At 36.8% G+C, this 576716-nt stretch overlaps 3 protein-coding genes and 1 long non-coding RNA gene across 6 annotated transcripts; 1 reads left to right on the top strand and 3 right to left on the bottom strand.

Moving 5' to 3' along the window:
* The first annotated feature begins 41109 nt into the window (after window positions 1-41109).
* Window positions 41110-465679, top strand: ANO3 (anoctamin 3). 2 transcript variants are annotated; one of them, XM_045484806.1, is made up of 28 exons: window positions 41110-41639; window positions 165932-166006; window positions 271816-272010; window positions 273226-273297; window positions 287994-288112; window positions 332206-332364; window positions 346212-346312; window positions 354865-354909; window positions 359967-360098; window positions 362473-362579; window positions 365264-365319; window positions 369078-369199; window positions 373139-373273; window positions 380769-380865; window positions 387390-387450; window positions 417938-418020; window positions 418445-418585; window positions 419089-419253; window positions 431571-431607; window positions 434964-435075; window positions 436059-436116; window positions 441522-441619; window positions 444203-444336; window positions 445232-445384; window positions 448616-448763; window positions 452828-452908; window positions 453085-453190; window positions 458382-465679. In XM_045484806.1, exons 1-28 carry the CDS (start codon window positions 41486-41488, stop codon window positions 458562-458564), a joined length of 3129 nt encoding a protein of 1042 aa, XP_045340762.1. In that variant the 5' UTR covers window positions 41110-41485; the 3' UTR covers window positions 458565-465679. The 2 variants fall into 2 exon arrangements, with proteins under 2 accessions (XP_045340762.1, XP_045340763.1); XM_045484807.1 differs by lacking the exons at window positions 41110-41639; window positions 165932-166006 and adding an exon at window positions 188711-188924.
* LOC123601509 lies at window positions 148335-165923 on the bottom strand. The gene is made up of 4 exons (XR_006714141.1): window positions 165632-165923; window positions 164952-165035; window positions 163803-163934; window positions 148335-149018 (listed from the first exon to the last, which is right to left on the bottom strand). It is a non-coding gene; the product is annotated as an uncharacterized LOC123601509 (long non-coding RNA).
* MUC15 (mucin 15, cell surface associated) lies at window positions 386707-400817 on the bottom strand. 2 transcript variants are annotated; one of them, XM_045484808.1, is made up of 5 exons: window positions 400575-400817; window positions 397411-398392; window positions 393101-393831; window positions 390921-391070; window positions 386707-388818 (listed from the first exon to the last, which is right to left on the bottom strand). In XM_045484808.1, the coding sequence occupies exons 2-5, from the start codon at window positions 397428-397430 to the stop codon at window positions 388658-388660; spliced, it is 1062 nt and encodes a 353-aa protein (XP_045340764.1). In that variant the 5' UTR covers window positions 397431-398392; window positions 400575-400817; the 3' UTR covers window positions 386707-388657. The 2 variants fall into 2 exon arrangements, with proteins under 2 accessions (XP_045340764.1, XP_045340766.1); XM_045484810.1 differs by lacking the exon at window positions 397411-398392 and having other exon boundaries at window positions 400575-400816.
* A 3978-nt stretch (window positions 465680-469657) lies between the features above and the next one.
* On the bottom strand, window positions 469658-518211 carry SLC5A12 (solute carrier family 5 member 12). The gene is made up of 15 exons (XM_045484811.1): window positions 517528-518211; window positions 507904-507969; window positions 506679-506730; window positions 505543-505610; window positions 500754-500908; window positions 500495-500635; window positions 494762-494891; window positions 493439-493527; window positions 488676-488788; window positions 484436-484503; window positions 479106-479192; window positions 476243-476409; window positions 474546-474649; window positions 472089-472216; window positions 469658-470191 (listed from the first exon to the last, which is right to left on the bottom strand). The coding sequence occupies exons 1-15, from the start codon at window positions 517864-517866 to the stop codon at window positions 470039-470041; spliced, it is 1860 nt and encodes a 619-aa protein (XP_045340767.1). The 5' UTR covers window positions 517867-518211; the 3' UTR covers window positions 469658-470038.
* Between the last annotated feature and the right edge of the window lie 58505 nt (window positions 518212-576716).

Below are 576716 nucleotides of genomic sequence, written 5' to 3' on the forward strand. Positions count from 1 at the left end.
AGAATAAAAACACTCACTCTTTCACCATTAGGTATAATGTTATCCATAAGTTTTCTTTGAGTGCCATTTTCTCAGGTTGAGAAACTTTTTATTTGCTGGCAATTTTTATTACCCCTTGAACTGAAGCCAAGAGATGAAAAAAAGGGGAAAAAGGGAATTAAGAATTGTGGAACTGAAGCTTTTTTCTTTGTGGTTGCAGTTACTATAGTTTCTAAACAATCATCTCAAATAATCTGGCAAAAGTATATGTTTTAAGTTGTCATTTCCCTATTTAAAATCCTTCTAATCATGTCCCACCACCTCCAGGTTAAAATTCAGCTCATTAGGCATGGCTCTCTTGGCCTCTGCCTTCAGCTTCAGCTTCCCATTCCTCCCCATATCCTGTATGCTCTCCTATACTCTCAGTGTTTGAGCTATGTGTATTTTCTAGAGCATACAATAACTGTCCTACCTCTATTTTGTAGCTCCCGTTCCTTTTGTCTGGAATGCCTTTTCCGTTTGTACTGGGAGGAGGGGACTTCCACTCACTTAATTTGAACTGCCTCCATAAACCAGTCTCAAATCTCTCACACCTCATTATATAAACAGTTGTGTCAGAGCATAATGTATAATGACTATTTACTCTTGTTCTCTTGCTTGACTTCCTCACTGACTATGAGCTTCTTAAAGGCATGGTGCTATGTTTGTATCCTGAAGGCATAATTTACTAGTGTGTAACCAGTTGCATGTTACTAACAATTTCAAAGGAATTCTTGAAAGAGGCAGTTTGCTTGGATTGGCCAAGTGTCAAGTGTCTTGACAAAAACAAATATTTTGGGTTGGTTTATCCTGGTATCTATATATGATAATACTTGAATGCATTCTTAACTGTGGAATTTATGGGTAGAAATTTGTTATGAATGATTAATTTTGGAACGAGAATACATTTTTACAATACATCATTAAAAATAGAGTGGATAGGGAATATGAAAGAAGTTCCATCTCTTTCTCTCAAATGATTAAGTAGGTGAAAGAAATAATTGCTAAATAACATTTAGTTTTGAATACATTTATAAAGTTGTTCAGCTATATGAATTCCAAGAATAAATTTAATCAGTCCTTATTCATAGTTGGAGGGTATATTCTTCCATCTTTCAAGCATCAGCAGGATGTTGACTTTATTCTCCTTCCTATTTTCCCTGCCATTTGCACTGAAGAAAACACTTTTTTTACTCTGTCTTAAGTCAAGAACAGTGTGGGTGTTAATCTATGCTGGATGATTGTCTAGGGACAAATCAATTTGTAGGTGTATGCAAGGCAGTGGAAATTGAGAGATTTCTGCTCTTGTTTCAAGATGTCAAACAAGATGTGACCTATCATGACTGCCTAGACACAATTGGCAAATAAAAGCATAAAGGGAGACTGAAATATGTCTTTGATGAATGTGTCAGGTTTGAGGAGTGAGTTTTCGGGCATACAAAATATAGTCACTGTTTCCTTGAGAGATGTGCTCCATATGAACCTGCTTAAATTTCAGCGGTGAAGTTTCACCTGGGCTTGTAATTCTGTCCTATTTGGGGCCAGTTTGTCCTGCCCCACTAGGGAGATAAGGATACATCTCTTGTTCTTGGCACATCTGTGACACATCTCCTATAGCAACGATTTGTACATTTGAGAGTCTCATGGGACCTATAGTCCAATTAGACTATAGCTAACAGAGTTTTTTTGTCACATAATATTTGGCTTCTTTTCAGAAAGGACCGCTCCAGAGTATGGCAGACTTCATCCTCAATACTGCCACTTTATCGTAATGAGAGGCAAGGGTCTGTTGTCTGGCAAGCCCATGGCAGAACATTGCAGTGATGAGATGTTCTGTTGATGGTATCAAATGTTTGTGTGATGTTAAGGTTCCCATGAGCACTTGCAAAGTCCCAGAAAAATGTCTATGATATCATTCAGATTGCCATGACACAAATCATATATTTTACTCATTGTGTTCTCATATTCTCAATTTTCCCTTTTAAATTAGAATCAGGCAATATTGGCAAATTTGTAATAAAATGAGGCTATAAATAGAAATACCTGAACAAAGTTGTTTGTTTTGTGTCTTGTTTTGTTTTTCCTTTCGTGTCTTATATTTTTCTTAAATGGTAATTAGAATTAAAGGCTATATGCTAAGTCATTAAGAAACATCAGGTATTAGAAAACGAAAAATATGTATTTATAAGATTCTGTATTTAAATCTGTATTATAAGATTCCAAAGTTTAAATACTTAGATAGTCATATCAGTTTAAATCTAATGATAAAATATACATATTTACAAAATTTTGGAAAGAAAACAAAAGAATGTAGAAGTGGAATGTAGTGTCAATGTATAGATGACCAAAACACTAATAATTCTTTCTCATTAAAGGAATCATCTCTAGTATTAAGAACATTGCTTTTCTTAAGGGACTTGGCTGGCTCAGTAGGTATAGATAGCATTTAACTCTTGATCTTGGGGTTGTGAATTTGAGCCCCACGTTGATGTAGAGATTACTTAAAAATAAAATCTAAAAAAAAGTAAAAAAAAAAAGAAAAAGAAAAGAAAAAAACACACTGGTTTTCTTGACTTTCTAGACTTGAAGGCCAGGAAAATAGTAACTATTTTCTACTATTAAATAGTAGAAAATAGCTACTATTTAAATATGGGAAACCTAGAGGTGGGATAGCATTTGACTTCATTGCTTAGAATTAACCACTTAGATAATTTATGATTTGCTGTCTTTATTTTAGTTATCTAATAGCTTCAGTGTTTATCCAAATCTGTTGTCAGGATTCTAAACTCTGTGAGTTATGACTTCAGGTGTTTGTCTTTAATGAAACAAGGGCAACGATACTGGCTCAACATTGCCTAATCATCAGGAAATCAGGAAAACATTAGCTGTTCAATAAATATTTTTAATACTGGATCAGAAACTGATTTTACTACAGTCAAACTCTGGAGGGCAGTATTTATCAACATTTTATCCAAAATGAGACAGAATTAACTAAAAGGTGGTTTTCTAAACCCCACTGTAGAGCTTCTAAACCAAAAGTTCTGATGGAATGGGGTGAGAGACAGGAAATAAGTATTTTTAACTACTCAAGAAAATTTTCACACTAAATGTTTTGAGAAACATAAATCAGAACTGTATTATATTAAGTAAGTAATGCAGGTTATTCTGGAATTTCACCTTAAACTTTAGTAATGCCAGATCTTAATTTGTCCCCAAATCAGATCAATTCCATCACTTCAAAGTTACCGATATTGACTTCCTTATCAACAGCATACTGTTACTCATATTTACCTTATTATTAAGTGACTAGATCTGTAGTATTTATTTATTTTTTATTTTTTTATAAATAAAATAATAAGGGGAGAGGGGCATATGGAGAAAGAGAGAGAATCCCAAGCAGGCTTCACACTCTGCCGAGCCCGACGTGGGGCTTGATCCCATGACCCTGGGATCATGACCTGAGCCAAAATCAAGAGTCAGAAGCTCAACCAACTGAACCACCCAGGCACCCCTATAGTATTCAATATAGTAGCCACTAGGCTATTGAGTCCTTGAACTAATGTGACTGAAAAACTCAAATTTTATTTTATTTTGTTTAAGTTAGTTTAATTACAGTTTTATAAATGAATACTTAATGTGTGTATTAGGAAACTTTTAACTGTGTTTGAACGAAAGTGGAAATATGAATTTACTTTTTTAACTGATAATTTTATGAAATCTCAATATAAGTAAAGTATTTCTGATAGAAATTTAGCATCCAAACTGACATATGTAAGATAAAATATGTAACAGGTCTCAAAGATGTAGTATGAAAAGAAGGAATGCAAAATATCTCAATAATTTAATGATATTGATGCGTGAAAATAATAACTTGTATATATTAAGTAAAATATATTTTTAAATCGACTTTACCAGTTTCTTTTAAAATTTTTAATGTGGCTACTAGAAAAAGTTTGAATGGCATGAATGACTCTCATATTTCTGTTGGAGAGCACTGTCCTAGAGTGAAGAAACAGATATCAGTAACTGAGAGCAATACCTTCCCTATTAGTGAAAGCACTATGCTTTCAGAAAAGCCTAGAAGATGAGGAGTAATAAAAGGAAGAGCTGGAAGGCAACATGGACTGGTAGGCAGGAAAGCTAAAATTATAGAAATGGGACGATTCACCAACTTCACATTTTAACCTAATAATGAAGTAAACAGAAATACTAGTATCCGATTTGTTTTGCTAACTATTCCTTAAGAACTTTTGCTCAGTATGCAGGATTCTTATTATTTTCTTTCCCACGCAAGACTGGCACCCAAGAATAATAATCAGGGAATCAGGAGTACATAAGTGAGAACAATTTTTTTTATATAGTAAGATATAGGCAATGTTCCATTCATTCAATTTCATAATTAATATTGTCATTAAAAATTGTTCTTAAGATGTAATATCCTCGTAATTCTTCTTCAATTTTATATAACAGTCATGTAAGGAGGACAAACTGAGGGATGCTAAAAAGTTGACAGGAGAGCCAATGAACCAGAAGAGACAGTAAACCAATCTAAATATGTGTTAAAATCAAGAAAAGCCCCTTTCTCTTCGTATTCCATTCTCTCCCTTCTCTTTTTTACTATTTTTGTGTTTTTTTTTTTAAATATTTTTAATGTTTATTTATTTTTGAGAGAGACAGAGCATGAGTGGGGAGAGGGGAGAGAGAGAGGGAGACACAGAATCTGAAGCAGGCTCCAGGCTCTGAGTTGTCAGCACAGAGCTCGATGTGGGGCTTGAACCCATGAACCATAAGATCATGACCTGAGCTGAATTTGGATGCCTAACTGACTGAGCCACCCCGGCACCCTCTTTTTTTTTTTTTTACTATATCTATTTCTTCCTTTCTATTTCTAAGCAATCTAGTCTTAAAACCATTAGGTAGGGCTAAACAAGGTAGTAGTCTGCACTAAATGGAAGAGCCATGATAGATGAAAGTGGACGTCAAAACCTGGGGAAGGGGCAGGCTGAGGAAAACATTCACATAGAATAAAAATGGGAGTGAGGAATAGAAGTCCCAGCAAAGTGCGAAGGGCAGTCCAGTATGAAATATTGGACCTAAGTGAGGTAAGACTGGTATCCACATGGGGATGGAACAGGCAACCCTCTGCAGAGTACCAGAGCGCAGAGTAGGTAAAAAGTCTTCTGTGCTGTGAAATGATTTGGTACAGAGTCTGGAGCCTGAGCAGAAGGAGGAGCATTCTACACAGGTGGGGGGTGGTTGAGGCTAGTCACAGCGTGTCGCAGATGAAGTAGGGTGGAAAGAACACAGACACAGGAAAGGGAATGTGGTGGCTATGGGGATATTAGTTAAATAAATATGTGAATTGTAATGGATGCCAGTTATCAGAGAATGGAGTGATAAGCAGAGAGGAGAGGAAAAGAATAAAGGAGAATGATGTTTAATTGAATTTGAAATTATTAATGAAGACTGAGATCTTATATAAATCTGCCTCTCAGGTTTTGGCTTTATACACCATTCTCCTCCCCCAAGAAACTAGAGATTGTTAGAGAAATGACTAAATGCAAGGATAGAGCAACCAAGCTTGAGGATGAGTCTGGCACCACTTATAACAAAAAAGAAGTATTCAAAATATAATGTCTTCAGGACCCAGAAGCCAGCTTGTTCTGGGACAATTTAAGCATATAATGGAATATGATCCATTGAATGAAATGGAGAAGCAATAGCTCCAGAAAATAAAGATAGGGCGTACATTTAAAGTTTGGCAAGCGACAGAGTATTGATGTCACTTCAAAACAACTCCACACAAAATACAAATTTTGTGTTAAATTACAAATTTAACAAAGGGCAAAATAATAGTATTTTTGAGACTAGATGCCTGGTAGTTATCACCCTTATAAAGATATCAAACATCATTATTAATCAAACAAATTAAATTCTTGTGCCCATTATAGGCTACAATGAGAGTGACATAGTGTCACTTCTGCAATAACCAGCCAAAGAAGCATGACCTGAGGAAACATTAGATAAAATCAGCTGAGGAACATTCTATGAAGCAGTTGGTCTCTAACCTTCCAAAGTTTCAAGATCATGAAAGTTAAGGGAAGACTATGGAACTGTTCCATTTTGAAGATAACTGAAGAAACATGACAAGTAAGTGCATTGTGTGTTTTGAAAATATATTTCTGTGATCTAAAGGACACGTTGGGGCCAATGTTCACATTAATTTGGGTCTGAGGATTAGATTGGTGAGACTCACTATTAATTTCCTGATTCTAGTGTTATGTCATTATGTCATTATGTAAAAAGTCTAAAGTACTAAGGTATATGGGGATGATGGGGCATCATGTTCTCAACTTGTTGTAAATAGTTCATGAAAAATAGGTTATTGTTTTTTACTATTTTGTAACTTTTTATGCATTTTAGAACGTTTTCATATAGGATTTAAAAAAAAAACTCAAGAGGATAAAGTATGCTTTTAAAAATCTCTGATCCATTAGATGAATGGTTTTCAAATATTTCCCTTCTAGCTTCTAGTTGTTTTGGTTTTTCCACTAAGTAGGAGCCAAGCTCATAAGCCAAGAGAGGATGGGTAAGGGATTTTGGAAGTTTGAAAAGAAAAGAGAAATTTGAAGTATCTATCTCAGAAAACATGAAAGAGAATAGGCTAGGGATTTGTAGTGTGACACTGGACAACATTAAGGGCCCATTTGAGGGTGGAAGTCACAAATTTAAGGTGAGGACAGAATTTTTTGTTCTGTTATATTCGCCTGCAAAGGTGTAGGCTAGAGTAGGAAGAATGTTTGCCTTAATTTGAATTTTGGCTTTTCCAGGGGAGTGTGAGAAAAGAAGAGAAAGAAAAGACAGTTAAGGATATGTGCAAGAGACTTATAATGATTGTGGGAATATAAGCTGCTGTCGGTTATAAACATGATGTACATTATTGAAGAAGAATGTGTTCTTTTCCTGACTTAGCCTTATTAAAGCAAGTGTTCCTGAAATCCTTCCACTCCTAATTGGAGCAAAATATAGCCTGTGTTTTTTAAAAGATGGAGTGCCATATCCTCCTTGTATTACTCTAGGTATGTTTCTATCACTAATGTTACAGCATTATTCCATAATTATCACTTGGGTGTTTCTCTCCCAACAGCACTGAGAGGTTCTAAAGGATGAGAGTCTTTTTATTTCTTTAAAGTGCTCAGCACAGGGGCGTCTGGGTGGCTCGGTCGGTTAAGCGTCCAACTCTTGGTTTCAGCTCAGGTCATGATCTCACAGTTCGTGAGTTTAAGTCCAGTTTCGGGCTCCGCACTGACAGTGCAGAACCTGCTTGGGATTCTCTCTCTTTCCTTCTCTCTCCACCTCTCCCCCACTTGTGTGCTCTCTCTTTCTCCCTCTCTCTCTCTGTCTCTCAAAATAAATAAACTTAAAAAAATAAAATAAAGTGCACAGCACAGAGCCTGATACATAGTTAACTACCCTATCAGTCTATTAAGAAATTATTTATTTTTTTGGAACAAAATCACCATCTTAGCAAACAGAATATTGTCAATGTAGACTTTAAAGGTGTCATTGTATCTTAGTAATTATTAACATAAATATAATTACTTTCTGGTCTTTGGACTCTAAACTAGATATAATTAAGTATAAAATGGTGTCTTCCCTGAAGGTACTCAATTTTCACATCTTTGCTTTAGTCTCTGTCTACATATTTTAAATGTTCAGTTATCTTTAACTCCATTTTATTTGTTTCAAGGGAAAAAATTCATATTTGCATAAGAGAGGAAGGTGTTTATTTCAAAAGCATAGAGAAGTTTCCTAGGACCCAAATACAAAAAGTAACAAAAGGTTAGACTTCTTGAGACCTGAAAAGTTATCAGGAACATAGACCTGGTCTCCATCTCTTAGGGTCAGATGTTACTTTCTGCCCCTCTTTTTATTTTCTTCTCTCTCTACATAGCTTTCATCTGATCCCTCAACTCGAACAGGTTTCACCATGACCAGCCTTGGCACATTTCTGTGTAAAGTCATTTGTTTTAAATCCACCAGCTAACTGACAAGATCTCTGTATGCCAGTACTAAAAGGCAGACAGTCTTTTCTCAACAGGCCTGCCTATGGATGGGCTACTTCTTTGATCATTTGTCCTTTCCTGGTTCAATCAGTTGTGGTAACAAGATAGGTCAGTGATTTCACCCGGAGGGAACCTGTGGACAGGTCTATCTATCAGTGGCCTCTCAAACAGAAAAGCAGGTTAACTGAGAACATATCAGATAAGGGACGGGCTATAAGAATTGAACCTAACACAACTGTGAAAGAAATAACATACAGAAAGGAGAGTCAGAGGATCAGAGAAAAGTCACTCTCACCCTCCAGAAGAATTTCCAGCATTATATTTCAGAGTATCATGGAAATGCCATTTTGGTCCTAGTGATCTGGGGAAGAACATCTATAAAAGGAATCTCTATCAGAAGCACGTTTCCTTAAATTTTGTGTTAGTGTTTTGCTCCTGATAATATATTTACTAACTTTTGTGATTTGGCCTGACATGTCTCCCAATAAGGATGCTAACTTGACAAACTTAATGTTAAAATTCACAAATGATCCCATTTGCCCCAGTTAACATCTAGAAGCTGCATTATATTTAAGTCTAAGGTCCTCCATGGTTTGTGTTTACATGACTTTCATCCCTGAAATTAGGAAATTAGGAAAATAGGAATCTATCAAAACTATGAGGGTTTTGCAATATTAAAGGAGATTGATATCCTGCATTATGGAGTTTGAGAATATCTATAGGCAGGTGCGTGGAGTCTCTGGAGATTAATAGTTGTTGGTAGGCCTACGATTGTCCCTGAGGAATGTGCTGGATATTAAGTGAAATTTGTTTTGTTTTTTTCAAAACAAGATCTTCATGAGTAGTAAGTTTTCTAAAGTGTATGTGAAAAAATGTTATGGGGGATGAGAGTTTAGCTATAAATATTTAAGATTGGACTTAAAAGTTTTTCAACAAGAGAACACAGAAAACCAAAAAAGGAAAAGAAATCAATTAAATTTTATTGCTACTTATAAAGTTTTAGAAAGCAAATTGAAGTGTTGGGTAAGGGGGAGAAAGTCCTTAAAGGTTAAGTGTCCTCCTCCTAGCCCCATAAGCACTGAATTTGCTATATCTGAAAAGGGGAAAGGGAGGCACCTGGGTGGCTTAATCGACTGAACTTCCTACTTCAGTTCAGGTCATGATCTCGTGGTTCACAAGTTCGAGCCCCATATCAGTCTCTATGCTGACAGCTTAGAGCCTGGAGACTGCTTTGGATTCTGTGTCTCCCTCTCTCTCTGCCTCTCCCCTGCTCATACTCAGTCTCTTTTCTGTCTCTCTCTCTCTCAAAAATAAATTTAAAAACATAAAAAAAGAAAGAAGAAAGAAAGAAAGAAAAGAAAGAAAGAAAGAAAGAAAGAAAGAAAGAAAGAAAGAAAGAAGGAAAGAAAGAAAGAAAGAAAGAAAGAAAGAAAGAAAGAAAGAAAGAAAGAAAGAAAGAAAGAAAGAAAGAAAGAAAAGGGGAAGGTGGAATTAGACAACAGATATTTGGCAGATTGGCACTCTGTAGTAAGAAGAAATACTTCTTTTAGCACAAGGAAGTAAGGCCCTGGAATAAGCAGTCTTTGTTTCTGATACTACAATATTTCCTAAAAATCTTTTCAGAGATTTGAGAAGGTTGTTTTCTAATCCCATTGCACATATACCTAGGTCAAGTCCTGTAACAGATAGTTTATAAGTAGCTCATTTCTTTGCCATTTTCAATTTACTTTTCAGGAATAGGAATTGAAAGCAGAAATGTACTTCTGGTGCATGCTTAGGTTCAGTACTGAGTATAAACTAGAAGAAAAAGAGAATCACATGAATGATGTCTCTGTTTAGTCAAGAGTGCTTTTGGATATGCATAATCAAGCCTATGGCTATAAAATGTGAAAGTGTCTGAGAAAACATGTTAACTTAAATGTTAAATAAAAAATAGAGCACTGATTAAAGTTAGCAATATTCATCATACCAAGGCGCTGTTCTAAATAATACGAATTCATGATAGCCGCACTTTCGGTTTCATGGAGGAAGACTTTATTAATTATAAGGGAAAGGGGATATAAGGAATTAAACAATTATAGTAAACATGAAGAGGGAGAGAAGTACAGGGAAGAAGAAAGAAGGCTTAATATATTAAATCAGGTACTCACACATCCATCCATCTGCCTGGGGAAGCCCCAAGGTGAACAGACTGGTTGGAGTCCCGAATGAGGGTCCTGGGTAGAATGTCCTCCCCTCAGGTGAGACTTCCAACTAGCTATTCCTGCCAAGGCAATATATGTATTACCTATGTGTGACTTAAGGTTAGTCATTAAGTTTGCCTAAGTGCAGTCCCAAGCGAGCTGTTTGTTTTTTGTTTTTGTTTTTTCTGTTTCTCTTATCGTATCTCACAATCTTAGGAGCATGGATATCTGCATATTCCTCTTCCCTCCCTGACCCATTCCAGGGGGCCAGCCTGGTCTGGCTCAAAGGATGAGGCACATTAATCCCTTTTGGCATCAGGAACAGAAAGGTCCGTTTTGATTCCAAGGCCAGATATGGAATACAAACCAAGCCCCCATGATTGTGTATATGTGGCTCTGGGTAAAAATGCATAACTCACACAATTTCTATACAGAACAGGAGCCTATGTGGGCTGAAGAATATATCTGTAAAAGTCTATCATATTCCCTAGATATATGCCATGTAAGTACAACCTGCCAGAAACTGGCATCAAAGGAAAAGTACATGGTTGCCTAAAAAATGGCTCTTATGTCATAATATGACATTACCTTAACTTGTAGTATTTGAAATTACCTGTCAGCTGTAACAAATTATTGCCCAGCCAATGGTGGGTTTCCTACTCTTAGAGAGACTCTTAGTCACGACCATTCCAGATCATGGACACTTTTCTCAGGACAATCATCTGCCTCACGCCTACTTTCACTCTCCTGCAGAATCCTTGTCAACCAACATCTCCTGAGGTCTCACTTTTATCCCAGCCCTTCAGTCCTTCTCCTGACCTGCTTGATGATGGCTTAGATCTGTCAATAGCTGCATCATCTAAGTGGAGACTCATCAGCTAGTGTTGATGTTTCGAGAGTATTCCTGGACATCATTTCTCCTCTCAGATTGCTAGTAATATTGACTATAACTTTATCTACATGGAAATGATTTTAAACTGGAAAATACATTCCATCAATCCCAAACTAAATGTGCCTTCTGATTTCAACTTTTCTTACATCAGATTACCACAATGCCAATAGTCACTCTAAAGCAACTGACAGGTTGGGAAATAGGATGAAGTAGAGGTAGAAATTAAAAAAAAAAAAAAAAAAAAAAAAACATTTTTTAAGTGATTGTGGTTAAACTTTCTTATTTTGCTAAATTTCTTAGAAACATATAATGATATGAATTAATGTCCTTTTGAAGGGGTATTATGTAATTGAAGGATCTTGGATCTTTAATTCCACTAGCTTTCCACTATATCTGCCTGTGACCATAACCCCAGCACCTAGAGTTTATGGCACATAGTAGGTCCCTAAAAATTACCTGTTAAATGCATAGATTAATATATTAAAATGCAGAAAAAAGAAGTGTTAAGATTGAGTATCTGAATAACTGCTGCTGGCATCCAGGTCCCCTTCCTCTGAAGATAGAGATCTCATCTGGTCTTCTATCTTGTCCCCACCACCTTCTGATGAACTTCAGAAGAATTGTTTTCTTCTTCCAGTATGATTATCCCTGAGCAGGGTGGCCTGGGTAGCTCAGTGAGTTAAGTGGTTAAGTGTCTGACTTCCACCCAGGTCATGATGTTGCAGTTGATGAGTTTGTTCCCCATATCAGGCTCTGTCCTGACAGCTCTGAGCCAGGAGACTGCTTGGGATTCTGTGTCTGAGAGACTAAGAGAAAAATTACCAGGTGTACCCACAACTGCAAAGAAAAGACCCCGCCCCCCCCCCCCTCGTCATTCCCGGAACCAGCCAGGGCCTGCCCGGTTGTGGTCTGACCTAAAGGCGAGAACCAATCAGGTTCTGCTGAGTGGTTTGACCTAAAGGCGGGAACCAATCAAGTTCTGCTGAGTGTTCAAATTTAAATGTCAACCAATAACAGCTCTGTAACCGTGAAAATCCCTAACTTGTTTGTGCCTGTCTATAAAAGAAGCTGTAAGATCCTAGCTCGGGGCCTCTTAGAGTCACTGGCAACGAGTGCGTGGAGGTCCGGGTTCGAACCTGCAATAAACGACCCTTGCCCCTTGGCTTGGACTCTGGACTCTGGTGGTTTGTTTTCGGGGGTCTCTCGAGTCGGGACATATCATGTCTCCATTTCTCTATGCTATTCCCAGCTCCCACTCTGTCTCTCTCAAAAATAAACGTTAAAAAAAAAAAAAAAAAAAGACTATCCCTGAGCATGTCTAGACTCCTAATGTAGGCCCTAATATTCTAGAGATATCTGATCTCATAATCACCATCATGGCCATCACCTGCATCTTCACCATCTCTAGCCTCACAATTCGGCTAATAATAGACAAAATTCCTCTTATTATCATGCCAAGCAACTTGGGGTCACAAGTCTCTCATTCCAAAACAGGATGTAGTTTACTTTTTTTCATGTAAAAAGACCCATTTAAAGTATTTCCTTTAGTCATTACATACACAAAGGAGCAATCCCTCTGGTGCCAGTACCCTCCTCTAGCAAAGGGCTAGACTTCACCTGGTAGAGAGAGTAGGAAAACAACAAAAGAACTTTAAAATGTCAGAAATAGTAGCTACCAGTTTCAAAGTATCCCACTCCTCAGTGATAAAAGATGAAGTGAGATGGGTGTCCAAAGGAAACTGCAAATGGTGGTGGAGTCAGAGAAGAGGGAATCTAATTGCACTTGTTGGAATCAGAAATCTGGTGATTGGAGCTGCAGCTACAAGTGTAGGCCTCCATAAATGAATGGAAGAAAACAGTGGAAAGAAAGACTGAAGCCACATCCCCAAGGTTTCACATATCACTCTAACAAAATTTGCCTATGTGGGAGAGGAAAAGTTATTTTCCCTCGACCCTCCTCGATTCTAGACTAAGACTTTCCTGTAATTAATTGATAAGAGTTTCTAGAGCTTTAATCATCTCCCTTCTCCTAGTACAAAGAGGGAGATGCTGGCTTTGATCAAAAAGGGATCAGTGGAGTAGGTACTTGATTGAACATGTTAGCACTGATGTTATTAGATGGAAACAGATCATGCCCATGTTCACGTGAACTTCCACTTTTGGTACTCTCTCAAAACTTATTCTTACATTTCTACCTTGCCCAGTAATACTTCTGAGAGTCTCTTTGGCTTGTTTTTGCCATTTCAAGTAGAGTACAGTTCTTAGAATCAAGGAACCATAACTAGTAGGCATCAAGGCACAGCACAGGAGTTTAACTTGGTTTAGTTTGCCATCATAAATTTTTTTTTAAAACAGCCAATTTTATTTTCAAATGAACATGTGTAATATTATCATACGTAAATTTGAATAAAATGTACAGCCTTGAAAAAGAGTCATGGAGATTAGCGATTTTATTTAGTGACAGTTGAAGGTCACAGAATGCCCAGTTAAATTATAATAAAGTTTGTCTACTCAGAATCTTGATAGATAGCTCTGGGAACTTAGAATTTTCCTGGGAAAAAAATTATTTTTCTCTTTTTCAAAGAATAGAAAGCAAAAGCCAGTAAACATTTAGGCCTTCTGCCAAAGGAAAATTATCTATGCCTAGAATGGACAAATTCCCAGCACATGAAGATTTTTTTTCTTCATTTCCATGGCATAGTCACGTCTTATTCCAAGAGTTTCTGGCAGTTGCTTGAAAATTGTTGGACCACTGAGCATGTCATTAAAACCACCTTCTTCCTTAAAAACAATGGGACATCAAAGTCTTGATTCCTGTTGTGCCCATGTAGAAAAATTTCTCATGACATCCAAAGGCTAAGGATAATTATTAAAAAAATAGGATAAAATAAATGAATACCTATTGCATTGTTGCTGATGTGAGATAGGGAGTGTGCTTAGTGATTCACATTCTCACTACTTGAGACAATCTATTGAGTATATATTACTGTCTTGACTCTGTAAATGAGGGAATTGCATCATAGAAGTTATGAAATTTATCCAAAGTTATAAAGTTACTAAGTGGGGCAAACCTTTGGATTTGTGTCAGTACTTTGATGAGGGAGCGTGGGGCAAGCTGAGGGCAAAATACAAGCTGGCACCACCACCCCCCCCCCCCAGGTGGAACATGTGTGATATTCCTTGGACACTCCTGGCTACCCAAGAACAAAGGAAAGGGGTTTAAGTGCTTGCCATGGTAATACGGGAAACTAAGGCAAATGAAAAATTAAATTCCCTTACTGCCTACAAACCATTGGCAAGTCCTTGAAACCAGCAGACTGACTTCCCTCTAGGAGCTTAGTTGCCTCCATGATGACACTTTGCTAGGGACAAAAGAGAAAGCTTTAACATTATCCCAACCTCGAGGATACTGTAAGTCTACTTCCGTTATCTCAACTGCCCCAAGATACATGGTGCAATCATATTCCAAGCTTATGGCCCCCTGATATGATCTGAGGGGGTCTCATGACTGAGGTTTTATTAAAGGGTAATAAATGGTGTTTCCCTGGCAATAGCTAGCTCTCAAGGTCCTGGAAACTTTGCTTCCAAAATTCCTTGGAGACTTACTCTATCCCTGACCCCCTCCCAACCTGAGGGTATATAATGAGTTACCTGTTAGAACCCCATGAAGCTCTTCCTACCTGTGGGTTGTGTCCCCATGCTTTAATACAATCACCATTTTTGCACCAAAGATGTCTTCAAGAATTCTTTTCTTGGCCATCGGCTCCATACCACCCCACCATCACTCCAAAACTTCGTCAGTATTGTATAGTATTAATGTTTCTACTATAGGGACACAGTTTGGAAATTAATTGAATTAAATATCGAGTACTTCCCAAGATGGAACTTTAAAGTTAAATATTGCAATAGAAAGAAGAGACTTTACAATATGTCAGCTCTCTAGTCTGCTAAAAGGTAGATGAAATAGCATAGTTTTGTTCAGATCAATATCTCCATTGAAGTCTGCTTACCTTATGACATTTCTCAGAATCAGTTGGCTTTATAGTGACTTCAAGAGTGTATTCTGACTTCTACCAATGCTCATTGTTTTCACCAACGGTGCACTAGTCTAAGCCACTATCTATGCCTGTAACACTGCAAATGCCTCCTGAAATGGCATTTTCAACTTCCATCCTAGCCCCTCTACAGTTTCCCAAAAGCAGCAAGGGCAAGATTTTTTAAATGTAAATCTAAATCATATTGTATCCTGCTAAGGATCCTCCAGAATTGTTCTGCCAAACTTTGTTTTGACGTTTGGCTCTCTCCCTGGCCTCATTCCTCACTCCTCTTCCTATCCTTTATTGTGTGACAACTGTACTGGTCCTGCTGAAATTCAAATCAGGCAAAGTTCACTTTTGCCTCAGACCAGTTTGGTGTTTTGTTGTGTTTTGTTTTGTTTTTCCTTTCTGGAATGCTTTCTCCTTGATTTGGACTTCTTTTTCATGTAGGTCTCTACAGAAAGCCTGTCTGTGATTATTCTATGGGGAAAAAAGCACACCTGAGTCTGAGTCTCTGTCTCTCGTCTCTGCTTGATTTATCTTTACAGCTCTTGTTACTGTTTGAAATTGCATTATACACCTATTTAATGCCTGCCTTTCCAGCAGGATGTGAGCTTTATAAATATATATCTGTTTTGTTTACTGCTGTATCCTCAGTGTCTACAACAGTGTCAGGCACTGTTAATAAATATTTCTTTCTTGTGTGAATAAATGAGTGGATGAACGAAAGAGAGGAATCCTATCACCACATTCCTCATTTGATTTCATAAGCATTCTGAACATTACAGAGAATATTGTAGGGATCATTTTATATCCATTTGCTGTTATGTAACAGCCATGTGCTTTAATTCAAGAGACTTGGCAAATTGAGGACTTAACGTATGTATTCATTTTGATGGTTGAGAGAAGAGACTCACTGTCCCTCTGTTGCCCCTGAGGAAACCATGGGAGGCTGGGAGACTGCCCGCAGTGACTGGAAAGAAGGAAGCCTAAGAGAACCACAGAGAAACATAGCAAAAACCTGATGTCACTAAGCCTCACTATAACTAGTGAACCAACCCACCTACCTCTGCTTTTTATTTTTTTTTTCAATATATGAAATTTATTGTCAAATTGTTTCCATACAACACCCAGTGCTCATCCCAAAAGGTGCCCTCCTCAATACCTCTGCTTTTTAGATACATTTATAATTTTTGAGTACTAAGACCATTGGGATTTTTAGTATTTGGAATCAAAAGCATCTTAGCTAATACAAGTTCCCCAGAACTCTCTTTACTGTTACCTGCACATATTAGATTTTTAAGAAAAGGAATAAACAGTGATTAGACTGTATCTTCATCAAAGTTCTCTTTAAAAAAAATTTTTTTTAATGTTTTTATTTATTTTTGAGAGAGAAAGCAAGTAGGAGAGGGGCGGAGAGAGACAGGGAGATAGACACAGAATATAAAGCAGGCTCCAGTCTCTCAGCTGTCAGCACAGAGCTTGATGTGGGGCTCGAACTCATGAGCCCTGAGATCGTGACCTGAGCTGAAGTCAGATGCTCTACCAACTGAACTACCCAAGCTCCCCAAAGTAACTTTTTTTTAAAAGTATTTGTGGACTCATTGAGAAACTAGATCATTGGCTGGATTTTTACTGACATTGTTTTTACACTTTTGTTTTTTCTGTTTGTTGCATATATTTTTAGTTTGTTTCAAGGAATTCCAGTTCTAAGAGATTTTGCTATCTTTGAAGTGTGATTGTCAACACATACTAACTTGATCTCTTGGTTTTGTGAGAAATAAGATTGGTATTTCCAAAATAAACATAAATCCAACTGGTTTTTAAAAAAATAAACAGCATAAGCTATAATAGCAAGCAAAATTTAGACATTGTAATACAAGTAAGAAGGTGAAACAAATACATAAATAAATACAATGAGTATCTTGAGCGACCATATGCAAAACAATTATATATAAGTATATATATATATATATATATGTCATATATTATTTATATATAGAATAACAAGAGATATTCATGTGAAGTTAATGTCAAATCAGCTTTCTCATTGGCTTAAATTATCTCTGAACTTCAAACAAGCTATATTGTACAATTTTAGGAAAAAGAGGAAAGGAAGATTTATTCTTATAGAAAAATGGCATAAGTAAGAGCAACATAAAACATAAAAATAAGGCAAATAATATGTGTAGGGAGTAAAAGAGAAAAAAAATCCCATTTAAGACTATGTAGTGCAAGAGTTGTTGATGGTATTATATTTATACTCATATGCTTGATGAGTGCAAAGGAAAGGTGCATACGTTGTCATCCTCTTGAAGTCTTCCCTAACAAAGGTCATGGACTGGCCCAGGGAGTGATTCTATTTTGATGCTAGACTCTCCCTTTCATGAAAGTTTGATGCTATTTTGGTAGTTCATGCTAATATTAATCAGCCTGAACTTTTGAAAACAATTATAATGAAAACACATTTTTGTGAGTGATATCCTCCTACAAGTTATTGGTTGTGATATTGGTGACAGCCTTTGTAAATGAATTTAGCTTTTCTCACATAGTGTTCCTCGGTACACTGAATTTCCCAAAATGCTAGTAACAACAACAACAATGCATATGTTAGAGAAATACTAAACTAGTATTAATCCAAATCTTTTCTGAAAAACATATCAGAGATTTTAAAACTCTAATGGGCATTATATATGTCCTTGAGGTGCTTATTTTCAAATTTATGGACACACTTTTAACATCTGAGGAAATTAGTATCCTGAGGAACACAGTTTGGAATTTGCTTCTGTAAATATTTTAAAACAATAGGGGATAGATGGACCATTCTAGGGCATTTTCATCATTTTTTAAAAACCAGTACACCCTCTGAACTTGAGGACACTACTCTCTCTTCTCCTCTCTTTTTCCTCCTATGCCAATGACATTTGAAATCCATTTTCACGCCAGCATCTGTGATTGAGCATTAATATGTTTATGGCAATTTAGGAAATCCCGTTTGTCCTTATAAATATGCGGAGCCTTCTTTTAAAAGACCTTTAAATTATCTTTTTTACTAAAATTGAACCTTAGAACCTTTATGCAGTTCAGTATGTCACCAGCCAATATTTGTTGAGTGCCATGAAGGTTCAAGGGAAAACAAAAATTTATGAGACGGAGTATAAACTGTAAGTCTCTTGATAAAGATGACTGTTGGAGGTAGTCTTAGACCTGGCATACCTGACCATAGCTAGTGTTTTTATTTCTTAATTGACCAACACCCTAGATGATTTTAGTCTTCCAAGACCTCCGATTGGGTTACATAAACTTCCTAGCATGCATCACAGTGGTTTCAAGGTAATTTAAGAAATAAAGACATGCTGGTCAGGACCAGTAAAAATAAAGACTTGGGATAGAAACAAATAATGACATGAACTGGAATTGTATACTACCAAAGTGCTAACAAATTCTGTATTGCTTTGCTTATCTGAAGGGCTGAGCTGAGTGGTTCTGAAGGACTCTTTCAACCAAATACTTAAAAGAAAAGTGACAAATATTTACATGTTCTTTGCCGAAAAATATTAACACAAAATAGTAATTATTTGAAAAAAATGGAAATAGTCAATAAATGTGATTGCCAAAACTTTTCAATTGTTTTAATCCTTTTCAGGTGAATGAAGCAACTGATTCCTGTCTTAATGTGGGGCTGTAGCAAATTTCACTCAAAAAGTCCTCCAGCTGTTCATAGATCCTTTTATTTATTTGTAAGTCTGGGTTTACCTGGTAATAGCTGAGAAAGTGCTGAAGTTCATTGTGCATAGGATTTGGTGTCACTCACAATATCTTGAAGAACAGAGAAAACTTGTATTTTCTATCTGCCTAATCTTGCCTGTTCCCTGATGTTTGGCTAACTCTCCCTGATACCCCCAATTCCCTCACATCCTCCTTCATTCTCTCCTCTCCATTTATTTTCTCACCCACTTCACATCAGAATATTTTGCATTATCTCATAATTAGTTCTTAATTGTTACTGGCATTGCCAAGAGTAGACATCTACAAGGAAAACATAAATCTCTCTTCTTAATATTGATTGCCTCTCCTACACAGCATAATTCCGATGTGTGCAAATTCTAGAAGGCCTCTTTCCCATGAACCAAGACAAAGTGGGGAAAAGAAACACAGATCTCTATTTGGGCGAAGAGCCTTCTAATATACACTTTTATCATCTTCCTTAGTAACTGAACTCAACTGAATGATCTATCTGTTTTAGTCATTTCCTTTTAGCTTCTGTGGCTATGCAACTAAGTTTTGGTGAATGAAATGAGAATTGAATTGCTAAAAGGGATTTAGGGTTCATTCTTTGGAGAAGAGGGAGGCTACTCACATTAATCTTTATTGTGAAGTGATGCTGATGTTAAGATGTTATGGCCAGGGCTGCAGTGGTCATCTTAAATAGGTGGGGAATCTTGAGGATAAAAACAACCAATTGTTGTCCAGAAAGATAGAAGTAGTTGAGGTTCTTCAGGATTTAATGAAGCATTAGATTAAAACCAGGACTGCCTGCCTTTTGACCTATCTTATGCAAGAGAAAAAAAAAATGACTATTTAAAGGGGGTCTTCTTTACTAGAAGCCAAGTACTTATCCGATGCAAATATTTTACTACATGTTTACTTAGCATCCACTCTGCCCTCAGAACTGTACTGTTATGTTTTTTAACTATTTTGATAGTACCTCACATTAAGAATTTGATTTACATAATAACCCAGTATTCATGCATATATTTCTTCTTATATGTAATGGAAAAATATTTTCACAAACAATATTTTATTGCTAATGTCCATGTATGTTCACTATATCCAATATCTCTATTTTAATGTATATGATATTTGAAAATAGATTTGGGTTAATCATGCCAAGAGGAACATAAAGGGAATACAGAGGGGGAAAGATGTTAATGCTGATTTAAGCAAAGAAATGTATGCTACGTGTAGAAAGAATAGTAAAGAATCAAACAATATAATAATTGCTACATGCGTGGCAGGGTATTAGGTGATTTGCATAACTTGAGCTCATTTGATTTTTGTAGAAAATGCTGTGCATTAAAAGTTTTACGATTTATTTAGTGGACAGTTACAATTCTTTGAAGCAAAGGAACTTTCTCTAAATCATGTAGTTAATGGGTGCTAGAGCCAGGATTCATTCTTAGATTTGTCTGCCAAGTACATTACTTTATTCGATTCTTCTAGAATTCAATATGTGAGGTTTCTTACTCTGATTTTTTTAAATTGTAACAGTGCTTATTAGCTTGTTCCATTTTCACTTAAATGCTGCCTTTAGAATTTTGAGGACTTAGGAAAAAAGAGTAACTAAGATCAAGGAAAAATATTTTATTAATTTCTGCTGAAAAACGCTTCCGAAATAAGGTCATTGATGGGCTAATTCACAAACTATCCTTGTTCAGTGGATTCACTTTATGTCTTAGGAAGAACCATGTTGTCTCTTGCATGTTTCTGAGCATTGCTGTGGGATTTCATTGATCAGAACTTCATTTTATTTCTCTCCCTTGTTCTTCACATGATCCTTCTGGAAGTCATGAGTATTAAGTGCCAAGTCAATTGTTGTTGAATCAGGCACTGGAGTCATGAGGCATTCTAAATACAGCTGCTACCTTGTGCAAATTATTTAACTTCAGTTTACTTGCCTGTGAGATTGTGATATACATGCACACCCCACAGTAGTGGTTTTAGGATGATATATGTAAAGCAGCAAGCATGGCATGAACATCGACAGTGTGACATGTACAGGCTCCAGGGCACACAGATCCAGTTTCATATACTGGCTCCTTCATTATTATCTGAGTAAACTGGTAAAGTTGCTTAACTTCTCTGAGCCTCTCTTTTCTCTGTAAACATTAAAAATACAACTTTTGTGGGGCGCCTGGGTGGCGCAGTCGGTTAAGCGTCCGACTTCAGCCAGGTCACGATCTCGCGGTCCGTGAGTTCGAGCCCCGCGTCAGGCTCTGGGCTGATGGCTCAGAGCCTGGAGCCTGTTTCCGATTCTGTGTCTCCCTCTCTCTCTGCCCCTCCCCCGTTCATGCTCTGTCTCTCTCTGTCCCAAAAATAAATAAACGTTGAAAAAAAAAATTTTTTTTAAAAAATACAACTTTTGTGATAGCTGTGAAATTATTAAATAATTCGTTTGAAATGCTTATAAGACATGTTACATCGAAGCACGCAGATGTCAGCACTTGTCATCATTCCTCAATGGATTAATAATGAGTTCATATATGAAATAGACACTCCCAAATTTTTGCAAACAGGTTTTTAGACCCCTTCAGGGAAAACCTATCCAATTAGTGCCGTAAAACTTCCATTTGGAAGAATTATCAAACTCTACATAACAATATAAATACCACTTACATAATCCTATAGTGCTAGTTCTGGGAGAATTTGAGTGACTTCCAAGAAAAAAAGTGGATTAAAAATGATGAAAGATTAAAGCATGTATAAACTTTTGAAGTACATTTCCTGTTCTGATACTTGAATAATTAGAAAACGTATTCAGCATTAAACTGAATACAGAAGTTTTCCCACCATTTGACTTAATGTGATTTAGGTCATAAACTGATTCTTTATTAAATTGGAAACAAAGTTGAAAAATTCCATCTGGGACATAAAGTATTCTTTATTTGGAGATTCCTTCTTATGAAGTTTTTAATATATTATAAGTCACTTTAATTAAATCTTTGTAAAGATTAGATTATTTTTTTTAAACTGCCACTGCTTTAAAAGAATGTTGCTCAAGATTAATCTGCATTTCTGTAGGACATGCACAGACACATGAACAATAAATAAACATTAGGATCTGGAAGTGTTTTGAAACACCACAGACCTAGTTAATACAGTCTGTTGCTTTCCCAATTTAACAGATATTCTATCTGATTAATTCTGTTACCTAAAAGCCACTGAATAGTTCTGTTTTTGAGGCACATTTTATCTACATTTCTCATCTGGATTAGTCCTTTTGTACTGGTACCTTATGTTCAATCTATAACCAGTGGTGTTGTAATTGGCAAGATTGCAATTCATTGTGAGATGTAGAAAAACTTCAAAAAGGGCTCGCAAGGCTTATGTGCAAAGAGTCCTCTTGTCATTCATTGTATTTGCCGTAGGCCTAGGAAGTGAGACAGTCTCAGCAACTTTGCAAAGCAACTTCTGACCTGACTGAGATTTAAGACACGGATGATTGGTCAATGTTTACTCTATAGAGCATATTTGATGTTGGTGAGGTAGTTTTCCATAAATCCAAAAGGAATCAGTCAGCATTTCCACACAACTATATACCTATATTCTACATCAAATTTCCTTTTGTAACTGGTTGGTGGAAATCCACTCATTCCTTTCTTTCATTATTTGATCTAATTGATCTAAAAGCATTAGCTAATTAATGCTCAGAGCTGTCATTTTGAAATAACTAATAGCATTATTATTTGCATGTATTGTAAAATCATATTTATGCAACTAGATTTTATACAGTATTGGAAATGACTGCTAATAACTCCAAAATTACCTTTCTGTTTCCAATTTAAAACAATACCCAAAATATTATTACTCTGAAAGTACTAGGTTAATCAATAAATATAAATTAATCATTAATAAATTTTCTACCAATATATCTTATTTTGGAGTCCAGAAATTGAGAGCTCTGACTGGAGTCACATGAAATTTAAAACAAGCAAAAATACTCTTTGCATAATCCATTAGTATTTTAAGGCTTCATTTTAGAGATATTGATTAGAAAATTCTTTGCAAAAATACATAGTTGACTGTATTTTGTTTCTCATTTTGAGAGCAGTTTAAAGAGTTGTGCATGCCTGACTATGAGTATGTTCTGACCTTTTCATGCCACATTGTATATCCTACTTATGTTCCATTTAAAGCATTTGATTAAATTTGAGTAAGTTAATAACTGTTGGTGTTTCTTTCTATCGTGCTCTCATCCTTCCATACCCATTACCACTATTTCCTCTACTTTTATCTAAAGCACAAATTTATTGAACCTAGGCTAAGGACCAGTAGCATGTTTGATTCAGAAAGTACAAACATGAAGATGAAGTGGCCTCTGTTCAAGTCCTTCACAGACCAGCAACAAAGATTACACAAATATTAGTAACATCAGGGACGCGTGACAGGTTCTGTGGTGGAGGTATAATCATGAGTGAGTGTGACAGAGAGATAATCATCTCTGCCTAATGAACAGAGGAAGGCATCTCAGATGCTGTAATTTTTAAAAATCTTTTTAATGTTTATTTATTTATTTTGAGGGGAGGGGAGCAAGGGGAAGAGAGAGAGAGAGGGAGAGGGAGGAAGAATCCCAAGCAGGATCCACACTGTCAGCACCCCCCTCCCCCCATGGGGAGCTCTGTCTCACAAACCGTGAGATCGTGACCTGAGCCAAAATCAAGACTCAGACACTTAACCAACTGAGCCTCCCAAGTGCCCCATCAGATGCTGTAATATTTTTTAAAGGGTCTTAAATTGAGCCAGATTTTTATGAACAGGGAAGAAAGATAGGACTTCTCAGATACATATGTGCTCTGGAATGGAAAAATGCAACAGGTTTTTAAGACCTGATATAACATTTAGGGCTATGGTATCGTAGTACACTGCTGTATAAAACTGTAGATCCTGAATCAGTGTGAGAACTTTACTCTGGTTAAGGGGTTTGAATAACTTCCTCCTCCTACTTTTTCTAAGAAAGTGCTTGGCTGAAGGAATGACAATGGGCCAGTGAAGGTCAAAGAAGAGATTAAGTTTCATCTGCAATGTTCTTTGATTTCCAATGGAAATTACTTACCATTTGATAATAACTATTACTATGAATCCTTTTTTCAAAATCATGCATTTAAAACAAATCTCTGAAGGCAGTTGTGTCAAAATAGTAAAGGTTGTTTGTTGATTCTGAAAGGTAAGAATATGAACATTTAACATGTTTCTTCCTTGAACTATTTTTTAATATTTTATAAATCATCTAAAATGTAAGAGAATGTTTACTTACAAAGAGAGATTTTATAATTGGAAATGTGAATGACATATTGATGAAATAAAGCAAAAGGGAAGCAATACCATGTAGGAGGTGAAAGCAGTGATACAAGTAAGAGGCCGTGTGCTTCTGGTGAGAGCAGTGACAGGAGACTGTGTTTACACACTCAATGTTGTGTCACACAAGAGGAGCGTCCTGCACAATGCAGTCTTCTCCATCACAGTGTGTGGGAGTATTTCTTCATGTAACTAGAGATGTTTTTGTATTGAGATTTGTAGTTAAGGGGTCAGTCAGTGTGACTCTTGATTTCCGCTCAGGGTGTTGGGATTGAGCCCCACCTCAGGTTCCGTGTTGAGTGTGGAGCCTGCTTGAGATTCTCCCTCTCCCTCTGCCCCTCTCCTCCACTTGTACTGTCTCTCTCTAGTATCTAAAATTAAAATAAATAAAAAAGAGTTGTCGTTAAATTTGTTACAGTGTTTAAATGAGATCAATAGTGGAAAATAATCATGTGTAACATAAGATAATTTTCAGTTAATTTCTGGATTTTTGTATGAACCAATCTAATACTTTCTCTGAACTCTCTCTGTCTGCCTAAAGACAGATTCTCCAGAAGAAATTCAATTGTCTTAAGTCCCCTTCCTGGACATTTCATCAACCAGGGAAGATTGATCCTTGTTACACCACACCCAGACAGACTTCCTACTCTCCCCTAAGAGACCTGCACCCTTCCCTCCCTTTCCCTGTTAAGATGGCATTTATACCTGAATTCTAACCCACCTTGAGGAATTATTCATTTTTCTCTGCATATCTCCCATGTATACATGAATTATACATGATAATAACTTCTGTCTCTTTTTCTGTTATTCATCTGTTTATTATGACAGGGGTCTCAGCTAAGAACTCAGGAGAGAGAGAAAATTATTTTTGCTTCCTTACACACTCAATCCATGTAATGATCATGGTAGAAAAAGAATATTACTCTCATTGAATAGGTGATGGTGATAAGTACTCAGTACCACTCCCCAAGATTTAAATCTAGGAGATGTCAAAGAGCAGATTTTAATCTAAATGTGTGTGACTCTAAATCCTATAATCGAAGTGAAGTTATTTTAATTTATTTCTCAAAGATTTTTCAATCTTTGATATGTCCAGACCCATTTTATAAAGCATATATTGTTTTCAATTTTTTAAGGAGTTTATACTCATATTGGAAGAAGTAGTCATTATTTTATACAGTTACGAAACAGAAACACAATGTGTGTTATATTTTATATAAATACAATAAATACTTATGATGAGCTGAAACCATTTATGTGGGCCCTGTGGTAGATTGGGTGCATGCAAAACTAACAGAAAGTTTGTTTTTGGATAGTTCTCTCAGTCCATTCAGGCTGCTATAACATAATACCAGGGACCTTGTGGCTTATAAGCATAAAAAAATTATTTCTCACAGTTCTGGAAACTGAAAGTTCAAGATCAGGGATCCCACATAGTCAGGTGAGAGCCTTCTTTGTGGTCCCATACTTCTCCTATCCTCACGTGGTGAAAGGGACTGGGGACTTCTCTGTAGCTAAACCATTAGTAAGGAGCTAAACCATTCATAAGGCTCCACCTTCATGACTTAAATACTTTCCAAAGGCCCCACCTTCTAATACCATCACTTTTGGGGGCTAGGATTTCAACATAGGAATGTTCAGGGGATACCAATATTCATACCATAACAATAAGGAATAAATGTTGGACTTAACATGCCCAAAATTGAACTTTATCCTAACATTTAACCTCACAATTATTTTAAATTAACTGTCTATAAACGTCAGTTTCTACATCTTCAAAATGGGGGGTAACAACACCCACTTCACTGTGTCATTGAGAGGGTTGCATAGGAAAATGCATGGGAAAGCAAGAAGCAGATTCATAGTCTAAATACAAAAGGCATTAATATAGGCAATGAAATCTGCATTTTATTTGAATGCCAAATTCCAGTCATGTTAAAGTAGATAAAACCTTTAACCCACTATCAAAAGCTTTCAAAAAGAAAACATTGAAACTATTTGTTTTTGAATTTTAAAATTCTTCATTGAATTTTATGACTCATCAATCTTGCAGATGTTTGTTTGTACAGTTCACTGATGTTCAAGAGATAGCAAAGCTCTGAAGTAAGATTTCTAAAGTTTGGAAAGAAACAGAACCCTAACTTTATCCAATAGAAACCTAGAAATAAAACAAGAGAACAGAAAAGTCATTATTTCCAGAATAGAAAACAGCCATAAGATTCACACAAACAAACTGTATTTCAAATATTAAATCCAATAATTTTAACTGGGCTATATTCTTGGAAACTAGTGGTTGATTTTCCAATAAGAGGAACAAGAGACTCTATTCCATGTTAATTAGTAGTTTAAAAGTGAGTTCTTTGATATTTACTATATGCTATCACCTTAATATTTGTTAACACATTTAGTTCTCATAACAACCCTAGGGGACAGTTGTTTTGAATTTACAGATGAGGGATCCTAAACCCAGAAGGTTAAGTGACTTGCCAAAGGTAGACATGCAACATTAGACAAAGACACTCTGATTCCCTTGGCCTTGTTCTTAGCTATGGAGTTTACAAGATGCTATTTGTGATACTATCTCCTAGGTTACATTCTAGGGACATAGAAGAACCTCTCTGAACCCACTGTCCTCGAACAGACAAACACACACCCTATTCACAGACTTTTTCTCTTTGCCTAGAAGCCTCTTGTTCCAGATAATTCACAAAACACATTCCTTTTTTCCTTTTATTTTCCACACATACAACACCTTCCCAGTGCACTTTCTTGACCACCCTTTTGTGTGCTATCTTTCTACCTAACATGTGAGGTTTTTAAAAATAATGCTTGTTGTTCTTCATTTCACATTCTAGATTTGTCACTTTTATTCTATCCTACCCACTATTTTGAAAAGCAATACTTAAAGTAGTGACTAGCGTATTGCAGGCACTTAATAAACTTGTGCTGAATGAATAGGTAGTTTTGAGCTCGATGTTAGACTAGCAGCTTTGAATATATTATCTCATTTTCTCTTAAAATATCCTTCTAGTCATGGGTATCATTATTCTACTTTTCACACATGGGGAAACAGATTCAAATATGTCAAATAAATTTAACAGATGTACATGAGTACTAAATATCTGAAACAGGATTAATCCAGGTCTATATAATTTTAAAGTTCTGACTTTTTCCATTACTTTGCTGCCTTTGTGATTGTTCTGGATGAAAAGTCAGGAAAATGATTTTATCTCTGTTGCAAATCATTATTTTATAGCATGATAACATGTTTTAGTATAAGATATCTATTAAACTAAGTCTAGTTTTTACACGGGTGTTTCTTCAGACCATTACAATTAAAGCTCTGATTGTTTTTTCTAATATTACTTTCATCTATCTTAGTAACTCTACTGAGATATGCAATTTAAGGTCTTCATTAAAAAATAATGTGCAATTTCTTGAACATAGTGATTTTAGGAGGTACATTTATCCTTAACCCTGTGAACCCCAGGGCCAAGTCAGGATTGTAAGGCTTTTTTATAACCCAGAATTCAGAGTCTACTCCACAAGTGGCTATGGTTATCTTTGCCCAATTCCAAGAAAAATGAATTGTTTCCTTCTCCTTTGTCTTTGCAAATTTATGTTATGAAACCTTTATGTTCTTATGAAATATAATGATATTGTCCTGGGATTTCTTTATAAGTGCTGTACTGCTTGGCTTTAACCCCCCCCCCTTTTTTTTTTTTTAGGAACACCCGAATAATCATCTTCCCTGCATTAGAATGCCCCTTTGGTTTCAGACAACAGTCATGTGATGTGGTAAGTGCAGAGGTGGTTTCACAAAAAGGATTTTTGTGGGTATAGTTCATAGGAGATGGAATGTTCAGCTAATGCACTCAGATAACTTTTCCATTATTTGCAATAAAACTTGTGCTAAATTGAATATTTCCAACCCTACATAGAGTTTTAAACATATATTAGCGTGTGAGAGTGATTCCCATAAGTTAATCTTGAGCAGCTCCTTTGAGAAAGTTAGGAAGCAAATACCCAGGGCTTTTGAAATATGCATTATCTATATGAATAGTAAATGTAATGAAATTAGAACCCTTTTCCCTCTATCAGTAGTTGTTGGTATTGGATGAAAATATATTTGGATGTGTGATCAATTTGACTGATTGAAGCATTTTGAGCAACTTTGATATATAAGGTATTGTATAAAATGATATCTGGAAGGTATTCTATCTAGGTTCAACTAATCAATCAATACATTTAGGATCAAAAGCCTTTTAAGATAAGATAACATTCAATAAAGTTAAAGTTGGCTGCCAAGCAAAAGAGATCTTTTAATCCTGTCACTGATGTTTTTCCCCCACTGAAAGCCTTAGGATTCAGGCTGGAGTTTGTCTTGCCTTGGTTTTCTTTTTCATAACTCCTTTTGGAAGTTTAAGCAAGTCAACTAATTTCACTGAAAAGTTGGATTCTATGATCTCTAAATTGCTTTAAAACTTGAAGTGGATTTTTGGAGATAACCAGTATAAATTTTTTAGAGTTTTGTGCCAGAGCATCGTGAATAACTGAAGGTCTTGTGGGTAATAGCTAATCCACTGATGCAGAAATGTGACTTATTACTGAAATTGACAAATGGCTATTGAAATATGCAGCTCCTGCAGCTCAAGAATCTCTGCTTCCGTAAATCTAAGGTGTGGCCATAGAAAATTCTAACACTTTCCGGATAAGTCCAATAGACAGCAGCTGTGAGAAAACTGAGGTTAAGTAAGTCATTTTCTCAATAATTAGAAGTTAGTTTTGGTTAAATTTTGAAAGAAAAGGAAGTACATCTGTAAAATAATGACAGTTCCTTGCTTTCTTGTGTCATTTCTACCTTATAGAGGAAGATAAAAATTTGTTGGTTATCTTTTGAAGGGATATGTTCCTTTTCTAAAATTGAGTGAGACCTATATGCCCACCGGGAGACTGACATTTAATCATAGGCTTATAAAATGCTCTCTCCCCCTCCCCATCTTCCTGCCCCCACTACTGGGCTCTCCTGATGTAATATAGGTTTATACCTAAAAGATGTGCAGTATGGGAGCTCTATTTATTCAGAAATTCTTAGGAAATCCAAAGACACACAGGGAGATAAAATCAAGGAACAGAGTAAATCAAAGCCCCTGGCACCAACAGGTACAGCAAACATTAAATGCAGACCAACTTCTATTACCAATTTTGTCTGAATTTCAACGAAACTTTAAAAGCATGCTAAACATCAAGAGAAAAGTCATATGATGAAACAAGGTGAGGGGGCCTGGGTGGCTCAGTTGGTTGAGCATCCAACTTTTGATTTCAGCTCAGGTCATGATCCCAGGGTCATGACTTAGAGCCCCTTATTGGGCTCCATGCTGGGCATAGAGTCTGCTGAAGATTCTCTCTCTCTCTCTCTCTCTCTCTCTCTCTCTCTCTCTCTCTCCTCTCTTTCCTCTCTCTCCTTTCTCTCCCTGTCCCCCTCTCCCCCCCGCCCCTCCCCTACTCATGTGCGCACATGAGTGTACATTCTCTCTCTCTCTCTCAAATAAAAAATAAAAATAAAAAAGAAGAAACAAAGGGACTATCAGAAACAGGCTCAGATACACTATTGGAGTGAGAGGGCTTAGATAAGCCAGTGAAGAAAGCTAGAATGATACATGTCCTAATGGGTTAGAGCTGGGAGACAGTACCATGAACTCATATTGGGCTTCATATAGATTGATATAGTTACATATAAAATATTTATAAACTTATGTTGTTGTTATCAACACATATATTTCTTTGCTCTGTCAGCTGATATGGCCTAAAGGAAATGACACTGAAGTAGCAATAATATATTGAGTGCCATATTTTGGTTTCCAATACCATTCTCCAGCAAAGAAAACCAGGTCTCCACAGAGGAACAGCTGATATAAGAGTGGGGCAGAGAATATATAAGATGATTCTCAAGTATCTAATAGTGCCAGAAAGTAAGTACTCAACACACACACACACACACACACACACACACACACACACAGATACATACTTTGATAGGGGAATGTAAGAAAATCAGGGGAACCAACCAAAGGACAAATGTCCTTTTGTAAAAAGTGGTCAAAGCCAGAACAATTTCAGCAAGAAAAGAAGAAAAGTAGTAGTAGATTATAACTCACAGTATTAAATAAATATCTGTGAATCCATATTGTTATACATAAATGATTGAATAAATCAATAAATGAGTGGAAAAAACAACTCTCTTGTGCAAAAGAATTCCAGACAAATATTTATATATTCTGCTGTCAAGGAGGGAAAGCATAACTCTTCACTCCTAAAGCATGTGCTGTACATTGTGACTTCCTTCCAAAGAGTACAGTATTGTGAGAGAAGAAAAATAGGAACTTTACAGTAAGGAAACCTGATGAACATTACACAGCCAGGTAATTAAGGTCAACGTCAGCAGTGATAAGTTTCATAGATACTATATACCTTTTGTCTGATGGGATAAAATCACTTTCCTTTGTGATCTTGCTCTCCCATAACCTATAAGCTCAGTCTAATTATGAGAAGAACATCAAGCAAATTACAACAAAAGACATCCTACATTATACCTGATCCTTACAACTTTCAATGTCACTGAAAAGTAAGAAAATCTAAAACTGTGACCTTCCATTAATAATAAGTGTCAATATTGATTTGTTCATTGTAACAAATGTGCCATACTAATGTAAGTTAATACGAGAAACTGGTTGCAGGGTATATATAATGCTCTGAGATATCTTGTCTAGTTTTCTGTAAATATTACACCGTCCAAAGTTAAAGTCTTTTTTTTTTTTTTTTAAGTGAGTCAAGATTGAAAGAAGATCTCAGTGGAAGCCAGAATAAAATTTCAGATATTGTAAATGCAGGCCACACAGTATTCAAAAACAAGCCAGAATTATGGTAGCTATGTTTAAGAAATGTGTTCTGAGAAGCTCAGATGCCATAAATAACAATCAGTCTGCTCTAAGCTCTGTGTTAGGCATGTTTATGCAGAATATATTATTAAATTAGTAAGATTTAGCAACCATAGACACCTCAGGTTATCTAGATGAATTGAAGAGGTGGGAAGGAAATAGCAGATCAACCAGACTCGCTGAAAACAGTGACATGGTTGGAAAAAGAAGTAGGTAGAAATCATTTCTTCAAGGGTAGAAAAGAAGAGATTGACCTGAAATCTGCTTCTAAAGCTCCAAAAGGCATAAATATTTGATTTTAATGGCATTTCAGTGACTTTTAACACATAGGTAGGTAGCTCTTTGAATTCAAGTCAATGCTTCAGATTCAAGACAACAAGGATGCTGGTGGAAGGGCAGTGGCCAGGGGAATGCTTCCAAATCCACAGGGTACCCCCAAGGACCACATGGTAATAACTGTTTTGGAGAAAGAGTGATGTTTGACTTCACTTTGAAAAGGTTTTAGGCATTGGTTCCGAATCCTGCCCATTTTTCCAATAAAATACATTGTCACAGGCACGTATGAAGGTATTTGAATTGAAAATGTGCCCTAAAGAAGTTTTAGAAACACTGAATAATTTTTGATTAACAATAAGCATGAATTCCATTGAAATCTCATGTAAACAGAATACAAGATTTTCCTGAGAAAAGATTATGCAGAATAAGACAAATTACCAATATCCACATCCATATTATTTCTTTTCTCTAAATCTCCAAGTAGTTTAGCACAGGGCCTGACATGATAATTTTGAATGGATGAAATAATTTGATCACCATCATTAATAAATCAAATTCTTTTTGTTAATGAAATTTACTTGAAGAACAATATACTTTGTAAGATTTAAATTTATAAATTCCTGCAGGTTAATACTACTTTTGATGAAATGAAAGAATTAATTGGTACACTGTGGGTCACAGAGAAACTTAGAACCAAAACTCAATTTTGAGTCTGTCCTGAAGGTCCAAGGATGTGTATGATATTTTTTTACAAAAATTATTAGTTGTCACAGAAATAAGTATTGTGGGAAAGAGTACAATTTAATCAAACACCTTCAACAGTGGGTTCCGGGAACAGTTCTGATTTATGTTTGGTATCATGGCTTATCACTCGGCTTAGCATTTGCCCAGGATTTTCATTTGTTAACAATGAATATTAATAATTAGCATTAATATTTGTATTTGAACACTCCCAGAAGTGTTTGGTTAACTTTCACACTATGTTTCCATCTGCTGCCATGGTCTCATCTAATAGTGTGAGATCATGTGTATTGAACAGTTTCCTTACATGGGTAAAGCTGGAAACCTGATTCTATAGGAGAGTGTTTGCTAATAAAATGGATTTGCCCCAGATCAAGCAGCTTGGGCAACACACTCCCTCCCACAGCAATCATGAGTGGTGGTTGGAGAAATATTCTTGGCTGCTATCCCTGGCAGCCATTTTTGTGAACAAGTGTTGTGGCCTACAAAAACCCATAATAAAAAAATATTAAAGCGAGTTATTCAGATAGAAGAATCTGAAAGAAGTCCTGGAAAACTATGAAATTGAAAAAAGAAATGAAGAGCAAAGGGTAAATATTTCAGTAAATTTAAGTGAATCCATAACAATATTTTTCTTGTAGGGACTACACATATGTGTAGGATTAGAGTTATAACCCCAAAAGGTAGGAGACACATGAAAGGAGTTAAAAAGTTCTAAGGTCTGTGCATTTGTTAAAGATGTGGCAAAGTTGCCTATTTATGAAACTCAAATAAGTAGGCTGTATGATGGTAGTCATTAAGCAAAAATTAAGTACATAATAGCATTATAAGAAAATAGGAATAACTTAAAAACAAAGCAAAACAAAATAGTTGATATGTTCTAAAAGGTGAAGGAAATTGAAAAGAAGGTAGATTAAAACTCAAATGTATCAGTAACTACATTTGATATAAATGCATTAAGCCCAATTAAAGCACAAAGACTGTCAATGAGATTTTTTAAATCTCATTATGTTCTCCTTAGATGAGTCAGAACTGTAACATAATAATGCAAAAAGCTTAAAAATAAAGAGATAGGAAAATGTTATACCATACAAATATTAACAAAAATCAGCCTGGTGTGGCTAAATTGCTATCAGATAAAATAGACTATAAGTCAATCAATATTGATAGACATAAGGGAGAGTATTTTAATTGTTTAAAAGATTGAATGCACTATGCAGTGTTATAACTTTGCGTACATCCCCAATAACACAACTTTAAATTATATAAAGCACAAGTAACAAAAATGCATTTCACATTTCATTGTAAGATTTTCACAGAACTTCCTCATTGTGAAATATGAAGATAAATAACACCAAGTATATAGAAAGTTTAGACAATATGGTAAACAAATGGACTTGTTGACCTATAAATGCACTCAAGGTCTTATGCTGGACCATAAGTAAGTTTCAACAAAAGTCTAAAAATGTGAATCATATTAAGTAAGTATGGTTCCTGACCATGATAGAACTCAACTTTATCAATAAAAGTAAGCCATAAAGAGAAGGAAGAAAGGAAGGAAAGAAGGAAGGAAGGAAGGGAGGGAGGGAGGGAGGGAGGGAGGAAGGAAGGAAGGAAGGAAGGAAGGAAGGAAGGAAGGAAGGAAGGAAGGAAGAAAAGAAGGAAGACAGGAAGACAGGAAGGGAGGAAGTAAGGGAGGGAGGGAAGAAGATTCCCCAAATTTGTGAATTTAAGTACTAAGTAAATCAAAGAAGAAACATAATGCCCATTAGAAAATAATTTCAAATGAATAAAAATGATAATATTGCTGATAATAACAAATTATATCAAAAAATGTCAGATATTATTAAATCTATATTTAGAGGGAAATAAGTCACTTACAATTTATACTTTAGAAAAAAGATTGAAAATCAGTGATCTGGGAAACCTCGTGGCTTAATCGGTTAAGCATCCAACTCTTTTTTTTTTAATATAATTTATTTTCAAATTGGCTAACATACAGTGTGTAAATTGTGCTCTTGGTTTTTGGGGTAGATTCCTGTGGTTCATCACTTACATACAACACCTAGTGCTCACCCAACAAGAAGCATCCGACTCTTGATTTTGGCTTTGTGGTTTGTAGCTTCAAGCCCCACGTTGAGCTCTGTGCTGACAACACAGATCCTGCCTAGGATTCTCTTTCTCCCTCTCTTTCTGCCTGCTTGTTCTCTCTCTCAAAAATGAATGTTAAAAAAAAGAAAAGAAAAAAAATGATATGATCTATGTATACCTCTGTGGCATACAAAATTTTTAGCAATGTATTTCTGAGTTATTTTTTCTCACCTATATATATATATATATATATATATATATATATATATATATATTCTGTTTTGAATTCCTTATTCTGATTCTTGTGTTTGTTTTATCCCCTGGATGCTTTCAGATATAACACTCAAGTTACATAATTTTTGTCTTTCTTTTTTTATACTGATTTACTGTTGCTGCATTTTTGAATTATGAACACATGATCACTTTTAATCATATCCCCATAAACTTTGCTTTATATTCTTCTGTCATTTGATATTGAAGCCAGTAAGTCCTCCTCTGTCAAATTTGCACCATATCCTTTTCATCACTTCCAAGTTTATCTTGAAATTTGTTAGAGATTATCTTTGGAATTTAGATCACATCAAGATATGTTTGGTATCAAGGTATGTACCTTTCTTCAATATTGGTGCATTTGCCTGGCATTAATATGATCTTTGAATTTGAAGAATAAATACTTTCTTCCATACAAAAACCTATTTATTTTTATTTTCTTATATTTTTATCATAAATTCCATTTTTCTTTGAGTTTCTGTTTTATACATATTACATTTTTATCCTGTTATAATTTCCAACTTTTATATTTTTGCTTTATATTCAACATAATTCTTTATTTTAATTTTTATTTGATTAATGTGTTTTTAACAGTGATTTACTTGTTATCCAATACTTCTGCTAAGTTGACTTTTTTAAGTGTGTTTTGTTCTTATTTTCAACAACTTTTTCTTTTACTCTGCTCCTGTTTCCTAGTGGCTTATTTTTATTGTAGGAATATAATATTTTCTCAAATCTTACTGAAAGTAGGGGGTAAAATTATTTTCTTCTGTTTTTTGTGTCTACTATGATATGGCAAAGTTCTTTTGATGTGGTTGTTCAGCTCGGTTCTTTAAATTGTTTCCCTTCCAATATCTTTTCTTTCTCTCAAATCATCATAATTCCAAGTTCAAGCAAAGCAAAATGACTCCTGGGTTGGCAGGCTATGGCCTACATTATATTCAGTGCTCGATCTGTGCCAATTGCTGCTCCTAGAGAATCTATAATTGGGATATTGTTAAAATAGCCAAACTCCTATGACTTACTTACTGATTTGGCTTCCTCTTTCACCACTGTTGAATGGAATTTGGTGTAACTGTTAATGGGATTTAGGAAAGGAAATTTTGAGAAGGCTGGTACTAAAATTTCACTACTATGAAGAAAAGAATGACTTGTCTCACTTTCTTGGGGCCCTCTGCAGTTAGCTGGGGAATGCTGCCTTCTCTGTCTCGTCCTGATATCCAATTAAGAAATGACCGTGCACTGGGGGAGCCTGGGTGGCTCAGTTGGTTAAGGGTCCAACTTCAGCTCAGGTCATGATCTCACAGTTTGTGGGTTTGAGCCCCATGTTGGGCTCTGTGCTCACAACCTGGAGCCTGATTCATGTTCTGTGTCCCCCTGTCTCTCTGCTCCTTACCTACTCATGCTCTGTCTCTGTTTCTCTCTGTCTCTCAAAAATAAATATTGAAAAAGAGGGAGGAAAAAAAAAAAAAACAAGAAATGGCCATGCACTGATCTCTTGCTTCCTTAATGCACACTTGGAATGAAATGATGTTTATAGACAAAGAAACTTCTATTTGCTTCAGTCTCTAGTACTGTGATCTGGGAAGGGGGCAGGGTCTTGTCCTACCTCATACTCCTATTGTTCTGAGTAAAACTCTTCAGTTACACCCAGGCAACTTCTTTGCCTTCATGGAATTGCCCATTACTCAATCTGTTCAGCCATTACCTCCACCATATATTCCAGGATTTCCTCAAATTTTCTTATAGTTTACTCTTTTGCTATTGGTAGATTTTTAAAATTAATTCAGTTAGTTCAATAATTTTCTATGGTAATTTATTCAGTTAGTTCAATGGCTACCTCAATAGAAGGGATAATGAGTAAACTTGTTGCCTCAAAGAGTCATTCTGAAACCAGAAAAATAATAAAAGCACGGCTAGCGAATTGCTTCACACAATGTTTGAAAGAGCAGAGCATCTGAGATAACAAAAATCTATTGTCTGACATTGCTAACAATTGTTTATTTACGAACTTGAAAATATATTGAAAACTGTAAAAAAAACAAGCTTCTTATACTTTTTTTAAAAATGTGGTTTTATGATGCAGTTAAAATTACAATTATTCACAATAAGTTTAGCCATTTTTTTTTCAACGTTTATTTATTTTGGGGACAGAGAGAGACAGAGCATGAACGGGGGAGGGGCAGAGAGAGAGGGAGACACAGAATCAGAAACAGGCTCCAGGCTCTGAGCCATCAGCCCAGAGCCCGACTCGGGGCTCAAACTCACGGACCGCAAGATCGTGACCTGGCTGAAGTCGGACGCTTAACCGACTGCGCCACCCAGGCGCCCCAAGTTTAGCCATTTTTAAGATAAAATAGTTTGGCCTATTAAGAGAATCCGAGATAAATTATACCAAAATTAAGTATAGCTGAGAACAAGGTTTGCAAATACAGTTAGTGCTTTGAAATGAATGAAGGACCAAAGATCTGAAATTTACTGTAACCACTAGTAAGTGAGTAGTTACTATAGCAACTGAGACAAACTGATCCAGATTGAGAGAAAAAATATTTGCAGCTAGACCAATCAAAAAAGAATGAGTTTTCTGTGTGGCATTTCCTGCCATCTCCTGTTTGTGCTCTAAGGGGGTAGGGGGGTGGGGAGAAGGACATGCTCTAGGTTTTAGGAAGATAATATGAGTAAAAGGTGTACATGGATATTTTCTAAGATTTATGGAAAACTGTTACACATAAAAGTATTAGCTAAGATATCATGGAAAACACTTCACTAAAAACTTGAAGCTTATAATGAAGTTAAGATAATACCTCCATCTCACACAATGCTATATGCCAATTATATCTCAGTAAAATTTGTGGAGAGGGGAGGGAATAAAGTGCTTATAGACAAAAAAAATAGAAAGACTTGGAGTCTACACACGCTGGGTAGAACTTAAGAGTTTCCGACCAAAGGCTCAGGAATAGGAAACTGCTGAGCTGTCCAATTCTTGAGTATTCACATTAACTTAAGGTTCTTTATTACCAACATTTCTGGAGGCCTCAGGAGATGTTTTTACCTAGGTCACTAGTGGAAAAGGACAATGAAGTGAGTTTATTGACAAAGTCTGATTATCTATGTTACACAAAGAAGTAAAACTTTATTTTTTTACATACTAGAGAACAGTAATTTCCAGTGTATGAATATATGTCATATCAAGTTACTATATGGGGTTTACAAATCCACCTGTGTATTTACAGATGTCTTACAGCAAATCAGTAACATTTCTCACACATACATGAATGACTTTTCAAAGGTATGTAGATATAGTTAATAACATATTTTAATGCTAGTGAATTTCAAGTAGTTTTATATGCTCATATATATCATATATCAATATGTCATACATCGATATGCAAAATACAACAGTATGAATACAAAGGGATGGGGTAACTATTTATATATGTTTATATATAATTAGATTCTCTTTTAGTTCAAGATGTCATACCCAAAAACTAAGGACTACTGATAGCGAGAATGAGATTATACTGTAACCTCAGATATCATCCCCTCAGGGTCTTACTGGAAATCATTAATGAGGTGATTTTACTGCAGCTCTCATGCCTAATCACATTTCCATGTAACCACACCCTTCAAATCATTGCTTGAAAGAGGAAACACTTTGGGATTTGGTCAAACTTATCAAAAGTATAGAGGGTAGAAATTATCTAGTACTTAAACATACTTGAGCAGCTCTTAGTTCAAACCATTTAGACTCTGTCTTTCAGAAAGTACCCTCCTACCAAATACCGAAGAGATATTTCAACTAAGAATGATAAAGCCCATCTTCCATAATTTTGGAATCTACTTTTTTTTCTTTAAGTTGTATATACACTTTTTTTTTTTTTTACCCTTTATTAATTTCCTTGTGTTTGCTTTTCTTTTTCCTATCAGCCATCTTTTCCTCAACTCATCTTCTCACTACTGGCCAACATGTTCTTTTCTAGAAGCTTTAACACAGACTCCATAGGTAGTAGGGAGACAAGTAAGAATCTTTATTACTATGAAAGCACTTTTTCAGGGATTCAAAATATGTACTGATACTTTCATATTTATTTTAAGCAATGATAGTATTTTGCTGATATTGTTTGTAACGTTGATTATGCTTTTACCCTCTTATAATTACCAATAAAGCTGGTCATATTTACCATTTTTAGTCAGATTTTTCATGACTGTTCCAGAATGGGCTTGAATACCATATTTTGTTTGTTGTTCATGCTGTGAGAATGACAGTCATTCCCAGGCCATGAGCAATAGTTTTTAAAGGTACATGGAACAGAGACACCAATTTCTTTCCTTGTTTGTTCAATTATAATGATAAGTAAGACATGCCACTTTTTGTCCAGAATACTTTTTATATTGTAATAACAATGAATTTACAAACCTCTTATATATATTTTACTTTTTCAAAGAGTGGACAAAGAAGGTAACATTGTTTCAAATATGCCATTCTTCAGGTGTAGTACATCTATTGCCATAACTAATACTATGGTAATATTAAAATCCCAGTCAATCACAGCTCTCTTTCCCACCGAGACCAGATTCAGCCCAAATTCTTTTCATTGAACCTATATTAACATTGTCGTGTCTAAATTAATACCTAATACAGGGTCAGTAAATAGTCACTTGAATGAGGAAATAAATTAATGCACAAATAAGGGATGAAAACAGACCATCAAAGAACTAATCAGAACTTCATCTAGTTTGACTCCCTAAACTGAAGGATGACTTTTGTTAAACAACTCCTTGACAGGCTGTCATCGTGGTGGTGGTCATCATGGGATTCATGGACTCAAGGACATAAGATGAGTAAAAGTGAGATCCTAAATTAAATTTTCTAAGGTGACCAACACAAGCTTCTGCCCAGCTGAGAGGGATAAGATGTTTTACTTCTTAAAGAGTACAACAGTGTCAGCCTCCTCAATCCCTACCTTTTTAGCATTTGCTCTTCCTGATCACCTGCTCATATTATGATATCGATCTTATGTTTCTCAAGCTGTATATTTTATTTGACCATAATTTTTAAACATATTCTTTCCTATACTTTATTGAAATTAATTGCATATAACATTCTGTAAGTTTAAGGTGTATATTGTGATCATTTGATAATGCATATGTGTATATATATGCATTGTGTAAGTTCACGGTGTATAATGTGATTATTTGATACATGCATATGTTGCATAATGATTACCACAATAAGGCCCATTAACACATACTTCACCTCACAGTTATCCTATTCTTTCTTTTTTTTTTTTTTTTGGTGGTGAGAACATTTAAAATGTACTCTCTTAGCAACTTTCGAGTATACAATACAGTATTGTTAACTATAGTCACCCTGCCATATATTAGATTCCTGTATTTTACCTACCTTATAACTGGAAGTTTGTACCTTTTGACCAACATCTCCCATTTCTCCCACCCCAGCCCCTGGCAACCACCAGTCTACTCTCTGTTTCCACAAGTTCAGCTTTTCTGGATTCCATATATACATGAGATCATGCAGTATTTGTCTTTTCTTTGACTTATCTCACTTAGCATAGCACCCTCAAGTTTCTTCTATGTCACAAGTGGTAGGGTTTCCTTTTTTTATGGCTGAAAATACCCTACTGTATATCACATTTTCTTTATCATTCACCCTGTCAATATCATTCTTTATCATGTTAATAAACACTTAGATAGCTTCCATGCCTTGAGTATTGTGAATAATGCTCCAGTGAACAAAGGGTGCAGATATCTCTTTGAGACAGTGATTTCATTTCATTTTGATATATATCCGGAAGTGGGAATGCTGGATCATATGGTAGTTTTATTTTAATTCTTTGAAGAACATCCTTAGTGTTTATAGTGGCTGTGCCAATTTACATTCCCACCAACAGTGTGTAAGTGTCCCTTTTTTTCCACATCTCTGCCGATCCTTGTTATTTCTTGTCTTTTTGATGATAGCCATTCTAACCGGTATGAGGTGATCTTTCATTTGGTTTTGATTTGCATTTCCATGATGATCAGTCCTTTTCATGTACCTAATGGACATTTGTATGTCTTATTTGGAAAATGAAAAGGTTGCTTGCCCATTTAAAATAATTGAATTATTATTATTATTATTATTATTATTATTATTATTGGTACTGAGTTGTATGAGTCCCTTATAATTTTTGAATATTTGGATATCAGATAATTTATTTGCAAACATTTTCTTCCATTCTATAGGTTCTCTTTTCATTTTCTTGATTGTTTCTTTGCTGTGCAGAAGCTTTTTAGTTTAATTTACCTGTTAATCTCCACAATCATAGTCATCTTTCAACAAGCATCGGAACTGTAGTCTCACAACCCTGACCCTGGAAATATCACTTAGGATTAATTTCCTTCCAAATTAAAACATTCCTCTGATGAACTGCCCAGTGGAAAAAAAGTTTCATTCTCTTACACTCCTTAACCCCACCCAGCTGATCTTTTGTATACAGAAATGTGAGTGAGAACTTCCAATACGTTACTGAAAGCATCTCTCTGCAGCCTTGCCTATGTCTTCACTTAGCCCATCTTAGTTTTCCCTGAAGCCTCTCTGAGATGGAATTAGTGCTGCTATCATTTTAAGGCAGCAAGACATCTTCCAGAAGAACAACTCTAAATTCCATCCATCCTATTGAAGTCAATTGCCTAGCAAAGGCATGAATACAGAAAACTTAGAGACTCAGCTCTGCATGTTTTATCTCTTTTGGATTTCCAAGTGAGAATGAATAATCACCGGAAAGTCTGGAGTTACTACTGATTATAATACAGTGATTTTTTTTTTTCTGTCTCCTATGATCTTTAAAACTTCAGTTAGTGTGAACTTTGACTTACATAGCTCTTTAAGAATTTTGCAATGTCAACTGTGAAGTTTGAACTGGATTATCTTTCTCCTGAAGGCTTCAGACATGAGCATGCTTCCAACCCAGAATTTACTTTAACCTGTTTGACTGAACTCTCTGAGGATTCTAGTCAATTCGAACTTCAACACTCCAATTCTGTCCCCACTGGTAAGCTAAACTTTAGATTTTTTTGAGTATCTTATATTACATCTGTATTTTTTTAATGTCAGATATGTAACAAATAAATCTTGATGGTGCCTATTTTGTGGTGGTAAAACTGATCCCAATTTTAGTTTCTTCAGTTGTTTTTCCTCAAAATACATAAATAGTTTTCTACAAAAAGAACAGAAGGTTATCCCACTAGAGTAAAATGTCAGGAAACAAGTTTATTACGGACACAGGAAAATGTTAATAGTGAAGTAGATTTTATTTTTTTGAATGTTCAAGCCTATCTTAGTTTTCTTTGGGATGATTGATGAAATCAGGGATTGTATCTGTAAACTGCAGAAAAAAAGTCCTGCCATCTTTCATTCATCTCTTTTATTTCTTTTTCCTTTTATATAATTATATGAAGGACAATATGTGCTCTTTACCTTCTCATTAAGAGTAAGAGAACATTCCTTTTACTTACGTTATTTTGTGACCTGATTTCGATTCTATAGGAGCTGACAATGTTGATAGAATTCAATGTAAAAAATTTCTTTTTTGTTATCTATGGGTGGATAACTTATCCAGCATCCAACAGTTTTCATTTTTTTTTTTTTTGCACTGCAGTTTTCAGGAAATAGTACTATACACTAATATTCTGCATACATTAAAAAATTCTGTGGGTTTGGTTTACAGTGAACAGCTATGAGATGTCAATAATTAATTAAGTGTTCTTTGTAGAAAAGAATCATATAATAAATAAATATTTTAAATGTTCTTCTAAAGGAAATTCCCTTTTGAGTTAGTTGTTTATCTCTCCTCACAAAAAAGACAGTGTAATGACAAAAGTAAAAGTTAAACAAAGTTTTCATAGTTCTGGATGTTATAGGACGTTAATCTTTGTCCAAAGGCTGAGTGGGGGGATCCTTGTAGAAATAACAAATTCCATTTTGCAACCAGAGGATTCTTCTAAGAAAATGTGGCATATTTATTTATTTGAGATGTTTGAAAAGAAGTTTTATGTGACTCCCAACCAGTTGCTGATTTGTTGTTCACGAATTCTTTTGTGTTATACGACTTGTTTTATAGTATAAGCTGTTCTATAATCAGGAGATATAATAATTTTTTAAATTTTTCTTTCATCCATAGTATTATTTCTCTTTCTTAGATTGAAAGTCCTACTTGTATTGAACCTACAATTTCATAAATAGAAAAAATCAGTTTTTTCCCAATGAACATAACTTTTTGTACAGTGGACTTAGGAAAAAGAAGTTCATAAGTAAAGTACTTACCAGTTTAATCATGGTTTAAATACCCATCGTATTTTCACCATTTTTTTGTCTTCTAGTCATCTTTGTTGTAGTTGGCACATCTGTTCAATAGATTCAACTGTTGTCTTTATGCAGCTGACAAACGCAGCTGTAGCCTAGGTATAAACTCCTCCCCAGGACCTGGAAGACACTTTCACCTCAATTTCCTTGGCAGTGCCTCAAATTCAACACAAAGAAGCTAAACTCCCTTAAAAATGCCTCATCATTCTTACATTCTTATTTTTGTCAATAACCCCTAAGTCAGCTGAAACATTCCTTAGCGTTGCAATATAAAGTAAGCACTTGTTTCTATGCGTGTTAGTTTAATACTTGTCTTCTTTACCTCTTTGTCTACCACTATGGCACCAGTACTCAACAGGGTGCCTGGCTTCCTTATATCTTGACTCACTGGTTGCCTGGCCGAGGGACTGAAAGATTGGCCCTCTTGATTGCCCAAGTGCATACACCTTATAGTCTTTTAACTGATCTCACCTTCAAACAAGACTTTCCAAAACAAGTCTCTTGCCCATTGAAAGCCACACAGTCCTCCCTAAGCACAAATCTGACCTATTCCCACTTGTGTTTGGGATTTCTGTAAGTCAGTGTAACCTGTGTTATAAACCTGGTGCTCTAGAATCTAAATCTTTTTTTTTTTTCCAACTTTGTCAGCTTCATGTAACTACCTACATCCTACAAGAATGATTTACACTTTCCAATTACTGTTCATGTTTTTCTTCCAAAATAATTTCCAATAATTATTTCTCCTTCCTCTATTTATTAAGATCTCACTGAGAAAAAAAAAAATCATCTTCCCAAATGCTTATGGTTAACTTTTTATATAAAGGGATATTTTCTGTCAATTTCTTTTAAAAGTTTGTTTTATATATGAAAATGTTCACATTCTATTTTTATTGTTGTTGTAAATACACGTGTCCATGGCTTCTCTTATATTAGATTATGTTTCTTAAAGGTAATTCCCTTTTCACAATTGTTTGTGCTTATGCATAATGCACATGTCACAAATATGATGAACTAAATGACCAAATAGTAAAGTGTAGTTTATCTTTTAATGTATTTTCTGTCATAGGGAGTACTTGTTTAAGTCAAGTTATACATGGATTTTGTCTGCCAACATCCTGGGTGGAAATTACCACACAATTTTTGCTTGATGAAACCATTGCACAGAATAGTATCAATGTGGAATTTGTCCTTCACTTAAAGCGTTTATGGAGCATTGAGTCAAGTTGTATTCATTCATTTAAAATATACTAATTGAATATTCATGACTGAGAGTTAATGCTTGAGGTGTCTACATGAAAATGAGATAACAGTGGAAGTAGGAAAGAATTCTGTCTTTTTATCTCAGTGGACTGACAGTATGTTTTCAACATACATAAGCATGTATAAAGCTATCATGGGAAAATAAAATATAACAGGTGAATGTTAATCCATAGAAAGTTGAGCATTTATGTGTAAAGAGAAATATGTTCCATTGTCAATAAAAACAGTATTTATACCTTTCACTTATATGATTACTTAAAGATAATACCTACAAAATCTGAATTGTTCTTGTAAGACATTCATGAGTTAGAGTTCATTTATCTTGACCTTTATTAAATGGGAGAATCCAAAGCCCAGAAAAGTAATGTAACTGGACCTAAGCCATTCACATATGTAGTGTGTGTTGTGTGTGTGTGTGTGTGTGTGTGTGTGTGTGTGTGTGTGAATGGGTGGTGGCAGAGGCAGACGGAAGTTGAGGAGCTCTTAATCTGTTTTCTGCCTGTAAGAGTTTAGTGTTCTTTCTTTTTGCTCAACACTGCATGGAAATTATGATTAAAAACAGTCCCATGAAAGAAAAATTCTTCTTTATGTTTCAGAAATGAATTTCATCAGTAATCAGTAATGAAGATACAAATGTCATCCCTGGATTCTGGAATGTGTTTTAAGGCTATGAACATTTCATCATTATGATCATTATCATCAGATGTATATATACATACTTATGTATATATATAAAATGTTACTTTATCATACTGGACGTTATATGACTACCAATTGGACATACCTGTTTTAATTTTTTTTTATCCTTGTAAAACAGGTATGTCCCGGGGCGCCTGGGTGGCGCAGTCGGTTAAGCATCCGACTTCAGCCAGGTCACGATCTCGCAGTCCGTGAGTTCGAGCCCCGCGTCAGGCTCTGGGCTGATGGCTCAGAGCCTGGAGCCTGTTTCCGATTCTGTGTCTCCCTCTCTCTCTGCCCCTCCCCCGTTCATGCTCTGTCTCTCTCTGTCCCAAAAAAAATAAATAAACGTTGAAAAAAAAAACAAAAAAAAAAAACAAAAAAAAAAAACAGGTATGTCCCACTGGTAGTCATATAACGTCCAGTATGATAAAGTAACATTTTAACCAATATGTGATCCTGAATTCACTTAGCCATTAATTCACTGTTAAAAATTTCTGATGGTCAGAAATCTTTCAGCCATAGTGGATATTCTAATTTTTTTCTATAGTTTCATAACACAGTCTAACATATTTGAGAATGTATGTGATTCAACTTTTAAAAAGTTTGCTGTGGCGCCTGTGTGGCTCAGTTGGTTAAGTGTCTGACTTCAGCTCAGATCATGATTTTGTGGTTCATGAGTTCGACCCCCGCATTGGACTCTGTGCTGACAACTCAGACCTGGAGGCTGCTTCAGATTCTGTCTCTGTCTCTCTCTGCCCCCGCCCCCCAGCCCCAACTCACATACTGCCTCTCTCTCAAATGTAAATAAACATTACAAAGCAATTTAAAAAAATAAAAAGTTTGATAATTTCATTTAATCTAGAATTTTGTATGTTTATTAGATTCTAAAACCCTCTTACATAGAACATTTCCTAACATCCTGTGAGACCTGCTTTGGCTATTTGGTATTAAAGAAATGAATTCCGTAACGCTAGTGAAGGAATTGGAGAACGCTAAAAATTTAGTCGAGATGAGGTCCCGCTCAGTCACAAACAAGGAGTGCCACTTCGGGTAAGGTTTTAACATCCTTCCTGGATGATTTTTCTAATCTGGACAATGTCTAGAATACATTAGTTGATTTTAAAGGCCACTGATGACTAAAAAAAAGGTTAATGAAGATAATTAGATTTAGAGCATTTCCAATGAACGTCATTAAGCTAAAGACAAGAATATAAAGAGTAAAGACAAAGCCTCTGTTTACATATAATTTAAAACAATGATAATTAAAGTCAACATATGCAAAGAATTTCTAATATATGGAGTTCTTTTACATTGACTTTTTATGACCATTATGTAGATCAAATCATTTTTTACTCCCATTTTTATAAATGAAGAAACTGCACATCAGTGATATTTTACAGTAAAATTTCAGTAAGTGATAAACCAAGAACTTGGACCCAGACTTTGTCCAATTCCAAATATTACTGCCACTACATGAATACAAGCCCGAGTACCAGTATCACTCCTTACCCTGCTACTATGACAATAATGAAGATAACAAAAACAGCATTTACCATTTTACTGACAATACCAAATACTTGAATCCTAAACTCATTTTACTCTTCTAATAATATTTTGAAGCATGAAGAAGTCAAATGTTATTATAATTGTCCATCGTATTTCAAGTATAGATTTATACATCACTAATTTACACACTAACTTGGTATTTTCAATTTAGAATGGTTGAGTTGAAATCTTTGTAAGAAAAGACATTTCAATAACTTACAAACCAGGTAAGACTACTTAGTCTATAGAAAAGTAAGTGTTAACATGCTGATTTTAAATAATGACTATATTAATTTTGAATGAGTCCTATATAGTTGGTGAGTCATTTTCAGAATGGTTTCATAGTATTAATCATCTTTTCCTATCTATATTAGAAAACATATTGAAATCAAATAGTTCCTAAAAAACTAACCCTAACTTTTGAGCAATTGTCATTAAATACTAGAAATTGACCCATGTTTGCTATATTTAAAACCTGCTTTTAAATCATTTCCATAAAAATTTCCTTCTATAAATTCTTATCTTAAAAACAATTCCAGGGGCACCTGAGTGGCTCAGTCGACTAAGCTTCTGACTCTTGATTTCCATTCAGGTGATGAACTGAATCCTGAAATCGAGCCCTGCATCAAGTCTGTGCCCTGAGCATGGAGCCTATCTGAGTTTATCTCTCTCCCTCTTTCTCTGCCCCTCCATGCTTGCATGCTCCCTCTCTCTCAAAATAAATAAACATTAAAAAATTTCCAAATCTTAGCAAAGTGCTGGTGTATTATAGATTGAAAACATTTTGAGCCAAATAAGAAACCTCTCTGTTGTCCTTTATTTATAGCTGAAGATCAACTTGAAATGATCTACCCAGAGTCACACAGTAACTAGTAACCCAAAATTAAGATAAGAAGCTGGTTTTCATGATGTTTTGTTCATTATATTTGATACTAAAATAAATATCTTTCCTCAAAGATTTCTTGGTATCGTATCTTCCTGATAACAGATGAAAATACTACTTGGCCAAGGTATAACAGTCGTGACAATGAACTGTTGTGCTATACTAAAAATAACAATTTGGGGGTGCCTGGGTGGCTCAGTTGGTTAAGTGTCCAACTTTGGCTCAGGTCATGGTCTCATGGTTTGTGGGTTCGAGCCCCATGTTGGGCTCATAAAGCCTGGAGCCTGCTTCGGATTCTGTGTCTCCCTCTCTCCCTGCCCCTCCCCTGCTCATGCTCTGTCTGTCTCGGTCTCTCAAAAATAAATAAACATTTTTTTTAAAAAATAGCAATTTTTAAGGTCTCATATGATCTCAAATACTATATTTTCCAAAAAGTGTTACACTATCCAGAGTAGCCAGAGGAGTCAACATAAACATTTGTAAACATTACATATCCCCATCAATCCACATGATCACACACATAGAGTCAGTCATTGCATTCCTTTGAGCATTTAACTATATTTATCTTCCTGGATATGTCTTGGAACCTAGAATCGACCAACCACTCTGCTGAAATTCTAGCTGTACTAAGGTTAGCATAAAAATTAAAAAAAAGTCATCATCATGGGTGATTTGGGCTTTATGAAGTGGGCTTTGTGAAAGTTATTTCTTTGTCTCAGGAAAGAAGAACATTACTTCTAAACATATGTAAGCAAATCCAAAGAATAGATTGTATTCTATGATCTTGGGAGAGAGGATGAGCATCTAGCTAATTGTAGCTAATTGAAGACCATCTCTGACCACAAAATAAAAGACCATTATGTAAAAGGATTTTTGTTCAGTTAGAAGGAATTAGAGGTCCTAACTTCTTGAGATGCTTAGAACTATGACCAGTTGCCACATGATTAATGATAGTTATTATGCTACCATCATATTTATATTTATTAGATGTCTACTTTGTACTCAGCTCTCTGCCAGCTGTGAGAAATGTGAAGTATTTGGAAGTTCCAATGCATGCTCTAAATGCTCTAAGGCTAGTCATGAAAAAAACCCATCTGTGTGATTGAAATAGGTGACTATCTCATCCTGTCCATTTCATTCAGGACAGGAACATATCAGCTGGAGAATAGTGCTTTAGCAGGTTGGTTCCCAAAGTCCAGACATAGCCTATGGAACATTTGCATTAGAATCCCAGGATACTTGCACATTTGAGGATTTTAGGGTTCCCTCCAAGACTCTTTATATGTAAATTCTATGCATAAAATCCAGGAACCTAGATTTTAGAAATTCTTCATATTATATACATACACACTAAAGTTTGAAAATCAGTGCTTTTGTCAAGGGTCATGATTGGTTGATCAGCAAGGGCTTCCTACAATTATCTACATTATGGCACTTTTTCCAGATAATTTATGATCATAGCAATCTATAAATAACTATAGCTTTTTTTTGTCACCATGCTTTTATAGTAAGAGTGTTAATCCATTGATATACTTGACAGAGTGTTTTCCTATTTTTTTTACATTTACATATTACCCTCAGATGAATTCAGATCAAAATTTTCCAAAAGCCCTACCTCTCATCCCTTACATAAAACATTAATTTTCCCTGTGTCAGATGCCTCAGTATCCATTTCTGTGGCATTGATATCAATGTTAAATGTTTATTTTCTTCATTTAATCTTTCATTTGTTTTGCTGTTTGATATTGAGTATAGCTTTCGGCTTTCAGTGCAGTTTTATCAAATCGAGAATAAACTCCCACAGGATAAAAGATATTTTCTACTTCTCTTCTGTTCCCTAAAGAGAGACCAGCAGAGAGCTCCATAAACACAGGAGCAGAATTGCTTGTTTCTAATATGACTTTACCAAGATGGACCAATTGATAGAAACCTGCACTTCCTTTGTGGAATTTTTTAATATAACTCTGATCTCTTTAATGGCTCTGCCTAGGGGCCTTCAACTCATTCCGTCTTAAGAAGAGCAATCTAGGTTCATATAATATGCATACTTTGGCTGCTGTGGTAAAATGAAAAGTTAATGCTAATGTGATGTTGTAAAATGAAATAACCCCAACAACCATCATTTCGTTAAATGCCTGCTGAAAATATTCTACTAGGAATGGAGTACATCTATTATAATTCAAAATGATAAATTTAAAAGTGGCTTTTCTGATAACATACAAGGTGCCATAATGGAAGTATTGATAAGAGGCCATTGCCTACTGCATAACCCCTGGTGGAGTTCACTAAGCTAGACAGAGATAGAGATAGATACAAATATATACATATCTCTTCTCAAAAGTCTCCTGGTATTATGTCTTCCTGTAAGCAGATGAAAAAATTTTACTGTGGTTTTTGGAATAGGCCTCAGTACCTCGGTTTATATAACACTTCATACAGAAAATCAAAGATTGTAGTGAAATGTTTATGATGAGATTTGCAGGTTGGCATGGTGAAATACAGCCAATCTTTATTCATAAAGCTCTTTCTGGCAAGTGGTTGACAAAGGGTTCCCTATAAAGTAGTGGGTGGCTTCTCATCTTAAAGTATAAAATCAGGTATGCTACTGATATTTTATAACCAATTATAGAAAATGTACTTTACTTAACTTGCAAGTATTATTCTCTTTAAAGTACCATAGATTCTAGAGTCTACAAATCATTACATCAGCTTGATAAAGTTTTAGACTAAGTTTTCAGGAAAAAAAAAATCATAGAACATTCTGATTATCAGGCATGAAATGAGAGAAATAGCTGCAACTGACTTGAGTCCTGTTGCTCCTGCTGAGATTATAAAGCTTTCACCTCTGCTCTGACCCCGGAGTAGACTGAAAATTGCTGAGTAAACAGGAAAGAGACACAGTGATACCCCTCTATCCCAATCCTATGCCCTGATTGGTTTCTTCTTGAGTCACTGCTGAACTTCCACTCTGGAGTGTGATGAATGCCACAGGAGATACATTGGCAAAAGAATAGGCAATGGGCAGATCCAAAACAAGAAAGCCACTCTGGACTTGTGTCCTCGTTTGAAAAACAAGGGACTTGGAGAGTACCTTCTCTGAACCTCTTTTAAAGATTCTCTGATTTAATTTTATAAGCATTTGATTTAAGGGAAAAAAAATAAGGTTCTATCAGGAGGGTCCAACAAGTTCCGCAAGTCACCATAAATTCTGATTGTTTTACTGCTTAATATAAATTTGCACACTGGGGAAATTCGTCATTGGCTTCCTATCTCCAGCATCCTGTGGCTGTGTGTGGTGTCACCCATTACTGTTGGGCTTTCTCAAAGCTCACTGTGCTGCATGACATAGGGATACTTTTCATGTCTTCCAAAATGTTGGAAAAACCATTGCTTGTCCCTTGAGTCAGCTGTGGTAGATCCTATTATTGAAAGTGGTGTTTTGCCTATTTTTAGATGACCAATGAACCACCTACATTTCCCATGTTTGTATCTTACTTTCACATTCTCAAGTTTCAGCTTTCATTTTGCCCATCCTTTGCTTTTCCCTGGTCTATAATTTGAGTTCTCAAAAGCTAAATATACTTGTTTATGTTCTCCAAAAATTCTATACAGAAAGTTCTGGTTCTAATTTATGAGTAGAATATATATAGACTACAAATATAATCTTATATTTAATATTCTCACATTTGACTTGTTATAAGTTACTTCAAAACCCTGGGTATTTATTTTTATAATTTTTTGAGCTACACATTTTAACTGAACACTGACTGGTTGGTATAGAAGGAGTTGTCTACCTAAGAATAGACCCTGTAAAATAATCCAGTATCGTCACATAAATTAAAATTGTTATTCTACATAAACAACAATAGAGAGGTAATTGCTTAGACCCTAGTCAAGCTAGAGTTCAGAGGTTGTTCTTATACTTAAGAGTTGTGTGATTTGTGTTGTTCTGATTTCTTTGACTCAGAAAACAGTGAATCTCTCTATGTTTCTATTTCCTTACATATAATAAGGGTGTACAAATCTCCACCTCACAAAGTAGTTAAGAATGTTAAATTAAATAGCAACAACAGTAAAATATTTAGCCTGTAACTAATAAGTATCTAGGAAATGCTGTTATTCTGAGTATATTATGTACAGTAGATTATATATTAGAATGGTATTCTAGAATGTGGTATTTGACCATATTCTGTGAGTTATAGTCCATCTAAGGCAAATTGCAGAATCTATGTAGGGCAAACTGAACTGCTCAAATTCAAGTATAGTTGTCCACAGGAACATATGACTATGCAGAAAATAAATGTTACAAACTTCAGGAGCATTTATTTTATTCGATAAGTTATCCCATTAACGTTTAATATTTTAAAAAGGAGGGTTTGGTAGGAAGTAGAATAAATGCCTAGATTAGTTTTTATAATAAAATGCCAGACTTCAAAGAAAATTCTTGTTAACCTGGAGATATCTGTGGGCTTTCACTTTTCTCTAACAAGAGAGACATTTCTGGAGGAAAGTTTCTGAGGCCCTGGAAAAAACAAAAACAAAAACAGGTGTTGGTTTCATGAGAACCATGGTTTCATTTGGCTTCTGGTTAGTGATTTCCCATGATGCCAGTGGGTGCTCATGGCATTTGATGAGCAATAATTTGTCCTCGATCCAGTGAGTTAGTTTAGTACTGACATCACAAAACAGTGTTCTCTTCTCAGGGTGCAATTGGGAATTTTACTTTACTTCATTGAGTTTTGGGAAAGGGAGATTTTATGTGCTGGAAATTAAACTTCTGTATTTTGTTCCCACTCTAGATAAAAGTAGGCAGAAGAATGTCTTCCCTGTGTTCATCTTTAAGAGATTATCTAGTCTTTTCAAAGTGAGATGCCTTATCTGAACATTGGATAGTGCATTAAACAAGGAGGCAGAGATATGGGAGACAATCATGCATTATCTAGATTAACTTGACTTAACTTGTAGATAGGAAGAGCTAGATTCACAAGCTTCTCTTATATGAGAAAATGAGAGCAAGGCTAAGAAAGTATGATGAATAGGTTGGCTAAGATTACACAGATAATTAGATAAAGAGGTCAGTCTGTAATTTTCTGTATCCTGTATTGTCAGGCCTTCAAGTGTCTTCTAACTCCCAGGGGTTATCATGTAAGAGATGGCATGGGCTTTGCCATAGGACAGCTCTGGCTATGACTCAAACACATAGACTTTAGAACTTGTGAAAGTTACTTAATATTTCTTTGCCTATTCTTAATGGGATATTCACTTTACAGAATTGACTATGGGATTGAGACAATGTATGAAAAAAAAAAAATGCCTCGTACAGGGACAGGGCTTAGAATACATATTTAATGCATATGAGATATTTCCCCATTTCCCGTTTCCAGTGTTTTGCCTATCTGTATTACCCCCTTGTGTCTTCTCAACTCAAAAATTGAAGTGTTCTACAAATACGCATATCACTATGAGTTTTCTAATGAATTCTTGCAAATGCGCAATTTTTAGGTAAGACTTTCCTGAGAGTGACTTATGATTAATTTCAAGAAGATAAAGACCTGGGAGTATTGGTCTAAACATCTCTGGTAATTTAAGAATCCTGATCTCATCATTTGTTGGTTTATTTTTCTTTATCATTGAAGAAATTATCATTTCCTTCTATCTGTTTTCTTCAGAGATCTTATCTGATGCCACAGTAGTTAAACACTATCCAGTGTTTCATAGGTCTTCTTTTCCACTGAATATTTGGCTCTCGCCAGCCATATTTCAGAATTTAGGCTCTATTTCCAAGGTAACAATGTAGAAAAGTCTCAAAGCAAAAGCATTTAAAGAAATGGTCAGTTCTATAGCAGTCAAGAGCATGGAGTTTGGCAATCACTTGACTGACACATATAAATGCTACATATTTCATAATTTCTGGTGACCACACAATAACCACAGAGAGCTTGGTCAGTTTTTCCATCTTATTTTGCCTTGGAAGCCAAATGAAACTGTTCTCAACAGTTTATCTCATATCCTTATTATAGTCATCCTTTAAATGATGAGCTGTTATAAAGTTCTATTAGCTCAATAGAATACATATGCAGACTCTTTTAAATTTGAATTGAAAGGGGCATTTCATTGCCGACAAATGATGAAGAGAATAAATGGAATTAATGGAAGTTCAAATGTATACATTGTTTATTACCTATGGATCAACAATATAATGTAAGACCTACTAAAATGCAAGACACTGTACAAGGTTAGAAATTAATTAAAAAGAGACTAAAACATGGTGTCTGCTCCTAGTGTTAGAGAAGACATTCACTAATTACATTAATACTTACTGAATAACCATATAAACAATGTACCAAGCACACATATATACAAAATACAATTTTTGTACCATGCATACATTGTACTTTGATACACAGCCATTAATATGTCTACATGTGTGGGAGTGGCTGGTATCAACCCTATTTTACCTGACATCCCAGACCCCAGTGGCATCTCTTGCCCCATTCTCATCCTTAAGTGTCCAGCAATAGTTAGGGTCATTCTTTCAGCCTTAGACTTATGTTCTCATCTACCATGAATGTGGTCACTATTAGTATCTTCAGTGATCGAAGAAGGAATAGGCAGCCATGGACAAAAGAAGAGCCTGCATGGAGAATTGTGCAATATAGTCCGTGTGTAAATATGTCCATGTCCATTTAATTTTAGTCTTTAATTTCTTGAAAGTTAAGCTAAGGAAGAGTCTTCTCCAGGGCTTATATTCTATGCTTCTATGTCATAATATTCTTTGTTAGTCTTCCCCTACTGTTTCTTTCTAATGCACACCCTCATGGGTCCTGACTTGGCCACCATTTTAATCCTCCTCCCCCACAAATATCACATTATGTTCTGCATCATTGGCCCCCATGTCATCTCACTCAACCCACCTCGTGGAGCTGCATAACTACAGCGTTTCTAATGCAGAGTACCTTCACCAGAATAGGGGAGGCATTGCAAATGATTGGGAATGAGCACTCCCTTCCACCTCCCAGGTCCAGTAGGGCAAGAGGTAGAAGCAATGTTTATTGTTTGTTTTTTTTTTTTCTTCTAGTGTAAGTGGCAGGTGTTAGAGAACAGAAAAAAATTTTGGATGGTTCTGGAAAGTCAAATTGGAATTTTAATAGCAGTCACATGATGAATTAATTAAATATTCCTAAGCTATCCTGGAAAACTATCACACTGTATTATACCATTTTTTAGGGTTAGGGTTTTCTGTCTTTCATGCAGTGAACTTTAGAATTTAACTCTCGGAGCACACAGAAGTTGCTTCTAAGTTGGAACTGATCACTCAGGGGGAAAAATGAGGTAACTATTCATTATAGTGTGTGCCAAAGGAAAAATCAATGATAAGGAATATGTGTTTTGAACTTTCAGAAAAATAGATCAATATGGCCCAAAGAGAATAGAAAAGGAAAGAAATTTTAAAAAGGGACAGACTGTTTAAAAGAAAGAAAGAGGGCATTCCTAGGAAATGAAATGACATAAATTGACCACAGAATATGTTATCATAAAATATCCATTTGTGTGTCTATGTATGCATATGTTTGTTAGTTTATATTTGGCCACCGTTGCATACATTCCTCTTTCTTCTAACATGAATGTTCAGGACTTTTCTTGAAGAATCAACCCCTTTCCTACTCTTTGATGAAATAGTTTGTACCCCTAATTTAAGCTGTATCTGAGGTTAGATTTCTTTCCAATTATTTCAGTTATTGGGCCAATGAATTCTCTATGGGATATTGCTAATTTCATTTGACTCTTCTATCAACTACAGTAGAAAGAGTTCTCAATAGTGATATGGTGATAAATTTCTAGTTTGGGAGAGGAAAGTGAGAAGGAAAGGTCTGCTTAGCTAGAGTGAAAGATTCATGATGTAGGATAGTGAAAGGTAAGTTCAGTATGAAAAGAATAGTAGACCTCAATTGCTAAATTAATAGTGTTGACCAGAACAGTTGACAGACACCTTACTATTTCTAGGAGACCCATTTTAGCTTTCCTCATTTTTTAAAGTCAAGGCCTTGGTAACATTAGGCTGGAGCCATAGCCAAACCATCATTCTTAACTCAAGAAAGTCTAACAAACTGTGGCCTTAACCTCTGTTCTCAAGGTTCCTGGCTCTATACCCTTTTGGAGCTAAAATAGATAAAAACTAAGACTCATATAGAAGTTTAATGTGTCCCCAAGGCAACACTGAGATTTTCTCTTCCTCCCACTAAGAAAAAAATTTATTTAATTTGTAGGGGGAGGAGGAGGAAGTGGCTAATCTTAGGCTGTTTACAGAAACTCCTCCAGGGGTCCCAGATTGGCCTAGCCTGTCTGATTTGTTCTATTTCAGGGTGGAATCCATGTGGGTCCTTCATGTTCCTGTTTTTCATTTCATGCAGGGATAGGACCTAGGCATAAATTTATACTTGTACAACCACTGAGAGATGTCACATTTAACCATCTGGTTAGAAACTGGGCTAAAGATTCTTCTAACCTCTGAGAAGCTGTGGCTGCAGAAGTTGTTGATTTTAGTGACTTACTCTGTCTCTATATATTCAGGTTACCATAGGGGGCAAATGTCAGTGGATTTTATCTTCCTTATGTGAAGAAACTGTTGTGTTTTTTTTGTTTTGTTTTGTTTTGTTTTGTTTTGTTTTGTTTGTTTTTTTTTCAGAGGGTGGTTTTAGGACTAACTACATAAGGCCTGTCTTGGCAGTTGTGGTGTGTGACAATTGCAGCAATATACATTTTCCCGTCTTTATGGAAACTGTTAGCCTAGTTTCTTTTAGGAAACCTTCCGTTGTCACATTCTAATCATGATGTTGGTGGATAAAAGCAAATTCTCTGAGAGTTTGACTTATGACCATAGAGTATCCTACTAATTTGGAAGAGAGACTAAGCTTGGGGTGCCTGGGTGGCTCAGCGGGTTAAGCATCTGACTCTTGGTTTCGGCTCAAGTCATGATCTCACAGTTTGTGAGATTGAGCCCCTTGTTAGGCTTGTGATGACAACACGGAGCCTGATTGGGATTCTCTCTCACTCTCTCTCTCTCAGTAAAATAAACATTTTAAAAAAATAGAAGAGAGACTAAGCTTATCCAATCAGAGTGGACCTTAGGACTTTAATGAGGAATGCTGAACTTGCCTTCTGAACTTGGGGAAAGGGTATGAGGCTGTAACTGAGACTTGAAGCAAACATGTGGCAAGAGCCTGGTGTTGTCAGGGACTATCAGTGGAGACTGATGACAGAAAACCTAGAGGAAGCAGAGCCAAGAGATTGGAATTACTGCAGTCTTTGAGTACGAATCAGGCTCTAACTGAAGCTAATCTGAACCTGGAACTCAGACAAATTAAGTCCATTATGCTTTCCCAAATCAGCTTATATCAAGATTTATGTAGCTATTTATGGGGCATCTGGGCGGCTCAGTTGGTTAAGCATCCGACTTCAGCTCAGGTCATGATCTCGAGGTCCATGAGTTTGCACCCCATGTTGGGCTCTGTGCTGACAGCTCAGAGCCTGGAGCCTGCTTTGGATTCTGTGTCTCCCTCCCTCTCTGCTCCTACCCCGCTCATGCTCTATCTCTCAAAAATAAGTAAACATTGAAATATCTTTCCTACTTAAAAAAAAAAGAAAAAGATTTATTTAGCTGTTTATAGTTTGGTGCTATAGGAAATATTTCCTCCCTTTGTCTCTTCCCTTGGAAAGCTCTTTCCTTTTCCTCAAAATTTCTCTCAAGTATTCCTCAAGTATTTCTTCCTCTTTAAAGCTTTTTTTTTCTTTTTTTTTTTTTTGTCACAGTGTGGTAATTTGTTATTCTGTTATAATCTGTATCATGTAACAGAGTGATATGCTTATTTATCTGTATCTCTCATATTGTAAATTACTGTAATTCATTTCATAATACTTAGCACCCATTCTGTGCTACATTGTGTTAAGCTTTGGGGATTTGGGACCGAACAAGACAAATGGTTTGTGCTCTGTGTGAGGGCCATTTCAGTTCTTATATACCACAGACACTTGCTAAATACTGATTTAGTGCAAAATTCAAAACATGTTCATCTCTGAACATTTTTTGACTAACACCACTCCACAAAGATCTTACATCTTAAAAAAATTTTTTAATGTTTATTTATTTTTGACAGAGAGAGAGAGATAGAGCATGAGCAGGGGAGGGGCAGAGAGAGAGGGAGACACAGAATCCAAAGCAGGCTCCAGGCTCTGAGCTGTCAGCACAGAGCCCGATGTGGGGCTCTAACTCACAGACCGCGAGATCATGACCTGAGCCGAAGTTGGACGCTCAACCGACTGAGCCACCCAGGCTCCCCAGATCTTAAATCTTTATTGAATATCCACCTTTGCCTTAATTTATTTCTTAACATTTTGAGAGCTGATGCTTGGCATTCATAAGCCATATGTCTCACATCTTCAAAGAGTTCCCAAATCAAAACTGCAGAAATATTTACCAAAGCAGATAAAATGCCCTCTGAATCACAATGTCACTAAAAGTTACATTTATAACACCATGTAGATGCAGTCCATGCTTTACAGCCTTTTAAATTTCACTATCATTTTGTTGTCTGTATTGTAAAAAATATTACAGTGACTAGAGAACTAATTGAAACCATGTAAAAAATACCTTTTCTTCTTTCCATACACACCAGACTACAGATTATGTTCAAGTGATAGATCAAACTGAATTTGACAATTCACATATAAAAGTATCTAAAATTATTATGCCCAGGCTAAGAACCAAAGATGTATCATATGTATTGGGTTTATTTTTATTTTTTTCTTTAAACTCAGTATCTTAAGTTGGACTTCTATCCTGCCTTGTGCCAGGGCCCATTTTTCCAAAGAAATGTTTGCATGTGTGACTTTCCAAGAGCTGTTTACTTAAATGATGAATGGAGAAAAAATGAGAAGAGAAAAATATCATGAGTTCATGCTGGCTTTTATCTAAAGCTAAGTGACTCATACTATTCAAATTTGTAAGTTAACAAATCACAAGTGAATTATATTGCGGATTTTCAAAGTTGTCAAGAATATAGAAACTATGAATATCAAGTTCTGAATGCCATAATGGTGGAATAGTAAAAATTTCATTCAATTAACCTCTAAGTTACTTAAAGGGATAATGTTTTGCATATTCAAGTTATGTAAATAAAACATTATCTCTGTGTCTGTTTCTCATGTATAGAATTGGTATATGACGTTTTTTTTTAATATTGTCCTTCAAAACCTTGCACGTCTCAACATACAGTTTATCAAATAACAGCTTAATCACTAGTTATACCAGTAATTATAGGTGGAACAGTCTCATTTATGCTCATAGTCTGTTGCGACCTTTGCATTCATTGAAAAAAAGTCATTTAGAATTTGGGATGCAGAGATGTTGGAATAGAATGAAGCAAACTGATCCCCTGGAGGTTGGGTTCAAGATACTAGCTTCCTTAGTTTTAACCTAACTACTCATATAATTGGTTCGATCTATGGTAAAACAATCAGCAACTAAAATTTCTTAGAAGTATTTTATCCAGAATTTCTAACTGACCTCAAATAGTCTCCTAAGTAATAGGGGCGCCTGGGTGGCTCAGTGGGTTGAGTGACCAACTTTGGCTCAGGTCATGATCTCATGGTTTACGAGTTTCAGCCCCACATGGGGCTCTGTGCTGCCAGCTCAGAGTCTGGAAGCCTGCTTCCAGACTCTTTGTCTCCCTCTCTCTCTGCCCCTTCCCCACGTGTGCTCTGTTTCTCTCTCTCTCTCAAAAATAAATAAACATTGATAGTCTCTTAAATTATATTTATTTTCAGAATGACATTATTTCTTTTATTTTAAAAAAGCACTTTTTAGAATCTTATTTATGGATCTTGATCAATGCAACATATCACGCACTTTTAGTAGGAAGACACACACTTAAATCTTCTGTTAAAATGAAGCATGATTAGTGCTATAGTAAATTTATGAATAATGTGTTATGGAAACACAGTGATGGGAGTGACAAGTTCTAACAGAGGTGGAAAGAAAGCTACAGAGAAAATAGCTTAATGGAGGAGACATTTGCACAAACTCCGCATGAATAAGATTTTCCCATAAAGTTGAAGTATGAAAAGAAAATGTAGTCCCAGTAAAGGGAACATCATGGTCAACTACAGAAAAGCATGAGAAAGCAATTTACAGTTGAGAAATTAAAATCAGTCTTTAAAGCCATACCCAAAACCACTGGAGATATTTAATAATTCCTCTGAATTTTAGAATGTTTTTCATGTATTTGGTAGAATGGTTTTTTTCTTTGTTTGTTTTTTAATGAGTTTCTTAGGCCAACCCCTTTTATCAAATTCTGTGTTCTTAAATGCAGGGGCCATTTCTAATTTATCTAGCAAAACATACAGCCCTTGGCAGCCTTTCAGCATAGTTGTCAAGTGAATAGTAATGTAGCTGGACTATGACTTGTGTGAGACAGAGATTGGAAGATAAGGAGGTTAAATTGGGCCAATTTGCAATGGGATTTGAATGTCAAAACAAGCACTTTAGCCTTTATTCTTTCAGTGAAGACAAACCACCAAGCGTGTGTGTGACATGATCCAAGCTATGCTATTGATAGTTCCCAAAGAAGAGAGGATATTTTCTTTGTTCTCAGAATGAAGTTAATTGTTTTAATAAAAATATTTTAGCTTGTTCACACACATCTTGGGTTTTTGTTTTGTTTTGTTTAATAATTAGTAGGCTCCAGAATAGATACTGATTTGTGACTAAGAAGTCATTATCTGAACATACACCAAAATAAACCAACAACAATTTGGTGTAGGGTTAACTTCAGCAGGTACAGATACTCCCAAGGAAAGGCTCCTTATTCTAGAAACTTCCTCTGAAAACCTGAAGAGTTTACTGCCTTGACTACCAAGTTGTTTTGAATATGCTAGTCTTCAAGTATAAGAGCCAGTCATTTCCATAGGCCTTAAATTGTATGTCATTTTTTTCAAGTAAAATGGCAGTTACATCAAAGTTACCAATCCATGCCCAAGAAACCATTGTCTAAGACCCACACTAAAGCTTAAGCTTCATATTTGTCCTCTGCTAGTAATTTTTACTCCTTCTCACGTTAAAGGAGAACCCAAAACCTTTTAAGAAAAATGGAGTTGCGAGGCACCTGGGTGGCTCAGTCGGTTAAGCGGCAGACTTCGGCTCAGGTCATGATCTCGTGGTTCGTGAGTTCGAGCCCCGTGTCGGGCTCTGGGCTGACAGCTCAGAGCCTTGAGCCTGTTTCAGATTCTGTGTCTCCCTCTCTCTGACCCTCCCCTGTTCATGCTCTGTCTCTCCCTGTCTCAAAAATAAATAAAACATTAAAAAAAAAAAAAATGGAGTTGTGTCCATATGCACAAAGGGCAAAGAAAGCAAGAAACATTGATATGTAGTAATAGTATATTGTTGTCGTTTTCAAATTACAATTCAAGTTTTATGGTTGGGTTTTCTATTGGATATATCGTAGAAATTTAATCTTAAGCTATTTCTGATGGAGATGAAGAAATTATCAAACATGATTTCATTGTACATTTGGAAATTTGATTTAATTGTTATTTGCAGCTATTTTAATATAGATTGATATGGCTGTAATACTCTTATAATTTTTAAATTACTAACTTGAGCTTCTAGTTTATATTACTTGAATCTTCTGTAGATATGGATCATACAGCTTATAGACAAAGGTCACCTCTCCCTGATTTCTTCACATGATAACATGATTCAGTCAATTCCACACATAAATATTATACTATTAAAAATACTACAGGGGCGCCTGGGTGGCGCAGTCGGTTAAGCGTCCGACTTCAGCCAGGTCACGATCTCGCGGTCCGTGAGTTCGAGCCCCGCATCAGGCTCTGGGCTGATGGCTCAGAGCCTGGAGCCTGTTTCCGATTCTGTGTCTCCCTCTCTCTCTGCCCCTCCCCCGTTCATGCTCTGTCTCTCTCTGTCCCAAAAATAAATAAACGTTGAAAAAAAAAAAATTAAAAAAAAAAATACTACATAGTTAGAATTCTTCTTAAAAAATCAGAAATCTGGTCTGTGTTACAAACCTGGCCTTTGTTTCTGAGTTAACTCTTTATTCCCATTTTCCCTATTTCTACAAAAATAATATCAACACTGCTTCCTTCCTGGGTAGTATCAGAAAAACTTAGCTTATGTTGTAACATAAGCAAACACAACCCCAAGGAAGAGGCAAGGTGGTATGTAGAGGACATCAGCATAATTATTATTTGACAAATGAAAATGATTTTCTGCTCTTGGTACAAAGCTATTTCCTAGGCTGAAAAGATAAATGTGTACAAGGACAGATTAATCAGAATATTCTCAATCAAAATGCTCTAGCTCAAGGTTAGTAAGTTATTTATTCTCATTTACGGAATAGTTGTACTGAGGTTTTGACATGTTAGGGCACTATGTTCATTGAAACATTAGGTTATCTTCATGAGGTCCCAATAGTTAATTTTTGCTTTTAATTCCCTTGCCTTTGGGGATGTATCAAGTAAGAAATTGCTGCGGCTGAGGTCAGGGGGTTTTTTCCTGCTTTCTCCTCTAGGGTTTGGATGGTTTCCTGTCTCACATTCAGGTCCTTCATCCATTTTGAGTTTATTTTTGTGAATGGTGTAAGAAAGTGGTCTAGTTTCATTCTTCTGCATGTTGTTGTCCAGTTCTCCCACCACCATTTGTTAAAGAGACTGTCTTTTTTCCATTGGATATTCTTTCCTGCTTTCTCAAAGATTAGTTGGCCATACTTTTGTGGGTCCAATTCTGGAGTCTCTATTCTATTCTGCACTGCAAAAGAAACAATCAACAAAACTAAAAGGCAACCAACGGAATGGGAAAAGATATTTGCAAATGACATATCAGACAAAGGACTTGTATCCAAAATCTGTAAAGAACTCACCAAACTCCACACCTGAAAAATAAATAATCCAGTGAAGAAATGGGCAGAAAACATGAATAGACACTTCTCTAAAGAAGACAACCAGATGGCCAACAGGCACACGAAAAGATGCTCAGCGTCACTCCTCATCAGGGAAATACAAATCAAAACCACACTGAGATATCACCTCATGCAAGTCAGAGAGGCTAAAATGAACAAATCAGGAGACTATAGATGCTGGAGAGGATGTGGAGAAACGGGAACCCTCTTGCACTGTTGGTGGGAATGCAAACTAGTGCAGCCGCTCTGGAAAACAGTGTGGAGGTTCCTCAAAAAATTAAAAATAGATCTACCTTATGACCCAGCAATAACACTGCTAGGGATCTACCCAAGGGGTACAGGAGTGCTGATGCATAGGGGCACTTGTACCCCAATGTTTATAGCAGCACTCTCAACAATAGCCAAATTATGGAAAGAGCCTAAATGTCCATCAACTGATGAATGGATAAAGAAATTGTGGTTTATATACACAATGGAATACCACATGGCAATGAGAAAGAATGAAATATGGCCTTTTGTTGCAATGTGGATGGAACTGGAGAGTGTTAATGGTAAGTGAAATAAGTCATACAGAGAAAGACTGATACCATATGTTTTCACTCTTATATGGGTCCTGAGAAACTTAACAGAAAACCATGGGGGAGGGGAAGTGAAAAAAAAATTAGAGAGGGAGGGAGCCAAATCATAAGACTCTTAAAAACTGAGAATAAACTGAGGGTTGATGGGGTGTGGGGTGGGAGGGAGGGAAAAGTGGGTGATGGGCATTGAGAAGGGCACCTGTTGGGAGCAGCACTGGGTATTGTATGGAAACTAATTTGACAATAAATTTCATATTAAGATAAGATAAGATAAGATAAGATAAGATAAATTGAAATTAAATGAAATTATATAAAATAAAATAAAATAAAATAAAAACAACTGTTAAAAATCTCAAGAAAAAAAAAAGAAACATTAAGTTAGGCACCAAGCACACAAATGAGCATACAGGAAAGGAACATTTTAGGATGATGCTGTATTTTGGCTTGGCTAATTTAAAAACTTCTATCTCACTTAATTGTGTTTAACTTTTTTTAATTATGTTTAATTTCTAAAATAAAATCTAATTAATATGAAATGTAGTATGCAGAGAAATCATCTTACAAGGATTAAGGGTTTTAAAAAATTAAAGCTTATTTTAAAACATAAATGGCTTGCAGTAGGTCAGATTTTTAAATGTATAGATAATATTCTAAGGTATTGTTTTTTTCTTTCCCCCATAACCTTTAGAAGTTTGAAAGAAAAAGCTCAGCAATACTTCTGTAGGCTAGTTGCTTCATTAAGTATTAAGATGTGGGTTTAAATCCACATACCTCTTTTTACCAAGCATCTTGCATGAACCAGTGCCTTTAACTTCTCTGTTCCTTCCGAGTTCTTCGTCTTTAATAATAATAATAACAATAGTAATTCATTAAGTCCTTACTCAGTACTAGGTACTTTTCCACATGTTTTTCTTAATTTAATTTATTTAATCCTCATGATGGTTCAGTAAAGAAGTTACTATGATTACAGAGAAGAAACTGAAGCACAGACATGTTAGGTCGTCCCACACCACATGGTTTGTAAGTGGTATGGCAGGGTGGGCTACAATTAATTTGCTAATAATACGTACACTAGATTTCAGCCATGTCAGTAAAAATGTGGAACTAGTAAAAATGACCTTAGGACACTATTTTTATCAATATACTCTGTAATAGGTCAATATTGATATCTCTGAGCTAATTACGTCAAAATCTCTTCATATTGTATGTATGATTAAAGACATAATATCAAGGCTTTTACACTTCATTTGCTGAGCACTGAGAATAGAAGCTCCCCACAGAGAGCCACAATTCCACAGATCATTTAATTGCAAACAATTTAGTGATATGTGAAATATTACAATGTCAAAACTAGGGGCGCCTGGGTGGCGCAGTCGGTTAAGCATCCGACTTCAGCCAGGTCACGATCTCGCGGTCCGTGAGTTCGAGCCCCGCGTCGGGCTCTGGGCTGATGGCTCGGAGCCTGGAGCCTGTTTCCGATTCTGTGTCTCCCTCTCTCTCTGCACCTCCCCCATTCATGCTCTGTCTCTCTCTGTCCCAAAAATAAATAAACGTTGAAAAAAAAAATGTCAAAACTAAAAATACTTCCATATGTTTTAAAAGTGTATTAGCCCTCATTGAAGGAAAAAAATAGGGCCTAAGGTATCCAAAGTACCTTTTAAAAGATTATTTTGATTAATATTTTTAAAGTTTTATATAAATATTTATTGAATTTTGTGCATACACACATATATAGTTTATATATATATAAATATATATATGAATATATATGTATTTTAATAAAACAAAAACAGTTCATATGTTTTTTGGTTTTTTTGTTTTTTTTTTTCTTGGATCCAAGCAACCTTGGGTAGAGCCATATTGAAATACCATGGCCAGAACAAGAAGGGCATCAAGGTTGTCTTCTGTCTTGTACTTTCAGTTTTCTGGTTCATTAAATTCGTTTCATTTTATAACATCTAAAGAATATGTGAGAGGGGCACCTGGCTGACTCAGTAGAGCATACAACTCTTGATCCTGGGGTTTTGAGTTTGAGTCACATGTTGGGTGGAGGTAGAGATTACTTAAAAATAAAATCTTTAAAAAAATAAAGAAAGAATATGGGGCGCCTGGGTGGCGCAGTCGGTTAAGCGTCCGACTTCAGCCAGGTCACGATCTCGCGGTCCGTGAGTTCGAGCCCCGCGTCGGGCTCTGGGCTGATGGCTCAGAGCCTGGAGCCTGTTTCCGATTCTGTGTCTCCCTCTCTCTCTGCCCCTCCCCCGTTCATGCTCTGTCTCTCTCTGTCCCAAAAATAAATAAACGTTGAAAAAAAAAATAAATAAAAATAAATAAAGAAAGAATATGTGAGATCTTGAAGTATTCTAACCTTTTGCTTCAATATAATGGGAATAACTTTGATCTCACAAGGGTGGTATGATCATTAAGTGAGCTGATATGAAAATGTTGCGTAAACTATGAAAACAATAAATGCATAATACATAATAAACTGATGTGTTTTAATAGTAGTAATTATAATAATAGTAATAATCATAAAATTTAATGAGAGCCAACACCAGATGCAAGACTTCTGGTGTTGCCTTATCACAACTTGGAGAGCAAATTCAGCTTTAGTACACCAATGGATTATTTTCACATTTTATAGAGAAATTATTATGTTCTCTTTTTTTTAAGTTTATTTATTTTGAGAGAAAGTGCACACACGTGAGTGGGAGAGGGGCAGAAAGAAGGAGAAAGAGAATCCCAAACAGGCTCCACATTCAGCATGGGACCTGACGTGGGATGAAGTCATGACCTGAGCTGATACCAAGAGCTGGATGCTTAACCAATAGAGCCACCCAGGCGCCCCGAGAAGTTACCATATTTTTGATAAAGTCATGAGCTGACTTTACAAGTCAAGTGGGAAATGTGCCTGATGCAAACAAAAAAGACAGACAGACAAACCGAGTTTGCAGTGGGCCTTGTAATGAGTGAATTGGACTAAAAATATTCTTTAGAAGTCTAAGGCAAAAAGGCATTATCAACTGGACTAGACAGTTCAGGAGTTTCCCATACCAAGGGCACCTAAAGTCCAAATACCCTTTCTCATTAATGGTTTTCAAGCATTTCTGCATTTGTCAAGAGAGGGAATCAGTCTTCAGGTATTAAAATGTCCCTTATATGAATCCATTGTGTTCATACTTCCCAACCACTGAACAATGGCACAGTATTCTAACAGAGTCTTAACTCAGGGGCCACCTTACCATGAATAGCTTTCTTTATTGGAGCAGGGAAAGCAGAAGTACACCCCTGCTGACCAAACCAATACACATGCAGTCAGAAATTACCTAGAAACAAACACTGAAAAGAACAGCAGGAATGTCAGAAGCAAAATGTTAAGTCGTGTGCACAAAGGTTAAGTACATAGGGGCGCCTGGGTGGCGCAGTCGGTTAAGCGTCTGACTTCAGCCAGGTCACGATCTCGCGGTCCGTGAGTTCGAGCCCCGCGTCGGGCTCTGGGCTGATGGCTCAGAGCCTGGAGCCTGTTTCTGATTCTGTGTCTCCCTCTCTCTCTGCCCCTCCCCCACTCATGCTCTGTCTCTCTCTGTCCCAAAAATAAATAAACGTTGAAAAAAAAAAAATTAAAAAAAAAAAAGGTTAAGTACATATGCCTTTCTGTTGAAATTGGGAAAAAATAATTCTGCATTCCCTGAAGAGATCATTGGCTTCTGGAAAGTATTAAACTTTTAGATTCCAATTACAACTTGAGCCCTCTTTTCTAAGGCCTAATGTATGAACAATCATACAAAGTTCATTATAATATAATCTCTGTAAGATTGGGTGTCATAGTTAAAGCAGTAACTTTTAGGGGAGGTAGATTTCTTTTCTACTTACTTTCTGCAGTTGAGAGTTGAGGACCCTGTTTATCAAGCAACTATCCACCTACTTCTTAATTTGATATGAGTTGATTAAGTCCTACAAACATTTTTGTCTGAATAATATTAATTTATCCTATGTGAATATGATGATAGCTAATAAATAAATAAGTCTAATAAATGAATTCATAAACCATTGCTTCAACCAATAAATAATAGCTTTCTCTTGATTAGAAAGAGTGAATTTATTGATGTTGGTTTTATATATTCCTCATCTCTGTTGAATATAAATCTTCTCCCTGTGACCAAACATGCTGGTCTGATGCACTTCTAATCTTCCATCATTGCCCCTTGATAATTTCTCTCTTGGAAAAAAACAAATCTCTGCTATATTCTGGATAGTCTGAAAGTTAAGTAAGTCTTGGATCAGGAAGAAAGAATATACCTTTATAAGTCTTGTGTGTTCTTGGAGTAGCAGCAGCTAAGGACATGAGTATTGTGTTACATTCTGGCTCAGAATTATTGGCAGGAATTGTAAACGGCAAGTACACGAATGTTGCCACTTCATTTACTTTTTTTTGTCATATTAGGCATCTTTCATATATGTGTGCATGCCCACACACATATGTATCTACTCCTGTATTATGATATAAACTAGAAAAAAATTCCATCTTAATTCAAATTAAAGCCTTCAAATATATGTAGCTGCACAAATTTCCCCAAATCAATATTTTGATGTTTTTTTTCCCTAGATTCACATCTATCACCATTCAACCATTTTCCAATACTTCTGGGAATATCAGAAATATATACTAAGCCTTTTTATATTAATCAGCATAATTTACTGGGTGTTATGAAATATACAATTCCACCTTCTTTTATGCAACCAAGTTTTTACACTTGGTAAAATACACTATTTATACTATTAATAAATAATTATTTAACCAAGTTTTCAATAGCTGCAATTGGATATTTCTCATGGACACTGTTTATACAAATATGGTCATCTGAGTAAACTTTGCACTTTTTTTAAATTTATTTATTTTGAGAGAGAGAGAGAGAGAATGAGTGGGGAGGGGCAGAGAGAGAGGGAGAGAGAGAATCCCAAGCAGGCTCCATGCTGTCAGTGCACAGAGCCCAATGTGGGGCTTGATCTCACGAACCATGAGGTAATGACATGAACCGAAAACAAGAGTTGGATGCTTAACTGACTGAGCCACCCAGGTGCTCCAAACTTTACACTTTTATTCAACATGTGATAAAAATAAGTTTCTTACTTCCTCCATAATATGCCCATTTATTCAAAATATCTTTTGAGCATCTGTATGTAAAGTACCATGAAAAATCCACATTCATAAGTCAGAAGAAAAGTTCACCTATGTTACTGTGGTTTGAAGAAATATGAGGTAAAAAGTGAGAAGAGTTGGATTTTGAAGAAAAGTTAAAAGTTTACAAAAGAGGGAAAAGGGGAGGAAGAGCAAAAACAGGCAATGGGGAAATGTGTCTGAAATGTCTGCTGTATCTAGATCAAATCAACACTATTTTCATGTAATAAAAAGTTTTCCTACAAAACAGGAAGTGGATCTCTGTGGTAACTCAAATCACAGATTTGCTGATTCTGTCAGTAAGAACACTTTCAAGTATTATCCTGATGAATCTCCTTTAAGTCTGTCTAATTACAGCCTATCATTCACTTGGTGGTAACTCTCCTTTCCTAGATGAGCATGTGGCCAATGAGAACCTTGCTTAGGATTTTGCAGGAACTATAAGGAAAAAGACTAATTCTGAAATTGTAAGAGCTAACAATATCAGCCTGGAAGTATCAGGTGTATGGAAAACAGTCTTAAAAGTATTCTTCTCTTATACTAATGAAGCTAATCTCAAGATGAACTTTAGAAAAATTCAAGTTTTCTGCTTTTTTATAAGTGAAATGATATAATTTGATTGATGTATAAATTAATAAAGGTGAGATGAAAATGTTTGTATACCTGAAATGTGTGAAAGAAAGGTCTATTTCAAAGAATCAGTCTTTATTCATTTGAATTTACATCTATCTCTTTCTTCAAAGTACATTACATTTAAATATTTTGTGATTTGATTTCTATTTGAACTGCAGTTTTAATTAGATTTTTTGAATCCAGATTGTAATTTAGTTTATCCATATATGGCTTTTAAAAAGAAACTAATTTTAGGTATTTGTTCTGAACATTAGTTTTAATTTTCAAAGCTTTTTATAATAAAAGAGTTTTGAAAGAGTAATTTTCATGTATACCACCTTTTGTGTTACACCAGCACACTGATTTCCAAACAAACATTTGTCCCATGAAATAAAAATATACTATGCTAGTATTGTAAATTGGCAAAATAAATCCAAGTTACAAACATCACTTATGTCTAACCCATATAAATATGTATGTGTATTTATGAATATAAATAACAAAAATGCATTTTTTCTGGCTACTTGGAGGTTATGGGGCTAAGTGGTGGTAGTTGTGAGATAGGCTGGCACATTCCAGCTTTAATGAGCTTACAACTCTCACGGTCATTATCTGCTTCCAATAGAGAACTGTTCACTCAAGAGTTAGTCTTGGATTCTGGCAAAAGTATTCCACATTATAACAATTACCTCCGCCTGGATTTTCACTACTGTTCACTATCAGTACTTGGGCATGCACAACTCAATCCACAGCCACAATCTCAGAAATAGTTGGAATCTTCTTTATATTCCATCTTGTACTCAATTTCTTCTTTTCCTTCCCCATCTTAACATAATATTTTAAAATAAAGTTTTTAGAACAGATTTAGGTTAAACATTCCATGCCCATGGATTGGAAGAAAAAATATCATTAAAATGTTTATACTACCCAAAGCAATCTACACATTTAATGCAATCCCTATCAAAATGCCACCAGCATTTTTCACAGAACTAAAACAAACAATCCTAAAATTTGTATGGAACCACAAAAGACCCTGAATAGCCAAAGCAATCTTGAAAAAGAAAGCAAAGCTGGAGGCATCACAATTCCAGGCTTCAAGTTACATTACAAAGCTGTAGTGATCAAGACAATATGGTACTGGCACAAAAACAGGCACATAAATCTATTTAAACAGAATAGAAAACAAATATATACAAATTAATGTGCAAAGCTCTTAATACAAATAGGAATAGAGCTTCAGACTATTAATATATACATATTTTTTTTTCTTTAAGAAAAAGGTATGGGGGCATCTGGGTGGCTCAGTTGGTTGAGTGTCCAACTTCGGCTCAGGTCATGATCTCACACTTTGTGGGTTCGAGCCCCACGTCGAGCTCTGTGCTGACAGCTCAGAGCCTGATGCTTGCTTCGGATTCTGTGGCTCCCTCTTTCTCTGCCCCTGCCCTGCTCAAACTCTGTCTCTCTAAAAAATAAACATTAAAAATTTTTTAAAAATTAAAAAAGTATGTAGGGGCACCTGGGTGCCTCAGTTGTTTAAGCATCCAACTCTTGACTTTGGCTCAGGTCATGATCTCCCAGTTCTAGGGTTCAAGCCCTGCATTGGGCTATGCGCTGACCATGTGGAGCCTGCTTGGGACCCTCTCTCTCTGTGTCTCTGCCCCTTCCCTGCTCATGCTCTCACTCTTTCTCTCTCTCAAAATAAATAAATAAACTTAAAAAAAAACTTAAAAAAGAAAAAGGTATGTAAACATATAACCTTAGAACATGGCACGTACATATTTTTATAATTGAAAGGAGAGCGGGGAGAGCTGGTGTCCTGCTAAGTGATGGTTTTAACATGACTTTAATAGGATACCAAGTGGTCACATTAAATTTAAACTCTTGTGTGTCTGCCACCTGCTAGATCAGGGTTCCTCATTTTTGGCACTCTTGACATTTTGGCCAGAGAATTCTTTGTGGTCAGTAGTTGCCTTGCTCATTACTGAATACGTAATAGCATCTCTGGCCTCAACACACTATAAGCTAGTAGAACCCCTACCCGTTATGACAGACAAAAATCTCTAGGCATTGCCAGATATCACATAGGGACAAAATTGCCCCCAGTTGAGAACTGAAGCACACATTTGCTTTTCCAAAAGATGTTTAAACCCATGGGAAAAAGATATGGTGAGATGGAGAACTTTAAGTAAATACGAGTTCGAAGTTTGGGCAGAACTTCAAAGAATTGCATTAAAGTTTTTGTGTTATCTGAGCCTGCTTAATCATTCCATTTTGGACTTGGTGTTTGTTTTATTTGAGTAGAAATCTTCAGTAAATAGCAGTGCAAAAGGGAATCATATCTTGTTTTTATTATGGTAAAATAAATAAAGCTCTTTTCCTTGAGATCTCTTAGGTTTTTTTTTTCCATGAATCCATTCTCTGAGATATGATATTGCTAAATATTTAACCAGAAATGCACAAAAGGTAACACTCATTCAAAGCATCCAACCAGATACCCAGAAGTCCAAGAGGAAAACTTCAGTGCTAACATCCATCTCTGTTTGCTTATAACTTAAAGCTGCTGCTGTTCTTTTGGGTTGTGTTTTTATCATAAATATGAAAAGGCATGTCCTCTTTGTAGTGAAATTAAAAATACCCATTTAGTCAGGCCAAGCAAAGTTTTTTATTTAGGAGGACCTTCTAACTCTGCACAACATTTTGCATGTTGTAGGCACTGAGCTACAATAGAATAACTCCACTTTATTTAAGAATGAGTAAGAAGCAGGAAAAAGTCTCAGAGAAAATTAAAATGAAAAGTATTCCTGGCTGGAAAGTAAGGGATGGTCCAGGATTTGTGGAGCCTGAAGCCTATGTAATTAATAAGGCCCCTTTCAAGAAATAACAATACAAATTTATATATAAAATAGAAAGGGAACATTAGGAGTGAGAAAAGTAAATTACTACAATTACATTTTCTTTTCAATACTGATAAATTGTACAAAAGCACAAACTTACAAAAAATAAATAACATGTTATTTTTATTAGTTAACTACCTGAAACCCTCTGTCATGTTTTTTCCCTATAATTTTTGGCTTCATGCAATCTTCATATTGCATTGATTTTATAGTAACTTTTTCTATAGCAAGAATAAGAGTTTACATATTATCTCTTCCATTGTGCTTGGTTGAACTGCCTTATTCTCATGTAAAAGTTATTTTTAGCTACACAATAATTTTTGGTAATGCCACGTAAGCATTTACTTTTGGTAATGTCATGTAACGCTAAGTTTGGAAATCTCTCTCTCAATTTTCTTATTTATGATCTACAAGATTTGGAACGATTTCTCAGACATGTTTCTGGTGTGGTACATTTCAAATTTTGTTTCTTCTTTAAGTTCAAGGTTCTGGAGTGACACATCCATTTCAGAATCACAACCATTTCCTCACACCTTTATGTCATGGTGTCATGTGTGTTCACCCAGCAGATGGTAGGAATATGCCTAGAAGCTATCTTTACTCTGGGACCACCAGTAGTAACTTACTTCTGCATACACATGTGGCTGATAAACCCATAATTATAGCAAAATTTTTAATTAACACTAAATCAAAGATATCTGCGTTCCCACTTCAACTACTCCTATTAGGTCACAGAAATATTTATGGTCACTTCCAGGCCCCACTTGATAAAAAGTGTCAAGTATGACACAGAGACAATAGTTCTCATATGTTATGACTTTTGCAAATTTTGCCAAAAAATGATCATGGGAACGTATTAAAGGTGAGGCACCCTCAATTTTGGATTTCATTAACTTCATTATATGCTTGGGAATATCTTCAATAGAAGAGATGCACCATGTTATTTATCGTTACACACGAGCTATGTCGTTATTTGGACTACTTTGCATCTTGATTTTCCTTTAAATTGTTTATACCTGGTGGCACAGGCATGGACGTATCATGACTGAGTAAGAAATAGGCTGGGGATTGTGTTTGTTCTTGGATTTTTTTTTCTAGTAAAGCAGTAAGTTTGGCAGTCATGTTTCTTTTTTTTTAGTTTTTTTATATTAAATATAATTTATTGTCAAATTGGTTTCCATAAAACACTCAGTGCTCATCCCAACAGTGCCCTCCTCAGTGTCCATCACCCACATTCCCCTCTCTCCTAACCCCCATCCACCCTCAGTTTGTTCTCAGTATTTAAGAGTCTCTTATGGTTTGCCTCCTTCCTTCTCTGTAACTTTTTTTCCCCTTCTCCTCCCCCATGGTCTTCTGTTAAGTTTCTCAGGATCCACATATGAGTGAAAACATATGGTATCTGTCTTTCTCTGCCTGACTTATTTCACTTGGCATAATACCCTCCAGTCCCATCCACTTTGTTACAAATGGCCAGATTTCATGGCAGTCATGGATTTAAATTCCAGCTGTATATTTACTGTGTGACCTTAGAAACGTTGCATCACTTCTATATGCTCTATTCCCTCATCTTCTGTTTAAAGAAGACGATGCCTCCTCACATAATTGCATAAGATGCTAGATGTAAAGCACTTAACAGACTACCTGGAACAAAGTAGTATTCTGCAAGTAGGGGGTGGAGAGCCTTTATGTTTCAGTATTGTGTTGGTTCTCTGTGACTGCACACATCATATAATCCTAGCCTTGGACGCAGGAGACCATTCAGGTATACTTCCCCCAATGTTGGAAGCCAATATTTAGCTTTCCTGCTAACTCAGCCTTTTCTTCAGCACTTCCTGGATTTCCCAGTTCTGTGCCTTCGTCCTAGTCTTTCACATTGATGCCATGCACATTCTGTAGCCAGTCCATTTATAAGCAAAATCCTGAGACATCTTCCTGAACCATTCTAAGCTTTTATTCATCACTAATTTCCAACTGACCATGTAAATTATTGTTTGTATTGTTTACTCCTGGGCTTGCATTTAATTTTTAGGCTTGAAAATTGACTTGACTTCACCGCTCTGATCTTCAAAATTCTTTCTATATGATGTAGATTATAATGTGGCATTTACCCTGTGACTTTCTTCTTCCCACCCCTGGTCATCTCATTTCATCACGTCCCTCCCAACCAATGTGATCATTTCTTTTCTTTTCTTCTTTTTTTTTTTTTTAGAGAGAGAGAGAGAGAGAGAGCACACAGAGGGGAGAGATAGAGAGAAAGGGGGAGAGAAGTAATCCCAAGCAGGTTCTGAGCTGTCAGCATGCAGGGCTCAATCCCACAAACTATGAGATCATGACCACAGCCAAAACCAAGAGTCAGGTGCTTAACCGAGTGAGCCACCCAGGCACCCCTGGTCATTCTTGACAGCGTCCTCAAGCCCACTGGATACTGCCACATTGGGCTGATATCTTCAGTGGAAATTTTAAGTGACTGCTAGATCCCCAAACTTTTATCTATACTTTAAGAGGCAACACCATGCACTCTCATATTTTGCTACCATTACACATAAGCCAGCAGTGACCTAACGGGCTGGGCAAAGTCATATGAGGTCAGGTTTGGGGAAATATTGATGGTAACATCAACCCAAAGTTCTTCTGTTCTTGTGCTGGTAAAGAAAATTTCCAAAGTTCAGTAAGCAAATTCCTGGTTGATGTTGCCATAAATGCTTCTCAGTCCAGAAATAGATTTGTAAATTCATTCATTAATTTACCTATTTATTTACTCACCCATAAAATACTTTTAAAGCCCTGCTGTATGTACCAGCCGTAGTGTAAATCTATGGAAATTAAGAGAATAAAGAACCTTCACCAATGTTTATGGCCATGGCATGCAGTCATGTCAAACTCTGTCAATTCTACTTTGGAATGATTTTGTATACTGCCTACTTCTCTCTATTGTCATTGAAATAACTATATTTTTTATAGGTTGGAACCTTCTAACCCCCAGTTCATTTTCAAGCCTTCTAAGTGGTCTTTCTGTTTCTATTTGTTTTCCTGTTCAAGTCATTCAACACGGGTGGTCAAAATGTTCTTTTTGAAAAGCATATCTGATGATGTTCCTCCCTTGCCACAGCCCTTTCAAAAGTCTTCCGTTGTCCTCAGGACGGAAATTAGAATCTTGAATCTTCTTATCTGCTTCTTTTTCTTGCCTTATTTCTTGCTGTTTCTCCCCATTCATATTCTGCATTGTATACCTATGCATGTATACTGGCTTATCATTTGGTTTGTTTCTTTGATTGCCTTCTGCTCTTTTCCATTCTGTATACTATTCGTGAGGTTTGGGACACTTGTCCCACCTTTTCCATGCCACCATTTTAATTAGCACATAGCCATTGCTCCATTTACTTTTAAGAGTCACTTTCTCAGGGCAGCCTCATTAATCAGGTGCCATCCACAAATTACACTACCACTTCCTGTGCTTCTAATATTGTAATAAAATCATGTCTGGATTACTTTGTCTTTCCCACCAGACTCTAAGTTTCCTAAGGATACAGTCTGTAGCTTGATCACAAATGAACTCTTGGTACCTCACGGATTGCATGCAGTGGGCACTCTGAAATGCTTTTTGAATGATAATGGCGAATGAATGAATAGCTACTACTCTCTAAGGCCCTTAGTCCAATGAGGTGATCAGAGAAATAAAAAAAATCAATGAGAATCAGATGTGATTAAGCACTGGAGAGGGACATATACAGAACCTCATGGAAACACATGCAATTGAATCATCCCCTGGAGAGTTAGGAGAAGATTTCAAGAAAGGTGATGTCTTAGTGAACAGGAGCAGGGATGAGCCTGCAAGGAAGAGGGCTAGGTATTCCCAGTGGAAGGCACAACACATGATAAATAAGGGAGAAGGCACAGAAGAAAACATTGTATTCAAGGCACAGAAAATAATGCTCTACATCTGGGGGGTGTAGTGCACACGGGACAATAGCTGTCAATAAAGCAGGAGAGGTAGGTAGGAACCAGATCTCCAGGGACCTTGCATTTATAAGACTGAGTTACTTGTAAATTAATAGAAGCTATTGGTTGGTTTCAAGCAGAGGAATGGCAAATCCAGTTTCTTATATGCTGTACCTATTTCTCATTTAATGGCTCAGATGCCCCAAGGAGGAGCAGTGTTTGCTAATAGGTATAACCCCAACCAGTCTCTTTCAATCTTTTAATAAAATGATGCAAAAGTGTTACCCTATTGCACTTTCCTTTTTTGATATCAGACACTTCTTGACCAGGTGGAGTTTTTAAGTCACATGGGCAAAGCTGCCAGATTACATTTCGATAAAAGGCAAAAGAAATAGCATGGCATATCTTAGTTCAGTTAAAATATATATTTTGCTGACCTTAAATATTGATGTACAAAAATTCACGCTAAACTCTAGAAAAAATATCATGACAATTTATATTACTGAAAAGTTTTACTATTGACTCATGCATTGGCTGTATTTCATTTTATGGCTCCAATGATTTTCATCAGACACCTGCCTCTATTTAGAAGCATATTCCTTTGAGTAACTGCTTTAGAATATGGAAGTCATGGCTGGATCATCTATGCACTACTGCCATCTGCTGGTCATGATTAACACATGTTTATAAATGATTGATAAATAGCATGAAATTAAATCCTTTTGTGGAAAACAGAAGTGAAGGAATCAGTGATTCATCTCTATAGTCAATATTGAGAAGTTCCTTCCCCTTGTATCTTAAATAAGATCTCAACATTCATTTGTATATCCTGAGCTATAGAATGAAGATAGATTCTTTATTTGCCTGATTCCACTTGTTTGCTTCTGGCAAACGATCTATCTTCAATCTTGCCACTCTTCCTGATACCGTATACTCCTTCTCAGCAAAGCAGCTTAAACTGCCAGCTCCAGTTGTGTGTGACAGTGAGTGGACAAATGCTTTGCTATTGGTGTATACAATAACGAACAATTTTAACAGAATGTTTATTTCTTTTCCTACTGCTTAAACAAATGAAGTAGTGGTCAGTTTTGTTGATAACTCAGACCTAAGAAATAGGAAAACTGGCCAAGAGCTTAAAATTGTAAGCCTACCTATAAAATGTCATATTTCTGACTTCAACACAGGTAAGAGGTTCCCTGAGGGACACATGGATTGTTCCAGTAGCACAGACACAATGTGTCCTCATCTATGGAGATCCCAGATGTTTAGAAACAAATCTAAGCTTGAGATGTTGTGGTTTGGATCTTGGCTTAGCTCATGCTTTTGTACAATTCTAAAGTAACCCAGCTCATTGTGGTGAGAGATGTCAAATGCAATACTCAGTTCTTGTGGTTTTGTGACCTATACTTTTCAAATGCTTGATCTGTTCACACTAGCAGTACAGTCCTTTCTATCAGTCTGCATCTCAGTTTACCCCTTGTGAAAGCTTTAAAATTGGACTACCACATGATGCTAGAGTGCTGTCTGTGCTCCTTCTAATACAAGGATAAAGTACTCACTGCCACGGGGTAACAAGTAGTCTAGCACTAAAGCCCAATATGATTTTCTGCTTTCTCATCCTATTCCTGGCATCGATTGTCACAAGTTAGGTCCTATGGTAGGCAATCCCTGAGATGGAGAGAGGTTTAAGATATTTATTAAGCCTTTATTAAAGAATGCCATGGAAGCGAGGCAGAGGAAATAGGATTGAGCAGAGGGAGAATGGCTGGGGCCTTATGCCTGTACTATAATGACTTTCAGTCATTGGCGGTAGACCAGCCAAGGAAGGGCATGCTCTTGGATAAAGCAGTGGTTCTCTGCAACTAAGACAATCCCAGAAGGACTAAAAGGTGAAGGGAGATATGGTAGTGAATCTTTTGCCAAAAGAATATGTGTATTTTCAAATAGGTTGAGTCTGTGTTCAGAAATTGAATTAATAACTTAAAGATTTTGATCAAGAAAAAACAATCAAGATCAGCATCTTGTGGCAAAAACTGCTATTTCTAGGTCAAAGTCTTGTGGGCCCTCAAGTTATTTGTATTGTACTACATCCCACAGCAATACTTTTAGGCTCTTATATCTTAGATAAAGAGAACTTTTTTTCCCTGCATAAATAAGGGCCACCATATTGGCTTCAGGAAAGAATTTGTCTGAGATTCCTGATCTGTCAATCCAACTGGCATTAACTTTCTCAATCTAGAATTCTCAGTTTTGGTGAGATTCAAAAATATAGTGCCTTTAAATGTACAACACAATTATCCAATATAATAATTACTGTCAAAAGTATATAAAGCTTTGGGGCACCTGGGTAGCTCAGTTGGTTAAGCACCCAGCTCTTGGTTTCAGTTCAGGTCATGATCTCACAGTTTTGTGGGTTCAAGCCCCGCATTGGGCTCTGTGCAAACAGTGCAGAGCCTGCTTGAGATTCTCTCTCTCTCTCTCTCTCTCTCTCTCTCTCTCTTTCTCTCTCTCTCTCTCTTTCTCTCCCCCACTCATGCTGTCTCTGTCTGTCTCAAAATAAATAAATCAACTTAAAAAAAAAGTATGTAAAGCTTTGAGTCATAATCATGGTGTGAAGCCTAGATCTGCCAGTTACTTTCTCCATGACCTTGAATAAACCATTGGACTTCAAGCCATTTACTTCAGTATATGCCGTTTTGTTAACTCAGTGTATTGATACCTACCTCCTCCCTTTGAATATAAAATAGGAAAATGGATGTAAAGCAACTTTGCCAAAGGTAAAGTGTGACATAAATGCCATGAGTAGCTTCTTAGCTCTGGGCATGAAGCTCCCTCTTATATCTCGATACATACATCCTAAAGTTAGTTTCCTTTCCTTAGAGTGCACTGTTCTGTGTGTGTATATTTTAAAAAGGCTAACTTATCTCTCCCATTTTTTGTTGTGCTTACTTATCTTATCCTAAAAATTTCTATCACCTACTTCTAGATGGTGGATGTCCCTCATCTCTTTTCAATTTTTTAATGTTTTTATTTATTTTTTCAACGTTTTTTTTTTTTGGGGGGGGGACAGAGAGAGACAGAGCATGAACGGGGGAGGGGCAGAGAGAGAGGGAGACACAAAATCGGAAACAGGCTCCAGGCTCTGTTTTTATTTATTTTTGAGAGCAAGAGAGACAGAGCATGAGTGGGGGAGAGGCAGAGACGCGTGCGCACACACACACACACACACACACACACACACACACACAGAATCTGAAACAGGCTCCAGGCTCTGAGCTGTCAGCACAGAGCCTGATGTGGGGCTTGAACTCACAGACCACGAGATCATGACCTGAGCTGAAGTCAGATGCTTAACTGACTGAGCCACCCAGGTACCCCCCTTATCTCTTTTCAAAACTGACACAGAGCCTCTCCTCTTCACCAGTCTATGCTAGGTGCTAATCTGAGAAATGTTTCTTCTTCATGGGCATATTTCCTTTGTCCACAGCATATGGTTTTATTGTTACTTAAGTTCGGGACCCTCTACATCTATAAGGGGTTAATTTTAAAAAATAATGTGTGTATACAACTATGGGGTATTTCAGTTGTTATATTGCTAATGCATGCATCTGAAAGATCAGTATACAAATAAAACTAGAATTAAGAACATGAGTAAAAGAGGAACAATTATTAGAGATTTCTTGTTCATTTTCACCCTTTTATTTGTCTGTAGTAGAATCATTGCTGCTTTCTGATCCTTTATTCTTAGCCTCGTTCTGTTTCAGGATCAGAGCTTCCTCTCTTTGTCCTGGGATCCATGCCATGCAAGGGAAGGTTGGCCACCCTGAGATGAAAATAAACTGGCACAGATGGGCTACTTGGCTAAAAGCCTCCTGAAAATATGGCTTTTTAGACACATAAACTTTAAGTGAGGAAAATCATAGAAGTGGATAGTTCAACAAAATAGGTTAATCTATTTGCAACCCATTGTCTTTGAACAGAGAGCAGAGGAGGAAATGGACATAGATAGGAATGTTTTAATAGTGAGAAGTGGCAGAGAGATAAGAAGGGACATTATAGAAGATTGGAAGGTAGAGGGTCTTCAATGGAGAATACTTGTCAGTGAGGACAAGTCCATATTTCTACAAAAGAGGCTATAAATTACCTTGACCAGAAGGAAAAAGTAAAGAGCAGATGGATCTAAAAACCGTTTCTTTCTCTCATCTAGAATAGATTTTTTTTGATTTCCTACTTCATTGGTGAGTTTAATTTTGAAATAAGGTAATTCTATAATGTCATTCTTTTTTTTTAATTTTTTTGAATATTTATTTTTGAGAGAGGGAGAGAGACAGAGCATGAGTGGGGGAGGGGCCGAGAGCCAGGAGACACAGAATCCGAAGCAGGCTCCAGGCTCTGAGCTGTCAGCACAAAGCCTGATGCGGGGCTTGAACTCACAGACCGTGAAATCATGACCTGAGCTGAAGTTGGACACTTAACTGACTGAGCCACCCAGGTGCCCCTATAATGTCATTCTTATTAAAGATCTGTCTTTTCATAAAAATATTTCTGTGTTTTCTCCAGAGTTTTCTGTTTATATTTATCAGAGTAGATGACTGTCATGGACAAGATCATCTGGGGTTAAATCTGAGGCCTATCCTAAGGAATTCTGGCCTTTGATCAGGGCTTTGGGTTTTGTCAGGGCCTTTTGGAGAATGTGTTCTAATCTGCTAAGACTGTTCAAGCTCTGTGAGAATCATACTTAAATGAAGAAAATGCAGACAATTCAATAATGACCCATCATTGCTTTGCATTTGTTATGCATATGTGTTTTGATGGAACTTCGGAAAAAGAACTCACAGCCTAGGATCTCTGAGAAGGTGCCATGTCCAACTTTGTCTTGACATACCGAACAACAGTAGTGAGCCAGTCGTCTTTAATTAGTGGCATTAATGCTCAAAAATAGACAAGTAATAAGCTATGCTTATCAAGACAAGGGCAAGAGAGTGTTATGAATCAGAATTAAACCCCTGGGGCTTCTTCTCATAATCCGTATATCTTTTGGAAAGCTGCTTAAATTCTCTATGCCTTGATTTCCTCCTGAATAAAATGAGAATAATAAGTCTTGACTTATAAACTTACACTGAACATGGATTGGGGCTATGAATGTAAGATACTTGGCATAGTTCTTGACAGATAGTAGTCAATAAATATTATTATTATTATTAATTATTATTATTATATAATTATAACATTTGGAGTCAAACAGTTCTTAAAGTATTATTCTATATCTTCTAATGTGCAGGAATTCAGACAACTTATAAATCTTTGAGTTAATTTTTACTTAAGGCACCTGATGCAGAAACTGGCAAGTAGTAAAACACTTTATACATATTTGTTCCTTTCCATTTGAAGATAGCTTTGTCAAGTAAACCTCCTTTGAAAAGGGAACAACTCCCCCCTCCCCACCTCATAATATAATATAGCCCCTCTAATAAAGATGCCCCAATTTTTCTTCTAAGGAACCATTCCTATTAAAGTTCTGTATGGTCTGGTTGAAGATGGTCATATTTGGCATAAGATTTGTCACGTTGGTTGGTCCAGGGATGCAAATGTAACTTAATTTGAACCTGTGAGTGTAGATGTCCTTCCAAAGAATGGAGAAGGAGGGGGCGCCTGGATGGCTTAGTCGGTTGAGCGTCAGACTTCGACTCAGGTCATGATCTAGTAGTTCGTGAGTTCGAGCCCCGCGTCGGGCTGACAGCGTGGAGCCTGAAGCCTGCTTTGGATTCTGTGTCTCCCTCTCTCTCTGCCCATTCCCCGCTCATACTCTGTCTCTCTCTGTCTCTCAAACATAAATAAACGTTAAAAAAAAAAAAAAAGAATGTAGAAGGAGAAGGTAAAATCTGGTCATATGCACTCCTAGATCTGCCAGGGACATAAGTGCTCCTTCTGTAGAGAGAGCTTGCTAAGCTAAAAAAAGAAGAGAATAGAGTGAAGAGGAGAAAAAGTGAACTGATAATATCATTGGAGGCCCTTGACCCAGGTGTTCTTGAAAAAACTCTTAGCCCTTGACTTCTTCATTATATGAGCCAATAATTTCCTTTCTTGCCTATGCCAGTTTCAATCTGGTTTCTGTCTTTGCAGCAACAATCCTTAACAATAAGGAAAGTTTGTGGAAAGTTTGATCAGTATTATAGTTGCCTTCATAAAGAAGGCATCTCCAATTTCAGGATATATTGTGGCTAGTATTGCATGTTCTTTTTTTCTCACATTTCTAAAATATGACAGAGATTAAGTTAGTGCTGCATGTGGTACCTATATTGTTTTTATTAAATACGTACCTATGTCACCTATGCTGCTTTCTATTTTTCACTCAATTTGAATATTTGGGCCAAGATTGCCATGTAGAATATTGCTTTCAGGCAATAGTAGGCTCCAAATATACTATCAAATATACTATTCTAGAAATTATGGAATAGATAGAATCTGAGACCAAATTAAATGCTTGATGTACATAATTTTTAAACCAACTGAAACACACAGCCAGAAGCAATAAGGCAAACATAGTGAGCATACACAGGCTCTGCTTTATTAATAGCCAACATGCTTCACAGGTGATTTACAGACATATGAACTTTACTTAGCACATTCCTTCAGTTTCTCCTTTATGTCTTAGAAGGTATTTAAGGAAGTTACAGACATGATGTCCCTTTACTTCTATATAAAGGAGTGCGTATTTTGTTCTTATGTATAGCCATAGCATAATGATCAAAATCAGGAAATTAATGTAGATATAATCCCATTACTAAATTATATCATATATATAATTATATATATATACATATTCATGTATATTTGTGTGTGTGTATATATATGTATGTGTATATGTATATGTAACAGCTTGAAATTTTTAAAACAATAAAACATTTTTTTAAAAGAAATATATATGCCTTCCTCATACCTGTGAGATTTGATTGTGTGAAATAACAAACTCAGGTGTCTGGAAAATCTTCAATTATCAAGTAAGTATTAGGTTCATTGATTCTATGATTCTTATGGAGTCAAAAATAGGGATACATATAGGTCCAAAATTTTGGGAAAATAATATTTTTGGTCAAAACTCAGTTATTCATAAATTTTAAGTATCAGAGATTCTTTCTCTTATTCTGGCCCCTTCTCCATCATGATTCCATGTATAGAATGATTAAGATTTTGAAGTCTGACAAAACTGGGTAAAATTCCAGAGTTTTCATTTATGTCATAATAATAGTTTGCTTACCATCTTTAAAATCTGGGTTTTTTTCATTCTATGTAATTGGTTCTAATTATATTTCTTATTATTGTTAGGATTAAATAGAATTACCTATGAAATCTTTACATAGAGCATCTGGAATAGGGTAAGCTTAAATTGTATTTTTCCTTTTCCTAAAATAGATTGGGTAGATGAGGTTTGATTAAATTTTGATTTTTTAAAAAATTTTGCTTGCTTTCTTTTTGTCAATGAGTTTCATACTTTAAATTACATTTATATCTTTTGTCAAAATATGTTTTCTGTTGCAACACATTGTATATAATTTTACTTCAAGATTTTACAAATGAACCAAAACTGACAAAATCATAGTACATAAATCTTAAGAAAATACTATTTTTAAATGATTCTAAAATATATCTGAAGATATTTTTCTTTTTCTAAAAGAGCATGAGTCATAGATGAAGGACAAACAAAACTGTATTTGGCTCTGGCCTTACAATGAGGGTGAAGAGCTTTATTCTTTACATCTTTCAGTGTAGGTGCAGAGTTCTATAATGGACATTTATTCTCTTTGAAAACTAAAAATAATTAATAACAGAAAAGCTACATATGCCCAAATGCGGGTATCAGAGGTTAGATGCCAGTTTTTAATTCTAACAAATACTCTGCAGTTTATAACTTAGCAAATTGCATGTCGGTCTTTAACCTTTATTTATACATTCTACTATGCTTCAATGAAAGTGTTTATGAATGTAGGGGCGCCTGGGTGGCTCAGTTGGTTAAGCATCCAACTTCAGCTCAGGTCATGATCTCATGGGTTCTTGAGCTTGAGCCCCACGTTGGGTTCTGTGCTGACAGCTCAGAGCCTGGAGCCTGCTTCAGATTTGTCTCCCTGTCTCTCTGTCCCTCTCCTGCTTGTGCTCTGTCTCTGTCTCTCAGAAAATGAATAAAAATTTTAAAATTTTAAAAAAAGAAAGTGTTTATGAATGTCATAAGTTAGTGTGAAATTTAAGAGCTGCACTGATTCTAAAATAAAAAGTCCTCTTGTATGAATATGGCAAACAATAACTGGACTGTTTACAAGGACTGTTAGATAAACTGTGTAGGAATTTTATAAACCAAGTTTTTGAAGTTTAAACAGTTTAATGAATCTCTTTATGAAAATATAAATCTCCATCCCTACTCCCATCTTGTGTGTGTGTGTGTGTGTGTGTGTGTGTGTGTGTGTGCGTGTGCGTGTGCGTGTGCGCGCGCGCTTGTATATAACACAGAATTAAACTTACAGGAAGTTTAATTATTCAACTTAATTACATTGGTGTGTCCATTTAGCTTGTGGAAATCAAAGAAAGGAAACTTGCTCATTTATTTCTTTTGTCAGCATGATTTCCGTAAGAACGGTTTCTGCAGGAATCTATCTTAAATATAAAGGTAAAAACTGGCTAATTTGTATTTACTGAGTGTGACATACATTTTTTTCAATATGTCCGAAATTTGGTATTGCATTCAGTGGTCTTAATTTAGCATTGTAGATTCAAGCTGAAAAGACATAAGGATGTAATCTGGTTTAACATTAATAGTCTCTAAGATTTGCATCCTCAAAATATTTTACTTAATGTTTCAGCCATTAAAAACAATTACATATCCATTGATTTACTTACTACCCATTCATTCAATGCTTATTGAGTGTCAGGAAATATTCTAGGCTCCATATAATTGAACAAAACAAGCAATGATTCTGCACTGGTGTTGATTACATTCTAAAGTAGGAGAAATCCATCCATTTTATATATATATATATATATATATATATATATATATATACACACACACATATATATATATATATACACACATATATATATATGTGAAAATTATATAGCATTTTAGAAGGTGATAGATATTGTTTGTAAAATACAATGTAGAGCAGAGGTAGGAGGTTTGGGGGTCTTTATGTTATTACAGATTATTATGAACATCACCTGTTGCCCAGAAATTCATTATGTTCAGGTACTATTTAACCCTTATTCTATTTTTGGCCAGTTATTTCAAATATTATCCAAGATGTGGAAAATCCAAATCCAAAGTTCTACTAACCAGAGATAACTTCTCTTAGCATTTCATGGAATATTGTCAATTTTTGTCCAGAATTTTTTCAATATTTATATTAATTATAATTTGGATTAAAAGTCATTTATGGGTTTATGTTCAGGTTTTTGAATGTGAAATTTCTTTACATAATAAAAATTATATTATACATTCATAAATTCATCAAGACATTATTAAACTGTTTACGTGATAATGCATTGCTACTTTCAGCAGAAAAATAATACCCCAAACACATTGTTATTAGAATAAAGAGCCTCCATATTCGTGTGGTCACAAGTTGGTGACCTCCCATTTATGCTAATTAGAGCTCTATTTTATTGCAGCAAGAAACAGGCTAATTTGCATCTTCATTTACATTCAACCCTCTGAAAATGAGTCATGACTTGTGACTCAGAGTTTTCTATTGCTTGTTGCAAAAGCAGTATGGTCCCTTCACAGCTTTCTTCTGGCTGTCCTCTCTGCCTGGAACCCTCTTTCCCTAGATTAGCTCCAGTTGCCCCTTCTCACAGCCGAGGTCTCAACTAATAGTCATCCCATCAAAGAGACTTTCCTCCATGTTATTAGAGCAACCTTCCCTTTGGTCACATTCTCTCGTATTGTCCAGTTCATTTTTCTCAGTTGTAAAGTTGATTTCTTTATTTTGTCCCCTTGTTTATTGTCACCTTGGCCTCCTACATTGGCTCCCTGAGTGCCCAGCCCCTGTCTGACTTGGTCTCCAATATAGCCTTCGTCTCAGCTGAGTCTCTGGCACATATCAAGTAATCAAGAAATGTTTGTTGAGCGAAGAATGAAAAATGACGAGCACCCTAAAGTTTTCATAGTTAAAAAATTCCAAGCCGTTAATTTTTCTCCTTAATTTAGTAGTCTCACTGTACTTCTTTTCATTGCCAGATTAACTGCGAAATTAAATTGATACATCATGAAGAAAAAATGCATTTACAATAAAGTAGTATATTATAGTGTAGTATAGTATGGCAAGTTTAATATAGTGGTTAAAATTACAGACTGTGGAGCCAGATCACCAGGGCTGAAGTTCTGACTTAGCTACTTACTTGAGCACATTACTTCACTTTTTGCCTTTTTGTTTGTAAAATCAAGATAATAATAGTGCCTACCTCATACAGTTTTTGTGAGGACTAAATGAATTTATTCCCCTGCAGTGTTTATGATAATTCATAGTACATAAGAAACATTTGAAAATTTTGGCCATCATCATCGTCATCATCATCATCATCATCATTATGTGACTATACTTCTCATTCTTGTGATGACCCCTGTGCATAAAATAAAAAAGCACAGGGGTTCCTGGGTGGCTCATTCGGTTAAGTGTCCAATTCAGCTCAGGTCATGATCTCACAGTTTGTGAGTTTGAGCCCAGCATTGGGCTATGTGCTGACAGTTCAGAGCCTGGAGCCTGCTTCAGATACTGTGTCTCCCTCTCTCTCTGCCCTTCCCCTGCTCACGCTGTCTCTCTGTCTCTCAAAAATAAATAAACATTAAAATGTTTTTTTTTAATGAAATAAAAAAGCACAGGGATGATCCCCACATATCTGGTAAAATTGTGCATAAAAATTCAGGTTGGAACACTGTTCACATCTTTAATCATACCAGTGCTTCCCTTGATAGTATAACTGTTTTCAGAAACCCATTTTCAGTGCTATTATAGAGAAATGAAACACTGGGCTATTTCAAAGATGCTAAGTATATGAGTGCTGAAAACTACTTGCTGGAAATTATATAAAGCGCCAACATAGCACCTTGCCCCCATGTTCCTCTGCTTTGTGGGAATCTTTTTTATTGAAATTGGTCCCCAGAAATATGAAATATTGGAATCAAACTTTGCTAAAATGAATTCTTTAGATATACTCTCTTTTTTTATTTCCAATGCCTGGGTAAATGGTGTGAGTCACATTTCTTCTGTGTGATGGCAACTTAATAATTCCCTTGACCCAAACTTAAGCTACTGCCACACTGTGAAAAGAGACATCTTATTACACTTGAATATCCTGTGTGAGATTCCTCAGGCTTACAAACGTGAAGTTATGTCTTAAACACAAAGACCAGATTCAACACCGTAAGGAGAATTGGAAGACCCAGAAAAAATACTGCAAAACATTGGTATGTTCCCCCAGAACTGAGGTAACCTGATGCTTCACATGGGCAACAGTGACTTTGGCAACTAACATTTCAATTTGTTTTCATTTTTATTTATCGAATTATCATTATTATTTAATCATGTAAGATTTGTATTTATTTTTTTTCTAAGTTTTTATTTAAATTCCAGTTGTTAACACACAGTGTAGTATTAGTTTCAGGTGTAGAATTTAGTTATTCATCACTCATCACAACAAGTGTCCTCCTTAATACCCATCACCCATAAGCCCATCTTCCATCCCACCTCCCTCCAGCAACCTTCAGTCTATTTTATGGTTTGCCTCTCTCTTTTTTTCCCCCCTAGGTTCATCTGTTTTGTTTCTTAAATTCTACATATGAATGAAGTCATATAATATTTGTCTTACTCTGACTGACTTATTTCCCTCAGCATAATACTCTTAGCCCCATCCACATTGTTACAATCCTAGAGGAGCACAAAGGCAGTAACCTCTTTGGAATAGGCCATAGCAACACTTTACTAGGTATGTCTCCTGAGGCAAGGGGAACAAAAGCAAAAATAAACTATTGGGATTTCATCAAGATAAAAAGCTTCTGCACAGTGGGGAAGTAATAAACAAAACAAAAAGGCAACTGAATAGGAGAAGATACTTGCAAATTACATATCTGATAAAGGGTTAGTATCCAAAATCTATAAAGAACTTATCAAACTTAACACTCCAAATAAAATAATCCAGTTAAAAAATGGTTAGCAGACATGAATAGACATTTTTCCAAGAAGACATCCAGATGGCTAACAGACACATGAATAGATGTTCGACATCGCTCATCATTAGGGAAATACAAATCAAAGCTCAATGGGATCACCTCATACCTGTCAGAATGGCTGAAATCAACAATACAAGAAACAACAGATGTTGGCGAGGATACAGAGAAAAGGGAACCCTCTTACAATGTTGGCGGGAATGTAGACTGGTGCACTTACTCTGGAAAACAGTATGGAGGTTCCACAAAAAGTCATTTTTTTTTAATTTCATGTGTATGTATAAATAAAATTTCTTGCACAAGATAGCTTATATTGAAGTTTATGCTTCATGCTAATAATGGACATTCCTGAAATACAATTGTTGAAAGTTCTGGATTTAGATGGAAAATTAACCCCAGTGCCATAGGTCTTAAAAAAGGCTCCTTGCCTCAAAATATAGCCCCTGATTTAGTCTGGGGTCTTAAGCTTCGCCACAGAATTCTCACTTTCTTACTCTAAAACTCTTAACACACCTAGCTGACAAATATATAGCATAATAACTCTGCACACATTAATATTCTCCTCATAATTTTTTCCTCATTTATACCCACATATATTCCTGCCTTTAAAGAAATTACTCTTTAGTAAGAAACATGTAGACCAATAACTTTCTTCAAACGATAAATGGCAATATAGTAGCAAGTAATAGATGGTATTTGCAAAGCATTACAGAAACTAATATAGTACCATATAAAGTTTACTTAAGTTAATAATTCCTATAATCATGTCAGGTAATACTAATAATCTCAATTTTACAGTGAAGGGAATTGAGGCACAAGGGGTTTGAATCGCTTAACTAAGGTTATTCAGAAAGCAAGTGGTGGAGCTGGAATTCTAACCCGGGTAGTATCTTGACTCCAGGGCCCAAACTTTCAACTACTTTACTAATATAAAGGGTCGAATATAATTCTGTGAGGACAAAGATAAGTAAGATGCACTTAAGCTTTTGGGTGAGATGCAGAATAGAGAGCTTTCAAGGAGAATGAGAAAAGATATGACATTTGAAATGAATTTTGAAGGATGCATAGTTTTCCAAGCACATGGTCAAAGGATGGATATTTCAGGGAAGGAGCAAAAGCAAAGAAAGAGGGATTGATGGTAATTGAAACTGTTGTAAACATTTATTTGCCTCATGAATAATGGTCAACTAAACTAGCCTTGAAAGGCCAAAGCAGGTTTTTGCCTGCTTTCTTCTCAAGACACTTCCCTTAACCTAAGTGTCTAGTCCTGTTTTTTTACCATTGTCTTCTGCTTTTTACTTTACATATTGTAATGTGTGTCGCTTCTTTTTTGTTTTTGTTTTTGTTTTTAAAGTGGTGAGGACAGATTTTGTTTGGTAATCCTATTGCAATAGAGAAAAGAGTCCAGTGTGAATCAAAGTCAATGTTGATGGGTACCGCAGTGTTTTATTTATTTATTTATTTATTTATTTATTTATTTATTTTTAATTTTTTAAAATTTACATCCAAATTAGTTAGCATATAGTGCAACAATAATTTCAGGAGTAGATTCCTTAGTGCCCCTTACCCATTTAGCCCACCCCCCCTCCTTAATCCCTCCCGTAACCCTCTGTTTGTTCTCCGTATTTATGAGTCTCTTCTGTTTTGTCCCCCTCCCTGTTTTTATATTATTTTTGTTTCCCTTCCCTTATGTTCATCTGTTTTGTCTCTTAAAGTCCTCATATGAGTGAAGTTGTATGATTTTTCCCTTTCTCTGACTGATTAATTTCACTTAGCATAATACCCTCCAGTTCCATCCACAAATGGATGCAAATGGCAAGATTACATTCTTTTTGATTGTTGAGTAATACTCCATTGTGTGTATATACCACATCTTCTTTATCCATTCATCCATCGATGGACATTTGGGCTCTTTCCATACTTTGGCTATTGTTGATAGTGCTATCAACATGGGGGTGCATGTTTCCCTTCAAAACAGCACACCTATATCCCTTGGATAAATGCCTAGTAGTACAATTGCTGGGTGGTAGGGTAGTTCTGTTTTTAGTTTTTTGAGGAACCTCCATACTGTTTTCCAGAGTGGCTGCGCCAGTTTACATTCCCACCAACAATGCAAAAGAGATCCTCTTTTTCTGCATCCTCGCCAACATCTGTTGTTGCCTGAGTTGTTAATGTTAGCCATTCTGACAGGTGTAAGGAGGTATCTCATTGTGGTTTTGATTTGTATTTCCCTGATGATGAGTGATGTTGAGTACTTTTTCATGTGTCAGTTGGCCATCTGGATGTCTTCTTTGGAGAATTGTCTATTCATGTCTTTTGCCCATTTCTTCACTGGATTCTTTGTTTTGTGGGTGTTGAGTTTGATAAGTTCTTTATAGATTTTGATACTAACCCTTTATCTGATATGTCATTTGCAAACATCTTTTCCCATTCTGTCATTTGCCTTTTAGTTTTGTTGATTGTTTCCCTCGCTCTGCAGAAGCTTTTTATTTTGATGAGGTCCCAGTAGTTCATTTTTGCTTTTGTTTCCCTTGCCTCTGGAAATGTGTTGCATAAGAAGTTGCTGTAGGCAAGATGAAAGAGGTTTTTGCCTGCTTTCTTCTCAAGGATTTTGATGGCTTACTGTCTTACATTGAGGTCTTTCATCCATTTTGAGTTTATTTTTGTGTATGGTGTAAGAAATTGGTCCAGGTTCATTCTTCTGCATGTCGCTGTCCAGTTTTCCCAGCACCACTTGCTGAAGAGACTGTCTTTATTCCATTGGATATTCTTTACTGCTTTGTCAAACATTAGTTGGCCATATGTTTGTGGGTCCATTTCTGAGTTCTCTATTCTGTTCCATTGATCTGAGTATCTGTTCTTATGCCAGTAGAATATTGTCTTGATGATTACAGCTTTGTAGTATAGCTTAGCTTGAAGTCTGGGATTGTGATGCCTCCTGCTTTGGTTTTCTTTTTCAAGATTGCTTTGGTTCCATACAAATTTTAGGATTATTTGTTCTAGCTCTGTGAAGAATGCTGGTGTTATTTTGATAGGGATTGCATTCAATATGTAGATTGCTTTGGGTAGTATCGACATTTTAACAATATTTGTTCTTCCTATCCAGGAGCATGGAATCTTTTTCCATTTTTTTGTGTCTTCAATTTCTTTCATAAGCTATCTATAGTTTTCAGCGTATAGATTTTTCACCTCTTTGGTTAGATTTATTCCTAGATATTTTATGTTTTTTTGTGCAACTGTAAACGGGATTGATTCCTGGATTTCTCTTTCTGTCACTTCATTGTTGGTGTATAGGAATGCAATCAATTTCTGTGCATTGATTTTATATCCTACTACTTTGCTGAATTCATGAATCAATTCTAGCACTTTTTTGGTGGAATCTTTTGGGTTTTCCATATAGAGTATCATGTCATCTGGGAAGAGTGCAAGTTTGACCTCCTCCTGGCTGATTTGAATGCCTTTTATTTCTTTGTGTTGTCTGACTGCAGAGGCTAAGACTTTGAATACTATGTTGAATAACAGTGGCGAGAGTGGACATTCCTGTCTTGTTCCTGACCTTAGGGGGAAGCTCTCAGTTTTTCCCCATTGAGGATGATATTAGCATTGAGTCATTCATATATGGCTTTTATGATCTCGAGGTATGATCCTTCTATCCCTACTTTCTTGAGGGTTTTTATCAAGAAAGGATGTTGTATTTTCTCAAATGCTTTCTTTGCATCTATTGAGAGGATCTTATGGTTCTTGTCCTTTCTTTTATTGATGTGATGGGTCACATTGATTGTTTTGCAGATATTGAACCAGCCCTGCATCCCAGGTATAAATCCCACTTGGTCGTGGTAAATAATTTTTTTAATGTATTTTTGGATCTGGTTGGCTAATATCTTGTTGAGGATTTTTGCATCCATGTTCATCAGGGAAATCGGTCTATAGCTCTCCTTTTTAGTGGGGTCTCTGTCTGCTTTTGGAATCAAGGTAAAGCTGGCTTCATGGAAAGACTTTGGAAGTTTTCCTTCCATCTGTTTTTTGGAACAGCTTCAAGAGAATAGGTGTTAACTTTTCCTTCAATGTTTGGTAGAATTCCCCTGGAAAGCCATTTGGCCCTAGACTCTTGTTTTTTGGCAGATTTTTGATTACTAATTCTATTTCCTTACTGGTTATGGGTCTGTTCAAATTTTCTATTTCTTCCTGTTTCAGTTTTGGTAGTGTATATGTTTCTAGGAATTTGTACATTTCTTCCAGATTGCCCATTTTATTGGCATATGATTGCTCATAATATTCCCTTATTATTGTTTTTATTTCTGCTGTGTTGGTTGTGATCTCTCCTCTTTCATTCTTGATTGCATTTATTTGGGTCCTTTCCTTTTTCTTTTTGATCCAACTGGCTAGTGGTTTATCAATTTTATTAATTCTTCCAGAGAACCAGATTTTAGTTTCATTGATCTGTTCTACTGTTTTTTGTTTTTTTTTTTTTTTTTTTTTTTTTTTTTGGTTTCGATAGCATTAATTTCTGCTCTAATCTTCATTATTTCCTGTCTTCTGCTGGTTTTGGGTTTTATTTGCTGTTCTTTTTCCAGATCCTTAAGGCGTAAGGTAAGGTTGTATGTCTGAGATCTTTCTTCCTTCTTTAGGAAGACCTGGATTGCTATATACTTTTCTCTTATGACTGCCTTTGCTGTGTCCCAGAGGTTTTGGTTTGTGGTGTTATCATTTTCATTGACTTACATATACTTCTTAATTTCCTCTTTAACTTCTTGGTTAGCCCATTCATTCTTTAGGAGGATGTTCTTCAGTCTCCAAGTATTTGTTACCGTTCCAAATTTTTCCTTGTGGTTGATTTCGAGGTTCATAGCGTTGTGGTCTGAAAATATGCACGGTATGATATCGATCTTTTTGTAGTTGCTTAGGGCTGATTTGTGTCCAGTATATGGTGTATTCTGGAGAACGTTCCATGTGCACTGGAGAAGAATGTGTATTCTGCTGCTTCAGGATGAAATGTTCCGAATATATCTGTTAAGTCCATCTGGTCCAGTGTGTCATTGAAAGCCGTTGTTTCCTTGTTGATTTTTTGATTGGATGATCTGTCCATTGCTGTGAGTAGGGTGTTGAAGTCTCCTATTATTATGGTATTACTATCAATGAGTTTCTTTATGTTTTTGATTCATTGATTTGTATATTTGGTTGCTCCACATTTGGAGCATAAATGTTTACAATTGTTAGGTCTTCTTGGTGGATAAAACCCCTTGATTATGATATAATGCCCTTCTGCATCTCTTGATACAGTCCTTATTTTAAAGTCTAGATTGTCAGATGTAAGTATGGCTACTCCGGTTTTCTTTTGTTGACCATTAGCATGATAGATGGTTCTTCATCCCCTTGTTTTCAATCTGAAGGTGTATTTAGGTCTAAAGTGGGTCTCTTGTAAATAGCATGAAGATGGATCTTGTTTTCTTATCCATTCTGTTACCCTATGCCTTTTGATTGGAGCACTGAGTCCATTGATGTTTAGAGTGAGTACTGAAAGATAGGAATTTATTGCCATTATGATGCTTGTAGAGTTGGAGTTTCTGGTGGTGTTCTCTGGTCCTTTCTAATCATTGTTACTTTTGGTGTGTGTGTGTGTGTATGTTACTTTTGGTGTGTGTGTGTGTGTGTGTGTGTGATAGATAGATAGATAGATATAGATATAGATAGATACATAGATATACATTTTTTTTTCATTTTTTTCTCCCCTCAAGAGAGTCCCCCTTAAAATTTCTTGCAGGGCTGGTTTAGTGGTCACCAACTCCTTTAATTTTTGTTTGTCTGGGAATCTTTTTACCTCTCCTTCTATTTTGAATGACAGCTTTGCTGGATAAAGAATTCTTGGCTGCATATTTTTCTGATTCAGCACACTGAATATATCCTGCCATTCCTTTCTGGCCTGCCAAGTTTCTGTGGATAGTTCTGCTGCAAACCTGATCTGTCTTCCCTTGTAGGTTAGGGACTTTTTTTCCCTTGCTGCTTTCATGATTCTCTCCTTGCCTTAGTATTTTGTGAATTTGACTATGATATACCTTGCTGATGGTTGGTTTTTGTTGAATCTAATGGGGGTCCTCTGTGCTTCCTGGATTTTGATATCTGTGTCTTTCCCCAGGTTAGAAAGTTTTCTGCTATGATTTGCTCACATAACCCTTCTACCCCAATTTCTCTCTCTTCCTCTTCTGGGACCCCTATGATTCTGATGTTGTTCCTTTTTAATGAGTCACTGATTTCTCTAATTCTTAAATCATGCTCTTTTGCCTCAATCTCCCTCTTTTTTTCTGCTTCATTATTCTCTGTAAGTTTGTCCTCTGTATCGCTGATTCTCTGTTCTGACTCATCCATCCTTGCTGCAGCTGCATCTGTCCGTGATTGCAGCTCAGTTATAGCATTTTAATTTCATTATGACTATTTTTTACTTCTTTTATCTCTGCAGAAAGGGATTCTAATCTGTTTTCGACTCCAGCTAGTATTCTTATTATCGTGATTCTAAATTCTGGTTCAGACATCTTGCGTGTATGTGGGTTGGTTAAACCCCTGGCTGTGATTTCTTCGTGCTCTTTCTTTTGTGGTGAATTCCTTCGTTTTGTCATTTTGAAGGGAGAAAAAGAGTTAAATAGGTAGAAAAATTAAAATATAAAAAATTTAAAATTAAAAAAATATTAAAATTAAAAACACACATACAAAAATTGAATAAATAATGCTAGATCCTAGGTGTGTTCTGGTCTGGGTGTTGAAAGTGGTTTGACATATTAGAGAAAAAAAAGGGGGGGGCGATCATTTGAGAATTTGAAAAAATGAATACACTGAAGTAGACTAACATGAGATGATGGGAGTAAAATAGAATTTGAAAAAATTACACAAAAGTGAGGAATATAGTAGAAAAAAATTAAAGAAAAATATTTTTAATAAAAGTTAAAAATAAAAATGATTTTTTTCTCTTTCTGTATTCAAGAAAAAGAAAAGAAACGAAAAAGAGAAAAAAGAAATTTAAAAAAAGAAATCGTTTGAAAATTTGAAAAAATGAATACACTGTAGTAGACTAAAATAACATGATGGAAGTAAAATAGAATTTGAAAAAATTTACATAAAAGCAATAAATATAGTAAAAAAATTAAGGTAAATATTTTTAATAACATTTGAAAGTAAAAAGTCTTTCTTTCTGCATTGAAGAAAAAGAAATGAAAAAAAAGAAAAAAAAGGAAATTGTTTGAAAATTTGGAAAAGTGAATACACCGAAGTAAACTAAAATAAAATGATGGAAGTAAAGTAGAATTTGAAAAAATTTACACAAAAGTAAAAAGTATAGTAAAAAAATTAAAGAGAAGTATTTTTAATAGAAATTGAAAATAAAAATGAAGTTTTTCTCTTCTGTATTCAAGAAAAAGAAAAGAAGTAAAAAAGAGAAAGAAAAAAAAGAAAGAAATTTGAATAGATGGACCTGCTAACAGATTGAAATAGGACTGAAATTTCTTTGTTTTCCCTTAGGAGTCAGACTATGAAGCACTTTATATTCCATAAACTAAGTAGGTGATGAGCCTTGTGTTCTTGAAGAACGAGGTTGGCCCAGTTGGGCGGAGCTCAGTGTAACGGCTCTGTTCTCCACTAGATGGCACTGCTTGCCTACTGGGGTGGAGTGCTGTGGCACTGGTAGGTATATATGCGCATGTGCGGGAGCGGTGAAAATGGCATCACCTAGGTACCCAGTCTCTAGTATCAGAACTCTATTCTCCCAGATCAGCAATTGCACACCCATCTTCTGTCTTCAGCTTTCATCCACTCCCTGCTTTTTCACTGTCTGTGACCAGGCCCCAGCCAGTACCTCTCTTCCGAGTTTTGTCTCAGATGCAGCTGTTTTCCCCGGCCCCTTACTTCTGAAGGACTGTGGCTTTGACACGTTCCACCCCTCTGCGGGAGGGTCTCACCGAGCAATGGCTGAATATTGGCTGCACCCAGGAATGCTTGCTGGACCCTGATGCTCTCGGTGCCCCAAGACTGCAGCCAGGTGCCAGCCCACCCCAGAAAAAGTTCGCGAGATAGTGTAGCAGCAACTTTTCAGGGATTATGGAAAATCACAACACACATCTGGCACCAGGCTTCATCCTTAAGTACCTGTTCCAGCACCAGCAAATGTAGCTGTTCTCTGGGGTGTTCTGGAACCAATGGCTTCAACAGTCTCTACCAAATTTCCTTCCAGCAGTGGAACCGCTTCTCCATGTGGCCCGAGAACCTCCTGCACCCCACTCTGTTCCTGGGGATTCGCTCTTCCCACCAGAGCACTGCCAGGTATCGAGCTGCGGAGTTGCAGCCTTTGTGCTCCCCTTGTTTACAGTCTTAATGGAATTTAAACCCTCTCCTTTCTCCCTTTTTAGTTTAGTCCCTGTGGCTGTTTCCAGTTTTCCACTTTCTCTCCAGCTGGTTTTGAGGAAGGGTGTTTTTCCCGTATTCTACCCCCCTGCCCCCCGTCTCCCCCCCCATTTCTGTCCTCTCTCTGCCCACAAAAGCACCTCCGTTCCCATGGCCTCTTGCTCTCCAAGTTCACCTCTCCATGCCACATAACCTGCTGAATTCTGTGGTTCAGGTTGTGCAGATTGTTGTGTTAATCCTCCAGTCAGTGTTCTAGGTGTGCAGGATGGTTTAGTGTTGGTCTGGCTGCATTTCATGGACACGAGACACACAAAAAATGTCCATGCTGTTCCGCCATCTTCATGTGTTGCTTCTTCTACCATCGTCATGCTTTCCTACCTCTATTTCTCCGTTCATATTATTCCATCCACATGCATCTACTCTGTAGGTCTCCACCTGTTAATCTTTTACTTAATCTCCAAGGCCTCATTTAGATATACCTTCCCCTTCATAAAACATTTCCCTCCAGGGCAGAATTTTCCATTTTGCTTCCTATCTTGTTCCATAGCACTTACTCTCTCTACACTTTTCCAAGTTGCTCATCACTTCACCCACACAGTTTACCTCTTTATGTATTTGTGAATTTCATTCATCCATTAATAATTAGCTAGCTAGTTAACAATCATTTATCTATACCAATAATCTACCAAAAAGTTTTAATGTAAAGTTGCATAATAGCAGTTAAAATCTTGGGCTTTGTGGTCTAACACAGCAGGATGGGATTACTATTTCTGAGTTTATAGAGCATCTAGCAAGTTGGTTAAACCATCTGAAGCTGTATTTCCTCATGCTAGAAGTGGACATAGAGTATGTCCCTCAGAGCACTATTGGGAAGATTAAATCTAATGGTAAATGTAAAGTGCTTAGGTGAGTACAAGCAATAAAGAAATGATAGCTATGACCATTACTATTGTTGAGATAAGCAGAATATTCCTAGGAACAGCCCTTTAATAATCACAGATGAATAATACAGCAGCATTTCTTGATTTAAAAAAAAAATTTTAACATTTATTTATTTTTGAGAGAGAGACAGATCATGAGTGGGAAAGGGGCAGAGAGAGGGAGACACAGAATCCGAAGCAGGATCTAGGATCTGAGCTGTCAGCACAGAGCCTGATGAGGGGCTCAAATCCACGAACCGTGAGATCATGACCTGAGCTGAAGTCGGACGCTTAACCGACTGAGCCACCCAGGCGCCCAGCATTTCTCGATTTTTAGTGTTTATTCTTATTGTATATAATCATCACCCCATGAGGTTGTTAAAAGGTAGACTGTGTAACTTTACTCCCAGATACTCTTGATGCCCTAAATTCTGGATTGGGGCAAGAATCTCCATTTTTCAGATAGCCTGAGTGACTCTACTTCACATGATCTGGGAAGTGTATTTTGAAGACCTTGAAGAAATGCCAAGGGAGAGACAAATCTCTGAGGGTGGCTACAGCAATCCACAATGTAAACAAAATTTTCTGATGTTTGTTATGTACATTAGACAGTGAGAATCCCCACAAACTGAATTGTCAGACTGTATCCTCCAGTACATGGAAAAGAAAAGGATACCAGGATTCCAGGGTCCAAAAGGCCTGAGAACCATTCCAGAAGCTCTTCTGTTATTCTTTTCACTTTATTTCATTTTTTAAAAATGCAATGATATTCACTGTGTAGCACAACAAACACCTCCATACATCACCAAGCTGCATTGATAATTAACATTTTTGCCATATTTCCTTTTTATTTATTTTGCTGAAAATTAAAGTGCAAGTTTCAGTAATCATATCAATTCTAAATATTTCTGCTTATAGAAAACATCATTCTTTTATGTAACTTAAATACAAATGTTACAGTCAAGAAATGTAACATTATTAATGCTTCACATTCATTTTTCCCAGCTGTCCCAATAATATCTTTCACAGCCTTTTTTTTTAATCCTACACAAAATCAAGATGATACATTGCACATAGTTTTTAGGTTTATTTACAAATCCCAAAGTCAGCAGAATTAAGGAAAAGAAAAGATGAAAGAAGAAATAAATGAAAAAAAAAAAAGATTGATGAAACCAGGGGCCCATTCTTTGAAAAGGAGCAAAATTGATAAACCTTTAGCCAGACTCATCAAGAAATAAAGACAGAGAACTCAAATAAAATTAGAAATGAAGAAGGACAAGTAATAAGCAACACCATAGACAAAGTATTATTATATTAAAAATTATATACCAACAAACTGGACAACGTAGAAGAAATGGATAAAGTCCTAGAGACATAATCTTCCAAAACTGAATCAAGAAGGAATAAAAAATTTGAACGGACCAATTCTAAGTAATGAAATTGGGATCAGTAATCAAAGGAACTCCTAACAAATAAAAGTTCAGGACTAGATGGGTTCACAAGTGAATTATACCAAACATTTAAAAGAAAAGTTATTACCTATTCTTAAACTATTCCAAAATATAGAGGAAGGAAAACTACCAAATTCATTCTATAAGGCCAGCATTACCTTGATATCCAAACCAGATACAGACTACAAGAAAGAAAGAAAGAAAGAAAGAAAGAAAGAAAGAAAGAAAGAAAGAAAGACCACAGGCCAATATATCTGATGAACACAGATACAAAAATCCTCAAAAAAATTTTAACAAACTAAATTCAATAATACATTAAAAAATCATTCACCGTAATCAAGTAGGATTTATTCCAGGGGTGCAAAGGTGGTTCAATATTTGCAAATCAATCAATATGATACATCACATTAGCAAGAGAAAGGATAAACACCATATGATCACCTCAATAGATGCAGAAAAAGCATTTGACAAAATACAACATCTGTTTTTGATAAAAAATAAAGTGGGTTTAGAGAGAACATACATCAACACAATAAAGGCTACATATGAAAAACTTACATCATACTAATTTCAGACTCAGTGGTGGAAAACAGAGTATTTCCAATCAGGAATGAGACAAGGATGTCCACTGTTACCAATTTTATTTAACACTACTGGAAGTCCTAACTGCAGCAACAGACAAGATATAAAAAGCACCCAAATGAGTAAGGAAGAAGTATGCAGGTGACATGGTATATATAGAAAACTCTAAAAAGACTCCACCAAAGAACCAATTAAAACTAATAAATGAATTCAGTAAGTAAGGGATGCAAAATTAATACACAGAAATATGTTGCATTTCTATACACTAATAACAAAGTAGCAGAAGGATAAGTTAAGAAAACAATTCCATTGACAATTGCACCAAAAATAATAAAATACCTAGTGATAAACTTAACCAAGGAGGTGAAAGACCTGAACTCTATAAGCTATAAAACACTGATGAAAGAAATTGAAGATGACACAAACACAAACAAATGGAAAGCTATTTCATGCTCATGGATTGGAAGAACAAACATTGTTAAAATGCCCATACTACCCACAGAGTAAAGCAATCTACAGATTCAGTGCCATCCATAGCAAAATACTAACAGCATTTTTTGCGGAACTAGAACAAATACTAAAATGTGTGGAACTACAAAAGACCCCCAATAGCCAAAGCAATCTGGAGAAAGAAGAACAAAGCTGAAGGCATCATGATCCCAGAGTTCAAGATATACTACAAAGCTGTAGTAATCAAGAGAGTATAATACTGGCACAAAAAATTGACACATAGGTCAATAGTTTTCTTTAAGTTTTTTTAATGATTATTTTTGAAAGAGAGAGGGACAGAGTGCAAGCAGGGTAGAGGCAGACACAGAATCTGAACCAGGCTCCAGGCTCTGAGCTGTCAGCATAGAGTCCCACGTGGGGCTCGAACCCACGAACTGTGAGATCATGACCTGAGCCGAAGTCGAACACAACCAACTGAGCCACCCCAGCGCCCCTCAATAGACTACTTTAATATCAAGATTCTCTTACTGTGTATGTCTTTAATTACACTGACGTTTTTTATGATTTCAAATAATTTATCTTGCAGAAATTCCTCAAATAGAATTTTTTTCTATTATTTTATCTTTAAAAAGTTAAATATAATTTTCAAGAAAATTATAAATATAAGGTGTCTTTATTATGGCATTATATCAGGAGGCATATGATATAAATTGGTCCCACTTTGATGTTGTAAATTATTATCATCATGTGAAGGTGGTGTTCACATGACTTCTTGATTGTAGAAGTGCCTTTCCCCTTTTGTAATTAATAAGTAATCTGTGGGATGATTTGTGAAGTTTGCATAAATATTCTCTTCCACAATGTTTACCCAATACTGTAGAATCTTTTGGTTACTCTTGCCTGAATCAATTATTACAACACTGGTTGCATAATGACTTTTTAAATTTTATCATCCCTTATTTCTTAGACGGCATTCTTCTGTAAAGTAGAGCTTTTTCATCTCTCCCTTGCCACCACATTTTGTTATTATCACCTGAGACTCATGGGTTTTTTTCTTTTATTAAAACACACACGCACATACACACACACACACACATACACACCCACACTTTAATATACACACTGATCATAATAATAATGCAGCTCAGTGAACTTTCACAAACTGAACACACTGGTGTAATCAACTCCCAGGTTAAGAATAAAACATTATAGCACATTCCAGCTCCCTGCAATAGTTATATGTCAAGGGTAACCATTATTCTGAAATCTAGCAGTGTTTACTAGTTTCTCCTATTTTTTGTATTTGAGATAAATAGAATTATATAATATATAGTATTTTTTTGTATCTGACTACTTGAAGCACCATATTTTTTTTTCAATTGCACCTGTATTGTTATATAGAATAATAGATAATTCATTTTCTTACTTTTTAGTATAGCCTCATGTGAATATATCACAGTTTATATATCCAATCCATTGTGAATGGACATTTGGATAGTTTGAAGACCAACATATAAGTATTCTTCTGAACATTCTAGCATACATGTCTTCTGGTGAATTTATAAATGCATGTGGGTTTTTTTGTTCTTATTTTCATTGTTCTTTTTAAATTCAATGGAATATAATCCACTGCTGTCATAATTCCATTTGATGATCAAATTTCCCAAATTTCACCTGTTGTTTCAAGTGGGCTTCTGGGTCCATTAACAAGTTCCATTAGTTTTTCTGTACTCTTTTACTATCTGACACATATGATGGCTTAGGTTTGCCTTAAATTTTCCCAGATGTAGAGCTAGAATCAGTCAGTTTTCCTGAGAGAGCTGGTCTTTTTAGTGAGTATTGCTATTTAGAAAGGAAGCTCCAAGAACTAGATGTGTTGCTTTTAGGATTCAATGTTGTTAGGCCTTTTTAGTGGTCAGTGCAAGGAAAATATATTTTAATATATCTAATGAAATTGCCCGGATATTTACAATTTCAGTCCAATGCCATATTTTCCTCTCTTTCACTCAGTCTATGTATCTATCTCCTGTCCCTCAGGGAGATCTTTGGATCACACAATTATTTTTTGTATTTGCTCAGTGCTATAGCACACCGAACACTACATTCAGGACTACCATACCTACAAACCAACCATTAATATTCAAGATTTCTTTACTTTTTTTTGTATAGGTCGAGTGTACAGTTTGAATATTTGGGTCAAATGTATTATTTTTTCTGCCTCCTCTCCAACTACAGTGTGCTTATGTTATCAATTTGATATGCATTTAATATTAATCATATGTGATCTTATTCAGTTTTATTATTTCCCTTTATCCTTGCTGATCAAATATTATACTTTGCATATATAAAATGCTAATATGATTAAAAATTCAAAAATATATTTAGCAAAGTCACATTCATTTCGCTATTCCTTCTACTCTGTCCCTGCTATGTAGACACTCACTTTGATTAAATTCTTAATTATTGTTACTGTGTTATTTTTACAAAAATATGATCACATATGTATATATTTTCTTAGTTCTCTATTATTTCATAAAACAAGAGTAGCATACAGTATATGCTCTTGAGCGTATTGCTTTTTCTAAGTAATAGTATATCCTGGAAATCACTCCATATCATTTCATAAATACTATTCTCTTTCTTTTCATAGCTGTGTACTAACACTCTTTCATTGTGATAATGCATCATAATTTATCAAAATTTCTTTACATATGAGAAAAAGGTGAAAGGATGTTCCCAATGTTTTGTTTTTATAAAGAATGTCAAATGAATAATTGTGTATATTTGGTTGTGTATGTGGTATTTTGGAAGATGACTTTTCAGTGTTGATTCCTAGAAGTAGTATGCTGAGTCAACCAGTATATACTGTGGAAAGTTAAGTTTGCTTGTTTTGGTTGTTGTTTTATTCTTATTATCAATATCCACTTTCGTGGGTGGTAACATATCATATTTATTTTTTTTATTTTTTTAATTTTCTAATGTTTATTCTTGAGAGAGAGAAAGAGAGAGAGAGCAGGGGAGGGTCAGAGAGAGAGGGAGACACAGAATCTGAAGCAGGCTCCAGGCTCTGAGCTGTCAGCACAGAGCAAAATGCAGAGCTCGAACTTACTAACCATGAGATCATGGCCTGAGCTGAAGTTGGTCGCTTAACCAACTGAGCCACCTAGGTACCCCAACATGTCATATTTCTATCAGCAGTGTAGACAGAGCCTGTTACTTCACAGACTTATACACAGAATGTGCCAAATTTTTAAAAATTTTCACCAATCTGATAAATGAAAAATGGTATCTGAGTGTAGTTTTAGTATACAGTTTTATTTTTAATGAATGAAAACTAAACGTTTTGTCCAATAGTAGGGCCAGCTGTATAATTCTGATACTATCCATGTCCTTTGTCTATTTTTTTCTTGACTTTTTGGTATTTATTTCCTTGATTGATTGATTGATAAGTTTTAGTTTTAGAAAGAGACAGAGCAACGGAGAGGGGCAGAAGGGGAGAGGAAGGGAGGGAGCAAGTGAGGGAGGAAGAGAGAGAGAGAGAGAGAAAGAGAGAATTCCAAGCAAGCTCCATGCTGAGCCCTCAATGCAGGACTTGATCCCAAGATCTTGGGATCATGACCTGAGCCGTAACAAGAGTCAGACTCTCAACTGACTGACCCACCTAGGCACCCCTATTTCCTTGATTTTCAGAGTCCTTTACATACTAGAGATACTGTCCGTTTTCTGTGATACATTGAAAATATTTTCTTGAAGTTTTTTTTAAATTTTTTTGATTTTCCTTGTGCTTTTATTTTCTTTATGTAGCCAAATTTACTAATAATGTCTTCTAATGTATCAGAATTTTTGACTCAGCTAAAAAAGCCTTTCCTCACACTGAGGTAAAAAGATGAGTATACTTACTTCTAGTATTATGTTTTGTTTTGTTTTGTTTACTTTTAAATCTTTGGTTTATTTGAAGTTTATTTTCTATGTATAGTATGAGGTAGTGATATAGTGCTGTCTTCTTTTTCCAGCAGTGAACCAGTTGTCCACCTATATATTTTAATTTCATTCTTCCCCAGTAATTTGAATGCCACTTTTATCAGATACTAAATCTTTATATGTACATTGTCTATTTCTAAAATTTCTTTGACTTTACTGAGCTATGTATTCATATACCAGTGCCAAAAGGGGAATACACTTATCAATCATTCAGTGACTGAGAATTGTAAACACTTTTGGTTTTGTTGGTTAGTGAAACCAAGAAACAGGCCATTGGGAGTTGAAGGGAACATCATTTGCAGAAACTGTTACATCAACTCAGTTAATGCTGGATCCTTTTTCAGTTACCATCTTTGGTGTTATCTATTTGAAGAGATGAGAGTATTATTGAAAATCCAGATGTTTTATTTAGTTTAGAACTCCAGTCACAAGATTTATGAGAAAGGATTTAAAATTTACATCTTACAAGCTCTTCTCTATCAAGTTAGGTTTTTTTTCTTCAAATGAGAAGGTTATTATATATGACTCTGATACTGGCTTTAATTTTTGTTTACTCAAATGACAACGAAATATAGAAACTGAATGAAAGATATGAAAGGTAGCAAAAGAGAAAGGCCTTCAAAAAGGCTTTTTAATAATATGTTCTTGAAATCAATTAGTGGAGCTAAACTGGATTATGTATGCCCATATTATTCACTTAGACATTATTATCTGTTGAAATGACTTTTTGAAGCTCTGAAGTTTTAATTCCTTTATCATATTCTTTATTCCATGGAATGCACCATTCTTTTGTATTGCCTTTAGATTACTGTGCTTCTATATCAGAACTATAGCTTAAGCAAAGATAGAATATTAACCATAAGTTATATTTGCCTAGGTCTTCAAAATATTCTGGAATGGAGGCTAATTACCTAGTTTTGTCACTGGGGCATATGGATACTGACGACCATATTTGAGCAGGATCCACTTAATCCAGACATTGTCTGATAACACTGTGTACCTGCAGAGTTTTGTTTACATAGGACTTTGTCAAGACAACAAAGGATTACTTATAAAAACTGAATTCAAGTTATAGAATGACAATTGAACACATTTTACTATGTAATTAACATAGGAGATAATATATATAAGACATTGACAAGGATACAGTGATATTCTGATATTAATTATTGATTGCTATGCAAAGCAATAGGTCAAAGGCCTTAGCCAACATTGGCTAAGGAATGAATTTTGTGTTCTGATTTTTATCACTTCTTGAATAGTGCAATTCTGTGCCTTTTCCTGACAGCTCATGTTGATTGTGCTAAACTAATTCATGCCTTTGTTTTTTAATGTTTATTTATTTTGAGAGAAAGAGAGAGAGAGAGAGCAGGCGAGAGGCAGAGAGAGGAAGAGAAAGAATCCCAAGCAGGCCCCACACTGTCAGCACAGAGCCCGATGCAGGGCTTGAACTCACAAATCCATGAGATCATGACCTGAGCTTAAATCAGTAGTCGGGCTCTTAACTGACTGAGCCACCCATGTGCCCCTATTTTTTTTAAGGGCTAATTAAAAAGGAAATACAAATATTTTGAGCATTGCTATATCTTTAAGTATATATTTTACATCACATTTAATATACTGAATATAAGCTGTTTCTGTTTATGAATTCATGCAAAAGTATATTAAATAATCCTTGTTCACTGTTTCTTATAAAAATAATTTCCATCTAATATAGACTAAACTGCTGCAATACAAAGCCAAAAATCTTACTAACTTAACATAGATAATGTGCCTTTTGTTTTCCCCATGCAAAGTCCTCTGTAGTTTTCTTCCCAGCATCTTTTCAGAGACCTAGATTTCTGCATCTGAGAGCTTTGTTCTCTCAACATGTGGCCTCCACGCTCACAGCGGGAGAAGGAAGACAGAACATGGAGAACAAACATCTGCTGTTTCCTCTGACTAGAAGTGGCCCGTGTCACTGTCACTTGTACTTACAGTGCACTGACCAGAACTATTCACTTGTCCCCAACCTAACTACAATCTAACTATGAGGGAAATGTTCGGAAGCACAGGCTAGCAGGTGGAGTATTTGCAGGGAAACAGTGTCTCTGTCACTTGCTTTTGGAAAAACCTTGCTCATAAACCTAGGGAAAGCTTCCTTTGCTGTTTATGTGTGTTTGAAGTTTTCTTTCTCCTTCAATTCTGAGCACTTCATCTTTTCTGCTTGGCTGAGTCTGTGTTCCACCCATTTGTGTTGGTGAATATATAGAAAAATAGCGAAAGGGTGCAATCTGTGCTTTGTCTGGAGGACAGTTTGATTGTATTCTGAGCTGAAGAGGCTCATGATGGGCATCGATCTTGATGCCATGACACTCTCTGTGTGACATGTTAAGCCACCCCTGGGTCAAAACACTTCATGGATTCCTGTTTAATCTTTTCATCATTAAACAGTTAGACTTCCAAGGGATACTATTTTCCAGTGTTTGTACCACGTCAGGCTTACATGTGCTGTCAGTGAGCTAACTTTATGCAAAACTTTCTGTTGGATTTATCACTGCCATCCTTCATTATTGAAACAGTTTACCACCTCAACGATAGGGCTGAGGCACAGAATTCATAATCAGGAGAACTAAATTATCTTTTTAGTTCTGCCACTAGCTAGTTGTTTTCCTTTCTGGGCATTTCACTTAACTTCTCCAGGCATTAGTCTCTTAATCTGTTAAATGAAGGTGCCTTTATAGGAATCCCTTTCCAAATTTTAAACACACAACACACCCACATGCGTACATGCACACACAGACACACCCTGGTTTGTTTTTGTTTTTGTTTTTTTTTCAAATTAAATATGTCCTAGAATCCCTAAATATAAACAAAAGAATTAAAATTCTCTAAATGAAAAGGAGGTACAGGAAGGGAACAGGAGGTCTACCTTTGTACTCTGGGTCAAAATCTGAGGCACAACTATCCAATTCCGGATCTTCAATTTAGATCTTCTAGATATACTGAATTCTAGAGCAGTCTTTGAAATCTACTAAATCAGATGTTTTCGGGAATTTTTTAGCTCCCAAGTTCTATGGGTTTATAATTCAAAAGGAAGAATGAAGTTAGTTCTGTTTGTTTGTGTTTTTTTCTCTATAGATCAAAGTTAATAAATCATTGAAAATACGAAGCAAACATGAATTGAGTTTCCCATCAATGCCCCAGTGTTTCCCGGCATTTATCTAACATTCAAAATAAAAGGCAGCAAAGAGTGATATTTTAAGTCAGTGACTACTGCCATGTATATTCAATGCATAAAATGTTTACAAGTATTACATGGTTTATATTTTTTTTCCCCTAGAGAAAAGGATGTGTCCTAAACTTTTATATCAAAGATTTAAATACACAAGTAGAGGTATTTTCTTATGCAAAACTATAAGGTGTTTTGCTTTTATAAAACTAAATTTCACTTTAGTCTTACTTGAGGAAAAACTCAGAAAATCACAGTATTTAATACACATTTTAAAAATGGTATTTTTTTTTAGTGACTGAGTCAGTCTGATTCTGAATTATAAAATACACTAAAGCATCATGAGAAAAGCTATTCTGGAAATACTGACATTCTAGCAAAGCCATGGATTACTGAATCCTCATAGAAAATATCTCTTACTCTAGATAGTTTTCCCCCTCATTTCTGAACTAAAAGTTCAGAGTCTGTTGTTAACTAAGGCCAATGAGGAACCTGAAGACAAACATGGAATTGTGTTTTTTGTTTTTCTATTTAGATTATTTGAGCAGTTTTTAAACTCTTCCATGGAATACTGATTCCATCACCCCCTTTAGAAAAGTGAGTCAATGCAGTAAATGACATGGCCCACCTGGTGTTACTCACACAGACATTTGAACACTTCCCACACATAAACCCCTAATTATATGTGTCAGACAGATACACATATGCATTTATACACATTCCATGCCTGTTATTCTTTCTTCACCACTCACCCAGTGAACCACATTTCGTTCAAGATAAAATTTCTTTTGATATTTTCATGCTATTTCTGAGGTCTGAACAAAATTCACATCTAAGGTAGGATGTTAGGATGCTAGTGCCCTGGTAAATGATTTAAATAATCCACCTTAAAGGCTCATGTCACTGACCTTAAAAGAAACACTTGGGGGGCGCCTGGGTGGCGCAGTCGGTTGAGCGTCCGACTTCAGCCAGGTCATGATCTCGCTGTCCGTGAGTTCGAGCCCCGCGTCGGGCTCTGGGCTGATGGCTCAGAGCCTGGAGCCTGCTTCCGATTCTGTATCTCCCTCTCTCTCTGACCCTCCCCCGTTCATGCTCTGTCTCTCTCTGTCTCAAAAATAAATAAAAACGTTAAAAAAAAAAAAAAAAGAAACACTTGGGTAATATGGTAATGAGAGTATCCCTTGTTAAAGTTTAGTTAAAATTTCAGATTCCATGTAGGCCAATGAGACTTGGATGGCAGCCATCCTGTCTGCCATATATATATATATATATGGTATAATTTTGTATATATATACATATATATATGTATATATATACACATATATATACATTGTATATATATATATATATATACACACATATATACATATATATACACATATATATGTGTATATATATATGTAACATATAAAAAATAAAGGGAAACGGAGGAAACTTATTGGACACATTTTTGACAATTTGCAATGGGAGAATGCTTTACTTTGAAATAACCTTAAAAAAGCGACTAGTAAGATTTTTCTTTGAAGATGAAGAAACTGAAATTAAGAGGTAATGAGAGTCTTATCCAAGTCTGAACATCCAATCAATGGTAAAAATGGGATATGAGGCCAGACCATCCAATTGCTAGTCCACTTTGCTATCCCACTATGTGTTTGCCATCTTTGAAAGCAAATCTTATGGTTAGAGATGAGTCCATATCATTCCTTAATGCCACTAGGGAATGGCATGGACTCATCTTACCTGGGTGTCATGGACAAAGCCTCTGACACAAACCACTCATTTCTTTTTTCTATCTGTTCTATTGGACACTGAGTAGATCATATAGGGACCAGGTTGGTAGTTTGAGAAAAATACCAGAAAATATGTTCAACGTTAACATACAATGCTAACCAAGACATCTGCATACTGTAAGTTCATTCTAGAAGGAATTACCAACACCAAGACTGTGCTTTATATTGTGGATTCAGCCATTTGGAAATAAATTTAACATGCTAGGCTTTCAACTTTTGCAAGGCTGGAGTGTTTTCTTTCAAGGCTATTAATTTATGAGCCCTTACCAAGTTTTATCTTTCACTAAAAGCAAAGGTTGTAGTTGCCCCAATTCAGTCTGTTTCTTTGTATCAGAGAGCCTAAATAGTTAAGATCTATTATATTGCTGCACCTCCTGTCTAACTAGAATGACTTTGAATGGAGAAAAGATAAAGGAACATACAAAAGGATCAAAGCAAGACTGTAAATAAACTATCTGGACCAGATAACCTATCTTTAAAATAAACTGTCTTTAAATTTATAACAAATGAAATTACAATCTCTAAGTTCTACAAATTATCACCAATGTTGCCATTATTTTAGGAAGTTATTATTTAGCACATGTGAAGAAAATATGCATATTCTGAACATTCATTTATTTCTGAGGCTTGGAGTTAGTTTTATTGGCGGCTGACAATACTCAAAATTCTGTTTACTATTATGTATTATGTTATGCTATTTTGAAACTCTCTAACCTTTAAATAACAAATTGAGGCTAGACTTTTTAAAAATACTTATTTTGAGAGAAAGTGTGCAAGTGCATGTGAGTGGGGAAGAGGCAAAGACAGCAGGAGACAGGATCCAAAGTAGGCTCTGTGCTGACCAAGAGTCTGATGCAGGTCTCAAACTCACAAACTGAACCTTGAGATCATGACCTGAACTGAAGTCAGACACTTAGCCAACTGAGTCACCCAGGCACCCATGGATTTGTTTTTTGAATGATTTTTTATAAGGAACACATATCAAGCAAAGATTTAATATTAAGAAGATTTAATAAAAAAATCATCATTATAAATAACAAGGTTTCTATATCCAATTGAATGCTGTGGGGTAACAGATTACATAAAGCTCAGCACATTGTTACTAAATATTTTGTTGGAAGGTGTTGTTATGGTCTAGGCATTCCTGCACAGCACTCTCAAAGTGTTTTTATCTCATTTCGTTCTCAACACAACCATTTGAGATCAGCTTCAATATTCCAATTTTATAGATGAAGCAACAAGGTCCTCAAGGTGAAAGAAGTTACCCAAATTGAGTGATAGATTCAGAATTCAAATTCAAGCCCACAGGAAAGCCCTGCTGTGGTCAGTCCTTTGAGTTTTTTCCTTGTCATCATGTGTTTAGTCATGTTGATTATTACCCTCCATGAGGAAATGATCCGACAGCTGGGTTAGTTTTTCATTTCTTCCAAATATCTTACAGAGGCTAATTAGGAAAGCTGCTGAAGTGTTTGTGGGAGAATTAGAGTAAGTACTTTTTAACCTTATCCTCAGGCAACAAAGGCATCTTGTTCTTCTAATTTTATTTTGTATCCCTCTGTCTGACATTTTCACGTGGTTAACACTATTACAGAGACAGTGGGTGTTATGTGGAGGATGGCCTATGCGTTTAGATAGACTTAAATTCCCATGCCACTATTTTTACTAGTGGAATATTTGATAAGCTACTCCAACAACTCAGGTGTGTTTTTTGTTGTTTTTTTTTTTTTTGGATCATTGCTAGGATTTTAAATTTGCACCGTTGATAGAATTTTGTGGGTACATGTTAATACGGCCCATTTATTGCTTTAGGTTAGATCTGTTAGTTATTTACCTTACTTTAGGTTTTTCATAAATTTTCAGACTATCGTCTTTATTTTGATTCTTATTAACAAGAATTGGACCACACAGTTGAGAGGAGGTCAAAGATATAAAAGATAAGAGAGGATTTTGGTGTCTTATGTACATCAAACATTAGCAAACTATATGGAAACTGTAAGAGATGTCTCCTGCTAAAATCAGTGTTCAATCCTGATGTTTGACACTTTTACCCTACCCTTCAGGAAACTAATCTGCTTATATATCTCTATGAGATTTTAAAAAATTCAGTTGCATTTTCAGGTGCCATCTGAATTTTATAAATAGGATGATAAATTATGTTACAAATGGTTTGATCTCTCTAATTCCATGGATTATACCAGCTATGTTTAGCTGATGGAGTAACACTTCCCAGTGGTATTACTAGGAGGTGGGTTAAGAAGAGGGGTCTCCTAACTGTCACAAACTGAGAAGCTTTTTTTACCTAGCTTTGCCCATGAACCAGAATCTTTAGGAGTCTCAAAGCCAGTTCCATTCATGGTGGTAAACCTCAAAATGTCACCAGGGAACCTGTGAGTTGAAGTTATGCTAGTAGTGAAGACTACCACGCTGATGGATGGATGCGTCAGAAGTAGGATTTACAGGGCTTTGGGATCCAAGCTCAAATGGTTTTAGATTTTTTTTAAAGGGGTACAGATTGGGGATGGGAGGATTGATATCGGCTGAGGATTGGAGGTCACAGCAAAGAAAGGGCCATGAAATAAGTTGTGATCAATGAACTGTTGTTGGTAATCAAACTGTTTGCCCAAGTGAGCAGACTGGTCATTCAGATAAATTGTTAAGAAGGAAATTCTTAGAAACCAACAGTGAAGTTATTCATTAGTTTGCAGATTTATCTTACCGAAGCTAGGGTTTCCTGGAACAAACAACTAAGTCATGATGACATAGGTGCTCTACAGTTGTTTCTGGGTTATAACAAAAATGCTCTCAATTCTCAGCAAAGTCACACCAGATGTCAGGGGAGAGCCCAGCATTCTCAGAACCTATTCAATACCTCAGAGACTTGACTAGAGAAGACCAGTCAAGAGACAATAGACCTCAGTAACCTTATACTAGGCTTCTGGAATGATCTTTATGTGAGTGGATGACAAATTATAAGAGAATTAGAAAAGTACCTATGGGGAGAGAGGTGTTTGAGAGGCTGGAGACCATGAGGAAGCAGGGTAAACATAGGAAGAATTCATTACACATGGAGACAAATGAATGGGCACTATTTTCTGCACTCTGCTAATAGAGTAGGGAAAAAAGGCTAACTTCTTTGAATCCAGGTTACTAAATGTTTTTTTAGCAAATGTTTTAGTGCTTCAAAATCATACTATATGAAACCGTATTATGTATTGAAACTTAGTCTCAAAGAGCTCTGGATGGATTTTGGATAAACCTGGAATTCCCACTCTTAGTTGTTGAATGGATCAATAAAACACCATGATATACAAGAGATCCATCCAAGTGCCTGGTATATTGCCTTTCTTTAGTTTTTAGAGTTCTTCTACAAGTATAAAGATTATAAAGTATAAAAATTAAAATTATATAAATTGTTATAAAGATTACATCTTTGCTTACCTTTATGATCTTATTTGACTTCTAGACATATCATGAAATGGTGGATAAAAACTTGAAATGTTTGCTCATTTATTAAGACAAATGTTGATTTCACCATGTACTAAGTGTACAAGTTTGATTGGGTTATTTTACTCTATCAAGCCTTCTCATTACATAAGCAATATACTTATTACTTCTGTGAGTCTCTTATTCTGTAAAATGAAGATGATAAATGTTATTGAATGAGTCACAGGAGATAATGTATGTTAAAACAACTAACACCACCGTTCCTGTTACAAACTAGGCACTCGGGTTTTTGTTCCTTGTTTTTTTCTCATCTACCACAGTTTTTCAGGGTACAGCTAAAACAGGTGTGAGTTATCTGTTTTTATCTCATGCTAACTAAATAGTTCATTTGGAGGTGCCTGGGTGGCTCAGTTGGTTAAGCATCTGACTCCTGATTTTGGCTCAGATCATGATCTGGCGGTTCGTGGGTTAGAGCCCCAAGTCGGGCTGACAGTATGGGGCCTGCTTGCAAATCTGTCTCCCTCTCTCTCTTTCTGCCCCTTCCTTGCTCATGCTCTCTCTCTCTCTCTTTCTCTCTCTCTATCTAATGAAGATTAGATAGTATTTATGTGAAAGTGGTTTGTAAACTGCACAATATTTCCATTCTGGTACTCTTCCATTAATGACTAAATATTATTGAGGACTTCTAGCTATCACTCTCTCCATTCACCTCCCTTTCTGACTCTGTTGTTATCCCTCAAGGTCCATATAAAATTCTTAAGCTTTGAACAGATTTAATTATCACAGAACCAAGTCCTGTGGACAGAGGAATACCACATATTGACCTTAGACCTGGGTTACTTGGATTTTATTGTGGCAAGACTAGACAATCAAGATCCAATTTTTGTTCAATCAAGATTTCATTTTAAGGTGAGTGCAACCAAAGCTTCATTTAAGTCTCACTGTGGAGGATCAAAGAGACAGATGTTGTCAAGAGAACCATGATGTCCATAGTTGGTATTCGCTGAAAAATGTCTCTGTTTATATTTAACTTATTGACACCATTTCTCATTCTATAAAGAACTTGAGCCATCTTACAAGGGGGATTTTGAAGTTTTTGTTGATCTTTCTTTCCTTGGGCACTGATTCCAAATGTATGTTGGTTATAGGTTAAGATGTATAGGCTTAATTTCAATCCAATGTTTAATCTTGAATCTTAATGCTACTGTTAAGATTCAGAATTGATAGTAATGGAGATCAGAAATGAGTATGATTATGGAGTAGGAGTAAAGCCATTCCAAAGTGATCTATTAAAAAATAAACTGACATACAGAGAATCCAACAGAGAATAAACAGTATGAAAAGATGGGTTAAAGAGAAAAGAAGCAGTTATGACTAAGCAAATAACTCAACTATAAGGGCTGTAAAACCTACAGAGCAGCTATAATCCAGCTTCAAGTTTGGCTCTGAGTTTCCTGGAGGAAATCTAAAAGACTATTAAATCAGTTATTTCAATTTCATTTTCAGAAAGTTAACATTTTTTATTTCTAAGTATCCTTACACATAGCTGCACAGTGATGAACACAAGGTAGATATTTCACAAACATGTGCTGAATGGTTGACTGATGTAACTGCTTAGCAAATGAATAGTGAGTATACATATATTACATTTTTTAGAACAAGAATGTTAAGTGAAACATCTTTTTGAAAGTTGACTGTCCTGATACACATACAAGGCAATCAAAGACTATTACACTATTTTAGTTGGATCATCCCTAATCCAATCAGTAAATTAAAAAGGTTGGACTTTGGAGGAAACAGTGGATTTTTACAGGTATTTTTGGTCCCTCCAAAGTCCAACCTTTTTAATTTACTGATTGGATTAGGGATGATCCAAATAAAATAGTTAATACTAGAGAAAAAGTTGGATAAACTGTTCACATATCTTTTTTTTCATGTTTTCTGTGAAAAATAAATCCAAGAAATATCAACAAATACCAGCCCTGTAAGGACAGAGACAGATGTAATGTGTATTTTCAATAAAAGAGTACCCATTTCTGTGAAGATTTAAGACTGTGTCAGTATCACAATATATTCGAATAGAATTTCCTTACTAATGTTACATTTTACAGAGTAAAAATAGATTTATTCTAGCTTTTACAAAAGTATGTAATGCATTAACTAAGCTTTTATGAGTTTTGTTTTGTTTGTTTTACTTTTTAACTAATGTCTCAATAGTGTAATAGTTTCCTCCATCAAGATGTGCCTAGTTTCTGTACCTTACAATTCTAAAATCAATCATATGCTGAAAGATTTTCTGCTCACGATAAGAAACATATTGAGAGAGACTCCAAAATATTGTGCCTCAGTTTCAAAATCACCATTGTATTGCTTTGACTAACATCCCGTTTTCCTTGCCTGTCCTTGTTCCCCTGATTTATGTAGATTTCCTTCTGATTGTTTATACCTCCCATCTTGCACTACCCACCAGTAGTAGCAGCTTCCTTTGTTTATTTGACTTATGGCTCACCATGCTGACCACGTGACTAAGCATCTCACTTTATTCCACAACTGATAGCTGCCAGGGTACCATCAAAACAAAATGGCCATTTAGAGCATCTGAAGCTTTACTTCCTCAGAAACTCAATAGAAACATTGATGTGTCAAAAGAAGAGTGGATTTCTTTCTGGAAAAATTAAGAATAATGGTTTAGCTCCATACAAGGAGAACATTTAATCAAATAGGTTTTACATATAGCTGTATTCAGAAATGTTTAGATTAGGAGTCAACAGTGTTTATAGATTTTGGAATAATGTATGCTTTATGAACTTTCATAATGCTGACCATGAGCACAGGCTGTACTGGGATGGTCACTGTGAGGTATTTGAGATTATGTAGTTTTAAATCAAATGTTCAAATCTAAGGGCCAGCATTATTTTATTGCCCATCAGGGCAGGTGCTCCAAATCTAGAGTGCTCTAGATAAGAAGGACAAGTGTTCATGGCTTATGCTTGCCTGAAGCAAAACTACAAGAATGGTTTTCTTTATTAACTCCAAACTTCTTACAGTTGTGTGAAAATACTACATTTTCCCCCACTTGTATTTATGCATGTACTCTTCTGTCTGATTGAAGCACTTCCCTGCACTCTCAACATCCTTCTTCAGCCAGCTAAATTTCATTAAGAAAAATCAAGTGACACATTTGACTTCTATTCTGTCTAGTGTGCTATTCCTCTGAGGCCCAATAATCCATGTGCTTATCTTTATCAGCCTTTAGGAATATGTATTAAAATTGATGGTGTATATTCAGCTTCTATTAGGCTGAGCACTATGAGGCTGACAGGGGTTGGTATTTTATTATATTTTCTTTTCTTGAGTGACACAGTACTTGAAATCTAATAGGCACTCATTGATTGCTTACTGCATACATAAGCAATGGAATGAATGAGGTCTGTGGACTGTCTTATTTCCATCTGCAGTGTGATTTTCTTCCATCTTGTTGCCCATGTTCCTCATTCAACACAAAACTTTCTCTCAGCCAGCCCTTCCTAACCTCCTGCTCCCTCCATTGTTCCCTCTTTAACTCCTGCCCCCACATTTACTCTCCAATATCCAAAATGTAAATCTGTACACATAAAAATTATTTGAATTTTCACTTTTTAAGATGCTGTTAAAATTTGTAATTGTGTTCAAATTCATCTCCCTCATTCTGCTCTGAGACATATTAAACAAGATCTCTTGCCCTCAGGCTTCTGCAGACACTGGCTGCACACTAGAGAGCAGAAGGGAAGAAACCAGGGAATATATCCCATCTTTCTCTGTACGGGCTGCATCCTTTTCTTATTTTTAATACTTAGAATAGTTTTTGTTCTCCTGCTTGGATCTTGACTAATGAATTGGCGGAAAGTGGCCAAATTTTCTTGGTATGTATATATGTGTGTGTGTGTTTGTGTGTATATATACATATATATGTACATATACATATATACATATACATATACATATGTATACATATATGTACATATACATATATGTACATATATGTACATATGTGCATATACATATATATGTACATATATATATATACTCAAACACACACACATACACACACACACATATATATATAATTCTATATACATATATATACAATTTTTTAATTACAATGAAAAGTTCATGTTTTCTGAATGACCATAGAGACTCTGCATATTTAATTCACATCATAGTGATTTCATTGATGTGATTTTAGGCCTTTCTTTTTTCTACTGGAAGCTCTATAGAAAACTGAAATAATAGCAAATGCAAATGAATATAACAAATCGCCCCATGATTATCATTTGATACTTACAACGACTAATATTACTTCTTACCTGGTCAAAGGCCTAAATTCAGCCAGGACAAAGTATTACTTCATGATTCCAGAATCTCAGGTTTATTTTGCTGAAAGTAAACCAATCATATTTAGTTCTATATAAAATTAACCACTTTCATTAAAAAGACTGAAATTAAATATTCTTGATGCTTTCTGTGAAATATTGGACAATATATACTTTTTCAATTACATGTTGGGGGGGGTAATATGGGCTGAAGTAATAAAAATATATTTCCTGGAAGATTCCACCAGTTACTCAAAGAAAAAATATATAGTCCAGTAGGTCTTGTAATATTTCCAAGAAATTCAACGAGAATATTTGGCTCTGTCTTAACCAGGAGCCCAATTTACCCAGTAATCTTAATTAAATGAATCAAATGATTATGAAGTTTATCGAGTGTCCTCGCATGGAAAAGGTAGCAATAATACTTTCAAACCAAGAGCCTAGGTAAAGAGTTGGCACCAAAGGTGATACCAAGACTCAGAAGAAATGAATTAATTGGACCAACTGCTCTAATTCTGTTGATATAGTGCAAAATGAAAGGACCTTTGATACTTTTTGTGTGAGAATCGTTAACTTTACACCAGTAGAGGAGGGACACTTGTACTATTGTCCATTGTATTAGTATACTAGAGCTACCATAACAGAGCACCACAAACTGTCTGGCTTTAAACAACAGAAATTTATGGGGCACCTGGGTGGCTCAGTCGGTTAAGTGGCCGACTTCGGCTCAGGTCGTGATTCGCGGTCCGTGAGTTTGAGCCCTGCCTCGGGCTCTGTGCTGACAGCTCAGAGCCTGGAGCCCGTTTCGGATGCTGTGTCTCCCTCTCTCTCTGACCCTCCCCCGTTCATGCTCTGTCTCTCTCTGTCTCAAAAATAAACATTAAACAACAGAAATTTGTTTTCTTACAATTCTGGTGGCTACAAATCCGAGGTTTATGTGTCAGCAGGGTTGGTTTATTTTTTTTTTTTAAGTTTTTTATGTTTATTTATTTATGAGACAGAGAGAGACAGAGCATGAGCAGGGGAGGGGCAGAGAGAGACAGAATCAGAAGCAGGCTCCAGGCTCTGAGCTGTCAGCACAGAGCCTGTCGCGGGGCTGGAACTCACAAACCGTGAGATCATGACCTGAGCCGAAGTTGGTCGCTCAACCGACTGAGCCACCCAGGCACCCCAGGGTTGGTTTCTTTTGAGTGTTTTTCTCAATGGGTTGTAGCTGGACACAGTCCTCCCTCTGAGTCTGTGTCCTAATTTTCTCTCCCCGTAAGGACAATAGGTTGGATTAGAGCCCACACTAATTACTTCATTTTAATACAATAACATCTTTAAAAACCCTATTTCCATTCTGAAGTATTGGAGGTAAGGACTTCAACATATGAATTTTGGGAGACACCTATTTTAGCCTATAAAACATATAGTAATTGAATTTTGTTTTTGGAGATAAAAAATATATTGGACTTGGTGGTTTTGGTACTATGATGAAATAAAGAGAGAAGGAACTGGAGACAATCTCTTAAAAAACAGAAAATAAAAAAAAAAAAAGAAAAAGAAAAAGAATTGCTTCTCGCTATGCCACACTCAAACACATACCAGTGTGACATTCTTTTCTACATATGTATACATTTTCTGTCATTGGTAATCATTTCTCCATTTCTTACATGACTATTTCCTAGACATCCTTCTAGAATTAACTTTAGCACCATTCTCTGTAGGAAATCTTGCTCTCTCCCACTTTTATTGATTGAATTCAATGGTCTTTCCAAGCAGTTAATAGTTAATTCAAACAACAAGTAGTTAACTCAAACAACAGATGTAAATATTTCAAAGAACAGAGAATTAAGCGGTAAGTATTAGTAAAAGACTTTCTGTATGAAGTACAAGTTTAGCGTGGATCAGAACCACTTTCCCATTTATGTACCAAAATTTGCAATAGTTCAAACTAAATTTACCTGGGATTTTCCCAAGACTCTACAAAGCCACCAAGAGAGTATGCATGAATAATTGAGATAACACTCTAGAATCCTAAATTCATAATGTTACCTAGAATATGCCAGAAATTCATCACTAGTAATTTGTCTTACATAGCAAGTATTTCATTCTATACAAAATTCATATTCAGAGATACTTATATTTTCACATGAATATTAAAGGCAGCAGATTTAAAAATATTATTTTTCCATGCTCTCAGTTTCCTTTATTTCATTCATCCTTGGTTCAGCAAGTAAATTTGCAGAAATTTCTTTGCTCATGTTTTTGTAAATGACTTTAAAAACATCACCATCAGCTAAGAGAGTATAAAACATTTACTGGGTACAATTGCAATCATTTCCATAATGTTTCCCTCTTTATTTGAAAGTAAAGACCAGGAATCTCTTTTCAAATTCAGCAGTGCATAGGTTTGCTGAATTGTGCAGATAGACACCAGTTAACTTTGCCAAATATCTTGCCCTTTTCGTGGTCTACAAAATAATCTTACTGCTCCTCTTCACACACTTTTCCTTCTTCTGGGTCCACTGGGCAAAAATTCTGAGATAAAAAAGCTTCTGCTTACTCTAATGCACTCTACACAATACAGCAACTTCCTTTCGACTCTATTGGTTCTTTCTGTCTGTTTTCTTAGCATATACACCTTGTATGTTTTATGAAGATGAAAAATTAGTAAAGAAACTGTTTTGGAACTTTAAAAGAAATACATGAATAACTACCAGCAAAATTAAACAACACAATACTAACAGCATAAAGAGGTATCACTGTGGAGAAAGAACAGACCTAGATTCTACGGTAAATATACTGGTCTGGAAAGGAATATGAGAAAATCAACATTTATGGAATATTTACTAATGTGCCACATGTTGCTACAAAAATATAAATAAATAAGGAGTCTATAATTTTATGGATTTGGTTCAAGATCATAGGCAATGGGAAAACCATAGAGCTAAGATTGAAACCAGATATATCTGATCTCAAGCAAAACCCAATTTTGTTTTGTTTTGTTTTGTTTTTCTTTCAGTTTCTGTTCTACTAGTTTTGAGAGTATAAATATTAAGATTCTGGTTGTTTCAAGTCTGTAAAGTGGAGGTGACATTATCTACCCATGTAATTGTGTTTCAAAACCTGCAAGAATGGTGCCAAGCATATAACCCAAATAATCATTCGTGCATTTGTTCCCTCAGAAACCACTGGCTTAGCAGGTTCTTCTTAAGCAAAGGCAGAAAAGCCGCAAATAAGGATTCCAAAGGGCCACTTTCACATGTCAAATTGTTTCTACTGAAGTGTTAAACCAAAGGGGTCAGCCTTGACATATTTATATCATCCTGGTATATTGGCTTTTAAAAATATCATCTAAATTAAAAAGAGGTTGCTAGAACTAATAATCTGAGGGTCACGTTTGCTGTCTCCGTTGACTGCCAAAGAAGTGATGAATCTCCTAGTTCCAGATCAGTGCAACCACTAACACTGAGTTATATTAAGTTGAGCATATTCCTTTCCTAAATGATTTCATTGACAGCATGGTTCTTTCTGTAGTCCTAGTCATCACGGTAGAATGGACCTGGACGGGAGTAAGAGTAAGTCACTCCAAGAATGTGATGTGGACACAACTGAAATGATGATGATGACCTGGTCAAAACATCTCAATATAACTAAATATGCATAAATATGATATTTCCCACAGAGTCTTGGGAAAGCTTCCCTAATTCATGAACATTCAGTAAGTAGTTTGGACACTACTCATAAACCTATGTGTAATCTTACAGGTCCAACCATAGGCAATTTCCAAAGGGAAACTGCCATTTATGCACAGGAATTTAGTGCACAGCCAATGCACTGCAGTTGGTGAAGAGAGAGTCTGTCAAGGACTTAGCTTTGATTTACGCTTTCCCCCATGTGGTCCCCATCCCCCAAGGTAGCCATGATCTTTTATGTAATCTGCATCCCTAGAATGGGCACCTCCATTGGAGGCCTCTTTCTTGGGGACTTTTGGCAGAGATCTTTCTCAGGCACTTTTGCCACAGGAGTGCACTTTTGCACTTTTGGAGAGCTGGACAGGGGGATTGGGGGCACGTTTTATCCACCGTGGCTCAGTACTCAGTAGTTGTCCACTCCCCACCCTTTCTCCTCTTCTCTGTCTCTGGTGGCTCTCTCCATAGTGCAAACCCCACAGCACTATTCCATGGGGGAAAAGAGAGAACAGCGGGAAGCCAGTGCTTTCTCCAGTTTAGCTTATACTAGTTTTCTTATACTGTTGCAGTAAGTGATTGAAGCCTTGACTGTTACTTTCCTTTTGGCTTGTTGTCTTAAATGGCTACTTGAAACACTGTTAGCTCAGCTCTCTCCAGCTCATCTCTGGGACCTAACAGTCATTGTTCATTTCCATACTGCATGGAAGCCTGAGGTGTTGTCCAGAGCAGTAGCAGAATCTGGAGTCAGACAATTGGATTCAAATTTGTACTCTGCCACTTTTTAGTGTTTGACAGTTATTATAGGCTGAAAGGTGTCCCCCCAAATTCATATGTTGAAGTCCTAACACCCCGTACTTTAGAATGTGACCATATTAGGAGATGAAGTTTGGTTTTTTTGTTTTTTGTTTTTGGGTTTTTTTGGTTTTGTTTTGTTTTTTTATTATTGAGAGACACAGAGAGAGAGAGAGACACAGCATGAGCATGGGAGGAGCAGAGACAGGAGGAGACACACAATCTGAAGCAGGCTCCAGGCTCTGAGCTGGACACAGAGCCTAACATGGGGCTCGAACTCACAAACTGCGAGATCATGACCTGAGCCAAAGTTGGCCGCTTAACCAACTGAGCCACCCAGGCAACCCTTAGGAAATGAAGTTTTTAAAGAGGTACTTAAGTTAAAATAAAGTCATTAGAGTGGACCCTAATCCAATATGAATACTGTCCTAGTAAGAAGAGATTAGGACACACACACACACACACACACACACAGAAGAGCATGTAAAAACACAGAGAGAAGATGGCCATCTACGAGCCAAGGAGACAAATGCTCAGAAGAAGTCAACCCTGTCAACATCTCATCTTGAATTTGTAGCCTCTAGAACTGTGAGAAACTAAATTTCTGTGGTTTAAACAGAAATTTACATTGTTATGGTTGCCCCAGAAAATTAATATAGCAGTGATCATGCTACTTTTCTTGGCCACAATTTTCTCATGTAGATTATCTTATGAATAAATTAGTAATTGATTCACACCACCATTAAAAAAATAAGACAATCCAAGCAAAGACTATTGTAAATACTCAAGAAATATCAGCTTTTGAGTTATCGGGAAGATGGCGGCGTAGGAAGATGCTGGGCTCACCTTGTCCTGCTGATCACTAAGATTCCACCCATATCTGCCTAAATAACCCAGAAAACCACCAGAAGACTTGCAGAATGGACTCTCCAGAACCAAGCATAGACAGGAGGCCCACGGAAGAGGGTAGGAAGGGCGGAGAGGCAGTGCACACTACATGGACTGGCAGGAGGGAGCCGGGGCAGTGGAGGGGCAGCCCACCCGTCAAGGCAGAGCCCCCAAGTCTGACATGCAAAAGCGGAGGTGCTGGACGGAGTGAGTTCTGACAGCCAGTGGGACTTAACATCTGGAATGTTATAAGTCAGCAGCTCTGCTCGGAGAGTGGGAGGGCAAGAGGACACTGGGAGGGAGAGTTGTTGAGCCCCGGAAGACAGAGCTCAGCTCGGCAGAGAACAAAGGTGCTGGCCAGCGACATCTCCCTCGCCCATCCCCCAGCCAAAATCCCAAAGGGAACCAGTTTCTGTCACTGGACTTGCTTGCACCACACAAACACCCAATGCTGTGCTTCTGTGGATCTGTCCCTCCGATGGGTCTGCCTGCCTGCCTCCCTCCCGGTGCTGCAAGGCCCCTCCCGCAGGGGACCATGACAGCAAAGTGACTTAAGCCTGCCCCTCCCTCCCCTGTGCACCTTGTGGATCCACCCCAGCTAATACGCCAGATCCTATCAAAGCAGCACCACAAGTCTGGCAGTGTGCAAGTAGCCCAGACAGGGGCCACACCACTCCACGGTGAGTCCTGCCCCTGGGAGAGGGGAAGATAAGGTACAACCAGTCTCACTGTGGCCCCAGCGGTGGGCTGGGGGCAGACATCAGGTCTGACTGCAGCCCCGCCCACCAACCCAAGTTATTCAAGACAGCACAGGGGAAGCGCCCTGCAGTTCCACACCACTCCAGGGACTATCCAAAATGACAAAACTGAAGAATTCCTGTCAAAAGAAACTCCAGGAAATAGCAACAGCTAACGAACTGATCAAAAACGATGTAAACAATATAACACAACGTGAATTTAGAATAATAGTCATAAAATTAATCATTAGGCTTGAAAACAGTATAGAGGACAGCAGAGAATCTATTACTACAGAGATCAAGGGACTAAGGAACAGCCAGGAGGAGCTAAAAAATGCTATTAATGAGCTGCAAAATAAAATAGAGGCGATGACAGCTCGGATTGAAGAGGCAGAGGAGAGAATAGGTGAACTAGAGATTAAAATTATGGAAAAAGAAGAAGCTGAGAAAAAGAGAGATAAAAAAATCCAGGAGTATGGGGGGGGGGGGATTACAGAACTAAGTGATGCACTAAAGAGAAATGATCTATGCATAATTGGTATTCCAGAGGAGGAAGAGAGAGGGAAAAGTGCTGAAGGTGTACTTGAAGAAATAATAGCTGAGAACTTCCCTGATCTGGGGAAGGAAAAAGGCATCCAAGGCATCCAAGAGGCACAGAGAACTCCCTTCAGGCATAACTTGAATCGATCTTCTGCACAACATATCATAGTGAAACTGGCAAAATACAAGGATAAAGAGAAAATTCTGAAAGTAGTGAGGGATAAACGTGCTCTAACATATAAAGGGAGACCGATAAGACTCGTGACAGATCTCTCTACTGAAACTTGGCAGGTCAGAAATGAATGGCAGGAAATCTTCAATGTGATGAACAGAAAAAATATGCAGCCGAGAATCCTTTACCTAGCAAGTCTGTCATTTAGAATAGAAGGAGAGATAAAGGTCTTCCCAAACAAACAAAAACTGAAGGAATTCATCACCACTAAACCAGCCCTACAAGAGATCCTAAGGGGATCCTTTGAGACAAAATACCAGAGACATTGCTACAAGCATAAAACCTACAGACATCACAATGACTCTACCCGTATCTTTCTATAATAACACTGAATGTAAATGGACTAAATGCACCAACCAAAAGACATAAGGTATCAGAATGGATAAAAAAACAAGACCCATCTATTTGCTGTCTACAAGAGACTCATTTTAGACCTCAGGACACCTTCAGATTGAAAGTGAGGGGATGGCGAACTATCTATCATGCTACTGGAAGTCAAAAGAAACCTGGAATAGGCATACTTATATCAGACAAACTAGACTTTAAATTAAAGGCTGTAACAAGAGATGAAGAAGGGCATTATATAATAATCACAGGGTCTATCCATCAGGAAGAGCTAACAATTACAAATGTCTATGCACCAAATATGGGAGCCCCCAAATATATAAAACAATTAATCACAAACATAAGCAACCTTATTGATAAGAATGTGGTAATTGCAGGAGACTTTAATACCTCACTTACAGCAATGGATAGATCATGTAGACACAGGATCAGTAAAGAAACAAGGGCCCTGAATGATACATTGGATCAGATGGACTTGACAGGTATATTTAGAACTCTGCATCCCAAAGCAACAGAATATACTTTCTTCTCGAGTGCACATGGAACATTCTCCAAGATAGATCTCATACTGGGTCACAAAACAGCCCTTCATAAGTATACAAGAATTGAGATCATACCATGCACACTTTCAGACCACAATGCTATGAAACTTGAAATCAACCACAGGAAAAAGTCTGGAAAACCTCCAAAAGCATGGAGGTTAAAGAACACCCTACTAACGAATGAGTGGGTCAACCAGGCAATTAAAGAAGAAATTAAAAAATATGTGGAAACAAATGAAAATGAAAATACAACAATCCAAATGCTTTGGGATGCAGCGAAGGCAGTCCTGAGAGGAAAATACATTGCAATCCAGGCCTATCTCAAGAAACAAGAAAAATCCCAAATACAAAATCTAACAGCACACCTAAAGGAAATAGAAGCAGAACAGCAAAGGCAGCCTAAACCCAGCAGAAGAAGAGAAATAATAAAGATCAGAGCAGAAATAAACAATATAGAATCTAAAAGAACTGTAGAGCAGATCAATGAAACCAACAGTTGGTTTTTTTTTTTTTTTTTTTTTTTGAAAAAATAAACAAAATTGATAAACCTCTAGCCAGGCTTCTCAAGAAGAAAAGGGAGATGACCCAAATAGATAAAATCATGAATGAAAATGGAATTATTACAACCAATCCCTCAGAAATACAAGCAATTATCAGGGAATACTATGAAAAATGATATGCCAACAAACTGGACAACCTGGAAGAAATGGACAAATTCCTAAGCACCCACATACTTCCAGAACTCAAACAGGAAGAAATAGAAAACTTAAACAGACCCATAACCAGCAAAGAAATTGAATCAGTCATCAAAAATCTCCCAACAAGTATGAGTCCAGGACCAGATGGCTTCCCAGGGGAATTCTACCAGACATTTAAAGCAGAGATAATACCTATCCTTCTCAAGTTGTTCCAAAAAATAGAAAGGGAAGGAAAACTTCCAGACTCATTCTATGAAGCCAGCATTAGTTTGTTTCCTAAACCAGACAAAGACCCAGCAAAGGAAGAGAATTACAGGCCAATATCCCTGATGAATATGGATGCAAAACTTCTCAATAAGATACTAGCAAATTGAATTCAACAGCATATAAAAAGAATTATTCACCATGATCAAGTGGGATTCATTCCTGTGCTGTAGGGCTGGTTCAACATTTGCAAATCAACCAATGTGATACATCACATTAATAAAAGAAAAGATAAGAACCATAGGATCCCATCAATCGATGCAGAAAAAAGAATTTGACAAAATTCAGCATCCTTTCTTAATAAAAACCCTCGAGAAAGTCGGGATAGAAGGAAATAACATCATAAAAGCCATTTATGAAAAGACCACAGCTAATATCATCCTCAATGGGGAAAAGCTGAGAGCTTTCCCCCTGAGATCAGGAACATGACAGGGATGTCCACTCTCATTACTGTTGTTTAACATAGTGTTGGAAGTGCTAGCTTCAGCAATCAGACAACAAAAGGAAAGGAATCAAAATTGGCATCAACAAAGGCATCAAAATTGGCAAAGATGAATTCAAGCTTTCACTTTTTGCAGATGACATGATATTATACATGGAAAACCCAATAGACTCCACTGAAAGTCTGCTAGAACTGATACATGAATTCAACAAAGTCGCAGGATACAAAATTGATGTACAGCAATCAGTTGCATTCTTATACACTAATAATGAAGCAACAGAAAAACAAAAAAAGAAACTGATCCCATTCACGATTGCACCAAGAAGCATAAAATACCTAGGAATAAACCTAACCAAAGATGTAAAAGATCTGTATGCTGAAAACTATAGAAAGCTTATGAAGGAAATTGAAGAAGATATAAAGAAATGGAAAAACATTCTGTGCTCATGGATTGAAGAGCAAATATTGTTAAAATGTCAATACTACCCAAAGCCATCTACACATTCAATGCAATCCCAATCAAAATCGCACCAGCCTTCTTGAAGCTAGAACAAGCAATCCTAAAATGTGTATGGAACCACAAAAGTCCCCAAATAGCCAAAGTAATATTGAAGAAGACCAAAGTGGGAGGCATCACAATCCCAGACTTTAGCCTCTACTACAAAGCTGTAATCATCAAGACAGCATGGTATTGGCACAAAAACAGACACATAGACCAATGGAATAGAATAGAGACTCCAGAATTGGACCCACAAACATATGGCCAACTAATCTTTGACAAAGCAGGAAAGAATATCCAATGGAAAAATGTCTCTTTAACAAATGGTGCTGGGAGAACTGGACAGCAACATGCAGAAAGATGAAACTAGACCACTTTCTTATACCATTCACAAAAATAAACTCAAAATGGATAAAGGACCTGAATGTGAGACAGGAAACCATCAAAACCTTAGAGGAGAGAACAAAAAAAAAACCTCTCTGACCTCAGCCGTAGCAATTTCTTACCTGACACATCCCCACAGGCAAGGGAATTAAAAGCAAAAATGAACTATTGGAACCTCGTAAAGATAAAAAGCTTCTGCACTGCAAAGGAAACAATCAACAAAACTAAAAGGCAACCAACCGAATGGGAAAAGATATTTGCAAATGACATATCGGACAAAGGGCTAGTATCCAAAATCTATAAAGAGCTCACCAAACTCCACACCCGAAAAACAAATAATACAGTGAATAAGTAGGCAGAAAACATGAATAGACACTTCTCTAAAGAAGACATCCAGATGGCCAACAGGCACATGAAAAGATGCTCAACATCACTCCTCATCAGGGAAATACAAATCAAAACCACACTCAGATATCACCTCACGCCAGTCAGAGTGGCTAAAATGAACAAATCAGGAGACTATAGATGTTGGCGAGGATGTGGAGAAACGGGAACCCTCTTGTTCTGTTGGTGGGAATGCAAATTGGTGCAGCTGCTCTGGAAAACAGTGTGGAGGTTCCTCAGAAAATTAAAAATAGACCTACCCTATGACCCAGCAATAGCACTGCTAGGAATTTACCCAAGGGGTACAGGAGTGCTGATGCATAGGGGCACTTGTACCCCAATGTTTATAGCAGCACTCTCAACAATAGCCAAATTATGGAAAGAGCCTAAATGTCCATCAACTGATGAATGGGTAAAGAAATTGTGGTTTATATACACAATGGAATACCACATGGCAATGAGAAAGAATGAAATATGGCCTTTTGTTGCAACATGGATGGAACTGGAGAGTGTTATGCTAAGTGAAATAAGTAATACACAGAAAACCAGATACCATATGTTTTCACTCTTATATGGATTCTGAGAAACTTAACAGAAGACCATGGGGGAGGGGAAGGAAAAAAAAAAAAAGGTTAGAGAGGAAGGGAGCCAAAACATACGAGACTCTTAAAAACTGAGGGTTGATGGGGGGGCGGTGAGAGGGAGGGGAAGGTGGGTGATGGGCATTGAGGAGGGCACCTGTTGGGATGAGCACTGGGTGTTGTATGGAAACCAATTTGATGATAAATTTCATATTAAAAAAAAAAAAGAAATATCAGCTTTTACATTCCTTTGTTTTAGCTTTGAAATACATTCCCTTCATTTCTGCCATGAGAAGCTTCCCTGTTTTAAGACCTTTCACCTCATGTTCTGCACATACTGGAAGGTTGATCTTTGATCAGATCCCTTACCTATGCCAAATGATTAAATGTCCATAGGACATATTTAAACTTATTGATGTGCTCTAAAGACAATCTGCTAAAATGGTGCCATTTTATTTTATTTTTCCAACTAGATCATCTATTAGCCAGCCCCAATTTTCCATTTCAGTTACAGTGGTGTACTCTTCCCAGAATCTATGATATTTTAGCATTTGTTTTTGCACATACTTTTGCTCTATCCTTGAAATGTTCTCCTCTTTTTTTTTCTTTTCTCAAGCCTTCTCATTTTTTTAGTGCTTAAGTTGAAGAAGATGTTCTTAGCAGCCACACTCCTAGCAGTCTCAAAGCAAGCAAGGAATAGGAGTTAGGAAATGAGGTCATTTAGAGACACGTCCCAAACCTGTTCATTCAGCAAGCAGTTATTGGGATTGCTCCATCTGATAATAATTGAGCTAGATTTGGATACAGGACATGAGAAAAGTATAGACATGTCTGTCCTCCAAGAATTCATAGTCTGGCAGAGGAGACCACTACACAGCACACAATTAAATATCCTATGCGATATCTGAAAGGATGTTTTGTACAGATAGAGGGATATATGCAAATAGAAGGGCAGAGCCAACTTTTAGTAGGTGAGAGCATTTGAGCTGAATCATGAAAGATCTAGAAACATAAGCTAGGAGAAAAAAAAAGAGAGAATATGCTGAAAAAGAGACATGTTCAGGGATCTGCCAGCAGTTCAACACAACTGATGTATCTAAGGAGAGCAATAGGAGACAGGAGGGAGAAAGGGACAAGAGAAAAGCTTAGATGTGAGAGACATTTGGATAAATAGAAGTCACGTAAGCCAGCCTTTGTGGCCAACATGTGGCCACATGCCACATGTGGCCTTTTCCCTATCTCTTGTCTGGTCTGAAACAAAAGCATGTGAGCCAGCCTTTGTGGCCAACATGTGGCCGCAGCCAACATGTGGCCTTTTCCCTATCTCTTGTCTGGTCTGAAACAAAAGCATATTATGATCAGTATATTTGCACCTGTTTGCAAATGGCTGATAGTTACAGATAGTCTTGATATAGGACATATTATTTTTGTGTCTAAAAATCCTCTAATGGGCGAAAATCACAACCAAAAGGATAATCATAAAGATTTAAGAATTTCAATTACATAATGTGATTTGGTCTTCTCCTTTTTCCCTCTTTCCATGCTCTTTCCAGGTCTTTCCTTTTCCATGCTCTTTCTACCAATTTTTTAAACCTCTTCATTGTTTGCCATCCTTTCTTTAATTTCTTGTGTAATCAATAAATCAGAGGTATATCATTACCACTTGAAGAAAGAAATTTTAGAAGATCTTTATGAATGTTATAAACTAAAAGATAAGTTTTAAATGCCATTTTGAGGGGTGTCTGGGTGGCTCAGTGGTTTAAATGTCCGATTTCAGCTCAGGTCATGATCTCGTAGTTAGTGAGTTAGATCCCTGCATTGGGCTCTGTGCTGACAGCTCAGAGCCTGGAGCCTGCTTCAGATTCTGGGTCTCCCTCACTCTCTGCCCCTCCCCCACTTGTTCTCTCTGTCTCTCTCTCAAAAGTAAATAAAAACATTTAAAAAATTGAAATGCAATTTTGAGATTTTGCTATACAATTTTATGTTGTTCTTTTCTAAAATTATTTAAGATAATTATTTTTTCACTCTAAGGCAGTAATTTATATCTATGACAATTTCTGGATAATACTTAAGTGTGAACTTATATGTTTTAAAAACTCTGGATTAATAAGAAAGGGTGAATGACAATATTAAATACTAAGCCTTTTGAGCATTTGTAACTTTTTCTCATTTAAATCTATAAAATCCTGAAAGGTAGGGATTAAGTTCATTGTATAAATGAAGAAACTAACCATCAGAGCTATTAAATAATTGACCATTGCTTCATTGTTTTATGTTACAAAATGTCAGTGTTACCTCAACCATTTCTATTGACAAATTCCACTGTGTTTCCCTTAAACTAAGGCTAATTAAAAAGTGCTGGTTGGAGAGCCAAGGATGATAAACTTTATAATGGACTAGCTTATACCTGAAATAATCACAATGACAATCATAAAACCCTTTCCAAGTTTTAATTAAGTAGCATTCTTGTGAAACTGATAGTTTTCATTGCTTGGACTTACTCAGACTCATTTGATTTCATGTTTGTCTTTTTTGTTTTGCTTTTTTTATTTTTGTCTTTGAAATGACACTGGACTGAATCCAGAATAAAGAACAGTTCAGTAAGGGAAGAAAATCATTTTCTGTGTAGAATCTACCAATTCATGATGATGAGCTTCATAAACAACCACTGAAAATGTTATTTTCAGATTCATCATGATACAAATGGCGAAACAGAGGCACAAAAGGTTAATTAATAAATGTATGTGAATGGTAATTAGTAAACGTACTGGTGGGAATCAAATCCATTTGATACAATATCAAACATTCTTATTTGCCCAAATCACCATACTTTTACAACCACAGTATTATAAAAATAATCTTATCTTAAATGATACTAAGAGAAAATTTGTGACTCATATTCTCTTAGACGCTTTAGTGTATTTTTCTGGTCAGGCTATGATTTTTGCTGAATAAATTCTAAAAATAGACCCCCCCCAAAAGAAAATATATATGACTTTACAGTGAACCCCACAGACCAGCATATGAACATAGTCATATGAATTGCTAAGATCTGTTCTGCACAAAGATTTCATATTAGCTAAGAAAATGTTCTAAAAAATATATCTAAAATAAAACTGAACTGTACCAGACAACCATCATTATCAGGCTCTTCCCACAATATCTTTTACTAAAATATAAGTCTTGAGAATATGTGTCTTTTACTTTCATTCTTTCATTTTTCTTTACAGGCAGACTTTTCATCTTCTTTTCTTTTTTCTTTTCTACTTTTTTTCTTTTCCTTTTCTTTCCTTTCCTTTTCTTTTCTTTTTTTTCTTTTAATTCCAGTATAGTTAACATACAGTGTTTTATCAGTTTCAGGTGTACAATATAGTGATTCAACAATTCTATACATTACTCAGTGCTCATCACAGTAAGTTTACTCTTAACCCCCTTCACCTATTTCCCATCTTCCCCTTCACCTCCCCTCTCCTAACTATCAATTTGTTTTCTGCAGTTAAGAGTATGTTTTTTGGTTTGTCTCTCTCTCTCTTTTTCTTATTTGTTCACTCTTTTTGTTTCTTAAATTTCACATATAAGTGAAATCATATGGTATTTGTCTTTCTCTGAATGACTTGTTTCACTTAGCATTATATTCTCTAGCTCCATCCATGTTTTTGTAAATGGCAAGATTTCATTCTTTTTTATAGCTAAGTAAGATTCCATTGTATATATATGCCAATATACATAAGTAATATTCCATTGTATAAATATGCATCTTCTTTATCCATTCATCTATCAGTGGACAGTTCGGTTGCTTCCATAATTTGGCTATTGTAAATAATGCTGGAATAAACACGGGAGTGTATATATTTTTTTTTTCAAATTAGTGTTTTTCTGTTATTTGGGTAAATACCCAGTAGTGGAATTACTGGATCAATAGTAATTCTTTTTTTTTTTTTTGAGGAACTCCGTACTGTTTTCCATACTGGCTGCACCAGTTTGAATTTCCACAAATTTGTGCATGAGGATTCATTTTTCTCCAAATACTCACAACATTTGTTGTTGCTGTGCTTTTGATTTTAGCCATTTTGACAGGTGTGAATTGATATCTCATTGTGGTTTTGATTTACATTTCTCCAGTGATTAGTGATGCTGAGCATCTTTTCATGTGTCTGTTGTATATATTAATTATGTGTTTTTATGACAAGAAGAGGAATAAAGGCACATATATACATACATACTTCAGATTGTAACAAAAAAAGAAAAGGCTAGCTGAACATGCATAATATATCTTTAGTCCTGTAAAGATTTTCATGGATTTTGGAGGAAGTTGTTGTAAGTCATCTGATTTTTAAGGGTTAACTTTTTGTGTTTTGTTTTATTTACATTTTTGTGGGGCTGACGAATATTATATATTTGAAAAAACAGAAATATGGATTTGATCTCTAAGCTGACATATTTAAATGCATGCTGCTCAAATGAAATACAATTTACCAAAAAAAAAAATGTTTTCTTTATTTAACAGGAATGGCCAAATCTACTAAAAAGAAGAGAAAATATGCCATATTTCAATTTTATGGTACAGTATTTCTTGACTGTGCTCTGACTAGAGTAAAATATGATTCTTTAGAGATGCCTAAAAAAAATCTACAATTTTTTTTCAGGATTTTTATTCACTTTATTTTTGGTAAAGATGAAATGATTGACCTTCGTTTGACTTTCAATGCCGAGACCCATAATTTATAAAGTCCTACAAACAGATCTGTAAACCATAGAAATCCATTAAAAATACATTTGAAATGGATTTCTTTCAAGGGAAACATTAGGAACTCTCCCTTACTTCCTGTCTTGGAACAGAAGTAGGACTTAATATTTTTTCTCTAAAGTCATATTGTAAATCAGAGGTCAGATTTTTTCCCCAATATAACTTTGGAGGTCAGGTCTCATGATATTGGATAATGTTCTAGAATGGCAGATTTCAATTTGATATGGGGGAGGGGGCTTTCTGACATCTAATCCAATACTTGAGGATTAAGAAATAATGAGGGAATTGATACATGAAATTATAATAAACCTTTAAACACTTCCCGTCTCCTCTCCTTCTTAGCTAAATAACTTTAGGACTAAATAAATCTTGCTTTTAATTCTGGTTTTGTTGCTTTCTAAATGCATGACTGTGGATGAGTGGGTTAACCTCTCAGAGGCTGTGTTCTCTGTAATTTGTAAATGGGAGCAACAATGTTTTCTTCGGTGGCTTGGGGGAGAGTGAAATACAATAACATACATGCAGTGTTTAACACTGTTTGTGACCAAATACAGGTGCTCTGCACAAACAGTTGCCTGATTTATAAGTGTGTGTTTGTGTGTGAGCAAACAAGTGACCCTCACGTAGCTGCATTTAAAAGCCTGATCCAACAAAAGCACCTAACACAGGTATTATGCATGTACCCCAAATGATGCCACACTTCTTTGCCCTCAAATACTGCTAATGAAAAGAACTGTCCAAGGATATTGCCAACCATGTGGACGCCTAGGCCGACCTCAGAAATTTTGATTAGGAAGATCAGGGAAGGAATCTAGGAATTAAAATTTTAGCAACTCTCCCTAGGTGAATCTGAGAAAAGTGGTCTGTCAAGAAACTCTGGCTTCACTTTTACAGGTGAACTTGATATTTGTGTAACGTTGAGCTCTTTCCAAAAATAATGCAAGGTTTTCATCTGAAATGAGGGTGTCTGCATACAGACTATTTTAGTGTGGTCATGCTTATTATATTCGAAGAGGGATCAGTTTCCCAATGAATAAGATCCCATAAAATGGATATCCCTTCAGGGGTCGTGTTTTAGAAATATTTATTTTTATAGATATATAAATATATCATAATATATAGATATATAAATATATTATTTTATACTTATAGTCTATTTAGTAATAGACTGGCCATTATTTTCAGTTAGAACAGCACTTTCCACTCTGTTCTATTTGTTAGGATTGCATCTGGTTAGAACACGTTTTCAGTAGCCAATTTAGTATGTTTGAAGCGTGTCCCACCTCTCTCCTGTAAAGATAAAATTGGTTAACCTGGCTTCCCACCCCTTTCCTTCTTGTAGAGGTCATCCCCATCAAAATGACACTCTTCTCCTCTCTGGGTTTCATTACCTTTGGGCTTTGATGGGCATAATTGGTCACCGTGGCTTCAAAGTGACTTAACTGATATTTCATATCTGTCACTTGATTGACCTCTCCTTTTACAGCAATGGGCTCTCGCTAACCTCTGCTGAGGTCGCCTTTGCTGCTCAATCATGCTCTGAATGGAAGCAGCCCTGTGCTAGCTGGTCCCAACACGAAGTAAGCTTGCCCTCTAGTGGCCACCGGTTATATTGCACTGCAGGGGTTTTGTTTCTGCCTTTGCTGGGGGTTGGGGAGGCCTGGAGGCCAATTTAAGCCAGAAATCAATTCATCCACAGAAAAAATAGGTATCTTTCAATTTCACCAAATAATAATGTTCTTAGTGTGAGGATTTTTCTCATAGTATTATTTTGGATGAGCTGACATGAATAGCCTTTCAATAAAACTAAGCAGTTATTAAGGAATGCGTTAAGAGTATGTATGTTTACTAAAAAGCTATTCTCCATCATATAAATGGAGGAACGAGCATCTGGCAAGGAGAAGGAACTCCCCGTGCTATGTCTAGACTTTAATGTAAATTTCTACCATAAAATGTCTTACTATGGCTGATATTAAGTAATACATTTTGACTCCCAAGATGTTTTAATTCTCATCATCTCCCTGCTCTTAACAATCTTTCATTGGATCCTTATTGCCAATAAGTTAAAATATAAACTTATTAGAAGAAGATAAATAAGGCTTTCACAATTTGGGCCAAAGCAGTCTTTTTAATCTTTTGCTACTCCTTCATTTCAGATCCTGAGATTCTAACCAAATCAAACTACATGTACAAATTACGTCCAATCATACTTCTGCCCTTTTTCCCCCATGTTGTTGCTTCTACTTTATATACCTTTATTCCCTTCTTCCTTCTTTTCCTCCTTCAGAGACTTCTATAAATCCAGAATCTCTTTATTACCTATCTATCATCTATCTATCTATCTATCTATCTATCTATCTATCCATCTAGAGAGCATGAGCAGGAAAGGTGCAGAAGGAGAGAGAGAGATAATCCCAAACAGGCCCCACGCTTAACACAGAGCCCAACATGGGGCTCAATCCCATGATTGTGAGATCATGACCTGAGCCCAAATCAAGAGCTTAACCTACTGAGCCTCCAAGTGCGCCCAGAATCCCTTCTTTGTGATGTAGATGTTATCTTCTCTGTAAAGGTTTCCTGATTTTTCCTTCTCCCTGATTATACCTTGAATATTGTACTGCATCATCACTGAATGTACTAGAGTGAGTTTTTGAGGGTCTTAAAACCTGGGAGTGTGCCTGTGATCTAAACTGTACTTAGGTAAAACACTCATCAATAAAAAATTGATTTAATATGTAAATAAGCTCTACTGTGTATCTAATTATAAACTGGTGGACATACTCTGAACTTAATTCTACCAATGGCTTTCTTTCTAAGACATTGTTGGTGGTGTTTGTCATTTTTTCAGCTCAGTGTCCATTCCCCACCATTGTAGTAACGACTCTCGGATTCTCTTTCCAGTGATGTTGACTCCATCTAGTCCTGCTTCCATTCAGGAGCATATGATTTAGATCTGACTAATGAGAGCAACACATTCTTCTGGCTTGGTGACTGACTCAAAGATGGACAATATTGGGATCTTTGCTAATTCTCATGGAAAAGAGACTCATACTTTTCTACTATGAATCTTGAAAAATGTGAGGAATGGAAATTCTACCACTATCTTTCTACCATATGAAGCCACCATTATGATAATAGAGCACAGAGACAGAAAATTGGGGGGTTGATGATATGGCTGAGAATATAAATTAAGTCAAGACTCAATAAAGTGTATTTTGGAATGTGATCCAGTTAAGATTGAGTTTTTTGTCTTTATGGAGCCTAAACAGTCATAACTGATCACATATATTTTATTATTTATCCTTACTCAGACCTCTTTATTCTTACTTAACTCAGCTCAAGCAGCAAGAAAACAAGCATCCATCAACAAATAGTTCCCAATTATTTGGCATAAAAATACGATGGTTGGTTTGGACCCCAAAGGTACGAATTCTTAGATATTGCACTTTGCATCTGTGTCTCAGTGTTCCCAGTGCTTTAAACTCCAATTACCCAAAGCAGTAATTTTATGGTTATCATGCTCTTTATTATCTGTCTTCCCTGTGTAATTCCCTACTTCTCTGTTAATGTTCTCTGCACCTTCCAAGCAACTTACTTACATTTGAAATTTTGTTTCAGTGTTCTTCTGTATGAAGCCAAACTAAGACTAAGCCTGTGTGTGTGTGTGTGTGTGTGTGTGTGTGTGTGTGTGTGTGAGAGAGAGAGAGAGAGAGAGGTGTATACTGTATCCTGGGATTTGTATATTAGGACCCTTTTATAACACAAGTCGCTAGGTAGACATCTTTAGTTTCATACATGTATAATCTACTTCTTAGAAATCGCATGGCCTCCATGGACTAGTTTAGAGAAACTCTAGTGTTCTGGAAACAGATAGCTTTGTGTGTAGGATGGAGGATGGTGGGAGAAATTGGAGGTAAAAGGAATGTCTTGTGACCATCATAGCAATGCAGGAGAGAGAAAATAAATGCTTCATCCATTGAGTCTCTAAGCCTTTCTTCGTATGGTCTAGTGGTGAGAGATATCATGCCTGGAAGCAGAGAATTTACAGTTGCTTCACAATTTTGCCTAAGTCAGGTTTTTATAATTTTTATGATTATTATTTTATAACAATGAAAGTAATCTTGTGACACAACCAGTGCATATAAATGGATATCTTACCAGACAGCTGCTGCCTCTGTGAATTGTTTTTTGATGGTGGTGGTTTTTGTGGGTTTTTTTGTTCTAAGTCGTGGAATGAAAAGTTGTCATATAGATACGTAACTGTATGGAACTTTGCAAATCATATATCTGAAAAGGATTTCACATCTGGAATATACAAAAAACTTTCCTACAATGTGACAACCAAAAGGCAAAAAACCCAATTTTTAGTTTAAAAATGGGCAAAGGATTTGAATGGAAATTCTTCAAAAAGGATATACAATGTTCAATAAGCACATGAAAAATACTCAGTATTATTAGTCTGTTTGCTGTGTTTGAGTTCTGAGTCAAGTCAAATCATGGCAGCCTTGCAACTGGGGTCTTTCTTCCAGAGAGCCACCCAACAGGCCAGATGATGACAACTGTCTGGAAATATGCCTTTGAAAGGGCTCAAACCCCTTTCTGCTTCCTCCAGTGGCTGCCAGGTTGTTGATTTTCACCATGGTTGTGGACTGTTGTAGTTTAAGGTTAACATGGAGGTGGAGAATGGGATGAGAATAGAGTAAGTCAAAACATTGCAAAGTTTGATATTGGTGAGATTCAGCGATTTTTCTCAAATAAAGCCTCCTTGAATTGCTGTTAATCTTTGGTTTATTTCCAAACTTCTGCAAAAGTTAATTCCGACAATGTTTTCCAGTTTTCTTGTTGCTTCTATGAAGGAGAGATTTGGGGGGGGGGATGGGTATCTTTACTCCATCCCCCACTGTTACTTCTTATAGAACTATCGTATGCTATCAGAGTCAGGAAGCTACATTGGTACAGTGTGTGTGTGCATTCTAGGTCACATTGTCATATGTGCAAAGTTGTGTAACCACTAACCACTACTGAAATCAAGATACAGAACTATTATGTCATCACCAAAGTTTCTCTTATGCTACCTCTTTATGCTCACATCCACCCCAACCCCCTCTCTTCCACCATTTTTAAACTCCATGAACCATTTGTCCACATTGCCCAGGAATTGTGTTTCTTTGCTACACTCAAGTATTGGTAAGGAGTATGACAGGCCTCTCCACAAATGCAATAATAGATACTAGAGTATAGCAACTGGGCCGCCAGTCATTCATGCTCCCTGGAGTCAGAATGGCTCATTTTCTTGGCTGCCGAAATCAGTAAGAACATCTGTCATTGTTTTATCCCTAGCAGTCGGTACATAGCAGTAATAATACTTCACTATGTATCAAATACTGAAGTACTCTTCATACAGTGACTCAGTTTTTTTTTTAATGTTTCTTTATTTATTTTGAGAGAGAATGAGACAGTGCATGTGAACAGGGGTGGGGCAGAGAGAGGGATAGAATCCCAGGCAGGCTCCGCACTGTCAGCACAGAGCCCAGTGTGGGGCTCAGTCCCACAAACTGTGAGATCAGGACCTGATCCAAGCTCCAGAGTCAGAGGCACAACTGACTGAGCCACCCCTCACTTAATTCTTATTGTAATCCTTTGAAATTATTAAAATTAGTATCTTTATCTAAGAAATAAAGATATAAAAGGCAAAGTAACAGTTATTAACTAAGACTGTCCAAAGCGTACCTCTGATCACTAAAAAAGACTTATTCCTCTTCACACTTACCTCCAAAAGATTATGGAAAACTTTCCTTTCAGAAACTAAAATTTTGCAAAGATATTCCAATCTGGAGTCATTAGGTGGAGAAACCTTTTTTTTTTTTTTTTTTTTTTTTAATCCCACTCAAGGAATTAAGGGTCACCAAAAACATGTACATGAGATTTCATCAAAATGTGTTGTCAGGAGAGCATGAAACATTTTTGTTTATCAAAAGGATGTGCAGAATTGGAAAGCCCAAGGACTTGGTTATGTGCTGATAAGTTCCTGAAAATACTGTTTGAAGAGACCTCTGCTTGCCCTTTGTCCTTCTATGGCCCCTGTTACAACTAGAGCGAGATAGTCTTTATAGTCTTGAGGGCAAGGTCTTCCTTAAGATCCTTGTCTCTTTTGGAAGATGCGTCCCCCAGCCCAGCTCACATGGGTCTTAAAACACATAGCTCATCAATAATAGAACCACCTAGATTAGCCATATCTGTATATCCTCCTATGCTAAAGAAAAAAAATGTGGAAACCATTATTCTGTACCTACACACTGTCTAATCTGTTTCAGAATTCATATTAGCAGCAGGGAGCTGTGAAGCAGGGCTAAGGGTGGCATTATTTTGGCTGTCAATGGAACTCTTTTTTTCCCTGAATTTGACTTTGCTGTGATATGATCAGCCCAAATTGCTGGGTGTTACACAAAAAATTTCTGAAACTCCTTGTTTTCAACTGAAAATATAGTTGAAAAGACTGTTCATGTGATAATGGAGTGAGACCCAGGAGTCAGTCTGAACTGTGCTTTTCCTCAGAAAATAGGTTCCTGGGTTTTTGTTCTTTTTTCTTTAGTAGATTCTCTGATGTCTGTGTCTGTGTCTATCTTTTTTTGTTGATTGTTGGGAAACGCAGGGACAAATTTATTGCTGACTTCTAATAACGTTAGAGGACGCTAGGGGTGCCTGGGGGCTCAGTAGGTTAAACGTCCAACTTCAGCTCAGGTCATGATCTCACCGTTGGTGAGTTTGAGCCCTGTGTCAGGCTCTGTGCTGACAGCTTAGGGCCTGGAACCTGCTTCAAATTCTGTGTCTCCCTCTCTTTCTCTGCCCCTTCCCAGCTCATGCTCTGTCTCTCTCTCTTTCAAAAATAAACATTAAAAAAAATTTTTTTTTTAAATTAGAGGACTCTATAGCCAGCATTCTGAATATTAATTTCACTTTTGAATTCATCCTTTCCCTGTAATATTTTTCTTGTATTCCATTTCTTCTCTACTTTTAAAACCTTAACATGTATATTTATTCCTTTCTTTAAAAAGATTACTTTTTTTAATTAAGAAATTTGTTATTTTTAGCATTATGTAGGTCACTTTGTGGCATTAAAAAAAAAGTCGATTAACATGACTAGATAAAGTTGAAAACAGAAGAATATATCTCCAGTCTATCCACTTAAAAAATAATACTATGGGGTCACCTGGGTGGCTCAGTCAGTTACGTGGTGGACTTTGGCTCAGGTCATGATCTAATGGCTCATGGGTTCGGCCCTGTGTCAGGCTCTGTGCTGAGGGTGCAGAGCCTGCTTGAGATTCTCACTCTGTTGTCTTTCTCTCTGCCCCTCCCCTACTGGTGCCTTCTCTGTCAAAATAAAAACGTTAATTTTTAAAAAATGAATAAAAATTAATTAAAAAACAAAGACAATTCTTATGTATCACTTCAACCATGCATCAGAGGAAAATTCAGGTTTCATGAAGCCCCACTAGTCTTTAATTTGGAGGGACTTTTGAAAAAGAATACAATGTTACAAGTATAGAACTGGAAAGTAAATGAGAAAATAAATCAAAAGCACATTATAACTTTTTAAAAGGTCACAGAACCCACACACATCACAAAAGCCAGAAAAATAACATATATCCTAAGTCACCACCTGTCACAACTCTATAATCACTTTTCTTGCATTTTGACTCCACACTCTTTGAATATTTTTAATGCATTTTTATAACATTCTCTACAGAAGAAAATTTGAAAGGCAACTAACTCCTTGCTTCCTCCAAATGGTTGACTAAATGTTTTGAATTATGATGTTTGTAAAATTTTTGTTTGTTTCAGTGTCATGTCACTGCATTTTCCCATGTAAGAAACGATGCTTTTCATGCACCAGTCTGTTAGTATAATTTTATCTTAAAAAATTTTGTTTAAGTATATATGACAATGTGAGCATAAATGTGGGATCCATTTCTTGGTCTTAGAAGTGCCAGGGAAAACAAGGGATCTTGGCACTTAAGATTTATTAACTTCACTGTAAATCCGTTCTGTAAGTAAGGACAGAAGCACTGTGCCTTTACTCAATTGCTTAAAGCATTTAACAATTAGTTCAGTCTAAAAAAGAAAAAAAAGTAAATGCTCTTCAAAATGAGAACAGCCCAATGACTTCCTGGAAAGAGAAAATAATTGGCATTTAGAGAGGGCCTACTTGGTCTGACCTATGCTGAGTAATTTTATAAAAATGATATCATCTACAAATCTGTTCAATAAACTCTCAGAAGCACCAATTGTCTAGCATACTAGGAATCTCATTGGCAACGAGGCAGACCTGGTACCTTAACTTCTAATGGGGGAAGACAGATAACGAACAATTGAACAGATAACTATAGATTGTGATGAGTGCTCTTCTGAAGGAAACAAATAGGGTGCTGTGAGAAAGAAAATGGAGAGATTGGGATGCCAACTTTAGCTATAGACAATTTCCACAGTGCTATTTAAGCTGAGACTGCAAGGTGAAATGGAACAAGATACAAGAAAAATGAGAAAACTGTGGCCAGAGGGTGGGATCAGTTTGTGCAAAGACCATGAGACTGTGACCCACCTGGGACAATGTAGAGAAAAGCTCTGTGCTGAACTGAGGGGATAGGTGGATGGTTTGATGTAACATAGGTGGCACAGGCCTCAGATCATGCAGTTCTGGAGGCCAGGGCAAGGAGGAGTGTAAGTGCAGCCAGTGGTGAGCATTTAAGGGCTGGTTCTCAGGTTGACATGACACAGCCTCCATTCAGTCTCCTGTGTGCAGTATGGAGCATACGAAGACATTGCAGCGAAATGGGGAAGGAAGTCAGGAGGCTGTTCTGACAGTAAGGGTCAGAGGGCATGGTGGCTTGCACCAGGTAATAGGTTGCAGATGGAGGGGAGTGACTTAAATGGTAATTGCTGATGAGCAGAATGAGGCAAAGTACAGGAAAAAGAGGATTCTAATTTGATTCCCTGGTGTCACATATTTTTACTGATGTGGAGAAAGACTGGGGAGAAACAGATTTCATGTAATCCTTAAAGCAACCCTACAAGGTGACTGTTTTCATACTCACTCTATGTATATGAAAGTGGGTAATAAGAGGACTTTAACTGCCCTCCTCTCCTTCGGTTCAGAAATAGAAAAATATATATCAAAAATTTCCTGGACTTATTGCCCTAATAAATGCACATATGGAATACTGGTCTTCCTTGCTCCCACTAAGTTTTTGAATTTGGGGCCTAGTTGGTCTGCAGGTATGGTTAGCATTCAAGAGCCTCTGTCGGCAAGCCTGAATTCAGAGCTATTCTGTTAGAATCATCTTGCCTTCAGAATTTCCACTAGAGGGAGCCAGCACAATGTGTTTTGTTTTCGCTTCACTGCGTTGTTTTTGGTAACTGTCGTAAATTTAGTACCTACTGGCTGCCCATAGACTTAATCTTAACAAAGTTCACTTTGTTATCTTTTAGAAAACCATATGCATATTTCGCACAAGATCCTAGAGTCTTCATACAAAGCCTTTTGGAAGGACAAAATGTAGGAAGTTAAGGAAACGTAGGAAATAGGAAAAAAAGAAACTTGTTTTTTAAGCTACTTTTTTGTTGCTGTTATTTAAAGGTTTATTTACTTTTGAGACACAGCACAAGCAGGGGAAGGGCAGAAAGAAAGGAAGACACAGAACCCAAAGCAGGCTTCAGGCTCTGACCTGTCAACACAGAGTCAGGTGCAGGACTAGAACTCATTGACTGTGAGATCCGGACCTGAGCCAAAGTTGGACACTTAACTGACTCAGCCCCCCAAGTGCCCCAAAAAGAAACTCTTATTTGTATTATCGGCAACAAAATATCTGATTTAAACTGTCGTGGAGGAAAAATCTGAAAATATTTTAGTAAATAAGGCATATAAGATTATGTAAAATTTAATAGAAATCATTGTTATTACCTTAAAATGTATAAAATTATATTTGTTCTTTCTTATTCACTGTGCTGTCTTTATTTTTATTTTAGATGAATATATAATAAATACTTTTGAACAATAAAATTTACTTTTTAGCACGGCCCCCAAATCTGTTTTTCCTGTCATGTCATGCATTACTGAATCTAAAATCTTTGTGCTCTAGGGAGTTTTTGGAACACTTGTGTCATGGAGGGTAAATATTTCCAATTTATACATAACACAAAATAAGCACAAACATCATAATAATAATAATAATAATAATAATAATAATAGTAATGTAACCATTTGGGTGTCAGTTGAGCACTTTACTATAGAAACTTATTTAATCATTTCCATTAAATCTAAAGTGTTGGTTTCAGATCCACTGCAAGACAGGGGAACCTGTCCTTTCCCTTTGTCATGTGCTCAATTATGAAATGTTGCATGGGGACATTGGCAGCAACATAGCAGCAGTCCATGGAAAGATATGAGTGATAAAGGCATCATTCAAAGTGGAGTCTCTAATGGGCTAGTAGACGAATGCCCATCCAATGAAGCATGTGTTTCTAATTTGGGATTGCCTTCCTCTCAGGGATCTGACACATAAGGTGTTATGAGTTCTGAAAGGCTTGGATTTCATTTGCTGCCTCCTGACAACCAGATACAGTGGCAGATACCATGTTATGAATCCATACTGTTCTATCCTAACAGATGGCCATTAGCTCAGCCTGCTGGGGAATCAACCTTTTGTTGTCTATCTGAAAATAAGCAAGTCAGCTCTTCACATCCTGAAATTACAATGAGAGAAATAGCCCAGGGAGTTCTGAATACAACATGTGACAATAAAATCTGGGGAAGAGAACTTTCTTAACCACAAAAAGATGTGTATTCGATATAGCTTAGTATTTTTGTATTCAGAGCACGTGAAAGAAATAACTATATTTTGACCAAAGGCCTGGGACGTCTAAAGATTTAGCTGGCTGGTTCTGCATTCTGGCTACACATTGAAATCATTTAGGGAAATAATCTGTTAATGATCTCCAATGCTCAAACCACACTTCATCTCCATTAAATCAGAACTGCTAAGATTGAAATCCAGGCATAAGTTATTGTTTTAAGGTTTCCAGGTTTCTCCCTTGTACAGCCAATTCTGAAAATCATTGGTGTTTCCCAAACCTTATGTTATAGGTATCACCTTAGGACTTTGTTAAAATACAGAATGTGATTCAGTATCTCTGGAGTAAAGCCTGAAATTCCGGGAAGTTGGTGATATTGCTGTTAACACAACACTCTGTATAGTAAAGATACCAGACAATGTGGGTGGGTTTTCCTGTCCATGATAAATATAGGTCCCAGAACTCTTTCTGCTCATTTGGTGATATTAATTGTTGCTTGATCATGCAGAAGCTCTTGGACTGTTAACATAACCTTCAGCTTATCTTATGAGAGTCTGTAGCTTTCTTCCAGAATCTACTAAGACTTTTTGCTTTGATTATTCTCCTTTGGGGAAACCTGGACAAACAGATGTAGATTTTTAGCAGAAAAGAATTTATAAAAAATGAACTGTACATGAATGAATGGAAACACAATGCCTTTGCTTTTATATTCCCCACCTGATTACTGCATCATTAGTATAACATGTAAAATTAGATCTGTGGATTTTTGAGATGTGTTTTCACTGATTCAGAAATAGAGGCACAGAGAAGTTAAGCAATTTATCCAAAGTCACAATGTTAATAATTGGCGAAATCAGGATTTAAACCTAGGCAGTAGGTGCTTCTAAGCTTTTGTTCCTAAACACTATTGTTTACAGCTTTGCAATAAACCTGACAGGAACCAGTTGATAGATAAGCCTTGAAAATGTAAGTGACTTACTCAAATATCAAAAAATGATCAATGGCCAGGGATGGGTTGAAACTCATTTATTTTCTCTCAATTACGAAAAGAAAGTCCAAGTGTCTACTTGGATGCTGAATCCGAAGGAGAATTTTGTCAAATAGAAAATGCTAATTTCTGAGGAGTCCTGAGGACCCTCTGTGGATTCAATTTCCCTTCCATCTTCTTCTCCATATATATTTTGATCTGTTCACACCACAGAGAATAGACTAATGTTGTCATAAAATTAATCAGGTGATTGTGGAAGGCAGAGAGTAAGCCTCCTTCCTGCTGAAAATATTTATGTCTCAGGCCAGGAGGCTAAAAGCCCAGGAGGGAAGGGGATGAAGGCAGAGGAGGCTGAAGAGAAGGGCCCTGGCAACACTCTACCTGTCACAGGAAGGTGAAACTGCCTGAGGGGAAACCATCAGCTTGCCTTCTTCCTAATTTGCTTTCAAGATAAAGAAGTGGGAGTTTACTTCGCAGCTGTTATTGCTGACATTTGAGAGGGTGGTTGTTCAGAAAGGCACAAATGGACTGTATGTCAGCAGGCAGTAAAGCAGGGTTTTTTTCACTATTTAAAAAAAGAATGTTCCAAGAAAGTGCCTACAGGAGAAAACATAAACTTAGAGTCTTAAACTCTCATCTTTTCTGTGAGGGGGTATGAAAAGGACCCCTAGCTATATTTATTTATCTAGTTAGCTAGCTGTCTAAGAGCTTGTCATTCTAGCCTGGGTAATAATGAACACAAAAGAGAGTGGATGAATTGGCAGACTTTCCCCAGTCTCTGTCTTCCTTCCAAATATCAGATCAATTTCATTGGCCTTTGTGTGCCTAGAGCAATAAGGAAAACATCTAAAGCAGACCAGTATTGCCCTCTTTAAGCTGTACCATGGCCCAGAAAGCAGAAGATAGGAAGAGAGGGGAATATCTTCTTTCTAACTGGATACACTAAATTAGTCAACATGGGTGTTTCTAAATTAAAGAATATTTAATTAAACGGTGCCATGGATCTCATATGCAATATATATTTGCCTGCAAACAGCCTCTTAGGATACTGCAGTAGGTGGGTTAAGCCCAATATCCAGCCCTCAAGTTGATTATAAGTGAACACAATCTGTGTTTCTTTCTGATAGATTTCAGTCCAGAGTTTGTGTCTGATCCCTGTGAAAAGTAAGATAGGAAACAGAAAAATCAAATAAAGTAATAAAGTCACCATTGTGGGTATCTGTAGCTTGGTCCTGCTCTGAATCCCAGGTGATTTAGAAATGACATAGTCCACATGCCTCACCCACCCCAAGGGCACCTCAAGGGCAAAGGACCTGGGCTATCTATCTACTACAACCCATTAATCATCAGTTGAGAGATGTTCCCAGGGATGCTAATTCCCTAGAACTCCTAGTCTGCCTTTCACAGGAACAGAATAGGCACAGATGGTGAGAGGAACCCTTCAGGCAGAGAGACACAGATGCTGGCAGCAAAATTCAGGAAGACATGCACAAAAATGGCAAGGACAGGGCACTGCTACAGCAGTCTTCAGAGGTTATACGTTCTAGGAATGCCAAATTCAACTATTATAACATTATTTGCAAACACATCTAATACTCAAGCGAAATCGTTTGCTTCCAAAATATGATAAAGGTGCATTTTCACACTAACATATTAACACCAACTCTGTTGCTGGCATGCTGGCCTGGTAATAGACACTGGAAATAGAACAAGGAAAGCAACACACCATGAAGCAGCATAGAATACAGAGGAACAATTAAATACAGTTAGAGAAAAAAAGGCCTGTGCTCCGTCATGTCCTTTTTACTAGATTTATAACCCTGTGCATGTCTTTTTCATGTGTGTACATGTATAAAGATATACATTTATCATGTTCAAGTTACTGCTAAAGTAATTGTACCCAGTGGTTTCCATCTAGATCAGAAATGCCCCCTCTGTCTTCTTCTTCACTGGTAAGCCCTCCTAAAGACTCAGATTTTTCTCATTCAGCTGGGCTATGTTCTGCTTATTAAAACTTTGTTGTGACAATTTTCCATAGCCTTATTAAATGACTATATTTCATTTCTGTCCAAATGTATGTATAGCCTTTATTACAGATCAACTGCTTTCTTTACTGAAGATAAAGAATTCTCCCAAAACAAGTTTATCATTTAAATGATTTATCTAGGGGCGCCTGGGTGGCGCAGTCGGTTAAGCGCCCGACTTCAGCCAGGCAGGTCACGATCTCGCGGTCCGTGAGTTCGAGCCCCGCGTCAGGCTCCGGGCTGATGGCTCAGAGCCTGGAGCCTGTTTCCGATTCTGTGTCTCCCTCTCTCTCTGCCCCTCCCCCGTTCATACTCTGTCTCTCTCTGTCCCAAAAATAAATAAACGTTGAAAAAAAAAAATAAAGATAAATGATTTATCTAGGGCTTTTCACTTGTGCTATGAAGCAAAGCATTGAAAGAAATACAAATCGAAAAAAGATATGCTTATAGTTGGCCCAATGAATAACAAACTTTAGTAATAATTCACAATTTTGAAAAATAGCCTCAGGAATGGAAAATTAGATAGAATGATTAAGAAAAAAATAGTGAGATAAAATTTTAGTTGTCAAAGTATTTCTCACAGAAAGACATTCACTTGATGCATTAATATTGGCCAGTGTATTTGAGTGATAAGTGTTTAGCTATAAAAAAAAAACAAAACAAAAAAATCTAATTTTCTTGAGAATGCATTTTATTTTTTATATTACAGTGATCATTGAATGTATACTTAAATTTTAATGTGATCTTCAAAAGTTGAAAGGTTTTTTTACATGCACAGCTACACAAATCAAAAATTATCAGACAGAATTTCTCAGTTTAAAGTTTAAGAAATATGATCGTTGACTCTAAAGATCCAAAGCATTTACTGAGCTAAAACATCAGGCAGAGGCATGGATTCTTGGTCTCGAGAATAAGAAATGAGCTCTAAAAAATTACCTAAAATAGAGTCACATTCCAATCCCCACTTGACAGCTCTAATGAATTTTGCCTTTCTCCAGGCAGAAAAATAATATATCGTACATTAAATCATGCTAATTCCAGCTTGAGAATAAACGAATGACCTGTTAGGTCATATTGCTTTCCAATAGGTCCAAATTAGGTTTAGGTTCTATGGTGTGACATTTTGCACCGAGAGATTGGGAAGCAACTGGGGAATGGATCTCCTGTCCTGATCTACACTTAAGGTGTATCATGTGCCCATTTTTATACACAGAGCTGGCCCAAGGTAGAAGGATAGAGTTAGAGAATAAGTGGAAGCCCATCTTCCCTGAACTCCCAATTCTGTCTCTCTCTCACTTCCTCCATTTTGTATGCCTTTTTTTCTCAACATAATCACAGTATGTGCTCATTGTACAAAATTTTCTAAATGCAAAAATACATCATGAAAAACAACCCAAAGTAACCATAACTCAGACACCCCAGAATCACCATTAATATTTTAAGGTATATCCTTACATTGATTTTTTTTTCTGTATAATTGTGTGGTTAGAAATATATCTTTGAGCTCCTAACTATTGCTTTTACTGGGTTAATTCCAAAGGATCATTTCTCAGAAAAAAAACCTGAAAGTGTATAAATAAGGAATGACATTTTAGCGGTAGGTTTTGGCTAATGACAAGGAGGTGGATGCCTCCTTCACCAAAGCAAAGAGCTAGCCTTATTTATATAAATAGGACATTAAAGCCTCATTTCATGAACCCATCCTACTGCCTGTTTTATTTTACTCTTTTTATGAGTAATTTGATGACAAGTTTTTTTTTCATCATGAATGTGTACCCACTAAAATATTTTGATTTTCTTATACGTCTGATTGTTGCTTGGGGGTTATGACTCAGGACTAACAGTTTGCATGAAAGAACAAATCTCAATTATCACATTTCAGAATTTATTGACCTTGGTTCTTCATGACAGACAAATTTAATCAGTTAATGACTAACATGCATTTCTGACATACAGAGAAATCTAAGGTATGGCTGTGAAATACCAACGATGACTCATGATTATCTTCAAAGCTAACTCACGTTTTTTTTTTTTTTTCATCCTGGAATTCAAGGCCCTACCCGATATGGTTGAAATTTCCATTTTTAAATTTGTCGTTAGGATTTTTTTCACGATATAAAATATGATATTTCTGAAAGAACACAAGGTTTATAATTAGCTCTGATTTCAACTTCTTACCAGAATCTGTTTTCTCTGTCATCTTGTCAATTATTTATTTTTGTTAAAATTCTAATAATACCTACTTCACTGAGTTCTTGTAAATATTAAATAAAATGAGGTACAGGATGTGAAATACACAGCAAGGTAACTAGCATGAAGGAACACACTCAAGAATGTTATTTCCATTCTCTTTCCTTTGATGAGACTTAGCCTCCAGCCAAACGAAATTATATGTTGGCTTCCATGCCTGTCTACCCACCTCCCTCCCCAAAGAATTTTCTCATGTAGTCCTCTCTATTTAACTTTCACAGTTGAGACCTTTTTATCTTAGAGATATGAATCAAAACATCTTCTTCACAAAATATTTGCTTACCTTGCTCTTCTAAAAATTAATATCTTTTCTGAAATTGCATCAAAATGCTTTATCTATACTTCTCTTTCAGTCATTATTACTTCTTTCCTTACAGTATAATGTTGTGTAGACACAGACAAGCTCCAAGTTATTTAAAAGAATGAATTCTAGAGGATAAGGCATGCTTTCATCCCATTCTGTCACTAATCTGTTGTGTTACTGTGAAGTGTTCAACCTTATTGTACCTCAGTTACCTCTTTTTTTAAAGTAGTGGTAATTATAATACCCATTTTCAAGATTGGTGTGAGTACAGTAGCTGACACTAAGGATCTAACTAATGATGGTGATGATAATGAGCTTTGTGAGGGCAAGTCTAATTTTATGCAACTTGGGAAACTCCACAAAGACTAGCACTTAATCAGGGCTAATTAAATGAGGAAATGAATAATATGTGTGTTGGGACATAATAATGGGAAACAGGTAGCATGATGCTGTGTCCTGTTGGCATAGTTCCACCGTGTTCTGATACTCGCAACATCATGGGTTATCCTGTTGTTTATTTCTTAGTATCTTTGACATGTCTTCCTTTGCCAAGATGTCGACCTTTGTTACACATTTCCAGTAGCTGTTTGTAGGAATAATTAACACAGTATTATCATGCCATGTATGTATGTTAACTTGAAAATTTAATACCCATTGCACTAAGATGTTACACACTATAGCACGCTCTCAATCACATAAGTAAATACGTCTATTGACATTTTTGTTCTTTCTACTCTCTAGTTCTTACTTGCCTCATAACTAGCACCTAGAAACATATGAGGAGTAGTTAGATCTTAAAATGCTATGTAAAGAAAGTCCCTGGGTGAATATTAAGAAAAATGCACACTTTTCACTACTGTGACATGTGAGAAAGAAGAGAGAGAAATGTACAGAACAAGGTGGTATGATGTCAGGATTCAGACTGTCTTCTTTTCTGGCAGGAACCTAAGTAGGAAGGTAGTTTAAATATCTATAAAGGTTGGGAGAGTCTGAGAATATTTGTGTGCTATTGGTGGACATACACAAGCATTGACTGAGGATTCTAGGGACTTCTACAAAAGTCTATGCTCTGATGTTGTGCTTACACATACAATACAGGGCTGAAAAAGAGGTGGACATATATAGATGGACCTGAAGAAGTGTTCCATATCCTGTGGTCTGTGAATGCTATGCAATGGATTTAAAACCTTCTTCATGGCTTTGGTGAAGTGACATGGAGATTTGGGGAGTTATGGTAAACCTCAAATGCCTTAGAAGTCATACGATGCCTTCTTTTAAAACTCAAGAATGTAAATCTGCTCCTTTCTGTTCCCTAATTGCTAGGGAAACAATACTTATTTTATGGGCAAAGATGTTTGGAAATCAGAGTGTCTTTGTCTATTGCCCTTGCCTTGATGCTACTCATATTTCACAAGCCTAGTTGTACTTAAGAATTATTGTACAGGTTTATAAAATCAAAACTATGTATAAATACACAGAGGTGTTTTCCAGGTCAGTTTGGTCTAGTATGATTTGTTTACAGTGATCAGAGGAAATGTGTCCTCCTAACATTTTGCTGATAAACAATTTAAAGCAGGAACTTGAAATCATTAGGGGTCCCCAGCCCTTTTGAAAACTTGATGAAAATTAGGGATCAACTCCCCAGAAACAAATGCATATACACTCGTACACAAAAGTCCTGAATATAATTTAAGAGATTAAGAAAATCCCCAAAGCCCAATCATGTACCTTAAATTAAAATAAATCCTGCTTTAAAATTTAGTGCAGGGCTTAACACAGTTTACCTTGGAAGTGTGAGCTATTTTATATTCATTAAATTCCAAAACCTTTGGCACCAACATTTGTAAGAAAGAAAAAAATAAATTAAGAATTATCTTAAACAGTAAGAATGAAGTCAATCATCTCCACAGCCCTTATATCACCACACAACACTTCTTTATTTGTGTCAATGAACAAACGTATCCCCATTAACCCATATTATGAAATGGAGCTGTGGATTCCAAGAGTGAGTTACTTTTGAATTCTTGCATGACTTTTTGCTAGCTATTCAGTTCAAAACATTTTAAAAATGTTACAAAGACTATAAATTTAGTAGCATATATCTTCTTTACATAAGGATGACAAAGCAGGTGAAAGTTTGTTCTGAATTTTATCAAAATGGGTTTTCACCAGAGAGGAATGTATTGCTTCAAATGTTACACGTTAGATTATATCTCTTATCTTAAAAAATAAATGCATTTTCAAGAAGATTTTAAATAATGCCTTCTGTGGTTCAAGTTCATTGGTTAGGGCAGAAACTGCTGGTAGTTAGGTAGGGCAGAAACTATTAGCTGCCCATTCAAGAGCATTCTCCCTTTCGTACTTGCTCACAAGACATTTTTCTTCAGGAGTGAGGAGCATAGTGCTCAGGGAAAGTGGGGTTGTCTCCTACAATCCAGGACGTGAAACATGATTGGTTTGCAGCAATTCAAGATAATACCTAACCTTTAAATTGGAAAACTAAAGTGACTGATGAGACTACTCTGAGATACTGTTCTGAAACTCATCCTGTCATCCCGTCATTTGAATGTCCATTTTGTTTATCCTGAGTGATTTTTTCCCCCCACTACCTGGCTCAACTGTTATTCCCAGTAAATGGATCCAGGTTTTACATTGCTAGGAAACTATGATATCTACGTCTCTGTGGTTTCTGGATTTTGGGGGGAATGGGGGGTTGTTGTTTTTGCTTTTGGTAGAACCAGCTTCGGTCTAGAGCAGATCCAAGGATTCCATTTCTTTATTTTTGTTTGTTTGTTTCTGTTGTTCTTGTTTTTCACTCTTTTGCTTTGTAATAGAAGAAATCCAGTGTGGGTGGCTAGAGGCTGTTTTATAGGAATATATTCAGATAGAATTTAAAGATTATTATGCTGGGATTTAAATATTCTTGCTACTTTATGTTGCCAACATTTGTGATTGCAATTCAGTGTGAGAGTCCCTGTGTGTTTGTTGGAGACCACAGGAAGATGGCACATTTTGGAGAGTTGGGGGATGTAAAGGGGATGTAGAAATTGAAAGAACAGGAGTGGAATGTGGGCTCTGTGCAAATAAAATGTTTTTAAAGGACTGCTGTCCACAGTTTTGGTAATTATGGTTTATAATCTTTTCTTGGGAGTCAGAGACTTTATATAACATGATCTCACTGAATTCTCAGTGAAAGTACTATTTTACGGGCACCTGCGTGGCTCATTTGGTTAAGCAGCTGCCTCTTGATTTCTGCTCAAGTCATGATCCCAGGGGTCATGGGATTGAGTCCCTTGGCTGGCTCCATGCTGAGCATGGAGGCTGTTCAAGATTCTCTCTCTCTCTTCTCTCTCTTCCTCTGCCACCCCCCTGCTCTCTCTTTCTCTCTCTCTCTCAAAAAAAAAAAAAGAAAAAAGAAAAAAAAATCACACTTCTAGTTATTATTCTTGTTATTGTAATTATCATTACCTCTCTCCAAGTGGGGAAACAGAAGGCTCAGTAGAGTAAGCAGCTTTCCCAGAGTCACACAACAAAACTGAGAACCAAAATTTAGACCCTGTTCTCTGATTTCACCACCTACACAATGCCTTTGCCCCTTCCTGAAAAAGAATGACTATGACTTACACTTTGATTTATAATTCTCTCTGAAACTTTTAAAAACTGAAAAATAACTCATACTTTTATTTTTCTTTTCTTCCTCTTCTTCTTCTTCTTTTTCTTCTTCTTCTTTTTTTCTTTTTTTTTTTTTTGCATATCTTTAAGAGGCAGAAATATATCTGAGGCAACGGATGTAGATGTCACCAATTGACAGCCTGTTACTTCTGTCATTTCTCTAACACATTTTTTTATAACCCCCTTGTGATAAAGCCTTTGTTTTTCCCTTAGCAACAATAAAACTCTTTTGAGCCAAGAAATTAATAGAGATAGTAAGACTAGTAAAAGGCATTAAATGTATTTCATCACACTTAAAGGTATATATAGCAAAAAAAGTTATCAATATTTCTTTAAAAGGTCATGTAAAAGATATGTAATTCTATACAAAGTCTAGACGTAAAATAGATCATCAACTCGTATTTCCATCAGATATTAGATCAGATTGAAATTTTCAAAACTACCTTTAGCATATCTGTGGGTTTCGTTCTTACAGATGTTATTGTTTGGAAATGAGTCTGACAAAACAGTGCCCAAGGGGCACTTTGAGCCAAATTTCTCCCTGTTCCTACCTTCACCTATGCTTCCACTATGTTCGTCCTGGGATTTTTTTTCTCCTCCCCCTCAATCTGTAGAACTCTTACACTACAGAGCTGACTCTCTACATCATTCTGTTTTTATGTACTAACCTGTACATTCTCTTGGGATAAGCATACTTCAATGCTAACTGGAAAACAGATGGTGAAAACAGCTACTTAAATAGTACCACTAATGCTGTTCCTTGTCTAAACGTGTGTGTTTAATAAAGAAAAGAAAATGAATTAGTTTAATATTCTCTGTAATAATGTGATGGTGGGTAGCAAGGTTGGGTTTTTGTTGTCGTCCTTATATTGATAACTGCTCTTTTGTGCAATGATTTATATGTAAAAATGTTCTTAGTACCTAAGGAAAATAAACTCTCATTACATGAATGAGTTTATTGAAACTGCCTTAGGCAAGTAAGCAGTTTCTTTATAAGTCCCTGAATGTAAACATCTCTAAAATAAGAAATGAGAAAATGTCCACATGACGTGCCAGGGCTGGTCCTGGCCTTAGATTAATTGACCTTCGCCTTAATGCTTTGGGGAGTGAGGAATATTAAGCAACATATTTAAATCATTGAAATTCAAATTATGTTTTTGTGTGTTGTTTTGTTTTTACTAGTCTGAAAGGGAGAGAAAAATTTTAATATGCTCTCAAGGTAGAGTCCTGCCAGTTACGCACACGGATTGCATTCCTCCTTAAACCAGAGATTAATTTTCTATGAGACTTGAAGTGTTTACTGGGGTTAAGGGTTAGGAGAAGAGAAAGGGTCAATCATTCTTGCTGTTTTTGTGTTAGTGGCAGAAAATCATCCCACAAATAAAAAAGTTGTAGATGTGGGTGCCTGACTGGCTTAGTCAGAAAAGCGTGTGACTCTTGATCTCAGGGTCATGAATTTGAGCCCCATGTCCGGTGTAAAGATCACTAAAAATAAGTAAACAAATAAACTTTAAAAAAGTCATAGATGCTTCTATTATATTTCACTGCAGTGAGTTATTATCACTGATGAATAATAACAAAGGCACTGATTCGGCAAGCCCTCCTATTCCAAAGCTAATAAGGCCTAAAGGATTAAAAAAGGTTTGCATAATTTACATATGAGCGATGGAGCCAGATTTTACTGTGAACAACATTATTAGTTTATAAGTCATGTAAATTTGGGTTTGCACTGAATGTCAGGACCTGGAAGCTAGAATGTTTTTAAAGATCATCCAGAATTCCTGTTACTCACGAATCCTCTCTAGGATTAGTACAATTAATAATTGTTCAAATATATTTGGGTATCTCTGGAGACAGGGAGCCACAACCAAAGAATATCATTCCGTATTGGATAACTCTTAAAATTATGTTGGTCCAAATACTTATAAGTTATGCTTTCAGGGTTAATTGATGAATTATTTCCTGTAATGTAAAGATAGTACTCACTGGCTGCTTATGTGCTTATATCCCCGGTTGCCTGAACTATTCCACATGTGTATATGTGTAATTTCTTTGTACCTCCTAGTATTTCAGCATTCCCTTTTGATACCTATAGATACCTTTGCATATCCTTTTGTTACCTTGTTGACATCTATGAGGATAATTTTAAATTTTGCTTTATAAAGAACTGGTTTTCAGTAGTAAGTATTTCTGTCAATATCAGAAATAACCAGTGAGTGTCACTGTTCTAACACAGACAGATACTCATGGGTTTGTTGTCATAAAATGATCAACAACATCTTGCAGAAGCCATAAAAAATTGTAATTATTCAGAACACAGGCAGTGGGCTGGATGAATCAAGGGTCCTCTTATTCCACCCACATCAGCTACTATAGAAATTTTGGACAGATTTACTGGTGCCTTTTTTTTTTCACTAGTCTACTTCAGTGTTGCAAGAAGAGAATTTATTTTGCTTTCTCTTCAAAATAAAAGACTGTCCATTTTTTTTCCCCCTAAAATGTTCTTTCTACTACTCAACCATTTATTTTCTGTAAATAACTTTCTCCTAATTTCTGGTACATATTGTTATTTCTGACTTGATTTCAATTATTTACTCAATTGATTATTGATATAAAGGGGAAGACAGTAATTCTGAGGATTCATTTGTACTAGGTTTCCTTCTAGGCATTTCATGTATACCTTTTCTTCTAACTCCACAGTGAGGAAGTCCTTATTCATGCTATTGTATAGATCAGGGAAAAGAGACTGAGATACGTTAAATAACCTGACTCAGGGTGACATAGTAGTACATCTGACATTAGAAGCAAAGATTGTCTGACACCAGAGCCCAATACTTTCCATTACATCCTCCTGCCCTCAGACTATACCTGCAAAAATGGGATGCTTAGAAACTACTATCTGAATTGTTGTGAACATGTTTGGATTTTGATGAGCTCCATAGATAGCATCTCTTTCCCATTGCCTGAATTCTGAACCAATTGATAAATAGAGCACTAGAGACTGACGGATATCAAAAGGTCGGCTGTATAATTGATGAAAGCTAGGGCAATGAGACTTTGATGTGTGGCCAAATGAGCTTTCCCAACTTCCTCTCCTTCTGAATCTGAGACCTGCCCATCAACTAGGTGACCCAGCCAGGAAACCTGAAGCAACTCCCATAGTGTCAGACCCCTTATATTGTGGCAGGAGAAAGGGGAACAGCCCAAAATGGAGAAGAAGGAAAAAAGTTTTCCCATACTTGAAAATGACAAAACACCCTGATAAACTAGGTTTTTCCCCAAAGAAGAAAAGCTAGCAGTATACTCTACTGAAGTTCCTCCACGTAGGGATTATTTTATTAATATGCAATTTTATAATGCAGATTATCAACAGATACAGAGAATGGTGAAAAGGAGTACTCAGCTCCTTCTTGCCCTGAATCCAGGATTTTTTTTTCTTTAAAGAGTTCAAATTTACTATTGGTAACAATAAAAAGATGTTTTAAAGACTATCAGCATTGTATTGCCAACAGACAGGTAATACATTTACAAAACATTTATAGAATTTTATATACAAACAATGAATTTAGGAAATAAAGTAAATTAAGACACTACTAATACAGGAGGAAACCAAAAGAATTATCAGTACTGAGAAAAAAGTGAAATGAAAGCAGCATTTTTAAGAGTGCAGGGTACTTAAAGTAGAGACATATACCACAAACTCATAATCAAGTTATGTATGCCCCATAATTCCCTTACAAGGATAATCAGGTGTTTATCCTGTAAGCATTTGTGCAGTGATGAACTCTTAAGTTTTTAAACTCTTAAAGATGCATTTAAAAAGGGATGTGAAAAAGCTACTCCCTGAAACAGATGTTTTTTATATCTGCAATGGCAAGCAAGATTATTTCAGGCATTCTAGGGCTGGTTATCATCTAATAATTATAAGGACTTGAATTTTTACACTTAGTGAAATGGTAATTCACTGAATGAAGGGTTTCAAGCAAAAGAGTCATTTCATTTTTAATTCATCTGCCTCATGTGTCTTCACTCTCAATCCCAAACCTACGTTCATGGTGGGCAGTAGAGACACCACTTAAGAAACTCGCAGCAGTGGAGAGGGTGAGAAGATATGGATAGGTTCTGGATATACAGGTACTTAGAAAGTGGATTTAATGAGGGTTATGAAAGAAAAGTATCAAGATTTTGGTCTCTAAGATTTCCCCCATCGATTGAGATGGGAAAACTATGGTTGAGTTGGGTCTGGGAACGAATATCAGAAGATTCATAAGAATGTTGAGTTTGGACACAATTCTTTCAGACCTAATAGAAATGTAAAGACAGATGTGATATAAATGCCTGGAGTTAGGGAGAGATATCTGGATGGGAGATATGCATTTACGAGGTATGAGCATATAGATAATATTTAAAATTATAAGACAGGTTAGATCACCAAGGATAGAGAATAAAGAAGGGAAGGGTCCAAAGCCTGAGTCATAGACCTTTCCAAAGTTAAAAGGTCAAAGGATGAGAGGAACATACAACAGAAACTAAGAGGGAGCATCTATCTAGAGAGTTGGCGAAGAGCGAAGGAACTGTAACACCTTGGAAGCCAAGTGAGGATAGTGTATCAAGGAAGAAAACATAAGCAATTATGTCAAATGTCCCTAATGCAGCCAATAAGATGAAGATTAGGACTGACTTTTGACTTTGGCAGTAAAGAGACCATCAGTGACCCTATTACAAGTCTTAGTGGATGTATGGGGCAAAACAAATGAACAAAGAAAACCACAAAACTTGTGGAAGATTTAAGAAGAGCAATTAGTAATGTGACTATTGACTGTACTTTTGTGGAATTTTGGAGCAAAAGGAAACAAATAAATTGAGAAAAAAAGACATCAGGAGAACTGGAGCCAAAAGAGGTTGCTTTTTTTTCTTTCTTCTTTCCAATTTTTTAGGGATTAATGCTTTCATGGTGATGGAAGTTTGGACTTGATTCTGTAAGGAATCTTTCTATTCAAAAGCATGAGGGAATTATTGGGCTGGAGTAGGTGAATAAGCAGAGGAGATGGGTTTAGCTGGGAATGCAGTTAGTTTATGTAGAGTATCAGGCAGGAAGTCAGGATATATGGGTACAGATGCCAGTATGTGGGTGGAAGCTGTGGAAGTTTTCTATAGATTGCTTCAATCTCAGTGAAATAGGAAGCAAAATTATCAGCTGAGAGTGTAGAGTGGGGAGGAGGTGGGTGTTAGAAGACAGAATTTGAAATAAGGGAATAAAATATAAAATAGTCTTCTAGGTGAGTAGGAAAACAAGATGACCAGGGAAAGATATTGACTGCTGGTCATCATAAAGGACCCACTTAAGGTTATGAATATAAATTTGAGAGTGATAAGTCTACCTGTTGGCACATTTTTTCTTCTAATTGTGGTTTAACTTCAGGTGTACATGTGCAATTATTATGCCTTGGACACACACACACCTCCCATTTAAAAATAATTATTTTGTATCTTTCTTATTCTATTCAAAAGCGTATTTTTGCGGTGCCTGGGTGGTTCAGTTGGTTGAGGTCATGACTTCAGTTCAGGTCATGATCTCACAGTTTGTGGTTCAAGCCCCACGTTGGACTCTTTGCTGACAGCTCAGAGCCCGGAGCCTCCTTCAGATTCTGTGTCTCCCTCACTCTCTGCCCCTCCTCCGCTCGTGCTCTGTCTCTCTTTGTCTCAAAAATAAATAAACATTGGGGCGCCTGGGTGGCGCAGTCGGTTAAGCGTCCGACTTCAGCCAGGTCACGATCTCGCGGTTTGGGAGTTCGAGCCCCGCGTTGGGCTCTGGGCTGATGGCTCAGAGCCTGGAGCCTGTTTCCGATTCTGTGTCTCCCTCTCTCTCTGCCCCTCCCCCGTTCATGCTCTGTCTCTCTCTGTCCCAAAAATAAATATAAAAAAAAAAACGTTGAAAAAAAATTTTTTTAAAAAATAAACATTAAAAAAAGTTAACAAAAAGGCATGTTTTTAAATAATATACATTTTCATGTTATAGCTTGTCTGAGATGGTATTTTAAAACATAATACAAATGCCTGATAAAATGTCTCTTAGACAATTGCTAATGTTTTTCCTCCTTTTGTTTTTTTTCCCTCTTGACAGTGAATCTGATTTTAAAAACAAAAAGCACCCACTTCAACTAACATAAGCATTGAAAACTATTTTAAAGATCAGTTTCCTTCCCCTCATTACAGATTAGGAAACCAAAGCCCACGGGAGAGGAATGATACACAAAATTCCATTTACTTCTACATATACATACATACATATATACATACACACACACACACACACACACGCACACACAAAATTTTCCAACCAAACCTCACTTTTTTTTTAGAGCTTTGTCATGGATCCAACTCTGCCTTATGTTATGATGTGGCCAGGGGGTATTACTTATTCAGATTTTGGCAGTCATATAGGAGCAAGCTGCTGGAGCTTTCATTATAGATATTCTTCTGCAGAACAGGTGTGTAGAAAAAAGTCTATGCTAATTCCCAGCAGATGCTCAACCTGTGTTGTCCCATATATGCACCAGCTCAGCTGAAGCAGAAGTAACCTATCCCTGCATAATATCACTCACATTACTAAGAAAATGGCACTGCTGTTGCCTGGTTACCTCTTCATTTTCTTAATTGCCTCTTCATAATGTGAGTTTCATAAGCTATAGCAACCCCATGGAAAAACCAGAATTACAGAGAATTTCCACTGTCATCAGCTTTCCAATTTCCATTTGGAATTAAAAATCTAAATACCTTGACCTGTCTCTGCCATAGCTTTAGAACCTTGGTTAAGTAACTGAACTTTCTAGGACACTAGTTTCCTAACCTATTAAATGAGTAAAATGGACCTGGTCAGTGGTTGAAGTACTTTTAAAGTAGCTACACTCAGGCTGTGTGAGATGTGAAAGTGAAGTAGAGGTTTTATTTAAACCAGAGCTAAAGTAGCTCAATTGTGTACTCTCTGAACACCCTCCCACCTTCCTAGATTTCCTTGAGAAGCTACACAGAACCTAAGAGCTCCAAGGATCGTGGTTTTAAAACTGCTAGATGACAGGATCCAAATTTCTTTTGGCTCTGTCATTCTATAAGCCTTTGATGCTATGCCAGAGGGGTGTATGTGTGTGCATGTGTGCGTGTGTGTGTGTGTGTGTGTGTGTGTGTGTGTGTGTGTGTGAGAGAGAGAGAGAGAGAGAGAGAGAGAGAGAGATGAATGAATGATTCAGGTAAAATATGCTTATGCATCTATTGTTGCACAGATAAATACCTTGATACCATAGAGCATTGACTGTTTTATTTTTTCCCCAATGACGTAGTTTCAAAGGAAAAGAAGTAGGCTCAAAGTGAAATCAATATAGACCTTTGCCTTCTCATCTCATTTTTAAGCCCTATCATATAAATAAACCTGCATCTGTTAGAAGAATTATTACGGTTAAAGGCGGTAGAGAATAATTAATATCAAAAATTTCAAAGTGGGAAAGAGACTGGTGATTCAGCCCTGCTAAGCTCCAGGTACTGGTCAGAGGCTGTATAGGCAGCTGCCAGGATCCAGCCAAACTGCCAGCCGTCATGTGGTATCTGTCTTACACAATTCCTTATACATGAACTGAATGTTAGCTCAATTTTTGGAGAAGTGAGGGAAAAAGGCCCCTTCATACAGAAGTGGCTAATGTAGAAGAGTTCACTAAAAAAAAAAAAAAAAAATGACACAAGTCAGAATACCTTTGATATTCTAATGAATAAACTGAAGTCTTTCAGTACTATTTTCAGGCGCACCTGGGTGGCTCAGCCGGCTAAGTGTCGGACTTGGGCTCAGGCCATGAGCTCATGGTTCATGAGTTTGAGCCCTGCATCAGACTCAGCTGACAGCTCAGAGCCTGGAGCCTGCTTCAGATTCCGTGTCTTCCTCTCTCTCTACCCCTCCCCCATTCACACTCTGTCTCTCTCTCAAAAATAAATAAACATTGAAAAAAAACTTAAAAAAATAAATACTATTTTCACAAATTTCTTTATATTTATCTCACTACAGAAGTAAAATAAATAATTACAACAGCTAGAATGTATTTAAAATTCAGTGAAGAAAGTTATTATTATTTGGATGTTAGCATTTTTAATATTCTAAAATATTTATTTTCAGCTTTTACGTAGCTGTAGATATGTATGAAAGAGATTATAATGCCATGAGAAAAAATTGTTACCACCAGCAATATATAAAAGTAGCTTGATCAAACTCTCACAAATCTTAATTATTATCTGTTTTTAGCTCTGCTAATATGATGCCATATTATTGTTTTCATGTCATTGATTATTAGTGACGATTAATATTCTTTAGTATTTACATATTTTTAATATTTTTTTAAATTTTAAGTTGTTTTATAGAATAGAACAAGCTTTCCATTTCATTTCTTTAAGCGACTTAAAGGTATCACTTGCAACAATAGCCAGTGTAGATTAACATTTATGTAATGTTTAGTGTTAAGGATTCATATGTAATATAAAAGTCCCCAAAGAGGAGCATTACCTCTTTGCCCATTAGATTCATGTTAATTATTCTATTATTTGAAATTAATATTCTCAAATTGCAGGCTGTTCCTATAAAATTTTATAATAATGAAAGGTACATTCCCCCATTAAATCTCTAAGACACTCACCGCAGATAACTACTATTACAACTTAATGTATACATTACTCTATGGTCTTGCTAATTTATATAGTACAGGTAAATACATATTAGAGGATGGGTTGCAACCAGGGAGGTCATAGTATAATAATTTTTGAAACTTGATTTTTCACTTAAGAATATAGAATAATATATTTTTATATCAGTCCATGTAGATCCACCTCATTCATTTTCTTTAAGATTTTATTTTTAAGTAATCTCTACACCCAGTGTGGGACTTGAACTCGCAACTCTGAGATCAAGAGTCACATGCTCTACCATCTGAGCCAGCCTGGCACCCCATCTCATCCATTTTAATGACCTTTTCATAGGATTGTAAAATGTAGACATACAAATGTGTTTTATGATTTGTTTCCCAACTTTAGGCATAGTAAAGCAATAAACATTATTGTGCATCTATATTTAGGCTCTGTGTGTGTTTCAGGAAGAGAGACTCTCAGGAGTAGAACTGTTCCATTAAAGTGTATGTGCATTTTCAGTTTGTAAGTCACTGCCAAACTGCCCCGGTGAATGGGACTTGCCAGTTTAAAGTCTTATCAAGACTATATGGCAGCACCCATTTCTCTACATGTTGCCAACCCTGGCTATTATGAATGTTTTTAGAAATGTTGGCAATCTAATCACATTTTGTTTTAATTCTTACTCTTTAATTGTTCCTAAGTTTTCACACTCTTTTACAAGAACAATCTCCATATATGTGTTAAGGAATGACTGCAGTTTATTTAAAAAAATAATTTTTTTAATGTTTATTTATTTTTGAGACAGAGAGATACAGAGTATGAATGGGGGAGGGTCAGAGAGAGGGAGACACAGAATCTGAAACAGGCTCCAGGCTCTGAGCTGTCAGCACAGAGCCCAACACGGGGCTCAAACTCACGGACCGCGAGATCATGACCTGAGCTGAAGTTAGATGTTTAACCAAGTGAGCCACCCAGGCACCCCTGGAATGACTGCAGTTTAAAGCATATCTTGATTTCCTCTTCCATTCACTTGTTAATATTGGATTTCTAGAAACTTTCATGAGTAATGTCTAATTTTATTGGATGATAGTCAGAGAATGTGCTCAGAAATAACTTTTTTGGCTCCCTAAAAGAGAAACCCTATGGCTGTGCCTTCCTGGCAGCCTGGGCTGCGGGCTGGGGGATGTATTGCCATTTGGGTAATTGCTGAGGTGTAGAGTTGCTAACCGAACAACATGAACGGAAGACCCACTTTTGAGTAGTTGTTTCACGATTGCTTCAAAAACCTTTATCATCCCTACGTGGCATTCATATTTCTGTATAATAATTCCACATACACTACTGTCTTTGAGCTAAACAACCAGCTAATCTTTTTTCCCCACCTCCTAAAAGCTTTCCTGCCTTAGAAGCAGAACTTTTGCCTTCCTATGTTTCATAAAGTTTGTATTTATTTTCCACATGACGCGTATCTATATTTGTCTTTAGGGCTTCCACAAATTTATTCTAGAAAATCTATTTCCTTTCAATCAGATGATTAAATTCACTGTTTTCCCTAGATCATACTATATATCCCATACCTATATCCATGTCTATATTACAACTATGTGCAAAGTCAGGTTGCAGAGGGTTTGATAAGAAACATGTTTTAACCCTAGTTTAATAATTTGGAAACTACTTTTTAATAAGAGAATAGGGACTTTAGATCACCCAGTTCCATCCCCTCATTTTACAAAGACATAAATTAAGGAAAAGGGAACTTCCCAAGGTTATCCACTTAGTTGGTCATGACTCACTTTCATTCTGAACTAATGAACTAATGAGCATTATTTCTTTGAAAAGAAAAATTCACACAAACACCTTTGATCCTAATCAAGAAGAACAGGTGTAGGTTAACTTGCTTCAGCATTTATAGCGTGTAATTCATTCTGGTTTAGAGATCATCATTCATTGAATCAGTAAGTGTTTGCAAGCAACATTGATGAGTCTCAGCTTTTGCATTTGAATGACTTCTCACGTTGGCTGCCCTTCCTTTCCAGATTATATGCAATTCCTCTGATGATATTGGTGTCCAGATTTGTCAGTTTATTTAAGCTACTTAACCAGATTAGTTTAGGCTTTTCCATTGTGTAGGACTACAGACCTAATTTTTGCCTTAGTCATAAATCTTCTTAACAGAGGGCTTTCACAGCAATAGCAATTTTGATTTCCAATATTTAACAAGTAGTCTGAACTTACTTAAAAACCAAAATTTTAATGAAATGTTTTAACTCACTGTTGTGTTTCTGAAGATGAATTAGTCTAATGTGAAATTCTTCTTTCAACATTCTTTACTGAGCTTTCTCTAATTTTCATACAAGATTTAAATATTCAGCCAGATATACATACTGACATAGAAACTAGTATTTTGAACTTGATAAACATAGACATAGAGGACAGCCTTTCCAACTACATTTAGGATATAGAGTTCTCCCAAGATAAACACTATAGTATTTTCAGTTCTTTGCTTTTTGTTTTTTGGGTTTTTTTTGTTTGTTTGTTTTTTCCAAATACTCCACTTCATGTCTTCTTTGGTTTCCTTTCTTTCTTCTGCAACCAGCTCTTGTCATTGGTCAGGAATCTTCTTGGCCCCCTGTACTTTTTTCTTCCCATTTTCTTTTCCAAGGGTTTACTCCTTATGTAGATTCAGCCCTCACCTTTTTGTGCATAACATCTCGGTCTATGTCTCCTACTCCTATCTCCCCCTCAGGCTCATGAGCCCGTGTACTGAATTATCCCAAATTCAACCCAAAGTAAGTAAGTCTGAAACTGAGCCTATCATATCTCATACCTACTTGACCTTCCTCCCTGTTTAGCCTGTGGAAAACATGTGTCAGGTCTCTGGAACTTAAAATATTAACATGAACTATCATTTTATTTCTGTCTCTCCCCTTTTTCAAATTCACCAGCCAACTATGGTTTTCTGATGTATCTTTTGTAATGTTGCTCATATATTTGAGTTTCTACTGCTACAACCTTGATTGGAGTTTCAACCTACCTTTAAGAGTTCCCAGGTGATCTTGGAAACTTTTCCATAATCTTCTGCCCACAATTGCCAGATTAATCTTCCTATAACTTGCTTTCAGTAATTAGGACCTCTCTTCAGTTTCCTTCAGATGCAGTTAATGATCTAGTGAAAAAGACAAGATTTTTCAGTTTTGTTGACTATTGCATGATTGAATTGGACTACATGTTTCTTGGCTTCCTTATGTCATTCTCTGCATCTATTGGTCTGAGTTACACAAACAGGCCTCTCACAAAGCCTTGGCTATTTTACTTCCACACTATCCTTCATTATTTCTCACATTGAATTAACCTTGTAATCTTCTTGGTCTACCCAAATTCTTCAAATTCATACTCTTCAAATTCAGCTTAAATCCTATCATTACCTGAAAATGTTGTTTAAAATTACTATTGCAATTCTGAAAAAAAAATCTAGTCTTTGCCTCCTCAAAACCATTTTATCTGTTTTGTCATATTCATAGCATGACTGGAACATCTAAACAGGCTTCTATATAAGTGCTAGGTAAGAAACCTGGGCTTAAGTCTCAGCTCTGTGACTTCCAAGCTGCATATTTCCTACAAGCCCATAATACAACACACACTGAGTCTCAGTTTGTTCATCTGTGAAGTTGGGTTAGATTAAATAGTCTTCAAATCTCTTTCAATCTCATGATCCATAAACTGATATTTAAAGGCATTTTGTGCAACACAGTATAAAATATACTCTACTTTTATGAAATAAACTCTACTATTATAAAACAGACTCTATTACATATTTATCTGGTGATCATTAAATTTCTCAAGCCCCTGCCTTTATAAGAATATTCACACTCCAGAATCAAAATAATAGACAAACTATAGAATTGTTTTATTTCTGTTATTGTAAGAAACCAATTTATTTAGTTGACCTGCTACTAAAATATGAGGCTTCCTACTAAATAGATTCTGATACCAATTCTAGTGTGTGGGGGAGTTCCCATACCAACAAGCAATTCTTGGGATACGAGCTGAGTGTCATAAAACTCAATTCAATTATAACTCTATTTACCTGGAGATAGCATTGGATTCCACAGGTTATAAGCTCAGTCCTGTAAGACTCCTCTCCCCCCACCTCCAGATGCCAGTCCTAAACCCAGGTTATCACCTGTGCTTCTGATGGGCCGGATACAAATTTGAGATTCCAGCAGCGCCCTTCTTGGACTTCATACAGATAAACATGAAGGAATTACTGTAATTATAGGCAGAAGAAGCTGTTGGTTGCTACCACTTATTGAATGCTTACTATGAACTAGGACCGAAGCCAGAACTTAACATCACAAATGTTAATTTATAAGCATAGACTTTAATGTTTACAACAACATTCCAAGGTAGTTATTATTATTCCTATTTTGCAGAAGAAAAAAAAATTAGGTTAGAGATCTTAATCTCCCCACAGTCACATAGCAACAGTAGATGATAGCAACATCTACTATATTTTATTAGGTATCTTTTGAGGCTTAGAAACATTTCTGGAGAAAGGCTTATTTAAAGGGAATGATTATTTCTAAATGGAGGTGTCACTTAGAAAAGTGCCTGTCAAGGTAGCCTTAGAGCTGAGTCTTCTTTTAAAAGAAGAGTAGACTTTCCCTCATTCTCATGGGTGGAGAAGGCATTTTAGGCACAGAGAAAGGATTGACCAAAATTCCAGAGTCAAAGAAGTAGAGGTCATGTTCAGGGAATTCTGCTGATTTGTCATGGCTGAACAGAAGAGCAGAGGGTGAACAAAGAGAAAGATACAGCCTTTGAGTTTGGGTGGGCAGGATATTAGAAGAGTGCATTACTCACCCCGGGAAAAAGTAATTGGAAGGTCTAGCCATTCTAAGCTTTTTCAAAGTCGACAGCTAAATCCCAGCTTGCATAACAGCACACAGACCTACCCACCTGCTTAGTTTCTAATGCAATTTACTGAAAAGTTGTGTCTTCCTACACACTTCTTTATAACTAATTTGACCTATACCAGATAGCAGTTTTACAGCAGCTATAGTCAACATGAAAAGCTCTTTTTTCATGATAATTTTCTATTCTCTTTCTGGTCTACTGAGTTTCTAAGCAAAATTTTTCTTGTTCCTTTGTTCCCTCTCACAGGCTTGCGAAAGTTGTGCTCATCTCATTGTGAGCTAGAGAAGAGTGTGTGGGCTGCCAAAGGCAAACACAGTGAAGGTGAGTTATGAGGGTGGAGTTTCAGGTGCTCTCACCAACTTTGCTCTTCAGTATAATGGTGTAGCAACTGCAGAGTCTTTGTGTGGAGTGAAAGTTTAACACTAATGTGCAGGATCACATTCATGTGATTAATGATCAATGTGACACTTTAGCTTATCATGCAGTTTGCAAAGCACATTCGCACCTGTAATTTACTTAGTTTTATCCCAAGCTGCTGGTGAAATTGCATTTACTTATAAATGTCTTATGCAAGATCTTACATACAAAAACATTTTTGAAGAAATGTATTCCCATTATAAAGTAGTATCTTGGTAGTCTTAGTAAGTATTAATAAATTGATCAGCTAAAGGCCACTGCACAAACCATTTGATATACACTTAATTATAACTTGGTTTTTTTAAAGCTTTTTTAAAGTTTCTTTATTTTGAGAGAAAGAGTGAAAGAATCCCAGCAGGCTCCACACTGTCAGCGCAGAGCTCAATGTGGGGTTCTAACTCACAAACTGTGAGATCATGACCTGAGCCGAAACCAAAGGTTGGACGCTTAACCAACTGAGCCACCCAGGTGCCCCAACATTTACTTACTTATAATTTTAACATAAGATGTTTAATGTAGATTTTATATGGTTAATTTTTATATGTAGGCAGTCCTTGAATTATGGTGGTTTAACTTACAATTTTCCATTTCACGATTGTGCAAAAGTGGTAAGAATTTAGGAGAAACTGTACTTTGAATTTTGATCTTTTCCAGGCCAGTGATATGTAAACCATACTCCCTCATGATCCTGGGCAGTAGAAGCCACAGCTCCCAACCAGCCAGCCACCCCATCACGAGGGCAAACAACCAATGTACTTAGAATCATCCTGTACCCATACAACCATTCTGTTTTTCACTTTCAGGAGAGTATTCAGTAAATTACATGAGATCATCAAAACTTTATTATAAAATAAGCTTTGTGTTAGATGATTTCACCCAACTCTAAGTGTTCTGAGCACATTTAAGGTAGGGGAGGCTAAGCTATGATGTTCAGTAGGTTAGATGTACTACATGCATTTTTAACTAAAGATATTTTCAACTTACGATGGGTTTATTGGGACATAACCCAATGAACATATCTACATAAAACAACAAACTGCTCTAAAAACCTTAAAAGTTAAAAGTTAACAATAAACCAACACATAATAGGTAAAAGCAGAAAAATGCAAACTATATTTAGCAATCAACTTTTTTTCCTGAGATCCAATCATAAAGAGAAAGAACAAGGCTATTAGTTAACCAACTGATTGGTTACTGATTAATGAAGTTAATTAAATTGTTGTGGTTAGAAAATAGATCACCCAGAAAGTAGATAATCAAACAAGAAAATATGAAAACAGAGAGACAAACATTGGTAATACTTGTTACTCTTTTTTTAATTTATTTTTTTCTTAAAAATTTTTTTTGATGTTTATTTATTTTTGAGATTCAGAGAGACAGAGTATGGGGCGAGGGGGCAAAGAGGGGGAGAGAGAGAGGGAGACACAGAATCTGAAGCAGGCTCCAGGCTCTAGGCTGTCAGCACAGAGCCCAGCGCAGGGCTCAAACTCATGAACCGTGAGGTCATGACCTGCGCCAAAGTCGGACACTTAACCGACTGAGCCACCGAGGCACCTCTAGAGAACTCTTAATGGGAGAATTTACTCTGACCCAAGATATCCCACTGTCTCAACACCATATGGAGATGGGTATATTGAGCTACCATAGCCTAGTGCTATTAACCTTTCAAATTGTATAACTCACTTTCCTTGTCTTGATTCCAGGCTTTACAGAAATCTTTGCATTAGAATCAATTTTCCAGTGTGTGTGTTTTGGGTAATGTTTGCTGAATATATGCCATAATTTCCAGTATCCAAAGCAATACTATTTTCCATGACATAACAATAATTTTATTAGTATTGTCTTGGTATCATTTTACTCCAGGGTTTGTACCCTTTGACCAACATCTCCCTATTCCTCTATCTCCATGTCCTGGTAACCATCATTCTACTTGGTTTGTAAGAGTTCAACTTTTTTAGATTCCACATGTAAGTAGGAACTTACAATAATGTCTTTCTCTGACTCATTTCACTTAGCCCTCACATTGTCACAAGGGGCAAGGTTTTCTTTTCTTTTCCCCATTTGAATAATTTCCACTGTGTGTGTGTGTGTGTGTGTGTGTGTGTGTGTGTGTTTATCCATTGACAGACAACTTAGGTAGTTTCCATGTCTTGGCTATTGTGAATAATCTTTCAATGAACATACAGGGTGCAGATATTTCTTTGATGTCCTGTTTTCATTGCCTTTTTTTTTTCGTTTCTTTGGATATATACCCAGCAGAAGAGTAGCTAGATCGTATGGTAGTTTGATTTTTAATTTTTTGAGGAAGCTCCACACTATTTTCATAGTGGCTGTGTCCATTTACATTTCCACCGACAGTTCACAAGGTGAACAGTTCCCTTTACTCCACAGCCTTCCCAACATTTATTAATTCTTGTCTTTTTGATAATAGCCATTCTAATGGCTATGAGGTGATATCTCATTGTGGTTTCAACTTGGATTTCCTTAATTAGTGATGATGAGCATCTTTTCATGCACTCGGCCATTTGTGTGTCTTCTTTAGAAAATGTCTATTCAAGTCCTTTATCCAGTTTTTAATCAATTTTTTTTGCTTTTGAGTTGTAGGAATTTCTTATACATATTGAAAACTGCAAACTCTATAGATAGTTTGAAAATATTCCCTTCACTTCTGTTGGTTTCCTTTTTTTGCTGATTGTTTCTTGGCTGTACAGATGCTTTTTGGCTTGATTTAGTCATACTTATTTATTTTTGCTATTGTTGCTGGCACTTTTTGTGATTTTTTTTGTCATATCCAAAAAACTGTTGTCAAGACCAAAGTCAAGGAGCATCATCTTCATGTTTTCTTCTAGTAGTTTTATACTTGTGGATCTTCCATTTACATCTTTAATCCATTTTGAGTCAATTTTTGTGAGTGGTGTAAAAAAGGGGTCCAATTTTCCCTATTCTACATGTGATTATCCAATTTTCCCAACACTGTATTGGTATTATTAATATATCCTGAAAACTTGGTTGCCATGACTCCACCTTTGAAAGATGTTCTGCGTCCTTCTGTCAAAATCAGAATTCTGAGACGATAACGAAAAATCAATTTCTTACTACATATAAGTAAAGACCACCTTAGGATGCCTCTCAGCTATCAGTACACCAGCTTTTCTCTGATATAAAGTTTGTTTATATGTTTAGTATGTTTAGTACTTCACATCACTCACAATTTTGCCCCTAAATAGCTTTCTTGTATTAAGTAACACACACAGGAAATTATCTGAAGTTTCCGCATACCCCCCAAAAGGCAGGGTATGAAGCTGGCAAGGGTAATGGTGAATTAATGAAGAACCACATGACTAAAAACAGGCTTTTGGATAATGTCAAGCGACAATTAGAGTATTAGCAGAAACTGGTATTTATCAAGTTATTCTATGTGCCAAGGACCGTGTTAAACTCTGTGTGGGTCGACTCCTCTTGGCAACTCTATGAAGCCAGGGTTATAAGCAACTACAGATCAGGCGAGGATCAGACATGTGGAGTAACTTGTCTGTGGTCTAGCTACTTCTTCCCTCACACAGGGGCCTGAACTAGGACTTGAACCAGGTCTGTCTCCTAAAAAGACAGAGCCCTTGACCCTTTCCGGACATTGGTGTAATCCTACAAATATGTGACACACAAAATTTCCAACTGTGGAAATTAGAATTAGATGTGTTTCTGGAAAAGGAATATTGTTAGTTTTGTCTTCAAACCTGTGTAAGAGATGGTATTCTTACATAATAAGTTACCAAAATCCTCTGTTTGGATAAATACATGACTAAAGAGGAGAAGTATAATTTACAAGGCAACTCTAAGTGGACTTTTGAAAAATTCCACAATTCCACAGTTCTTATTTTTATCACAAGTGAGTAATTTGTCACATTTAAACTCACCGGTGATGTTAGATGATATGCCCTTTCTATCCTAGTAAATGCAAATTTCATAGAGAGTTTCCATTTGTCATCAACAAATTGACATCCTGGGTCCAACCTGTTTTTTTTGTTTTGTTTTGTTTTTTTGCTTTTGTTTGTTGTTGTTGTTGTTGTTGTTGTTGTTGTTATCAAGGCCTAGGCTTCCCAGGCCTACCTGCTCTGGAACTAGGTGACCACAAACCAGACTTATCAGAGAACACCCCTTGTCTCCTTTCCGAAGGAGAGGAAACAATCCTCCCTACTCATTTTTGTATATTCCTTAGTGTCAAGTCAGGGTATTTATTAGTTTGTTTTTTCTTGGGAGTGAGAGGCAAGTTTTGTCACATATAGCTTGTTTTGTTTCAAATTACCTTATTTAGGTATGATTGACATGCAAAAGCTGCATTTAATTAATGTACACAACTTGATGAATTTGGAAATAAGTATCCACCTGTGAAATCATCACCACCATCAATGCCATAAACATGTCCACCACTTCCAAAATTATCCTTCTGCCCCCTTTATTTTTTTTCTTTTTTGCAGCAAGTAGAATGGTGGTTACCAGGGGCTGGAGGGAGGGGAAAATGAAAAAGTGCTAGTCAAAATGTACAAAACTTCAATTATGCAAGTTGATTAGATTCTGGAGATGTATTTATGGTCAGGTTAATAATACTGTATTGTACACTTAAAATTTTGCTAACAAGATAGATTTTATGTTATGTGCATTTGTTTATATCAAGAGACTTTGTTACAATTCCATTGTTCCTGTTAGTCTATCCAAACTCCTTATAGTCAGTCTCCTTGATAGTTCTATGTCTACATAGGGTTTGTTAACTCATCCTGTGATTCTGTCTTCAAAATATTTGCATATCTCAACTGCTTATCGCCTTCACTGGTACCACTGTGGTCTGAAATCCCATCACCTCCCCCACCGGAAAATTGAAATACTTTCTAACCAGTGTCCACTCTAGTCTTTCCTCCCTCCTCCACCTCTCACACATCTCTTCTTGACAGAGTAGCTAGGACAATTACTTTACAACCTAAATCAGATAATACCACTCCCGTTTTCAAAAACCTCCAAAAGCTTTTATGTCATCCAGACCTTACTTAAAATGAGCTGCCACGCCCAGTTACCACCCCTGCTTTCAGTTCCTACTGATGATCTCATAGGGCACAGGGCCCCCCTGTGGTTCCTCTCACCTCTGGGCTGTGGCATTGTTGTGGTTTCTGTCTGGAATACTATTGCCCCTGATGTGTGCATGGCTTATTACTGCTTCACCTCTTTCAGGACTTTGCCCAAACATCATTTCCTCAGCAGGATGCTGAGTGGCCCTTCCCTGGCCATCATACTTAAAATTGCATTCTTCTCTCCCACCCCAAGGCACTTATTTTTCTTCACAGGACTTATCTGATATGCTGTCTTTTGTTATTTTCATAATATCTCTTCTTCCATCAGATTGTACACTACATAGGAGAAGAAATTTTCCTTTCTTTTTTCTGTTTCGATCACTATCATCAGTGCCTAGAATAGTGCCTGATTAAATGGTAGGTTCTCAAAAATATTGTTGATGAAATGAACTACACAGTAATCTATCTTTAAAAAAGTGGTATTGGTAAAAGTTTATTTAGTACTATATTAATTTATCTGGAGTGGATTTTAACATTAATATGAGATCCTTAGATAACAATCTCTGCTTTTCTTATATGTGTCCTGAAGGTCATCATTAGCCAAGCCCTGACGTGTGTGTGTGTGTGTGTGTGTGTGTGTGTGTGTGTGTGTAATTTCCCTAGTGTAAAGCAGAGCACTGCTTCCCACATTAAAGACTGATAGTCTTCCTGTCTTAAAGCCAAATTACTTACTGTAGGGAGATTCACATGATTCTTCTGGCATAAAGGTCCAGATGTTCCCCTTAATTTATTGAAGGCTTTCCTCTTAACACAGCTCTTATTCTCCTGGACATGGTAGATTATTAAATATCATAGGAATATAATTAAATTCCATTTTCTTAGCAAATTCTGTTTTACATTAATTCCAAATTATTGATGCAGAATATAATTTAATCTTCAGTTACAACCCAAAAATTGTTGGTCCTATTTGCCATTTTATTCCTAAATAACATTCTAGAAAACCCCAATCTTAACACCTACCCATTCTATTCTGCAAAGAAAAAGCAAAAGCCAGCAGATCTGTAAAAAAATATGTGCGGTGGAGTGACCTTCCTTTATTAGGATGGGTGTTCATTCACTCATTCATCATAGCATTGTAGTAGATCTCCTTTGCAACAGACACTGAACTAGGTGAGAAAGTACATGAGGAAAACTGAAAAGAACATTAGATTCAGAATTAGGAGAACCAAGTCAGACTGGAGCATATGATAGCAGTGTGACCTGAGCAAATAATCATATTTTTAATGAAGAAAATGCAGGTACTAATACACATTTCACAAGCTTAGATTTTGTATGAGTACTGAAAGAATTATACTTTGTAAAATAATTTGTAAAATGCTATATGAATATAAGCATTTTCATTATCATGTTATAATAAAAATTGTATTTTTATATAAAATTAAATATCATACATCATTTCATAACGTAATAAAAAAAGAAGTATAAAAGAAAAGAAGAGGTTGAGAGAAAGGGAATGTGAACGCAAGGGACCTCTTCTCAACTTAAAAAATTCAAGAGGAGAAGAATATATAAATGTTAATAATTAAAAACAACATCTGCCTGTCCATCAAAAGATAGAAATGTAGTTTGCGGGTCCACAGTCAAAAGTTTAATTTCAATGTGGCAAATTCCATAAGGCCTTATCAGCAGAGTAGCATTTGAGCAACGTCTTGTAATGGAAGTAGCTCACTGGCAGGTCATTTGTCCCCTATTATAAGATGGCTTAGTTGGTGATTATTGTACTAATACAGCATGGCGGTCAACTACATGAGCCTTAGAGTCAGATTTTTTTTTCCAAACCTTAGTTATGCATTTCCCTACCTAGCTGAAGGATTTTGAGTATATTACTTACTCCCTCTGTTCCTCAATTTCCTCATTAATAAATTTGAGATAATAGTACTGACCTCATAAGGCTAGTATGAGAATTAAGATAAGTGCTTCGCATACTAAGTTCACACTAAATGTTAATTGCTGTTATTCTACTTGTTAATGCTATTATTATTGTAAGTGAGGCAGCACACAAAATTCCTGTTGCCAGAAATGGATTTTTAGGAAAGAGTGCAAAGAAATGAGGTGACCCCTTGATCATCTTGGTATAAGTGAGAGTAGCAAGTTGGCCTCCTCTTTGCTTTTTTTTTTTAATGGCTATTTATTTATTTATTTTTGAGAGAGAGAGAGTGCGAGCAAGCGGGAGAGGGTCAGAGAGAGAGAGAGAGAAAGAGAATCCCAAGCAGGCTCTGCACTGTCTGTCACACAGAGCCCAACCTGGGGCTCAAACTCATGAACCGTGAGATCATGACCTGAGCTGAAATCATGAGTTGGAGCTTAACCGAATGAGCCACCCAGATGCCCCTTCCTCTCTTTGTTTTTGTCTACTTCTGTATATTAGTGTCTCTACCTTACAAAGCTCATATTGTCCACGGCCCCTCGCTGCAGTCCCATCTGGTGCTCAAAGATTTTGGCTATTTGTCTCTGTAGGACTCCAGAATTCAGGAATCAGGGAACATAAGACATAAGTTAAATAAGTGATAAACCGATACAAGTCATATTAGTAATGATTTAATGTTTTTTTCTCCATTTTTAACAAGAGATGTTCAGTAAATATCTTAAGAAGCAAAAAATAAACACTTTACCTGGGTATTCTAGTCACCTCCCAAGCCAAAAATGATGCCTTATAAATACACACCAATCATCATCATCATCAAGCCATTTAACAGTGTTATTATTTTTAATTTATAACTCACTGTCACTTATTACTGGTTTTAATCCCGACAGTTTTACAAGTTAAATAAGTATTATTTTTTTAATTTATATGTAATTTTTGTGTCCTTTTAATAAATTCTAGGCAGGTCTATGAGTATGTTATTTGAAAAAAAAAAAAAAGCCAGGTATAGACGATCACAGCTTCCTGTGGTATTCAGATGATGAGCAGTCCATGTAGTTATCAGTCTATAGACATCTCAGCATTTTATATTATTTCCAATCTTATTATCCATCAGTCCATAAACATCCATTTCACATGGCCAGAGTCTGCTCTTTTTCTAGTCCTCATCCTTTTCCTTTCCAAAATCTGAGTTTTTCTAGCTCTCTGCTCTTGCTCCCAGCACCACTCTGAAAGGCTTTGTAGCAAGCTGCTGGAACGAGGTCCACATGAAGCTTGGAACGTCTAAAAATCTTTCAGAGTCTAGGAAGGACAAAGGGATGAGTTAGGAAGGCAGTCCACAATATCCCAACGGGAATGGTAAATGGAACCTTAACTTCCTGAAAAGTGTGACGAGTTAGTGAATTAGAGAGGAGGCATTGACTATTCAGTTCCACTTGACCTTTGACAAGTGTAACAAAGTATTAGTTAAATTAATACTAGGTAAGCCTGATAAAAGGACCTCAAGGCCAGATTTGTCCCTTGTTTGTAAACCTGAAACCTCTGCTTTATAAGCTTCAGAAGTTTAAGAAGGGAGGGGGCGCCTGGGTGGCTCAGTCAATTAAGCGTCTGACTCCTGCTCAGGTCATAACTTCACAGTTCGCAAGTTCAAGCCCCACATCGGGCTCTATGCTGACAGCTCAGACCCTGAATTCTAGATTCTGGATTCTATGTCTCCCCCTCTCTCTGTCCTTCCACTTCTCTCTGCCCCTCCCCTCCCTCTGCCCCTCCCCTGCTTGGGCTCTGTCTCTCTCTCTCAAAAATAAATCAACATTAAAAAAAAAAAGAAGTTTGAGAAGGTACAAGATAAATGAAGCATAGTCCTGCTAATATTGACTGTCCTTCATCAAGTGACTGATGAGTTACGCCATAGTCTGTCTCTTAATTCTGTTTTACTAACGGCCTATCATCTCCATTTATGGCAGGGGTGAGAGTAGAAAGGGTGAATAAAGAATGAGGTGATCTCCTGCTCTTCACAATGAGTGGCCTATGGTCCAAATATTTATTCTAGATGGGCTCACCATAGTTTCTGGTTTGTCAGACAGTCCTTACTTGTAACTGTTGTCCATCCAATGTAATCATAGTGACCCCTTTCATACTCAAAAGTATCCGAGTTAGGGAAATAATTTTCTGATGACATTAGTGCTGGTTAACACAAATGTCATAGCTATTGACAGACCAAAACTGCATGGGTGCAGAAAGACAAGTAAATAATTGCTAAGTACTATATGAGATAAAACTGTTATAGTGTCCAGACTCAGAGCCAGATAGGCTGACTCTAGTCAGAACTCTACACAATGCAGGCTGTTTTAAAGTTTTACGTTAAACATAAGATACCTATCTTACAGGTATCAGAACTAAATCTAAGGGAAACAAAATATACTCAGGCACATCCCTTAGGAAGTAACAGAGCATAAATTTTAACTGAGATCTTCTGAGGTCAAGGCTGCATACTTTCCTAAGTGTCTCCTTGTTTGGAAACCAAATACTAAGAATTACGCTAAACATAACAGTCATAACACTAAAGGTACAATTTGGTGATGCATCTCTTAAGAGAAGTAGAAACTGAGAATAAGACTAATCGTTAGGGACGTGACTAACTGGCACAAAAGAATCAGAACAATTCATGATTCTATATAATTAAGTTCTCAATTATTTAGTAAGGATGAACAAGTTCAGAAGAGACTTCATGTGGGCTGGTCTATTCAGGGAAGAGGTGCCATTGGGCCTGGGAGAACTTGGATGATGAACAGCAAGAAGAGAACATTCCCCAAAGAGGAAACAAAGGGCTGTTTTCGTGAGGCAGATCAAGCACTACATTCTGACCCAAACAGAGTTTGTGCTGGGAAATCCAGAGAAATCTGATGGATAAAATAGGTCGGGCTAGATAATGAGAATGTCTTTAGTGTTTAATTTTGTTTTACCCATGCATATACATAACTTTACATAAATGCATACATGTGGTTATTCACATGCTTTTGGATGTATAGTTGTTTTCCTTTTTCTCTCTTTTGGCTTCCTTCTCAGTCTCTCTTCTTCCGTCCAGTTGTATTAACCTACCTACCCATATTAACAACCCAGCATGTAGCTTTCTCTATATTTTCTCCCTGTCCAACTAATCAGATAGATACCCTACTAGGATAAATCATAATCTGCCATATTGGTGGGTATGAGTTTTGTTTCCAGTGTTTTGCTACCAAGACCAATGGTACAATAAACAACCCTGACATATGGGTCATTATTTATGGCTGCTTTATTTGAATGGGATAGACTTCTAAGAGATGGGTTATTGGTTAAAATAGGCTCTAATGCTTCACAATTCCAAAGCAATGTATGAAAGAATGCTTTTCCCAACATCCCTATAAAAATAGATACCATGGCTCCTTTCCATTTTTGCTAATGTGAAGAGCTTAAAAATATACCTCGCTATTTTAACTTCTATTTCCCTGACTACCAGAGAATTTTTTTTGTTTTAAATTATGATTTTTTTAGATTAGAATCTTACAATGTGGTCTGTAAATACTCTGCATTTTAATTTTTTTTTTAATGTTTATTTATTTTTGAAAGAGGGAGAGAGAGACAGAAAGCGAGCAAGGGGGAGGGGCAGAAAGAGGAGACACAGAATCAAGAGCAGGCTCCAGGCTCTGGGCTGACAGAACAGAGCCCACACGGGCTCGAACCCACAAACCACGAGATCATGACCTGAGCTGAAGTCGGACACTTAACTGACTGAGCCACCCAGGCACCCCAATACTCTGCATTATTTTTTTTCTGTCTTGCTTTACTTTTCCTTCATTTTTTTCTTTTTATCAACCAGGGTTCAATCAGCAAAGCAGAATGAGAAATACTTTAAGTATTATGGAATAAGGATTTATTATAGGAGTGAGAACTTACCCAACCGTAGGAGTTTTGTGGAGAATAGTCCAAAAAGGGATGTTAGAGAATCAGAGAAAAGCAACTAGCCAGTTCTTTTGAACACTTGCTGTGGCAAACAAACCAGAGTTTGCCAGGGAATCTAGAGTGGGTCCGTGACGGAGCATTGGTGGAGCAGCCTATGGAAAGACTATCACCTCTGCACCTGCTGGTGGCATGGTATTTCCATAGAGCAAAAAAGAGCTGGACATGGTACTGGGAAAAATAGGGACCTTCTAGAATCTGTCTGCTCCTGTGTCATTGTCTCATTGTTTGCAAGCACAGTGACCTTCAGAGCAAGTGGCTGCTGCTTTCCTTTAAGTTTACTAGGCTTGGGGCGCCTGAGTGGCTTGGTCGGTTAAGCGTCGGACTTCGGCTCAGGTCATGATCTCACGGTTCGTGAGTTCAAGCCCCGCCGTGAGTTCAAGCCCCGCGTCGGGCTCTGTGCTGACAGCTCAGAGCCTGGAGCCTGTTTCAGATTCTGTGTCTCCCTCTCTCTCTGCCCCTCCCCTGTTCATGCTCTGTCTCTCTCTGTCTCAAAAATAAATAAACGTTAAAAAAAAAAATTTAAGTTTACTAGGCTTGCACAGATTACTTTTTGATCAGCTTTAGCCTGGAACCATATTGGGAAGGCAATTCTGGAGAACACGGTTGTAGTTTAGTGAAGTTGACACAAAAGGAACATAACAAAGCACAAGACCAATTTTTGTGAATGTCCACAAAATACAAAGATAAGTGTTATAAGTGTGATCTTATAAACTTCTGTTAAATGAAGTTCATTGTAGTAAGTCAATCTAGATCTTTAGTTGTTTACTTTGGTCTATTATACTAAATTTTTTGAGAAATATTTATTGTCTTCCATTACATTTGCAGTTTTATCAATTTGTCCATCTAATTGTTTTGCTTTTATATTAATGACTGTACAGTTTGGCGCATAAGGTATAGGACTTATATCTTCTTTATAAATTATACCTTTAGCTTTATGTAATGTGCCTCTTTAACATTTTATTCCGTATAATGTGAAATTCCATCTTGACTGATAATATTGCTAGACTTGCTTACTTTTTTATTTGCATTTACCTGAAATCATTTTGACCACCACTTTATTAGTTTCCATTAAATATATAAATATATATATATACATATATATATATATATTTTTTTTTTTTTTTTTTTTTGCACAGAGTGCTTATCTTGATTTTAATCCAATTTAAGTCACTGTCTTTTAGTGGACTCTTTTTAGAGTCCTTATATTTGGAATATTGGCCGACATGCTTGATTTTATTCATTTCATCTTATTTTAAATGTATAATTTGTCTTCACTGTTGAGTACACATTTTCCTTTTCCTTATTTTTCCTGGTTTGATCAAGGTGCAATATATTTCATTTGTTTTCTCCTTGGAAAGTTCATTGTTCTTTCCCCATTCATTAAATATTATTTTTTATTTTCCTTGTTCTCATAATCAAATGAGTTAAACAAAATTATTTTTCTATTAATATTCATGTTTTCATTTGCCTCTTGTTTGGCCCCCTCCCCAATAAAAGAAGGTGTTAAGACTATATTAAACTTCTATTTTTCCTCTCTAATTCTCCTTTCCTTAGACTTCTGTAGCATTCTTATTTAGCCCAACTACCTGGATTTGTTAAAATTAATAATCAGAATTTATTCTATAGTGTTTTCTTTTTAATAGCTTTTTGTAGTTCTTATGTTAAGTATCCCTGGAGTGTGTATTATTATCCACTTGAATTTAATTAGGTAAATAAAGATTAGATACAATTATATTTTACTCTTATTTTATCTTGAGGTCCCTTTTCTTTTTTTTTTATTTAAAATTTTTTTTTTTCAACGTTTATTTATTTTTGGGACAGAGAGAGACAGAGCATGAACGGGGGAGGGGCAGAGAGAGAGGGAGACACAGAATCGGAAACAGGCTCCAGGCTCCAAGCCATCAGCCCAGAGCCTGACGCGGGGCTCGAACTCACGGACCGCAAGATCGTGACCTGGCTGAAGTCGGACGCTTAACCAACTGCGCCACCCAGGCGCCCCTTGAGGTCCCTTTTCTAATTCATTTTTTAAAGTAGAATCCTTAAGTATTTATTCAAATAGACTCTGTAAGGTATACATTCCTCAAATTATTGAAGATTTTCAAGTGTCTTCCTGTACTTGAGAATAATTATATCTTGTGTAGGTATGTGATTTTGAGATGAAGTCATTTATATCATCAACCTGAAGAAGCTTTTCTAACTTCCAGCATTGCATATGAAAAAGTATAATGTCAGTCTCTTTTCTGTTTTCCTTAATCAATATTTTACTGATTCCTAGGTGACAAAAGCTTATTTGAAGATTGGAAAATATAGTCATGATAGTTAAAAGGCAAACTTTCCTAAAAGTCACCGGAAGAAAATTCTTGTTTTTATTGTGTAAAATGTGTTGCTGTAGTGTTTTTTTTTTTTCTTGTTCCCCCCCTCCCCCACAAAGTGTTCAACCACTCTTTTACAGTAAAACGCCACAACCAGGGGAGACTTGGAACTTCAAACGTTTAGAGCTTATATTACCATTTGCTATCTATTCTTAAAGAAATTACAAAGAGGGGCACCTGGGTGGCTCAGTTGGTTGAGCATCTGACTTTGGCTCAGGTCATGATCTTGCGGTCAGTGGGTTCGAGCCCAGCGTCGGGCTCTGAGCTGTCAGCACGGAGCCTGGAGCCTGTTTCAGATTCTGTGTCTCCCTCTCTCTCTCACCCTCCCCCATTCATGCTGTCTCTCCCTGTCTCAAAAATAAATAAACGTTAAAAAAAAATTAAAAGAAAAAGAAATTACAAAGATGTACTGTTTTTCTGGTACAAAGCTTACAACGACTAAAAAAAAAAAAAATATATATATATATATATATATATATATATATATATATATATATATCTATCTATCTCCTGGCTGAATTTGGCACATAGATTCCAGTATATATTTGTTAAATGTACTAAAAATAAAATAGGTAGTTTTATTCTAATATTTGTAGAAATTATAGGAAGGGAGGAAGAAGAACTTTATTTGATATAAAGTATGATTTACTAAATATTTTTCAAAGTAATATGATGTGATCATCTACTCAGTAATGCTAACATAAATTATTTAGATTAATGAATACAAGGGCTATAATTGACACATTGTTAATACATAAATGCTTTCAAGTTGCCAATATTTATTTTTTAAGTAAATTCAATGCTGTCACATTAAATAATTAATTCAGTAACATTTTCATCCTATTAGTTTTATTTTTTTGCAAACTGTCTCTTCATCATATCATTATTTTAGACCCCACTCAAGTTCATATTGCCACAAGGTTTCTACTTGTAGATTTCAATTAGTGAAGATTTTCTGTACTATTTCTACTATTTTCCTTTGGAGAGGAAAGAGGAATAATCCTAGTCAAACCAGCCACAAGGATTATATTTCTGAAGTCAGAGCATGTGAAATTCTCTTCCAACTGAAAAGAATCCTAGAATACGAGAGGCAGAAGAGACCTTAGAGAGCATCAAATCCATCAACCTTATCATAGATGGGAGACCTTGAACCAAGAAGGCTAAGTGATTTGTACACTGTTAGATGGCATGCTAGTTTACACATCAGGACAAGACTCCCAAAGCAATGCCTTCCCTTCCACATTTCTCTGCTACGTCAGAAAGGGGACCTTCATGCCAAGTGCTGATTTTCTGTTTTCAATTTTAAATCTGTGCTACTATTGGATTAAAATGGCATAACCACATTTTCTGCCCAGACTATTTTCTTCAATTATTTTAATGTTTATTTGTTTTTGAGAGAGAGACAGAGACAGAGTGCAAGCAGGGGAGGGGCAGAAAGAGAGGGAGATACAGAATCCAAAACAGGCTCCAGGCTCTGAGCTGTCAGTACAGAGCCTGACATGGGGCCCAAACCCACTATCCATGAGGTCATGACCTGAGCCGAAGTTGGGTGTCCAACTGACCTAGCCACCCCGGTGTCACCTGCCCAGACTATTTTTAAATACTGTTGTCATTTTGTATTTTTTGCACTTATTTTTCTAACATAAGTCATATGCATTTGTTGGTTAAGGTGGCTGCTTAACTTACTATCCAAAACAGGACACGTTTTAAAGTTTGAGGCCATTGATAATTACACTGTGACAAAAAGCAACCCAGAACATAATGTCACTCTAGGGATAAATGGAGAATAAAGGTAAAATATCAATAAGCAAAATGAAAAAAAAATAATTACTTCACCCCCTATCTTCTTTATGTAGACTCTGCTTTGTTTTGAGTTTTATTATCATAGATCTGTGCATATAATTTTTTTGCAAAAATTGACCTCGCACTGCAATATTCTTTGGCAATTTGTTATTTTTTTCAATTTTTTTAATGCTTATTTATTTTTGAGAAAGAGAGAGATAGAGAGAGACACACAGAGAGAGAGAGAGAGACAGAGCATGAGTGGGGGAGGGGCAGAGAGAGGGAGACATAGAATCCAAAGCAGGCTCCAGACTCCGAGCTGTCAGCACAGAGCCTGATTCAGGACTCAAACTCACAAACTCGGAGATCATGACCTGAGCTGAAGTCGGATGCTTAACCAACTGAGCCACCTAAGTGCCTCTGCAGTTTGTTATTAATAAGTGACATATTGAGGTGCCTGAGTGGCTCAGCTCGTTGAGCTTCCAATTCTTGATTTTGGCTCAAGTTATGATCCCAGTGTCATGGGATCAAGTCCCACATCAGGCTCTGTGCTGGATGTGGAGCCTGCTTAAGATTTTCTCTCTGCCCCTCCCCCCCATACAACAAAAAAAAAAACACAAAAAACAATAAATCAGGAAACTTTTTCCAGTAAATAAATATTCATGCACACTATCTCTTTAAAGGATTTCTTAATATTGCATTGTTAATGTCTTTGGGGGAATGTCAAGCCAGCAGATACAATCTTTGCTCCTGCTGGACTGCTTATGTTCAAATAGAGATCACAGAGTATTCACAACCAGTCACTCCAGCCTCCCAGGGCCACAAATACATTTTCTCTGAAAAGAAAATAGGTAACTACAGAAGCTACTTTCGTTTCCACCTCCTACTGGCAAACACCCCAACAACCAGTATAGCACAGGCGTAAGTCAGCAGAAGCATCAAGCTATCAGAATAGACACTAGCCATAGACTAGCACTTCCACATCCAGAACTTCAGCTGAGTTTTCATGGAAAACTTGCTGTTTTCAAAAGCATGGAAATTCACCAAAATGTGGTAGAGTGGTCCAGATGATCAGAGTATCAGTTTAAGAAGTTATGAAGATGAACAGATGTAGAAAATAAATCAATAGTTATTATAATCCTAGATTTTCTAAACAAAGCAAAATTAGTCTTTATGAAATTATCTGCCTGGAGTAAATAAAATCACAGAGCAATATAAAGCCATAGTCTTACATGCTAATTTTGAAAGGCAATTAATACACTGGACTGATATTTGAATATCTTATTATTAGACTCTTAGCAAACAAGAGAAAAGTTTGTGCCTACTTTCAAAAGCATGCATATATAATGCACAATACAAACATGGTAAAATGCCATGAAATGATGTTAGTCATATTCTATAGGAATTATAGGAGATTAAATTCACATCTAACTTGCTTTATAGTGGGTGGATGTGAAAAAAGGAAGGCTTCATCGTGGAAATGGCATTGCTTTGGGGACTTAAAGGAGAGTAGGGGTTGAGAAAACTTGAATAGGATGGGAGTTTTAGGATGAGCATTTCAAATGCAGAAAACAGCAGCAGCAAAAGAAGAGAGGCCTATGAGGAAGAAAACCATTGGAGGAACAAAACGGAGTGTAAGAGAGTCTTAGAAACAAGATTAGAGTGTGTTGAGGGCAGATCATGGGGCTTCTTGAAAGTAGAACAATAAACATGGTCTCTATTCTATAGGCATCCTGAGTGATGATAAGTTTTCCACAGAGACATAATATTATAAAATGTTTATTCCACCATCAACTACTTTTTTCCACGCATCTTAATGCTGTCTTCTTAAGCAAATCATTTTGTGTCCCTGTCTTTTCAAAATACTACGTGATAATGGGGTGCCTGGGTGGCTCAGTCAGTTAAGCACCCTACTCTTGATTTCAGTTCTGGTAATGATCTCATGTGCCGGAGTCCAGCTCCAGCGGGTTCAGGGGTTCCTGAAGCATAAACGGCGTCAGTGAAAAAGTGAAAAAAAGTAAAATAAAACAAAAATAAAAATGGACACAGACAACAGCAGTGCGTTGATTTGGCCGATTTATTGTAGCAAATGTGGCGTTATATCTGCTAGTGATTTCCTTGGCATCTATGTTTTTCTAACATTACCTAATTTTAAAAATGTTTCGATGTGTAATCAACCTTTAAGAAATAACGTGGCGATTTTCTTGTAATGTTCCCTCATGATTATTGATTAATTTCTTACATTATTCCATTATGCATCTGCATTTATCTATAATCTATAAAGCATTTGCTTTGCTGTTTTCATGAAAGGTCATCTATCTCTCAACACCTCAGGTGGAACAGTTATAGGGACATGACCTCCTAACCACATGAGGCCAGAAGAACAATGTGTTTGCCTCGGTCCGAGGTGCCAGGAAGGGGCTGGAAGGGCCTTAGAAACCCATGCCTCACACATTCTCAGAGAGACAATGCACCTAGGGACTAATGAACCATTCTGTACCTTCAATCATCATCATCTGGAATGCCTCCGAGGGGCCAGGCGGGCCTAGCGGTTGAAGTCGCCTGTGCCCAGAGATACACTGCTTAGTTGCCAGAGTGAGGCTTTCAAATCCATGTTTCTCCTTTGTCGGCCTCTTTGCTGGCAAACGCATGAGGCTATCCTTCCTGTAAGTAGAGGAGTCTCCATAGGGGATGGCAAGGGCTAAATGTAAGGCCGCACAATTTCTTGCGGAACCTTATTTTCTTTCCTAATGGTTCTTTTCCCAGGGGGCCTGTCGAGGGCAGTTCCCCAACAGACAATACCCCAGGTACTTTTATTAAGGTCAAATTACCTAGAGGCGGGAGTACAAGAAGCTTCTCTGTCCGTGGGCCGCCTTGCAGTCACCAATCCGTCCACAGCCCGGGCCCTGCCACTCAGGCTGTGATAGCTCGGCTTCCAGCACTCGTGGATCGTGGGATTTGAGCCGGGTGTGGGGCTCTGTGCAGACAGCATGGAGCCTGCTTGGAATTCTCTTTCTCAACCTCTGTCTCTGACCCTCCCCCAATAGTGCTCACTCTCTCACTCTCTCTCAACAAAATAAGCATTAAAAAAAGTAAAAACAACAAAATACTGTGTGATAAGAGCACCTCAGGCTGGGTTCGGATTAGGTGGAAGCTGCTGATTTTCCTCCATTGCTTTCTCTTCGGCACTTACATCCCTTAGGACCTGTCATTCCTGAATGCATCTCTGAGCATCTAGCCTGGCTGTCAGAAGGACTCACCTGTTCTTTTACTGTCACGTGTGGTCAGCTACACTAGGCTTTGGGGGAAACAACCGTTAAATTGTACTCCACCCTTCACGTATCCAGCACTGGGTTTTCTGAAAAGCTTGTTTGTGCTTCTAATAGAGTATGGATAGCAACTCGCACCAAGAAAGTAGTTCATATATTAAATATAAATATATATAAGCATAAAATATATAAATGATTTTAATATAATTCCCCTTGGTTTTGCATAAGGAAGAAGACAGCTACTCAAGCCACTAAAGCAGCATTTTTCTTGAAGTCATTTTAAAATTTTAAATTAATTGCTTTCGTTTCTTATTCATTAGTAAGTATTCATTCAGCTTGTGTGAAAGGAACTATACTGGTCTCTGAAGAAACAGTCAACATTCAGTCCACTCTCAGGGAGATCAGAGTCTCTCTATAATAATGTCTCTGGGGGAGCTCTCCCCTTCTGTCTTCCTTACTCTTCTCAAATAAACCCATTACCAATGTGACTTGGTTATTTCATTTTGCCTTTTATTTTGTTTAAATGCTTATTTATTTTGAGAGAGAGAGAAAAAGAGCACATGCATGTAGGGGAAGGGCAGAGAGAGAGGTAGAGAGAGCATCCCAAGCAGGCTCTGAACTGTCAGCACAGAGTTGAATGTGGGGCCTCTATGTCATGAACCATGAGATCATGACCTGAGCTGAAACCAAGAGTTGGACACTTAACCAAATGAGCCACCCAGTCGCTCATCGTTTTGCCTTTTAATACCTTAAATAATTGGGTTTTCTATAGAGGGAATGACTGAAAAGAGAATTGCTTTATTTCAGTTACCATTTAGGTAATGAGAGCAGAATTGGCAACCCAATTTCAATTAAGTCATTTATTCAAGACCCAAAGAGGTAATGACAGAAGTCTCACATTTCCTGTGATAGAGCACAAAACAGGGAAGCTAACGATTGGCTGAGCTGAGTGTTCATATTTCGAAGTTCAAAGGAATAAAAAACCTCCCAGTGATGTAAAAACAGAGTTTCCTACCTCTTCTGGGAGGCAAAAGTTAGCATGTGGTCTGATAAATTAATTACCTAAGGAGGACATGAGACAGGTGGTGAGCTGTGGGAGGGTGAATGCAGCAGAGACCTGAGCAAGAAAACAAAACAAAACAAAAGTCCAAGACTGAAAAAGAAAAATTACTTTGTAGCATAATAGATAGGGAGAGAGTTTAAGAATATATGTATAAAATCCATATCAAATCAGTATATATCATTTGTAAAAAGTAGAACATGACAAAAATTATGGAGGTATAAAAAAAAATCAGCTTTAATCCCTATTTGCAAAATTACTTATTTAGAAATTTTGGTATGCTTCTTTCCAGTCTTTTTTTTTTCCCATTTTGCAAAACAAAGTCAAGATCATATAACATATGATAATTGTGTTTCATCAGTGAACATTATATAAAATATTCTCTCATCTTTAAAATTTGAAGAAAGAAATTTAAAACCAAAAATAGTAAAAAAAATTAAAAAAAATCAGTTTAGCCATCTTTGATGAAGCTATTATATATTCATTCCTAACCTTTCCACAATGGAAATGTCAGATTCAAAAATTTCCTCTTATCAGTTCATAGGAAGATTTATTTTTTTAGGAAGGTCTTTGTTCAAACCCCCTGCCCTTGTCACTTTCAACACACACACGCACATACACATACAGCCTTTCCTTCTCTTTGCATTGCCTTTCCTGTAAAGCAGATGGTGCTTGAAATTTTCTAGGGTCCTTACGAAAGCTGTTCCTCTAGCAACCTTCCTTAAAAGACTGATTTTAAAACAAGCAAAGATGTTCTTTGAATTCCCTGCTAGCCAATCTGTCAGTCCAGCCTAAAATATTTCTAATTAAAAGTAATCAACTTTATGAGAAGATAATTTAACCATAGTTGGCACTGCTGAGGTGAGGGTGCGATGGTGTTAGAAATACCAAATCACGGTTTTTTATAATTAATTTCTAATGATGTTCTAATTCTTAACTCATTCCTGGCTCCAGTGCCCACATCTTCGCCTCCAGCTGAATTGTGGTTGGAGAAAATTAGACATCAGCAAAAGAAGAGGCTCTGGGAAATTGAAGATGTCCTTCTGCCTGGAAGTGTAGAGTAGAACCATAGGCTTTTACTTCTTTCAATTGTCCTTCCCAATTATGAATTGAATTAATGTTCATATTTCCACAATATTTCTGATTCTAAACTTAGTGATTTAAAGGGGTTTTTAAAAGAAGATCAGGGGGCCCCTGGGTGGCCCAGTCAGGTAAGCATCCAAATCTTGATTTCGGCTCAGATCATGATCTGGTGTTTTCATGGGTTCAGGCCCCGGGTCAGGCTCTGCGCTGGCAATGGAGCCTGCATGGGATGCTCCGTCTCCCTGTATCTCTGTCCCTACCCCACTCGTGCCGTCTCTGTCTCTCTCAGAATAAATGAATAAACTTACGAAAATAAAATAAAAAGAAGATCAGATCTTCAGGGGTAATAATTATAATAGTATCTGGTATTTACTGAGCTTTACCTTCCTGCCATGAACTCGTCTTTAAATATATTATTTAATTTAATCCTCACCTAAGAGATTGGGTGGTATTAGAATTCAATGAGTTGGATTGTAATTGGAATGACCTATGAGTTGAGCTACATTAGAATTTTAACTGCAGATGAACAAAATATAACAAAAACACCCTCAGGAATTCATTTATTGTCTTGGGTTTCAGTGCTCTTTTGTATAAAATAGCTGTAAAATGAGGCTTTGTGGAGACAGTCTCTGAGGTTTGTTCTGAATCTTCAGTTCAAGATAAAACTCACACTAAGTTAATTCTTTATAACCAAGTATTTCTTCAGTGCCTGCATACTTAGTTTTTACTGAATGTTCAACATCTTCTTTCTGGAAACACTGGTATCCTTCATTAAAGACAGCTGCAAATTCTTTGGTAGGTCTTTCACTGGGAGTGGAATCCAATTTCTCTCTTCTCCAGGCTTAGCCATTGAAAACTCAAGAGGACTCTAGGCAGAACCACCAGGCTGAGCCTAGCCAACCTATGAAATGTCATGAGAGATCATAGTTTCGGAGTGTTTTTTTTAATGCAGTCATATTTAACTAGAACATCTGCTTGTTCAAAGCTACATTCCCTTTACTGCCCTTGTATTATGCACCACAGGTGAAATCAAAAAGTGTATGATAGTAGCTCAACCTGTGTGAGGTTTTGAACATCTTGAAACAACTGTTTTCTCTTTATCATCTGCCTTTACTTGTATTCCTCAACTGACTGAGCTGGTCTCACAAACCTTCAAAATTCGGGAAAGCATATACTCTTTGCTCTTGTTCAATAAGGTTACATCTTCCACGAGGAGCTAAAAGGTTTGAATCAGGCAGCAGGAAAAGGAAGGTAAAAGGAAGAGAGACAGAAGAATGTGTTGAACTGGCTCCTGATTCTATTTTGGCCAGTGTGGTTTGGCCCTCCCATAGTTACTTCACCTCTTTGATATCAGGTGTCTTTCTCTCTCAACATAAGGTGATGGTTATTTATGATTTTGAGAATTCTTTGTTGTTTTGGACCTTAGTTTCTTTTACAATATTAAAATAATATTCTATATACCTTATAAGGCTTTTGCTAGGATTACTTTAGGTATCGTGGAGAGTGTTTTTGCAGCACCTGTTACTGATGAATGGCCCCATGCCATTATTATAGCATTCAGTGCCTCAAAGGCTGAAGTACAAGAGGATAACTCACATGCAGTGGTGTTCTAGACATTTAACATAGCTTATCTGATAAAACCATTCTACTGGCTAAGTGGAAGTTATCCATATTTCCTGTATGCAACTTTAAGAGGAAAAGACAAAAACGTCTCTGCATCTGCTGTTGCATTCCTCTCAGGGGAGAAATAGATCAGCTTGGCCCTTCTGCAAGTGCCAGTGTTTACAGACCAACTTTTAGTGAATTAAAACCGTACCCCGATATAATAATTCGCCTCAAACTTGAAAAAGAGGTAATTACTTAGTGGCTCCAGAGATTTGTTCGGATTTATTTATAGTCGCTAAGAAAAGTCCTCCTCTCCCTCTCCCAGCAAACCCAACACAGCGCCCACCCACACTGCGGCACTGGACGCTCCGGGGATGCGAGGTTAATTCCCGGAGTAGCCGCTAAGGGGAGCTGGACGCTGGACCGCCCTCCGACGTTGCCATAACAACGGTGGGCGCGCAGCCTTAGGAGCTAAGTGCCGGCTAAAGCAGGTGTCGGATTGCAGCGCGCTCTCGGAGGCTCAGGGATTGTGTGGAGCCCGGGAGCCTGTCAAACAGTCTGGTTACTATTCCTCCGCCTCCCTCTAGGACAGCTTCCGAACCCAGCTGGGACGCACAGAGTGAAAATGGTCCACCATTCAGGCTCGATTCAGTCCTTTAAACAGCAAAAAGGTCAGTTGGAATCTTGGTCCCCCCTTCCTAAGGGCGTCACATCCCCCTCTGCATGCCCTTGCAGTTGTGTAGGAGCATCCTTTCCAGGCTAATGCGACGCAGAGGTGGAGAACTCTGTGAAGTTAAAAAAAAAAAATGTTCTTTTTCTTTTCTTCTTCTTCTTTTTTTTTAATGCTTCTTCACTCTGCATCCAAGATGAGTCTGATTTCTGAGCCTCCGCACGGTCCCTGGGTGAAGCAGAATTCGTCATTTCTGGGACTTGATTTAATTTATTATCTCTGCTAAGACTGCTTCATTGCATTGCAGTAAACCAGCTTAGTAGGGGTTGTCTTATTAACCCAATAGTGCTTTGAGTTTTGAAGACAGAAATTCTGGACCATGTTTGCCCCAGTCTGTGATTCAAATGGTTAAGAAGCTTCACATGAGCAAATCTCTTGTTTGAGATGCTTTTACCCGATCCTAGATAAATGAATTTTAGGAGAGTTCCAGAAGTTGGCCTGTTGAAAGGGCTCTGAAACTTTCTTGGAAAACTTAATTTTTCCTGTGCCCTATGCTTGATTCTGGGTTTCAAGCTTTTGTTATTGTTGGTAGGTTCCTCTTCTAGGGGCTTTGTATTATCTCTCTTAGCTTCTCCTTCAAGTTTCCCCCTGGATGCCATGGTATGAGTCTATATATTCATAGTCAAATTAAGAAATATTCCAAGTTATTCTCACTCTTTGGTCCTTATTCCTTACCTTGTTGAAAAGTATTTTTATAGAGCATGTTTATTTTTAGGCATATCCCCAGTTTTTTGGAGTTTGTCCAGAAACATATATTAAACAACAATGCCATTTTATTGACTTAATAATGGTAATGGTAATTATGCTATAGTTGACCATACGATACCTAAGATATATGAATTCTGGAATGGTAAATTGGCTCATTCAAAGTGAAGTTAATATTTACTTAAATATTCCTACCTTCCCCCCATGTTATCTATACTCTATCTATCTATCTATCTATCTATCATCTATCTATCTACAGTCAACAGTTGTTTCTATGTAGATCTTAAAGCAAAAACTGGATGGACATACCAGGGACAATTTAGTAGGGATTCCTTCATTAGTCAGAATATGGGACTGAATGAGCTTCAAATTCCATAATTTTGTACTCTGTTAGAAGTCCAAGTTCTCTTGGTTCTTAAAAAATATGTTGAAATGGGAGTGGGATGAGAGACTGTCCAGTTAGACCAAAATTTCACCTAGTGTGCGATTCCATGTCAAATCTAAGTGTTCCAAAGAAAATTACATTGCTTTAAGAAGTCATGTTCTCTTTAATCATTGTTTTAAACACATGTGCCCTTTCAGAATGAAGACAAAGATTATAGGAACTTTGCCCCAGCTTCATACAATTAATATTTCCCTCTGATACACGGCTATAGGTGACTCATTTCTGGAACTTGGAACCTTGAAATGGTCCTCACACAACTTATTATGTATGGATATATATTTTGCTTTTAAAAGCAAACAATTGCCAATTTAAGGACCACCTGTCATTGCTCAAAGTGAGTTATAAAAATTATGCAAATCCTAGTTCTTCATATTGTCCAAAAACATTTGGTTTCCTTTATGATGCATTATGAGACATTTATTTTCAAGTCTTACTTGTCGGCCCAAAAGGCAACTTTAGTAGAAGGATAAATATGGAGAGGAGGAGGGAATAGGAAAAGAAGCAGTAATAAAGTGCTTCTGGTTAATTGCTTCTTAACCCTGAATGGGCATTCCAAAAAGACATACCAAACTGATGATTAGCTATTTTAATTCCTCAAAGCAGCAGCAAAATAATATTCTAGATGCTTTCTGACCCAGGAAGCATGAGACAAAAAGCTTTCAGGGGTGTTTTCACCATAACATTAACCAGAAAACTTAACATTAAAATAGAGAATATTCTGTACTGGAACTTGGGAGTTCTAAATAGTAAGCTCACCTTCATAACTAGCTTAAAAACCTTGAGCAAAGTGTTTAATTTCCTTGGACTTAGCTTGATTGAAAAGATTGAACCCCTGACCCCTATGCCTTTTCTATTTCTCTCTGTTCCTTAGGGAAGGATGGGAGCAATGTGAAAGCAGAGATAATTTCTTTCTGGGCCAAAGAGGAAAGCCCTGCATTTAGTTCGCTTTTAAGAAATAATGTAGTTGAGTAAACCAGTTTATGGGGATTACTTTTAATCAAGTCAGATTAATATCTGTTTTTGATTTTGATTTCAATATTATAATACCTAGAAAGAGCCTGAATATTCAGAAAACACCCCTTTTGTAAGACTTTAAAAATGTTTACCATCACTTGAAAAACAGATACCCTCTATATTTAAAGTCTCAGCAGGTGTGGAGATTTTCCCTTATATGAGAACTCTGGGGCAATCAATTCCTGATCCAAATTTCCTCACTGATATTATTCAGCGTTTTGCAACAAATCAATATAGATGCCAGAATCGTTATCTGTAAAGTGAATTACTGTACATAAAACCAAATTTCTCCATTAATTTAATCTATGATCTTTGTTTTCATCCCTGGATTTTAATTCTACATATGCTGCTTACAAGTTTTATTCTGTAATATATCTAATCTTCAGTTACTGTGTCTATGAATTGAAGATAATATCGACATTGCAGGGTCGTAATGTACTTAGCAGTTCATCTGGCACAAATTGGAGCTCATAAATATAGTGAATAATTAATAATAATAATATGATAGTCACTCTTCTTCCCAGACTCATCTGGCTTTTGTTGACTATTTAGGAGTAAAAAACACCCTCAGCACTTCCCTCTTAAGTTTTTGACCTTTATTTTACTTTGTCTTACTTACTTTTGTCATTTTGGGGTATTCTTTTTGGGGGGGTATTCTTAAGGAAAATTAGACTCCAGACCTTCTAAAGATTTCTGACAATCGTCTTGAGTTACAACCACAAACTACCCAACTCATATACCCATTCCTCCAGAAAACCTCTCAAAAATTCCCATAGAGTAATTTTAGATATTCATTTCATAATTTCAAAATGTTACTGCAAATAAATTGTACTTATTCACTCTCCACTCAACCCCTATATACCAGGCTCTTGCTGTGTGCCCGGCATGGTGCTTAGCAATGGCATCATCAAGAACACTTTCATTCTCGGGGTGCCTGGGTGGCTCAGTCAGTTGAGCGTCCAACTTTGGCTCAGGTCATGACCTCACAGTTTGTGGGTTCGAGCCCTGTGTCAGGCTCCACAGTATGCAGAGCCTACTTAGGATTCTCTCCCTCTCTTTCTGCCCCTCCCTGACTCATGCTTTCTCTCTTTCTCAAAATAAATAAATAAACTTGAAAAAAAAAGATTTTCAGTCTTGAAACTATTATTGCAAACAGATTTTTCAGAGAACTTTGTATAGTAGGAAGTCTGAGAGGTTCACTAAATACAATCTTTATGCAAATTATAGGCAACTCTGCATTTTTCTAGGAAGATGTTTTGTTTCTTGGCAATGTCAGCTAAATTTTGTTTTCCAAAGAAGAGCCCAACATATATTTTTAATTTTTTTTAATATTTAAAAATTTTTATTCCACTCTAATTAGATTGTTTTATTAAGAGGCTTAATAAATTAGTAAGTAAAATGTGAGATGCCTGGGGGCAGAGTATTCCACCGTTTCTTTATTTCTGAAGTCTCAAGGGTAAATTGGGGTGTATTATGCTTACAGAGAACTGGGAGTGTGCATTTGCCTTTGCCTTAGCACATATTGGAGGAACACATTAGCTGGCAAATCAGCAATGATATCTGGTCAAAGTCCAACTGTGCTTCCCAGCCTGGCTTGCTCTGTTCACTTGATTGAGGATGGATTCATGTATCACGCAAAAGTGGGCAAGAAAAGGACAATGTGAGTTCTGGCTTCTGGTGGCTGTTATTTACCAATACAACCAGTAAGACTTTCAGGGAAACCATAGGTCACATCAAACACAGACTGTCCCTAAAAGGCTTGGGCTTAATGGGATTTGCTGAAGCTGTTAAGTGATTCATCATTATTCTCAGGGACATTTGGTTAAACATGAAAAGAATGTTTTTAATAATTCCATGGAATCAAACACTTCCTACTCAAAAAGTGGTTTAATAATAATAATCTGTACACTTATAGGGGAATTCACAGATCACAAAGCCCTTATATTTTCCTTTTCTAAAAATAACTTACTTGCTATTGCAGGTGCCCACCTGTAAAGCCTCTTAGCAGCCATCCTGATTTGTGTCCAGTTCTTAGTTTACAGTACCCTGCAGGGACAATATTGCGGGAAATATCTAGTTTCAGAATCCCAGATGTCCACTATTTAAGCCTCATTTTCCTGTCACTAATATATTTAGGATCTAGAACTTCCCTATACTCATCCCCTGGCGAAACCAGAAAAAAAAAAATGCGAAGCCATTTATATACTGACAGAAATGCATTCACACAGGTATACTGACTCTCCCTGGTATTTTGACAGTTGATTCTTTTTTCTTTTTATTAGTCTTTTTTAATGTTTGTTTGTTTGTTTATTTGTTTTAAGAGAGAAAGAGAAAGAACAAACAGGGGAGGGGCAGATAAAGAGAGGGAGGCAAAGAATCCAAAGCAGGCTACAGGCTCCGAGCTGCAGAGCCCGACTTGGGGCTCAAACCCATGAACTGTGAGATCATGACCTGAGCCAAAGTCAGATGCTTAACTGACTAAGACACCCAGGCACCCCGACAGTTGATTCTTTTACTTATGACTACAGAGAAAGCATTGTCTCTCATTAAAATAATTCCTGCTACATAGGAGAAAAAAGTTGATAGACGATATTTTAGGGACAGAAATTATACTTCTCTCAGGCTGATACTGAATATCAACCTGATCATCACAAAGGATGGACATCTAATCTAATTGTGAGACCCTGAGATCTTCTACTCTGTCCCTTAATGTTCACCCTTCTCTTTATTTATTTCCTCAGTAGATATCTTACATATATACAACTCTAGCTTCCCAATGATAATCTCCTAGAGAGGGAGAGCCAAGCTATGAAAAGAATGTGGATAGTTCAACCCAAATAGAAAACACATGTGTCCGGGACCATTTCTTTAAAAATCCTGCATACCTCAAATGGCTCAGAAGCATTACTTCAAAGTGAGAACACTGAGGTTTAAAATGATGACTTTAACAAAAATACTATAGAGTTTGTGATAATACATGTCCTCTATTTAGGAATGAAGAGAAGTGATAAGATTTAAAAGAATTTCCATCTAGAGTAATTATAAGATAAAAGTATAAGTGTTTCAAACTTATCTAGAAGTTCAGTTATCCAAAACATCACATTTGTTAAGGATTCTAATGAGCTAAAGTCTTGGGGTGACTGGTGAGAGAATTGAGGTTTAGGTGTTATATGCATTAACTCTTAATAAGTGGTAGAACTAGGGTTTGAACCTCCCTGACTCCAAAGTCCACATTTTTCTAAATATAATTTATTGTTAAGTTAGCTAACATACAGTGTTTACAGTGTGCTCTTGGCTTCGGGAGTAGATTCCCATGATTCATCACTTACATACAATACCCAGTGCTCATCCCAACAATGTCCATCACCCATTTTCTCCTCTCCCCATCCCCCCATCAACCCTCAGTTTGTTTTCTGTATTTAAGAGTCTCTTATGGTTTCACTCCCTCTCAGTTTGTAACTATTTTTTTTTCCTTCCCTTCACCCATGGTCTTCTGTTAAGTTTCTCAAACTCCACATAAGAGTGAAAACATATGATCTCTGACTGACTTATTTCACTTAGCATAATACCCTCCAGTTCCATCCGTGTTGTTGCAAATGACAAGATTTCATTCTTTTTCATTGCCAAGTAGTATTCCACTATATATGTAAACGACATCTTTTTTATCCATTCATCAGTTGATGAATATTTGGGCTCTTTCCATAATTTGGCTATTGTTGATAATGCTGCTATAAACATTGGGGTACATGTGCCCCTATGAATTAGCACTCCTATATACTTTGGATAAATTCCTAGTAGTGCTATTGTTGGGTTGTAGGGTAATTATATTTTTAATTTTTTGAGGAACCTCCACACTGTTTTCCAGAGTGGCTGCACCAGTTTTAATTCCCATCAATAGTGCAAGAGGGTTCCCCTTTCTCCACATCCTTGCCAACATCTGTTGTTTCCTGAGTTGTTAATTTTAGCCACTCTGACCAATGTGAGGTGGTATCTCAATGTGATTTTGATTTGTATTTCCCTCATGATGAGCGATGTTGAGCATCTTTTCATGTGTCTGTTGGCCAGCTGGTTGTTTTCTTTGGAAAAGTGTCTATTCATGTATTCTGCCTATTTCTTCACTGGATCATTTGTTTTTTGGGTGTTGAGTTTGGTAAGTTCTTTATAGATTTGGGATACTAACCCTTTATCCGATATGTCATTTGCAAATATCTTCTCCCATTCTGTCATTTGCCTTTTAGTTTTGTTGATTGTTTCCTTGGCTGTGCAGAAGCTTTTTATCTTGATGAGGTCCCAATAGTTCATTTTGGCTTTTATTTCCCTTGCCTTCAGAGACATGTCAAGTAAGAAGTTGTTGCAGCTGAGGTCAAAGAGGTTGTTGCCTGTTTTCTCCAAGGATTTTGATGGTTTCCTGTCTCACATATAGGTCTTTCATCTATTTGAGTTTATTTTTGTGTATGCTGTAAGAAAGTGGTCCAGTTTCATCATTCTGCATGTTGCTATCCAGATATCCCAGCACCATTTGCTAAAGAGACTGTCTTTTTTCCATTGGATACTGTTTCCTGCTTTGTCAAAGATTAGTTTGACCATACTGCATACATTGTGGGTCCAGTTCTGGGTTCTCTCTTCTGTTCCATTGGTCTATATGTCTGTTATTTGTGCTTATACCATACTGTCTTGATGATTATGGCTTTGTAATACAGACTAAAGTCTGGGATTGTGATGCCTCCAGCTTTGGTTTTCTTTTTCAACATTACTTTGGCTATTTGGGATCTTTTGTGGTTTCATACAAATTTTATGATTGTTTGTTCTCATTCTGAGAAGAATGTTCTTGCTATTTTGATTGGGATTGCATTGAATGTATAGAGTGCTTTGGGTAGTATCGACATTTTAACAATATTTGTTCTTCCAATCCATGAGCATGGAATGTTTTTCCATTTCTTTGTGTCTTCTTCAATTTCTTTCATAAGTTTTCTGTAGTTTTCAGCATACAGTTCTTTTACCTCTTTGGTTAGATTTATTCCTAGGTGTTTTATGGTTGTTGGTGCAACTGTAAATGGGATCACTTCCTTGATAGCTCTTTCTGTTGCTTTATTATTGGTGTGGAGAAATGCAACTGATTTCTGTACATTTGTATCCTGCAACATTGCTGAATTCATGTATCAGTTCTAACAATTTGTTGGTGTAGTCTTTCAGGTTTTCCATGTAGAGATCATGTCATCTGAGAAAAGTGAAGGTTTGGCTTCTTCTTTGCCAATTTGGATACCTTTTATTTCATTTTGTTGTCTGATTGCTGAGGCTAGGACTTCCAACACTGTTAAACAACAGTGGTGAAAGTCAAAGTCCACATTCTAATTGTTCTGCATCCCATAAGGAAGACTACTGGCTGCAAGCTCTTTGGAGGACTATTGTCCTCAGCAGCTGGGAGTCATCTCATTCCCATTTGATTTCCACCATAGCTGTTTGTAGCTTGTCCCCTTGTTCTACCTCTTCTCTGTAAAACTATCAGAGTTCAAGGTAGATTTCTGAGCTAGATCATGGGTAAATCACTGTCCATTCTGTGGCCTTAGGAAAATGAATAATCTCCATTTTACCTTCTGACTCTGCCATTCATCAGAAGTTGCAGAAGTGTGAAATCCTATTCTAAACCTAGCAGGCAACCTGTCTGTCCAACCTGTCTGTCCCCTTAGTCACTGCCTTTCCTGCTGAGTTGCATTGCAAAGCAACAATTACTTTAAGTTCTGGTTGGTTTCAACTCAACAGGCATGTAAGAAACCAGCACCAGCTGCAGGATCCTGGTTCACCAAAACATGAGTCCCTATATTCACAACTTCACTGTAACTGAGACACAGTTGGCCTTGGAGGAGAGGACTTCCACGTGCATGAAATTGGGTGGATGTGAAACTGTTTTGCAAATGCATTGTATTAGTCTCAGTGCACTTTTTATCATAACATTTCTAGAAAGTTAGTAGGCTGACCAAAAGACATCTCTCAAAATAACTCCCGAAAGTGTATATATTTTATTTGGCTTTGGAGCACTATTAAAAGCAATTTAGGTGGAGGGAGAGGGGTTGGGCGGCTTTGCAAATACACACACAAGTCCAGTTTAAACCCAGTTTCCATCCCTCAGTGGTATCTTGAGCAATTTCTTTGCTGTATTTCTCTGCTTTAGCTCATTTCTCTGAATTCTAAGACCTACGTTTTAAAGATTTAAATAATCACCTGAAGTTCTTGTTAAATGCAAATTACTCACTCCCTCCAGATTTACAGTCTCATCTCATTCTGGGGAGGAGACTAAGAATCTATGTTTTTAGCCAACATGCATCCTGCAGGATTCTAACAACTGAGCTCATTGGGAGGCAGTTTTATAAAATAAAATAAAAATATAAGCAGTGATTGAGATAATGAATTTCAGTATGTGGACTATAGCAAGTTGTAAATAGGGCTTAACTATTATTATTAGTGGCAAACTACACAGATCCTAGATATACTTAGCTGATGATACATGCATTTAGTCTTAATGAAAATATAACTTTAGCGTGTTTCTAATATTAATTATAACCCCCTAATCCTTTGTTTTTAAGGTATGATGAAGCTCCTAATGGAAGTTAACTACCTTGTCTCATTTATGGACACTCCAATAAATGAGTTAGGAGACTTATAGAGAAGAGCTCTCAGACATTGTCTTTAGTTGTTCTGTCTTGACCCTTGTAAATACCTTAAATGCTATCAATTCTTTATATTTGCTATAGGTATTTTAGGTCCTATTTATTACTATATAATTTTTTTGAAAAATAAGGGAGGTTTAGTGAATACCCTCTCATTATGAAATATCTCAAAATGGTGTCTTAAAAATACAATAATACATGGTAAAAGTTCATAGTTCTTGATTTATGTATAGGGAAGATGTGTGTTAGGTTTGTAGTGTTTTAATTGTTTTATAATTCACTGTCATAATTTAAAGTCATAGTGAGACACACACTTTGTGAAATAAAAATATGGAATCACAGAATTGGGTTTGAATCTTAAGACTGTTCACATAGTGATCGTGGGCAAACTAATTTCAATGTGTTTCAATTTCCTTATGTACGAACCCAAAATATTAAGTGCCATTATTTAAATGCTTATTCTTTGCCAGATACTATTTAAAGTGTTTTGTTTGGGGGCACCTGGGTGGCTCGGTTGGTTAAGCATCTGACTCTTGATTTAGGCTCAGGTCATAATATTCGTAAAGACAAGTTTCTGTTATTGTAATTTCATAGATGAGGAAGCGGAAGGAGAAAAGCTAGCTGGTGTTCAAGGTCACACAGTAGGAGTAGTAGAGCTAAGATAGCTATTTGGCAGGTAGGAATGTCATGAGGATTAGCAATTCTGCATGGTTAGTTCCTCCTACGGGGGTTGCTATATAGTAGGCTCAATACTTGGTGACTAATGTTTTTATAAAACACAAGTAGCTCCCTACCCTAACTTCAGATGAGTGAAATTAAGGACTGTCCATTATCCAGCACAAGGTTTTTGTTCCTTACCTACATAATCTCCACTATCTACTTGGTTGTACCAATAGTTCTCAATTCATTTTTCAAATAATTCTCCCAAAGTTTAGATGAATGTAAAGATTCAAGTTCTTTTTCCTTTTAGGTAAAGTGAGTTTAATTCACTAACATTAGCTCAATTTAGACCTATTCAAAAGATATCAAAGCATATTTTAGCTGTGAACCGATGGATATTACAGACACAGCTGTACACTTACAGCCAATCATACACTTCTAGTCTACTTGCCTAAAACGACCTTGACTACAGACTGAATATAGCAACACAAGATGGCCCCAGACTAACAATGAGAGAGATAAGTGGTCAAGAACTTGAGTGGAAGAGTCAAGCAGCTTGAATTCAAATGATGCTTCTTATGATTTGTACGTATGATTTTTGCCATAATTTTTACTTCTCTAAATTTCCCATTTTCTCCTATATAAATTAGGACTGGTCGTGTTGTTTAGAGGAGTACTTGCTATAGTGTATACTAAAAAACAAACAAACAAAAAAAGATAAGACATATACCAATCTGCCTCCCTCCTTTTTTGCTACTTTTTCTGATCCTAAGGAGTTCTAAGACATTCCAATACAATTTATGCATGTGATATCAGTGTTCCTACTAAACATAAGACAGGAAAAGTCAAATTTAACACCCTTTCCTTACAGTTCAGTACTTAGGTGGATTTCTTTTGAATCATGTTATATCTATACATTCAACATAACAAGGGCATAAATTTAGAAAAATGAATTATCAAATTCACATAATTGTTAGTCTCTGAATTTGCATTTGCTCCTGACATAGCATTAGCAATTTTTTATTGTTTATGTTATTATGCTTATAAAATTATAGATATTCATGACAACTGAAAATAATTTTTTTGATGTTTATTTTTGAGAGAGAAAGAGAGAGAGAAAGAGACAGAGCATGAGTGGGGGATGGACAGAGAGAGGAAAGGGAGACACAGAATCCAAAGCAGGCTCCAGGCTCTGAGCTGTCAGCACAGAGCCTGATGCGGGGCTCAGACCCATGAACCGTAAGATCATGACCTGAGCCGAAGTTGGACGCTTAACCAACTGAGCCAACCAGTCACCCCTAAAAAGAATTTTATTTAGATGTAGTTCAAATTGCATCTTTCTATCCACCATATTTTACATATTATGAAATATACTATGGCCTGCTATAATAAGAAAGAAGCAGCTTTAAGATGTTAGTCACTGAAAGCAATAAGAAAATTGAGGATAAAACAGTAAATTCCTATTTCCTTACTGAGGAAAATACTGTCTTTTAAAATACTGTCTTTGATGGGGCACCTGGGTGGCTCGGTTGGTTAAGTGTCCGATTTTGGCTCAGGTCATGATCTCACAGTTCGTGGGTTCGAGCCCGCATCAGGCTCTGTGCTGACACCTCAGAGCCTGGAGCCTGCTTTGGAATCTGTCTCTCTCTCTCTCTCTCTCTCTCTCTGCTCCTCCCCTGCTCATGCTCTGTCTCTCTTTCTCTCAAAATTGAATAAACATTAAAAAATATTACTATCTTTGGAAAAATAAATAAGTAAATAAATAATATAATACTCTCCTTGGTATAATGCCTCCTTTAGACCACTTATACTTTGAATGATGCTTTTCTGTTTCTAGCACATTGCTCCAAGACAAGTGAGTCGGTGGTATATACCACATTGAACAGCTTGCAATTAGTCATAACTCTTCCCAGATGTGAAGAAATCACCCACTCAGAGGCACTTATACCCATTTAGACAACAGTACTCTAGAATTTAAATCACACATAGCAGTTACGTTAGCATATGGTCCATATAAAATCATGTTTTGCAAAACTTAATTTATATACTCAAAAAACACTATATAATATAGCCGAACAATGAACGCATGTATGAGAATATTCTATCTAAATGTAATGTTTTAGATGTAATTCTTATAATTTTCCTCATATAATCGGAGTCCTCTGTGGTGCTTGAGAACCACATTGTCTTTAAGAATGTCGTGATTTGATATCAAAAAGTAAAAAAGGGATGGGGAGTTTCTGAACTTTGCTTCAGACCTAGTCTTGGGAAAAACAACAACAACAAGAACAACAAGAACAACAACAACACCTTTTGTAGTCAGTCACAAATGTGGCAGTCAAGGCTTTTTTGAAATTATACGATATTCCTTTCTTCAGCCAAGTTAAAAATCCTTGATGTGAATGATACTCAACAGATATAAACCTTCATATATTTGAATTTTATTTCTGCCAAGAATATTTTGTCATATTTAAATCTATTTAACTTCTCAGTAAAGGAAAAGATGTTATCCTGTGTTTATTGAGCACTTAAAGATACCTGTCTGAAAGCATGAAGGATTTGTAATTGAACTTCCTGTGTTTGGCTCATCACTGTGTGCTTGATATGCATTAACCCGTCTAATTCTCTTGAAAACCCACCAAAGAAGGTACTATCCACTCTATTCTATGGGTAAGGAAATGAGGCCTAGCGTGACAAGTAGTTTACTTAACAGTGTAAGATGAGCATTTCGTAGTGTAAAACAGGTGTTTAACTTAGCTGGAATTTGAGCCAGCAGTGTGGCTGCATTACTTGTTCTCTTAAGAGTATAGAAGTTTTATCAAAGTAGCTGAAAAGAGTTGATAATAGTTCAGAGCCTGTTGTGTGTCCATCCATGTGCTAGTCACTGCATATATGTTATATCACATAATTCTTATATTAATGCTTTGAGGCAGAAGTCTGTTTCACAGGAAAGGAACAGACTGAGAAGGAAGTCGCACATGGCCACACAGCTAATATGTGGCAAACATAAGATTAAATCCCATGGACTTGCTGGTGTACCACGAGATACATTAGATTTAGGAAGAGTAGTTCTGTTTCTGCCATTAGTTACCCTGAAAAAAAATTGGATTAGGAAAAACAGCATATTGATGAATAGTTACAATGAACATTTCAGGGTATGATCTCTGTCTGTCATGAAAAGTGGAAGGATTATGGCCTCTTATGAAATTCATTCAGTTACAAGATACAATAGGCATATCAACTAAGAATCTTTCAGAATTTCTGTTACAGCTTATTTCTCACTTTCTATAGGATGGTGACAATCTGTGAAGATTTTCTTACTGTCTCAGAAAGACTCCCTTCCATTCTCATGCTATTCTAAACCACCTTCTGCAAGAATACGCAGTTCCCTTCAGTGTATTCTCCACCCTACCCTCTCGAATCTAAACTTAACCGTTTGTTGTTATTTCACTTGGATGTGAATGTTGGGTGCTAAGCTTGTCTGTCCTGGAATGGGAAATGACACGGGACCAGGAATCATGGTGCCTAAGCCCGATGACTATGTGTTTCTGAAAATACTTACTGAACATCTACTATGTTCCAGACACTATGCTTAACGTTGAAAATATGACATTCAATACAATTTGACATCTGCTGAGGAAACTCGGCTGAAGTTTATGTTCCTTTCCATTGATGCCTCTATGTTGAAGCACTGTGAGTATCTCTTAGCCATTTTTATTGAAGAAATAACTGGCTGTCATCAGTTTGGACACTCGCTTTAATCATGAAAGTGTTCTGATGGTCAAGGAATCTCTTAAAATTTTGAAAGCAAGCAAAAGAGCTTTAAGAACAGCTATAGTCAGCCTTGTCCTTGGAATAAACACCTGGGAGCTGATCCAGCATTGAAATCCAAAAGCACTGCCTATATTAATGTTTTGGAAATATTTGTAATAAAATTTCCCAGTATCTAATTTTTATAAGGAGGTAATATAAGATGGTAGTTGCATACAGAAGCTTCAGATTCTTGCACTGTCAATGTGCAAATGCAGTATTGACATCATAGAGCAGAGGAGGCAAATATCTGTGTTCTAAATGATCATTTCCCCTCTTTCATCCAAGTCAAAGCCTGACTTGAAAATATTTCTTTACCGAGTTTCTTTACATTTCTTTACATTTCTCACAGAGTTCATGTGGAAATGAAATCTTTTTGTCAACCTTGTTATGGAATCAGGAATTCAGCTCTACCTTATCTATGGTGAGAGCAAGTCAGTGTCCCTTCTTTTACACTCTCCTGCTAGAATTTGGAGTGCCCTAATCAATCTCTTAAGAACAAAGTGCCACGTTTTTCTACTTTTTGATACTACTTGTGGGAGAAAGGAAGTAAAGACAAAGGGGGAAAAAAGAGGAATCAGAGCAAAACAAAAAGGTTTGGGATTGCACTTTATGATGGAATGATGAAATAATTCAGGTATTTCTCACATTATATCTTGAAAGTCTAGGTATTGTTCGGTTTACTTAAAAATGAGTGGGTTGAACAACATCTTATACAATACCATGTGTTCCCCAGGGAGCAAAAAATGGGTCCTGAGCCAAAAGATCCTAGTTATGATTGATCAACAGCCTCTCTGGCCCTGCTCACCAAGTATTATTTTCAGAGATGAAAAAGAAAGGTGTAAATGTTCTCCCAGTTCAATAATATTCCCCTCAAAAAACATCACTTATTTCATTTTTAATCCCATCTCTTCCCTATATTAACATGTGGCTTGCAACATAATTTACTCTTTTCTTTTCTGCTCTTCTCAAAGCATTCCTGATTCTGAAACCAACAGGAATCCCATATCACCACTTAAGTACATTCTGCCTTACTTTACCAGTGTACTATGATATTAACAAATAATTAATCATGATTTAGGGTAATCATAATATACTGATTTTTTTTTTTTTTTTTTTTTTTGGTCAAAGAGAAAGTCGTTCTCAGGTATAAAATTAGTTTGGTTTTTATTTATTTATTTTTAACATTTATTCATCTTAGAGAGACAGAGTGTGAGTGGAGGAGGGATAGATAGAGAGGGAGACACAGAATCTGAAGCAGGCTCCAGCACTGAGCTGTCAGCACAGAGCCCGATGCGGGGCTCGAACTCACAGACCATGAGATCATGACCTGAGCTGATGTCAGACGCTTAACCGACTGAGCCACCCAGGCACCCCAGTATGGGTTTGATACATTAAACTGCTAATACCATGAAAGGCATAGGACATTCCTTCAAGAATGCCACACTCTTGGTAGCCTAGCTTGAGAATCTAAAAGGATTTATTGTATAATGTATTGATGGAACTCTTCCCATGTTCTATATTCTGAAGTTTATAGGGATTACAGGGGCGCCTGGGTGGCTCAGTCGGTTAAGTGTCAGACTTCGGCTCAGGTCATGATCTCACAGTTCGTTGGTTCAAGCCCCTCAACGGGCTCTGTGCTGACAGCTCGGAGCCTGGAGCCTGCTTCAGAGTCTGTGTCTCCCTCTCTCTCTGCCCGTCCCCTGTTCACTCTCTGTCTCTCTGAAAAGTAAACATTAAAAAAAATTTTTTTTAAGTAATTTAAGGATTACAAAGATGGCCAATTCATACCTGTCTTTAAGAGGGCCACAGTAATGGGAATAATGGACATTAAACTTTTGACCTAACTTCGATTTATCATATATATTTATGATTAACTTCTCTGAGTTCCTGAAGACCAGGTTTTGAATGAATCTCAAATTAGAACGAAATCTCTCATTTACTCGTATTTTAGTTGACTTAGTGAATTTTACCACACACCGTGGAAATATAAGGGATTTAGGGAAAAAATCAGAAGGGGACTTTATTCTCTAAGATCTGACATCCTAACAAGGAGAGAGCTGGGCAAAGGGAAGTCACAGCAGAGTGTGAGAATGTGGATGACATGCCCACTAGGGACGTGGAAATGGGAGAGGAAGAACTCTAGCCTAAGATGACAAGATGGGTTTTCAGGACAAGTGTATGGTTGCTCTTGTGATATTATTGGGGGTTTGCTTCTTTCACTTCATCTCACAACTTGTTACTAAGGAGGGCCCATGATTGGTAAGTAAGTACAGAGGTTTACGAGACTCTCTGAAAGGAAATCATGAGCTTATTATTATAGCGATTCTTGTGTTAATAAGAGATGTTGGGTTTTGTTTTATGTTTATTTATTTTTGAGAGAGAGAGATAAATAGAGCATGAGTGGAGGAGGGGCAGAGAGAGAGAAAAACAGACAGAGCTTAAGCAGGCTCCAGGCTCTGTGCTGTCAGTACAGAGCTCGACTCAGGGATTGGACTCATGAACTGTGAGATCATGACCTGAGCCAAAGTCGGATGCTTAACCGACTGAGCCACCCAGGTGCCCCAGAGATATTGTTTAGTTGATTGACTTAGACACATTATAATCACTCCCAACTCAGGGAATTTATTTTGATTCATAGCATGCACTTAATTCTAAATCTGTGTATTGTTTTAGTACCAACTACGAAATTACTTTAACGTACTTAGAGTTTGATCCTTAAAGTTGAGCTTTAAAACCACATTAAAATTAGGGGCATCTGGTTGACTCAGTCAGTAGAATATGTGACTCTTGATATTGGGGTTGTAAGTTTGAGCCCTATATTGGGTAGAGAGATTACTTAAAAATGAAATCTTCAAAAAAAACTACAATGAAAATTTAAAATCAAAGTTTAGATATTCCTTCTGTGACCTACTTAGATTAAAATAAAAAATGGTAATACATATATAGTTCTAATAATGTCTTAAATTTGTAGGACTGTTTATAGTATATAGCATAAAAATACGATAGAAGAATCATGAAATACACACATCTCAAATACATGGAATCATTGTTGTTTTTGACAAGCATTTCCTAGTTTTCCCTAGTAACTGGTACTGGTCAGTAAGAACCCCTCCTTACTGATATAAGCCATGTTGAGGAATGAGAATTTTTAAAGAAATGACTAAGCCAGTAAAGAAAGAATCTTTCTTAGTTTTGGGGGGAGCCCTGACAGTAGCAGAAACCCATAATTAAGCATAATGACTTCCTTTCTTACTAGAGCAGAGATATGTATTCTGGTAATGCCCACTTTACCTTAGAATGTCATTAACTGAAAGAAGAAAGAGAGAAAGAGAGAAAGAGAGAGAGAAAGAAAAGGAGAATGAAAACGAGAGAAGGGGTAGCAGGGGAAAAGCAATAACAGGCAGACAGACCTGAGAGGAGAAACCCCCAAAAGCAACCCAAAATGTAGAAGCCAGTTCACTGCTGATACCAAGTACCCAATTTTCAAACTTCCTTAGAAGGGCTGCTGTTGAGAGTAAGAGCATGTCCATTCTTCTTTGGGAGCTGTGAGTGAGATTGATCAGCAGAACATGACCCATCAGTATTGGGGTGGTGTACCACGTCCTGCAGAAGTGCGGACCTTTCACCTTCTTGTCTAGGACCTGTTACCAACTCTAGCTTCTGCCCAAGTTTGAGTAGGCTGCTTAGCAGGAAATGTATCTGTGCAGTTTATTTGCTCATGACCTAAATTTAAAAATGTTTTCTAGACCTCTCTGACCTCAGCCGTAGCAATCTCTTACTCGACACATCCCCAAAGGCAAGGGAATTAAAAGCAAACGTGAATTACTGGGACCTTATGAAGATAAAAAGCTTCTGCACAGCAAAGGAAACAACCAACAAAACTAAAAGGCAACCAACGGAATGGGAAAAGATATTTGCAAATGACATATCAGACAAAGGGTTAGTATCCAAAATCTATAAAGAGCTCACCAAACTCCACACCCGAAAAACAAATAACCCAGTGAAGAAATGGGCAGAAAACATGAATAGACACTTCTCTAAAGAAGACATCCGGATGGCCAACAGGCACATGAAAAGATGTTCAGCGTCGCTCCTTATCAGGGAAATACAAATCAAAACCACACTCAGGTATCACCTCACGCCAGAGTGGCCAAAATGAACAAATCAGGAGACTATAGATGCTGGAGAGGATGTGGAGAAACGGGAACCCTCTTGCACTGTTGGTGGGAATGCGAATTGGTGCAGCCGCTCTGGAAAGCAGTGTGGAGGTTCCTCAGAAAATTAAAAATAGACCTACCCTATGACCCAGCAATAGCACTGCTAGGAATTTATCCAAGGGATACAGGAGTACTGATGCATAGGGGCACTTGTACCCCAATGTTCATAGCAGCACTCTCAACAATAGCCAAATTATGGAAAGAGCCTAAATGTCCATCAACTGATGAATGGATAAAGAAATTGTGGTTTATATACACAATGGAATACTACGTGGCAATGAGAAAAAATGAAATATGGCCTTTTGTAGCAACGTGGATGGAACTGGAGAGTGTGATGCTAAGTGAAATAAGCCATACAGAGAAAGACAGATACCAAATGGTTTCACTCTTATGTGGAGCCTGAGAAACTTCACAGGAACCCATGGGGGAGGGGGAGGAAAAAAGAGAAAAAAAAAAAAAAAGAGGTTAAAGTGGGAGAGAGCCAAAGCATAAGAGACTGTTAAAAACTGAGAACAAACTGAGGGTTGATGGGGGGTGGGAGGGAGGAGAGGGTGGGTAATGGGTATTGAGGAGGGCACCTTTTGGGATGAGCACTGGGTGTTGTATGGAAACCAATTTGACAATAAATTTCATATATTAAAAAATAAATAAATAAATAAATAAAATAAAAATGTTTTCTAATATTCACATAGCATGATCATGGTAGAAAGTATGAAAAAATATTAATTTTAATAATTATGCCTGTGAAAACATTCTATAATTTTAAAATATTTAGATTCTGATTTTCTAGTTTTATCACTATTTAGCTTTGTTTATTCATCGTTTTCCAGGTTATCATTACTTTGGCTTGATTTTGTGTGTAGGTGCAACCAAAGTTTTACAAGTTTCACATTTTGGGGTCATATGTATATTTTGATTAATTTCCCAGTTGAAAAGAGCACAACTTTGTGATATTTTTTAAATAGAAAATACAGGTATATCTGATGGAATGCCTTCTCTTGAAACCTTCATATGTGAATGAAAACTTTTTGACTAGAGGATACTTAACACAGGAATAGTTTCCCCTAAATATGATAATTTTGAGCTGCAGAATGCAGCCCAGAGAAGTTACTGTAGCAATGCTATAATTATTATTTCATATTCTTTTATTCTTGCCTCTTTACTCAACCATCACAATTGATTCTATAATCTCAGGGGTATATACACATTCCAAATCAATTTATCTTCTCTCTCTCTCTCTTTTTTTTTTAATTTTCATTTCTCCCCCCTACATTCTGGTAGTGCTGCTTAAGATTGTCTTTCTTACCGATGACTCAATCTTTCCATGGGTAGATTTTGTTCTTTTATATCTTCAAAAGGCATCTTTAATGTCAGCCAACAAATTATTAACCCTAAATTTTGTCTTAATTTACCCACTCTGTTTTCATTTTGATGTGTTGTGAACTAATTTTTTTGAGGAATCATTTTTATTTAAAGGGAAATTGTAGATTCTGTCTATATGTCCCTTGCTTATTGTAGCATATCTTATTCAAAGTTTTTCTCTTCTGCAACCTTTGAGACATATTATTTCTTCTTGTATTGAAAAAAAAGACAGACATTTCAGTAGTCCTATGACTTAATTTCGAATCCTCATCCTTGAGGAAAGAGAGGGATCTATATAGCCAGATGTTTGAACCAAAGCAGTTTGAAAGGATTCTCCTAATCTCTGCTAGTTTACCACCCTCCAATTAGATGTTAAGGTGGATGACTGCTTTCTGTTCCTTTCCAATTCGGTGAGCTTGAATCCTGAGATCACTGGAAGTGGGTCTTTGGACAGGCTCTATAGGTGCTCATTTTTAAAAGTGTTTATTCTGGGGTGCCTGGGTGACTCAGTCAGTTAAGCCTCCGACTTCAGCTCTGGTCATGATCTCATGGTTCATGGGTTCGAGCCCCATGTTGGGCTGTGTGCTGACAGCTCAGAGCTTGGAGCCTGCTTCAGATTCTGTGTCTCCCTCTCTCTCTGCCCTTCCCCTGCTCTCTTTCTCTTTCTCCCTTTCAAAAATAAATAAACATTTTTTTAAAAATGGAAAAGTGTTTATTCAGTCACCTATACCTCTGGGCACATTTACTAATGAAAATTTCTTTTTGGCCTGGTTTCTACTTAAGACACATTGTGTTTCTGTCTAATTCATTTGTTTCTGTTTCCTCCTATATCAAGAAAACCCAAGGAGGTTTCTCCCAAGGAGAGAACCCAATGGAAAACTTCACTTCCAGTTGTTTTTCTGTTTGGGATGGACACACTTGCCCTGGGCTAGCTTTTCATCTGTTAATACCTAGAGATGAGGGATACAGTCTCCTAATCTGCCTGCCCAGACAAGAGATAATGGTGAACTCAAACCAGAATTCCTTCAACTTTCATGTTGCAAAACAGCACCAAAGATGACTAGATTATTTAACCTGGCTTTGTCTATTCTATAATTATTCCCTAGTTTCCAGCATTGAGGTAGGAATGAAGATTCATTCATTTACTTTTTTTGTGCTCTCTTCCTTTTCATTTCTTTGGCCATTGGGTTGGGGTGCGGATGTGGTTTGGAGAGAGGGAATTAGATACTTATCTTTAACAAGCAAACTCCCCAGAATTCTCTTAGGAATTTAATTGAAAACTTTACCAATATATGGATTATATTTGTCAATTTGCCCTTTTTTTTTCATTTTCTTTAATGTTCCCTGGATGTTGTTTACTATTTTCTTTGCTTTTTGTCTTTGATATATTAAATTTAAGTTTGCTAGTTTTCAACTTCAGTGATTTGGAAGGTGTATATTCTGTTTGAAATTCCCCTAATGGTCTGGACTGTGCCTGCTGTTCAGTAAACATTAGATCATTCACATGTTCTCCACTTCATTACCTTGATTACATTTGCCCATCCAAGAATTTTTTTTTCTGTAAATTGGAAACTGTTCCAGTTTTAAAATTTCTTCATAATGAAACCTGTCTACTTTCCCTACTTCCTTGAACATAATCACAATGAATTCTAATTTTCTGTTTAATCACTGGCCCTACCACCCACCAATAAACTATAATCTGTTGAGAATAGGTTCTTATTAACTTTTTATCACCAAACTTGAAATTTCCTAACACACAATAGATACTTTTAATTCTATTTTTGAAAAATTGCTATGCAAGGGTAATGAAATTGAGACCTCTATTAAAAACTTTTAGTATTTTTTTCTTTTGCTACCCTAAAGCATATTTTTCTGAAAATAAATGATTCAACATATGAATAGAGGCTCAAACAGATCTCCACTAATTAGGAGGTATTGCTAAGACAACCATTGCTGATTTCTCATTAAGCCCTTGTTATAAAATTAAAGTATATATATATATGCATGGTTTAAAAAACAGCAAAATAGTGACAGAAGTTTCCAGAAACAAACAAAATAGTAATATCCTGTCCCACCCCTCTGAACTCCCCAGGCTCTCTTCCCAGAAATAAACTTTTTAGCTTTACTACTTACTAATGTTTGTTCTGGGACTTCTATGATTTTATTACTTGTTAAATTAAAATATCTATTGATTTTCTGTTGAGTTAGTGGAAATTTAACTTTTCTTTCTACCACTCCGTCACCTCTGCCATCCCTGCTTCCTTATTGTCCCACTAAAGCAGTACCGATTTTGATGAAATCAATGGTGAATGTATGTATTATTTTCACTTTAAAATTGTTTAGTGCTAGTCAGGTGGTAGTAGTATACTAAGATTAATATCCTTTCAGGTAAGATTTCTTATTTTTCTCAAAAGACTTGTTTTTACCTTTGCTATATTTTCATTGTAACTCTTCCATCATTTTTTAATGTTCAAAATAATGTGTCACACCCCTAGCAGACATTTTTTTCTTATGCTGAAACACATGAAATTATAACTTGTTTTCCTTAAGATGTTCCTTCATCTTACCTGTCTCCTGCTCCCATGAGAAATTTTTAAATTTCAGGATTAAATTTCAGGATTGTCATACTGGGACTTCTCTTTCTGGTTTTCTTCTGTTAGATCTCCTGTTCCAATTAAAAAATGGACAGAGGAGGGGTGCCTGGGTGGCTCGGTCGGTTAGGCGTCTGACTTCAGCTCAAGTCATGATCTCACTGTTCCTGAGTTCGAGCCCTGCGTCAGGCTCTGTGCTGGCAGCTCAGAGCCTGCAGCCTGCTTCGGATTCTGTGTCTCCCTCTCTCTCTGCCCCTCCCTCACTCGTGCTCTCTCTCTCTCTCTCTCTCTCTGTCTGTAGAAAATAAACATTCAAAAATGTTTTAAAAAAACGGACAGAGGGATTGAAGAGACCTTTTCTAAAATTGACATACAGATGACCAACAGGTACTTGAAAAGGTGCTAATATCACTAATCAAAGGGAAATACAAATCAAAGCCACAGTGAGATATCATTTCACACCCATGAGATGGCTACTGTCAAAAAGATGAGAAATGAGTAGCGCTGGCAAGGATGTGAAGAAAAAAGAACCCGTGAGCACTGCTGGTAGGAATGTAAAGTGATGCAGCCACTATGGAAAAGAGTATGGGCGTTCCTCAAAAAGTTAAAAATAGAACTACCACATGACCCAACAATTCCACCTCCTGGGGATTTATTCAAAGAAAACAAAAACACACACTGGAAAACATGTTTGTATCCCATTTCTATTGCCACATTATTTACATATAGCCAAGGCATGGAAGCAATTTAAGAGTCCATTAGTGGTCGAATGAATAAAATGTGGTATATATACAATGGAATATTATTCAGCTAAAAGAAATATTGCCATTTGCAACAGCGTGGATGGACCTGGAAGCCATTATACTAAGTGAAATAAGTCAGACAAAGACAGATACCACACAATCTCACTTATATGTGTACTTTAAACAAATGGAGCTCACAGATACAGAGAAGGGATTGGTTGTTTCCAGATGCAGGGGTGGGGTGGGTGGGCAAAATGGGCAAAGGAGGTCAAAAGGTACAAACTTCCAGTTATAAAGGAAATCAGTCATGGGGATTCAATGTACAGCATGGTGACTACAGTTGATAATCATATACTGTGTATTTGAAAGTTAGTAAGAGAACAGATCTTAAAAGTTCTCATCACAAGAAAAATTTCATAACTATATATTACGACATATGTTAACTACACTTATTGTAATCATTTTGCAATATGTACAAATATTGAATCATTATGTTGTACCTCTGAAACTAGTATGTCATGTGTCAATTATACCACAATAAAAAGACAGATTCCTGCATTAGTTGTGTAAATGCAACTTTACCCCTAAATTTCATCCTGTTAAGCTTCATACTCAGGATGTGACTGCATTTTATACTTGTTTACCAAAAGCCAGAAAAGGCCAGTTTAATTTAATCTGAAGTCTGGTTTAACCATATTGGAGGTCAGTGCTTACACCGTCGATAATGAAAAGCTGCTGTTTAAAATGAGAAGTATCCAGATTCTTAATGAATGTTTAAGAGTTCCATCATCCTGGGGCACCTGAGTGGCTCAGTCCATTAAGCGTTCGACTCTTGGTTTCAGCTCAGATCATGATTTCATGATTCGTGAGCTCGAGCCCTGCATCGGCCTCTGCACTGAGCGTGCAGAGCCTGCTTGGGATTCTCTCTCTCCATCTGTGTGCCCCTCCCCTGCCTGTGGTCTTCTCCCTTTCAAAATAAATAAACTTAAAAAAAAAAAAAAAAGAGTTCCACCATCAAGGGGAAAAAAGGCCCCTGGGTGATTTTGCAAGCATTTTGTAATTGCAGAAGTTTAGGATTATTAGATTTATTTTTCATTTCAAATACCTGATGACATTTTGTTGTTCCACACTTTGTCCTATATGTTTTGAAGAGACCTATTTTTATAGTAATATTTATAATGAAATATTATTGCATTTGACCCAGAAATGTGACTTAAATGGCCATTTACAGTTTAACTGTTGGTATGATTCTAATGATTTTGTTGAGCTGTTTTTGTTCATGCTTCTCCTTTCTGAGCGCCAGGCAAAAAGAATAGAGAACATTTGCAATAAACATATTTATTCTGAAGGGAGAGTGCAGGGATGGTAATTAGGCCTCCAGTGTCAGCTGCCAACTTTGTTGCTGACTGATGATTTAGAAGGTAATATTTCTGAAAATACTGTTCCAACTACTTTAAGGGTGTGCTAGGTAGTACAGTGGGAACCACTTACAAAACTGTCAGTAAATATTCATCTTTAGTCCTTTGGCAATCTGATTTCTTTTTTCAATAGCCCTCTATTTCTTTAATGTTTTCATCTCCTCGTCATGACTAGTTTATCTTCTGGCTCTGCCTGTGAGTAGTGAACTGTGTCAGATTTTTGTAAAATACGTTTTCTTTCTTTTTTTTAAATAATGTTTATTTATTTTTGAGAGAGAGAGAGAGAGACAGAGGGTGAGCAAGGGAGGGGCAGAGAGAGAGAGACAGAGACAGAGACAGAATCCGAAGCAGGCTCCAGGCTCTGAGCTGTCAGCACAGAGCCTGAAGCGGGGCTTGAACTCACAAACCGTGAGGTCATGACCTGAACTGACCTTGGACGTTCAACCCACTGAGCCACCCAGGTGCCCCTTTCTCTCTCCTTTCTATCACTATTAGAATTTAGCTAAATACTTGCTGCTTATTTTCTTTTACTTGGTGCCTGATTCAGAGAGTCAGGAGAGTTGATGGAATTGTACATCACTATCTCCCTTGACCCCTCCTCCAAATAGGAGTTTTTAATATGAGGATGGCGATTAAATGTAACTCAGATATTGCAGCTTCTCTCACTGATGCTCATGGATCTTGAGTCAAATCACAGACTTACATCATTCTTAAAATGGTGCTCCAGAATTCCACAATCAATCATTATCATTTTACTATATTTACTTAGAAACAAAATAATAATGATAAGCACTTTTAGTGCCTACTGAATGTTAAATAGTCTGCTTGGGGTTCTGTGTAGATTGGTCTCTAATTTTCACAGTAACTATACAGGGTAGATTGTGTTTTTCCATCATTCAGTTATGAAAATTAAAGGTCTGAAGGTTTAAGTAACTTAAATTCAGATTGTTCTTTGTGAGCTCTAAAACAGCTATACCTTACCTAGAAATTGCTCTTGTTTCATTCAGCAAGCCAATGTATCTTAAAGGAATGACCGATGGCAAGCAGCTACTGATTTTTTACTTTCTATAATTTATTTATTTTTTATAATTTACATCCAAGTTAGTACATGATGCAACAATGACTTCAGGAGTAGATTCCTTAATGCCCCTTACCCATTTAGCCCATCCCCCCTCCCACAACCCTTCCAGAAACCCTCTGTTTGTTCTCCTTATTTAAGAGTCTCTTATGTTTTGTCCCCCTCCCTGTTTTTATATTATTTTTGCTTCCCTTCCCTTATATTCATCTGTTTTGTATCTTAAAGTCCTCATATGAGTGAAGTCATAATGATATTTGTCTTTCTCTGACTGACTAATTTCACTTAGCATAATACCCTCTAGTTCCATCCATTGTAGTTGCAAATGGGGAAAACTGAGATCTTCCCCCCTAAGGTCAGGAACAAGACAAGGATGTCCACTCTTGCCACTGTTATTCAACATAGTATTGGAAGTCTTAGCCTCAGCAATCAGACAACACAAAGAAATAAAAAGCATCCAAATAGGCCAGGAGGAGGTCAAACTTTCACTCTTCACAGATGAGCAGCTACCTATTTTTAAGCACATGGCCTTGAAGCAATTCTGAACTCACTCTAGCTAGGACTGACTCTAACCAGAGGGATTTCACCACCAATTTCAAGTATGTAAACAAAGTGTGCCTCAGATGATCTGATCATCTCCTGAATTAATTTGATCTTTGGGGGAAGGAATTACCTTTCTGTGAATTCCACTATAATATTACACTGTTTTTCTCCAGATATTAAGACTGTTTCATATTTTGTTCATTGCTATAGTTCTGAATTAACTTGCATAATTTTGCTTGCTAGTCTTTCCCATGAGGGAAGCTGTCACATGCATCCTGTTTATAATTTTATTCCCATCTGTGGTGCTTTACACATAGGATATGTTCAATAAATATTTCTTAATGACTAGCTAAACTCATGACCTAGAATCTTCCCTCAAGACTCTCTCCCCTCAGTTGGTGGGACTAAAGTATTCATGTATCAATCAAGAAGAAACGATATAACTGAATGTTTGTCCTACAGTGAGTAATGTAATCTGTGAAATGTATTTATCAAGAGAATGGGAAATTTTGGGGAGTTGGAATAATCAGGAATGTCATCATTTCCATTAAATTTAAATTTGTGAATATCTTAAAGACAGAGTTCTCCCATCAGCCAGATGAGGAAGCTATGATCTATACGGAGATTAAATAACCACCCCTAAATCATCCAGCTAGATAACGGCAGAACATAAACTCATCAGGCAATCCATGGGCAATTATTAATCGATGCCCCACTTTTAGGGTCTCTATTAAACAAGGTTCTGTTTAGCACTACCATAAAATAGCACAGACTGGATGGCTTAAAAAAAGAAATTGATTTCTCAAAGTTCTAGAGTCTGGAAGTCCAAGATCGAAGTGTTGTACGTTTGGTCTCTCCTCAGGCCTTTCTTGTTGGCTTGCCCATAGTCATCTTCTTGCTGTGTTCTCATGTGTCCTCTTTCTCTGTGTACAGGCATCCTTAGCGTCTCTTCCTCTTCAGTATAAGGACACTAGTCCTATTAGATTAGTGCCCTGTCCATATGAACTGACTTAATCATAATTACCACGTTAAGGTCCTGTCTCCACATATTATCCCATTGGAAGTTAGAATTTCCTAACTGAATTAAGTGCGGGACACAATCCAGTTCATAAGAGGGTCCAAAGCTGTGCTTTCTGAGAATGTGTCTTTGGACTGTTTTCATAATCTTGAGGCAACCTACACACTGTTTCTTAATGGATCTCTCTTTTCTTCAAGTCTCCTGTCAGCCTCAGTTCTTATTGAAAACTGTGTTTTCTCTATGTTCCCAAATATAGCTTTTAGAAAAAGAGAGAGGAAACCAATTGGCCTAACTCATCTCTCCAAAAGAAGAGGATACTATACATCTCTGCTTTAGACTCTGGGTCTAGAGTTCTTTTTTGTCTAGCAAGAAAGCGGGACGCAGGATTAAAATGCGAGAGATGGCTAATGTCCGGGGGAAGACAAGAACTCCGATTAAGGGTCCTTGCTCTGTTTTTCTTAGGATCAAAAAGTACAAGAAAGAGGGATACCTGGGTGGCTCAGTCAGTTGAATATCGAAAAAAAAAAGTTTAAGGGCCTACTTTTGGTCTATTCAGCCATGACTAGGACAGCCCTTAAAATATTGTCTTTCTAGTAGGGGTTAGCGCATATTAATTTGCAGTGTTACTTAAGTGAAGGGATAGGCTATTAGAAACTGTAGCTAACATCTGTAGAACAGATATTTTAACAACATCAAAAGCAAAAAGAGCTCAGTTTTAACGTTACAGTAAATATTGCTGTGAGTCCACATAGCTCTAAGGTGCTTGGTTCCAAATCCAATAAGCTGAGATAACGTTTTAATTTCATTTCTGTTTCCATGCAGAATGGGTCTTTTAGAAAATGTAGTCGCATCTCTGTAAGTCTGGGACGTGTTTGTTTTGAAATTCTGAATTCTATAAGTATTAAATTCTACCTGAGTAGACAAAAAAATCCTGGGGACAAAGAACCCTTGTCTAAAAGTGCTGAGAGAACTCTGCCTCATCACGATGAATACAAATATTAATGACAGCACTGTGTAGCTTATAGAATGAGCCAGAAGAATCTATGAATTGTGAATTTCCTTTAGTAATTAAAAGTGAGCTCTAACATCAGATTCTGAATAATATGTGTATCACAGTTTATGTCAACAATCTCAATATGAATGAACCCCTATTTTAAAATTATACATTTCCTGGAAAGAAAATTGGCAAAATTCAATTTCCTTTATTCTTCCCTGATTTTGTATGATATAGTACCTTTGACCAGTGCCATGTGTGAAGAACTGACAGAAAGCAAAAAGAGGAAGGGGGCAAAGAGGGAGAAGAAAAGGGGGAGAGGAAAAAAGGGCTCCTTTTGAAGAACTTGCTTTTTTTTCTGATACTTTACGTTCAAAAAAGCACAAAGATCTGTAGTTCTGGCATAATTCACTCCTCCCCCCAACTTACAGGGCCCATTTCAGAGAGCAAAATAAGGACTCCTATATTTTTCTTTTCTCAATCAGTTAAAAAGGACCCTAAAGTAACACATCTTCTCAAATGAAACAAATCTGTGTATGTTGTGCACACGCATGTGCCGAAAGCGTGGAGGTGAGTAGTGGGAGAGTGAAGATGAGACAAGAGGCAGAAGATGAATTGTGAAATGCTATCAGATTTCAGAAGGGAATCCTGGACATCTTTCAGAATCTGTGCTGTCTGGAAACATTTAAATGTCAAAGAAATGATACCATTTCTCTTTGATATTTCTAATTTTCAGTCCCTTCCTCCTGTTTCACATCCCCCTCCTTCTCTAAATGTTTTGTCTGTTTCAATTTGAGAGCTCTAAGCCTAACAGGTCTAACAAAGCTGATTCTGTCACACTTTGCTTTTTAAAAAAATTTTTTTTAATGTTTTATTTATTTTTGAGACAGAGAGAGACAGAGCGTGAGCAGGAGAAGGGCAGAGAGAGAGGGAGACACAGAATCCGAAGCAGGCTCCAGGCTCTGAGCTGTCAGCACAGAGCCCGACGCGGGGCTCAAACTCACAAACCGCGAGATCACGACCTGAGCCGAAGTCGGACGCTCCACCGACTAAGCCACCCAGACACCCCATACTTTGCTTTTTTAAATAGGAAGCAACAACACATTGTCAGTTACCATTTTTTATTTTTTATTTTTTATTTTATTTTTTATTTTTTTTTAATTTTTTTTTTCAACGTTTATTTATTTTTGGGACAGAGAGAGACAGAGCATGAATGGGGGAGGGGCAGAGAGAGAGGGAGACACAGAATCGGAAACAGGCTCCAGGCTCTGAGCCATCAGCCCAGAGCCCGACGCGGGGCGGGGCTCGAACTCACGGACCGCGAGATCGTGACCTGGCTGAAGTCGGACGCTTAACCGACTGCGCCACCCAGGCGCCCCACCATTTTTTAAATAAACTTTTGTTCTAGTGTCCTTGGCAACCCTGCAGGATACACCTTTAATTGTAGCTCTTTTTTCCCATTGTGTCTGACTTTGTTTCTTAATCCCAAATTACATACATACTCAACACAGTACCTGCTCGTAACTTTATCTTCATTTTTCTCTTCATCCCCATATAAAGAACATCTTCTTCCATGTTCCCTTCAAACCGTATTGACTACTCTCTTGCGTACTGTTGTTTTCTAAAATTGAAATCTTCCTAGTTCCCACTGAACCATCGTGTGGGAGTTCATTCTTGGATACTCAAAAGAATTCAGTTTGAACATCCAGGGTTCTGCCTCCTGGCACCCTGCTGGTTACCAAGAGAGAAAATGGGATCCAGCAAGTGAACACCTTCTCATCTTTTCTCTCCCTCTATATACTCAGACAGCTCTTTGATATAAGGATACAATCTGTTCTCAGATGAAAATTAAGTTGCCCTTTTTAGAAAAGCATATGCTCTATGAGTGTCCAAAACTCTTAAAAATGGATTGCTGGCCTTTTGTCTTCTTCTTGATGAACAGTCAGTCATTCAGACCTGGAAAAATTGGACTTAATATTTTTTTTATAAAAGAAGTTACTGCACATTTATAAAGGGTAATGAGTAAATTGAATTTCCTTTTAATTTAATTACCAATCTTTAACAGTGCTTTTATACTATTTTAGTATTTTTTTATTGGATACTGATTGATTTCACAATACACCAGACACTGTCCTAAGTCCAGCAGTAAACAAAACAAAAATTCGGATTCTCAGGGAGTTAATATTCTGTTTGTAGAGAGAGAGAGTAGAAGTAAGGAAAACGCATAATATGTCAAACAAATGGTGACCAGTGCCAAAGAGATAAAAATTAAAGCAGGAAAAGGATCCATGAAATGGAGGAGTAATAGTCAAAATTAAAAAAAAAAATTCTTTATTTATTATTTACTTTTGAGAGAGAGAGAGAGACAGCGAACAGGAGAGGGGCAGAGAGAGACACACACACAGAATCCAAAGCAGGCTCCAGGTTCTGAGCTGTCAGCACAGAGCCCGGTGCGGGGCTCAAACCCACAAACTGTGAGATTGTGACCTGAGCCAAAGTCAGACGCTTAACCGACTGAGCCACCCAGGTGCCCCATACTCAAAATTTTAGATTGAGTGGTTGCTGAGCATTTTTTATAAAAGATTTGTTTTTGAATATGTTGCTTTATAGAAGGAGGAATAGTAAAAGATTATAGAGTATTTGGAAAATTTTTAAATGTGATAAGAATATGAAGGATAACAAAGCATAGACTACCACCTAGAAATTATAAGTTTTATCCTACTGGTTTATTTCCTTCCAGTTGTTTTTCTAAGCCTAAGGATTTATACATACAAATGTGCGCATACATTTATATTTGCATACATGTATATAAACACAGACACATAGCGTAAGGGTTTTTTGAAAAGTCACTTCTATTCACTGTTGGCGGTTATAGAGTATATTGGTAAGAACTTGGATACTAGGACCAAATTGTTTTGGCACAAAACTGTTCTGCTACTAATTTTGTGTTCTTGGACAAGTTATATATGTATGCTGGTAAACCAAATCTGTAAAATGGAATAATAATGGCACCTGGCTCACAGTGTCACAAGGACTAAAGAAGTTTTAAGAACAAACAGGTGTATATGCACATATAAGACTTCTACACCTACCCCAGCAAAGTATATGAGTGGTATCAATTTTACATGGTTCTTAGATCTTATTTGCTTTCAGGTTCATGGCTGCGTCATGGGTATTTGTGTTTGCCAGATCTTATAGACCTAGGTAAATTAAAGAGCATTGAATAAGGATATATGGTCGAAGGTCTAAAGACTCATATTTCTTTTAGGCTCGTCTGTTTCTGGAATCAGTAGTTCATTTTCGTGAGAGGAAAGGGCTCCTTCATCAAACAGTTACTCTTTCTCATTTCTATTTCTGTTTGAGTGGCAAAAAAGCCATTTATGGCATCAACTCTTATTTGATAGGATAAACATCACATTTAGAAGTTGAAATATATTAAACATTCATGATTTGCTATGGCAGTGGCAAAGCAAGATGTTTTTCAGTCCCTCATAGGAGGTATTACAAGTGAAAGGATCCACAACTTGGATGTACAGATCATTTTAATGCTTTTGTCAGTTTCTGGAATCAGTCTTTATAACTGATCCCTTAAAGATCAAGAAACCTGGTCTTTAGGAAGAAATAAATCAAATTTCAATGGAAACAAAAAAGGTGAGTAATGATCTCTTTTTTTCCATTTCAAATTATATAATTTATTCAGGTTGACCTTTGAAATTAAATATTGTATCAAGATTTTGATAATAAAAATGATATATTCCTATTCCTTGAGAGTATAAAGAACTCTTTTTACTCATGTGCCATATAGTTAGACACAAGTGCAGACATTTATCTGCAAATAAGTTATTAATAAGTATTTGGTGTTTGGTGGAAAAATTAATGTTAAAAACATGAATGAGTGAGTGGGTTATTGCTGGCTGCAACACTTAAAGTAACAAAACTACAGGAAATTTAGTATTTCCCCCCCCCCCTTTTTGTGTGGCTCAAGCACGGTGGTAAATACTTTAGAGGGTACAGAATAAGACATGCTTTTATGCTCGAGTAGTTTGTGGTTTTGTTTTTGAATAGAGAAAGGGGAGAACAGTAGAGGTGCATAAAGCAGTGAGAGAAAAATTCATCAGGAGAATTATAGGAGAGCTCTTATCACAGGACAAAGAGTAGCAGAAACATTATTTTCAGCCAGGGAGGATGTTATCTCCAAAACAGCCAACAAAACCCCATGAGTATTGAGTCAGAAGCTCAAAAATTTATTTTGAAAGTGTGCATTCTCGGAAGTACATAATCATGTAACCAAAATGCAAAGAGTAGCATTGCATTAATGATGGTAAAGAGAACAGCGCCTAGAAGACTTTATAGAGGCCACTTGACTTTGAGGTAATTGAATTCAAGCACCACTTTGAATGTCAAAGAGCATGTATTTGATTTCCAAATGATAAGATTTCATTATAGGCACATGAACGGACGAGTGAGATCATTGTAATAGATCCATGAGCCTCCTAACCTCGGCCTCCACTCACTCCTCATGCTGCCCTTTGTAAAACTACACTCTGTTCTTAGTCATAGGCGCGCAAACAAATCCAGCCTCCATATCCATTAATAAGAGGTGTATTAACGATTGAAAAGACATGGGGAAAAGTAGTCACATCACAGATAAAAGAACTTTAGATTCTACATTAAATATCTGATCATGCCCTTTAAGCATATCACACTTTAATTTTTCACCCTTATCCTGAATGACCCATTTATCCCACTCAGCAAAATAAAACTCAGCAGTTGGTTAAAGGGAGACCATGTAAACATACCCCTTGAGGGTCTCAGTCTTTGTCATAGACTCTGGGTCTACAGTTCTCTTTTGTCTAGCAAGAGAGCGGGACACAGGATGAAAAGTGAGAGATGGCTAATGTCTGGGAAAAGACAAGAGCCCCGAATTTTTATTAGGATCAGAAGGCTTACAAACATGGTGATGGACATGCACAAAGAGACAATGAATCTGTGAACATTAACTTGTAACTTGTGGACGTGAGCAAAAGGGGGTCTTAAAGATATTCGGGGTTAGAGGTTTGGGTTAATAAAAAACAAAATCTGGGCACTGGGCGGTAGGGCAGAAGGTTGTTTACAGCAGACATGAGACACCACCTCTGTTTATCTTAACTAGCCTTGGGGATGAGACAAGTAGGACAAATAACCTCAGAGTTAACAAGCCACTTTTCTTTTGTTAATCATCTTCATTCTGGGCTGCTACACCTGCAGCGCAGTGGTCTATAGCCCAATTTACCTGCTTACTTAACTTGGTCCTTCCTTCCTGTGAAAGAAGCTTTCTGCTATAGTACTAAATTGTGGTGGGGGGGGCACTTTCACCCTGAATACCTAATCTTGTTTATTTCGTATACCTATGTTCTATATTGGTGCCTTTGCACCTCCCTATTCTGGGGCCTTTGCCCCTCCCTCTCTATTCTGGGGCTCTGCACCCCCTCTCTGTTCTGGGGGCCTAAGCCCCCTTCTGTATCCTTATTCACCTAATCTTGTTTACCTAAACTTGGCTGTGAGCATCCTATAACTTTGTACTTCTTTATGCCTTGTTAACCCATTGGTGTATGCCCACGGGATTCCTAAGCTTATTCCCCACAAGTCTTTATTTACATAAGGATTTTTCCTCAAAACTTATTTACCCAGCAAAAGTAGGTCTCAACGTAGAGAAAGAATCTATGATTAAGAGTTGGAAAAAAGTAGTGCTATTCTAAGAAAATAAGCCTGACATCAGTACATTATTTAAAATGGAGGGATATATTGGAATGTGCTAGAAAAAACAATAACTATTGATTGTCAGCTATGATTTAGAACTTAATAGTAACTCTCTGGTAAAATGAAGAATGAGTATTTTATTTCTAGAAATATAGAGTGGATTTATATGTAAACCTTTTTTCTTCCCTTGGAAAAATACCCTTGACAGCAAGAAAAATCATGATTGTATTCATTGTTTTCAAATTGCATTTTCAGAAGATCGTATTGCCGTTTCTATTGATTAACGTATTCATTCTGTCCTGCCATAATATCTGAACTCTAGCCAATAGATACTAATTCAGCACATATATCATACACACACACATTCAATATGTGCAGAGAGCTTTCTGTGCTCAGCAGCTTCATCAGAAGTGAGATGGTAAAAACCATACAACACTTCAGTTTGTATTTCCCAAGTGAGAAGTTCCAACACAGTAATTTGGGCTGTACTGCTACTGTAATAATGATGGCATCCATACAATCAACATGCAACCTTATGGTTTTCAAAGCAACATTCTCTTCATCACCAGTGGCCGATCAGAGACCTTCCCTCTCCACTTTGCTAGGATTTCCAGAGATTAGAAATTAATTGATAAGAACATCCTCTAACACCTCACACTTGGCTCCTCTCCTCTTGTCTCTCATGTACCCACTCTGATAATCTCAGATAAAAATAAGCATGAACTCCTACTTTAAGAAAATTTGATAAAAATTGTATCATTTCCTAAAGCTAGATACCTAAGGAGAAACAGTTCCAGAGACAGGTTGGTTAGTCCCCAAATGCTTTTCTACTGTAGAATTAGTCATCATATCTCAGAAGTAACATGAATATTCTCTCAAAGCCCACTTCTGTCTAGTAGCAAGCTCACAGCAGTTATGAACCTAGCCTTGTAAACCCTAGTTTTTCTAGCTCCTTGAGGATCTCCAAAAATGGCACTGCTTATATAATTAGAAGTGTGTGTTACCCAAGCTGGAGACTGCCCTCCTTGGTTATGAGAACACTGGCATTATTTGAGAAGTTGAAGAAATGCAACCCCTCACCCTATTTTTTTATTGCTAATAGTTTTACTGCAATGGTGAATCCTTATGGGGAAATCGCATATATCCTAATCTATAGGACTTCGGTGAATATATATCTGACTTGATATATCCATAAATGGCATTTTTACTGTGATCTTTAGTGTTAAGTTTTAAAAATGTATTCATTCAGAGACTGCAGCACTTTTAGACGAAGACCACACTTTCCAAAGTGTGGTCCTGGGAATTCTAATAAATTGAAGAAAATAAGAAAAGAGGTTAATGATCAAATGAGGTAGGAATTTATTACTTAGTATTTACTGTCCTGTAATCACATCTGAGGTGGATAGTAATAAAAATTAGCACATTGAAGACACAAATAAGTTTTACCAAGCTCCTGGCCAAACAGATTTTAAACAAACTTGTTTTCAACCAAGTTATACTAACATACTGTAAAAGAATTCCACAAAACATGCCTTGAGAATTTTTAACCGAAGAATGGGTCATGAAAACCACATATTCTATCATGTTTAACTGTGACTAGAGCTGTGAGAATCTTTACTTATTTCTGCTTTGGATGATAGAGTGGATATTCTACAATGCATGTCAGAATGTTTCTGCCACTTTAACTCAGGTTACCATAGTGGGTTGTTTTAGGAAATTACAGCAATTTATATAATGAGTTACCCCCATCCTAAATGACTATGAAATTATGACATCTAACATGTCAAACAGTATTTTCACACAATTACTTTAGGTTGCCCTTAAAGCACTGCATTGAAAAAAGAAACCTAAAGCAAGTGGTAAGATTCAGCCTGAACCAAGAGAGAAAAAGAATTATTCAGACTCCTGATTAAATATGTGCACTGACTAAAATTTGCTTATTTCAAATCTCACCAAAACTACTAGGGTGTTTGTCTTTCTCTGATTGATTTGTTTCCCTGAGAATAATACTATCTAGTTCCATCCATGTCATTAGAAATGGCAAGGTTTTAATCTTTTTATGGCTGAGTGTATATGTGTGTATATATATATATATATGGAATATATATGGAATACATATATATGGAATATATATGAAAAAATTTGATGTATACACAAATTTTTTTCTTCTAAGTTTTTCTTTAAATTCCAGTTAACATGGAGTGTAATAATAGTCTCAGGTATAGAATTTAGTCAGAGAAAGACAAATACCATACAATTTTCACTCATAGGTGGAATTTAAGAAACTAAACAAAAAAGCAAATGGAAAAAAAAAGAGGCAAACCAGGAAACAGACTCTTGACTATACAGAACAATCTGATGGTTACCAGAGGGAGGTGGGTTAAGCAGGTGATGGGGAACAAGGAGGGCACTTGTCATGATGGGCATCAGCTGATGTGTGGAAGTGTTGAATCACTATACTGTACACCAGAATCTAATATTATATGTTAACTAACTGGAATTAAAGTAAAAAAATTTTTAAAGAAAAAAAAAAAAAAAACTAAGAGGGCACCTGGTTGGCCTACTTGGTTAAGCATCCGACTTCGGCTCAGGTCATGATTTCGCAGTCCATGGGTGCGAGCCCTGTGTCAGGTTCTGTGCTGACAGCTCAGAGCCTGGAACCTGCTTCGGATTCTGTGTCTTCCTCTCTCTCTGCCCCTCCCCCACTCGTGCTCTGTCTCTCTCCATCTCTCAAAAACGAATAAACGTTAAAAAAATAAAACGACTAAGGATGTGGAAGTAAAGGATTAGAAGTAATAAAATGCAACAGAGTAACAACAATAGCTAACCCTTATATAGGGCATACTTTGTGCCAGGTGTTGTTCTCAGTGCTTTACAATAACAATTGTCAATAGATGCCCTCAGAATCTGCAAAAGGCAGAGAAACAAGTAATAGTTAACTTTAGACATGAGGTAGTTGAAAGCTGTGTGTCTGGAGAAGCCAACAAGAATCATGCCTATCTGCTTCTAGAACTTAGAAAACGTCAGGGATTGTAAACACCAACTCTGACTGGGATACATGGGTAGAGTTTAGAGAGGATTAACTGAAAATCTTTTAAAAAGAACACTCCAATGCATCCAAATACTCAGGCACAATTCCCAGTTTCTGTTGATGTTCTTTTACCCCTGTTCTCTTGCAACTAGTTTATCACTCAGTTCCTCAGTTCTACCCCCAAAATATGCCGTTATTCCTTGTTAATCTGATTCCAACACCATCATTTCTCACCTAGATTAATGCAGTAGCCTCCTCATTGGCCTCTTTCTATTCTTACTTCTTACACTCCATTTTTCCTAAGTGTGGTAGCATTGAGAGTCCCTTTCAAAAAACATCAAAACTAGGTAAACGCAATGGGCCTCATTCTCCGAACTTCTTTCATTGGACATTTGGCTTCTTCTGTGAACATCTCCCCTGGGAATTCCACCTTGCCTGATGTTATTCTCTAATAATTCTACCTTGTTTGGGGTGCCTTGGTGGCTCAGTCAGTTAAGCGTCTGACTTCGGCTCAGGTCATGATCTCACGGTTTGTGAGTTCGAGCCCCACGTCGGGCTCTGTGCTGACAGCTCAAATCCTGGAGCCTGCTTCGGGTTCTGTGTCTCCCTCTCTCTCTGCCTCTCCCCCACTTGTGCTCTGTCTGTCTCTATCTCTCTCTCAAATATAAATAAAATGTAAAAAAAATTTTTTTAAACAATTCTATCTTGTTTAATCATGTTCTTCCTTCTCTGGTCTCTTAACCCTTGTATAGTTAGTCTTGAATGTATGTTTTTCTCAAGCTGTTTAATGCATTTAAATTTTCTTTCTTTCTTTCTTTCTTTCTTTCTTTCTTTCTTTCTTTCTTTCTTTCTTTTTTTAATACCTGCTTAAATCCTACTTACTCTACAAAACTTTTCATTCGTGGTACTGGCACTTTTAATTTAGAATTATATAACATATGATACATATGTTATACTTAGGGGATCCTGGGTGGCTCAGTCAGTTAAGCTTCTGATTCTTGATTCTGGCTCAGGTCATGATCTCATGGTTGGTGAGATGGAACCCTGTGTTGGGCTCGGCACTCACAGCACAGAGCCTGCTTGGGATTCTCTCTGTCTCTGTCTCTGTCTCTCTCTTTCTAAAGATCTTTATTTTAGTCACAGGTTTCAGGGATTAGGGTGTGGACATCTTTGGGAAAGGGGTGTTATTCTGCCCCTCCTAGAGGAGAACTGGAAACATCAATATGAACATATCAAAGTTCATACATACACCATTATGTTCTTCCCGGTCTGGTCTCCAAAATCCCCTTCCCCCTGTATGCTTAGTCCTGAATACCTGCTTTTTTTCTCAAGTTGTTTAGTGCATTTGAAGTGTCTGTTTAAAAAAAACTGTCTAAATCCTATTTATTTTTCAAAAATGTCCATTGTGATAGTTATTTTTAACTTAAAATCATGTAACGCTTGATACATGGAGAGTAATGAAAAGAATATTTAAGCTATGACATATGTACTTACATGTATATGTATGTGTTTGTGTGTATATGTGTGGGGATGTATGTAATTTCTTCACTTTTTGTGCTGGGTAAACCTAGAAGCTAAGGTGCCCGGTGGCAACAAACACAAGTGCCCGGTTCTTGATTTTAAAGACCATCCTCCAGTAAAAGAACCAGGATCCTGTAGAAATGCTTAGACTAGGGCAGGGGAAAGACATGGTAAGTCTGGAAAAGCTTGTGCTAGAAAATAAGAATGTTCTCAAAGAATATGAGGACATGTAAAAATGACACAGGCCAAATCTGGGGTAATTTTAGCATTAAAATAAATAACGATGATAATGGATTTAACTTATTGAATAAAATAAGAATCTACGATTCCATATTTATATACATAAGTATGAATAAATATATACATAAGTTGGGGGTGAGGCAAGGCTTTCCCTTACATTATAAAGCAGAATTAAGAATGCAGAAGGGATGATAGAGATAGGTCACCTTTTAGTAATCATCATATTGCTGGTCAGTTCAGGTGGAATATTCAGTAGAGGCTTAGGCTGGTGGGAGGAAGTGTGATGAAGAATATAATTTGCCATAATCTGACATTATCTTTCCAAAAAATACTAATCAATTACAAAGGAGATATGGTGGCTTGATTGTTTGGAGAAACCTGGCTGATACTAACCTGACCAAGTGATCTGCATTCGCGTCACAGTGGTGCAACTGAGTTGACATCCTGAACCTACTGACTCAATGCTCTGAGAAGAGTGTATTTTTGTGGTATTTTTGCCAGGAATTTCTTACAAGAAAACACCAGACAGATTCAGGTTGAGGTTCATTCTACAGAATATAAAGGTTATAATCTTTAAAACTCAAAGACTTGAGAAATATTCCAGAATGGAAGGCACCAACAAGACAACTAAATATGTATTGCTGGATACTATCCTGGACCAAAAGGAAAAAAGAAACATTGTTGAGGTAATTAGTAGCATTTTAATCACATCTGTGGACCATACAGGAGTATCTTATCAATGCTGATTTCCTGAGTTGGAATATTGAATGGTGTATGTAGAAAAGCGTCTGATATGTTTTAGAGAGGAGGTGATGCACTCAAGTATGTAGGAATGGTGAGGCAGCATGACAGTAGCTCTCAGAAAGTTTTGAAAAGTTCTCATAATAATTTGTGTTGGGGATAGAGAGGAAAAGGGAAGGAGAGAATGGAAAGTGATGGATGAATTGGTCCAAAGTGGTAAGGATGCAGGTGATCAGAGTTGAATCTGAGAACTTCCAGTTCTTTTTTTTCCGTATCTCTTAACCTCTCTCTCATTACATCTCTTTTCCATTTTGCCCTACATTCTGTGTAATTTATTTGTTTAAATCCAGTACTTTAGTTCTTTCTTTAGCTATATCCAATCAACTATGTAACTTCATTGAGTTTTATATTTTAATTTTTATATTTTTTATTTCTAAAATTTCTTATGGAATTTCTTAAATCGAAAGTTTTATGAATACTCTTTGCTTGTTCATCTTTTTGAGTCTATATTTTATTTTTAAACATTTTGTTCTTAGTTACTTTATGTTCTTTATGTTATTCCAGTATCTGAAATCCTTAAGGATCTAAACCTGTTTTTATTTGTCCTGATTTTCATTAGTAGAGGTTCATTTCCTTTTCTCTTCGGGCAATCTTTGTTGTGTCTTACATTTGGGAGATCTTATTTGATAGGAGTGCCATGAAGGCTTAAACCAGGAATGCATTTGTGTTTTTCTTTTGTTGGGACCCTGGGGGCTATGTGCCTGGAACCACTTTTCCCTGCTTTAACTGCCTAAGCTTAATGTGGAAATTGTAACTTCAGGTCCTCACTTTGGAGTGGCCAAAGGTCTAGACTCCTGGGTAACACAGGCTTTCATGTTCTTACCACTCACTATCTCTGGTTATTTCAAATTGTGGTTAGTTCTTTGTTTAGTTGTTGTTCGATGTGTTTTGTTTTGCTATTTTTTTAGCTTTAGAAAGTTTTATTACTTCCTACAAACCAAGAAATACATTACAATATGTTTTAACCAGAATCTTCTAGCAGAAGAACCCTTCAAAATGTCAAGAATTTATTTATGCAAAAAGAGGAAAATTGAGTATATAATGTTTTAATGGTCTTCCTAAAATTGTCTATAAATAACACCAATGTTGTATATTCCTTATTATGTTGGCATTAGCACAGAGTTCCACAAAAAATAGTTGATAGTAAAGTGAGTAACTAATGAATTAATGAAGGTCTATTTGAAATCTCATCACAATAGCCTTTAATGTATCTAATAGTGGCTAAAATTTACTAAGCATTTAAATATGACAAGCAGTGTTCCAAGTCCATGACATGTAATATCTCATTTAAGCCCTTGTAATGTATGTATGACTACTTACTAACCATTTCCTCATTTTATGAGTGAGGAAACAGACTGAAACAGCTAAATGAATTGCTTAACATCAAACCTTATATGTGGTCCCATTATGGCCAATTTTTTTTGTCTACTGGTCACAGAGCCACGTGAAGGCACTGCTGATGTCCTGCTTTGAGAGAAAGCTGACATCTACACAAAGATGTATTATGTAAGATAAATAAATAGATAACTAAATAAATGTGTACACACGTGTATACACACGCACACACCCTATACACACATCTTTCTACATAACCTTCTTTCTTAGATTTTTCTAGTAGGATTCTGCCATGTAGACTTTGCTCAAATAGAGTAGTGTTGGGCATTCTGTACCCTGTTAGCACTTGAAAGAAATATTGAGGGAACATTTTATACTTGAGAAAAGCTAAAATTTTGAGGCAAACCTAGAGAAGTCCCTGTCTTCAGAATGCAAAATTTAGTGCTTAGAGGTAAGGCCCCCCCATATTTCTTCCTAAGCAATGAATCCTTAGGACAACTTTGTTTGATATGTTAAATTAATTTATAAACTGGAATATTTTTAATTTTTTTCTATCTCCATAGCAATAAGATCAAGCCAATGTCAGAAAGATATTAGCAGCTACTCCAAATATGATTTTTCTCCCTCTCTTTGTTAGTGAAAAAAATATAGAAACATAATGGTACAGCACCGAATAAGAACATATATTAAGACTGCCGAGGTTTAAGTCTTAGCTCTACAACTCATTCTGTGGTCTTAGACTAACTTAACCTCTCACTGCCTCAGTTTCCTCACAAACATGTTGTGATTATTATCAGTACCTATCTTATAAGGATTTTATGAAGTTTAAAGGCCAGTGAATATAACTGACTGACTGACTGAATGAATGAATGAATGACTTAAGGGTCTGATACATAAGTATCAGAATGGATGTGGTTTTATTGTATTCCTCCAACCTTAGCCAAGCTGACCTGCTCATTTTCAAATGGGTACTCTTTGCAAATTGATAGCTATAAATACCATTCTTTAGAGACCTTATAAACTTTGATTAACATTTGAAAAGGATTTTCTGATTCCTATGAAAAGTCTACTTTACAATTATGAATATGTATTAGGTACCACATGTTTGCTAATTTTGTCTAAAAGTTGAATATCTCAAGTTACGTTTTATAGTGCTTTATCTTCTCATTATACATACTGAAAAGGTATTATTTTCTTCTTGAATAAAAAGCTATGAGGAATATTGAAATTCTAATTTTGTATGTACTCTGCAAAATTCTAGAATTTAAAAGAGGTTTATAATAAACGTAATGTATTTTTGAAATATTGTAATTAAAAGGCACTGTACATCCATGATGCCTAACTCAAGAAGTACGTACTAAGCTGTCTTTAGAAGTTCAGTAAGTGTGTACTAGTCTGAATTGCGAAGTAACGTTTGAAAGCAGATATGAAAGTTTAGTAAGAAGGAAAACAAAGAGGGCAATCAATAATTAACCACTTACTATTTCCTACCTTAAGATGGTTTTGTCTTTTACAAGTGTCTTCAAAGTGTTAGAATCTGTAGGATATGACTTTGTGGTTGGCAGAGAATAATGTATCAAATTCTTGGAATATCACCAGTAGTGTCTGTCAGGCTTTTTTTAGTGAAGCTGTTAGAAATACGGACTCAGATTACAACTCAAGCATTTCTATTGGATGCATGGTCAAGTCTCAGTAATTCAAAAAAGGATTATTTCTGGACAGTGTTGTGTACAGTGCAAATTATAGGTTGGAGAGAGTAGACACAGAGAGGTAAGAGACACATTTAGCAGGTGATTACCATAAGGTTAAAAAAAAAAAAAAAAAAAAGCACCGATGAGAAAAGAAAGAGACCTCAAAGCCTACTGCAAAACCCCCTTTGTCTTGATTTTTGTAGGAATTGGCATTATGCTGTTACAGATTGAGGCAGGGGAGAGACTGAATTAATTGAAAAGATTATATAACATAATCATTTCTTAAACTTTGAAACGATTTGATTATTTGGGCCTGGGCTTCTGTAGGCTTTATTGCTCATTAGCTGAATAATGTTGGATAATGACCCTCCCTCATACTTAAAATAGGAATAACGATACTCCTATTATGAAATCTTAAAGGGTGTGAAACTGCTTTGTGAATTCTAAAACTACACAGGTAAAATGAAGGAATCCAATATCCATCACTATCTTTCATGGATTGTGAAAATTTGCCTAGGGATAACACTGAAAGTACTTGAAACTTATTTTCTTCATTAATTTCTCCCTTTAGTTATTTCATTAGGATTAATTCCTAGGAATGAAATCGCCCATGAAGATAAACATCATTATGCTCTTACTATGTATTGCTGTATTATTTTCCATAGTGATTAAACCAGGTTTTGAATCTAGAAGTAGTATATAATTTTACCAGTTTCTCAGCTACCTCAACTGACCTGGGTTTTAGTGTTTATGTTTCTCCAATTTTATGATTATTAGAGTCCCCAGTGTGGTTTTAATTTATATGCTTTGGTTGAACAATATTTATAGTTGTTTTTATTTTATTTTTTTTATTTGAGAGCACAAGCGAGGGAGAAGGGCAGAGGGACAGAGAGAGAGAATCTTAGGCGGGCCCCATGCTTAGTGTGGAGCCAGGTACTGGGCTTGATCCCATAACCCTGGGATCATGAACTTGAGTCAAAATCAAGAGTCAGACACTCAACTGACAGAGCCACCAAGGCATACCATACAATTAATTTTTAAACTATATGTATTTTCTGTCCAGTTGCTTTTCATTTTTTAATTTACTAAATACCTTGATATTCTTCATGGACACTAATAAACAAAACATCTACTAAGTTAATTATTTGCATTAATGTTTTATTAATTATTAAAATTTATCATATTTGATAATTAACTTTTTATTAATTAACAATGAAGGACTTACATTGATAAATAAGATAATAAAAATTGACATTTTTCCAATCACATTTAATATTGATATCAGGGCACATGGATGGCTCAGTCGGTTAAGTGTCCAACTTCAGCCCAGGTCATGATCTTATTGTTCATGAGTTTGAGCCCCAGTTTGGGCTCTGTGATGACCACTCAGAGCCTGGAGCCTGTTTCAGATTCTGTGTCTCCCTGTCTCTCTGCCCCTCTCCCACTCATGCTCTCTCTCTCTTTCTCATAAATAAATAAACATTAAAAAATTAGTATTAATATGTTCCTAGTCTATTTTCTTTTTAATTTGTTACTTTTATGTATATTAATTTATATATATATGCTTATGTATAATTTTACACACATGTATATAATTTTCCTTGGTAATTTTTGTCTTCTGTTTCAAAGTTGGATATATTTCTTCAAAATATACTTATTTTGAAATGTGGTGGGAAAAGTTAGGTTCTGAACTGACTGACTCCCCTCCTCCCTGATCTCTCACCTTCCTAAAATTCTGTTACTTGCTCTTTCCTAGTTCTCTTTCTTATAATCTGACTCCCTTTCTCCTTACCTTTTTCCCTTCTTCTCATCCTTCCTTCTTTGTCTCCTTTTTGTCCATAAATATGAGTCATTATCTTGAGTAATTTCTCAACTTCCCTCCCTGTATTATGTTCCTAAAGGACTCATCTCCTCATACTGTACCTCTTTCCAATTTTTTTTAAATAACTGAGGTACAGGTACAAGACGTGGTACTGAGTGTTTCATGTATATTATTATGTGTCACCATTAAAACAACTCAGTAGGTTGTTCATACCTGTGCTTTTACACATAAAATTGTAACTCCTGAATCTAAGTGATTTGTCCAATAATACAAGGCTCATAAATGATGAAGCCTAGAAAGATTCCTAGTGTTTGTTAAACTTTAAAGCCCTGTCTTAACTTTGATGCTGTATTGCCTCAGTCATCTAGGTTCCCCATTACTCTCAAACTCTGGTCATTCTCTATCCCCTCTCTCTATCCCTTCCTCTCTTTCTCTCTGCAGTGTCTTTCAATCCATCCCTTCCTTCTCATTCCTCATTGCATAAATTTCACTAACAGCTCACTGTATCTTTGACCAGTGCATATGCTACTCTCTACCAACCACCATCCATCCTTCATATATATATATATATATATATATATACACACACACACACACACACACACATATATATACACATATATATACATACATAGATATACACACATATATATGTGTGTGTGTATATATGTCCTTCTATATACCTTCATATATATATATATATATATATATATATCCTTCTATATACCTTCCTTCATGTATATTTGTGTATATATATGTAAATATGTATCCTTCTATATATATATACACACACATATATATCCATATATATATATAGAGAGAGAGAGAGAGAGAGAATATTCTAATATTCTTGGTATGATATTTGACCGTTACTGATAACCAAATTTTCCAGTACCTCATCATTCACTTCCTTTGGGAATATACTGTGAACTAAAAGATTTGTGATTTCATGAAAATTAACCTCTACCTTTTAGTTCCTATGCAATTGTTCCATCTGTACCAATCACTAATAACCTATAATTACTTTGGTGGATCCTGTATTTCTGAGAATGCACTTTTATCCTCCCCACTTTCTTTCCTTCTTTCTTTCTTCTTTCTTATTGGTGCTAGACCACTGTTTCAGGTCTTCTGTTGTGGAGGATAATCTGACTTTGCAAACAGTGGCATGGGGGTGGACAACAGAGAGCTTTAGTTTGTTGGTTCCCTGTTTATTTACATTCTAGATAGTTTTCTAGTTAATAGGGGTCAAAATTTAGCCATTTCTGGTAGTCTCTTTATGCCATGAGTCTCCTCTCATTTTTAAGACTCAATTCAGGGAAGCTTCCAAACAAAAAGATCGATGCATATACCCAGTTACACATTTTTTTTTCCTGCTTCTGAATTATTTATCTGCTTTTGCAGTTATAAGCTTGTTGCCTGTGCATGGACTTTGTAAGAATCTGGCCTTTTTAGTCAGGAAATTATAATACTTAAAAAGTAGTTAAGCACATGGAAGTGCTAAAAAATAAAAAGTGATACGGGGCTGGGCTCTGGCCAGGTCTTCATAACACACTAGCTGTTAGGCCTGTAGGAGTTCTAAGCCTTAAAAGCTTCTGTGTCCTCCTCCATGTGGTGGGGTATTATATTTGCTCGCCTGTGAACTTCTCACAATACGATTTGAAGCAAGAAAAGCATTCATTGTGAGCTATTGTTCAACTGAATAGGAAAAAAAAAGTTCTTTGTGATATGACTGTGTTCATTACAAAGAAAGGAAAGTTTCCCCTTGATGGTTTCAGAGGTGAAACTAGACAGAGGAAAATAGGTTTGGAAAGAGATTCATTGGCCATGTAGAGGTAACGGATCATCTACATTTATTGTTGGAGCTGATAAAAATTCAGTCAGACTTCCATCTCATGGGTTCTAAATCAGAATTTTGAGAGGTGAATATGGGAATACTTTTATTAACTGCCTTTCTCCCTGCCCCCGACACACACACACACACACAATACACACACTCATAGGCATTTTTGCACATGCTGCAATTTAAGAACTAATGATAGAGGCAAAAAAAGTAGGAGATTAAGGGATGAATCTTCAGGGAAGATTAAGGGATGAATTTTGGAAATATCTACATTTATAGGAGAGAAAAATGAAGAGATGGGAAATTTAAACTCAAACAAAAACAAAATGAAGACACATAAACATTAGAAAAATTAGTATCATTTAAACCAGAGGAGAAAATTTTCACCTAAAGAAGACACATACATTGCTATGTTATGCTGTATTAGTCAGGGCTCTCCAGAACAACAGCAACAAAAAAATAGGCTATATTTTAATAATTTATGCACTTGGCACATTTGATTTTATTTTTGATTTTCTTCAACTTTACATTACAGTTGTGCCTACCAAGAGTTGGATAATCAGTCCCCCTAATGGGATTTGGAATTGTTAAGCATATAAATTAGGGCATCCTGATTATTTATGACTTAATTACTTGTAGTCAATCTTGTTATATTAAAAAGTTACACTCAACTAAAGTAACCACTGTCTTTCTTTTGTAAAAAGGTAATTTAACTGGCTTTCCCTACAATTGCCATCCATGCAGTGCAAAAGTATTGGCATATATTGGTTCATGCAGTGACAGAGGCTCAAAAATCCCATTATCTGCCATATGCAAGATGGAGACCCAGGAAAGTGGTATAGGTCAAAGAAATGAGGGCAAAAGAAGGGGACCAATTTTACAGATTCCAGTCCTAGTCTGAATACCTAAAAACCAAGAGTAGAGTACAGAGGAAGACTGATGTCTCTGCTAAGCAGTCAGGCAGAGAACCAGCAAATCCTTTCTTCCTCCATCATTTTTACTATTTAACTCTTTTTTTCTTAATGTTTATTTTTGAGACAGAGAGAGAGAGAGAGAGAGAGAGAGAGAGAGAGAGAGAGAGAGAGGATGAGTGGAGGTGGAGCAGAGAGAGAGGGAGACACAGGATCCAAAGCAGGCTCTAGGCCCTGAGCTGTCAATACACAGCCTGATGCGGGGCTGAAACTCAGGAACCATGAGATCATGACCTGAGCTGAAGTCAGACACTTAACTCACTGAGCCACCCAGGTGCCCCTTTTTAATTTTTTATTTAGGCCTTAAACACATTGAATGATACCCACCCATGCTAGTGAAGACAATCTACTTTACTCAGTCTACTGATTCAAATGCTGATCTCTTCCAGAAACACCCTTAGAGACCCATCCAGAATAATGTTTAACCAAATACCTGAGCAACCTATGATCCTGTTAAGTTGACACACAAAAGTAGCTATTACAATCAGTAAATAAATAACAACAACATTGAGAAGATAACAGGTTTAGAAATTAGGAGGTCATTGGGGATATCCAGAAGGAAACTCTAGTCTTATTTGCAACAGAATTTAGGAGAGAGGTATAGGGAATTAGGTGTGAGGGCCAGAGGCCTGGAAGTTGAAGACTGAAACAAGATGTTTAGAAATTTGTAGTAAAGAAATAATGATAGACACAGATTCTAGCTCTGTTGTTAATATGCAGAAAAGTCCTTGGAAAGATTTCAACTGCATGATTTCAAATGTACCTTCTAAATCTAAAAAATCTATGGATGCATATAGGGCAACTAAGTACATGTGTCCTTCTAAGATTCAACCAGACCTCTTTATTCCTTCTGGTACCAATCACATGTACTTCATTTCATTGCTTTGTGAGTCCATGCCTTTTCCTGCTTATATTCTACACAATCTTCATCTTTTAGAACATTTTTTAATGTTTATTTATTTTTGAGAGTGAGAGAGACAAAGCATGAGAAGGGAAGGGGCAGAGAGAGAGGGAAACACAGAATCTGAAGCAGGCTCCAGGCTCTGAGCGGTCAGCACAGAGCCCAACACAGGGCTTGAACTCATGAACCACAAGATCATGACCTGAGCCGAAGTCAGACGCTTAACTGACTAAGCCACCCAGGCACCCCTACACAATCTTCATCTTTATCATCCCTCCAGCATCCATCACAGCACCAAACACTTCCCTGTGTACCTTGTGGCACTCAGTGAATGCAGGTTGAGCCCTTTCCCCAGTATTTCCTTCTCAAAAGACTCATAAACCCAAGAGCACTGCAGCGTGCCCTCTTTGAGAAAGGAAGAGATAGAGGGAAAGAAAAAAAGAAATCAATATCTGACCATAGAGGAAAGAGGCCAAGAAATCAGTATAAAAGATTCATCAGGCATAATACAATGAAGAGCCCCATGCTCCACCCCCCAGTGGATGGGGACCCTTGACCTTGTCTAGATTCCACCTTTTTAACAGTTTTAATGGATACTATTAATCAAAATTAAATTTCTATATCTCCAGTAGCAGTTGACATTTGTTGCCTTAATAATCAGAAGGCTTTAGATATTAAAAAGCAAATGTAAGACTGAATTTTGTTAATATGCTAACAAATATATCAGTCTAAAATAAAACAATATAATTTGGGAATTGCTATTGCCATAAAAAGATCTTTTTTTAAGTTTATTTATTTATTTTTGAAAGACAGAGAGCACAAGCAGGAGAGGGATCTGGGTGGGGTGGTGGGGTGTGGGAAGCAGGAATCCCAAGCAAGCTCCACAATGTCAGTGTGAAGCTTAATGCGGGGCTCGATTAATGAACTGTGAGATCATGACCTGAGCTGAAATCAAGAGTCAGATGCTTAACTGACTGAGCCACCCAGATGCTCCCCCAAAAGATCTTTTCTAAAAACCTCAAACAAATAAATGGTTAATGTGTATACTAGTAAATGTTTTGTTTTGTTTTTTTTTTTTTTAATGCTTTGGTAGAAATATAACATTATTTTTAGATAATTTAGATAAAACCTTTTGCCTGGAAACACAGTGAATTTACTTTTAAAATAATCTGCTAACAATATCCACTTGATTTGTAAAAGCATTTTAACATTTGTTTAAGTGACCTTTCTAAGTAATGGCATGTTTTGATCAACTTGATAAAAATAGCTGATTTAGCTTTTAGGATACCAAAAGTTAATTTTAACTGGTGAAATTTCACTAAGGATCTTCTGTAAGTCACCTGCTTTTATTTATTTTCCCAAACCACTTGCATAGTCTATCGTTTTTAATACTTAGGTAAAATTCTAATATTTTCTAATTTGTGATAAAATATTTTCTACAGTAATTGCTAGATCTAGTTACTCATAGCTTGAAAAAAACTTAGCTAAATAAGAATTAGAAAAGTCATAAAATCAGGGAACTTTTGAGATTATCTGTTTTTGACATTATTGTACTCATAGGGAGACAGACTCAGAGAAGTTATAATGCTTGTTTGGATCATAACAGAGACTAGAACCCAGACCTTCCCACTCATAATTCCTTTTGTTTATGATTATCTAATACCCATAAAGACCATTCTGTAGATATTTCATTATATATTATGTATCCTTACATACTATGTTACTTCCTAAAAGATCTATTTCTGAGAAATGAGTTTTCTTTCTAGCTGATTTCAAATGATAAGTATTTTGTATATTATAAATAGGTTTAGAAGTCAGAAAATCCACAACAATTTTACAGAGTTAGAATGTTAATCAATGATATTTTGGCCAAATTGACAAACTAGTCAAAGCTCTGAATGTCCTAAAACAGTACTGACTGAGGCACCTGGGTGGCTCAGTCATTAAGCGTCCAACTTCAGATAATCTGGTGTTTCCTGAGTTCAAGCCCCATTATCAGGTTCTGCAGGGACAGAACGGAGCCTGCTCTGGATTCTCTGTCTTCCTCTCTCTCTCTGGCCCTCCCTAGCTTGCATGTGCTCTCTCTTGCTCTCTCTTTCTCAAAAATAAATAAACATTAAAAAAAAATGAAAATAAAAAACCCAGTACTGATTAATGTCTTTAGTAATAGAAGCTGGATTGAAAAAATTTTAATTAATTTCTGTATATTTTTGCAATTTTCTACAATTATCAATCTCATAGATAGTAATCAATAAATAAGCAAGCATACACCAAATACTATTTCTCCAGAGTCCTTTCATAGCTTCCCAAGGCTCCTCGAAACAACATCATATTATAGGAAAACTCCTATGGAATCTGAGGCCAGTCTGCAAACTTGGATAAACTCAATGTTAAAATTTAGTGTTTAGCCTGTGTGTGTGTGTGTGTGTGTGTGTGTGTGTGTGTGTGTGTGTGTTACTCACAACAAACTTGTATAGAAAAATATTGTTGGGGCGCCTGGGTGGCTCAGTCGGTTAAGCGTCCGACTTCAGCTCAGGTCACCATCTCACAGTCTGGGAGTTCGAGCCCCACGTCGGGCTCTGGGCTGATGGCTCAGACCCTGGAGCCTGCTTCCGATTCTGTGTCTCCCTCTCTCTCTGCCCCTCCCCCGTTCATGCTCTGTCTCTCTCTGTCTCTGTCTCAAAAATAAATAAACATTAAAAAAAATTAAAAAAAAAAGAAAAATATTGTTGCCCATTCTTTGCCCATGATAAACCTAAGGCTTGGGGGTCTGTTTGCTCATGGCAGCACCAGGTGCATCACCGGGCCCCTTTTCTGGTGACATTTCCCTCAAGTCCTTAGAGAATTCTTTCTCTAGCCTCAAATTCCCTTAAGCCTGTACCTGTCTGTACACTTCTCATACTTCATTGCAATTATTTGAAACTGTTCATTTCTCCCCTTAGACTGTGTATTTCTCAAGTATAAGAACCAAGTCCTATTTCATGGGTGTCCTCCTACACCTGACATGGTATCCTCAACTGTAGAGCAGGTATCAGTACATTGTGTGAAGGAGAAGATCAGTTTTCCTCTAGCCCTTCTATGTGGACTTAAATTTATTTCCATAATAATATTAATAACATAATAGTATATTATGTCCACGTATTGTGTTTTCATTCCACACCAAACACTTGGCTGAGCACTTAAAATGGATTCTTTTAAAAAGGGATTATCTTATTTATTTCTCACAACGACCCATACTAAAGGCACTGTTTTAGTATACTTGTTCAGTTGGCTTTTTCCTTTCCCCTGGGGATAGGAGACCCCTGGTACAGAACTTCAAGTTTCTCATTCTCCTCAGTTTATAGGACTTTAGGTGCAGCTGTTTATCATCATTTACTTACAGGTAAAGAATTTGCATTATGCTGCCTCAATCTCAGCAAAAGGACTGAGGAAGTTTCCAATAAGTGCACAGTTCAGATTGTTTAGTTCAATCAATTAAGTCAGACAAAAATACCAAAGATCAAAGACAGAGGACTATGGGCATTGTTTAGAAAGACCTGGGCCCCAATCTTGAATATCTGTGACCTTAAACAAGATATGTACTTACTCTGAACCTCAATTTCCTCAGTGGTGAAAACGATGCTAAATTTTTTCCCCTAAGAGATGTGATGAATTAGATCTAGCACCACAGGAGAGGTTTTATAATTTTGCATCTGGTCTCATAAAATGTCATTTTTTTTTTAGCCCATTTCCCTTTTGTACCAAAAACAAACAAACAAACAAACAAACAGAATTATCTGGAAGTTTTTCTAAAAAACAAAATATCAAAGTAGCCTAGGATCCCAAGATTTCTCTAAAAGTTTTTCCCCCCATAAAAACAGAGCTGAAGTTCTTTGACACAAACAGAACACATATTTGAAAGAATGCCACTATATTTTTATAACTTTTGAGAAGGGATGAAGACATAGTTGACAGAGGTGAAGATGTTTTCTTTCTCTAGTCCCTTATATACTGTGGCACATTCAACCTCTCTTACATTCTCCATTCCATGGTTTCTTTCAGCTCGAAAATGGTGAAGAAAACCTGTTCTCTTTGATTCTTCTCAATCACTATGAGGATGGATGAAAAAAGCCCTTGAAAATAAAAGGTGCCACACAAGAGTATTGTATTACATAAGAGACGTGTGATTAAAATCTGCAGAGCTAAATAAATATTTAGGAAAAGAACACTCTAAAAATATCCTGGTGCAATGCCAAGTGGCAGTCCGATTTGCAATCCACTAAGGAAGAATGTACCCAGAATCACACTCCATTCAAGGTTCTGGGCACGCTGGACTTGGAGGAAGCCAGATAGCAGAAGTGATTTTTAAAGCACTTAGAAGGAATTTTTGCCGGAAATAATGAACTCTCGGCCAGCATGTGATCGAGAGGAAAGGGCTTTGTGACTTTTCCAAAGACTTCTATGAATATAGTGTTACCTTTGGAGAGGAATGGGAGGAAAAACTGAGAAGAGGTAAAAAGTAGATTTCATGTGTATGGGCAATGTTTTATGACTTCACAAGCATGACCCAAAGTAAATTTAACAAAAAGTTAATATTTGTCAATTATATTGATATGCCCCGATTCAAGAGACCCCCCGAAAACAAACCACCAGAGTCCAGAGTCAAAGCCAAGCGGCTAGGGTCTTTTATTGCAGGTTCGAACCCGGTCCTCCGCGCACTCGTTGCCGGTGACGCTAAGAGGCCCCGAGTAAGGATCTTACAGCTTCTTTTATAGCCCACACAAACAAGTTAGGGACCTTTTTTAGGGGTTACAGAGCTGTTGTTGGTTAACATTTAAATTTGAACGCTCAGCAGAACTCGATTGGTTCCCGCCTTTATTTTAAACCATTCAGCAGAACTTGATTGGTTCCCGCCTTTATGTCAGACTACAACCGGGCACGCCCTGGCTGGTTTTGGGAATGGGGGAACGGGGAGGGGGGGGGGAGTCTTTTCTTTGCAGTTGTGAGTACACCTGGTAATTTTTCTCTTAGTCTCTCAATATGTCACTACATAGATGTTCACTATGTGCTATACTCTGTTTCTTTTGTGTATCCAAGATAATTAACAATTTTAAATTGATTTTCCATCAGGATCATGTGGCATACTACAGCATGGATAATGATGATTAGGACTAACTCCATGAAAGTAACTGTATAAGACATGAGGGAATGTAAGCAATGCTTTCACAGTCTGGTAGAGGTAGGGCTTCCTCATAGAGCCATGCAGGATGTGTCCTGCAAAAACCAAGGGGTGCTATTCATGTAGATTATCATGGGACTTGTGTCCCCTGGTATTGTCCCATTCATCAACCCTTGGAAGGAAAGGTGAAATGAAGAATAGAAGGAAGCAAAGTGCCATTTAGAAACTGAGATGAACTTAGTGGGCAGGACCAGTTTCCTGAATGTTTTGACTTTCAAATCAGTCTAGAAAGGTAACTAGAATCTGGGTAGACAGATAACTAGAATTTGGAGTACAGAGGGAGACAGACTTTCCAGGCAGATGTAATAATAAAGGCAAAGTCTTACAGTTGAGACCATAGGTTATTTATACATTCCTCCAGCTCTTAATTTGTCCAATACACTTTGTTACCTGCAAGAACTCAAAATCTCAGGAGAGGGGTGTCTGGGTGGCTCAGTTGGTTAAGAGTCGACTTCGACTCAGGTCATGATCTCGCAGTTCTTGAGTTTGAGCCCTGCATCAGGCTCTGTGCTGACAGCTCAGAGCTTGGCACCTGCTTCAGATTCTGTGTCTCCCTATCTCTCTGCCCCTTCCCCACTAGCTCGCTGTGTCTCTCTCTCAAAAACATGAATAAACATTAAAACAAAAATTTTTTAAAATCTCAGGAGATAAAATTGTGCTGACTCACTTTTTGTTCTCCTCCAGAGCCCAATTTTACCTTCTCTGTCCACCAGTCTCTTTCTGTGCATTTCACTGAGCACTGTTTAAAAAACATTTTTTTAATGTTTATTTATTTTTGAGAGACTTAAAGAGACAGAGCATGAGCAGGGGAGAGGCAGAAACAGAGACACAGAAGCCAAAGCAGGCTCCAGGCTCTAATTTGTCAGCACAGAGTCCAACACGGGGCTCAAACCTCCAAACCGTGAGTTCCTGACCTGAGCTGAAGTTGGCCGCTTAACCTGCTGAGCTACCCAGGTGCTCCTCATTGAGCACTTTTGCACTAAAGTCTAAGAATATTAGGTCTTACTTCTCTCAGGGCCCTTTGGTTTACAAAACAGGACTCTGCAGAGGGATGGTGCTTTCAGTGATAGAGCAACCTCCCCAGAAAAACCATTCTAAAACAATGCTTCCCCTTATTTGAGAGGTTTCAGTTATCCCCCATCAACTACAGAAAGTCTTTAAAATGCAAACTCCATAGCATGACTTTCAGACTCCTACTGATCTTCACCATTTCATCAAATTCTGTCCCATTGTCCATGTGCTACAGCTACTTTTAGTGCCTGCACTTTCTTCCTCTCCTGCTGGGTGTGGGTGGGAGCCCAGGCCTTCTATGCAAATAGGCCTCAATTACAGGCATCACCATTTACCACAGTTTTAATCTGGGCAAGTTTTTCCTCAGGGAGCTTTGGCTCTTTCTTTGCAAATGAGACAAAAGTATTTAAGGTTAAGGGTGATTGGTATATTTAAATGAAATAAATGTAAAGTGCTTAGAAGATTGTCTAGAGATACCAAACTCTCAATATATTTAGTTCCTTTTTTTCTCATTCATCTTTGCAGAGTCCTTTGCTCTTGTTGAGTTTTGAATAAGTCCTTCCCTTTCTCCTTACCCCCAGTGCCCCAGCCACACCATTTTTAAAAGATTTAATGTAACATTGTATCTAGCCCTTATCACATTGGAAAGTAAGCACCTTCCCCCCTCTTTATTCTGTGTTTCTTCTCTATACAGTATCAACTGCTTTCCTTGGATTTGAGAGAACATTATATTGGGTTCTAGACCTAAATTGTTCATTTTATAGTCTGCAAAGGCTAAACTCAATAAAACACACAGTATTTAGGAAAGTTTAAAAAAAAATACATTGGATCCTGCCAACCAAATATAGATTACTGAAATTATTTCTTTATTTGTGTCATTATTGCCACATTAACACCACTGTATTAAGTAAGGCCTCTGTACCCACAAGTAGTGATTCTGCAAAGCACAGATTGTTTTCCCTTTGTGCTTCTAATCTGGGCATTAACCCAAACATTTGAGGAAACTTAATATGTGAGGTCATTAGGAGAAGTGGTTTCTGTTATTACTGGTTATGAGCTTAGAGTGGATTGCTGGGGCATTTTCATAATCAAATCCGAATGCTGAGGAAGCACTCAACTGATCACGTATGCCAACACAGGCATAAGGCAGCTTGCATGTGTGCGGGACTGAAAAAAATCATAGCATATGAAAGGGAGATATCATCTTGGACATCTCCCAAATTTTATTTATTTTCTTGTTTATGGAAAATATAATATAAAGCAATATTGAAAACCATTTTGAAATACAAGTCACTTGTAACAAATTATAGCGCATTTGTTTTGCATATCACCTTCTGGTCCTTGACCATACATATACATATTTCATAGTTTCAAACATAAACATAGTACATCTGCCATTTGGCATGTTGCTTTTTATTCCATGCTTTCTTTTTAGTATTTTTCTTTTCTTTTTTTCATATACAGCAAAACCTTGGTTTGCAAACATAGTTCATTCCAGAAAAAATGCTTGTAATCCAAAGCACTTATATATCAAAGTGAATTTCCCCATAAGAAATAATGGACATTCAGGTGATTTGTTCCCCAACCCAAAAATATTCATATAAAAATGTATATAATACTGTAATATAATACTATATATATATATATATATATATACATATATATATATATATATATATATATATATATATATATTAACCTGCACTTACCTTTGAAAACCTTAATGGCTGGTGTGAGGGAGAAAAGAAAGGAGGGTTATTGTTTAGGACAACTTTCAGTATCACTAACGGATGTGGACTACAGTACAATATTAATAAACTCTTGTCATATACTGCATTTAATGTAAATTGCAATAAGGCAGCAGAGGAAAGGGTCTATATCTGCAGGCAGCCTGACCTAGAATGAAGCAAATCATTCCTAAGCTTACTCTTGTATGGAAAAGCAAAGGACCGTCCATAGGTGCTTTGAAGTGACAAAAAATACACCAGTGCCAGTTGTGGGCATCTTCCAACATTCTGAAAAATCACCGATTTCTGCCAAACACCGTGGCCTGAGACCAAGCATCCAAGCATGGGGACAATCACCCACAGTCCCGCAGCGAGAGAGAGAGACAGAGAGAAAGAGAGACAGAGACAGAGAGAGAGAAGCACTGGCTTGTGATCATGTGACATTCAACATCACTTACTACTTGTAATACAAGACATCCCTCATTTATCAAGTAAAGTTATTAGAAATGTTTGCTTGTCTTGTGGCGCACTCACAGAACAAGTTACTCGCAATCCAAGGTTTTACTCTACTTGCTTTCAGTCAGAGAATATTCTAGGTGCTGGAGATACAGTGGTGAACAAAGCATTCAGGGTAAATGCAAATTACCTATACACACATATAATATGTATGTGTATATTAATCAATTAAAGAAAACAGGCTTTCAATTAGTAAGGAGGAAATGGGTAATATTTTTCAAAAGGTAATTAATAGTATTTCCCATAGCTTTCCTCTCTGCCACAAACAAGAATACCTTTTTTTTACTGTGCACACATACTAACAATGCTTTCACCTCACAGCCCAGAAAGAGAGAAAATACAAAGTTGCCACCATGAACTATTTTCATCCAAAAGTCAGGTCAACTCTGGATAGTGTTGCTATTTTCTTTAGAAAGAAAATTGTTAAATGTTTTTCTGGCAAAAAAATAAGGCATCAACCTTTAGATGCCCGTTATAGGATGGCACAGAAGGAACAGGATATCTGCAAAAAAAAAAAAAAATCCTATTCCCAAAAGGTAGACTGGGAAATCAAAAACACAGCAGTCGCTGAGACTTAACATAGATCATATCCCTGTCAATGGGAAGATATGGATTCTTGGTCATGGAAGTAGAGTGAGTTCTCAGCTCAGCCAATCATGGGGCAGCCCTTGATTCTGTTCTCTAAAACAATTTGCTTGGTTTATTGTCTTCCATTGTCCTGGTACTGCCTTCCAGGAGTCTCCCCTATTATTCTCTTTCATGGCTTTATCTGAGGTGGACAATTAGGAGAAGACCTTTCTAGAGAAAACACATGGTTAGGAATCCACTTCCTGGTGTCTACATTCAGAAATACATGCATGACCTAATAGCTGAACAGTTAGAGGGTTTTGTGAAATAGATGTTAGTGTTTTTAGCATTAGTTTCCTTGTAATTTAATGTGCTACTGCTCATTTGGTTCCTGCCAGTCTTGTGCACTAATAGCAACAACCAGATGTTTTCAGGTCTTATATAACATGAGATTTCCTCATTTTAGCCAGATTTTCTTACATTTTGTGAACTTTATTGCTAAATTTTCTACTTCTCTGGCTCTTTTCCTACTACCTTTAGTGTGAAATGGAAAATTATGTTTTCCAGCTCTATAAGACTCCAAAACATCTATTTTTATTGTATGTCACAAAACACTTCCCTGAGAAAGCTATATTTTACTCCATTCTTGATTTTTTTTGATGAGTCATTTTTATCTAAATTTTGTCTTTTCTTGGACAACTACTACAAAATAGTAATCAGTCCTGATATGGAAGCATTCTAATTCCTATTGTTATTTTAAAAAGTTTTTTTAATGTTATTTATTTTTGAGAGAGAGACAGAGCAAGAGCAGGGGAGGGGCAGAGAGAGAGGGAGACACAGAATCCGAAGCAGGCTCCAGGCTCTGAGCTGTCAGCACAGAACGCAATGTGTAGGTTCCTGAACCTACAAGCTGTGAGATCATGACCTGGGCAGAAGTCGGACCCTTAACCACTGAGCCACCCAGATGCCCCCTCTATTTCCTATTTTTAAAAAAAAAATTCCCCTAATATTATACACTCAAAGAACAGACAAAAATTAAGTAACTGTTTTACAATCTCATAACAAGGGCTATCCTCTCCTAGGCCTGAAATTGGCTTATCAGTGCCCTATGTTCCATGTTGGAGTTTGGCACACTTTTTTCTGTGAAAGGCCCTGTAGTAAATACTTTGGGTTTTGCTGGCCACGTGGTGTCTGTTGCAACCACTCAGTTCTGACACTGTAACACGAAAGACCTGTGGTCAATATGTGAACAAGTAGACATAGCTGTAAAACAGTAAATTTATTCACAAAAATAAATGCCAGGTTGGATTTGACTTGCAGACCATACTTTATTGACTCCCTACTCTAGCTCCTTCACTCATTTGATTCCACATTTTAGTCTGTTATTTTCAACTCCTTGCTGTTCCTAAATAAATTCTGATTTGACAGTAACAGAAAACCTAATTCAGAACAATTTGAACAAAGAGGAACATTTATTTTCTCACATAACCAGCAATTCCAAAGTAGGCTCCTTCAGGATTGTTTAATGCACCAACGCTGTCAATCAGGATCCGGGTTATATACCTCTGTCTGCCCTACCATCTCCAGAGTCTTGTTCTCATCCCCAGGCTAGTGTACCTCGTAATCGCAAAATAGCTGCAGCTATCCCTGCAGTTATACACACACACACACACACACACAACATCCCACTGCAAAAAGTCTTATATCTCCTTTCACAATGACAAAATTTCCCTGTATGTCCTCATTTGCATACTTCCTTTCACTTTCTTTTGACATAAATGGGGTCACATGCTCACTTGTAAGAAATCACAGTTACAAGAAATGGTATTATCACCACTGGCGTCGACTTCTCAGGATTTATCCTCAGCTGAGGGGTAGAGTCACCTTTTTTAAATGGGTGGAAATCTGAACAAAATCCGGGTCCTGATTACCGTGACACAGGAAATGGGTTTTTGGGCAAAAGACCAATAGTGTGAAAACATACTTACAGCTGTTTGTGACTTATTTCCTTTGTAAAATATATCAAAAGGGAAATCATCCAATATTGTTCATATCTTTGTCATTCATGCTTACATTTTATCCCCAAAAGTTGGAAAGGATGTACTTGGATGACTTATGCAATAATCCTTCCAATATTTCTACTAAATAATTTTAATTTTTTAGTTTTATGATCTTTTATTATGGAAAATTCCAAATAATACAAAAGTAGAAGGAATTGTACGTTGGATACCTATGTATATACACTCAGCTTCGACATTATCAACCAACCTCTAGTCGAACATATTCTATCTATATACCCTTATTGGATTCTACCATCCACTAGATCAGTTTTCATCAAATGCCATATATCATGTTTTATTTAGTAAATGTTTCAGTGTGTACCTCTAGAATTTAAGAAATTTTTAAGACCAAAACCAAAATATCATTTTCATATTAAAAAAATACTATCCTTTAATATCGGGATGCTAATACCCAGTCCTTGTGTATATTTCATGAATTATCTCAAATTTATTTTTGTAGTTGTTCAAGTCAGAATCTAAAAAGACTCATACATTGGAATTGTCTTGTATGTTTCTCAGATTTCTGTTAATGCATTGGGTCTTCACCCTCTCATTTTGTCTCTTGGGTTATTTGATGGACAACTGAAATTTTTGTCTTTCAGATTTACCTATATTCTAGATTTTGCTGTTTACATTCCCTTGGTGTGAACATGTGTCTTGGCTTCTTGTATTTTATGTAAGATTTAGAGGCATGATCAGGAAGTTAGATTTAGAAACATGATCAGATTCAGATTGAATTTTTGTCAAGAGTATCTCATAATTGGTGTTGTACGTTTATATTAGGAAGTACATAATACCTGGTTTCTTCTCTGTCTCCCCATAATAATAGCAGCCGTGGGTGATCATTGTCTAGATTTAGTATTTTACTAAGACAGTATTTTATTCTAAAGATGTAGAAATCGAGGTCTGGTTAGGTTCATTATACATGGTCACAGAGGAAGCGTGGCAGTTCATCAGCAAATCCTTTTGGATTTAACTTCAAAATGCAGCCTGAATGGGAACTTGTTACACTTTCTGCCTCCCTAGCACGTTAATGCAACATCTGTTTTCTGTCACTGAGACTGCTTCTGTAACACCTTAACTGTCCACCCTCAAGCCTTACTTCCTCTAGCCTGTTTTCCACATAACAGAGCAAGCCTTCAAAATAGCTATTAAACCAAGTCCCTGTTTTTAACCTTCTACTGATTTCTTTTTTTTTTTTTTTCAACGTTTATTTATTTTTGGGACAACCTTCTACTGATTTCTAATCTCACTTGGAACAAAAGGCAAACTCCTTAGCAAGGTTTACAGGCTCCTACAGTATATGTCTCCAGGCTTTGCCTTTGCCTTATGTTCTTCACTCTTCTGCTCACTGTTTTGTAGCTCCAGAGGCTTTTTTGCTCTTCCTGGAATGTTTCAAGCACTTTCTAACCCAAGACCTGCACTGGTTTTGCAGTCGGCCTGGGATGCCCTTACCCCAGGTGTTTTCATACTTCATCCCCATTTCATCTTGATTTTTGTTCATCCTTGACCTCCTCGGATTGAACTTTTGTGATGGCTCCATTAAAAACCGTCCTGCCCATCATTCTCTGTTCTCATATCTTGTCTTTGGTTTCTTTTCTCAGCTCCTTATGAATACCTAACATTACACACTTTTACTGACGGTCTTTCCCACTTCTGAACAATCTGAGGAGGGATTTTGTCTGTGTTGTTCACCCTTCTAATATGATAGGATTAAAACAATGCCTATCCTATAGTAGATGCTCAGTAAGGTAAACGTTTGAATGAAAGGGTGAATGAAGGAATCAGAGTAAGAGCTACAATGAGTAAGTCCCAGTCTTCATCAGCCCTTGTCCATGGGATGCTATGTGGTAAGCTTGAGTTTCATTTTGTTAAACTCAATATGCAAGAATCCTGGGCTTACATGCCTTATGAGGCCAGTTAAGTGTTGTATTGCCTAGTCACTTTGGAAAACTGCTTCCCAAGACAAATTTGCTCCCTGTTTGATCTGTAGAACGACTGCTTCCCTTAGGGACTAAACCTTTCTCTACATTTGATTCTATTTAAGGAAGAAAAAAATAATTAAAGAGCAAGTATGTTGCGATGATTAGAATTTATGGAACCAAAGTTCCTCGACTGTTTCTGAGTCTTGATAGTCTGGCAAGTGCTAATAGCTGTATAGCTGGAGCACCTGTTATTGTTATTCAACCACAAGTTTGTTTCGGTTTGCTCTTCCTGGTGACACTTCCAGTTTAGCAAGGGATTGGAGGGCGGTCATTTATGGAAAACAATAGTTATAATAATATAGCCATTATCAGTGTTATGGTGAAAAAGCTACATGGGGAAATATAACAATGATTTTACAGAAATACCTCAAAAGATGAGATATTTAAAGGAAAACCATAAAATTCCATGGCTTATAAAGTAGAATTAAGTTTTAAAATCACATTGGCAATTCTTGGTAGATTTGCTAATAGCCAGTGGCTAATTTGAATAATAAGCAATAACGTGTGTGTGCCTGCGGGGGGAGAGACTGAAAGTCATTATATGGCAGTGCCTAATGTACAGTGTTTGCCTCATAGCGAGCATTCAAATGATGTTAGTTTCTTCTTCCTCTCATAGATACTATATAGTTTTTTTTTACTCTTTCCATGGGAAAATAATAATCCACAAAGTGAAAAAAGAGAATAATTTAATTGAATAAAATGTTATTTGCTTTATATTGTATCACCTGCTATCAACAAAATCCCGACGCTTGTAACAATCTATTTCTAGAATTCTTCGCTATCACATTTGGATGATGTCACAATACTGCTTAAATCTTTTATGAGTTTGTCACCAGTTCTGTTCTTGGGGTTATTTTCTTCAAGGTTCCGTTAAGGAAATTAGAAAGGAAGTCTTCTTACTGATAAAGAAATTATAAATGGATGTACGTTCTTTGGTTCTTTACATTTTTGGGTGTTGTTATATTTGCTGACAAAACCTAATAAGCAAACATGATTGAAAAACCATCGAGAAGACATTAAATCTCAGGATATTAATGGCCAAATCTCCACATACTCTTTATAGGCCAATTTATTAGATGACGAAGACAGCGTGTGGCCACCCTCTACACATGCCATGCATCTGAGCTAATGATGGAGACCAAATGATCCTCACACAGGTTTTTTTTTTTTTTTTTAGTTTTTATTTAAATTCTAGTTAGTGAACATACACTGTAATATTAATTTCAGGTGTACGATTTAGTGATTCAACACCTCCTTTTTTGTGTTAATTTCTTTTTAATGTTTATTTTTGAGAGAGAGAGAGAGAGAGAGAGAGAGAGAGAGAAAGCACAAGCAGGGCAGGCACAGAGAGAGACACACAGAATCCGAAGCATACTCCAGGCTCTGAGCTGTCAGCACAGAGCCCGACGCAGGGCTCAAACTCATGAACCATGAGATCATGACCTGAGCCAAAGTCAGACGCTTAACCAACTGAGCCACCCAGACACCCCAATTTAACGCATCCATACAACACCCAGTGCTCATCATAGCAAGTGCACTCATTAATCCTTATCACCTATTTAACCTATTCCCCACCTACCTCCTCTCTTATAACCATCAGTGTGTTCTCTATAGTTCAGTGTTTCCTGGTTTGCCTCATTCTCTTTCTTTTCCCCTGTGCTCATTAGTTTTGTTCCTTAAATTTCACATATGAGTGAAATCATATGGTATTTGTCTTTCTTAAGTTTTGAGACAAATCCTAGCATTGGTAAAAACTACTTTTTCAATTTTGAGCAAATTTTTCATTTTTCATCTCTGATTATCAATTTCTTTATTGATTAATTGTACAGTCACATTATATCAGTAGTTTTAAATTTTTGGAACATGAGTGTGTGTGTTAAAAATTCAGATTCTAGACTCCTTTCTGAGAGACATAGTTGTCCTGGAGAAGTGTTAAGGAATCTGCATTACAATATACTCTGCAACTGACCTTGAACCTCATATTTAAATTCCATAGACTGGGGTGCCTGGGTGGCTCAGTTGGTTGAGCATCTGACTCTTGGTTTCAGCTCAGGTCATGATTTCATGGTTTGTGAGTTCACGCTCCACATCGGGCTCTGCGCTGTCAGTCCAGAGCCTGCTTGGGATTTCTCTTTCCCTCTCTCTCTGCCTCTCTCAAAATAAATAAATAAACTTAAAAAATAAAATAAAATAAAATAAAATAAAATAAAATAAAATAAAATAAAATAAATTGCACAGCCTATCTATAGGGTATCCACTCACTCTTCAATTTCTGAAAAATTTTTTTTCATTTTCTTCTAAATGCTGTGTTTGACAATGGAATACTACGTGGCAATGAGAAAGAATGAAATATGACCTTTTGTAGCAACGTGGATGCAACTGGAGAGTGTGATGCTAAGTGAAATAAGCCATACAGAGAAAGACAGATACCATATGGTTTCACTCCTATGTGGATCTTGAGAAACTTAACAGAAACCCATGGGGGAGGGGAAGGAAAAAAAAAAAAAAGAGGTTAGAGTGGGAGAGAGCCAAAGCATAAGAGACTGTTAAAAACTGAGACAAACTAAGGGTTGATGGGGGGTGGGAGGGAGGGGAGGGTGGGTGATGGGTATTGAGGAGGGCACCTTTTGGGATGAGCACTGGGTGTTGTATGGAAACCAATTTGACAATAAATTTCATATATTGAAAAAAAATAAAATAAATGCTGTGTTTGAAAGTGACATTTTTGCATTCTAAACTTTGATGGCATATCTAATAAGTAGGATCAAACATAGCATACACCTAGCCGCTATGTTTCATCTGTCAGGGCCTTTGCTGATAGACCTTTGAATGCAACTTTTAACAGGGAATTCTTGTGAGAATTCCACAGGAATCCCATTTTATTTTTGATAGAATTTTCTCAGCAAATCACAAGATTCTTAGAAAACTTTGTTTTGTGTAGTTAGTGCTTTGCCTGAATTAGACAGAGAAAGAAAGATTTGGGGTCTATATGGACCTAGTAATCACAGTGGCAAAATATGACTGGCTATGTGGACCTATGGTTAACTTTCGGGGGTACTTTCTGCAGGAGATAAAACATTAAGACAGCCTAGTGTAAAATGGCCAGGAATCTATGGTAGTGTGTGTGTGTGTGTGTGTGTATTGGGGTGAGAAGTTGGTGTTGGTGGTTTGGTGGCAGGTATGTGTGTGTGGCTGACATAGTCTTTAATGTCAATTTCCTTAGTTGTTATAGTCATACAAAATATGCTTACTGTTTCCCTTCAAATTTGTGATCTACTACAAAGATTATTATGTTTGTTTTATAGAAATCAAGACCTGGTTTAATTTTCTCATATACTAGGAAATATAAGATTAACTCATTTCTTTTTATCAGAATGATTAATTTCCATAGAACTATATGTGTAATATACATGTGATATACATATATACATAATATATATATATATATATATATATATATATATATGAATTAGAAAAAAGTTTATATGAGTCCAAAGTCCAGCATTATGTGTTGATCAGGAAAAACAAAGCAAACATTTCTGTAATTAAGTGTTCCAATTAATTCTCTGGATACATAATGAACTTATCTAACCCTATGCCTTTGTTCATTTCTTCTGTTTTTGTACACCCAGCTTTGCCCTATGAAAATCACATGCATCCTTCAATACGTAACTCAAACAACACCTTTTTTTTCCTTTTACTACCGTTGCTATCTCTCTGCTTCTATGCTGTTGGATCATACTCTATTGCTGACAGAATGTTTTTTCATAATTAGTATTAAATGAATATTTTTCAGTCAAGCTCCATGACCTGTGAATTCTAACCTCCTAAGCTTCTCGCGAATCTGTTTATTATTCTTTTGTCCCACAGCTACAACCATGGTTGAAGGCCACCAATACGTTGTCCTGTGGATAACTGAAGCAGCCTATTCTCTTATTGCCATGACTTTACTCATATCCTACTCACATCCATTCTACATGCTGAGAAGACAAATTAGACTGTGTCACTCTACAGTTTAAAAGCTTTCAGTGGCTCCCCCCATTGCCTTAAGATAAAGTCTAAACTCCTCAACAGGCCCCGCCAGGCCATTCAAGAGCTGATCCCTGCTATCCTCCAGTAGCCCCTTTTCTTCCCCCTCCCCATTCTGTATCACTTTCTACTCTGTTTTCCAGTAATACCAAACTTTTCCCTCACCTCCAGGTGTTTCTATGTGTTGGTACTTCTCTCTAGAAAGCTCCACTCTCCCATCTTATCTAATTCTTATCTATTCTTCAAGTACAGTTTAGAAATCTTTTGGTCTGGAAGGCTGTCCCTGCTCCCCACTCCCACTGTAAGTTCTGGTAAGAAGCCCCTCCTACACGTTGCAGGGGCTTTGGGCACTTCCTCTACCAGAGCATTCCTCACACTCTAGCAACTGTAAGTTCTTGTACATGGCAGGGCGTTCTTTTGCCTAAGTCATCATTTCTCCCTAGATCTGACACTACATGTGGCATGTAGTTCAACAGACATGGAAGTACTGAAATGAAATGTACTTGGTGCATGTTTTTCTTGGAAAATAAAAGAAAGAAGATGCTTTTGTCCTAGAGTCAGCTAACAAAGCCTTAAAGAATGCACATAAAATTGTTTATCCACTGGCAGTTTGTAACACTGGATTTCCATTCCCCATATCTACCATCTATTTTTTAATGACCTGACATTTGAGGGACAGCAGTTACATGAATTCATGCCAGTACATTAAATCTGTTATATATATTCACTACATATATATATATATATATATATATATATATATATATATATATGCTAAGAAATTTGCTGTGAAATAACGTGTTCTCTCTCATCTTCATGACAATAGAAATTACCCTGAAAGCAATGAATATCATGTATTTTTCCCACAGCAGATTATTTCCCTCTAATCATCTTTCTGTTTGTGCCTTGGCAGGGGTATTAAATTGTGTATGAGTAGGATGGCAGTTTAAGTGATGTGCTGCCCTCCTCTTGCTTCTAGCAAAATGATGTAGTAATAGGGATGATATGATACCCTTAGAAGCCAGGCAGCCATATGGCTGATTGTTAATGTGATTGAGTAATTAAATGACTATGTCTCCGTGATAGGGATCAATGCCATAATAATTTTCTACATGGCTGTAAACCTTCTGATCCCGAGTTCTTTTTCTTGTTCCTGCCACATTCAGTATTTTCATGAATTGCTCGAATGAATCGTAAAGAAAAAATGCTTTTGACATTTATACAGGTAAATAAATCTTAAAGGGCTAGTATTCAGTATTCAGGTATCACTCAATATTCACTGAATAAATGTGTATCCAGGACTTATCAGGTATTCTTATTGAGTGCTTATTAGGTGCCAGGCATTGCTGTGGCCTTAGTGGTAGTCTCACAGTGTAGCTGTGAACAAGCCATACTTCTTCCCTGCTGGAGCCTTAACATATAGCAGCTATTCAGACAAAAATCAAATGATTGCAGGGAGAATTATTTCATTACAATGGAATTGCATGTCTACATGTGGTAAGGTCATAAGCAGGGAAACCTCATTTAATTGAGCTGAGATTAGAAAATATGTCCTAAATAGCTGCAGGTAATCTCTTTCCTTTATAATATCAAGAGCTGGTAAAATGGGCAGACTGTAACACAATGGAACTGAACACAGGTTATTAGGTGATTCCGAGTTGAAACTGAAGTCATCACCTTTATGACAATTGAAGGGAGATGCTGTGGCTTGGCAATATCCCACAAACCAGTTGTAGAAACAAGGTCTTTAGAGAAGAAAGGACTTAAAGGGAAAGTAAGAGATGTGTGCAAATATTTGAAGAGCTGTCATATGGAAGAAAGACTGCATGTAGTTTTCAATTTTCGGAAGGGCAGGACAAGGACCAATGTTGGGCACCATAGGAAGGCAAATTTCTGTTCTACAACAAGAATTTTTTAACAGCTGGAACGGTCTGAATGCAGAACAGACTGCCCCGGGGGGAGCCACCGACAGTTTCAAAGCAGGGAATGACATAATCTAAGCAGAAGTGCTGAGTCTAGTGTTAACAGAAGAATCAGTAGAAATCTCCATTGTTTGGAGGATGGCGCTCCATGTATGAAGGGTGCTGCTGGTTGTCAGAGCAGTTTTGTCTTTCTGTCCTGGGACCTGAGATTCCTGAATCTCTGACAGGATTTGTCGAGTTCCAGGATAAATCTATTGGCTTAAATTACAACATTTTTTTTGAGTAGAATAAAGAGAAAAGTCTTTAACTTTGATAGAAATAGAGGCATCCATTTGTAGAACTTGACAGATGGAAAACCAACTCAGATTTATCCAAAGATTGAAATATTTCATTCTTTCATTCAGTCGTTTGCTCACTCTGCAAAATATACAGAGTATGGTGTCCCATGGTTTGGAAGATATAAAGATAAATTAGTTGCTGATCTTGACTGCAAGTAGTTTACAGTCTAAGAGAGAATACTGATATAAATAAATAAGTGTACTCCAGATAAGGAGACATTTATTTTAATAAAGATGTTAAGACTAATTAGATTAGCTAGAGTTGAGCATTTTGCCAGTGTGAGAAAAACATTTATCATTTACACTGTTTGCAGTAATTATCGTAAATTAAACTAATATTCCTTTCAGAGCTATGCCAATCAGAGTGTGAATATTAGGTTGTATAGAAGTGGACTTTGTAAAAAAGAAGTTATCACAGGGGCGCCTGGGTTGCTCAGTCAGTTAAGCGTCTGATTTTGGCTCAGGTCATGATCTCATGGTTCGTGGATTTGAGCTCTGAATCGGGCTTTGTGCTGACAGCTCAGAACTTGGAGTCTGCCTTGGATTCTGTCTCCCTCTCTCTGCCCCTCCCCTGCTCACACTCTGTCTCTCTCTCAAAAATAAATAACATTAATTTTTTTTTAAAAAGAGTTATCACAGATTTTCAAAAACAAACTGATCATGCTAATACAATTTTGCATTTCACCAAGTACTGTCTTTTAATGATTCAAGTCAAAACACTCAGGGATGTGTTCACCAACTTTAGCCAGTATGATCTCCGTGTGACATGCTGGCAGGTTTCTATGCACTTAATGGATACTTGTCTACTCATCTCACTTCCTTCTTATCATCTCTGTTCATTTGTTCAATCCAAGAAATTTGCACCTATTTTTGCCTTTCTCATATTCTCCATTATTTGGGTCTTAACAAATTCTGTATTATAGGTATAATTAGTTGTATCATTGTTTTAACACATTGTTTGCATTTGAAGATTGCATTTAGACTTGTCCTTCCTCCCACATAGAGTCTAAGATTAAATGTTATAACCGCATATCTTCTACTCTCCTTCTGATATTTCAAGATAGGGCCAGTGAAGTGGATACTTCTCCATTTATGCGGTTGATCCTGAAAATTAAAGGCATATTAATTGGAAAATTAATGACATAAAATCAAGCTTATGTCTGTTAATTTCAACGTGATCTCCAACAACAAATATATCCAACTTATATACTGATCATTTCTTAAATTAAGCACATTATAGTTTAAAATTTTTAAATATTTATAGAGGGAAAAGAGAGCCCTTGTGAAAATCCCATAGGATTTGGGAAAATACAAATTCTGGATTTGAATATCAGTTTAATTATTTATATGAACTCAAGCAATTTAATTAGGCCATCTGGCTGTATATTTTCAGCCACTAGTTATATGAGTTATATGAACATTTTATAGGATCCGAAATATTATATATAAATGGTTTAGCACCATGTCTGGCATATAAAAAGCCCTTAATAAGTGTAATCATTATTATAATAATATATACTAAACTAAAACAAGAAAGTCCAAATAAAGAATTTGTTTTATAAGTAAATACTAACTCATGAAAATCATTAAAATCGTACATGAGTATCAATCTCTGTGTGTATACATTCTTAATAAATAACATACTTAATCTCTTATAACTGTGGTAGAATGAAGCAATATTGTTATTGATTTAATACTCTTATAGTTGTTTTAGGATTTTTAGCCTGTGAAGGTATATTTTAAGGTCATGGTTGGCCCCTGATGTGCTGAAATCCACACAATACTTCAAATTGTCCCACCAGTGTAAACCACTGAGCAAGTTACTAGAAGGGAAATGAACAAGGATCTGTGATCCCTGTCCTCAAGGGGCTAAGTCCAATGGTAGAGATAGAACTTACTAAGAAAAATTATAATTCAAATAAAAATGATCATTATTAGTTAAGCAGACTAGGTGCTATTAAAATTCAAAAGAAGGAAATTTTCTCTTAAGGGCAGAATAAGGAAAGATTGTACGAGGGTATGGATATGTGTGGATGCATTACTGAATATATTATTGAGTATTATTGAATATTGAGTATATTGAGTAAAGTATAGAGAAGGTAAATCATACAGAACCACATTTCTCTTAGTCCTCTTTACTTTGAATTAATTACCTGTTCCCATTTCATTCCTTATTAACCTCTAAAATCACAAATGGAGTCAGAAAAATCTCCATGTGTTTCTGGAAATGCATGTTCTAGACAATCACCATTGTTGCAGAATCCAGGGATCCTTCCTAAAGAGATTCACAAGACTCTTTAGGAATATTTTATACGTGTGCCTTACAACGGGAAGGGAGAGACCACCCTTACTTCACCCTATAATCCCATGGCAGCCGTGAATTCTATTTACTCAGCAGTGCTGAGCCTTGCCTTGGCATTAAGTTGCCATGATGTTCATAAAAGCAGGGGGAGGAAATGAAGAGATAGCCATGCCTGGCTTAATCACACATATTTTCAAATTGTCATCCTGGCATCTCTGAATGCCTTTCCCATAGGTGCTTAAGAAATTACTTCATTTATTTTTTTTTTTAACCAGAGATAATGATTAGATTGTCTGTATTATGAATTGTTTTAAATCCCTAAATGAGAGTATTGCCATACAGTTTGGGAAAACTGGTTTCTGAACATTCCTTAAATACATTTCCCTGAAATTGTCTAATTTTTTCAATTTCAGTATAATTACTCTCTCATATTTGTAGAAAAATCTTATTATTTTAACTTGTATATATATTATATATAAATATAAATTTCAGTCTGATTTAATATTCCAGAGAACCAGTTTAAAGTTTTATTTAAAATTTATTTAATACGAAATAAACTCCTTACTTTAAGGTTGTACCTTATCCCCAAAGCACTAATGTCATAAACTGTATTTATGTACTGTTTTCATTGATTTCGTCTTTAAGTTTTCTTATTTTTTTTTCAAAATCAAACAAAGGGATTGGATTGGTGGAGAGAATTTACACACATTGGCTCGTAGCCAAGTCTATAAAAATATGCTGCTAAGTTTATAGCCTCCTTGCATTTATTGGCAGCTCCACAGTGATGGATTTAAGAAATTAAAAAGAGGTTAAATAAAGTACAGATAAGAATAACTAGAATACAATTTGAACTAAATAAAGGCCTTAAGACTTCTCTTAGAAACAGAATGACAAAATTTAACTACTGAAAACCATAGAATATTACAATTTTGGAATTGGAATTGTCCAGAATTTGGAAGTTAATCCACATACAATATTGGAGAAATCCCATGATTTGGGATTTGTTTTTTTTTTTTTTTTTTTTTTTTTTAATAAAAAACATGCAGTACTTTTCTCAGAATTGTCTATGATCTGGCCAATTTGTTTGTTTTTATTTGGAGAAAAGTGCTTATGGTTCAGAGGAGTGACAATTTTTTTTTAATCTATCATAAAACCTCATCCCCACCTTCAGCATACACACTTGTGGCCTTAGGTCTACCTAGAATTTCTTTACAAACTCCTGAATATACCTAGATCTGCCCTAAGGCCACTGTACCCATTGACATGTGGGAAAATGCCATATGACAGACCTGTTAGGAATTTCAGAGGGCAGTATTCCCTTTTGAATTAGAGCCCTATCTAAATTTATTCATTTACATAACAGAGTGTATGCAGAAAGTCTTGTCAAGCCCAACTGAAGGTGCTATGTTCAGTGTCAGTGCTGTGGCCTAAACTGAGTTAGGAACCTAGCCAGGTTCCAGGGCCATCTGTTTGCCCACTGCTGCCTCTTTGACTGCAAAGGGCTTGTAATCCAGTCAAGAGTTAAAAAGAAAGAAAGTAACCTGAAAATGCATATCCCAATCAGGAACTGTGCAGGCAGATTTTGCTAAGAGACCCAAAACAGCCAGTGGGCTCCTGCCTTTTGTATCTGACTTTGCATTTCTTTTCCATTGTTCTCATTGCAAAAAGTAGCACTTCTTTATGCATCAGTCCATTTTTCTTTTTAAGGATTAGAAAATTTTCTGGACCAGGGGCATCTGGGTGGCTCAGATTCTTGATTTCAGCTCAGGTCACGGTCTCAGGGTCATGGGATTGAGCCCTGCATCAAGCTTCTTACTGAGCATGGAGCCTGCTTGGGATATTCTGTCTCTCTCTCTCTCTCTCTCTCTCTCTCTCTCTCTCTCTCTCCCTCTCTCCCTCTCTCCCTCTATCCCTCTCCTTTTCACTCTCTCTCTCTCCCTGTCCCTCTCCCTTTTTCTCTCTCTCTGTAAAATAAGAATTAAAAAAAAAAAAAAAAAAAGAATTCCAGACCATTTCTTTGTTCTTTTGGGTGTCACTTTGGAAAAGACTTATCAAGAACTTATCAGTGTTTTTTTTTTTTTGAAAAACCTGTGAAATAAATCCAGGCACATATTTTCTTTCCCTTTATCTTTGAACTGGGCACTAAATCTGCACAATATGAAAAATTTTGAAAACGTTCTTTTCTATAATGTCAGTCTGTCAATTTAAATACATTCTGTATCATAGTGACAAGAGCAGAACATTTATATTCAGACAGCTTTTAAAAGAAAATTAGGAGGCAACGAAACTCATTTGAAGTTTTTGACATTAGATTTTGACTGAAGTAAACGGAATATTCTTTTTTTTTTTTTACTGTTTTTAGCTTAGATATAATGACTAAAGTGTTCAGCATTGATTTTGTATAGATTGGAAATTATTTTCTTATTAACTATTCCATTTTACATAACAGGTGGTGTAGCTCTAAATACTTTAATGATACTCTTGATATATAAGTATCTATATATGATAAGATCATCCACACTCTAGTCTCCTTCTCTACCCTAAATAAAATAACATTTATGAAAACAGTTGTCTGTTGTCCCTTAGACTTTATTTGAATGTTGGTATTTCTATTCAGTAAGTATGTTTCAATAATTCTGTGTAACTAGACAAAAAAAAAATGGGAAACCAGGATTCCTGGGGATTTGTAATCCAGTCAAATTGTAATTATTTTTTGTGTTAAGACAAAGACTTAGCTGAAACCCAGGGTAATTATTTTCAAATCTTACAATAGATCCATGTGAAAGATATGCAGAGAGGATACAAGATACATTCAGGAAAAATCACTTTTTTTTTTTCCTAACTGGGACCTTGGCCTCAAAATTCTACATGAAATTGCTGACTCTGCTAAACTGGGCTCTGTTTTAAGATATTAAATAACAAATAGCAGATCGAGTGGCCTCCTAGGTGTGTTTCTTCTTGGCCTATAGCTAATTATAAACTTAATATTACATTCTTTCAAAGCCTTGATAAACACAAGGAAATATTGAAGGAAAATTAAAACATACCTAAAGTGTAATCTCAACTGGTTAAACCATCATCCAGAAGATTAGCTGCATAAGCTCTAGTTATACTGTTCTTGTTTCACTTTTATAAGCCCCAACACATGAAAGAGAGATAGGCAAGTCCAAGAGAGTCTGGCCACGGCAGCCTTTTTGTTGGTGTACCTATTGGCTTTACTGTCAACAACAAAAATTTCCATACCTTGGCAGTGGACTATAAGAAGGGAGAAGCTTTGTGGTTGCCCTAGAGCCCATCAATAGTATTTCTTCTTGAATGTATGAAAGGTGGTACTACAGTGAGAGGTACATAGCTTGGGGATCCTATGGACTTGAGTTCAGATCGTAGGTTTGGCAATTATGGGGTGAATGTCTCTAATTAATTTTTGTTTTCTCACTCTTGAGTATTTATAATGAAAGCTTTCTTTCAGTTTTATTTGAGAATTAAATATAACAACTATCACAGAGGTATGCAGGGCTGGTTCAACACCAAAAAAATCCATCAGTATAATTTGCCACACTAACAGATTTGATAGGAAAACTACCTGATATATCAATAGACATAGACAAAAGAATCCAACATCTGTCATTCGAAAAGTGTCAGCAACCCAGGAATACAAAGAAACTTCCTCCATTTGATACAGGGCATTTATAAAGAACTTAACCTTTAACATCATACTTAATCATGAAAGATTGCTTTCCCACTAAGATCAGTAATTAGACAAGGTTGTCTACTTCCACCGTTCCTACACAGTATTGCATTGGAAGTCCTAGAGAATAAAACAAGGATAGAAGAAGAAAAGGTATCCAATTGGAAAATAAGAAGTTATACTACCCTTATTTGCAGACAACATGCTTGTCTACATAGAGAATTCCAAGGAATGATTCAGGGAATTGAATTTCTAGGTAAACATCTGGCCATAAAGAAAAAAAAAATTTTCTTGAAGCTAATAAGTAAGTTTCCAAGTTGACAGAATACAGTGTGAATACACAAAAATTATTGCATTTCTTTACATAAACAATGCACAATTGAAAACTAGAAAATTGAAATTTAAAGGAATATATGAACTTTTTCAAAAGCTCCAACAAAATGACACAGCTAGCTATAAATCTAATAAAATATGTGCATTATTTGTATGAAGAAAACTGCAAAAATATGATTCCACTGGGTTCATGGATTGGAAAACTTGATACAGTTAAGATGTTAATTCTCCTCAAAGTGATATATAGATTCAATTCAATCTCAATTATAATGTCAACAATTATAGAGAAACCAATTATAGATAAGCTGATCCTGAAGTGTATAAGGTAAGGGGCACCTGGGTGGCTCAGTCAGTTAAGCGTGAGATTAATACTTTTGGCTCAGGTCATGATCTCCTGGTTCATGAGTTCAAGCCCCGCCGGATATTACTTATCCTTTATCTTTTAAAATGGACTTTTTAAAAAACCATAATACTAACAGCAAAAATTTTCTCATCCTAAACTTCTTGAAAAAATATCCAGAATCAATACCATTTTTCTGTTTTCTTTTCTAGTAGAAGTTAGTTTTTTTTCCCATTCTTAAGCTTTTGAAATGAGCTTTCAATTATAAAATATCAAACTATGTTCAAGAGAAGACATGGAAATTGCCAGCCTTTGGCACACTATGGTGAAACCCATAAGTAAACACAACAGTAACAGGTGGCAAAAAGTGGGAAGTTCTGTGTTTACAAATGTTCATGGCAGGCTAAAAATATAGAACAGGTTGTGCCCTGATGCAGTACCGGTTAGACTAGTCACACTTGTGTTTAGGTTCAGAGTCTACACATCAGTTGCTTCTAGTTGACTTAACTGGTTTTACCAATAAGTCTTGGTTGCAACACATTGAATTAGATTTTTAGGTTTTCAAAATGCCATCATAGACTTGTGAGATGTGGTAGGAGTCTTCAGATCCTTCCCACTTCAAGAATCAGGTGTAATCCAGGTTTCTTTGCTGGGTCCATGCACTTGGGCAAAATCCAAATGCCATCTTTGAGCTCTTCACAGTGGAACAGTTTGTCCTGTGATAGTGTAAACATTAGAACTTTGCAGCTTGTCAGAAGTACTATAAAACTTCAAATTTTATATCCTAATCCAAACCCAAGAATTTGTTTTCATTTGGAATTGCCTTGCATGAAGCAGGCAAGAATGATCAGGAGTTCTGTCTTACTCCTTTCCACACACACAAAATGATGGGGAGAATCTCAGCTAAAGGTTTATCTCATGCTTCTTTTTTTATTTTTATTTTTTATCTTTTTCCACCGTGCATCCGAAAGAAATCCCTTTGCATCATAGCACGTTTCCTTAATACCAGCAATCTCTTACTCTCAGCTTCAATTACTGCCAAAATCTGTTTGAGTACTAAAAGGGAAGCAAGGAAATTAATGGCCACTGAGGAGGGAGTAGTAGGATTTGGAATAGCTCAAATCATATGTGGATCATTGTTTTTGTAATAATAATGTTCATATTTATGTCACTACCATATAAACATATAATTTAAAGAAGAAACTCATTTGTATTCCAAAAAGCATCATAGGTAATAGGTTGTATGAACATTCAAGATTCAGAACACTGTTTCATGAAGAGCAAATGCCTCTTGATGTCCCCTTGATATTTTATTTATTTGTTTGTTTATTTATTTATTTATTTATTTATTTTTATATTTAAATTTTAATTAGTTAACAGTGCAATATTGGTTACAGGAGTAGAATTCAGTGATTTATCACTTACATACAGCACCCAGTGCTCATCACAAGTGCTCTCTTTAATACCCATCACCCATCTACTCCCTGTCACCTCCTTCCATCAATCCTGTTTGTTCTGTATCATTAAGAGTCTCTTATGGTTTGTTTACCTCTCCTCTTTTTCCTCCTTCCCATATGTTCATCTGTTTTGTTTCTTAAATTCTACATATGAGTGAAATCTTACAGTATTTGTCTTTCTCTGATTGACTTATTTCACTTAGCATAATACATTCTGGCTCTATGCAAGTCATGGAAAATGGCAAGATTTCATTCTTTTTGATAGCTGAGTAATATTCCAGTGTGTGTGTGTGTGTGTGTGTGTGTCTATTTATCAGTCCGTGGACATTTGGGCTCTCTCTATAGTTTGGCTATTGTTGATAATGTTACTATAAACATTAGGGTGCATGTACCCCTTCAAATCTGTATTTCAATCTCTGTGGGGACAAGGAGTTTTATCTCTGTAACCTATGGTCTAGAAAGAATATCTAGAATCTATTAGAGTAAATACTTGTCAAATGAAGATATTAATTGGTAAACTCAATTAATAGAGCCTCATTTGAGTCTTACAAGTATTTATTTGCGTACTATGCAAATATACATAATTTATGTAATTATACATAATTATACGTAATATAATTATATGTAATTATACGTAATATGCAGACCCAGTGCCACGTGCTAGCACTGTGGCTGTGAACAAGGTAAACATGGTCCTTGCCCTCATGGAACTTACTGTACAGCTAGAAAGACTGTATGTTAAATAATAGTCCAATATATAAATGCAAATGTGAGTTCTATTAAAGCAAAGTATTTATTTCTAAGAGGACATACAGCAAAGAAAATGAACTTATTTGGGGTGGGCTGTGTGACTTGGAAATTAGAAATAACACAGATAAAGATAAAATGAGACCTCTCATTTCAACCTTTGGGGCTTTGAAAATGTATTTCACCAGTTTAAAAACCCCTTCATAACTTAGTGCCTTTCTTAGAGTATTCTGTCTTGCATTAGATTTATTGGAGACCTTTACTTATTCACCCTAATACCTAATATGTTTTAATTGAATGAGAAAAATTTTGATTTTGCTAATAACTCTTGTTTCAAGGCTGAGTATGCATAGTTTACTTTTGTCTCCTGCACAGTCTTGCACTTAACCAGCCAGTCAAAAGTACAATAAAATCAACAGTGTCCTTTTCCATGTTTACTTGTAAACATCTTAGAATACTTGCAACCAACCTTATAATTTTATTCTCTAATGGTAAATGTAATGTTGCTTTCTGTCCCCAAAGGTTATGCTGAAAGTTCCCCCCAAGTTCTACATCGTATGTGTGTAGTGAATAATCTTGGTTCATCCCTCTAAATCCATCCTGCACCATATTCTACCTTGTTCTGTTCCCCAGAGAGCAGATATCTGTGGACTACAACAAACAAGAGTTTGCATGACCTCTAACTACTATTTAGATTTGACTAGTTGGGAAGCATCAGCAGCAGATTAGAAATTGACAAAAGAGAGGTTGGGGTATTTTGTTTCCCTGGCTCGCTCCATGCCCTTCTGTGGTTTTACAGTGGCTGCGTTCTGCTCTCTCATCACCTAGGTTCTGCAGGATTTCCTCTCCTCCAGGTATAATCATCTCTAGGTTCTTATGTCGGTTCCCTCTCCCTGGTCTGCAGCTCCAAGGATAATAAAGGTTTTTGGCCCTTGTTAGCTGTAGGGAACTTCATCAACATTTATTGGTTTCTCTTAGACCTGCCCACACCTTTCTAAATAATCCCTTTATTAAACTTGTTTCACTTACTCTCAGTTAGCCATCCTATTCTACTAGGACTCTGCTACAAGAGATATACTTTTCCTTGTTTGAAGTGAGAGTAAAACTGAAAAATGAAAGAAGAGCAAACTATTGTAAAAGAAGTTTCTGGGTAAACAAAGAAATTGCATGTTTAATTGCAAAGAGCAGAGACCTTGAAGTTAGATGGACCCTGTTTGTTCCAGGCTCCAACACTTCCTACGTGTGGGACTAGACACCAGTTACCTAAATCCTTTGATTCTCACATTTAAAATGGGGATGGAAAGTCTTAACAGGACTAGTATGAGAATTACTGATAACATACAGGACGCTCCTGGCACTTCGTAGGCACTCAGTAAATGGTGCTTTTATACCAGCAATAACTTCCAGCAAAAAGAGCACACGCAAGCAACAAATCAGAGATGTTTCTTTAAACACAACAGAGCTACAGTGATTTTGACACAGAAGAGAAGAAGAAAATTCTGTCTATATTTCTATTTTTCCTCAATGCTTATTATTTAAATAAATGTGCTTTCCTATAATCTACTATTATAGGAGAGTGTGTTTGAATTTTATAGAATCAAATGGCATCCTGAGACAACACCCATTCTTGGACCATCAATTTTAAAATATTTCTGAGGAAGGTGTAAAGTTTTCCTAAACCACATAATGCATCTTGAGATTAGAACAAGAGTCAGACAACTACATTTGTTATTTTTTCAATCTCTCTCTTATGGACATTATGTAAAGCCCATTAGGTCATATTATCATTTTATTTTACTACAAGTCTTCCAGAATTCTTCTAACCATTTACTTGGTAGAAATTTCAGAGTTCATTCTATTAAAGAATAAATATATTTTTTCACACGAGTCTTAGGATGAGTTAGTTTTCTTGAAGAAAAATTTTACCAAAAGAGTACATCTTTTGAAAATGTGTATTTTACACTAAGAAAATCAACCATTTTTTTCTTTACTCTCCAATTGTCCCTTTGAAGTTTTCTAAGGATCTGTTTCTTCCAATTAAAACTCTATATCAACTCAAAGCCCATTGAATTAAATGGTATCTGAATGGCAACTCTTCTTCCTTTGGTGTCAGACATTTTAGGAGACTTCATTTCTAGAAGATATCTTATTCGCAATTATATCTCTTGGACCTTTGGGTATGCACAAGTAAAATGTTATTTCAGTAGATTCCTTTAAGTATGTCAGTATTTACGAAGTGCTTTTAGAACAATTGGAAGTAGCTAATTGTTGCTTTAGAAAAATCCGTTCTATAGAAAATGACACATGGACTGCAGTTGACAAATTTATCCTTGACCTCAGGAGCTGCATATGCTTACCAAAATTGGCATGTTACTGTGGTCTCTTCTCTGGTTATTAGTTTTAAATAATATTGAATCAATATTATTCGAGGGTATCAGGTAAAGCCACACAAGGAAAGAAATGGAACTTTGGGGCACGGAAGAAAAATGTTCTGAATGCTATGGGGGTAGCTGATGTTAATCATTCCGTGTGAAGAACAGATGCTGTTAGTTATGCCAAGCAGAATATGATGATATTTAATATGGAATTTTGAAAAGAAACTTTGTACTCTTTAGAATTCTAGGATATCAGACTTAGAGCTTAGACTATATTGGTTTCTAGCAAAGACTATCTGTATAATAGCTTTGGAAACCCTCAACAGCTGAGGAAATGAGAAAGCACTGCACGAAGACCCATAGGAAGGAAAAGGAAGAGCTGTATGTAGGAAGGACCTTCATTTCATATTCAACATTATTTTCTCAATTTTTGTTGAGTGTTGCGTTTGATAAATATTTTCAGCAATCGTGTTTTATATGGGGAGGTTTCTATCTTACATGCATAGTCCTTTGAAGAAAATGTGTTAAACCCAAGAATTACAAATAAAGATGGAGAAGTAGGAGTAGGAATACGCCAAAAATAATCCAGTCGGATTACCTTCATAGGCAAGACTTCGCTGGCATTACCACCTGTATTAGGAGTTTCTCTTGGGTGGTTTTATAATGCCCTGTGTATATTTTATATTCTCTTTTTAGTATAAAAACTGTTTTTGTGTTTGTGCTTCCCCTCTGAGTAAGCACCATGTTACACTCAACACGGGGTCAAAGTCTGGCCTAGAGACAGCACTCAAGAATTGTTTGAAATCACTACATAAATGATAAAAAACTAAATGAATAAAAATCAGTCTTAAAAATAATAATTGATACTTACTTTGTGTAAATCAGTTACACACATTGTTAACTCAGAGCAGATTATATATTATTCATATCTATTCTTTTATAGATCAGCACAAGAAATACAGTTTAGATACATGGTGGGTAGGCATTTCCTGTTGATATGTACCAAGCAGCACATGTTCATTTTTTCATCAAATTATATTCCACAGTTTGTTAAGATTGTGGATATAGAATTATAGGTTCTGAGCTATAGGTTCAAGCTCAGTTGGCTTTAACTCTGTGGTTTCTACATTCCAAGCTCTCTGCTAAAAGCGTGTGTGATATTTATACCAAGGGAAGCCATGGTAATGAACCATCCAGGATTGGGGTTCAAGAGAAGCCATAGAGCATTCTGAAAAGATCCCGGGCTCTGAAATCCAGAAGCTATAACTTTCACATTCAGTTCTGCCAGTTGCTAGTTTTATGAACTGGAGGAAGTAAATACCTTAACCTCTCCCAATTTCCTTCCCATCTAGCGTGGGCAGTGTTTAAAAATCTTTTGTAAATTTTGACAAATGCAATTATTCAAGAAAAGACCACAAGACATAAATTTGTAAAAAAAAAAAAAAAAAGGGCAAATAAATATATAAATAAATAAAATAATACCCCAAAGAGCAGTAGCTAATTTTTATGCCTCATCTAGACTCACCTAGACTCCAGCAATAGTTCCTTTATGCCTGTCTGTCTCAGTGTGCCACAAACAGATTTTTTTCCAGTTCTGTAAATACATTGCAATCTTCCTACCTCATGACTTTCATACATGTTATTATCTTCCTGTAAAAGCACCTTCCACAAACACACATGCACACACACAGACATCAATGCAAACATACATAAACACTTTTCTATATGTTAGGTTCTTCTTCACGTTTTTGGCCTAACGTGTCACTTCTTCAGAGAAAATGTCCCTGACCACTTCTTAAAGGAAGTCTCCTTTATTATTATCATTATATAACTAACTACCTCTGGGCAGCTCACTTGGTTGAGCATCTGACTCTTGATTTTGGCTCAGGTCTTGATCTCACAGTTCCTAGGATTGAGCCCTGTGCCTGGCTCTGTGCTCTCAGCATGGAGCCTGCTTGGGATTCTCTCCCTCCTTCTCTCTCTGCTCCTTTCTTGATCTCTCTCTCTCCTTCTCTCTCTCTCTGTCTCTCAAAATGAATGAATGAATGAATGAATGAATAAATAAATAAATAAATAAATAAATAAATAAATAAATAAAATAGCGATACCTGTATTTTCATAGCATTTCAGACAATTTATGTGTATATACTTATTTATTTTGGTTTGGTCGGTGTCTGATTCTCAACTAGAATACAAGTCCCGTGAAGGCAGAAATTCTAAGTCTACCTTGGTCACCAGTGTATACCGAGGGCCAGCAGAGTGCCTGCAGAGAGCAAAGGCCCATTTCATATCTGTGAATGACTAGGTGCATACTGGAATGAATGAAATGACAGAACACACTGGCAGCATCAGTGAGCATAATTAAGTTGGTCTCACTCCATGCCAGTTTATGAAGTAATGTCTACTAAGTCAATAGTCATCTTTCATCTAAAGAACTGTTGAAACTTTCCCTCGTGTTTGAATATGGTAAGAAAGGGAAATGCAGAAGTTGTTGCTTTTTGAAGCTAGATGCTGGGGTCAGTGGATTAAAGTGAATAGTATTTTATAGATTCCCACCCAGGCCATTTCTCGGGGGCCCAGGGGACATGTCTCTCTCAGTTCAACATCCTTACCATCAACTGTTACGGTCTTTCATCTATGCACCTTCTCTCTTCCCCATCCCTTCCACAAATATTTATTCTTTTACTCATATGTTCTGCTAGAGTAAAAGGTTATTCTCAACCAGGCCCCAGAAACTGAAACAGTGTCCTACATTGGTGTTTCTTAAAAAAATATATCAGATCACATTACAAAAGACTAATAGACATAAAAACTTACTAGGACAGGTTTGCCCTATGTTATTCCTTGGATGTAGTGTAAAAAACACTGGTTGGTCCTTAAGAATTGTCTAGTGTTTTTGCAGGATTTCACTATGCTTTCTGTGGACCTTGGGGAATTCCTGTTCCAGAGAATCTTTTCTCTTCTCTTGTCTTCTCTTGTCTTCTCTCCTCTCCTCTCCTTTCCTCCCTTCCCTTTTCTTTTCTTCTCTTTTCTTTTAATTTTTGAGAGAGAGGGAAAGAAGGATAGGGCATGAGCGGGGGAGGGGCACAGGGAGACAGAGAACGCCAAGCAGGCTGCACACTCAGCATGCAGCCCAACACGGGATTCCATCCCATAACCCTAGGATCATGACCTGAGCTGAGACCAAGTCTGCCGCTCAACTGACTGACCCACCTAGGCAGCCCTTTAAGAAGGTATTTTCTTTTCATGTCATGACAAGGTCCCAGAAAATCAAGAGACAGGGTGTTCTGTTTCCAGTCAATTCACAGTTCTTCCTTGTGTCCCCTTCAAGGTCACATTCTATGTGCACACTGAGACTTAATGTGAAAACAGATACATATTTTTATAATACTGAAAGATAAAATCCCCACACCCAGGTTTATCTGAATTTCATCCGTTCAACCATGTCTTATTTCTGTAGAACCTCTGTAAAAATTGCCTTGTTATTTCTATCTCAGTTTTCTCATTTGTCTCAACAACAGTACATACTGGTACCTCTACGTGTCTTCATTTGAATCCATTCTTTGAAGAGCTACTTAGAAATTTGGAGTTTATTTGTGAACTGACTACAAAATTGAGTAGCTAAACAATTATTGGCCTGAGAAATTTCAGGGGAATTTAGTTCAATTTGCTTGTATGTTAAATATGATAATTAGTGAAAATGTACCTTTCCTTTTCTTCACCCCTTGCCCACACCTATTATGACCCAGATTTTACTCAGTCTCAAAATTGAATTTAAGATGAGTAACATTCATTAACTGAACGTTCTGTGTACTAATGCATTTGCATTAGCCTTTTCAGTTTTCAATCACTACATTAGAAATTCACATTAATACAGAGATTCAGCATATGGGCAGGTGAATTGGGAGGCTGGTAGAAACAGATGTGCTTACAGCTATGTTGTTTATGTGTTTTAACCTCTACGGGAATGGACTTTGCTAAATGTTCTTTACATTTCAATGTTGTGAATTTGGAGGTGGATAGATGATGTTCAGGAGTTTTGAACTAATTTGTAGACACACCTTGATGTGGTTTTAGCTTGGAATATGAACACCTTTCTCCTCATTTATCTGTGTGACATAAGTTCATATTGCTTTTCCTTTCTAAGTCTCAATTCCCCATCACCAAAGAAATAACAATACCTGGGGGTGCCTGGGTGGCTCAGTTAGTTAGGCATCTGAATGTATCTCCACTCAGGTCTTGAGCTCATGGTTTGTGAGTTCAAGCACTGCATTGGGCTTTGTGCTGGTGGCATGGAGCCTGCTTCAGATTCTCTCTCTCCCTCCGTCTGTCCCCTCTCCCCCCCCCCAGGTCTCTCTCTCTCTCTCTCTCTCTCTCTCAAAATAAATAAATAAACTTAAAAAAAGAAATAATAACACCTGATCTGTAAGATTATTAGAAAATCAAATGTAGTATGTATATGTTTAAGGGAGAATAGGGTATAAAAAGAAGGGCTCAGTTTAGTAAATAGTAATTTGAATGTTTATGTACTAGGTTTATTTACTTGCTACTTGGAAATTTAAATGGTTAGGTTTGTTTGTTTGTTTTTTTGTTTTACAGAAGCTTTAAAAAATGATAAAAGGTCAGGGGCACCTGGGTGGCCCAGTCAGTTAAGCATCTGACTTCGGCTCAGGTCATGATCTCATGGTTTCTGGGTTCATGCCCTGCAGCAGTCTCTGTGCTGACAGTCAGCCTGGAGCCTGCTTTGGATCCTGTGTCTCCTCTCTCTGCCCATCTCCTCCTTGCACTCTGTCTCTGTCGCTCTAAAATAAATAAACTTAAGAAAAATTAAATAAAAAAATGATAAAAGTTCAGCTGAAATCTGTTTATTTCTCAGAACTGTTTGACAAATTTCTCACTTTCCCTGACGAAATATAAACAAAATGAACTCAATTAGTTCTAGTCCCTATGTGTTGCTTTTCAAGAGTACTTTCCTGAAACAGTCATCACAAGAATTAAAATGTATTTTTTGCCTTTTGCTGATTATTTCTCACTTCTAAAACTCGCCATTTTGAATTTGCAGGTATGAATATAAGCAAGAGTGAGATAACAAAAGAAACTTCGTTAAAACCGTCCCGGAGATCCCTGCCTTGCCTTGCCCAGAGCTATGCCTACTCAAAGAGTTTGAGCCAATCCACCTCTCTCTTCCAGTCAACGGAGAGTGAATCTCAGGCTCCCACTTCTGTGACCTTAATCTCCGCTGACAAAGCAGAGCAAGGTGAGCACCTATCCTGTTCTTTTGTTCAACTTGCAGAGTAAGTGTTTTCAAGCCATTCCTTCTTTCCTTCATCCATTCTACTAGTATTTATTAGAGCTTTTTTGCAAGAAGGCTGGCACAGAAACAACAGTACACTAGTTAATGGGAGGCCAGTGGTTGGCCAGATGTGTTTTTGCTTCTTCCTTGCCTTGAAAGTAGCCAACCGTATGGGAACCTGGACCTAATATTTTCTGTTTGCAGGAGCAGACAGACCATCTACCTGAATTGCTAGGTCATTATCATTTCTGGTGAGAATTTGTAACCAGTTACTGAGTAGAATATGTCAGCAATAATAAAATCAGTTTCCTAAAAAGAAAGACTAAAAACTTTATATAATATTGACAGTAAAGCAATGAAGATTTGGCTGCGGGAAGATATGGTTGGACAAGTGTTAGCAATCAGATGTTGGCACTGAAGTCATAGATATTAAAAGGGCTGAAATACAGGGAAGTGCCAGCTAAATTCTGCATTAATGAGACTCTGTGGCCATCCTGGTCACCCTTCTCCACACATCTGCCAATCTGAGACACCATTATGCTTTGAGACAGTTCCTTTTCACAAAAGCCAAGAGTCAAAGTACAACCAAGCCCCCTGTCATTCAGTGGATGAAGTATGTTTTTATTTTCCCATCCCATACTTTTGTCTCATGAGAATGCATTCCTTTGTGATTCTTTGGGGTTATTTCTTCCTCTGGATAACTTGAAAATACCAAGATTCTCTTTTCAATAATATTGTGAAATCACTACCAATTATAAGTAGCTTACATCCATGTCCAATAACTACTTTTGTAGTAGCTAATTACTCAAGAAAATGAAGGTATTAAAATATAATAGAGATATATCTATTATTGAGATGTTTCTCAATAATATTTTCAATATTCTCAATATTCAATATTCTCAATATTCAATATTTTCAATATTCTCAATAATTATTGAGAAATATCTCAATAATAGATATAATATATAGATATATAATATATAGATAATATAATATATCTCTATATTGAGATATTTCTCTTATTGAGTGAAATTTTAATTAACCAATTTCAACTCATTAACTTAAAAAAGTTTCTTTATGTTTGGTTATCATTTGGACATCAGCCACCATGGTCATTTTTCTAAATGTTAATGTTTCTATTTCCCAAAACAATGAATGTCTTTTTTTTTCTTTTCCCAGTTAATGCTGAGGAGGATAATAAAGACTCTGTGCTCAAATGCTCTTTCGCTGACCTCAGTGACTTTTGCTTGGGTAAGTTGATTTCTAGTATTTCCTACTCCTTTATCCCCTCTCCAAAGGTAAGCTGCCTTCTTCAAATCTAGAACATTATTTTTAAAGAAAAAGATGCATGCTTGGTCTTTAGTATTTGATGGGTGAGTATAACAATCTAAGGTGAAAAAATGAGTAAGCTATTTCAGGTACAGTTTGAAATTCAAGTAGTAGAAGAAGATTCGTAATGAATAATTCTCATAACCCAGAATTTTTTGACACTTTCTTTCAATTCTCTGTGAATAAGCACATTAATACCGTTATTTCTAGATTGTTTCAAATTTCAGCAGTATCTGTTAATCCCCTGTTGTGTCAGATGAAGATTTTGCATAACCTTTCAAATTGTCATAGTTATATTGCCATTTAAAATTTTAGATCTCTGCTGATTAAATTTGTAGCTTTAAATAGTATATTTATACCTTTATATCGTGTTCTCTCACATTTTAATGATATCTCTTGTCTCTTGGCAAATAATGCTTTGGCAGTTCCAAGTTGTTATGACCTCTGTGCCACTCTTGAGTATCCCTAGAGTCAAGGTCGAATTGTTTCCCCTTTCCAGCCCTCCATCTATTACTCAAAATCATGCCACATTAAACTTTCTTCTTTGTACCACAAACTTTAGTTAGTTTTATTTTCCTAGATTCTGGTTTTTTTTTCTTCTTGGGAGGAGAAAATACCTCATCTTCTAAATATTCCCATATGTTCCAGATTCTTATTTTTATATCTTTATCTCATTCTTCTTCTTTAAAAAGTTCTTGGTGTTCACTGGCTTCTCATTGAATTATTGGATTCAGTCCAGTTTCTAATTTCCCACATACTCTTCTTTCTTACTTTTCAATCTCATTTTTTTGAGTATATCTTCAAGCAATTACCTCTGCAGGCTCATGTGAGATGCAAACTTTCTAAGTTATTGTATGTCTGAAGTGACTTCCGTTCACTCTTAAATTTCATTTTATTTTCATAGTTATAAAGTTCTAGGCTAAAAATCACTTTCCTCAAGGTTCCTGGGTGGCTCAATGGGTCAAGCGATGATTTCATGATCTCACAGATCTGGAAGTCAAGTCCCACAATGAGCTCTTCACTAACAGTGTGGAGCCTGCTTGGGATTCTCTTTACCCACCTCTTAAAATAAATAAATAAATAACCATTAAAAAATCATTTTCCTCAAAATCTGGAGACTGATTCACTGCCATCTAGCATCCATTGTTACTGCTAAAACCTCAATTGCTGTCTGATTGTTGTTCGTCAGTGATTTTTTTTCTTCTCTCTGTGCATTTTTACTATATTTTTGTGTGTTACAAAATTATACAACATAATGTTTTGGTGTGGGTACATGTATGTGTGTGCATTTGTTTTCATCCAATGGTTTTAATTTCTGCCTCTGCCTCAGTTGTGGAAGATTTCCTGCACTTTCCAAATGACTTTTCATTTCTGTGTGTGTGTGTGTGTGTGTGTGTGTGTGTGTGTGTGTGTGTGTTGGGGGAAGGGTGAGGTCATATATGTATATTTGATTTCCAAGAGTTTTTTTTGTTTTCAGAATGTAGCTTTTTCAGAGCATTTTATTGTATTTCATGAACACAACATCTCTAATCTCTCTAATTACACTTGTGATTATCTTAAGTTTTCCTTTGATTTTTAAGGTTAAGTCTACTGTGGCTGAGATCCATTTTTCTGACTACTTAAATTAGTCATTCTCTTTTAGGCTGTAGAATTTCCAAGAGTTTCTGGTGATCTTTGTTCATTTGTTTACATTTACGAATAAAAGAACACTGGCAACTGTTGCAACTTTTTGAAAGTTATTTATTATCATGTTAATGAAGTCTCCAGAGCAAGGGATAGTCAATGTACTTGAAAGCTCATTCGACCATCTTGATCTTTGTTTCTTTGCTAACAAGTTGATGATGAACAGCTCTTTAAGGATGAGCCAAAGAATGAAACCTATAGAGCACTTATCTTAGAGACTCAGTACAGTTTTACATTTAAAAATCTATCCCCCCCCCAAAAAAAAATAGTATCATAAATGAAAAAAAAAAAAACATTTTTCCTCACAGCTTTCTTGATAAGAATTAGGAATGGAAGAAAATTGGCTATTCTGGTAATTGTACTATTGAACATTTCATGACATGTTGCTGAGTGGGGGAAAATAGCTGAAATATAAATATAGACTTTCTCTCATTTTAGTTAAAAGCGTATTGGAAAATAGCTAGACAGAAATATACCAATATGCCAGCTAAGAGTGCATGTCTCCATACAGTAAGATTATTTATGCTTGTTTCTTTCCTCTTGCTGCCTATATTGTCTTGTTTTCTCTAAACAACATAAACAAATATTATATAATAAGAATATGTAAAGAAAAAACTCACATCAGATTTTTTTTGGTTAAGTAGAGAAAATTGCTCGTATTTCAGTCAGAATAACACAATTCTATGGATAGTTTTCAAAACTGAAATTTGAAACTGGTTGATAGTCACCCAGTATTTGGAATAACAGTAATACTGAAAGATTCTATCCTGACCCTCTGTTAGGAGTCAATATAATTTTTATTTATTTTTCCTATAACAGAGACAATTTTACTTAACCTTCTCTTTTGCCCTTTGCTATTATCATGCAAGATTTTTTTCATTTGAGTGAGATTTACATTCAGATCTGTAGCTTGCTGGCCTTGTTACTTGAGCAGTACCTGTACACCGGGGCTTTTCTTTTTCATAAACTAAATAGAAAGAAAATAAAGTCAGGACATTACTGACATCACTCTGCTCCAACACGTATTTTACAACCTCAGCGTGAATTTATTTATAACCTTCAGAAAGTTAGTCCTAGATTTTCAGTAGTGAGCATATCGGTGGCCTGGCTGCATTGCCTACATCAGTGATTCTCAACTCTGGCTGCACATTCTAGTCAGCTGGGAGCTCCAGAGAATCAGTTTTAATTGGTCTGAAGTGAATTCAGGATCCATAATTTTAACTATACCCCAGATAACTCTTAAAGGTAGCCAGAATGAAGAATTTCCAGCCTGAAACATGTATCCTGATTTCTCTCTAAGGACATCCTTAAGGTACTTTTTCATAATTTTTCAAACAATGAGCTGTGTCATTTATCGTAGCATTTTGAATTACTGCAAATTAGTCATGTTTCTTATAATACTCACTTTTGTGTGTGTGGCATAGAAACGGTGCTGACTTGTTCAGTTTCCTAATTAAAGGAAGACAACCACTAGCAGGTTCATTTCCTATACAACATCAATATCAAAAAGAACTTTTCATAAGAACAAATGCACTCTATCAGAGTACAAAGGTCTTTCCCAGAGTAATTAATTCTGAAAACGGTGACTATTGTTATTTTCCAATAAGAAGACAAAAACAAGAGCAAAAACCTTGTCCAAAACATCCATACAGATGATAACAGTTTGCAAAGCACCTTTCACTAATAATTCTCCCAAATTAATACTAGCTAATAGCTTAACAATAACTCTGGCCATGCAAACCTTTCCATTCAATTCTATGCATCTTATTTTGATAGGTTGCCATCACACATGTTAACATTGTCACTAAATGCTTAATGTAATTGGGTGTCCTAACTCTGTGTTTCTTTCCTCGTCATTCCAGTGTATCCCAATCAATCTACACACTTGACTTGCATTCCTGTTTCTCCAGGCATTGTACCCCATAGTCAATATTTTAGCACCCCCAGCGTCAATGTACCATTAATTCCATTTAAAGAAACATCACAGCTTCTAACGGGATTAAAGCATTTACATACAAGGTATTTGCTTTTACAGTGAAGGTGAGAATGAAGCTCTGGCTGATGGTGGTATCACCAAGCATTCCAGGAATCCATCTGGATGTAACACCTGGCTGGAAAGTACTCTTTTAGAGTCAGCTGCATATCTAAAACATGAATGATTTTATCGTGTTTCAGAAAAGATCCAGCAAAACGATGTCAAACATACAAAGAGTGTAATTAAATAAAGCATGAGTATTTTAGCAATACATACTCTCTTTTAAATTCAACAAAGTTACATTTTCTAATTTTGCTTTTAGAGTGCAGACTGCCAGCTTCTGGGTGGGTTAACGCATTTCTAAGTGCCAACAGGCTCTGATACAATTTTTTGGAAACTGACTGATGCATCTAATTAATAGCTGTGTGTGTGTGTTTTTTTTTAAGTGAACTACTTTGAATTGCCCCATGAGAGAAGATCAATACTGTGGCAGGGTTAACTGCATGTAGTCACTTCCATTGATGATGAGTATTTCTCACTGTTCCAAATGATAGCTATGGAGGAAGGAACATTCATGATTCTATTGATTCAGACCTGGACATTTTCACTAAGTTTGCCTAACAGGATTTGTAGTATATATGAATGAAATGCTGCTTTCTCAGCCAGACATTGGCCAAATTCTCATTGTTGTATCTACTAGCTGTGTCACTGTGGCATATTATTAAACAGTCTGAGTCTCAGTAGTCTCATTTGTAAATTGGAATTAATGATCTATACTTTGCATGATTATTGAAATAAATGAAGAGACATAACTCCATCACACTCCTAGCATGGTATCATAGAGGTTCAACAATATTTGCCCATTGCTTTATTCACTCACTTGTAAGCTTATCTTTCACCCCAAATTTTTCTGGGCTCGGAGAGGTCTTCACTAACCAGTGATTTTTAAGGCAGAGTGGAATAGCAATAATGTACTGAACACTTATTATACAACTCTCTACCTGCATTATCTCACTTAATTCTCGTAACAATTCTTTTGATTAGGTACTATTATTAACCTCTTTTTATAGCTGAGGAATCTGGCTAAGAGATAAAATCACTTGCCAAATGCCATATATCTAGCCAAGGGAGAATTGAGATTCCAACCCAGGAAGTCTTAACCCTTGTTTTCTCAAACCTTAACCATCACAGTAGGCACACAGTCCATCCTTTGAGGTGAAAAGTGGTTAGCGATGTCCATAGAACAGTAGCTCTGGAAGATGTTATTAAGTATGAGGCTGTGAGTGGCGAAAGATGGGGGTAACACTGCATGGCAAAATATATTTGCGAGATGATTGAAGAAAGCTAAGCAGGGGGGGCGCCTGGGTGGCTCAGTCAGTTAAGCGTCCGACTTCGGCTCAGGTCATGATCTCACCGCCTGTGAGTTCGAGCCCCGCGTCGGGCTCTGTGCTGACAGCTCAGAGCCTGGAGCCCGTTTCAGATTCTGTGTCTCCCTCTCTCTCTGCCCCTCCCCTGTTCATGCTCTGTCTCTCTCTGTCTCAAAAATAAATAAACATTAAAAAAAATAGAAAGCTAAGCAGGTTGGGAGGTTTAGATAGAATTTGGTTTTTCGTCCTTCATTTTTTTTTTTTTTTTTTTTTTTTTTTGTCATCTGTGAGCCTTTAATTCTACTTTTCATAGAGCAGCTTTCAAAGCCCGGGCACCATTTCACCCTGTGCCCTCACCTACATAGACAGACAGACAGATTCACACACACGCACACACACACACACACACACACACAATTATTCTGGAAAGTGCTGATCCATGTAACAATGAATTTGGAATCTTGATGTAATGATACTCTTGTCTATCAGTCCTGGAAGCCCTGCCATCATCACCCACCCTTTCTGTTGTTAGTATTCTGTAAAATGACAAAGACAGAAAAATCCATACTGACAAGTAACTGATGCTTGATTCTGCCTACACTCATGCTGCAGCAAAATCAGATAACTTCAACATGATATAATTGGGGCTTATTAAAACCAACATAATTTGAGTCCAACCAACCAAAATATATATCTATCTAATCTTGTAAAATAAACAGTTTGCTAATGTTATGAAATGAGTCCCTTAGGAAGTGGTTTATACTAGGGTGGTAAGATATTTGTTTTCTATGAGCTCAATAGTTCAGCTTGGTGGAATGTTCATTTTATTTCTTAAAACAGTTATGGTCAAATGAGTATAGGATGATTTTACTTTCATTCTGTAGTATTAGATGATCTCCACTAAGTTTTAATTTTTTTTTTTTTTCAAATAGCATTTCATCTTCAGATGGGGTAGAAAGGAACTTTGTAGTAATGTTACCAACCTAGTTCAGGATTACAGAATTAAGGGAATTACAATCGTTTCAATTGTTTATTAACCCCATTAAGTAAGTCCTCTTGACTCAGTTTTCAAATTCCATTCAGAATCTGACGCACCTCAGCTCTTGCTGCTACAAGTGCTGTATCCAAGCCACACCTTGTCCAGTCTGCCACGTCTCTTGGTAGATCAGCCCAATAGCTTCCTAATTGTCTCTGTTCCAATGCTTGTCTCATTACGGTCTATTTTCCATAGAGCAGTTACAAGAAGCTTTCATAAAAGGGAAATTAAATCTCATCATTTTTCTACTCAAATCCTCCCTGTTTCCCATAACATGTAAAATGTAAACTCCTCACTGTAGCCTTCAGAGACCTTACAGAATATGGGCCTGATCTCTCTAGAGCACTTGCTAAAACTTCGTTTGACTCACAGTGCTGTAGCCAACCAGCCCTCTTTTGTTTGTTCATAATGAGCTTGCACTTACCCCAAGGCCCTACACTGATAGAAACTGGATTCATACAAGCTTCACTTTGTGTCACCTGATCTTGATTCAGGAGGTCTTACCAGGAATTAATAAGATTTATTTTTTCCCTCTTCCCTTTTCCAGAGGAGACTTTGTGAGTCTTGTTGGTGCCTGTAGCCCAGAATCAGAAACAGTACCTTGTACAGAGTAGGTACTCAAAGAGTATTTTTAGCATCACTGGAAGGAAAGATGAATGGATGAAAGACAAGGAGAATATTGACACACATATCTTTGGAGAATCTGCTCTCCATTACTACTTTGCTTTCCATGATGTCATTCATAGCTGTGATTTTTCTCACCTGTTAGGAATCGGCACTCTGTTATTTTTCTCACAGAAAACCTAATCTGTGTTCCTCTTTTTCATGTAAGTTGTGTTGACAAACCTTTTTGCAGAGCACTTAAAGACCTAATAGCTGGGGCGCCTGGGTGGCGCAGTCGGTTAAGCGTCCGACTTCAGCCAGGTCACGATCTCGCGGTCCGTGAGTTCGAGCCCCGCGTCGGGCTCTGGGCTGATGGCTCAGAGCCTGGAGCCTGTTTCCGATTCTGTGTCTCCCTCTCTCTCTGCCCCTCCCCCACTCATGCTCTGTCTCTCTCTGTCCCAAAAAAAAATAAATAAACGTTGAAAAAAAAAAAAAAAGACCTAATAGCTATGACTCTTCTTAAGCAGTAGGAGAATGCCTTTCTAACATTATCTTTACAGGAAGTCCTCCCAAATACCCATTTAGATGCTTCCTACTTTCTATTATCATAGCACTTTGATTATAATACTATTATACTCAGTTCACCAGATGATAATTGCTATTTATATCTGTCTTATTCATATTGTCTAATAGATACTGTCTACTCAGTGGTAGATAGATGGAAAATTGATGATTAGGTGAATGTATGGAACAATGGATGTGGATAGAATAAACACTGGCACATTGACACAGTGGAAAGCAGTTTATCTTCAAGATCTGCCTAGTTGTGGGGTGAGGGGTGGCACTACCTCACCGTGACCAGCTAGTGTCAGGACTTTAGAACACTGCTAGTGTAGGAAGAAGTAGGCAGCGAAGGACTATAAAGAATAAGTCTGGATCTTCATTACCACCATGTTCTAACCACTAAGCAGACCATACATGGACTATTAGGTTTATTCTTCATAGGACACTTCAGTAGACTAATAATTTTTAAAACCATGGAACTTATTAGCAGTCAGAAGATCCAGTTTCAGGAACTATATCATTCAGTAGAAAGGTATACACTGTGCCTCAGGTTCCTGATTTATGAAATGGAGATCTCAATATTACAGTTTGATATTTTTCTTATAAGGTAAATAGGGATTGAACAGAAATGAATTAAGAGCTTTTGTGAGATACAAGTAAAGACAATGCACATTGGGAATATTCATGTTAATTAAAAATTAATTAATATGAAAATTGATTTGGTTTTGCTAAAATCATTATTAGTTCTCTTTTCACTGTATCAGCCCCCTGGTTCAACATATTAAATAATTTTTTAAGCTTTGAGAATCTTTTTTTAATATAATTTTAATTATATATTTTTTTAAATATAATATAATTTATTGAGATAATTCACATACCTTACATTTCACCGATTTTAAATGCACAACTCAATGGTTTTAGTGTATATAAATTTATATATAAATTATAAAGAATAAAAATAACCTTGGGGTGCCTGGGTGACTCGGTTGAGAGTCTGACTTCAGCTCAAGTCATGATCACACAGGTCGAGAGTTTGAGCCCCGTGTCAGGCTATGTGCTGAAGGCTCAGAGCCTGGAGCCTGCTTCAGATTCTGTGTCTCCCTCTCTCTCTGCCCCTAACCCACTCGTATTCTGTCTCTGTCTCTCTGAAAAATAAATAAACATTAAAAAATTTTTTTAAAATAACCTTAAGCCATTATTATTATTATTATTATTATTATTATTATTATTATTTTAATCTTCGGCCCCAACTACTCTGGCAATCCTGGAACACACTATCATTAGCCACGTATGAGAAGGTTGCACAGGTGGAAGTAAGTGGAGACCATCTAATAAGATCACTCACACATGTTTAAAATTGCCTAACAGTTACCTTATCCATTTCCAGATACTCCAGCAGTTATATTACAATGTAGCAAAGTAATGAAATGGCATTAAAATAAAGAAGAATTGAGCTGGAATACTTTGTCGGTTAAAATTACACTCTTGGAAATGGCTCTAAGGTTTATGCTGCAGCCCTAGGAGGCTTCTATCCTGATTGGTCCCCTTGAGTTTTGAGCCGATGTTGTTTTCTAAACAAAACTTGGAAGAGTTAATGGATTCTCACTTGTCTCAATAAAAGTTTTCATCATAAATTATATTACTGATGATTGAAAAAGGGATTTTTAGATTAGATTTTAAATTGTTCATTGGTATACTCAGTTAATTACGTTACTGTCCATTTAAAATAGATGATATGACTTTTTTTGTAGCCCCAAAATAAATAATTGGTTTTGTATATTCCTAATTACTAGAATTATAAATTTAGAGAAAGATCAAAGGAAAAGAATATGAATTTCTTCAATACCTTATGTGTACAAATCACATAGATTATTTCATTTAATTCTTGGAAGATGTTATTATCCCAGATTTTCAGAGTAAGAAACTTTCACTGACCCACTGCCTTTAATCTAATAAATGACATAATCAGAATTAATTTGGACTCACTGAAATCATTATTAGTTGTTTTTATTATTTTGGACTTTTTATTACATTGGGCTCCCTACTTCAACATATTAAATGGTTTGTTTAAGCTTTCAGAATCTTGTTTTTTTTTTCCTCATATAGTAGCCTTATTGAGACATCGTTCACATACCATAGAATTCACCCATTTTAAGTCTACAACTCAATGATTTCTAGTATATTCACAGAGGTGTGCAGTCATCACCATAACCAATTTTAGAATATTTTCATCACCTCAAAAGGAGTCCCCATACCTATTAGCAGTCACCTATTATTCTTACCCCAACTCCCCAAGCCTCATTTACTTTGTTTCTATAGATTATTCTGGACAGTTCATATAAATGGAATCACATAATATTTGGTCTTTTGTGACTAGCATTTTCACTTAGCCTAATGTATCCAGGCGGTCATCCATGTTTTAGCACTAATCAATACTTTGTTCCTTTTTATTGCTGAATAATATACCATTGTATGCTTCATTCATTCATCCATCAGTTGATGAATATTTGGATTGCTTTTGCTTTTGGGGCTATTACGAATAATGCTGCAAATTTTTTGAGAATTTATATTTTCATTTATGTTGAGAATGTACCTAGGAGTAGTATAGGGAATCATATAGTAACTATGTTAAAACTTTTGAAGAACTGCCAGATTGGTTTCTACAGCAACTGCACTATTTTTCATTCCCATCAACAGTGTATGAGGGCTTGATGTCTCTATATGCTCACCAATGGTTGTTATTGTCCATTTTTTTTAATGTTTTTATTTCTTTTGAGAGACAGAGCACAAGCGAGAGAAGGGAAGAGAGAGGAAGAATCCTAAGCAGGATCTGCACTGTCAGCACAGAGCCCAATGCAGGGCTCGAACTCATGAACTATGAGATCATGACCTGAGTTAAAATCAAGGGTTGGGCGCTCAGCTGACTGAGCCACCCAGATGCCCCCATCTTTTTTATTATAGCCATCCCAGTGAGTGTGAAGTGGTCTCATTCTGGGTTTGATTTACATGTCCCTGGTAATAATGATGTTGAGCATCTTTTCATGTGATTATTGGCCACTTGTATATCTTTTTTTGGAAAAATGTCTATTCAGATCCTTTGCCTATTTATAAATTGGGTTATTTGCCTTCTTATTAATGAGTTGTAAGTATTATATGTATGAATGTATGTGTGTATGTGTGTGTGTATATATATCTATATCTACATCTATATCTATATCTATATCCTCTTCCTGTTTCTTATATGGATACAAACACATATATGCATGTAAAAATGTTTATTTGTGTATATATACATGTATATATAGCATTCATATATCTTATATATCTATGCTATAACTTAATATCAAGTGCTGATATATATGTACATATATACCATGCATTATTTTGTGTGTGTGTGTGTGTGTTATTCTACGTCAAGTGCTGATAAAAGTAATAAAGCCTTATGAGGAGACAAAGAAGTATGGGAGGTTTTATTTTAGAAACAGTGGTCACGGAGAGATTCTCTGAGGCTGTGACATGAGCAGATGCTTGGCTGCAATAGGGATTGAGCATTCCTGGCAGAGAAAAGAGCAAGTGCAAAGGCTCTGTGGTGAGAGCATACTTAACATCAAGGGTGGTGCTTACCCAGGGTGCCATGATGTAGATATGACTTTTACTTGGAGCTAAGAAACTATTGGAAGGTTTTGAGTAGAAGTTTAATGTAATTTAACTTAAGCTTTGAAAGGGCCCCTCTGGCTATCATGTGATAGTAGCAAAATATAGAAATAGGAAGACTGGTTAGGAGATTCTCACAGACTTCTGCCAAGAAAGAGTGGTGGTTTGGGTTAAGAACGTACAATGGTGGTAAATTATCAACTTCTAGATATAATTTGAAGGTAGTTCAGACAAGAATGATGGACATTTAAATCCCGTAGTCATTCAGCAAATTTTACTGAATGGCAATGGCAGGTCAGACCTTGTTCTAGACGTTAAGGACAAAACAGTGAACGAAAAAGACAAGAAAAATGAACAAAGCAAAAAACTGGCCCTCAAATACCCTAGTGAGGGAAATACATAGTAAATGAAGATAAATAAAAACATATTGCATGTTCAATACTGATAGATGCTAAGGAGTAAAACAAAGCAAAAAAATAAATGATACTTCATGCTCAGTCAACAAAATTTACTCAAGGATAGGACATTAGGTATAAGAGATAATGAGGAGTCATGATTTTGGCCTGTGTAATTGGAAGAATGGAGTTGCTATTTATTAAAATGGTAATTGTTCCTGTATTTTATTATGCATAGACTTGGGAGAACATTCTTGTGAACATAGATTTTTTTTTCTTTTAGATGATTTTAAGATTCCTCTCCAGTTGTGCTCTTAAAACATATTGACATACTTTGTTCCAAAAGTTTTACCAATTTATATTGGTTCAGAAAACAAATGACTATTATCAGTTTCCCTAGCGTCTGGATATACATTTTTTAATTTTTTTGTGTTTATTTATTTTTGAGAGAGAGAGAGAGAGAGACAGAGTGGGAGCAGAGAAGGGACACAGAGAGAGGAAACACAGAATCTGAAGCAGGATCTAGGCTCTGAGCTGTAAGCACAGAGGCCAACGTGGGGCTCGAACCCACGAACCTTGAGATCATGACCTGAGCGGAAGTCAGATGGCTTAGTCAGCTGAGCCACCAAGACACCCCTGGATATTTTTATTAAAAATGAAAGATGCATTGGGGTGCCTGAGTGGCTCAGTTGGTTAAGCATCCTACTTCGGTTCAGGTCATGATCTCACAGCTTGTGATATTGAGTCCCGCATCAGGCTCTGTGCTGACAGCTCAGAGCCTGGAGCCTGCTTTGGATCTGTGTCTCCCTCTCTCTTTGTCCCTCCCTGCTCACATTCTGTCTCTCTCTCTCTCTCTCTCTCTCTCAAAAATAAATAATAAAACATTTAAAAAATGAAAGATGCAAAAGAATATTTCTGTACTGGCATAAAATAGTACCTTTTTTATTTTAAGTTCTTGGTCATTGAAAGTATTAAACCATATAAAAATAAATAAGTTTTTACTAAACTTATCTCATCTTTCATTTCTTGTCTGCTTACAATTTTTATCTTTATCTATTGGGATACTAATACTTATCTCCATCCTTGTCAACTTTAGGAGGATAGAAAATTATGTTTATAATTAGAGACTCTACCTTTTTTCATTCAACAAATATATTACAATTTTTATGTGACCCCATTTTTTTAACTGTGAATATTTTATTGCTTCAAAGTTTCCTAAATCATCATCTCTCCAAATACTACAAGAAGCGGTATTACATAGTGGCTAGAAACGTAAGGTTAGAGCCCGATTTCTGGAACTCTATTACCACACACCAAATGTAAGATTCTAGGTAACTACTACATTTCCTCATCAGTAACAAAGTCTTGAAATAATACCTGTAAAGGATTTAATCGAATAATATGTGAAAATAATATGGCACCCTCCCCAGTGCTCAGAACAAAACCATTGGGACTATTGTTGACTTTTCTCTTTCATATGTCACATCCAATAGAACTCTGTTAACTTTTCCTTAAAAAATACATCTTCAGTTTGACCATTTCTCCATCTTGATACCACCCTGGCCCAAACCATATCCTTTCTACCTGATTATTGCAATAACTCCTACCTAGGAGTTTCTCTGTCTAAACTAGCATCCCTCTCCCCACCTTTGACACCTACATCCTTCCTTTCTAATGTATATTTTCCAATGCACTCACCAGAAAACATACTTACTGTTTTCTTAATTTGTGTTATTTATCGTTTTCTTCTTGTACTTGAATGTCCCATGAAGGCAGAATTCTGTTTGCTGCTATATTTCCAACTCTTAGAACAATGTCTGGCATATTGTAAGTGTTTGATAAATAATTGTTAAATGAATCAAATGTAATCTATATAAATCTAGGGAAAACATTATGGTATATTCATGAGCATTAGCTTTGGAGTCAAATCTGGATATGTTTCAGTTCTAGATGCACTCCTTATTGAATTAGTGACTTTGACACAATATTTAATCTCCATCTGCCTTAATTTACTATTAAATATAGGTAAAAAAAGCATACCCACTTTGTACAATTGTTATAAGGATTAGAGGAAATAATACCTGTAAAGTTTCTGGCTCTTCATATGTACTCAACAAATGTTAACCATCAGTAAGCTCTTTTTCATAGATCTAGGTATAACTGTAAGTGCTTAGAACATTTTAACATAAGTGGCAATTAATGACATACTAAGACATAATATTACCTGTCCAATCTTAATTCATACCATTGCTAAGATTCCGATACTCTGGCTGTGCATAGTATAACATATGCACAGATTTTATGCATTACTAATAAAATAAATTAATGCATGTATAATAAATAATTTTTTACTCTGTTACAATACTAAGTCAAATGATTGAACTCTTTAAAGCATTATACATGGCTGTCTATGTCAAAGTTTATGTTTCGTGGGTGTCAACAGATGGAATTGAATAACTCTCTCCAAAATATTTTGATTTATTTGAAAAAGCTAAATATGTACGATTCTGTTTTTGAATTTGAAGAGATGCTTGTGTCCTATGGAATGCAGATTTTGTGAGGCATGTCACAGTTCTTGGTTGTACCTGCAGTCACCATAGAGGCTTCTTGTTTTGTACTTTTTTACCTTGACTATAGCTTCTTCATTGTTCATATATGCTCTTACACGTGGTTGATATTACGGGGTCTTACTCTTTTTGTAATTCTAATAGGAATTATTTTTTAATGTCCTCTCCTTTTTTTGTAGTTGTAGTTTCATTTCAATCTCCTAATATTTTTAAAAAGATTTTCTTGTAACGTTTGTTAGACTTTCTTCCATAATTTTTCAGAGCTTCTGTCACTCTTCAAATTCACATTTAGAAAACTTTCCAACTTTTAAGAAAACAAATTCTCAAAATTCATGCAGTTTTTAATTAAGCAAACAAATGTTTGGGAATCTATTGAATTTCAAAATTCATACAGTTTTTAATTAAGCAAATAAATGTTTGGGAAGCTGTTGAATTCTTAGAAATATCTTGGTCTTCAAGTTCAAAAGAGGTGATGAGCTTGCATGATTCTAATGTTATTTTCAAAGCTTAAGTACATTGAACAGTAGAGATGCATTTAATTCTTATGAAAGTTACTGTAGCATCAGTGTTAATCCACTAACAGAGAAGCTGTCATGTTATTTCTTTTCTTTCTTCTTTTTTTTTTTTTTTTTAGCTTACATTTTGGCCAAATGGTCATAAGAGAGTTATACTTGGCTAACCCTTGGAAAACATGAATAAGAGATTAGTACATTTAAAGAGAAAGAAAAGGAAGAAGTATAAAAATGGATGTAATTTTCTCTTTCTCTTTTCTAGCCCTAGGAAAAGATAAGGATTACATGGATGAATCAGAACATGCTAATTATGACCGATCTCGGCTTATTAAAGACTCTGTTCCCAAAGATAATTCTGAATCCAAGGCAAAATTGTCTAAGGTAATACAAACTAAACTATCAATAAGTCACTTGAAAGCAATATGTCTAAAACCTTGCATTTCCTTTCAACATTAATGCATATTGTGCTGGAGAGTATAAGAGGTCACACAGCTTAATACACATCTTTAAGGACTTAAAGGTGGAAAGTTATATGTCAACATCATATTCATGTATATTATCAAACATTTTTTAAAAACAATCTGAACTGTAACATTAACCTTTAGGGGTTTATTGCCTCATTTTACATTTTTATTGAAAGGCAGCATGGTTGCATGAGAGCATGGAATGGACCAAGATTTGATTTCTAGTTCCACTCCTTCCTAGTTGTGATAATTTGAACCGGTTAATTAAACTCACTGAGCGTTGTTTTTTTAATCTGTAAAGTTGGATTATGCTGTCTGGTTGACAGAATTCTTTGATGAGTGCATGAGACAACCATATGAAAGTATTTTAAGAGCATAGCTGACTATATGCAGGTTTTTTATAACAACATGGAGGCAGAGAATACCTCATTGAAACTGTAGTTCTTCCACAGAGGAAGAACTGGGCTAGAGTTCAGTTTAAAAAAGAAAAAAAACCTGGCTGCAGCAATCCAACCATCCCTCAAACAAAATGATTTTGTGCACTCTTCAAAGCATCTGAGTTTGGTTATTCAACACCAAATAGCATCCCTGTTTGATATGTTCCAAGACAAATTCTGACTCAGTCCAAGCCCACTTTTTTTTTTCATTGTTTCCTATTGATTAAAGTGGGAATGGCTTTGTAAAAGAAATTTGCAGGTTAACACAGGGGAATGACTTGTTTTCATTGTCTCTGCAAGTCTAATAATCACACCCTTGAATATATATTTCTCTGATGTTTGATTTGGTTTGGCTTGGATTAGTTTTGAAAATCCCTTCATTAGTCACCACAAAAGCATCAGTGAAGAAATTTGGCACAATTTAAATATTACCATCATAAATGCAACCAACTTTGATAAATAGATGTAAGAATAAATGCTTGTGTCAAATTTCTCCATCCCTCTTTCATTTTGTTTTGTTAAATGTGGTCAGTATTTTGTGCCAATAACTCTTAGGTTATCTTTACAAATCAGGAGTTTGTGTACCCTGTTACTTCATCAGCCTCCTTGTGACTGTCTGATCATCATGATGTTTAGAATGTTTCTTCTATCTGTGAAACACTGTTTCAAGTCAACTGAGAGGAGAGGTTATCAGAAATAGGAAAAAAAAACAAGCAAACAGATGTTGTTCTTTAAGATGCCTATGGCACCAATGAGCAGGCAAACACAGTATGCTTTAAATAATTAAGAAATGAGGAGCTCCTGGATGGTTCCGCCCATTAAGCGTCTGACTTTGGCTCAGGTCATGATCTCACAGTTTGTGAGTTTGAGCCCTGCATCAGTCTCTGTGCTGACAGCTTAGAGCCTAGAGCCTGCTTTGGATTCTGTGTCTCCCTCTCTCTCTGCTCCTCCCCCGCTCATGCTCTGTCTCTCTCCTTCAAAAATAAATAAAAACATTTTAAAAAATTTAAAAAGTAATTAGGAAATGAACTAAGATTAAATAAAATCTGTCTCATCTGCTTCTCTAGGAATTACCACATGCCACCAATGATACCCCACCATTTTATTGTTGCTCAACAGTAGCCTGCCCTTTCTTTGTTTCTTTCTTTCCTTCTTCCTTCCTTTCTTTTCCCTTCCTTCCTTCCTTCCTTCCTTCCTTCCTTCCTTCCTTCCTTCCTTCTTTCCTTCCTTCTTTCTTCTTTCTTTCTTTCTTTCTTTTTCTTTCTTTCTTTCGTTGTAGGCTCCACTCCCAATGTGGGGCTTGAGCTCAAGCCAGAGATCAAGAGTCACATGCTCTACAGACTAAGCCAGCCAGGCACCCCAACAGTAGCCATTTCTCAATCTCACTTTGACCAGACTTGAACTGTGTAATATAAAAGTTAATGGGGCGCCTGGGTGGCTCAGTCGGTTGAGCGTCCGACTTCGGCTCAGGTCGCGATCTCACTGTCAGTGGGTTCGAGCCCCGCGTCGGGCTCTGGGCTGATGGCTCAGAGCCTGGAGCCTGCTTCCATTCTGTGTCTCCCCCTCTCTCTGCCCCTCCCCCGTTCATGCTCTGTCTCTCTCTGTCTCAAAAATAAACAAAATGTTAAAAAAAAATAAAAGTTAAGAAGAAATAGTTAAACCTGCATGCATATTTTATTTTTGATGTTAAGGGAATGGTATGTGATGATGGTAATAGTTGTTCAAACTAAGAAATCCTAGTATAATGTCTTACTGAATGTAATTACATACTTTCCTGCTATTGTAATTCTACTCAAAATGTAGAAAAAAGTCATGTATCACCTGGATGGTTTGGACTCACTTTTTTAGTTTCTGTTGAAATACATCCACTTTTATCCATTTCATAGCTTAGATCACAGTACAAATCCCGTTTGAACAAATGGTCCCATTATAAAAAGAAAGAAAATGTTCACTGGTTACTTGCCTGTCTACAAATGAAGGGCAAAATAATCTGTTGGATTATGTTAATTGTGTACATTTGTTACAGGGAAACTTGAAGAGCAGTGACTTTTATTTCTACTTTTTGGGCCAGTATCTGGATATCCTTACATTTATAAATTGGTCAGCCTTCCTCTTACTCCTTCCCACTACTAAGTGGTATGAGTATTTATGTGCATATGTGTGTGCATATATTAGATTATGTATATTTTAAGTTGGACCTTATGAAATTGACAAGATCCCTTCATTTATGTGCTAGAAAATAGCAACTTTCATATTGTTTAAATTAACGTGTATGAATATATATATATACATTCTGTGGCTGAAGATCTGTGCTTCAGATCTGGCTGAAGATCTGTGCTTCACACATTTTTTTTCTGGTTGGGATATTGTACTGATTGCCACATGCCCCATGCATATGATGTAATGCAACTGATATTTTATGTCTTTATAGAAGTTACTCAATTGCAAAGGGATCATTTTAGAGGTGAGGGAGCAAGTTTAAGAAGCAAAAACTTTCAGGAGAAAGTGACTGCTAATGGAAACTATATCGTAAGTAAATGATAAGTACTGGATTACAGGAAAACAAGGGGAGATTTCTAACAAAATTTGCCATATTTCTTATGAACCTAGCTATAAAGTAGGTAAATTCATTTTACATTGAATTTATGAGGAAGTCTGTTGAGCTCATCAGCTGTAAAAACAAACAAGCAAATCTAAAAATGTATGGAGCATTTGATTTGTCAACCATTGTGCAAACGTTGCCTGAACGATCTTGAGTCAGCACGCTGAGTTTAAATTATGACCATATATCCACTGCTTACGATAATTTAATAAAATAAGTATATTTGTAAGGCACCAGAGTTCGTTATAGAATTAATTTTGAGAACAACGAATTGGATCTTTAGGATATTTTATTCTCATCATGGACTTTTGGGATGTCATTTATGCTAAAATCCTTTAATATTTGAGAAAATGAAAACATCTACAATACTGATATCTCCTATGATGAAGTGAAATTGATAAAGTAATAGAAAATAGTAGTAAATATTTATGTTATGTATTTGGAAGATACCATGTGCAAAACTTGGCACTTGTAAGACAAATGAAGATGGCACATACGGACAGGTTTTGCTGTCCAGGTATCGGGATGCAGCACAGGATACGTGCATGTAAATGGAGAAAGCTAAGAGGCTCTGGAAATGAAAGATCATACTAACTATGTGGTAAGCCTAGATTTAGGCTAGCCTCAAGCTTTTTGACAGGAGCCATTTTAAATAACTCAGAGGCACTGTAGTAGATGGGACATAGGCCACAGTCTTTCTTCCTTATATCTCTATTGTTAGCATCTCCCATCAAGAGATAGAATCGTTAGAATGGCCTTGGGCCTTGCTTTGGCTAGCAGACTGCTGCAGAAAGTCACAATGTGACAGTGCTGAACCTTGGACTCCAAAGATCTTGCGCTCCCATTCTTTCTCTTGGGACTGTGCCTCCACCACAGCAAACAAGCCAGAATTATCCTGCCTGAGGATGAGCCATGTGGATCAGAGCCTAGTGAGCCCAGTTGCCCCAACTGAAGCAGAAATATGAGAGAATTCAGTGGCAAAGACCAGGAAACTCAGAGCCTGAAACAGTTCAGCTGAACCCAGATGAACTACCCAGTTGGGCCCAGCCTCCCCACCGAATCATGATCTAAATGAAAATTGTTGGGTGATTTGTTTCTCAGCAGTAGATAATGGATGCGGCCATGAATGTTAAAGGATAGCATGTGGGCTGACACCAGTGATTGTTAATGTAAAGTGAATTCTTCCTCCATTACTGGGAAGATTTGAAAAATTGTCCCTAGGTTTTCCACAACATACTCATATTACCCGCTTTGCTCCACAGAGCCCAAGTATATTTTAAATGTCATAATCTAAATAGCGTGGTATCTAGCCAACCTATCTAAAACATTCTGACATTGTTTATCTTTAAAAAAAAAACTCTATTTGCAAAAGTGTTTTCTTTGTGATACTATCAAATCAGGGTAGAATTTCAAGATTACCTTCAATGGAACTATGTGTGGATAGTTAGCAGTAGTCACAAGTACCCACTAAAATTGGTGAAGAATTATTTTTTAAAGACAAATTTCTTTCTTTCTTTCTTTCTTTCTTTCTTTCTTTTTTTAACATTTTGACAAAAAGTCTCTGTCACAACTATATGGATAAAAAATTTCAGAAAGTAAATTTGTAATGAAAAAAAGGAAAAATTCTGTAAATCCATATAGACCAAGGCATCTGCTCTGACTGCAAGCAGAGCTCTAGAGTAGAGAGATTGTTTTTAAAACAGTTTGGGTGAATATTTCCTTTTTCTGTCTTATTAATATAGAGATCAGTATGAATAATGATTAAAGATAACATCCTACAGCCAGCTGGATAACCCCCAGAAGCAAAATCCCTCTCTGTCAAAGCGCCCTGTCCTGCACACCAGCTAAGGCCTCTAGATGTGGATAATTTACAGGAAACATCTACAGTTCATTTAGGTTAGAAGGCACAAATCTGTGAAGCAGAATCCATGGCTTCTGTAGTGAATGTTAATGGAGAATTTCCTGCTGCCACTATCCCTCAGGATGCCAAAAACAATTGCAGATGTGGCCAATAACTAGTCTGGGAATATGAATCTATATTCCAAATTACAGTGACTTCTCCTCTTAAAGGATGCTGAGTATCAAAACAGACAGGAAAAAGGTTATGGATCAGGAAAATCTTGATATGAATATTTTAGCAGTTCATTAAATTTAGATCACAAAGCCATTCAGTTTGACTGTGTCAACTGGCATTGGCAGATGGTGTTCATCTTTAACTCAACTGGTAGCAGGAATAATTTTCTATGGAGGCTGGAGACACATCATATGTTGGAGAACACGAGAGGAGGATGGCCTCTGCAGTTTCCTGTACCTTCCATGTGGGTATCAGCAAATGTTTCATGTGCCTCAGTGGCTCTTTGCCTCCAAGTAGTGTGTAGGGATTATTAGCATTCTGAACTTGCATACTTTTTTTCCTAGCAATTATGAGATAACGATGACTTAAACTACAAGATAAATGACTAAACTGGGCCCTATGGGGCTGCTTTAATTGACAAAATTACACATGAAATTAAATGCTAATTATTTGCATGTAATGGGATAAGTCAGTTTCTAAGGAAAATGTTCATATTTTCATAATGTTAGGACCAGAAGTAATATTTTTTTATTTAGTAATGCTATTGTTGGAAATGGTACCCTAAATATTTAATTTTCATATATATTATGGAACATACAACAGGTTATCTTGATTTGTTCATCTTTCTGGCCACTGTCTTAAGTTTATTTTCTTGCCTAGTATAAGAAGACTTCTTTTCCAGCAGCCCAAAAGATGCTTGGTCTTGTTTGCAGAGTCTTTGTCTAACATAGAAGAAAGTTTTATCCTCCCTGCAACCATAGGAGTTTAGTGCCATTTAGTATTTACCTTGACCCTCAGAAACCTTCCCTAGTAAGTGGTAAGGACTTGTGTTTTACCAGCCTATTGCTAGTGTAGATATTACAGAACATTTAGTATAAGATTTTTTAGAATCCTTCCACATTATCTGTAGATTACTTAAACCTAAACATAGTATGTGATGTGTGTGTGTGTGTGTGTGGTGTTATGATGAAGGTATTTCACATCGGTAATGAAATATTGATCTTTCAAAAATGTGCAAATGTTCTCACAATAATAGGTCAATAAGGGGTTACACTAATTTTAGATGCCTAGTGCATCTTATAGCCAAATGAATTATTGAAGAGCTAAACAGTTAATAGACTTAAAATGGATATATAAATATAAAATAAGCATTTTTTTTTTTTTTTTGCTAATCACAGAATAGTGAAATGGCCTTTCTAAATGGTCTTTTTAAAAAAACAATTAAATCAATCATAGGGACGCCTAGGTGGCTTAGTCAGTTAAATGGCTGACTCGATTTTGCCTCAGGTCATAATCTCACAGTTGTTGAGATTGAGCCTGGTGTTGGACTCTGTGCTGACAGCAGGGAGCCTGCATAGGATTCTCTCTCTCCTTTTCTCTCTCTGCACCCCCCAAAACAAATAAAGAAACATTTGTAAACAATTGATTATGGAAAACTTGATAGATTTGACTATTTACATACTAATCAGTATCAAAATTACAATAAAATTAGAGTAAGGGATAAACGTAAGATATGATAATGAACTGATATAATAGAACATACTTACCAAACAATAGTTAATATTCTTAACTTATAAAGATATTATATAATCGATAAATATGAGTGAAAAAATTGAAAAGTAGTATAATTTAACATGTAAAACTATTAGCAGTACTAGCAATTGCAGAAATGCAAACATAAGCAATGTTCTTTTTTAATGTTTATTTATTTTTGAGAGACAGAGTGTGAAGGGGGGAGGAGCAGAGAGAGAGGAAGACAAAGAATCCTAAACAGGTTCCAGGTTCTGAGCTGTCAGCACAGAGCCCGATGTGGGGCTCGAACTCACCAACTGTGAGATCATGGCCTGAGCCAAAGTCAGACTCTTAACTGACCGAAGCCACCCATGGGCCCCATAAGCAATGTTTTTTTCTTAATCAAATTAAAAAATAATTTTAAAAAAACCAGTATTGACACTATAAACTGTTTATTGCTAGCTGGTAGACATGTATATTGATCCTCATTTTCTGGAAAACAACTTAACAATGAGGATTAAAAGCCTTAAAATAATCTTACCTTTTGACCCACTTCTAAGAATTTATTCAGAGAATATAATTAGATGTTGGCCCATATAATTATGTTTGGATGTTTCTCACACTGTAATTTGTGGGTGGTGAGGGACTATAAACACTTAAATGTTCTAAAGTAAAATTTAAAATTAAAAATAATAACGCCTTCATTTGCAACAATGTAGATGGAACTAGAGTATACTGTGCTAAGCAACATAGTCAGGGAAAGACAAATATCACAATTTCACTCTTATGTGGAATTTAAGAAACACAACAGATGAACATAGTGGAAGGGAAGGAAAAATAAGATAAAAACAGAGAGGGAGGCAAACCATAAGAAACTCTTAAGTACAGAGAGCAGAGTTGCTGGAGGGGAGGTAGGTGGGGAGGGTGGGCTAAATGGACGTTGGGCATTAAGGAGGACACTTCCTGGGATGAGCACCAGGTGTTATATGTGATGAATCACTGGATTCTACTGCTGAAAGCAGGACTACACTGTATGTTAACTAACTTGAATTTAAATAAATAAGTTGAATAAAAATTAATCCCTCAAATGAGGCAATTGAAAAATAAACTTCCAAAAATAGGTAAGGATGAGAAATGATCACAATGTATGATTAAACAAGAAGGTTGTTATTAAAAGCAACATGTACAGTTTGATATTGATTATATAAAAATATCTAACTCTTACTGAGAAGATACACAACAAATTTTTAAAGTGTTTATCACTGGGTCATAGGATTCAAATGATTTAAGGTTATGTCATGTGTTCTTAAATTCAAGCCATAAGTATTATCATACAACATCATCCCCATTTTGAAATTTTACATGGCTAATGAATGACTGAGCCAAGATTTGAAAAATAAGATGGTTCTGTTTCCTGAAACTGCTCTTCCACTTGCTACACTGGCAAGACAAGAACAGTTCAGGACTTCATCTTTGTAGTCTGGTAGCTATTGTAAGTAGCATTTCGATTCCTCCCCCTAATACATATTGATCACTTATACACCGGAAGCTGCGGTAAGCACTTTGTATGTATTATTTCATTTAACTCCCACACTCAATGAGAGGAACCAGTAGTATTCTCATTTTACTAATGAAGAAAATAAAGGTTAAAGGTGTTTTGTCCAGTCTCTGAGCTAGACAGTCACCCAGCTGGATTGTACCATGTCTCTTTGATTCCAGAACCTGTGCCTTTCTGACTCCAGTTCAGTAGTTAACCATAAGAAATATACTTACACATTAATCACACCTTCAAAAACCTTGAAATGTTGCTCTGAAATAGGCAGCTTTGCTTTTTATTATCTGTGTGGCTAACCTACAACATCCCAGGAATGGACTGACCTGTTTGTACTTTATTTTTGTATCAACAAATAAGTAAGTAAAAAAGGCAGGGAGTTTGTTTCAAATTTAATATTACTAAATGTCAGTAAAAGTCAGTCACAGGGAGTGGGTAGGTATTCCTTAGGATTGCATAATAATCAGTAGATGAAATATTTTCAAATGCATCTACTCTATGGAACAGGAATTCCCCTTGTCAATCAGAAAAAAAAAAAAGTTCAACAGCTATGTTGGAATGAAGGCTAGGAAATCAAGATATGAAGACATTTTAATTATAAGAGTAAATTTAGGTGAGGGATGAATTTGATGAATTGGTGTCTTTAGTTCTTTCAAAGACTATATGGGAAAAAATATGCCTGCCTATTTAGTATTCCACAGCCAGTACAAGTAAGCAAATGAGATGTACAGATATTTTCTCTTTCCTGACACTAATATTTAGGTAGTAAGATATATAGGAAATTTCCTGAATCATCAACTCACTGGTTTTCTCCATGAGAGCTTAAGAGTTCATCTTGGGAGATCTACCTTCTAAGTCTCCCTGGGGAACTTAGCTCTAAAATGAGAGCTGCAATAACCTCTCTGCAGAATTTGTACATGATTATCGGATGTGAAAGTAAACTCAAAAAATTAGTGTGTCAACATACCGTTGAAAAGGTTCAGATGATCGTTCTACTTGACTTTTATACATTCAATCAATGGTAGGCCCACATCAGACCGGTTCTCTGCTTAGACATGAAGGCAGTCAGAGAAGTCAGATCATGTTATTTGGATACATTGAAAGTCAAGTTTACATTAATCTCCCACCTCCAGGGCCCCCAGGTTGTGTGTGTAGAGAAAGACCACAGGATTGGGGGTTGGAGCATTTAACAATGCTAATATTAAATACTACAATGGCTAATATTTATTGAGGATTTTTCAGTGATTTTGTTGATACATTCTTTTAGCCTCACGACAACTTTAAAAAGGTGGGGTCTGTTTTTTACTCCCATCTCATACGTGTGGAAATGGAGGCTCAGAATGGCTAAATGATTTCCCTGTTAATATACAATTGGGGAAGCAGTAGGCAGTCCACCACCCTGTTAAGCATTGGGTGAGGTTGTACAGACTAGAGGTGTGCACAAGGGACTGTAGGAATCGTGAGACAAGTTTATCAGGTTCACATTACGGGGGAATGAATGACCATATGTATTAGAGACCATGAGTTTTGTGCTTTCTGCAATGTTTTATGCTTAAGGAAAAATACAATAAAACTAAGACTCCCATGCTCAGATCCGGATAAACTGTAAAATATTTGTTCCTCCTGTGATGCTTCTATTCCTTCACCTTCCCATGTCCTTTTCCTCCATTCACACTAGCATGGAGACTTGTGTGTGTGTGTGTGTGTGTGTGTGTGTGTGTGTGTGTGTGTGTGTGTTTAAGTTTATTTTTGAAAGAGAAAGCACAAGTGAGGGAAGGGCAGAGGGAGAGGGGAAAGAGAATCCCAAACAGGCTCCCCACTGTCAGTGCAGAGACGGATGCAAGGCTCAAACTCAAGGAACCATGAGATCATGACCTGAGCCCAAATCAAAAGTCAGATGCTTAACTGACTGAGCCACCCAGACACCCCAGGGCATGTAGACTTGTTAATCTCACCAAATGAGCCTATCAAAATATGAATTATTTGAGCAGCTGTCACTATTTTTAAAGAAAATGTCAGCAAATATAAAGCGCTGTTGAATTTATTAAATAATTTCTGATGCTTGTGGAAATTTTTTAATTGAGTAATTGCTATTGACTGTTTTGGAAGATATAAATCCAGAGTTCAGATAAAGGTCTCAGTCATTGAAACCTGGATGATTTGATTAATCCCTTGATGACAGGCAATTTCAACACAAGGATTACAATAATGTATGCTTTGTCTCATAAAGATTTCAAGCTATTGCGTGAAGTTAAAATTCCCTATTTTGTGGGTTCACTGGAAGACCAATTTTTAAGCATGTTGGTTAATTCAAGGCCATATCCATTAAGTGGCTGTTACTTAGTTCAGTATCCTGTCAGTCCCAATTCTAAGCTGTCTTGTGGAGGCTTTCTTGACAGATATAAATGTAATCCTCCGTTGGATCTCATCATGTAAATGTTAACCACAGAAGGACAAAACTGTTCAATTGTATTTTTAATTTATTTTTAGATAACACTTACTTCTGTTGCTTTCAGATTACAGTCACTTCGTTATACGTAGCCCTGAGCCAATAGGCTACAATGTCAAGTTTAACCAGATGCAGGATTTTTCAGAAACCATAAAGGTTTCTATTGTACCTTTCCGCCATGAACAAGAAAATGAGGCAATTTCCTTGAAAAGCTGAAAAAAAAAAGGAAATCCTAGTGAACACCACTCAGCTATCAAAAACATTAAATAAAAAATGTTTCATCAATAAAAGTTTTCTTTGCCAGACCGCTATTATTCAGACTGAAAAATACCTCCGACCTTTATGCTAATCTGCCCAACTTGTTCAAATAACATAAGAATGTGCAATAGATTATTAGAAATTGACAGTAAAATTAGGAAAATGTCACTGACATTATATGACTAAATGTCACTTAGGTGAATCATACATAGAAACTATTAACCAATGACACATGAAGATGTCTTCTAACCCCACCCCCCACCCCATAGCCAATCCTCTTAAATAAATTAAAAAAAAAAAAGAGAGAAGTTCTTATAAAGAAATGAGTTGTCTTTTTTTTTTTTCTTTTTTTAATCATTATTCAAACTCAGCCATTTTAAAGAGTTGTCTAAAAACCCTCCAGTCAAATGCCTCCTGCAGCATTCAATCTGTAACACTCTAGCTAATGGAAAAAAAGCAGGCAGTGGAAGGGAGAACTTTCTGTTGTCGTGCTGAAGAGTGCTTGAAAGAAGCTTGTCATTTGCAATTCTGTTGTCAGCAATGAAGGATTCCAAATGCAGCTGAACCCAGAATTCTGACGGTGGTACGTTTACCAGTACATCAATCTAGGAATTCTATGTTACTTTCTGTTTCCTTTGAAATATGTAGAGAAGCCAATTAAGAATAATTGATATTAGTTTCAGAACTGGGGATGAGTATGTCTCTTATTTCAAAATATCAGAAATGCGTTCTTAAAAACTTGAAGTATGTGATCTAAATTGTTACCTTTTGAGCATCTGTGTTTGTCTTTGTATGTGAAACAAATGGTGCCTTTCTGAAGTTTTTACTGTTTTTAAATGCATTCGATTATTGGTTTCACTAAAATAGTTACTCCCAAATACTACTGTAAAATTAGGTCTTGATTCAAGAATATGTAAGATACAATTATTTGTAAAAGTGTGTATTTTTAAAATGTTCTTAAGAAGTTATTTTTATATAAAATATTTTAGTAAATAATTTCGGTCAAAATAGAAAATCTGAGAAAAAAAATCTGAATTGAAAGAAGCATAACTCGCAGCAAAAAATGTTAAAGTAAACAAGTGACAACAATGAAAGTCACTGTGATTTAAGCTACGGAAAAATGTTTCAACCTGTTATCTTTATTTTCTCATGGTTTTAAAGAGGATAAAATTAATTCTTTTTCCATTCCAAAGGCTTCATTTTGATTTCTTTGTTTAAAAATATTAACTGCTTCCCTTTAGGAAATCAGAGGTTAGGTTTCTGAATCCACATTTCAGGTGAGATCACTTAAAATGGATATGGAAATAAATATTCTTTTCTTTAAGAAAAAGTAAGTACTCAACAGAGTCCTTACATGGTATTTAAAATAAAAAAATCTGTGAGCAGGAAAGGTATACCCAAATATATTCTCTTAGTGCAAGTAAATTACTAAGATGATATTTAAAGCTCACACACTTTTTTTTTTTTTTTTTTTACAAATGTTTGTTTCATTGAGAACGTGGTAGAAAATCAGTCTATGCTCCATCATAGATCATTCTACTTAGAACAGCTTGACTTTTGGTTTGCTTTACATAAGCCAGAAAACCTTTGATATTTTGAGTAAATAAAAATGGGTGGACAGAGAATAATATAAGATAGTCTAAAAAACACGACTTAGTGCAATGCCTGTCACATTATAGAAGTTCAGTCAGTATTGTGTTTCTCTCCTCTCTTTCGTTTCCTTTTTAACTTTTTAAAAGAGTATTTACACTTGCTTCATAATTTTGACTCTTTCCATGAATATATACATCTTATCAGATGGTATTCAAAGCCACATTTTATCCACTTATGCAGATCAGGTAACTCAGGTGTTTTGGATCCGATCTGAAGTCTTGTCTTCAATGATTAATTTTCCATCTTCTTTGTGACCCCATTGATACTGTGTTGACCAATGAATCAGCTTTATTAAATAAGACACTCCAAATGTGAAAACCTAATGATTCCCCTTAAATATAATAAGTAAATCACTATGGGAAAATTACAACTCAAAGACAAAGTATCTGAAAAATCATCCAGATCAATTCATTGTTTAAACCATAAGAGAAGTAGGAAATGCAAATTTTCCATAATTATATCTGAATTTAATTGAATTAATATTCAGCCATCAGTATAAAAGTAGCTTTACATTTGAAGACTCCTTTCAGGAAAGAGTCTGTGCTGCATAATTATACTTAATGATCATAAAAAATATGCATGCTTTACTATGTTAAAAGCAAACTTATAAACAGAACTATCACTGTTAAATTAAAACATATAAAAAATTTCTTTTTTGACATTATCTTCCTGAATAAAATGAGAGACTACATTTAGTTATATTTAAGGTTCGAACCTCACATTCTAAGAAATGTTGGCTGCAACAACTTTTAAACAGAGATACCTTACAGCAGTCGTTGTCAGACTGAGAAGAGCAGAATCACTTGTAGAGCCTGTTGACACACACACACACACACACACACACACACGACCAGCCTCTACCCCCAGAGCTTCTGATAACAATAATTCCAGTTGAAGCTTGAGAATTTGCATTTCTAACAAGTTCTCAGATAACGTTGATGTTCCTGGTGCTGGCACTACATTTAAGAATGACTGCTTTAAATATTCCTTTAATATCTCTAGTGGACTCTGCATTTGGAGAGCCTACCATATGCCAGACTCTGTACTAAGTCTAGATATGCATTCATGAATAAAAGAGGCAAAATCTCTATCCTTGCAAAGCTTGTAGTCTAGTGGAGGGGTCAGAAAATAAATAAGTAAATCAACACCTAAATATCTATTTGCAAGTTATCATTAAGTGGGTCCTTACTGGTGGAAGGGAAGCTTCCTGAGGTGACCAGGGAGGCAGTCTCTCAGAAGAGATTGAAGACAAGAAATGAAAGATGAGAAGTCAGCTGAGGAGGGAAGAGTGGGAGAAAGAGGCATTCCAGGCAGAGTGCCCTCTTGGAGGGCCTTGGGGTGGGAAAGAGCTTGGTGTGTTCAAGAAACTGATATGTGGCCTGTGTGGCAGGAACACAGAGACCGAACGCCAGGATGGCCGAAATGAGAGGAGAAAGAGAGGTAAGCAAAGCACAGTATTGGAAGGACTTATGATGGGGAGTTTGGATTTTCTCCTAACTTTAAATGGCTTTGAACAGATTTCTGTTTTCATGGAATAACTCTATGTGTGAGGATGGGGGCAACAATGTTGGAAGGAGGGGTGACAGGACAGCATTCCTACTGGAGGAGGACCATGGTCTAGCTGGGAGTGGTTACAGCTGAGATGGATGCATCAGCTTCTAATATCAAAGTGTGGAAACCACAGAGACGGCATTTATTTAAAAATCACCTTGAGGTTGATTACAACGACATGGAAATATGTCAAGGAAATTTAAAAAAAGCAGGTTTGAAAGCAAAATTATAATCATGTGTAGTGAGAGAAACCAATGATAATGGCGAGATTATAAGTGATTTTTATTCCCTTTATTTTTATGCAATAAGAAAAAAATATACATTATTATAAAAATTCCTAAATTCAGATATTTAATGAGAAAGAAAAATCTGTGATTTTGAGAAGACAATCCTAATTTGCATAATTAATTAAGCTATTTGTGGTGTGTGTGTGTGTGTGTGTGTGCATTTGCATGATGCAAAGTACAGTGGATACAAAATGAATAAAATATATTTCTTGTCCCCAAAAAGTTTGCAGTCTACTGGGGAGGGCAAGAATAGGGACGTAAGATCAATGGGTCTCAAATGTTAGAGTATATAAGAATTATCCTTTATGCTGTTAATAACCCTTCCAGGTACTAATTGCTTCTATCACAACCCGACACCTAATAAATCTTTCTGTGTGTGTGTGTGTGTGTGTGTGTGTTTATTTTATTTTTAGGAGAGAGAGAGAGAGAGAAAGAGAGAGAGAGAGAGAGAGAGCCTGAGCATGAGTGGGGGAGGGGCAGAGAGAGGGAGACACAGAATCCTAAGCAGGCTTCAGGCTCCGGGCTGTCAGCACACAGCCCGACGACGTGGGGCTCGAACTTTCTAACTGTGAGATCATGACCTGAGCTGAAGTCTAATGCTTAACCAACTGAGCCACCCCTGTACCCCAACACCTAATAAATCTTGAATATACTCTCCCTTTCCCATGCCCCTTGCCTTTGCATGTAGAGTTTTCTTCCCCTCTTTCATTTTTCACAAATCAAATCAAATACTATTTTTAAAGACTTTTTTAAAGAGCATTTTAGGTTTACAACGGAACTGAGAAGGTGGTGCAGAGATTTCCTGTATCCCCTTGCCCCCATCCATGTGTAGCTTCTTCAATTGTCAACATCACTCACCAAAATGTACATTGTTTACCAAGGATGAACCTACATTGACACATCATGTTCACCCGAAGTCCATTGTTTACCTTACAGTTCACTCTTGGTGTTGTGAGTTCTGTGGGTGTGGGCAAATGTTTAATGGCATACATCCATCATTATAATGTCATACAGAGAATATTCATTGCCCTAAAAATCCTTTTGCTCTGCCTATTCATCTCTCTCCCCTCCCAAGCCCTTCCCCTACCTACACTCCACAGCAACCACTGATCTCTTTATTTCTGCTTTTTGTTGTTTCCATAGTTTGTCTCTTCCAGAATGTCATATAGTTGGGATTATACAGTGTAATTCCTTTTCAGACTGGCTTCTTTCACTTAGTAATATGCATTTAAGGATCCTCTATGTCTTTTCACAGCTTTATCACCCATATATTTTTAGTGCTGGATAATATTCCATTGTGTGGATGTACCAGAGTTTATTTATCCATTCACCTACTGAATGACATCTTGGTTGCTTCCAAGTTTTGGCAGTTATGAATAAAGCTGCTTTTGACATCCATATGCAGGGTTTGGCAGCCATAGATTTTCAACTCCTTTGGGTGAATACCAAGGGATACAATTTCTGGATCACACATGTCTAGTTTTGTTTGCAACCCCAAACTGCCTTCCAAAGTGGCTGTGCTATTTTGCATTCCCACCAGCAATGAGTGAGAGTTCCTACCGCTCTACATCCTTGTCAGCATTTACTATTTTCAATATTTTGGATTTGGGGCATTTTAGTAGATGTCTAGTGGTAACTCATTGTTGTTTTAAATGACATATAATGTGGAGCATCTTTTCATATGTTTATTTGACATATTTGCATATTCTTTGGTGAGTTGCCTATTTAGTGATCATATACCATTTTTCATTGGGTTGTTTTTTTTATTGTTGAGTTTTTATACTTCTTTGCTTATTTTGGATAACAGTCATTTATCAGATGTATCATTTGAGAATACTTTCTCCCAGTATGTGGTTTGTCTTTTCCTTCTCTTAATATTGTATTTCCCAGAGCAGAATTTTAATGAGTCCAGCTTATGATTGATTTCATTCATGGATCGTGTCTTCAGTGTTATATTTAAAAAGGTATTACGGTATTCAAGGTCATCTAGGGTTTCTCCTGTTACCTTCTAGGAGTTTTATGGTTTTATGTCCTATATTTAGGTCTTTGACCCATCTTGAATTATTTTCATGAAGAGTGTAAATCCATGTATAGGTTCTTTTTCTTTTCTTTTCTTTTCTTTTCTTTTTTTTTTTTTTTTTTTTTTTTTTGCATTCGGATGTTTAGCTTGTCCCAGCAATATTTGTTGAAGAGAACATATCCCTTCTGAAGGAAGATGGTTTCTGTTTCTCAGGATAGTCCCTTTATCTTTGCTCTCATGGCACTTATATTCACCCCTCTTATAGCATAAATCACACCAAATTGTAATTACTTGTTCCTCCCATTTGTCTCCCTGACTAAATTACTCTCTCTTAAAGGATGGGGATCATGGATTATTTGTCTTTGTAATTACATTATGCCTTGCACAGAGCCTGACTGATAATAGAAACTCATGATAAGCTTGTTAAATGAGTGAATATGAAAGAGAATATTATAACTCTAGGTAGGCTACAATAGAATTATTAGTGTACCTTTCAAGAGTTAGGATAAAGCTTATGGAGAAGACAAAATCAACTTTGTCTTCAGATGAAAATTTTTGAGTAATTTTACTTCTAGGAATTTGTGTTAATAAAACAATTAGAGATATTAACAGAAATATAAGAACAAGGATATTCATTACATCATTATGAATCACTGCAAAGGATAACTTAGCAAAGCAAACTGAAATATCCTTCAGTAGAATATAAATAAGTAATGATCTAACCATAAAAGTGAATAATGTTCAGCTTTTTACAGTGTCTGGCTGTTTAACCAGTGCAATAGGATATAGCCAACCTGAACCACTAATCCTCAAGTGAGCCAATGGCACAACAATAAATAAAACAAGGGAATATAAAATTGCATTATTTCCCACCTTTGGTTCTGGGATTCCCTGACCCAACAGATCTAGTCCACATAAGCCATGAGACTATGAAGCCATGGACACTCTTCTCTGAAAATCTAGAAAAACTTTAGGGAACCCCGGTATCATAAATCCTTAATCTCATGTGTATCCTTTGCACCAAAACAAAATGAAAATAACCCATTACTCTTACCTAGAATAGCCTTTGTTTTTAACCTAACTCAAATGAAATAAGATAAAATTTTATGTATTGATGTAAAGATGTACAATGGACTGTTACTGTTGTTTGTCCAAACATCATTTACTTTGTTGTTCAGGTGGAACTGACCCTGTTTCCTTACCCTGAGATTGCCAATCAGAATTTTCCATCCTCTTGATTATAACAACAGGTACACTGACGGACAAGATCCTCAAGCTGAATTCTGCTCTGGGATGTTTTCCAAGAACTATAAGGAAAGATGTGCCCTCCCCAACTATAGGAAGGAGGTTATTTTTAAAGGGATTGAATAAGACAAGCAGAGAAACAAACCACAAAGAGCAAACAAAAACAGAATTAAGAGACAGATATAAAGAAAAGTTGTAATAGTAGAGAGAGTGAGGATTTTGACAACTGCATTTGGATCTCCAGAACCAGCTCTTTTTGAAGTTAACTAGCTCTACCCCTGGACTTTTCAGAGGTAGAGAGCTGAATAATTTTTGCAGTGTGAGCAGAAAAAAAACTCCTTCGTGTTAGGGGAAGTTATAGTTGTCTGATTTGTGTTGGATTTCTGTCATTTGGAACTAAAAGAGTCCTGATTATTCTCGATATTTATGATATCCTGTTGAGTAAGAGCAGATTTTTTAACAGCATGTATAAAATCCCATGTGTGTTTCTGTGTTGTATATTGCATTTTATATCTCATATAAACGTGTATACGTACACACATACAGTTACATCTAGGTTTGGGGGTAGAAAGAAGAAAGAATGAGAAGTTGAACTCTGAACTTGTACTAGCAACTGTCCCTGAGCTGTTGTCTATAGCAATGCTTGCGCTATTTTGTACCTATCATACATATTGTTGGAAAAACAGTGGCAGAGTCGGAAAAAAGAAAAAGAGAGTTGAAAAGAGCCATTGTTAGGAGCAGTGGGAGGATCGGGGCAATCGGAAGAGCAGAATGAGCAGAAGTTCAGAGTCTGGACTAGATCATGTGTGTGCAGCTGCCAAGGCTGGAGACACACCTGGTTACAACACATTGTGTGGGGAGGAACCGGCTGTGGAAAGACTACAGATGTGGCGGGGGGGGGGGGGGACAAGGTGGATTCATGTAATGCGTCTTATTCAGGAGCCTCTAGTGCCTCATGCCTCAGACCCATTTGTGGCATCCTGCTGACTTACGGTACACTTTCGGGCACACTGCTGGATTGGAGTCAGCTGACTGAGCTGCTGCTGGGTGGACTCAAACACGAAAGCAAATTGGGCTGTGTTACTCCTTAACTCAGCACCATGTGTAACCCCTTATATGAATGCCAGTGTGGCCCTTTCAGTTTACAGAATAGACTCCTGTTTGATGCTGTGGGACGAATACGGCATTGGAGGATCTTTTGTGGATGATATCAGTCTTTTATATGCCTAAGAGGAGTAGTAAGTAAAAAATAAGAATTAAAAATAATAATAGCAAATTACTGAAGTAACTGACAAATAATATGAGCCAAGGAGTACATAGGGTTTATATAATAAACATGTGAACTAGATATGATTCTTAGCACCTTTTAATATATACATGTCTTCCAATACAAGAAGAGTTAAGAACTTGGCTCCTGGACTTAGGACACACAAGTTTGGATCTTGGTGCTACCTCTTAGAAGCTACATTGGAAAAATTGTTAAATTCACTGCCCCTCAGATTTCCTCTCTGTAAGAGAAAGTGCAGGAATGGTAGCAGTCAATATACCTACCTCTTAGGGTATTTGTGAGGAATGAACGAATATTCATTTAAAAAGTTAGAATTGTATTGGTACACCGTAATTTTTCAATAAGAAAAAGGATTCATGTTCCTATGGATAGGGAAATCAAAGATTTGAGAGATTAAATAACTGGTCCCGGACACACAGTCATAATGAAGGGCAAAGCTGGCCTTTTATTCCTTCGACGGTCTGATTCTGGGCTGAGAATGAGAGGGAGATTGAGGTTAGAGAAAGAATCCAGAAGGAGGAGGCAGGTATTTCGAAGTTTTAGGACTCTAGGAGAAAAAAAGAAAAACTAAGAAAAAAATGATCTTGGAGAAGAGATTTGTCTATCGAAGTGTGTTGTGGTATGAAACCTCTCATTTTCCTCTAGACTACAGGTGACAAATTACACTTTGTTTACCAGTGCTCTCCACAAATGGGGTTTTGTGGGGAGGGGTGGGGAGAGAAGTAAAGAAGAGGATGAGGGAAGTTCATAAATGCTAGATCTTGTATGTTTATAACCGAAGAAAATAGACCTAGAATGTTGGTTTGCTGGAATGCTCGCTTCTCCCTGGTGCCACCAAACAAATGGTTACTAGTCTTTCAAGGACTTTGATAATGTCTAGGTTGGGCCTTGTCAATAAGATTTATCTTCAATATTGGATGGAAACGGAAGGTAGAGAAGGAAATAAGGCACCTGAAAAAATGGGTTATGTGAATTTGAGAAGGCAAAGAGGTGTAAGAAGTCCCCTAAACAAAATAGGAATCTGTTGCTGCTCTGAGAAACTTTTAAAAGGCAAACAAAACCTAAGAAATATATTTAAAAGATATATATATATATATATATATATATATATATATAAAAGATCAAAATGTGTTCAGTTCTCTCCCCTGCTCCTTGGATCATGGAAGCTTCTGGGGATTTTGCTTGTCACTTGGGATTGATTTTGTAGAATACTTATAAATCTGGTCTTTTATCTTTTATTTTCTCACTCAGAAGTAATCTCAATACAGATGGTTTATATCTGTATCTAAGAAGACATCCTACTTAGAAATTATCTGACTTCAGATGTTTCATATCTCTACGTAAGGATAATTCACATATCCATATAATTGGATTCCATTATATTATCTAAAATATATTTAACGTTGTCTTTTTAAATTAAAATGTGTACATCAATAAGGCAAATATTTTTTAGGAAATTTATTTTTAAAAATGCAAGGGGGATTAAATAGTTAAAAGAGAATGCCTTTAGGATTCCTAAATAGAGGTCTCGGGACTGCCATTATCTGTAACTGTGTTTATGTTTTCCTTTATGGTGCCACTGCATTGGAAAGCAATCTTTTCAAGAACTACAAATGCTTGCCAGAGCATTTCAAGTGCTGAACATTTCAAAATGTTTATGTGTTTATAGATGTGAATTTTCATCTTAGTCCTTCTTAGGTAAGCAGTTTTTCCTTCGGTATCAAGGGGAAATGCAGGAGACTGCCTACAAGGAATTTCTTATCTTGACATAAGGTCTTAGAGTTTAGCACATATGACTGGCATTTTTGACATTGAGTGAAGTGTTTTTATTAAGTGGGTGTAAGGCAGCCAGCCATCTGTAAAAAGAAAGGGATCCTGGGGAAGAGACAAAGATTAAAGAAGTACCATTCTTGTAGAAGCTGGACCTTGGAATCTGTCATCTTTGTTTGATAGGGTCTTGATGTGGTACTGGGTCAAAACAGCAGATAAGAGGGGAGGCTTTTAGTGGAAAAAGTAGCATTGGCTAACATTTATTGAACACTGTTATTAAGAATCACCTCTAATGTTGTGTGTTCCTCATTCACCATTACTTAATGCAGTTGCCACTGCCCTGCAGACCTCAACCTGATTTGCAAGGACTCTGGTGACATAGAATTCTTGGGCTTCTGAAGTCTCCAAGAAATGAATCACAACAATCTTTTAGCCCAAAACCACTGCATTCTTTGTTCCTCCGCCATGGTGGGTGTTAATAGCAGAAAGCTGAAAAGCAACTTCAAAACTCTAGCTCCCCAAAATTCTGCTCAGAAAGTAGATTATTTATCCTGTTTAAACTCCTGCACTGTGAGTGGCTCTGCCACCCCGCTGGAAGATGTCCTGCCTTGAAGTGGACTGAGTTCCCAGAGATTGTTATAAAATTCATGTTTTACTCTGCCTTCCTTCCTATATATAATTTATTCCTGTGCATCTCCTCCTTATCATAAGGGAATTATGGAAATAGTAGAATTGGAGATTTTTATGAGGCTGAGTAGTTATGATTTTAAGGGTCATATAGATTTTGAAATGAATTATTGAATGTAAATGTTTATTTATTTTTGAGAGAGAGAGAGAGAGAGAGAGAGAGAGAGTAATCATGGGATAACTCTCCTATCTGGTTTATCTAGCTTGTGTACATTCACCATAGAGCAGATACTAGACTAAGCACCACGTAAACAGTTGTAAAGCAACAAAGACGTGTTCTGTGTCTTTATGCATTGAGATAAATAAGCAGTGGTGGTAAAAGTCTTCAAAAGAAAAGCATTTACTGATGCCCACCTTGGTCTGTTTAAGTTACCAATATGCTAATTCTCAAAATTCCTGAAAATTTCACAATCAATTCCTGTGAGCAGGTGCAGGCTGGCTCTGAAGAAGGAAAGATGTCAGTGTAAAGATGGGTAATTCGGAAAGTGGAGGCAGGGTATCACAGTGCTTCATTACCAGGAATCCCTAAGAAGTCCCAAACATAAGGAAACATAATTTTCTTTGTTCTTCCTTCGCTTTATTTTTTTTAGGCTATATAAAGATAACCAGAAGAAATTCTGCTTTTAGACACAGTTCATCCATATCTTCTCCATACCTAGGTGGAAAGCAGGTGAATTTTAACCTACCCTTCACATGGAGTCCTCATCTCCATTTCCACTTTTCCCTTCTACCCAACAGCACTAGACTGAGAGCAGCCTTGCTCTAAAATGTATAATTTTCTGAACTTTTCTCAAAAGCAAGCAAAAATGTAACAATTCAAAGGCAATGCATTTAACTACTATACATTATCTGCTAAGTGGTAACTTGGGCTAAAGATATTTAATTTTTTCAAAGGTACAGCTTAATATATCTTTTTAAACTATCATTTGTAAAATGTAAAGCCAAACAAGGTCATCTTTAAATCAGCCATAAAAGGACAAGGGCTCTTCTGTTTGTTATTTCTCATTTGAGCACAGATAAGCAAATATATGTTGATTGTGGGCCATGGCATAGAAATACCTTAGGTATCCAGAATTAAAGTGGTGCTTGATACAATTGAGTTCTCCTTGAGACATTAGAATGAGACTAGGCCTTGGTGTCTCATGAACGAGTCAGAGAGCTGAGGTGTATATACTCCTGGCTTTACCTCAGCTTTTCTGTCGCTTCTAGACTGAGTGTTCATAGATGCTTTTGCCTAAATAGTTATGGCACCATCTGATCTGGATTTTTTTCTCTTCATGTATATAGTTTATAGTTTTTTTTAACTTTTTCTTTTTCCATGTCTAGAGTCATTTTACTTGTATGTTACATGATTAGGAGAAACTACATGTTGAGAAGGGCTACCTTTGGTTAGCCCTTACTGGGCACCATAACTTCTTCTATTTAACTTCTGCTGCAGCAGTTAGTTATCTTTCTAAACACATACTTGAAAATGCTTTTTATTTTACTACATAGCCACTTGGTCATTGAATGCCTGCCATTTGTTTTGTTAAAGCACATGCATTCCTCAGCCTGACGCCCATTCAGAGTTTCATCATTTGATAACTACAGCAGTAAGTTCACGCTCACTTACCCACATGGTTTGACTGGAGGGTGTATCTGTCTTGTTCATTGTTTTTCACACATGCCTAAAATAGTAACCAGGACAGAAGAATGCGAACTTCACACTTGTTAGAGAGTACCTAACTCTACATTGTAGGGAATATTTTTCTCCTACTTTAGGAATGAGGAAATCAGTGAGTAAAAAGTTTAGTAAAACCCAAGTCCACATAGACTTAAGAGGCAAAATCAGAATTCAAATCCAGATCTGTCTGCCTCCATTAGATGGAAAGAAACAACTGAGATAAAGAGAAAGACACAATTTTCATCACATCACAGGTGATTACTAAACATTTTGTTCAAACTGAAATATACAGGATTTGCCTTTAGTGCTCATTTTGTTCTTCTGATTGCTGTTCACCTCTCTCTCCCCAGTCACTTCAATAAGTGTCTGGGGCTGAGTTGGAGCTAAAAAAAGATTTGCTGAATGATAGATGCCTCTGTTTCTACAGCATGTAGCTCAGAGTAGTTGTTAAGTACATTACAGGCATGCATGTGTCTGTGTGCACACACGTGCGTGTGTGTGTGTGTGGGGGGGGGGGAGAGAGAGAGAGAGAGAGTGCGAGCATGCACTTTTTAGGTTAATGAAAATTTCACCTCTTGAGTTTTAATAATCTGGCTTTCATGAGATGTCACTTATTTCCCTCCATGTTTATTGACATATCTATTTACTGTCTATACAGGATCATGCTGGAAGAGGACTGCTATGGGCAGTTTCAGGGGCAGTTCCAGATAAAAGATAAGCAGTGATTTAATGGCTTTCCAAATCCTTCAGGAAATTACAATCTCGTGTCAAGCTTCTAAACAGGAGGGCATTAGGGGTACCTAGGTGGTTCAGTTGATAGAGGTCAGATTCTTGATTTGGTCTCAGGTTTTGATCTCAAGGTTCGGTTCATGAGATTGAGCCCCCTGTTGGGGTCTGTGCTGACAGCAAGGAGTCTGCTTGGGATCGTCTCTCTCTCTCTTTCTCTCTCTCTCTGCCCTTTCTTAGATCCCACTTGTGCTCTCTTTCAAAACAAATAAACAAACAAACAGGGGTGCATTACAAAAGACTTTCATCAGTAAATCAGCAGCAGACAGCCAGTTTTTCTGCCTTCCAAGCAAATGTCCTGACCACTCCTGCCTTATATTATTATTTCTGTTTTTTAAGTGATGTACTATCTATTACTTTTTGCCAGATTTAGAATACTGCAGCCACGGGATAGAGATGCAGCTTTTACATGGTAGGAAGGACACAAGTTAACCCAGCTCTGGACCTGAGATCAGTAATGTCAGTCTTTAAAATTCATGTGTCTCTGTCCTGACCTCCTGTCTTCCTACTCCATCCTCCCACTCAGTGACTGTAAATCCCAGTCTGAATGTCAGATGCTCCAGGCACTGCTACTTGGTTTCCTCACGGCATTTCATTTTTCCCTTTCCACCATCAAAACTCAAACCACCTTTTCTCAAGTCTTTCTCTTGAACAATGAAAATAATAAACCCAGATTAGATCTAATTTAAGCAAAGCATTAGTGGCTTGTTACAGCTACATGTTTGCCAAAGTATGGTTTTTAAAATCATTTTTTTATTATTTTTATTTAAAAAAATTTTTTTATTACATTTATTTTTGAGAGGCAGAGAAAGACAGTGAGTGAGTAGGGGAGGGGCAGAGAGAGAGGGAGACACAAAATCCAAAGTAAGCTCCAGGCTCTGAGCTGTCAGCACAGAGCCCGATGCAGGGCTCAAACTCAGGAACCGTGAGATCATAAATTGAGCCGAAGTCAGACACTCAACTGACCAAGCCACGCAGGCACCCCTAAAATAATTTTTTTAAATGTTTATTTATTTATTTTTGGGAGAGACAGGCAATGAGTGAGGGAGGGACAGAAAGAGAGAAGGAGAGACAGAGAATCCCAAGGAAGCTCCTTTCTGTCAGCACAGAGCCCTATGTGGGGCTCTAACTCAGAAACCATGAAGTCATGACCTGAGCCAAAATCAAGAGCCAGACGCTTCTGACTGAGCCACCCAGGCACCTCTAAAATAATTTTTAAACTCCATCACAATGACTTGAACATTTTTAATAGATATGACTTTATTTTAATGTTAGAAAAAAATATAACCAGTGCACTCAACTTGTTAATTTTAGGTTAATATTATTTTGACAAAGACTATTTTTAAAGAAAAAGTGTAATCTAAAAAAAAATAATGCGTTGTCTGTGGCTCTGTCCAAAAATAGAGATATATGATTAATGTTTGAGAAACAATGCCATATTGTATCTTGTCTAATCACTTCTCTGATGACAGTTACCATTCATCCAGAAACTAGGGTCCTCTTATTAGTTATTGTATACACTTTGGCCACTGTCTTCACAATCTTCAGGGAAATAAACAGACCACTTTATTATTACCACTTTATGAATGAAGATGCTGAAACCTTAATTGGGTTTTTGGGCACAGTGACATGAGATAAGAAGCATAAGCGGGTCTTCATCTCTGGTGCTCCAACTATAAGTCATACTATCTTCACAAAATTAAAGACTTAGAAACGTCTTCAATGACCTCTGTTTCAAACATAGGCCATTGGTGTGCATTAGTTTTTCATAATCTCCAAAAAGGAAAGATTAGTAGGCGGGAAAGAAATGTTCCATACCTTCACTCATGTCCACTTTTAAAATAAATTCATATGACTACACTGTTAGATTAGCTATGGGGTTTCCAAAGTGCTTGGAGGCTTTGCTCTTACGAGGTTCAGCTTATTTCTGTCAAGGCCTGCCAAGGGAGCTGAGTTTACAGAAGCAGGTGTCCCTAGAACTGGGAGTATTGTGAGATTGCCTGGTCCAGAAGTTCTCAGCCTGCCTGGTGTCATAGAGCTCTAAGGGGGCTCACACATGAGCCCAGGGCATCTACGAAGTGTCTGAAATTATATGCATAATTGTACAAATACGTAAGTATGTGTATTTTTCTCAAAATACTGCCTATTACCAAGGAGGGGTTTAAAACCACTAGTTTCGTCTTGATCTGCCCTCTACAGCCCAGGAAACCAAACTACCAACATTGGAGAAGCCTATACAAGTACAAATAGCCAGGACCATAATCTTAAATGACCCTCATGGGGACCTCAGAGAGTTCATCTTTCTCCCTCTCTCCTTATAAATATCTAACTTACAGCAGCAAGAGTAACTCTGAAACTGGAAAGAACTAAGCTCATGGTATAAAATGGGCATTAATATTCGATGATAAATTTTCTTTTTTTTTTTTTATTTTAAATTTTTTTTTTTCAACGTTTATTTATTTTTGGGACAGAGAGAGACAGAGCATGAACGGGGGAGGGGCAGAGAGAGAGGGAGACACAGAATCGGAAACAGGCTCCAGGCTCTGAGCCATCAGCCCATAGACCGACGCGGGGCTCGAACTCACGGACCGCGAGATCGTGACCTGGCTGAAGTCGGACGCTTAACCGACTGCGCCACCCAGGCGCCCCTCGATGATAAATTTTCAATGCCAGCTTTCCAAAGTTTCCAACATGACCTGATTTATTTTTACTCACTAGATTATTTGTAGCCAATGTGATAAGGCCGTCTGCTTTATGATGTTAGCAAAATTAGTTGTCTGATAAGCTGTCTTCTGCTTGTTGGGTCTCAAGAGATCCTTGTCGTATTGATAGAACTTTTAAGGAGAAGGAAAGAGAAACAATGGACTGCTAGGTCATGAAAAATAATTTTCTGCAAATGTAAGGAACACAAATCTCATCTATTCTGCAGGAGCCAATACATTTCTCATTAGGTCAAATCCATCTAGGTGTGAAGGTTCTGGGTGATTTTATCCTCTGCCTTCATAATGTATGTAATTAATGATAAACACTGAATAATTCAGAATAGTTTGCTTCAGAGCATTATGTGAGTTTTCCTAATTTCCACTTATGGTCAAGGACACTAATGATGATACCATTTATTCAGTGCCAGAAAAATTGATACCCTGATCAGAAGGTCTGCCATTTCAAGTTAAACATTCAAGTGAAACAGTAGCCTTTGACCAGGGTAATGTTCTGGGCCACTCTGATGGTTCAGAGAGATTGTTTTACTCGTGCTATATTTTGACTTGACTTTTATTTTGCATTTGCAAAACTGCAAGTGAATTCAACCCCCTTGTATAATTGGACTTTTCTGTGTTGTGCTTCCCATTTGTTTTAGGCATCTGTTGTGCCTTTCATCTGTTATGAATCCAGAGCCAAAAGAAAGGAATGTTTTAATATTTCAGATGTGTTTACTACTGATGTGTCCTAAAAATATCTTGGACACACTAGGTTGTTTGGTTTATTCACCTTTGTACCCATAGTGACTGCACACAGAAAAGTGCTAATACAAAAGCCAACCAACATGTCCTTGAGAGTAGAAGTGACTAAGTGCTCAGATATGCACCTTACCTCTCCATTTCTGATTTCTATTCTGTTCTGAACTTGACCCAGCAATTCCTCACTACCTCGTGAATTCTTTGATCCTTTTTAAGGTTTTTGCTTTGCATGTTTGCTTGTTTTTTGGGACAGGTTGATCCCCCAGACTAGAAATAGTGCAGCATTTTAAAGAATATTTCCATTGGGCTTGTGAGATTACCAATATTTTAAATCATTTCCCTAAACACATGTTGGAAATCATCAGGTGCCCCTTTATTATGAATATTTTTGTTTTGTTTTGAGAGCTCTGTAAGGAAGAATATAGCATTCATGATAGCAAGCAATGCATTGATGTTACTGATTTTTTTCAAACCCTTTACAATAAAATGGAATTTGATTTTGTTTTGCATTTAAAATTTGATCTGGGGACTCCTGAGTAGCTCAGTCGGTTAAGCACCCAACTCTTGATTTTGGTTCAGGTCATGATCTCAAGGTCCTGAGATTAAGCCAGCATCTGGCTCTGCACTGGAAGTGGAAGCTGCTTAAAATTCTCTCTCTCTCTTCCTCTGCCCCTCTTCCACTCTCCTGCCTCTTGTGTAATCCCTCTCTCCATGAATGAATGAATGAATGAATGAATGAATGAATAAATAAAAATAAAATTAGATCTTTTAGTCAAAATCTTCATTCTCATACTTTCAGTAAATTCTTCAGTGGTTTTTGCTTCTGTTTTTTAATTTCCAACTGATGGCTGGCAGAGTGCAGAATAACTTCAGGCTGGATTTAAGTAGAGTTTATGTGTTAAGTTGTCGTAGGTGGCTGACATGAGACGGACAGTGTTCGCATCTCTTCAGCATGTGAGCTCTGAGGTGATCATTTGTTTCTAATGATACCCCTGAGACCTGTGTTATATAACAAATATTCAACCAAGTACATTCTGAAGCTCTAAATGGCTTTATATTCATCTATTCATGAATTGAGCAGCTTCCCCTTTAGCAAGTAGAAGGGAGCTGCAGAGGGCTACAGAAAAGGAAAGGTTTTTAAAGGTAGAGAAGGAATGGAGAAAAGGAAAATTATTAACAAAGAATCCACTGTTTTAGGCAAGGTCACCCTCCCAAGGGGAATAAAAGGGGCTATCAATAAATTGCCTTGTGTTGACCAGGAAAACCCCATGTTAACTGGCTAAAGGTTAATTCCTGAGGTGGGTAAAATAGCAGTTAGTAAGGTAATAAGTCTTGGTTTACTGACTTGGCAACTTAACCTAAGTTACGCCATTTTGAGCCTGTGGTTTTCTTTAAAGAGACCTTATAGAATTCCTTCTGAACCACCAATGATCAAATATGTTCAGTTTAATATCTCTGATAAGGTAATTTTACCATATTTCATTTTTTAAAAATCATAATGTAGGCACAAGTGTAGTTGACTGAAGGGGGTATGTAGCTTAGTGACCATGATTAAAATTGGAGTTTTATAAGTTTAAAGGTTTTTGATTATAGTAACTATAGGGTGTGCCATTTTATGTGTCACAGAATGGTTTTTTTTTTTTCCTTTTTAATGTTTATTTATTTATTTTGAGAGAGATTTAGAGCGTAAATTGGGGAGGGGCAGAGAGAGAGGGAGAGAGAGAATCCTAAGCACTCTCTGAGCTGTTGGTACATAGCCCAATGTGAGCCTTGAACCCACAAACCATGAGATCATGACCTGAGCCTAAATCAAGAGTCAGACACTTAACTGACTGAACCAGCCAGGCACCCCTGTTGCAGAGTGTTTCATGCATTTAATTCTTAAAATACTGATGCCAGGTTATTATTGTCCCCGTTACACAGATGAGGAAACTGAGGCTTGAGTTATAAGTAAGATTTTAATTGCTAAGCAAATATATAATCCCAGATTGTTGATTTCAAATGTCAACAGCAATGTTGATCTTTTGAATCACTATTTTATGAATATTTCAGGCGTATTGAAATTTGTATTATTAGACTATATTTAGCTATGTCCAATACTGAGCTTTACTGGATCTGAATTGCTTGCCATGTTTGTTTCAGAATAAATTATTACAGACAGAATTGAAGAAACCCATGTAACACTGCCTGATCCTTTTCCCCAATTTGTGTCAGTATAACTACTCTTCTAATTTTGCTGATTAGCTTTCTTATAGTTTTCTACATTTACTATACATGATATATCCTTAGACAGTATTGAATATTGGTTTTCAGATTTTTAAACTGTGAAGAAATATGTAATGTATTTTGTTCTGCTTCTTTGAAATTTCAACAGCTCCTCTCTTGTTTAATGCCTATTAATAGCATCACTTTTTTTCCTGTTGTATTATTTATCTTTTCTTATTGATTTAGAGGAGTTATTAATATATCCTGGAGACTAATCCTTTATTTGTTGTGTTCATGAAAAATATCTTCTAATTAAAGCTTACCACAGTCTCTACGATCTTTTAATATACAAAGGTTTTATTTGAATGTAGTCTAATTAATCATAGTTTCACCTTCTTACCAGCCAAAAGTTTTTATTCATGGTAAAAACAAACACATGAACAAAACTGCTTGTCTACTACAATCATCAAAATAGCCTCCTCCATTTTATTCTAAAAGTTTTAAAATTTTGCTTTTCACGTTTGTCTTTAAATTCTTTAGTTTTTCTTATTTGTATATGGTATTTTTCCAAGAAAATAGCTGACTTTTTCGGTGCCAGTAAATGACTCGTCTACCCTATCCAGGAGTAGTATATAGATATGTAATTTCATCTCAGTTCTGTATATGTAGGTCTTTTTCTGGGATATCTATTTTTCTCTTATATTGCTTATTCCTTCATGAACATCCTGCTGCCTTAATCACCATAGAATTGTAATAAATATTGGCATTTTGAAGGACAAGCCCATGTACCTAGTTCTTTTTCAAGATTTTCCTATCAAAGGCACTTTGATATTCCATATAGTAGAAGGATTAGTTTGTTATGTTGCATACATTTACACAAAACTATGTTGAAATCTTCAACTAAATTATATCAACTTATAGTAAATGTGAGATAATGGGCATTTTCACAATACTCAGTCTTGCTTTTAAATGTAACAGGCAAATTTATGCATCATTTTCTTTTTGAATCCTATTTAAGAATTATTCACCTCCTGTGAGTTCCTATGTCAGCTTCTAGAAGGTATATATATTCTTGTTCATTTTACTATCAATAATTCATCTGTAATTGATTTTTAGAACTTCATTGAGAAAAAATTCATGTACCATACATTTATTGCCCATTTAAACTGTCCAGTTTGGTGATTTTTAATATATTCATAGGGTTGTGAAGCCTTCACCATAATATCCATTTAAAATATTTTTTTAAAGATGAAAACCTATACCCCCAAAAAATCTGTACCCATTAGCAATTACTTTCCATTCCACCCACTCCTCCAACCCTAGGAAATGATTAATCTATATTCTGTATTTATTTGTCTAGTATAGAATTTCATATAAATGGAATCATGTAATATATGGTCTTTTGTGACTAGCTTTCTTCACTTTGTATATTTTTTTAATTAAAAAATTTTTTTAACGTTTATCATTTATTTTTTTGAGAGAGATACAGAGAGTGAGTGGGGAGGGGCAGAGAGAGAGGGAGACACAGAATCGAAAGCAGGCTCCAGGCTCTGAGCTATCAGCACAAAGCCTGATGCGGGGCTTGAACTGTGAGATCATGACCTGAGCCAATGTCAGACGCTTAACCGACTGAGCCACCCAGGTGCCCCTTCACTTTGTATAATATTATATTATGTTGTAGGTTCTTCTATGTTGTAGCATGTATCACTATTTAATTCATTTTTAATGCCAAATGATATTCCATTTTATGGACAATATCACATTTTATTTATGTATTTATCAAGCAGACATTAAATTGCTTTTTTTTTTTTACTATTATGAATAATGCTGCTGTGAATATTTATGTACAAGTTTTTGTGTGGATGTATCCTCCTGGGTATATACTTGGGAGTGAAATTGATGATTTGGTAGCTCTATGTCCAACATTAAGAGTAATTGCCAAACTGTTTTCCAAAGCTTCTTCACGATTTTACATCCCCACCAGTGATATACAAGGGTTCCAATTTCTCGGTAATCTTGCCAATACTGTTTTAATGTTTGTTGTTTTGATTGTAGCCATCATAATGGGTGAGAAATGGTTTTTCATTGTGGTTTTGATTTCTAGTCCCCTAATATCTTCATTTTGTTGAAAGCTGTCAAATGTGCCTGTTGGCCTTTTTAAAAATCTTCTTTGAAGAAATCTATGTCAAGATTCTTTATCCATTTTTAACTGGATTATTTGTGTTTTTAATGTTGAGTTATTAATATATTGTGAATACAAGTCCCTTTTCAAATGGCTTTTTAAAAAATATTATTTCCATTCTGTGGTTTGCTTTTTCACTTTCTTAATGGCATATTTTTTTGGAACACAAAGGTGTTTAATTTTTTTTTTTTTTTTTTTTTTTTGGGACAGAGAGAGACAGAGCATGCACTGGGGAGGGGCAGAGAGAGAGAGAGGGAGACACAGGATCGGAAACAGGCTCCAGGCTCTGAGCCATCAGCCCAGAGCCCGACGCGGGGCTCGAACTCACGGAGCGCGAGATCGTGACCTGGCTGAAGTCGGACGCTTAACCGACTGCGCCACCCAGGCGCCCCCAAAGGTGTTTAATTTTGATATAGTCCTGTTTTTTTTTTCTTTCTTTCATCACTCTGCTATTGATGTTGTATTTAAGAAATCATTACCTAACTCAGGGTCCCCCCATATTGATACGTATGTTTTAATCTAATAATTGTACAGTTTTCCTTGTTACACTTAGGTTTATGGTGATCCATTTTGAGCTAACTTTTGTGTATGGTTTAAGATAGGGATCCAACCTCTTTTGCAAATGGACATGCAGTTGTTCAGGCACCATTTGTTGAAAAGGCCATTTTTCCCCCATTGAATTTCCTTGGCAATTGTTGAAAGTCAATTGACCATAAATTTATGGGTTTATTTCTGAACTAGAACTTATGTTTGAATACAGTCTAAAGTACAATAATTTTATTACATGGTTGTCTAATTTATCTAAATCAGCATTGCTTACTGAAGCACATGTATCTTCACTTGCTTTTCTAATTTTATTGAATTCTATTTCTTTAGCTTATTAGTTATTTAGAAGTTTTATTTTTAAATTTATCAGTGTTTGTGTCCACTATTTTTTGGGGGGAGGGGGTTTTAAATTGATTTCTACATCTTTACCCAGAGCAGCCACACTATTGACTTGCCAGCATGTGTTATGGTTTTCTACTTTTTTTCCTACCTTGAAGCTAGAGTTATACATATTTTCCTGCTAATTCCTCTGGAATTTCAATAGGCATACATTTTATTTTGTCTATCACTTCTAGGTGTTTTATGACATAAGGCTTTTGAAATGATGTTGTTGGCCATATTGCTGGAATCACAACCTTGATGTTCTGGTTTTGTGCCCTACTTCTAAAACTTGGTGCTAGTTTTTTACTGGTGGTACTTTACATCTCTTCATTTTCCCCTTTAGACATTATTACAAGGGTCAAAAAGAGTGCCATCTTCTAAAGTATGAGCTTTGTGTTCCAGTTGATTTGTGAAATTTGGTAACCTTGAGTTAGATCGGAGACCGCTTTTCATTTTGGAGTAAGAGAAGACCTATCTCTTATTTTCTCCTTCACGTTGTCAAACATGCTTACTCAGGTAAAATAGGTCTCAGTTGTCATTTACAGTTTTTTCTGAAAAGACCTTTGAAGCACTTTAAGGAGTGAATTAAGCTGCCAGATATTTATGTATCATTCTGCACAGAAATAAAAACCTTAGCCAAAGTTCGTTGAAAAAACTTTAGGGGTCTTAGAAAATAGCTTCTTGGAGAAATATTTGGGGAAAAGAAAACTGTCATGGAATGTCAGAGCTATAAACGCCCTTTATCTGTTTATTAGAGCACCCCTCCTTGATTCATGGTAGGGAATTGAGAGAGGAAACGCCAATTGTCTGAAGCCACAGCAGTAAGGATAGAAGTATGAGTAAACCCAGATTCTTTTCTTTTCTTCCTTTTTTCCTTTTTAGTGTCCTCTGTTGTGACATTTTCCAAACTGATATGTTATTCCCCCGGTTATTCTATTGAGGAGTTTGGTGAGTGAGACTATAAGCCTTCCTTCTCTTATACAGTATTTCATGATTTCTTTCTTTTTATTTTTTAATGTTTATTTTTGAGAGAGAGAGAGTGTGTGTGTGAGAAAGAAGGAAAAGCAGAGAGAGTGGGGGACAGAGGATCCGAAGGGGACTCTGCACAGACAACAGAGAGCCAGATGCAGGGCTTGAACTCAGGAACCATGAGATCATAACCTGAGCCGAAGTTGGACGCTCAACCAGCTGAGACCCTCATGATTTCTTTTTAAAGTCAACTTTTAATCATTTAAATAAGCTCTTTAATTTTTGTCTAATTTATATAGTGTCCCTTGTGATTTCTTTTTAAAGTCAACTTCTAATCTTTTAAATAATTTCTTTAATTTTTATCTAATTTATCCATCTTACTTTGACAAACTCTAGGATGGTCTCAATGATCTCTGCCTCCTGGTACTCATACTCTTGCATAATCCTCTTCCCTACGACTTTCTTCTAAACACTAGAATAAAGCAGAGGTGGTGAGGTATCATGTCTTTGATTATGTTACATTACATAAAACTCTGTCTGGCTTTCAGATTCACTCTGGAGACTCTTCTTTTTGGTTTCCTGAGCTAATTGCCATGTTGGGAATACCCAAATGTCAAAGAACAGTAGGAAGCTTCAAGGGGCTGAGGTTGGCCTCCAGCTAACAGCCAGCACAAGGAAATGAATTCTGCGGAGGTTCTGAGTTATCTTGGAAGCAGATTCTCCCTAGTCAGGCCTTAAGATAAGAATAAAGCCCCACTGACACCTTGCTTGAAGCTTTGTGTGGTGTAAGCAAAGGACCCAGCTAAGCTCTGCCTGAACACCTGATCCATGGGAATGTATGATAATATATCTGCATTGTTCTAAGCTCCTAAGTTTGTGGTAATTTTTTAAAAAATGGTGTAGCCACTCTGGAAAACAGTATGGAGTTTCTTCAAAAAATTAAAAATAGAACTACCCTATGACTCAGCAATTGCACTACTAGGAATTTACCCAAAGGATACAAAAATGCTGATTCGAAGGGGCACATGCCCCCCAGTGTTCCAGGGGCACATGCGTCCCAGCGATATCAACAATAGCTAATTTATGAAAAGAGCCCAAAAGTCTATCAACTTGATGAATGGATAAAGCAGTTATGGTACATATATGAAATGGAATACTACTCAGCAATGAAAAAGAATGAAATCTTGCCATTTACAACAACATGGATGGAACTGGAGGCTATTATGCTAAGCAAAACAAGTCAATCAGAGAAAGACAGATGTATAATTTCACTAATATATGCAATATGAAAATCACAACAGATGAACATAAGGGAAGAGAAGGAAAAATAAGATAAAAACAGAGAGGGAGGCAAACCATAAGAAACTCTTAAGTACAGAGAGCAAACTGAGAGTTGCTTGAAGGGGGTGGGTGTGTGGGAGAGTGGGTTAAATAGGTGATGGGCATTAAGGAGGGCACTTTTCTGGATGAGCGTTGGGTGTCTTATCTAAGAGATGAATCACTGGGTTCTATTCCTGAAGCCAAGGCTACATTGTATGTTAACTAATTTGAAAAAAAAAAAAAAAAACAGTTTATTTTGAGAGAGAGAGAGCACAAGTGGGGAAGGGGCAGAGAGAGAGAAAAAAACCCTAAGCAGCCTCCACACTGTTAACACAGAGCATGATGTGGGGCTTGATCTCATGAATTGAGAAATCATGACCTGAGCCAACATCAAGAGCCAGACACTTAATCGACTGAGCCACCCAGGCGCCTCTGTGGTAATTTTGTGCAACAATAGATAACTAATACATAAAAGATGGTATTCTGATACATTAAAATCCAGCCTCATCGGTGAATGCTTGGTGTACCATTAATGAAGCAAACTGGAAATTCTTTATCTAGCTAAAATACCCAGCAGGTGCTTGTCAGCAGGCCAGGCAAATATAATCAACAATATGCTCTGACTGACTGAAACAGATTCGAAGTTTTGAGTAAATTATTTTTGCATAATTCATAAGCATTAATTGAATCGATTCAATAAAAATTAAGCCAGCAAGATGCTGTATCAACACAATTCCAAGTATTTAGCTTGACAAAAATTACAATGACCTAATCTCATGAGTCTCTTTACTTTAACAAGCTATGTTTCCCAAGAAAAACTTTTTTTTTTATACTTTCCTGGCTACACAGAGGGATCCCTCTTTACAATTTCGTCTCTCTCCTCTATATTCCTACTTAATAACATCACATAATAATAATAGTAATAAGAAGAAGCATGTCTGTAATATTTTCATTCTTTTTAATGTTTATTTATTTTGACACAGAGGGAGAGAACACATTGTGAGAGAGAATGAGGGGAGGGGCAGAGAGAGAGAGGAAGAGAGAGAATCCCAAGCAGGCTACACGCTGTCAGCTCAGAGCCCAGTGCTGAGCTTGATCTCACAGACCGTGAGGTCATGACCTGAACTGAATTCAAGAGTCAGATGCCTAACCGACTGAGCCACCCAGACGTCCCAACATGTCTGTAATATTCTAAATAAATTTGACTCCTGTCATTTATGCATCATTGCATTTAACATGCATTTATTGAGTGCCCTATGTGTACATTCAATGATAAGATGTTAAAACGGACAAGAGACCGTCTTGTGTGCACATCGCCATACTTAATTTTCACTTTACAACAACTGTATGAACTACTGGTATTTATACCCCTTTTATAGCAAAAAAAAAATTTGACTGCTATCTACAACTTGAGTCTTATTGCCCTATCTTCAAATCCCATTTTTCTTTTTATTCACTAAAAGGAAAGGGCCTGCTTCTCTTTTAATAATGTGAAATGGCCTTTATTTATGTTCTCCCAAGGCACCAAACTTTTTTTGCACCTTAATTTTATTGCATCTTGTATTAATTTCTTTACTATACCTGCCTTACAGGATATAATCTCATTCTGCTTTGTTTATTACTATATTTTCAGACCACATGTGCATTTAGTATTGCCGGGAAAATGACAATAAGAGATACAAGGTAGCTTGTAAGGTTTATGACACTTAGTCTTTTAAAAAACTTTTCAAATTATTTTTTTTAACGTTGATTCATTTCGAGAGACAGAGAGAGACAAAGCATGAGTGGGGAAGGGGTAGAGAGAGAGGGAGACACAGAATCTGAAGCAGGCTCCAGGCCCCAGGCTCCAAGCTGGCAGCACAAAGCCCGATGTGGGGCTCGAACCCACAAACTGCGAGATGATGACCTGAGCTGAAGTCGGACGCTCAACCAACTGAGCCACCCAGGCGCCCCTAAAATTACTTTATTTTTTAGAACAGTTGTAGGTTCACAGAAAAATTGAGCAGAAAGTCACAGATTTCCCATATAGCCTTGCCTCCACACATTTAGCCTGTCCCATTATCAACATCCCCTACCAGAGTGGTACCTTTATTATAGTTTACGAACCTGCATTAACACATCATAATCACCCATAGCTTACAACAGGGTTCACTCTGCTGCTGTATGTTCTGTGCATTAGGACAAGTGCATAATGACATGTATCCATCACTATAGTATCATGGAGAGTGATTTCACTGCCCTGAGAATACTCTGTGCTCTGCCTCTCATCCCTCTCTCTCTCTCCTATCCTTGGCAACCGCTGATTTTTTGCTGTCTTCATAGTCTTGCCTTTTCCAGAATGCTGTTAGTTAGAATCGCACAGTATGTAGACTTCTCAGATCTCCTTCTTTCACTCGGCCATGCAATCACCTTTGAAGCTGAAAAAAAACGTTATATGATTTAAAAACAAATCACCAAACTTTGGATGCTATGAAGTCACCCAGCAACAGGAAGAGCAGGCATTCTTTAGTCCTACACATTCCCAAGTGTCTCTCTATGCCTAAAAGTCTTCCTGGAAGAGTGAATTTCGAGAAGTAGACCTAGCTTGAGATTGGAGTATGGTCTGGAATGTCTGTAGTATGCTTTGTTATTGTTCAGTTTCTGTTGTGTATATGTATGCCCTTTGGAAGCTACAAAGGGCAAATGGCTTTGTCCCACCTGTCACGTATCCTGGGGGCAGGTGAGGCTGCACAATCCATCTGTGCCTGCCTCTAGGTCAGGGTAAGGGGCAGTGGCTTACTCCCTTCCCTGAAAGAGAAGAGGCTCTGCCCTCCTTCTCCAAAACCTCATTCCTTCATCCGGGGGTTACACAGAGCCACACAGCTTACACACCCAGTTGGTGTCAAGGAAAAGGGAGACAAAGGGAATTGCTATGGAAATCCCAGATGGGATAACGTGCTCTTTGGCTACCACAGGACCTTTCCATCTGCCTCAATTTCAGCATCTGTGAAATGGGGGGAAAACAGTACTTATCTCAGTTTTTGTGAGCATGAAATGTGTAAACATACACAAAGTGTGTAGAACAGTGCTTGGTTTCTGTTCAGCTCATGTTAGTGTTATTTCTTTAAATACTAATTTATTAGTTATTATTTTTTAAAAAAGCAGTTTTCTCTACCAGGAGTAGTAGGAGCTAGAATACAATCTACCATCTGATAAGGGTACTCCAGAGTCACTGATTTAGAGAGTATTTGTATTTCTTTTTTTAAAAACTTTATTTTAATGTTTATTTACTTTTTTGGAGGGGGGAAGGGCAGAGAGAGAGGAAGACACAGAGTCTGAAGCAGACTCTGGGCTCTGAGCCGTCAGCACAGAAAATATTTGTATTTCTTTTTATTTCTTTTATTACTTTTAATTATTTTTTTAACGTTTATTTCTGAGAGAAAGAGAGACAGAGCATGAGTGGGGGAGAGGCAGAGAGAAAGAGAGAGAGACAGACAGACAGACAGACAGACAGAATCTGAAGTAGTCTCCAGGCTCCGAGCTGTCAGCACAGAGCCCAACCTGGGGCTAGAACCCACAAACCTCAAGAACATGACCCAAGCCAAAGTCGGAGGCTTAACCAACTGAGCCACCCAGATGCCCCTAATATTTGTATTTCTAAAGATGATGTGGACTAGCCAGAGGGTTGACATTCTGTTAAGTAGGCAATAAGCCTGGCTACATTCTTATCCACAGTGAAAGCCACTGTATAGCATTGAAGTCTGATTTTTTTGGTGTTCCTATGACTCATAATTAAAGATTATTTGCATAGGAAAGTTTGCATAGTAATTACATTTCTGACATGTTTTAAGTTAAGCGAGGTGCATTAAAATATATATGTATTAATATACTTTTTATCCCCAAGGACACTTAGAAAATGAAAGCATTCTTCTCCTGTTAAGTATCATTTTAAAATGGAAAATTTTGGGGGCGCCTGGGTGGCGCAGTCGGTTAAGCGTCCGACTTCAGCCAGGTCATGATCTCGCACTCCGTGAGTTCGAGCCCCGCGTCAGGCTCTGGGCTGATGGCTCAGAGCCTGGAGCCTGTTTCCAATTCTGTGTCTCCCTCTCTCTCTGCCCCTCCCCTGTTCATGCTCTGTCTCTCTGTGTCCCAAAAATAAATAAATGTTGAAAAAAAAATTAAAAAAATAAAAAAATAAAATGGAAAATTTTTATGACAGAAAAGCCAGAATTTGTATTAATTCAGCAGCACTTAGTAAATTTCTACTCATGTGCAGGATTTCTTCTGACCTACGGTGCATGGTGTATTTTCTGTTAGTTTATTTTAACAGAGATTTCTTTTATTGTAAGTATGTGACTTTCTTGACAAAACTGTTTCTCATTTGTCTGGAACTGAAAAAAAAAGATTAAAACCTCTTCTTTTCTGTATAATAAGTAAGGCCAACAATAAGAGCTATTGTGAACAATGGCTTTAACTGTGAAATGAATCATAGTTACATACTGAGGGTATTTGGATTTTTCTCTAATTAAGGAGGGTAAAGCCAGAACTTCTGAGTAAAATATGGCATCAGACTGTTGACATCTAGACTGTCATTTCCCAATTTCCCATCAATGATTGCCAAAAAAGGATACAGAAATGCAAAATCAAACACCACTGCTGAAACCCAATGAAAAAGATATTCATTATTTGAAGATTTGGTAGGAAAAGATGAGACACAAGTGTGAAACACAGTCATTTGGCCTGAAGACAGCCTGATGGGTCCCCAAATGACAGTGGAGAGTTGGGCTAACCTGACCCGTCATTGGTCCTCAACGTTGGGCTGCTGGAGCCACACAGCCAAGGAAACTAAGCATCCACTGCCATTCTCAACAATGGCAATCTTGTGAGCAAGCCAGAGTCCTGCCTGCTCCCACTGCCTTGCCCACCCGTGCCTCTCTCTCTCTCTTCCTCTCCCTCTCCCTCTCTCTCAATCCAAACAGAATCAGAAATAGCCAGTAGAAGGACATGGCAGTAATTGGTAATTGGTTTTGGATAAAAAGACTGTTACAGGTGGGAGCAGGTACTGGCTCCCATGCATACTGTACTGTCTTTGCCAGAGTATAGCAAACTAAGTCAATTTTTAAAGCATAGACCAGGACTTTGTAATCAAGAAGAGTCCATCTGTACAGAGACATGTTCCATGAAATCTTGAAAGACACCAGAAAAAGCATCTTACAAGACACCTGGGGTGGCTCAGTCAGTTCAGCGTCCAACTTTGGCTCAGGTCAGGATCTCAAAGTTCGTGAGTTTGAGCCCTGCGTCTGTCTCTGTGCTGACAGCTCAGAACCTGGAACCTGCTTTGGATTCTGTGTCTCCCTCTCTCTCTCTTCCTCCCCTGCTCGCACTCTGTCTATCTCTCTCTGAAAAATAAATAATGATTCAAGAAAAAAATTTTGAAAACACCATAAATTGAAATAAAGCCTGTATACAACAAACTTCGTTCTAAGTTAAGATTGGCATACTGCTAAGGTTGAAAACAAACTTTTCCTGGGAATCAGTAATTTTGTCCTAGGTACATACTGACAGAAATGTATGCACACATCTATTGCAAGATATACACATGAATGTTTATTAAAAATAGGCAAGACTGGAAATGAATAGCCCAAATACTCATCATTAGTAGAAAGCAAAAATAAATTTCATTGTTTTTTTAATCTTTATTTATTTTGAGAGAAAGAAAGAGAGGGAGCATACAAATTTTATCTTATTTTTTGTGACAAGAACTGACTTTTTTGATCTCACAAGGTCAGACAACGTTGAGACTGCTGTCTGTGCATTATCTCATTTAATCGTAACAATAATCTTATACTGTTGATAATATTATTATATTTGCTTAAAAGCTGTGGGAACTGATGCTGAGCAGTGAGATTAAGTAACATGTCTACGAACACAGTTAATTAAAACACCAGTCTGTCTAATGCAGAAATCAGTACCTTAACCAGTGTATCATACTGCATCTTACTAACTCAAGTGTATGGTTAACATGTAATCAGTCAGAAATCACTTACAGATTAATGACCTGACCTAATTTTACATCTGCCTGACAGAGGACTGTGGTAAACTCCCCAGGATAACAGGACCCTTAGTGGCTACTGGCACCTGTTAATAAGTCTTCCTCTGGTACACCTGGACATTCTTCAACTCTATTCCTGCACATATTAGATAACATTGTAACTAAACAATTACATTCCTGCACATATTCCTGCACATATTAGATAACATTGTAACTAAACAATTACATGCCTACTACTCCCCAGACAGGATAAAATCCCTAAAAGTCTTTTGTGTCCTCTTATTTTTATCCCTCGAGTTTAACACAGTACATAGCACACAGTAGGTGTTCGATGAATGCTTGTTAGATTGAAAAGAATAAATTCTGAAAAACATATGCAGGTCACAAATAGTTACTACCATAATTTTATTTGAAAAATTCTCAAAAATGTGTTTTCATGCAAATAGGCAGACTTCTATTGCTGTTTTGCAAATGTGCTAAAATCTTTGCAAAGGGTTCTTTCTCCACGTGAGCCGTAACATGCATATTTTGGGGATACTCTTTAGGAAGACCAGCTTTGCTGAAAGTACCTGAGCTTTATGGTTTGCAATGCATTACATAATTAAGTTGTTTTCAACACTGTTGAAAGACAAGGTCCCTGATGGATGACCAGCATCCCAGGTTCTCTGAGCAAAACTAGTTTTATTCTATCTTCTGGGAATAATAAACATGAAAACTCTGTTTCTAAATTAAATTCATTCTGCATTGTAATTGGAAAGCATTTCACTATTCCAGGTAACTTAAGAGAGGAGTCTTGATTTCATGTTCAAACAACCCTTATGATTTCAAACAATTAAAGAAGTTGTTCTTTTGGTGACTAAACACAATGATATATAATAAATTTCCTGTCAGTTCTGCTTTTAAGCAACAGATTTGAGCGAGTTAATCAGCATCTTGGTTAATGGGTGTACTATGTATTGAAATAAAATATAAACTCATAACCTTAAAATTTTATGGAGCCTATACAATGTTTTTTTAAACATAATTCAGGAGATATTTCCAAATCTCACCATGCTTCTGTATTACCATTTCGATAGCTATTTTTCATTCTGCCTGGTAAAACTCATCTAATAATTTAGAATTCATAAAATAATTAGACAATAAATTAGAATTCTAGTTAATATAGTTTGATTGTGAACACATTTTTCAGAAACAAAAAAGTTGGGAATAATGCCTAAGGTCACTTATTGTGAAAAAAAAATGGCGATTTTTTAATGGTAAAACAGCTGTTTCTCTGGGAGAGTTTAGCATTTGTTTTGCTTAGACTTAGAACAATGGGTAACAATAACTATCAGAGTTCCACTTTCAGTCTATGCTGCTCTTAAAATATGAAAAGCACATAAAATTGATTACATACTATCTTGTCTCCTCACACTTTTCCTACCAACCCATCATTTACTTCCAGGTCTTCTCACTGAAGGACTCTTGCCTTCGCCTAGGATTAAATATGTTTTTAATATCATAAAAATCAGAAGACACTCAATAATGAACTGGAGGTCCACCTGGGTGGCTCAGTCAGTCAAACGTCTCAGTCTTGATTTTGGCTCAGGTCATGGTCTCAAGGTTCATGAGGTCAATCCCCCATCCGGCTCTGTGCTGACAGTGCAAACAAAGCCCGCTTGGGATGTTCTCTCTCTCCCTCCCTCTCTGCTCCTCCCCTGCTCATTCTCTCTCTCTCTCTCTCTCTCTCTCTCTCTCTCTCTCTCAAAATAAATAAACATTAAATTTTTTTTAAATAATCAACTGGAGAGGGTGGTATACTTTATGCAAAAGAAAATGAAGAAGGAAATTTGTATATGATTTTATTTTAGCCCAGTCCTTGTTGAAATTACCATGAAGATGTCTGGAGGCAGTGGATGGTAGGTATAAAACAAAGGGCACACCATGGCTATCAGTTCTGCTGTAATTTTGTGATTATTTATCTTAACCTGTTTGAATTTGATTTGTTGTAAATACTGGAGGCGAGAGGAGGAGATGTGTCAATATGATCTCTTCTTGGTTTTCTATTCTTGAGGTCAGCCTTACCTGGACACACAGGTTTATGGATGTTGCCTTCCTTTCTTCCTCCCACAAATATTTATTGATGCCCACTCTGTATCTGATTTGGGGTGAGATGTCTGGAATAATCTGAGACAAAACAGTAAACAATCCTTGATCAGGCAGATGGTAAACAAAAGATAATAAATGGTTTCGTGTCATATAACATGTTAGGAGTTAGTAAGTGTGAAGGAACTTGAAGGGTCTTGAGGAGAGCAGTTAAATGCTGTAATTTATGATGTGGAGGATCACTCAGGTGTCTCAACTATCATGCAAGGTGTATCTTGCAAGGCAGGCATTTGGTGGAAAATTGCCAGTCTATAAAAAATAGCTTTGGTGAATGGGCAGAGCAAGGTGAGGGCCATACAGCAGTCTTGATGAGCAAGTGATTAAGCTTGATAAATAAGCTGTCTTAGTTGGATCACAGTTTTATATCCACTGGACAAGTATCTCTGGAGCAAGCAGCTCAGGAATTATTTTCAGTTCAGTGTTGTTGAACAGAGCTTTAGAAAATTTAGAAAACCTAGGTTTTAGAAAACCTATCTGAATATTATTTAATATTGGAAATTATGTTGGCTTCAGTACTTATGTTAAGACTTAATGTCTTAATTTTTGCAGTGGGAGTTGTAAGTATTAAAAAAGATCAAACATGTAAGGCACTTATGTCTGAGCCTGATGTTGAATAAATACATACTCAGCATATGCTAGCTGATATTATTTTTACAGGACCTTACTAAATAAAACTTACTATATGCATTTCAATGCCAGCGTCAGAGAACCCAGGGTCTGGTATCAGACTGCCTAATTTCAAATTATAGAACATCGCTTGCTAACTTGTCTCCTATTACAGACTTCAGACTTTCTTTAATCAACTTTCCCATATCTCATAACTGGAATGTAAAAACACATTTTTGCTTTTGGAGCGCCAGTATCCAAACCAAAGTGACTGAGACCAAAACGGTGTGTTTGTCTAGCCTACACTATTAACAGTCATTGCTTTGTTTGCAGAATGACATGAATTACATAGCATCCAGTGGACTTCTATTCAAAGATGGCAAAAAACGGATTGATTACATCCTGGTGTATAGAAAGTCAAATATACAATATGACAAAAGAAACACATTTGAAAAGAACCTCAGAGCCGAAGGCCTGATGTTGGAAAAGGAGGTAGGTGCTTTGATAACACTAGTTGTGTGGTAAAATATGCTGGAAGAGATATAATCTCATATGTTTTAATATGGGAAGTGTATACCACATGTCTTTATAAAATGTATAGTTATTTTCTCCCACATAAAAGAAATACATATGTACAGTCCCACTTAAATATGTATTCCTTTTTTACTTACACATTTCCGTAAATTTAAATATTTTTCAAAGGGCATAACTATTTTTACAGTTTTAAAAATTGAAGAAGGAATAATTATGCCTATATAAAGTATAGAAAACCCTATGAAAAGAAAAATGTTAAAAGAAAAGAGTGCCAATCTGTTAATATCTGGGTTTCAGTATTGGAATGAATGATTTGCTTCTCAATCCTTTTTTTTTTAATGCTTTTATTTTTTTTTCAGACTTCATTTTTGAGGGTAGTTTTAGATCACAGCAAAATTGAGAGGAAGGTATAGAGATGTCCCATATAGCTCCTGCCCCCACACACCATCTCCCATTATCAACATCTCCCACCAGAGTGGTGCATTTGTTATAATTGATGAACCTACATAGACTCCTTATTGTCATCCAGAGTCCATAGTTTACATTAGTGTTTGCTCTTGATGTTGTACATTATGTGGGTTTGGGAAAATGTAACGTATCCACCCTATAGAATTATGCAAAGTATTTTTACTGCCCTAAAAATCCCATGTGTTCTGCCTATACATCTCTCTGCCACCCTATTCATTCGCCTGTATAAGGGCATCTTGGTTGCTTCCAAGTTTGGGTAATTATGAATAAAGCTGCCTTAAACATCCTAGTGCAGGTTTGTGCATGGACAGAAATTTTCAACTTTGAGTAAATATCAAGGAGTGGATTGCTGGATCATATGCTAAGAGTATGTTCATTTTTGCAAGAAACCTTCATAATGTCTTCCCAAATGGCTATACCATTTTGCACTCCCACCAGCAATAAATGAGAGTTCCTATTGTCCAATTCCTCACCAGCATTTGCTGTTGTCAGTATTCTGGATATTGGCCATTCTAATGGGTGTCTAGTGGTAAGCTCATTTTTTTATTTGCATGTTCCTGATGGTGTATGAAGTAGAGCATCTTTTAATATGCTAATTTGCCATCTATGTATCTTTCTTGGTGAGGTGTATGTTAAGACTTTTGGCTTATTTTTAAATTGAGTTGTTTGTTTTCTTATTGTTGAGTTTTAAGAGTTCTTTGTATATTTTGGAATAGCAGTTCTTCATCAGATGTGTCTTTTGCAAGTATTTTCCCAGTTTGTTGCTTGTTTTATCATTTCCTTTGACATTGTCTTTCACAGAGTGGAAGCTCACTAGTTATTTTTTTATAGTTATTAATTGATCTTCAAATGTTGAACCAGCCTTGCATACTTAGGATAGATTCCAATTGGTTGTGGTATATAGTTCTTTTTATACATTGTTGGGTTCTATTTCCTAATATTTTGTTGAAGAATTTTGCATGTATGTTCATGAAAGATATTAGCCTGTAGTTTTTTGTTTTGTTTTGTTTTTGTTTTTGTTTTGTTTTTGTCTTTTTTTCTTGGAGTGCCTTTGTATTTTGATAATAGTGCTGGCCTCATAGAATGAGTTAGGAAGTTTCCCCTCTACTTCTATACTCTGAAAAAGATTGTAGAAAATTGGCACAATTTCTTCCTTAGATGTTTGGTAGAAATCATCAGTGTACCCATCAGAGCCTGGTGCTTTCCGTTTGGGAAAGTTATTAGTTAATGATTCAGTTTATTTAATAGATACACATCTATTCAGGTTGTGTATTGTTTTCATGTGAGTTTTGGCAGATTATGTCTTTAAATAAATTGGCTCATTTCATCTAGGCTGTCAAATGTGAGCATAGAGTTAACCATAGTATTCCTTTATTAATCTTTTAGTTATAGCGCAGTCCCCTCTTTCATTTCTGATATGGATGATTTGTGTCTTCTCTCTATTTTTCTTACTAGGCTGACTAGAGGCTTATTGATTTACTGATCTATTCAAAGAACTAAACATTTCATCAATTTTTTTCTGTTGTTTTTTCTGTTTTCAATTTTATTGATTTATGAAAGTATTCTATTTTATTGAAATATTGTTGACCATAATGTTATAGTATGCTCTTATTCTTTTCTTCTGTTTACTTTGGATTTAAGTCACTCTTTGTTTTTTTTAGTTTCTTAAAATGAAAACTTAGATGATTAACTTTAAACCTTTCTTTTTTTTAATATATGCAGTTAATGCTATAAATTAACCCCTAATCACAGCTTTCACTATACTTAAAGTTTACATAATTTAAACTTTGATAAATTATGTTTTTATTTTCATGTAGTAGAAAATTATTTTTCCTCTCTGGAGCTTTCATATTTGTCCTATGTGTCATTTGTAAGAATGTCATTTAATCTGCATATATTTTGGGAATTTCCAGTTATCTTTCTGTTGTTGGTTTCTAGCTTAATTCCACTGTGGTCTGAGAGCAGACGCTGGATGGTTTCTCTTCTTTTAAATTTGTTAAGATGTGTTTTATGGCCCAGAATAATTAATCTTCTTGAATGGTCCATGTGAGTTTGAGAAAAATGTACATTCTCTTGTTGTTGGATAAAGGAATCTATAGATGTCAATTACAGCAATAGTTGATTGATGGTGTTATTGAGTTCAGCGGTTTCCTTACTGGTCTTCTGCCTGTTGGATCTGTGTATTTCTGATACAGAAGTGTTGAAGTCTCCACCTGTGATAGTAATTCATTTGTTTCTCCCTGAAGTTCCGTCAGTTTTTGCCTCACATAATCTGGCATTCTTATCTGCTACATACACGTTAAGGATGGTTGTATCTTCTTGGAGAACCGGCTCCTTTATCACTATGTGATGCCCTTCTTTATCCCTGGCAACTTTTCTTTCCTTGAATGCTTTTCTTAAGTGTTCTTTAAAGAATGTTGTATTTTTCTAGTGAAACAATAAAACTACTAACGCTTACTAGAAAAAAATGGAAAATAGAAAGGAGGTAAAAGCCTGTTTTTCATACTCCTATTATCAAAAAAAAAAAAAAAAACCTGTTGCTATTTTAGTTAAACTTCTAAGGTCTTAAAAAACACATATTAAATACATATTTATCACATTACAGAATGAAAACATCTTAATGTGAAAACTGAAAGTAAAAAAAAAGTGCAAAATAAAAAGCCAAAGTTCACATCTACTATCTCCCAAATCATATTCTCTTATTTTTTAGTAGCCTTGTTAATGTCTTGATTTTATTTTGCTGGGTGTCCTAAGTATATTTTCTAGATATATACAAATATGCATATATTTTTTAGAAAATTTAGTCATGATATGCATTATATTCTACTACTCAATTTTGTTATTTAACAATATATTATGAATATCTTAAATTGCCTTTATATTTAGATACAACTCATCTCTTTTACTAGGTGTATAGTGTTACAACTTGGGGATTTAGTCAACCATTCCCCTATTCAGAGAAAAAAAAAAATTTTTTAATTTTTTTTACATTTATTTATTTTTGAGAGACAGAGAGAGACAGAGCACTAGTGGGGGAGGGGCAGAGAAAGACTGAGACAAAGAATCTGAAGCAGACCCCAGGCTCCTAGATGTCAGCACCGGGCCTGACACAGGGCTCGAACTGTGAGATCATGACCTGAGCTAAAGTCGGACGCTTAACCAACTGAGCCACCCAGGCGCCCCAAGAAAAACTTTAAATTACATATTTGAGGGACTCCTAATTTACTACAAGTGGGATTTAACTACTTTTCTAGAAAATTAGATGGACAAGGTGAAAAAATTTTGATGATTTCTTTGGTTAAATATCTAGATAATTTGCTAATAAGTGTTATCAATGGAATAGAATGCTCACTATTACTTAGACGTGGTATTGGAGCCCCCGCTCTTTTTTTCCACAGGACTACTTCTGTGATTAGCCTTCTAGGAAACACATTAGGAAATACTGAACTATAACTTGAGATGGATCTAGAGAACTGATATGTTTATTAGCAATTTTTAATATATATAAAATAACAGTGCCTTGACTCTTTACAAGGTAAGGATTTATTCACACACTGCCTAGTGTTACAAAATTGGGCAAGTTGACTTCTGGTCTCAATTTCTATTGATTCCTTTAGTTCTGTTTCCCTTTTTATGTCTCTTCTGGGAATTTTAACCCAGAATATCCATATCAGTGGACTAATTCAATCAATAAGTACTTATTACCAAAGTCTTATGAACTCAGTCTTGTAATAAGATTTTATTCTCCTGTGATTTCTCCTCCATACAACCAATCATTTCCTCATCTATACCAAGAGCAATTTATACATACATTCTATTATAATATTGATAGTTACTTTGCTCACATATCTCCAATTATTTATCAATTCAACAAATAACTGTGATAGGTACTATGCAAGCTACTAGGGATCCAATGAGTAAAGTAGACCTTGTCCCTGCCTTCACTGAACTTTCAGTCTACATGTGAGTCTGTTGTGACAATTGTGTAATTATGAAAGAGGTATGACTTGGCTCAGTCTCCAGATAGTTTTCTTGGCAGTAAGTCCAGATTCTCTTCTGAGTCTTCCTCTCCCTTGTTCCTCCACCGTTTTCTTAGCAATAATATAGGATGTTATTCATCCAAACGGAGTCCTGTTCTGCTTTTAAAGGGCAGTCCATTCACCCTTGAGTTCTAACTCTTTAGTCGCTGCTAAGAGATTTTTTTTAAATTTTTTAATTTTTTGTTTTTATTTTTGTTTGGTCTAGATTGGCTCTCAGCAAGACAGTGTTTCTATGTGTACTGTTATTGCTGGGCTGACTTTTTAATTTTTTTTTTATTCTGGGTTCCACAATTGCAGCTCTTTTAGTTCATATTTATAGGTTTGGGATTTAGTTCCCATGATTCAATAAAGTATCATGACAGATGATCAGGAAGTATATTCATTCTCATCTGCACATTTCATTGAAATCAACCATCTCCACAAACTATAGCCATTGTGTTGAGCACAAATTACCAGTCTCTGCTTCCTTTTTCTTCCCACTTACCTCCACTAAGGTAAATGACTTTTTTTTCCCTGACAATGGAAAGTGTTAAGGCTACCCTAGTTCTCCAGAATAGAGGTTAATTGTTTTTGAAACAGAATTGGGGGATTTGTATGTCTTCCTTCCAAAAAGGGCCTAAAAGCACTATGAAATTTAATTCAACACTCTCAAAGTAACTCTGCCTACCCAAGCAAGGGAAAATGCTGTAGATTAAAAAAAAAAAAAAGAAAAGAAAAAAAAAAGAAAACAAAACAAAACAAAACAAAACAAAAGAAAAAAGAAAATCTTGTTACACTCTTTCCACTTGACCAGTATTTGCATAGCTAAGGGTACTACCATAAATGGATTTGCATAATAAAGCTTTTATTATTGAAAGATGACTTTCAATATCTACTTATGGATACAATGTCTAAAATTCTTCCTTAAGAGGATACTTTTCATAATTTCAAACTGTGATAAGTGACCTAAAAGACAAGTAAAGGATGTTGCAATGATTTATATCAAGGGCAGTGATCTCATCTGGAGGATGAGGGAAGACCAGAAGTGAAATTAAAGAAATAAACTTTGAATTGAGGTTTGAAGATGAATAGTACCTAAAATAAGTTGAATAAGAGGGCTAGATGTGATTTTAAGCAGTGACTGCATATTATAATCACCTAGGGATCTCTTAATCTATTAATGGCAAACCCCATCATAACAAGGATCAATTGAATATCATGTAATGGGAAGAAGGATACTGGCATTTTTCAATATCAGAATGAAAGGGGAGTAGGTGAACTTGGAAAGAATGGTGAGGGTTAAATAATTACTTCTAGTAGTAAACTTTTGATGATTTTCTTAAGAAAAATGGGAAACCACTGAATAATTTTAAGCAGGGCAGGATCATGACCATATTTGTTTTCTAAGAACATATCTGGGATTGCTGAGAAGACCATAGATTTGAAGAGCATGACTGGATGTACAGACATCACGGCTGGCATTAGAGAAGGAGAAAAAGAAGTAGATTGGTTAAATACGGAACTTAAAACGTAGATACTCAGCGTTTGGGTTATGATAGGAAAAGTGAGGCAGATCTGAAGGATGACTTGGGACTGTGGCTTGAGCAATTTCTTTATTCATTCAAGGAACATTAATGAAGTAACTATTATATGCCACATTCTGGGGATAAATGAGAACAAAGATAAAAATGGGCAATATTCTCATGGGAGCAGAGAAACCATAAACATACAAGAAAAATGGCTATTATTAAAACAATAATTTAGGGGTGCTTGGGTGGCTCAGCTATTTAAGTGTCCGACTTCGGCTCAGGTCATGATCTCATGGTTCATGGGTTCAAGCCCCACGTCAGACTCTGCACTGACAGTGTGGAGTGTGCTTGGGATTCTCTCTCTCTCTCTACCACTCTCTCTCTTTGCCCCTCCACTGCTGTCTCTTTTCCCCTCTGTCTTTCTCAAAAATAAAAATTAAAAAATTTTTTCAAAATAAAAAACCAGAATAATTTATATAGGGACTGTGGCTAGGTAGTTATTTTAGCATGGGAGATTTGAAAGAAAGTGCTCTAAATGAAAAGGAGTCCATCATGGGAAGATAAGGAGGCAGAATGCTATCTGCAGAAGGAATAGCCAGTATGATTCTACTGTTGACCAGAAGAGAGCTAATTTGGGGAGAAAGTGGGATGGGGTTATGGGAGTAAAGATCATAAGATAGTAATTGAGGGACCCTTGACAAATACAAGTAGAAAGTGTTTGAAATCTGTACTAGGGCCCAATGAGGAGTCTGAACCGAAGGTAAATGCTTTAGTCTTTAGAGTGCAAATGGTAATATAAGCCATGTATGAGGATGAAACCACTGGAGAGAATGAGGAAAAAAAGGAGTGTAGGAGTGAGCCTGTAAAAGGTAGGAGGGAAGAAGAGACACTTGCAGGAGTTGGAGGGAGGTGGAAGAGGCAGAGATGATGAGGAGTCACAGGCAGAAGTGGTTAGCAGAGGTAAAATACTGCCAAGGAGCCCAGGAAGACAAGAAAGAGGCTGGTTCCATTGGAAGTTGTGGAGAACTTTCGCGAAAGCAATGAGAATCACCTCTCTGGAGAGATGACACGCAAGCAAAAGGGACAACGTGAGTTGAAGAGTGATGAGGCAGCAGGAAAACAGGCAGCAGCAAATGTCATCACGTTGCTCTGTGATGGGAGGATGAAGAGCAGCGTCCACAGAGGGGAAAGAGCTCTCATGAGGTTTCGCTTCTCTCTTCCTTTTTTCTTATATGAGATGCTTATGATGGTGGGAGGATCCAGGAAAGAAAGGTGGAGGCAGGAAGGAAAGCAGGAGAGGGAGGAAAACAAAGGGCTTACAACACGAAGACAGGGGAAATGAAATTGTGAGCCTGTCAGCAAGTATCAGACTTGTTACTGAAAAGTAGGAATATTTTTAAAAATTTTTTAATGTTTACTTTTGAGAGAGAAAGAGAGACAGAATGTGAGTGGGGGAGGGGCAGAGAGAGAAGGAGACACAGAATCAGAAGCAGGCTCCAGGCTCTGAGCTGTCAGCACAGAGCCCAACACGGGGCTCGACACGGCGCTCAAACTCACGGACTGTGAGATCATGACCTGAGCCGAAGTCAGACGCTTATCTGACTGAGCCACGAAGGCACCTCACAAGTCCCCATTTTTAAAATTTGCATTCACCAGAGCTAAGCACTGAGTCTGGCAGAGAATAGGTTTCAAGTCCTCATTATATTACATGTTGATAAGGACAATTTCTAGACAAGCCCATCGTTAGTAGACAATGATTCATATTCAAAGGCCATATGAATGAATAGGTGTATGGTTTGTATTTGTGTCCCAAGTACATTTCCAGATCATACGAGCAATTCATCATCTTCTTAGACTTACTCGCATGAGCTACCACATTCTGTTTTCTTTCAGCTCTGTGCCACCAACTCGCAGAGAGTGACTTTGTAAAAACTCAATGTTTAAATTTCCTCTTCTCTGAAGAGTGACTATTCCACCTCTTGGAAAGTCTGGATGAAATAATTAAATAATAATGTGAAGTGTGAAGGTCGTGGGTGTGTTATTCCCTCTGAAAAGCCTGCCTTCATCAGAGAGAAACAGAATAGTGCCAGATTGGGAGCTTTGGACTCCAAGGGAGAAAGTAATCCTTCTCCCTGGCAACACCATCCCTTCACCAACCCCCTGCTCAGTAGCTGCAAGAAAATGAACTACTTTTATTTTGTTTTAAGTAGAGGTATAACAAAAGAGAAATTAATTTGAGGAAGTTATAAAAGAAGACAATTCACGCTGCTTGAGAAAGATCTATATATATTTAAAGTTAATACATACAAAATTAGAAATGTTCTAGCTGTATGTGCACTTAGCTTGACATTTCCCTCATTGATGGTAGAGTTAATGCAGAAACATCCCTCTAAAGCATCTCCTTTATTTAAGTGTATTAGGCTTTTTCACATCTTAAAGGTTGACAGGAATGAATTAATAGTCAGTGCTATGCCAGCTCTTCATGATGCTAATTTGAATTTTGACATAGCACCGCTTTCAGAATAATTCTGGCTTATTTGCACTCTGTTTCCATCATCTCTGGGTTAGGTACAAGTTACATAGAAGGTGCACTCAAAATAAGTTAACTCACTCATTCATCCATTCAACAAATGCTTAGTGAGTGACTACTGTGTGCCCAGCATAGAACTAGATGCTTGGTATACGTAAATAAATAAAACGAAGATCCCTTCTTATATGGCACTTACATTAAAAAAAGACTCGCTAAGGGGCGCCTGGGTGGCGCAGTCGGTTAAGCGTCCGACTTCAGCCAGGTCACGATCTCGCGGTCCGTGAGTTCGAGCCCCGCGTCAGGCTCTGGGCTGATGGCTCAGAGCCTGGAGCCTGTTTCCGATTCTGTGTCTCCCTCTCTCTCTCTCTGCCCCTCCCCCGTTCATGCTCTGTCTCTCTCTGTCCCAAAAATAAATAAACGTTGAAAAAAAAAAAAAGACTCGCTATTAGGAGATAATAAATACTGTAGGGAAGAGATTAGACAAGGTAAGAAGGATGAGGCAAGGACAGGCAAGTCATAGCGAGTGACCAAATGAGAGCAGTAGAGTTAGTGAGGGGGAAAGTAGTAGGAGAGGGTGGTGAGCAAGATACTGAGTGTGCGACTCTAAAGGGCTGTGTAGGTCACTGACAACACTTTGACTTTCACTCTGAACGAAATAGTTACATGATCTGAGTTACATTTTACAGAGCACTCCGGCCATTATGCTACGAGTAGATTATTGGGGGCAAGAATGTGTGAGCAAAGGCTCTGTTGGACAGCACTGCAGGAGTCCAGGCCAGAGATGATGATGGCATAGACCAGGGTGGGCGCTGTAGAGAAGTGGAGAGTGATCAGACTCTGGCTGTATATTCTGTAAGGTAAAACAGATCAGGAACCATCTGGTAGTATGAAACCCAAGCTCTCCTGCTGTGGAGGTTAAACCTTCTAAGACCTCTCCCAACACATATGTCACTCACACATTCTTCATGCTGTGACTCTATTCTGGCAACCAACATACCTAGGCTTCAGGGACCATGATGCTCTGAGGGAGAATGAGATCTCCATTTGTACCAGAATAAGCACTAGCTCCTGAAAAACTTTTTTTTTTTGGTCCCAGGAGCTGTCTGTTCAACAATAGAGACCCCTGCTTTCAAACTCACATGGAAACACCGGAGGGAATGCAATGATCAAATAGCAGTGCATTTCTCACAGGCTTCTTTATTCAGTCTTAAACCATTCTTAAACACGTAGAATGTGTCAGTCTTGTATAGATTGGTTTTCTTCTGACTCATTCATTTTCATGGAGGCCTCACTTTCAGATTCTGAGGAAAATGCTGAAAAACAACCCACTTCTCCCAAGGAAAAAGAAGTAACATACAGATGTAGAACAATTTAAATATATATAAAGGAAGAGATGTCTTCCAAAGAGATTATAGTCTACAGAAATACAGTTGTATTACAATTTATACCCAGTTGATATTATCCGAAAAATATTTAATTCTTCAGTAACTTGATCCAAGTCACTCTGCTTTAGAGTTTTCCCCAAATTACAGGTTACTGGTTTCATACCTGTATAATTGAAAGTCCTGTTGTTGAAGGCTTACAAAACCAAAGGGTAAAAATGAATCTGATAGTGTTTTATAAGAAAAAAGAAAAAGAGAGTGCTGTAAAAAGATTCTAGTGAAGTTTTGAAATTATCCATTAGTTTGGTTAGGGTCTGATGTAAGAAGCCTGACCTCGACAGGAAATGAACAGATAACCTGTTATACTTGGGTACTTTCTATGTCTGGTCTTTCATAACACTCACACCAGCTCTGTGAGTTAAGATCATCGTCTCCCTTTGTCAGGAGAGAAAATAGAATCATAGAGGTTAGGTAATATTCTCAAGCTCACAGAGTAAAGTAAATGGTAAAGATGGAATTTGTACTTAAGTCTTTGTGATTCCAAACACTATGTTCTGTCTACCATACCATGTAATTTCTTCTAAGTAGGCAATTAGGATTGAAGAAATTTAAATTGTGCTTGGTAAGTGAAAGGCAAGTTGATATAACACCAGTGGCCAACACCATAATTTTAATTTTTTTTTTCAACGTTTATTTATTTTTGGGACAGAGAGAGACAGAGCATGAACGGGGGAGGGGCAGAGAGAGAGGGAGACACAGAATCGGAAACAGGCTCCAGGCTCTGAGCCATCAGCCCAGAGCCTGACGCGGGGCTCGAACTCCCGGAACCGCGAGATCGTGACCTGGCTGAAGTCGGACGCCCAACCGACTGCGCCACCCAGGCGCCCCGATGTTTATTTATTTTTGAGAGAGACAGAGACAGAACGCGAGTGGGTTAGGGGCAGAGAAAGAGGGAGACACAGAATCTGAAGCAGGCTCCAGGCTCCAAGCCATCAACACAGAGCCCTTTGGGGGCTCAAACTCACAGAGCTGTGAGATCATGACCTGAGCCGACGTCAGACGCTCAACCAACTGAGCCACCCAGGCGCCCCCCTCTCTCTCTCTCTCTCTCTCTCTCTCTCTCTCTCTTTATTTATTTATTTATTTAAAAAATTTTTTTTTCAACGTTTATTTATTTTTGGGACAGAAAGAGACAGAGCATGAACGGGGGAGGGGCAAAGAGAGAGGGAGACACAGAATCGGAAACAGGCTCCAGGCTCTGAGCCATCAGCCCAGAGCCTGACGCGGGGCTCGAACTCACGGACCGCGAGATCGTGACCTGGCTGAAGTCGGACGCTTAACCGACTGCGCCACCCAGGCGCCCCAACCAACACCATAATTTTAAAAGAAGAATCTTTTGAATATAAGAACTTTTGTATGGCTTAAGCAGGAAAAACTATAATAAAACATGAAATTCTTTCTTCACTTGCCTCAATGAAAGAGTCATTTAAATGCCTATGCTTTTTCTGTCTTAGATTTTCTTGATTCTATCACTTCTGCACAGAAACCTTTCAACCAAGTCTGGAATAGTCACTAAAAAGAACCTAGAGATAACATCATAATTGTTCTCCTTTCTCTTTCTAGCTGGGTAAAAAAATACATATTTTAAACAAATAGTTGTTTGAATAAATTAATGCTCACTTTAAAAAAATTTTATGTTTATTTATTTTTGAGAGAGAGACACAGCACAAACAGGGGAGGGGCAGAGAGAGAGGGAGACACAAAATCTGAAGAAGGCTCCAGACTGCAGGCTGTTAGCACAGCATCTGATGCAGGGTGCAAACTCAAGAACCGTGAGATCATGACCTGAGCCTAACACACAGGCTTAACTGACTGACCCACCCAGGTGCCCCAAATTAATACTCATTTAAAAAAATTCTACACATTATTTTCTCAAGCAGAGCTAATGTGTATGACCTTGGTCTGAATTCAAAGGCCTGTTGATATTTGACACATACTATGTCTCCTTCTGTCATTGTCCATTTTATTCCCATCATTCTTTACCTAATATTTAAAACAAACATATTTGAAGTAAGAAAAGCCTTTGGAAACTGTACTTAAGGGCAAGCATCTTTTACTATTTTTCCCTTGACGATTTGCAAGCAAAATAGAAATACTTCAATAAGCTATCAGGGAAAAAATAATCCATGTTCCAAAATTTTGGAAATTTAGTTTACTTTTCACCATCTTGGATATTTTTAGCAAGTATATGCATATTAAAGTTTGTCAAAAGTCCTCCAGGGAGAAACTCAAAATTTTTGTGGCCATGAAATACCCTGCCTCTTTTTTTATAGTACTCCATAGAATAATAAACTTTGGCAAATGCTAGTGTGTAAAAGTGTCTGCCCAATGGCAATGATGCCCTACATATGAGTATTAGTCTGATGATTATCCCATGGCTCTCTAATAATACTTTTTGTATTATTATTTGTATTAATACTGGCAATACTCATTTGAAATATTGTTTGGTCAAACTTGTGAAATTAGCCGCATCTAAAACATAGGGCTTCACGAATGTATGGATATGAAACTTTAGTTTAATTATAAAATGTATATGATTTTAAATTAAACTGATAAATTTCTTCTATGCTTTTGAGATTTTAAGATTGTTATGTTTCTTGAGAAGTTCCATCTAGATAAAATTTATTTACTTTCATTTATTTAAAAAAAATTTTAATGTTTATTTATTTTTGAGAGACAAAGAGTGAGTGGGAGAGGGGCAGAGAGGGAGACACAGAATCCAAAGCAGGCTCCAGGCTCTGAGCTGTCAGCACAGAGCCCGACCTGGGGCTTGAACTCAGGAACCGTAATCTGAGCCCAAGTCTGATGCTTAACTGACTGAGCCACTCAGGTGCCCCATCTAGATGAAATTTAAATAAACAACGTTAACCAGGGGTGCTTGGGGCTCAGTCAGTTAAGCCTTGGACTCTTTGGTTTCTGCTCAGGTCATAGCTCAGATCCTGGAACCTGCTTCAGATTCTGTTTCCCTCTCTCTCTACCTCTCGCCCACTCGTGCTCTCTCTCTCTCAAAAATAAATAAACATTAAAAAAAATTTTTGTCTGGAGGCACCTGGGTGGCTCTGTCAGTTGAGCATCTGACTCTTTATTTCAGCTCAGGTCATAATCTCACAGTTCATGAGTTCAAGCCCCGTGTCAGACTCTGCACTGCCAATGTGGAGCCTTCTTGGGATTCTCTCACTCTCTCCTCTCTCCCTGCCCTTTTCTCTCTCTCTCTCTCTGTGTCTCTCAAAATAAATAAATAAACATTTAAAAAATATAAAAAAAAAAACTTTTGTCTGAATCAAAGGCACCCAAATTTCTATGGATTAAAAGGTTAAAGTAAGTGTGCAAATTTGACAGCTCTCTAAGGTCATGGACTTGCATGATTTATATTCCATTTTTCCCAGGATTTAGCGACTCAATAAAATATGCCAGAAGAATAAGTGAATGAATTAATGAATGACTGGTGGCAACTGTCAGTGTTTTTTATTCCCTCTGAGTAGGATCGTGATAAAGTTTGCAATAAGACTACCTTCATATCCCTGACTGGCTCAAGATTTTTCTGATTGGGTGTTCTGGATCTTGATAACAGTCAATATAAGAAAATGCACTAACCCACATAGGTGACTATTTCTTGTATGCATGCAATGGCATTATTACATTTTTATGAAGGTGTTGCTGTATTGAGAATTGTTATTCATATAAATCCCCTTTAAATCAGTGACAACGGTTTATGTGGAGACAAGGTGACGGTGTTTCTTCCTTTCAAATCAAATTGTGGCATGGTATCATCAGCTCTGATTCTAAATAATGGTGCCTATCTTTCTATCCTTTGCAGCCAGCTGTTGCAAACCCTGATATCATGTTTATTAAAATTCATATTCCATGGGACACGCTGTGCAAGTATGCAGAGAGGCTGAATATCAGGATGCCCTTCAGGTACTTCCGAATTTTACTTCATTCTATCTCAGTACATATTAAGATGAGTCTGTTTTCTGCAAAACTTTAGAGCACTACATGTAACTCTTTCTATAGAGGAAATGCTTTTTCTCCCAAATTTTATAATATGTTGGGCACTGTTTTTTTCTTTTAAGATGCTTGCCAAATGTGGTAAACTTTATGGTCCCTTGGATGCTTCGTATCATTTCTCGGTGGACTTACCTAGAGGGAGGGAAAAACTTGATCCCAAGATTAATCTCATTTCTTATTTCATATGGGTTGATAAAACTCTTACTGTTTTTGTGGAAAGCAGGAAGCATAAGGATGTAGCATCCATTTGTAGACAAATGCAGTGTTTTTTGTGGTATAACAGTTACCAAGAATCATTCTTCAGTTGCAATTCAACCAGGTGGCTTTTCAGCTCTGTCCTCAGTACCAGAGTACAAAGGGAGATGAGAAGCCTACTCCATTCAATGACTTTTCCATTCTTCCTATAGGCAAACAAAGATTGAATAGACATGAGTTTCCTTATATTGTGCATAAGGAAATCTGTTATATGTAGAATGAACCACTTCCTTCATAATTTCTCAAAGTAAAATTCAACAGTGTTCCTACTGTGTGCAAAGATACAAACATTTATGCTTATTTGGAACTCAATGTGCTTCATTACTGATAAGAGGGTTTAGAAGGAGTAACCAGATATCAGTAAAAGAGCCTCTAAATAATGAATATAAATGAACAGTAAGAGCACAATGCAAAAATATAGAGAAATGTGTCAGACCTGGTAGCATGGAAAACGCCAGTTCTGGTAAGAGTGCTGACCTCCTCAAGTCTTATGACAAGCTTCTGTGTTATTCAAGATAAAATATGAGATAGTGATTCCATCTTTTTAAAGTTTCTTTTTAATGTTTATTTATTTCTGAGAGAGTAAGACACAGAGTGTGAGCAGGGGAGGGGCAGAGAGAGAGGGAGACACAGAATCTGGAGCACAGTGCCTGAGCAGGGCTGAAACCCACAAGTGGTAAGATCATGACCGAAGTCAGATGCTTAACAGACTAGGCCACCCAGGCACCCCTGTGATCCTATCTTTTTAGTCATTTGAAACACCTCAGGCTTTGAAAGATGCAGACACAGTCATTGTCCACAAAATGGACAGATGATTAAGCATTGGCAACTACTGAAGAATCTTACTGCCACTGTTAGAATTGGATACCTAGATTGGCTCATATTCAAACTTGGCTAAGAGTTTAATAGTTCTCTTTAATATGATATTTAAGAGATAAGCAAATAATACCTCAAAAAGCTTGGCAAGGAATAGTTAATATTTTTTTAATGTTTTTATTTATTTTTGAGACAGAGAGAGACAGAGCATGAGCAGGGGAAGGGCAGAGAGAGAGGGAGACACAGAATCCAAAGCAGTCTCCAGGTTCTGAGCTGTCATCACAGAGCCTGACGCAGGGCTCAAACTCACAGACTGTGAGATCATGGCCTGAGCTGAAGTCGGACGCTCAACCGACTGAGCCACCCAGGTGCCCTGGCAAGGAATAGTAATATTAACAATAAAAATCATAAGACGATAAAAAAAAGTCTTTCTAATTCTTCAGCATGTATATAAATGATAAGATATACCTAAGAGAACCAGAAGTCTGTACGTTTCTATGAATCTTGGTTCCTAGAAGCAAATAAGGGTCTATGAGATGTTACTTGTGTTATGATTAGATAGTTTGAGGTCTACAAAGGACTGCTTTCAATTCAAGTCATTTTATTGAACTAATTTTGAGAGTATAGCTTGATAAGTATATACTTGTAGTATTCTACATTTCTTAACTTCTGAGGAATTTTACCCCTTTGACACTGTGTCATCTTCTAAAAAATCTTGAAATACTTGCCTGGGATATATTAAAGGTGATAATGGGAGAGTATTTGTTATTTGCTCTATTTTATTTCTTCTTATTTGGTTTGAACATATTCACACGACATATAATCATGCAGAATTAAAACAATGTCATAAATTTTAACCTATGAAATTAAAGAAGGATTTTACAAATAGTTCTGTTCAAACATTGCACAGATATGGTAATTGATCACCTTTGTTTATTTATGATGGAAGTCAAATTTCATAAAGTATTCTGAAACTCAACTTGAAAATATTTTCTATGAGCTTTGAAACTCATATAAGACTTTTTATACCTTCCACTTCTTAAGAAGATAATTGAAAAATGTGTAAAGACATTCCTTGAAGTATCACTTAACAATTGTGGAAAATGGAAATATCTTCTATGTTCAACAGTAGAGGATTTCTGTATATTTCAGTAGAGGATTTCAGTATACTCTTGGACTGGAATATAATTCATTTATAAAATGAATGGGTATACAATTTCTTAATGACTATAAGGAAATAGTAAATAATAAAATTTAAATTACATATATATTATGATATGTAATTACTTAGTGTAATTTCAACAATGTAAAATGCATAGACATAAAATAGGAAGAAACTATAATATGCTAAAAATGACTGCTCCTAATGGGGGATTGTGGGTACCATTTATTTTATTTGTTTATATAATTGCAAAATTACCGATTTTTAACAAATTCTAACTTGACTGCATGATGTAAACACAGGATGCAAAAGAAGTAGGACACTCAGGGGATCCTGGGTGGCTCAGCCTGTTGAGTGTCTGACTTCGGCTCACGTCACGATCTCACATTTCATGAGTTCGAGCCCCACATCGGGCTTGCTGCTGTCGGAGCAGAGCCTGTTTTGGATCCTCTGTCCTCCTCTCTCTGCCGCTCCTCCACTCATGTTCTGCCTCTCAAAAATAAACGTGCGCACGCACACACACACACACACACACGCACAAAGTACAACACTCAAGGCAATGACCTAGTGTCTGATATCATGATGAAATTGCTAAAAAGTTTCCAAATTCATCTTAACTAATCAGGTGCCTTCATCCTTCCCTAGTCCTGTGATCTCACCATCGTTTCAAAAAAGAGTTGTAATTAAATTCATGTACAAACCAATTTCCTCTTAGATCTAAAAGGAGGAAACCTTTGAAGTCTATCACAAAGTGTCCCATTTCCGTGGGTTTCAGCACTCGGGTTCAGTTCAGAATCAGTAAACATTGTGTGTAAACATCTCACCAAGCGGGGCGTCTGGCTGGCTCAGTCCGTAGAATTTAATTCCTTTGTTTTCTTTTTCTTAGAAGTTCATTAAAATAACGGTTACCTTGTCGGATTGTGGGTGTCCTCGGTTGGTATGACGTAGAGCTTAAGTCTCCAGGCTGTGTGCCATGGTGTCCTGACCTAGGGTGACTTTTGGAGAAAATATTCTGTTCAGATAGATATTGTTTTCTTTTTTTAAGTGATATTCATTTTTTTTAATTTCCTGGTAAGACTGCATTTGAAAGAAGAGTTCTGATAGATCCAAAGAAAGAAATATGAAAACCCTGAAATGTAGACCCTTACTATTTCTTCTTTTTGATGTTGTGGCTGAAATTTCTTCTTTATAACATGTTTTTAAAAATAATGTTCACATGGGGTGCCTGAGTAGTTCAGTGGGTTAAGCGTCCCACTCTTGATTTTGGCTGAGGTCATGATCTCATGGTTTGAGAGATCGAAGCCCACTTCAGGCTCTGTGCTGGCAACAAGGAGCCTGCTTGAGCTTCGTTTTTCCTTCTCTCTCTGCCCCTCCCCCACTTAAACTCTCCGTCTCTCAATAAATAAACATTAAAAAAATAATAAAATAAAATAATGTTTACAATGGCTACATACTAAAACTTTTGGAAAATACCATTGATACTCTCATGATTTAATAACATAAATATTAGAAAATATGCAACATTTCCAAAACGTATCAAAGGAATACTAGTTTCACAGGTTCTTAAGAAAAAACTATCCTGTAAGCAAATATATTTCTGAACTTTTGAGTTAAACAGTAAGTTTATTTATTGTAGATTCTCATTCTGCCTTTAAAGTACGTTATAATCACCTGGGAAACAGTAAAAATCAAGTCTCCAGAACCCTCCCCCCAGACGTCATGGAATATTAATTCTGGAAGAGCAGGTATATACATTGTTAACAAGCATCCCACATGATTCTGATGCAGATGGTAAAGAAATATTGTCTTGGCAATTTTAATATTTTAATAAATCTTACCATTTTTAAAAGTTAGTTATACAAAGCACCCTTTGCATTTGATGATGGGATTTTTTTATCTTCATATCATGGTGTTTTTGGGAAAACAGTTTGACAAATCCTGGAACACAGAGTTTTCTTGGAACGCTTTCCAGAGCAGTTTAAATAATGGATGTAACATTAACTCCTTAGTAACTTCTCATTTATTTTTAAGGTACACATGAAAATTGGCATAGCCATCACCTCGTAAAAAGAGAATGCTACACAAGCATAAGCTAAATGGCAAAGTGTTTTTATAACGGCTGATTCAGTTTCCACTTGTCAACTGTAACCACATTTAAGAACATATATAGTGACTTAAAATCAAAATATGCAAGAATAACAAAGAACTTAAACAGGAAAAACCCATATCTCTTTTTAGGGCGAAAGTTTTTTAAAAATTTAGGCATAAAAAAATTTACCCATGCTTGGCTGTCCTGCATATTTATTCAGTGTTGAAACCTACATGTTATATTTCACAAAGAAAAATTGCAAATTTATTCAGAATAAATTATTAGAGTTATAATCCTGTCTGCAAAAGTTTTCTGCTTTTTGTATAAACATGAAATTTGAGCATTTTATCTAAATTCTCTGCTTAAATATATGTGTAGAATTTTATATACCTAAATTTTCTAGCTATTTCTTTTTCTGATTACTATTCCAAAGTAAATATGGCCTTGATGTTTCAAAACTACCCAAGAAAAATTCAGAGGATAAAAATAGTTCAAATTTTCTTATTTTTATCCTATCAGCAAGGACTTGATGTTTCAAAACTACCCAAGAAAAATTCAGAGGATAAAAATAGTTCAAATTTTCTTATTTTTGGCCTATCAGCAAGGACTTAGTCTGTGTTTTCCACATTCCAGAAATATCATGTCCTGCTTTCATTATTTTTCTTGTGGTTCAAAGATGATGCTTATTCATTCTTAACTTTCATATGAAAAGAGTCAAACATATTGTAAGCCAACTCAGCCATCTCCTAGCTCTGTGTTTGAGTTCCCTGATGGGATTCTTAAGCTTCTCCCACAAATATTTTAAACACAGTAGATCTGAGGGAGGGAGATGTTTTTAAAACATTAAGAATAATATTTTTATCATAATTGGGATTAAACTTAGATAACTTTTATATGCAAAGGATCCTTCACTCAAAAATAAAATAACATAGGAACATTCAGACAGCCCAATATATGAAATAATTAAGAGTGAAATAGTTCTGGGGTGCCTGGGGGGCTCAGTCAGTTAAGTGTTTGACTTCAGCTCAGGACATGATCTCACAGTTTCCAAGTTCAATCCCTGCATAGGGCTCTGTGCTGACAGTTGGGAGCCTGGAGCCTGCTTCGGGTTCTCTCTCTCTTTCTCTCTCTGACCCTTCTTCGCTCCACACTGTACCTCTCTCTCTCTCCCAAATATAAATAAACATTAACAACAATTAAAGAGTGAAGTAGTGGGGCGCCTGGGTGGCGCAGTCGGTTAAGCGTCCGACTTCAGCTCAGGTCACGATCTCGCGATCCCCGCGTCGGGCTCTGGGCTGATAGCTCAGAGCCTGGAGCCTGTTTCCGATTCTGTGTCTCCCTCTCTCTCTGCCCCTCCCCCGTTCATGCTCTGTCTCTCTCTGTCTCAAAAATAAATAAACGTTAAAAAAAAAAAATTTAAAAAAAAAAGAGTGAAGTAGTTCTGTTTGACAAGGAGCAGGGAACGTAGGGTTCCACCCATGTGACTGCCCATCTCCCTCAGCCCTGTAGGCATCTCCACATGTAACCACTCGACTGTGTGAAACACTGGTTGGAAACAGTGGTTCACATAACAATTAACTTATAGTTTTGAGTGGCAGTTATAAATAGGTGGGTAGGTAGATAGGTAGATTGATGCTGTCCTGATGCAAGGTATAAAATAGTAGAATCTTTCAAATGAAAAATTCAGGGAAAAATAAAGAAAGCTCTATCTATGAATAATATGTAATTAATAAAGGTGGAGGATAAATAAACAAGGTGGAGGATTATGGGTAGAAAATGATATGGTCCTGCAGGTTCATTTGTGAGGAAGAATTAAGGAAAATTGCAAGTTATTATGGATTTCAAGGATTAAAAATACACTTGTGTATTGTTGGGAGAAAAACAAAACGTCACCAACCCAGAAAACTTCACAAAGGTAGATGAGAAGGAAAACACTTGTATTAATGAATAAGCATTAAATCAGAATGTGATGTGCATCACAGGCAATTCTCCAACAGATTGTAAAGACAGAAGGAAATCCCATCCTTTAATATAGCCAAACAGATAAGCAATATCCAATCCTCAAGTAAGAGGACACAACAGCAATAATTGTCCCACATAGTTTACCCTAAATTTGACTGGGGATTAGAGTGTTAGTTATTTGGGAAAAGTGAGTCTCTTAATTTTTATTTGCTTTCATAATATTAATGATCTAAAAAGTATGTATATTCACTTTTTATAACTTCATTCCTTCATTTTTCCTTATTGTTCCCAAAACATTTCAAAAAAATGTTTATGAAAAATTTCAAACTAGAGCAATAAAGATAAATGTAGAATCGTGTTTAATCCAAACATCCCTCCCTTGCTTTTCTAATATACCTCACCATACCTATGGTCAATAATTATAATTTTTATCTCCTCTAAATAACAGTCCTAAATTTTTTTTGTGCTGAAAATTATTTTAAACTAATTTCTACATTTTTAGCTTTTAAAAAATATATATAATACCTCATTTGGCAAATGTTTATTAAATGCAAAATGGTCTCAGGCCTTGAAGGAAATAAATTCAACTGTAAATTAAACAAACACTTATCAGCCATCTGAGCGCTTACTGTTTATCAAATGATGTACCAAGTATACATCAGGAATACAAAGTGAAATGAAATAAAACTACTATCTTCAAGAAGCCCAATCTCCTGTAGAAGATAGTCAGTGATCAGTTATATAATGATGTCTAAATAATGCAAGCCAGTCTGTGTACAGGAAGTTCAGAAAGAAGATGGGTTTATATTCCAATGGGGATCGAATTATGTATGTACGCAAATTTCTGTATATTTGAAAAAATGAAATGGGGAGATAATTAAATGAGTTTAAGATGGATGTAGCAAACCTTGAAATTCCACATTTGAATTTAGTATTGAGGTATGGCAGGGACAACTGAAAAAAATTCTTTTCTAGCAATATAACCAGTGTTTGCAATGAAATGCAGTAGTATAGAAGGTTTTCAACTTTTCTAAGCAGTTAATAACACAGTTAGGACCACATATTGATTGTCCTGACTCAACCCTGCTTTCTAGATACCACACAGGAAGGAATTTACTGATCCTCTGAAATGGGTTTTGGTGGGTGGGGATAAAGAGTCATTTTTAGAAGGCCCAGACTATGAGATTCCTGCGCTCCAAAATGAGGATGTGGTAAGAATCTTTTAAGAGTTGAATTAACCCCTGTCACCAGAATTTTTAGTTTGTTTAAAATCAGACATGGTATACACCTACTTAAAACAAAATACTCCATGTTTCCCCTTTGTAATTCATCCAAAACCTTAGAATCAGTGGTAGGACCCCTTGTTATCTGTGCCTGTTCATCATCCCTTTTACCACTATGCTCAACTTGTAGTTTATACTTCAGAGATTACTGAAGTAGTTGCAATTTCCTGAATCTTGCAATAGTTGGTGTTGCTCCTATAATTATGTCAAGAATGTCCTAAGTATTTTATTCAGAGGATGACTCTTACACATGTATCAAGATTCAACACAGAAAACACATGCTCTAAGAAGGTTTGCCTGATTCCTTTCTCCTTCATCTACAAATACTAATTGAGATCCGTTCCAATGTACACGCATAGCCCTCTCTGTTTTCCTGCCTTATCACACTTTATTATAGCTATCACTTGTCTTTGCAACTATAAAGGAAGCTCTTTGATGGTAGATACCCTCTTTTTTTGTCTAAATTTTTAATGGTTATACTTTAACATACCTTGCAAAATAATAAGCATTTGTTACATATATGTTTAGATGGATAGAAATATAAATGGATGGATGGATGGATGAATGGATGGATGAAAGACTTCATATAACATGTAAGCCAGTGATCCAGTTACTATGCATTGTGTAGCAGAAGACAGAGTCAAAATATGGACTTAAAAATAAAATATTCAAAAGTGATGTATTGATGTATCAGAATTCTTTGGTTATTAACTTAGATTCTGAAATTAAAACAAGGCATATTCAGAGTTCTGACTCTATTATATTGGCTTATTTCATGTATTTCATAGGCGGGCGGAAGTTGGAGTGTTAAAATACTCAATGTGATTGAATGTAGTCACTCACTGGTTTCTCTTTTTTCACGTGACTCTCTTCAGCTGTATCCATTATTTTTCAGGAAAAAATGCTATTACACTGACCGGAGCAGCAAATCAATGGGCAGGTTAGTGGTGATGTGTAATTTGTTTACAACCAATCTGTCATTTGGGAAAAAGAAATAAAAAGAAGACATTCAATTACCCACATCAGCAGTTGTAAATTTTAGGAAGAAAAACTTTTCTGATTTGTTCTACAATTTCCAAAATGACTTACACCAAATTTAACCATGTTTACAATAAGATAATCTATTTTTTTTTCTACTTACCATTGCCATTTCTGGAATCCTCTCTTGATGTAATGTGTGGCAGGAGGATTTTAATTGCCAGTTAGCCTCTTAGGAGATTTTAATGTAAAAAATAGTTATAAAACCAGTATTGATGGCTAAACGATGACCCACTAGAGTAATAGAAGAACAGACAGGGCAAAAAATCTTCTGGCTAATTCAATTTAAATCTCTTATTTGACAAAGGTGGTCAAGGAAAGACTAGCATCCAGAGTAACAAAGTGGTTTATCAAGGCCACACAGCATCTTTTTGAATCACAGACCTACTCTTATTTCACCAACAGAGCTGCCTCTCATATTCTAGCATTCAAAACAAACTTTTCTTCAAGAGCATCATCTCAAAACTTCTCTCTAAATATTGTGGTAACAGTAGCTATGACAAAGGAATTAATCAAACCACAACCTTGAGACAGGAGAAACTCTCCCACCTGAATCACCTTGGCCCTGTTTCACTGAGGAAAATGAGCTTTCATTTAATGGATGCTAGAAACAAAAGGCTTCTTACACTTGGCTGTTTTTCTGCTCCTTGCAAAAGAATTCGTTAACGAAAGCAGAATGTCAGTGTGACAGAATGCACTCTGTTGAATAATGTTGCAGGATATTACAAGTCAGAATGACACAAAACTAAAATCATATAGTGTGAATATCAGAATGCTTTAGGAAGGGATTCCATAAATGTAATTCCTTTACCAAAGAAAGTGGCTGAATATAATTTGGAACATTAGAATAGGAAAAAGTTTAATTTTAGGATAGGGGAATGTTGGACTCTCTTAAGCATTAAATTTAGATGTGGTAGGAACAGGTGACAGGAAAAGTAAATCATAGGGGGAAAAATTTGAAGTTAGAATGAATATTAAAGGAACTAGTACTTAAAAGTCTCTTTAAAATAATAAAATTATTATTTATGCTCCTTAGCCAGGTCAGACTTTTCTGTTTGTCAGGTTAACATGGTCAGATTTAGAATGAGTTTTTATCATTTCCCTTGGACATATTTGGTCCTCGTCTGTGTAGCAAATTTTCAAAATTATTTTTCTATAATAAAGTAAAAGTCATTGGAATGTCACAACAATACAAATTTACAACTGCAGAGAGTTTTTTGTTTTGTTTTGTTTTCTCTACATGAGCCTGCATCATGTTGGATGTATTGATAACACATCTGGGTTAAGTTCAGTGTGCTCTATAGAATTAGTGAGATTTTGCTACTACATAATTAGTGAGTTTTCTGATAAACATCTTTCTTTCGGAGACTTGCAGAAGGATAAAACCCTGTATATTAAAATAGCAACGAATTTCTATGTAACATTATATAATCTAGTTTTAGTGCGCACTTGCTTTTGGAATGTGTGATAAACATGTATATTAGACTCTATAGAAAACATTTTTAATAGTGGAAAAAGTATTTTTTTTCTGTTTTGGTCAAACTTAAAAGTAAACTAGAAAAATAAACACCATATTGTATATCATAATATGTTTTATTATCTTTTGTATTTATTATTATTTTCTGTTTAATTTCACAAAATGAAAATTCAGTTATATTATTCCAAATAATTCTTAAACTACTTTAAGCATTACTATAGCCTACCTCCTTACAACTTACTTACCACAAATAGTAGTAAGTATTTACAATTTACTTACTACAAATAGTGATAAGTATTTACTGACTTTTTGGATGCATCTGGGAAGGGTACAAATAAATAGGACGGGCATTTATAAATGTATATGACATACTAAACTGAGAAAGAGAATGTCCTGTTATTTGCTTGAGTGTAGACTTTCAATTAAGGAGATGACTGATTTTGATATTTTTCAGACTTTAACTTTGGAGAAGAAATTTAAGTGTTATCTCGCTTTCTTTTGTGTGTGTGTGTGTGTGTGTGTGTGTGTGTGTGTGCACGCGCGCGCGTGGTGACAACCATCGTTATAAAAATTTAAAACCTAATTTGTATACAGTTGGAAAGAGAGAAATGAAAATCAGTTATGTGCACCGAGATTTCACTTGTGCTTTTCCTTTATTGGAGTGGGAAAGATATTTTGTGCATGGGTATTTTGACCAGGAAACATTAGGTGGTAAATAATGTACAGGCAATTATCCAGCTTTTCAAGATCATCATTTCTCCTGGCAGTTTGATAGAAAATGGCTGTAGTTTTATTATTGCTGCTATTTATCATTTGTTTACAAAGCGTTTTCACATTCAGTTACCAAGGCATCTTCAAAATAACCCTTCAGGGAGGCAAAACAAAGAGTAACTGGTTTCACAGATCAGGGAAAATAAATGACCATTATCACCACTCTGCACCACCCTGTGCCTCATTCCCCGGCTTTCACAGCTGGTTGGGTAGAGCCTATGCTCTGACTGCGTTCTTTTGGCCCTTTAACCAGATATCTTACCAATTTCCAAGAATTCTCTGCTTTCCATTGATGTTAGCAAAGGAACTTAAAGCTCCATTGGGAGTCATCTCCACAATGTGCCATCCATGAAGTCTTGAGTCCGTAAGATGGCCAAGGTGACACAGATTCGCTAGAGTGTAGATAAAGCATTAGATTATGTTGGTGATGTGTTGTTGAGACTGATACTAATAGACAGAGTAGTAACACTCTCTTTCCTTATTATTATCATAAACATTAGTGAGTACTGGGTGGATTCAGGTGTTACATATTTAATTCTCAAAATATCCCACCTTTTAAGATAGGAGAAAATTGAATGAGAATCAAGGAAATTGAGTAATAATCCAAAATTTTGCATCCCATGATTCAAATCCAGACCTGACCACATTTCACTATCAGAATCATTTGCTTCCTCGTGGGAAGTGTATATGAAAAGTCTTAATTATAATATTGTTTATTTTTGTAGAAAATCAGTGATGGCGTGAGAGCCTTTTTATTTTTTAAATGTTTTTAAAGTTCACCTCCACTTCTAATGTTTGTATGTTGTCAGAGGTAGGCCCTCAGGATCTGTAGTTCATCAGCATTTCCTAAGACCAGTTAGAATGTATCCTTCTATTTGATCCTTCCAGCCACCTAACAAGGTAGGACCGATAGAGTCACTTCCTCTCTCTAGAGATGAGGAGCCAGAAACTCCTAGATTGAACTTGCCAATTTCAGTAACTGACAAATTAGGTCCTGGGACACTCATCCTCCACCTTCTACCCCATTGTGTCCCTCACTGTGCTAAGTCTGAAAAGCTGGAGTGATTGCTATATAACCCATTCAGTGATTTGTAAGTGTCTGTGCACTCGTCGCTGAAATATGGAGATATTCTGTGATTTCGGAAGCTTTTGTTATCATGAGAAGAAGCAAAGTGAACACCTCAGATATTGCTCATGTATTATTCTAGGCTAGAAAGTAATTCTTTGGTCCCTCCAAAACCAAAAATGACTTGGCATCTGTATGATAACCTACCTGGCAAAGGAAAGGTCCAGACTCTCCACATGCCAAACTTTAGGTCAGGAATTGATTGCTATTTCAAATGATCCATACTAATTTTACCATAACAGATTTGAATGAAATAATTCCTAAGATACACTATTAGCTGCCTGCACCTTGCTATACTGAATTTTTTAAAGCGTAAGCAGAGCTGACCAAGCAGATATTAAGAAGCATTGTATTTGTCTAGGAAACTATTCTCTCCTGCTACTTTGACTCTTGCTATTGCAGAAGAGCCCCAACATTGGTAAAGATGGAACCTTGTAAGTAGTGTGTAAATATTGTGCTATTTTTAAGTAAACATAATTACTATAGTCACTGAGAATTAAGTTTTCAGAATCAATCTCTGGAGTCTATGTCTCTTTCTTTTGCTTTTTTTTTTTTCTTTGTAAAGTAAAGATGATTCCAGTCAGTATGTATACATAAGAACTGGGTTATGACTGTAATCTAAAGCTGAGACCGAACGAAGAAGTATCCTGATGTAAAATTTCCTGAAACAGTATCTTAATGTCATATATTTAGTGTCTGTGCTAAACCCATTACTCAAAGTGCAGCCAGTGGATAGCAGCATGGGCATCCCCTGGGAGCTACTTAGAAATGCAGGATCTTAAGCCCCACCCTGGGCCTACTGAATTAGCTTTTTACCAAGATCTTCAGAGGATTCGTTTGCCCATCAGTCTTAAAAGTACTGCGAAGGCTCCTTGCCTCAACTTGTTAATAATCAAGCTTAAGAAGACACCAACTTGCAAGTCTCCAGCAAAGTCAATATGTTTTTGATGAGTGAGGAACCTGAGGCAAGAAGTTAAGTAACATCTGTCAGTTCGCACAGCTCCTGTGGCGCCATGCTGCCTTTGAACTGTTTTGCTTGACTCCAAAGCCTTCGCTGTTTGTATCAAGGCAGAGGCTCACAGCTCTGCTGGGTGTGTTGTACTCATTTCTTTCTTTTTTTTTTCTTTCCTTTCTTTCTTTCTTTTTTTTTTCTTTTTGGTAGGGCCACATTGCTGTAGATTTTTCAAAGAATCAGGGAATAATCAATAGCTACATATGTATAGGTATACATACATACATCTATGCACTCACAACTTTGATAGATGTGTCATGCTACTTTTATTGTGTTTATGCTCTTTCCTACCACTGTCTCTATATATGATGATTTTTTAAAATATTTTCCACAAGATATTTTGCATAAGGATAACCTAGTTACACTGACTTTAAGCAAATGCAAGGTTTGCTTTGGTTTGAAATTTATGTCTTTTGTGTGAGAACAAAAGAAATGCACGTGTGTGGGTATGACTGTCTTTTTGGAACTCCTTTCCTTGCCCCCCACCCCCCCCACCCCCACCTCGGAATGGTGATGGAAGGTAGGCATGACTCTGGAATGCAACCTAATCTAGTTCATGTGACTTTGTTTCAGTGTGCAAAATTATTTTAGAAGGATAAAAAAATGGATGTCCCAAAACCCAATGGTTCTCGACAAGTCAGCTTTTCCACACCTGGAGGAATCAGACTGCTATACAGGCCCCTTCAGCCGTGCACGGATTCACCAGTAAGTTCACATTTCTTTTTCGTCCACCACCTGCCTCGATACCTTTCAGTATCTAGGAGTTTTTGATAAAGTAAAAATACCCTGGAACAGTTCCATTGTTTGCCAAATAAGTCAGAGAATGTATCATTTTATTAAAACGTTTTTATACTTAATTTACCAATAGCACTCAGTGAGCATTATTAATTCCTGATCAGCTGATTTAGGGACATTCAAGTAATGAATATAATTAATTGTAAACTCATGGGCCAACAGTCTAGCTCCCAGTTCTTTCAAAATAATTATGATGATGGTAAATACCCAGTTAAAGTAAGTAATGGTAATATGAATAGAATTGCTATTAAATAACATGATTGAATATGGATTATTCTAATTAATAAATTATATATAATTACATATAATTAATATGTATTTATTAGTTTAATCCACTTGAGTCTAATTGTATGAAACTAAGATGAATGAGAATTTTTTTAGGGACTTGTTGCATAATTCTTTGTCTACATCCCAACAAGTCTCTATTCCTAAATTCATTCTACTAGTATTTATTGAGTTTTTTCATAATAAAAATTGAGGATATGACACAGTCCCTGTCTTTATAGTTGTTGAGAGGCAGGATGAAACAAATGAATTAAATCAAATATTTGGGAGGAGAGAGTTCCCATTAATTATTGCCTCTGTAACATGTCCAGTGGTCCAGAATCCCATTTCATACTGCCTCTCAATGCTCCAATGTCTCACACTGTGCATTTCCCTATCTTTATGTTTATCCTATATTATCTAATTATTGCTTTACATTTCTGTCTGCCCTGCTACACTGGGAATACTGTGAAGACAGGGACTGCAACTTATTTGTTAATTTATATACCATGTGTTTTCTCCCTCTATAATGCAACTCCATGAAAAAATTGAACTTAACCTTCTAAAGAAATATTTGTTCACGGAATCCTGAACCAATCTGATGGTAAAAGAAGTGTGTGGACACTGCTTCTGATTATTAGAATTAACAGAGCACAGAGCAGCTATGGTAACTTGGTGCATAGCCAGGTACAAAACAAAAAGCACAATATCAAAATCCTGGAGGCTAATAAAATGGACAAGTATACAGATTAGCATGAAACAAAGCAGAGTAAAATCAACGTGTTAGGAAAGACACAAATACAATGCACATTTGTACAAGAGAGGGGGAAGCTACATCCAGAGGAAAGGATCTAGGAAGCCTTTTTGAAGAAGATAGTCCTTTTCAGCAGGTAAAAATGTGGAGGAAGGTGGAGAGAGGTGGGGAGAAAGACATTAGAGACAGCAAAATGCCAAGACAGCAAAAGAAGTGTGACATTTTAAGGTGTGATAAATTCTACAATTTGAACAATCAGATGCAAGGAGCCAGAGCTGTAGGGGATCAGACTGAAGGAGAGGCTGAAATGCAAAAATAGAAACCTGAGAAGAAAATGAAAAATTTAATTATGCACGTAATGCTGAAACATTAAAAGTAGGAGTGCTCTAAGAATCAGAACTATGCTGGAAAGGTCAGGTTGGAAATTGGACAGCCAGTTAGGAGGACATTCTTCTCATAACCTAGGCAGTAGGACTTAGTAGCTCAAAGCCAGAGAAGGGCAGTTCAGGTAGAAAAGTTGATTAGTTCAGCAGTTATTTGAATATGGATGGTAAAGAGAAAACAAGAATCATAGAAGACCTAATACTTCAGTACTAAGTGCCAGAAAAAAAATGGCAGATTATTAGTCACAGAGATAACTGGAAAAAGGAAGCGGTAGAAATTGAGAATGCTTCCATTTTTTTGAGGCTCCCGGCATATGACAGAGTAGATGCTAAAACAGACCCTTCTTTTCCTGTCAAGACCACCCTTTTGCTCTTTACTCATTGGCTCTAATATGGTTCCTCTTTGCAAAGATACCTACCTGGGTAGAGTACAGGGCATGAATGGAAAGGGAGAACTATTGTCACTCGTTGCTGAACTTCTAAAAACAAGACAAATTAGCTTGGAAGGTGTGGTATGGGCAAATGATATCAATTTTTAATGTGTTCTATTTGGCACTATATTGCTTAAGGGAGTACAAAATTTACGGGAGCCAATGGACAGTCTAATGCTGTCCTTGTTTCATGCGAAACAAGAAATATGAGGACATCCAAGCTTCCTTATAAACTGAAAGATACTTAAATGAATATTTGATAATGTCTGTATTATTTATAAGTATATTTTGTCTCTGCCAATTGATTTTTTTAAGAGGATGGTTTGACTTACTATACCTCTCATGCATTAGTTTTAATGGGAAAACAGATGGATGAAGACCTACGAATTTGTAACTGTTGCTGAACTCTGTGCTCTGCTTTGAATATTAAAACAAATCCCTTATCTTAACAGCTTCATAATAAACAATAAGGACACATTCTTCAGTAATGCTACTCGAAGCAGGATAGTCTATCACATGCTACAGCACACGAAATATGAAAATGGAATATCAAAAGTGGGTAAGAACACTAATTAAAAATATAGAAAGGGTAGAATTTGCTGTTACTAATTATATCCAGAAATATTTATTTTGACATCTGAAGCTTTGCCCTCATGCGTTAAATATGAGGATATAATGCATTGAGCACAAACTCTAAGTATTCTCTTCTTCAGCCTTTCAGTAAAACAGAACTAAATAAAACAATAACAACAAAAACTTCTTCAAGGGCATTTAGCCATATGTATCATATCAAAACATGAAGAGTGCTAACACTTTGGAACAGAAATTTCATTTCTTGAAAATTTTCTTAAAGAAATAATCAGACTTTTGAATAATAATATATGTAGAAGTTTGTTAATAGTGGCTTTGTTTTATAAACAAAGATTAGAGTAGAATAAAATTGTAAACAGTTTAATTGTCCATCATTAGGCACTGACAAAAGTTAGCTTCGTTGCCATAAATGCATCCATTTAAAACTGTTATTCTTAATTATTTTTTGCATTATTATTTTCCATATATATATTTATTTATTTATATTATATATATATATATATATATATATATATATATACACATATATATAATATATATATAATTTATTGTCAAATTGGTTTCCATACAACACCCAGTGCTCATCCCAACAGGTGCCCTCCTCAGTGACCATCACCCACTTTCCCTTCTCCTCCACCCCTCATCAGCCCTCAGTTTGTTCTCAGTATTTAAGACTCTCTTGTGATTTGCCTCCCTCCCTCTCTGTAACTTTTTTTCCCCCTTCCCATCCCCCATGGTCTTCTTTTAACTCAATTCTTAACTCTTGACTCAAATTTATCAAACATCTGTTATATGCTATATGTCACAAAAAGCATATGACACAGACCCCTTACTTGTGGAAATTAAAAATTAGTGATTAGTTCTCCATTTACTGACTTTGAAAGAAATCTGCAATGTATAGTCATGTGAAAAAACGAACAGGTTAAAAACCGTAAGTCTAAAAAACCCCAAATAAACAACAAACTGTAAGTCTAATGTAATCCCATTTCCTAAACGCACATTCATAAAAAGATAAAAGTCTGAAAGAATGTATATACAACTTTTTAGAAATTATCTCTAGAAGGTGAAATAACAGCTAATTTTAACTTTCTGAATTTCTGTGTTGTTTAAATGTGTAGTGGTATGCTACTACTACATGTATATTGCAAAAGAAAATTTCACCTAGAAAAATTAAATGAAATTGCAGTTTACGTAGCGCAGAGCAGAAAACAGTGGGTAACAGTCGAGCTGGTCTTTTACTTATTAAGGTGAAAATTACAAGACATGAAAGAGATTCAATGTTAGTTATGTCCTAAAATCCTTACAAATGAAAAGTTGGCACACACTGGAAACTTGGACCAGTCTCTACTGAATTGTACTAAAATATAGTGCCACAGAAGTCAAATGTACTATGTCAAGTCATTTTTTTCAAGTCAGTCATTTTTTTAAAAAGGAAAGTTCAGACTTTGGTTCTCCTCTGATTAATAATTTATTTATTGCAGAGTAGTCAAAATAGCTAATTTGGACACTAAATCCTTACAAAAAAAATTGACACCTAGTTTTCTACATAAGAAATAAAAATAGAGGAATCCAGAATACAAGTTAAAAGTGTGTCTAAATGATGGCATTATGTGCTTATGTAGTCTTTATGACATTTCAAATGATTGCAAACATATTATGCCCTTTGTGGAACATACAGTATACACAGAAGAGTATAAAAATAAAATTAAAAGTCCCCAAACCCAGTTGTCACTCTCCCAAAATGATACTGAATATATACATAATAAACTTGCATGATTCTAATAATGATGTGTGTGTGTGTGTGTGTGTGTGTATATACAATGTTATATATATATATAACAATGTATATATATCATTATTAGAGTCATGCAGTGTTTATGATTTTCTGTCCCTCTTTAAAAGTATTTATGAATATTTCATCAAGTTGTTTAGTATGTCTGAAACATTGTAAATAGTTGTACAATATTCTATTCTAGGCATTCAATAAATTGCAGTTATTTACTAAGCACTTTATATAAATGTACCATAATAATTAAATGATTTCCCAATTTTGGATGTACAATGATCTTATTCTTTACCAATGGAAACAATACTGCAACAAAAGTTATTCTCCCCAAATTTCCCAATATCTAATCTTACAAAGACAGTAAGAGAATGTCCATTTCACTACACTGTCACTGAGATGGAGGAGATTTTAAGAAGTGTCACATATTGCTGTTTGTCTCTTTGGTTCACTATTAAAGATTTCACAAGACCAATATCCTTCTGAAACATTTTTTCTTTTTTGAGAGGAGACCTCCTTGGCTTTTTTGACCAAATGTTGTTGTTGTTTTGAGGCAGAAAAAAACCCTGCTCCAGTTTCATGTGATCCCCAATAAGTGGTATTAAAATGCCTCCTATTTCGTGATCTGGCAAAGTGCCATATGTTAGTACCTTAGAAATCTCCTTGCTGAATGTTGTCAGGACACAAATAGATTCTTTAGTATCAGTCTTTCACAACCCCACTGCCCTCAGAGGGGATGTGGCTATGGATGTTGTTTGGGTTGCTTTAAGTTTTTAAGTTACTTTGTTGTCCCAAGTATATGTGTGTTTCCCCAGAGGAAAGTCTTCTTTCAACAGACTCAAAAACTGTTTTTTTTTTTCTCTTTCCAGGTATCTGTAAACTTATAAATAATGGCTCATATATAGCAGCTTTTCCTCCACATGAGGTAATTTTGAAATACAATTTCAATTTAAAAAAAGTTTCTCATGATCAAAATGCTGATTTTTTTTTTTTTAAGTCTGGCTGCCGTCTTGTAAGAGGATTCAGTCAGCAAGTGGCCCTGGGCCTTTCTGAGTCCCCATTATGATCTCTGGCTGCACACTGGCCCCTGTGCTCCAGAACCTTTGTGCAATTTGTCCCATATTAGGAGTCGCGGCCCCAGAGAGAACTCAGGAACATTGTACAACCACTCTGACCTCCTTCCTCTGTTCCAACACAGAGTTCCATGCTTGACCCAGCTTGGGATCCGTACCACTCTCAAACAGGGCAGGTTCTGGTTTGTGCCTAAGACAAACCCAACAACAAAAACCTACACCCCATTATTTACATGATTCTCTGCCAGGTTATTACCTGTTTACTAATTTTAAGTAGAAATGCCTGCTCCAAGCTGTGGTGAATTCTACTGCTGAGTCATGAACGACATTTGAATCAGTTTTGAACATCCTCTCCCAACACGCACACACACACACACACGCACACACAATTTTTAAGGCAATTTTGCATTTTGAAATAAAAACGGGGTCTTTAGAGGTTTAATGTCTGCAATCTCAAGACCCATCCTTTCTATTTATAAAGGCTGAGGATTCACAGGATGTAATCCCTATATCTGAGGAATTCATAGTCTAGTAAAACGCATAAGGGATAAAAAGCATTAAGCACTTCCTATTTGGCACTGAGCTCAGTGTTTTATATGGATTATCTTATTTAATCCATAGACTAACCTTTTGAGATAGACAATAATAATAACTCCATTTTTTTAAGCTAGATCATTGAGGCACAGAAAAGCTATTAAAGGCACAGACTTAAGACCAAGAAGCCAGACTCCAGTGCTTGTATTCATTGTGGTATGCCTACTCACAGTAGGAAAAAGAATAATAACAGGTAATATGTTAGCTTGTTTCATGAGACAGGCCCTGTGCACCTATTTTCTTGTTACTCTGACAGTAATCTTGGGGGGTATATATTATTATTTTCTCATTTTATAGATACAGAAACAAGGCTCAAAGAAATTAAACACCATGTCAGATTTGACGTAGTCTGTAAGGGGTGAAGTGTTCAGTGTAGCAAACCTAAGGCCCTGGGAGAGCTTCATAGCAAAAGGTTTTGTTTGTTCTATGTGTAAGTAATTTCATCTATATAACTAGTCTATGTTCTAACAGTTTGACACTTTCTTGTATGAAATTTGGAAACTATTAGGAATCGATTGTAAATAACAGTCATTTTCCCACTTGTGTGTTGGTTGGAGGAAGGGACTATTATGAAGAGGTAGGGGAGGTGGTCACTGAGTGCACATGGTTCTCTGAAAAGAGATGGAAATACATGGACCAGCAGGGGTCATCATTGCAGTCAGTTTTCTCTTACAGCTACCTGGTGTCACTGTCAATCCAGAACAGTATGGTTGAGGTTCTTGAGCAGAATTAAAACAATGATGTACTAGGGATTCTAAGCTTAGCCCCTAAAACCCAGGAAGTACCTATGTCTGACCACTGAGAAGGTGACCACTGGTAAGGAAATCAGGTATTTTAAAAAGATGATCATGAATGACTGAAAGAAAGCTGAGATTTTGGTTCACCTTCCCTTACTTACCTGATCTCAGAGCAGTCTACCTTAACAAGCCAGTCCAACTGCACAAGCAAACAAATCTTTCCCAAGTGGACAAACCCCATGCTTGAAATCTTGACCTTCACTTTCATCTTCTTAGCTTTTGATCTTTAGCCTTTAAAAACCTTGGGCTCTCTTAGGGAAGAAAACTTGAACTGCACCACAGGAGGAAAACTTTTCTCTTCTTCCATTTGGGGTTCTTGGGCTAGCCTAATAATTAAGTTGACATAAAGCAGGTTAATAGGAGAAAAGCAAATTTACTTATGCATGTATAGGATCCCCTCAAAGACATGAGAGGCTCTCCAGCAGTCAAGCAATTGAGGTTTATATGCTATCCTGAGCTAAGAAGAAGAGGGCAGGCATCTGGGACTTGTGGAGGGAAGGGACAGGGAAAGGAGACAATTCACAGGACGATGAGAGGACGAATATTGGATGAGCCAGTGCTTGCCATGTCTTGTAGATAAGTACTTCTTATGTAAAAAAAGTTATCTTTGGTAATACCTCTCTTCCTCTCATAGGCTTCCTATCTAAATTATTTTAAGAAGTTAAGGGGTAGGTAAAAAACTCTTCTTGAGTCTATTGGCCCTAGTTATCTTCAGCTTAGAAATAATCTACATGCTGAGGCCCCTGGGTAGCTCAGTCAGTTAAGCGGTGGACTTTGGCTCAGGTCATGATCTCACGATTTGTGAGTTTGAGCCCTGAGTCAGGCTTTCTGCAATCAGCATGGATCCTGCTTTGGATCTTCTGTCTCCCTCACATTCTGTCCCTACCGCATTTGTGTACCCATTCATGTGCCTGCTTGTGCAAGCACACCCTCTCTCTCTGTCTCTCTCTGTCTCACAAAATTAAATTAAAAAAAAAAAAAAAAGAAATCATCTACATGCCAGAGTAGCACATTCTGGAGTCGCCCATCCTGAAGCCCCTCAGCACTTTACCTGTACTCCCATCTTTACCTAATCAATTTATCCATTTCATTAGAAGACCAGAGGTAAAATCCACATGTGTTTCTCATTTCAGTCTTGAGGCATCTGCAGACCATGATTCAAGGTGTCCTCTCTCTTTGTAGGAGCTTACACCCCTGGTTGTCTGGGATCACTCAGATGATAGTTTCTACTTTTCAATGGCCACAATATATCAAACTCTGTAAATTAACTAAAATTGATTTTGTACTTCATATGTGCATGCATAGCACTTTATAGTGATTATCCAAGTGGACCCTCACAAAGCTCCTCTGTGGTAGAAATCATTAATATTTATTCTTATTCTCATCATCTACATGAAGAAGCTAAGGCATAACTCCACTTGTTTTAAAATTTGGTTGAACTGCTTATAAAAGTAGAATCACACATTGGAATGAGAGGGAGTTTGTCAAATCCTGTGTCCTAAGTTTTGGTTTAGAAAATAGAGTTGCCATATCTATTGCCCTCCTTTTTTATTACGAGTGTAAAGCGTTCAGCCTTCAGGAAACACTGTCCTCTATAAGGCATATATATTCTCTGTGTCTGAAATTGTAACCCATGCAATAGTTTTTGAGGGGAGATATAAAGAACCTGAAAATGTGTCCATTTTTGGAATAGCTTATCTAAATTAAGTTTTAAGTATTCTAGAATTTAAAACCTTGAATAGCAATTGTGACGTAGACTTCTTACACTTTTTGATTGAACATTTGCCTTCTTAGCCTCTGTAAATGAAATCAGTATTTTCTGGGACTGAATTGCTTCTTAAAGCAGAATAATACTCTTAATTTCTGAAGTAAAGATTACAACAATTTCTCTCAATGATGGTGAGGGTATAGTGTTTATTAAAAGGCCTGAGGTTACAAACAGTAAAACCTAAATTCTTTATTTTAAATGAAAGGAACCTCATTGGTTTAAAAAGGGACTTTAAGAAAGGATTTTTAAGGGACTGTCCGAATATTTTCAATGAAAGAGAAATATATAAAGGCATTACTACATTATTCCAGTGATGGGCTTAAGTTTAAAATTTCTGCAGCTTTCAATAAGCTGTTAAATTGTTCTGTAGGGAAAAAAAACAGTAAAAGCAGTTCCGATTTAGTTCACATATACTAAGAGAATATGTATCAATTTATCTTATGTGTTTCAGGGAGCCTACAAGAGTAGCCAACCCATCAAAACGCATGGACCTCAGAATAATAGGCATCTATTATATGAGCGCTGGGCACGCTGGGGAATGTGGTATAAGCATCAGCCCTTGGATTTAATCAGGTAATGTGGATGGATCAATATTAGATGCTCTGTTATGCTGTTTTGTTGTCATTTTCATAGACTTGGAATTATTTCATTTAGCCACCAAATCATCTATATCATTCAGGATGCAGTTAGGAAAAAGAAGCCACTATAGGTCTTTCAATAAAGGAAACTTAACTTAGGGATTTGGTTATACAGGGGATAGGAAAGCTGGGAAATCAGGCAGGAATAGTGAGGCAACAGCAAAAAATTGCTAACAACCTTAAGGCTGGAGGGAAAATGGGATAGAGTATATTTCAGAGCCCACTCCTTGGGCCCTTGGGCAGGAGTTATACCATCCATGACTAGGACTGTGTGCAGAAAACTGAGTGTTGGAAGTGGAACCATGGAGAAGGCATGGCTATGCTGGAGGATGGCCAAGAAAGAAGGAAAGATCTTGTTTCCCTCTTCCTTCCACCTTTGACTCCTGGCCCAACTTAACCAGGAGCTATTTACAATGGAACCTGTGTAATTGACTTCCCTGTGAGAACAAATCAAAACAGGGAAAGGCAGAAAATGGATCTGAGAGCAAAGAGGAAAATGACCAACATGGCATCTATGCATATACTTGTCTTTCAACAAAGATTTTGTGTGTATCTATTCTATTCCAGGAAGTATATTTCTAGTGAGTAACTGCTCTCAACTTGAATTAGTCTCCAAATATTGTCACATTCATGATTTATTTAATTTTTGTGGGGGATAATATGTTCTTTTAAAAAAACTCAGGAAAGTATATATTAAAAAGGACTTAAGTTTCTAGCTAACTATAAATATTCTTAGAATGAAAGAAAAAAGCATTCATAAGTTTATATATGTTAATATTTTGAATTCTTTATGAAATATAAATATCAAGAATAAGTCATAACTGTTCCCAGAAGAAAATGATAGAACTGATAGAATAGGAGTATCTGAAAAAAATTTAATAAAAGAACTATATACAGAAGTATAAATAGTATCAAGGGAGCAAACATGATGATGACGAAGCTTCCAGGGACTAGCAAAAGTTGGATGTTGTCATCAATCCTAGGCCTGGAGGAACAAGGGGAAGGAAGAGTTGATAGGATTGGGCAAAACAGAAGAGGGGGATGCCTGACAGAAGCTATAGTCTTAGGAAGAAAGCAGCTCCGGCCAGACCATGCACCAGGAGGGAGAAAGTCAGGATAATCAATACATCAATATCTCTTTGATCACACCCTGGGATCTTCTGCTGGTGGTACCTTCAGTTGGCCAACAAGTCCATCAGGAAGCCAGAGGAAGGGAGGAGCATAAGTGATACAGTCCATGAAGGTGAGCCTCCTGGGGCACAGAGCAGAAAAGAAAAGCTTAGCACAAAGATCTGGACGTACGGATCATAATATCCAGCACCAAACCATTTTTATTTCAAACATATTTCAAACTTGGGCATATCCCAAATCGAGATGTTTTTATTATAATTCTTTCTATCATAACAAATTATCAGATTCTGATTTACGTAGGGGAGCGAATTGTTATTTTAGGGATACGTGAACACAGTGAGATGTGCTGGTTCACAGAACCGTATTTACTAGGTACTAAAACAAAGTTGGTATTTTCAAGCAAACATTTCAGTGTCAATAATTCTCTTATTTGCTGGACACATTGCCATTGCTGCTTCAGGTCATTTCAACAAGTGATAAATAGAGTTATTTGGCTACTATTACCAACTATTTGGATATTGTCATTGAAGGAAATTTTTGCTTATGAAAATCATATATTTTGTGTGTACGTGGCTGAAGAGAGAGAGAGGAGATGAAGGAACCACCCAAGCTGAAGGCCGTAAAAGAGTATAGATAGCATTTCAATTCATTCCTCCTCTCTAGGAACCTGCTTGTTACCGAAATACAAATCAGATCAAAAGAGAGTGACTATGGGTGAAGTGTAGTGCAGAGTGATGCCAATAGCCACCCCCTCTTCCTCCTTGCCTTCTCATGGTTTTTGAGATATCTCTAGAGATCCTAGAAGATTGTGAATACCAGTACTCGAAGTCAAGGGGGTTTTCATCAGCTTTCTCTGCCTGGAAATAGCTTCTCCCTCTCCTGAACCAGATCTAAAATCTGCTGTAACCTATGTGATTAAACTACTGTCAAATAATATTGTTGCCCCTCTGGACTTCAACAATGTGTAATCGAAAATCTCAGTAGAATTCTGTCTGTATAAGGGAGGGTTGTCTGTACAATGCTCTATGGTTGTTATTGTAAAGGCATTCCATTATGTTAGTAACATGTGCTAAAAACCTACTCCCCTCACAGAGGAACACTTGTTAAAAGGAATAAATTGCTTGTTTGAAATACCTGTTAATATAAGCTTTCCTCTGAAGTAGAACATTATCGTTGTATGAGAAGTGAATGGACCACTGATCTATGTCTCCCAGGAGAAATCAATGTAAAAACAAAAACTTAGATAAATGATCCTTCATGGAGGATGACTCCATTTCTACACCTGGTAGAATATACAAAATTTTAATTGACATAATACAGAGAAAAATAATAATTTTCAGAAAGAGAAGCCTTGTGAAGGGAAAAATAACAAGAAAAATTTCTTCCCAACAAGAATCTCTGCCCAATTGCAGTATTCCTAAATGAATAGTAAAACACCAATTTTTAAAACTATTGCTGGGACAAAATTGTGTTACGTAGCCATTTTTAGAAGATAGAGACCAAGTAGTAGTAGAGAATGCAGGAAACTATTATTTCTTATCAGAGCTTTAGAAACTGTGTAGCAGTTGGTATTGTCAGAAGACTTTGTGAAAAGAGAGAATTGGGTAGTCATTAGAATTGTCCTATCCATCTGCCATTTCCATATAAACTATGCTCGTCAGCTCAAGGGAAATAAAACACATTCATTTCCTTAGCTTCATTCATTACTCCCTGTGGTGGGAGCTAGTGAAACAAGACACAGGTCCACTTCTAGGCACTTGCAGTCTTATGGGGAGGGAGAGAAAGGGAAGAGTGACAGATAATTAATTGTCTTAAAGTGTTGTAAATTTAGGACACTGGAATGCCAGTAAGGGCAGTATAGGAGCAAAATCAGGGCTATCTTACCCAGGGTTGTAGTGTAAGTCAGGAAAAGCTTCTTGTAAGAAGTGATACAAACTGAAGGATGCATACAGGCCAGACAAGGTAAGAGAGTCAAATGTAATATTCCAAAGTCAGGGTACAGCATTAACCAAGGAAAGAATCATGTGCTCCAGGAACCACAAAGTTAACTTTGTTGTGGAAAGTGTAACATAATTGTGCAGATTGTGTCTAGCAGAAGGGAGTCTGGCCAAGGGTGCAGATGGAGACTGAACTGGAATCTACTCTCGCATCTACCTATAGGGGAGACTTCTTTCCCTAATTCACACAAAAGTAGTTTGGTTTAGTACAGTTCTGTGCATGGAAAACAAAGAGATTCTACTAGGAGAATGGAGAAAGGCAAGAGTTGGGCCATATTAAGAAATTCGACACAGAGGGGCGCCTGGGTGGCGCAGTCGGTTAAGCGTCAGACTTCAGCCAGGTCACGATCTCGCGGTCCGTGAGTTTGAGCCCCGCGTCGGGCTCTGGGCTGATGGCTCAGAGCCTGGAGCCTGTTTCCAATTCTGTGTCTCCCTCTCTCTCTGCCCCTCCCCCGTTCATGCTCTGTCTCTCTCTGTCCCCAAAAAAATAAATAAACGTTGAAAAAAAAAAGAAAAAGAAATTTGACACAGAAAGAATACATTTTATAAAATTGCCCCTTCTAATGTTTGAAGATAAACAGCATCACCATCATTGGATTCATTAGCAAGTGGGAATATTAAGATACGCGACATGGAACTGAGCAGGAACTGAGCTGTTATATCCACCAAATTCTGACCAGGTGTGACAGCAACATTTGTAGTGTTGCTTACGTTACCTTAAGCTAAGAGTTTGCTTTCTTGTGCAGGCTATACTTTGGTGAGAAGATTGGGCTGTACTTTGCTTGGCTGGGATGGTATACTGGAATGCTGATTCCTGCAGCACTTGTTGGCTTGTGTGTTTTTTTCTATGGGATATTTACAATGAATGCAAGTCAAGTCAGGTAAGCTATTAACAGACATTAAAATGTGTTGGCCTTTATTCTGACTGGGAAAAATCTTTACGATAATGCTGACTATAAAAAACAAGTCATGGTGCTACAATTTATTTGCTGTTTTTTTTTTTTTTTTTTTTTGAGGGGAGGGGAAAAGCACTATTTTTAAAAGGCTATTCGATATTTTTATATGCAAATTCTTTTGGGTAAGTTCTAAGACTGTTTCTCTTTATGCAAAATTTCTCTTGCCAGTACATCCCACATAATAATTCAACAAGGCAATGAGAGTCCTATGTAATTTACATTTTCATAGTATTTGCTAGTCTAGAAAGCCCTCTCAGTACAGTAGTTCAAATAATTAGAATAGCTACAATTCTTTAAACACTTACAATATACCAAGAGCCTCCTGTTAATGTTTTTTTCTTTTGATATGAGCTTCACTACCACCCTTAGAAGTGAGTATTCCTTTTTGCAGCTGAGGGAACCTTACATAGTTAGAGAATAAACAAATACATAAGTATCTGTAGCACATGATTCCAGCTCTAAGTAATCCTCTCTCCTGAGAACATAAAATCAGTTTGTATTTTCTTCTTCTTCTCTATAAGAACATTTTTTTTTAGTACCAGCTTAAGGTATCAAGACAGTAGTAAAATAAGGTTTCACAAAAATCAAGCAGTTATCAAAATGGTGATTTTCTGTTAAAGTTGAAATACTCAAGATTTGGGTAAAGGCACAATACATTATTATTCAGCAGAGATAAGACTCACCCCAGCATTAAAGAATCCTCTTAGCAGCATCTTCTATTTAATATATACAAGGATATCATCAAGTTCAGGCTTGTATGATACAATTCAAAATATGAAATGCACTTTTTTCTCCTTTGGTCCATCTTTTAACCATGGCCTCGCTACTGGGTAGTAATCATGACAGTTAATGGGATCATAAAAATTCATTTCCTTGAATTTTCTCTAAATATGTATGTGTGTATATATATATATATATATATATATATATATATACACACACACATATATATATATAATTTGCATATGTATATGTATAACAATTTGCCTAAAAACAAAATACAGTAAAACCTTGGTTTGCAAGCATAATTCGTTCAGGAAACATGCTTTTAATCCAAAGCACTCATATATCAAAGCGAATTTTCAAGAATCATCACCTTAATTGTGATCATGTGATATTTGGCATCACATACTATTTGTATTCCAAGATATCGCTTGTTTATCAAGTTAAAATTTATTAGAAATGTTTGCTCGTCTTGCAGAACACTCACAGAACAAGTTACTCAGAATCCCAGGTTTTACTACTTTCTCTGTCCTAGAGTTAAATCCAGTTCCATAACCAACTTCCTTGATTTGGTTTCTCAGTGTCCCCTTGTTCTCCATGAAGGCCAACTATTAATTAGTGTGAACACTAAGAAACACTTACTATTCAAAAACCGGTTCATCTGGTCATATGTTTATTTCAGAGATTTGCAAACTCACTACAAGTATGGAAGGCAGCATCTTCCAGAGCAAATTTGTGCCCAGTGGGAACATCCATCCCTATGTGGGCATATCTCTATATGCTGTTGAATCAGTATCCTCTGAGCCTAAGAAAACAGGTTATGTACCGAAGTTATAGTGTCTTGAAAAGAAAAACTTTTTTTTTTTTTTGCTACTTTTCTGTTCTCCGTTTCTATGAATTTGGCTTTTTTAAAGATTCACATATAAAGTGATACCATGCAGCATTTTTTTTCCCTCTGGCTTATCTCACTTGGTATAATGCACTCAAGCTCCATCCATGTTGTCACAATTGGCAACATTTCCTTTTTTCTCATGGCTGAATATTCCATTATATACTATACCACATCTCCTTTGTCCATTCATCCACTGATGAGCACTTGGGTTGTTTACATATCTTGGCTATTGTAAGTAATGCTGCAATGCACATAGGAATGCAAATATCTCTTCGAGATCCTATTTTCATTTCCTTTGAAGATATGTAGATATTTAAAAGTGGGATTCCTGGATCATATGGGAGTTCTATTTTTAATATTTTGAGGAACCTCCATATTGTTTTCCATAGTGGCTGCACTAACTTACATTCCCATCAGCAATGTTTTGATTATAGGCATCCTAACAGGTGTGAGGTGATACCTCATTGTGGCTTTGATTTGCATTACCCTGATGATTAATGATATTGATTCACCTTTTCATGTATCTGTTGATTTGTATATCTTCTTTGAAAAAATAATGTCTATTCAGTTTCTCTGCCCATTTTTTAAATCAGATTTTTTGTTTGCATTGAATTGTATGAGTTCTTTATATACTTTGGATATTAACCCCTCATCAGATACATGTTTTGTAAATATTTTCTCCCATTCTGTAGATTGCATGTTTGTTTTGTTGGTTAATTTTTACATATGGTGTAAGATAGGGGTTCAGTTTCATTCTTTTGCATGTGAATATCCAGTTTTTCCAACACCATCTATCAAAGAAACTATCCTTTTTCCATTATATATTTTGGCCCCTTTGTTGAAAAGTGCCCACATATACATGGGTTTATTTCTGGGTTCTGTATTCTGTTCCATTGATCTATGTGTCTGTTTTTATTCCAATACCATAAGTTTTTATTACTATAGCTTTAAAATTAATATTATTTGAAACCAGGAGATATCATGTTTTCCATTTTGTCCTTCTTTCTCAAGATTGCTTTGCCTACTTGAGGTTTTTCATGTTCCATACATATTTTAGGATTGCTTTTTCTATTTCTGTGAAAATACCATTGAACTTTCATAGAGATTGCATTGAATCTGTAGAAGTCTTTGTGTAGTATGGACATTTCCACAATATTAATTCTTCCAATTCATGAGCACAAAATATCTTTCTATTTATTTGTTTCTTTTTCAATTTCTTTCATCAACATCTTAGTTTTCAGTGTGTAGATCTCTCACCTCCTTAGTTAAATTTAACCCTAATTATTTTATTCTTTTTGGTGCAATTGTAAATGGGATTATTTTCTTAATTTCTCTTTTTGATAGTTTATTATTAGCGTATAGAAATGCAACTGATAAGTGTATATTGACTTTGTATTCTGCAACTGTATTGAATTCATTTATTAGTTCTAACAGGTTTTTTTGGTAGAGTTCTCAGGGTTTTAGAAAACTACTCTTTTAATATGAATGGATGAAGACAAAAAATGATTCTCAGATGGTTAGCTATTGTTCAGATTGGTTCTATGGAGAACATATTCACAAAGTTTTACCATGTGTTGTAGACTCTGTCCTCTACCCCTGCAAAGCTGAAAATGAGCAAAACAATGAAAGGAATAGATTTGCTCTTGCTATTGATTTATGTACCAACAGAGTAAATTAGACTTCTTGTATATAAGTACCTTTAGAACAAGGAGTGCTTTAAAAGGCATTAGCAAACTCTTTTCTTCAGCGCTTTATGGTATTCTATTACTGCTACTCTGTCACACTATAATTAACATCTTGTCAGACTTTCTATTCTAAACCAAGATAAGCATCACTGAATATCTTGACTTTCAAAACTTCATGGGACTGAAATTTTCTATTCAAGGTGTCAGACATGGTTAAGTCGTAGGTGTTATGGCAGGTCAGGAGAGGGCACGGGGCTTTTATTTGGTGTTGCATTGTCTTAGTATTATTTTATGAAACTCTTTATTTTTTATTACAAGGTAACAAAATGTTAAGAAGCTGAAATTGGGTTGGATTTATTGTGTTTCTACTGTCCATATTTATATAAATTAAGGTCATATTACCTGTTCTGTAGCTCATTGTAGAATTATGTAGCAATCAATTTGTGGATTATTTATTGTATATATATGTACATGTGTCTATTTATATGTGTTCATTGGCCTTACCTAACCAAATGTGGTCAGATTTTTGCTGGCAGACTACATATCATAGGGATGTGAAAATGAACAAGCAGGCAGATAAAATAGTTTTTCGGGTCCAGAACAAAGAGCAGAAGCCCCAACTTTCTGGTCCCTTCTTTCCTCTTTGGTATTAGAACTTTCCAAGAAATTTATGTGGTTTTCAGTATCAGACCAGCCTTTCAAAAACAGTTGGGTAATACAGGACCTCTTGAACCCTCTACTGACAACATCCTTAGCAATGAAGTTTCTATTTATCTAGTGCCTACGATATGCCGGGCACAGTATCAATATCCCTTATGTAATATCCCAGCTAGATATTATCTTCATCTAGAGATGAATAAATAGATCCTCAGAGAGGTAAGTGACTCGGTCAGGAGAATGTATATAGTATGTGGTCAGCTAAGTTTTAAACCTTTACTGGATTCTTTTTAATTGTGGTAAGACGACTTAACATTAGATTTACCCTGTTGACAAAATTTTAGGTGAGCATTACAGTATTATTAACTCTAGGCACAATGTTGTACAGCAGATCTCTGGAACTTATTCATCTTCTATAACTGAAACTTTATATCTGTTGAAGAGCAACTCCCCACTTCCTCCTCTCCTCCCCTCTGGCGACTACGATTCTGTTTTGTTTCTCTCAGTTTGACTGTTTTAAATACTTAAAATGTGTGAAGTCGTGGAGTATTTATCCTGTGCATGGCTTATTTCACTTAGCACAATGTCCTCCAGGTTCATCATTCATGTTGCTGCATATGTGGAATTTCCTTCTTTTTTTTTTTAAGGCTGAATAATATTCTATTTTGTGTTTATACCACATTTTCTTTATCCATTCATCAGTGGACACTTGGGTTATTTTCGTATCTTGGCTATTGTGAATAATGCTGTAATGAACACAGGAGTGCAGATATCTCTTCTAGATCCTACTTTCAGTTCTTTTAGATATATACCCAGAAGTGGGATTGCTAGATTATATGGTAGTTCTAGATTTAATTTTTTGAGGAACCTCCGTATTGTTTCCCATAGTGGCTGCACCATTCTACAGTCCCGCCAACAACGTGCAAATGTTCCAAAACCTCCACATCTTTGCCAACACGTGTTATCTTTGTTTTGTTTTATTCTGTTTGGTAATAGCAATTCTAATATCTTGCGATTTGGTTTACTTTTCCCCAGTAATTATATCTAATTCTAAAATCCATGTTTTGCTCATGCTTCCATACTGCCTTCTCTTAAACATACTTTCACATTTTCACTTTCCTCAAAATGGACATCACCAAGCACCTTTTCTGTGCTTTGTCATCTTTATAGGATCACAGGAGGGCCCGGAAGCGGGTCCAGACATCCACCCCCAAAAGGACAAATTGCTAGCTTCTCCTGCTATCTTAAGTTGGTGGTAATTATTATTTCCTTCAAATCAGCCCTTGGTGATATGTCTGACAGTAGATGTCAAATAAAAGAAAGCCACAATTCAAGTGGTGGTTTCTGTTATCAGGCTGCGCAGAAGATATGAAGAAACACTCATGCTGTGCACTCTCCCTCCCTCTAGTGGTTAACTAAACTCAAAGAAATTTGTGCTAGTATTAAATTCTTTATTTTAGGCTAAAATATATGTTGTCAAAAATTGTTTATTTTTTTTATGTTACATACCGAGTTAAACATTGAACAACTTACCAAAAATGAATTTAATAATTCTGGAATTCAAAATAGTGTTCAGTCTGATGGTTTGGGATTCTAGACACGGTGTTTTGATAGATTTGTGCTTTTGTTTGACAATTTAGGAGATGGGAAATATGACATGGTAAAAACTGCCTCTAATACTTTTTAGTATGGGATTTCAATGCAGGACACATTGTGTTATTCTTGAAACACAATGAAATTTAAATTGTAAGCGAAATTTCCTTCAAGGACTGTTTTAATTCTTCTTGTTCCTACAAATTAGTAGCATTACTAAGAGGAGGTATCATCTTTTTCTTTTGGTCTTTTAATATGTATGTTTTACCCGCTTTACTTCATATAGACATCCCAATTACTAGCAAGATGGTGTGTGTGAAAGTAGGAGAATTATAGTATTTTTTAGACCCATAACACTATCATCATCATTAATAAAAGTTTTATAAGAAAATTATTTATTTTATTTTTTATTTGCCAGATTTTTTTATTCAATTAAAGTTAGTATACAGTGTAATATTAGGTTCAGGTGTACAATATAATGATTCAACAGTTCTGTGAGTTACTCCGTGCTCATCATCAGAAGTGAACTCAATCCCCTTCACGGGAAAGTCACTTTTAATATGAAATAAAAACATTTCTCTTTGAGATATGTTGTAGCTGATGGAGAATTTGACCCAGAATCACAAAAACCTAAATTAGGCTCCCTGAAGTACCTCTTTTTAGCTGTGTGACCTCAAGCAAATTACTTAAATTAAACATCAGTTTACTCTCAGTTGTGGAGATAATTAACCATTGCAGGAGATTGCAGTGAGGACCAGACTTAATGGACATGAACCCACTTTTGCCCACTTTAAAGCATGGTATTACTATATAGTATTATTACTTACTATTTATTCCCACTTTAGAGTGAGATTTTATACATCCAGCATTTGAAATACATTGTTTTTTTGCTTCATTTGAGGGTGTATTTTTGAAAACAGTAAATTGTGCTGTAAACACTGCCAATTAAACCTTTATTAACAGTTGCATTTCCAGACTTACTGTCAAAAGCCTTTAAATTACTTTCAACATTTCCAGAGCAGATTTAATTAAAGACAATTTATTTAGAGACTACTAAGTGGGAAAGGGCCACTTCTGACAGATAAACACACAAAACATTTTAAAATAGGTTGCTGTGAACTCAGGCTGAGAGGCTTTTGAGAAATTGTTACTGGTGCCCTACTCCTATCACAAGTCATCTAAAATGTATGCTGATATCTTTAAAAGGTAGTGGGCATAAAACTGAAGAGACAAGTATTATCAAGTTATATTCTAATAGAAAATATAGGTTTCAGTAAATAAAGACTATGTCATGTCATCATGACTGTGTGTCAAGACACCACACACACACAAAAAAAGTCAACTCCCTCAAATTTCCACTGAATGTGATGCCCCTGTTGGCTGGAGGGCGAGTTATGAATTTGTGTGGATTTGTGTGAATTATGGGTGCTGTTCATCTTGGTGATTCTAAGGCGTGAGATCCAGGAGAAAGATTTGATTTCAGCTCAGCCACTTCCAAGCTGTGAGCTTGGCTGAAACTCCCTTGGGTGTTCCTTACAAGATTACCCTCAGTGCCACGAAATCATGTGTAACTATCTTTGTAACAAAGCCCACAAGTGTCTCACAAGTGTCAAATACGGCCTACTATCATTACCGTATCCAGGCAGAGACTTCTAAAACTGAAGAAGTCAACAAAAATGTCCGTATCACAAATATCCTAAACATTTGAGTTGGAACCACTCTAAGTTCTTGCTTACCTGTCCACCACTCCCACTATCCGTGTCTTCTTTTCCTCTCTGCCTTGCTGCTTCCCACAGGACTAGCCAGAGGAGCTAAGCACCTTCTTAAACGTGGAGGTTCATGCTTTCTCTCTCTTCTTTGGTTTCCCAAGCCAAGAAATTTGCAAGGCCACCGAAGTCTTCATGTGCCCTCTCTGTGACAAGAACTGCTCACTGCAGAGACTCAATGAAAGCTGTATCTATGCCAAGGTGAGTGTGGACCCTCGCATTCTCCTTCCCGAGCTCTACTTTTTCTCAGAAGTAGGTAGGAAAAAGTGAAAACTTGAATAGATCATCATTCGGCAGCAATTATAAAATGAGTGTATTTTTATTTGAATATTTTAGTCTTCCTTCGTTTTTATAACCGATTATTGTCATATGGACATAAACTTCCACTTGGAATGACATCTAGATTCTTTTTAGGAGAAGATGATTATATCTCTTGCTAATAATTAAATTTCCATCATCCATGAATACTCATTACAACACTTTTAATTTTAGGGGTACCTGGGGCTCAGTCGATTGAATATCCAACTCTTGATTTCAGCTCAGGTCATGATCGCAGGGTTATGGGATCAAGCCCTGCACTTAAGATTCTCTCTGTCCCTCTGCCCCACTCCCCAGTTCATGCTCTCTCTTTCTCTAAATAAAAAATAAAAACAAACAAAAAACCCCAATACTTTAATTTTACAGAAGAAAGGAAACAACATACTAAAAATTCTCAAGTCGCTGCCTATTAGGATAACCTGAAGGCTCTTAAAACTTCTGAAGCCCAAGCCACACCCCAGAGTAATTAATTAAATCAGTATCGTTGGGTTTGGAACATAGACATCCATCTATTTTAAAACTTCCCGATGATTCCCATGTGCATACAAGTTTGAGAAACTGAATTTTACAATGATTATTGTTTATATTTAAAACTTTTATTGAAGTATAATTAACATATAATAATATGTACACATCTAAAGTGTGTAAATTGACACATTTTGACATTATATATGCACCTGTGAAACCATCACCCCAAGAAAGATAATGGACATATAATCACTTCCAAAAGTTTCCTCATGGCCTCTTGTAATCCCTGCCTCCCTCTCCTCCCCAGTTCCACCCCTGTGTCCAGGCAACCAACTGCTTTCTGTCTTTATAGAAAAGTTTGTATTTTCTAGAGACTCTTATGTAAATGGAATCGTACAGTTTGTGGGGTTTTTTCTGGCTTCTTTCACACAGCATAGTTATTCTGAGATTCAACCATGCTGTAACATTTATCAGTAGATCTTTTCTTTTTATTGCTGAGGAGTATTGCATTACCCAGCTATGCCAGAATTTGTCTATCTGTTTATCTATTAATGGACCCGTGGGTTGTTTTGAATTACCATTTTACCTAAAGCTGCTCTGAACATTCATCTACACATCTCCATATAGGCACTGTTATTTCTCTTGGGTAAAAACCTAGGACTAAAATGATTAGATTATATGATAGGTGGGTGTTTAACCTTCTAAGAAACTGCCAAAATGTTTTCCAAAGCATTTATACCATTTTACATTCCTATCCACAGTATATGAGGGTTCCAGTTTTCCATACAGTCACTAATCCCCAGAATGGCTAGTCTTTTTTATTCTAACTATTCTAATAGATGTGTAGAGGTATTATAATTTAGTTACTTGGAAATAATTTGGTCCTTTTGGGCCTTGCTTTTTTTTAAGTTTTATTTATTTTGAGAGAGAGAGAGAGAGAGAGCCTGAGCAGGGAAGGGACAGAGAGAGAGGGAGACACAGAATCCCAAACAGGCTCTGTGCTGTCAGTGTAGAGCCCAATGCAGGGCTCCATCCCATGAACCCTGAAATCATGGCCTGAGCCAAAATCAAGAGTCAGATGCTCAACTAACTGAGCCACCCAGGTGCCCCAGGTCTTGCTTTTAAGATTTGTAAGGTAGGTTCATAACAGTACTGTAACTAGCATGATTTTTTCCTCGCAATGAAAGCAAGATCTGGCCGTGTACTGTAGCAACTGCACTGCAAATAGAGGATTTCCAGTCTGGCTGGTGGGAATGGGCTCACTAATAATCCTTTCAGGTGGTTCTTTCCTCAAGAGGTTTCCTCACGGACACGCTCACTGGGCACTGTCTGGGGTGCCCATGTTTACATCCTACGAACTCTTTCCGTGCAGTAATCTGAGGCAGTTGTAATGCTCACCTCACGTGTTTCCCTCCTCCCAAGGATCATTGATGGTTCTTCCTGCCTAGTATCCACTGTCTTGAAATCTGTTGCTTATGTATTTTGTGCATTTTTTGTTGTTTCCAGAATAGGGATAAAATCAATCTCTGTTACTCCATCTTGTTCAAAGTAGAGGTCTCTATACAATGAAGTTTGATGAGGCAGAGTATAAAATCAGAAGTCACTCAATACCCTACTACAAGACCAAACCTAGTAAAATTAGCTTCTGGATAGTTCATTGTGAATACAAGGCATAGGAAAATCTGTTTTGTTTATAGTTTAGTTGATAAAATTATACTTCGTTTTGAATTTGTTTAAGTGTTCCACAAAGATGTCTTGTTTTGGGAAGCATTTTCTCAATACGTTTTGCAAAAGCCACATATTGAAGTTATGAGATGTAGAGATACATGTCCTCCTAACCCATGCATTTCAAGGATATATGACATCCTTAGGGATACCAACAAATCCATATATATTTTATTTCTAGTTTTACTTGGACAGAGTTAATAAAACACACTAGCAGTATCTGAACACTAAAAATAAGAAACACTCCTAATGGCAGAGTGATAAAGCAAAGAAACTGTCAAAGGAAACACTAAATATAGGAGGCTTTTTGTCATTATGCAATATTAGTAGAAAAGAGTATGTATAGGGACAGGTATGACTAAGAAAGAATTCAATTAATAACTATTTTAAGGAAGGTGGAAAAGTTACCTTGCAGAGGAGAATATTGTGTTCTGGAACAATGCAAGAAATAAACGCCACCAGGAAGAAATATTTAATATGTATTATATATGTTTCTCTGGCTAAGATAAAATGTAAGTACTCGTTTTATACATTAAAAATAAGAATTACTATTCTTTCATTGATGGAAATAATGTTCTTTTTTAAAAATGGTTTATAAACTTACACATCTAGAAGTTATTTGAAGGGAAGTGTCAGAAATAAAGGAATAGATGATTACCAAAAAACAGGCCAGACAATCTAGGATCATCTAGCCACGTCTTCTAGAAACTTGCTAATTTCTTGTGGAGTCATTCACCGCTTGTGACAAGTAACAGAAAATTAAATCTGTCATATTTTATTGAAAAGTATGCATGTGTACATGTAATTATTTTAATAATTTAAAGGATGTATTTCATGGAACAAAAATGGTCCCATCATATGATAAAAATTTTATTTAAGTACATTAACATTTTCTTTGATGATTATTTTCAATTTTAATCCTTAAAAATATGGTAATTAAGAAATTTTTGCAATTAAGTAATTCAGTGATGTTTGCACATTTATTTAAAAGCACCTAACACCACAATGTCAGTTCGCATTATGGTAGGATTTCTCATTTAAGGTACTATCATTGGATAAAAGAGTTCTGCATTGTTTTCTCATATAATTTTAAAAGTGCCTCAACCCTCAAGGTGAGCCTTGTTCATAATAGTTATTAGTTTCTGGGTTTTTTTAACTGAATAAACTTTTACTCAATACCAAATATGAGCTCAGACCATATATTTATATTGAAGCTACAATAGAAAGAGGACAGAGTATTTTTTCTTTAAGAAACTTCATAGAAAAGTGGGTATGGGATCACGTAAGACATTTGTTAAAAAGTAGATTCTTGGGCCCCAAGTCCTAAAATTCAGAATCGATTGGTCAAGATAAGTCTTAGAATTCTGCATGTTAACAAGCTCCTTAGTTGATTTCTAGGACCACATTTAACAAAGATATTGCCCTAAATAATAATGGATCAGGAATGGAGAGGAGGTTAGGTGTGGACTACTGATGTTTCCGTGTTTGATGCAGCTTGTAATCAGGTGCAGTGGACATAGGCAGTTACACAGATTTTGCCCTGTCTGAGAATGAAGGACTGAGGAAGTGAGAGAGGCATGAACTCCAGCCTAAATTCCACCTCCTTTCTCCTCTTTGCACATAATAGCCTGGTCTGCAAGGTTGAATCTGCCCAAGAAGTGCCTGTTCTCCTTGGCCCACAGGGGCTTTAATGGAGTATCAGTGGCAGTTCCCACATGCTTATGCTCCTCTGAACCCGTCAAATAATTTTAGAGACAGACCCAGCAACTACAGTAGAAGAGGAATAGTCTGTAAGCTTCCAACCTAGTAAGAAATTTACCTCTGAACAATACCCACATTTATTGGTTTCTAGCCACACTCAACTCTCCAAGAGAAATCAGATGTCAAAGATAACGGAGAATTTGTGCTTCAACACAGTTTTGTTTGAGGTTCAGTTTGCTTCTGTCTTTATATATTATTCCTATTCACATCAACGATGTTGAATAAAATGCTTGTCCATAGGTCCCCCTGTGCATAAAGGGGAGCTGTTTTTCTCATAAAATAAGTCATTGCAAACATACACTTGTAGATAAGACAAACTTCCTTTTGCTTTTGGAAAAGTCTATTCTGTTTTGGGAATTTTTTTTTGAGATTTCATCTGGAATTTTCTTTTATAGGGCAAGCGACCCTTTCCTATTGAGCAGAATGCCTCTTTCCCCCTTTATTCTCCTGCCAATCATCCGCTGAGCTTGAGCCATCCATGCTATGCTTGACTCTTTCTTATCCCTGTTCCCTGTTTTCATTCAACAGCTCTTAATATCAACACCCTCAATGCAACCCTTAGCACCTCAAGCTATAACCATAGGCATCAAATTGCTCTTACTGTGTCTGTGGCCCCCCACATCATAATGCATCCCACCTGTAATATCTTAGTGGCTCTCACACAAGGATTTTATACTTTTATACTCCTCCTTAGGATTAGTTCTCAAGTTTTCCATTAACTCCCATTTTAGCTTAATCTCCCATTACATACATGGAATCTGACATTACATGAGGATTACATGTATACCTTGCTGTGCCTAATGGATGTATTTCTAAATCATTCATGTTTAATTTATGGAGTAAAAAAAAAAAAGGTACCTGAAAGATTTGTAAACAAACTTAGAAGAAATAAAATGAAAAACATTTTTAGGGAAAACATTGCATAAACTATAACAAATCATATTCATACCACACAGTTATTAAGCATGGCTTTTCATTTGCCACTTTTCTAAAAGGACTGCTCTTTCTGGAGCAGGAGAGAGCCATTATTCCTTAGTGACCTTTAAGTCCCCATGTGTAAAGTCTCTGTTCTAACACTCTAAGAGGCTGTTTCCTGCACTAAGTCTGTTATAAAGGAAAGCAGACAGCTGTTCAGCTGCTTGGCAACAGCAGGTGTCTCCATGGGATGCCTTTGGAAACAGAAACGCTGGATTCCCCCACTGGGTGTAATTTTATGAGCACTGTAGGAGAATTTCTTTATGGCCCCTTTCTCTCCTGTACATAATATATAGTGATGACTCTTGTGAAAACCAACTCACATAACATTTTTAGAACTCCCAAACCTCATCATAGAAGTTCAGGGCCATCCAGGACATCTTGCACCTATCCACAAACCTTCGAAAGGAGCACATGTGTTGTATAATGGTATTTTCAGTAGCGTTCTATCACAGGAAAACACACCCTACCTTTATCTGTTTTACATATTGTTTTGCAGAGTGTTCCAGATGTTACAATTAAAATACATATTAATATTGTTTTAATGCTCCCACTGACCAGTCTCTAGACTGTAGACTGAGCAAAACAAACGCCATTCTATTCCCACTTCCCTTATAATAATGTTCTTTTGCCCTTATTTGGCCTTTTTCTCCTGTGAGGATAGTATCCCTCTTTTCCCTATAGTTTCTATAGTATTTATATGACTGTCAAATATATATTGCCTTGGCTATACTGTTTTAATATCCCTCACTATAAGTATAGTGAGGGCATTATGCAAATGAAAAGAAGCAAAGGTAAGTTGAATTTACAATTTATTGAAATCAATCTTTGCAACCATGATTATTGTATTCAGTGATACAATTTTTTGTTCTTTATAAAAATTTGGATAATGTCTGATTCAAAAACACTCGGACTATATACTAAATCTTAAGTGATATATGAAACTTCTTAAGAAAAAAAAAAACAACTCATAGCCACTATTGGACCCATGGCACATTCTGAAAGATGTCAGAAAGTAGGGATAGCACTGTGATACTTTCCACTGAAAGTTCTGGCTCATAGGTGGAATTCTTCATTTTGAAACTTCCTCAGTCCTGGACGTTTTGCTGACAGGAAGTGCAGCTAGGTATGCCTCAACTGAAAAGCTAACTTTACCTTGACCATCTATGCCCCACAAATACTTCCTTAGGGTACTAGAGCCACTTTGAAGCAGAAATTGAAGGTGAAGTCCAAAGGGAAGAAAAGGAAAGAAAGAAGAAAAGGGGGGAGGGGAATGCTGATCCCTTACATCTCCCCAAAGAGAAAATCATATGAAACAGTTTCAGGACCCATGAAAGGATCTCATATCTCATATTTACAAATCATAAAATAATGTGATTCCTTTTGGGAAAAAAATCATAGAATCTAAATGTAGATGGCAATCACTAGATTATTATAATCAATATGTGACTAATATTTTTGCTTTGTTTTCCATTAAGGTGACATATTTGTTTGATAATGGAGGAACGGTCTTCTTTGCTATTTTTATGGCAATATGGGGTAAGTAAGTTCTTCTGTTACTTAATTCCTGGTCCTCATTTTCTGAGGCTACTGCTGTGTTTCTTCACACACACATGTGCAGGCACACATGTCCATTTAACAGTGAGACCTCTTGCTTTGTTTGCCCTCTTCACACATTCAGTGCTTCTTGGGGAATTTAACTATTGATCTAATCCTCTAGTCCCTAAAACCTCAACCTTCCTATACTAAGAAGTCTATTTTTCCTGCCGAAAGCAGGTGGTAATTAAGAACAAACTGAAACATATGATTGAAAGATGTCATATGAATCCAAATGACACTTATTGTATTTCTGCTTGTAAAAGTGATGCTCAAAAATTTTTGTTTGTGTAATATTTCCATTCATCAATTTTTTAACCTTATACTTTATACACTTAGAGATACAGAATCTATTCCATATATGATCAAGCAATGATACCTAATACATAATAAATCTTGCTCTTATTTAACATCTTAAAACTGTAAAAATTATGTACAAATATATGCTTTGGCTGACTTTTCCCCCCATGATTCTCATTGAGTCTTTAAAGCACCCAATTAATTGAGGCCTAAAATAAAACAGTTTAGAATTTCCCACTCTTTGAAGAGAAGTGATTCTTTTCCTGGTTAGGGTCAGTTTTCCAACCATGGCCCTGTTGAAGGCAATGTCATTGTCAACTTGGCAGCAAAAGGGTCTTACCATGGATGTGCTGATATAGGAAAGCTAAATGTACTAGAGAACAATCTCTCACTCCTATTACTTTAATTTCCCAGGCACAGAAACTCTGTATACTCTCTTTCTTGTTTTAAGTCAAAATTAAAAATAAATTACTCTTCCATTGTTCCTTGAAGAGAGTGACAATCTTGATGTATGGCATTAGGAGTATAGAGTTAATTAAATTATCAGGCAGGGCAGTCATGGTGAAACTCTTTAGTTTCACCTGATTCCCACAAACGTTTCCTACTAACAATAAAATAGACCAAAATACAAATTAAGGTTACTCAGTAGATGATTCAGCACAGCCAAAAATGGTAAGAAAGGAAACCTTTCAGATTATCATCTATGTTTCTGCTACTAGTCTCTTGCTTTTATGGTTCTCCTTGGCACAGGCCACATGACAGTGATCTTGCTTCAGCTTTTGGAGGATGGGTTTGTGAAAAGACTAGGATGTAGGCGATCATTTGCCGTCAGAAGCCTTTCCTCTTGGTTTTATACCGAGGTACGAAGTTGAGGTATGTCATCCATAGGAATGCCGTCACGTACATTTTCTCGGCCTGCTGGCATAGATGAATCATTCATAGTTGAGTTATAATAACTAGAGTTCCCAAAACTTGCATCATAAGGTTCCGGTGCATTGTCTAATCGCAGAACTAAAAAAGTAACCAAAAAATAATTATTTTATGGTAACAGTCTGGAGGATGCATGCTGAGGCATCTGCCAGACTATAGAAATTGTTCTAGATGAGTAGGTGAAGTACATCTGTTATATGGGCTTTTCAGACACTAGGTTTGAAATTTAAACGAGTGCATATTTTTCAATACACATATCTTTCCAAGACTAAGAGAACAGTTTAACTTGTAAAATAATTTTGCTGCCGATGGACCAAAAATAAAGGAAATAAAGGAGAAATCACAACAAAAGGAGAGCAATACTTTTCATGAAGAAGTATAGACATATGTCTCATTGATTTTTGAATCTTGTGAATTTAAAGCATTGTCAACATGTTCAGAATTTTTGCTTCTGGTGCAAAAAATAATTTTTAAAAAGTGAAGAGCATTAATTTTAAATCAGAGTCATGATTTTACTAAGTGTCTCAACATGTTTATGGTTGAGCCAGGGAAGATGGAGACAGAAGAAAACTATCTGTAAAAGCTTATGTTTCTTTATGATAGATCCTAGTTATCATGCACTTGACGTTTTCTGATTAACGTTATAAGAGATTATTTTTTACTTTTTTAACGAATAGCCAATTATTACTATCTTAATGATCTTGAGTTTATTTTCAAAGAGAACTTGGCATGTACTAGGTACCTTTAAATATTAAAGCAGTGACTAATTTCTAATTAGATTAGTGATCTAATTATTCATTTAGGTAGTCTCATATTCTAGCTATTCTTTAAGCCATCTGTTTACAAACTGGGTTCCTGGTAACCTGGGGGAGCTGTCTTGAAAGAGTAAAACTGGTGATATGATTGAGTTATTCCCCTCTGCCTCAATCACATCTTAAATTGTATCAGTTTGATAGACTGAGCTTTTGCTTCTGATAACAGATAAAGAAAAGATTCTGGTGTTAAGAAAAAACAAGGTTGGATACCCCTGTTTTTGAAACCCTATCCTTTAATTTGGAAAAGTGCCACTTTTTATTTTATATGGATTGCTGGAAACCCCCAAAATAGAATTAAGTTAAATTTTCAATTAACAGATTTGGTTCTGAAGATGAACAATATGTCAGTCATGATCTGAACTTATTAAAATCAAAAGACTTTCTCAACAGGATGTACCAGGGGCATTTAACTAGTTTTTTTGTTTTTGTTTTTGTTTTTATCATGGCAAGCATCCCTTATGTAAACCAGAAAACATATTTTTTTCCTGTAGTATTAAAAAAATGAATCAATCATTTGAAGTTATTTCATTTCTATTCTAATTAGTATTATTGCATTAAGAACAAATTCAGTGCTTTATTCTTAACAGATAAATTTCTTTTTCATAGATGCTATGGTTGGTCTTTGCTATCACATGAGTGAAAAATTCCTGAATTACTGTGACTTTATGTACCCAAATATACAACTCTTTATAGATTCTGTTTTAGAGACTTATTAAAATAATTGATTGAGGGCAACTGTATCTGTGTAAACTTTAGAAGAACTCCAAATTAGAATAAGTCATTGTTCAGGGGCACCTGGGTGGCTCAGTCTATTGAGTGTCTGACTCCTGGATTTCCACTTAGGTCATGGGATCAAGCCTTGTATCAGGCTCTTTGCTGAGTGTGGAGCCTGCTTGAGATTCTCTCTCTCTTTCTTTCTCTGTCTCTGTCCTCCTCAGTCCTCCCCACCCACCAACCTCTCTAAAAAATAAATAAAAACAATAAGTCATTGTTCAAATTCCTGCTGCTAAGAGATCCAACATGACAAAGAATGGCTTTGCAGTTAGTGCTAACAACACTGGCCATTTTTTCCTTAATAGCATGCCATTATCTTCCAATTTTATAGACATGTTTCAGGTTCTGGGATTTGGTTTATTTAAAAGTAATTGTGATGCAATGAACCACAGTTCCAAATGGTTTCCAAATTCTACCCACAGGTCCATAATTATTTTGGTTATGGTCTTTGAGAAACAGAGAGAGATCATAATAAATCTTTGGTCTGTTTTTGTCATATGAATCTCTGAATCCCTTCTAGGTAAGGTAGTGAACATTAGCATCCCTTTTTAATTAAAACCACTGTATGTAGTGAAGTTCTAAAAGTTGTTTTACCTGGTTCGTTTCTGTCATCATAAAGTCGCCGATGGGAAAATGAATCTGTTTTCCTTTTTCCGCACAGCAAGTAGCCAACAAGACTAAGTAATGAAGCACCCAGAATAGCACCTAAAATGGCCCCAAATACTACTCCTGTATTTTTATTCTCTAGAGAACAAATAAAAAATAATTAACAGATAAAGAAATAGAAAATAAATTTTCAAAGAAGAGAAATATATACATGTGGACTTTATAACAAAGACTGTTTAAACAATATATATATATATATATAGGTATATATATATATATATATATAGGTATATATATATATATATTTATTTAATTAGATAATGGTGATGTGTGTGTGTATATATTTTATGGAATACTGAGTATTTGGGATATATTGGCAAATATACCTCCCGATAAAACCACACTTCAAATTTTGAATTACTTTGAAATACTTCTTAGTTTTATAACTGTCTTTCTTTCCTTTATAAACAACAATAGTACTGAAATGCCATGTGTATGCTCCATTAAGATCTGATTTCTCTATGGACTGCCATATTAAGTTTTTAATCAATTCTGAGTCTCTAATGAACTTTAATGATGAAATGAACTTTGAGCTTGTTTCTATAATAATTGAAAAATAAAAAGCTAATGGGAATAAGTGGGTAATAGAAAATGAATCTACAAAACCCTAACAGAAAAGGCATTATAAGGAAAAAAGCAGTGTATCCTGATACAGGATATTTCCAGATACAACAAACAGATCATAAGCAAGATGTTTTCAATGTCTTGCATATTGAGAACAGATGTGTAGGTCTGGGGGTTCAAAATTTTACTCAATCTTCCCTTTCACCAAGTACCCTATCTTAAGCTAAGTTATCAATAAACTATGTAATGCTCCCTGAACTCATATTTAGTATATTGTATTTTCAGTTTAAAAAAAATTATTAATTAAGTGGATAAAATTAATTAGTTTTATTAATTAAGGGGTCTTATAAAGTCTGTAATTCTGTATTAAAGCCCACTTTTAAAAAAATCACCCATACACTGGAAGCTTTAGAGCAAAATTATTAATAAAATAAAAGTAAAGCAAAGTTAAGTAATTTTCTTTTGATTAAAGAGTAAAGGTAGGCATAAGTACATAGCATTCTCAGTATATATATTGAGTGTAGACAGACAAAAGAGAGAGAATATTTATTAAAAATCTTTCTGATGTAATACCAGAGGGGATACGAATAAGAGTATGTGTTAAAATTATAGCTAAAATGAATATATATGTACACAATGTATTAGTTGCAGTGCTATTTTAAAGCCTAGATTTCAGAATTTAAAACTTTTCCTGTAAGCTAACAACTTTCAAGTAGGAATGTGTATGTGTGATTTTGTGTTTACATCATTAATATAATCTGGAAACAAGTTGTATTGGAAATCATTGAATTCATGGGGGAAAAAGTATTGTTTTAAAAATTTCAGGAAAATAAACACTTGGTTAGACCTGAAAAAATAAAAGATTATGTATTAGATAACTTTTCTGCTTTACATTTGAAAGCTTGGAATAATCCCTAAATGAATTATTAACATGTTCCCATGAAACAATTTTCTTGTGACACTCACAGCTGTATTCAATTTTCATGGTGTTCATTAGGTACCAACTTAAAAATTCAGGAGGATCTTCTTTGGTTGAGTTTATTTACATGTAAAATATATATCAGTTTTCTTTTTTCCTGTGATTGTTCTGTGGTATCAGATAATTTATAAATTCATTTATTTCAATTTTCACATACGTATGTTTTTAAAGTTCAGTTTTATATTATTCCTGAAAGCATGGGAAATTTCAGGTAGCTTTCTAAGATACAGTGAAAACTGTTATCTAGCATCTCAAAACTGTACCACTACCTCAGTCTCTATTTCTTTTCAGCCTAACCTCTTTTTAAATTTGTCCCACTGTCTCCTTACGTTTCCATACAACAGTGACTAGTGCATGCTGACTTAAGCCCTAAAATCCCTTTACTATTTCCAACGAATATCATGGTCACCCCCTCAAAGTGAGAACCATGTGTGCTATTGCTGACTTCCTGGTTTTTTTTGTTTGTTTGTTTTTTTAATATGGCACATTCCTGAGATATAATCTATATGACTTAGTTCGAGATTCAATTTCACACAAAAAGAAAGTTAAATCCATTTATATTTACCTTCTTGGGGGTCTGATGTGTTTGAGAAGAGTTTTGAATTATTGGTAAACTTTAAGGTGGGCTGTAGAGTGGTCGTTTCTCGATAAGGAGTAAACCCTACGAAGCTATCACTGGTTGTGGTGAGCCATTCATCTGGTTCCGTTATCATGGGGGACGCAGACGTGGTGTTTGGTGCTGCAGGAAGGATGCTAATTGAAATGGAACTGTTGTCAGGAGTTTTCATGGTATCACTGGCTGAAGACCAAGTGAACTTTTCTGAAGATAGAGCAGATGTAGCATCGGGAGGTGCTGAGACAGGCTGAGGATTTTCGTCTGCTATAGATGAGTTCTGAGGCAATTTAGAAACAAAGCCTTGGATCAAGGGAGGATTTGTGGGAAGTGTAGGCGTGGATCTTGGATTCCCAGAAAAGTTGTTTGTCGATGAATTGCCAAAGACCTCTGTTGTTCCATGGTTTTTATTTGATGGATCCCAAAGAGAGGAATTACTTGTCTTGGGATTGGAGATTTCTCTATTTTCTTTATCTGAGCTTAAATTTGCATCACTTTCCAAAGGAACAGATGCATTTTGCATCGCTTTTAAGCCTGCTGCAATGCTTTGTGTTGTGTTTATTTCTAGACCTTCTTCCCCAAGGCTTCCAATTAGTAGTAAACTAAACATTTTTGAAATCAACAGAATTTTGGCTGAGGTCAACATTGTAGCCTTTTTTGGTACTGGTGTAATTAAGGGGAATCTGAAAGAAAAAAATAACAAGCATCTGAATTATTCAACAAAATAGTAAATTTTTAAAAATGGATCTACATTTTTAAAGTGATGAGGATTGAGACACCTGGGTGGCTCAGTAGGTTAAGCATCATACTCTGGATTTCCGCTGAGATCATGACCTCACAGTTTGTGAATTCGAGCCCTGGGGCTCTGTGCTGATACGGAGCCTGCATCAGATTCTCTTTCTCTCTCTCTCTCTCTCTCTCTCTCTCTCTCTCTCTGTCTCAAAAATAAATAAACTTTTTTAAATTTTTTAAAATGTTTTTATTTATTTTTGAGAGAGACAGAGTGCGAGTGGGGAAGGGGCAGAGAAAGAGCCAGACACAGAATACAAAGCAGGCTCCAGGCTCTGCCCCAGCTGTCAGAACAGAGCCTGTTGAAGGGCCTTGAACTCAAGAATAGTGAGATCGTGACCCGAGCCCAAGTCAGATGCTTCTCCAGCTGAACCACCCAGGTGCCCCCCAAAAATCTTTTTAAGTGATAAGGATCTAGATACATAACACTAAATTGATAATACCATACTCTTTGTTCTTAAAGTTTATTTTGTTTGGATTATGTACTAAAAGTAGAGTGAGTTCTATATTCTGTATAACATTTCTTTCTTCTTTCTTCTAAGGAAGTGCCATGCCAAAACTTTGTCAAGCCATACACCACTATTCCACTATTTGAAAGATCATTTAGCTTGAGACAAGTTGAAATATATGTATGAACTATGAACATATACATGGAGTTCATATGTATATGGAATATTATATATAGATTGCTAAGTAAAGCATTGTAAATATGGGACATGTAGAGCTGGCTGATTTGTTTAACCTATTTAAGAAAATATGTTCTTTATAAAGATGTAACTTGGAATATTTATGATGAAAATGATGTTGCTGATTGTACAGTATACATACCACTTTCAAGTGAATCAGTCAGGAAATCCACTTGAAAATATTTCACTAGCACCTAATCTGAATTATTTGAATTTGAAATTAACATCCCTTTTTTGACAATACTTTTCACTTCATGATGCCCTTCTTCCTATGAATCCCAAATTAGGGAAATTCAGAAAGACTTTTAGATTTTAGGATATTTTTTCCTTGTATCCCCTTACTGTGTAAATGAAGAATCTGGCTGGGAGCATGTGTGGAAAAATGACGTTGCCAGATAGTAGCAGAGTTGGGGGTTGAAACCCTTGCACAGTTCTCTTATCCAGGCATATCCTTCTGCATCTGAAGTGTGGAAATGCCACAGTTCACATAGCAGGATATAGGGACAAGGTTTTAAAATTAGATTTATATTAAAATTCTGACTTGCATTATGGATAACCTGTGAAAAATAATCATCATAATAAGCATCATCATCATAATCATATTGACCTCGCAATGCTGTTCTGAAGAGTGAAGATTTAAGTACAAGTACCTTAAACAATACCTGACCTAAAGTAAGTAGCTAATAGACATTAACTTCTATTTTTTTATTATTAGAATATAATTTCTGTGTCTTACATTTCAAAGGGTTTACAGTTTCGTCTTACTTGATCTTCACAATGATCCCTGGAGACCAAAAAAATTATGCTTGTAATATCTTAATTTTGCACAGGAAGAAACTGAGGTCCAGAGTGGCTAGTAATGAAAACTAGTGAATGGAAGAGTAGCACTGAAATCCAAGACTACTGACTCCAACCTAATTAGATGCTAAAATTTGAAAGATCGTTAATATTAAAATATTCTTTTAAAAACATTAGGCTATTCCTCCTCAAAGGATAGAGTCTGAAAACTGATATCCTGCTCTTTGAATTGTATCTTAGAGCTTATTTTTCACTAACAGCATCCAGGGTAGGGAGGTACAACTGCTATTTTTAAGGTCCAGTATTACCTACCTGCCTTTTTTTGTTTCTTTAAGGCTTATTTATTTATTTGAGAAAGAGAGTGTGTGTGTGTGTGTATGTGTGTGTGTGTGTGTGTGCGCACGTGTGCGTGCGCGCGCACGCTATGGGGGAGGGGCAGAGAGAAAGGGAGAGAGAGAATCCCAAAAAGGCTCCACGTTGTCAGCACCTAGCTGGACACGGGGCTCGATCCGATGAACCATGACATCATGACCTTAGCCGAAATCAAGAGTCAGATGCTTAACCAACTGAGCCACCCAGGCTCCCCACCTGCCATTTCTTAAGAGCGCTTCCAGAAATTTTTGTAATTATTTTCAACCTTAATAATTTTTTATTAGGGTTTGAGGAGCCTCAATGTACTCCCTTTGATTTTCTTTTAAGTGCCCTCTCCCTGATTAATAGTACCTTACATAGTGGTACAATTTAAGTATATTTATACTACATCCTGATATATATATTTTTTCAAAAGCTTTTAGTAATTAGTCCATACCTGTGGATTTCTAAGGCTTTACAAATATATGCCATACCTTATGCTTATCACTTAAAAAATTCTACTTAAAAGCCTAGGCAGACAGGCAGACAAGAATATTCATAGGAGCATTATTTATAAATGTCTCCAGCCTAAACATCCATCAGTAACAGATCAGATAGTAAATTGTGCAATAGTCATACATGAAAACTAACAAACTAGAGCCATGTACAATAGAGGTGATTATGACAAATGTAATGCAGAGCTCACAATGCCAGTTGTAGTGTGTGATTTCGTGTATGTAAAATTCAAAAACAAGTAAAACCTGTCAAAAGTTTTTAAAAGAATATTAAAAGTCAGGAATGTGGTTACTTGTGGGAAGGAAAGAGACAGTACTGATTAGGTAGCCATGGAAGGGACTTCTGTATGCTTGTGATACTGTCTCTTAACCTGGTAGGGATTACCTAGGTGTTTATATTTGTGATACTGTTCGTTTATATTTTTCACATTTCTGTGATAGCCAAGAAAATGGGTATAGGTCCTAAAAATGTTAACATAATTGGAAAACATATTACTATTATGCATTTATTAAGTCAGATGCTTCACATGTTTTCTCATTTAATTCTTACCCAAACCAATCAAACATACAATGAGGAAAGGATTGTCAATCCTGTTTTACACATAATTAAATGGGGCATTAAAAATGTAAGTAATTGTGACCAAGACCACAGAGCTAATGACTGAGAGATAGGGTTAGGACTCAAACCTCACTATTAAAGCTAGTAATCACTCAACTGCATAAAAGAAGTTACAAAGGAATATAGAAACTGGTTACAAAAGGATCTAGAATTCAGCTGCTTTTTAGAAACTTTTTCCCACCAATATATTTTTAGCACCGCTTCTCAAAATTGTATTATTTTACCCAAAGTAGTTTATAATACCATGACTGTAAACACTCGAAAACGAGGGCCTTCTACCTTAAGTACCTCTCAAACACACTAAATACACTTTTATCCCAATTTAAGAAAATGCCAGCAATCGTCTCTATGGTTCTGGGTGAACACCTTTAGCATATAGTTTACAAATTAACAAAACACAAGTTCTTATCCCCAGGACCTTTAGTTTTCACCAACACATTATTAAATGGATGCTCCACCTGGCACATTTAAAATACAATTCAGTTTAGTTTTAGAAATACTTACATGTATCTTTTCAGAAACATCCTTCTGTGAACTCTGCCAGGTTCATAGCAAACATTATAACCTTTCTCATTAATTCCAGTGGTCTGATTTCTTTACGAATTATACTTAGCCACCCATTGTGTCATTACTATACATTTTGACTTGCTTTCCCTACACCTAGGTTATTCTTTCGTCCTAATGAAGTGGTGGTCAGAGGGGAAAAAACAGCCCTTAGCTGTTCTAATTTTCTCATGTTACATGAGGAATGAGCTTTCACTCCCTTCCCGTAATGAGAATCCACGTATCAAGAGTCAGCAAAGTGAGTTTTGTTGTTCCTGACTCACTTTGTAACATTGAACCACCAAGGGGATCTCTCTACCCTTTACCCAGCTTTTGACTGTAACTTGAAAACCTAAGGTATCAATACCCCAAATGAGCCAAGGCTTCTGTTACTGCCTATAATTTATCTCGAGGGAAAAGAAAGAGAAGAGAGAGACGATGTATGTCGTGAATACTATTTACAGTTTATTCCAGTTAATGGGTAAGGCTTTTGCCAGAATCAGTTTATCCCTGTTGTCCCAGCCTGAAGCAGAGGACACTTCACTTCTGCTCCTTGTTTTCCAAGAGAAACAGTTTACACCTCTCACTCAGGTCCCTTCATCTTAAAGGGATAGAAGTAGGCAGGAATAGAAACCATCAGCTCCTTAGAATCTCAGGCCTGGGTTTTTGCTGGAGAAAAGACTAGGAAATGTCGGTTAAGTTCGACCCCATTCTGACTTAAACCAGACACACTGTAAGCAGCAAAGTCTAAAGGAGGTGATACAGATGCTCTGAAGGGCAGTAAAAGAAATCTGTGCTCTTTTTCTTTGCACTTTTCTCTCAGCCTCTCTCCATCTGTAGAGTTTAAATATTTCAACTGTGCTGTGTCCTTGTTATGTGAAGTTATGCTGGATAATGGTTGGTGTGCTCATGTGTGCCCAAGTTCATCTGTCAACCAGGTGCCCTGTGGAGGCAGACAGAGATGGGACGACAGAAAATACAATCGTAGAGCAAGAGCAAATCGGGAGAACCAGGTAGCATCATTCCCCTTCCCGGTCTTTGTCCCTTCTTGCCCCTAGGTGGGAACTCAGGAGAGGAATTTGGAGACTGTATAACACAGGAACCGAGCTAAGACCATTACAAACTTAAAAAAAAACTCTAAGACTAGAATTATTATAAAGGGAAGAAAAAAGGAGGATTTCCTTCCACTTTGTGATACTTGAAACACAGATTCTAAACCTGTCTGTATATATTGAACTATTTTTATCGTTTCTGGTAGTTAACAAATTTTAAAATATGCTTTCAGAGAGTATGAGTTTCACTTTTTAAAAAAATAATTATGGAACGCAGAGAAAATGAACACAGTTTTCTCCCCTGTTTTTTGGTGTTGGCACTAGAAAGTGGTTTCACATTTGAATTTTGTGTGGAGGGCTGCAGAGGTGGTGGGAGAAAATGGCAACCGTGTCCATTGAGGGAAACAAATTCACACTGTCTGTGCATAATTTTGCTTCCCCTTAAATGCATCAAGTCATTATTCTGCCCAGTCTTCCTGTTGTAACTGAGTCATACCCTTTTTCTACCAAGCTTTAAAAATAAGGAGGTACCCTGCGAGGTCCACCTATGCAAGGGAAGAGAAATGCTAGTTACTCTAAACTCAGTCAAATCCAACTGTTAAAGGATAGCGTTAGTTCAGGTACACGAAGGGGATAATAGAAAACCTGGATTCTGCTGTGAAATAACTAAACAATACTTGGACTGTGCTGCTTCTCTCTCGGTTGCTTTTGCTTGTTTCTTATTATAGATCTCAGGCTACAGATTAAGACAGATGGGTTTTGTTTGTCTTTGTCCCAGGAAATTCAGTCTGACATGCAGCCAATAACCCAGGCAGACCCTGAGTGTTACTCTTGAGTGGCCTTTACAATCTTCAACAGTATTTGCCGTTCCTAAATGAAAGCCACAATAAAGGAGGACCTAATGAACTATGCTCCTAGAAATGCCTCTTTCATAAAAGGGTTTTGAAAGGATGAGAAGTCTTAGTAGCCAGAACGGAGGATTGTACCTGAGGACCTTAGGGCATATCATTTACTCTTATTTGATTTAAAAAGAAAAGAAAAACATGACTTTTCCTTTAGGAAAAAAAAATTCAAGTTTGTGAACATAATTCTAATTAAAAGACTGGGGTATGCGTAAATCCAAGAAAAATATTTAGGTCACGATCCCAGCTCACGTGAGCATTCTTAGTCATAAACTTCAGTGCTGAGATAAATAATAAGGTGGAAGAGTATCAAGCTTAGAAAGAAAGACTGTCTCCAAAAGAAATATTCTGGACCCCAATTCCCAAGCTTGGGGTTTTCATCCTTCTGTTACATTTCACTGTCTGTAGAAAATGCCTCAGTAGATCAAATAGAAAGGGCTAAGCAGTAAATAAGCATCCCTTTAATTAAAGGAGCCTTTCACACAACCACAAACTGAAAATAATTTTAAGGAACTTTATCCACACCTTCATTCCATAAGATGTGTTCTGAAGCAACTGACTTAACAACGTTTTAGGTACCCAGTGACTGCCGGCCATAAGCACATAGCATGTTAAGTGAAATAGTTTACATACACAACGTTTTGCCAGTTTTTTTGATTAATAAAATCCTTGGAAAAATATACAGAAGCCTGTAATTCAAAGATTGTTCTTCAAAACCTGTCTTATTCTAGTACTTTAGCAAGAACCTTAAAGCCAAAATGCATAATTAAAATCTAAGTAATCAGTTTACATTCTTGCCATTTCCACTTTAGACATGTTGAAACTTTTACTAAGATCTGATTTAAGGAAACTCTCCCTTGTAGTCATGTACATTTTAAGTGAGGTTTTTATTTAACTCTCCAGCTGGTTCATCATGTAGCAAATTTGGCAGTAATTGGAAAAACTAAGTCACTTGGTGCAAATGCTCATTTGGAAGGTGATTACTTAACAAAACAACTACCTGTTTTTACAAGGATCTCCGTAACTACTTGCCAGAGTGGCAAAAGTTGAGCCTGCTTTGATTCTCTTTGGTAAATAAATGAGGGGGGGCAGGGAAGCAAAAGGGAAAAAGTAAGGGAGAGAGAGAGAAAGAAAGAGAGACGGAATCCCAGGCAACCCAGCACACCCTTACCTTCAGGTTTTGGAGGTATTTACAAACAGGAACTAAAATATCACAGACAGCTGTCCTGGCTGCAACGCGTCTGCCGAGGATTAGAGAAAGCAGAGGGGTGAAGTATGACAATGTCCCACTGGGCAGGAGGGTGTCAGAAACAAAATTTGGTGGAGCTGGCCCAATCTTGCTTGTGTAATAGAGCACCCAAGAACCTGACTGACCTGCTTCTCAGCTGTCAGCATGAAGATATCACCTCATTCAGGCCTTAAAAAAAAAAAAAAAAAAAAAAAAAAGCCCAACCCTCCAGCTTTCATAGGTTGGTCCATTTTGACTTTGAGGCAGGCTGGGTCTCTTGAGCGGTGGCAAACCAGGGGTCATCTGTTTCCTGCCCCAAATTAAAAAAAAAAAAAAAAAAAAGGGAGAAAGACTTTGGTAATGTCCCTTGGTGTATCAGGAATTTCTGGCGCATGCTGGCTTCCCCCTTTGCAGGTGAGGACACCAAAATGACTCATGGCCCGCACCTGTTGCTTTGTGCAAGTCCTATGATGTTTTCTTAGATCATAAACAAACCTGTCTTTCTCATAGTAGGGTACCAAACACCTGAATGGAGAAAACGTGGTGCGAGCAGTAGTGAGGGGCCTCATGTGCAGGGCACCAGTCGGTCACTTAACACAAAGTGAAAGAATGTGTATTGGCATCCTTGAGAAAGCTGTGAAGCATTCGGTTAGAAATAACCACCGGGACTGAAATGGGCTTTCTTGCTGACTTTAGGGGTTTGGGGAGAATGGCCACACAATCCTGAGTAATCCTGAGAGCCTTCACGTTTAAGTAGTTTCCATCCTGTGTTCTCTTTGCTTTTACTCTCAATTTAGAAGCTGAAGAGTTTCAGAAGTGCCCGGGCAATGCTTGATTAAATACGGGAGTTGAATAACAACCTGGCATGCTTCCTTCACTTCCTTCCACGGCTTATGAAAGGGAGCCGAGTGAAACTGTAGTTTCTGGGATATTCTGCACACCAGTATTTGGGGGCCAGCGCCAAGGCCCGTTGAGCTCAGTATGCCTAAGTTTCATGCTTAGTTTCTGTTGTTCAAGGAGATAGGTTTCCAACTGCTGAGAGAGAAAATGAAACTTTAGCTGGAGTACAGGAGCTTCAAATTGAATGCAAAGAATCTACCCAGTTAATTGGCCCGGGAAAGAACAAGGTAACGCTATAGTTTTAAATTTTCTGAAGCCCAAAGGCCCCTTCAGAGTTTCATTAGGAATTAAGCCAACCCCTAAAAAACATTCCCTCAAAAGATATTTAAGCTGTATCTGCACTGGTATGAAGAAAAGCAAGTTAAATTAAATCAAGCAACTGGTTACTGAGCAATAGCTTAATAGAATTCATTTGGTTATTTTCAGATTAGTCAGTTACTAGGAAAAAATCCAACTGAAAAAATATTTTATGTCTCTTGAGAGAACTGAACATGATTTGGCAGGATTGGGTGTGCCATACCCGTAGGGATTTTCCTAGATATGTGTATGAATATCATTACCACTTTCTGACTTGACCATAGTAATTATGGCCTATACCAGGCATGGAAATTATAAGGTACTTCTGCTATGCCTGTCTGCTTTCACTGTGTAAGAGTCCAAGTCATCTCCCATGACCCTCTTCTCTGGAGACTCTACCTATGGCCTCAGAATCCTCTTCATCACTGCTCTCCTGACAGCCATCACCAATTGATTAAAATGACCCTGGATGTAAACCCTATTTACCCTTCCTGTCATGAGCACATCTGGAAGTAAAGTCATAGCATAAAAATAATGCATATATTTAACACCTCAGTGGTTACTTAGCTCACTTGGTTGTGATCAGAAATCTTTGTGAAATCACCTGAGTTGGAGTTAAAATGTAATTTCTTGCCAAACAAACAAGTCTCCATGAGATACATTTCCAGGTATACACCATGTTCTAGGTAAGACCAATCCCATTTGGCCCTCGTTTCTCCAGAGGGACTCAACAGCTGTAAGAGACAATTAGCTGGCACTTTTATTAGCCAAGCCAGCTGAGATGACACATTGTGTGATGCCCTACCTATTTTTTTTTTTGTACTAACCTACTATGGTACCTTTCATCTGGCACTCTCCAATTGCTTCCCACCCATTAAGTCTCGTAATATATACTGGAAGAAGCAAACCTTTGTTTGTCTGAAATGGTAGAACTGATAACAAGTGGAGTTTCTAGAACACGAAGTTACATTATTGTCACCGATGGGTCTGAAAATGGACCCAGAATGTAGCTTGGGACCATGCCTCAAATAAAATTAAAAGATTGCTCTGGATCCAAAATATAAAAAAGATATTTTATTTGTATAAAAAAAGATACATACAAATCCTATAGCATCACATACCTGATGCTGATGTCACACATAGGAAATTTTTTGCAATAGATCATTAATAGCAGGTTCTGAGTTTGAAACAAGATATAAATTGAATTTATGTTTTGTCTCTCCCTAGGGGCATGGGCACTTTAAGAAAAAGAAATACTTGAATAATAATTAAACAAGCAGCATCATGGTTATATTATTTGAGGATAATTTAATGATATTCTTCAGAGATACAATGGAAATTGATGACTGGGAAATTCCTTATGGTTGATAACACTAACAATTGTTTAATATAAGCTTATTTTTTTTCCTGAGTCATATGGCATTATAATATGGTCTTCTTCATTTAACTGTATCTTTATGGAAAGATTAAGTGCTCCATTTTGTTGCTAAGGACATTCTACAACAATGTCCTTTGTTAAGTAGAAGTTGTGACATAGCATATACATATATGCAGGTGTACATACTTGTATGCATACTTACATAAACCGGGAGCTAAGGAAGGTTGTAAACACCCGATTTAAGAAAACCCTAATAAATCGGGGCACCTCTCCCCTGCCAGTTCCATCAAAGGGAAAAAAAGCCAGAAAGAGAGTGGGGGGTATTGCTAAAAGATGACGGAAACAATTTAAAAACAAACACTACCTCCTTAGAGCATTACCACTGCCGGCATGGTCTGCCTATATTACCAGGCTTTATAAGCATAAGGTAGCCCTACTGAATCTTTATTCAGTGCCAGAACTCTGAGGCTGTCCCTCTGGCTGGGTACTCCTGGCTCATAATCACCAAGAGAGCAGCATGCATGGTAGGAAAGGCTCAAGATACCAAGTCATAATTTCCTTGTTGAATCCTGGTTTTGCTACTTACTGGTTTCATGAGCTAGCCTGATCACCATCATATTTCTCCAAGACTGCTTTCTTATTTATAAAATAGAAAGAGTGCCACCTACCTCCTAGTCACCTGTGGGGAGTCGATGAGATAAGGTAGGGAAAGTAATTCTGCATTACCTGACACTTAGTAGGACTCCATTGGTCCTAACTATAATAATTTTTGTTTAGAGATGGTAGAAATTAAAGGTTCAGCACCAATGCGAATAGAAGTCGAGATGATTCCAACTAAGCATGGAAACATGCTGAATTATTTTGTATCCATGTCCATACCTTGGCACATAGTAAATATACTCAGTAAATGATAATTGGATGAAAATGAAATAATTTTTCTCCAATTTTAATTGATTTTTTTTCCTGACAGAGAGGCTTTCCACGGTCATCTTATAAAGTCTACAACCCTCCTTTCTTGACCTATTCTATCTCCTTTCCTTGCATTGTTTTACCCATACCACTTATCGCCATTTAACATCCCCTATATCTTATTTTTGCTGTTTATTGTCTGTTCCTGTACTAGAAAACTCATGAAAGCAAGCATTTTTTGTCTGCATTCTCAATTGCTTTATCCACAGAGCTAGAGTAATTCCTTTAACAGACTAAATTCTCAATAAGTGTATAAATGAATGAATTAAATAAGTATATAAACAAATGAATATAATTAACAATAATAACAAAAACAGTGAAAATAGTAAGTATAAGACATCTGCAAACTCACTTTTCCTCTGCCTAGGATATTCTTCCAATTGTTGGCTCATTCAGATATGAAATCTGCTTTCTTTTTTCACTTGAGGATAGTTCTTGGGCATCTTTTTATGATTGTACATGTACATTATTGAACAGTTTGCTTCAGCAAGCAATAAGAGTTGGTGGATAGTTTGTGAGAAAAGTTCATTTTAACTATGTGTTCATAAATCTTCTGTTGTAGCAGGTGAGAGTGTAGACGTTATTGCACAAAAGTGTAGATAATTGTGGGTAGATGTGGTTTGGTGGGTAGTTTTTTTCTGTATACTTTTTTTTTTGATGTTTATTTATTTTGAGAGAGAGAGAGGGAGAGGGCATGATGAGCAGGGGAAGGACAGAGAAACAGAGAGAGAGAATCCCAAGCAGGCTCCAGGCTTTCAGCCCAGAGCCCAATGTGGGGCTCAAACTCACAAACCGTGAGATTATGACCTGAGCTGAAATCCAAGAATCTGATGCTTTTAACAGACTGAGCCACCCAGGCACCTCAGTACACCTTATTTATAATAATAAGGTAGACAGCAAAATTGCAACTGAGAGTGTTAGGAGTGTATGTGCTAGATGTTAAAAGAGAAAAGAGAAGGTATGACAGCATGGCACAACTCCAGTCAGATCATTAATTTAAAACAAATCAACTCCCCGCAGCATACCTATATTTTCCTCCAGTGATGCTGGTGTGCGTGAATACAGATAGACAGGATACAGATGGAGCGTTGGTTTTAACTAGGATCTGATAAAACTATGAGTTTATGATAAGCTGAGACAAGAGTCAGAACCCTGAGGGTATACACAAGTGGGTGAGTATAATGGCAGATAATTAGAATCATAAAGAAGAAAGTGAGGGCACAAGGGGAGGAAAGGACCGTCAAAATATAATGGGCTGAGAACTGAAAAATCTTGGTCAAGAGTCAATGGATTGAAAATCTGAGTCAAAGGATTATTGGAATTGGAGGTTTTGGAGAGTAAGCTAGGAGGATGGAGCTGATAATTGGAGATTTTAGAGAGTTTGCAGTCATTGATCAAAAGTATGCTATGGGAGTACATGAGTGAAATAGAGTAGGAGAAAACAACTTTTAAGATAGAGCCAAGGTCCTAGAAAGATGATCTGTGTATATTGCAATTTCAAAGAATTATTTTAGGAGTCCTGTTGAAAGATTTACACTGAGCCAAGAATTTAACAATCTTTAGAAAAGCTAGAGAAGTGTCCAATGGTAGGTGACATCCACTAGGAGAGGTAGTAGAAAGTATGGATTGATAATGTGAGACTCAAATCTGTGAACCTTTAACGAGAAGGGAGAGCAAATGGTCTTGAAGCAGCAACGAGGAGCAAGAAATTCACCACCTCATCTTCAGCCCCTATTAGTATGGGAGACAAATAGCTATTACCTGAGAATGCTGCATGGAAATTAGGGTTTCAGGGTTGTCCCAGGTTTTGGTTAGAGCAAGAAGGTGAGGGGACACAAAAGACATTACTGTTGATGACTTTGAACACAAGAGGGTATAGTGAAAGTATCTCGGAGTGTTGCGAAAGAATAGGAGATGATCACAAAGGCGATGTCTGTTGCCCTAAAACAAAAGAACCAAAATTTGAGGGTTAAAGGATGATCTGGAATCCCGGTCTTCTTTAGGTAACTGATATGAACAGAGTTAAGGTGCACGGCAATGGGACCCAATTGTGAGTGATGACAGGAGAAAAGGTGGATGCGTAGGATACAGATATAGGGGCATCTTGCTGAGATGGAGAGTTCTGGGCTCCCTCTATACTCGTGCTCATAGAAGAGTTCTGAAGTGAAGCCTCTTATGCCTAGCACCCCAAATGACTGCTCAACCTTGCAAGTGGCAACCTGCTGGAAAATGGTATTGCTGTCTCTAACACGTACATTCTACTCTGTTGTGTAGAAGTGCTGCACAGCGGATTCATTCCTGGATGGAGGAGTATACCATGAAACAAGTTTCTTTCTTTCAGAGCCTTGATTTCATTACAGAGCCTTATCACTTTAGATGACTGTTGCTCCATTAATCAACTAGGCAATTTATTTTTATAAGGACTTAATGAAGTTACAAAAAGGCATAAATATAATAAAAGGGAAAACTGGCAGATTCATAATATAACTTATTTTGCCACCTTTAGGAAAAGATCAATCTATTAATCCTTTCTTAAATATTAAGGCAGATAATTAGAAAATCCTGACGTCTCTTTTTTTTTTTTTCTGGTTAGAAAGCTAGAATAGCTAAATAATAACCATGGCAGCAACAGCACACAGAGTTTATTTGCTGAGTATCCTCAGTGCTGAGCCACGACCTTGCAAGGGGCAGAGCGAGGAGAGAATGAGAGGCCGAGACTAGGTCTGTACACTCTGAAGAAGGTTCTCGATTTGTTTCTTGACTCAGAACCCAGGGCAGAAGAAAAGGAAACTTATCCATGACCTGAAGGGAATTCCGAAATCAAGTTCACGGATAGCAAATAACAATGACAAGTGGATTTTTCATCCATTCAAGGGACTCTAAGCCCCTTAAACACTTTGAAGAGAACAATGAAAACATGTTCTGTTTAACGAAGCTGACAGTTCCTAGGAGCTCTTAGCTACAGAAAAAAAAAAATGTGCAAATCAGGTCAGAACCCTTAAAGAAGGACACCTAGGATCATTGAAAATCCCCTCCTTTGAAGGAGTGTTTGAAATCAGTAACCCTGGCTTAGGAGTTAGAGTGACCTGGGGTACAGAGTCAAGTTCATCTGGGAGGAGTAAAATAGCAACCAAAAAATCATTTCTTGTACATGAAACTGTTGTGAGGTTTTAATAAGTTCACACGTGTGAAACATTTAGCAGGATGGCTGGCACATATGTGTGTGATACATTGCAGCTATTCATGAGAAGAAGGCACACAATTTTCAAAGCTATTCTAAGAAAATAATACAAAAATATGAATACAAAATAAGGTATGAAAGTAACTAACCTGGGAAAAAATCACAAATTTGCAAATTAAAAAAATCTTCAAATACATAACATAAAAATCCAGAAAGGTAACAATATTTTAATTAACTGTCCACATGCTTTTTGCTCTACATTTTTTGTCTGTGTTTTATGAAAGTACCTTTTAATATGACATTTAAAAAATATTCCATAGAACGTGTAGGAGAATAATGCAGTCTTTCCTCTTCCTGTAGCATGGTTGATTGATAGTCTTTTTTATTGATAGTTTTTAAAAGTGTATTTTAGCTTTAGAACTCATTATCGGTAATGTCATGTATTTTTAATATTGTGGAAAATTTGAAAATGTCTGAGATGTGTTTCACATATGAGTTGAAAATGTAAACATAATTTTCCATGGCATATTTTCTAGCTCCTGTACTTCATATCTTATTCCTTTTGCACTATCAGTGCTGGATGCCATAGAGCACCTCTCCATACAACTCCTGGCCTGGCACCTGAAAGTGTCAGCATATGAAGGGGAAGGAGTTTCTCCAGAATTCATTGCTGTATTAAGATAGTTAATAATCTTGAAAAATTTATGGAAGTGCCTGCAAGCCACATAAATGTCTCTTGCTAAATCCGAACTAAATGTATCCCTGACTCAACAGTCAATTAGTCAACTGTCAAAAACACTCAGGGCCACTCTGCCACCCAGTATTTGAAGAGGTCAGAGATTCTGGCTGCATCTACAGGGAACTTTTAGACAAAATTATAAATATACACAATTCAGTTACTCTTTGACTACTTCAATATTCGCTTGAATTGTGGATCAAGAAGCATTATGTTTGTTTGTGCATGTCTGTCTCCACAAATTCCAATAAAACAATGTATCTTTTCAGATAATTAAGTGATAAGCATGTATCAAAATCTTATTAGAGTTTTACTGCAAAGGAAAAGTCCTCTAAGAGACCAATGCAGAGATTTCTGTGTTGGTAGAGGCAGTCAAAAGAATGGTTAATAATCATTTTTAGGCTCCAAACAAAAACAAAAACAGAAAGGATTTCAGGTCAAAGAACTTTAGACTCTTGATTGATGGAGCACTGAGTGGATGAGCAGTGAGCCTTCACGAAGTTCTCCATCTCATTTAGATCTATTAGAAATTTGCTTAAACATTTTCATCTGTGCTGCTAATTTCTTCCCAGAAAGATGCTGCAAATTATATAGCTCAAAAATTTCTATCCCAAACCATATTTGGAGTCGTTTTGCTGTTGGCAAGAAAAAGGTCAACGTTCAGATTTGGATTTGGATTTCAGCCAAATGTCTTCCTTAGGTAACCTAACCTGCAAGAGCTTCAATTTGCTTATCAACTGAATGAGATCAATAACATTTTAATTTACCTGCGTTGTTGGGGAAATGATATTGGTTAATTTAAAAATAGCAAGCACAAAGTCTGGGACAATGTAAGTGCTCAGTAAATGCTAGTTCTCTTCTTCCTCTTTGGGACTATGATGCAACACATTTTCCTTTTTTTTTTTTTTTTTTTTTTGTATACTCTCTTTAGGAATAGACAAATGGACTCTCAAAACCAATAAGTTTTGAATTAAAATATTTACTCTAGAAGCAGTTTTACGGTCTTAAACTCAAAAGAAGAAAAAGGACAGACAGTATGTTGTTTGCTAGGTTATGGGCAAAAGATGAAAAGTATGTGGAAACTGATTATGACTGAATTTGTGAATCAATTTAAATATAAAGAGTGACAATATCTTTATTTTTCTTGCAGAAAGATATACAATATGTTTCAGTTTTATAAAGTATATTTTATATTGTATATCTTTTATGCAGTAGAAACCAAGAACTTTGTCTATATATAAAATTTCCTCTGTATGACAATAGAATATTGAGAAAAATTGGTTATTAAAATTTGTTATACAATTAAAATGAATTAAGCATAGTTAGACCACTTACAAACTGCACCTCATTTAATTCATTCATCTCCCCTATGAAGATGATTTTACTACTCTCAAAGTTGTGAAAATGGAGAGTTATCATTATTTAAGCTTCTGTCCCTGTCATTTGTCACACAATTAGAAAGGCGTATAGGCAGCTTGCAAACCCAGAACATGCCTACTCCAAACCACATTCTTTGTCTAGCACCACATTGCCTTTCCTAGGTGTTTTTGTTTTTTGTTTTTTGTTTTTTTGTTTTTTGAAGATCACTGTAACTTGATCAAGAAGATAAATTTTGTTGTGTTTATTATAAAAATGAAGTTAGTAATTTCTTTAAAAACAATTTTTTAATGTTTATTTATTTTTTTTTGAGAGGGAAAGAGAGACAAAGTGTGAGCAGGGGAGGGGGAGAGAGAGAGGGAAACACAGAATCTGAAGCAGGCTCCAGGCTCTGAGCTGTCAGCACAGAGCCCAATGCGGGGCTTGAACTCATGAACTGTGCGATTGTGACCTGAGCCAAAGTCCAGCACTTAACCAAGTGACCACCCAGACACCCCACTCATTTCTTTTATACTGGCTGTCATTTGGGGCACCTGGGTGGCTCAGTTAGTTAAGCGTCCGACTTCGGTTCAGGTCATGATCTCACAGTTTGTGAGTTCGAGCCCCGCATCGGGCTCTATGCTGACAGCTCAGAGCCTGGAACCTGCTTCAGATTTTGTGTCTCATTCTCTCTCTGCCCCTCCCCCACTTGTTCTCTCTCTCTCTCTCTCTCTCTCTCCCAAAAATAAATAAAAAATGTAAAAAAAAAAAACACAATTTTATACTTGCTGTCATTCACTGGTCATGCCAAGCACGGTTCTGAGTGAACTCTACCCAATTCCTGAGGGAAATTGGAATTATAAGGGAAAGGCAAATTTTTAACACTGTTTAGGGCTCTGGCGCTAGCTTAAAATGAATGCAGACCTTAGTTCTGGATCACTTGGTTGGAGGCCACAAGCTATTTCAGAGATTAACTGGTCAGGTATCCTGTCTTGGTGAAGCTTTCCTGGGGAGGTCAGGCCAGCACATGAAGGGGTGTCAGGCATTTCAGAGACTCAGTTATGAATTTGTTTTTTCTTTTTTCTTTTTTTTAATTTTTTAGAAGTTTTATTTTTGAGACAGAGAGAGACAGAGTATGGGTTGGGGAGGGGCAGAGAGACAGAGACAGAGACAGACAGACAGACAGTTATCTAAAATACATGCCAGACTCTGAGCTGTCAGCACAGAGCCTGTCGCAGGGCTTGAACCCAGGAATGATGAGATCATGACCTGGGCTGAAGTCGGAGGCTTAACCAACTGAGCCACCCAGGCACCCCATGTTTTTTTCTTTTTTCAGTCATAAATTAACAACCAGTGTGACCATACCTTTGGGTACATACCAGTCATAAATACACTGTTCAAGAAAAATATTTGGATGGAATTACCAAAAATTTCATTATAGCTGTTTATCAATGGTGAGAGTGTAGATGACTTTTATTTCCTTCTTTCTTTTATTTTCTTCATTCAGCATATACTTCTTGAAAGCTTCATATAAAGCAGGCACTGCTACACCTGTTTCAGAAGTGAACCAGGCAAGGTGCTGGTCCAGTTATTTGCGCTGGTGTTTTTATATTTGTAATCAGAAAATGTCCAGCAGAATTGGGAAATTTAAGTGTATCAAATAGTTGAATGATAAGATGAAGAAAGGGCCTAAAAGAAATTAATCCTGTGCTTGAAATGGTTATTATATTTTAGAAAACTATGCGGCAAATGCTGATGAGTTTTTATTTGTGTGGACTCCCAATTTTATAGCAAGTCAATTGAAAGTATCCATTTAAATTTGAACAAATGCTACTATAATGTGTATACATAAATGCCAATACCATATTGAGTGACAGAAGAGGTAGCTTTAGAGGGACTCTTAACATCAAAAAGTATGCTCTGGTCAAGATTGTCGTGGGAGTTCTCATGGCATCTTAATATAGCATGTTGCTGTTTCTGTGTATATTCTTACTTCTAAATGCATTTTCCTAGAGGAAAACCTATCAAGCCTGATTTTAGGAATTGGTGAAGACTGTCAGTGCTTAGGGTTCCAATGCTGGCCTTACCATGTTCTTAGAACCTAGTTGTTTGTTGTTTTCTTTTCTACTTAGTGTTGTTAGAGAGGAAGAAGGAGGGGAGGGAAATTGGAAGTAAAGTTAAAGAGAGACATGATGGCCTTAGACAAAGAGGAAATTTAACAAGACAAGCAAGTCCTGACTAACCAGTTCCCAAGGCACAGTGTCAAGTACAGTTCAGTCCAAATCTTGTCACTTCCACATATTTATAAGGTCTTTCTGTTGATTAGCCTACTTTATAGTTATGTAAAGAACTCCATGAACTATATTTTTTGTAAGGTGCTAAGGCGGGGAGGCGGGGGAGAAAGTAGCTTTCTCTGGGCATGGACACATCAAGCGTTCCACATTCGAGGCCCTTCTGCTAATGGTAGAACCTGTTCTGTGAGGTTTCTATTTCTACCTCATGTATAGTGATGTTGCAATCCTCTGTGGGAAAGGCACATTATGCTTGAGGATGTTACTGAAAATAAATCTGGGGAGTGGAAGAGAGTCTTTAGTGGTACTTGGATGTTATCTACATTGGCGATCTCAGAAGTGTTGCTCTGATAAACTGTTGTTTCAGCGGGTCTTCTTTCGAGAAGGCTTTAAATCTTTATCTCTTCTGATGAAAACAATACTTGGAATTCCTTTTTGCTCTCTGTATTCAGACATATTTAACTTCGTTTGTGCTGGGGACTGACCTCTTTCCCCTGCTCCTTCTCCATGAACTCCTACCCCCTGAATGTAGTGAAGTCGTTTTTAATTTTTTTTTTTTTTTGAACGTTTATTTATTTTTGGGACAGAGAGAGACAGAGCATGAACGGGGGAGGGGCAGAGAGAGAGGGAGACACAGAATCGGAAACAGGCTCCAGGCTCTGAGCCATCAGCCCAGAGCCCGACGCGGGGCTCGAACTCACGGACCGCGAGATCGTGACCTGGCTGAAGGCGGACGCTTAACCGACTGCGCCACCCAGGCGCCCCGTGAAGTCGTTTTTAAACCTTTTTAAATAATAATTGTTCCAAATCAAATTGAACTTAATTGCTTAATATATAAAACAGGTATAGAAGGGACTTCTCTATGGGACTCTCTTCCCATATCTCCATGGAGCATCATTTGAAAACCTCTGGAATAATGGAAAGAGCACTTAGCCAGAAGTTGGAGTCACAATCACTGGATTCCACTCAACAATTCAGATCAGGGGCACCTGGGTGGCTCAGTCAGTTAAGCGTCTGATTCTGGGTTTCAGTTCAGGTCATGATCTCATGGTTCATGAGTTAGAGCCCCACACTGGGCTCTGTGCTGACAACGTGGAGCCTGCTTGGGATTCTCTCCCTCCTCTCTCTCTGCCCCTCTCCACACACGCCCTCTCTCTCTTACTCACTCAAAATAAATAAGCTTAAAAAAATTTTTTTAATTCAGTTCAATGTAACATTAACTGATTATGTCAGTGTGCCAAACACTAAAAATGCTAAGGAAGAAAGAAACTCTAGAAACTTAACTTCTAAGTGTAGATGAAAGCAGATGTAGAAGAAGGTAAAGTGTTGTAGATGCTTTGGCAGATTTCTAGGCAAGGTCAGTGATGCTTGTCAACCACTCTGGGCCTTGTTTTCTGAAATTTGAAATAATGGAGAAAACTACACATGGAATCTAACCTCTTTGAGATGCTTAACTTTATGATTCTGTTACTCTGTGCCATTGGCTTTAGATCACAAAGGGAAGCCACTGGCATTGGACATGAGGAAATGGAAATTCAAGATGCAGCCTGTGTATTTTAAAGTTTTTTTTAAGTGGAGAAAACTGTCACTATAGTCAGAGGCAGGAGTAAAAAAAATAAACACAATGTATACTTGCCGAGGGACAGAATTATGCCACATCATCCTCAGCTTTTCCATAATATTCCTCCTACCTCCATGACTCATGTGAAAGCTGACTTTGCCCTGATAACAAAATGCCCTTCTCCAATGGAGGCCTCTTATCTTCCTCCCCCATCTGCAACCCAGTTTCACAGGACCAAGAGGAAGAGTTGATAAACTCTACACACGGAAGGGTAAAAAGAACATAGGCAGTTGTACAACTTGTACAATGTATACTTTGTAGGAAATAAAACTGCTCTATAATCCATTTCCCATAGACAATTAGTGTTAAAACCTGGCGTATTTTCTTTTGGGCACTATGTATATATAACTATAATATATCTGATTTATCTAGCTACTTATCATATATACACAATATATATACACATATATATACAATATGCTATAACTTTCTATAACTTCATCAACATCTATATTTGTATTGACACTTTGTTCTAGGTGAAATTATTTTTCCTTTATACATTTTCATTTTTAAAGTATTTTCACTTTTACATTGAGAAACTTTAATATACTCCCTGTCCTCTTTACCATCTCACGGTCTCTGCCACCCTGCTCATTCTGAGCCATTGTTCCTTTGTCCTTCCACATGAGTGCATGCCAAAATTTTCACCACCAATTACAATAAAATTATGAATATTTGCTTGTCACTTTCATGGCTTATAATATACTCTTTTAGAAGTCACTGATTAGAAGACTCCTAATTCTTCTTGAAATTCCCATACCAGTTATTTAATCCTGAACTACATGCCAGTTCATCCTCTCATCCTCTACTATCAAGAGATACTCAACACCCAAAGAGCAAACAACCCACTTAAGAAATGGGCATGCGGCGCCTGGGTGGCTCAGTCGGTTGAACATCCAACTTAGGTTCAGGTCTTGATCTCGAAGTTCGTGAGTTCAAGCCTCGCTTCAGGCTCTGTACTGACAGCTCAGAGCCTGGAGCCTGCTTCACATTCTGTGCTTCCCTCTCTCTTCCCCTCCCCTGCTCATGCTCGCTCTCTCTCTCTCTCTCCCCCCCCCAAAATAAGTAAACATTATTAAAACTTTAAAAAATATAAATGGTCAGAAGACCTTGGGGCTTCCGGGTGGCTCAGCCGGTTAAGCGTCCGACTTTGGCTCATGTCATGATCTAGAATTTACTTTTTAGAATTTACTTTTTAGTGTAGGAGGCAAACCAGTGGGACATATCTTGCTGATGACTCAGGGCAGTGTGGTGGTTTATTTGATTATGTATTATTGAAGTTTGAGTGCGTTTAGATGGACTGAGCACTTTGCAGTTTATGGTAAGTCTTAGTCTTTCCTGCTGTGTTTATATTAGGCCACACACCTGTACCTACTTGAAAGGACCTTGAGGCCACTTCAGCAGGATGCTTCCGCTCCACCCTTTTTCTCAGGTGTTGGCATATGTAAATACCCTTTCTTCTTTCCATGGCTATTTGATATAGTTGTGTCAGGGTATCGTGCAAGCCTTCCTAAGGTTCAGCCTACTCTTCAGGTCCCATCTAATTGCCCAAGTTCATAATTTGGGTTTTGCATCTGCTCTGAAATTGGCTGTACAATGAGATACGGTCTTCCCAGAATCCCGCTTCCTTTTCAGGCCCTCACTCAAGCTCAGAGCCTCCTGCTGTAAACCTGGGGGGAAACTTCAGGGTTGTCGTAAGAATCAAGCCCATTGATATTTTTCATCAGTTGGTATTTCAAAATTTACTTACTTTCTAAAATATGGTCTTTGGGTCTTTTGAGGTATAATTTACATGCAATGAAATCTCCGTAGATATGTTTTGATCACTTTGGAAAATGACAAACTTTTATAGCCACCTCTCCTGTTAAAAGTATGGAATATTTCAGGGCTCCTAGATGGCTCTCCTGTTAAAAGATGGAATATTTCAGGATGCTCCTAGGTTAAGCATCCGACTCTTGTTTTCAGCTCAGGTCACGATCTCACAGTTTCATGTGTTTGAGACCTGCATCAGACTCTGCACTGATGGTGAAGAGCCTGCCTGGGATTCTCTCTCTCCTCTCTCTGCCCCTCCCTGCTCATGCTGTCTCTCTCTCTCTCTCTCAAAAATAAATAAGTAGACTTTAAAAAAATAAATGGAATATTTTAATCACCTCCAGCAGTCCTCTCATACCACCTGTCAGTCATCCTAGCCTCAGAAGCAACCACTATTCCAATTTCCAAAGTTAGCTAATTTTATTAATTTTGTTTTTATTAAGTTTAGTAGGAGTTAATAAGTAGTACTTTCCTTCCTTCTTTGATGTTTGGTATACTGATAAATTGCATGACCTCCTTCTAACTAAAAAATTTTTTAAGTGAGAATATTGATTCACTTTAGTTTAAATAATTTGTGAATAAAATGAATATATGTCAAACTGAGAATGGATCTTTAACACGAAGCCTAGTTTATCCCAAGGACAAAGATTTGTGAAAGTTAAAATTACACCAAAGCCAGCCTTCAGGCTCACAAAAACCAAGATTACCTTTATTTCTTAGATTTTCTGGGAGATGCTTCTAGGCAGAGTTTTGCTGGGAAGATACATTAGGAAATGACCACGTGACACATTTAAACTTTAAACCTTGACTGAAGTCAGTAATAATTAGAATTTTATTGCACATTCTGTGTCATGTTCTGTATGAAAGACTTTAAGTCCTAGACTTATAATCACTTCACATCATAGCTGCCTATTTTAACACAATGCTTTTCTTTCTTCAGTTTTCCTTCCATAATAAGTTATTTATCTGTGTCTCTCCTTCAGTGTACTTCCTCTATATCCCACCTATGTTTTAAGTTCTAGATCTCCCTGTTGGTAACAGTAATCATGGCCAACTCTTTTTATAGCAGATCAAGTATTTGGAAAACTTCATTTATCTTCCTGTCAATGCGCTTGGCTATCTCGATTCTTTTAGCCATACTTCCTCTTATAAAACTGTATAGAAAGTCAGTATATAACTTATAGAGTAGGACTGGGGAAAAAATTAAAGCCATAAAGATTGTATGGACAATAACTAGCAAGAGTTTCAGTCCCGACTCTACGATTTATTAGCTATGTGTTTTTGGACACAGTAAATTCATACCTTTGTTTCAAAAGTCTGATGAGAGTAATACCTGCCATATCTACCTGTGTTATGAAAGTAACAAAATTAGGGACACCTGGGTGGCTCAGTTGGTTAAGCACCTGACTCTTGGTTTGGCTCAGGTCATGATCTCACGGTTTGTTGGATCGAGCCCCACATTGGGCTCTGCGTTGACAGAGTGGAGCCTGCTTGGGATTCTCTCTCTCCCTCTCTCTCTGCCCCTCTCCCCACCTCATGCCTTCACTCTCTCTTTCTTTCAAAATAAATAAACTTTAAAAAAAAAAGCAAGTGACAAAATTAAATCATATGTGAGAAAGTGAGATATAAGATAATGTGATTATGAACATTGTATTTTCTAACCAATATTAGGGCTGATTTCTAATTATAAAGAAAAAGACAACAAAACCTCAGAATCATCTTCCCCTGGCATTCTTTTCTGAAGAAGGCAAGAGGCTGTATTCACAGATAGGAAAGAAGACTTCACTCCTTTGCTCTATCAACTGCTTGTGGTGGTGGTGTTGGTGGTCTTTTCCCAAAAACACGTGTTTCTATGTTTTTGCTATAATTCTTCCTTCATTATAACTCTTACTACAATGTAAGTTAACTTTCTTTAGATGACTGTCTCACTCTACCAGATAAGAAGATCCCTGAGGTTAGAGTTCCTTGCCCCAAATGAGAGAACAGCAAATGGATGGATGGATGGATGGTGAGATGGATGAATGGTACCACGGCTTTTAAGAATGCATGTATGAGGTCTTAATGATGTCCACAAAGTCTTGAATGCTTGCTGTAAGATGAAGACCACTTACCAGAAAAAAAATCAATCTTTCGCTTAATTGTTTACACAGAATATTCACATTATGGTTCAGGCATTTCTTTACTTTTTCCATGGAGGCCCTTGTAGTCCATGCTGAGTTCACCTAGAAAATGCATCCAAGTGTTTTCTCTGGCTTTTTTCTTTTCTTCTCCTTCCACCATGATAACCTTGCACTTTTCCTCTCTCTTTCCCAACCCATCCCTCTCTGGGTTCTGGAGGAGTAGCATCTAGTCTTTATTGTCATTCCTGGCTGGAGAAGCCATTCTCTAGGTCTTTTAAATGATTTTGAATAAACGTATACAAGTCAAAAGGGACAATATAGATTTAGCTCACTAATATTGACCATCTCTTGTAGCATCACTTTGATAGGTCATACTAGCAAAGGTCTATGCTTATAATCCATTGAAAAAAATTACTTTGTAGGAGTTTATGCTGACAGTAATGTACAGAGACATGGAGGAAGGGGTGAGGGAAAAATAAAAGTCCATTTATATAAATACAATACAAGTTTAATTTGTTTTAATAATTTAACAATGCAGTGGAAATGCATTAATCCAAAAAAGAAAAGCAATGATGAAAGAATGTGATGTGGTTGGGTAAAGGGTAAATAATTAATAATAATAATGATGATTAATATTATCTGTAGCCACCGTCTTCTTGGAATTTTGGAAAAGGAGAAGAAGTACACTGACCTATACTTGGGACCTTATTGAATGGGAAGAAGAGGAGGTAAGATGTTATGAAACCAGGAGATACAAAAACTGGGATAACACAGGATGCAGAAAAGTATTCACTGTCCTTAACATCCAAGCTGGAAGCAATTAAACACCATTAGATTTTCCCTTGGTGTTTTTTACTAACAACATTTCTTATTTCAGGAAGAGAAGAGAGCTCATTGATGGAGTTATGTAATTTTTTTCAAAGCACTTCCATGATATTTCCTAAAATGACATTACTGAAAAATTGTGCTAATTAATATATATGTTAGGGATTATCTGGAAAATAATTGGCATTTTATTTTTTTTTAAGTTGCTTCTTTTCCAAGACTTGCTTATAAAAGTAAGCCAAAATCCAGGAATTTTGTATCAACCACTGGATGATTTTTTTTTAATTTATGACTTTGATATGTAGGTAACTTTAGTCTCTCTTCCAGGAAACACTTCGTCCCCAGTTTGAAGCCAAGTATTATAAGATGGAGAGAGTGAATCCCATTAGTGGGAAACCTGAGCCACATCAGCCTTCCTCAGACAAAGTCACTCGTCTTCTTGTTTCTATCTCAGGAATATTCTTCATGGTAAAGTATAACCATCAGTATCAGAATGTTGTTGGATTCCATGTTTAGAAGGAAGTTCTAAGATACCAACTTATTTTGCAACCCTCAGAGCACAAGAAACCATATCCAGCTCAATACCTTGGTACTACATACTATTAAACAAAATTAAAATAACGGCAGGTCATGAATGATTGCAAAGACAATTTGGGAATATCTTTAAATAAAACACTCTTTCAGAGAAACAAAAATCATCTAAGATAAAATGGATATTTTTTGTGTTTCCCTGAAATTTATTAAGACTAAGCATTCCACTTGAAAGTGGAAATTTGAGCAACTTAAATCTTACAATATGTATTTTGACTCTAATGTAACTCAATCCCTTAAAAGAAAAAAAAACGATGTATTCTTTCTTGGAAAAGGCAACTCCTTTAGCTCTGTGGGGGCAGTATATTAATCTATGGTATTGCTTTTGGTTTGTGAATTATGCAAAGTATGGATGTCTCCTCTGGTCTCCCTTATTGTAGATTTCTTTGGTGATCACTGCAGTGTTTGCTGTTGTCGTGTATCGCCTGGTTGTCATGGAACAGTTTGCATCGTTCAAGTGGAATTTCATCAAACAACACTGGCAATTTGCAACATCAGCTGCTGCTGTCTGTATCAATTTTGTAATCATTATGGCACTGAATCTTGTAAGTGTTTACAGTTTTCAATAGGCGAAAAGGCATGGGTAGGGGAGAAGTCTGTTTCCTGCATGCTTGGATTGTATTTACGGGAATCCAAAATGAGACCAGCAATGCAACTCAGTTTAGCAGAAACAAAATTCATCTGTGTGGTATGGATAATGGATTTTTTTAATTAAAATAAATAATGGTTGTACTGTCATCCTTGTCCTTTGAGTTTATAGTCTTGTTAGTGAAAACTTCCATTCTAGCGTGTCTAGTGTGGGCTAGAAAAAGTGCTATGCTCTTTTCATTCAAATAAGGGATTTTTTGGGTTCAAAAACCATTCCAAAAAACTGAACCTCAGTGGAGAATTTGTTACAAAGATATAGAAAAATCTATTCGAAATAGAAAGCTTGTTATCTCCAAGGCTTAATGTGATATAGAAAATAGCTACTCTATTTCTCTTTCTCTGGGTCTAAGCATTTTTCTCCTTCCTTCCTTCCTCCCTTGCTTCCTTCCTTCCTCCCCTCCTTCCTTCTTTCCTTCCTCCATCCTTCTTTCCTTCCCTCTTTCCTTCCTTCCTAATTTCCGTCCTTCCTTTCTTCTATCCACCCATCCTTTTTCTTTCTCTTTTCATCTTCCTTCCTTCCTTTCTTCTTTCTTTCTTTCTCTCTTTCTTCCTTCCTTCCTTCCTTCCTTCCTTCCTTCCTTCCTTCCTTCCTTTTTCAGTTCTTCTGTTTGCATGTCTACCCTCTTCTATCAAGAAATGTCTGCCTTTATTCAACCATGATCCATCTTTCTCTCATAGCCGCCAGGGATGCTGTGGTATTGCAATGATTTTGTTATCTTCTTTGGCTCTAACTACATGACCATGTTGGTCAGGTTTCCATAGTCCGTTTAACTGAAATTATCTACTGTTTCAATGTACTAATTTCTCAGAGAGAGCATCTGATTGGTTCAACATCATGTCCACTGATTGACTTGTGACCTATATGGATGAGAGGACATTATTATGCCTAGGTCCACATTTTCAGCAAGGACTATGGGTGGGGTCCAATTTTCTCTGAAGACAGGAGGCACTGTTTAGCACACTTAGGATAATCTCCGTCCTTTAATTATTCCAACAATGACACAAGACCAGTATTCTCTCCATTATGTAAATAAGGAAACAGATTTGGAGAGTTTAAATAACTTGTCCTAGATCATACATATACTAAGTGTTAATGCTGATATATTTACATCATGAGATAATTTTTGTAGATATATGAGCAATATACAAATAACGATGTTGATATTATGTACAGGTAATGTGCATTTGGTTCCCAATATAGATTGACACAGATGCTTTGCGTGTTTAGACTGGAGAGGGCTAGGACCATTTAAAATAATCAGGAAAGATTTTCAAAGAAAAGTGAAAAGTGATTGTGATAAGTAAGTTTTAATGCAAGGATGATAGTTAATATTTCCTACTGGGATCAGCTTTCTTCAGATTAATTTTTCTGGTAGAAGGAAAATACTATTTGCAGTCTCTCCAAATAAACCACATAATATATTTAATTTATGTCCTTGGCTCATACATTAAAGTAAATAATAAACACTGAAAAAAATATAATACGAAGATGGGGAGGCATGGATGGTAATGTATGTAAGGTACTATAGGTTGCACACTGCACAAGTCACTACATTGAAGGAGGAGCCATTCATGGCATAGATGTAGGTTTTTATATTTATGATTATACTCTTCTGGTAGACAGTGAAAGATCTTGGTTCTAACAAAATCAATTGGTTATGACAATTTTACAGTAAACAAAGATTATTTGGATTGGCTTCATTATGTGAGGAAAAGGAGGCTAAATAAATGATGTGTTTGTTTCTAGGGAACACAAGCAACCAACCAGTCTGGTCTTAAATTGACTTTGTTTTTTATTTTTAGTAGGTTAGTTGACATAAAAATGATTGTCCAGAGTCCTGCTATCTAGGATGACCTTACAGGCAAGTAGGGACATGGAAAACACTGAAGAATGAATGTTATCATAGTCGAAGCAAAGAAGGCTTTGAGTAAAATGGGAAAGAAACCACACACTGCCCCTTAAATTGGTAGGGTTGTGATGGTGTATCAGAAGACTCCATGCAAAGAGGACAGGGTACTTATTCTGATGAGCCAAGAAAGAGCAGAAAGTGAATTGTCATTTGGGGAAATTCAACCCACAAATGTACAGAACCCCAGAAGTGCATATTCTTTGTTCTAAGGGAATGGTAAGGGGTGTCTATAAAACATAAATTTATTGGAGAATGAAGAAAGAGAAATTAGAAAAGTAGATCAGTGCCTAGCTGTGGAGATCTGGAATAGCATGTAAATAATTTGGACATCATCTTTTTTTTTCTTTTTTCTTCTTGTGAGCAGTGGGGAGCCACTGGGTATTTGATAGGTGAATAACCACTAATTAGTGTACACTAATAAGTGTACCTAATAAGATACACTTACAGATACGAAAGACATTAAAATATTAGGATATTGTATTATGTAATCACTATGCTGATAAATTTTAGAATTCTCAGGAAAAATGTCAGGTTCTCTGGAAAAAAAAAGTATGTTCAAAACTCCTAAAAGTAAAAGTAGATATTCTGAGTACATTATCAAACATGGAAAAAATTGGAAAAATAATGATTACACAAAAGTAATGCTATGTCATCTAAAACACTGTATTAATAAGATGTTCTTTTGAATTTTAAGTAAAAAGATGATAATTTCCTGTTGTATAAATTAATCCCAAATTTAGACAAAGATGTAATGATTGATGAACAAACATAAACCGGATTTTAAAAATATATCGGGCAAAGATAGTATCGAAAATCAAACTAATGAGCAATTACAGCTACACAGATAAAAATCCCAAGTATACATAAAAATGTTATCAGGAGTTATCTCTGAAAAGTACTGGTGATTATTTTCTTTACATATTGTCTAATGGTAAACATAGTTTGCATTTTCACGTTTTTTTACAATAAGCTTATTTTCCATTTAGAACTAGTAAAAGATAAATATTTGATATTAATTTCTGATATTTTAAAGAAATCATAAATGATGGCAGGCCAAGATTTATGTAGAAGTATAGGTTTTTATTGTATTATTTAAAGTAGTAAATATTGGCAACAGACCCCTTAAATGAGCAAAAATAAGAGAATATTAATTCAAGTTCTATATAATGGAACATAATATAACCAAGTAAAATGCTATTTTAATATTATTTAAGGACATGACATGCAGATACATACAAAGCATCTACAACTGCACTTGATTTCCATTAGAACATACCTGCATTTTTAAACTATAAAGGAATAACAATAAAATGTTGACACTGTAAGGAATGGCAATAAAATGTGGTTATCTCTCAATAGTGGGATAATAATTTGATTTAGTGTAACCTTTTTGGTTCTTTCAAATATTTATATGTAGATTTTTACTTATAATCAGAAAAAAAGAATCTTTACTTTTAAAACATTCTACCATGGCATAAAATTTGGAACAAATTAGAAATGGAATGCACTTTATTTTTACTCTATATATGAGTCATCCATAAAACCACACCCACCCAGGTAGCAAACTTGGGTCACTTTTTAAATTTTGTCTTTCACTGCATAGAGAAAAGGTTTATCAGTGGCTGAGCCGCATGCCAGCACACGTGCGTGAGCGCACGTGCACACACACACACACACACACACTCTATTCCCTCTGTTCCCATGTGTGCCCCCTGCCCTTCCCCTGCCCTCTGAATACTGCCCAGGCTCTCATCACTTTGTGGTGTCTCTCCTCAGTTTGGTGTCTGAATAAAAAGCAGTGGACACAGGACAGAAGCAAAGCAAAGATTTGCACTTGATCTTTGTGATCCTAGCCATGCCACAAACATCTCTGAGCGTTCAAATGAGGGTGATAAAACTAACGCATAGGAGTATTGAAAGATTAAGTGAGATCTTCTAGTATGTGGATGGGTCTCAATAAATGTTAACCTTTTTCCTATTTGCTTCTCTTCAATATTTTAAAATTTTATTTCTGTTTATAAGTCCATATACACCCCATTGTCTTTATTGCAAAATACCAACACTTTCTTTAATTTTTCCCTTTCTTTTCATCTTTAAATGATAGAGTTTATTTATTAACCTTCAGTCCGATATAGGAATGCCAATAATCTTTTCTTTGTTCTTTTTAAGCTCTTCAAACCACATCTCATTTATTTATAATTTTTTCACTTTTTTTCTTTAAATATTACCTATTACTCATTCATAAATTTCTAAGTACTCAGAGTTGTCTGTAGAAAGGGAATCACATCTAACATGTTGTATTATGTATTTTGATCCAATGTACATCTAAAATATAAGAAAATTTGAAATATTTAATTGGTTCATGCAAAAATCGTACCACTGGGCTAATTTTCAGTAGTCTTACTTCTTTTTAATGAGTTTTTTCCTTTCTGAAGTCTATTATTTTTATCTATTTTTAGTTTTAAATTACAAAATTAATACATTGTTGCTATATAATGTACTGACAGTATGAAAACATTAAAAATAATAAGAAAAGTTGCTATTTTTTACCCAAAATTCCACCATTGTCACATCCAACCATAAACTCATTGTACCCATTGGAGGTCATCAATGTTAATGGTTTCATTTCTGTTTTTTCCCCTCACCATCAAGTGTTAGTGCCTTCAAAAGAGTACCCTGTGTTCCTGTGTTTGACAGTTTGTTCCAAAGACCTACTGGTCTTCAGAAATATCTTAAGTGAATTAATGAACTGGGCTAATATTTTTGAAGATGGAAATTATTACATAGACAAAGAAAATGAAGAAACCCAATGTGTATCATTAATTTATGCTTGGGAAGGCAAGCATGACACTTCTGGGAACAGAACCTCCAGGTCCAGGGTTCAATCCTTAATTTCCACCTATCTTTTCAGTTAAGCTAAAGAACTTGTCATGATCAGAACCTATAATTGAATAAAATAGGACCCTTTACCTTCATACATTTTCCTTACAAAAGGATTCTATTTTCACCAAAAATTCAAGAAATTGAAATTTTGCTGCTGTTTCCCTTGGTGTACCAAACTCCAATTTCGTATTATTCCAGGTGCTGCTGAATGACCAATCCCTTAAGCTCTGACTCTGCCCCATTTCCAACCCCCAACCCCAGTTATCATCCCTTCCCTAGAATAACAATGAACCCACATACACACAGTCTTCTCTCTCATAAGCTTCAGATACAATTTGTTCTCACTGAGTTTGTACATTTAATGATGTTCAATATATTCTTTACTCCAAAGTACTGCATTTTACAGATAACAAAGGCTAAACTAGATGGATTTCTACAATCTCTAATTGTAGAAATAAGATCTCCGGAGGCTGATGAGGATAGCATTATTTTTGTCATAAAAACAATCTTTTGAGATTCTCAAAATCCCACTAGCTCTATTTAATTAATACAGGAGCCCATGTAACTACCTAGTGCTATAGCTCATCCGTTGTTCCTGAGAGAAGACAAAACTGACTTTCTTTTTTCAAATGTTTATTTCAAATGTTATTCAAATGTTGGGAATTTTGACATAAAGATTTAGAGATTGTTGGAAGTGAACTAAGCTGTAAAATTTCTCCTTTGCCCTTGCCACTAACTTAGGAAAAGATTTTTTAAATGGATTTAGCATAAAGGAATTGAACTACAAAGCCAACTCAACAAATGTGAAAAGAATGTCATATTCCTCCAATTTAATCAGTATAAAACCATAATGCCCTTCTGAATTTATGTATTCCCCCCCTACTCAAGATGTTAAGGCACTTCACATTATTTAACAGCCCATCTAATTTACCTGAACCCACAGGGTCAATTTAAGGTCTTAATCAAATAAACATAAATTAAAACCATTAATCTTAAAATGTCAACACTTTAAAAAAATAACACCACCAAAAAGAATGACCTAGAATACCAAACACTACCATCTGTTATTTTTGGACAAACACTGAATATGCAGCACATAAAAATGTGCTTTTTGTTTCTTAATAGCTAGACTGTGTGATCCTTGTGCTACCATAGCCTCCAAATGAGCATTTGGCGTCAGTCAAAATAGTCTACTAATCTCATAGGCTTTTCAGCTATAATACATGTGCATGAAATTATTAAATATAGGCATGGCAAAGCCGTTTCAATCAGTCTAACAATTTTTTAAATCAGAAACTTTTAATATTTAACGTACACAGCCAGAAATCTTAAGGCATTCATGCATTTGTTTTGTCTCTTTCATCGCGTCAATGACTGTTGTGACTTCTGCTTCTGTAACATCTCTCTTACCAATTCCCTACTCACCATTCTCACTTCTACTTCCTTAGTTCAGCTACTTGTAATTTCTAGCTTGGACCATTGCAGTAGCCTTCTCACTGGTTAGTCTTCCTGTCTTTGTTTTTCAACTCTTTTCATCTCCCTTGCCCACTGCTCTTAGAAGGATCTTTCTAAATTGCAGATTTGGTCATTTTATTTTGTACTTGAAACTGCTTAACAGGTTTCCATTGCCTCTAGTGTAAATTCTAAATTTATTAGCAAGGCATGGAAGACTTGGTTATTTAAAGTCAGTGTTCCTTTCTCTTCTTGTCTAAAGTTGGGCCTCACTCCCTCCCTTTCAAACCACTCTTCTCGCTCCCTGGCATTTTACTTTTTCACAACCGTATCTCTTGGTTCAGCCTATAAAACCACTCCAGCCTACAAAACCATTTCTGCTTGCTCCCTGGCATTTTACTTTTTCACAGCCCTATCTCTTGGTCCACAGTGCTTCCTCTATTTACCTTTTTAATTTCTTTTATCTCCTTGGAAGCTATTTCTTTATCTATGAAAATTCCAGTAAAGGATCATTTCCTTCCATAAAGCTTTTTCTCAATCCGAAATGTAGAATCAAATAACTCTTCTTTGTGTTCATTTTTCTCACAAGGTGCTTGGACATGCCTATTCTCCCTCCTTATCAGACTCCCTTGATAGAATTAAACAATGCCTCCTGTAAATGCTCTCCTGTTACAGTGCTTGGAGCATGACTTTTCTCCCACTATCGGGGTGTAAGCTCCTTATGAGCAGGCCTCCTCACTTTTCTATCTCCAGGTCTTTTGCCTATGTCAAAAAGATATTTATAATATTTTCTTCATATAAATTTTGAATACTCTGTTCTCTAAATTTTCTAGCATCTTGAATATTATTCACATTGCAGAAATCTTAGCATCTTGGATAATTGCTCAAGGTTATTTTTGTTATTGGAATTATATTTTCAATGTCTTTCAAGTTTGCAGCACTCATTATTTTCATTCAAGCTAATAATTAAAAAGAATATACATCCTCTAAGGTTTCAAAACAAATGGATCATAGCATCCCTAAGTAAATACTCCATTTGGGATAAAAATATGGGTGAAAATAATTAAAATTTGATCACAAGTCCATTCTACAGATCATGAAAATACTGAAGAATGTTTCCTGTTCTTACTATGCTTCAAATCACCTGGAACACTTGAAAAACTAGAGATTTCTGAGTCCCATTTAGAATCTCCTGTGTAGAGCTAGGAAATCTGTATATAAAACAAAATATTCAAAAATATTCTCTAAGTGAGTCTGACCCAGCCAGTCTCTAAAATGCCATTAGGAAATCACCAATTTAAAGGATCTGAGGTAATTTTGATACATAGCCAAGATCAGAAACTACATTTTCAAAACTAAATCACAAATAATTTAACAATGATTAAAACTTCAACATATTATTTTAACATCTCTTTACCAGGTATACAGCTAAAAATCCACAAAACCAGAATTTGAAACCAGGAGTTACTCTTCACTAATCCCATCCTTTTTGTCCTTTATGTTGCTGCCCTGAATGCTATACTACTTAAAGGTACCATAAGTAGCAGGGTTACTATTGTATCAGGTAATATTTCCAAGAAGATTTTAATGTAAATTAAAAATGTGCAGGGATACCTGTGTGTCTCAGTGGGTTGAGCATCCAACTCTTGATTTTGGCTCAGGTCAGGATCTCAGGGATGAGATAAGATAAGATAAGACAAGGTAAGATAATTTTTGAAAAATAGAAATTAAAAAATGCTTAAATGTTCAAGTATTCCAAAATGTATATTCTTGTTGCCTGGCAATCAAATCTTAATTAATTAAAGAATAGGTGACAGTAGCATGACAGCTGTCTGGTCTCATGATTAATGTGTAATTTTAAAGAGAAAATAGAAACATCACTGAAGAAATACTCTTGTAGTTCGAAATATCTGGGATTAAGCCAGTTAAACTATTTCAACATTGTCAACAAAAGAATGAGCTTTTTTTGATATTCTTCTTTTCATTTTAAAATTTTTGTACCCTTTGTACACTATCACCAAAAAAAAAAAAAAAAAAAAAAAAAGATAATTCAAAATACATTTAACTAAAGTATTCCATGTTGATTCTGGACTCTTTCACATGAGAGATTTATTTCCATCTCTAGATTTGAGAACATCCATTCTTATGTTTCTCTCATGGGCCTAACCACTGAAGACCTCAAATGTACCTAACTTCTTTAACACTTGGTTACCAATTACAATGCAAATAGGTTATTGTGGAATAGGGTGGATCAAAGGATTGGACCACACCTCTTAATGTGGAAAAGAGGTAATGCCAAATGACTCATTTAATAAGAGGACCAGCTTTTTAAAAAAAGCATTAGTTTTTTCATGTCTATATCCATGGTTTCTAGAAATTCAGAAAGGTAGAATTGAATTCTACAGACCTTACCGTGGACTACCAGGCCCTGAAAAATGGTTTCCTTCTGAGACCTCTCTAACTCCTTTCTTACTACCTTGCTCCTTTACTGCCTCCCCTCCTGATCCTTCAACATCCTTGCCCTTTAACACACCAAATGCGTCCAGTCTCAGGGCACTCCCACTTCCTATTTCTGCTCACTTCCAAGGTAGTGAGCTCAGATCTCTTCTTGGCTCCCTCCCTCACTTCACATATGAGCTCTATGCTCAATTGTTGCCTTCTCAGAGATGTTTTCCTGACCACACTATAAAATAATACCATTTAATACACTATATAATACACCATAAAATAATAAGGGTGCCCACCACCCTTCTCTATGTACACAGCCTCCTGTATTTTCCCTTTGGGTACTATTCTTTTCCTGACCAATTGCATATTTGTCATTTGTCTCTAACCACTGGTATGTAAGTTCCATGAAACTGGAGACTGTGTGTGTCTGTTTACTGTGTTCTTTTTTTTTTTTATGTTTATTTTTGAAGGAGAGACAGAATGTGAGTGGGGGAGGGGCAGAGAGAGACTAGCCACAGAATCCACAGCAGGCTCCAGGCTCCAAGCTGTCAGCACAGAGCCTGATGTAAGGCTCAAATACACACCGTGAGATAATGACCTGAGCTAAAGTCAGATGCCCAACCGACTGAGCCACTCAAGCACCCCTGTTTACTGTGTTCTTGAACGCTATCTGGCCCATTAGAAATTCCTCATAATTAATATAACATAATTTAACATAATTAACATAATTAATATATATGACCAAGAGAATTTCAGCTTACTGAATGCACTAGAGAGTGATGGCTAGAAGTATAGGTTCTCCAGGGCCTCTGGGTGGATCAGTTAAACGCCCGACTTCTGGTTTTGGCTCAGGTCATGCTTGATCTCAGTCTGTGGGGCTCCATGCTTGACAGTACAGGGCCTGCTTGGGATTCTCTCTCTTGTGTTTCTGCCCCTCCCTCTCTCCCTCTCTCAAAAAAAATAAATAAACTTTAAAAAAAGTACAGCTTCTCCGACAAGAGATCTATATATATAATGTACATATATAGTGTAGTGACCACAACAATTGTCCCTGAACTTCCCTATTCTCTCTTCCCCCAAATACATATCCATTCCCACCTTGCACGTGTGTGTGCATGTGCGCACACACACACACACACACAGCCCATGATTGCTTGCATACAGCATACAGTTAGATATATCTAATTATGGTTTCTTCCTGCATTTTGTAGTTTTGGAGTTAACAAGTCAGTGTGCAGGAGTTGACTTTGTAGCTCATCATCATGGTGGTGCCAGTTAGCTACCATCTGGGCCTTCGATGATGCAGGTTCTCAAGTACCCCAGAAAGCTTTCCAAGACAATATTTCCAGGGGTGACGTAGCATTTTTGTGATTTATAACATTCTTCCAAAGATTACTGTAATCCACTGGGGCATCTCCTATGGATATTTCCATTGCAGGGAAACAGACAGGTTCTGTGTGCCAGGTGTTAGGACAAAAATCAGAAATGGTTTCTGGGACAAGGCACAGGATAAATGGTACAAGAGAACCATAATAGTAACTCCTGACTTGGCTGTTAGTTTAGTAGTGTTACTCAGGCAAGGTACCTGACGTTCTAAACATTGGTTTCCTGTTCTGTAAAATGGGGATAATCATACCTATTTGATAAAATTGTTGTAAGGACCAGATTAAATAATATTATATATGAAGCACTGCTTGGCACCAGCCAACTACTCTAAATGGCAGTTATTAAGTAAAATTTTCTTTCACTCTCTATGAGGGCACTGAATTTAGTGCTAGAAGCACAGTACTGTGGAAGTACTATTCGTTGATTTGTAAGTCTATCCTGTCACACTGCTTTGGAGTGTGGATTCTATAATCATCTTACTTGATAAATGGGGCTTGGAAAAGAACATGTGAAGACAATTTTGGTACTCATGAATTCAAGGTAATCTTGTTCTAAAATTTTTAAAAAATCACGGTTTGTGTATATAGCTAAAAATTAAAACAAAAACCACAACAAACTGCACAAGAGGTAGAATGAGACTGTTTATACTCAATATAATCTTTCTGGCTCAGGATAGCTCTTCAGAGGAAGAAGTTTTGAATCAAGCAGATTATGAATCATCACAATAGTTTTAGTGAAAGAACTGTCAGGGAAAGTGAACAACTTTTAGAGTGTCCAGATACCTACCTATTAATTTGGCATGCCAACAGGTAGAGTTCCTGGAATTTATAATCTGAAGAATAATGTGTTGAATTATGGGGTTATGTAGTTATATTGGCATGTACCCACGTATACCCACAAGCACACACTACCTTTCTGCCTGTAGCGTATTTGTTTTCTGCAATATGTTTACTTGGAATTTTGGGAAATATGTTTCCTCTCCTTAAGTCTGTATGAGTGATGGACTGGGTAAGAGGAGAAGGGGGAGGGTGGCAGAAGGTGAAAACTGTTACCACAAAACTCAGTTGTGCTTGTAACTTACTTTTGGATTCCACAGATTTTGCTTACCAGTCTTATTGTAACACCAAACCTGTTTTGTTCTTTAGGAATGCAAACTACCACACACTGTTGTCTTAGCTTGGAAATTCTTTGTCAATAATAAAGAACCTAAACTTCCCCTTAGAATTCCAGTATAGTTAAAAGTATATAGGGGCACCTGGGTGGCTCAGTCGGTTAAGCGGCCGACTTTGGCTCAGGTCATGATCTTGCAGTCCGTGAGTTCGAGCCCTGTGTCGGGGTCTGTGCTGACAGCTCAGAGCCTGGAGCCTGTTTCAGATTCTGTGTCTCCCTCTCTCTGACCCTCCCCTGTTCATGCTCTGTCTCTCCCTGTCTCAAAAATAAACAAAACATTTAAAAAAAATTTTTTTAAAAAGTATATATAACTTGGTGATCAAATCCCAGATCAGCCATTGATTAGTTGAATGACTTTTGTTAAAAAAATATTTTTAGCTTTTTAAAGTCTCATTTCCTTGATTTATAAAATGAAAATAAAGATAGCTACCAGAAAAGACTTATTATTACAGAAACCAAGTGTGTCTGTATATATATATACACATATTTATAACATGTTTATATTATACATTATACGTGTTTAGTGTGTGTGTGTGTGTGTGTGTGTGTGTGTGTGTGTGTGTCTGTGTGTGTAAAGCACCACATAGTAAGTTTTAAAGCATGCTTCAGCTTAATTAAAAATGTAGCCACTTTGGGGCGCCTGGGTGGTTCAGTGGGTTGAATGTCCAACTTTGGCTCAGGTCAGGATCTCGCGGTCCGTGATTTGGAGTCCCGCATCTGGCTCTGTGCTGACAGCTCAGAGCCTGGAGCCTACTTTGGATTCTGTGCCTCCCTCTCTCTTTCTGCCCCTCCCCTGCTTGTACTCTGTCTCTCTTGCTCTCAAAAATAAATAAACATAAAAAATTTTTTTTATAAATGCAGCCACTTTGTAGACTACACTTTAGATCTTTCCTTGAATAGTGTAAATATCAGCCTTTTCTAGAAGAAAAGAAATAACATTCACTATTTGTTTTCTTTCATTACAGGCTTATGAAAAAATTGCTTACCTTCTCACCAACTTAGGTAAGTCCTTTGTTTTTACCTCGTTCCCTAGTTAAAGAGTAACATATGGACATATCAGTCTGTAGTTGCTTTATGTATTTTAGCATTTTTTAATGTTTATTTATTTTGCGAGAGAGAGTGTGAGAGCACGTGCAAGCTGGGGAGGGGCAGAGAGAGAAGGAGAGAGAAAATCCTAAGCAGACTCTGGGCTGTCAGAGCAGAGCCCAGTGTGAGGCTGGATCCCACCAACCGTGAGATCATGACCTGAGCTGAAATCAAGAGCCCGGACGCTCAACCAACTAAGCCACCCAGGCACCCCTATTTTAGTATTTTAATATCAACTTCAGTTTTATAAATTGTCAGTCAAAATGAAAGACATGCATGGAAGGTTGGAGCATTCTGTATAACTACAGAGAGGCAGTTTATGTAGTTAGCACACCTAGTTCTCCCTACATGGAAGTGCTTTTTCCCTACCTTAGCAGGTCTTTGGGCTTTCCCCCAAATATTTGTTTTTACCAAAATGTTGTACTATATGTACACAAATTAAAAGGCAAAATAGTATTAAGAAATTTATAAGTAAAACCAGTACTCTGCCACATTACCCATTCTGATTTTCCACTTTCCTGAGAGACTACTTTTTAATAATTTTAGTAATTTCTTTTGTTATTTCCTATCCTATTTCTAAATAATGTGTTTCTCTGACATTCTTGGATTTTTCAGCTTTGGGAAGGTATTGCCTTTCTATTCCAAATGACAAGAACTTAAGTCTTAACATTCTCTGCTGTGTTCTCTCCTCGCACACTTTCCCTCTGTCACATGTTATACACACACAATTTCGCCCACTTCCAAAGTAGTTATAGTCAATGGATTTGGACTTTTAAAAAAAATTTTTTAATGTTCGTTTATTTGTGAGAGAGAGACAGACAGACAGACAGAGTGTGACCAGGGGAGGGACAGAGACAGAGGGAGACACAGAATCCGAAGCAGGCTCCAGGCTCTGAGCTGTCAGTGCAGAGCCCTACCTGGGGCTCGAACCCGCGAACCATGAGATCATGACCTGAGCCAAAGTCAGATGCTCAACCGCTCAACCAACTGAGCCACCCAGGCACCCCTCAACGAATTTGAACTTTAACTCAAATTAACAGTGTTTACATCATTGTTTTCTATATAACTGTTTTTATATATAAAGTATGGGGTGTACTATGATTGTTTCCTTTCTTATAAAACCTTTATACTTTCATGATGCTAATAATAGCCCTTTTTTTCCTTGATTTTCTACATAGTTTCCTTAATTTATCCCAAACTTTCTGCCTCAACTCTGAATGGTCTCTAAACACATTCAAAAACATCAAGTACTCTACTCATTTTCTTTTCTTCTTAGAGTTACCCTCCCTGAACCCAGTGTTACTCCAGTCTCGAGGGCCTACCCTTGACAGCTCAGAGCCTGAAGCCTATTTCAGATTCTGTGTCTCCCTCACTCTCTGCCCCTCCTCTGCTTGTGGTCTCTCTCTCTTTCTCAAAAATAAACAAACATTACAAAAATTTAAAAATTAAGTCAACTGATGAAAAGAGTGTCAGTTTTGTCAGACAGAAGTCAATTCAAGAACAAGAGCACACATATGAAGAAAATAATAAGAATAAAGTCACCATGTTAATATTAGGCAAACCAAAATTTAATATCTGTTTGAGTGAGAAAGAGAGATACTTCATACTGATGAACAGTCTACCAGGTCAGTACAATAGTCATGATTTGTCTATATCTTTTTATAAACCTCCAAAATATAGAAAGCAAAACATGATAGAAATTCCCCCCAAAATTGATGAAACCATACTCAAAATATAAGCCAGGATACAAAGCATTTGAATATCATAACTAACAAGCTTCTCTTAAAATATATATAAATGGGATGCTCAACAAAAAATATACATGTTCTTTTCAAACACTTGATAACATAGACAAAATATATCCAAATAATTTGAAGGCAAGTGAAACTGCAGCTTTTTTGACCCAAAGCAGAAATCACACAGGAACGTTTGTGGATCATGATGCAATAAAATTAGAAGTGGAGAACCAAAAACAAACTACACAATGGGGATTTTTTAAAAATCCATGTTCTCATCTCTAAATAAGTTTTATGCTAACTTTGCAAACTGTTTAGAATGCAGCAGCGGTGAAAACACAACCAACCAAAACTTTGGAGCAACACAGGCTCTCCAGACTGCTGTCACTATGGCCCACCAAGCAGTCAGCCTGGGGACCACCCCACAGACCCCTGTCACTTCTGGCACATACTCTCGTTGGACTTGGACTCCCGCCAGACCAGTTCCCCTGTTCCGTGTCTGGATCATGCATACGTCGGGGCCCATCTTTTCCTGAGATCAGATCCCATCTATTTTCTATCCTTCTTGAATTCTTTAATTGTATGAAAATGCATATTAGCTGTACATACAGCTCTTCTAGCCTTATTTGGATACTGGGTGGGAGTAGAGGCTACAATACACACTGCTACCTTTATCCCATCTCTCTCATTATTTTTGTTTTGTTAAGAGTCATAGAAACATAGGACATAAGAATGGACAATGTTCTTGAAATCATCTTGCCTAATTCCTTGTTTCATAAACATTAAAATTGGTTGCAAAAAAAAAAAATGTAAAGAGATCCACTTGAGATCCCCAGAAAATTAGGTGTAAAGTTGAGATAGGAGCTCAGCTCTTATGACTGAGGTAGCCCTCTTTCCTTTTACCATTCCACTTCTGTCTGTGCAAAATATCCATTCTTTAAAGAACTCTGGGGGCGCCTGGGTGGCTCAGTCATTGGGCGTCCGACTTCGGCTCAGGTCATGATCTCACGGTCCGTGGGTTTGAGCCCCACGTCGGGCTCTGTGCTGACAGCTCAGAGCCTGGAGCCTGCTTCCGATTCTGTGTCTCCCTCTCTCTCTGACCCTCCCCCGTTCATGCTCTGTCTCTCTCTGTCTCAAAAAAAAAAAAAAAAAAAAAAAAATTTAAAGAACTCTGTGGATAATTTAGGTCCTTATTCGAGCATAGCCAGTTTGGGTGAAGGACTGATCCAATGTATATGGTTACTTCTAAATGACAATAGCAGAGAGAATCCTGAAAATCTTTATATATGAATAGCAGGCATTGTATTTTTGTAGCTCTGGAAAAAGTCTAAAGATTGTATCGTTGGATCCCTTTATCAACCCTGTACAGCAGATATCATCATTCACATTTTGCAGATGCTGACCTACAACTCAGTGATGCTGAATGTCTTGTAGAACTAGTAAATGTTCAGAACATGAACCTGGGGTTTCTGAGTCTATATCCATATTTCGTGTTTTTCACCTCATCTATGTAAACATATCCTGTTTTCCTTTTAGAATATCCTCGAACAGAATCTGAGTGGGAAAACAGCTTTGCTTTGAAGATGTTCCTTTTCCAGTTTGTTAATTTAAATAGTTCTATCTTCTATATTGCTTTCTTTTTGGGGAGGTAAGTCAACTTTATGCATGTTGTCTTTGCAGAGTGAAAAAGATTGCCAACCGTTCCATTGCCAGTTTGTTAACAAGGGTGACAAATTCTTGTCCCCTGCCTTAGAAAACTACTAGTCCGTCTTCACATATGTTTCAATCAAAAGACTTCATTCAAAGTACAGGACAGGTGCCACTACCAATTAAAGTTGGCATAAAAAATAAAACCTGTGTGCCATGCTTGGGTTGAATGATGACTATCCAATCATCAGTGATGGTTTTGTTAAATACGAAAATAATTTTTGTATAACCCTAGGTTATAGTTCCTTAGTGTGGAAACTTCTACCTATCACGATGACATTTTTTTCCCCTGTCTTTGCTGCACAATATGAAAAAGAAGCGTATTAAACTATGCTCACCACTCCAGCCGGTACTGAAGCTAGAACCATTTTTTTTTAAATTTTTTTTCAACGTTTATTTATTTTTGGGACAGAGAGAGACAGAGCATGAACAGGGGAGGGGCACAGAGAGAGGGAGACACAGAATTGGAAACAGGCTCCAGGCTCCGAGCCATCAGCCCAGAGCCTGACGCGGGGCTCAAACTCACGGACCGCGAGATCGTGACCTGGCTGAAGTCGGACGCTTAACCGACTGCGCCACCCAGGCGCCCCTAGAACCATTTTAAACTAAACAACTCAGCACATTACATTAATGTTCATTAGCTAGGTGCACAGAACATTAAAGATCTACAGGTGAAAGTGGAAAATTTCCTTTGGCTGGTTTGTCTGTACTTTCTCACCCCACTGGCATGGCATTTACACACCACGTTTTTTTCCTTTTTAAGTCAGGTACTTTGATGTGTAAGCATGGTCTAAGTCAGCAGTTCGGGGACAAGATGCCCCAGTGAACCTTGATGTCTACCTACACATGCACTTGTTGTGATGCATTAGATGTTCTTCAGTCAACCCCACATAAATGCTAATGAATTAAAATGCCTTTTTACAGATTTGTAGGCCACCCAGGAAATTACAATAAACTTTTTAACCGGTGGAGACTGGAGGAAGTAAGTAACCTTGTAAGGGTGGGTGTGGGCCTGGGCGTGGATATGGGTCAATGATCATAGAAGGGGAGTGGGTGGGAAGAGAGACACATAGAAGTTGGGTACACGGAATTTCAGACATGCTGAAGATGCGTTGCTGGTAGAGAGTTCTTAAGGGTTCAGAAATGAAGGAACTACATCTTCCCAAAAGAAGGGTGTGAACTTAAAGGTTAAGCCCTAAAATCCTGACCTCAGCTCTTTAATTTTCTGTCAAATCCATATCTTCATTCACAAAGCCCAGAAATTTCGGTCCAGGGATTTTTCACTTTGGGGGAATTATTATAATCTATTCCATGGGTGTTTGAACTTTTAAATATGTTAGGTTTCCTTTCAAGCAGGGAAACTTCATCCAAAAGAAATCTTACTTGAAACACCAATCTATAATTATATAGATGTGTGTCTTCTAAGTCTCATAGTTTTGTGTTGATTTATAATATGTATGTTATAGAAACAAAAGGTCTAGTATTGCTAGATCACAGGGTTAAACACTCTATATATTGTCACTGAGACTGACAAATTGTCTTCCAAAATGCCAGTCCCTATAGCGTATGAGCCTGCTGCCTCAGACTTTTGCCAACAGAAACATTTTAATTTTTACCAATATAACATCTAAAAGATATCTCTTTTTGATTTCAGCTCCTTTAATTACGAGTAAAGTGGAGAATAGTTTTCACACGTTTGTTGGATAGTTTATATTTCTGTGTGTGTGCGCTATTCTTGCTCATTTCCATTAGACTATTTTTCTCTGTCCTAATAATTTATAGACTAATAGGCTCTCATCTTTCAAATTTGCTGAAGATATGTTTCTCATTTTCTTGTATATCTTAATTTTGTTTTGATGCATTTTTTTTTAAAAACTGAAGAACATTTTTCAACTAAAATATCATTGCTGTTAATGACTTTGGGCATTTATATCATGCCAAATAATGTGTTTTTCATTCTAGAAATTAAAAAAGAAAAAGCCTCGCACTTGTACTTTTCACTAATGTTGTTTTTTTAAAATATTAACGTCTTTGTTGCATTGGAAGTTTATTTCTGTGTCAAGAATACTCAAGATTTCCCCCCACCCCAGTTAGCAGTCACATTTTTAAGTAATAATACATTTTTTCATCACTCACCAAAATAAGATTTCAGGACTTATTATATTCTCCATCTTGAAATCATGTCTATTTCTGAGCTCTGTTCTGTCTCATTGGTCATATGGTTTATTGCTTCTCTAGTTCAAAATTGTTTTAATTATTCTAATATAAAATCCAATTTAATATATGGTAGTATTACTAGGAGGTCATAATTTACAGAGAGGCTAACAAAGGATTCCCCGAGAAAACAGATACTTCCAGTCTCTATATAAAAATTTCTCCAAAACTCAGGGGAGTCGTCATTGATATTATCTCCCTAGAGCCTTCTAGTTGATTGGAATATATGGAAAAAACCTAAAACTTCCTGAGAACAACATGCTTTACATCATAGAAAACTGGTTCAAATGCTAACCTTGCTACTTATTAATTCTTTGCCCTTAATTTAATCCCTCTGAATATCTGTCTCCTCACCTGTAGACTGGCAGTAGTAATACTTAGGTTGCAAAGTTGTTTATAGATAAGAGGCAATTTGCATAACACACTTAGCACAAGCCCTGGTCTTTGGAAGCCACTCTGATTGTAGCTGATAGTTATCAATGCTCTGTCTCCACAGCCACCTGGGTATTATCCTCTCAGGCGAAGACAGATGAAGGTTTTCCATAACTCCAGGCCTCCAGGAGGTCCCCAAATCAAACTTGCAGTTTTCACTCATAGCCCAGATTATCCCATATCTGCTAAGAGGCTTTCATCTACCCAGTTTGGGACCCAAGGCTTACTTTTTACCAGGAGTGATCAACTGGATTTAGCAAAGGGCAGTGTGGGGAACCGAGTGGTACAGGCAGGTAGATCTGCGTATTGATGCCACTTTAGGAACTGCTGTCACCAATAATTTTGTTCAATTGGGTACTTTTACTCTTAAATGTAAAATTATTGGAAGTCATGGTTCTCCTTTGGGAATCCCAGAGAAACAATCCCGATACTGGTGTCAAGAAAAATGTTTCATAACCATTGTAGACATTTTCCACAATATATATGGATGGCCGTATTTTCCAACAAATTATTATTTATTTTGAAAAAAATCAGTGAAATGAAAAATGTGAATTTGTAATAGACCCTAGAAATTCTAGAACTGTACACATAAATCTACTTAATGGAAGATAAAAATTGACTCTCTGAATTCAATCATACCACAAGCATTTATTGACACATACTCTATTCCAGCACCCTACTGGGTAATATGGGGTATACAAATGAAGACACCCTTTTCCTTTCTTGATGATGTTAATAGTTTTGAAGAAAAGATATAGCCGTGTTATATAACAAGTATTTTGTCTTTGGAGTCTGACGATCTACATTCTAATTCAGTCCCACCCAAATGCATGATTTTAGTATCTCTAAGTCTCAGGTTTTTCTTTTGTAAATTGTGATAAGAATAACTATCTCAGTAGTATTGGTGATAGGAGGATAAAACTGGATCGTGCGTGTAAAATCCCTGGTACAAATAGTGGTAACTATTATAAACAAAGAAAAGTACCTCGGTTTTATTTAAAACATTTACGAATTGGCTATACTAACCTTTCTTCATACTATGCTGTATAATATCTCACATAAACATGTTATGTAAATCTGGGGCGCCTGGGTGGCTCAGTTGGTTAAGCGTCCGACTTCGGCTCAGGTCATGATCTCGCAGTCCGTGAGTTCGAGCCCCACGTCGGGCTCTGTGCTGACAGCTCAGAGCCTGGAACCTGTTTCAGATTCTGTGTCTCCCTCTCTCTCTGACCCTCCCCCATTCATGCTCTGTCTCTCTCTGTCTCAAAAATAAATAAACATTTAAAAAAAATTTAAATCATGTTATGTAAATCTATATAAAATGTTAATAATGGCTAATATTTAATGAGTGCTTGCTATATGCCAGCACATTCCAGCAATTGTCCCTAACTGTTCTAGATGTATTAATGCATAAATTCTATTATTATACTCATCTTACAGAAAAGGAAATAGAAATTGATACAAGTTCTGTAATTTGCCTACAATTATAGAAACCTACTTCTAAATTGATGAAGTCATCAGTTTGATTCAACCAACCTAGCATCAGAGTCCGCGCTTTGAACATTGTGCTTTCCAGCCACCATTGGGATAACACAGAGGCATAATCGAAAACATAAAGGCAATTGATTTGGATAAGAGATGGCTGAATGATTGCTGACTCACACATGTAAATTGGATTTAGAGTAAACATACTTCATGTGAAAGGAACACGGGTATCAGAATCTGATAGTCCTGTCTGTCACCTAGCTTTATCATCGACAAAATGAAGATACCAACACCCATCTTATGAGGTTCTCAGGAGGAGCAAATGAGAAACATATGTTAAGGCCCCCAGCTCTGGGCTGTCCACAGTCATATGATTTTTTGGGGGGAGGGAGGTGCAAAGGGAATGAAAGCCTGGGTCTCCCGCATGCTCATTTATGCTCTTTTACTCATTCAAAGTATAGGCTCTCTCACCAATTGAATTTTAGAGTTGAAGGACTATATTTCTCCAGAGGGAACCATTATATGAGAGGGGCAGACCCACAAAAACTATTTCTGCCCTATAAACCACAAAGTCATAAAGGCTCAATTTTAACAAAATTAAAAATGGCCTGTCATCCAGGCCACTTTGGCCTATGACTGTGGAGAGTGAGCCAATCACATGGTTCTATAATGGTCTTTGTTTTCCCTTTCCACATAATAATATGCTCTGGTATTCAAGGCAACAAACACACTTGGTAAATAGAATTCATCTTTAATGTTATGTACAAGAGTAGAGGATTAGGGTGCAACAGACCAAGGCGTTCAGTTCCATTACCAACAGTCTACACTATATGACCTTGTACAAGTTAATTTACATCTTTGAGTCTATTAAAAAAAAAAAGTTTCCACTTGCAACTGGGGTCTATGCCTGCCTCTGTAGCTTAGTAATTATTCTGTTTTAGACGTTGTACGGAACCCATTTATCATATATATGTGGGAGAACTAGGGGGTCCTAAATTAATCCTAGAAAGAAAGGGCAGGCTTACATGGGAGAATTGAGACTTCTCCACACAGTAAAAATTACCGCTGGCAAGCCCTCTCTCTGGCTCAGTTTAGGGAGTTTTAAATTACTGGGCTGGAACCAGAAAACCAGGCTCTTCGTGTCCTAATTATCTGTTCCCTTTGAAGTCCCACTGGTACCAATTTGATAGAAATAGAAACTGTGGATCAAAGCTATAGTGACTATTGTTCTTATGAGCAGGACAGGAACCCATTTCTAAAGAAACAGACCCACGCTTTCCTACCCAAGTGTCTTCTACAGTGCAAAGTTTTCAAGCAAAACACATTAGTTGCAATGTTCATTGCAATCACATTTTTGTTTGTGGGGGTTTCTAATGCTACCCTTTATTGCATATCTGAAAAAGCAGAGAGCCGCAGAGAAGGCAAAACTGGGTCATACTGACAAGCCATTCTGTGGCATGCTTTTATCACTAAAAAATACATTCGAGGTAGATATTCCCTCTTCAGGATATAGAGCAACTGCTACCTACCTTGAGAGTGGGCTAGACTGAATGACTCACTTCAGAAAAGAATAGGGAAAGGGCAAAATGAGTAACTTTACAGTAGAAATACCTGGCAAACACTGTATCAACCAAGTGATGAAGATTAATGTCACTAGTGATGTCATGTGGAGAGCATGTAGCTTCTGATAGAATGTGATGAAAATGGTACTTTATGTTTGTGATCTCCTTCCATCCTCAAAACACATAAGCCCAGGTTAAACACATGAAAACATCAGAGAATGTTGGTTTCTCAGCTTTGACAAATATACCCTGGTGATATATAAGGGGCAAAGGAGGACTGAAGTGCTTATGGGCATTCTCTGTACTATCTTTGCAAATTTTCTACATTTAAAATTATTATAAGACAGAAAGTTTATTCTAACTTACGCATTTTTCTATCTCCTGATTGTTAATAGGTATATAGTATTCATAGCAATCATTAAATAGGATCATGCCTAATACAGACCTGGCAGATAGTAAGTGCTCATTAAAAGTTTGATTTCTTGTTATTGCTGTTACAACTTTGATCACTATTCTTCTCTAATTACTGAAAACATCCCTATCAGGTGCCTTATACATGTTCTGTCTTCCTTGTTTTTATTTTCTTTATGCACTGAGATAGTGCTGCCTGGTTTTAGAATTTGCTGTACAGTTTGAGGGTGGGGATGTGTAACCAACTGAGAAGAGCAAAATCATAGTTGTTGTTCTGTTTCAGTGTCATCCCAGTGGCTGTTTGATAGACCTCTGCCTCCAGATGGGAGTGATCATGTTTTTGAAGCAAATATGGAACAACTTCATGGAACTAGGATACCCGTGAGCACTATATTTTTTAAACTTGCCTTATTGGGACCGGGTAACCAGACAGATGAAGGTTCAGTTCCCTCCCTGCTGCTCACCAAATGTGTGACCATGTGTGAGTTAGTTAACTTTTCTGAGCCTCAGTTTTCACATCTCTAAGAGGGTATCAATGGCTGTATGTGCCTTGAGAACACTGGTAAGGAGTAAAGGAAATAGTGCATGTCAAGTACCCAGTACTCTGTTCAACATATTAAGATGCTTTTTGCTATTTTTAAAGCACTATTGACAGTACAGGTTCTTAAGGATAAAAATAACTTTCTGGTTTCTTCTGGCTACCAAAAGACCAAGGCAGATGTTGTTTAACAAAAAGAACCTCTGTTCATGCTCCTCAATCAAGAAACAATAAAACAAAGATACAATTTTGGATAGGGAGGACTTGTACTCTTTATTACACCAAAGAAAAAAGTCATTAGAATAGGATTGATTGTGAAAACAACTATATATATATATATATATATAGTATTTCTGTTTTGTCTCTTTAGATAGGGTTTATCTGTAAAATGCTGACATGTTGAGTGCCTACTTTTATATCATATAAAATAACATTTCTCTTCCAAATACACTGGAATACAGTGTATGTAAAACAATGTCATATGGAAGCTGTAAGGCCTAATCAAGGTTAAAAACATGACTATTTTGAGGAATTTCTTGACGAGAGAAGGACTAGTTAACTGATGATATAAATAGCTTAGGTTTAGTCATCAAATTATCCCATCATTCTTTCTCCTTGTTGGCTTACAAATGGTATCAGGACATTTCAGAGCAGAGACCTTAGGACTGGAGAAGTGATATCAACCCTGAAATCTGCCATGAGACATTATGTTACATATTAGGCAGTTAGAGCATGGACTATGAAATGACTGAGACCTGGTTCAAATACTTTCTCTGCCTCTTGCTAAAGATGCTTATAATTTACTTCACCTCTCTCTGGCATTATTTTTTTTTTATAAAATAAGGGATTTGTGGAGATTGCATGAGATACCCAGTGGTCTTTAACCTTAATCAATAAACAACTGAGGCTTTTTGTGAAGAGATCCTCAATATTCCAAAGGGATGAAAATGAATCTCTTGTAAATGAAGAGAGCATAGGGATGTAGGGATAGAAGATTGGGTAGCCCACCCCATCATTCGTATCCCTTCCTATCCTTGATTCATCTCTTTTGAGACGTAGGGTTTGGGAATGTCGTTTGAAAATAGCTGAGGAGATTAGGTAGCAAGTGCCTACCACAAGATCTGATGTGTTGTGAAACAGCTTCATAAGCACCATCAAGATGGTATAGTAGTCATTATCTTATTTAGAATGGCTATTGTTATACTTTTCTGTGTACTTCTGTACATATCACACACTTTGGATAGCACATTTTCACGATGGCTTTGCCCAAGTGGTCAGCCTGGATTGTGTATATCAAATCCCAAATGTACAATGGTAAGGGGCATTCTGTTGGTGTTCTTTCAAATCCAGCAGGAGTGAACCAGTCACTGAACAGTAATTTTGAAAATTTCATAACATGGTTCTCTTTTTTAAAGTAAAATCTTAAGCAGACTGAAGAAAATAAAACTGAACCAGCCAGGCCTGCCTCAATCCCAACACCCAGCCCCTTGTCCATCTTTATGAGGTCCCAGAGGCAACTTCCATGGGACATACACTGAAGAACTACCTGACTTTTGGGTCAATAGTTGTTTTTTCAACACCCACTGAGTATAGATATGTAATTAATTATATGTGAGAGTTGAGGTACTATTCACTGAATCCTGTAGGATTCACTTCATTCTAGAGGTAATTGTCATATAACCCTTGAAATAATTAATTGCCCAGATGTCCCCACTATATGCATACTGGGATATTTCTGTGTCATGTAATTTCAAGATTGCCCCTACGCTAGGGAAATACTGTTGTTAATTCCTTTCCAAGTCTTTTAAGTGGACTGAGACACAGATCCATTGCCTGTAAATTATTGTTCACTATATTAACAGAATGTAATTGTTAATACTCAAACCCTTCACATTCATAAACTCAGAGGTGAATAGACTTACTAAAAGTCACGCAGCTAATACATTGCAGGATAGGGACTAGAACCTATATATCTTGAAACCTTAACTAGGACTCAGTTATTCAATGTGAAACATGACTTTACTTGTGTTTCAAGAGCACAGCTCAGCTGATTTTGGGTTATGAGCAATGAAGAGCTCAGATCCAATCAAATAGGCAACATAGAAGTTTAAGTATTTATATAGGTTGGAGTGGAGGAAGGAATCATAGAAATGGGTATTTATCTAATAAGTATCAGGAAGCACCTAAGTGTAATGGGAGGAATTAAATCCCAGATACATATGTAGACATTTATAAGATCTAGGAAGGCTGAAACCTATTCTCTCATCTTAAACTTGGAAGTTGAGACTGTGCAAATATCTCTAATTCCCAAAAATGTGTAGTGTACTCCCAGAGTAGTGATATTTGTCTTTTCTTAATGCACTACAAATTGTTTACTACGTACTTACCTAAGAGCTCAAAAGCCCTTTGTCTGTTCTGTGATATAGGTTGATCCAGAACTGGTGGTCACGACATAAAATCAAGCGAGGAGTACAAGATGCTTCCATACCTCAGTGGGAAAATGATTGGAATCTGCAGCCCATGAATATTCATGGACTTATGGATGAGTATTTAGAAATGGGTAAGGAAAAAAACTTCTACACGGCTCTTTGGCTTTCTTGATACTCTTTTGTTACTTCACACAGGCTTTGGTTTAAGAGAGAAAACCATCTTGTCCTTTCCAACCCCAGGCATTCTAAAATACATCTGTACCTTTATCTCAACATAACTAGAGAAGAGATTAAAACGTTGTCCTTGGAAGGCTCACAGATTCTGTCCTCTGTTAGCTGTAATATTTGACCAAAATGAAGTTTTCTCATAGTAGAATACCTAGCTTTAGTGCAGGTATTTAAAAGGAACAAAATAAGGCAGAATCCATTCCTGTGTCAATAACATACCATCCAGGATAAAGCAATAATTATTTCGTACAATAAACCTTTGCACAGACCTGGTATGAGTTGGATTAGAAACCTTCTTATTTATATTAAGAAAATAAGGATTCCCACTCCAGCCGTTAAAATCTTTGTGTATTGTCTTGACATTTATTTTTGCTCTGGACTTTACTTTTTCTCATGTATTAAAAAAAAAAAAGACAAGATTAGGTCTCTTGGGTCCCTTTTAAAGCTAAGAATTTTTCTTCAAGCCCTCCTCTTTGACTTCTTTTTTTTTTTTTTTTTTATTCACTCTTTCTTCATGCTGCATGGCCTAGGGGTGGAAAGCACATAAACTTTCAATCCATTGAGATCAGAGTTTAAGTGCAGGTTTTAGGATTTTTAGCTATCTACCGTTTTGCAAGCTTACTTAACATGTGTGAGCTATAATTTTCTTAGCTGCAAAATATGATGAGCATATTTACCTTGTAGAGATATTGAAAGGGTGAAAGGCAATTTATGTAAAGTACCTAATATGGCACAAGGAAAGCACTCAAGAAATGATATTGTTTGTATTACTAATTTTGTAATGCTCTCCCTTTACAGTTTTGCAGTTTGGTTTTACCACCATCTTTGTTGCGGCTTTTCCTCTGGCCCCTCTTTTGGCCTTATTAAACAATATCATTGAGATCAGGCTGGATGCCTACAAATTTGTCACCCAGTGGCGGAGGCCTCTGCCGGCTCGAGCAACTGACATAGGTAAGATTCAGGAATTAAATGGTTCTTGCATTGCTAAGGCCATCAGGTGCCTTGAGCTTAGCACCGTGTGGGTTTCTATTGTTGGGGTTCCCTTCCAACTATAACAAAAACTGAACAATTTTGGTTAACAAAATAATGAAATGAACACTAACGTACCTGGGAGTATGTTTATACTAAATATGCTATTTCATGAACTTGTTTGTAACTAAAAATGATCTCATATACACATTTCCATGTTAAGAAAAATTGCTTTGCTTCATTTTTTATAATTCCTGCACCAATTTCTATTACATGTTGTGTGACATTTCTAAAAACTCATTCCCTTAAATAGAGATGTTTAGATTGCTTCAGTTTTTCCTATTATAAACAACACTGAGGTGAACATACATCTTCATACATACTTTGGCTGATTATTTCCTCAAGATACATTTCTAGAGTGGAAATCCTATGTCAAAGAGCATATACATTAATTTTTTTTTTTGACATTTAGCATAATGCCCTCCATCCATTTAAAATGTTAATAATTTCTCAACATGTTCTCTAGAAATACTGTGACAATTGATACTCCTACCAGGTATAAGAATGGTTCTTTTTTTTTACTGTTGTTCATCCTCACAAATCTGAGGAAGAAAACCATGTGATCTTGTTATGTTTCCCCACATTTTTATAACTATGAGATTAAATACATTTGTATTTCTTCTTTACTAACTGTGTATGAAGTTTGTCTATTATATTTGATTTGATAATCTTTATCTCCATGTTCACAATATTAACCTTTGATATATAGGTTGCAAACATTTTCAAATGCTGCTTTTTAACTTTTCACTCTATCATGAATAAGTTTTTAAAGTGTGTATATTATCACATTGATATATCTCTCTTATAGTTATTATTTCTGGCATTCTTAGAAAGTCCTTTAGAACTCCCAATTTTTCACCATGCATTTTTTTTTCACCATGTATTTTAGATATGTGTATGTTATTTAGTTATCTGTTAGCCCTTTATGGTTTTATTTAAATTGTTGATCTAATTGGAATTTGTTAATAAAGGGGTTGAAATTGGTATCCAGCTTTTTATTTTCCTAAAGAGGAGTAAATTTTCCCAAAACCATTTATCAAATACTTCATCTTTCCTAGCTTGTTTGAATTATCTCTATTATACTAAATTCTATATAAACTTAGGTATATTTCTAGAATCTCCATTTGTCCCTTTGATCTGACTACTTATTTTTGGCATACTGTTTTAATAAACTGTGATTTTGTAATAGAAATTCTAAGTATATGAAAAAGCAAATTCATACTTTTCCTTCTCCTTTTCAGGAATTTTCTGGCTAATATTGCAAAGTTATCTTTTTGGTTAATTATATATATATATATATATATATATATATATATATATACATATAGTTAATTATATATATGTACATATATATGTAGATATACTCCACAGCCAACAAAGTTTATTTCAAATATACCACTAACCTGCAGAGATTTAATGCTATTCAACTTGAGTTCCCATTTTTTAAAACAACTAAAATTATTACCATTATTTAATTTAAATATATGTATTATTTCATTATTAAAGTAATATGAGCACATTAAAGAAAATCTGGAAAATAAATCAAAAAAGAAAAATCAAACCCCATTCCAGGCTTATTAGTGTTTATTGTACTTTCCAATGCAAAATTTATTACTTTGTTAACTTTTGTAGGTTGTCTTGCTCAAACCAGACAACAAAATGTATAAAAATAGTTAATATTCATCTTCCCTCTTTGCCTGTCCCTTCTACCTCAGGGCGTGAGTGATATCAGCTAGGCATTACACTTTGTCAGTGTTTTTCTTGCTCGTACAAATATACAAAAATTGTACACTTATGGATTCTGCATTTTTTTCTTCATGAATATCCTCTAGCTCAAAACATATTGGTGTCATTCATTTTAATAGTGTAATAATACTCATAATAGATGTATGATAAGTTGTATAGTCATTTACTTAGTTGTCCCAAGCAGGGAATAAACATTCATAAATATAACTATGAATAAATATAGGTGTAAATATAGACACAGACATAGATATTATATATATTGTCTATCACATATCCATAGATGTGTAAGAACAGTGTAACTCTGTTGTACAGATCCCCAAAATAAGGCCTACCAGATTAAAATGTATTCACATTTTAATTTTAAAAGATATCAGATTAATCACCACAAATACTGTAACAAGTCCTACTTCAAACAATTACTTTCAAAAGGGCGTCTGTTCCCACAGTCCCTCAATAGCAGTGGATGGTAAGAGACTCAAATCTCCTACAATCTGGTAGATTAAAAAAAATCTTATTTTTTTGAAAGGTGTTTCTCTGAAATGCTAATTTTCAACTAGTGATTGATTATTTTCATTTCCATAGCAATTACTCATTGGTATTCTTGGCCCATTTTTCTCTTGGGTATTTTGCCTTATTAAAATTGTAGGACATTTTTGTGTATTCTGTATAATAACCCTTTGTTTTTTGTGAAGCAAACATATTCTCTCTGGCAATTGTTTTCATTGAATATTGTTACTTTTGTAAAACTATATGTTAAATTTTGATGTATTCAAATGTTTTAATGGATTCTGATTTCTTGTCTCATGATTTTTTATGTCATGTATTTTTTATTTTTATTTTTTTCATTACAACTCAATATAATGAAACATAAAGATTTTGAAAAACAAAGAAAAGGGATGAGGGTTGGAGACAGTTGCCATCCTATCTAATTACCTTTAGCGCTTTTGAGTATTTCCTTCCAGGACTTTCTTTCTTTTTTTTTTTTAATCAATACTTTTAAAACGACGTTTAATCCTGTTTCAAATATCACTTTTGACTATAATCAATATTATATGGATACTGTATACAATTTTAAAAGCTTTTTTGTGTGTCTTTATACCAGATTGGGAAAGTCCTGGGTCTTGACGCAAAACTAGTTTTGCACTTTTACTTTAAAAAGGTACTTGAAACAATTCCTAATGATATTTTAATTTTCAGATCTCTCTAGGTAAGGTTTACCTTCCCTCTGTGGAAAAGTATTCAGTAGATTCCAATCTATACTGAGATACTGTGCTAAGGAAGGAAACAATGAACAGACCTGGGGTCCCAAAATAAGTAAAACATTCTCTGCAAAGAAGACTCATTAGAGGGTTTTAATGTTTTTTTTTTTTTTATTTTATTTCCTATCTTTACTCTTTCTCCTACTAGGTATCTGGTATGGAATTCTTGAAGGAATTGGTATATTGGCTGTTATCACCAATGCGTTTGTAATTGCTATTACATCTGATTACATCCCACGTTTTGTCTATGAATACAAATATGGCCCCTGTGCAAGTCGTTTTGAATATGGTGAAAAGTAAGGTTGAAATTTACACATTTTTTCTTATATATTTTGTTTGTGATTGAAATGGGAACTCATTGGGAAGTTTTGTTCTGTGACCATTAAGGTTAGTGTTTTTGATCATTGCACTTAAAGTGTGCTTATTGGATGAAATCAAGTGGGATAAAAAGGGCAACAGTGTTTTTTATGCAAAAATTGTGAAGTCTCTCTCTGTTTTTACTTGTAAATGCATCACTGGTATCCAATGTTAAAAAACATTATAATGTATTTAGAAGTGGAAGAGACATTAGAAATCATGCAATGCAATCTTCTGACTATATAGATGGAAAAATTGGGCCCACACTGGTTAATCAAATTGCTACAGGGAATAAAGCTAGTTTGTAGGAGATACAGTGTATGAAGGAAATGTCAGCTACATGATGAGAGAGTTGTCAAAAGGAATTTATAGCTAGGGATTTTAAGGTGCAGAAAATATTGCCCTGGATCTGTGTCCTTTTTTTTTTTTCCTTTGAAATTAAAATTTGAATCCATGCTTTAGAGCAGGGTTTCTCAACATCTGCACTATGGACATGTTAGACCAGATAGTTCTACTTGCAGGGATGGTGGGGGTGTTTCTGTGCATTGTAGAATATTTAGTAGAATCCTCGGCTTCTACCCAGTAGATACAAATAGCAACCTTCCTACTCCTCAAGTTGGGACAACCTAAAATTGTCTTCAGATATTGCAAAATGTCCCCTGAAGAACAAAATCACCCATTTTACAACCACTGTTTTAGGGGAAATGTGTTTTTCACATCTTTCCTTCTTGAAAGCAAGTATTAGGAAAGAATGTCAGAGAGCACTAGCCATGGGGAATAGAAATGGGAGTTTCAGCTGCAGAAACTCCTTACAAGTGGAAGAAGTTATGGGAGATAAAGCAATGATAGGAGAAGCCACTTCAGTCCTACCTCAGGGGCAGGTTTGAGCATGCGTCTCATGTAGATGCAGGGCATGTGCCCCAAGATGCTGAGCTCTGGTTTACGATGAAATCAACCCTTAGCTCTACTGATGAACCGATGTTTTCTCAGAACACCGAGACGCCTTTCTGAACATAAACATCTCAGTTTTTCAAAGAGAAGGAACAAAGACATAAAATCTTATTTTGTATTTTGGAGTCATGTCAAGGGACTTTAGCTTAAAAGCAAACACCCTAGATTGAAATTCTTACTGCCTTTTACTAAAAGGCACAATCATCAATCTGGACCCTTAATAAAGAAATAGTGTCTAAAGTAACATTTTATGAACTGTAAAAGACAATATAAATAAGCTACTTTTAGCATGAATAGTGAAAAGCCAAAAATAGTTTTTCTTAATTTAAAATAGTCTAGAAGTGGATTTTAAGGGTTTATAATATGTAGGCATGTTTGGGAACCTTCTTCCTTAGAAGTGTTGTTTGCTACTGTCTTTGCTTCCATCTAGTGGCAGGTGAAAATGAAAGTGGTTGGTTATCTGCTGTGTATTCATTTCCAGTCCTGCCTTTCATGTAGATAGCACCAGACATCTCCATATTCAGTGACTAGATGTAGAATAACTTTAAGAAGAGATGTAGAGGGCTTATACGAGGTTGAAACTGCACATTCCTAAGACCATCCTGTTATTTAATTTTTTCTAGGTATGCTTAGCAGCTAAGCTGGAGTAGATTCATTCAGATCAGAATTTTTCAGACCAAGATAGCAAAAGGACAAAATGGCGGTGGAGAGGAGGGTATTGGCAAGAGAGTGGTTAAAATGACAAATCATGGGGTCTGGGATGGACAGGCAAGGGAGTAAAACTAGTGCAGTCCTGTACTTCAGAATTCAGGGTTTACAATGAAATAGATGTACATTTGAATCCAGGTTTGAACGGCCGTTTGTTCTGGGCAGTGATTTTCAACATGTGTGTCCTTCAGAATCCACAAGGCCGATATTGTTTTCATAATAATACTAAGATATTCTTAGGTTGTTTGCTATAATGACATTAATACAGATGATACAGAAGCGATAGTGGATAAAATGCTCTTGTGGCTTTGTGTAACTGAAGGCAGTGGTACCAAAAACAGCAATGACTGTATTCCTTTGTATAACCACCATTTTAGAAAATGCCAGTAAGAAAATTCAGAATGTCCTTGATGAAACAATAATTATTACATTTATTAAACCCCCGCCTTGAATAAATGTCTTTTCAGTATTCCATGTGACAAAATGCAAAGTGTGATAAAGCACTTCTCCTATATGCTAAAGTGTGGTGATGCTCGTCTCAGAGTAAACCACTTGCATGATTATTGGATTTGCAAACTACACAAAATGCTCTTATTGTGATATAATGATTTCCAGATAAACTATGATTATTCAGACTGGCGTATGTAGGAGACACTCTTCTAGAAAATGGACAAAACTAGCTTGTCACTTTAAGAAAAATAACTGACATGTTTGTTGCCATTAATAAAGTTCAGGTTTTAAAGTGAAAATCAAAATTTTAGATAATTTTATCTACCACTGACCTTGAAAGTTTCCCAGTACTTACAGATTTTTCTTGATAAAAATCAATGGTGATATTAACAATTATGCTTTTCGTAGTCTATAGTAAAAATATAACAATATTTGGAAGATCTGCATAATTCAAGAAACAAATATTTCCCAGATGACCCATATTTAAGGTTACAAAATTATGCATAGATAAAATATGACTTCAAAACACAAGATAGACCTGTGGATTTTAATGTAAAATCCATATAAAAAGTTTATTGATACGTTAAGACTCCACGTTGCAGTTAAACTTTAAGAAATGGCACAGGTAGGACTTTGGTGTAATATCCATGAAAGCTATCAACAGTTATTTGAAGTGCTATTAAAATATCCTTTGTTTCAACTACTTATCTATGTGAGGCCGGATTCTCTACTTACTCTGCAACTAAAACACCGTACTGCAATAGATTTAATGCAGAAACAGATGTGAGAATGTAGCTGTATTCCAGTAAGACAGACATCAAAGGATTTGCAAACATGTAAAACAATGTCATTCTTCTTACTATATTTTTTGGAACTTATCACTGTTTTCCTTTAAAAATGTGCTGTTTATATCAATTTGTAATGAATTTGATAAATTATCTTAAATGAATTAATAGATAAATATTTCTAAATTTATTTTCATTTATAATGTGTGAATAGCAATGCATACACATTCATGCAAAAAGGTTCTTGAGATCCTAGTAATTTTTTTTAAAAAATTTAAAGGTTAGCTGAGCTCAAAAATCTTGAGAATTATAGACTTGGAGGAAGTTAGTCTCTGTAAAACTTAGTTCTTTATATGATGGAATTGATAATGTACATGTTCTAAGGTTATTGTAAAACTTAACTCTGACTACAATTTAATACCTCACCATCAGGATAGGAATTTCTACTTGTTTTGTTCACTGTCAAATACCAATCATCTAGGAATTTTTCTAACAAATTATAGGTCCTCAATAAATATATGTTGAATAAGTTAAATCACAAATACACATGCTGTTCTATTGGCTGCTTAATTATAATTATAATTAATAATTAGCCAGATAGTGTGATTTGCATGTATAAAACATATATTTATAGAGTTTTAACACATAGGAAGTAATTAGCACAATGCTTAGTGCACAGTCAGCGCTTAATAAATGTAATCCAAATGAATGGGGAAAAACAGTGGAGGGGTGCCTGGGTGCTCAGTCCGTTAAGAGTTTGACTTTGACTCAGGTCATGATCTTGCGGTTTGTAAGTTTGAGCCCTGCGTCGGGTTCTGTGCTGACAGCTCAGAGCCTGGAGTCTGCTTTGTATTCTGTGTCTCGTCTTCTCTCTGCCCTTCCCATGCTCATGCTCTGTCTCACCCTGTCCCTCAATAATAAATAGATGTTAAAAAAAAAAAAAAAAAAAAAAAACAGTGGACAAGAGTTTGTCTCATTAACGTAAACGTACATAATAATGGAAGTTAGAGGATTAATAGGACTTATTGAATCCTGTCATGTGTAATGAAAGAATTGGACCAGAAATGTATAGATCTCTGAATCATGTGGTACTTTTCTTTTTTCCCCAGTTGTTTAAAGGGATATGTCAACAACAGCCTGTCCTTCTTTGACCTGAGTGAGCTTGGTGTGGGAAAATCTGGTTATTGCAGGTACATACTTGTAAATTATAGCTATCTTTTCTTCTTGCTTTTATCATTCCATCTCCTCCCTCTACATGCTAATGAGCCCATTTCAGCTGTCATTTTGGAGTTTTGGTAAATTACAGCATTTGGGGCCTCCATGCTTTGGTCTCTATTCCTCACATTGTTTGTCTTGTGGATTTTAGGTACCGGGACTACAGAGGTCCCCCGTGGAGTTCTAAACCCTATGAGTTCACCTTACAATACTGGCATATCCTCGCTGCACGATTGGCCTTCATTATTGTGTTTGAGGTTAGTCTCAGGCTGATAAAATTACTATCAGTAAACCCTTTTCCTACTGATAAATTAGTTGGCCCTTTGAAGTCAGTTCCTACTGACTTCCAAAAAAGGACTTGTGTATATCCCAGTAAAAGATTCAGATACAGTGAAACTGCTATAAGACGTGCAAAAACGCAAAAGCTGAATAATGTAAGAAGGTAGGTCAGTGGGTATTTATACCAGAAAACTAAGATAAAAGAAGCTATTAACAGTTCAACTGAAAACTTAGGTTTGAGCCTGTTAGTAACCATATTTAAAAAGGAAAGGATGGGGGCGCCTGGGTGGCGCAGTCGGTTAAGCGTCCGATTTCAGCCAGGTCACGATCTCGCGGTCCGTGAGTTCGAGCCCCGCGTCAGGCTCTGGGCTGATGGCTCAGAGCCTGGAGCCTGTTTCCGATTCTGTGTCTCCCTCTCTCTGCCCCTCCCCCGTTCATGCTCTGTCTCTCTCTGTCCCAAAAATAAATAAACATTGAAAAAAAATTTATAAAAAGGAAAGGATGGTTTTCATCATGTGATGAGAGAATCTATACTTATTCATTGGGAATAAGAAACATATTTTCTAATAACTTAATTAGAGTTGAGCATATGTGTGTTTGTATAAGGGACATTGCATAATTCAATAAATAATGCCCGAGAACACTTTCATAAAATGTGCATAGATTTTGATTATCAGAGTCATGTAATAATATTAGACTGTAGTCCTGTGAAGAAATTTTGGAGAAACTACAGTATTGTTGCCTTCCTTAGCATGTAAGAAGCTTGATGCCATGGAGAATTTAGTGTTGGAATATATTGAGTATCGATTCTCTAAGGTACCATTAAGTTCTATGGAAAAACTGAATGTATCTGTTTTTTTATGGAGAGGAAAAAAAGGAGACATACATAAGACTTTTGGAAAAAGTTTTTTTAAAAGCAGATATACCTCTCCACTGATCTCCAAAAAATATGTCAAATTTTGTAGTGAAACATCCTTCATCCATAAAACGAAATGCTTACCTCTAAGGTTTAATCCAGGATGAAATTCTATTTACCTAATGATTCCATGAGCTTATAAAAGTGTCTCCTGATGAAGTGTGATGTTTCACTTTATTACAGGTAACATAAGAGAGGTTAAGGCATATTTCCAACCCAATGATTCTAAAAAGTCTTCTTGTTATTGTGTGTGTTTTTAATGTACACTTTTTCTTCATCTTCTTTTGAAACTCAAGTGAACAGTCTTAGTCAAATGCCTCAATTTACAGCAACCTGTCATCATGAAAACAAATGATTCCCTCTTTATTGTTTCTTCTTTATTCCTCATTACTAATTCCATTACCCACCCACTCCAAAAGCACCCACTCTTTTTTCTTCAGTAGAAATTTTCCCACATGTTTATTTGAACATACACATATGTATATATAGTATTGTTTTAAGTGTTCTTTTTTCAAATTACTTCAATGGTATTATGCAATAACTTATTTTTGTCTCTTACCCATTTTACTTTTTTTAGACCTAGACAGAGATCTTTCTATGAGGTCTATCCATATTTAGATAATTTCTTCAGTCTACTTATGTACGATAGTTAATTGGTTTTAAATACCATAATCCCCTATGGGTGGGTACTTGGGCTTGCAATAATCTCTCTACCTCTATAAATCTCTTATAAATATTGGACATATTACCTTCTAAACATACGTAAGGGTTTTTCAAGAATATTATACTCAGGTTTGGAAATTATTTAATTTCACATAATACTGACAGATTACTCTCCAAAATTCCCTTAGATTTTCACCAGATTTTCATATAATGTGAATTTCTAATATTTTGCAATTGAATAAGAGTAAGGTAATATTTTGTTTTAATTTTGTTTGTTTGTTTGTTTTAAGCTGTTAACTCACGTCATCAACTTTTAGTACTACAAAACCATTTTGGTTTCCTTTTTTGTGAATTTATAACCTTGATCTATTTTTGGCTGAATTTCTAGTTTATTTGTTGCCAAATTTCAAGATTTTCTTACGTGTCTACATATTAGTCACCAGTTATAAATATACAAGATATCTTTTTCTTGTCCATAACCTATTAATTTTATCTATAAACAAATAGTGTTTAATTTTGATGTCATCAGGTCCTTCATTGTTTTCCTTTTAACATTTTTGCTTTTTTTGTGTGTAATTTAGGAAATTGTCTTATCTCCAGCTCAAAAATATATTCTACTATGTATTTTACTATTAATTATATAATCTTACCTATCACATGTGTTAAAGATATCTGGACATTTTATAGAGACTAAGGGAAAATCTTATTTTTCTCATTCAATATAATTTTTATACTGCTGTTTATTAAATAATATATTATTTAACCATTGATTTGTAAACCCACCTCTGTAATATTCCAATTTCCTATAGTAGGTGTGTCCCCGGCCACAGTGTTCTGATTTCATTACTCCATTTGTCTATTCCTGTTCCTTATCACACTATTTAAATGTCCTGGCTTTGGAATATATCTTCATATCTGATAAAGCCAGCCACTTCCTACCCCTGCCAAGTTTGCTTTTTTTTTTTTTTTTTTTTTTTTTTGAGAGACAAAGTGCAAGCAGGGGAGGGGCAGAGAGAAAGGGAGACAGAATCTGAAGCAGGCTCCAGGCTCTGAGCTGTCAGCACAGAGTCCGAAGTGGGGCTCAAACTCACGGACTGAGAGATTATGACCTGAGCTGAAGTTGGCCGCCCAACCTATTGAGCCACCCAGGCGCCCCAAGTTTGCTTTTATTTTTAAAAATTGCCCTAGCTCTTTAGAGTTATCCATCATTTATATACATTTCAGAAGCCATTTTTCAGGTCCCCTCAAATATCATGCAAGGATTATGGTTAGAATTGCATTTATAGAAAACACATGTTGACTTATTTACAAAATCTGTGCTGATTCATTAATAAACATGAAATTTATTCAAACCATTCTTACATACTTTAATAGAGTCTCAAAATATTCTCTTGCTTGTTCATTCCTTTTTATTTCCAGAAACTTTATAGATATTTTTATTGCTGTTATAAACACTGTCTTAGCCTCCATTATGATTTGATTGATTTCTGTTGGAATTCTAATGGTCTTTTCTAACATGTGCAATGTTCCTTGTTTAAGTCTTTCATTGGTTCTAACCTTCTGTCTGTTAAATCTGTTGGATAGCCTTTTCAAGTGATAATACAATTTGCAAATAAGGACAGCTTCGTCTCTTCATTTGTGAGGTTTATGCTCATTTCTCCTGCTTTCCTTACTGTGTTGCTGGAAATTTCAGGAGGATATTGAATAGCAATGGTGTGAGCAATTGTATCTTGTTTCTAAATTTAATGGAAATACTTCAGATTTTTTTTAAAATATATGTGCTGCAGGTTTTTTGTTTAAGATACACTCTGTCAGTTTAAGAAAATTATCATCTGTAACTGGTTACAAGGCTGCTTTGATAAATGGTAAACTTTAGCCTTTTAAAAAATAGATTTTTTAAAATACTGAATCATTCTCTCTATGTGAATCCATTTATAGCTTCATTTATTACCATTGTATAGGACTCAGAGCATATTCTTCACTGTTTTAAATTATAACAAATGTTTTTGATTTTTATTTCTATCCTTTTGAGACCCATTGCTGGATATTTATGTGCATACCAAATATATGATCAGGAAAGAAACTCCCGATCTACTTTTCTATGGTGAATACGACAGGCTTTACTGTGACCTACTGTGCAGTGCAATTTCCTGCAGCACTGACGTAAACCCAGTTAAAAGTACCTTGAATTCCTCCTTTCCACATAAAGAGAAGGTTGTCACAAAGTCCTGTAGGTAAATTCTTTTTTTCCACACATCATCCTAACTCTATCAGTATCAGATTTTCTTTTCTGACAACTGAAAGGTCTACTCTTCTCCATGGGAAAAGAAAAAGGATGCAGTTATTATAATAGGAGATGATATTTAAGTGTTGCTTCTATTGCACCAAGCCCTTCTTTAAGCCCTTCACATATATCTGCTCATTTAATCCTCATAATAACCATTAAGGGATATCATTCCTGTCACCATTTTAGAGATTAGACACAGAGAGCGTAGGTGATTTGCAAAAGGTTACACAGCTAATAAGGGTCAGAGGATGGTTCAGACATAGGCAGTTTCATTCAGCCTCTGAACTTTGGACCACAGGTTTATTACCTTTTGGTTTTTGGTCCTGTCTTTTTTATATACAATACTTTTGGCAGTCTATTTTTAAAAATTAATACATTTTTATCATAAAGGAATTATGTAATAGAGACAAAATATTTTACAATATTTGAACTTACTAGAGTAGAAAATCTATGAAATGCATGTTCTGGAGATTGAGTCCACAGTCTCACAGAATGCAGTCATGGGCAGACTGTATTCTATGTGGCTTATACAATGTGATTATGATCTATCAGACCTGAGTTTTCCTGGATGTGATCTTTCTCATCTCTTGAATAGCAATGGTGTGAGCAATTGTATCTTGTTTCTAAATTTAATGGAAATACTTCAGATTTTTTAAAAATATATTTGCTGCAGGTTTTTTGTTTTGCTGAGTTTTCCTGGATGTGATCTTTCTCATCTCTATATATCAATGCATGTTATAATAGGATTGCATAGTATATAAGGATTTTATAGATGTGAACTTAAGATTCATTCAGTGTTTATAAAGTGATTTTTAACATGTGGCACCTAAAAGAGGAAAGAATTCTCTTTTCTCCTAATACTTATGTGATGGAAGGCAACAGTATAGTTGTTCCAATATATTTCTTTAAAATTTTTTAGGTTTATTTATTTTGAGAGAGAGAGAGAGAGAGAGAGAGAGAGAGTGTGTGTATGTGTGTGTACCAGCACAAGTAGGGGAGGGGAAGAGAGAAGGAGAGACAGAATCTCAAGCAGGTTCTGCCCTATCAGTGCAGAGCCTGATGCGAGGCTGGAACTCACAAACTGTGAGATCATGACCTGAGCCGAAATCAAGAGTTGGATGCTTAACCAACTGTAGCACCCAGGCACCCACCAATATAATTTCTGAAAATATTAATATTCTAGATAGTACACTCTGAGTTCTGATGCTTGATTGTAAGGCAAATGCAACATTGTTCACAATCTGTTCTATAATTGGCATTCCAGAATCATTGAAAAGTGTACTTTCTCCTCTTAAATTTGCAGCACCTTGTTTTTGGGATCAAGTCATTCATCGCATACCTGATTCCGGATGTACCAAAGAACCTGTATGACCGAATACGACGGGAGAAGTACTTGGTCCAAGAGATGATGTATGAGGCTGAACTAGAACATTTGCAACAACAACGGAGAAAAAGTGGTCATCCTGTTCACCATGAATGGCCTTAGTTAATACCTGAGGGGCAGTACCAATGGTGGGAATGATAGCAACCTTAAATTCTAGGGGGGATCCAGGAGGAAGGCATACCTGGCAAACCATACATATGATATGTTACTTGGAAATGCATCACAGCCATCTCTGAGATTTGGAATATCCAGGCTTCTAGGGAAGAAAAAAAAATGACTCATGACATCTAAATGGTTAGATTGACATTGCAGGAAGCCGGGATCTAATTCTCAGAACCAGCCTCAGGGAGTTGTGTGTTTGGAGACCTCTACCTTCCGTCAGCTGCAGTGTGATAGGAAGGGTGGTGGTGAGGTTTCTAGCAACAGTTTTCCATGTAAACGTTCATAAGCCAGGCATGCTTACAGTATCACCTGCTCTTCAGTCACATACTAATCTGACTTTGGAAACTTAGGTGAGTTGAGATACTTACAAGAAATGACTTACATCAGTTATTGCCTTTGCTGCCAGAATTCCATGTCCCTTCAGCTTACAAGTTTGGGGAATTTTTTTTTTCTGAGTTTATGGATCTGTGCTACAAGGAATTTATGCTGCTTTACATTGACTATGCAGTCGAAGAGTTGAACACCTTTAGTAGTCAAACCAAAAATCTAAGATTCTAAAAAGAATATCATTCACTGAAACATACTCTATTGCATTGGCTACATTCAAATGTGTTGTATCACTGACAGAACAAGTTTCACTGCCTTTTTTTTAATTAAATTTCAGTAGAGCCACATACTTATAAAATATGGGTGTTTATTCTCATATCATTTAGAATACCACTCATCCATATTTTACCGTGGAGGGCTGTTTTATAGTATGTTTAATTTTTTCCTCCCTAGTTTATTATAACAACTCTCACAGAATAACAGAATAACTTGAAATGCTGTAAATATGTTAGTTTTCCTTGTATTTTTGCACCTTGGCAATATGTAATGCAAGTTACATTTTGTGCAGCTCTGAGATCAGTTACATGGTATGCCATCGTGACTTATTTATTCAGGAAATCAGAAGCCAAATGCTTTGCAACACGTTAAGCTTTTCTAACAATGTGCACTTTTGTTCATGAGCTAATGAAAACAATGCATGAATATAAATTTATATTATTTGTAAATACACACACATGTATTTTTTGTTTTATTTCCTTTTCATCAGTAAAGGGAGTTTTCTGTTACTGTTTCTTTGATAGATTGATTTGGTTGATTTTTGAAAACTCTCTAAAACCAAGATCAAATCAACAATGACAGACATGGTTTTGCTTTGTTGTGGAGTTGCTATTTCGGTGTCAACTCTGTGAGTGTTATTGTTCACAGACAGATGCAATGGGAATGATGAAACCTCAAGTAACAAAAGTCTGGCGGAGGCGTAAACTCTGGGAGCAGGTGGGGAAGAAAGAGGAGAGTTGAAGTAAGGGAATGTGTGGGAGAAATCAAGACACCTTTCCTTGCGAAAAAAATCAAAACTGATCTCTGTTTTCCTCCCCTGGGAATGGGGTGGCGAATTACATACTCACACATTTATATACATATATATAGTCATATATATGTATTGTGTGATTATTATTTGTCCAATTAGGGTTTTTTTCCAATTAAAAATTTTCCAATTTTTTCCCAATAGAATCTTCCAGTTTTTTCCGATTGTTTTCCAAATAAAGCACAGTTGTTTCCAAAATGTATAAAGACCAGATTAAAGACAATGGAAATAAAGCTGCTTTGTATATATGCTAGAGTATCTCTAGTAAGAAAATTATAAAGTTTCTCTTACTGGAAAACTATTTGCTATCATTCTAACCCTGAAAATGTTTTTTTGTTTTTTGGGTTTTTTTTGTACTTTTTCTTCTTTTATTCCAGGAAAAAGCTGACAGATTATAGTTGTTCGTTGGTTTGTTCTTGTCAAAAATGAACACTTCCCCACTTGCCCTCTGATTCTGGGCAAAAGGAAGGACCCCAGACTCTAAACTTCCCTCCCAAGCCCTTGTTGCCAAGGACTCTTACATTCAGATTCCTCGGAGGTTCTGTTTCTGCCACCTGCTAGTCATAACAACTAGTTCCACTAACTGCACAAAGGAGTTTTAAACTCCTCCATGTTTGTAGTATCTGCAGCATTTCCTTTTATTTTGTTAGTTGAACGTATGCCATGCCTGAGGATAAATGTTCTGTACGCCTATTGAACAGGTTCATATAAATGAACCTGACATTTATGTCTTTCCCAAATTAGGGACACAAGACAAAAATATTTGTCTTACTGTAGGGCAAAGAATAGTGATAGTCATGCCCTTGAGAATTCTTTCTGCTCTTTCTAAGTTATTTTTATACTACTACCATCAGTGTTTAAAATCGTATTGATTGCCTAGAGAGAAAGAAAACGAAAAGAGAAAGGCATTTTCAATAAAAAATTATAATACATTGATTTAGGGATTGCTGCCTTTGGTAATTTTCGAGACCAATAGAAAATGAGAGAATCACTGAAAAAGTTACCTGAAATTCTCCTTTTGTGAAACAATGCAGTAGAACCTAGCTATGCTTTTATGGTTGTTGACAGCAAAATATTGACAGCCCCTCACAGTATGTGAGTTTTAAGTCACTCTGCTTTCGTCGAGAGATATGTTTTATATCATGGTTTTCATAGGAATACAAATTATTTCACAAAGATTTATATAGCACACACTATTCTCAGGAATTCTGTATTACATGAATGCTGCTTATCTATTTTCATATTCTAAATCGTTGTCTTTTCAAGCAAATGACTAACATATATGTGCATGCAGTCTGCCTTGACAAGTTGTTCAAAGCTGAAGCACTTTCCCAGTCCAGTGTGTGAAAAATTTATCGAGACTATAGCTGAAATAGTTTGCAGTTGTCTGAGTCTGTGCACGCACTTTTCGATAAAATGCTGCTGAGTGACTGCATGATGAAATACAACTTCTGAACGCTGCACTTTCTTCCAGAATGGCTGTTAGCACAATCTGTTTTAGAACGGAATGGAAAGGAACCTCTTTCACTCAATAAATTGTGTGATACGGTATTTTTCCTATAATTTGCATGTTAAATTTAATCCTGCTTGTTTTTTCACTATAAATTGGAGTGTGTTTGGGGAGAAGGGATTGCTCATTCTTTAGCTCTAAAGGCAATAGTTTCCTATTCCTGCAAGCCCTTGTTACACTCTTAAAAAGTTTTGGCTATTTGTTCTCTGATAAGCTCATTGTCATCATCAAGGCATTTGCACATGAAAAGTACAGATGGAATACCGTACTGATTCTAATAATGCTTTGTTCTAGAAACAGAGGGGAGAGGAAGGTTGATTTGTTCTTATGAAAGCAGTAAATGTTTTTCACACAGAAGCATTTTCTTTTTTTCACACTTGGGCTGACTCCACCAATCACCATCAAAATCTCCTTAGGATAGGAATTTTAGCACAGATAAAGTTCATGCCAAGAAAGGAGGACATACAGGGACAGTGTAGCCAACTGGCAACAATAGGCTACCAAATTGCCCATGTTCTCTCAACTTGATGCTCAAAATTGAAAACTTAGGTTGCCTGAAGAGTTGTGTAACTAATATGGTTGAGCTGATAAGTTTGTCAATTGGAGGCAGGTAAACATAGGCCCAGGGTATGGTGTGTGTGCTTGTGTGTGTGTTTGTGTGTGTGGGGGGAGGGGGGGTGCACGTATGCATGCTTACTCTCTGAGATATGCCCAGCTCAGTCCTACTATGGTTATAAGGTATTTCCACTACATTTCCCCCCAAATCACTATATTATAACAGGTTTTAGGAATAATTGTAGATTTCATCCAGAGAATAAGTCATCATCTTATTCTTTCTGGTATTTTCAGTCACTTAGGAGAGAACGTTTTAGGAATGGCCTAAAAAACCCGGCTTTTGATAGAAATGTGTGAATTTCTCTACAGGCACTGCTATTCAAATTGAAATGTGCCAAGAGTTGTCTAACTGGAAGATTGATTTAGCTTTAGCTAGAATCATTGGTCAGACTAGGTTCCTACTACCTAAGATGTATGCATTTGCAATGGTGATGTCTTCAATGGAACTTGCCATCTGGATTCATCTGAAAAACTACATCCACAACCACATTTGATGGTTTTCTTTCTAGAAAACACAAGTATTATAGCCACTATGTTCTAGCAAAATCCACATTAAGGCATCTTTTTTTCAGGAAAGGAAAATGAAAGCAGATACGTTGATGAAAAAGAGACTCATATTTAGGATAAAATCCAATTTCTTGTGTAATCAAAATCTACTCTCGGGGAGAAGCAGCTTATCCATCGAATCTCACTGTTTTATATGATGATCCCACTTTGTGCCCCAGCAGGATTCTCCCTAAATAAAACTGGTTCTACATCCAGCTGGCTCCAAGTGAGTCTTGAGTACACGAGAGAGTAAACTGTGTGGATGCTGTGTTACATCTTTCTTTAAGAAAGAAGGGGGCAAAATTTCCAGACATATGCCTATATTGACTTCCTCAGAATATTTATTTCCATCTTAATTCTCTCTGTGTGTGGAAAAAGCAGTTTCTCTGCTTTCCGTTTTTCAGAAGGGAAAACTTCCTAAATTATTAGTTGAAAAACAAAATTTAATGATACCTATTAAATAGTCCCCACAAAATATAACTGTTATATATATGGATGGCTAACCCCATGTGGTATTCACACTGCCTCAAATGCTTTATAATTATTTTGTCAGTGTCCATGCCACTCAACATTACCAGGTGAATATAGTCGGCCTAATTTATTTTTTAAATGATTATTGTTTTAAATAATCTCTATGCCTTACATGAGGCTTGAACTCACAACCCTGAGATCAAGAGCCACGCCCTCTACTGACTCAGCCAGCCAGGTGCCCCCGCATCAGGCTAAATCTAATCTTTCTAACAAATAGTATGAGCCAGACTTTCCCCACTTTTCATTAAGTGAGAATAGGGGGATTGAGTGGCCAGAAAAATCTGATGGCAAAGATAATTGTGGAAGCAATGTTTGGGGTATGGTTGAGGGGATGTAGAGACTTTCCTACCTAAGCAAAAGTGCCTGCTTTGCAGGTCTTATTTCAGCTTTTTCTGTGCACATACCCTGACTTCTTTCTGACTGAAAAACAACCACAGTTTCATCCATTCTGTAAAATTCAGAAGAAATGAAGTTTTTTCCCATTATTTTTTTTCTTTATCCATTTTAAGATTACAAGGCTAAATATGGTAAGCTTAGATTTCAGTGACAAGTCTAGCCAAAGAATAAAAGTCTCAGTTTTCAAAGCTGAAGATTAAAAATGCACTTAAAAATATATGCAATTTTATCTTTCTAAGATGTGTGGCTATTGGCATCAATATTGTGTTTTTCATCTAGGAAGCAGCTAGTGGAGTGCTTTAATTGAAGAGGAAGTTTGGGGAGGAGACAGTGGTTTCTCCAACCATTTTTATTCTTACGTGGATTATTAATTACGAAGGATAATTAAAGACTCCTTCTAAACTCTCGTAAGAAGTTGTAATGCCAATTTAAGGAAGATTTGCTCCTTTGAAATAGATTGACTCCATTTTTCAGGTCACCATTCTTGAAAGGTAAATAAACCTTTATTATGTAGATTCCAAATCAGTCAATGACATTGGCTCTACAAATTCTGCTGACTGTCTTCGCTGTTACAAATAAGCAATTTGTGGATTGCTCATTTATTTTCTTACATGGCAGTTACATTAGGGCATTGAATCAATATTTTTTAGCTTTTAAATATGTCAAAACAGATTCTGTAATGAGGAACTGGATGTTCAGAACATCTGTATATACACAATTGCTTTAACATTTTTTTAAAACAGATGAATGGTTGTTTCTGGGAATTCCTAAGGACAAAAAAGCCAAGGTCCATAAAAGACATTACCATTATATATTGCTTTTCTTAATTTATAGTAACCTATTATATTAAGTCATAAAATCCTTCTCATGGTTACTTCTGAGACAGTGTGTGTGTTTGTGTGTGTGTGTGTGTGTGTGTGTCCCCAAGCCTTTGGGCAGCCAAAATATTATAGATATTATCCAAAATATGTAAAAGAAGTCATGCTAATATAGTATGTCAAATCTTATTTTGATGTATGATTACTTGGTGACTTGGTAGACCTGCCTTAATCTATTAGGTTTATATAAAAGACTTTCGAGTGGATAACTATTTGCATCCCACTCCTAACCCTGTAGAAAATATTCACATTGATCATTTAAATACACTTCAATCTGAACTTACTTTTAAAAACAAATAATTAAAATAGTTATGTATCTTATGTATCTATACTCATTCTACAGACATTTTACTTAAAATTGAGTAGTTGTATAAATACAGCACTAAATTTAGAAGTATTTCATAGCTATATGAAAAAAGACACACAAAATTTGAAAATAGAAAAAAAAATTTTAAATTTCCCACTAATATACAGAAATATTAACAACTAACATTTCCATGATAGAGTAGGGTTATTTTTCTAATTTGTCATGACAGTATAATGAGAGAGGCACCAATATCTTCTCACACCCCAAGTAAGGGCCATGTTCTGATTAAATAGCCAAATATTTGTATATTTAACTCTGTCTTCTGAAGATAGCCGATATTTCAAACACCAGGAGTGCAATAATAGAAAAGGGGGCTTATGAGTGCTTGTTACTCACGTAGGCATTTGCAAATCTAGATTGGTATGGTCAGGAGATTGGAATGGAAATAACAGCATTAACTCTTTCCAAGAATTACAAATAAAAATAACCCATTAGATGATTATCAATTATGAGTTACACTTGATTAAAATTTTGTTTCCTTTTAATATCATTGGTAATATCAATTAAATTTTAGTTGTTTGGAAATAGATTATACTTCAAGGTTATTAATGTTGGATAAAAGAGGTAACTTTACAGTAAACCCAGCTACCTTACAATACTGAGATTGAGCGCATGAAATTTCTGAATATACAAATGTATACATAGAGAGCTAAAATGTCTGTAGCATTTTAAAACAACTTATTTCTAAAAACAATTTAAAAGGAGATTGCTCTACTTTTTTTTTCTATTTACTGATCTGATCTTTGTAATAATGTTTAAGTAAGATTGTAATACCATAAAGATTTGAAATATTGTTTGCAAGTCCCCTGGTGTGTGGTTTATTTCTTTTTCTCTTTAGAATGAAATGCTAGAACCCTATAAAATCACAAAGGAATGAAATTTATGTTCATGGAATATTATTTGAATTAAACAACAGAAAAGCCCTCGCCCCTTCTGCCGTTGTTGGAAGAATCACAGTTATAAACTGTGCACTGAGTCATACACGTGGCTTGAGATGCCGTTTACTTATAAGTGTTACATTGGTAATACTTAACAAATCATATATATGAATATTGCATTTTCAGTAATAAACTTATCTATCTTTATAACAGTGGGTTTTTTTTTCTTTTTTTCAAGAATTTAGGACCCTTAGAAATCATACTTTATTTAAAATTGCCATTCAAAGGCTACTGTTTGGAAATTAATGGCATGACTTTTCGTTTATAGTTTATGGTTACCTTGTTCTAATTCTTAAACCGCTTCAGTAATTCACATACTAAGCCAGTATCTTGAAAATTCTAAAGAGAAACAGTGAACCAATTTAACTTAACATGAATACTGTAATATCACTTTCTTTATATACTGCAGACTAACAAGTATTGAATGTTTTGTGGGGGCCAGTCACCATGCTAGTTCATATGACTTACCTCTATAAATCTTCACAACAACCCTATTACGTAGGGACAATTTTTGCTCCTTTTAATTTGTAAGAAACTAAACTCTAAAAAGTCTTGGCCAAGATTGCTGAGACAATTTATGTCAAAACTTACATCTAAACCTAAGCTAAGTCCAATCTGTCACCTTCATCAATAAGCTGTACTTCTTGGGGCACCTGCTTGGCTGAGACGGTTAAGCATCCACTTCTTGATTTCGGCTCAGGTCATGATCTCAGGGTTTATTTGTAGGATGGAGCCATGCATCGGGCTCTGTGCTGATAGTGCAGATCCTGCTTGGAATTCTCGGTCGCCCTCTCTCTCTGCCCCTCCCCTGCTCACTCTCTATCTCTCTCTCTCTCTCTCTCTCTCCCACACAAAATAAATAAAGATTAAAAAAAAAAAATAAGCTGTACTTCTTGCTCCAAATGGTACCAAAGAGAATATCAGTGACCAAAATGAATTCATCAGAATGAATGGAAGAAAACACTGATGTCATTCCATTTCATTTTTACTAATATTTGTGATTGAGTTTAAAAGAAAGAGACCAGCATTAAGTTTGGCACATTTTAGGCCATCTTAGAACTCATCATTCATAGCTGCATTTACTGAGAATATCCCTGGTCATTCTGTGGCAAAAATGGCCACAAGTTCAGCGCATTTCCATGGCCCGGATTTAACTTGGCACTGAACAGACCTTATACCACACCAGCAACCTTGACGCAAGTCTGAGCTGATATTCCTAGGGAGGAGTAAGAGTAGGAGAGGTGCAAGAAAGTAGTCAAGTCTACTGGCTGCACTTCACAGTTTCTTTCTGTTTAGCCACACAACAAATGTGGTTCCCGGACACTGTGGAAGATGGTTTTTCTCTTGAACTCCCATCTGGTCTCTATCTGAAGCCTTAGATTTTTCCATATTTGTTCAAATAGGAAGAATTAGGAGGGATCCTTATATTGACCTCTCCAAGCTCTCAGAATGTTGTCATAATGAAAGACGACAGAGCCATTTTTATAATGATGATGATGATGATATCTTCCATTTGTAAGTCATTTTATGCCTTGATAACACTCCAGGTAAGAGAATTAGTGACTAAGAAAAGAAAAAGTGTCCCAAAAAACCTTCTGGGAAAAATGCTGACCTAGTGATATCTGTGGGATAATTTGTGAGTAAAATTGGGAGTAAAATAAAGAACTATTTAGTACAGTTTGTTTTTGTACAATTTCAAGTGAAGGTCCAAAATCTTGAAATGTATTATTTCTATATAATACACACACACACACACACACACAAAATCTTGAAATGTATTATTTCTATATAATACACACACACACACACACACACACACACACACACGCCCCAGCAGCCTCTCACCCAGTGCCTTGAGTGTCAGGTGTGTCTGGAGAAGCAGCTCCATGCCTTACTGGTTCTTAGCAGCAGAGACCACACCTGCGTGCAGGCACCTATGCACTTCCTGGGGAGGGGGGCAGCTGTCAGCTCAAAATGTCTGCTTTGGCAGACTTCTATGTGCTCTCTGATGCCTGAGTGTCTGCTGATCAGACACGCCTCGGGGACTATGGTTCATGCCCTTGCCTGGAAAGAACACCACTCTGTGTTCTTTCTCCAGCGTTAGAATCTCTGACGGGGATGTGGTGAGAAGGCAGGATGCAGGGATAGTAACGGATTTATCTTTTCCTTAAAGTAAATAAGGGGTAATTTATCAGTAAAACATTCCTCTGGGGGGAGAAAAAGCCACATATCCAATGGCTGCTGTTTATGAAATTCTCATCCTCAGAGTGGTTGTTTTCATTCCCAATCATAAGATAACTAAGTTATCTTAAGATAACTAAACCAATGAGGTTTGGCCAAATTTTCAACGTTCACCCAATATATTTTTGAGGCTCTAATTCATAGGAATGTCCTAACTACTAAATCGTTTAGAAAACAATTGCGCCTTTCAATCTGCAAATCCTTAGATCAATACCTTCATTACCTTGCTGGACTAGAAAAAGTGTTTCTAGAAATTCTGCTCCTTCTCATTTTCAGATATTTTTCCAAATGTATTTTTTACTTATTACTTCTTTCCTTCCTTTTCCAAATGTATTTTTTCTCATGTCGCTTATAAACCACAACCCAATTCTCTCGTTTTCTCCCTGTATTCTCCTCTTCTATTGAGTGGAGGGAGAGAAGACAAGCATTGGGATGTGGCTTATAAATTCCAATTGTTTTTTAGTTCCTTTGCATATTTTTTACCACTGATTTTTTTCTATATTCTCTCCCTAATAACAAATACTGGTTACATAATTTTTCCCCCTATCTTATGCTTCTTTTAAGGTTTTCTCCTCCTGGGTTACTTTTAAACAACATAGCCTTTGGGACTTCTTATCCTTGCCCATTTGGACCATTTCTTTTTATTTTGCTGATATATTATTTCTAGACCTTTTGATCTCACTTGGCCACCAAACTAAATATCTGACACCTGCCCTAATGGACCTGATGCTGAGATGTTGGCTCGTTTCCTACTATCTTTCCTCTGGTCTAGCCCCTGGGGCACTGGTTCTTTTTCACTTTTTAAGGATTTCATTTTTTCGCTTCATCCAAAAAGCTTGCACTGCCTCTCCATTTGTTAACTATTGTTCAATTGTTTCCTGTTACTCTAGAACTTAAAAAATAATTTTTGTGAATTCAACTGTATAGATCTTTATTTCTCTCACCTTAGCCTGGTGGAACATGTTGAACTGGTGTAGAAGAGCTGACTAAGTAGAATATAATACCTGTGGATGAGGTATTTTGCTCCAAAGAAGACCCCATAACTAGTGAAATCTGTGGGCTGCTAAGCTATTTGCAACATTCTCTTCCAGATGCCATCCTAACAGCCTCCTACATAGGACATGCCTTATTCCTCTTTACCCAGCCCTGGGAAAGACTCCAGACTTTTGTTGAGCACAATCATTTTTCCCTTGTAAGGTGATAGAAAGAAAGAAATACTACATCAAGAGCCCAAAGGGAGCCGTGTGTTTAGTTATGATTGTGGCACTCACTAGATATACCAGTCCCTCTCCTGTACTGAGCAAAATTATTTATAAGGCTTGGTCAGGACAGCTGTAGTAGCAGGGATGACTGGAAGAAGACTTAAAGGTATGGGGGTGTGGGTTGAGGGGGTTGATGGCATTTAAGTGTTCCAACTGTAACTGCAGTGTGGGGTGATGTGAAATGTGCCTACATACATGTGAGATATGGGGGCTGGGGTAGATGGCATTCTTCCCTTTTATCAGCAGTGATGGAGAAGCATTTAATATGCATACCCCCTTTCACATTCTGCCTGTAAACTCCAAGGTACTTGATTCTTAGAGAACCATCAAAAACCAAACCAAACAAAAATCCTGAAGTTTAATATGACATAAAGCAAAGGGACTGATTCTTTTCACTGTGGTAAAATCCAGTCCTAATTCAACCCAGAAGGAAGTTTGCCAGTACACTTAAGGTTTGGCTGTTTCTTCTCATGTGAAAGTTGGGGTCTTCCAAAGAATATCCTGGGAATATGCTGGAAACAGTCATTTTATTTGTAGTTATAAATAAGTATAAATAGATATGAGACATCCCTGTCTTCTAGCAGTGGCAACTACACAAGTCTGCTAACCAATAGGCACATAGTACACGGTCTGTGTGTATCTGTGTGTGTGTGTGTGTGTATGTGTGTGTGTGTGTGTGTGTGTGTTGTGTGTGTGTGTGCTACACTCGCATGCATGTGTTAGAAATGAGTAATCTTCTCTAGTGCCATATTGTTGTAGCTTTTGTCCTTGGGATCATGACCTGGAATATTGACCAGGTCTTCTTGCCTGAGTCCATTCTGTAAGACAGATTCAGCCCCTTGTTTCCAGGAACTTCCATTCTCAAGGTTTTCCTGAAGAAAATGGAAAAAAAAACCACAACACATATTAAAGAGTTAGTCTTAATGTATTCCAAATCACTCTCAGTGAATCTTGCTCAGTACCACCCCCAAATGATATAATATGATCAAATGATATGATATCAAGTCAAATGTCATATAAATAGGAAAGCAATACATTTCTTAATTCATAACTATGATGATGATTCAATTCATGTAGGTACTATCTCTAATGATAATAAAAACAGAAAGAAAATTTAGCGAACATTCGCAATATATCTTGTGTTGTGTGATGAAATGTATATTGTATATCTCTCAGTTAGTATAGTAGCCCTGTAAGGTAGTAGCGTTATCTCCTTAGGAGAAACAAACCTATGTCTCAGACAGTGGTGCTGCCCTTCCTTCATGAACAGCAAGGCCTCTTGATCATAGCAGTGGGACCTACATGCAGACTCCCCCAGAGGTTGCCTAATGTCATTCTTCAGGAAAGGAACCCAATAATGACATACTAAGTATTCCCTCCCACTCTCAGCTCAGCCTTGAGAACAGAAGCTGCCTGTATCAACAGGATTTATCATTCATTCCAGAAAATTCTTGCCCAGGAATATAAGTCACAAATCAGTAAATAGCTTGATTATTTCCTTCTAGAACTTCCTCCAAACCCATTTACCAAACAATGAACTGCTTGATGAGCTGCTTTCTCAGCAAAATAGAGTGCCTTCGCATTCTGAATGCCTCTCAAGACGGTGCTCTCCTTTCTTCAGTAATTATTAAACTCAGTTTTACTTCACATCCATATTAATATGGTGTTTTGGGGAAGGAGAACAACTGACCACTTTGGTGATGTGATATAGGTAAAGAGTCTGTCTTCTAGAGTGCTGAAAGTATGAAATGTGTGGGACTGAAAGAAAGTCAATAACCCATATCTAAGAAAAAAAAATATACACTCTTACACTTAATGAGGCAGAGATGATTGACATAGATAAGACCATTTGCAAACTTAACAGGAAACGTTACATCTCCCAAGGTCTAGCTGTTGTCAAATGCTGTAATAACTCTGAGGGATTATTACTGTCTTACCAAATGGACCCTAGACAGCTTTGTTTTCATTCCAACTTAGACTTCTGTCAGAATCCTACATTGGGAACCCAAACCTTACAAAAAAAGTGCCCAGCATCCCTCTTGTTAAGGGTGGCATTGCCTGCTTTCCCTGGAGTGACCCCCACCTAACCCCGGGCTGCATCAAGTCAATAAGTTAGATTTGGTCTGACCACAGGCTGTTGCTGGTGGCCTTTGGCTGATAGGAGCTTGACACTTGGATGGTGTCTCTAGTCTAAACAATTCTCAGTGGGATAAGGGGAGTTGGGCATCCTGCTGCTTCTCTAAGAAGTTCTCCCAGTCAATCTGACTCTATATTTACACTTCATGGAGCTAGAGATGTTTGTGTCCAGATGGCACTGTATGCTCTCCTCCCAGTTTTCAGATATAAACTGAGGTTGAAAGAGGTTAAACAATTTACCCAAGGCAAGTAAGACATGGAACCAGGATTACATCCAGGGCTGACTCTAAAGTCTATGCTTTTCACCATGATACTAGATTGTGCCCCCTGTTTTATTCCTTTTCTACTGTTCATTTTTATACTTTTCCTAGAATTCACCCTCAGAAGGGGTAAAAAGGCTTTTGGAAACTACTTGCAATGCCAACAATTCACCCCAAAGGTACATTTACCTGTCAACATATTTATATGCTCAAAAGCTAATCAGCTGAGGTTAACCAAAGCTGAAATTAGATTCAGATTGTCATATTCATTGCCTTCCTTTCTCACACCCACCTTTGCAGATGGTTTAATTGGGCAACAAGGGAATCCTTGTGAGCTCATGTGTGTTTTTCAGAAGCTCAAACATCAGCTTACCTGCTCAGTCCCACTGTCATGCTGAACACCACACCAGCACAGTCTTTTGTATTTCTTAGACCAAAAACAAAATAAATTGCAAACCGGTCTAATTAGCAGTGGTTGAATATCCTTGCCACTTTGATAACCTATTAATGAAAGGACAGATGGATTAGGTGATTGCACATTTCTAGGTCTTCTATAAAGATTTAAGTATTGTATACTTACTAAGTAGGTCACTTCTTAGTATAAGAGTGAAAATAGGCCTGACTGGTTAATAGACAGAGATTGGTAACTGCTCAAAGTGAGTAGGAGGATAGATTTTTAAATATCCACAAACTGTCAGGTCAGGCCAATTCACAGCTATAGGGTTAAACAGAGACACCATACTTATTTTAAAGATGGATTATGGAAAACTCTATTCTTACCCTTTGTAGGTCAACAGAGGGGATAGCAGGAATCATAATTTCTTCCTTTAGGAAAACTCTTGGTTTTTCACTCAAATCAGATATATTAGAAGCCATCAGAGTCAATATTTGTAAAATTAAAAAGATTATGTTTACCCTTTCTTCTTCCTTCCACCCCAGTATCCTGAATAAGCAATACTCTGACATTCCCTTCAGCAAGTCTAGACTTTCCTGACACCTTCTTTGCAATCTTCAAAACATACCTGTCCAACATCCCATTCCTTCAAATCCTGCTGTGGAATAAGTCAAATTGATATTTGAACCAAGCTTTAAAGGATGACAATATTTCCTGCCCAGAACTTTTGCAAATTTTGGTATCATGATAATTATTCACAAATACCCAATCTCATTCGATGGTAGTCATTAATTCAGCAGCCAATTTAGTCTAAATGTCCCTAAATGGGGTAGCAGAGTGATGGTTACAACCTTGATCCCATTCCTCCTCTGTTCCAGACACTGTGCCAGTCTATAAGCTTTTTTTCTCAAATTTATTTCTAGAGATAAAAAAATGTAGATTCCTAAAGCTTCAAATTGAAGTTTAAGTGATATATTCCCCGGCATTATGTCACTCTGTCAGAAGACATTCAAACAAATAAATTGTACTCCTCTTAATAATAGTATTTGCTTATTAGTGAATGCCTTCTATGTACTAGGCATATTTTATGTAGACTATAAAATATATCTAATCTTTATAAAATAGATATTGTGATTCTCCTTTCATAAGAAAGGAAATAATAAATTTTTCTATGGTTTAGTAAATGACAAAACAAGAAAGTAAACATATGTGATCTTAAAGCCTGAAACACTCCATTTTCCTTAGTGTATGTGTATGAGTGGGCAGTGAAAAAGAGAATCATATAACTTCAAACTTCTAGCCAAGGGCACCTGAATAAGAAATATTTAATCCTGAACCCAACTATTCCCAGGGTTTCAAGCAGAGAAAACTTTCGTCTCTTAATGTACCACAAAAGTATGGAAGAGTTCTCAAATAAGATAGATACTTTATGTCTAAGGGAAGAAGCTGAGCCTTACTAAGAAAAAAGAGTTCTATACTTCACATGGATTTTTTGTTTGTTTCAAGTTTTTGTTTAAATTCTAATTAGTTAATATATAGTGTAACATTGGTTTTACTTCATATGGATTTAAATTTAGTTTTATTCTTGGTTGGGGTTGGGGGGAGGCTTTAGGAGATAGTAAACAAAAAGCCAAAATTTAGGGCTGCAGTTCTCATGGATAAGAAGGTTACAAATGAAAATAGAACTCAAGTGAGAGGCTCTATATTTGCCCTCAATCAAGAGCATGTATAATCCGTTTAATGAGCAAGACCTTAGGAAACAGGCACTGAAAAACATCGTCCCCTTCTGGTGGAAACCACTTTTGTCAATAGAAACTACAAGGCTATAACAGCATAATTAATGAGAAAGGAGAAGCTCAAAAGGGATGAGACCATTTCCTGTGGATGAAGAGGTTTCCCCCCAGGAAAAAAAAAGAGTTTGCGCTTGAAATGTCACCAGTTGTAAAGCAACTTTGAATTTGAGAAAGACCTCCATCTAGTATGTTAGTTAAGGCTCACCCGTGAGATAGGAGGTGGTTATGAGAGAAACTCCAGTCTCTTACTGAGATGAAGGAGGAAAGAACTCTTAATATTTAACCTTTCCTACTGATTGTTACATTACAAAGGATTTTCTTACTGCTTTACTACTGATTGTTATATTACAAAGGATTTTCTTACTGCTTCTGGGGGCCATGTGTTGAAGCACCATTTCTTTTTCCTGTAATGTATGGGGAACGTTTTAAAATAGATGTTATATATATATTAATAATCATATATATATGATAATCAGGAGAATTCTTTTGCATATGAGCTTCAAGAGAGTAAGCATGTCTTTGGAAGAAGGGTTTCTTGCAGTGGATCCAAAATCACACCAGTAAGACATCCATCTAGCCCACCAATGCATGAGGCTAGCCCATGTCTTCCTTGGCCCCAAAGAGAAGAATCCATGTAACCAACCTGTCATGAAGCTGATGATTATCCCCGCAGCAATGCATCCTAAGCAGCCAACTGCACTGTAGTAAAGGTAGGAGAGCGAATACCAGGTGTCAGCGATTGCAGGTCTGTGGATGACAACAGCACGTGTCAACAGTTCCATGAGTTCCGATGTTATGATCCACAATGACTTAGAGGACTACTGAAGGTTCATTGTAGGGCCTGACATTTCTCAAAATTCCAACACTTTAATTTTTTGCCATTTGGTTATTTTTTTAAAGAATCAATTGTAGACTAACTGGGCTCTACATTGCACTCAATCCAACTCATCCTTGCATTATTAGTAATGTATGCACTAAATTATAAGAAGTACAATGAGGACTGTGCTTTCCATTTCTTTTGTATTATTCACTCTTTAGACATTTATTAAGCCAAGATTTAGTGCCAAGAATTGTGACAGATATTGGAGATAAGATGAGTGAGCTGCAAAGTCTACACATAGGAGCTAACGGACAATCATAAAGTTGAAGGGTAGCACCTCGAATTAGGAACAAAGAATTCTGTGAGCATTTGAAAAGAGTATCAAACCCAGGCTTGTGTGTGAGACAATACCTGAACTTGTTTTTAAAAACTAGTTAGTAGCTATTCAAGGAAGGAAGGTAGCTAGGGCCAGGATCTAGCACTCCAAAAAAAGAGGATAGAAGCAGCACAGGCAGGAGGGAGGGAATATGGTGGACCTAGGAACTATAATAGGTTATTATGTGTTTGTAAGATTTATGGAAAGGAATGCTTCTAAACTAAATGAAATTCAGAAGCAAATGGAAGCAAGATAATGGAGTGCTCATAGACTATGTAGGCAGGACCACATACTCAGCAGCACAGTCCTAGGATGTGGCTCTACCTACTTCATCCCAGTGCAGCCCATAATAGTTTTTCCACCTGATACATAGAGTTAAGGAGCTATCCAAAATTCTTAGATTTGTTTCTATAAACAATGAGAGTGTAAGAAAGTACATTTATTAAAGTCAGGTACAGTGCTACAGGCTGTATTTATCCTTTCTCACTTAATCCTCTCAAAGCACAAGCAAAGTAAATATTATTTCCCTCATTTTTCTTTCAAAGTCTCTTGAGAATTCACGAAGTAACAAGTTATTAACTTATGCAGAGCCAGAGTGGATAAATGATAAAACCCACATCCAAACCTTTCTGATTTCAAAGGCCATGATGTTCTCCCTATACCATGTTATCTCCTGCATTGTGGTGTCTTAAATTACCTATTCCGGCCAGAAATAGAAGATAAATCCTTTGTTAGGCCCCATTTAGTTTGATCTAGAAGCTGCAAGTTCACAGCAGTGCTCCCAACCCTGTGTCCACAACCATTCTACTCAGGTCCTTTTTCAAGGGCACGAACCTTGATCTTCATACCCACCCATCTATTCCCCCCCCACACACACACACACACACTACTTTTCTTATTTTAAACTCATAATTCCAATTAATTCTTTTGCCGAGTTCACTCTTGTGAACCTGGGATGCAGAGGAATGGATATCCAGAATATTCAACATCCCTTCATGGCACTCATCAGTGCTGGGCACTGCCCAGAAGGACTCTCACAGGAAAGCAAGACCAGGCTCATCAGACTTATCCCTGGAGAATGCCTCTTCCTCAAACCTGGTTACCCGCTGCCTGGGATTGAACATCATCTTTAAGTTCCACATACCGGCTGGATAGCTCTGTAGGTGGTGATAGTGTCACATTTGATGGGACACACTGGTCTGTTGATAAAGGCAAGGGCCATGTCTTGGAGTCTGGTGCAGGGTAGATAAAGGCCCCAATGGCCACCCAAAATGACAAGGTGATTCCAGTCAGAAGGCCACCCAGTGCACCCTTGATGAAGGGAAAGAAAACGTTAGTGAGAGATTTGACAAAGCTGTTGAAAGAAAAAAGAGATGAGGAGTCCATGCCTCAGAGATTCTTACTGACCACCCTAAGTCTTGGCCACATGTGCTGGAAACAGCACACCCAAACTGCTTTTCTTACAACTCCCACAAAGCAGTCTTATTTAGGAGTAACTTGTTCCTTACATGAAAACACAGGGGAACGCTTTAATGGTTACGATTTTTAGATTTCTAGCAGGAACTTTTTTTTTCCCTCCGTTTAGCTTCTTCTTACCATTTAATCCGTCAAGAGACATACAACATGATGACTATAGTTAACACCCCTGTCTGGTATATATAGAAATTGTTAAGAGAGTACATCCTAAGAATTCTCATCACAAGGAAAAAAATATTTTTTTTGTCCATATGAGATGATGCTAAACTCAATGTAATTATTTCACAAATATGTAAGTCAATTCACTATTCTGTACTTCTATTTATACAGTGCCATATATCAATTATATTTCAAAACTTGTGGAAAAGCCTATTAAGACCTCAGTTCCTGGTAGAAGAATTTCAGAAGCCTGGGAAAACCTCAGAAAATGGAGACAATATCATTTTTCATTGACAGCCACTATAAGCTATTATATAGAAATTCTTTCTCCCATATCTCTTTCCAAGTGATTCTAGCAGAGTCCCTGACTCACAAGCTTGGAGCTTTTTGTTTGGGTCTAAATATTAGCAAGCATATTTATTAGCCTTGTCATTTAAGGGTTATGCTTCTTGATAAACAGTGAAAATCAATGAGTGATAGAGTCATTTCTCCTATAAAGGAGAAAGAGCAGTCTAGCAGTGATCAGGGCCACTGGAAAATAAAATCTGAATCCTCCCAGCCTCCGTTAGAGAGTTGAGCCTTCTATGTGAGAGAGAATAAGTTGGTAGTTTCTCTGTTTTTTCAGGGAAAGACTTTTTGATAACAGGACCAGAATGTTTTCTTCATTATTGTTTGGGGAAACTAAAGCAATGTGTGTGACTTGAATACTTATGCCTTGGTCTAGACCAGAAGTCTACAAAGTTCTATTACAAATAGCCAGTTAGTAAATATTTTAGACTTTGTGGGCCATCCAATGTCTGTCACAACTACTCAGTTTCTGCCCGATAGTACAAAAACGGACATACACATTATGTAAACAAAAGGGAGTGGTTATAACCGATAAAATTATTTTTGGGCACTGAAATGTGAATTTCATATATTTATAGGTCATGAAATTTTTTTCTTCTTTTAATTTTTTTCCAATAATTTAAAAATGTGAAAACCATTTTAAGCTTGCAGGCCATACCAAAATCTGGACGCTGGTTAGATTTGGCTTGAGGGATGTAGTTTGCTGACCCCTGGCCTAACAGTGAAGAGTGAATGGATTTCAACAAGAAGTTCAACCCTCAGAGATTTGTGGTAGCTGTCTAGAAAGCCATGCTGAAAGGGTTCTGGGGCTTCATTCCTATTTTGTGGAGAGAGCCATGATTGATAAGTAGGATCAGCCATGGCCAATGATGGGGGGAGGTGACCCAAATTTGTAATGTTTACCTCCCTCTACCTAGAGCAAGGTGGTTTTCTGGGCTAAATGGAAGAACCACAGTTCACTAACATAGATAACAAGTTAATGTGTAGAATGACTAAGATATTCTGTAGCTCATTATTAGTTTTTTCATGGTCATATTGCCTTCCCTCATACTATCTCTCCAAAACATACCTATCCTTGTCAAACTCAATATCAGAAAAGTAAATTAAAACAAATAAGACTGTAAGGGAAACACTACAAATTCCCAACTGCTCCCTGCCTATCCATGCTCTTTGCCTATGTCCATAAGATTTATCTAGAATAGAGGCCAAGAAGGGTCAGATAGCTGCAGTCACCTAATTAGACATATCATGTGACTCAGGCTTCATTGAGCACCCTAAAGTATATTTAAAAATATGCAGAGTCAGGTTTTTTGTAGTCTAAAGACTCTAAAAAATATATGCATATAAGGGTATGAATGCCAACAAGTGAAAAGATAATTTTGCTACATTGAGAAAATTATGATTTTTAAACTGTCTTAAAGAGTATTATATTATTTTTTCAAATAAATGTTCATTTTGATGTATATTTACTATAAAGTGATCCAACCAACATTTACTTAATATACAATTAGCTTGTAAACCAGCAAAACCAAGAACATCTAGCTATCAGATACACCAGGTTTGTTTACTCTCTTCTTAAATTTGTTAATTAAGTTAGTTAAATTTGTTATAATTCTAAGTAAAATGGAGGAAAAAAAAGAAATTTACAAAGCTTTTTTTTTTTAGGTTTTCAAAGTTGTCTTTAACCTAAATTATTCCCAAATTCAATATATCTTTTACATTTCATTATATGCACCCTGAATTTAGGGAGAACATTTCAAACCCTAGAGTCAACTTTGATGTCATGACATCCAGTACTTCATGTGCTCCTTTTACTTTCCTTGTTTTCAGCTTCTTAAAAGGCTTCACTGACGTCAGAGAAAGGAGGGCTTGGTTTCTGTTTAGTTCCACCATGGAAAAAAAGCCACCATTTTTTTTTCCCAGCCCAGAGAGATGGCCTTTCCAAAGAGAAGTGAGAAAAGAGAGAAGTCTGGGCTTCATGAAGTTTTAGCTGGGAATCATGGAGAGACATGCAGGATCCTTACCTTCCAGTTCACAAAAGGGAACAGGATTCCCAGAGAGAACAGACCCAGCATTGGTCCCCCGCACATGCCGTGGATGCTGAGGGCAGCCTGTGGAGCAAGACAGATCTCAAAAACTTGCCCACTCCCCTGAATCCACGGCCACCTGGGATCACTCTCTCTCTCAGACCCAGGATAAAATTTAGCCCTAGTCCTGCTGGTACCACTCATTACTTGCATGCTTTCTGGAAGTCATTTCTCCCTTCTGGGCTCAATGATAAGCATTGTATAAAATAATAAAAATACATACATTTGTGTGTGTGTGTGTGTGTGTGTGTGTGTATACATACACACAGGTAATTTGGATTTGATAGAAGTAGTTTTCCATTAAGGTGGTCTCACTGATTTGTATACACTTTCTATCTTGTAAAAAAAAAAACAATTTTCTTTTTATAATGTACCAAATAAATGTATCTATACCTTATGTTTCATGCCTTACACAACTGATCACCTATTCTAATCTTGTTTTAACAATTCTATCATTTTGATAATAATACATTACCCCACTCCCACCATCCCACCCAGATGTTGAACATTAAGTTGGGACATGGTGGGGAAGCCACTGGACATTCCATAGCTCCGTATCTCATGTCCCATTTTTAAGGGCTCCATTTTCTTTGGAGATTGAGGGAGTTTGACAAATGCATTTCCATATGTCTTAGACTCTAAGTTATTGAGCCCACTGACTTGGCAAGGGGCTTTCATTAAACTAATCTGCTATTGACCTGTAGCTTTGTGCCATGGTCTTCCAAGAGTCTTGGACATACATGCATTGATCTGCATGCAAGTGAACAAGCATGGGAGAGTGCCAGCATGTGTGAACATGTGTACGTACATGCGCACATGCACACACACACACACACAAAGCTATCCTGCAGTGCAGCCTCTTTCTTTTTCTTTCTTTTTTTTTAATGTTTATTTATTTTTGAGAGACAGAGCACAAGCAGGAGAGGGGCAGAGAGAGAGGGAGACACAGAATCCGAAGCAGGCTCCAGGTTCTGAGCTGTCAGCACAGAGCCTAATATGGGACTCGAACTCACAAACCGTGAGATCATGACCTGAGTCGAAGTCGGACGCTTAACTGAGCCACCCAGGCATTCTTTTTTCTTTTTCTTTCAATGCATCTGTAGGGCTCTTAGGTCAACAGCTGAGATTAAGATGCTCTATAAGGATACTATGTGTATCTTAATGTTTGTCAGGCACCGCCTTTGTATCAGGTAGTTAAGATGACACTCCAGAATAATGACTTCATTTCATCTTCACAATTACCCTGTTCAGTAGATATCACTAACTGAATTTTATAGATGAGAAAACTGCACTGACAGAAAACATATTAAAGATATAATTTCATTTAGCAAATGGGAGGGGTAAGATTTAAGAGATTTAAGCTAGCTTTCTTGGCCATAAAACCCACCTTTTCTCTCCTAAAGGCAGTCTACGGAAAAAAAAATATCAAGAACACAGACTCTCATAATGGCTCATTTTGTTTAAGGGAAAAAAATATTCCTGAAAGATTCCATCACTAATAGTCAGAATATTTGGATTCTAACTTTGATCCTGCCTCTCATAACTCTAATTTGTGAACGTTCTGTTATTAATTCAGATACATTCTATTTCGGAGTGTCTTTTTTATGAAAGATAGATAGAACCAAGAGGCCATCAAATCCCCTCCAGGTGTAATGTGAATTCTTTTCTCTAGAAAAATGAGGTGCAATGCATTGTTATGTTTGTTTTTCCAGTTTAATTTTTTATGAAGTCAATGCCACAGATAGATCTTTGACAAGACAGAGGCAGAGAAGATTAAAGTCGATATTCTTCCCCAAAGTCAATACTTAATTTAATATTCTTGACATTTCCTTTGCTGATTGATAACATGAATTCATAATTGCCCTGGTTGGTGAATTTGGAAGATAATTTACCAGCTATTAAATAAGAGAATCAATAAGTTAGGAAAGGTGTTTATTCCTTCTAGTGGAGGAAAATACATTAACAATCTCATAAAGTCATCAGCCAATATGCTTCTGTATAAAAAGTTCATCACATGATAAAAAGAAAAAAAAATCCAAGAGTTTCTGGCTTTTGAAGATATGCATTTCTATAACCTACAGTACTAAACTAATCTTAATTTTTATCTTTGTTTTTGTTGTTGTTCTCAAGTGGGTTAAATTGGGGGAAGACTTAAATCTCACCCAATAGCTTTCTCCTCAGTGGGCAAATCTCACATAAATTGCTCCTGCAAACCGGGGGTGATGAATAAAAGGATGTGCTTTGGGCTGGGGGTTGCCTTACTGTGCCTTAGCTTTCTCATTTCAAGTGGGAATCCATGCCTGTTTCCTGGGTTTTCCTGTGAGCATTCAACGTGTAATCTGAGAAAGGTCAGAATCATGACTAAGCACTCCACAGCACATAATGGGTACCCCCCAAATGCTATCTACTATTATTTTTTCCTTTCTCTTTTTCTTAAGTTTTAATTTTAATTCCACTTAGTTAACATACAGTGTTATATTAGTTTCAAGTGGTATCCACTATTATTATTACCTCCTTTAATTGTTACCTACCCTGTTAGTGAGCTCTCTGGCTCCTGAGGCATGTCATTTGATTGTTGGACTGTTTGGAGACCTACGAGGCACTTTCTTAAGTGGAGATAAGAACATGCTTGGAACTCATTACAGCCCTTAGCAGAACTAGATGAGAGTCATTAAGATAGAAGCATAAGGGATAGAACGGCCTTTCCGAAAGTGAGCTCTGCAAATCACTAGTTAACATGTGACCTTTGCTGCTTTTACCTGCCCCCTCCCCCTGTTTCTGCCACCACCACCCCCTGTACCCTCTGCCTTCCTATATATGGTCTATGGTCACATTTTAAAGAAAACCTGGGAGTACCTGGCTGGCTTGGAAGAATGTTCAACTCTTGAGCTCAAGGTCATGAGTCTGAGCCCCCTGTTGGGTGTAGACATTACTTAAAAAAAAAAACTTTAAAAAATAGGTTTCTTTATTTTAGGACTTCCTGGGGTGTTCAATGTGCTAATGTGGCTGTGGATTTCTGAGAGGGGCACGGAGTGTGCAGCATTTCCCAAATGTCCTTGACATTGGAAATTTGCTTTCTTAGAGCATTTCACAGAATGAAGGTCTCCAGAACACACTTTATAACGTCCTAAGTAAAAGGGCCTTTGCTGAAGAAGATTCAGGCTGCCCGCTCCTAGCACCATCCACACACACATACCATGAGTATGGCATGCCTTTGTGAACATGAATTGAACCTGCCTCTATCCCTTATGTCTGTGAAACTTGGGCTTCAATCTTCCCATGTGTAAAACCTGAATAGGAATGTTGTCCCATTATGTTCAATCTAGCAAAGCTGTTTGGAAAATTAAATAGGGGAATTATAGTTGACTTTCTGCACCTGTTAAATCAGACGTATTTAGAGAAATGAGAGGGACACCCTATGAACAATATCTCTCCTAGGAAACAAGAGATCAGAGTTTGCATTTCTTGCCAACCAGACTCTTCTCAACTGTGTGAACTGTGGGGCATACATTTTAAACAATCAAGAAAGTGGGCCAAGCATATCCATCTAAATAACGACACGCAGATGAGAGCATCATTTACAATCATCCCTGCTTTATTGTAAGCTTTGTTTTAGACCAGTCTTGTAGGTCTTTGTGTATTCTAGAGCCCTTCCTACCTCAATTGGAAATAAGATTACAATGCAAACATTTCTGAAAGAGAACAATTTAGTGATTGAAGTTCTTGCTAAATTCAACATGATGATACTTCCTTAATAGTAAATAATGTTTGGGTAAAAGGGAGAAAGCAGTGGGGCACAAGGCCTCAGAGCTGACTTCTACATGTGGTCCCTATGAATGCATGGAAGTAAACTGATAAGAGATGCTGCTGATGTCACTAAGCCTACCAGTGCTGCTGTGTGAATGAGCAAATAACGAAGTGCTCCAAAAACTAGGAAGAGGTTATCAAGCATCTGTGATAAAACAGTAAGTACCTAGCTTAGCAGAGGGGACACAGGGTTTCCAATCCTACAGCTTCTTATGTAGACAACTGAGCTATTGTATCCCTCAATCTGCTGACTTACTCCCTGGAGCTCAAAATAGAAAGAAAGGATTCTTCATAAGTAGTCATTAGAAGGATCAAGACAGATGCACAGCTTTGCAAACTAAGATGTGTTCAGTAAAAATCAGTGATTGCTATTCACGCACCCTTATTCATTTATTTGCTGAAGCAACATTTATTGAAAAGCTATGCTGTTCCAAGATAGTACAAAGGATGTTGAAATTATGCAAAGATGGGGTCCCCAGGTGGCTTAGTCGGTTAAGTGCCCGACTCTTGACTTTGGCTCAGGTCATGAGCTCATGGTCATGGGATCGAGCCTTGAGTCAGGCTCCACACTAGGCATGGAGCTTGCCTAGGATTCTTTCTCTCCCTCTCTCTCTCTGCCCCACTCCTGCTCATGCTTTCTTTCAAAATAAATAAACAGTAAAAAAAGAAATTACGCAAAAATACAAGGGGGATATAGAGGGCTGAAGTAGAATCTGAAGATGGGCTTATCTACTGTTGCTTCCAAGGTGGCTGATTTGCAGAGGGAAGAGGGGTGGCTCAGGAGACTTGGACCATAAACCTCGCTCAGACACTGACTAGCTGTGAAAACCTGAGCAGGATATTTTCACTCTTTTCTGTAATTATCTGCAAAATGAAGATGCTGAACCATATTGTCCTCGGGACTCCTTACCTTCTTTTTATGGAAAGGGGAATTGGATGTACGAGAGGCAGTTCACCCTAGATAATAAATAGAGGTGGGCTCATGGGCCAGCTCCCCACTCCTTACTTATGTGACTCTGGGACAATCACTTCTTCTCTATTTCTTAGTTTCTTCATCTGTAAAGTTAGTATATTAATCATACCACCTGAGGGAAGTGATAAGGTTAAATGTGGTAAAACATTTGGGATTGTGCACCTAGAACATAGTAAGTGCTCCATTTATAGCAGTTGTTATTATTATTATTGTGATGATAATTATCATTACTGCTTTTATTTCAGGATCATACATGCTCAGATCTGGATTTTAAAAGGGCAGTGTACCATAATTGACTTCCATTACTAGCTTTTAAAAGTTTCCCCTTCTGAAAGCAATTTTGGTTGAAATTTTACATGCATATTTCATTCGGAACTGGTATCAGAGTCTCAGCATATAGCACTTGGAGGAATAGGCAAAGCCTTAGCACAGAAAGTGGGCAAAAGTTGCTAGGAAATCAAAGGTGTCTTTTCTTGTTTTCATTTACCTGCACAACACCTCCCATGAGAGATGCAGCCACAGCCATGGAGGTACACATCACGCCAAACAAGAGACCTGAAAGAAAGAAAACAAAACCCGTGACCATCATCCAAACTGGCTTTGAGGAATTTCTTGAGCTCCTGCCCAGGACTGTCTCTGAGGGAAGCCATTCTGGAAGGGAACTCCGTGAGAACTGTCCTTGCCACTCAGCCATCACAAGCCCCAAGAGGGTAAGGGGGGAGACTTTGTTCCCAGTCAGGCAAAATGAGCTGGAATCTGGCCTCCAGGCGTTTTCTCTCCAGGATTCAGGAAGAAAGTTACCATGTGGATGCAACATGAAAATGTGGAAAAGACACTGGTCTGGACTAATCCAGACCAAATTAATGGGAAGAAATTTCGGTTTGACCACTCATCAAAAATCAGCTGAAGAAATCACTAACCTTTCTGGGATTCAGAGAGCTCTTCATTTTTAAGACGGCTAAAGTATCTATACATTTTACCTCACAGCGTTTGCAAATCTGGAATGTTTTCTCTAATGTTTTCCTTTAGTGCTTTATTCATGTCATCCTTATGGCCCTTTGTATATTGCATAATGATTATTTGTTTACATATCTACGTGGGAGACCTACCAGGGCCATCAGAGTACCTCGCCTTTGAAGCATCTCATGCAGGGCCTCAGTACCAGGGGAGCTTGAGGAGTGAAGCAGCATATGGGTCTTACTAATCTTTTTAAGATGATGAGTTCTTTTAACCGCCTTTTAAAAAACAACTGTTTTGAGACATCTTTGTTTAAAGATCGTCTTAAAATTACATTCAATTCCCATTATAACCCTTAAACTAAATAAGCGAGGGATAAAGAGGCAAAGAGTTGGAGATATAGACCCAGACACAGTGACAGAAATGGACAGAAAATGATTTTGTTTATTCTGTTTGAAATTATCTCTCAGCTAAGTATCTAGCTCAGTTCCCAACATGATTATTAATTCACTTTTATGGAGTACTGACCATATGTCAGGCACTTTACCGGTGCCAGTGCTATAAAGTCAGAATGTGATTCCTGCCCCAAAGATCTCACATTCTAGGAATGTGAGGAAGGGACTACACATAAATAATGCATCCAATAGTGTAGTGCCTGGTACATTGAAAGTACCATGAATTTTCTATCATTATTATTATTATTATTATTGTTATTTTATTTCAGGTTTAGTAAATGATATACATGATATTTAATATCAGGAACTCACTCTTAAAATGAAATCAGGCTAACAACTTTCAATGCAATCTTTTCCAACTATTCAATAAGATAGAAAAATAAGGAAGCTCACAACAACACTAGAAACCAAGTTTGATCAATAAAAACATTTTGGAATTCTAAAATTATTCTCATTATCTTTAAAGATGATAGACTGGACTGCAAAAAATTTAAGTTTTACTGTAAGATTGAATTTATATAATTACATAATAATTATATAATAAAATATAAGGAGTGAAGCACAGTTACAGAATTAAAATCATTATTGTTAAGAAATTTGCTTTGTGGAAAGGAAAAGAACAAAATTACAAAAATACGAGAAAAAGTAAAGTATATGGAAAACAAAAAATCCAAATTAGAAGAACATTTAAAAATAAGTAGATAAAACAATCGATATTTTCAGACACTTACTAGAAAACCAATTCGAATTTTAAGAACCAACAAAAGTTGGGGCGCCTGGGTGGCGCAGTCGGTTAAGCGTCCGACTTCAGCCAGGTCACGATCTCGCGGTCCGGGAGTTCGAGCCCCGCGTCAGGCTCTGGGCTGATGGCTCGGAGCCTGGAGCCTGTTTCCGATTCTGTGTCTCCCTCTCTCTCTGCCCCTCCCCCGTTCATGCTCTGTCTCTCTCTGTCCCAAAAATAAATAAAAAAAACGTTGAAAAAAAGAAAAAAAAAAAAAGAAAAAAAAAATTAAAAAAAAAAAGAACCAACAAAAGTTGGATAAATGACCAGATACAAAACAAAATAAATGAAAAGTTGAAGGTGTTCCACATTCATAATGAACAGTTTAGAAGATACTATGGAAAAAGCATCCCGTTCATAATATCAATGAAAGAAGAAAAGAAGAAAAAGGGAAATGAGAAGAAGTGAGAGGAAGAGAAAAGCTGAAGGAGGAAGACATAAGTGTAATTAACATCCAGGGTAGAAAATATGATACCATTATAGAAAAATACTATTGCTAGGTAGAAAGCTTACAAAGATGTCAATTCTTCCCCCAAATATTTTCAGATTTAATGCAATCCCATTGGGATAGAGGTGCAGCTCCATAATGTGCACTGAAGTATTTTAAAGTTAATATGAAGAATATATAAACATGTATTACCTAAAGTTTGTTTTTGTAGAAAAAAAAGGAAAGTTACAATTGAAAAATTTTTAAATTTTAAACTAAAAGAAAAGTGACAGGAGTTGCTCTAGCAGATATTTTAAGTAAAACACTACAAAGCTAGAGTATAAGACAAGATGGTATTGTCCTACAACTGGTAAATAACTTAATGAAAATAAGTATATGATATTCTTAAACAAATCCTTATAGATGAAAGAGTCTTATATTGTATATTATCATCACTGAAATATTAACAACCAGTGGATAATATTAGATTAATGATGCTGAGAAAATTGGCTGTATAACAAAAAAATTTAGATCCTCATCATAAATCAAATAATTTGAATACATTTAATATGAAATACAAAATTATTGACAGTCTAGAGAAAAATAAGGAAATATTTAAGTAGGTTTTTAATGGGAACAAATTTGTAAGCATAAAGAAATGGATAAAACAGTAAAAGAAATGTTACATATATTTTAAAAACTATGTAATATAATTTCTTTACATCAAACATGTATTTAAAAAAATCTGAAGGACATTTTTCAATAGACAAAGGTAACATTTCCTTTATACATGAAGAGATTTTACAGACAAAATTTCTAGTATCTCACCAACAAACAGAAAGCATAAATAATTTTTTCACAGAAATACAAATGGTTATTTATGATCTGACAAATGTTCAACTTCACTATAAATCAAAAAATATAAACTAAAGCAAAAATGTGATGTTATTTTGCCCATGAAGTTGGCCAATTTTTGAAAATACTGATATCAAGTGCATAGAAAAATATGTCATTACTCACTGCTGCCACACATAAATATTAATTGGACCATGCTGGAAACATTTTTCATAATATATATCAAGAACTTCAGTGAATTTGTATTATTTGATTTGGTAATTTTCTATTGTATGTCTTTATTAAGGAAAAAATGATGTATGCCATTAAAGATTAACGTATATGGGTAACATCACACTGTTACCAAAAATGAAAAAAGATTTTAAAAGGTAACAACATAAAAATAAAAAAGTAAGCCATTTTGTAGACTATTAAGAAAACATTAAAAAACCATGTTTTCAAATAATGCATGCATGACACAAGAAAATGCTCACTATAGTATCCTAGAAAAAAACAATGAAGAGCAAAAGTAGCTATAATTTTATTCAAAAAGTGCAAATATTGTCTCCAATTACCTATATTTTCTATAATACGTGAATAATAATATAATTTGTTTATACCTAAAAAGAAATACATTTTGCAAAACTATAATTCAGCATGGTAAGTGCTACAGTGAGCGTAAACATAATATGCAATGTGTGATTAAGCAAAGAGCAACTATTCCTAGAAGTGAGTTTACCAGGAGTTTGGTAATAAAAAATTCTTTAGAAAAGAATTTGGCATAATGTACAAACTTGTCAAATCACCATGTGGTACACCTGAAACTAATGCAATATTGTGTGTCAACTATACTAAAAAAATTAAAATAAGTAAGTAAATGACAATTATAAATAATAAAAAAGAAAGAAAAGGAAAGAATTTGACTTTATTAGACCATGTGATTGGCTACAGTGAGCAGAATGTCTTCCCATGTAGAGGGACGGATATGATCAATACAAGGCATAATCGGGAGATGTTGAAGTGATCAATCTAGCGTGTAGGAGGAGTACAGAAGAGTGTCGAATATAAGGTTGGTGAAAGGTAAGCTAGCTGGTAATTCTCTCCCGTTACCCTCCTGGTATCTTTGGAAATGTGAATTCATACGTGAAATTCCTCATACATCTCCGTGTGCCTTTGTACCTGTAATGAGTGCTGAATAGCATGTGCAGGATTTTGACATGCACCACATGTACATTTCATGACATGGAGTAGAAGATCCACCGGCTGTACCTACATAAGCCTTTACTGATCCACGTGCTCAGCTTGTCGGAGAGACGAGGAAAACAACTCTTGACAAAATCCTCAAAGGTCACTGTTGCTAAGGCATTGATGCTTGCAGCCACAGTGCTACAGGGAGAGAAAAGCAAGAACACAGTCCAGGCTAAATAAAGCTGACCAGCCTGCCCCCTCTTTCATAGCAAATAGACAAGACAGGGCTCTAGAAACAAAAAACAGATGCAGACATATCCTTATCCTGGGATTTCAGGGGAACAACGTGGTCTGCCTACTTGCTCTTCAAAACTGTTTCTGTGCTTAGTGCTCTCTGATTTCTTCTTCTAATGCCTACTAATGCCCCTGAACAAGACTTTAAATGAGTTAGCAGGCGGTAATAGAGGTTGTGCATGAGTATGTATGTGTGTGTGTGTATGTTTGGTTGGACTTGAGGCAGGAAATACTGACTAACTTAATCCAGGAATAAGTACAATTTGCCATTCATTAATCATTCACTCATACCATTCATGCATCCATTTATGCATCTCTCCATTCTACATATTAGGCATATGGTGGCGAACCAGAAGAGCATACACCTTATACTCGGTGACATAGACATTCGATAACCAATTACACAATTGGTCCCAGTTGGTATGAAGGAAAATACCAACATGCTATGAAACTATGCCTTGCAGAGTCCTAAAGTGATATGAAGTTAGGGAACTCTTTCCTTAGGAAATGATGATTAAGATAGACACTGAAAGGACCCATGCAAATTGGGGAAAAGATGTTCCAGAGCACAGGGAAAATTACATTTAAATACCTCTAGATGGAAGACTTGTTGCATTCAACAACCTGAAGCCACCAGATTGAGTAGAATGCAATTTGTAAGGGAGAGAGGAGCAAAGGATAAAATGGGAAATGGGCAAAGACTAAAACCACATAAAGAATCTGATACTCCCTCTGATTTTCCACCCAGAGTCCACTCTTAGGACCGTAAAACTCACTTTGATGACAGGGACCTGGAAATTGGGGTTTTCTTTGCAGAATAGCATGAAAGCTTATTTAATTCCTCATATGGAACAACATCCTCCTTAAGGTTTTAGCAGAAGTAATCTCTCCATAGCATCCACTGCCAACTGTGTCCCTTTCTTAGAATTTTTGGTCTTGAGACCAAAAGAGCCAACCATTCTCTTATGGCGGAATTACCTTTTGACAAATATATGTTTTCCACTCTGGAGAGACTCAGCCTTAGAGTAAGAAGGAAAGATAAATAAGGAAAGCTCTTTAGAGAGGGGCAAAATAAAAGCTACAGTGTCACCCCTCCATGTGTTTGACTCTCTAGTGTTAATTTTTCCTGTCCTAAGTTTCCCTGAGATCTTAATCTCAACAGCACAGAATAATATCACTTTGTGTTCTTGATGCAAAAATCCTAAAAATAATATTAGTAAAAACAATTCAGTAGTACACTAAATTAGAATTACACACCGAAGCAAGTTAAAGTCATTATATAAATTCAAGGATGTTGCTGTTTTGGAAATCTGTCAACATATTAATATGCCAAGAGTTAAAAAAAAAAGCCACTTCAAAAATGCCAACAATTTACTAATAGTTAATATCTCTGATAAAAAAAATTCCTAAAAGAATAAATATATGCATTTTGTTCTTTTTTATAATTTATTAACTTAAAATGAATATTCTTAAACGTTAATAATATCTCTCAAATTAAAACGTGATATCACATTTAATGGTAAAATCCAAGAGCCATTTCATTTAAAGTCATAACAAATAAAAGAATTTCTGCTAATCTCAATTATTACCATTGTTCTCAATGCCCAAGTATATGAGAGTGAACATAGAAGTGTAACTATTAAAAAAAGAAAAACTCAAAAGTATTTGCAAATATTATGATTTCTGTACAATCAAATCCCAAAGAATTAACTGAAAATAATCAGGGGAAAAAATCTACATATCAAGGGAAATTCTGTAAAAAGAAAAACATTATGAATAACAGACATTAAATCATATCTTAAAGCATAGTGGTTAAAATTATTAGTGTTTGCATCATTATAGATAAATAGACCAAAGAACTATAAAGAAAATCCAGAAAAAGTCCCAAATGTATAGAAGAATGTAGGATATAATAAAAATAGCATTTAAAGTCACTGATGGAAAGACAGCTTATTTACCAAAAAGTAATGGGACAACTGGCTACTATCTTAGAAGGAAAATAAGTGTCGAGCTCCACTTCAGTTTTTATACCACACATATAGTCTAGATGATTTGAAGGTTTGTTATTTAATAAGACTATACATATACTAGAATGGTGTCTGGATAATTAGTTATAATGATAGAATGGAAAAGCCTTTCTGAGAATAATATTAATCCAGAAACCATAATGTAAAAGAATTGGTCAATATAAATTAAAATCTCCATATACTCGGGGCGCCTGGGTGGCTCAGTCGGTTGGGCGGCCGACTTCGGCTCAGGTCACGATCTCGAGGTCCGTGAGTTCGAGCCCCGCGTCAGGCTCTGGGCTGACGGCTCAGAGCCTGGAGCCTGCTTCCGATTCTGTGTCTCCCTCTCTCTCTGCCCCTCCCCTGTTCATGCTCTGTCTCTCTCTGTCTCAAAAATAAATAAACGTTAAAAAAAAATCTCCATATACTCAGAAATAAAGCAAATATACAAACAACAAATGAAAAAACATGAGATATATGCCAAGAGGCTATTTTTCTTGTATATAAAGAGGAAAACTTTAAAAAACTAACAAAGAACATAAACTGGCATGTTACAGAAAAAGAAATACAAATGGCCAATGAAAGTAGGGAAATGTAGCCAATCCCACTTATGGTCAACTAAATTCATATCCTAATCAGTTACCATTTTTCACCTATTTTTTTGGCAAGTTGAAAAGTTTGATAGCACCCAATATTGGTGGTAGTGTGAGAAAAGAGATGCTCTAGTATTTTCTTTTTAGAATATAAATTGTTGAGAATTTTTGCAGCTGAATTTAGCAATGTCCATGAGAAGTTTAAACTATTAAGTATTTGGACACAGTAATTCTACTTCTTGGAATGTAGCCTACATATATCCTTGCACAATTTCACAAAGATATACGTTGTAATACCTTATGGATTAAATGTTTGTGTTCCCTCACAACTCATATGCTGAAGTCTAACCCCCAAGGTGATAGTATTTGGAGCCGGAGGCTTTAGGAACGATGAAGTCATGTCAGTGGAGCTCTTATAAATGGACTTAGTGACTTTACAAAAGAGATCCAAGGCAGCTCCCTTAACCCTTCTACCAGGTAAGGACACAACAAGAAAATGGTCATAAATGAGCCATGAATTGAGCCCCTACCAGACACAAAATCTCCCAGGGCCTTGATCTTAGACTTCCTAGCCTTGGGAACTGTAAGAAATTGTTGTTGTTGTTTTTTTTTTTTTTTTTTTTTTTTTTTTTTTTATAAACCACCTAGTGTATGGTATTCTGTTATAGCAGTCTGAGCAGACTAAGACAGATTTGTTAGATATGCCTTACATTAAAGGATTGGTCAAATAAATAACAGATTTTAAAAAAGAGTAGGGTACATCTACTGATGTGGAAAGATTTCTAAATTATATTACCTTAAATGAAACCATATATACAATATGATCCTTTTTTTCATTCACTAAAAGGTATATATGTTCCCATAAGCAAAGAAATTTTCGGGTTCATTGACAAGAAATTATTAACAGCGGTTAACTCTGTGGGTTGAGACAAAGGATTTGAGGAATAAGATATAAAACCTTGACTTTGATCTTCTGCTATTGTTTGAATTTTGACTCGGACCATTTTACTCTCTTAAAATTGGCCTTTGACAAACCTTATCAATGATTATCTGCAACTGAGCTCCAGGAAGGGAAGTGAGGCTTTTCCAACCAGCTCAGTTCATAGAGCCAAAGGTCTGGCATAAAGGAAGGTAATGATACTACATTGATCTCAACACTGTTACCTCGACCCTTCAAGTTACCATCGTCTCTCAACTGTGTCAAAGCAAATGCCTGTTACTGGTTCCCCACTTTCGCCACTCTTGCTTTATCACAGTCCCTGGCCCTGACAGAAGCCTGAGGCTTTAATTGTATGGCCTCGCTCACTCTTCTAGCTTCAAACCTTCTGAGAAAATTAGTAACGGGAAACTTCACTAAAATGAGGTCAGGAGGTTTCAGCAGGAGATCTCATCCCCTACCACTTGTGGTCAATTGCAGATCCATGAGGAAGACAGGGACTTGACCTTGCACTTGGATACTACTCTCTATTCCAGCTTGAGGAAGAGAAGCTTTCCCCTCAGCAACCACTCAGCCAATGAAAAGCTGCCACACTTTGAACTCCCAGTTCAAATGGTCTTTTAGTTCATAACAGACTTCCCAACTTAGTTCTTTTCTCCTTAAAATAAAGCATACCACTCTTTTGTTCCCCAGACGTGCATAAAGCTTTGCCACTGCTTATTTGTCCTGGATTATAATTCTCTTTTATTTCCCAATAAGCCCCAATAAGCACATCTTTAGCTGGTAAGATAATTGTCGGTTTTTATTTTTAATGCTCCAAGCTACTTCATAAAGTTTTCTGAGTAAAGTTCTATACATTGTGTGAAGTAAAGCATTCAGCAAGCCAGCTGACACAAAGTAAGTACTCAGTAAGTACTGGTGATTACTACCACCATCACCCTTGTCATCTCACGCCCTTGCCATCACCACTGTCATTATCATCAGCATCATCAGAGCAGGGTGTTGTCAATATACTAACCTCAGAGTTCCGCTGAAGGCACAAGCCACAAAGAGTCCAGGCAGTCCTGGCATTGTGAAAAATATCTCCATGACAAAGTACGGCATCAGCTTTGGAGGTAAAACAAGATAGAATTAGTAGTCTTATCAGCAGAGTCTGAAATGTGAGAATGTCTATTTTTAGCAAAAGAAGGTGGGGAAAAAAAGACAAAAAATAAATAAAAATAATACAGGAGTTTGCACAGACTAAGGTTGTTACATACTTGCAGTTGAGGTTATAATCAATCCAATTTCAGGGGACCTGAGGTCCAGCTCCAGCTGTAGGGAAGGAGGAAGGGCGGGAAGGGGCAGTGGATACTAGGAAAAAGGGTTGGATCAGCTTTAGAAAGTTCAGGAACTTGTTTTGTTTTTCTTATGTTTGCAATGTATGCCATTCCCTTATCTGTTTACCCTTAATGTTAGCAGTTAAACCCTAACAACAAATGCTTAAAACAGGTCTTCAGAGAATGTAGGTATTATGGTTCCACTCTGTAGCCAGATTTGTGAGAGGGGGACCCCCCCCCCCCACCGCAGGACAGAGGGGACAGTGAAAAATACAGAGGGGAGAGAGGTGATTGTTCCTCCTGAGCATATCCTCTATAAATGGAGGGTTTTTTTTTTAATGTTTATATATTTATTTGAAGAGAGAGAGAGAGAATGAGCAGGGGAGGGGCAGAGAGAGAGAGAGAGAGAGAGAGAGAGAGAGAGAGAATACCAAGCAGACTCCAGGCTTGACACAGAGCCCAAGCCCAACTTGGGGCTTGATCTCACTACTGCAAGATCATGGCCTGAGCCAAAATCTAGAGTTGGATGTTCAACCGAGCCACTGAGGTGCCCCATATAAATAAAGTTTTTGAAAGCACATTTAATGTAGTACATTGGGTTGATGGTGTTCAAGCTATGGTGAGAACACATGCGCAGAAGCATTATAGAAACAAGGGTCATATTGTTCAATCTGAGAATAAAGCATCTTTAATGAACCTTGAGACATATAGAAAAAAAGAATTTAAAGGCCACATGGACAACCAAAGCCATGGGTTCAAGCCTAACCTCCATGCTCCTCAGCCTTGTCCTGGCCCCTGGCCTTGTCTTCAAGGACAAGGTGAGATGCCTTTTTACATGTCACTCCCCACTATTAGAACCTGGTGTGTATATCACCCAATAGGAAAGGAAAGAAATCAACTCTCTGGGGCTTAGGAAGTACCTTGAGATCCAGGTGGAAAAAGAGAAAGAACCCATATTACTCATTGATGGCCAGAAGCACACTGATTTCAGCCATTTCCTCTGGCCCCAAGGGAGCACATACCTGGTCTGGTGCTGAGATAATGCCAGAAGTCCAAGGGTCACAGTCTTTGAAGTGGGAGTACATGATTAAGCCAGAGAAGACAGCACATACCAGAATGATCCAGAGACCCAACAAGTTAAAATACAAGGCTCTAGAGAAGAACACATAGATCTATCAGTAGCCTCTATGCCATATTACAGGATGATGAAGACATCACCAAAAATTCAAGGTGAAAATTTTGGTGGCTTTTTGCTGTGAAATAAAATTCCACAGCTTTCAAGAACCATTACAGTTTACACCTTTGCAATGTTTTTTGTTTGGGAATGTTACATTTTTAGAATGATTACAGAAATTGAATGAGGACTTTTGATGGCTTTTCTCTTGAAATAAGTTTTTCTGCATAGTCTCCATGTGTGGTATAAGATCTTGGATGAAATTTCATATACCGATCACTCATATTATGTAACTGCCAGTGACTTTCACCCCACTCAATTCATAAAGCTGTCAAAAAGTAAACTTACATTTTAACATCTTTACTTCTAGGAGGATAATGAGATAAATGTAGAAGAAGACACATTTTGGAAATATTCACTATATTCATTCACTATCCGAATGAAATTTAAAGTTGATTTGTTTTTTCTTTTTAGAGAGAATAGAAAGTATACAAAGGCTAGGTCATTTTCCCCATATTCTGGGGAGCATTTCTTTATATTGTACAACACACAGGTATGCTTGATTCCAGTTTGAGTGCCTTGACAGTATGCTATGGCTATATTGTAGCCATTATTGATTTCTGAAAGTCAAATTATTACTAATTTTCTTTATCTCAAGGAAGATTTGAAAGTGGACTGGACTTATATAAACAATCTCATTCTGGAGAGAGTTTCAAAGGGCCAGGAGAGCAACAGTGGGAAATCTCTTGGATCCAGTCATCGTTCAAAGGGAATCAGATACATCCACATTTAAATATAAGGAGGGGTGCCTGGGTGGCTCAGTCGGCTGAGCCTCTGACTTCGGCTTAGGTCATGATCTGATGGTTTGTGAGTTCGAGCCCCTCATCGGGCTCTGTGCTGATGGCTTAATCCTGGAGCCTGCTTCTGATTCCGTGTCTCCCTCTCTCTCTGCCCCTTACCCACTCGCATTCTGTGTCTGTCTGTCTCAAAAATAAACATTAAAAAATTTTTGTAATTAAAAAAAATAAATATAAGGACACACACTAATTTCAAAGCCTCTTAACACCCATAATATATAGGTATACCTAGCTTTCATAAAACACTTAAGTCAAACTATTCATTTATGAAGCAAATATGGTTAAATAATTATCTTGTTTGGAAGTTTCTATTTTATACTATTTACATTAGAAAAGGGACTTATCCCAGAAGTTACTTCCTTGAGAGTACTCTAACAATGCTTGGTGTTGAGTTACAAGTTTGTTTGTTTGTGTTTAGAGGGGTTGAATTAAAGACAGCTGTTTGGGAATAGAAGTGACACATGAGGTGGCCAATACCTATTAACTGCAGTTTTATATTCTTGCTTTCCTCCCTTCCAGACAACTGGATCAAGCCTTTATTTAGGCCACCTCGAGAGAGGCCTCCCTGACCTTCTTTATTTGAAACAGTCACTTTCAGCTGTCTTATCTGTTTCCATTCCTTATACTATTTTACATCTTTACAGCATTTATGATAATCTGAAAGTATATAATATATTTATTTGCTTATTATTGTTTTCTCCCATCCAAACAAACACAGTACTATAGAATAGTGCTGGCACATAGCATACATGAAATTATTTTTATTTGGGGTAATGAATAATTGAAAGAATTAATTAATTAATTAATGGTAGAAATTGAGTACAATACGATTGTACTCTTTACATCATTTATTTTTAAAAGAGAACATTGATCCCAGAGTCAGAAGACTTTATCCTTAATAGCCATCTGACCTTAGACAAGTTATATAACACCTTGAGGCGGTTAAATCATCTGTAAAACGAGTGTTAACACATCTGCTTTATTTCTATCATAGGACTAGTATAAGGATTGAATGAGTTACACTTTGTTAAAATAAATGTAGGCTATATAGCCATATAGAGAACATTCACACATTATCCAAAACAACTTTAAAGCTTCACCAGTCAACTGTGGGAAATGAGAAACCAATGGTGAGACTGTATTAAATATTAAAGCTCTGTGTTGTGAATTTGTTTTTTATTAGAAACGGACTGTGATTCCTTAAAAGCTAATTCTCCTACTTGTAACTTAAGCGGCTCCACTGATTCATTCAAAACATATTTATCAGGCATCTCCATGTACGAGGTTGTTCTAGATACTGGGGCATAGCAGTGAACAACACAGAACCCACCCCCATGGAGATTACATTCTGAGATTAGAGACAGGTGATGATCACCGAAATGAAAGAAATGAATAAGATGCTTTTAGATGTGATAAGAGATATGAGGAAAACAAACTAAGGTAGTAGGAATAGAACAAAAGTGACTCGTGTGTGTGTGTGTGTGTGCATGTGTCTGTGCGTGTGTGCTTATCTTAGTCAGGAGATGGGATGGAGATGGGAAGGAACCTGAGAAGCTGCATCAGCCCCTACTACCCTCATAGCACTATTTAAGATCAGTAGTCTTGAAAGATAAACTGGAGTCTAGAGGAGGGGAAGTCAGTTTCCAAGGAGCACAGCTAAAATGACATGGTGGGTGATACTATTTCTAGGCGCCAGGAAAATCGATTGGGCTTAAGATCAATCAAATCATCCTTAGTGAGTAATCAGCATTCTTGGCCATGAAATTATATCATAAACAAATGCCTGGTTTTAACCCATGGGCACATTCAGTATGAACATTCTGGATCTATTTTCACCTACAAATGTTTCAGGATGTATTTTCCCAACTAGAAGAGCTTTTCTTAAGCTCTGATGGAATGTTTTAACGGCTCCAGGCTCTCAGATAATTGAACAGAAGCAGAGCATTTAATCAACAGTCTGCAGGGCCTTGTAGGTGAGAGCCGATGGGCAGCTGGTTCTGCGTGGCCTCCAGCTGACTCCGTGGTGAACCTCGAGCCTTCCATTGTGTGACAAACAAGAGGCCTCACCACATCCTCACTGCAGCCTTCCTTCCAGCTGCATGCACTTCAACTGTCCTGACCATTTGGACTGACTTTTCATTCCTAAACTGTATGAACTTAGTCAATTTGGATTCTCTCAGGGGAGTGTTTTCTAAAGAGAATTTTTATTTTTTCACCTTTCCTTATTCTCACAAAATTTGTATCATAGCAGGGCGGCTGGGTGGCTCAGTCAGATGAACATCTGACTTGATTTCGGCTCAGGTCGTGATCTCAAGGTTCGTGAGATCGAACCCAGCATCAGGGAGCCTGTTTGGAATTCTCTCTCTTCCTCTCTCTCTGCTCCTCCTCTACTCTCTCTCTCAAAATGAATAAATAAACTTAAAAAAATCCCATCATAGCTCTGGTCCTTCCACAGAAGTGGGGATGGGTGGAACCAGGAGTTGCAGTCCTAAAATGCTTAAGAAACCATGTACATTTTTTCTCCGTGCGTATCTCTCCTTTTCTGACAGTTTTCATACCCATTAAATATTCATGCAACAAATTTCCAGACACCAGGCAACTATTGTAAATGTAATTGTATTGACTTTTGTTTGATTTCAACTCACTAAATAAGGCTTAAAGATATGCAAATACAAACACATACTTGGGAGTGTGTGTGTATATGTATATGTCTGTGCCTACACATATACACATATCCTCCTCTGTATACAGACACACACAAATATGTGTATTTCTACATAAATATGTGTTTCCAGGTATGCGTTTATACATACACACATGTAAGCATGGCCTTCTTGAAGCATCACTTTTCAAATAAGCGATAAATATTTAATAAGCACAAAATATTATTCTTGACCTTGTGGGAAAAAACTTATGAAAAAGATACATTTCCTTATTTTCAGGTACCATCGTAGTAATAGGGAGAATTTAGGCATGTTCACAAGAAAAAATAATGTAACACAAACATAAGATTAAAAAAATCTAGATGAAACAGAGAATTATTATTTATTTCACCATAAGATCCTTCCCTGTAGAGATACAGTCAACTCCATTTTATTTATTTTATTTTTTTATTATATACAGAGAGGGTGTACAAGCAGGGGAGAGGGGCAGATAGAGAGAGCAAATCCCAAACAGGCTCCACGCTCAGCACAGAGCCTGACACATGGCTTGACCCATGACCCTGGGTTCCTGACCTGCACTGAAATCAAGAGGTGAAATCTCAACTAACTGAACCACCCAGGCATCCCCAGTCAACTCCATTTTAAAACAGAATTTTAAATGAATTTTAATTTTATTTATTTTTTAAGTAGTTTCTATGCCCAACATGAACTCACGACCCCAAGATCCTCTATCTACCAAGCCAGGCAAGGGTCCCTAAACGAATTTTAATTTAAAAAAAAACTTTTTTACATTTATTCAGCTTTGAGAGACAGAGTGACACAGAGCACAAACAGAGGAGGGGGAGAGAGGAGACACAGAATCTGAAGTAGTTTCCAGGCTCCAAGCAAGCGTTCAGCACAGAGCCCGATGTGGGGTTCAAACCCACGAACCGTGAGATCATGACCTGAACCAAAGTCGGTCACTTAGCCGACTGAGCCACCCAGGCGCCCCATGAATTTTAATTTTAAATGAACTGTGAGATCAAGGTCACACTTGATCTTACATTTTAAGTAATGCAGCTATTTGATAAAGTGATGATCTTGTGTGGAGGATTTGTTAATATTATTTATTGTAATAGGATATGAATACGGTATCAGTGAATTAATGGAATAGTAGATAATGCTTTCAATTCTTCCTTCTGAGAATGTGTGAAATATTGAAGTAATATGTGCTCTTTTGGAATTCAAGTTCAAAACGGTGAACCATGTCTCAGCAATGTTATCTTGTATTCAGTCTAAAGAAAAAAACTGCACTGCAAGTATTTTAAAATCAGTTGTGGAAACATTCACAGTGGTTGTTTCTCACTCTAAGAAACATGGAGGTCATCCTGATAAATCTGGGGATGCTGGTATTTGGACAGCAGCAATGAGGATAAAATGTCCGGTTTAGATGCAATTCTAGCCTATTGCTTCCAGTTCTGCAGAATAATACATCACTTCCTTCAATCCCTGTTCCAGAGCAGGATGCCTTGAAGGGCTTGGAAAAGGCTTCATAAGTTGTGCCCCTGTTGGACTCCTTCAGGGTAAGCATGCCCAGCAAGACTGGTGACTGCTAGCTCAGCAAGAGTTGAATTGGCAGAAGCCCTATTATGTCTTACCTCATTACCTTGGCTTTCCTTTTTTTAAACCTGTCCTTGGAAAACTTAAGGATATTTAAAAGAAAAATAGTGCTCATGAGACCACAAGCTCATGAGGCCACCTCATCGCAGAAACCGTAAGTAGAAAATCTATGCTATCTACCTCTGCATTGTCAGTCATGGCACCTGATTTTACCCAGTAATTTCTCAATAAATGGAGGTAACAAATGATGGAGAGCAAAGGCAGGCAGACACAAGCTCAAACTCACTTCCCTGCTGAGATGGGAATAGTAATGCCTGCCTCAAAAAATTATTGAAATGGTTAAATAAATCTTTCCATTTCTCTGTCACACACACACACACACACGCGCGCGCACGCGCACACAAGCATATAATAACTACCCAGTAAAGGAAAAGAAAACAGAAACATTTATCTATAACTTACAGTTTTGCATGTTTTTCTGTTTTGCAAGAAATGCATCGCTGTATGGTCGACTGATTAACACCATAGATCCCGAGCCATGTAAAAGTTCCTCCCACCGAGACTGTCCAAAAAGTGTGCCTCCTGAGAGGGTCCACATCAAAGCTGTGAGGCACAGAGAAGTGAGTGAACAAAGATGCTCTTTTAATGCCAGATATTATTTTAGTTGTTGAGGTCATGCAGCTAAATTTTATAAAACATGGAAATGTAGTATTGGACATACTCAAATATATTTAGTCGAGATCCATTTGTTGAATGCTCTATTACATTGTGTAAGCCGCCAGCATGAGCTGATCCTTGAATGAGAACCGTTAAGAATCCCACAATCATGACAACCATCTGAAATGCATCTGTCCACACCACTGCTTTTAATCCTCCCTGCAATGGAGATAATGGATGTGAGTTATTGAAAAGGAAGGCTACACGTCTTCCAATTCTTTACAACCTCTCCGCTGATGCAATCTTTCTTTCTTTTTCCCTTTCTTTCCTTCCATTTCTTTCTTTTCCTACCTTCCTCTTTTTTCTTTCTTTCTTTCTTTCTTTCTTTCTTTCTTTCTTTCTTTCTTTATTTTCTTCTTTCTTTCTCTCCCTTTTCTTTCTCTCTTTCTTTCTTTCTTTCTTTCTTTCTTTCTTTCTTTCTTTCTTTCGTCTTTCCGTCTTCAATAGTCACTGAGGTATTTTATGTGCCAAGCACTATGTTATGCATGGGAATAAAAATGGCAAGTAAAAAAGACAGGTTCGTTATTTAACTTCATAGAGTTTATAATCTGGTGGGAGAAGCAGATACCAGACAATAATATAACTAATTATTTAAGATTGTGGACAGTGAAGTTAAGAAGGACAGGTTACTATGACAGTATATAGCAGTGAGTCCTGACCTGGTCTTGAAGAAGTGGCATTTGAAGGATGGAGATGTATGGCTGAAGAAATGAGAGAATGCTGGAATATATAGATCGAGACGTATACGGAATGCCCAAAGGGAGGTTGCTGAATTTGCTAGAGGCCAGAACACACAGATTTTGACAAGTCTACTTAAATGATTTCTTAAGAGCAGTAAGAGAGCATTAAAGAGGGTGCCACAACTCATTTGGTTGTGTCCAACTTCGGCTCAGGTAGTGATCTCGTGGTTCGTGGGTTTGAGCCCTGTGTCGGGCTCTGTGCTGACAGCTCAGAGCCTGGAGCCTGCTTCGGATTCTGTGTCTCCCTCTCTCTCTGCCTCTCTCCCAGTCACGCGCTCTCTGTCTCTCTCAAAAATAAATAAACATTAAAAAAAGATTTAAAAAAGACAGCATTAAAGAGATTTACATGATGAGAGATTTTGTTTGTTGGCTTCATAGTGGTGTCAGGAGTGGTTGTGTGGACAGCAGATTGCTGGGCCATGGAAAGAAAAGAAGGAGCAAGAGATACGCTCAGATTGACATCAGTAGTCTGTGCTCAAGATGACAGAGGTTCGGAGCAGGGTAGAGATGGAAAGAAGTGGGTGGATTTGAAAGATACTTGGGAGGCCAAATCAATATAACATGTGAATAATTGAACACAGATTTTGAGGAAGTGAAGGAATTGAGGACAATCACCTGGGTCTGGTTTATACAGCATGAAAGTTATTTTTTTTAATTGAGTGACAGTAAATAAATTTGGGGGAACTGAGATGGTACAAGGCTGAGAAAGAAGAAAAGAAAGAATGATAGATTCCAGACATTCCTGGAGAAAGGAGCTTTAAGAGGTAGAGGATGATCAAATAGCAAACAAGACAGTCTCTCCAGAGGATCAATCTAACAGTAGAGCTCAGGACAGAGGCATGAGACAAGAGGTTATCATGGTGGTTATCAAACCCGTTCCTCTTTAGAGTCACTTAAAGAGTTTGAAAATAAACACACAACAACGTCCCAGCCCCAAACCCCAGGATTCTGAAATTAAGGTGTGGGTGGGGCCCCAGTTCTGCATGTTCTCTGAAAGCTCCCCAGGGATTCTAATGTACAATTATAGTTGAGATCACATGGTCCAGAGGAAAGGAGGTGACAAAGAGGCTGCTAGAGTAATCCAGGTGTAGGATCCCTCATGACCACAGTGAAGGTGGAATGAGCAAACTGGGAAAGCTCAAATGAAGTGATATAAAAAAAAGTGCTTTGAAGATGAATAAGTACTATGAGAATGGAAGGACGTGGTATTTTTAACATTGAAAAATAGAATTATCATCCCCGGTTACTCCTCCAGAGTGTCAAGAACTTCTGTGAAAAGATGACAGGCTTCAACTTTATCTGGAGAAGAAAGGAGACATCGGGGTTGCCCTATCATTTCTTTTGTAACTTAATGTAACTTAATAAATAGTCATCAAAGCCCCTCCAGAGGCCTTGCATTTGTATATTGTGTTCACATCCTGACATGAGGAACAATCAATACTTACCTCCCACCTGCCAATTAGTGGTATTTTGATTTTCTTTAAAGACATTAAGGCTTCTAAACCCAAATCACAACATCAGATTTTAGTGATATGAAGACCAAATGTCAAAGATGTCAGTTTCCAGAGGCTACTTGATATCGGTTATGCAAAAATATGCATAAAGCTGAACTTCAGTTAGACATGACGCAAAAGAACAAACCACTTTATGAAATGTACATCAAAAGGCAGATTACAGCCACCATGAAAATTTCTCTGACTCTATAACTCTTTCATACAATGACACACACACACACACACACACACACCACTGATCTATAACCCTGATCATGAGATGTCACTGATGTATTTAATCAGTCTGTGATGTTTGAAATCTAATGTTTACTTCAGTAGATTGCAAATCCCTGAATGGCAGGAATCACTTATTGTTTTAATCTTCCAAAGGTTATCTTGGGTACGCTATGCATTCACAGGATTCTAAAGAGTGTGCAATGTGAGCAACAGTTGTTAGATAAATAAGCCACCATTGTAGTGAGATCCAGCAGCCTGTAACCCGGCTAGAGAGAGAAGAGATGGGACCCAGGTGTGGTAAGGGATTATTAAATGGGCGGGTTGATGCACATCAGGAAAGATTTCCAAGACTAGGCTAAGAGGCTTATACTTTATCCTGTGAACAATGGGAAGCAAGAGGAGAACTGGGTCAGTTAAGTGGCATGACGAAATGGGTGATTAAGATTAATCTTACAGGCATGCAGGGTGGAGGGAAGCACTGAAAACAATTAAGAAGCAGTAAATTTAGTTCATTCTAGCTTCTTGTAGTTATTAAAATATCCAGACTTGTTTCTGACATCTTACTTTTCGGTTTCTATTTGTGCCCTATTTTTTTCTTTTCCTTTTTTCTCCTCTTGCTTAAATCACTTGAGGTTTTTGTTTTGTGTTGTTTTAATTCCCTTTTTCCACTTTGACCATTCTATTTAAACGGGATTTCTTGAAATGTTGCCATAAATTTTTAAGTTAGAGTCTACATTTAAAGAATGTCTTAGTCCCCAGCAATTCAAAGATTATAAAACCACCAAGTCTGATTACTCTCTTCCTGATTTACATCCTATGCTGTCCAAATGAGGGTTATTCTTTTTCTTAATCCTCAAATTACATATAATAGTAACTGGTAGTATTGGTGTATTTTAAAGTATTATAAATTATAATATATTATATATTATAATATAATGCATAATTAGATATGTAAATTATACCATACTAAAAAAAAATATTCTTTATCATTAAGCACCAAAAACTGTTTGACTAGACTTATTAAATGTTTACTATTTTATTTTCTTATCATTACTTCCTCCATCTAAAACTGGATAATTTTCCTTCTTCCCACAGTACTTCCTCTAGGTTTTTCTCAGGGGAAGATATATTAGTGGTAAATTCTCTTGGTTCTTGACAGTTCCTGAAAGTTAGTTTTTTGCTGAATACGCAATTATAGGTAGACAATTGTTTTCCATCAATGCTTTGAAAATATTATTTCACCATTTCTGCCTTCCATTATTGTTGTTAAGAAGTGTGCCTTGTATGGGTAGGTGCCTCGGAGCAACTAATCTGTCACATATGGCCCGATGTACATGGACCAGGAGCTTATTTTTAACCTAGGTAAGAGATATATGTCTGGGATAGAACGAACTAGGGTAGTGAGAATGGAATGAAAAAAAAAAGAAAAAGACAAAAATCAGGGTAGTGCAAAGAAATGGTGAAATTTGAATGTATGAAAAAGACAGGGGCATTTTTAAGTTGTATATTTTCATGATGTATGTTCAAAAAGTATCTGACATGCACACAATACCAAACTCCATGGATGGTCTGCTCCATGATAATATAGGATGACTTTATTTTCCCCTACAGAGGAGAAAAGAGAATCCAGCTATCTGAAAACTGTCATATTTTTAACTGGTTCCTTACAGCCTCTGTATATGGTTGCCAATGACTCCGAAGAATGAAGATTCTCTTTGCAGAGCATGATAAATAACAGATGCCCAGTGAATGTTTTTTGAACTAAACTGATTTTAACAATTATATAAATATGCGCCAATACCACCCAGCTTCCTTGATTAAAAGCCGAGCATGTGTTAAGTCAAATGTCAATGTAATCCAAGATTATCCATAAATAACAGACAAAAGCTCTGGAATCCTCACGTTTACAAAATACCAGCATCCTTGATCATTCATACATGCATTTTGTCTTTCTCAATCACTAGGCAGTGAAGTATATGCTACCTATAGTTCATAATTACTGTTAACAAGCACATTTTTTTTCTCAGCAATTGCATATGGTCACTTATCCTCTGATCAAGGAGGTACCTCTTTCATTAAATCTTTTCTTTGCCATGACTTTCTCGAATGAGCCCAGAACCCCAATTCTGCCAATGGTACTGAAAAGAAATTTAAATAAAACAACAGCACCTTCCTCAGGAAACTGTGACGGATAAGCCAACACATTTCTATTGAACTTTGGAGTAGTAATTTCTGCTATAAATAGACACCCTGTTGTTGGAGATTTGCCCTTATCCCTTATTAGGAGTTGGTGCTAAATACTTTTTCACAGTTAGATACGTACCAGGGTACAGTAGAAAGTGCAAACAATTCCTGTTGCGAACACAGAGCCCCAGAGATCAAACCCAGTCACTAGAAAAGGAGAAAAATATTGAAAGAAGTTACTCTGAGAAAAGTAGAAGAGCAAGTTATATGAGGGAAAAGTCACAATATTTTTGTAAATGTTCTTCATGGGCAAATGGAAATCAAATTAGAATTTTCTCTTATTAAATTCACCTCTGATGAAGATTATGTTTTGCATTGTTATACTTCAACTCCATGTCTAATTTTTAGATAATATTAACGGCCAAAGTTTTTCTCCTAACATTCTGCAACTTCAAGTTTTTGCACCAACTTTTTCTTAGCAGATTTTGTCTGAGTGCTTTGAAACCACCCGAACATCAGCCGTGTAAATATTTCTTGATATAAGCACATAGAATGATTAAATTGAATATTGAATACTTCTAATATTATAGGTATCATTATGAAATTTAATTTTTAAATCTTTTTATTTCTAGGATTCTATTCTCTCAAAAATGTCACGTATAGGGGCGCCTGGGTGGCCCAGTCGGTTAAGCGTCCGACTTCAGCCAGGTCACGATCTCGCGGTCCTTGAGTTCGAGCCCCGCGTCAGGCTCTGGGCTGATGGCTCAGAGCCTGGAGCCTGCTTCCGATTCTGTGTCTCCCTCTCTCTCTGCTCCTACCCCGTTCATGTTCTGTCTCTCTCTGTCTCAAAAATAAATAAATGTTAAAAAAAATTAAAAATGTCACGTATAATTCTTAAAACAATCACTACAACTACTTTTTACACCTATATTCAGATCAACTACTTCATGAAATCACTCAGACAGGATCATACATTATAAACTAATTTAATGATTATGTGCATGCAATACCAAAATTACCACCCTTTCAGTGATTAAAAAAATAAACAAACAAAGGGCAATCAAACTTGGTGTTTGAAACCACGTAGGCAAAATGAAGCAACTAATGATTTCCATTATTTTCAGCTTTGGAATTTTGGAGCTTTATGTTGTGACCACTGCAGTCGTTAGAGCCCCCTAGCCACAGGAATGTCTCCCCGAGATGTATGCATATTTCTCAAGGTGTATGTAAGCATACGGACAATGGGAAGTACCCACGGGAGTATGGGTAACTCACCTTGATTGAGTGCCAGGGCAGGGGCATACACCACCACTCCTGTGTAGAGAATCTGGTGGGGAAACAAGAATCAGGTGAACAGTGTGAACGGGGACACGGAAGAGAGAGCTGCCTCAAAGGCTCCTTATTGACCTCAGAGAGGTATCTCCCTCAACATGTGCACTAGACATGTCACTGGCAACCACTCTAATCTTGAAATCATCGATCACTGTCATCAGTTTGCAAAGGGTTTCATAAGCATTAGATGGAGGAAGAGCATTGGACTTTCAAGAGTGCTATGAATGTTGAGATTTTATGGCTAGATATGGTATATTTCTGAAAGATATAAAAATAGGCTTCCAGGTACGCTTTTGATGTAAGCTTTCTCCACCCCCACCCCCGCCTCCATGCATATATCACAATGACTCAGCCTCATGTTTGCAGCTTGCTGAAATAAGGATTTTAGAATGGAGAGAGTACAGTGCAGGGATGACTATAACAACGTGACTGGGCTCATCTTTGGACTCCCAGGATTGTAGCCACTACACTGACGGAAATGAGTGCAGCCCCATTTCCTTTTAAATGGGATTTCAATATTTAGAGACTGGTGTGAGGGTTTTAAAAGGCAAAGGTGTATGGGCATGTCAGGGAGTGCTGCTTTTGTCCTTTTCTCTCTCTTAAATTCTTCAGTTGGTAAGTGGGAGTTTTGATTAAGAAAGGGAAGATTATTTTCCAGCAAAAAGTACTTGGTGAATCATAGGAAGTGTACCAACAGCATGCCACACTCAAACGGGGGGCAGCATGAAGGAGCCCAGAGCCTAGGAAGTAGGAGAGAAGTCCAAAAGTGGAGAGAGGGAATATTGTCTTAAAATTATTTTCAGGAAAATGGGCATTCCTGTTTCAACACGGTTCACCAGTGAAAAACCAGTTACTGGACCATTTCATACCCAAAGCAATGTTTACAAGTGAAAGAAAAGTTTTAAATAAAATGTTAACGTTTTTTTCCTTTGTGGTTTATAATATACACCTGTTTGTTATTTATTATTTGGGTGGATATACGGGATCTGTACAATGTGGATAACTCTCAATGTAATCACATGTCTCACAAGTGCTATCCTTGGAAGAAAGTAGTTTCCTCTTGGCGTTAAGTCTGTCCCTTAGTTTCATGAATTGTCCCCTGAAGCAAACAAACCCATCTCTTGTCACCCCACACATTCTGCATCTGTAGTGGTCCTCTTCCCCTTACCGTCTGCACGATGTAGATGACAGTGGCTGCGTAGCGTACTGGTTTATTGAATCGCAGTTGTAAGTACTAGAAAGAACAGAGAGAAGGACAAGCAAAGAGTCAGAGTTTTACACAAAAGCTGCTCAGAAGATTCTCGTATGATCTCCCTAATTCCAATCCTTGCCCATCCATTCCATCAACCATACATCTGGCACATTGGTTCTGCTACAGCAAGGTTCTAATCATGTCACTCTTTTTCCTAAAATCGTCAATGATTATCGTTGATAAAGTGCTCGTGCGCACTGGGTATTCTCTACCTATATATATATATATATATACCCTTCCTATTGTAAGTCATTCCACTAACCCTCCCATTGTATTTATTCTCCACATAAAATCACTGTATGCTATTCAGTCAACGTGATTTGTACTTCTCAGACTTTTTTTGTTTGGCCAGGCCCTTCAATGTGAGAGAAACTCTCCTCCAACCCATTCACCAATTCTTAGTCATCTTTCAAGAACACTGGCCCAGCAGCCATGCCTATTTCTACCTATACTTTCTCCTCTGAGCTCTGAGAGCAATTATATTACACTATTTATTACATTAAACTTGATCACCTGCTGTCTTGCGTATTGATGTTGGATTCATGTATCTCACTGTATCTGTTCCTTAAGGCTACTGTATAACAAATTACCACGGATTTGATGTGGCTTAAAGTAACAGAAATGCATTCTCTCGAGACTCTGGAGACCAGAAGTGCAAAATCAATTTCACTGGGCCCAAATCAAGGTGCTGGCAGGATGGAGTCTTTAGAAGAGAATCTTAACTCACTTAACGGTAAAATAATTTTTATTCCTGAGACTCTGGTTCCATCACTTCCATCACAATGTGGCTCTGTGGTCACATTGCCTCATCTCCTAGCTATCCTCCTTCTGTCTCTGTCTTAGAAAGGTACATATGACTGTACAGAGGGCCTACCTGGATAGATCCAGGATAATCTCTTGTTTTAGGAAGCTTAATTTAATCACATTTGTAAAGACCTTTTTTTTTTTTTTTTTTTAAATCATGTAAGGTAATGGTCACAGGTCTAGGGATTAGAATATTGACTTTTATTTTTTAGAGGGGAAGCAATGCATTTTTCAGCCTATCACACTTACTTTCCCTGATACATGTAAACAGTGTTCTATTTTATTCACTTTTATTTTCATCTTTCATATATTCATTTATTTATTAAATAATTATTACCTGACTTCCTTACTGCATTCTGACATACAATAATACCAAATATGATATAATCTGAACCCTAGGGGATTTTACAGATTAAAGGAGATGACCAATAACAAATATATACTAATAACAAGTGATGCTTCAGGTATGATATGTTCTAGAAGAACTACCAGGAGCTGTGCACACGTTAATAGCTGGATCTAGTTTACTGTTGGAGGTCAAGAAAGGTCTTTCTGAGTAAGTATTCTAGACTACACTAGCATTTGTCTTCTCCTGCATAATAAACATGTACGGAGTGAACAAAACAAATGTGAAAAGTAGAAAATGGGGGCACCTGGGTGGTTCACTGGGATAAGAGTCTGACTTTGGCTCAGGTCATGACCTCATGGTTTGTGGGTCTGACTGAGCCCCACATCAGGCTCTCTGCTGTCTGCGTGGAGCCCACTTCGGATCCTCTGCCCCCCTTTCTCTGCCCCTCCCCTGCTTGCTTGCTCTCTCTCTCTTTCTCAAAAATAAATATTTATTTATTTATTTATTTAAATATACATATATATATATTTTTTTTTTAAGTAGAAAATGTGACTTGAGGTTTCAATTTCTTGGTAGTAGTTTCAGATTGGTTGTAATTCTGTCTTACCCGCATTGAAAAAATAATTTTTTATTAAATCAGAAGTTAACTACTGGTTTCTTCTTTTCCTGGAAATGGTACCTAACTGTTGCTTCAAGGCATAAGATGGGTCCTTCTTTGAAACCCTAAAAGTAACTCCCTTGGCAGAACTGTTACTCAACTTCATACTAATACACATGTCCCAGTTTACCCTGATCAACCCTTACTCTAAGAAAATAACCATATTCTTTGCAGACCCTCTTTCTTCAGATGATTGATTCAGTAAACTGTGTATGAGTCAGGAAATAGTCTAGTGGGTGTGTAACTAAGGGCACCAAATATAAGGAAAATATTCTTAAAGAGGTAAGGAAGTCAGTGAAGAGTTAATTCTCAGATGTCATAGGATAGAAAATGGTGCAAAACTTTTGTGGTGAAGACAATTTAGGTTCAAATCATATGCCCTTGAGAAGATTCATTTACTGCACTAAACAATGGCTTTCTTTTTCTAAAACTGGTGCTTATAAGGCTCAAGTGGCATAGTATATGATAAAGCCAAGTATAGTGACAGGAATATAATGGGATCTTAATGACTGTAACTGTCACTGTGGATGCAACACCTGAATTTATTGGCGCTCACATTTCCAGTACATGTTGATGGCATCTAAATGCACCTGTGATCATTTGCTTATGGGCTTTATTTCAGCTCTTGCACAGGGAAAGCTAGAAGTGCTTGGGGGTGTTATTGGCCAAAAGCCAGTGACAAAAGGGAGTTAGACAAATAAATATTCTGGCTTCTTTGCCATTGAGGAAGGACAACCCTGAGACATGATCCATATGTCTCCCAGAGATCCTCAGTAAGATTGAACCTCAATTGCTCACAGTGGTCACCTGCTCAAAAACGCACCTTCTATTGGCTTCATTTCCTTCCATTTCCTTCCTTAACTGCCACTTGCTTCTCCATGTTCAATGAAATTACTTCCCCCCAAAATGATTTGCATTCAAATCCTTGTCTCAAGGTTTGCTTCTGGAGGAATGTAATTTAAGGCAAGTATAATCCAACTGGCAACTTTAAAAATGCTCGTGAAAAAAGGTGTATCCTGCTGATGTGAATATTTTCCCCATCACATAAAAGAACTCAAGGTAGCCTGCTGGAGGATGAGATCAAGTGTAACATAGATAAGCTGTCTTGACTGAGTTCCCCTAGACCCACGAGCCACTAGCCAACCAATTAGCTGATGGCAGTCATATACAAGGTCCTAAATGAGACCAGGAGGAGAACTTGACTATTTTACTGGACTCTACTGAGCCTAGACCAAATTGCTGATCCATAGAATTGTGAGCAAATAAAATTATTTTTTAAGAAATTTATTTCGGGGTGGTATGTTGCACAGCATTAGATAACTGATATAAAAAATCATACCAGGAGTGGGAAAATATCGTAGTAAAGCCCCAAAATATTTGGTGTTGACTTTGGGACTGGATGGCACTGAAGTTTGGGAAAGCAAAGGGGAGATTGTTCCTGAAAAATGAAAAGACAGTGAGGAAACTGCTACAGAAATCTGGACGAAGTCAAGGGTTTTAACATCTTTGTTTAGTTTCACGAAATTCAGTCCATTCAGTCTAACCTGAGAGGCAGTATTGAGAAAAAATATATGTGAAAAAAAAAGATGTAGATCAAAAGTAAGACTCCTCGAATTCTAGGCTGAGCTTTGCCGCTGTCTCACTCTGACCTAACCCTCTGGTTTCTCTTACACAAGACAAGAGAGACAATTTCAACTGCATAAGTTTGTATCTGAATGAATGCATTTACCCAGTCTTTCAATTAGCTCCTCCCTCCATCAATGGTCCTCTTTGGTGTCTATCTATCTATTGCTACAGTCTAAGTAAAAATGAAAGTTCAACCAAAGGGTTGCATGCTTCTTGCTCGTTTTCAAAAATAGCACAGGTAACACTTACCATCATTATATTCGATTATTTTCAAAACCCCAGGCCTGATCAAGCCACATTCTTTTCTATCTCAGTAAATAGTAAGTCAACTTCTTATGTTGGTTCAAACTCACAGAACATGGATCCATTCTTTACTCCTCTCTTTCTCTCACTCCCCACATCCAATTCATACAAGAATCCTGGTGCCTATGCCCACTTTCAAAATATAGCCACTTGCATCATCTCTTACCACTGCAATAACATCAGCTTTTGCCTGGGTCACAGTAAGAACCTCCTAACTAGACCTCTGGCTTCCACAGTCAAAACCTTAGAATCATTCTCAACATCCAGCTAGAGCAACACTCAAAATACAAATCACATCATGTCACTCTGTCGAAATACTGTAATGACCCATCTCACAGAGAGTAAGAGTCAATCCTCACAATGACCTAAAAGGCTTTATAGCATTGGTTAAAACCCTATCAAACCCTGAATATCCATTTTAAAGCAAACATATTATAACAGCATTTACTATACTGAAATAATATTCGATAATGACATCTTACACCTACATATCTAATTTCTGAAAATTTAAATATAGTTACTACAACACAACAAGTGTAAAAGGAGAATTAAAAGGGAACAAACTTACCCTCCAAAGTATGTCATCTATAATGCTTAAAAACCACTATAAAGGATAATATTTTAAGAGCAGTAGCCTGTGCCTTCTTATAATGAAAAAGTTTGGATTAAAGAAAAGTAATTCCGAAGCCATTTAGTTTTTAAGAAGTCCAAGAAAAATGAGAAGGCAGGCAAACACCAGCCTATAAACTAGTGCGAAGGGCAAATAATAACAGACTGTATTTATTAGCGTGTGATAAGAGAAAGAAGGAAATAATTTTAACTGAAGTGAAGACAACATGACGAGACTAATTATAAACTGTCCAAGTAGAGATAACAAAAATGTATGATATTGCAAATGAGCTGAGCCTAATTTATAACGTGAGGGTGAGAACAATTCCTTATGCTTTGACACGGGACAGAATAATGATAATGTCACACAGATGGCACATCTTAGTCTCAAAAATCCCACTTTATATCAAAGCATTTAAATCAGTTGGCTATTGCTGTATAGTACTCACCCAGAAACTCACTGGCTTCAAAACAAAGGACATAATCAACTATTCTGCAATTAAAAGAAAAAAAAAAAACTAAAAATAAAAAATTTAAAAAAGGATTTAATATTTTTCATCATTTTTTTGTGGAATTGCTGGGTTATTTTTCTACTTGTTTCTCCAGGCCTCTCATGGGGCTGCGATCAGCTGCAAGGTCAGCTGGGTGAGAAGGTCCAGATGGCCTCGCTCACATGTCTGCTAGGTGTGTTGGCTGCTGGATGGGGTGCCTCTGTTCTCCTCTCTGTGTTCACTCATCCTCCAGAAGCTAGCCCAGCTAGCCCAGCTTCCTGACATAGCAGTACCAGAACAGCATTCCAAGAGGGCAAAACCAGAAGCTATCTACCTCACGAGGCCTAGGGCCCAAATACACACATCACTTCTGCCACACTCTATTGGTCAAAGCAAGTCACAAGGCTATCACAGATTCAAGGGGTGGGGAAACAGACCCCACCTCTTCCAAGCCTTTAGCACTTTAAAGACCCTGGAAAGGATATCTATGGATGGATAGCAGGGAATGGAGGATGAGCAAAGAAACGTAAATTCAAGTTGCTATAAAGAGCTTAAGTGGTATAAATGTGGGGACAGTAACAACAACAACAACAACAATTATACAAACCTCTTATGCAGCATTTACCATTTGCCAGGTTCTGTTAAAAACATTTGCATGTAACACCTCATTGACTCCTCACAGACATCCTTTGAGGCAGGTGCTTCTATTATCACTATTTTACATATGTGGAAATCAGGTACAGAGAAGTTAAGCGATTTTCCCAGTCATGCCACTGGTAGGTGGCATCACTAGCATTCAAAGCCAAATAGAGTCAAGTCCATGCTTTTAATCCCGGCACCAGATTGCCAATTCTTATAAAGCAAAAGCCAATCCTCAACTCATATGCACTTTACACAATCTGAATTTCTTATTATTAGGGTACTAATAATTTTAAAATATGTAGAGGGCAGGGGCACTTGGGTGGCTCAGTCGGTTGAGCATCCGACTTTGGCTCAGGTCATGATCTGGCAGTTTGCGAGTTCGAGCCCCACATCAGACTTGCTGCTGTCAGCGCAGAACCCACTTCAGATACTCCGTTCCCCTCTCTTTCTGTCCCTCCGCCACTTACTCTCTCTCTCTCAAAAATAAATAAACACTTAAAAATAAAATAAAATATGTAGAGGGCAACAAACTCTTTCAATTAAAATCAATGAAACCCTTACATTTCCTGTATCTGTATTAATTTAATAATTGAAAGGCAGCCTCAAATCTCCTCAGTTACATATTTGCAAGTGGTTTAATGTAGTAAATGAACCACTTGACTAAAACCAGTTACAACCAACTGTGTATTGAGTAGCACATCTGGAATAGATTGCTCAGTAAATTTTTCAATAGTTTCAAGACAATGTTTTTATTCCATTTTAATTTGGGGAAAATATACTAATGTATAGTGTGTGTGTGGATAACTTTTTATTTTAAAAAGTTAACATTATTATGTAGCAAAGTACTACTAATTTCCATTTGCAGTAGCTTTTGAACATGAGGGCATTAAAAAATCACTAAACACACGGTACAAGTATTCATTACATATATGCGTTTTACATACTGCAAGATACCTAGTGTCCCTGCTCATGCTCCCTAAATTTCAGTAGTGTCCCCCACTCATTGCCAAATTGCCCCATAAATATTTAAAGTTCCCTGTGTCTGCCACCACACCCACTAAAACTGCTACTCCTTGTAATGGGGTCCTCTATGTCTTTGATCTCATCTTTCTCTTTTCTCCCCTTGGCTCACTCTTCTCCAAGCACACTGATTTCCTTGCTGTCCTTCAAACATGCTAATCACACTCCCCTTTTAGGGCCTTTGTGTCTGTGGTTACTTTAGCTTGGGGTGTTCTTCCCTCCTATGGTGCAATTGCTTGCTTTCTAGAGGTCCCCACTGAAACAAATGCCTTATTATCGTTGAAGTCTCACTTAACCACCCTATGCGAATTATCAACATTCTGCACTCAAAGCAGAACTCCTATTTTCTACCTTAATCTAATTACCTTTTCTCTATTGTATTTAGTAGGGCAGGATATCATTGTGATGCAGCATTCAATCTCTAAAGTTAGACTGCCCTGGGCCCCCCCCCACCCCCCCCCCCCCCCCACCAGTTAAGCATTCAACTTTGGTTAAGGTCATGATCTGGCAGTTGGTGGGTTCAAGCCCTGCATCCGACTCTGTGCTGACAGCTCAGAGCCTGGAGCCTGCTTCGGATTCTGTCTCCCTCTCTACCCCTCCCTGGCTAGCTTGCTGGCCCTCTCTCTCTTTCAAAAATAAATATGCATTTAAAAAAATTAAAATTAGACTGCCCAGGTTTGAAAAACTGCCACTTGCTAGCTATGTGACATTGAGCAAGTTACTTAACTCTATGTGCCTCATTTTTCTAGTCTGTTAAATGGAGATGATAATAATAGGACCTATCTAAAAAGGTTATTTGAAGACCAAATGATTTAACACGTGTAAAGTCCCTAGAGCAGTGCTCAGCACACAGCTAAATAGCAAATACTTTTCTGTTATGACCGTCCTACATAGTATGTTTATTGATCACCTTCTCTGCTATAAAACAAGTGCCATGAGAGCAGAGGTCTGACTCAGTGCTTCATCTCTAGGACCTAGAGTGTGCCTGGAGCATAGATGCTTAATAAGTATTGAATGGACTACTGAATTAGTTGTAAAAATGATTTTCCACATTTGGCTATTTTTTTATATATATAATTTGAAAAGCTCTTTTACACTTAATGAAACCTTCATGAAAGAAGGAATTATGATTTCCTACATGAAAGCTGAAGGTGATAAACACTTGGTAACTTGCACAAGGTCATCCTATTATTAAGTAATGGACTTTGAAATCGAATTCATGTTTTCTGACTCTTCTCTCTCTATCCCTTGGTCTCCCTCTCTCTCTATCTCTAGCAGTTACCTAGGTTTTTTTGTGTGTGTGTTTTTTGTTTTTTGTTTTTTGTTTGTGTGTGTGTTGTTTTTTGTTTTTTGTTTTTTAATGCTAGCAATGCCTTTGGGAGTCAAACCTTAATAGCTGATTGGAAAAACCAAGGATATATTTATGTTTTCAGCAATACACTGATGAGCAATGAGGATATGTGTATATGTATTTTAGGACTAAGTATAAATTTAGTCATTTTCCCTTGAATGACATCCTAAATAGTAACTGTTGTATTACCTAATTCTGATTACCTAGTTTTGGTGGGGAGGGGAGTTAGAGGTTGGATATTTGGGGTATGATTATCTATGGAATCATAAGTTTTAAAACCTTCTGGAAAGTTTGTGCCTAAGTGGCTTTTGAAGTCTAGAGTAATCCTTTATAATCATTTAGTTTAGGGAAATAAAAAAAAAAAAAAAAAAGAGGTCTTTTAAGAATCCTCTGCTGTGACTTAGTAGGGATGGTACTGGATAAGGAAAATAAATACCTTTCTCATAGAAAACGACTTAGGATCATGCTTAAATATTGGACACACAAATTCAAGTTTTAACATGCTATTTTTCTAGTGAATTATTGCAAAATCAAAACTGCCTCATTTTCTTTTCATTAACATAATCCCCTTACTTACATCATTTAGCATTTCCCCCCATGGAAATATTTTCTAATTTTTTTTAAAAAATTACCATTTCTCCACTGAAAATTGGAGGATAGTAATAACATATTAAAGTATTCAGCTCTATTATATAATGGAAAGGGATAAAGACAAAGTGGGCTCTCGGTAGGCTTTATCTACTATACAATTTCACTACGCCATTTATCTAAATCTCAGTGTTCTTATCTGGAAAATGACAATAGTTACAGTATATGTTCTGAATACTTTTTAGAATAATGATGTCAATAATACAAATAATAACATTAACTCTCCCTCATTGAAGCTCTCCTACAAGTCAGGCAATGCATAATGTGGTTACAGATAGGTTCTCATCTAATCATTGAAATGCCTCTGGGATTGGCTCCAGATTTTCATTTTACAAATGGTAAAACAGTTGTGTGTCCAAAGGTAACCTTGTCCCAATAACAACAAAATGTATTTTTACCGTGATGTGTAATTGTCTTGAAAATAAATGTGTTTTTCAACTACAATGTGTTATTAAGACAATATATGTTATTAGAAGAAGAAGAAGAAGAAGAAAAAAGAATAACCAAAAATGTTCAAATGGAGAGAAAAGAGCAACTCCTTCCAAAGTAAAGAAGAGAATGATGTGTTTTGAAGTGTTGGGGTTCAGAGCCAATGGCCAAGAAAGAATTCTTGAGATGTCTTCAGTGCAAAAAGGTGTTTTTTGGGTTTTTTTTGTTTTTTTTTTTGTTTTGTTTTGTTTTGTTTTTTTAAGCATGGGAGCAGGCCAGGACCCAGGGGCAGAAAGAGCTGCCCTGGGGTTGAGAGGAGTGACTGATTATATCCTTGGGAGCTGGGGGAGGCAAAGACAGGGGAAGTTTCCAAAAGGACTTTCATATGTTAAAAGAGACTCATAGGATCCTCCAGGCCTAGCTATTTCAAGTTAAGGTTATTTTACCCTCCAGCAAAGCATGAACAGAAAGACAGTTGGGAGTTCCTGGAGAAATGTTCTAGTCCGCCTGCCTCAAGTGTTTGTCAGTGGGCTGCAGGTTATAAGAAAATTTAATTTTATCTACATTTCTTTGTGCCTTTGTTTCCCACATCAGGTAATAGTTGTCTTACCTCGTAAGTGCTGGTGATGCCAGATCTGTAGAACACAGGGAGAAAGAGCTCTGCCGTGAGGATGATGACAAATGCATAGGAAATAAAGAAGAGCAGAAACGATGCCCCAAAACGATAAACCTCGGAGGGGGTCCCTAGGACAGTGACAGCTGACATGAAGCTGGCTGTCAGAGACAACGCTACAGGGCCAAAGCTCATTTGCCTTCCCCCAACCAGGAACTCCCTTGAAGTTGCCTTTTTCCTCTCCTTGATAGCAAAGAACACCCCAATTCCAGAGGAAATGACAAAGAGGGCTGCAAATACGACGTAATCCCAAACAGCGAAGTTCTTCACCTCCATGCTGGGAGCTATGGCACCAGAAGGTTGCTTTCAACCGGGTCTCAGGGAGGTTGTTTCCAAAAGCAAAACTCAGTACAGTAGACGTTTTGCCAAGAGAGGAGGCTGTAATTTTCTGAAAAGACTGATGAGCACAGGTACTTGAGTGGATCTTCAGACACCAAGTTGTATTCAGAGAAGACCTCAAGAGTTGGCTACAAAGAAGATTCTGGTAGTGGTATTGGTACCAATAGATGAGAACTTGAAATCTGACCCCAGCAAGGAGCTGTCTGCTGCTGGACTAAAGCATGTGCCACAGAGAAGGAATTCAGATGTGTTCTGAAATTAATAACCATGGGGGTGGAATGGACTCGCCAGATAACATGCTCTTTTATCTTCTGGATTTTTTTTTTCTGACTTAAGGTTAAACATTACTGGGGAAACAATGGAAGTGATACAAGCTGACCATCTCAGCATTTTAAATTAGTGAAATGGAATCTGTAATACACAACACCACCCTTAGTGGTGTCTTGCCCCTGAGCAAGGGAGGGTGAGGGATGGGTACCTGTGATTGCCCGAGGCATCGGGTGAGGAGGGAAAAGAGCAAAGGACTGGTGTTGAGGAGACCTTTGCTCAAGTTGGCTCAGATAGTAAGCAAGCTGTGCAATTGTTGGCAAATTGTTTAATCTTTCTGAGCTTCATCTGGAGCAAGGGGGTAATAAGACCTTACAAGGGTTACTAGGAGTCTTTTAGTGTCTCAAACTTGCTGATCTGTAAAATCTGTAAAATCTGTAAAATTTTCCTGATCTGTAAAATGAAAGATAATATCTACTTCATTGGCCATTATTTGTGTTTATAGTAGTGTACTCCTGAACAAATAGTCGTTTCTCTCTTGACTCAGAAAATGGATTTACCATTTTTTAACTGCTAATAAAGCATCTGTAGTTCTCAGTTTTATCTCCCAGTCTCCCCTTCATTTGGGCATTTATGACACTTGTACCCAGAGGCTAAGTCAGAGTTAGCACTCGGACAAATGAGAAAAGGAAGGTGAAAATCCATTTATAGATTCCTGTTTCTGATCTTGTTAGACTGCCAATTGTTCTGAGTGTCCCCAACAAGCCTCTGGGGGCGACAATTTCTCCATTTTGTTCATACTTTTCCTCTTTCTCAGTGGTCTTCCCTGACCCTAGCTCTACAAAGCCTGGTCATTCCACAGGGTCTAGTTCCTGTCTCCTCTGCTCTGTGGAACCTTCTGACTCGTACCTGCTCTCTCTACCTCAGCTCCTATGGGAAGCAGCCTCCTATGATACTCACTTTGAATTCTGAAAGAATCCTCACCTATTTTAATGAACGTATATGAGGATCTGCTTGAATTGGTCAGTTGTTGTAGATGACCAGCTTCTGGAAGATATAGGCACAAGGCCTGGTCCATAGTGCCCAGGAAATAGTGGCCACTATAGAAAATAAGGATATAATTAAAAAACCAAAAGAAGAAAATATAAATTATTCAATATGGCCCAAACCAGAAAGATTTTCTGTCAAACAGAGGAAATTCTGATATTGCTTTTGACATCTGGATAAAAGAATAAATCTTTTATTATTTGTTTAGCCTGGATACTGTCTTCACTCCTGACTTTGCTCCATGGATTTGAATTAGGCCACAGGAAGCTCTGATGGCCAAAATATGCTTTTAGTTGCAAATAAATACTCTGGTTACAAAAAAGTCTCTGCCTGGAGCTATCTGCGTCCTGTTGTTAAAATTCTTTCTCTAACTCTGCAAACCTGGTATGATCAGTTTTAATGGGAAACTAGGTCTTTAGTATTTTTATTTTAACCGAGGCTTTTAATTATTTTTACCATGAGGTATTCTAATTATATAACAGGTTTTTGTTTGCAATGGTCTCAGCAGAAAATCAGAACTCTGGCTTTCAGAGACTTGACTACATTATACTTTAATATTAACACCAACTAAGTGTTAATATTCAATCCACAAGGTGTGTAAACAACTTGTTCAGGTCAGGTGAGCATGTGTTCGCAACATTATCATTATATCTATGAGGTCCCAGGGTTAACTACCAGAAGCTTGCAGCTGACGAGGCAATGAGTGCTGCTGTTTTTAATGAACCATCATCAAGAAACAGTGTTGTCAGGGTGCCTGAGTAACTCAGCGGGTTAAGCATCTGACTTCGGTTCCAGTCATGATCTCGTGGTTTGTGAGTTCGAACCCCTCATTGTGCTCTGCCCTGGTGGTGTGGAGTCTGCTTGGATTCTCTACTTCACTCTCTCTCTCTCTCTCTGTATAAATAAATAAAATAGTATTGTCTACATAACTTCCATTTGTCTTGGATTTCAAAATAGTGAAGAAGCAGAATGGTTAATTGTTTGACATGTGGAGGAAGCTGCATGCATCTCATAGTATAATATTCCTTGCTTTCAACATTTTGCTGACTGTAAGTCACAGCGTCAACTTATTAATTTCATTCTCAGTTATTTCCCATTTTTCAAAAATCTTTTTCTCCTTTTGATAACATTCAATGTCTTCAAATTCTCTATTTCCCAGTGAAGCTCACTCTATGCAAGGTTCATGATGATTATAAAGCATAGAACCAATTTATTAATAACTTTTCAGGGAAAACAAAAGAACCAGCACACTCAAATGCTATATCAATTAGAAGGTGCATCCCTATATCAAAAATATTAACATGGAAGAGAGAGGAAATGTATTTCTTTGATCTGAAGAAACCCCAATATCTCCAGCTCCCTTTTGCAGGTGCTCCAAATGCAAACGTTTGTGCCTTATTCCTTCGTATGTGCTGTGACCTTTTTTAGAAGGTAAAATGTCAAGGCCTGCCCTCCCACACATTCTTCCCTAAAGATGCTCCACTATCCAATTTACCCACCACCTAATAGGTTAGATTTGTTGTTGTTCCCATTAATAGTCTCCTTAGTATAAAATAGTTCTGCATCTTGCTTGGAACAAGTTCTAATGGGAAAAAGGAAGAGAATTTGAGAAAATTAAATGCTACCAAAGGGAGGAAAGGGCGAAGAAACTGGCAAGACCAGACACCTGGGGGAATGGTGTTGGGGATGTGGAATAGGAGTGAAGACAGAGTACAGGAATCTGACTAGTGGCACAGACATCTCTCAAAACCAGTGAGGATTTCTCAAAACCAGTATAAGGAGAACCAAAGGGGTTCTAACAATGATAGTAACTCATATTAAATCTTATTTTTTTCTAGCTTATTGAGATACAGGTAACATATAACATTGTATAAGTTTTGGACATATAATGTAGTGACCTGATACACTTATATGTTGCAAAATGATTATCACAGTAGGGTAAGTTGATTCCATCATTTCCTGTTTTGGGGGCAGTGGGGGAGAATATTTAAGATCTACTCTCTTATCAACTTTTAGGTAAATAATACTGTATTGTGAACCATGTTGTACTGGAGTGTAATTCCCTTTTTTTTACCTGCAACCTTTATGGAAACACTGCTACATCACTGGTATTATATTGGTGTTTCAACATTACACTAAAGGGAAAAGATGTTGTGTTCATCTCTGGATTCAACATGGGGGATAAGGAAGAAAAACTGTTGAAGGAAGTATGACACCTAGGGGAGACTGAGAACCCAGAAGAAACAAAAACTGGAGAAAGACCTCCTGACAATCTTTATAATCTTGGCCACTGAGGCAGGAAAGACTACTTGGTATCATAGTCTATCAAAGTCAGGAGATTAAGCTTTCTTGTCTCTGTTTTTTGGTCTTGTGTTTGTGTTTTTGCTTTCTTTCTTTTTCCTTTCCTTCTTTCCTTTCCTTTCCTTTCCTCTCCTTTCCTTTTCTCTTTTCCTCTTTTCTTCTTTTTCCTTCTCTTTCTTTCTTTCTTTCTTTCTTTCTTTCTTTCTTTCTTTCTTTCTTCTTTCTTCTTCTTTCTAATATTAAAAGAATTTAAAATTCTTTTATCCACCTAGGGCCCCTGGTGGCTCAGTCTGTAGAGCTTCTGACCGTTTATTTAGGCTCAGGTCATCATCTCCTAGATGGTGGGATTAAGCTCCATGTGATAGTGTGGGGCCTGCTTAGGATTCTCTCTCTCCTCACTTTCTGCCCCTTCCCTGGCTCATGTGTGAGCACATGCGTTCTCTCTCTCTCTCTCTCTCTCTGTCTCGATAAATAAACTTTACAAAACAACAAAAAAATGAAGGGTGATCTGAGAAGGTTGGAGGATTTGGGGAACCAGGAGTTAACGCTTGAATTTCATTTACATACTTTCACAAGGAAAAGTGTTCCCAAGCCCTACCGTAATATAATGAAAAACACTTACCTGCAACAAGAGACCAAATTTCTTTCTCTACCCTCACTCTAAGGGTAGATTTTGTGCTGTTTTATCTGGTTCTTGGTTATCACATTTGTAAAAAGTGATGGTATATCATATTAATAATTAGAAACTTAGATTAATGTAAGTAACTAAATCACCTTTTCAAGTCTGCTTAAATGTCACCTTCTTTGATCAACCTATTTAAAATGCAAACAACCACTTCCAAATCTCCTTTTTCTGCTCTATTTTTTCTTCAAAAATGTATTCTCTACTAATATACTGTATAATATCTTAAATATCAACATCCCTCCACTAAAGTGAAAGCTTTCTAAAGGGCCTTGTCAATTTTGTTCTCTGAGGTACTCTCAGTACCTAGAAGTTTCTGTCCCATTGTAGATACTCAATAAATTAAATTAAATTGTATAAATTCTAGGGATCAATTACATCTTCATAACCTATGTTGAATTCCTGTTTTACTGAGAAAAAAAAGGAAAAAAACTCAAAGAAAAATTTTCAAGATTTTTTTTAAAGCTGAAATATTGATATACCTCCATTCACATTTTCCACATAAAACTGAAATGTGTATTCTGTCCAATCAAGTTCCCAAAGTCACGGTAGCTAAAAGTGACTATAGTTAAAACTTCATTCACTCATTCTCCACGCACTCAGCAAAGCTGAAGAGGTAGTGACTCAAGCCTTGAAGAAGCAAATTTCAAAGTCCAGCAGATAATTTTACTTAATATTAAAACAGACTACTGGCATCGCACAGGTAGAACATTCTAAAGGAATATCCAGTTGAAAGGGCAAATGGGCAAGAGGGTCAAGGTCCTTCACTAACTGCCCTAAGGACCAAGCAAACCCTCCATTAGAGGACAGCAAAAAGGAAAAACACTTGCATGATCTGCTATGGGCTTGATTTGCTAAATAAGCATAAAGAAAAAAAAAACATTTCTTGTTTAGTTCAGGCTTCTAGGCATTAAAATAGAACTTTTGAATAAGTTTTGAAAATGAGACAGAATTTGCTTGTGTCTGATGCTTTCATATTTGATGCCACTTTGGTCCTTCTGGCTATAAATCTATAATTTTGTTAAAAAATAAAAAAATAAAAATCTGTAAAAATTAGTGTCAATAGTCTCATTTTACAAATGGAAAGAAAAAAGGTACAGAAAAGGGTTTTTTCCAAGATCAAGAGCAAGGTCATATAGCTGCTGAGCAGTGGTTTTAGACCCAAGCACATCCTGGATAATTCTGAAATCTATGCTGTTTGTGCTATTTCTGACAAAGACATTTTCAGCTTACTCACTTTCGAGGTTTAATGGAGAGACTATGCAAAAGCATTGAAGAAAAATCTAGGTTTTTCTGTCCTGGCAATCTGAACAGTGACAATCAGTACATCTCCAGTGAAATACAGCAGTGATAACCAAGGTTCCCTGTGTCCTGCAGTACTGTCATATTCTCAAGTAACTTATAAATAAATAAATGAGTAAATAAATAAATAAATAAAGCTTCAATTCAATTCAAGAAAGTTTTGATATTAAGTGACTTTTATTATTGAGTCTCTTTGGAAATGCACTTGAACAATATAGTATAGTTGGCAAGTTCTTTTTACTTTTTTAAAATGTTTTTAATGTTTATTTTTGAAAGAGAAAGAGAGAGACAGAGTGTGAGCAGGGAAGGGGCAGAGAGAGGCAGACACAGAATCCGAAGCAGGCTCCAGGGGCTGAGCTGTCAGCACAGAGCCCTACGCGGGGCTCGAGCTCACAGACCATGAGATCATGACCTGAGCGAAAGTCAGACACTTAACCAACTGATCCGCCCGGGCATCCCTATAGTAGGCAAGTTCTGGTGTAATGTTATCGTTTACCAAGGAAACTCCTTTGTTCCTAATTCCGTATCAATTCCAGGTTTTTCTCGACAGCCCTGCCACCATCAGATACCACTATGAATAAATGACTTTTGAGTATTTCATGAACATTTGTCATCACTGGGAATATACAAATGTGTCCTGGCCTCAAAGGCAAGATCAAAAGAAAACTGCAAACGTGTTGTGCAATGGTAATTACAACATATAGTTTTTCTAATAGTGACTCCTTTTATTGAAGCTTTCTCTTGGTGCCTCTGCTTATGGTTTTGGGATATACTAACAGACTTAAATGTGAGAGTCAAGAGACAGACACATATTTATGTGTCAATAAGTGGAGGGTCTTATTATTAATAACAGAGACTGGAGGATTTGAGCCAGAGCTAGGCTCACAGTTTTGCTCAGTCATTTATCATTTTATCGCCTTAAACAAGGTGTTTCATTTCTTTGACACTCAACTGATCATCTTAAAAATAGAAATAAGACCCTTTTTCACTAGACTGCTGTGAATATTAGGGATAAGATAAACACAGGGTTTGAACATCACAAGAATTTCAAAACTGATGTCTGTCACTGTATAAGTGACAGCTGTCACATTTCAGCATTTGTACTTGAAACATACAACATTACTCTGGAAAGAATGATGACTATGGGGAGACAACATAGGAGGAACCATAGTGTCAGTTGTGAATATTTATTTCCCAATTCAGGGGAACAAAAGTCAGATTCCTGACTTGGAGTTTTCCTGGTTTTTGCTTTATTCTGTATATGCAACGTCTAAATTACCCAAATACCCCCAGTATCATTGCTCCGATATAGTTTATCATGTTAGACATTTTATGTACTTTTTCTCATTCTTTTTAAGTGAACTTTTTGGATCTTTGTATTTTGTTCTTACAAACGTGGTAAAACTTGCAGCTCAGCTGAAATCTGTCGGGCAAGACTGCAGCTACCTTTGTTTTGTGATTCTGTAGATATTTGTGGCCCTCATGGCTTCTAAGTAACTTCTTGCCACTTTTGCACTCTAAAAAGCAAGTGTATGGCCTATTTTACAAATAAATGTCTTAAGCTTTCACAGATCAGGATTATTTCAGTCCCCTCATGAAGCCAAAAATGTTATGGAATATCATAACAACTAGGACTTCAGGAAGAATGTGCAAGAAAGCACATTTGCAGGCAGTCTTGTATTTTAAAATTCTAGAGGATTAGAAAGAAGGGTTCATGGAAAAACATTTATAATACCAGTGCCTTCGCGGGACAAACATGGGTTCAAGAAGCTACTTTCTTTTTGTATTAAAATATATCTTTGTATGGAAATGGGTATGTGGATGAGATTTTCATGTGTTTACCTACTACATTTCAAGTTCAAAATCCCACTCTTTGTCCCTGCCAAGTATCTTTTCAAATAAATGGATTTTGCTTGAGGTTTGTGAGGTCTGTCAGGCGTAACTGAGGTTTTCCTCATGGGAAAGCATGAGTTTGTAGCAAAACTTATCAACTGGGAAAGAGATGATACTGTGACATTTTTAACCATAAGTACTTTTGATAACAATTTTAGGAAAACATTACAAGCCAAAGAAGTACGCTGTGTTTGTTTTTAAGAATTCATCACCAGTACAAATTAACAAGTGTGTGCAGCATAACTGAGGAAGGAGGGCTGGGATGAAGAGGTGAGGGCACAATTAATTCCGAGATGTTGAAGATATCACCAGGTAAGCTATTTCTCCATTTTCGGTATTTTTAAAAATATTAGATCAAAGGAATTTGGGATTTGAAGTAAAAGGAATTGAGTCTGACACCAGTTCTACTGCTAATCTCCAGTGTGACCGTCAGCAAAACAAATAAAAAGACTTTGTAGAGGGGCACCTGGGTGGCTCAGTTGGTTAAGCGTCTGATTTCGGCTCAGGTCACGATCTCAAGGTTCCTGAGTTTGAGCCCCTCGTTTGGCTTTGTGCTGACAGCTCAAAGCCTGGCGTCTGCTTCAGATTCCGTGTCTTCCTCTCTCTCTGCCCTTCCCCCCCACTCGTGCTCTGTCTTTTTCGAAAAAATAAATTAACGTTAAAAAAATTGTTTTTAAACTTGTAGAATGAAGATGATCCTACCTACCTCAAAGAGGCTGTTTTGAGGTTTCCTTACTATTATGTATTATAAACTGGAAAAGCATTACAGGGTACTGGCATAATGCCTTCGGTGGGGGGGGGGCAGGGAGAATAATAATAGAATCTTGAGTTTAGACATGAAATGGAACTGGATTGCATTTTCGCTATATTATTTTCTGACCATACAACTTAGCTTGATTACTTAATCTGTCTGAGTTTCCTCTTCAGTAAAATAGGAATACCTGACAGGGTAGTTATGAGCTCATTGTCTAAGGCAGTGTCTACTACACAGTAGTTTTTCTATACATATGGTTTCTTTCTTTCTTTGTTTCTTTCTTTCTCTCTTTTTTCTTTTCTATGGGAGTATTAGCATGGATTCAGTTTAATAAAGCAAGCCTTTGTTGAGTGCAAACTACATAAAAGGGTCAGAGTGAAGTGCTCAGAAAGTATGCAAGGCAAATGAAACCTGGTTCTTACTCCCGAGATATCTATTATCCAGTAGGGGTGTGGAGATGGGAAGATAGGAGGGCTGTTTCTAAATAAAGACTTCATGTAATTTATGATCCATTGTCTTAATTGGGACTACTATTACTGAAAAAGGTAGTGCTATGATACTGGGGCAGAGATGCAAACTGAGGCTGTCCCAAGCAGACCAAGACAAATGGTCACCCTCTATACAGGGGATAAACAGTTGGGCACTAGAAAGTGAGAAAATAAATTCAGCTGAATTCCTTCAACTGCCTCAGGCCAACTTTTAAACCAGAGATTGGTACTTTGTTTCTGATCACAAGAGGTTGCAGAATGTTCTGGTTTCCAGCCCCCACTCTCTGGCAGTGTCTCCACTGGGGAAAGGCTTGAGCTCAAGACGGGGCCCATCCTCCAACATCTTGTGAAAAAACACCCTCCCACACATCATTCCCACCCAGGTGGAGGAACACCTACACTGTGGCTGATACGCTTTGATGCTCAACTGAGACTGACTTCTTAATGTGTTTATTTTTAGTCACCAAAGAGTGAAAATGCCCTAATTGCCCGTGGAATTAAGGTCAACCTCACTGTCAAAGGAGAAAAAAACAGAAGAGCAAGTAGATCTCACAATACCTAAAAATAGAAACATTTGTGTTTGATTTTGTCTGTGTATTAAATTTAGGAGCTTCTATATGATATATTCATAAGAACCAACTAACTCTGCTCCTACTCAACAGGAACCTTTCAATTTTTAGGAAGCGTAGCCGTCTGTCCGTTTATTATATGCCCAACATTCTCTTTCCTTAAGAGAGACACGTCTTATACTTGATTAAAGGGTTCTGGTCTTGAGTAACCACTGAACTTGCAAATCTGGCATAAAATCAAGAAAAAAAAAAAGGAGGGAGGGGCTTTTAAAAATCAATTTGTGACCTTGTAAGGCAGAAATAAATGTTTACTTTTATGAAGACAGGGTATCATGGTAGATAGATCATGGCTTTTGTCAAATCTGGATTCTTTTTCAAGCTCTGTTCCACACTACTAGTTTGAGGAAAGTTGTGAAAACTGAGATTTTGTTTCCCTAGCTGTAAAATAGGAAGAATTTGAAGGGTAGTTGTGAGGACTAAATAAGACAATGCCTGTAAAGTACTTAAGATAATTAATATTAGGAATAGTATTATGGTCATGTGGATAATTAGTACCAGGTGTACAGGTAAGGTTTAATAAATGATAACTCAACAAATGGTCTTACTGCTGAGGTTATAAAGTTATAAATACAGTAACTTACAAGAAACTTATAAGAAAATCTTAATTTAATTAAAAATTTTTAAATCTTTACTTAGCAATTTTCACACAACCTAGACTACTTTTTATTCAGCTAAAGACTTGTTTTTGGACTTTGGCTTCTGTTAATCATTATTTTATCTACTATTAAGATGTTGTTACCTACCTGCACTAAAGTTCACAGGTCCACACACATAAATGTAAATACAGCTGAAGTTCTACGACTTCTTGAATTGTAAAGTTTTATCACAGGGACTAGTCAATCATTGAGTGTGAAGGAAAAAGATAGTACTCCTTCTTAGAATAAAAGCAACACGGTCAACAATTTTTAGGATCTGAATCGTCTTGGATGAGATCTTTTTGTAAGTCGATTTCACATGCCATCCTTCCCAGGAATTAAAGACTCACTGAGGGAGCATTTTATGTAAGCTTGTTCCCAAGTCTAGCCCTTGGGAAAGAACATACAGAATGGACAAGAGAAGAAATGAAATGGACCTTTGTGGACCCGCCTGTTTACTACGTGCCAGTCAAAAGGCTACGTACCACATAACGAACCCAAATACAGGCAGACCTCATTTTGGCGCTTGGCTCTATTGCGCTTCATAGACATTGTATTTTTTACAAATTGAAGGTTTTTGGCCACCCTGCCTAGAGCAAGTCGATAGGTACCCTTTTTCAACATCATTTGCTCACTTCATGTCTCTATGACATATTTAGGTAATGGTCAGTATTGCAAACTTTTTCATTATGATATTTATTATGGTGATCTGTGATCAATGATCTTTAATGTCACTCTCATAGTTGTTTTGGAGCACCACGAATTGCCCACATAAGAAGGCAAACTTAATTGGTAAGTGTGTATGTTCTGACTGCTCTACTGACCAATCATTCCTCCATCTCTCTCTCCCTCTCCTCAGGCCTCCCTACTCCCTGAGACACAACAATATGGAAATGAGGCCAATTAGTAACCCAACAATGGCCTTTAAGTGTTCAAGTGAAAGGAAAAGTCACACTTTTAATCAAAAGGTAGAAATGATTCAGCTTAGGGAGGAAGACATGTCAAAAACCAGGATAGGCTAAAAGCTAGACATTTTCACCAGTTAGCCAAGAGGTGAATGCAAAGGAGAAATTCTTAAAGGAAATGAAAAGTGCTTTCCCGTGAACACATGAATGATAAGAAAGTAAAGCAACCTTATTGTTGACATAGAGAAGTTTGAAGATCAAACCAGCCACAACATTCCCTTAGCCAAAGCCTAATCCAGAGCAAGGCCCTAACTCACTTCAGTTCTACAGAGGCTGAGAGAGATGAGGAAGCTGCAGGAGAAAAAATAGAAGCAGAAGAAAAATTTGAAAGTTGGTTCATGTGGTTTAAGGAAGAACCCATCTCCATAACATAAAAGTGCTAGATGAAGCAGCCAGTGCTGATACAGAAGCTGCAGCTTATTATCCAGAAGATCCAACTTAGGTAATTAATGAAGGTGGCTATGATAAACAACAGGATTTCAGTGTAAATGAAACAGCCTCCCATTGGAAGAAAATGCCATTTAGAACTTTCATAGCTAGAGAGGAGAAGTCAATGCCTTGCTTCAAAGTTTCAAAGGACAGTCTGACTTTCTCGTCAGAGACTAATGCAGCTGGTGACTTTATGTTGAAGCCCATGCTCGTTTACTATTCCAAAAATCCTAGAACTTTTAAGAATTATGTTAAAGCTTCTCTGCCTATACTCCACAAATGGAAAAACAAAGCCTGGATGATAGCACAAGCTGTTTACAACTTGGCTTACTGAATATTTAAGTCCACTAAGATGTCCTGCTCAGGAAAAAAGATTCCATTCAAAATAGTAGTGTTCATTGACAGTGTGCCCGATCACCCAAGAGCTCTGATGGAGATATACAACAAGATCAATGTTGTTTTCGTGCCTACTAACACGATATCCACTTGGCAGCCCACAGACCAAGGAGTAATTTCAACTTTCGAATCACATTATTTAAGGAATACATTTCATAAGGTTATAGATGCCATAGATGTTAATTCCTCTGATGCATCTGGGTAAAGTAAGTTGAAAAACCTCTGGAAAGGATTCACCATTCTAGATACCATTATGAACATTTGTGATTCATGAGAAGAGGTGAAAATATCTACATTCACAGGAGTTTGGAAGAAGTTGGTTCTAACCTCCATGGAAGATGTTGATGGTTTCAAGACTCCAGTGGAGAAAGTAACTACAGATGTGATGGAAACAGCAAGAGAACTAGAATTAGAAGTGGAGCCTGAAGATGGAACTGAATTGCTTCATCTCATGATCAAATTTGAGTAGGTGAAGAGTTGCTTCTTCAAGATGAGCAAAGAAAGCGGTTTCTTGGGATGGAAGCTACTCCTGGTGCAGATGCTGTGAAGACTATTGAAATGACAAAAAAGGCTTAGGATATCACATAAATTTAGTTGATAAAAATGTTCGAGAAGGTTGACTCCAGTTTTGAAAACAAGTTCTAGTGTGAGCAAAAGTGTATCAAATAGCATCTCATGCTACAGAGAAATTGTTAATGAATAGAAGAGTTAATTGATGTGGCAGACTTCACTGTCTTATTTTTTAAATGTCCATAGCCACCTCAACTTTCAGCAACCACCATCCAGATCAATCAGCAGCCATCAACATCAAGGCAAGACCCTTCTCCAGCAAAAAAATTAGGACTTGCTGAAAGCTCAGACGATGGTCATCATTTTTTAATAATAAGGCCTTTTTCAAAATGTTTATTTATTTGAGAGAGATAGAGAGAGAGAACAGGGGAAGGGAGGGGCATAGAGAAAGGGAGATACAGAATCTGAAGCAGGCTCCAGGCTCTGAGCCATCAGCACAAAGCCCGAAGTGGGGCTCAAACTCATGAACTGTGAGATCATGACCTGCGCTGGAGTTGGGTGCTAACCAGTTGAGCCACTCAGGCATTCCAACAATAAAGCATTTTTAAATTAAGGTATATACACTGATTTTTTGACATAATGCCATTGTACACATAATCATTACTAGTATAGTTATGTCTAATATAAAATTATGTTTAACATAACAAACCTAACATAGTCTAGTATAAACTTTTATATGCACTGAGAAACCAAAAAATTCATTTGACTTGCTTTATTGTAATATTTGTTTTATTGCAGTGGTCTGGAACTGAACTTGGCTCGTTGATGGCAATGGGGATGATGGGGCTCTAAACCAATAAAAGCTAGAAGTCAGACTTAACTGCCAGAAACTAGGATGTCACAATTGTTATAACAAATGGCAAGGTCAAGGTAGCAGTCACAGGGTCTTAAGTCAATGAGAGTTGTGGAGATAGTAAATAGAACACAGTCTCTAAAAGCACTGATACTGTGGTGCACCTGGGTGGCCCTGTCAGTTGGGTATCTGACTTTGGCTCAGGTCATGATCTCATGGTTTGTGGGTTCAAGCCCTGCATCGGGCTCTGAGCTGACAGCTCAGAGCCTGGAGCCTGCTTCAGATTCTGTGTCTCCCTCTCTCTGTGCCCCTCCCCCACTCATGCTCTCTCTCTCAAAAATAAATGAACATAAAAAACAGTCTTAAAAACACTGATACCAGGATGTCTATCAGCATGTTCCTCAAAGTCTGCATTACAATGAGTCCACTGTGTTCACGAACTCACCTGGTGGCTGTTTCCTCAATGCATGACTGTGTACTAGTGATTGACATCCTGGGAAATTGGAGTAGCCCTCACACTGGGTCCTTGGCTTATGGGGTAATTGCTAGTACAATGGAGAAGTCAAACGGAAACCTCTGAAACTGCCTCCCACACCTGTCCAACATAGCACATCAAAAACAACATCACATCCCAAAAGAGATGGTAGACAGATTAAAGCATTAAAAGATTTAAAGAAAACAGGAGTAAGAATCCTTCTCATAGTTCTGTTTCATATGCTAGTCTGGCTTCCTGTAAAAAGCAGGTGGAACCGGGACAGTTATATAGATTATCGCACACTTAACCAAGGAGTAGCCACAATCACATGTCAAACAAGATTATCCATCTATCTACCTATCTATCTGTCTATCTAGATATCTATAAAACCATAGATTGATATAGTATGGTTTTTCAGTACTTGATGTGTGACCCTTAATTTGGTGAGTGTTCTTTTCTATTGAAACAGGATTGAGGATCTGAAACAGTTGACATTCACAATAAATAGATGACAATATATTCAATAATTTTAGCCCAAGATTAGGTTAACTTTCCTTCTTTATGTCATAATATAGTGAAAAAATCTGAGCTATCCTGACACACTGCAGAATATCATACTGATCTAGTACAACATTGGCATCATGCTGTTTGAACAGAATAAACTAGAGGTGACTAAAATGCAAAAATCTTTAAGATATAAGTGCTGCAGAGATGACTCCATAGATCCTATGAATATTGAGAGATCTCCCACTTTGATGTTTCAGTGAAACATTTTAGGAAGCCAGAAATCAGGGATATATCAAGATACTTCCTTAAAGTAAAACACAAATTATTATTGCATCCTCTTTCACGAAGAAATCTAATTTCTGGAAGTCTGTTTTTTCTTTTTCTTTTTTCCTGGAGACAACTCATTTCATACCCAGGAATACTGCTCTGGACTCAACACTGCATGCCATGAAAGCATGTCATCTTTGATTGGGGCCCATAGAAAGAAAGGGCTCTGCAGCAGACCTAAGTGGCAGTACAAGTGGACCAGCCACTTGGGTCACAAGATCTGACAAAATCTGTGGTATTGGAGATGTTGTTGTGGAAAATGTGCATTGATGAGTTTATATCGGATCCTAGTGGGAGAATCAGTGGGAAGACTGCTGGGTCTGGACTCTGGTAGAGATACAAAGTTTGGCCTCAGAGACCAAGTGACCATATTTTTGTTAAAAGTGTCCCTACTACCCAAAGCAATATACAGCTATTTCAAGATATCTCCTATCAGTGTATTTCAAGATATACTACAAAGCTATATCAATCAAAAAAGTGTGGTAATGGCATGAAAATAGACACATAGATCAGTGGAATAGAATAGCGATCCCAGAAATAAACCCACGCATTTATGGTCAGTTAATCTATGACAAAAGAAACAAGAATATACAATGGGGAAAAGACAGTCTTTTCAATAAATGGTGTTGGGAAAACTGAACAGCTACATTAAAAGAATGAATGACAGTGGACCACTTTCTTACCTTATACACAAAAATAAGCTCCAAATGGATAAGACTTAAATGTGATGTCTGAAACCATAAAACCCCTAGAAGAAAACATAGGCAGTAAATTCTCTGACATTGCCCATGGCAACAATTTTCTAGATATGTCTCCTAAGGGAAGGGAAACAAAAACAAAAATAAACTATTGGAACTACATCAAAATAAAAAGCTTCTGCACAGCAAAGGAACCCATCAACAGAATTCCCCATCATGACCTGGCTCCTGTTGGACTGACCAAATCATAAAGCCAGACAGTAGTTCCAGCAGAAATTCATTATATGGTAGAAATTTTATTTTTTAATTAAAAAACTTTTTTTTTAGTGTTTATTTATTTTTGAGAGAAAGAGAGAGATGGAGCTCGAGCAGGGGAAGGGCAAAGAGAGAGAGGGAGACATAGAATCCAAATCAGGCTCCAGGCTCTGAGCTGTCAGCACAGAGACCAACGTGGGGCTTGAGCCCACGAACCATGAGATCATGACCTGGGCCAAAGTCGGATGCTCAACTGACTGAGCTGTCCAGGAATCCCATGGTAGAAATTTTAAATTCAGTATTGAGCATAAGTAGGGCAAAGCTTGGTTTAAAGATGAGTCAAGTTGGTATATGAGTGGAAGACAAAAATGGACAGTGACTACAATATAGCCTCACTCAGGGTGGCCTCCAGAGTAACACTGTTCCTCAAGTAGACCGATAAACTACTGGGTGTCAAGTTGATTATTGAAGGCCCTTTCCAACTTGGAAAGGCCAGTGATTTGTTCTCAGAGAATGGACATTTAATTCAAGTGTGGGTTTTTCTTTCATGTCCACGTACTGTACCACTGCAAAGAGGAAAACTGCCTTCTTTCCTTGATTTACATACACATAAATAATTGTAATGTGGAGTAGACTTCACTAAAGCTTTGGGGAAGATAGAGATGGGAGGGCTGTTTACATCAGCAAAATGAAAACAACTTTTGGGGGTGCCTTGGTGGCTCAGTCAGTTGAGCATTGGTCTTCAACTCAGGTCATGATCTCACTGTTCATGAGTTGGAGTCCCCTGTCAGGCTCTGTGCTGACAGCTTGGAGTCTGCTTTGGATTCTGTGTTTCCCTCTCTCTGCTCTTTCCCCACTCATGCTCTCTCTCCTTCAAAAATAAATAAAAATTTAAAAAAAAAGAAAAAGAAAACAACTTTTGGTTATTCATCTCCTTGTCTCCCCTCCCCTCCTCTCCTCTTTACTCTTCTCTCTTTTTCTCCTCAGGAGTCAAATCCATCAGCCAACTAATCAAATAAAAGTCCTCCTATTTTCTTCTTTAGAGTAATTCAGCTCTTTTTCAGTTCCTACCCACTAATCCAGTTTTGCACACACCACCCCCCCCCCCATTGACCAATACAAAATGTAAAGAAAACTTTGAATTAATGCTGTTAAGGGCCCAGTCCTTGTCTGGTATGGGAGCAGGGGTGTTTGATCTTCCATATACAGATATAATAAAGTCCATATTGATGATGCTATAACAAAACCTTTGAACTCTCTTTATTAGGAAATAGAAACTAGTATAAAATTTAATTATATCCTACTCTGATTCCTTTTTTTTTAATGTGTATTTACTTATTTTGAGAGAGAGAGAGAGAGAAGCAGAGAGAGAAGAAGAGACAGAATCCCAAGTAGGTTCAGAGCCTAAAGCAGGGCTTGATCCCACAAACTGTGAGATCATGACTTGAACTGAAATCAAGAGTCTCGATGTTTAACCGACAGGTCACCCACAAGCCCCTATTCTCCTCTGATTCCTGATTTAGGTGTACCAGTACCCATATTTCCTAAAAGGTAACATTGTAAAATGCAGGCATAAATATATTTGAGTGAGGTCAAACATTGCTGTAATTGATATATTTCAAATCATCCAGAGAAGACCCATGATTGGCTTTTTGAAGACCTGGTTCAAGTTCTACAAATTAGCTAGTGCCTTAGTTTCACCTTCTACAAATGAAAGCACATGAATAAAAATGTCAGCCCTTCCTGCCTCATGACACTGATAGGACAGCTAAAAGAGAGCATTATTTTGAAAATGAGAAACAGTTTAGAAGTATTTCAGCTTACTAAATATTTTTGGATTTTAATAAGACTTCCATCATCAGAGATATTATTATGTACTGTACATAACACACATATGGATGCTATATGTGTATTTAATCTCTATATTCTAAATTATTGAAGGTGAAGGTTGTTTGGGGCCAGTAGTTATAGATCAAAGATTGGCAAACTATGGCCCTCAGGCCAAATGTAACCCTCATTTGATTTTCCTGCTTTATAAATATGGTGTTATTAGAACACAGCCCTGCCCGATAAATGTGTATGTCTATACCCACCATCACCTTTATTTATCAGACTACTGCCTCTTTTTGCAGTCAGTGTGCCTGTTAACAAAGGCATAGAACAGGTTTGTGTTTTTGCCAGAGCTGAGAAATGAATGAAGGTGTCAGCGAAAAGGTGTAGTGAAACCATCCCCTGGTCATGCTTTAGAAAAAGGAGTTGGTGCCTGCTCGTTTCTTTAGTCAACATGTTATAACTTGAGGAAAGGATTTTAACGGCCCTTAACAGAAGAAAGGGAATTTCCATTTCACAAGTAATTCAGAGTCATATAATGCATAGAATTTAAACTTCATTAAAAAATCACTTCTGATCAGAAAGATAGGACCGACACACTCACACTGGCATTTGGAATTAAAGTGTTAGTATCAGACAAATACATCAAATCTCTGATTTTTCAGCTCTGCCAGATTTCGGGCTTTCCCTGAGAGCAATGGTTATAGATTAAAAAGAATATTACACAAAAAAATTGCAGACCAGTGATCTAGTGGCCCCCTGCTTTCGGCACGTCAACTTCTATGAAATGGCACTATCTATGAAAACGGTTAATTACAGCTCAAAGATTTGCCATGAGGCTCAAATAAGACTGGATCTGTAAATGGATTTTAAAAATTGGATTTGGTCAAGTGTGACAGAGAATTACTAGAACCAGACAGTCATTGTTATAACTTGTGGAATGGCCAGACAGCTTGAGTACAAACTCTGACCTTACTACTCACTAGCTTTGTAACTCTGCAATTACTTAACCTCATTAGGACATTTTTCCTCATCTGTAAAATACAAATTTTAATAGTATTCCCAAGTATTTATGAAGTTTAAATGAGCTAACATATGCAAAGTGCTTACCCAATATCTGAGGCATGCTAAGCACTTAATAAATATTAGCTGTTAGAGTAATTATTATTATACAAGCCCTTCCATCTTAGATAGCTATTATGTTTAAGTAGTAGCTTATGCCATGACTCTCCTGTACCAAATATCAACTGCCATCCTTCCTACAAGTTTGGCTGGAGGTTGGCAAATTGTTATGTTGTAGCAAATTAAATATTATTGTGCCAAGAAAGTTGTAAAGATCTCCATCACACTTCTATATAGGTATATTTTGTCTACTTATAAATTATTTACATGCATTAATATATTATGCATATTTTAAAGTATATAGACATTTAATAGAATTTAATTATATAATTTAAATATAGACATTTTTTTAAATTTTTTTTTATTTATTTTTATTTTTTTTTAATTTTTTTTTCAACGTTTATTTATTTTTGGGACAGAGAGAGACAGAGCATGAACGGGGGAGGGGCAGAGAGAGAGGGAGACACAGAATCGGAAACAGGCTCCAGGCTCTGAGCCATCAGCCCAGAGCCCGACGCGGGGCACGAACTCACGGACCGCGAGATCGTGACCTGGCTGAAGTCGGGCGCTTAACCGACTGCGCCACCCAGGCGCCCCTAAATATAGACATTTAATAGAAGATATAATATATAAATTTATAGATTAAGACAAATATTATATTTATATTATAATAATTATTATATTATTTATATTTATATTATTATGTACTTTATTTATATATAATAGTATAATATAAATCATATTAGTATATTATACATATTAGGCTAATAATAAAGAAGAGACATAGATATTAGATGCATAATATGTAATATATAGGCATATATATGTGTGTGTATATAACATATATACGATAATTGCTTAATATTTTTTTGTGTGTCCTAATTAATTCACTGGTGAAAAAAACTCCCATTTGCAGACTACTGTACTAGTCATTCAGAAGTAGGCATGGGGTGCCTGGCTGGCTCAGTAGGTAAAACATGTGACTCTTGATCTTGGGGTTGTGACTTCAAATCCCACATTGGGTATAGAGGATTACTTAAAAATAAAATCTTTAAAAAAAAAAAAAAGGAGAAGTTGGCTGGGAAAGAAAGCCATGGGTACACCTGACTGTGTTTGAGAGTTTGACAGTGTGTTTATTAAACAAATATGTACTTCATGAATAATAATAACTAACAAAATTCAATGTTAAGTATCTTCAGGCATAGTGCTAAGCAAATTACATATTTTCTCCTGTAATCCATACAATCACTCTCTGAGGTAGATACTAATTTTATTCTTCAATTCATGGATGAGGAATATAAGAATAAGAAAGTTAAGTAACTTGTCCAAATTTCCTATCTAAGTAAGCAGTAGAATGATGTTTTGCAACCATATATCCCTCCCATAACCAGTGCCTTCTCCCTTGGTAAAATCATAATAATGATAATTACTACCTCCATTATTACTAAATATTATATTCACTGGGAACATATTATATGCCAGAACTTTACTAAATGTTGCTCATAGGTAACAAGATAAACGATCTGTTCAACGAACTGCTTTGATAAGTAAGCCACATCAGAGAAGGTGAAAACCTAAGGCTGTATCTCGACAGAAGACAAAGAAGCAAAAGAGAAATAAACTACATTGGAGGATGGTGGATGAAGTTGCAAAAGACTAAAGTAGTAAGAGACAGAGGGAAAAGAGAGAGATCAGCTAGATGGTTTGAGACTAGTATATATTGAAAGGTTATATAATGTTGAAAAAAGTCCCTTAATATGAGGACTTTAAACAAAAGAAATATCTAATGTTTAATTAGAAAGTTTTAAAATCTTTGCCATATATTACCCTCTTTTGTTCTCCCAAATCTTCAGGGAATTTTACTACACACGTAAGTGCTCTGTATTTCCTTTTCTTTTTTTTAAAAGTTTATTTATTTTGAGAGAGAGAGAGAGAGAGAGAGTGAGAGAGAGAGAGAGAAAGAGAGAGAGAATACCAACTAAGATCCACACTATCAGTGCAGAACCTGATGCAGTGCTCGAACTCATGAACCGCGAGATCATGACCTGAGCCAAAATTAAGAATCAGGTGCTTAACCGACTGAGCCACTCAGGCACCCAAGTGCTTTGTTTCTTGATCTCTCTCTCAGTCTTCTATCATCTTTCTCTTTCTCCTTTCTTCTCTTCTGATATTCAAGGAGAGGACTGAGTTTCTGAGAAAACCATCACAGAACTGATAAGAACCTGAGAGGAAAAGCAAGACTGTTCATATTCCAGAACAAATTCAGAAAAAGTGAAAAGCCCAGCATCAGAACGGACCATGAGAATACAAAACTCTGTCCCATCTGAGAAGGGGTTAGAAATTCCAGGCAGTGTACCATGGAGCTCCAGTTAAATCACTCTGTATCTGCAGGGTTACAAGATGTCATGAGTAATTTTTTACAGCTGCACTGTGGGGGCCTACTGCTCTCCGAACTACATTGTACATCAAGTGCTGGGCACAAAAGTGAGTGTGGACCTGCCAGGATGTCACACGCTCTTCGTGAGACTGTGACTCAAGATAACCAAAGAGAAACCCAACTACATTCTCAAGAGATGAGGTCAGGTAATACAAAATGCCCTGGGAAGTGGAACCCTCTGAGATAGTGTATTCAATTTACAAATCTTCCCATTATCACCTCCTACAATAGTAATTAAAACTAATGTGTACAGCTCAGTACTGAGCATCAGGGGCAGACCTAAGAATTCTATACCTATCATGCCTTAATTTTCCTTACAACACTTTGAGAAAGTACCATTGATTAGCATTAGCCTATAGATGAGGAAACGGAGATACAGTTGCCTAAGGACATACAATTTTTATAAAATGGTTGCAGAATTCAAACCTAGGCAACTTGATTTCCATTCTTGCATGCTTGATCACTATTCATACTGCCTTCTTCTTGTGGTAGCAGATGGCAATAGCAACTATAAAGATGATGCACAGGAGACTTTATAACTGCCTTTTATTGAACAAATAGATGTGTCATGCTGGTTAATGTACGTATATTGTCTTATGCAACATTAAAAACACTTTTCAGGGTAGTAGTAATTTTCTCATTTCTCAAGAGGATGTAGTAATTTGGTCAAGGTCACATGGCTGAAATCAGAAGTCAAATCCCAACTTAGTTCTGTTGGACTTCCCCAAACCTATGAACAAAGCAATGATCTATCTTTAGCTGCAGTGAATAATCCCATCCAGTAGATAAAAATTTGGGTTTATTCTGCCTTTTTAATCTTGGAGGGAATGCTTTGTCTACAAGCGTGTAGCTGTAGTCTCTGTGCCTTCTAAGGTCTTGAGGGTCAGGTCAGAGATCATGCATCTCAGAGGCACCACAGAAACCTCTTGGCAGCACAGAATGTCAGAGGACCCTCCACAACAAAGACCATACCAATATTCCTGGGATCAGACTCTTAATATTTCCTCCTTTAAAGGGAAAAAAATTAGAATATTTCAAGAGCATGAGAAAATTATAAAATATCAAGGGAGGTTTTATGGTCATATTAAAGTAAATCCTTATTTCCACTCATTTAAAATTGCTTTGGAAAAGTTTAGTAATGACTTACTCACTTCCCAAGAACTAAATCAAATTGACTTCTTTGTGGGAATTTAACATAATCAGTCTCAAGTGCACTCATGAAACTCATTCTTTCTTTAGTGTCTGAGACATTACTCTTCCCCAGTTTTCCTCTTGCTTCAAACCTTCTTTCTCATTCTCTTTTTTTTTTAATTTTTTTAACGTTTTTATTTATTTTTGAGACAGATCATGAAAGGAGGAGGGTCAGAGAGAGAGGTAGACACAGAATCTGAAACAGGCTCCAGGCTCCGAGCAGTCAGCACAGAGCCCGACGCGGGGCTCGAACTCACGTACCACGAGATCGTGACCTGAGCCGAAGTCGGACGCTTAACCGACTGAGCCACCCAGGCGCCCCCTCATTCTCTTTTAATGCCATGACTTCTTTAGCCTGTCTCTTAAATATGTTGCCTTCCCAGAATTCCATTTTTGATCCTCTTTCTTGGTTACTCTGCTTAGTGAATCTTGTTATTTGGCTCCCCAACAGCTCCCTTCTATTTCCAAAAGAACTCAACTTTTTCCAGTTCTAAAGTTTGAAGAGGATTGATACCCATATCAAGGAAGCAAGCATAGGTCTTTCTAGGTCTTCATCAATAAGCATAATCTCATCCTCTTTCCTGGCTGCAGTGGCTGGTTCACAAGGATACACATGAAGTAAGGTGTAAGTGAGTCAGTACATCATGTTCCTCCAAAATTAACTGGGGACAGAGTAAGCATATCGTTTAAACTAGTCAATTAGAGCAAATGTGTGGAAGAGAGCAGGAATTGATGGAATCTGGTTCTTATGAGACATTGGTGAGTTTCAGGCCAAATTTCAACTGGACCTACCCTAGTTTGCGACACTTCAATGATGTGAATCAATAAATTATAGAGTTTGAATTTAGTTTCCTATTACTTGCAGTTATGAGCTTTTCAACGGACTCAATATACTTTCTAAGTAACAAAATCCACTTTCTTTATGTATAATTATTTAGCTTCTCTGAGACTCCCCAGATTAAACAAGAAGATATCGACAGAAATGAATAAAACAACAATATTAAAACTTTTAAGCATCATGACTGTCATGTAATATAACCGTGACTAATTATATTGCTGTTATAATTATTTATAATCATTCACCTTTTATCTTCATTTGACTCTTGAGCATCAGACCAAAACGTACAACTATGTATTGCACATCTCCACTTGGATGACTCCTCAGCACATAAAACTTCCCCTTGCTAAAATACAACTTTGTTTCTATTGTATAAGCTGTAATTTTACTTCTTCTGATTGGAGACACAGAGTCCTTCAGGACTGTGGCTTACATGTAACAAAAATGAAAACATCCCAAGACTTTGTAGTGGCTTTGCCCATAAAAGCAAGAATCCACCAGGGCTTGTTGTGAAGTCCTTGATTATCATTATGACAGAAATACAGCACAGGGAGAGTATACTTAATGAGCTCTTTCTCATTTGGGGAACTCACTTGGCATGGGTTTGCACAGAAATGCTTCACTCTTATAAGACCACAGTACCTAATTAAGCAGTCCATGCTATTTTACTACAAATAACATTGCGTTCTTATTTCTAAATGTTATTTCAACTGGTACTTGATCTCCTTCATGTCAGATTTGTGTGAGTTTTTCTAATCTTTCCTTAGGTATGCAACATTATATGCCTGCCAAATTTAGATAACTTCTTGGAACAGATTCAGTTAAACTTCATGGTGGAACCCTGTTATGATCAAGGTCAAATACTGGCTTATGATAAATTTTCAGATCATAGAAAAAATCTAAAAAGAATCCCATTTTCTTTTTCTCTCACTTTTTACCCTACCCATGTCTACTTGTAAATTCTTACATGTATGTATATAAATTCTTATATATATGTAAATTATATATATATATATATAATTTAAAATTTTTTTACGTTTATTTTTGAGAGAAGGAGAGACAGAGCATGAGCAGGAGAGGAGCAGAGAGAGAGGGAGACAGAATCTGAAGCAGGCTCCAGGCTCCAAGCTGTCAGCATAGAGCCCAGCGTGGAGCTTGAACTCACAAACCATGAGATCCTGGCCTGAGCTGAAGTCAGAGGTTTAACCAACAGAGCCATCCAGGCACCCCATATATATGTTTTTTTTTAAGTTTATTTAGCCACCTTGAGAGAGAAGATGTATGAGCACAGCAAAGGGGCAGAGAGAGAGGGAGATAGAGAGAATCCCAAGCAGCTCTGCACTGCCAACAAGAAGCCTGATGTGAGGCTCAAAACCAGGAACTGCAAGATCACGACCTGAGCCAAAATCAAGAGTCAGAAGCTCAACCAACTGAACCACCCAGGCACCCCTACTTATAAATTCTTAATTTTATCAAGTCCAACACAAGACATTGTATATTTGTATCTCAAGGAAATATTTCCTAGGATGAGTGTGTGTGTGTGTGTGTGTGTGTGTGTGAAGAGAAGTATTGAATTATCCATCAAAGCTCGCTCATATGGCCAATGTTAGATATTAGCTATTCTTTAATTACTACTAGCTTTAGTACTTTTCTCTGCATATCTGTGTAGAGTGTATGTCGGGGATGGGGAGGGTGTAGAGAAAAAGAGAGAGAAACACAGAGAGACAGTCTTATGGCACAGAAAAATAATTCTCACCTGAAATACATATAATGAGAGGTTATCTTGCTAACTTTAAAACCAAGATTACTTAGAATTCCATCTAGCAATCCATATGGTTTTATCTGATGACACTGGTTTGTTTAATTGCCAACTTTTTCTCTTTCGACATTAGCTGCCAGAAAGTTTAAAGCTAAATTGCTGGCTCAAACACATATTAAATGTGTGACTCATTATAGGCTGAATGATTAACCTTATTTATGGTGGCATCTTGCATCCAGTCTTTTATGATTTTTTCTGTATTTTTTTTACTTACTTTTAACCCAGGCAAATTTATTATCTTTTACTGTGCTCTGCAAGTCATTGCTAAGCCTTCTGAAATAATAAATAGGTAGTCAATATGAAGGTCTATAAATTGTGAATAACTGAATAATTATCTCATATACTTATTTACTTTTTTTTTGGAGACATGCCAAGTTATTGTGTGTACCCACTGTCAGCTAGAGGCCAGGAATCGACATTAGCCATTAGTCTGAGAGGTCCCTCTCACCTACTTTGATTCTTCCTCTCAAATCTCTTAAACTCACTCTGGCTTCAACATTCCAAACAATTTTATTCTGTTTCTGGTTCTCCTTCACATTTGTAAGCCTTTGCATCATGACTTCTACTTTACTAAGCATTTCCTGATACCTGTTAAGCACTATCCCAACCTCATGTCTTTATCTATCCTGTGAACACATACAATAAAATTTTCTTAAAATCCTGTTCTTATCTTTCTCAAGAACAACGATGTGTCATATGAAGACGAAGCTTCTTTGTAGGACTCTAACAGCTCTCACTGGCGAGCCCTGTCTTACTCCTACAAATTATTTTCCTCTGCTCTCCAACATGGACCTTCCTCTTCAGCCATTGTTCTCATTTTTCCACAGCCATGTCACCTTCATTCCTGCTTCCTACATGTTCATTCAGTTTCTATTACTGGAACATCCTCCCTGCTCCTCTCCTCCAATTCAAATCCCATCCAAATTTTAAGACTCAAGCCATAGTTCCTTCACAAAGGTCCTAAATCTTGGAGGTTGTTCCCCATCAAATGTGTAATTGTATGTATATATATATATATATATATATATATATATATAAACATATATATATGGCTCGATAGATATATAGATACATAGATAGAGATATTTACTTTCTATAAATGATTTTATGTATTTCTTGATGACAAGCATACTATTGTATCATTTTCTTAGGTCAGGTCACTAAGCACATCATTGAGAGTTAGTAAAAAATTAGTAAAAACTCATTAAGCCATGATCACACTGTAATCGAGCACTCAGCCAGGACTATACGTTTGAGAATGTGTGAAATAGAAGACCTCAGGGATTCTTTAATGGTCTGATTTGTCCAATCAAACATTTCATGATGATAATACAGAGCCAAATTTGCAATACAATCAGAGTCTCCAACACAATATAGATGAGAATGTCTGTGGTCTGTGTTCGGTGACTACAAACTGTGATTGAATGTGGTTATGGGGAAATATTTCTATAAAGACCTGTCAAAAAAATGAATTTGTTTTCTTTTTATGTACAGGAGACTCATGTTCCTTCTTAGGAGTTTGAAAAGTTAATCTGAGATTTTCAAGATTCATAGGCCCTAGGCCTTGCTTCTCAGGAAGTCTGGTATACAGCATGTGCACTATGATTTTTCCCTTCCTCACACTCAGTGTAGGTATAGGCCTCACTCGTGTCACTATGACCAAGAGGGCCAGCTTGGTAAGAGGTCATGCTAATCCTTTCCTCTTTAAGGACCCTTCTTCTCATCACATAAGCCAAGGTGCAATTAGAGCAAACGGAACAACTGACAGGTCAGCTAGAGCCTCTTGAGGTGAGGACTTGCATTAAGTGGAAAATTACGTCCTTATGGCCCTGCAATCCCCACTTGTTCTCATGATTTTGGTTAGGAGTTTGTTCTGTAGGCCACGAGTACCCACTGGAGATTTCTGAATGGACAATTTATGTAATTTTTATAACAAAATCCCAATTCATAAGTGTAGAAAGATTGATAACGTTTTCTACAAATCCTTACCTTGCAGTCATTTTTACTAATTATTGATTCAGGCAAGGATCGGCAATAGACTCTTAAAACTTTAGGTGAACGTTTGACGGGATAGAGATTAGCATCCATCTGTGCCCCACAGACTACGAATCACTTGTGAAGGGGAAAATGGCGACTGTGTAGTGGAGAAACCAGGCAAACACTACTAGTCAACTCATCAGAATCAACATCACCAATAACAGAACAACCTGATAGGATGTGCCTGCCTATGTAGTGCGCTGAGATGACAGAGCATCACTTATGGGCTATTGAGCCAAAATGTGTCACTGGAGTCTAAATGTAAAGAAATTTTTTTTCAAAAACCACGATTGAAGTATGCTCTGTAAAATAATTGTCTTGAACTCTTCAAACATGTCAGCAATGAGTGATCATGGGTTGGATTTTTGTTTTTTCGTTTTTGCTATGAATAACATTTTGGAACAACTAGAAAAATGTGAATATTAGATAATAGTAATGCATTATTGTTAATTTTGTATGCATTTTACTAATTATAAGTTATTACTATTATATGGTTATAAGTGAATGTCCTTGTTCTTAAGAGCTATGTGCTGAAATAGAAAGGGTCAAAATGTCACTTACTTTCAAACATTTCATAGGTAATTATATCAACACATATAATATGTAGGTATGTGGACAGAAAAGCCATGGTGGGCAGTGAATATGGAAGCTCAGGGTACTATCCCCAGCTCCATGTGGTAGGCAGGCTAGTGACCTCCTAAAAATGCGCACATTCTAATCCCCAGAATTTATAAACATGTTAGGTTACGTGGCAAAGAACCATTAATATTGCTGATGGAATTAGTTGCTAATCAGCTGAATTTGAGATGGGGAGATTATCCTGGATTATCACAGCGGGCCCTTTCTAATCTGAGGATTCCTACAAGTGGATGAGGAAAGCAGAAGAGGCAGAAAAAGAGAAATAGCAGCATGAGAAGGCCTGAGATTGAACTTGCTGGTTTTGAAGATGAAAGAAGGGCCCACTGGCCAAGGAATTCCGATGGCTTCTAGAAGCTGGAAAGACAGATTCTTCCTAAAGCCTCCAGAGGAATATAGCCCTGCTGACACATTGATTTTACCTAAGTGAGAGCCATTTCTTCTGATTTCCAGAACTGTAAAGTAATAAACTTATATTGTCTAAGCCAGTAAGTGTGTGGAATTTACTATAGCAGAAATAGAAAACTAATGCACATTTTTTTTTCAAAGTAAAAGATTAAGAAGACAAAATTATCATGAGAATGAGTTTTAAGAATGTGATCTCTGAAGGTAAATTGCGAAGGTAAGATACTATCTACAGGATTTGTCACCTTTTGGACACTTGATTTATAACACAAGTGAAGATGAAAAACCAGAGTGGCTCAGTCAGTTGTGTCCGACTCTTGGCTTTGGCTCAGGTCATGATCTCATGGTTCGTAAGTTTGAGCCCTATGTCAGGTTGGGCACTATCAGTGCAGATTCTTTCTTGGGATCTCTGCTTGGGATTCTCTCTCTCCCTCTCTCTCTGCCCCTCTGTCTCCCTCTCCACTCTCTCTCAAAATAAATAAATAAACCTGAAAAAAAAAAAAAGAACCAAAGTAGTGCATCTGGGAATCAACACATTGCTGAAGTACAATAAAACCAAGGCCAATTTATATACCAAACCAAAACCATTTTATATAAAAATATATGACATATTTTAGATAGTATATAACATATTTAAATGCCCCTCTCTATATATATTTATATAAATTGTCATTTGGGGCACATAAAATATTACAAAGGGAACTGAATTCTATTCCTGTCTCTGCTAGCTCATTTTGCAAAACTGGGAAATAATATAAATCCTCTGAGCCTCAGACTCCTCGGTTGTACAAGAGAGAAATGATATCTGTCTTGAGGAATGCTGTGAGAATTAAATGAAAAGGGTGCAAATACCTAAAAGAGGGGTTAGTATAAGATGGATGGTCAATATAGAAAGCAGTCAATATACTTATTACTATCGTTGGGTTTTTTGGTTGTTCATAGTACTGCTGTTGACACTCAGTGACACTGACCTCTCCTGCTTCTTTCATCTTTTGCCCCCTCCCCATCAATCCTTTTCTGCCTCCTCTGTCTTTATCCACCCCTTATATCCAGGCATTTCATAATTATTGGATGTCAACCCTCTTTTGTTCTCAAACTATATTTATTCCCTGGGTGACTTTTTCCTTTTGATGACTTAAAATATTGCCTCACTCTTGGTGACATCTTAGTATCTGTATCCAATTGAATGCCTAAGTCTGAATCCCATCACCAAAGTCACAGAAAGGCAGAAATGTAAATTACATCTTTGAAAGGTTTGGCGGGGAAAGAAGACTAGGAACGGTGACTTGAAGGAAACACATGATTGAGCAAAACTAGTTTATTATTTTGTTTTGTTTCATTGTATTTTGGGAGATAAGGGAGTTTTAGTTAATTTATACATGAAGGGGAAAGTTGCTGAAAGAAATAAAAATAAAAGAAAGAGGAAGATGGTTGAAGGGGCAAGGGAGAATTAGAAACATGGGATCAAGAGAGATTTGGAGGGAGAATTTAGTATGATGTGTGAGCTAATGGGTAGGTCCTGACCCCAGAACTGAATTAGAAGGAGGAGAGAGAGTCAGGAACAGAGCCTTTGAACGATTAACTCACTTCTTTAAAGTTTTTTGTCTCCAGAAGCTCCAACTCTCAGGCATTGGTTAATGTTTGGTATGTATGTATAGTGCTTCTTATATTTGATAAGCTTACATTGGAATAGATTTGAAGACTTTTTAGTAATTTCAATGCTAATTATTGCAACATCTGACAAAATGGTGCAAGGCAATTTGAAGCCCACCATGCCTTTTCCTCGAACATTAGAAAAGAAGATGAATAGGCGAATTGTGTGTTTGTGTGCATGTGTGTTTGAGCAGAGCCTCCAGATAAAAATTTTTTGCACACTATGAAATTGTAAGACTTCTTTATAATATTTTCTCTGTTCAGCTAATATACAGAGAGCTTTCTGTGTGTGTCTGCCCTTTCTATGGTTGTCCAGGAAAAGTCCTCAGAATGCAGCAAACACACACAGTAAGGTGCACTGTGAATTTCTGAAGGCCTCCCATAACTGAAGACAGTAGGGCATTCAGAATAACGTTAATGGAAAAACTGCCGGAAATGGGCCACACGCCCTAACTCAAATGACCCTTTCTTTTAAAAAGTCATAAAAAATGACTACATAAGACCCCAATCCTGCTCTAACACATGAATAGAATTTGTATTCATCGTCCACAGACCATAGTTTGAAACAAGACTAATGTGAACCAGCTGTGTTGTGTCACAGTACAATGAAGTAGGCAGTGGAAACGCCTTCTAAGGAACCACAAGATGGCAGCCTCATCATGTTGGACTCTTCTATGGTTTCCCTGCATCTGCTGGGTTTTGAGTTTAGGGGCAAGTACCTCAGGGTAGAGGGGCACCTGGGAGTAAGGATTCAACCAAAGGCCACAAATAAATGAAAATCAATTTATTTTCCTTTTAAAGTGTATATTATATATATAATATATTTTTAAATTTATTTTGTTTTGTTTTGTCCTCAGGAAGCTACTGAAATCACACATGTAATTTGCAGGGCTCTGCCCCAAAGTCCCATCTGGTTTGACGCTGCTGGTTCTGGTGGGCCTGAGGCCAGATAGGACCATCCAAGCCCAGGAGGCAATGAGTGGGTCTCTTGCTGCTGGTGCTTGCCTCCTCAATGCAGAGGTCCCGTTTGCCCTTGTATGGGATTCTTTTCCTTTTTCTCTTTAGTCTTCTAAGTGGTTGAGAAATCAATTTATTTTTTATTGATGTTCAGTTCTAACTTTGACTTAATTGTCCCCTCTTATGATGCACTTTTGACTGCATAATTTATCTTACCAAAATTTTAGAAAAGGCAAAATAATTTCATTCAGTAAAGGAAGTATATATGTTGGAAGTTCCTGAGGAAACACATTTTGATATGCCATGTATACCAAACAGGAAAATAATTTAAAATACAAAAAAGTGAAACAGAGTAACATAAAACTACACAATCTTATTACTACCCAAAGATAAACCCTGTTAACTGTTTTACAACATATAAATAAAATTATTTTCCTAGATGGGATTTTACTATACAAAGATACTGTTTTATAGATTAAAAAAATCTGATGGTGTATTTTATGCATTTTTATATGTTAAACATGTATTTCCACATAATAAATTTTAATGGCTATATATTATTCCATTGTGTCAATATGCGATAGTATGTTTCATTAAGTCTTTACAACAAACATGGTTTTAAAAATGCTATAGTTTTATAGAAACAACAGTTTAAGAGGAGAGGAAGAAAGGATAGGAAAGAATAATGTGAGTGAAGGAAGAAAAGATATAGATTAGAAGAGAAGGATACACAGAGGAAAGAGATTACCAAGAAATGAAAGACACAAATGTGAAGAAATCAAGAATGTGTGAAAGATAGAAAAAAGAAAAGAAAGAACAGAGGGGAAAAAAGCAGAAATGATCTGCAGTTAACCATCAACCAGTGATTGGCTTTTCATATGGCTTAGAGGTTTCAGATTATCAGCTTTTATCTTTGCCCTTTGAAATACCCAGCTGCTGACAGACAAGTGCTATATAGTTGTTCTTTACCTCAAAGGCTGGCAAATTCTCACTGAAGAACATTGTAGAGGAATGATAAGACACAAATGAATCCTGAAATTGTTCTCTGGTTGCAGCTATGGATCAGTGGACTGTCAACCCATGCTTTGGAATTAAGCAGAGGGCCAAATCTCCAGAAGGAGAAGAGACACAAAAACATATTTCTACTTCTAATTCAACAATAAGATTGTGAAGAGAACACTCATGCCTGACATGATAATTCGTATGTAATGATTTCCATGAAATGTTATATTTAATAAAATAAAAAAAATGTAATGTAGATGAGAAATACACAAGCATACACCTTCCAGGACATGTAGACAGAAAGATGTGTAAGTATATGTACTAAGTTGGGACTGGCTATGAAACTAGAGGTGTAAAGGGATTATAAAAGAATAATTGGCTTTTCACTTGATTATTTCAATGGTAAGCATGTATTTTTTTTATTTTTTTAATGTTTTTTTATTTTATTTTTGAGAGAGAGATTGACAGAGTGTGAGTGGGGGAGGGGCAGAGAGAGAGGGAGACCCAGAATCGGAAGCAGGCTCCAGGCTCTGAGCTGTCAGCAAAGAGCTTGATGCAGGGCTCAAACTAACAAATGGTGATATCATGACCTGAACCGAAGTCAGACACTTAATCAACTGAGCCACCCAGGGGCCCCATCATGTATTGTTTTTATAAACAAAAATAAACTAATAAAAAGAGAGAAGTTCAGCCAGCTGAGCACAGCTAATTCATGACAAGAAGGGAAGGGAGATGATTTTGCAGAATCCATAAATCATGGCTGACAGGAACAGCCCCTCTGGTATCACTCCATTGAGTGCTTTCTCCAGAAGTCTCCAAAGGCCTTAGTCTTGGCTGATGTCATGTGACTCTCATGTGATGGTGTGTATTTTAAGCTTCCCTTGAAGAAAATTCTTTGTGAGGCTTGTATCTGGAGCTCTTTATCTTCAGATAGTTGCAGCTGGCAGCATTGGGTTTCCTGAAGGAATAAGGTGGATTAGAAGACCTGAGTCATCAGCACACAAGAGGCTTCGGAGGGAACAGAGCATTTTTAAATGATGACCTTCATTTCTGTGAGTAGAGCAATAGGAGGAGAAAGTAAAGCGAAGAAAAATATTAAGTTTCTCATGTTTCAGAAATAAAGGTAAAAGAACTAGGATTGACCTACTCTAACAATTCCCCCAAATCTTAGATCGTGGGCTCCTAGGAATCTCCAAAGATTAATAGGGGTCTGCAAGCCATTTTCAATATTTCTTAAAATCTAATGGCAATCATATATTTTACCACAGTAAGGCTGCAATAATTGAGCTAAATATCAAGAGTTTTCCCTTGTCTGGGACCTTTCCAGCTCATTTTTATACACCATGCTAAGTTCTCACATAGAAATTCTTGGGTTTTTAATAACAAAGGGAAAATAATTAACAATTGCTCAAGAAATACAATCTTTACCCTACTTGTGACTCGGAGTCTCATCTATTTCTTGAACTCTACCCTTTGTTTAATTTTCCAGCTTATTTCCCTTCCCTCGTCCCAGCTAGTAATTGGCCGTGTTGGCTTTGCCTCAGGACATTCATCTGTACATGACACCTCTGGGCAGCTTTGATAAGACCTACCCAGAATTCAAGGCCTCTCTTCCTGCAGAAGTGGAATAAAACCTACTTTTGCTCTATTGAGAACATGCTTTTTCTTACAGTCAGGCAGAATCTTTGCTCAGGATCCTTGGCAAGTATCTGGCATAGAGGTAATTTTCTAGCAGCTGCCACCAGACACCCAGACTCCCGATCTAGTAACATAAAAAAAAAAAAAAAAAAAAAAAAAAAAAAAAGATTATTGATTATACCACTTGGGAAGCTGGTAAAGTGAAGGTGGCTCAGGAAAACTTTCAATAAAGATTGTGGGGATTTATTTTAAACATAAACATCAAATGTCCAGTCTTACCTTTTAGCTCTGAAGTCACAGGAAGATATCCCTTCTTGCATAGGCACTGTATCTCTCCAGGAGAATTTTTAGAGGGTAATTTACGAATTGATCACTGTGGGGGACAACTAAATTATTGTAGAGACTCTGTTAAGGCCTTGCAAAGATTCAAGATGAAAGAACTTAATTTTTGATCTCTAGAAGATTACAAATGTGACAAACCAGTCTATATACTACAACATAAGGTTGAGTAAAACACGTGCAAAATTCTATGGAAGTACAGAGGCAGAATTGCTGGAAAGATTTTATGTTTCTTAGTGACACATTTGAGCTGGTATCCAGAAATTTAATACTTTCTTTTTATTAAAATGGATGAAGGTGGTCAACAGCAACAACAATCAATTTAAAAATATTTTAATTTTTTAATTTATTTTTAAAATGTTTATTTATTTTTGAGAAAGAGATAGAAAGAGGGAGCAAGAGCAGGAGAAGGGAAAAGAGAGGGAAATGGAGAATCCAAAGCAGTCTCCCCACACCAACATCAGAGAGCCCAATGTGGGGCTCAAACTCATGAAACAAACCATGAGATCATGACCTGAGCCAAAGTTGGAGGCTTAACTGACTGAGCCACCCAGATGACCCTTAAAAAATAGTTTTAAAATGTTTTAAAGAGTGGAAAGAAAGAATATTCCAGCCATAGGGAACAGTATGAACAAAGGCTTGGAGACATGGAAAATATATGGTAAAATGCAAGGCGATAAGTAGACTATAGTTCTAGAGTTGAAAGTAGAGGAGACTGTAATAGAAAGTCTAAAAAGAATTTCATGGCCAGAATATACACAGCTCTGAATCCCAGGCTAAGGAGATTTCATTTCTTTTTATAATCAACAAGGAGCCATTGAAAGATTTTGAGTAGGAAGTATTTTCAGAATTATGCCTTAGAAAGATTTATCTGGCAGCCACAGTAAGATAGTAAGATCAGAAGCCAGGAAACCAATTACCAAAATAATACCAATGGCAGATGTCGAAGACCTAAAATAGTACATTTTGAAAAGAGAAGGACTAGGCCCGGCCACAAAAACATCTGTAGTTTGAGAAGGTGGGTGCTGAGATTTTTCCTGTGCTTGTCAGTTCCATCACTGTCACTGCTCACAAAGAAGATTTAAAATAAACGATCTATTTAAAAAGAGCTTTATAAAAACAAGCACACAGAAAAAGCATCTTGGTGAGCTTGAGGACAGCAACAGTGCCCCCAAAGAGGGAAAGCCTTGGCCACGTAAAGGCCTGATGTTCACATTTCCAAAGGCTCTTTTGTCCTTTAAATTGTACCCTCAGTGCAGTCAAAGGAGGGGGAATTATAAAATGTAATGCTTTTGTAGAGAAAAATGTGATCCATTTGCCCCTTCATGGGAGCAAATTAGTTTACAAGTTTATCTTGGGAAATTAGCTTTGAATAAACAACTTAAAATATGATCATGACAAATTCAGGCCACAGAAATTAGAAACTTTGGACTAAAGAATGTGAGGTCTTGAGGGAAAATTTAGAGTTTCTTATGCATTTCATCTTCTATTTATGTATTTATTTTTCATTTGACAGAGAGCTTCGCTCTTTGGTCATGACTCAGGTGACCGTGTTTTATTACCAATGTCTAGTCCACCAGCCACATCTCAGAAAGCCCTTCAAGTTATCAATAGCCAGACTTTTCATCACATTTAAATAACCAATATGATCTTAATACACTGATAAATTCCAAACAAAATCAAACTCAATAGTCATTTCTTTTATGGCCTTATGATTTCCATTAAACTTTCAGAGATATTGAAAACAATATACTGATTCTTGTCACTACCGTATATTACTAAATCCTAAAGGATCACAGGAACCTTGGGTGAGGAACAGTAGTTCTAACCTTATTTCAGATGAAAATGAGTCATGGAGAAGGGGAATACTTCCAAGGACAAATAAGTGTCCTCAACATCCTATAATTTAATCTTAAGTAGCTTCTGAGGCCAAGGGAAAGAGGCCAATCTTACAATCTATTTCAGTGGTTGCTTGTGTCCCTAGAATGTGAGGCTGATTTACATGCTGTCTGGCTTCTGACTAATGGACAGAAGGCCAATGGCTGCCCCTTGAGCCTTGCGCTTGTCTGTAGGGTTTTCCCTGAAAGTGTTTAATTATATGAAAAAAAGCAGCTGTCTTTGATTCCACAACGTGCTTAGCTAATTTCCCCAGGTTGCTTTAACTCTGCCATCTGGACACATTACTGCTCTCTTTGGATCACTTTTAAGTAACCATGACAAGGAAAATTTAAAAAATAAAAAAGATCAGAAAGACACATACACACACACACAAACACCCTCCCCCCCCCCCCCAAAACAAAACCAAAACCCAGGAACAGAAAACAATGGAAAGAACCAAGACAGGGTTGATTTTCCTGGAGGGAAAACATAGTTGCCTGGTAATTTCATTTTAGCTCTGGGAAAAGAGCCCTGGCTATGTCACATCCCCTTCTCTGCTTTTCCTCTGCTTTCTTTCCTTCTCCTTTACTCCATGCCTGCCTGCTCTTGTCGTCCATTCTGTGTGAATAGGACTGGAGGCATTTTAGGTACACAGTTTCTATTGAAGAATTCCTTTCAGTGCAAAGGGAGAATATAATCAGATTGCTTGATTTTGCACCTATGAGCTTGATTCCAGAGATGCTATGAATTAATGATCAGGAAAATGTTTGCAATGAGTGAGAATTTTGTCCATGTGCAGACAGTACATGGTCTGAGTAGAGAGATGGAGGATGTAGAATTTCTATCAGCTGTGTTTTCAAATACTCAGTGTTGCATGCTTGTGCAAGGAAAAGTCAAAAACTTCTATATAGTCCCAAATCCTATGATCAAATGTTTTATGACTTCCGTGCCAAGTATTTATACAATGTATTCCTTAGTGCCTTCCATGACTTTTAGAAAGACTTTCTTACAATAAGCAGAAGTTGGTTCCCTGTGGGCTACCTACCCCTTGTCTCCTAATCCTATTCCTTTTACTCATATAGAATAAGTGAAATGCCTTTCTCCTCTGATGGATCTTTCTGAAATTTCAGAGATGTTATCACAGCTCCTCTGAGTTTTCTCTTCTCCAGGAAAAATGGTCCTTGCTTCCTGAAATTGTTTCTCCTAAGACTCACCCTTAGATGAATTCCATGTGTGAATTCCTATTTTTCATATCACCCAGAACTAGACACAATCCCTTCTGAAAATAGCACAAGTAATAAATATTCATTGAAAAAAATTAAAACACGGGTATCCAAAAAGTATCTTAAAATTATCTGTGAAGAACTTCTTTCTTTCTTTCTTTCTTTCTTTCTTTCTTTCTTTCTTTCTTTCTTTCTTTCTTCTTTCCTTCTTTCTGAGAGAAAGCAAGCATGAGCAGGGGAGGGGCAGAGAGAGGAAGAGAGAGAAAGAATCTTAAGTAGGCTCTTGCCCAGCTCAGAGCCTGACTCAGGGCTTAATCTTGGGAAGGTGAGATCATGACCTAAGCCAAAAATCAAGAGTTGGATACTTAACCCCGACTGAGTCACCCAAGCGCCCTACCTTTGAAAAATTTCCATGCAAAAATGGGCTGCTTTTGGTAGTCTGACGTAAAATCCTTCAAAATTATTCACATGGAGACATGCACTATTCAATGTTAGCAGGATAGTTGGGTGAAAGGAAACTCAAACGATCTATTTCTGAACATGGCCACAAAAGAATTGTGTTGTAGTAGATCTTTTCCCAGGAAATGTCACCTGATTCCTCATAGTTAGGTAGAGCAGAGGTCAGCAGACTTTTCCTGTGATGTGCCAGGGAGTAGATAAAGTAACTGGTTCAGGCTTTGTGGGCCGCTACGCTTTCCGTTGTTGCTGCTGCTTCTCCTCCTCCTTTTTCCCCCATTCATTTACAAACTTAAAAAAATGTTAAAACCATTCTTAATTTCTGGGCCAACTAAAAATAGGGCGCTGACCAGATTTTGTCAGCCGGCTATAGTTTGCTCATCCCTGCTCCAAGGGAAGTATTTCATATGACTTCACAATGACTGACAAGCCTTGTCCCCTTAATACTCCTTGGTATATAGAATTGATTCCTGGGGAGGATTTGAGTAAATGTGGACCCTCCTAGGAAGGAAGGAATAGAGACCTTGAATACGACGTTTTTGAGATCAAATTTTGTTACAGTCTCTCTGGTGGGTTTATTCCCAGCTGAGATATGATAGCTGGAATGTATACCAATGGTTCCAAAATTGAACTAGCTCTGAGAGAAGGAGACTTCTGGATTATTGGCCTGGACCTTTAAACAGTTGGAGAAGAGAACCGACAGTAACATGGCCTATGACTAACTATGCTAGTTTAGTAGAAAGACTATGCTTTGGAATTAATGACTAAAGGTATGAGTATATTCTTGGAGAATTATAGTCCTCAGAGGAACTCAAGTGGCAAGTTCTCTGTTTGAGTCATAGATTATGTTGTAGTAACAATTACCCGAAAACTCTGCAGTTTAACAAGATAAAGGCTTTGGGTTTGATGGACAGCTTCCCCAGACAGCTCTCAGTCAGAGATCCAGACTCCTCACATTTTGTGATGTCACTCTAACACCTAACCATGTTTCTCATGGGAGGAGAAATGCCTGGTAGACTCCTTGAAATAATTGGGAAACAATTTGAGGGCATCTGGAGGTCCTGTGTGAGCAGGTCAAACAAAGCAAGAGTCATTAAATTGTATTGTTATTAGAACCTCATTTGTTCCCACAAGCCAACAAGGTCTGGAAGAGCTTAGAATTAGTCGTGCAGTATGTCAGTTTTTGATGAAGAGATCATCTGTTAGTAGGTAACTGGCTGTAATTCCTGAGTACAAGTCTAACAAGAAAAGCGATAATAGCAGCATTTCCTTTTGAAATCTCACTTTACAGATTGTAAACTACTTTTACAATCATTATGTCAGCTAATCTACACAGAAATCTGTGAAAAAGGGGTCAGTGATACATTTATTTTACAGGTCAAAAATAAACACACGAGATGTTAAAAGTGTTCAAGGATATGTAGTTAACTAATAATAGTGGGCTTGTAATTGCAAGTTAGAATTTGTGACCCTAAACCGCATATTCTTTCTATTATATCAGTTGTTTTCAAGCTGTGTTCTGTCCAGCCCTAAAATTTCACAAATCTGTCTAAAGAGAAATTTGGGAGGAGCAAGAGGGCAAATGAGTTCTCTACCAAACTTAACCAGAGAGGTTACAACTTTATTACCTAAGTATTTGAGGCTTCCCTAACATATTTGAGTAAAAGTTTTGTGCCTAACTTAAAAAGTAAAAGCCCCTGCTCCAAAACACACTATCTTGTGATGCAGTGGATGGGATTTTAAGTGGCTATAGCCTGTCAAAAAGTACAGGTACGGGGCACCTGGGTGACTCAGTCGGTTAAGCGTCCTACTTCGGCTCAGGTCGTGATCTCACAGGTCATGGGTTTGAGCCCCGCATCAGGCTCTGTGCTGATAGTGCAGAGCCTGAAGCCTGTTTCCGATTCTGTGTCTCCCTCTCTCTCTGCCCCTCCCCTGCTCATGCTGTCTCTCTCCGTCTCTCAAAATAAATAAATAAATAAATAAATAAATAAATAAATAAATGTTAAAAAAAAAAAAAAAAAAAAAAAGTACAGATAGAAGCTTGGTTTCCAGAAGTGGAATTTGAGCTTGCCTAGAAGCAAAAGTAATTTGATAGAAGACAAGAGTTATATCTGGCAGATGCGTTTCATTTAAAACACATTTATTGGGCCCTACTGTGTTCTAAGTGTTGTGTCTATGCTTATATCTCTGCTAAATACTAGTTCTAAATTTAGTGCTAGGTACAAATACAGCTGGAAGTCAAGCAGTTCTAAATGTGATAAGAGGAACTCTATAGAGTATAGGTGTCCCATAGAATGTTCCACAACATTGGAAATATGTTTTATACCTGCATTACCTAATATGATTGTCACTAGGCCGCATATAGCCGAGAAGCCCTTATAATGTGGCTAGTGTAACTAAGGAGTTGAGTTTTTAATTTTATTTCCCTTATTTTTTAAAGTTTATTTATTTATTGTGTGTGTGTGTGTGTGTGTGTGTGTGAAAGACAGAGAGAGAGAGAGAGAATGCGAGCAGGGGAGGGTCAGAGAGAGAGAGGAAGAGAGAGAACCCCAAGCAGGTCCTACACTGTCAGCACAGAGCCCAACACAGGGCTCAATCTCAGGAACCATAAAACCATGACCTGAGCTGAAATCAAGAGTCAGAGGCTTAACCGACTGAGCCACCCAGGTGCCCCATAATTTTATTTTCTTTAAATAGGTGCACGTGGCCACTGGCTGCGGTACTAGACAATGCAGCTATAGAGGTTTGGAGACAGAAAATCCTGATAGTGCCTAGAGATGGCCTCATCACCGCCACCACCACCATCATCGACACTGGCGTCCTCCCCACCCTCACCCTCATTGCCACCATCATTATGATCACTGCCACACTAGCTCTGGCCAGCATCACCTCTCACTGGATTGCTGCAGCAACCTCTTATATGATCCCTCTGCTTTCATTCGTGCTTCCCTCCAACATATCACAACCAAACCGACCTTGACAAAAGCAAAGGTGATACATACAACTGTTCGCTTCAAATCTTGCTGTAGCCCTGCATTCATTTTGGATAAATGGCAACTGTCTTGATAAGGATCACATGTTCCCTTTCCTGTCCCACAACCAGTTTCATGTGATTCTCATCCCTGCCTGCTTCTCCAGCCTTGTCTCTCCCCAGATTTGTATTTGGGCTATATAAAATGATTATTTCTGTACCTTAAATCTACCACACATTTTTGTTTTGTTTTGTTTTTCTTTTTAATCTGCAGGCCTGTGTAACCTTGTTTTTTTTCTTCTGAGGAGATTTTTCTCCCTCTTGTTTTCTGGAGCCATCCTGAGCCATTCCGGAGGTCTCAGTTTAAATGGTACATATTCCAGAAAGCTTCACCTGAATCCCTCAGGCTAAGTGGGTGAGGTACTCTATTTCTGTGTTTCTAGAGTTCCTGGACTTGGTTTATTATAAAACTCACCGAGCTGTATTGCAACTGCTTGTTTAATACCAGTCACCCCCACCAGACAATGAGTTTCATGAAAGCCCAGAGTTTGCCTATCTTTTTCAACCAGGATTCTACCAGGCCCCAAATGGGTATTTCATACATTCTGGCTTATTGGATCAGTGAAACCTGAATGAGTGAATGTGTTCCCATGAGGATCAGCCCCAAAATGCCCACCACCACGACTACCTTCTGCCATCTCTAGAGTATCACAGACTCTAATCCTGTCTTCCCTTCCTTTTCTTCCAAATCACTTTGCTTTCTAGGTTAACCTAATTAACAAATTCGTGCTGTCATTGACAACTAGTAGCTATAAATTATGACTATGAGGATGAATATCTATCTTCATGTACACAGGATCATAATAGAGATTCATTGGTTTAATGTCAAAAATTGTCCTAAATGGAAATTTCTTACAATTAGCAGGTAGGTGGTTGGGAAACAAGGCTTAGGGCAAGAGGACCTCTAACTTTCACTTTTTAAGTCACTGTCTGCCTCCAAGCAGTCACCTGCTCTACTTATATTTAAGTCTGGCCTTAGATTTTTGTCTTCCTGAACATATGTTGAAAATGGGGATTTTCTGGGACACTTCAAAGACACTTAGTACTGGAAACATTGACTTCATTGGAAGAGAGTTATGGCTCAGCATGATGAAAAAGTCAGGAATTGTGAATGACGGACACAGAAGAAATGTATATCTGGAGACAAGAGCAGAGAGTCAGGGGAGAGAGCTACGTGCTACCAGACATAGACTATGGACAAGGTTCTATTTTGGGACTTTTATAGTAACTCGTTTAATACTCACAGTCACTAATACCTTCTCCACTTTTTAGCTGAAAAAACTGATGCTTACAGAGGTTGAACATAATAAAAAATGAGCCAGACTTGATCCTGTACATCCATCAATTGCCATACTGATATACCATGTTTCCTTTCAACAGAATAATTCAAGATCAAGTCAAATTGGAAGAAGGGCCATAAGAATAGCATATCTAGAGAGTATTCTCTGAGCTGGATGAAAGTGAAAAATGAGGAAGACAAGAAAACAATGGTTCTTTCAAGGCCACAACACTTAGTAACAAAAACGAAAGAACCAATTTGGCCAAGGAAAGTTCTGCCTTCTGCAAAGATGGAGCATGTGGCCACTCACATAATGGGGTTTGAAGGTAAACAAAGCAAAGCTTCTCTCTTTGAACCACTCCCCTCAACTTGTCTGCCTTGTCTCCTAGGACCTCACTCCTTTGGCAAGAAAGAGTACTATTAAAATGCACGACTTAGGGGCGCCTGGGTGGCTCGGTCGGTTAAGCATCCGACTTCGGCTCAGGTCATGATCTCGCGGTCCGTGAGTTTGAGCCCCGCGTCGGGCTCTGTGCTGACAGCTCAGAGCCTGGAACCTGTTTCAGATTCTGTGTCTCCCTCTCTCTGTGACCCTCCCCCGTTCATGCTCTGTCTCTCTCTGTCTCAAAAGTAAATAAACGTTAAAAAAAATTAATAAAATAAAATAAAATAAAATGCACGACTTATATATAATCTATAAGGATAACATGCCAACATTTGTCTGAAACCACCCTTCGTAAACACTTGCTAATTTTTGTCTGCCACCATCTTCTCCTTTCTTTTGGTAATAGCTTATCAAATTTCCTTGGGGAAACTATCCCTCTTCCATTTTCAATCTATAGAGTTAAAGTAGGACTTCATGAACTACCTTCTGCTTCTAGAGTTGTGCATTGGATCCAGATCTGTCCATTAGTAATTGATAATTAGTAGAGAATGTAACCCTCTCTGTGAGTGGTGAAGGAGTGGGCATATGACCACCCAAGCTGGGTCAGTGAGAGTTCTACCCAGGACCGTACTAGATCAACTGGGAAATAGACGTTTGATTCATCATAGTTTCCAAGCTGGTGTGGTGCAAGCTTAAAGCTGTTGGTGATTAATTCTGTCACTACATCCTGAGAGCCAACCTACGAAATGATGCAATACCAGAGAGAGCAAAGCTGCAAAGTGGAGAAAGACACATGATTGATGACAAAATGTGAATACCTGGATTTGGTTGTGCCTGAAACTGTACGTTAGGAAATGTGAAGTGATATTCTATTTGACTGGCTTTCTTTTTTTCTTACACAGTTTCAGCTGTGTTTTGATCACTTGTAACCAAGAGTCCTAACTAATTCACCTGCTATTCATGTAGGTATTATTATTAGCCATCCCCAGCTTTAAAAAAAAGACATATTTAGAGCAGTTTTAAGTTCATAGAAAAATTAAGAGGAAGTACAGAGATTTCCCATACACCTCCCTGCCCCAGTGCAGAGCCTCCTTGATTACAAGCATCCCCCAAGAACGCAGTGCATTTGATGAATGTACAATTGATGAACCTACATTGCCATAGCATAACCACTCAAGGTCTTTGCATTAGGGCTCACTCTAATGATTGTATAAATATATAATGGATTGTACTAATATATAAAGACATGTATCCCTCACCAGCATACCCTTTTTCAGAGAATGAGGAAACTGAGGAAAGATGAGAACAACCTGTTGATGAATATAATGGGAAGGATTAAAGCCCAGATATGAACCCCAGGGAGTCTATAGCCAAACATCTATCTTCCTAGGCACAGCTTCAGTGGTCTTCTAAGTGCCAGACCCCTGGAGTCTTTGAGATATTTCTATCAGATCCATAAAGTCAAGGTAATTTTGAAACACATGATTTGCCTTTTCCACCATGTTGGCATCTTACTCATGGTGCAAAATAATGGTGGGTAAACAGCTGGTGTCATTGCAGTGGCATGAAACTGTGCATTAATCATTATTTTCACCCACTGAAGAAAAAAAATTCTAACGTCAAGGACATTAAGAAAGTCCTTCAGGGGTGCCCGGGTGGCTCAGTCAGTTAAGCATCCAACTTTGGTTCAGGTCACGATGTCATGGTTTGTGGGTTCAAGCCCCACATCGGGCTCTGTGCTGACAGAGCCTGTGTCTCCCTCTCTCTGCCCTTCCCCTGCTCACACTCTGTCTCTCTGTCTCTCAAAAAAAAAAAAAAAAAGCCCTCGATAAAGCAGTCAAATCAATTGTATTAACCCTCAACCCGTGAGTACACATCTTTTTAATAGGCTATGTGACAAAAAGAGAAGTGACATAAAGTGTTAATGAAGCTTACAAAATATGATAGTTTTGTCGAGGAAAAGCAATTATGTAATTGAATTGGGAGATGAACTAACAACTTTTTCATGAAACACCATTTTACTGAAAAGAATAAGAGTCAAATTAAGATTATTCACTCCTGAATTTTTGTAGATAATTGCTCAAATATGAATGAAATCAACCATCAAAATTTATGGGATGCAGTGAAAGTATGCTTAGAAGGAAATGTATGGCATTGAATGAATGTATCAGAAAGAAGAAAGATCTAAAATCAATACTCTAAGTGTCCACCTTAAGAAACTGAAAAAGTATGAGCAAATTAAATACAAAGAAAGCAGAAGAAGAAAAAAAGATTAGAGCATAAATAAATGAAATTAAAAACAGGAAACTAAAAGAGAATAAAAGAAGCCAAAAGCCAGTTGTCTAAAAGGTTTATCAATAAAATCGATAAGCTTCTAGGCAGGCTAAATAAGACAAAAAGAAAGAGGACACAAATTATTAATATCAGAAATGAAAGAGAGAACCTCACTGTATATCCCAAGTACATTAACAAGATAATAAAATTATAAGCAATGCTATGACCATAAATTTAGTAACCTAGTTGAAATGAACCAATTCCTTCAAAGATACAATATCCCAAAACTTATACAAGAAGAAGGCAATTTGAATATCTATTAAAGAAATAGAATCAGTAACTAATAACCTCCCAAAACAGAAAGCACCAGGTCCAGATGTGTCCCTGGCAAATTCTACCAAACATTTAAGGAAGAAATTAAATCAATTCTCTACACTTTCTTTTGGAGAGTGGGAGCAGAAGAAATATGTCCTAACTCATTCAATGAGGCCAGCATTACCAAAATACCAAAACCAGACAAAGACAGTATAAGAAAAGTACAGATCAATGTCTCTCATGAACATAGTAGATTCAAAATTCCTCAAAAACTATTAAATCAGTGGTTGCCAGGGGTCAGTAGGGAAAGAATAAATAGGCCACACATAGAGGCTTTTTAAGGACAATTAAAGTACCCTTTACATGATACCATAATGATGGATGACTGCCATTATACCTTTTTCCAAACTCATAGAATGTACAACACCAAAAGTGAACCACAGTGTAGACTATGAACCTTGGGGACCACTCTGATGGGGGATGTTGACAATGGGAGGCTGTGTGTGTGTGTGTGTGTGTGTGTGTGTGTGTGCATGTATGTGTGCGTGGGGAGGGAGTATATGGAAAATCTTTGTACCTTCCCTTTATTTTATTGTCGTCCTAAAACTACTCTGGAAAGCTAACAATTCAATCAAAAAAACATTAAAAAAAGAAATGAGTATGTCACTGTAAGGCAAATGGCTGATGGCATTTGTTGCTATCCACGAAATTTAAGCTTTTAATTGAAAGCTAGGATTTTGAAAAATTTGTATATGTCACTATGACCTTCATAGCATCCTAATAACTTAAAGATTTTTCTCATGAGATTAATGATGATATTAGCAAATGAAACTCTTTGATATCCTGTCATGAACTATGTCAGTATTTGAGAGACCAGCATAAAAACAGTTAACAAATATTGATTTAGGTAATTAGTACATGACATTACAAAATCATTCATAGGTAAAAGATTCTTGCAAAGTAAAAGGCATTGAGTTATAATGTAACAGATTATGAGAGGTTCATGAATATGGTTTCAGATTCCATTTTGCAACTAACTTTAAGGAACTACCCATTGTCAGTTTTTAGTATGTTATCAAAAAGATTGTAGGCAATATTTTGATTCTTTTCATGTCCTTTAACCAAACTGATGTATCACAACAAACTGAATGCAGAGCCCATGTGACAATGTAGCTTTCTTTTGTTTTCTTTTGCTAAACCAGATATTAGAGAGATTTGCAAAAAATACAAAACAATGTCATTCATTGCATTAACTGTATGTTTTGGGAAACAGTTTTTTTCTAACAAAAATATTACTCATGTTAAGATGCAATGGATTTTGCTATTCTTATTTTCAAATGACTCAATAAGCATGTAAAAAATTTCTCAGCTTTAGTTTTTAATACAGTAAATATAGATAGATATAATTTACATAAATACTCTAAAAGCTTTTTGAGATCCTCAATAACTTTTAAGAATTTAAAGGGATCCTGAGACCAAAACGTTTGAGAGCCATGACACTATATCTATCCTGCTTCTCAAAAATAAAACAGATGTGCTTATGGTTCCACCCTAGGTAACTTTCCTCTTAGAGGGAATGAAAAGCTAAACAATAGATAAACATATAAATAAACAAAATAGTTATCATTGAAAAAATGTTTTGGAGGAAATAAGCACAGGGTTGTGATGATAACTAGATGGAAACTAGGCAGGGTGTGACTTACGGGAGACCTCTTTGGAGAAGTGACAAGCCGAGATGTGAGAAATGGGAAGATGTCATCTATGCAACAAGCTAACAGAACCATGATTCGGGCATGGGGAATAGCAGTGCAAAGACCCTGAGGCAGTAAACAGTTTGGACTAGGTTCCAGAATTATATCATTCCAAAACCCATGCTTTGCTTTCCTTCTCTGAAACCACAACTGATTTCTCTTAGGCCAGCTATGCTCTGGCTCCTGGAACAATCCATCTGGAAAACGGAGCAGAGATTGTTTTGATTCTTCCTAAGCGATGGCTTCACAGCCCATTCGTTGGCAGGTTAATCATGGAGCCTGCAGACAGCCTTTCATTTTCTCTAAGGAGTAGAACTCTCAAGTGCAATGCTTGTCAGTAGTACCAGGAAACTGCTGTTGCAAGAAGAAGTAGGAAAAGGGTGGAATTTAATTTTACAGGGAGAAGACTTAAAGGCGACCTATAAATTATGTAGCTATTTTTCTATACCTTGGCCCCAGTCTGGAAGTTTTCAAAATAAATTATTTGAGCCAACTTCACTGTGGTTGCACATATTACATCGTGCACTGTGGTCTCCGAAGCATGTGTCTTTTGCTGACCTGGCATTTTGAAAAACTGCTGTGACCTACTGAAGAAAGTGGCGGTTCCCAGTGAAAGTGTTTGCTCATTTCCCACTCCCTGAGACACTTACTGTCCACTTACCGAGTTCTCTGACTCGGAGGTGGAAAGCTAAAAAGGTCATATGTGTAGTAAGCGAGGGAAACTATCAGCATTATTTCACTCAATGATGGGATTTCCTTATATTTGCAAACGTCAGAGAGTAATAGATCTCCTCTCCTCCTTGGAGTAAGCCCATATAAAGCAGTAACTGGGGCAACATTAGAGGAACACACGAGTCAGTACCATGGTGCCGACTTCCTGGTGAAACCACTGCATCAGATGCAGTGGGAGACCACGAGGGACGAGGTGCACTCGGGTCAACATAACCCAAACAAGTTGGGTGACCAGGACAATTCAGGGAGCCAGCGATTCGATTCGTACATGACATCTTTGATACAGCCTTGTAGTCCAAAGAGCCTGTGTTCGTGGCTGGATGTGGTGTAGGGGAACCACAGGTACTTTCTTGCTTATGGTAAGTAATGAGACGATTCACCTCAGGCTTGCCTTCTCTTCCTCTCTACATTACCTTTGCCTTCATGGAAAGGTATTTATTTTCAATGTTTTTGGTTGTTACCCCTATGCCAGTGACTCAGATGTTAATTGCCAGTCCCGACTGGACATTTCACCACAGAGCCGCATATCCAAAATCAAACCTCATATCCCAACTCAATGCCATAGCTCGGCCTTCAGTGTTGATGCTGTCTACTGCTTCCCATTTTTGCACATGGCTGCTTTATATTTTCTGGGTTTTGTGAGTAAAATAGAGAGGCCACTGAGGACTTTCTACTTTACTGTTCTGGTGGAACTAACATTTAAGCCTTGAGCCAGGAGGGCCTACCGCTGGTAAACTTAAATCCAGTCATCTTAATATGATCCCGTGGAACTCACCTGAATCCAGCTGGACTTGAGCCTCTGTTCTAGGACAGTAAAGTTGGAAGACAGCAACTCTGAGATGAGCCTCCTCTCAATGAAAATCATCTAAGGGGAAGATAGATGGGCCTACCGACTCCCTGAAATGGACTTGGAATTTTTACTTTTTCCTGACCAGTTAGCAATGTCTGTTATTCCTTTAAAATGTCTTTTATCCTCCTTCCTATGCCTACTGGCTGTCCCTACCACCAACTTAGAATCTAAATTTAGTCCTAGCTGTTCTGTTTACAAATTTTACCCATTCCCAGCCATCCTGTAACCATGACTGTCTGTGGCTATCAAGTGCACGAAATTTACAATGCCTCCCTTTGATTCCTCAACTCGAAGACTGCATGAATTGAGTAACTGTTAGTTGAGGCAAGTCTGGTTTTTGTGACTACCAAAATGCATCCTTCAATGCGAGCAGGCTCGGAATCATACAGTGTGGACACAAGTATTCTTGCTATTATGTCTTTAATCAAGCCTTTTCATCTTTAGAAAATACCCTCTCCATTGCTTTGTATTTTTATGAAGACCTAAGGCTTAATTTGGAAAAGTCAGTCTGGGAGAGAGAAATAAGGCATCCAAACTATTATAAAGTGGATACCCTGTTACAGAGTGGAGGAATTCATTTTAGTGCAGTAGTGGTTGAGCTACTCTTATTATCTACACAGTGTTTTTCTCCAGGAACTGTGCCAAAACCTTGGGCAGAAACAGCAGTTAAAAAGAAAAATGATTCTGCTAAAATTTCAATTGTGACCTTGAATGCAATGCTTTATAGTTTGTAGAGAACAAGGAAGGATGATTGAAATATCATGGATGCACAGAATGGGGAGCATGAAGCTCACACCAGGAATGGAAGCGAAGCCAAGAAATATCAGGGGTGACAAACAGAGAGACATCATAAGTCAGAATGTCCGAGGAAAGTGAACTTGGCTGGCACCATCCTGTGGCAGTGGAAATTGCTACATTGTCTACATTCACTGCACTTGCCTGAGGCAATGACAAAAAAATCCAGGGTTGTCTAAAAACAGTGAATTCACAAGCACAGGAGTTTCTCTCTGGGGTCTCCATAAACTAGCTGGGAAAGAGCAAAATTCAAAGAGCATTGAAGCTCCCGTGATTCTCACAACTGTGCTGAGAACAGAATGAAAGAAATTCAACTTTGTTACTGTGTTTGTGAATTGATTTAACCCACAGTCTGATGAAACCTGGGACACATGACTGTGAGTTTTACCTAAGGTGACTACACATCCCAGTTGTCAGAAATAGCCCCAGTGTGTGCACCACTCCTGTAACCGACTGTCCCAGTATCCCGGTGTGGAGGAAAAATTACACTTTCTCACCTGGTTCTTTCTTCCATACGTACCATGATATTCACCTCTTGAGATGAGAGATGTTCAACTCTGATCTAGCTGCAGACGTCAAACTTACAGGGTCTGGAAGTTTGTATCAACTTCAGGGCTTTAATCTGACAAAGTTTGCCACTGGAAAGAAACAGATGGAGATGGGTGCTCAATTCTTCTTGGGCTTATGTAACATTTCACTTCAATTTCTAACTGAAGGCAGAAATCTCCAGAATCTCCTCTGTTTTGCCGGACTTTCCAAATTATTTTATTCCATTCTGACCTTTTGTTTTCTTTTTCACTGTCACAGCCAGGAGGTGACATGGTTAGGGGAAGTAAACAATCATGATAGTTGCTAGTTTCCCTTACACTGTAGCAGGTGAAATTTGCTAAGCTCCTTCACATTTGTTATGTCACTGGAGTACTGTGATACTCTGGCAAGTAAGAAGTCTTTAATCGCTACTTTGTAGATAAAGAAATTAGGTTCAGGGATATCATGAGAGTTCTCAAATTGTTAGAAAGAAGCAGCCTGGGGAGTCTAAGGCAAATCCTCACGGTTTTAGCCATTTCTTTCAACTATAGAAGGTCCCTTGAAAGTTTCAGTTTCCATCATCTCAAGTACTTGGCAAGGGGACTTCTGTAACTCTAGCACAGGTTTCATCTTGTAATACACAACTCGGTACTTATTTTTTGGAGCAGCAGGCCTTGTAAGGGCCTCAGAGAAGAGCACAGAAATTACTTCTCTATTCTATATTTCAGCTGTCTTTTAAATCACTTTGTATGTTCATGTTTATATTCAGACTACTATGAACTGTTCTGAATTTGTTCCACACACTTTCAAGGTGCAGGACACACACACACACACACACACACACACACACACACACACACACCATATATATGTATAAAGAACTAGGACACTAGGGGTTTGTATCTTTATTGGTGTCTACCAAGTAGCCTTATATGGATACCATGTAGTTTAAACCAGCCAGAGTTTTTTCGTGGGAGTACATAAGCCTCTTTAGAAGTGCAAAATTTGGGAAGAAAAGGTACGTCACAAAAGAAGATGGGCTTTGTCAGTATTTCACCAGATATTTATGGAGTTCTCTCAAGTATTACCTCCACTTCTGTTAATATTAATGGATGTTCCACATGTTTTGGGAGAAAAAAGCTTATTCTTTGGCATAAGAGAAACGTAAGACTGAATACTTTTAGAAACTGATGGCAATTCTGATGGCACGGAGTAAAAGTGGAGCACAGGTTTCACAACTGAATTATTCTGGGCAAAATGTCCTAGCAGGTTGTTCAGACAAGTTTATTTCTTGGGCAGCAAATACAGAGAAATGAATAATTCAGGCTTCTCACTCAATGCACGTGATACTTAGTTATCACAGCAAGATCCTTTTAAATTTTTATTTAATTGTATTCATTTTATTATTATACTCTCCTTTAACCCACCCCACTGTCATTTCCCTACCTTCCCTACCTTTGGGTTGAATCTATTCTAAAATGTTCAATGTGGTCTTAGGTGTGTATATAACCTTGAAAGAAATGTAGCATTATTTTATGTGTACTTATGTTTTAATCTGTATAACTATTAGTTTCCAGATCTTGTTGTAGTTCTTCTTTCTTTCTTTAGACTCAGGACTTGTTTTTCCCCCTTAAATGTATCCTTGTTGCTATCAGTCTAGTTCCTTACTTCTAACTGCTGCGGAGTATGCCTTCATTACAAATGTAGCCACTGCATTTGACTTAACCATATGTGCAGTAACAGACATTTAGGTGACCCCAGTGCCCTATTTCGCTAAACAGTGCTCTGATGAACTCCCTCATACCTGTTCTCTTATGGAGCTATAAGGGAGTTTCTCTAACATATACATATAGGAAGAGTAGGAATATTTGTTGTGAGTGATACCATCACTTGTTTCACTAAGCCTTACTAAATTACTATCCAGAAAGGCTGCAGCTGATGAACCATTCACTAGCAGTGCACAAGGATTCCTGCACAATTGCAAAAACACTTGCCAGAATCCAATTCTATATTTTTGTTAAATGGGTATAAAGTTCTTGTTTTAATTTGTATTTCTCAGATTACTATAAATTTGAGTATCTCGTCATAAACTTATGTTGAGTTTGCTTTTCCCTTTCTGATTTGTTTATTCATATACTTTACTTTCTTTGTGATTTTTACCTTCTTCTAGTTGAGTCTCTACCATAAATATTATTCTCTTTTCAGCATACCATTCATCAACTAGAGAATTTAAATTTTGATGGAGTCAAATCAATCCCCTTTCCTATGTAAAATGTGTACTTTTTTGAGTGTTGTTTAGAAATACTTTCCCACCTGAAGTTTTGAAATATATTTTCTTACATTTTATTCTATTGGTTATTGGTTTTGTAGATTTATGTTTTATATTTAGTTTCTCATTTGCTTATGATTTATATCGTATCTTGTGTGAAGTAGAGATCTACACAGTGAGTCTTTTTTCCCCAACAACTTGGAAGTAAAAATGTATTTTGTCCCAGTGATTTTTCATGTTTCCTGTATCATACAAAAATATATGTGCATTTATTATATTTGTGTATGATATTTGCTTCAGTCTTGGCTCTAGATCAGACAAGAGAAGAAGTTAGGAAGCTCTATAAATGGCGATCGCCAACGTTCAGAACAAAAGAAGATGGCACCTTGAACCGAAGAGCTTGTGGTGGAGGCAAGGAGGAATGTTATGATTCAAAGTATATTCAGACTATAACGGTATAGGAATTACTAATAAATATGGAGTGGGGAGAGAGAGAGAGAAAGTGATAATAACAACTCTTGTGCCATCTAATGAGGAAGGAAAAGTTAAGGAGGGAGAGTGAGGGAGGTAAAAATCAAGAATTAGGTTTTTATTTCTATTGTTTTGTCCTTACCTGATTTTTTTTCCTAAAATAAATATACTTTTACAGAGAAAAGTTATTTTAATGTGCGCCTACCACATGCTAGACATCTTGGTGGACATTTTACCTCCTATGTAAGAATCCAGTTGTGGATGTCTTAAGTTCGTGATACTTGCTAGCCATCCAAGTGGAGATGTTGAGAAGGTTAGTTGCAGCAGTCTGGAGCTCAGGAGAATGTTGGAAGCTGGAGAAATGACTTCGGGAGTTGTCAGGATACAGATGGTCTTTAAAATCGTGAGACTGGGTGAGATCACCCAGGGAGTGAATATAATCGGAACAGTCTCAGCACTGCAGCATTTAATGGTCAGAACTAGTAGGGGGGTCGGCAAAGGAGAGCAAGAAGCAGAGTTTGATGACCGTGGAAGGAAGTCAAGAGATTGTGATATTCCAGAAACCAAAGGAGAAAAATGTTTCCAGAGAGGGGAAACATTCAACTGCCTCACAGACTGTGCTAAGAAAATCAGGAAGGCAAGAATAGAACTTTTGTCACCATGAGAAAGTGCATTTGTCACCGTGGAGGTCCTTGAAAATGATGATGACTGGAATTTCAGTAGAATGGTTGGAGGAGAAAACCTGTTGGGAGAAGTTCAGGAGAAAATGAGTGGTGAAGAATTGGAAGCAGTAGGTATGGACAATTCCTTGAAGGACTTGTGCCATAAAGTAAAGAAGATAAATGGGAAAGAAGGTGCATGGGAATATACATGATGTAAGATTTAGGAAGGTTTTTGTTTGTTGTTGGCTGGTTTTGTTTTGTTCTTTGTTGTTGTTGTTTTAATATGAGACGCTATAGCATGTTTGAGTTGATGACCCAGTAGAGAAGGAAAAATTAACAATGGGGAAGATAGAGGGAAGATAAAGGAATAACCATTCATTTTGAAAGCTATCCAGGACACTTGTGGCATGGTTGGGTTCTGTAAGAGCAACAAGGGTCCATTCAAAGTAGCAGAAAGAAGACAGAGCATATGAACATCAATGCAGGTGGGGTAATAAATTAGGTAGTAAGATGATGAGGAAGGGAGAGAAGGGATATTGGAATTTTGAAAAGAGAAACAATGGTGTAAAATACCGATGGTGAAGTAGAATAAGGTTTTAAATAGTCTCCTTCATAAATTAAAGTGCAGAAGAATCACCAGGGAGTTTAATATCCAAATTCCTATGGTCTATGCCCAGATAATTAATTCCACGCAGTTATGGATCACACCTGAAGGAGTCTTGAGTTAATAAGAATAAAATAGGCCAATAGGGGATGTCCTCCTCTAGACTGGGCAGCATAAACAGCCATAAATTCTAAGGATTGTGACTCTTTCCAGGGACTTGGGAAAGATGAAAAGGTAGGTATATGGATTTCATTTTCAGGCAAGAAGAAAATCCAGGTAACAGCAGCTAGATCCAGATATATGTGTGTGTTGGGATAAGTTATGGCACCAGGACATGGTGTTAAAGGTGTTTGAGGGGTACCTAGGTGTCTCAGTCGATTGAGCAGCCAACTTGGGCTCAGGTTATGATCTACTGTTTGTGAGTGCAAAACCCCATTTTTGATCCTCTGTCCCCCTCTCTCTCGGCCCCTCCCCCACTCATGCTCTATCTCTCAAAAATAAACATTAAAATAAAGGTATTTGAAGAAAGAATGAAATCATGCCATTTGCAGCAACGTGGATAGAGCTGGAAGGTATTATGCTGAGTGAAATAAGTCAGTCAGAGAAGGACAAATATCATGTTTTCACTCATAGGTGGATCTTGAGAATCATAACAGAAGCCATGAGGGAAGGAAGGGGAAAAATAGTTACAGAGAGGGAGGGAGGCAAACCACAAGAGACTCTTAAATATAGGGAACAAACTGAGGGTGGATAGGGAGTTGGCAGAGAGGGGAAAATGGGTGATGGGCATTGAGGAGGGCACTTGTTGGGATGAGCACTGGGTGTTGTATGCAAGCGATGAACCATGGGAATCTACCCCAAAAACCAAGAGCACACTTTACATACTGTATGTTAGCCAATTTGACAATAGATTATATTAGAAAAGAAAAAGTCCAATGCAAAACAAGTAAATAGTCCAAACCAGGGTCAGTCCTAAAGTCCAGAGTTATAAAAACCAAAGTCAATGGAAGTACAAGGGGAGAGCAAGATGGAGAACACAGCTTGAGAGAACAGAAGAGAACCAAAATGTACATACCAAGAACTCTTCATGACATTTTTCCAACTTGCCTACCAATTAGAAGGGAGCTGTAGGAGTGTCAGGGTTGCTGTGTGAATTATGCCTTCCAGATATATGCAGTGCACAATTTGTACAAGCAGAGGTTGGGTTCTTAGGGTTCATTCTAGAATCAGAGACCCAAGTTACATGAAGAGATCTCTGCCAACAGCGGAAGGGGATCCCTTAGGGTACCCTTCCTTCTTTTCATAGCCCACACCTAAAATCTATTTTAAAAAGTAAAATTTATTAATAAACAATGAGTGTTGGCATGTTTCCTAAGTGATCTGTTTGAATCTTATTTAAAACTCACAATAGGGTTGCCTGGGTGGCTCAGTTGGTTAAGCATCGAACTCTTGATTTCAGCTCAGGTCATGATTTCACGGTTCATGAGATCAAGCCCCATGGACAGTGTGGAGCCTGCTTGGGATTCTCTCTCTCCCTCTCTCTCAGCCCCTTCCCCACCAAAATGAATAAATATTTAAAAGATTCACAATAAACTTACAATGTTGATATAAGGAATACCCTGCAGGAAACTGAGATACAGACATAAATAGATACATAAAGAAATACATTGAAATCCTATTGCTTTAGTTATTAGGACACATGACTTGCTACAGAAATGTGAATTCAACTTAAACTTGAGTGAGAGAAGCAGTATAAGCAAAAGGTGGACTGTTGAATAATGATATGCTTTAGAAAATCTGTAAAATAAATAAGAGGGAAATCATTAAGAACTGTCTTATTGATGGAAGTTGTGTGCAGTTGTCCGGAGTCTTGAACGTACATGTGCTTTCAAAGGGACTCATGGACCATTTCAATGTCATTGCTAGTGGCCTGACTTGTCACGTGTCAGTTTCATTTCTTAGGAAACTAGGGTGGCAATTAGAAGTCAGGAATTTGGATGAAGAAAAATTAAATCTAATTAAAATTATGATATGACAAGTCAGGAAAGAAAAAAAATACTTGGAGCCACATTTTCCCCATGCAGATACTTTTCTAACCCATGTGCTTCTGTATACCCTGTTCATCTCCCAATTCTCTCCCTTTGCTGCAAGGGAGACCCCCCCCCCCCCGCCAGGGACCCAGAGAATACCATTTCACTGAGCATGTATTTGGCTAAGCTAATACATTCTGCAAATATGCTGGTTGCTCATCTAAGTATGAGGGAAATTGCAATAAGTTCTGAATTTCAAAAATCTCACACATTATTCATATCACACAGAAATGAAAAAACAATCTTTATCTGGTCTGAGCAAGTGTTGTTAGTTTGAGAATAGCTTGAGAGGCTCAACTGAGCAGGAATCTCTTAAAAGCAATCCTGCTCGAACATAGTAAATCACAGGAAAAAGAAGTTCTGAGTCATTGTTTGTGTTGATATTTGATCATTGCATATGCTTGATAAAGTTCAAATGCATGAGGCACTGCCCTCGGGAATTCTCCCAACCAGGGAGCTAAAACAATGAGGGGGTGAGATTTTTATGGGAAAGACTGATAATGTTTTTGGTGTCAACTAGAGAGGCAAATGTGATGTGATGAGAAGGCTCTGGATGAAAAGTGAGCCCCAAGTTCAAGTTCTAGCTCTGTCACTAGCAGTCCAGTAGGTCTTGGCTTTTTCGACTATCAACTGAAGCTGTTGCATTTCATTATCCTGAGGTTGGGGTAGTGTGACACAGGATTAAGGACTCAAGTCCACAGAATCAGACTTGACTGGATTTGAAGTAGTCCTCACTTGCCAAGGAACTGAATATAACTCATTTTAAAATTCACCGTTGAATTAAAGCACTAGAGTATCCAGGATTAGAAGCCAAACCAATAACCTGGATGAAAGGCACACACCTCCAGGGCTGACCTTCAGCTGGCATGCTACTGCATGGTTGTACCAGAGCTAAAATATTGGAATACTTCCTGTGGGCTGGAAGAGTCTCTACCCCAAGCCAGCCCGCAGACCTCCGCACAAGCTAGCAACTGAAGGACACAAACCTCGCATAGCAGGGGACCTTCAGGATGTTGATCTGGAGCAAGCCACAGTGTCCATTCCAATCGCTTGTTCTCCATGATGAATCAATTACTGCGTATTTTAATTAGTACCCCAGCATCCACCCCAGTGAATAGGGTGTCCTCTGCCCCTTTCACTAACCAACTGAGGTTCAGCCATAAGAAACAAAGGAAAGAATGATGGGTGTGCCTTCTCTAGATCATTGCCATGCAACCCCTCCCACCCTACCCCCCAGCTTCTCATAGGAAAAGGAAGAAGGTATAATCAACTTGACCCCGGGTTTCCCACAGCAAGAAATTGTGAAGCATATGGTTGAGTACGTGGCTGGGATGCTTCTGTTTAAAACAACAAAGAGAAGTGGTACTAGGGAGATCTGGATCCAAACCCTATTTCTAACTTTTTACCAGCTGTCTATCTCAGGCAACTTCTCCGGATTTCCTATGCTTCTGTTCCTTCATCTATATAATTTTTAATAATAATCAAAATAGCTAACATACATTCATGCATTAACATATAAAACTTGGTGCTGAATGGTTTATATGAATCACCTTATTTATTTTTCACAATGACCTTATGATGCAAAAACACTTTCATTCCCTTTTTACAGTGAAGGAAGCAAAGATCAGAGAAATTTAGTGGCCTGTCCTTGTTCTAGCTCACACAACTGTTAATAGGAGTTCCAGAAAGTGGACCCACTTAGTTCGATTCTCAGCTCATGCTCTTAAACTCTGTCCCCCCTCCAAAATGTAAACTATTCTCTAGGATAGCTACCACTATTTTAATGATAACCAGATCTCTATGAACAAGAATCTTATTTCTGACAAACACTAATTATAACCACAACAGAGCTAACCCTTTGAAAACTACCCTAGAAAACACAGACCATATGTTCATCCCATCTTGTAGGGTATCTTCGAGCAGGATCGCACCACAACACCCCAATGCCAAGCACCGTGTCTTCAGAAGCTTGATAAGCAGCTGGTTCTAGCACTCAGGGAAGTGATTGCACTGCTTGTAGATGAAGGATTATGGAAATTCTGGATTATGAAATTCTGAATGTTCAAAGCTAACAGAGAAGATTTTGATCCTGAGGGAATACAAACAAAAAGTAAACTTGAGAAATGGCAGTATACAATGAAAAGCAGCTGCCACAAGAGAGTCTGTTTTGCCAGACTGTGGAGTCCACAGATGCACTGAGTTTCTTATGTCGTGCTATTCAGCTTTTCGGGAGGCATGCCTGCTCTATCTCCTGGGTTATTTAGTTAAGACCCAAGGCAGTCTTTCTCTGAGTGCAAATATTTTTATTCATTTTCTCCCATTAGAAGAGAAACTGGAAATGCAGAAAACGAACACTTGTCTTAGACCTTCATGGGCCCCAGAGCCCAAGGAGGGACACTGTCATAAGAAGCAGAGCCACTCTGAGAATAGGTTGTAGCCTTGGTGTGCACGAAAGGTGACAGAAATCTGACCCCAAGAGAGAATTTACGGTATCAATTCTGTAGAACAAGGGTGGATATTGCTTTGCTGAACGTCTCAGAGTGGTTGTTTTGCCAAAGTTCTACTTCTGTGTCATGATCTTCCTCAGATTCACTGGCTGCATAAACCATATTCCCCTTTTCTTGCCAGGCCAATGTTAGATTCAGAATTTAAGTCATTCATTCTCTTAATAAGCACTGATTGATAGGCCAGAGGAGGTAAGTACACAGACTCCTAGGACACAGACTCTGGTGGGGTGTACAGGGGAGAGGCAGAGTGAGAGCTGCAGAATAGACGGGCTTAAAGGCAACCCACTCTACAGGATGTGCACGGGCATTGTTTTTAGCATCAGCCTGAAGAGGGGCCCCTGAACTACCCTTTTTGTGTTAGATAACCCCTTGAGCAAGGCAGAGCATGGATTGGAGAGCGGAGAGAACTGGGGGAGAGTTTAAGGACCAGTTCAAGCAAGAATTAAGGGAAACTTCAACTGAAGCTGGAAGTAGAAGATAGTAGCTAGACAAGGAGGTGGGGGCAGAGCTGGAAGAGGATTTTTGGAAGATAAAAGCCTAGGGAGCAGCCGCAGTAAATGCTGAAGAAAACCAAACCAAGCAAAACAAAAACAATGTTAAAGATCCAGGGAATGGAACGGTAAGTAGCAGATCAAAACTAGATGGAAGTTTCTAGAAACCAGATAATGGGGAAAAGGATACTTTTTCGGAAAAAAAGTAGGGGAATTTCTCCTGAAACCAGAGGGATGAAAGCAAGAATGCTTACATATGTATCCGTTTCAAATGCTTTTATCTTGGCTGTTTAATCTCTGCTTTCACTCAGAATATGAACTCCCTCACCTCTCCCCAACCAGAAACCCCACAAAACACCTTTAGAGTCTCTGTAAGATCCACAGTGTGAGGGCCCTAAGAGAAACCCAGGATCATTAAAGCTGTTCAAATAGCAGTCCCAAGAAAAGAACTTCTTATAATTTTTTCTTTCTTTTTTTTTTTTTTTTTTTTTTTTTAATTTTTTTTTCAACGTTTATTTATTTTTTTGGGACAGAGAGAGACAGAGCATGAACGGGGGAGGGGCAGAGAGAGAGGGAGACACAGAATTGGAAACAGGCTCCAGGCTCTGAGCCATCAGCCCAGAGCCTGACACGGGGCTCGAACTCACGGACCGCGAGATCGTGACCTGGCTGAAGTCGGACGCTTAACCGACTGCGCCACCCAGGCGCCCCATAATTTTTTAATACAAAAGATTTAAACATTAAAAACGCTATGCCTGCATGAACTGATTTACAAATTACAGAATTCTTTTCATTTCATAGCCATAGAATATGAAAAAAATATATATATCCCATATATAATTTCATATGGAGATTATTTAATCAAAATTAGTGTCCTTAAAA

Source organism: Leopardus geoffroyi, chromosome D1 (assembly GCF_018350155.1).
Source record: "Leopardus geoffroyi isolate Oge1 chromosome D1, O.geoffroyi_Oge1_pat1.0, whole genome shotgun sequence".
Lineage (NCBI taxonomy): Eukaryota > Metazoa > Chordata > Mammalia > Carnivora > Felidae > Leopardus > Leopardus geoffroyi.

What these genes read in the sequence shown, in the direction of transcription:
- MUC15 (XM_045484808.1), bottom strand. Translation starts at nt 397,430, where the DNA reads ATGTTTCTGAAAAGATACAT. An exon ending in CACATCAGACCCCCAAGAAG is followed by an intron (nt 391,071 to 393,100) that starts GTAAATATAAAT and finishes TTTGTTCTCTAG; the next exon opens with AGAATAAAAATACAGGAGTA. An exon ending in TGATGACAGAAACGAACCAG is followed by an intron (nt 388,819 to 390,920) that starts GTAAAACAACTT and finishes TTACTTTTTTAG; the next exon opens with TTCTGCGATTAGACAATGCA.
- SLC5A12 (XM_045484811.1), bottom strand. Translation starts at nt 517,866, where the DNA reads ATGGAGGTGAAGAACTTCGCTGTTTGGGATTACGTCGTATTTGCAGCC. An exon ending in TGCCCTGGCACTCAATCAAG is followed by an intron (nt 505,611 to 506,678) that starts GTGAGTTACCCA and finishes CTCCTTTTCTAG; the next exon opens with TGACTGGGTTTGATCTCTGG. An exon ending in CCTACAGAGCTATCCAGCCG is followed by an intron (nt 474,650 to 476,242) that starts GTATGTGGAACT and finishes TGTCATCCACAG; the next exon opens with ACCTGCAATCGCTGACACCT.
- ANO3 (XM_045484806.1), top strand. Translation starts at nt 41,486, where the DNA reads ATGTCAACTGTGAAGTTTGAACTGGATTATCTTTCTCCTGAAGGCTTC. An exon ending in AAATGGAATATCAAAAGTGG is followed by an intron (nt 362,580 to 365,263) that starts GTAAGAACACTA and finishes TTCTCTTTCCAG; the next exon opens with GTATCTGTAAACTTATAAAT. An exon ending in TTCATGGAACTAGGATACCC is followed by an intron (nt 441,620 to 444,202) that starts GTGAGCACTATA and finishes TCTGTGATATAG; the next exon opens with GTTGATCCAGAACTGGTGGT.